General features: G+C 41.9%; 5 protein-coding genes and 1 non-coding gene across 10 annotated transcripts; 3 read left to right on the top strand and 3 right to left on the bottom strand.

Annotated features, from left to right (window-relative positions):
- Nucleotides 1–134439: 134439 nt before the first annotated feature.
- On the top strand, nt 134440–152592 carry RXYLT1 (ribitol xylosyltransferase 1). 2 transcript variants are annotated; one of them, XM_074942134.1, is made up of 6 exons: nt 134440–134641; nt 136110–136280; nt 137541–137643; nt 142867–143181; nt 146802–146972; nt 151422–152592. In XM_074942134.1, exons 1-6 carry the CDS (start codon nt 134485–134487, stop codon nt 151840–151842), a joined length of 1338 nt encoding a protein of 445 aa, XP_074798235.1. In that variant the 5' UTR covers nt 134440–134484; the 3' UTR covers nt 151843–152592. The 2 variants fall into 2 exon arrangements, with proteins under 2 accessions (XP_074798235.1, XP_074798236.1); XM_074942135.1 differs by lacking the exon at nt 134440–134641 and adding an exon at nt 135048–135288.
- A 40472-nt stretch (nt 152593–193064) lies between these two features.
- SRGAP1 (SLIT-ROBO Rho GTPase activating protein 1) lies at nt 193065–432631 on the top strand. Of its 2 annotated transcripts, none has more exons than XM_074942133.1 (22): nt 193065–193435; nt 313064–313259; nt 323175–323337; nt 336501–336563; nt 354255–354437; nt 354918–355046; nt 366751–366972; nt 371878–371979; nt 375071–375268; nt 375373–375457; nt 386043–386070; nt 388063–388096; nt 391637–391697; nt 391868–391945; nt 393574–393708; nt 407436–407541; nt 411241–411465; nt 415082–415161; nt 423162–423339; nt 423974–424108; nt 424245–424587; nt 429355–432631. In XM_074942133.1, the coding sequence occupies exons 1-22, from the start codon at nt 193369–193371 to the stop codon at nt 429730–429732; spliced, it is 3189 nt and encodes a 1062-aa protein (XP_074798234.1). In that variant the 5' UTR covers nt 193065–193368; the 3' UTR covers nt 429733–432631. The 2 variants fall into 2 exon arrangements, with proteins under 2 accessions (XP_074798234.1, XP_074798233.1); XM_074942132.1 differs by having other exon boundaries at nt 423159–423339.
- Nucleotides 432632–466272: 33641 nt separating this feature from the next.
- Nucleotides 466273–480941, bottom strand: KICS2 (KICSTOR subunit 2). The gene is made up of 3 exons (XM_074951751.1): nt 480641–480941; nt 474021–474309; nt 466273–467712 (listed from the first exon to the last, which is right to left on the bottom strand). The coding sequence occupies exons 1-3, from the start codon at nt 480873–480875 to the stop codon at nt 466896–466898; spliced, it is 1341 nt and encodes a 446-aa protein (XP_074807852.1). The 5' UTR covers nt 480876–480941; the 3' UTR covers nt 466273–466895.
- Nucleotides 480942–494936: 13995 nt separating this feature from the next.
- RPL18A (ribosomal protein L18a) lies at nt 494937–500626 on the bottom strand. Its single transcript, XM_074942131.1, has 5 exons — nt 500512–500626; nt 499554–499733; nt 498379–498508; nt 495798–495907; nt 494937–495083 (listed from the first exon to the last, which is right to left on the bottom strand). Exons 1-5 carry the CDS (start codon nt 500527–500529, stop codon nt 494991–494993), a joined length of 531 nt encoding a protein of 176 aa, XP_074798232.1. The 5' UTR covers nt 500530–500626; the 3' UTR covers nt 494937–494990.
- On the bottom strand, nt 496950–497081 carry LOC141981082 (small nucleolar RNA SNORA68). Its single transcript, XR_012637640.1, has one exon. It is a non-coding gene; the product is annotated as a small nucleolar RNA SNORA68 (small nucleolar RNA).
- Nucleotides 500627–503497: 2871 nt separating the features above from the next.
- On the top strand, nt 503498–570534 carry XPOT (exportin for tRNA). Of its 3 annotated transcripts, none has more exons than XM_074942129.1 (25): nt 503498–503716; nt 523139–523272; nt 531335–531417; nt 534396–534452; nt 535568–535637; nt 537426–537644; nt 538383–538567; nt 538998–539166; nt 544127–544363; nt 544690–544728; nt 546523–546585; nt 548645–548769; nt 549479–549623; nt 549785–549904; nt 550111–550205; nt 551481–551550; nt 552774–553012; nt 553619–553904; nt 556623–556812; nt 560594–560710; nt 560813–560928; nt 561278–561325; nt 567215–567286; nt 569282–569338; nt 569944–570534. In XM_074942129.1, the coding sequence occupies exons 2-25, from the start codon at nt 523213–523215 to the stop codon at nt 569968–569970; spliced, it is 2889 nt and encodes a 962-aa protein (XP_074798230.1). In that variant the 5' UTR covers nt 503498–503716; nt 523139–523212; the 3' UTR covers nt 569971–570534. The 3 variants fall into 3 exon arrangements, with proteins under 3 accessions (XP_074798230.1, XP_074798229.1, XP_074798231.1); XM_074942128.1 differs by lacking the exon at nt 503498–503716 and adding an exon at nt 507826–507985; XM_074942130.1 differs by lacking the exon at nt 503498–503716 and adding an exon at nt 521646–521790.
- The last annotated feature ends 828 nt before the right edge of the window (nt 570535–571362 follow it).

The raw sequence follows: 571362 nt of genomic DNA, 5'->3' as shown, positions 1-571362 counted from the left end.
GAGATAGAGGGGAACGATCAGAGAGTGACAGATCAGAAGGACTGAGATGAGTCAAAGGGATTGAGAGAAGGAGTGTAAGTCTGATTCCCCACCACCACCCACCCATTCTAAAAGACCACTTGTGTGTATGTATGTCTGTCAATAAAGCTGGATTCCTGCTGTTGAGTGAGAACTGCCCCACCCCATCCTGTGAGCAGCTGGCCACTGCTTGCAGAATGGTAATATTTAAGTGTTTCATGTTTGTTTAATGCTATATTGCAGCGCTGTTTTATGCATCAGGTACTTGTATGTTAAACTCATTATAATATAAGGTTATTGTATTATAGACCTTATGCATGTGTATGAAAAGTTCAGTGTGTACTGATATTGCAACACTATTTGTCTTAACAGTCTGTGTAATCTCTTAAATGCATGATTTTTAAGTAATCTAGTTGTACCTTATTGCTTACTATACACTGTCATTTCTATTTCTTTTCCTTTTCCTTTTCTTGCTTTACTGGATATATTGTAACCATTAAACTTTCTTTGAATAAATAAGACTTTGTTTTCCAAGCACTTCTTCTGCTTGTGTGCCTATGCTTGATCAGAGGGGCTGTATCTGTGTCTTTTTTTCAAGGGTTAGCAGGATTAGCCTGCTCTGGGAAGTCATCTGCGGGTCAGAGACAAGCTTCCTAGTAATATCCTGGCAATTCCCTTAGGGCGGGCCACTACCTTTCTCCCCATTTGGGCAGAACAAATTGATTAGTTAATTTAGAAATATAGGCAGACCAATATTGAAGTACCTTGGGTTCAAATTTTGGGATAACTCCTCAGAATTCTAAGTGGGAAACTACTTTCTGAAGGATGGTTAATGCTCCATCAGATGCAAAGAAAACCCACATGCTCTTCAGGAATCTGGATTATTATTGTGCTTCAGACAACCTTCCATAGTCCCTGCACTCAACCAGTCTTTCGAGAGATGGATGAAATATGAAGTTTGTTCCATCACAGCCCAATGGCATCCAATCAGGACTATAGGGACTGAGGTTGGAATCTACTGTTGTAACTTCTATGCAATTCTGCCCCTCTTGAGCTCCATGTATGGTTTTTAACTTTCAGTTCAGCATAAAAGTAAATCCAGTATCCTATCCCCTGGTTCCCTCTGGCACCTTCCCACCCCCCCCCGCCCCACCCATTATACCCTCCAAATGACCTACTCAGGGCCAGTACCAAGCCCGCTCCTCTGAATCCAGGCAGTACAGAGCCACCTCTGCTCAGTCCATGAATAAGGGGTGGGGTGGAAGAGTTGTTGAATTTAATCTAGAATGGAAAAGAAAATTAAATTTTAATATAGAGAAGACTGCATATTTGAAGGGAAACTTTGAGGTGGCACCTAAGTAGATACTGGTTTGTGACATTTGTTACAAATCAAGCATTTCAAAAAGGATTTATTTCTGTTGCCTTTGTCTCAGCTGGCAACTGGTTTCATCACTTTCTTTTTTAGGCTAGGTCATGACTGAAATTAAAGTGATGTTTGTTATTCACAGTGAAAGCTCACTATAATATTTTATTGTATATTTATCAAATGAGCTTGTTTTAAAATTCTCTTACTTGCTCTTAGAATGTTTTAAAGCTGCTTCCTTTCCACATGTGGCATAATTGAATCAAGGTTACTGATATTAATTCCTAATATTTGTCAGCTTCTAATTTCACAGACATAGTTGCCTGACTTTTATGACTTATAAAAGTGATATGGGGCAGTCTTACCAAAACTGTAAATTGTAAAAAGCAAGTTTTGTAGTAGCATTGATCAATCTAATGCTAAGTTAGCAGTTTTGTGTACTGCAGCTCATCACTGTTGTATCTGAGCAACAAGAAAACCCTATGGTATAGTTACTTGTGTGGGGCAAGAATGGGCCTTGTCACTGAGTCTGTGCATGTGCTCAAGGGGTGGGAATGGCCCAAGATGCACCAGGACTATTGGTTGAAGTAGCACTAATACTGCTTACATGCCTCTACCAGAGAAGTCATGCTGCACTTTCCTAGAGGAGCCATCCTTTGGCCTTGCCCCTACTCACCCACGCTCTTCATGATGCCATGCCGGGAGCCCCTTTGGAGGGAGGGGCTCATGGCAGTCTGCAGAGAGAGCCTGAGAGGGCAGGGACCTCTGCTGTGTAGACAGACTGGGGTTGAGGAAGCAGCGCTCCTGAGCCACAGCATGCGCATATCACAGCCCCCACAAGGCTGCTGCTTTGAGGTGGGGAACAGAGACAACAATGTCATGGGGAGCCCTTAATTCCCGATGCTTCAACAGTGAGACACTAGCCCCCCCCCCCTCAAGTCCCCCTTAACCAAAATCCTATTTCCCCATAATTGCCATTAGCCTTCCTTGCCCTCACATAGTATTCATCCTCTCCCATGTCCTGCTGCCAATCCTTCCCAAGGTCCCCATCCCTGTCAGCAGGGAGAGGAACATGGATGAGGGTGGGGGGAGCAGAGAGGCACAGGAGGATATGGGTAAAGTCTGTGTTGTGGGGATCTGGGCAGGGGAACAGGGTTGTGTAAGTGGGCTGGAGTTTGGGGGCAACCCAGTGCCTCTGTACTGAGGCATTGGCACAACCAAGGCTCCCCTGGGTGCTCCTGCCTCAGCTCCCCGGTATTTGGGATGAGAGTGGAGTTGTGGCAGCTGGAGGAGGAGAAGGGGAACTAAAGAGTGGAGTCTACACAACATATTGAATGTCTTAACTCTGCTTAGTGCCTTGCTTTTGAAAGTTTGTGGACTCTGGAGTCTAACCTTAATCCATCTGTAACAGTTTGTGTGGAAACAAACAACACCTAATAAGCAAAACAATGTCCAAAAATCCCAGGAACACTATTCACATAAAAACAGGACATGACATATATTCAGTAAAGAATGGAAAAAATTAAATACATGAAAATAAACTTGTCCTGAGCACTATCTAAGTGCTTGAAGAAATCAGCTCCCTCCTCACTTCTTACACACTTGCACCACATTAAGTGTGTCAGCCCTTCCTTCCCATTCCATGTTTTAAGGGAATATCCCCCTCTTACTGTGTCCTGTTCAGTAGGATTGAGAGACTAGAATTCAACTCCTTTCATGACAGGAAACTTGCTTTCTCCTGACTTCTGAATTTCCAAACAAAAGCCTGCCCTGATCCCTTTCTTCAGTTGTGTCTTGGCTCCCATTTCATTTCACTCTCTCTTTCTCTCTCAAAAAGCTCACTGAAAGATGCCAGTATCTGCCTTGTGGTGTTATTAATGCTCCAGTCTCATTGATGAAAGTGTCATAGGTCTGAGAATCTTCATTCTATCACACTACTGCTTGTACAATTTATCCTGTCATGTAGGGGTCTCCTTTGTTCTTCCTCTATTAGAAAAGTAAGCATTTTAATGAAAGCAAAAACCCTACAGAAATGTGGATTAAGAACAATTTTACGGTACAGCCACCACATGTGTGTTAGCACCTGTTCTTAATGGCAAATGTGCACATCTGGAGTGCACAGATGATATTATGGACCAAATTCAGAGACAATGTGTCAGTGATGCCACTAAGCGTATGTAAGCTGTGTGACAAAGCTCTGTCCTTGCCTCCGTGGGTCCCGCGTTTCCTGGTGGATTTTGCTAGCCTCAGAGGCTCACTGTGACCCTCCACATAACCCTTCTCTCTCTAGAGACAAGGGTCACAGTCTACCGAGCCATTTTCATCATAAGCCAGCAAGGCAGGTGAGGAGAAGTTATCCTTCCTTGCACAGTCTCTGTCTCCTAGTCTCAGTGATTAATCAGGGGGCAAAGGTGGGGGGCAGGGGAGCCCAGGCACACCCTCTACTCCAGGCTCCAGCCTAATAGTATCAGCTATGGTAGCTGACCTTTTAGAAACATGACATGTACAATTCACTGGGCTACTTCCCCCACAGCAGCCCTCACTTCCTCAAGCTCCACTTCACCCTTACCTCAGGCCCTCCTTCATAGTGCCTGATATGGTGTATACTACTCAGCCTCTGCAACAGTGCAACTTCCTCCCACAGCTCCTGACATGCACACCCACCTAACTAACTGGGAGGCTTTTAACTAGTTTCAGCCAGCCCCTGATTGGCTTCAGGTGTCCCAATCAACCTAGCATTCTCCCTGCCTTCTGGAAAGTTCTTAATTGGCCCCAGGGGTCTTAATTGACCTGGAGCAGCTGCCATTTCACTTATCCTGGTACCAGGAATTTGTTTAGCCTGGAGCTAATATATATATATCTCCCACTACTTTTCTATAGCCATCTGGCCTTGCCCTGTTACAGCTGTCATAAGGTAGTCAAACTACATCTAAGGGATTTCAAGCTGTGTAATTTATATCAAAGGATCCTTAAGACGCAGTACCTTTTAAAATAGTTAACTTCAGGAACTTTCCTCCATCTTACATATTTGCTTCCTGTTTTATACTTTTGACTAATATAGTCTTGCCATTTTTAATCTCAAGCTACACTGTGTATTTGATATTTTTGCACAGTCCCTCTGCTCTTCTCATCTCTGCATTGAATAACAAAATTTGAATCAACACCTGGTCATACATCTTTCCACCTTTGGCAGTTTCCATGACCAGATGAAAGTTTTAATGCTCGAGGAATAAGAATCCTAAAGCAATAAATTATGGGATGGAGGAGGTGCCAATAAAGCAAATAAAAGGAAAAGCACTCCTATTAGCTAAGGTTAGATCTAAGCCATTCATGTCAGAGTGTACAATTTTATACCCTGTGGATGGGCATAATTTTTAACAGCTTAGTGGTAACTTCTATTATTAGGTCACACACTACAGGTGGGAAGATTGAGTAAGGAAATAACTGAATCTGAAGCTGTTTGTTGGGACCACAGTAAACAGGAATGTCATAAGTTTCACACTGCTGCTAGCCCACACACAGATATGAACCTCATTAAGTGAAGCAGAGCAGTAGGGAATAGGCAACATTTACGGGGGATGGGGAAGTGGGAAAGAATTCAGAGCAGAGAACTCAAGAGGGAAAAAAACTAGCATGCTGAACTTTGCATTTTAAAAAAAATCACTTCGCAAGACTCCTGTAAATGCAACAAAGTATAAAAAGATTTTAAATTGAATGTGTCTGAAACCCCAAATAGGATTATTCTATTGATCCTAATGATTTTTAATTTACCCTGTCTTCCTTTTTGGTAAGCATTTTTATCACTTGCTGTAAGATAAAATGTAATATTTCACTTGCCTGTGTTTTCACTGAAGCATCTCTAGCTACTGTCAGTTATTGTAATGTGAATAATGACATACCCTTAGTAAGTCCCTTGACTTTTTGCAGTGTAGACATCTCATTTGAAGTTAAGTCCATTAAGGCAGCATACTCTGACCTAACTATGGAGGTGTACACACTGCAGTGCTTCTCCCGCTGCTTTAACTCACCTGGTATGCTTACCTGGACAAGAGGCATAGACAGAGCTTAGCGCAATGTAGTTAGAACAACACAGTGTCAGTGTAGATTGTCCAGGACGTGTCCCACGCTGCCCACTGTGACCCCCCTCTGGTCACTGTTTTGAACTCCGCTGCCTTGCAGCCAGCTACACAGATATGCACCCCTCCCCTTTTAAAGCCCGGGAAAGTTTTGAAATTGCTCTTCCTGTTTGCTCAGCATGGAGCGCTCACATAGCAACTGCCCAGCTGAGCATGCTGACTCCATGCAGCAAACACACTCCTTGGAGTGAACCAGAGGTGGTGGGTCTCCTGGGTCTGTGGGAGAGGAGGCTGTGCAGTCACAGCTCCACTCCAGCAGCAGGAACTCTGACATCTACGGCAATATTGCTCGAGGCATGGAGGAGAAGGGCTTATAAAAATCAAAGAGCTGCAGCAGGCTTGCCAGAAACAAAGGAGGCAAATAGTTGCTCTGGTGCAGAGCCACAGCCATGCCGCTTTTACAAGAAGGGTGGTGGTTTTTGGGTGGGATGGTTATACGGGGAGCAGTCTGGGGAGTCAGGGAACTTATCTCAGGCTGAAGGAAAAGAGGGCATAGTTTTAAGGAAGAATTAAAAGAAAGAATTAAAGCTTTCCCTGGACAAGTAAAAACAGATAACACTGGTACTCAATTTTTCATATATATAACTGATCTGGGTTAAATTACTGATGAAGGGTGGGAAATTGGTACAGTTTTTGGATGCTGACTGTAGATTATTCATTAAAGAAAAGAGATTTACTTCTCGAGAAGGTTTTTGTGTTAAAACAAAACCCAGTTTTCAAGATATCTTCACGTTAGTATGCATATTACATTAAAATTAATTGCAGCATTACATGGCTCTGTACAGCATTATTAAAAGTGAGTCAGTGTCATGTGGACAGATAATGTATTTCCATTACATTGCACATATTAAGAATTGGAATGAATTTTTGTTGTCTGAACAATACAACGTGGTCTCTACCTCCCACAGTGATCATAGATGCACAGTAGTATCCTTTGGAGTCTCAAGTCTGTCAAAGGAAGAAAGGGGATGTCTCAAAAGCAATCAGGTTTCAGAAAAAAACTGGACTAGTGCCTCCAGTTTAAAAAAAATCTGTCTTTCCACTGCACCTGTATTTATTTTTGCTCTGATATGATCTTTTGACTCTATTGCCTGAATTCTGTATTGGAGTAGTATTGTACTACTGAAATGTATTTACATCAGAATTCATAAGAGTTTGTAGCTGCAGAGAAAGCATAAGCAAAGGGGATCAAATCCTTTCCTCTCTGCACAAGTCCTGATATAAAGAGAACTCACTGTGGGGAGGTGGAGGGAGGAGAACAATCACAAGAGTTCTCCATACACCTCAGACTGCAGGGTGCTGCATGTGAATTACAATACTCTACAACAAGTCATTAGATAAAAATGTAAATAATCTCTGTGATGTTCTGTATAATAAAGGTGACCATTTATATCAATGGCAACAAATCTGATACAAAGTATGTCATGTAAGATATCAATAGAAAAGTTATGAATTGCTAAGTATGATTATCCTGTTCATATACATGTATCATCTTTTTATCAGAAGTTATGAACATTGGCTATGTAGTTGTATCTTAAACATAGTTGTATTCCTGTACCCCTCGGATAGATTTACATCATGGTTGGTCAGCGACGTGTTGATGGCCCATTAAGGACCTTCCACTTTCACAATAGGCCATTGAAGAATCTCATCCTGCCCAGTAGGTCTTCCTGCATATGCCTCAGAGAGCAAGGAGCCAATGGCCACTCCTTGTAATTCAGTAAAACATGTAGGGGCATGTGATATGCTACTGTGACCCTAGACTCCATCTTGGGTCAGTAACTTTTCATACACATGGGCTTTGGGCTTTGTTTAGGACAGTAAATTTCCATGCACATGGCAGAGGATATAAAAGATACACGAGACATCTCCATTTTGCCTCATTCCTGCTTTAATTCTCTGGACTGTGGATTTACAATTAAAAGGAGTATCTTGAACTATGGACCAAGGACCTTCCAATCTTTTGGAAGTTACCAAAGAGACTTTTGCAAGCCAGCAGTCTATTCCGTCACTGCTACAAACCTGATATAAGGACTTTGCAAACATTTGTGTGTGTATGATCACATTCCTGTGGTGGGAAGAACACCTCAACAGCCCAACACTGTGGCATTTAATTTCAGAAAGGGGAACGATGCAAAAATGAGGAGGTTAGTTAAACAGAAATTAAAAGGTACAGTGACTAGAGTGAAATCCCTGCAAGCTGCATGGACACTTTCCAAAGACACCATAATAGAGGCTCAACTTAAATGTATACCCAACTTTAAAAACACAGTAAAAGAACTAAAAAAGAGCCACCGTGGCTTAACAACCATGTAAAAGATGCAGTGAGAGATAAAAAGGCATCTTTTAAAAAGTGGAAGTAAAATCCTAGTGAGGTAAATAGAAATTGCCAAATTAAATGTAAAAATGTAATAAGAAAAGCGAAAAAGGAGTTTGAAAAACAGCTAGCCAAAAACTCAAAAGGTAAATAGAAATTGCCAAATTAAATGTAAAAATGTAATAAGAAAAGCGAAAAAGGAGTTTGAAAAACAGCTAGCCAAAAACTCAAGAGGTAATAACAACATGTTTTTTAAGTACATCAGAAGCAGCAAGCCTGCTAAACAACCAGTGGGGCCCCTGGATGATCGAGATACAAAAGGAGCACTTAAAGACGATAAAGTCATTGCGGAGAAACTAAATGAATTCTTTGCTTCAGTCTTCACGGCTGAGGATGTTAGGGAGATTCCCAAACCTGAGCCGTCTTTTGTAGGTGACAAATCTGAGGAATTGTCACAGATTGAAGTGACACTAGAGGAGGTGTTGGAATGAATTGAGAAACTTAACAGTAACAAGTCACGGGGATCAGATGGCATTCACCCAAGAGTTCTGAAAGAACGCAAATGTGAAATTGCGGAACTATTAACTATGGTTTGTAACCTGTCCTTTAAATGAGCTCCTGTACCCAATGACTGGAAGATAGCTAATGTAATGCCAATATTTAAGAAGGGCTCTAGAGGTTATCCTGGCAATTACAGACCAGTAAGTCTAACGTCAGTACTGGCCAAATTAGTTGAAACAATATTAAAGAATAAAATTGTCAGACACATAGAAGAACATAGATTAGTAAGACATGATCTCCCTTTACAGAAACCATATTGACTTTTGCGCAGCAATTTATTAGAGTTCTTTGAGGGGGGTCAACAAATATGTGGACAAGGGGGATCCAGTGGACATAGTATACTTAATTTACGTAAGAGCCTTTGGTGAGGGACCTTGTCAAAGGCTTTCGGGAAATCTAAGTTGTCATGGGATAAGAGGGAAGATCCTTTCATGGATTGAGAACTGGTTACAAGACAGGGAACAAAGGGTAGGAATAAATGGTAAATTTTAAGACTGGAGAGGGGTAAATAGTGGTGTTCCCCAAGGGTCAGTCCTAGGACCAATCCTATTCAACTTATTCATAAATGATCTGGAGAAAGAGGTAAACAGCGAGGTGGCAAAGTTTGCAGATGCTACTAAACTGCTCAAGATAGTTAAGACCAAAGCAGACTGTGAAGAACTTCAAAAAGATCTCACAAAACTAAGTGATTGGGCAACAAAATGGCAAATGAAATTTTATGTAGGTAAATGTAAAGTAATGCACATTGGAAAAAATAACCCCAATTATACATACAATATGATGGGGGCTAATTTAGCTACAACTAATCAGGAGAAAGATCTTGGAGTCATCATGGATAGTTCTCTGAAGACGTCCACGCAGTGTGCAGCGGCAGTCAAAAAAGCAAATGGGATGTTAGGAATCATTAAAAAAGGGAGAGAGAATAAGGCTGAGAATATCTTATTGCCCTTATATAAATCCATGGTACGCCCACATCTTGAATACTGCGTACAGATGTGGTCCCCTCATCTCTAAAAAGATATACTGGCATTAGAAAAGGTTCGAAAAGGGCAACTAAAATGATTAGGGGTTTGGAACGGGTCCCATATGAGGAGAGATTAAAGAGGCTAGGACTTTTCAGCTTGGAAAAGAGGAGACTAAGGAGGGATATGATAGAGGTATATAAAATCATGAGTGGTGTGGAGAAAGTGAATAAGGAAGTTATTTTCTTGTTCCCATAATATAAGAACTAGGTGCCATCAAATGAAATTAATGGGTAGCAGGTTTAAAACAAATAAAAGGAAGTTCTTCTTCACTCAGCGCACAGTCAACCTGTGGAACTTCTTGCCTGAGGAGGTTGTGAAAGCTAGGACTATAACAGGGTTTAAAAGAGAACTGGATAAATTCACGGAGGTTAAGTCCATTAATGGCTACTAGCCAGGATGGGTAAGGAATGGTGTCCCTAGCCTCTGTTTGTCAGAGGGTGGAGATGGATGGCAAGAGAGAGATCACTAGATCATTACCTGTTAGGTTCACTCCCTCTGGGGCACCTGGCATTGGCCACTATAAGTAGACAGGATACTGGGCTGGACAGGCCTTTGGTCTGACCCAGTATGGCCATTCTTATGTTCTTACCCATTTATAACTCTTTTCTTTTAAATCTTTAGTTAGTTTACTAAGGATTGGCTGACAGTGTGATATCTGGATAAGATCTGAGATACTTACCCCCAGGTCAATATGTGTCTGATCCTTTGGGATTAGTAAGGACCTCACATATGATGAATTGGGTTTTCAGTTACCTCTCACTATATTAGACCTGTTTGTCTGGATGGGAGCCAAGGGCTGGAATGCCTAAAGGAAACTTGTGTTTGGCTTCTGATTAACCAGTGTAGTACTGCAGAAGCTCTTGTTACTGGCTTGGTAGATCTAATTATAGAATAAACCACCCATTTGGGGGGATTGTCTGCCCTGATTCTTGCATTCCAGGACCTCCCTACACTTCCCCCAACCCCCCAAGCCATGTATCTTCCAGTGCCACAATAGTACCCAAGGCGCTCTACCCCACAGCGCAAAGTCAACCTGTGGAACTCCTTGCCAGAGGATGTTGTGAAGGCCAATACAATAACAGGGTTCAAAAAAGAACTAGATAAATTCATGGAGAATAGGTCCATCAATGGCTATTAGCCAGGATGGGCAGGGATGGTGTGTCTAGCCTCTGTTTGCCAGAAGCTGGGAATGGGCAGCAGTGGATGGATCACTTGATGATTACCCATTCTGTTCATTCCTTCTGGGGCACCTGACACTGGCCACTGTCAGAAGACAGGACACTGGGCTCGATGGACTTTTGGTCTGACCCAATATAGCCGTTCTTATGAGATTAAACACGATAGTCTCACGTGCACCCAGCTGTTACCAGGGCAGTTGAAAAGCGGCTGGGAACCTAATAGGATGCCCATGGAATGATGGGAATGAGAAACCTGCATCATGTGACACTGAACCTGCCCCCATGAAGCATTGCAAACCCTTCCCAAAACATCCTACTGGCAGTTGCACAGTGGGATAGGTACCCATGGTGCACTGCTTTCTATGTCGATGCAAGAGCTACTAATGTGGACATGCTCCACCACCACAAGGAGCATAGCGTGGACATGCACTAGTGGCTGTACGTCTATGTTACTTAAGTCATCTTAACTTTATAGTGTAGACATACCCTAAGAGAGTGTATCCAGAAAAGACTGGATAGTGCACGTGCAAATTTAAGTTTTTCCAGCAGTACCACCAAAATCAAGCATTCAGAGTTTACATTATTGAGGAGCAAGAAAGTAGAGCCACAACAATGGCAGCAGAAGTAGGAGATCTAAATCCACCTCTGTGCTTAAGCTTTACATGAGGTGAGGATACAATGTGTCTTATCCCTCCTTAAAGTTTGAGGAATAAATTGGTTTTGTCTGGGTAAGGACTGCAGGATTAGGCTAACTGCTAGTGTCTCACTTCAACTCCCTCTGCCCTTTCTCTTTAGAATCACAGGAGGGACACACAGTACCCACTAAGCAGTTATCACTTCCTCATTTATACAGTCCAAATCCTTATAATTCTTATGTACCTCCCTTCCTACACAAAAAAAGACGAAATGCTATGAATAAATGATGATGTTTGAGGCTAAAGGATATAGAAACAGAGCAGAGAGATAATAGTGGGGAAAGAAAGAACAGAATGAAGGACAGAGAGAGATGGAGAGCACACTGAAAATTTTAAAAGGAGAAAAAAAGTCCAATTAAGAAATAAAAGCTATTTCTACTGTAAAAAAAACTTACAGAAAAAGCCTCTTTTTAAAAGGCTTTGTGGAATATTATTTTTATAACTGTGAATGTTAGTGTTACATGAACAGAGTTGTGGCATTTATTATTGATAAGATACCATGGGTTTATATGAGAGAGACCCAAGGTGGGTGAGGTAACATCTTTTATTGGACCAACTGCTGTTGGCGAGAGAGACAAGCTTTCGAGCTTACACAGAGCTCTTCTTCAGGTCTGCTCTGTGTAAGCTCAAAAACTTGTCTCTCTCCTCAACAAAAGTTGGTCCAATAAAAGGTATTACCTCACCTACTTGGTCTCTCTAATATCCTAGGATAAACACAGCTACAACAACACTGTAAAATACATTCATATGGCACTTTAACATCAGGTAAATCAAGAAACTAAAGCAAAATCCAGCTCTAATGTTTATAGCCCTGATGGAGAGTCCTATGGAATTTAATAGGGATGAAACCAATAAAGCTCTATAGAATTTATTCTAAATCTTTATACACTTCAATAAAAAAAGCATTTTCTATAGTTTTTTAAACCACCACTTAGATATAGCAGCAATATAGTTCTCTATTAAATTCTAAAAGAAGGCTTTAAAAAACCTTATAGAAAAGATTGTCTCTCTTAATTAAAGCGTATAGGACTTCTCCATGAGGAACTCTTAAGGCAAGAAGGGGTACAATGCAGTGGACAGCTAGGTGTGCTACGCACCCACCCTATTTAATGAATGAAATGTTCACTCAGTCTGACTAACAGGCTACATTTTGTGGGGTCCTAATTCTATTACCCTCCACAATGACAAAGTTAGGCACTGTTTATACACTTTCATTGCAAAGGATTCATTATAGCTGAAATTTTAAAAGGCAAGTGAAGGACACCCATTATTTCCCTCACTGGTGACTGAGAGATATCAATTCATCTGAATAGTAGAAACAGACTATGAAATAAACTACAATTGACTTAAATAGGCTTTGGACCAGGCCCTAAGGGCCCAATACATCTGCCATTGAAGTCAATGGAAAGTCTCCAGCAGGCCCCAGATGACTTTAGCAAGGGGGAATAAGACCCCAATTTACTCTTCATGCGATTCATCTTAATTGGGACTACACAGCAAGATTAGCATCACCCTTGCAGTGCACTTCTTTACAGCATTGCCATACAAATTTATTGCATGCATTTTAACTCAACAATATGCAAAGAGTTGGATTACCAGTGAAGTCTTGCAAAGGCTTCTCCTCATTACCTGCTCTACATGAAAAAAGAAATTCCTCCCTTTGGTGTCCATTAGCAAGTTCACCTACCAGTAAAAGCAGCTCATTTAGTTTATATCCAAAAAGAGGCTATTTTTTGTAATAAGGAATCATCTAGAAAAAATGATAGACCACTGTGACATTGTCTGATTAAAATATAATTATGCAAGCCATTATTTCTATCACTGTTATATAATTGAAACGAATCTTATACAAAGTGTAACATATGGTCAGAAAGACATATTAGAAAGGTATGCGAATAGAAATTAGGGCCATTCATGCTAAATGGGCTAGAACTTTGAAACTTTAACCTATATTGTTAGAAGTGATACTAATTGTTTACATGGCTAGAATGAAAGATACACACAGACAGTTCCTGTCTGTCATTATAGCTAGTAATTCAGAGATAAAAAGGGAATATTAACATTTAGATGTATCTTGGGTAAAATAATGTCACTGTTTATATGTCTCCTTGAAGTTTGTAATAGACTCCCTAATGGATAAATTGCCCTATGTTAATTTGTGTAATTAATTACTGGTGGTGTTTAGAAAGCAAAAGGTTACATCAAAAGTCTATTGTTTAACCAGGACTATGTGATCAAGTGGATGCTAGAACACTGTATAAAAAGACCCTTGGGTCCTGATCCTGTTCATCTCAAATCTGCTTAAGCTTCATTGGGGGAAGTTTGTGTCACAAGACTGAGGTCCCAGTTATGCTGGTATGCCCAGAATGATATTTGGACATTGGACTATAACTTAACTGAATTCTAAAGGAAATCTTTGCAACTACAAAGCTCACCATCTCTGCTATGAATCTGAACTTCAGTGGATTGAGCTCATGTCTGTATTTATATTCATCTTTTAACCATAGTCTCTCTTTTGTTTTTTAATAAATTTTAGTTTAGTTAATAAGAATTGGCTATAGCATATATTTGTGTAAGATCTGAAACATTCATTAACCTGGGAGGTAATATGTCTGATCCTTTGGGATTGGTAGAACCTTTTCTTTTATATGATGAGATTAGATTTTCAGAAATCATCATATTTGATTTAGGTACCTAGATGGAGGCCTGAGGCTGGATCACTTTAAGGGAACTGTGTTGTTTGACTTCTGAGTAACCAGTAAGGTAATAAAGAAGCTGTTTTATGCTGGTTTGGTAAATATCCATATTGATAACATCCACCAGTATTGGAATATCCACCTGCTTCTGGGGGTTTGTCTGCCCTGTTCTTTGCAGTTCACCCTAATTGAGTGACCATAGCTGGCCCCCATTGGGACCCTGGTCACAACCACAGAAATCCTCTTTGGGCTGGTGTCAACTGATAAGAGAATCCCCAAAGATCTGTTGTTCATTCTGCATACTTTACTGGAAGAAATGGATATGAAGGTCAATAGGCACAGACAGGAGTTTTGTTCAAGAAAATACACATGAAAACAAAATTATTTACTTGTCTTCGTTGTAAATAATGAAGGCAAAAATTGATCTGAATAGGCTGATGACAAACACTGAAGATTTGCCCCCCAAGTGAAAGCAAAAAGGAAGAACACATTGAATTATCCCTTTAAATGTCACATTTGATCCCGTCCTTTCCACACACAGTGGCACATCAGGATCTTGTGAAGTCCTCTATAGTGTTTGCAAATTTATCAGGAACAGTGGTCTAGAGCAGAAGGACTGGGAATCTGGACAGTTTCACTGACTGGCTTTGCCACTGCCATGTGGGTGATCTAGGGCAGTGGTTCTCAACCTAGACTATTGTACCCTGTGTAGGAGTCTGATTTGTCTTGCGTAACCCCAAGTTTCACCTCACTTAAAAATGACTTGCTTACAAAATCAGATATAAAAATACAAAAAAGTGTCACAGCACACTATTACTGAAAACTTGCTCACATTCTCATTTTTACTACATAAATCAATTGGAATATAAAGATGTACTTACATTTTCATGTCTAGTATAAAGAGCAGTATAAAATAAGTCATTGTATGAAATTTTAGTTTTACTGACTTCGCTAGTGCTTTTTATGTAGCCTGTGGTAAAGATAGGCAAATATCTAGACACGTTGCTGTACCCCTTGGAAGACCTTTAAGTACCCGCAGGGGTGCACATACCCCTGGTTGAGAACCACTGACCTAGGGCAAGTCACTTAACTTCCCTATGCTCTAGTTTAATAATCAATGTTTTTGGTAAGTGCGTTGGGAATCTTTGAGTGAAACGTCAAGATTAGTGCAACCGGTGATTTTTCAAGATACAAAGCCATGCACAAACCCAGTCATCCCATCTATGTATTGATTCCTTATTATTTATAAGGAATCCGGTAAACTTGCTTATGATAAAAAGGACCACACCTAAAACTCTCTTGCATCAAAACTATTAGGGAAATTAATGTTCTCTTAATAAAATGAATTTAACATAAGTGTATGGAATTATTAACTGACTAAAATAAGTTTCCTGATCCAAGCTACAGAACTGGGTGAAACTGGTATAAAGATGGAAAAAGTGTTTGCAGTATTTTTCCTCCAGTGTATTTTGCTTGGTTTCACAAGCCAACAATTTCACACTAAAGCACCATTTGACAAGAAGGAAAACAATTGGTTTGAAGGTTACTGCAAGCATGTGTTCAATTTGCAACACTTTCTATTCTTGTTATCATTTCAGAGACAGGACTTTACTTATGTTATTGCATTATCTATTAATTGCCTTAGTGATAGATGACTCAAAGGCTTGGAGTTCTGCTTAGTTTGGGAAAGCATCCAGACTGGTTGCTTAACTACCCATTCCTTAAGAGACTGAAATGTCTGCTGCTGTAAGAACAGCTGTTCTTGTGTTAGTTTGACACGTCTGGTAACAATCTCATCTGGAGCCTGGAAGTACGAAGAAACACAAAATAAATAAAAAATAAAAATAGAGGAAACTGATTATTTCAGAACCTTCAGAAAGGTTTGATTTAGAGGTTAAGATTAGCCAAGGATTGGGGAGGAGAGATTATATTTTCTGAAGTAGTACATGAAGGATCTCATTTTCCTCTACAAATTCGGTATCATAATTTTACTCTCTCATAAATAGCCGGGTTGTGCTGTTCTAATCGGATCTTTTCAGCTTTCTATATTTTTTGCCTGGCTTGTTCAGCTCCTTCCCAGCTCCCACCCCAACTTTGGACAAAGAATGGCCAAGAACGCAGAGTATCCTGTAAAATCCAGCACACTATTTTTCCCTCCCAGAAGAAATGCCTTGGATAAGCCAGCCTGGTCAATGTTTTTTTACCCCCAAGAATAATCTGTGTTAGTGTAAAACTGACAGACCCCAGTCGTCGATGGGCAGGATCAAATCTGGGGCCTCTGGATCTTAGTGCATGAGGCTCTACCACATGAGCTAAAAGCCAACTGGCTGTTAAAGATAAAATGAGTTTGCTTTACACCCTTAACTAAGTGGTCTCAGTGCCAGTAGATGGGACAGAACACCACACCCAGAAGATGTGTGGGTTACATTAGAGTTAAATTTGTCAATGGAGAGGTTTCCAAAACAAGGAAATTACGTTTTTAAATTTTAGATTATTTTGTTCTGGATTCCAAAGAACAACCTTTATCAAAAACACATCTTGCTGGCTTTTATCTAAAGCAAACATACTCCCTGTTTGTTGTCTGAGAGAATTAGAATTTACTGAAGACCTACCACATTACATCGGCAGGTGCTGTTGTACTGCTTAATGGATATTTGTGACCTCCTCTTAAAGAGTCAAAAGAACCCTGTACACGATAGTTTTGAAAAAAGGATATTGGGACTTCTAGCAGGAAGTTGGGGCTGAGAAAAAATTAACTTTTTCCTTCTCATCAAAAAGAGGTTGTTCTGAAGATAAGAAACACTGATATTTTGACTTCAAAAGAAGAGACTTTAATAAGGTCTGACTAAGTCTGTTTTGCATAGTCACGCAACCATGGTTGCAATATAAATGCTTGTTCTAAGTTCTTATGTTTAACCAATAAATGTTCAATTTGAATTTTAATGCTTCTGGGTGTTTGCCAAGTAACCTAATAAAACCCAGGGCCCTGTTTAAAAATAACCCCAACCCTATCAATCAATGTTTAATGTTGGACAGTGAGAGAGTTTATAAACACCTTTAACTCTTTGGGCCTTTGAGATCAAGAACTACTGGAAGTAACTGGTGAGCATTTAGGCCCATATCCTACAATGAGCTCCTGCATCTACACAGAACTCATTACAGGTCAAGGCTTTAGTCATTTTAAAAAAAAAATCTTAAAGAAAACATAAGTTGTTCAGAATGATGTCCTGTATTCCTATCGGTTATGTGTTCCAGCCATTATCTGCCAACAGAAAACTGGACTGTGAACAAACAGAGGAGACAGAACTCAAGGTGCTAAAAAAACAGGAGTTCAGTGCATCTTGAATAAATAACAATAGCCCCATGTTTTTGATCCTGCAAAAACACATATCAAAGAAAATTCAGGATAGCATAAGCGTATGCAGGATCATTCCCATGCAGTTAGTGATCAGCTGAGTCAACAGCCCAATGCTCAGTGGTACCTATATTGCTACAGCATGGCGCATAGGGTGAGCATCACGGAAGAATAGAAATTATGGAACTAAAAAGAAAAGAGGTTTGTTTTGTAATATTGTGTGTCGAATGCCTTCTCCCCGGCCTGATTATTGGAGGCATTCAGCATATATCACTTACACGGATGACATTTGTGTATTTTCTCTGCTGTTCACATTTAAAGCAGAGGACGACCATTCCGCCTCCCACTCCCACCCATTTGATGAGAAAGAGACAAAGAAAGTAATTTTAAGTAAAATTGTACCTAAAACGGTTCTTGAGAATTCATCTGTGCATGTGAGCCAGGAAGATGCTGACAAGCGAAGAGGGTGTTTGTGCTAGGATGTAACTGAGTGCTACACCGCAGCAAGCTTCCATGTGAAGGGCTTAAAATGACACATCCAGCAAAGGAAAGGATAGAAAACCTAAAATGTGCACACAAATAAGAAAATAAGTGCCAAAGTAGACGGGTATTGAATTTGCGGGGGGCGGGGAGAACTCACCAGTATTAAGGATTGAAAGAAACATTTAGAATAAAAAAAATTCCGTGCTAGACAGGAGAATGTTGGTACTCGATCACTGGCAAAAATCTTTCAGTTAAAGTTTTACTTGTTATCAACTGGAGAAAGGTTGGCTGGTATATTTTGAGTAGAATTCTAACTTTTAGATTTTTAAGAGGTTTGTTAGTGCTGGCCACACACTGGAGGTTGTATGAACCTTACCGAAATGGCCTCTCCACAGTCCTCATTTAAAAGTGCTCAGCTCTGAATAAGCATGGAGAACTGTAATGTGTTGTCCCTGGAGACGATCCCTTTCATGTCAGGCAGCAAGAGAAGGTTGCAGTGCTGTTGGCTGTGGCTAAGCAGAGCATTGCAGTGTCCAGTACTCTCAATCCAGCAAAAGCCTTTCACTTCCCAAGTTACTAGGGTAACCAGACAGCAAGTGTGAAAAATTGGGATGGGGGTGGGGGAGTAAATAGGAGCCTATATAAGAAAGACCCCAAAATCAGGACTGTCCCTATAAAATCGGGACATCTGGTCACCCTACAGGTCAGAGAGAGCAGGACTGACCTTTGCCAGTGGGGCTGTAGCCTTCCCTGGTTCTGCTTCAGTTTATGTGTTCCCCACCAGTGTGAGTAATGCTGACTCCTAGACACTTCCCCTTGTTTGTGCACAGTATCACTGAGATGCTTGGACTACAAGGTGAAACAAAAGGGGCTCTCTCTTACCCACAACTGAAATCTGGGCTGGCTGCAGTGATCCATCCCAGTCAAACTTACTCCACACCCAGAGTCTGACCACATTTGACAACTTACAAGCAAAAGGCTTGGGGTCATGGGAAAAAGGGGATGATCCAGGTTGGTCAAGAGAAGCAGAGTCTGAAAGCAAGAGGATTGTTGCTGGAAGGTGAGCCCCCTGAGCAGGGGTAGGAGTCACAAGCAGAGAGGTTGGAGAAGTGGAACACTGCAAGAGGAGACCTCTGTGGAAAGATCTGCGTGAAGGGCTGTGGAAAGACTGGTCACCCTCAGGCAGAGAGGGCTGGACAGGAGGGCCCTGACTCAGGGGCCAAAGGAACTGAGAAGGGAGTGCTGCTATTGACTTTTGGGTGGGTGACTTGGAAGTGATGTCCCAAACCAGCTGTCTGTCTGTTTATTGTGGAGACTGGAAGATAGTTTTACTCTAAGACTTTGTCAGACATGGAGAGACTGTTCCTTTCACAGGCAGAACAAGGAAGGGCATTGTTTCGTGGCCTGCTCCAGGTGAGACCACCTTATCACAAGGCCCAAGAGCAAGTGAGGTAGAATTGCAAGGCAGAAGACCACAGTGTACATGATGGCCATAAACAACATTAACTGAAAGGATGTGGAGAAAGAAACATACGCTCAGTACATAGGCAGGAAAAATAAAATAGTTGGCTAACAAAGGCAGATGAACATCAGCTTAAATGGTCCAGGAGCTAAGAGCAGAGTGACATGTTGGCTGCTTCATTTCAGTGAGGAAGGAAGCAGATGATGAGTAGGTGGTATGGAGAAAAGCCAGCAAGCACGTCACATGCCACATGGCATGTCACAAGTGTACCGAACAAGCTCATATTGCTACAGTCACTGCCGGAGATAGGGACAAAAATGAACTAGGACGTTCTGTTCCTATGCCAAGAGCAGGAAGATGGTAAAGGTTTATTGCCATGACATTAGTATTAATCTCAACAGCCATAACCAAAACCTTCTGAACAAAAATACTTCAGAGTAACAGCCGTGTTAGTCTGTATTCGTAAAAAGAAAAAAGAAAAGGAGTACTTGTGGCACCTTAGAGACTAACCAGTTTATTTGAGCATGAGCTTTCGTGAGCTACAGCTCACTTCATCGGATGCATTGCTCAAATAAACTGGTTAGTCTCTAAGGTGCCACAAGTACTCCTTTTCTTTTTTCTTTTTTAAAAATACTTCAGTAGTCTTAGCCTGGATCAAGGATAACATGTATCCTATCTGCTTGAAAGTTTGCCACATACAACAATGGAAAAGCCAGACAACCCGAAACAGCAATTAGGACACACACTAGCTAGCTGTGAGAACCAGTGATTTATGGAGAAATTTGGCCAGCTTTTAGGTTGGCTGGCTTGTATCCACTCCTAGACCCTCAAGAGTTTTGGAAACCACATTGTTTATTGGGAGAACTATGACAAGATCAATTTCTATTTTATAAAATTTATTATAACAAACTAAAGTCAGATCAAGAAAACAGCCAAAGTAAGACAAGCCATTAATACTTAACTAAACTGCAAAACTATCAAATACCAATCAAACAAGGTAGTCTCAACACTGTACTGGAGTTAAATCAAATTAATACCAAAAATATAATTAATCCCTATATAAATGATAAAAGTCCAAGATGCTGTTAGTCTATTCAGTAATAAATCCCAAATAGAGGATTTTACCATAGTCACTCAGCTATAATTTGAGTCTGATTAAGTAGCTTAACACTGAAATCAAATTATTCTGTGGGAACCACAGCCTCTTTCTTGGAATTCAGTTCTTATGTGATGGCTAACCCTTTTCTCCCCCACAACTGTTGGTCCAGTCACACCCCCTCCCCAGAAAAATATTAGCAATGCAGATACAAAATGACCTTTTGTGGGTCAAGTATATTAAAAAGACTGTCACCAATTCATGAAAAATTCTGTACAACTCCCACTATAAAAATAACTCACTAACAGGACAAACCCTAGCACAACAAAACCAGTCACTCAAATCTTCATCCATCAGAAAAATTAAAATATATTCAGACTTAGAATAAAATATCAGTTCCGCTTTATGCTCTGCTGATTTCAAAATAAATGCATGCTCTTTTTCTTCTTGCAAACAAGGCAATTACAATAACATTCCTGTTTTGGAATGGGGTTGCAGTTCTGGCAACTTATCTGAAGTCTAAATCTTGGAGAAAAATTACTTTAAAGCTGATCAAGGTGAAACCCATTTGAAACAAACTTTTAACTATGACTATACCAACTATTCTCATCATATAACCAAAAAACACTTAACGTAAGATATTTAGTTGCTACTTAACAGGTAAAAGCTGAATTTGAGAGTATTAAGCAGAGATAATGTTTGATTCAGTGAAAAGTCAAATTAAATGACATTACTAGTGTAACATTATTAAACTGAATCCCTACCTGACATGATAATTGATGCCAAGAGGAAGAAGCACATTATTTATGCAGAGATTTGATCAGCTAAGGAGCTACTGGGCTTCAGATCAAAGTAGGAAACTAGTAAGGTAAACAAAATTTCTAACACTGATCATGTTAGTCAAGTTCCAATTGAATGCTGGAATGGAAACAAGCTAGAGGAAAAGTTAGTACACTTGGGTGTCAGAAGAGACAATTAATGCTTTGACTGCGAGCAATAAAGGGTAGAATAAAGTTGGTGGAGACATCTGATCAATGGTTTCAGAGTAGCAGCTGTGTTAGTCTGTATCCGCAAAAAGAAAAGGATGCTCAAATAAATTTGTTAGTCTCTAAGGTGCCACAAGTCCTCCTTTTCTTTTTATCTGATCAATGTGGTTAGTGGTGCATTTGCCATAGGTTCCCCTCTAAAATAGCTTGGTAAACGGTTTACAAATAACTTAGCTATCAAAGCAATTGTAGTTGACAAGAAAACCCTGGAGACCTTGACAGATTGTAGCAATACAGCTATAACAGCAAAGCATATAAGAAATGCTGTTTAAAGTTGGATGCAGTTGCATAATGGCAGGGGACCCCAGTCATCCCAACCCAGGCAAAAGGAATACAAAATAGCAGAGCATTGCCTGCACCAAATCATCTCCCTGAACAGCACAAGAAGTGCTGGGAGAATGCAAGACTCCAAAGGAGGAGCCTGTGAGAGACATGGCAATTTCCTGCGCCTTTGGAAGACCTTATAGAACTAAGTTTAAATATCTTTGGGGTCCACTGTACTAAATGAGTGGTTTATATAGTATTGTGGGCTGCAATTGCTTGTAACCTCTCAAACTGGGAGATGTGACTGATGTGAGATTTGGGAATTCAGGACTATCTTGAACAGTGTGTCAGACAAGAAAACAATTTTTGTTCAAAAAATCCAAAGTGTTTTTCCTGGGGGAATATCTAGATGGAGGTGAATTCAAATTCTCCATCTTCAATCATGAATAAACCCAGCCTTTAGAAACTCCCTCCCTCCTCCCCCAAAAAGGAGAAGGCTATTGTCTGCTGATCATCTGTTAAATGAGGCTAAGGTCAAAGACCTGACCTGTATACAGGAAAGACTCAACTATTCATGGTAGTTCTGGTTCTGAATCTAAGAGAGTTATGAACTTGTAACCACAGAGGAAACCCACTTGTGGGATTTAAAGAACTGAAACAAACCTCTGGTAACCTTTTTGCCATGCACGTGTGACACTGCACCCCCTATCCTTCACAGTAATGTTATGATATGATCATGATATAATCATAATGTATTTTATGCAAAATAGGACATGTTGGAAAGATTATGATTTCCTGACTATGATTATCCTATTTGTATGCATGTATCATTTTTGTATCTGAAGTTAAGAATATTGTCTATGTATTGTGGCAAAGCACCTCCTTCATCTCGCCAGATTTAGCACTTCCCCCTCTGGCGATGGCAGGCCTGGGGTAAATCAGCCCCACTCTGGGCAGTGTTTGTCTTCCATCTTCTGTGCTCCTTTGGCTGTGTTTTCAGGGTAGGCTCCAGAGTCGGCCTAAGGGGTGATCCTTCACGAAACAAAAAGGAAACAGTCTCAAACACAAAAACAAAAGGGGACACCATTCCCTGCCTCCTTGTTGGGGCAGGGTGTCGTCCTGTTGCTTCCCCTGCGGTGTCAGTCCTTCCCTTAGCAGGCACTCAGGTTTGGCTGTTCCCCTGGGGGAAGGGGCAGAGCCTCTCAGCCTAGAAAAGCTTGTTTCCCTGCTGCTACTAGTCTGGTAGCAGCGTTTGGCTTCGGACCCCAGTTTGTGGGTTTTCTCCAGGTGCTATACGGCTCTGCAGAGTGTCTGGTTAGGCTCAACTGGACCCTGACCGAACTGGTCAGCTTTGGGCGAGGAGTACGGCAGGAGTGCCCCCTCTCAGGCCAGCTGTACTCTCTGGTGATCGAGCCCTTCCTCTGTCTGCTCCATAGGAGGTTGACGGGTTGGTGCTGTGAGAGCCGGAGCTGTGGCTAGTCCTGTCAGCGTACGCCGACAATGTGCTTCTCGTGACCCAGGACCCGGGCGACTTGGAGTGGGTGGAGGCCTGTCAGGCCATCTATTTGGCAGCCTCCTCCGCCCGGGTCAACTGGGTCAAGAGCTCTGGCCTGGTGGTCGGGGATGGGTGGCAGGCGAGCTCCCTCCCACCCGCGCTTCAGGCCATCCGATGGAGCGCAGGTCTGCTGCTCTATCTCGGCGTTTATCTTTCTGCCACGCATACGTCTCCACCGGACAACTGCCACGGTTTAGAGGGCAGGGTGACAGAGCGGCTCTGGAAATAGACAGGACTACTCCAGTGCCTCTCCCTTCGAGGGAGAGCACTGGTGCTTAATCAACTAGTCCTGTCCATGCTCTGGTACTGGCTCAACACCCTGGTCCCGGCCCCGGGTTTCCTGGCCCACCTCCGGGCATCGATTCTGGAGTTCTTCTGGTCAGGACTGCACTGGGTCTCTGCAGGGGTTCTCCATCTACCCCTGGAGGAGGGAGGGTAGGGCCTGAAGTGTCTACACACTCAGGTCCATGTCTTCCACCTCCAGGCCCTGCAGAGGCTCCTTTATGGTGCAGGTAGTCCAGCGTGGAGCATACTGGCGCATGCCTTCCTGCACCGCTTCCGAGGACTCCGATATGACTGGCAGCTCCTTTATCTCCATCCGAGAGGTCTTCCACGAGACCTCTCTGGGCTGCTGGTCTTCTACCAGGACCTCCTCTGTACCTGGAAACTGTTCTCAGCAACCAGGTCCATGGCGGCCACCGTGGGAGCAGATCTCCTAGCAGAGCCCCTGCTACACAACCCCCAGCTCCGTGTGCGGGTGGCGGAGTCCCCCTTGGTGCACCAGAGGTTGGTCCTGGCAGAAGTCACCAGAGTCGGAGATCTCCTGAACTATGACCAGGGAGACTGGCTGGATCCCCTGACGCTTGTTCAGCACATGGGGCTCTCCAGGCGTTGTACTCCCCGGCATGTACTTCAGGAGGTGAGGGCCGCTTTGCCGCCCGCTGCTCGGGTTTATCTCGACCGGGTCCTAAGAGAGGGCACGCCCCACCCACCCTCCACCCCAGGCCCTCCGGACCTTTTCATCGGGCCCCTGCCCCATGGACCTGACCAACCCCCACCCCCCCCGGCCCCTTCACCGTGAGCCGGCTGCACAATCTGCAGTTGGTCTGCTTCTAGACCGCGCCAAGGAAACACCTATACATGCTCGTGGTCCACACTCGTCACGTCCTCACCCTTGCGAACCACCCCAACACAAAGTGCTGGGACCTCCTGCCACCTCTAGAGAGTAAGGAGCCCCAGTGGGCCAGCCTATACTCCACCCTGGTCCCGAGGCCCACTGGGGATATCAGTTGGTGGCTCCTTCACGGGGCCGTGGGCACGGGCGTGTACTTGGCGCGGTTTACCCCATCCCAGACACCTGCCCCTTTTGCAGCGTGAGGGAAACCCTGGCGCACATTTACTTGGAGTGCGCCAGGCTGCAGCCCCTATTCTGGCTCCTCTTAGACATCTTGTTAAGATTTTGGTTGCACTTTTCCCCTCACCTTTTTATTTATGCACTCCCTATCCGTGGCCCCACAAAGTCACAGGACCTCCTGGTCAGCCTCCTCCTGGCTCTGCCTAAAGTGGCCATCTATAAAACCAGGGTGAGGAGGTTGGCCTATGGAGTCTCCTGTGACTGTGGGGCCTATTTCCGATCCTCCATCTGTTCATGTATCCGGGCAGAGTTCCTCTGGGCAGCGTCCACTGACTCCCTTGATGCCTTCAAGGAGCAGTGGGTGCTGTCCGGGGTTCTCTGCCTGGTGTCCCCATCTGGTTCCCTTCATTTGACCCTTTGACCACACTCCTGTCCCTGTTATTTCATTAGTTGTCCCCCATAATTATTTGGTTCCAGGTCCTGTGGACTCCCCCACCCTTAGGCTGGGGTGGGATCCTTTAGCAGTGGGCAGGCAGATCCACTTCCTGGATCCCAATAGGGCTACTAGTTTGGTAGTAGCTTGTCTCTCTCTCCCTCTTTGCTCTCTCCAGAGGAGGGATGTTTTAAAGGCCTCAGGCAGCCCTTAATTGGATTCAGGTGTCCCTAATTTACCTGAGATAACCCCTTCTCAGCTTGTAGGAAAAAGGGCCTTTAACAGTCTAGGGCTAGGATATCGGTCTTTGAGGACCCTCTCACGGGTGTGGAGCTGCTGCTCCTGCTGGGCCTAGGGCTCTTGCTGCCTCAGCTTCCCGTCTGAGCCAGCCCTGTCTCCCCCACCTTGCTGCTGGTGGCCTCCCTAGTTGCTGCTGCTGCTGGCCTGCTCCCCGGAGGGGGAGTGAGGGACCCTGCCCTTGCTGTTGCTGATACCACCTGAGGGGTCCTTCCTGCCTAGTTGCCAGACTGACTGTTGCTAATGCTGCCTCTGCTGCTTGGGAGCCTGCTGGTGCCTTGAGGAGGAAGGAGTCCTCTGGTGCTGGGGGAGTGCACAGGAACCCTGCAGGACACCGTGGAGGGGGCCTCCTGAAGGACTGAGTAACTTTCCAACTTTGCTCTTGTTGTGGGGGTATCGGCTGTTGCTGTGGGGAGACGGACCGGGGGCAGGCTCTATGCCACACCTCCATCTGTCCCCGTCCCCCACCACCACCATCGCTGTCCCCTCCACCATCCGCCTCCGCTCCTTACTCTGGGACTCAGCTGCTTGCCTCGCCCTTCTTTCCATCACTTGGGCCTGTAGCAGCAGCCAGAAAAGAACTGCGTCTACAAGCGCACGTGCCTCCTCCCTCCCCTTGGAGTGGCCCTTACCTCTCCTGCTGCTTTCAGCTGGTGGACTTTCCCATCCTGTGCCTTGTCCACTGGTCTCCCTGCAGCAGTTTCCTCCCCTTTAACCTATCTGCCCCGCCTGCCCTTTGCTACCAATTTCTCCCCCCCACCCCGACTTTTTTTTTTGCCCTGGCTCCTGGTAGCTTCAGTTTGTTTGCCCACCCCACCCTTTGCACTTGGGAGTTTTGCTTCTTTGCCTGCCCCAGCCCCTGGAGCTAGTCCTTTTCCTTTGCTTGCCCTGCCCCCAGCCTGTTGGTTTCTCCCCTTTCCCTCCGCAGTACCCTTGCCCTGTGCACCCATGTCCCCCTCCTATGTGCTTGTGCCCCCCCTTTATGTTGAACCCTAGTATTCACCGCACTCCCCAATGACATTATAGTCCCCCTCTTCCCCTAGTGCAGTCAGAGCCAGTAATCCCATCTAGCGTTGGTGACTGCACCCCTCCTTCCCTGCCTTGATAGGTGCTCCTGTGCTCTCCCCCCTCTCTTGGCCTGCAGCCTAGTGGGAAGGAGCAGTTGGTCGACCTTCACCCCCCTGTTCTCCCTTCCCCACCTTCCAGTGCTCGTTTCCTGTCCCCACTGACTATGGCGGGGGAAAGGCGGGTGGGTCCCCTCAGGTGGTACCTGCTGCCCTTCCTCCACCTGTCCCCCTCTGTGGCTACCACCTTGACCGCCACTGCCAAACCACCTGCCACTGCCTCAACTGGGGCACCAGCGGTGGGCACAGAGGTGGGCTCCGTTGCTGCCACGCCCCTTGTCCCCTCTAACATAGGGGGAGCCCCTGCAGCCGGCAGACTAAGAAGGGCAAACCCTCTGTGATAGGGGCTGCCCCATCTGCCATGGCCCAGACATCAACCACGGCATTCCCCTGTCCTCTCCCTGCTATTCCCTCCACCATCCGTAAGGGTGTCCCTCTCCCAGCCCCCAGGGTGTACGCGCCCAGGTGGCGGCCTAGCTACCCTGCCCACCGCTGTGTCATCTCTCCTGGCCGCTGCCTCCAGTTCCATCTCTGCCAGCCACGGCCCCTTCCCCACCTTGACCAGGAAGCATGGTGTCTGTTGCCTTCTGGTGCCCACCTTGTCCCACATGGAGACCTACATGTGGGTGTTGGTGAGGGTGGTGGAGCCCAGGGCCATGGTGGTGGCCTCCAAGATGTACAGGAAGGTATTCTTCTTCCTGGCATTGAAAGCTGCTGCTCAGGAGGTGGTGGAGAAGGGCCTGGTGCGGGGCGGGGGGGCATGTATATTCCTCTCAAGCCACTGGAGGACCTGGGCATATGGGTGGTTCTGACCTCTGTCCCGCCCTTCCTCCCTAATGCCTGTTGCCTTCCCTCTCCACCCTGGGGAAACCAATTTCCATCATTAGCCCCCTCCTACAGAGCTGCAAGGACCCTGCCCTCCGTCATGTCCTCTCGTTCTGCTGGCAGGTGCAACTTCAAGTGCTGTGGGCAACGCCTGATGGAGAGGTGCTAGAGGGGTCCTTTTTGGTCCCTTTATCAGGGAGCCCAATACTGGGTGCACTATTCCTCGGGGGAGGCCCGGTACTACCTCTGCCGGGTGATGGGGCACGTCCAGAGGCACTGTCCCCTGACCTGGCACGGAGGAGCGTCCAAGACCACGGAGCCCTGGCAGGGCGCCGGCCTCATCACTGCCAGCGACCCTGGCTACCTGGCTTCAGTAGTTGCCCCTCCTCCTTCCCAGCCTACCACCGCTCCCACTGGGACCCGGGCTCAGCCCCCACAACACGCCCTCATGAGCGAGCAGGCCCCACCTCCGCTGTGTGCAATCCAGCGAGGCCCATAAAGGAGGGTGCGGCAGGGTTACCACCCAGCATGGGAGAGGGCCCGCCCTAGGGGGAGCTTTCCCTTCCCCATGATGCCCCCCACACTACCTGTACCATCGCCCTTGACCTCTGGCCCTGCCCCTGCTAGCCAGCCCTCTGATAACACCTTAGAGGGCTGGGTCCTTGTTCTGGGGAAGAGGGGCAAGCGGAAGGCACAGGCTCAGCTCCTCCCTGCCCCTGATGCAGAGGCCCCCTGTAAGACCAGGAAGAGGGCCGCTGGGGCCGAGCCTTCTGCCTTGTCCCCAGACAAGCTCCAATCACTGGGGCTGGCTGAGGAAGTCACGGCAGCAACAAGGGGCAGTACTGCCCCTCTTCTGGAGTCCCTCCTCTTGGGGGCCTCTGATGGGGCCCTGCCCACCCCTCCCCCTTGCCATCCGTTCCCCCCATCAGCACCGAGAGTGTTGCCTTGGATGCCGTTGGGGAGGCCCCTGGGGTAATGGGTAGAGACTTCTCCATTTTCTAGGCGATCAAGGCCCTGGGTCTGACCCCAGTCACCCGGGGGAGAATGACACTCTGTCAATGGGCCTCGAGCTGGGCGGCTTCATGACCACCACCCCCCCATTACATTCCCCCAGCTGCTGCTCCCACTCTCACGGAGCTCCCAGAATCATCCAACTGCTCAGCCATGGCTGGCACCCCACTAGTGGCCGCCGAGGCCACTGCAGCAACGGCCAGTTCCATGTGGTAGAGCCCTGAAGCATTAGGGGTGCCCCCTGTTGGAGTGGGGCAGCCGATTTCCTTCGCAGGTGGGGGCCCCACTGTTGAACTTCCATCCCCTACTGCTGTGGCTACAGGACCAACAGCCCAGCATCACTGAGGGCTCCCTCCTGCTCCTGTTCTCCTAACCCCTGAGCCCAACCAAGAGGTGCCACACCCTGGGAGCTCAGCTGTCGGAGCCCGCAATCCAGGTCTGCTCCCCTCCCTGATCCCAGTTCCATCCCTGTTCCCTATGCTGATCCCATTTCTCCCCCCTCTACTTCCCATGCCACTCCTACCCCTGGGGTCATCTCCGTCCTCTTCCTGTTGGATGACCCTCAGGGGGTGGCCTTCCTGTTCCCGTCCCAACCCCTTAGGGTTTCCCTCCCCTGTCCCCTCCTGAGCCAGGGTCTGGGATGGGCTGTGCGGTGCCAATACAATGGGTGCCATGCCAGGGATCTGCCCCCTGCCTGCCTGTCTCAGTAGGCCAAGGGGCTGTCATGGGGACCCCACCAGAGGACAGCCAGAGGCAGTGACCCCATCCTGCAATACACTGCGAAAGGAGCTCTGCGTTTTTCTTCGGGACATTCATGGGTCCCAGAATACAGTGCAGCTTGCTCTACAGCACTGGGAGGATTTCCATCAAGTCCTCTGGGCCGTGAGGGCCATTTTGGGGGAAGGTAGAGGGACCAGGAGGCAGGACCCTACAGCCTATCAGCGGGCCCGCAGCTTCTGTGACTCCCTGCTGACCTTCAGCGTCGGTCACAGGTTGCTGCGAGGTCCAACAGGGGCCGTTAGCATCCCTGCTAGTGAGGAACCCCCCTAGTCCTCACTATGGTACTGATCACCTTTGCCACATTAAACACCCTGGACTGCAGGATGGGTCTCCCCAGGTGCCAGGTGCTCTCCTTCTTTCAGGAGGGGGGGTACTCTGTTACCTTTCTGGAGGAGACCCATACAGATTCAGCCGCCGAAGCAAGTTAGTGGCTGAAGTGGGGGATGGGGTATATTTTAGCCATCTCACAACTCGTACAGCTGGAGTGGCTCACCTGTTCTCCCCCGACCTATGGCCCAAGGTGCTGGGGGTTGCTAAGGTCATGCCGGCCCGCCTGCTGCACCTCTGGGTCCATATGGAGGGGCTGGTGGTGAACCTTGTCAACATCCCTGCCCTGAAATCGGGCCCAGAGCACGTGTGCTTTTCCCAGCAGGCATTCACCTTCCTCGGCTCCTTGAATCCTCGATAGTGCCTGGTCCTTGGCAGGGACTTTACCACCACCCTCAGTCAGCGGGACCGAGCAGTGCCCGGCTGCCATGGATGTCCTCCGGGAGATTGTTGACCATCATTCCCTGGTGGACATCTGGCACAACCACCAACCGGACGACATGTCGATGTTCACCTATTTCTGGGTGGAGGCACATCGGTCACGCCACTCCTGGTTGGACCACATCTACTTATCTCACCATCATCTTTCAAGGGCCTATTCCTCCAGTATTCTGGCTGGCCATTCTTGGATCACCATTTGGTGACTGACTACTTCTCTCAGCCTGGAGATATGTTAGATAAAATAGGACATGGCAGTACAATCTGTTGGCCCCCAGTAGAGGAATAGGCTGATAATTTATTAATGAGTCCAGTCTCTATGGAGGAAGTCAGAGAGGCCTTGTGAGCTATTCGGAAAATTAGTGCTCTGGGCCCTGACAGGGTAACAATTAAAATTTTCCCAAAGATCATTAATCTGGACTACCAAAATTCTCACTACAATTTTTTAATATTTGGTTTTTAAATATGCAAATCCTGGATTATTTTAAAGAAAATAGAATGATTTTAATCCCCCAGGTACAGGATCCAGAAGAATTAGCTAAATTGTCCTCTTGGAGACCTTGAATCGGTATGGATTAGATTGTATACAAAAATCTTAGCTATGAGACTGACCAATGCAGTTAAAATATGTAATAGAAATATTCTCCTCACACCGTGGGGTGGAAATAAAACCTTTTTGTCTATTTTAGATAATCTAATTAAGGGAGCTAAACAGAATGGGGATGAGTTAGCTATTGTCTCTTGATTTGGCCAAAGACTTTTATTCTATTGGACATGGGCATAGCATATATGGCCTTAAGAGGTTTGGGGTTAGTGAACAGTTTATAGAAGTTATAAAGGATTTGTATAGTAATTGCACAACAAAGGTGTGCATGGGTGATGATAGCACAGAGTCCATTTTAGTACATAACAGAGTAAAACAAGGAGATCTATTGTTTCCTATCCTATTTAACATTGCTATGTATCCCCTTTTAACTAAATTAGAGTCTGAGGGATCTGGTTTTATCTTTCAGGGAAATAGTATTACAACATTGGCTTTTGCTGATGATGTATGCTAGAGGTAGAGATGGTGGGTTAGCATTAACAAAATTTAGTTTGCAGATTCCAAATATGTTGATTCATAAGTGGAGGAGACAGTCTTGAGAGATAATTGAGTTGATTTATCCTATATTTATGCTGGAGAAAATCTGGTGGTTAAGATCTTAAACTATTCCATCTAGAAAACTCCTCATCCCTCCACTTCTTAGGGGTAGTGTAGTGGGGTGGCCGCCCCACTCCTATACTAGAGGGGGCGCCAGCAAGCAAGAGGGGCTGTGCGGGTGGGCGGCCAATCAGAGGATGAGTAAGAGAGAGCCAATCAGGGCCAGGCTCAGCCCTATATAAGGTGGCCCAGGAAGGCCTTCAGAGGGTGAAGGTCTGTCTCCTGTACGAGGGGACTAGCACCAGGGACAGCGCAGCGCAGCGCAGCACAGTGCAGGCGAGGGGAACAGAAGGAACTCCAGCCCGGTATCTGCCAGGCTGCAGGCCCCAAGGGATGGGCCAGGCTGGTGCAAAGGGGACGAAGGGGAAGCGACCCAGGGAGAGAGGCGGACAAGGGGAGAGAAGGAGGGCAGGAAGGCTGCTGCCAAAGGGTCCCTGGGTCGGGACCCAGAGTAGAGGCGGGGACTCCCCCTTGTACATACACCCAGCCGTTGGATGTGGCAATAGTGGACTGCACCAGATTGCTGGCAAAAGGGGTTGGGCTTTGGGGTGTGGTTGGCCGCTGTGGCTGGGCGAAGTGAAAGATTGCTGATCACCCCCTTACGGGGGGGGTGGGGGGGTTAACGAGGACTAGGGGGCACTGCCGGAGGGCAGTGTCTTGGAGAGGCCGCCGCAAGAAGGGAGCAACATGGGTCCAGGTGCCAAGAGAGAGCGAGAGACGGACGGGACACCACCAGTGGAGGGCGCTCCACACTGGACTGAGCTAATTCCCTGACGAGTGAGCAGGAGGCGCTGCAGTGGTGAGTCCCAACCCCGTCACAAGTGGTGGAGAATGTGGGCAACGATCAGGGCCTGCTAGAAGGACCCACATGTACAAGATGGAGACAGACAAGTTCCTAAAATGGCTGCTGGAAAACCAGCAGCAACAGGCTGTGCAACAGCAGACGCAGCTGTTACAGCAACTGGCGGCGCAGCAGCAACTGCAGGCAGCAAAGCCACAAGAATCCCAGCAACAGCTGGTTCGGGAGTTAGCCGCCCAGCAGCAAGCGAGTCAAGATCGACTCTTCCTACAGGTGGCGACTTTGTTGAAAACGGCAGCCAGTCCTCCCCCCAACCCAGCCGGAGGAGGGCCAGGGGAGGGCTGCGGGGGACTACCGGTGCGGCTGACAAAGATGGGGCCGGGGGACGACCCCGAGGCCTTCTTAGTAACTTTTGAATGGGTAGCTATGGCCACTCAGTGGCCCCTTGAGCATTGGGTCACTATTCTCGCCCCGTATTTAATGGGACCTGCGCAAGCTGCTTACTGCAATCTGGACCCACAGGAGGCACTGCAATATGAGAAGCTTAAGGCTGCCATCCTAGACCAGACGGGCATCAGTCCGGAGACATACCGACAGAGGTTGCGTCAAGAGAAATATCCGTCCGGGGCCAGACCACGGGCCATAGCCCAGAAGGTCCGAGACCTCTGTTCGAGGTGGCTAGAGCCTGATCACCATACTAGCTGTCAGGTGTCCGAGGCTGTGGCGCTAGAGCAGTTCCTCCAGATCCCTCCCACCGGGGGGAAGGAGTGGGTGCAGCGACACCGGCCAAAGACCCTTGCAGAGGCTACGTCCCTCGTTGAAGACTTCATGGCGGTGGAACCAGAAGAGCGAGCATGTCTTAAGACAAGGACTTCGACCCCCAGAGGGAGTGGTGCATAAGATCGGCGGGGGAGGTTCCCCTTTGCCTGCCCGGCAGTCGGGGTCTTCGACCAACCCCAAGACACGGGGCCCCTCGGCGGTGCGCCTGCCCCGAGACAAAGAGGACCCGTCTGGGGAGTCAAGCTTACCGCAAGGCACCCTACCCTCAGAGGGGAATCATGATAGATGCTACCAGTGTGGACAAAGGGGGCATTTCAGGAGAGAGTGCCCCTACATGGACTGTAATTATGGACAGGTCCTGACGGCGGACCGACGAGCCCGGAAGGATGGGCCAGCAAAGATGGTGATCCCGCTGCGAGTGGAGGGAACCCCAACCTTAGCATTGGTTGACTCGGGGTGCAGCCAGACTGTCATTCGCACAGGACTGGTAGAGGACTCCCTTCCCGCCAGGGCCCCAATACAGTTACAATGTATACATGGGGACGTGAAGGCTTACCCCACCATCTGGGTACAACTGGAGGTCGCCCAATGAGAGGTGCGTTGCTTAGTGGGGGTGGTCTCTAGATTAGTGTACCCCGTGGTCTTGGGTCGCGACTGGCCGGGTTTTGCCAGTCTTATGCGGGGGTGGAGCAGACAGCCCATGAAGAAGAAGAGAGCCAGCTATGGGAGGCATGGTTTGTTGGGCCAACCTGGGCCACAAAACTCCTTGGAGGGGACACCGAGAGGGCCCGAAGTAACTGAAGGGAGCCAAACCCCGACCGACGATCTGACAGGAGAAGAGACGAGGTGGCTGGAGGTTGATGGAAATTTCCTGGAGGAACAGAGAAGGGACTCCAGCCTTAGTCAAGCCTGGGAGCAAGCGGTCAGCCAGGACGGGGAGACTCATCGTGGGCAATATAGGCCCCAAGTCCCCTATTTTGAAATCTACAATGACTTACTTTATCGAGTGGCCCAGGAGCCAGAGTCACGAGCTGAGGTGCGCCAATTGTTGGTCCCCCGAAGGTTCCAAAGAGCACTGCTCCACCTGGCCCATGTGGTCCCCTGGGCGGGGCATCTGGGGCGAGAAAAGACTTTCCTATGAGTAGCCCAATGGTTTTTCTGGCCAGGCATACACCAAGAGGTCCGGGATTACTGCGCCTCTTGCCCGGAGTGCCAGAAGGCTGGCCCAAAGGGGGTACCCAGGGCCCCCTGGTGCCTCTACCGTGATTGGCACCCCTTTCGAATGGATTGGCCTCGACCTAGTGGGGCCCCTGGAGAAAAGTAGCTCGGGACGTAGATGCATCCTGGTCGTAGTAGACTATGCGACTAGGCATCCAGAGGCAGTACCCTTATGAACAACTACAGCCCCCATCATCGCCAATGAGCTATTACAGGTATTTTCCCGGGTGGGGTTGCCACGAGAGATACTGACAGACCAGGGGACTAACGTAACCTCCAAGCTGATGGCAGAGCTCTGCAGACAACTGAACATCCGGGCCCTTAAAACCTCTGTCTACCATCCCCAGATGGACGGATTGGTAGAACACTTTAATGGGACCCTGAAGGCGATGCTGTGGAAATTCGTGGGGGACGCCCCCCGTCAGTGGGACAAGTACCTGCCAGCACTCCTCTTCACCATACACGAGGTGCCATAAGCTTCCACCGGGTTCTCCCCATTCGAGTTTCTCTACAGGAGACGACCCCAGGGGATTTTGGACCTCTTGAAAGAAACCTGGGAGGAACAAGAGACCCAGGTCAAAAGTTCGGTCCAGTATATCCTCCATTTGAGGGAACGGCTTCGGGAACTAGGCATCTGAGCCAGGGAGAACCTGTTACAAGCACAACACAACCTGCAGATCCAGTACAATCGAGGGACGAAGATGAGGAACTTTGAACCGGGAGACCAAGTTCTGCTGTTGCTGCCCTCCTCTGAGTCTAAATTATTAGCCAAGTGGCAGGGACCGCTCGAGGTGGTTCGGTGGGTGGGGCCCGTTGATTACGAGATCCAGATGTCCGGACGACGAAGGGACACTCAAATATACCATGTGAACCTGCTGAAGACGTGGAAGGACCGAGAGGGTTTTATGATTGCCCCATACCCCCCAGAGCCCGAGCTTGGGCCCTTAGCCGGTGAGTACGAGGAGCCAGGCAGGGTAGACATTGGCCAGGAGCTCAACCCTACACAACGAGAACAGATACGACAGGTGGTAGCCGCATTCCCCACGGTACTGTCCGCTCAACCAGGGAAGACGACCGTGATCAGCCACCATATCACCACTATCCCTGGCCAAAAGGTGAGAGAGAACTACCGCCTGCTCCCTAAGAAAATGTGGGAGACTGTGCAGAGGGAGTTGGAATCAATGTTAACCCTGGGGGTGGTGGAAGAATCGAGGAGTGACTGGAGAAGTCCAATAGTGCTGGTCCCCAAGCCAGACTGCTCAGTAAAATTTTGCATAGACTTTCACAAAGTGAACGCCATCTCCCACTTTGACGCCTACCCCATGCCACAGGTGGATGAGTTACTGGAGAGACTAGGACAGGCAGAATTTATCTCCACCCTGGATTTAACCAAGGGCTACTGGCAGATCCCTCTGACACCTACCTCACGAGCTAAGACAGCTTTTCCTACACCATTCGGCCTGTTTCAGTTTACAGTGATGCCCTTCGGGTTGCATGGTACCATGGCTACATTCCAGTGGCTCGTAAACCAGGTACTGAGCCCCCACAGTTTGTACGCCGCAGCATACATTGATGATATTGTCGTTTATAGCTCCAACTGGGGAGACCATATCCAGCACCTAACCAAGGTACTACAAGCCCTGGGTGACGCAGGCCTCACGGCAAATCCGGCCAAATGCCATTTAGGACAGCGGGAGGTGACTTATTTAGGCTATACAGTAGGGCGAGGGAAATTACGCCCCATAGTAGATAAGGTACCGGCTTCGAGGCACTACTCCACCCCTAAATCCAAAAAACAGGTATGACAATTCTTAGGGTTGGCAGGGTATTATCAGAAGTTTGTCCCTAATTTCTCGACACTGGCTGCCCCCTTGACGGACCTAACAAAGAAAACCCAGCCCCAGAAGATCCAATGGACGGAGGAATGCGAGAACACCTTCCACGTGCTCAGAGAACAACTGTCCAGGGAGCCTGTGTTAACCCAACCCAACTTTACAAAGCCTTTCATTCTCCAGACGGACACATCTGAAGTAGGGATAGGAGCTGTACTGTCACAAGAGGTAGAGGGAGAAGACCACCCCATTTTATACCTCAGCCGGAAGCTGTTAAGTGGTCAGTCAACGCACTGCAGTACTACTTGCTGGGGAACCACTTCTTCTTAGTGACTGATCATGCCCCTCTCTGCTGGATCAACAGCATGAAAGAAACGAATGACCGAATTATGAGGTGGTATTTGTGCCTCCAGCCCTATTCCTTTCAAGTACTGCACAGGCCAGGTAAGGCCCACGGAAATGCAGACTTTTTCTCCCAGATGGGAGAAGAGAAGGACGAGGAAGGGGGCAGGGCAGGGGAAACCCCTGCCATCATTCTAAGGGGGGAAGGTGTGTGACGAGGTGGACGGGCCCCGCACTGGAAAGGAGATGGTCAACCCTTCCCTGCTGGCAGAAGAAGCCACGCCCCTGAGGCTCTGCTGGGCATGCTCCAACAGAGAGTCAAGTACAAAAGCCTGCAGAGCTGCTCAGTCAGGGTGGGTGGCTGAGGAAGGAGGATACCCAGCGGAGGCTCCAGCCCAGGAGCAGGGGCGACTCATACAAGAGGGAGCCGATGGCCCAGGAAGTGGGACTAGAGACTGGCAGCTGTGGGAACCCCGGGGAGCCCCAGGGCTGAGGAACCTGAAGGCCCTGATACCACTGGAACTGCTACGTAGGGAGAACCAGTAGGAAGTGACCCAGGAAAGGGAAGGGAGTGGTATCTCCCACCATTCTGAGGGCAGTGTGTTGTGGTAGGATTCCCCTCTGACCCGGGGCGGATCACGCCCTCAGTGACAGGGTCCTGGGTTGGAGCCTGGTGAAGGAGAGTGGGCAGGCAAATGAGGAACACCTGCTGTTAGGGTCTTTCCAGGCATTAAACCAAAACCAGATATGGCAAAGAGTCCTTTTCAAGTACTGTAGCAAAACTTGGAGGATTTGTCAAACAGATTCCCTACATGGAAAAATAATTTTGAGGCAAATATTTTTGCAAGAGCCACAGTTGTTCAACACCAGCTTTTCATCCATCCTCCACTTCTGGAATTTTTAAGATAAACCTGGACTTCTTGAGTGGATAGTTGCTGCTGGTATGGAATCAAATGGAGGACTAGATATTATGAAATTGGAACATGGGATATAGAACTCAATCTGGATGGCCTTCGATCTTTTATATCTACAGCAAAAGCAAACTATGATATTGATACTAGATAGTATGAAATGCCAAATGTGGTCTTTTCTTCATATAAACAGCAGATTTCAGATTTACTATGCTTGCAAATAGCTGCCATCAGACAAAATTACACAATCAACATGGCAAAAAGAAAAAGCACTGATCAAGTCTATTAATTGCACTTTGAACAGCAAATCTGAGTCAAAGTTTTTTGAACTGGTGGCGTTTACAAGATGCTGCAGCTATAGGTGTTTCTGGAGCCACTATTCACTCTACTCTGCACATTAGAATAAATAGAAACTTTAAAGAGCTAGCTGGGAAATGAGCTCAAAAATTAGTGATGTGGAAAATTGCAGTTTTATTATCATTAACTAAATGAATATGGAAGGCAGCTCATCACTGAAAATAGTTGATGTGAGGTGTAGACAAGTGAAGTTGCACATTGTCAACCACTTGGAGGTATGTTCATTTGTTTGAAGATTTGGCCATCCATTCTACGGGGATACCTTCTGAGGCAATTTGGAGGACTGAGGACAGCGGCTTTTTGAAAAATGCTTCTTTTTTCCATGTCTCAATAACATTAAGGTATGAGCCAACCAGTATTTAGAATATTGGATAGGTGAGAGCACATTAGAAAACTAGTCAAATCTAATGCTACGGGAAGCATGCAGCCTGTGCAGGGCTGTAGCCCACGAAAGCTTATGCTCAAATAAATTTGTTCGTCTCTAAGGTGCCACAAGTACTCCTGTTCTTTTTGTGGATACAGACTAACACGGCTGCTACTCTGAAACCTGTCATTATGCAAGGCACTGAATTTAGCTGTATGGAATGGAAATCCATCAACTTCATGAAAAAACTCATACAGATACAGACAGACAATCTTCCTTTCCAAATGAAAACAGATGGACATCATACCAAAAGGACAAGAGGTAAAAAATCCATTACAATCTACATACCACACATTCTATGCTGAGAGATTGTACCACACACACTCAAACTGCGAAACCACCTGATCAACATCCTATACAGCAAACGGAAAGATTAAGAATGAGCTCTCAAAACTGGATACTTTCATAAAAAACCAACCTTCCACACAAACTTCCTCATGGATAGATTTTACAAAAACTAGACAAGCCATTTACAACACAAACTTTGCTTCTCTACAAAGGAAAAAGGACACTAAACTATCTAAACTTCTACATGCCACAAGAGTAGTTCCCTTAACCCACCCAACAATATTGTTAATCTTTCCAGCTATACTCTTAGCCCGGCAGAAGAGTCTGTCCTATCTCGGGGCCTCTCCTTTTGTCCCTCCAGGCCCACGAATATGACACAGTTCTGCAGTGACCTAGAATCCTACTTTCGACATCTGACTCAAAGAATACTTCCAACACCCCTCTGAACAACATACTAACCCACAGAATCCTTCCTACCAACACTACAAAAATAAGGATTCTTCATGGACTCCTCCTGAAGGTCAAAACAGACTGGACTTCTACATAAATTGCTTCAGTCAACGTGCACGGGCTGAAATTGTGGGAAAGCAGCATCACTTGCCCCATAACCTCAGCCATGGCTGAACACAACACCAACAGCTGCCTCAGGAATAACTCTGACATCATAATCAAAAAGGCTGACAAAGGAGGCGCTGTCGTCATCATGAATAAGTTGGAATATGAACAAGAGGCTAGGCAACTCTCTAACTCCACATTCTACAGGCCATTATCCTCTGATCCCACTGAGGATTACCAAAAGAAATGACACCATCTGCTCAAACTCCCTGAAAAAGCACAGGAACAGATCTATGCAGACACATGCCTAGAACCCTGGCCAGGGGTATTCTATTTGCTACCCAAGATCCATAAACCTGGAAATCCGGGGTGCCCCATCATCTTGGGCATTGGCACCCTAACAGCAGGATTGTCTGGCTATGTGGACTCTCTCCTCAGGCCCTACGCTACCAGCACTCCAAGCTGTCTTCGAGACACCACTGACTTCCTTAGCAAACTACAATCAATCAGTGATCTTCCAGAACACACCATCCAGGCCACTATGGATGTAGAAGACCTCTACACCAACATTCCACACAAAGATGGACTACAAGCTATCAGGAACAGTATCCCTGATAATGTCACGGCAAACCTGGTGGCTGACCTTTGTGACTTTGTCCTCACCCACAACTATTTCACATTTGGGGACAATATATACCTTCAAGTCAGCGGCACTGCTATGGGTACCCGCATGACCCCACAGTATGCCAACATTTTTATGGCTGACTTAGAACAATGCTTCCTTAGTGCTCATCCCCTCATGCCCCTACTCTACTTGCACTACATTGATATCATCATCTGGACCAATGGAAAAGAAGCCCTTGAGGAATTCCATCATGATTTCAACAATTTCCATCCCACCATCAACCTCAGCCTAGACCAATCCACTCAAGCGGTCCATTTCCTGGACACTACTGTGCTAATAAGCAATGGTCACACAAACACCACCCTATACCAGAAACCTACTGAGCGCTATACTTACCTATATGCCTCCAGCTTCCATCCAGGACACAACACATGATCCATTGTCTACAGCCAAGCTCTAAGATACAACTGCATTTGCTCCAATCCCTCAGACAAACACCTACAAGATCTCTATCAAGCATTCTTAAAACTACAATACCCACCTGCTGAAGTGAAAAAACAGATTGACAGAGCCAGAAGAGTACCCAGAAGTCAACTACAGGACAGGCCCAACAAAGAAAGTAACAGAACACCACTAGCTATCACCTTCAGCCCCCAGCTAAAATCCCTCCAGTGCATCAAAGATCTATAACCTATCCTGAAAAATGATCCCTCACTCTCACAGATCTTGGGAGACACACCAGTCCTCACTTACAGACATCCCCCCAACCTGAAGCAAATACACTCCAGCAACTGCACACCGCACAACAAAAACACTAACCCAGGAACCTATCCTTGCAACAAAGCCCGTTGCCAACTCTGTCCACATTTATTCAAGTGACACCATCATAGGACCTAATCACATTAGCTAAGCCATCAGGGGCTCGTTCACCTGCACATCTACCACTGTGATATGCCATCATGTGCCAGCAATGCCCCTCTGCCATGTACATTGGCCAAACCAGACAGTCTCTACGCCAAATAATAAATGGATGCAAATCTGACATCAGGAATCATAACATTCAAAAACCAGTAGGAGAACACTTCAACCTCTCTGGTCACTCAGTAACAGACTTAAAGGTGGCAATTTTACAACAGAAAAGCTTCAAAAACAGACTCCAACAAGAAACTGCTGAGCTTGAATTAATATGCAAACTAGATACCATTAACTTGGGTTTGAATAGAGACTGGGAGTGGCTGGGTCATTACACATATTGAACCTATTTCCCTAAGTTAAGTATCCTCACACCTTCTTGTCAACTGTCTAAATGGGCCATCTTGATAATCACTACAAAAGATTTTTTTATCCTGCTGATAATAGCTCATCTTAATTAATTAGCCTCTTACAGTTGGTATGGCTACTTCCACCTTTTCATGTTCTCTGTATGTGTGTGCGTAGATTGATAGATTATATCTTCTTACTATATGTTCCATTCTATGCATCCGATGAAGTGGGCTGTAGCCCACGAAAGCTTATGCTCAAATAAATTTGTTAGTCTTTAAGGTGCCACAAGTCCTCCTGTTCTCTGTGAAGGGCTTGTAATTGAATTAGTAGATCTTACCCCCTATTGGTCATTGCCCACTAGAGGCCACCCACACCAGCTATATAAGAACTCTGAGTGCCAGTCAGTGTCTGCTCAACACAATGAGTGTCTGGCTCCTTCCCCGCTTGGTGTGATGTTGTGCTCTTGGAATAAAGCCTGATGCTGTTATAGTGTTCTCTTGTTCCAAGCTTGGAAAGACGGTAACTAAGGAGGAAGTGTTGTGCTGCACGGGTCAGCAGATGGCAGGTTCGGTAAGACAGAGAACTATGGTGGTTTAGTCATATCGTCCGGCTGCCCCATAGAAGAAGCACAAGGTACTTCAACTAGATTTCCCTCAAGGGAATGGAAGGCATGGAGAGCAAAGAATGACCTACTGCAAGACGATCAAAAGGAATGCTGCCACCAAGGAGATGAATTATGATGGAGTTAAACATTTTGCTCTGGATAGACAGCAGTGGGAAAAATGGATTGCTCCATACATCATTAGGCACAGGAGATTCTAAGTCAGTTCTAAGGTGGAGGGACACACCTGGAAAACTTCTTGCCTGTGTTCAGTAAAAGCCAACTCCTATAAAGAAAGTGCTCTTGCCAGTTCAGACAGAGGGTGAATGCATTGTAGAGACAGCAGGTGCCCTGTTCGGTCTCAGAATCACAAGGATTGCTGTCTCCTCACCATCCCATTAGTGGTTCATCATCACTGCTGCAGAGAAAAAAAACGTACCTAGCTCATTTTGTGGATGAAAACGGGTGTTTCCAGGTGCTCACTGTGCCAGAAACAGGTAAATGGCCTGCAGTTAGACAGAGCAGCAGTCATTGCCATTCCAACCAGGCATTGTCATTTCTTAATTATGTGTAAAATCCATCTCTTACGTCTGCAGCCAATTCTCCCCGCAATACTGCAACCTGAATTGACTGTGGCACAATTTGCAGGCCCAGAAATCAAATCATTAAAAAAATTGTTACTTAGAAACTTTTCAGAATAAAACCTTAATTGCGTTAAAATCAGAGCTAGGAAAGACAGTGAGAGTTACACATAATGCAGTTAAGATCGATCGTTCTGTTCGTTTTAAGTGCTGCCCAGCGGGATACAGATATTGTATGCAGACCAGCAGGATTACGCTCTGATTACGCTTCTCTAACTACTATAAGAAAGTCCAGATAATGTTGTTCTGGTATGAAGAGCACGTGCTCGTTTTGAATAATATGTCAGCAGCTGGGTAAGAATGGATTAACATGTTTAGCTAAGTTTCAATGAGCATGTAATACTGTCACAAATACCAGTTGCAAGTTGCCTGATTTCATCTCTTCAGAATAAAGCCAGTCTGTATGTTTTCTTATGTGCTACATTTAGCTTGATGAATTAGTTTAAAATGTAAAATTATAGCATCTCAACTAGGCCAATTTCATTTAACTACATCAATGTGATCTAGTAAACCTCAATACAAAACCAAGCTCAAGCAACTTTATCTTAACAGGACATTGCCATCTCAACATACAGCTTCCAGTCAGAGCTGTGGGAAATTGTTTGCCTACATAGCAGAAGCAGCAAATTTGCCCTTCTTGAAAGGGCACCCTCTGAGCAAAAAGTGTGATCTCAGACTCAGACTTAAAAGCCAGAAGGGACCATCATGATCTGATCTCCTGCATATTGCAGGCAACAGAAACTCACCCACCCACTCCTGCAATAGGCCCATAACCTCTGGTTGAGTCACTGAGGTGCTGAAATCTTGATTTAAAGACTTTAAGTTATGGAGAATTGATCATTTACTCCAGTTCAAACCTGCAAGTGACCCATGCCTCACATTGAGGAGGAAGATGAACTCCTCCCCTCCCCCCCGGGCCTTTGCCAATCTGAACTGAGGGGAAAATCTTTCCTGAACTCAAATATGGTGATCGGTTAGACCCTGAGCATGTGTGAGAGACCCACCAGCCAGACACCTGGGAAAAAAATCTGCAGTAATTCAGAGCTCTTCCCCCCCCCCCCCACACCCATCCAGTGGCACATCTCTGGCCACTGGAGATATTTGCTAACACCAGTCATGGATGGGCCATATACCACTGTAGCCATGTAATCTCATCATGCTATCCTCTCCATAAACTTTCCAAGCTTAGTCTTAAATATTTATTTATTTGCCCCCTGGGGGTTGGGGGAGAGGTTGCCCCTACTGCTCCCCTTGGGAGGCTGTTCCAGAACTTCACTCTTCTGATGGTTAGGAACCTTCACCTAATTTCAAGACTAAACTTATTTCTGGTCAGTTTATATCCATTTGTTTTTGTGCCAATATTGGCCCTTAACTTAAGTAACTCCTCTCCCTCGAGTAGCGAATGAATCCCTAATATTCAACCACCAACTAAAGGTTACACAATTTCAGGTCAGGTCACCAAGGTCCTCCCTTTCTGGAGAAATAAAAGTCCTTCTGGAATAGCTGTCCAGTTGGAATTTCCAGTGCCCTGCATCACTTCCCAGTCACTGGTTGGAGAACCCAGGCCCACCCTCTATGTTGGGTGCCAGCCCAGGGACCTTATAACAAGCAGCCAAGGTGTGTACGGTCCTACACCTTGCTGCTGTTTCCCTGAGTTCCTTCCCTTATTGGCCTTCCCACCCCCCCACCCCCCCCCCACATTCTGGGTTTGCCAGCCAATCTCCCTCCTCCCAGGGAGTGACTGTAGACTTTCTTACAGCCCTTTACTGCTCCCAGCTCCTGGGCTTTATATAGACCCCTCCTGTTCCTGTCTAGCTGAGCCCATTTCCAGTTAGTGGCCTGATCCCTGTTTCCTCGGATGCAGCCTGGGCAATTAATTCAGTAAGGGCTCGTCTACACTTGAAATGCTACAACAGCACAGCTGGAAGGCTTCAGCATAGACACTGCTTACACTGATAGGAGAGGTTCTCCCGTCGGCATAGGTATTCCACATCCCTGGGAAGCAGAAGCTAGGTCACCAGAAGAATTCTTCCATCGACCTCGTGTTGTCTACAGCAGGGGTTAGTTAACACACCCCTGAGTGATGTAGCTCAGTCTATCTAACTTTTTAGTGTAGACCAGGCCTCTGATTCACACTGTGTAACCCACATTCTTATATTGCAGCATATTAAGTCCCAAGAATGGGAGAGCAGCAGCAGGGAGAAGTAATACATTTGTTGGAATCGTCTGTCCCTGAACCATTGAGAGCAGAGGAGGGGACTCAGCTACAAATACCCAGAAACATCCAGTTGGCTGTGAAAGTTAATGGGAGTGCTCGGGAGCTTTCCTTGCAATTAGTATGGAAAGCGGCCAGTATGGAGAAGCACTCCGCAGGTCTTACACCTCCTCAGCATGGGAGCTCAGGAAGTCAGAGATGAGGAAAGCAGTGGGGAGGAAATGTTACCAAAAAAAAATAAAAAGAAAGAGACAGACAGACAGCGGGTTGCACTGTAACTGTTTTGTTTGGCTCCCCTTATATGGTTGCTACCTGGAAATAAATAACTTTCATGGTTAAGCTGGTTGCTTCTCTTTCTCTCCCCCCACTCCCTGCCTGGGTGTTTTGGGCTTCCCTATTCTCTCTGTAGCAACGCTCCTTGTAGCTAAGCTAAAAGATCCCTGCAGTGCCCAAAAAAATCCTGTGGGGTTTGCTCGTCAAGTGGGTTACTAGCAGAACAGCTGTGGCATGAAAGTGGGTTCTGTGCTGAAACTGCTGAATCTGGGGGCATATGAGGGTTGCAGCTTGAAAAGTGCTGATTAGCCCAGCCAAGGGAATGAGGGTAAAAGCTGAAAACTGCTGTTCAACCCAGCCGACTGAGTCCAGGGACATACGAGGGGTCAGCTTGGGAGTGCTGCTTACCCAGCCCTCTCAGCCGTGCTGTTTGTGTGTGTGCTCATCTGATTCGGAGGGTGGAAAGAACCCAGCCCTGGGGAACCTGGGTGCAGGATAGCTCCACTGGGAGGGAACTTACATAAAGGGAAAAGTAGAGCTCTAAGAACACAAGTAGTACATTAATAGAATTATCGAAGCCCCCCACACACACACCCAGATAACCCCAATAAATGAGCATACTCCAAGTAATAGGCAAATCTGGTAACAGTACCCAAATATTAAGGTTCTTCCTGGTTAAGTGCTTGAATAATCAAGAATCTTTACAAAAACTGTAGAGTCATTTCTTAAATGGTTTGCATGCCTGTAATCATGGTGCTTTCTTTATTCTTTTGTCTTTGTAGTCCCCATTTCTCTATCGTTTATCTGTAAGGTCTCTGTCTGCTTTGATTTTTGTCTGCTGTATAATTAATTTTGCTCGGTGTAAACCAATTAAGGTGGTGAGATATAATTGGTTAGATAATCAAGTTACAATATGTTAGGATTGGTTTGTTAAATTTCAGTAAAATGATCGGTTAAAGGCATAGCTGAGAATATTACTATATAAATTGGGGCAAACAGGATGTCAATTGGGGAAAATAAGAATCATTTCTTGCTGGAAGCTCACCCCAACAAACATTTAATTGTTTGCATCTTTGGGTATTGTTGCTCTCTGTTCACATGAGAAGGACCAGGGGAGTAGGAGGGTGAAGGAATAAGCCCTCTAAGAGGTGAAACTGAAATGTGTATGTTATAGGGGTTTCTTTATTTCAGATTCTTCAGAATTGCAGAAAACTATTCTCTCCCAAAAAGTTGCACCAAGCAAAAAATTACCTTTACTACACACATCATTATGGCAGGTAAGTAGAATGTTTCCATATGTATTCATTTGTTTTCTGAACACATTATCTTCAAGCACCTCTGCTTGTTTTGTTTTTTATTCACATTTTTGTGCGCTTACATTTCCTGTCCTGAGTTACTATGACTATACTTGGTTACAATCTTGTAGGTGATTTCATTCTCTCAAACATTCGATCTGCATTGATCGAATACAGTCATATTTTGTAAGCCATAAATACTCCAAAATTATGCACATAGCTGCAATTTATTTATGTCTGTCTTGTGACTCACCTATGAATGATGCATTGTTGATTTTGGTTTACCCTGCTTATATGTCCGCAATGTACATCTTATACCTTCTAACTGAACTTTGAGTCATATGGATTGATACTGCCTGTTTCCACTTAAGTAACTGTTTTCTGTTGTGAACAATTCTCAAGGAAATCTTTTGAGGACAAAATTGTAAATGTTTTGGCATATATAAGGAGTAACCCATATCCTGAAGGAACGAATAAAGCAGGCAGACTGAACCTGCGTCAACTTGCGGTCAACTTTTCTTTGGAAGGCAAGGAATCCTTTTTTTCATATAATACTGACACATTACACTGGAAACTTCAGCCTGAAAATGATGGTCCTGATGTCCCAACCCTGGGATTATTTGGAGTGTTAACCTTACCTTCAATGGGACCAGGATTGAGATCACAAGTTTTATTCAAATTTTCCAGAAAATCTCCTTTGCTATCTACGCAGGTGGTGTAACAGACGTATTGGGCAGTGACATGAGAAATGAGTATAAATTCTAAATGTTACAAAAAAACCCTATGAGTTCACGTCATTTCTCAGGTATATCATCCCATGTGCTGCAAGCCCCAACAATCACTATACATTCACTGAGCAATGATTTCTAATTTAAAAAAAAATAAACAAACAGCTCATTCTAACATTCCGGCCTTGTACTCAAGCCATTACGAACCATACTGTATATAGATGTCTTTGATATGCATATGCCTTATAATTAATGAATGGCTTTGCAAATAACCGATCACAGCTTAAGTGTAACACTTGATTTCATCATGTCTCCCTCAGTGGTGGATTAGCCACTGTGACTACTGGGCCCATGCCGAGGGGCCATGGCTAATGGGGGAGCCCCTGAGTTCCGCCTGGTGGGTGGGGCAAGGAGAAGTCCGAGTATCCCGCTCCTGGTCCCCTAAAGAAGCACCCGAACCCCCCACCGCAGCCCTGGGACTGTACTCACTCCCTGGTACAACCCCGGGGCCGTGACACAGGACAGAGCTTCTCTGGTCCTGGGGCTGTGTGGGAAATGAGCAAAGGAGTTGTGGGGTAGGCAGAATGGCGGGGAGCCTAGGTGGAACATGGCTGGGATCCTGGGAAAGAGGCCGAAAGGGGTAGGGCCATGGGTGGTACAGCAGGTGGACAGGGTGGATAGGGGACAAACCCCAGGGCCTCCATCTTCTATGATCAGCACAGGGGACATTGTTCCATTCTGAAAAAGGAAGAAAGGTGGTTGTTGTGCATACCATGAAACAAGCCCTGCAACTCTTTGAAACGTATCATGACCATCCACATGGTGGACATCAAGGAATATTCAAAATGAGAACTGTGCTGACATCAAAATACTATTGGCCAGGGATGACAAAAGATCTTGCTGATTGGGTATGTAAAGTAATGAAACTAAATCCTGAAGAATGCTATTTACAATTGAAATACAAGTTCAAAATTTATAAAAGAAATATAATAATATATTTGGTGTACAAATGTGAACTCTATTCCCTTGCAATACTATTTCCATAATGAAATGTTAAGGTCATGATATTGTTCCATCCAAACTAGGTTGCGCAATGTCTGCATTGCCAGAAAGAGGGAAAGGAATTAAATCTGGATACCACCTTGAAAAGCATAAAGGTGATATTTTGTATCAGACACATTATTGTTTATCATTATGCATTGTTATTATTGCTATACAATGAGGCCTTGATTTTGAAACGAGTGCAATGCATACAAGTGGCACAGTATAGTACAGCAATGATCTCTACTGCTCCTTTGCGCTGGCTGGGCATATTTCTTCAGCTTTCCTCTTGTATGGTTTTTCCTAACCCATTCCTGTACTCTGTCTTTCTTTCTTTTTAAAAGTGGGCTTTACGTTCTGATTGTGTGGCTATTGTAACCATATTACATTGTGTACTCTGCTTATGACATATGGGTTTACTGAGAACATTTAGAAAGAAAAATGTGAAATATGACTAACTGGTACCCTTGCATATAGGTCACTCGGATCTGGGAATCGGTGGGAATGGATTTAATAGGACCATTACCAGCAACAAATTGTATGGCTCTTCAATTCATTGCCTGAAACCAAGAAGCTGGATAAGTGATGAGGTACATTTAAGTACCACTAAACATGTATGGTAACAGGACTGATTCATCAAATATTATTTAAACTGTTCCCTTTCTTTCATCATGTGTTGTAGGTTATTGATGTGTATTTGAGCTGCGTGGTTGAGAAAGCCGGTGAAAAGGTAGGTCACTTACTGTGATTGATACAAATTAAAGTATAATTTGTATCAATAAGTAAACAATCACATGACTATGTGGTATACTATATTTAAGTCCAAATACCCTTGAAATATCAATACAAGCCTGAAATTGCAACGTTTTAGTGTATTTACTGCTGCCAAACATGTACTGAAATGTATTTGGAGGTGCATATCTGACATACAATCCTTGACACATTGAGGGCCACATTAGTTTTGCTATACAGTTCAGTGCGTTCCTGAATTAAACACAAGTATGCGAACAGCTTAGTCAGTTTTTACATTAAGTGAGACAAAGCACATTGATTACAAATTTTTGTTTTTACATGACTCTTACATATCTTATTTGTAACACTAAGGATCCCTTGCATGTCTGTCTATATGAACTTCATTGTGTTCTTTATGTACCAGAATGATTGATGCATTAACTTGGTTGACTGTCAACAGGTACAAGTCATCTCATCAGTACTTTCCCTGTCGTTCTCTCAGGCAGAGTAACACAAATGGAAGTGAAGGTAAATGCTAACAAGCTTTCATACATAGCATGAGCAAAGCACATTTTCAGTCAGTCAAACACAGTGTGAAACAGCAAATACAATGCTCTGTTTTCTACTGTGATTTTCAATTTGGAATTTTTAATTCTAACTTTTTCTTATTTTTATAGCACAAGTTTATTCTGTTAGATCAAGTGACTTCCAGTCTGACTGATTTCCCGGCCTGGTGTCAAAACTTGGTTTGCATTTGATCCACCAATGGGGATTGCCTTTTGCAACTGTTATCCAGCCCTTAGTTCTTTTTTCATGTCATTGCTTGTGTGTAGAACTTGATTCTCAAATATTGAATAAGGGTAGTATACTATCTCATATTACCTCCTTCTCAAGGGCAAAAATCTTCTGTAATTTTTGCTGAACATAAATATGGCCATAGTGGGTCAGAATAATAGTCCATCTAGCCCAGTATCCTGTCTTCTGACAGTGGCCAATGCCAGGTACTTCTGTTCTTTCCCTTTTGAACAAGCAATCAGAGTGATCCATCCCCTGTTATCCACTCCCAGCATCTGGGAGTCAGAGGTTTAGGGACACCCAGAGCATGGGGTTGCATCCCTGATCATCTTGGCTAATAGTCATTGATGGATCTTTCGAGAGGACCTTATCTAATTCCTTTTTGAACCCAGTTATAGTTTTTGGCCTTCACAACATAATGAACACATATCTACAACCCCAAGATAGCTGACAACCACAAGAATTCCAAAATCATGAGTTATATCATGAGTTCACGCCCTTAGGTCATGAAATTTATAAAGAAATAATTGATAGTGGGTTCTTTTTATGTGCTTCTTTGTTCCTGAGACTTTAGGGTGCAGTAGGCCTGGTTCCACAAAAGCAGAAGCCTAAACATCTGAATGAATTTTGGCCTATCCTCATACTTTTTCTGGTACCTCTCCCAAACATTTCATATACTTAAGGCCATATCTACACTACAAACGTATGTTATCTCCAATTACATCACCATAGAATCACCATAGTTAGTATGTCAAATGTGCACATGCCTATGTGACTCTTGTCTCAGCACTGAGTGTACTCAGCAGAAATACTTGTACTGATCCAGAGTGTGGTGCACCATGAATAATTATCCCACTGTGCAACTCTCCACTGTCCACTGTACTGTGTTTTCGGAAGTTTTGGCAATGCACGCTGGAGCCAAAACGGGTCGCACAGGGATCAACTTCACAGGGAGCACACTGTTCACCATATCCTAGGTTTAGCTGTATCCCATACGTAAATTTATACATAATTTTTGCACCTTTTTTCCCAAATCGCACAAACTCGTGTGACCCTCCTTACTGTCTGTCATTTCTGACGGAACCATGGAGCCTGCACGGCTCTGCACTCTTGTCATGAGCATTGCAAGCCCAGGGTGCACAATTCCGCAGTATTTGCAGAACCGCAAGAATAGAAGTGGGGGAACATGATGGTTCTGTATAGAACAGATTGCTGTGGGACATAGCAACAACCAAATCAAAATTGTTGGTGGCATTCATGGAGCAGCTGCAGATGATGGGGTACCAGTTCTGTGTCTCAGAAACAAGCTCCAACTGGTGGGATCGCATCGTGATACAGGTTTGGGATGATGACCAGTGGCTGCAAAACTTTTGGATGCATAAGGCCACATTCCTGTGTCTTTGTGCCAAACACACCAAAATGAGAACTGCACTGACAGTGGAGAAGTGAATATAGATTGCACTGTGGAAACATGCAACATCAGATTACTATTGGTCAGTCAGAGGTCTCTCTACTAAATACAAGGTGGAATTTTTTTTAATTGTAAGTAGTTAACACATATTTTAAGAGACCATTCCATGTTCAGTGCCCTGCTAATACCTCTGCAGTCAGAACAACGAAGCAGCATTAGTGGGTTACAGACTACTGTCTCTTACAACTTTCTTAAATTTCCATTGCAATATTTAGGAGTTGATGATTGTGATAGCCCCAAAGGTGTGAGGACACATTCTTATAGGCTGCAAGAAAGATGTTTTCAACTCACTTATAAAACTCTGTGATGGTGTGTGTCTGTACATGTGCAGGGCTATCAATACCCCAGAAACATCCAGAAGTGGGGTGTGGCAGTTACTAGACTAATTAGATCTATATTTGCATAGGTGGTTTTTGCTGTGGGCAATCCATCTGGCAGGTCATTCACAGTTTATTCACCTGATAGCTGAGTCAATGAGAATGTAAGGGGGGGAAATGTTAGAAATAAGTCATCTTAACACAGTCACATCACAGTGATTCTTCTTCCCTGAAAGAGAGTTAGCACATCTGCTGTGAGGGCTTCTTTGGTGACAACACTGGGGTATTTTGGAAAGAAAGAGGTGCTGATGTTATCAACAACTGAAGACATCTATTACGTTTCTTCAGAAATTTCTTTCATCCTTTCCATTGTCAATACATTATGAATGTTCTCAGTGCAGACAGCATATATATATATAAAAAGTCTTATTTGTTTCTTTAACAGGAGTAAGACATCTTTGAAAGACAGAGTCTAAGGTAATTGTTTATCATCCATATTTATTACTGCTACACAATGAGGCCTTTAATTTGTAAAAATGAGTGCAATCCATATGAGTGGCACAACACAGTGCGCCAGTAAGCAATATTGCTCCTGGCACTGGCATGGCGTATTTCTGCAGGTTTATTCTTGTAGTTTTCATAGAATCATAGAATATCAGGGTTGGAAGGGACCCCAGAAGGTCATCTAGTCCAACCCCCTGCTCGAAGCAGGACCAATTCCCAGTTAAATCATCCCAGCCAGGGCTTTGTCAAGCCTGACCTTAAAAACCTCTAAGGAAGGAGATTCTACCACCTCCCTAGGTAACGCATTCCAGGGTTTCACCACCCTCTTAGTGAAAAAGTTTTTCCTAATATCCAATCTAAACCTCCCCCATTGCAACTTGAGACCATTACTCCTCGTTCTGTCATCTGCTACCATTGAGAACAGTCTAGAGCCATCCTCTTTGGAACCCCCTTTCAGGTAGTTGAAAGCAGCTATCAAATCCCCCCTCATTCTTCTCTTCTGCAGACTAAACAATCCCAGCTCCCTCAGCCTCTCCTCATAAGTCATGTGCTCTAGACCCCTAATCATTTTTGTTGCCCTTCGCTGGACTCTCTCCAATTTATCCACATCCTTCTTGTAGTGTGGGGCCCAAAACTGGACACAGTACTCCAGATGAGGCCTCACCAGTGTCGAATAGAGGGGAACGATCACGTCCCTCGATCTGCTCGCTATGCCCCTACTTATACATCCCAAAATGCCATTGGCCTTCTTGGCAACAAGGGCACACTGCTGACTCATATCCAGCTTCTCGTCCACTGTCACCCCTAGGTCCTTTTCCGCAGAACTGCTGCCTAGCCATTCGGTCCCTAGTCTGTAGCGGTGCATTGGATTCTTCCATCCTAAGTGTAGGACCCTGCACTTATCCTTATTGAACCTCATCAGATTTCTTTTGGCCCAATCCTCCAATTTGTCTAGGTCCTTCTGTATCCTATCCCTCCCCTCCAGCGTATCTACCACTCCTCCCAGTTTAGTATCATCCGCAAATTTGCTGAGAGTGCAATCCACACCATCCTCCAGATCATTTATGAAGATATTGAACAAAACTGGCCCCAGGACTGACCCCTGGGGCACTCCACTTGACACCAGCTGCCAACTAGACATGGAGCCATTGATCACCACCCGTTGAGCCCGACAATCTAGCCAGCTCTCTACCCACCTTATAGTGCATTCATCCAGCCCATACTTCCTTAACTTGCTGACAAGAATACTGTGGGAGACCGTGTCAAAAGCTTTGCTAAAGTCAAGAAACAATACATCCACTGCTTTCCCTTCATCCACAGAACCAGTAATCTCATCATAAAAGGCGATTAGATTAGTCAGGCATGACCTTCCCTTGGTGAATCCATGCTGACTGTTCCTGATCACTTTCCTCTCATGTAAGTGCTTCAGGATTGATTCTTTGAGGACCTGCTCCATGATTTTTCCAGGGACTGAGGTGAGGCTGACTGGCCTGTAGTTCCCAGGATCCTCCTTCTTCCCTTTTTCCTACCCCAATCCCTGTACTACTTTGTTTCTTTATTTCTTTTTCTCAGTTTTAAAAAATTATCATTAGATTCTGATTGTGTGGCTGTTGAAACCACAGTGTAGTGTTTACCATGCTTACTATCTATGGGCTTATTGAGAACGTTTAATAAGAGAAATGTGAAGCATGACTGTAACTAGTACCCTGGCATATAGGTCAGTCAGCCCTGGGAATTAGTGGGAATGGATTTAATAGGGCCCTTACCAGCAACAAAGAAGGGATACCACTATATAAATGATAGCCATGGATTATTTTACCAGATGGATGGAAGCATTTCCACTTCAAAATAAGTCAGCGTAGGAGGTGGAAAAGAAAACTATACCAATTGGTTGTTTGGATGTCCAGAGTGGATATTGTCAGATCGCCGTTCTGAATTCAATAATACAGTAAAGACTTATTTTTGAGATTATTTTTACTATTTGTTCAACCACACTACCATGTCACAGATTATACTGAACATGGGCTTCATTGCCCTGGTTTGGTTTTGGGTTTTTTTTTTTTAATGTTCACTTGTCAGTAACGTTTGTGAACACCCACCTTATTTTTTGCAAGCCCAGCTCTTGGTCACCGCAACAGGGTTGCTATAACATATCTGGGAGGTCTTCACACCCACCAAAAAAACCCCACACATTATTCCAGGAAGTAATACTAAAAGGTGGGATAGTAAAGCACATTAATGAAAAGCAATACCAAATAAGCAAAGGAACCTTCCTTTGGACAGGTCTCGATGTAAGTTTTCCCCTTTCACTTTAACCTGGATATTTGCAAAAAAAATGGGACTAGAATGTAGCTTGACCATCCCATATCACCCATAAACCAGTGGATTGGCTGAAAAACCCTAACAAATCCAGCAAGAGGTAATTTTAGGGGTGGGACAATTAAATTACAGTAGTAAGACAAGTAGTATGCCCCGTACCAGAAGATGCAACTTGCTTCTAAATTTTCAAAGTCAGTGTACTACACTGCAAATCTTTTTACCATATCACATATGAAATGAAAAATAACACCACCAATGCACTGTGATGGCCTCTTCCTTCCATCTTTTTGATTACATATAATTTGTCTCAGTCAAGACTGTATGTTTACTTTTTTTTTCCCCGCACAAACTAATCAATCACCATTTGTTACAGAGCATTGTGGAAATTGGTTGATGACACTGGAAGTAATTGGGATAACTTTCTTGATATTTTGTTTTCTTCATGATCTAAACCAAACATGACAACAAAAATGTCACCCATTCGACTAATGTATGGTTTTGAAGCAAGATTTCCAGACCAAGTCTCCAAGAACTATGCAGCAACCGCATTTCAGTACCGGCAGCTTCCGTGTTAATATGTTATTATGAGTCTTCATTTTACAGATACAACCCCTTGTCCATTTGCTTACACAGCTACCAAATTTCAGTGAACTCATAATGATGAATGAACTCAACTCAACTCTATGTCTAGATGTATGTGTAGATGCTTGTTTTTGAAAAAATGTTGGAACAAAAGTAAACTGCTTTTGTTTATATACCTGATAATAACGATAAATCATACACAAGTCATCTTAACACAGCCATGTCACATTAGTGGCTCCTCTTCTCTGCAAGAGTTAGCACGTGTCTGCTCTGAGGGCTTCATTTGGTGACAACACTGGTATTTTGAGAAGAAAGGGGAGCTGATGTTAGCAACTGAAGACATCTATTATGTTTCTTCAGAAATTTCTTTTTCATCCTTTCCATTGTCAATACATTATGAATGTTCTTAGTGTGTGTATATATATATATATATATATATGTGCTGTCTGCACTAAGAACATATATGACAAAATCTTATTCATTTCCTTAAAAAGCAGTAAGAAATCTTTGAAAGACAGACTAAGGTAATTATCCATTTTTATTATTGCTACACAATGGGGCCTTTAATTTGCAAAAACGAGTACAATGCATACAAGTGGCACAGCACAGTGCACCAATGAGCTCTATTGCTCCTTGCACTGGCATGGTGTATTTCTGCAGGTTTCTTCTTGTATCATTTTTTCCTATGCCAATTCCTGTACTACTTTGTTTGGTTTTTTTATTTCTTTTTCCTCTGTTTTTAAAAATGGGCGTTAGATTCTGATTGTGCGGCTGTTGAAACTACCTTACAGTGTTTACTATGCTTACTAAATATGGGCTTATTGAGAACATTTAATGAGAGAAATGTGAAGCATGACTGTAAACGGTACCCTTGCATATAGGTCAGATAGCCCTGGGAATTAGTGGGAATGGATTTAATAGGGCCCTTACCAGAAACAAAGAAGGGATACCACTATATAAATGACAGCCATGGATTATTTTACCACATGGGTGGAAGCATTTCCATTTAGTAATAAATGAGCATAGGAGATGGCAAAGAAATCCGTACCAAATGGTTGTTTGTATGTCCAGAGCGGATATTGTCAGATCATTTTTCTGATTTCAATAATAAGGTAAAGACTTATTTTTGAGGTTATTTTTACTATTTGTTCAACCACACTACCATGTCACAGATTATGGTGAACATGGGCTTCATTGCCCTGTGATTTATTTTTTGAATGTCCATTGTTACTGACAGGTGTTTGTGAACATCCACCTTAGTTTTTGCAAACCCAGCTCTTGGTCACTGCATCAGGGTTGCTGTAACTTTTTGGCGAGTGTCTTCATACCCACCAACCCTCCTCCCCCCCCCAACATTATTCCAGTAGTAATACTAAAAGATGGGATAGTAAAGCACAGTAATAAAAAGCAATGACAAATAGGTGAAGGACTGTTCCTTTGGACAGGTCTCTCTGGAAGTTTATGGCGTAAGTTAGTTATTTTCTTTGTTTAACTTGGATATTTAGGAAAAAAATGGGAATAGAATAAAGCTTGACCACCCCATATCACCCACAAACCAGTGGATTGGCTGAAAACACTAACAAATCCAGGAAAAGGTAATTTTAGGGGCAGGAAAATTAAGTGACAATACTAAGGCCAGCAGAATGCACCATGCCAGAAGATGCAACTTGCATCTAAATTTTCAAAGTCAGTGTATTACATTGTAAATCTTTTTACCATGTCACATGTGAAATGAAAAATACCAATGCACTGTGATGACTTCCTCCTTCCACCTTTTTCTTTACTGTAGTGGGGCAGTCACCCTGCTCTGAGTGAAAAGCAGGTAAGGGAGGAGGATTGAGCAGGCAGCCGCAGGTATGGCCATACCCAATTAGGGTCCAGCTGGTGGCAGCAAGGGAGACACTGGCCAGCAGAGGGCGATCCAGAGCTGGAAGAGAATTCCCAGACCAAACAGCAGGAGGCGCCGCACTGGTGAGTGATCCGCCGTGTTACATATGATGGCGAATGCAGGCATCTGTGGTCCACCCCGATACAAAGGGAACTGTGAGGACTGAGCAAGGTATGCCAATATAAGGGAAAAGGATGATGGATCCCGGCTATGTAGAGGCAGCTGCAGGTGTGGCCACACCCAGTTAGGGTCCAGTGGGCCCTGATAAAAGGGCTGGGAGCTAGGCAGGGGAGATTCACTCCACTGGTGGAATGGGAAGGACCTGGCTGCTGGCTAGAGGAGGGTATCCCAAACAGAGCCATGCTGGGGAAGGACAGGCAGAGCTGGGGAACTCTGGCCAGGCAAGTCCCCAAGCTGAGGCCAGGCTAAAAGGGCCTGTGGTGGTCAGTGCAGCCAGGCCAGGAAAAGGCAGCAGGTCCAAACCCCCTTGCCAATGATGAGCGGCCATTTCAGACTACAGTTTGCCCCTGAGAAAAGGGGCTAGATGAAAGATGGGCAATTGGTCACCGAGGCAAGGTGGGCTAAGGGGGATTGGGAGTTCCCCAGGGAGGGGATGACCCGAGTGTGGGGTAATGCCAGGGGGCAGTGCCCGAGCAAAGGGGCACCGCGGGCCGGGAGGGACGTGGGGCCTGAACTAAGTGTGATGGAGAAAAGGAAGAAACTGGCGGCAGCAAGGGAGACACTGGCCAGCAGAGGGCGCTCCAGAGCTGGAAAAGCTAATTTCCAGACCAACCAGCAGGAGGCACCCTGTCACAATTACATATAATCTGTCTCAGTCAAGACTGTATGTTTACTTCCCCATCCCACCCCCCAATCTAATCGGTCACCATTTGTTACAGAGCATTGTAGAAATTGGTTGATGACACTGGAAGTAACTGGGATGAATTTCTTGCTGACATTTTCTTTGTGATCTAAACTGAACATAACAAAACGTCACCCATTCGACTAATATATGGCTTTGAAGCAAGATTTCCAGACCAAGTCTCCAAGAATTACACAGCAACCGCATTTCAGTACTGGCAGCTTCCATGTAAATATGTTATTCTGTGAGTCTTCATTTTACAGATACAACCCCTTCTCTGTTTGCTTACAAAGCTACCAAATTTCAATGAACTCAGTGAAGAATACTACAAAGAATACAGCATAAATTTGAAATCTAGAAAGAATGCTGACATTGCACTGGCTCTTACTAATATTTCTAAAGCACAAGAAAAACAACAAACACTATGCTAGAAAAAAGCATTATAAATATGGGAAAGTAACATTTGAGGTTGGGGACTGTGTTATGTTACTGAATGTGAGAGAGAGAACAAGAAAGGGAGGCCGCTGCAACCTACCTATTGTGGACCATACAAAGTTACCACTGTTGTGAGTAAACAAGAGTTAAAATGGAAACCATCTCAGGGAAACTTTTAGGATCTATGTACAGTATTTCCCACTTAAAACCATTTAAAGGCCCAATAACATAAGGTGTTGAAAATAGATCACAGGAAATGGATCCATTGAAATGGAAACTGTTGTGGGTGACAACAAAAAAGAACCCACAGAAGAGACTGGAAAAATGGGTGGCCATGTATCTCACAAGCCTCATGACAGCAGAGTGATAAACGTGGAGGTCGCAGACACAGAAGAGGAGTGTGTAGTGGATGAAGTTGCAAGCAGCAATCCAAGTGATGTTGATGACATGCTTATGGAGGATGGGGAAGACAAAGAGTGGTTTCTGAAAGGAAATTGTTTAAAAAAAGTGTGGTAAGCAATTTGTTAACGTACTTCCATTTATTAAATGTTAAAAGTTTTCATGTAAAAATGGCAGCACTCAGTCACAATGCTAGAACAGAGAATAAGGAAACTATATTTCCATGCATGTATATGTGTTGATTTTTCTTCTAGTAAAATTTGTATAGACCCACAACATTACAAAGAGACTAGAGGCCAAAAGGAGAAACTGGTTTTTATGAATTTTCATTTCATGGCCCGAAGCCAAGAGGATGGCTGGTTAATGAGGTACATTTAAATAGCAGGAAACATGGATGGTGACTGGATTGATTCATCAATTATTGAAATTTTATCTATTCTTTCAACATGTTTTTTAGGTTATTGATGCATATTTGTGTTGGGGGGTTGAGAAAGGAAGTGGAAAGGTAGGCCACTCAATGTAATGGTACATGGAAATATCAATTATATCAGTAATTAAACCATCAAATGACTATGTGGTCAAACATATTTAAGTCTAAATAGCCTTGAAGTGTGAATATAAATCTCTAATTGCAGCATTTCACTGTACTCACTGCTGCCAAATGTGTGCTCAAAACGTATGTTAAGGTGTATACCTGACGTTACAATCCTTGACATGTTGAGGGCCACATTAGTTTTGCTATACAGTTCAGTGGGGCCACAACTTCAGCACAAGTACATGCCCAGGTTGTCAGTTTTTAAACTAAGTAAATCACAGCACATGGGGTCTTAAAAAGAAAAAGGTTTGTAATCTCTTATTTGTACCAGTAAGGATCCCTTGCATGCATGTATTTATGAAGTACATTATGTTCTTTGTGTGCCACAATGATTAATCCATTTAAAAACTTGCTTGAGTGTCAACAGGTACAAGCCATCTCATCAGTAGTTTTTACTAGCATTCTATCCACGAAGACAAAAAAACTGAGGAAGGTAAATATTAACAAGCTTTTCTGCCCAGCATGGACATAGCACATTGTCAAAGTCAGCTAAGCACAGTCTTGAGAAACAGCAAATACAGTGCTATGTGGGGGTATGAGCAATAGTAATGATGTGATGAAATTGGGAAATACAGTATAATCTATATTGCATGGTTTGCTTCTTTGGCAACTATAACTGCGTTTCTAATTTTTTTCTATGAACACAGGCTGGAATTATGCAAAGTGATATATTATTGCTTTCTTTCAATGCACCAAAGCATTGGGTTATTGTGGTAAGATGTTTTCCATTGTTATAACTTTGGGATGGTCTGCACGAAATCTAGTAATACCTACCAGGTTTCAAACAGCTGTGTAGCAGTGATATACATTTCCTTTATTGTGAACTTTTAATAAAGTTGAAAACATACAAATGAAAATGGAACTTCAATGGAGGTCTTGAAATTCTGAGGACCACATTTTAAAAAATAAAATGTGTTATGTAGGTAATGTAAATTTAAAGAATGTAGTCTGTAGTGTTTTAATCAAGGAATTCATGTGATTTTCTATTGTTAGTGAGGACATTAGAAATGAGAATATCTGCATGCAATGTTTTGAAAAATTATAAAATTGCTGAAATCATATTACCAACAACATATGGGTATGTATTTACACTTACAGATAACATTGATGGAAACCAAAGAATTGTTAATAACTGACCCCCTTGTGTGATGAGACCACATATGTAAGAGCCTTCCTGAGGAAGTTGAGGTGATTTTGTAAGATACTTATTTGCACAGTTTGCAAGTAGTGTTAGCGTGAAACTATTTTCAATAAAATATAATAAGGAGGCTAATGTCTTCCTGAAAATAAAAATGGAAACAGCACACACGTGTACTGATCATGCTTACTAATGGACATTGAGTGAACTTGTGCTATTTGAGCATGGCTAACTACTTCAATGAATGTAGACACAAAACACTAGCATTTAGAATGAGTTACAAGGTGCTATTAGCAACAGGGACACAGCAAAACAAGTGAGATATATATATAGCATAAGACTGACACAATAATATGAAAACAAGTGTATATGAGCACTAAGTCATTGCAACCAGTCATTAAATAGAGAAAGAAAGGATTACTAAACAGGTTCAGAAACTAAAAAAAGAAAGGTTTCAGAGTAACAGCCGTGTTAGTCTGTATTCGCAAAAAGAAAAGGAGTACTTGTGGCACCTTAGAGACTAAGCAATTTGAGCATAAGCTTTCGTGAGCTACAGCTCACTTCATCGAATGCATACTGTGGAAAGTGTAGAAGATCTTTTTATACACACAAAGCATGAAAAAATACCTCCCCCCACCCCACTCTCCTGTTGGTAATAGCTTATCTAAAGTGACCACTCTCCTTACAATGTGTATGATAATCAAGGTGGGCCATTTCCAGCACAAATCCAGGGTTTAACAAGAACGTCTGAGGAGGGGGAGGGTAGGAAAAAACAAGGGGAAATAGGTTACCTTGCAGGAGAGTGGGGTGGGGGGAGGTATTTTTTCATGCTTTGTGTGTATAAAAAGATCTTCTACACTTTCCACAGTATGCATCCAATGAAGTGAGCTGTAGCTCACAAAAGCTTATGCTCAAATTGGTTAGTCTCTAAGGTGAAACAAGTACTCCTTTTCTTTTTTTTAAAAAAAAAGAGAAACCTATTTATACAGTTGGCTACTGTACTCAATACAAATTTCAGAATCTTCATCTAGGAAGTACCTGGAAAATCCACAAGGGATTGGAAAACAATAGTTGTGGAACACGAGACAAACTGATGGGCACACCATGGACCCTCATCCTAAAACTATTCAATACCAAAATTTTCATTGTCATTTGTTAATGTGTAATTAAGATGTCTTTTCTAAATAGATTTATTAGTTTGCAGAAATGTATTTACAGCATAAAGAGATCAGTATTGTAGAAACCACACAAGCAGCTCTGACTATGCTTAGAACGCATTATCAAGGACCTACAACCTATCCTGAAGGATGACCCAACACTCTCACAAATCTTGGGAGACAGGCCAGTCCTTGCCTACAGACAGCGAATCCTCACACAACAGAACCACTGACCCAGGAACCTATCCTTGCAACAAAGCCCGTTGCCAACTGTGCCCACATATCTATTCAGGGGACACCATCACAGGGCCTAACAACATCAGCCACACTATCAGAGGCTCGTTCACCTGCACATCCACAAATGTGATATATGCCATCATGTGCCAGCAATGCCCCTCTGCCATGTACATTGGTCAAACTGGACAGCCTCTACATAAAAGAATAAATGGACACAAATCAGATGTCAAGAATTATAACATTCATAAACCAGTCGGAGAACACTTCAATCTCTCTGGTGACGCGATTACAGACATGAAAGTTGCAATATTACAACAGAAAAACTTCAAATCCAGAGTCCAGCGAGAGACTGCTGAATTGGAATTCATTTGCAAATTGGATACAATTAACTTAGGCTTGAATAGAGACTGGGAGTGGCTAAGTCATTATGCAAGGTAACCTATTTCCCCTTGTTTTTTCTACCCCTTCCCCCCTTGTTCCTCAGACATTCTTGTTAAACCCTGGATTTGTGCTGGAAATGGCCCACCTTGATTATCATACACATTGTAAGGAGAGTGATCACTTTAGATAAGCTATTACCAGCAGGAGAGTGGGGTGGGGGGGGAGAGAAAACCTTTTGTAGTGATAAACACCCATTTTTTCATGCTTTGTGTGTATAAAAAGATCTTCTATATTTTCCACAGTATGCATCGGATGAAGTGAGCTGTAGCTCATGAAAGCTTATGCTCAAATAAATTGGTTAGTCTCTAAGGTGCCACAAGTACTCCTTTTCTTTTTGCGAATACAGACTAACACGGCTGTTACTCTGAAAGAAGAAAAATAGCAACTCTTAACGAAGGAGTCGGGTAATAACTTTGTTACATATACCTAGTGAGCCAACAGTGTCTTGGAAGATAACCAGAGGAGTAGTGGAATTGTGTCACACAAAGTTATCTTAATACACCGAGCGTGAGGTATGTCACAGGTTTGGTACTCTAACAGTGACGCTGTATGAATAATTTCTTTAAGTACTGAAGCATATGGATGGGATGAATGGTTGCTATTGATAGAGCAGTGTAAAGCTGGTGGATATTGTTATATCCACCAGCAGTCAAGTAGAAGTTTGAGAAACAGACAGAGGTACCAAATATAATTTAATGTATACCACCTCCCCGCTCCACCCCCACAAAACTGCAAACCAGTTAATTGAAATATTAATCAATACATCAAGATTTCTATTTAGAGTTTTGGTCACAAAGTAATCATTTGAGTACATCATGTAGCTTTTTCAGTAAGCATGGAAGAGTACTGCCTATACTGCTACTTTGTCACTTGCAAAAAAGGAAATGAAGACTGCCTGATGGTAAGAAACAAAGTTATAAGAGAAACATACTATATGTTGCAGCAGATATATAAGCAGAATATGACTGTAGAACAACATCTAGCCACTTGCATATAGACCCAACGTAATAACCTGCCTAAGAATCAGGATTCTAGTCATAATTCCAGAGTAGTAAACATTTTTACTGCCGCTGATAGTCAGATCTTTAATAATTTGTATATGTTGAATGAATATCATTTTACAAACATTATGAATGAATAGAAATTATGTTTAGCATTATTAGTTCCGTGATTTCATTTTCTCATCTATTACTTATCAAAGCTGCAGTTTGGCTCTTATAAGAAGTGAGCACATATGCCCTGCCTTCCATAAGGAACCAATGCAGAAATCTTTACTGATGAGAAGAAAGTACAGGTGCAACAAGTGTGCACAGTTCAGACATTTACCAAAAATGTACATTGTATAATTGTTTTAAGAGTAACATTTTGTTTTTCTTGGAACACAGATGGAATATAAATGAGTAAGAAGTTTAATTTTACTGTTCATTTCAGTACAGAAAAAAGGTGTTCATAACTGTATCTATACAGATGTATAGATCCTTATTTTTGAAAAAAATGTTGGAATGAAAAGTAAACTGCTCTTGTTTATATGCCTGGTTGTAATAAAAGTTTTTAAATTACCTGCACATCTACCAATATGATACATGCCATCATGTGCCAGCAATGCCCCTCTGCCATGTACATTGGCCAAACCGGACAATCTTTTTCTCCCCTTCCCTGGGTATTCACCCCTTCTTGTCAACTGTTGAGAATAGCTCACTTCCACCTTAATTGAAATTGGCTCATTAGCACTGACCCCTGCCCTCCCCCTTGGTAAGGCAACTCCCATCTTTTCATGTGCTGTGTATTTATACCTGCCTCTGAATTTTCCACTCCATGCATCTGAAGAAGTGGGTTTTAGCCCACAAAAGCTTATGCTCAAATAAATTTGTTAGTCTCTAAGGTGCCACAAGAACTCCTCATTGTTCTTGCTGATACAGACTAACACGGCTACCACTCTGAAACCTGTCACATTTACAATGTGAATTTCAAAATGGTAGAAAATTGTGACAGGACAACAAAATCCATCATGGCTTGCTACCTCTCACCTTTGTCATCCTCTGCTCAAGGGGCAGCTAACTGTGATAGATGGTTGATGCCCTGTCATAATTTGCTACCCCAGGACTAGAGGATGCAAAAGGTGAGCTGGCAAATTGTGACAGAGGTCCCCATCTGTCAGAATATACTGTCCCATTAGCAAACTCTATTGCTCTCATCCATCAGAATTTGCTACCCCATTACAAGTGCACGGCTGTGTGATTTGTTGTTCTAGCCCATGTTCTCCCTCACCTCATCCATCTCTACTGTTATGTGCATCATGTCTACAAACAATTAGATCATGTCTTCCTGATTCTTCTGTAACTAACCTAGCACACTCTGGGGTACTATAAAATCATCATCATCATCATCTACATTTTCACTACTTTACTGAGAGCACGTCATGGCAGAATTATAAAGCTAATACACTTCAATTGCTATCTATGCTGAATAGATATGATGGGGAATCTGTGGTATTACCCTATTACCATACAAAAATAATTAACTACCCGAGTTGTAGCAAACTGTACAGCTAAGATGTAGGGGAATGCTTTAGCATCTCAGAGTAAGAGAAACAGTCTATTAAGCAGAGCTGGGTCAGAACTTTCCCTCTTTTCCATAGTTTGCAAAAAACAAAAACCTTTTGATTTCAGACTGGACAGGAAATGGAATTGCCTGCACACCTGTTGGGGGCAGTACTGGGAAGAGGAGGGAATGGAGAGCATCCTGCCTGTGAGAGAGAGGGGGAAGGGAGAGTTGCAGCCACAGAGCATTCACAGCAGTAGAGGGCCCATTCTGCTGGCTGGCAGCACTTGGGTCGGGGCAAGGGAAACCTTCACAGATGACCTGCTACCTCTGCCAGAATGCTGTGTGCAGAGCTGCTGGTAGTGGGACTGGTAACCTCCGGCGCCATCTTTTACACAGGCGGCAGTATGAAGACTGTGCCACTGCTGTGGGCTGGGGGGTAGAGCCCCCAGCTGCACAGCACCAACACCAGCCTTAGAGTTGTTCCTCATGTAAGCAGGGTCTGAATGAGCTCTCCCCTGACACCTAGTGATGAACAGGGCAGGCGGTGGGGGGAGGGGCAGGGGGAGACTTCTGCAGCAGACCACATTTGCATAGACACCTACTTTGCCTATGCAGACAGACTGCTTTGCCAAAGTAATTAATTTTGGTTGCTTTTGTCTAAGCATCACTTTAGTAGTCAACGCAGGGGTAATCAAATGTTATCCTGATTGTATGAGTAAAGGACAGCAGAACTGTACTTATGCCCAGACTGAACCTCACTTGCTAAGCAGGGGGTAGGGATGCCAAATCAAAGTCAGAGGGGTGGGGAAAGAAATTCCTGCCTGGTGGTGTGCACTGTGTTTAAAGAGTCCTGGATCCCATCTGATCCTTTCTCTGTGGTGTTAAAGACAAATTTGATCAGACTCAATTTAGAATCTGTTTTTCTGCTTCTTGATTACTAGCTCTGAAAGCAACGAGGAGCAGGTCTAGTGTCACAATGAGACAATACAGAGGCTGTAGTAGCAGTAAGGTTACTGACAACTCAGTGAAATCATTAAGCTGAAATCACAAAGAAGTGGGCTAAGTGATGGAACCACAGAACACAGCAGTGAGCAGACAGGGGTTAGCTGCAGCAAAGGCATTGCATGACCCTTTAGGGTAGGAGGTGAATCCATGTGCAGGCGCCCCTGAATTCTGGGACTTCACTGACTTCAAACAGCCAACAGTGAGTGGGTGCAGCAGAGGGAAAGGGGAGTGGTGTGTCAAGGGACATTTGTCCATTGGACTCTCACACTGCCAGGTGGGAAACTGAGGCAAGGGACACTGCCCAACATACTGTGAGGAAAGTGTTTACCTATGGTTTGTAGGCTTTTGAATCTCTGTTGCAGTGTTTTCCCAAGTTAGTGCTGAGTTCCCCTCTCCTCCTTATTAAAAGTTTTCTTCTGTCACACACAGACTCAGTGCTTGCAAGTGGGGAAATACTGACTCTCAGAAGCACCCAGTGGTGGTGTTTAGTTTTCCCAAAACTCCAGGTGGAGGCTTGAGCTGATTGTTTTGTTATGCTAAGAGGAACCCCTAGATATTGAACCCAGCCTTTGTTGCTGCCAACCTCACCTGACAGAAGGGTTATACTCAAATTCCATCCCCCTCAGCCACACCACTCAGAAGGGGAGAAGCAGCAGCCACCACCAACTCCTGGTTCTAATTCACAGAAACAGGACCAGGTGCTATTGCTGCTGAGTGAGGTGAGTGAGAGCCTTTATAAAGGTGACTGCAGCAACTGAGGACAGGGCCCTTCAGGATGAGAAAGAAAGCAGTGACCCAGTGGGAGAAGGACCAACCTATATTGAAAAAAGAGCCCTCCTTCCTCTGGATGGAGAGAACTTGTTGGATCATATTAAAGAAGTTCTGTATTAAAATCACAAGTACGTTTGATTCCCATAGTTTAAATTCCAGAGCACTGCTCATTAAGAGGTCTCTTGGTTTGGGGGTTTTTTTTTTTGCTTTTGTTTTTTTGTTACTGTTTCTCTCCCTCTCTGTGTGAAACTTGCAAGCTGCTAATTGTGTTAGTACATCCGAAGACAGAGAGAGACTCAAAGCGATGCTGTGTAACAGAAACACCACACAGACTCCCCCACCGTTTTGTTGTATTTATCTCGCTTTGTTAACAATTGTGATTAAAATAGAGATAGAGGATATATGTGGATGGATGCTTGGTGTGGATAATAAACGAATGATCAGGAGGTGCCAGCCTCGGAGTTCAGTATTGATCGGCTGAAGAATGCGCAGAGTGGAGACAACCAGAGGACCCCCAGAGGGCAGACTGGAATCCACCCAACAGCCTCAAGGATGGGAGAACCGAAGAACAAGATAACATCTGGCAGCACGGAGCTGTCAGGAATGTGCCATCTGCTAGTTGATTAAGCAACAGCATGATGAAGCAATTCCCATAGACTGGCATAGGACTAAATTCCTATAAAAATGGACTCTAGAAACTGAGAACTTTGAGTCTGGTTCTGCTACCACCATCCAGCAGCATCAGATGCGCATCTGACAAAGACTCAGTTCCACCCTCATGCTCAAGTTACTTGGCCAGTAACTTGGCATGAGCAACCTCTAGGCTGGCAACTATAACAAATTTGCAGAACCTGTGCGTGTGTATGAATGAGCTTGTGAATGAGTGTGAAACTGAATGAAATGTTATAGCTATAACTGACTGCCTACTATGATTCTTTTTGTATTCACAATAAATGTGACATTTTGTCTTATCCCCTTTAATAAGATCCTGCTGGTTTTTATTTTATTGGTATAACAAACTCAGGTTACTTTCCCCTTCTGTTACCTATCAGCTCTGTGTTCTCGGGAAACCAGGGCACAGTACACAGCCAGTCTGACTGACGAAAGACCTTTCACCCCATCCCGGCCTGCAGCCTCTGCTTGAGCCAAAGCTGATCAGAAGAAAGACTTACAAAAAGCAATGAAAAGGCAGTGGAAGACACACCTAAACCCCTCAGGAAAAGGGTGACAGGATTAAGGAAACTCCCCAAGCATCATTTGCATCAGAGATGGGACAGGGAGGCCTCTCCATTAGAATACAGAATGGAGAACAGAGATTCCAAGGCAAGAACTGCATGGAACACTGGGACCAGAAAAGCAGTGAAGCACTGCATGATGGGGGATCTCTGCTCCAGACATTCATGAACCCACGCCTGCACACACCCAGCTCAGTAGTTATCAGACCAATTCTAGTAATAAATCCTGCACTGGTATCCAAAATACTGAAGCTGCCTAACTACATTGTAAGCTCCCTCGAAGGAACACCGCCTATAGCCAGGAATGAGCAGTTCTTATTGTCTACCCTGAACAAAACAACTTTGGTATACTCCCTTGAGCCATCAGTTTACCCACAAACAAATCTAGTGTTCTCCCTTGAACCATTGTTCTTTCCCTACAAAAACTGTTCTACCTTGGACTTCACACAGCACTCACACAAGAAGGAAATTCGGGCTCAGCAGAGCGGTACCAGGTGCAACACACAGAAAGGAGCCCACAGGCTACTGCCTCAACTGCCCTTGCTTTCACACCAGGGGTTATACCCAAGGCGTGGTGCGGCTGCAGCTGTGCAGATTCCACTTATTCAGACCGTGGGGACCGGGACCCCTTGGTCAGCCAATCTCCGGACAGAGATGGCTCCCAGATTCACACACACACCACGGGGAAGACGGATAGACACAAAGACAAGACAGTCCTCAAACCGGTTAAAGCACAAAAATAATAATTACCTGAGACGTCTGATTCCAGAAGCTGGATCCAAAGACCCCTACCCGAACAGAGTGGGAACCAACAAGTTCAATGGCGTAGACTGTGCTGCTGCTGTGTACCTTTCTGTCTTGTGGAGGATCGCTTGGACTAAGCGTCCAGGCGCCGGCTGCCACGATCGTCCTGCAAGGCAGTCAGGGATCACACAGCCTCAGTGAAGCCGCTTGCCATCTCGGTGGAACCTCCAAATTGTCAAAGTTTGACTCAGACTCTCAATTTATCAGACCACTCTGTTTTATTAGCAAAGCTGCTCTGCTAATACATTTAGAAGTGAGCCCCCCGAGTGGGGCGTGTGTCTCTTAATTTATACAGTTTTTTGGAGAACAAGTTACAGAGAGGTTACAGACAAAAGAAGAAAAAGATTTTAGTCACCACCCTTCGAGATCCCTGAGACCACTCACGTATCTTCAATTACCTGCCACCCTTAACAATCTCCTTTAACAGCTTCCAGTTAACTTAACTAATTGCCCTTCACACCTTCCATTCTGATGCCTGCTTCTTAGACGTGCTGGCTCTATCTTAATTGCTTCTCCATTCAAAAGCTAACTGTCCCTACGTGTGCTCCCTCAGATACTTTGTAACATGTTTTGGCATGCCCTCTCATATACAATGTATCCAGCATGTCCCCTTATACAACGTTATACTTATACAATGTTATACTTCCACAGTAGATACGCGAATTTGTCTCTAGGATTCAATGCTGTTTCTGTTGCACTGCTATCATTTGCTTGTTTTTTCCTGATTCGCTTGTGGGACTGGGCTTCTTTGTAGTTAGTATCAGGCAAAAATATCTTTTGATATGTCTTCAACTCTTTCAAAATCATTCCTCAAAGTGTGTAAGTGGTCTGCTAATGATTGACAGAGGTCTGCACATGTGTTCAAATCCAATTCTTTTTCTTGGAGAGCTTGACTTGTGTGGTAAGTGTTGTAAAATTTCATTCCACATGGTCAACATGAATACAAACTCTAGTTCTTGCATCTTGTTTGCAATGTTTTCTGCCTCTCATATAGTTTCTCCCTTTTGTGATTGGTCTTCAGCTATGCTTTCTAACGCATTCACAATCTTTGAGTAGGACTCCAGAATTGCACTTGTTGCCACTGCATGTGCCTCCCAGCTAGTATTAGAAAGAGATTTCAACACATGATCATTGCCCAAATATGTTTTAAGAACTGCCCATCGGTGTGTTGAGGCAGAGACAAATGTATAAAGTAACTGGACTGTTGAGAAAAAACTTACTGCCACCAGACAACAATCAACAGCACTGCGACCAACAAGATTGAGAGAGTGTGCAGCACATGGTATGAATGTTAGCTCTAGAGAACCCCAAATTACAGTGGCCACTGTTAGGTTCTTGGGACAAGGATCGAGTGGACGCTTTAAAAAGCAAACTCGTCCTCCCAAAAACCAAATTGGAGAGAGGAGAAGTAGACTGCTTCATGCAGTGGTGGGAAGAGGCAAATTGTAGATGGACTGAGTCAAAACTCACCTCTCTTAAAAATTCTATCAAAAAACTAACAGTTCAATTGGATGCAGTCTCTCCCACCACTAGTCCGAGCGCTCCCCTTTGCCCAGTCCTGTGCAATGATCCAGATCAAACCCGACCCCCACCATACTCCTGCGCAAATAAGAAATCAGAAAAGGAAAAATCTTCAGTGACTACAGATAATGAAAGTGAAGAAGATACCCTCATTGGCCTCGCAGCTCTGCAAAATATTATGAAGAAGAAATCCAAAGCAGACTGCAAAGATTCTCTTGACATCTCTTCTTGGAAAAGAGAACCTGATGGAAGGTTAATGAGAGACTCTGATCAAACTGTTATGGCACCCTTACGAGTCCTTAAGATGGGAGAAAGTGAGTCCATATGGGATTATAAGCCCTGGACTCGTACGGAACTTTTATCTATAGTTAAAAGTTTTCCCAAACCACAGGAAAACTCTGTCAAATTTGCTGAGGAGTTTCTGTTAATCTGTGAAACCTATGAACCCTCTGAGACAGATCTCCTCCAACTGTGTAAATTGTTAGCTTCTGCCAGTTATTATGAAAAATGGTTGGCTGCCGCAGACTGGCCAGCTGAGGCACGCCACTCAACCATAAAAAGTACTGGCCCAAATTCAGCATACAGAGACCGGTGTATGGCTCTTTGGAAGTGCCTGCATCAAGCCATTCCCAAAGTGTGGTCTCCTAAAACAAACTGGACAGCAATACGTTGCTGTAAGCAAGGGCAAGGAGAAAGCCCAGGCGACTATAGGTCCCGGCTAACTGATATTTTCCTACAACATTCAGGAATACAAGAGCCCGATGTAAATGGGCAGGGGGCCTTGGCACATGCATTTGTTGATGGTCTTCTCCCTGCCACAGGCAGCATGTTAAAACGAATAAGTGTGGGATGGGAGACTGAAACCATGGACAAATTGCTGGCAGTAGCAGAGCATTGCCACCGCACTTTAAAAGGAAAGGAGGAACAGTCCTCCCAAAAGTTAATGGCTCTGCAGATACAGCATTATTCAGGACTAAGCAGACCACACCGGGGACAGGGACGGGGTTGTGGAAGGGGGCGGGGGGCTGGATTAACTGGGGTTTGTAACTACTGTAAACAGCCTGGACACTGGAAAAAAAAAGAGAGAGTGTCCAAGACGACCTAATAATTGTATGGGAAATCAAGTGAACCCCCCGCCGGTTCCTCCAGCTGATCCCCAACCCTATTTTTCACCCCAACAATGACGGGATGCTGGGGAACCTCACAAAGTTTTAGCTCCCTTATTACCTCTGTCCCCTACTGGAGAATGTGTCCTGACTGTAAATGATCTCTCTCTCCCTTTCCTTGTTGATACTGGAGCTTCTCTTTCTACAATCCGCACCACTGACTTGCCTGAGGTTCCCCGATCTGGAAAATCTGTGTCTGCTGTTGGCATTACAGGGATCCCTACCTCTTTTCCCCTCTCAAAACCTTTGTCTGTTCAGGTCAGTCCCCTCTGAGGAGCATGCATTCCTCCTCTCTGATTCCACCCCTGCAAACCTTCTGGGACGGGACTTGCTATGCAAACTTGGCTGTTCTATTTACTGCTCCCCAGACGGTGTCTATCTGCAAATCCCTCAGTCTTCCTTATGTGATTCTGTAGCCTCCCTGCTGTCTGAAACTTCCGTCTCCACTCCGGTCCCTTGCTGTCCCTTAACTCCTTCCCTAGAGCACCTAATCTCTCAGGTTCCTTCCTCCCTGTGGCCATCTCACCCATCTGAAGTGGGCTGATTAAATACTGACCCAGTTTGGATTACTGTAGACAATTCCAAACCTCTGCCTCGCCTGTCTCAGTATCCTTTGAATCCTGAGGCAGAGGCTGGGATTGCTCCAGTTATATCTGCATTAAAAGAACAAGGAATTATTGTCCCTTGTTCCAGCCCCTGTAACACCCCTATCCTCCCAGTTCAAAAGGCTGACGGCAAATCATGGCGATTTGTTCAAGACCTTCGAGCTATTAACCGTATTGTCATACCTTCTTTTCCAGTGGTTCCTAACCCTGCTACAATACTAGCGTCTATTCCTCCAAATGCAACCCACTTTACTGTTGTAGATTTGTGCTCCGCTTTCTTCTCTGTCCCAGTTCACTCTGAATCCCAGTATCTCTTTGCCTTCTCCTACAAGGGTCAGCAATATACATGGACTACCCTTCCCCAGGGGTATACAGAGAGTCCATCCTATTTTTCTCAAGCCCTAGCCAGGGATCTCACTGATCTGGTTTTCCCATCAGGATCCACACTGATCCAATATGTGGACGACTTACTCCTGTGCTCCCCCTCTCTGTCTGCCTCAGAAACTGATTCACTAACACTGCTCACAGCTTTAGCGAACAAGGGTCATAAGGCTTCTCGCATAAAATTGCAGCTCTGCCAAACCTCTGTCACATACCTAGGCTTCCTTCTCTCCCAGGGCTCCCGTACACTCTCTCCAGCCCGGGTACAAGCCATCCTTAGCTTTCCCCAGCCTTGCTCTCCACGCCAGGTCAGAAAATTCTTAGGCATGACAGGGGTCTGTAGGCAATGGATTCCCCAATATGCTTCTCTGGCTAAACCACTCCAAGAACTCACTCGATCCTCTGTACCTAATCCCATGCCATGGCCACTTGAAGCAAATGCTGCTTTCATCTCCCTTAAGCAGAATTTAGCCTCTGCCCCTGCCTTAGGGTTACCTAACTATGACAAGCCTTTTACCCTTTTCTGTCACGAACAATCTGCTTGTGCCCTCGGGTTCTTACTCAGGAGCACGGTGACAGAAATCGCCCGGTAGCTTATTTTTCTGCAACCTTGGACCCTGTAGCCCAGGGTTTACCCCCTTGCCTACGCGCTGTAGCTGCTGCAGCGCGCCTGGTCGAGATGTCTGAGTCCCTTGTCCTCCGCTCTCCTCTCACGGTTCCCCATTCTGTGGAAACTCTCCTTCTGCAACGCAACACTGCTCACCTCTCCTCTGCTCGCCTCACTAGGTATGAACTTTTGCTGCTTTCAGCCTCATATATCACTATTAAGCGCTGCTCCCGGTTAAACCCTGCTACCCTCCTTCCTTTACCTAGTGATGGTGAACCCCATGACTGCCTTGCAACTGTCTCCGCTATCACTGTCCCACGCCCCAACCTTTCAGATGTACCTCTCCCTAACTCTGACCTGGTATTATTCACTGATGGGTCCTGTTATAGAAATGACCAAGGCCACCTTCTTGCAGGGTACGCTGTGGTCTCTCTCTGAGACCACAGAAGCTGCGCCCTTACCCTCTGTGACCTCTGCCCAGGTGGCTGAACTGATTGCTCTAACCCGTGCCTGCTTTCTAGCTGAGGGGCTCTCTGCCACTATTTTTACTGATTCTCGGTATGCCTTTGGGGTTGTGCATGACTTTGGCACCCTCTGGCAGGCTCGAGGTTTTCTTACCTCTACTGGTACCCCTATCAAGAATGGCCCCTACATTGCAGCCCTCCTGTATGCAGTTTTACTACCGTCTGCCTTGGCAATTGTTAAGTGTACTGGCCACTCAGCGGCAGACACCGAGGTGGCAAAAGGTAATGCACTTGCTGATGATGCTGCAAAACATGCTGCCACTATAAAACCTTCACCAGAAGCGTTTCTTGGTCCCCTCTCTGTCTCTGTAATGCCACCATCCCTGTCTCATCTCGCTCAGCTCCAGGATTCTGCCCCAGAAACAGAGAAAGACTCCTGGAGTGCTTTGGGTTGCTCTTTGCATTCTGATTCCCTTTGGCGATCGCCCACCGGTACCTTTGTAGGCCCCCTCTCACTCTACCCGTCTCTAGCCGCCCTGCTACAGGGTGTTCAGCATGTCGGCAAGGAGGGGATGGTCTCTGCTATGAGTAAGGCGGGGTGGTGGGCTCCCCATTTCAGCTCCTTTGCAACCCGCCACTGTGCCGCTTGTGTTACTTGTCAAAGCCACAATGTAGGCAAATCTGTAAAAGTAACACAAGGGTTCCGGGGTTTGCCTCAAGCACCTTTCCTACACTGGCAACTTGATTTTGTACCAATGCCAAAGTGTCAGAAATATGAATTCATTTTAGTTATAATATGTCTGTTTTCGGGTTGGATTGAAGCCTTTCCCTGTCGCAAAGCTGATTCATTGTCCGTTGCAAAATGTCTGTTAAACCACATTATCCCTACCAAGGGAATTCCTGCCACTTTGTCTAGTGACCGGGGAACACATTTTACTGGAAAAATTGTTCAACATCTAAACCAGGTACTACATGTCATGTTGCACTGCCCTTACCATCCACAGAGTGCAGGGGCAGTTGAAAGGCGAAATGGTGTGCTTAAAAATAAGCTGGCAAAAATCTGTAGTTCCACAGGGTTAAACTGGCCAGCTGCTTTACCACTGGCCCTTATGGAAATTCGGTCATCCCCATCCCAGAGACACAAATTGAGTCCATTTGAAATCATCATGGGACGCCCTATGCGAACAATGGCTACTATTACCCCAGCCCCAGACCTAAACCTAACTCACAGCACGCTCCTCCAGTACTGCAAAGGGTTAATGCAAGCTGCGAGCTCCTTCCATTCGCAGGTGCGAGCAGCTTGGCCGACGGAACCCACCTCTGCTGCCTGTCACACTCTTGAGCCTGGTGATTGGGTCTACCTGCAGCACCACCTTCGGAAGCATGCCTTGGAACCCCGGTGGAAGGGTCCATACCAGGTACTGCTCACCACTCAGACAGCAGTGAAAATATCCGGCATCGCTGCATGGATCCACGCCTCACAGTGTAAGCCAGCGCCACCTCAAGGGGACCAAGCACCTCTGCAAGACCACTCAGAACCAGCTTCAACCCCAGAAGACAAAGAGGAACAGCCTGCAATACCTTACAATCTGCGCGCTCATAAGGGTTGCCAGAAGCAGAGGGTAAGCAGACAGCAGGACCCAACAAAAAAGAAGCAGTAGTGAGCCTAGCGCCTGCTGCCTGGTGGATGTAAAACCGTGACTGCGGTTCCCTCGAAAGGGGTTGTCGGAACCAGAAAGGGTCCTGCTTCCAACATGTGTCCTTTGAGAAGCTTAATCCTCAGCTACTATGTCCTGAGGGTCTGGGGAATCCAGAGTGACAGTGACAATTCTTTCATCCAACAACAGGTGCAGATAGCCCAGATCCTGAATATTTCTAATTGCTGGGTCTGCAGCCACATTCCAGCTCACTCACAAGCTAGTATCCCCACCATGGCAATCCCTTTGAATTCCTCAGAGCTTGCTGGAGAACCCTATCCACTTAAAAGGACATGGAAGGAAAATGACACTTGGGGGCTGGGAAAAACATATGTTCCTAAACTTATAAGTATGGTGAAAGGAAAGGGCCACTGGTGCTGGGTGTGTAATGGGACAGGGCTGAATCTAGGGAGGAGCAGCTGTCTCCAATACATCGTGTCCCATGGTGTATGGGACTATTCAAACAAGGTTGGAGAATGGCGAACCGGGTATGGAAAGATAAACTTCCTCTCAACCTGGGATCAAACCAAAGATTCAATCTGTTGCTCCCCCTACAGCCTCCCTGAGAAAAACAGCACCATCTACAAATGTCATGTGAATGCTACCTCTTCTCCCAGTGAAAATCATCCTGTGCCCTTTGGGGGATACTATTCCTCCTTCGTAAATTCTTATATGTCAAAGGGTTGCAGTCAACCCTTCCCAGCTTTAATGGGACATCACTGGGTTTGTGGGGAAAATGCTTACACTGTGTTACCAGCAAATTGGTCAGGTATCTGTTATCCTGCTCAGCTTTTCCCACAATTCCGGGTGCTTCAATCCCTCCCACGAAATCGCCTCCGTAATTTCAGGCGAAAAAGGAGGGACTTGCCAGATGCTAAATGGTATGTGGATAACATAAGCCCCCTAACTTGGGAAGAAGCTGTTGGCATTTCTTTAGTCCCAGTTGGGGGGGGGGGGGGAATCCACCATGCAAAAAGGCTTTTAAGGTTACAAGCGGTGGTTGAGATCATGGCCAATGAAACAGGAGAGAGCTTAAAAGCTCTAGCCAAAGCAGCAGGAGCGGTCCAACAAGTGGCCCTCCAAAACCGTCGGGCATTAGATATAATACTGGCAGCCAAAGGAGGGACCTGTGCTCTAATTGGAACAGAATGCTGTGTATACATACCTGATAATACTAATGAGGTAATAAATCGTGCTAGCCATCTGGAGCAAATTGCATACCTTCCCCACAAAGAACCAAGTTCCTTGTGAAAATGGATAAGTAACTTATTCAATTTCTCTAGTCTGGGAAACTGGTTGTTTCAAGGAATCCTGACTATCCTATTTGGAATTCTAATAATCTTTGTGTGTTTTCAATTGATTTCTTGTATCCAAAACTGCACAAGACACACCATCCATCAGGTTACCCCTAACCAGAGTGCTAATCTAATATTGTTAAATGTCACCAGTGAAAGTAATGAAAAAGAATGATTGATCTATGGAATCCAGTAAGTCATTGGTCATGGGCGTAGCCTTGACCAAAAGGGGGGATTGTGGAAGTATAACGTTGTATAAGGGGACATGCTGGATACATTGTATATGAGAGGGCATGCCAAAACATGTTACAAAGTATCTGAGGGAGCACACGTAGGGACAGTTAGCTTTTGAAAGGAGAAGCAATTAAGATAGAGCCAGCACGTCTAAGAAGCAGGCATCAGAATGGAAGGTGTGAAGGGCAATTAGTTAAGTTAACTGGAAGCTGTTAAAGGAGATTGTTAAGGGTGGCAGGTAATTGAAGATACGTGAGTGGTCTCAGGGATCTCGAAGGGTGGTGACTAAAATCTTTTTCTTCTTTTGTCTGTAACCTCTCTGTAACTTGTTCTCCAAAAAACTTTATAAATTAAGAGACACACGTCCCACTCGGGGGGCTCACTTCTAAATGTATTAGCAGAGCAGCTTTGCTAATAAAACAGAGTGGTCTGATAAATTGTGAGTCTGAGTCAAACTTTGACAATTTGAACAGCTTGTCATTTCTCTTTTCTGAAACTGAGCACAGGCTACTTTTTAGTGCTGGATTTGCCTTCAGCAGCCCACTTTAAATACCCTGTTATCACTGCTGCTGGAGACATGACCTTTTGAAATGCACCTGTAAAACTTTATTGTAGGAATCTCATATTTACTATTTTTCAGCTACATCATTTCCCTGACTTGCCAGTAGGGTGACCAGACAGCAAGTGTGAACTATCAGGACAGGGGTGGGGGGTGTAATAGGTGCCTATATAAAACAAAGCCCCAAATACCAGGACCGTCCCTATAAAATCAGGACATCTGGTCACCCCACTTGCCAGCCACCAAGCTATACCCACTTTCCCCTTTTACATTGCTGGAGAGTCTGCATAGACTCCCAGAAGCAGCATGATGTTTTGTGAAGTACCTGCTTGAGAACTGTCTGCTTTCGCAAGCCAGTCATATCCTACTCAAATGCTTCCTCCATTCTGTTTATCTCCCTGTGCTAGAAACACATTGTCCCTCCATGTTGCATTAATGGGAGAGGAAAGGTTCCCCCTCCCTTCTAGCAAAATACCTACTTCTAAATTAGAATGAATGTTCACCAAAGAACCTATTAGCTGAGAAGGTGAGGTAGAGCCTTCCTTTTCCAGAGGTGGCAATTCAATTCCTGTTAAGCTTGTACTTGGAGTCTATTGCGTGAGTATATAAAACATTCTCTCTCAAAAGGTATTGTAAATCAATCCCTACACTTTTCCTAGTGCAGGGAGTTATTTCTGGATTTTATTTAATATACAGCATTGATTTTCCAAGTACTGCAAAGTTTTATTTATTTATTAGCATATGTTATATAGCTATAAAATATTGTAGCTTTGCCAAATGCCACAGCTGTTAACCTTTTAATTTGGTTAGGGTAAAATATTCATCTAAAGCCATGACTGAAGCGTGTTCTATTTATCAGAGCCCTCAACATCAACAGGAAGTGGCGCCAAACACTGCAACCTATAAAAGAGACTGTACCATTTTGGGACAATTCTGAAGAGTTTTAAATGGGGGACTGACCAAGAGCACCCCAATATTCATACCCTACTCTATTGTAATAATCTTTGTACAAAATATGCCTTGTGAGGTATCATTTGAAAACTATTAAGTTGCTGGTCAATAGCACAGTGAAATGTATGTAGCAACCTTACATGTAAAGTTATGAAATGCCCCTGTATGATGATGTTAGCACATGTTCAAAATCACACAGCCCTGCCTAGACAAAAGTTGCTCAACAAGTTTGTCCTGAACAGAGGACTATGTTTACTACTTGTGTAAACTGAGGTAAACAGCATCCTCGAGACAGCAAGGAGAGGTAATGGCAGGAGACAAAGCAAAAATTTGCATCTGAGCACACACAGGTGGGAAGAAGGAGTCTAGTGGTGAAGGGGGCTCCATGCTCTGTCACCTTCTTTACTGTTTACCCTCAAAGCAAAGTTTATTCAATCTTCAGAAGAATCCACATCAAAGGTTCACTGGACTTTAAGAGAAGTGGAGAGAACCCCAAGTTCTCCCTCTTTTACATAAGATAAAGGCACCAGCACCTTCGGGCCTCTGGAGGAGATCCTGACCAAGGAAACGGGTCAGTCACTATCTTGCGGGAAGACTGTGGGTGAGAGTCTATCTTGAACAAAAGCCTTAAAAAGTTGCTAGATTAAGTTTTAGATGTTCTGATGTGTGTTTTCATTTTTATTTGCTTGTGACCATATCTAACCGTCTCATATTTGAATTCACTTAAAATCTTATGTTCTTTTGGTAATAAACTTGGTTCAGATTAAAAACATAAAACAAGTCAGTGCTGTGTTTAAACTGAACTGTTGGGTAACTCCTGTTTAAGTACCAACCTATGGAATATTGACTCTTTACAAGGGCAATGAACTTTTTAATAACTGGACTGTCCAGGGAATGGTAGGGCAGTGCAGAACACACATTTTTGGGAAGATTCAGGACTCCAAATATATTGGGGTCATCCTGCAAGTACCAACCACAGCTGGTGGAAGCCAGAGTGTGGCTGATGTGTTGCTGACAGGCTGCTGCATCAGGGTTGCATCCATACACGGACACTCAGGGTGTAACCTGCATGCCAGCAGGCTGTTTTTGAGCAGCATGCATCCAGTTTGGGAGCTACAGCAGCAAAGCATTGTGAGGCACCCAAAGTTGTGGGGCAGGCGGTGACAACCCATCACCGGATTGCACTCTGGAATGTGTTAGGGGCATTCTGCAAGTGGAAACCTGCACATGGTTTTGTCTTTGTTCAAGAAGCAGCCTACTCAGCAAGAGTTAGCCTACAAAAAGCTTTATTTTGAAAAGTACAATTTTGCATCACCAGGGCTAGATGATGCACTTTAGAGAACTGCATGGGGGAGTAGAAACTCAGGCTCAGAAGCTCCGTCTACCCTTCCCCCTTCATACACCGTTATTAAAAGTAAGGTCTCATTCTGAAGAACTCAAACACTTTCTAGCCCTAAAAAGGGAGTTGCTGTTCAAACTTGGGAATAATGCCACCAAGTGCTCACAGATGGAAAGATATACCTGACAGGGCTGTTTTTAAAATGCCAATCTTTTTTTTTGTTGTTAAGAGGGTTTTCCACCACCTAATGATTCATGCTTCAAATCAATTTCAGATTTTAGACCCTTCTTCCCAGGAGATAGGGAGACCTTATCTGGGAAGGCAGCCCACTGGAGCCATAAATACTGCAATATTGCCTTTGAATCCCCATAAGTCTGTTTAAAGTAAAATTTCAGAGGCTTTATTGTACATTAAACATTACTTCAATCCTCAGGAAGATGAACTTTCTCTAACCTTAGAATCCAGACACAGACAGTGCAGTGGGACAGTTCATCTAATCTCTTTTTGTATATCTTCTGCTTTTAGATCCATTTGATCTGATTTTTCCTTATTTCTTTGTTTTTTTGTGCTAGCAATCTAAAGCCCTGTTTGAACAGCTTTAAATCAACAGTTAATGATGAGACTGCACTGGAAATTTCAAACATATCTTGTTTTTGAAAGAAGCAAGGTTCACAGAGGATGAGATTTAGTACCACGTTCTGACCTTAATTTTGTTAGAACAATCTTAGAACTCCCCAAACATAATATTCTATATTTTAACACATCCCTTTTGTAACCCAAGCAGCTAAGAAAAGACAATAGTCAGCCAGAGAAAGGGACATGTGGATTCAAAACTAAAAATTAACAGATTTACTTTTTTTTTTTATAGCTATTGAAGTTGTAAGAGGTTTATAAGTCTTTGCCATGTAAATATCAGAAATAAAACATTACAAAAGACCAGTACTAAGTTAGAAATTTGTTCTCTGAGGCAGGACTGCGGCTTGGATCAACTTAGCCATACTAATCATGTAATAGAACCACATCCAGATGTAATCAATGGCATGGTGGCAAGAGTTCATAAGCATCATTAACCAGCAGCCTTTTATCTCCTTTTAACAGACAAGGAGATTTAGGACTGCTGCATATACAAAGCAGCATGTCACACAGCAGAAAAGCAATAGTTCTGTGCATGGACCTCGCAGGACTACACCTAGGAGACTGAAGTGATTTCTGCATTACATGTATAATGTGAGTAATTCAGCAGCAGCTCCGAGGACAATTCTAGTGTATCTGATGGAGTTAAGCCACCCTGATTGTCTGCATTTCTATAAAAACTACTAGACACTATTTGGGAAATAGGTGTGGTCCTTACTGCCTCCACCCAATTTCCCTTGCTTTGTTCCTTTGAAACTGCAGCAGCTCACAAGCATGTCTTCCCTACAAAATTATGTTGGCCTAACTTACATTGGCATGTGGCCACTGCAGTTATTAAATCACTTGTGCACACACTTGGCTCCTTGGGTCTGCAATGCATGTCCTTGCTAGGAGCACCTGTATTGACTGTATTGTCAGCGTGGGGCATTGTGAGAAGGCTCCTGAAAGTCAGTAACAGTTGACACAAGCAACTCAGTGTCTACACTGATGCAGTGTTGACCTAATTACATTTACATTGACAGACTCTTCACTGCTCAGGGAGGTGGTGTTACTAAATTGGTGTACAGGGGCACTTATGTTGGCAAGAGCCAAAGTGAAGAAAATTCCACAGCTAAGTCGACACAAGGCAGTTTACATTGACCTAACCCTGTAGTGTAGCCCAGGTGCAAGTGTCTGAATTGCTGATCCTATCACTGTTGCTCATACAATATGTAGAGCACCCCAAGGATAAACAAAGATCTCAGTGGGCTATAAGTGAAAATAGACTAGCAGTTCCTAAGGAAGATACTACATAATTTGTAGAGAAATGCCCCTTGGGAAGCTTAGCAACAGCGGTGTCAAACCAGCAAGGGTTTGTCCAAGATCCGCACTGATGCAATACTCCCCTATTAGCTTGAAAAGTGACTTCTCCACTCAATGACAAGTGGTTTGCTCTGGAGGATCCCAGCCACATCAGCCAATAGGCCTCTCAGCTGTTGAGAGATTTTTCCCTCTCCTATTCCACCTGTATGCAAGTCCTCAGTGACTAACATATTGCATCTATACTAATACACCCTGAGAACCACACCAGGGCAAATGGACTGCCACTTCTATGGTTTAGATTCCAGGCCATAATCTTATATAATGAGATCACAGGGAGGATAAGCATGAAAAGAGGAAGACCGAGCATATCATTCTTAGATTAGTGAAATCTTTGTGTACCAGCACTGAATCGGAGTAGAGGGGCCTCATGGCTGTTCTACTTTACACTCGCTTTCCCGAGTTACCCAGCAGGACAGCCACACATCTTTTTGACTCATGCTTTTTAGAACTTATACCTTGATTCACAGTGCCAGAGTAAACTGCAGCTACTTTGCACAAAGGGAGAAGCAAATATTAAGTGAGTGCCATATACCACAGTAAGATTTAACACCAGCCATAAACAGGCACAGCTACTCAGTGGAGAATTAAGCCTCTTGTGTTAAATGTTTAGCATCCCAATGCCAGAAAATATGGACATTCATATTTTCTGGGAATTCAGAGAAACAAATGTGACCTGCAGTGAGTGACTGACGATAAAAAAACAAAAATGTGAAGTTTGGACAAGTAATGACCACATAGTAACATAATCCTTAATTATCTGAAAGGTGTGAACACAAAGGAGCAAGTGAATGTAGTGTGAAGTGGTGCAGTAATCAAGACTGCAAAAGGGAAAACTTGGGTTGAATATCAAGGTAAGCTTCCAGACAAGTAGTCAGACTTTAGAAGAGTCTCCCTGGAAGAGGTAGTAGATGCCCAGTCATTAACTTTAACAGCATATCTAAGTACTAGAAGATGTACCACAGGAACAGCCCTGCATTGGCATAGAAATAACCTACATGATCTCAGATCTCTTTCCTCTAGCTTCTATGACTATGAACATGAACATTTGTTAAAATTAGGACCATCTTATTAGAAGTGACAAATATTCTCCAGAGGCTCACATTAAAATATTCATTTCTCTTCTCACTGATCACCAAGAGTGGGGCATAAGAGGTCTTTTACTAGGTCACCTCACACTCCTTCTTTGAGTCATTTTACTAGCTCCCTAATGCTTTCTAGGTCATGTTGAAACTTCTCATCCTTGCTTTCAAGACTCATCTTACAGAATTTGTTTATATCACTGAATAAGTCTCCTTTCAACTTCCTCCACCACCCCAGATGTACCAGCCTTGACACCTTTTGTAATATTCTCAAAGGTTCATGCTTTCTTCCATGCTACCCTGTAGGCTTGAAATGTTCCTCTAAATTCTGTTTTCATAGCCTCCTCACTCATCTCAGTCAAATCACATCTAAAGAGCCATTAGTGTAACATCACCTACAAAATATGAATGTGTTTTACCCTAATAGTAAGTATACTACCAAGACAGAGACCTAACTTAAGTAATCGTATTATTATAGCTATTTATTTTCCTTCCTTATTCTTCCCTGCCGTGTAGGTCTTAGGCTCACTTATTTGCCAAATCCATCATTTCTATTATATGCTCTTTAAGACTTGTGTTTCTCATGTGCTATATTATGAGATAATAGTAAAAGGAATGAGAGTACCCTGGCTTTTTGCAGCTAACAAAACCAAAACTTCTTCTAATTAGAGCATTAAGCTAACATAAAAAGACTTCAGTCACCTTTGTTCCTGAATGAAATTAGTCAACAAAATAGCTTCAATACAGCCTAAATATAATAAAGAACTTGGTGTTACAGCTTTCACCCCTAAAGCAACCCTAACTCCTAATGCAGGCTAAACCAGAGACCAGTGCACAACCTGCCTCTTTTATACTGTGTTGAGTAAATACTTAATTCATCACAGCTGGTCCAGAACTACTACTCTGACAATCCCTGCACTTAGGGCACTCAGCTGTGGTTTCTTCATCTCAAGGAGAGACAGTTTTAACCCTTGTCTTGCCAACCGCAAGTTGAGGTCTAAACTTCCTGTCCCAGAAAGGAAAACATATAACACCATTAGACAGAATAGTGTTGAAGGTGTTAAAGACTAAGGGTAAGACTCAAATTAGTACTTTGGTCCATATCTACACCTAGCTTGTAGGAACCTAGAAAATCACTGGAACAACAATGGGGATCCCCAAGCCTGAGTTAGGTGCCTAGGCTTTCTATACAATGAATGTGGAGAGATAGGAGCCTAAGAATGGGATCCATAAAAGCCAGCATGCTAGGCGGTGACACTACAGAAATGTGTCCTAAGTCCCGTCCCTACCACAGGGTTAGGCACCCCAGTCTGGGATACAGAGAGCCATGTATCTCTGTTTGTGATCCACAGACGGAAACCCCTCTCCTGGTGTCAGGCAGCTTAGGCATCCAAGGGTATAGCTACACTTCAAGCTGAAGCTATAAATTCCAGCTGCGGAGGCATATCCACGCTAGCTTGACCAGATGCTAGGCCAGGGAGGGGAAGCATGAATATGGGAAGACAGAGCACACCATTTTTAGATTAGTGACACCTTTGTACACTAGCACTGTGAGTCTGAGTAGAGAGTCTTTGTGGGCCGATCTGCCTTATACAGGTAGATCCATGAGGTGGAATTTACACCTGCAGCTCACAGTGCTGACATGCCCTAAGATGTTTTTGGTGAGAATGAGGTAGGTGCCTGCCTCACTCCACCCAGAAGAGCCAAAGGTATTGCCCACCTTATAATGTTTAGTCTGGCGGTTAGCGCATTCCCCTGTGATATGGGAGACGCTGGTTCAAATCCCTGTCTGCCTGATGGAGGGGGGGGAATAATTTGAAGTGGGGGGGTGTCTTCCACCTCTCAAGTGAGTACTCTAACAACTAGGCTGTGGCTCTCTTATTGAAGCTGTTTTACAGTATTTTGTATAAATAACTAAATGGAGGGGGGAGGGATAGCTCAGTGGTTTGAGCATTGGCCTGCTAAACTCAGGGTTGTAAGTTCAATCCTTGAGGGGGCCATTTAGGGATCAGGGGCAAAAATTGGGGATTGGTACTGCTTTGAGCAGGGGGTTGGACTAGATGACCTCCTGAGGTCCCTTCCAACCCTGATATTCTATGAAAGCATCAGTGGGATTGGATCCTGGGTCCCCAACTTGCCAGGTTACTAACCACCAGGCTATAGAGCAATTCTCTTTATTGTTATCTCTGGCCTGATGACTCTTTTATTATTTTTATTATTTATTATTTAACTCAAAAAAGGAAGCAATTGAGAGAGCCCCACATTAGACTATCTCAAAGCCCAGTGATTAGATCATCCTTCTAAGAGCTGGGAGACCCCCTACAAATCCCCTTCCCCACTCACGTAGAGAGGTATTGAACCTGAGTCTCCCAAATTCCAGGTGAGTTCTCAAACTACTGGGCTAAGAGGCATAAGATCTTTCTGGTGCTGCTGCCACTGGCAGATTTTTAACAGGACTTGCCCATGACTTTTATTACCAATACCCTTGAGAAAATCTTAACCTTAGTGATTAGGGACTGAAGGTGAAATTTTTTTAAAAGCCAAATTAGAAAAGATACAACCCTAGCACTGGTCTGGGAACACTGGAGCTGAATTCATCCAGACTATATAGCAGCTGTACAGTTTGAATCTTTCATAATAGCAGTTAAAACAATTACATTCCATTAAAAACAAATCAAGACTGCCCAGAGAGATGGGGCAAGTCACTCTGATATCTGCAGACATATATAAGACTATGAGAGCCAGAATTTAAACTCATATAATCATGATGCACCTACCCATACCCATATACCATCTCCAGAGAACATGAAAGCTGGTGTTGCTCTTAGGCAGCAGGATTTGAGGGAGAGGGGGAAGAGATGCCACGAGTGTCAGCTGTAAGCACAAGGTAATTGTCCACTCTACATTCATTTTATAGCTTTCAGGGGAGGAAGGACGGTGTTGTGGTTAAGGCCCTAGTCTGGGATGGTAAAAATGTGGATTTGATTCCTGGCTTTGCCAGAGGCTGCATAACCATGAGTGGTGGGTCACTTGATCTTGCTGTGTCTCACTTTCCCCCTATGGGACTGATGATGATAACGCTTTCTCTTTATGTTAGACTGTATATTCCCTAACAAAGGATTAGCTTTTAGTGTGTGTGCGCCTAGGGCTTAGTGCAATGGGCCCTGGTCTCAGTTGGGGCCTCCTTCACTTCTGTAATACAAACAATAATAAAACAAAGGCTTTCAATGTGCCTTATAGAGAGGGGAGTAATGTGTGTCAAGCCAGCATTAAATACTAGCAATGCAAGTAACTCTTGTGGGCTCTTGTGAAGATTTGCATCTCATAGGCTAGCTTTCTCTCTCCACCTGGACACAGGACCCCCATAACCCAATCTCCTCCTCTAGCAGTAGAAGATGACTGCCTCCTACCTGCAGAGGGATTAATTAAATCTTCATTGTCAGCTTCCATTTAAATGACAAAACTTTACAACAAGCAAGAATTCTCATATGCCAGCATGTATCACTGGTAATAACAGAGTCCTGGGTTGTCCTAAGTGTCTAAATTCCACATTACCTGTGATAGCTCTCAAGAGACCTTGGACACAGATAGCTAGATCAGTTAAAGACATTACAAAGAAAGATTTAAGGAAATCACAAACCATTTCAAACATTGCAGAGGAGTATCAGTTTAACATCTGTGGGCATGTACTAACAAACCTTATGTTCTGGAAAAAAGTTCCAAATACCATCAAGGATATTTCCTTCTGCCATACTTTCTCCATTTATGAGAAGCCAGCACAGCTATCCTTCTTTCAACTTATTATTGCTAAGAAATATCTTACTCCCCCTGCCCACAGGGCAGCACAAATAAGATCTATTGACTGACAGTATCACTAGTCAAACTTAATTCTGCTGATTTTACTGCTGTAATCATTTCACAGCATTGCTGCTCATTAATTTCCTCCTCTGACAACTGATGGCTGCAGTGCAGCTGATGTATTTAATTATCTGATTTTTCCTTTGCGTATATGTATATTCTAGTCAATAGAAATCCAGTCACTGCTAGAAAGCACTTCTGACAAATGGAAGGCATCTGTAAACAGCTTACTGTATTTTGTAAAAAGACACATGAGATGAGCAAAACTTGGTGGTTTTCTTGGAAGGAGTATGCAGTGCAGGTTTTTTAACAATGCATCTCCATTAGTGCATCAATCTTTCATTTGAATGCCATGTGATATACTGGAGGGGCCACAAATGTATTCACCTCAGTCAATACCATCCCTAACTCCAAAATCAAGGATCATGGCTACCTTCTAGATCTGTCCAGTTTATATCAAATTAATTATTGAAATAAATGGAGTTGCACTGGTGTAAAAGGGCTGTAACAGGATGGAGAATCAGCCCCAAATCACCTATCCATCATCTTAGAACACTAAACATAGGCCCAGTATCACATGCTGATCCCATGAAAAGTGTGTTTATATTTAAATAGGGCTTTACCACATGATAAGGATAAATGTGTAAGGCACTGAAGATTTTATCTGCATTTTTATTATACCAGCATATTTTCAGGGACTGTAACATCTTGAAAGTTGCTGGCTGGCTCAGTTTCATGCTCAGTGGCTGATTTTAAGTTGCCTTCTTGGTTATTGTGACTTGAAACTAAAATGAACATAAGCAAATTTCCGTATACCTATAATCAGAAAACTACCAGTGAAAATCCAAGGTGGGGCTGGTTCTCTGGTTCTCTACTGAAATATTTTCATAAGTGGTGCTATTCTCCTTTAATGATCACCTTAGTCCACTGATGAGAAGTAAGTCCTTCTGTAGCTGCTTGAAAAATGCAACTGAATATGTTGTTTTACCTTCATAGGAGGCTGGGTGGCTGAAGGAATTAACAAGACACAGAGCATTTCACTTCTAAGTTTCAATGAGTAGTGGTTGAAAGTCACTATGATGTGACCTATTGCAGAATGATAGTCTCAATCCAGCAGTTAATGCACTTGGTATCCACCTCATAAAATTCACCATTCATGAGAGAGGTTTAATTGTCACCCTCATCATCAAATGCAACTCTCTAGGATTCAGTGAAACCTATTCTGTGAGGTGACCCCTCCAGAAGAGAGCTGAGGAACACTAGTTGGGCACTATGCCAATGCCATTGCCCATGCGCTTCACGTTCTGTGGATAGAAAACTTCATTCTCCAGGACTTTGCAAGTGTGATAAATGAAAAGTGGCAGTCAGAAACATTGATAAATTGAATCCTACCCCCTCTTCTGTTACAATGGGTGTCCTCAGTCACAGTAGAACCAATGCAGTCCCATGGCACAGGGGTGGTCAGTATTTGTGAAGCCTGGACTAGAGGACCACATACCCTCAATTACTGCAGAGCCTAGTTGCACAGGGACTCTCTGCTCATGCATAAGCAGCAGAGATGGGCCTGTGGCTCTGACACTAGTTAGATCTACCACCCATTTACCCCTTCAGAGTATAGGTCTGAGGAGGAAAGATTCCTTCACACACATACCACAGCCCCATGCACCTCCCTTGTGCCAAGCCGGGTTACTCTAGCTTGCTGAGACAGGAAGGGTTTTAGCTCAAATTGTTTTTTAAAGTCTCCTTTTGATAGTCGTTTTTATGTGGTGCTGTACAGTGTTGAGATGATGTGAGATCACAATGGGAAAGGTTAATGTTTGTAAGGCTTGTTAATAAAAATTTGTTTGGGAAAATAATCCATCTCTGGTTTGTCTCTCCGACTTCTCATATATCCCACGCGCTGCTCCAGGAGTCTTCCTTTGAATAATAGCCAGGAACAAGTACACTGAAAATAAAATAATAAAGACTTTTTTTTAAAAAAAGTCACATTTGTTCACTGTCCTGGGATGAAGGGTCTGAGGAAAATGCTTCCCAGTACAGTACTTCTATTCTAAGTACTAAGTACAGTACTTAATGGCAACAACCACTGAACTCAGTAGGACTGCTCATATATATAAGTATTGCAGGATTCATGCTTTTATAAACTGTTTTCAGTTTCTACAGAATGTTTGATTCCATTCACTGTCTCATGGGTCCCAATCCATTAAAGCACTTAAGCACGTGCTTAACTTTAAGCACTTGACTAGTTCTGCTAAAGAATAGAGTTAAATTCTATACAGCCCAAGTATAACTTGGGAAAAAAAAAAGGTACTTGAAAAACTAAAGACAGAAAAAACCTTCAAAACCAAACAAATAAACAAACAAACATAGGTGCTGGAACTAGGGGTGCTGATTAACAAGAATGTGAAATTACTGACCTCTGGGAGTGGGGGAAAGTGTAACTCAGTCTACACCATCTAACACCTTCATCTGTTGTTGAAAGTCTAAAACTGATGCTAGTTTTGGTAGTTCCCCCCCAGTTTCTAGTCATTTGGAATATCCCATACTAAAAGACAGAGATAGAACTGAGAAATAGGAAATTGTACTAAAATGAAAAATAAAAGCTCACACACACACACACAAAAGGCTCCCGACTCTTCTCCACAGCAGACTGTGGGGTCCAGGATTATTAAAGGTACGAGTATCAACTCATATTCTTTTTTCTTTGTCCAAAAAACACTGCCAACTTCACTTAGTATAGTAGCCTAATGAGTTGCTTACCAAATCTGCATTTCCTTTCAAGTTCCTGTCATTTGTCCAACATCCTCACCAGCTATATAGTACAAGATGAACTTAAGAATCAGGACGGAGCATATTAAAGCTCTGGGGAAATTGCCTAGTAGGCCAGTGAAGAAATATTGAGAAGGAATAGCAGCTTATTTGTCCAAATGGTAAATAGGACTTTTAACATAATAGATTTGATCACATATGCAACAACTGCAGGATGAGGCCCACCATGTAAATTCTCAGCAAAGTTTATCTGCACCATTACTGACTGAATATTAGGCTTGTTGCTGTGTAACTGCTTTGAAGTTTTTCATCAAACGGGTATTGATAAAATCTTTGTTAAAAATACTGGGTGATATTTTCAAAAGCATTCAGCATTGGCTCACTTTGTTCCTATTGAAGTCAATAGGAATTTTATCATTTACTTTGATGGGAGCAGAGTTAAGACAAGGCTAGGCACTTTTGAAAAATCTCTCCCATGGAAATACAATATTCCCTCTTTATAAAGCTCGGTTACAAGGCATTAATGGTTTGTCACTCCCAGACCTGTGAAAATACATTAGAAGAGGGATGATCTAGTGGGAATGTCAGCCGGGGACTCAAGACACATAGCTGGTTCAGCATACTACATTGCCACAGACTTCCAGTGTGAACTTGCGCAAGTCACTAAGACTCTCTTTGCCCCAATTCCTGATCTGCAAAGTGAAAATAATATACTACCCAGACTCACAGGGGTGTTGTGAGGATATGTTTGCTAAAGATTATGATGCACTCTATTACAACTGTAATGGGAGCCCCTGAGTACCTAAGATACATACATAAATTACCTCTTAACAGTTCTCATCTTTACTGTGAACACAATATACATGAAACCCACAACTAGCTTTATAGAGAAGGGAAGACTATAAAATAGCTAATTAAAATGAAATGACTATTTGATAATATAAGAATAAGAAACAAAATCAATTCACCTGCTGAATGGGATTATTTGTGTAAGCAGGGCTGGGTTATGAAAAGATTAAACAGAATATTATGAGTAATAAGCTTTACAAAAGAAAAAGGTACATGATAATGCAGAGGCAGTATCAGATGTAAGAAATGCAGTATGCTTCGTGCAATTAGTTATCAAACTATTGTGGGATTTACAGTGTGTGAATAAGTTCATAACATCAGGTTTTCACCATTTTGCTAAATTGATGGAATGTGGCACTAATGATTTTAAAAAAAAAGCCCATAAAATGTCTCCATAAAAAGTTTCTGAAATCAACTGTTGTGCAAAGGCCAATAAAAACTACCACTTGAGAAACAGACTAGAGGCTTATCTACACAATACATCAGTGTGCATCACCTGGGGTGGAAATTACAGTGGGCACCAACATGTATTGCACTATGACATTCAGGGGTGCAATCCAGACTAGTGAGGGGTTGTGTCCCCATCTGCGCTGCAACCTTTGGTGCTGCACAATGCTTTGTTGCTGTAGTTCCTACCTGGGTCCCTCACAAACAGCCTTCTAGCATGCAGGTCACACCCTAAGTGTCTATGTGTAGCTGCAGCCTGCCAGCACGCTCCAGTCGTACTCTGGCTTCCACCAGCCTTTTAACACTTGCAGGGTGACCCCAGCCACTCCCAGTCCTGGATTTCCCCCCAAAAATGCATGTTCTGCACTGTCCAGCTCTCTCCTGGACAGTTCAGATATTGGAGGTTTATTGCCCCATAAGGGGTCAATAGCCAACAGTTTGCCAGTTTAATTGGAGTTACCCACACAGTTCAATTTAAACACAACACTGGATTCATTTTGATTAAAGAATAAAACAAATTTATTTAACTACACAGAGATAGATTTTAAGTGAGTACAAGTATAAGGCATTAAAGTCAGAAATGGTTAGAAGAGAAATAAAGATAAAATGCTTTCTAGTAGATTGGACTTAAGAAACTAATCTTGGTTCACGGTAAAATTCTTACCACAGGTTCCCAGTGCGTGTGTGTGTGTGTGAAAGAGAGAGAATACCTGGAGTGTTTCTGCCCCTCCTTTTTATAGTCATCACCCCTTCAAATGCCTTTTCCTGGTGGTTACCCCTAGATACAGTTCCTTCTAGCTGTGAGGATGAAGACATGGGATCTCAGGTCAAAGATGTTCAGTGTTGTTGTTTGTTAAAATGTAGATCAATCTGCTTCTGCCCGGCTTTGCTAGCAAAGAATGGCCACTTGACCAGTGATTGCCATCAGCTTTGATGACTCCTCGTTGGAGGCATCAGCTTGTCCTTTGTCTTTGAGAAACAGGTTTACTCCCTCCCCAGACTTGCCTGGTAACCACACTTCAGTCATAATTTCATCTTATATTCATAACTTTACATATAATGTCCCTACACACATTTCACCATGATATTATTGACCAGCAAGTTATTAGTTTTTAAATACTACATAAGGCATATTTTGTACAAATATTATGACAATGGTGTGTAGGGTGTGAATACAAGGGTGCATTCATTTACACAAACTGTCTGTGTGGATCCTGCTGGCATGCACTAAAAGTCCCTTAGTGTACACTGATGTAGTCCTGTTTCAAACAGTACTATGTCAGTTCACACTACAGAATTTTTAGTGCACACCAGCATTGTCCACACAGACAGTTAGTGCCTGACATTCTGGTGTGCACTAGAATTTCCACCCCAGCTAACTAATGTACCAAGTGGACAAGCCCATAGACTGCTCAGGAGGATACTTCCTTGAGTTTTATGCACTGTCACACATTATAAATTAGATTTCTTTGAACCAGTTAAAGATCATAATAAATATTCAGTACTAGGGTACACTTTAAACTGTTATGATTCAGAGAATTAATGCACCTTAGATAACTAGCAGTGGAAAAATCAATCTAATAATCCTGTCTTTTAATTGTAGCGGGAGGATAGAAGGGTTTGAGGTGGGGAAGAGGGTTGTTCAGCCAGACTAACATGTTTGGGTCAATGGAGCTATTCCCATTGACACCAGCAGAGTGCTTGGCCCTGTGAGTTCAGCCAGATGGGGGTGTGAGGATCTGCCAATCGTTCACCGTAAAGTGAACTGACATAATAAGCATCCTATACAACTGCTTATTGGCCCCACAGAGCATTTAAGTCCATTTCTAAAGTTAAATACGTGCTTATGTGCTTTGCTGTATCGTGGCTATTAGGGGTCATATTTTGTCCTGCAGCCTCTGATTTTGTGTACTTAAGAATAGATGCTCATCCACCTGCATGCGCAGAATCTACATTTGCTCAACACAAATCTTGTAGCTAGATATGCAATAACCTGATTTGTGTGTTTAAATGTAGAGGCTGTTTAGTGACCAGCTGAATATTTGGTCATAAACAACACTATGAATTATACGGAAAATTTTTGAGAAAGCATGAATAGAAGGAAAAAAGATGGCACAAAATAACTGAGTTGGAATAATAATACACACCCCGACTCAGGAAGGTACCTAACTTAAGCAAACAAATAGTATCATTAACTTCAGTGCGGCTACCCATATGTTTAAAGTTAGGCACGTGTTTAGGTACCTTCCTATATCTAGGCCAGAATGAGGAACATTTCAATATAAAAACAGAATTCCCAGGACTTCCTAACATCTGTAGAGAAGACACTGCTTGACAAAAGTCATTCCCACCCTTGAGATGCATGAAAATTGCAGGCCATGATTTTCTCCTGTTTTAGAAATACCATAGGTGGGGATTCATCTCTAGGCAACTTTGAGAATGAGAATGATTAGATAAGAATTGTGCTCTCTTATTGACATCACCATGATTATACCCCAATACGGCCAGAATGGTCAATTGGATGGCTTGCCCAATCCATGACCGATTTATTGTACAACAGTGCAGCTTTAGGTGCCTATTTCAAGAGCAAATGTGAAAGTATTGCTGCTGATTTAAAATGTGGTTTATTGTGATTTATAACAATGAAGTCGTTCTTACAGCCATCAAAATAATAGTACGAAGGTACTTATGCCAGCTTTTTTTATGCCAGTTTTTACTGGATTATTTGAGACTCAATTTCAAGAGCAGCTCTGAACGTGATCCTGCTGCTGCTGCTGCTCTTATGTGAAAATAGGATGTGAGATAGAAAATTCTGAGTCTCTGCTTAAGAAGACCCTTATGAAAAAGAACAGTAGAAACCCACTATAATCCACATTAAGGATGAGGGGCTATATCCATAAAAGTAGTTAGGCACCTAATTGCTACTTCAGGTGCCTGATCCAACATTTAGGCACCACTGAGATCCTCAAACCCCACTCAGCTGGCACCTAACTCTGCAGGTGCCTAAAATTCCACCATCAGAGTCCCCCAGGCATCTAAGTTCCTGCCAGTGAGCACATGCACAGCTGCCTCAGGGTAGACATACGTCTCATGTCATAGCCCCAGTGGGATCCTCAAACTAGAGTTTCCCTGCCTAGCTTGCCTTTGGGTCCTGCTCTGGTAAGTGTTCTCAGAGCACAGATAATTAGGGTTCAAATAGTGTATGGGAAATTCTCGCCGATTCTGTGACCTCAAATACTTTTCTCATTGTGCTTGTGTAGATGCCTGGAATTAATAAAGTAGGGAAAATATTCGTAAAGTATAAAAGATTTCCCATGAACACACAGATATTGTGGATGATCAGCCTAACTGAGTTTCTCAAGTCATACGCCAGTTGAGTTATGTTACTGAACCAGCCATGCAACGCAACAATAACTCACAGCTATTAACATCTGATAAATGAAATGTGTGAGGAACTTTCCAGGTGGTTGTTTTTTCTGTAGCTCCCGATGAGTTATCACTGAGATCTCTGGCTAGCATCAGACACTCAAGCAATAGAGACTCATAAATGTAGTCTCAAATCTCCTCTTCAGGATAGGATACAGAGGCAATCACATTCCTGATAACAGCAGAAGTGGATGCTACAGAATAGAACATGAAGCTCAACCATAAACCATGAAATGTGTAAGCCTCTTCAATATATAAACTCATTTATAAACACATAGAAAATGGAGGAGATGGATCACCAACTGATATAAATTAATATTGTCCCATTGACTTCAGTGGTATTTTGCCAACGTAGACCAGTTGATAATCTGAATGGTAAATACATAGTACACAACAGCAAAGCATGAAAGAAGATAGACTTTCTGTAAGAGAAATGAAAAATATTGAAATATGCTGGCCAAGAACATAATGGAATAGCTTGTGAAAAAATTACATATAGTACATATGGTACTCTATTAAGACATTGCTAATTTGAAGGCTTTATGTATGGCATTGTTTCAATCAACAGTCTAGAAACCAATTCATAACAAGAGTTTAAACATGCCACTTTCCTTGCCTTCACTGTGTCTAATTATATAAACATTATTGGTACTACTATACACCTTAGAACAAGACAAAAGGAGTATGTACTTACAGTGCTTAACATTACCCTTCTCATATAAAGAATAATATTTCTGTCAGCTCTATTAATAACAGATCTCCAGCTGCATCCTCAAGTTCATTTCTTTTGCATAAGTGAAGTGTATACCTTAATTATCCGTGTGCTATGGATACTGCACCCACTGTTGTGAAGCCATAAGTTTTCTATTGTTTTCCCTGCTTTCTCAATTTAAATGTCATCTGAGTATGTTATTTCTTTCAGGACATCTTCTTTTAATTATATCTTTAATCTCCAATTGAATCATTTACAGTTAACTTTAATCTCCAGTCTCTTTTGTAATATACTCTACTGTATTTTTCATCTTTTGTGCTGGTGCATGCATAAATAAATCTTCCAAGCTTTTCTGCTGCAAATGTTTGCATCAGAAACATTAGGAGTCTCTGGGCCTGGAGGGAATCCATGAGAAATAGCAGCTAACCTATATCACCCATGATACTCCTAAGTAGTCTGCTGATACAAACACACAAAGAGGAATTTTCAGTGTTTATTAGCATCAAGCAGATACGTATCTCTTACTGGGTGCAACTGTGATGAAAAAGAATATGACTATAGTCATCAACAATATAACAACTCCAAGTTTGAGACTGCAAATCAGTTTCTATTTTGGTTCAGCATGGGTTTCAGAACTCTGTGTTTGGCAAAGTATTGTATTTCTTTTTTTACTTGCTCATAATTGTATATAACACTAATAATTGATACATCACCATCATCATGAAATATCTACCTCTTATATAAAACCTTATATAAGTAAATCTCAAAGTGCTTTACAAAGAGGTCAGTATCACTATCCCCATTTTAGAGATGGGAAAGTGAGGCACAGGGAGGTAAAATGACTTGCCCATCATCATGCAGCAGGCCAGCTGCCAATCTGGGGAAAGAATGCAGGGCTCCTGCATCCCAGCGCAGTGCTCTGTCCACTAGGCTGCACTGCCTGCACTGCCTCTGCAATCAAGATAAAAAAACACATCATAAAAACAGGAAATATTTTTAAAAGTTGGACAAAATAAGCAGGCCTGGACTGGCACCTTGCAAACCAGACCAAGTGAGGGGCACTGCCCAGGAGCAGGGTAGCGTGCCAACTGTAACTTTGAGAGTCACAGTTCAGTTCTTGATTCCATGTTTGGAAGGAAGGTCACCACCAGCCCTCTCCTGGCACACCTACTTCCTCCTTTGTGCCAGCTCAGCTGAGCTGAATGGTGCCCTGGGAAATTGGTGAGCGGGTTCCACTCACTCCCTGCCCATCCAATCTCCATCCACCTCTGTGGGAAGAAGAGTAATAGCCCAATGGCTACTCTCCCCATCACACACAGACTGTGGATGCAGGTAAGAAATGCTGGAGAGTAAGGGGCCACTTTATACTCCCTTACTCTCCTACACAAGTGCAAAGCCAACCTTATGACTGAGTCCTCAACAACACTTATGCATGTAATTAACGTACAGATCCATCCTTTAGGGTACTGAGCATTCCCAATTTCCACCAATTTTAATGAAAGCTGAAGGCACCCTGCTCCTCACAGAATCAGTCCTGGCAATTAAACTCCAAAGTAGGATTTCCACATTTTCTCAGAAGTCCTAGAGAAGCCTGTTACTCTATAAACTGCCTTTTCCACTGTAATCTGTTCCTCCACTGATTACACTGATTTTCTCCAGTCAGGTATAATACAGTTCCTAGCTACTGAGAAGGCATCTCCAATTTATTTGGCTTGGTTTATACCTGTCTAAGCCAAGTCTGGATAGATCAATAACAATGCAAACCGTTGTCAGCTTAGCATGTCTATGATGACTTCAAGGCTTTCAGACACTGCAGTCCAGAATGGCCCTGCTTGGAGAGCATATCCTTAGTCAGCCAGCCAGCCAAAGGGCCAGTTGGGGGCAACCAATCAAGCTGCTCACACTGAAAAATGTGGGCTATGATTGAAAGGAGAGATGCCCCTGCTGCTTGTGTTGGTGACCCTGCAATGAAGTCCTGAGCCACTTACCCTGTGGGGAAAGTGCAAGTTACTGGGACAACTTTCATATGATTCCTTCCTGCAGCTCCTCTCAGTGCATTCGTGTATGTATTCTCTTACTGACTCCTACACCACTGAACTAGCATTCACTACAACAATCTCCAAAAATGCATTGGATAAATGAAAGAACTTGTATCTTCCTGCTTCTTTTGGAGCAACTAATGAACAGTACTGTAATAACACTGAATCTCCAACCTGAAAATCTTGTCTAACTTAATATTAATCTTTCTAGCTTTTAAATCATCCCCAGGGCCACATCCTCAGCTGGTGTAAATTAGCATGGAATCATTGACGTCAATGGCACTATGCCAGCTTACACTACCTGAGGATCTAGCCCAGAGCCTTTTTATTTGGTGTCCTTGCTTCATATATTAGGGCAGTTCCTGAGGACTAGAAGAAAGCTATTGTCCCAATATTCAAAAAGGATAAATGGGATAACCCAGGTAATTATAGATCTGTCAGTCTGACATTCATCTCATGCAAGATAATGAAGAAGCTGATATTGGACTCGATAAATAAAGAATTAAAAGGAGGGTAATATAATTAATGACAATCAACATGGGTTTATGGAAAATAGATCCTGTCAAACTAACTTGATATTTTTTGATGAGATTAGAAGTTTGGTTGATAAAGGTAATAGTGTTGATATAATACACTTAGATTTCAGCACAATGCTTGACTTGGTACTGTATGTTTTGATTATAAAACTAGAAAGATATAAACTTAACATGGCACACATTAAATGAATTAAAAACTGGCTAATTGATAGACCTCCAAAATGTAATTGTAAATGGGGAATCATCATTGAGTGGGTGTGTTTCTAGTAGAGTCTGTAGGGATCGGTTCTTGGCCTTATGCTATTTAGCATTTTTATTAATGACCTGGAAGAAAACATAAAACTGTCATTGATAAAGTTTGCAGAGGGGGAAGTGATACAGAGCAATCTAGATTGGTTGGTAAGCTGGACTCAAGCAAACAATATGCCTTTTAATATCGGTAAATGTACAAATCTGGGAACAAAGAATGTAGGTCATACACAGAATGTGGGACTCTACCCTGGGAAGCAGTGATTGGGAAAAAGATATCTGGGTTATGGTGGATAATCAGCTGAACATGAGCTCGTAATGCAACACTGAGGCCAAAGGGGCTGTTGGATGTATTGGATGTATAAACAGGGGCATCTTGAGTTGGTGTAGAGATTATTTTACCCCTGTATTTGACATTGGTGTGACCACCGCTGGAATACTGTGTCCAGTTCTGGTGTCCACAATTCAAGAAGGATTTTGATAAATTGGAGAGGGTTCAAAGAAGAATCAAAAGAATGATTAAAGGTTTAGAAAACAATGATTATAGTGATAGACTCAAGGAGCTCAATCTATTTATTTTAACAAAGAGAAGATTAAGGGGTGACTTGATTGCAGTCTATAACTGCCTACATGGGGAACAAACATTTAATAATGGGCTTTTCAATTTAGCAGAAAAAGGTATAACATGATCCAATGGCTGAAAGTTGAAGCTAGACAAATTCAGGCTGGAAATCAGGTGTACATTTTTAATGGTGAGATTAATTTACCATAGGTCGTGGTGGATTCTCCATCACTGAGAATTTTCAAATCAAGATTGGATGTTCTTCTAAAAGATGTACTCTAGGAATTATTGTGGGGAAGTTCTATGCCCTGTCTTATACAGGAGGTCAGACTAAATGATCACAATGATCACTTCTTACCTTGGAATCTATATATCTTTGACTAAATCAAATGTTATTTAAAAAAAAGAGTGCTTGTGGGCCACTCAATATCCTTGCAATCAGGTTTTTATTAAACTGATTGCCCCTGGTAATGGATTAAACTGTCACGGCATTTCTTAATATATATACCACAGGAATAATGCAAACTTAACAGTAAATAGCCTGATTAATAGATATGGGTAATGTAGGACACTCCCATGCTATAATCACTTCAACCAATTTATTCCTATTAATAAGCATTTAGATAGAACTGTCAGTCGGTATTTTAACAAAACATGGAGTAAGATACATTGATAGATTATTTGCCACCTTTTATCATCCAACTATTTAATTTCCTATGAGAAAAGAGGCTTCACAGCCCATTTTTCTGTTATGTGGCTCAGGAACAAAATGGCTGAGAAGTTCTTGAGAGAGAGATTTTGTATTTCAGAGACAGGAAACATTGATACAAAATCACACCAAATAAAATTGCAGTAAAACAACACTGAAAAGCAGGATTAGTTCTGTTTCATTTATTCTAGGTTTAGGAAAGTGGGATTGACAATAGTTTTTAGCTGTAGAGCTCCATCTCTTGGCTTTAGGTAGCTATAGTAGCTGCTTGAGACATGCAGAATTTCAGAAAAACCTGAGACATATTGGGCCAGATTCATCCTTGCTTTCAGTGAAATTATATACATTTGGTCCATTCTATTTAACATGTGTTTATTTTATTTCTTATTTCACATTATTTTGATAACAACTCCATTCACACTATCTGATCTTGTCATTATATAGTATGAGTCCTTTCCCTGCTTCCTCAAGTTGAACCAAATAAAGTTTTCTCACTTTAAACAGACAAGACTTCTGTTATGTAGAGAATCTCAAAGCAACAGGTTGTTTTCTGTCTCTCTCAGATACAGATGCACAAATTGGAGTACATGGACACACAAAAGTATGAATGCTTCTTTTTAAAATGGTCCTAATATATTTCAGTAGATTTTTGGTGAGATCACTGTTTTGTCCCTACCTCTCTCCATGATGAACGTGGTAAACAAAAGAGTTTTTAGCCCTGAGCCTAGTATTGCCTCAAATAGCACAAAGGAGTGCAAAAAATAATTAAATACACTAAAGTTTTTACTGGAGTGTTAGGGCTGGATTCTCTATCTACCACAGTCACTTTGCACCACCAAGGCTGCGCAAAGCAACCACATTTTGGACGGAGGTCAGGGCTCTCTTTGCCTGTGGAGGTGGCAAAGCCAAGCCACCTCCTGCGCATCCATTTCACCCCCACCTCTGGCATTCAGGGAAGGAAGAGACATGTGAGGGCAGGACAGAAGGGAGTTCCAGTATACCTCTCCTTCACTGGTGTATGGTCATTTAAGGAAGGACATTATAGCAGTGGCATAAGTTAGATCAGCTCCTCCAGGTGATGCAGGATTGGTGAGATACAACCATCTCCCTGCAGCCACCCCCCTCCTGCCAAGCTCCATTCATATCAGGCACAGAGGAGATTTTAGCCCTTAGAATCTCATTCCCAGTCATGCCCCCAAGGAATTTACCAATTTATTCTCTTTGGGAATTTATCATAGTAGAGTGAAACAAGAATCCGTTGAGATATGTATCACATGTGTGAAATGCCGAGTTGAGCTGGGCAAAATGTTTTGTCAAGTAGCTGGAGCTACTCTGACATACACCAGCTGAGGATCTGGCACATTCATTCTTAGTTATTCAAAAGTCTTTTTGTTCAAATTCCCTACATGTGTGAATGGTTTTGTTTTTTTTTTACTTAAATTTACCAGTTATTAATAACTCACAAGGCAATATTAGCTGGGAGTGTTTGCTTGCAAGTGGGCGTGTTTCTAGTGGGATCCCACAGGGTTTAGCTCTTGGCCCCAAGCTATTTAACATTTTTATCAATAACCGGAAAGAAAAGATAAAATCATCACTAGTAAAGTTTGCAGATGACATGAAGATTGCGGGGAGTGGTAAATAATGAAAAGGGCAGGTCACTGGTACAGCGTGACCTGGATCACTTGATAAGGTGAGCAGAAGCAAACAGCATGCATTTTAATACAGCCAAATGTAAAGTTATGCATCTATAGGAACAAAGAATGTAGGCCACACTTACAAGGTGGGGAACTCTATCCTGGGAAGCAGTGACTCTGAAAAGGAGTTGGGGATTGTAGTGAATAGTCAGCTGAACATGACCTTACAGTGAGACGCTGTGGCCTTCAGATCAGAGCACAAGAGCATGTGGACACTGCTACCAAATATCTCCAGTCAGAGCACACACCTGAAGTGGAGCACCCATGGGGACAATCACTCAAAGAAGAATTGATACTTTTCTAAAAGATGCTGTAGTTGAAACAGGCATTAATTCAGGGAAGTTCTATGGCTTGTGTTACGTAAGAGGTCAGACTAGATGATCACAATAGTCCCTTCTGGCATTATAATCAATGATGCTGTTACAGGGAGGTGGGGCTCTTTAAATGAAGCAGGTCCAGCTGCCCTGTGCCAGGTCAGGTGTTCCCAGTTTGGCCAATTAAAAAGGCAGTGCAGAACCTGGGGCTATGAAGGAGTAGAGAGTCTCTTAGAGGAAAAAGGCCTAGCCAGTCAGAGAGACTTGGTGAATCAGAGAGGCTTGGTTCTCAGGAAAAGTGCAGGTGAGATCTGCCTGGCAGTGATCAATTGGCAGGTCTGAGGACTGTAGAAAATCCCTGAAGGAAGCTATAGGTGGTTCCTGGTGGTAGACTGAAGGAGGGAGAGCAGCAAGAAGGGTTTGCTAGCTGATCTCCCCAAGCTAGAGAGCCATGGCTGAAGGCCAGAGAGCAGCAGAGGGAGCTGCCTACTGACTTCTACGCCAGAGAGCAGAAATAAGAGCCAGAGAGGGCTGAAAGCAGAGAAGCAGCCGAGGGACTTACCACTGATGTCTCCAAGATGAACAGCAGGACCCAGGGGAACAGTAAGAGGGTCAGGGGGAGTGAGCGATGCTCCCTGAGTAAGAATGAACTCCCAGCAGAGAGGCTGTGATGGTTCCTGCCGGGAAGAGCAGAGTTGCACTCCAGCTGGAATGGCTAGGGTGGCTGTCCTGGCAGAAGAGAACCAGCAAAGAGCCTAGGTGCACTTATCAGTGTGACATTTTGGGGTTCACTCAGGCCAGTAAACAGCTCTTGTAACCCTGGGTGTCTTGTGGCTGTGCAGCTTTGGTTCACAGCTCTGATCCCAACAGCCTGCCAGCAGCCCACAAACCTCATCCTGGCTTTGCCCAACTTGGTTTCTCCTTACAAGCTGAACTTAGTACTCTTCCAGGCCTGAATTCACCCCAAAATTGTACTCCTGCAGGGTCCACTCCTTCTCTCTGGACCTCATAAAAAAAGCATTAGGTTTGCTGCCTCTACAGAGCATTCCAACCTGTCAGCTTTCTAGAAACACACACTTTACTGAACATACGCAGCTAGGGTGACCAGACAGCAAATGTGAAAAATTGTGACGGTGGAGGCAATAGGAGCCTATATAAGAAAAAGACCCAAAAATCAGGACTGTCCCTATAAAATCGGGACATCTGATCACCCTATATGCAGCACTGATGATTTATAATGAAAGCCACATGTGTATTAACAAAATAGCATGGATGAATGATACCTAGTAAAAGAGATAAAGGCAGCAATGGTTACAAGGAAATAAAAGTGAAAACATGCATTTAAAACGTGCATTCAAGATGGTTTCTCTCACCCGCAGTCTTCTTTTTAGCTTTTCTCTGGCTGGCCTGGCCAGGACCCACTATGGAGATCAAATCATGTGGTTTCTTTGTCTCCTTAAATTGAAGGACACCATAGGGGTTTGTTCCCCCCCCCCTTTATAGTCCAGTGAACCTTTGAAACGTATTCTTCTGAAGGGTACCCCCAGATAAAGCTCATTATTTCATGTTGAATAAAGGAGCCATGGTGTCTGGAAGCCATGGTGTCTTAGGCCCAAGCAAAACTGAAGGGGAGGAACCCTTGAACCTAGGCCACAAATGAATTCTTGGGACAACAAATGAAAAAACAAGAACAGGAGTGAGGGTCAAAGGTTAAAAATCTGGGAACCAGAAGGGAATGCTGAACACAGAACCCCTGACAGTACCCCCAACTCCTCAAAGTTGCCTAAGAAGTCACCGGAGTCACTGCCAGAGGAACTCTGCTCAGAGGGGTGATTTAACCAGGGACTGGAAATAGGCCCTACAGTCACAGAGCACCATCATGTCCCACTTCCTTATTCTGGTGTGATGAATAGCCATCTTGGCCAGCACCAGCAGGAGGCTGACAAGGTCTTGTGACTTGATGGGACCACAGATAAGGTCTATGTGAAATCAGGAGGAGTGAGGAGGAAATGCAGCTAGAACCTCAATCAAAAGCTCTGGAAGAGCCAGAAGTGGGATTGAAGACAGCCTACTCTGTAAATACGCACCAGGGCCTCCCAATCACCACAGAAGGGCCAGGTATCGAAGAGCCCTTGAACTGTGCCAGGTACATGCCTGTGCTGACAGCTCCATGAAGTAGCCACCAAAAAGTATTCCTGGCGGGCTGTGGGACCAAGATGGAATATAAGCAGGGCAACTAGGGGTCTCCGCCCTCCGCAGACGGCAACAAGTCCCACCACTTGTTGTCGGGGCAGGATATGAAGGAGAGGCAGTGGATGATATGTAGCACGTGCGTGTACAGATGTTCTCAAGGCACAGTTCAGAGATGGACCTGCTGGATCACATTCAGCTGACTTAGGCGGCATGTCAGAGGCCACTGGGGAGGCTTGTGGGGCAGGGCCCGATGATGAGCTCCAAAAGGGCCAGGTTTAAGGGCTGGGTGGGGAGCACCCTCCCACAGGACCCACTTGAGAAAGGTGAGAGAAACAAGGGTCAAGGCTGCCCTCACCTCACCGGAGAACACAACGAGGGATGTGCAGAGTAGGCAACCCCATGCATTGGCTAAGCACCACGGGGTCCATCCAGTCCCTCCAGATGTAGTCCAGGAGGTCTCCAGTTCTGATGGCACTAGCCAGGACCATCCTCTGGCACACCAACTGGGATTCTACCACCTGCACGTGAATCAGGGTTCCATTAGGAAATCTTCCTCCTCAGTGGCCACTGCAGACCTGGTCACTGCCTAGGTGTGGGAGGAAGATTCTAGACTATGATATGGAAGGACTCCAGGCAGAGAAGCTGGGTTCCTGCTAGGAACAATGGAGTTAGAACTATGCACACTGGGTGTGGGAAATGGACTATGTTTGGGACTTTAATTAGGAATCATTTGAACTATGTTTTGGTAATAAAAAGGCACCAAAGAAGGATATTACTTAAGCAAGAGAGCCTGAAGTAGGTATTCTGAAAAGGGAAACTGAGGCAAGTGTGCCTGTTGTGCCGTGGCCTGCCACAGGAGGGTGCTCCAGGAAGAGGTTGCCTTGCAACAGACACTATGACAAAAAGAAAATGTGCATATTATTTATTATTGTTAATATGGGTTCACAACAGGTGAAACGTGACCAACAACCAGTAGGTCCCTAGCTCAAGAACTTTACAATCTCATCTTTTCTCTCCTTCTAACTCATCAGTCAGGCTGTCACCAATATCAGTTCTTCCTCTGCAGCTGCTCTAAAACCTATCCATATTTCCCCACTCTCACTGAAGTCAGCGGAGTTACCCTGATTTGCAGCATTACCAAACTACCAACTACCATTCTCATAATGGCTCCTATTTACAGTACATTATTATTGCCATGTATTTGTACTGTAAATGCTTCTCTACTTGTTTATTTATCCCTAGGGTCCTAGCAAATTCATGACCATGAAAAATGCGTCACAGACCGTGCAATCTGGTCTCCTCCCATGAGTGAGGACGCACTCTGCCGACTTAATGCGCTTAGTGTGGACATACGCAATCAACTATATAAAATCGATTTCTAAAAATCAACTTATATAATATCGACCTAATTTCATAGTGTAGACATATCCTAACTGTCAGAGTGCTTAAGCACTGGAATAAATTGCCTTGGGAGGTTGTGGAAACTTCATCATTGGAGATTTTTAAGAGCAGGTTAGACAAACACCTGTCAGGGATTGTCTCTAGATCATACTTAGTCCTGCCATGAGTGCAAGGGACTGGACTAGATGACCTCTCGAGGTCCCTTCCAGTCCTATGATTCTATGATTATTTGGTTAAAATTGGCAGTATAGGACTTATATCAAGATATACACAGATATTACCCACTGAAGCTCATTGCTAATTCACCCCAACAGTCCAGCTTTTGAGGAAATACAGAGGGTGCAGAGTTTTGGTAAAGTCTGTGTTTCTGGATGCTCATATTTCCCTCAAGTTTGTAAGAAATGAACTACAGAGGTTCGGAGTTATTGCTACCCATTTTAGGGTTATGCAATGTGTTTAAGTATCAGCATTTGCGGTTACACACCCATCTTTGGGGAAGTTCTGAGCTGTGTTACAGTAAAAGCAAACTGCAATGTTTTGGCATTCTCCAATTTTCACTAAAATGGTATAATAAATTTAGGCTTTTGAGTTAGAGGGTAGGATCCTCACCCATGCTGCAGCCTCTTTATGCTGGCTAGGGATTCCCTTGGCATAGGCACTGTGATAGTCAGCTGTCATAAATATAAAGGGAAGGGTAACCACCTTTCTGTATACAGTGCTATAAAATCCCTCCTGGCCAGAGGCAACATCCTGTTACCTGTAAAGGGTTAAGAAGCTCAGCTAACCTGGCTGGCACCTGACCCAAAGGACCAATAAGGGAACAAGATACTTTCAAATCTTGGGGGGGAGAGGCTTTTGTTTGTGTTCTTTGTTTACATGTTTGTTCTCTCGTGGGACTGAGAGAGGCCAGACAGAAATCCATCTTCTCCAACCCATCCTAATCCAAGTCTCCAATATTGCAACCAGTATAGGTAAGCCAGGCAAGGCGGATTAGTTTATCTTTTGTTTTATGTGAATTTTCCCTGTGTTAAGAGGGAGGTTTATTCCTGTTTTCTGTAACTTTAAGGTTTTGCCCAGAGGGGGATCCTCTGTGTTTTGAATCTGAATACCCTGTAAGGTATTTTCCATCCTGATTTTACAGAGGTGATTCTTCATTTAAGAACCTGATTGATTTTTCATTGTTCTTAAGATCCAAGGGTTTGGGTCTGTGTTCACCTGTACAAATTGGTGAGGATTCTTATCAAGCCTTCCCCAGGAAACGGGGTGTAGGGCTTGGGGGGATATTTTGCGGGAAGACGTCTCCAAGTGGTCTCTTTCCCTGTTCTTTGTTTAAAATGCTTGGTGGTGGCAGCGTACTGTTCAAGGACAAGGCAGTTTGTACCTTGGGGAAGTTTTTAACCTAAGCTGGTAAGAATAAGCTTAGGGGGTCTTTCATGCGGGTCCCCACATCTGTACCCTAGAGTTCAGAGTGGGGAAGGAACCCTGACATCAGCCATAAGGCTGCCAACAAAAGACCCCCTCATTAACCTGGGCATACTGGGTGTGCCAGAGCAGGAGGAGAGTATCAAGGACGAGGCCACAACACTGCAAAGTGTCTGGGCAGTGCTACAATAGAGTAGCCCAGGAGACTGGTCTAAATTATGCCAGGAACCTCTCCAGCCCCTGGGGCAGCCTAGACTCAGAAACACAGAGGAGGCTTAAACCCCCGCATAATCTTCTCTCTCTCCCCCCATCTTCCAGAGTAGCGAGCACTGGGCTGCTCCTCTTTAGTGGCACAGCCCAGAATCCCACCCAAAGTATTTTCTAACATTGTGATCCTTTTATTTAGGCCAAATAATATGATGATTTTGCATCTCAATTGTAATGTAAGATTTGCAGAAGACAAAAAACAATAGCAGGAGCTTGTCTACTTTCTGTGATTGACATTCACTAGAATTCGGTGACTGGAACCAGCATAGCTTCTTCTCTGACTGCAGCCTGTCAGCATTTTCTTGATCATCAGCATAAATCTACTCTGGAAGTATCTCAGACCAGCTGGGAACAAAAGCAAGAGTTTGCCTGACCTGACCCCAACTCTACCCACTTTGTGAATTCTAATTCCCAGCGGGGACCTAAACGCACTACAGCAGAATTCAAAGGCTCAGTATACTGGAAATATCCCTACCCTAGAGAACAGACTTCCTGCATGATTTTGGCATTTCTCAACTCTGTGAAGTTTACTTCACATAAGGGCACAGGATTGGGACCGTCGTCTTTTAAGGTCTTCCAGTCTTCACAGGACTACTCACAACCTTGCTGAAGGCTGAAGGGATACAAAGGAAGCTCAGAATCAAAGGTGAACTTTGTAACACTGAGATTTGTAACAGGGGTCTCTTTCTAGTTAAGACAGTTTTAAGTAAAGACAGTTTGCAAATTCTAACTTAGGTTCTAAAATGATGTGACTACATTATATCTTAAAATAATAAGAATGCAGATTAAATATTCTCCTCTGCTCTTTTTTTAACCTTTTAAGGAGAATAGACATGGCATTTATTATATAACCATAGATACCTTATTAACTCCTACAACAACCCTGCAAAGATTAACTCCTGTCATATTAAAATTACACATGGTGTACTTGTTAAAAAGGTGACTAACACATAATGTTGGCCAGAAAATCTAAAAAACTCGTCAAAGTAAAACTGAAAACTCCAATAAAATTTAAGATTACCAGGAACTGAATATAAAAATAAATATACACTGGTGAGGTTAAAATAAACTCAGATACTGCCATAAAAATCCTTGTCAGCACATTGTCTGTTTTATACATATATGAAATGCACAGTGTTACTTTTAAACAAGACGTTTGGGGCACTTTTTTCCATGCCTTGTTCAGCAGCTGAACATCTCTCTGGGGCTCAGTTTAAATAAACATATCTTTTCTCACATTGTTACCTCAGGCCATATTGATATCTGGTGGGGGTGGAGAAAGTCACAAAGTGTACCTGACTGATGGCAAATGCATTTTCCTGTCAGATCACAAATATATAATTTGTATATGCTGTAATGGAGGAAGCATCTTTGGGAACACAAGTTGAAACAAAACTGTCTTTCATTCTCTTTACACCTAATTCTTACTAGAGATGGGTCGAAGCTGCTAAATTTGATCCCAGGCTTTTGCAAAGTAAGGATATGGTTGTTCAGATCCAGAATTTTTGTTCAGCCCATTAATGAGAAGAGCCAATGGCAAAGTTTGGATCTGAACTTCCTGAAAGGTCAGGAGTCTTCAGAGCCAGTGTTTAGGTTTGAGCCCATATCTAATTCTCCCGTGCATCCTCAAGTTCTTGCACAGAGGGTTGGATCTGAAAGATAGAATGGGTGTGGCAGTGGTCACAGAGAAGCCATTCATTGTCTGTAGAGAAAGCAGTACATCAAATCTCCCATCCTTCCTTATCTGAGAACAAGCTGCAACGGAAGAATTCTTCCCATCAACAAAGTTGGGGAAGGAAGTGGGAGTTGGACTTGTCCTCACTTGAGACAAATCCAGGGGATCTACCTCCTAAACCCATTGATTATCTCCAAGATCAAGTGGATCCTGGGGGATTCTCAGGATTCAAAAGACATCTGCACGGATGCCCTCTGACTCTGCTTTGCTGCCCAGACCCTGGAGAGGAGCTGCACACTCAACTCTCCTAAAACAGTCTTTCAAGGCATGGAAGCATAAGCAAACTTGACCTAATCCAGGTTCTGTCTGTATTAACTTTTGCTGCTTTCCCTTGCTAGTTTGGGGTGGAGAATCAGGAGGACCTCAACCAACTGCCACAACCCCTCTGGCCTGTGGCCTACTCCTTCCAAGCCCTTCACCTCAATGGAGCTCAACTCATTCCAAACATCCCCTGCTGGAGAGGCTTGCTTGTATGGGGAGACTTTGGCAAACCAGTAAAGTGCCTGAAACCACTATGGCTTATTGCTAAAAGCAGCCAAGTCAGCAGGCTGTAAATTAGCCATGTCAGCAGGCTTAGCTTAACCAAGGCAGGAGGGGAAGAGGGTTTTTGGGTGCCACAGAGAGGGCAGCTTGACCCCGCGTCCTTCCTTATAAGAATTGTGTTGAAGTTGCTGATACATGCATCTCAGAAGAGCAGGATGTGCCCCAGGAATGTCTATTGGAGCCTCAAGGCTGCAAACACTGGAAAAACCCACACCTGGTTAATCGATAATCAGAAGGAACCTCTCACTTGACCATTGAAACTGCTTACTTAACAAGTTTGCTTTAAGGGACATGTCATTCTATTACTAATGTATAAATAAGGGGGAAAAGTTTGAGGTAGGGGGACTCTTCAGGACTGGACTCTCCCTCTGGATCCATCTTGTGTTCCCCACTAGCAGACGGGCTGCCGCTGTGCCACTCGAGAGCCACACTCAGCTTTAGTAATTATCAAGGGTTGGGGGTGTTTTACTAACCTGTTGCAGATGTGTGTATAAGTGCTTGAGACTAAGTAAAGTTTAGATTTAAGTGAAAGCACTCTTGTATTGTCCTGTTTGTGCCAGCCATCTATTGGTCGGACGGCCGTGTCTCCCCTGATTTATTTCCTGACACCACCTCGCACAGAGTAAAAGTTACCAAGAGCTTTGGGTTGAAAGAACCCCGGGTAACATGCTCAGGGAAGGAAGGAGCAAGCCCCATATGTGGCACTCTGTATTTCCCTATCCCCACCCCAAGGCTCAGAATCATAGGTGCAACCAAGGCTCCCATACCTTGTAGTAGAAGTAGTAAATATGGTCATGGGGGCCAATACCTAACTGCAGACCAGCAATCTGAAAGGGCAACTTCTCTAGCACAGTTTACAACAGATAAAACTAACCCCAATTTCTTCAGACAGCACTGTCCAAAATCAGCCCTGCCAGAAGTAACTGAATCTGCCATTGGAGTAAATAGCAGCTGCACCCATGTACAGCCAGGCTCCATTTGGCCCTAATTATTTAAATACAATCGGGCAGGTTTTGATCTACAATTGAGTGGATGGGGTGAAGCCCAGGGGCTCCCTGGATAGAGCACTGCACTGCTATATTAGAGCTCTCAGTTCAAGCGTAACCATAGCTTTTACAATTGAAAGGGAATGGGTACGTTAAAAGCCATACTTTGCATTGCTCATGAGCACCCCTTAGTTATCTGTGGTGTTACCATCTCAAAGGAGTCTCACTACAGGATTTTGTAGCATCAGTCCATTGATTACAGAGATTAGAGAGAATTTAAGTGTGTGTTGATTGAATGAGTGGATGATAACCACACAGTTGCCCACCCTGTTTGTTACTAGATCACCTTTTTGTGAGTGTCTGATTTCAATTTAGGAGGCCAAATTAAGCGAAATAGTGTGAGATTAAATGTGAAATCAAATTATCATGATATCAAATATTTGCAGTTGCTTCCCCAGTCAAGGCTTAACATTTACAATTTATTCTCTTGTTTTTCAAAAATGAAGGAAAAACATTCCATGCTCATGTAACCAACACACCTCCTGGCCCATCTAGTGGCACCGAGACCACTTAAAGAGAAGGATAAAATGAGTCTGCTCTACAGCCCTAGCTAACAGCCAGTTGGCATTTAGCTCATGTGCTAGAGGCTCATGCACTAAGCTCCAGAGGTCCCTGGTTTGATGCTGTCTGCATTACTCACTCCTACTATCTGCTGCCTTATCTAGGTATAAGAATGGAAAATTCAGAGAAATGATTCCTAATTCAACATATGTTCACAGCAGGAACACTTATCTTTCTCATATGCTGTATATACTATGCAAGTGATTAGAAGGGAGTGATTTCTAGGAATGGGTAAACTAGTATGGATCAAGAAATAACCAAGTTGAAGGAAGCTGTATCCTATATTCAACATGAAACAAATCCAGACCATTATGAGGTTTGAAAAAAGTTTAGCAATGTTCTTTTGCTGGTTTGTTTAAAATGTTCATAGAGTCCTGCACTTCCTGTGAAGTACTTATCTTCAGGCATGAACTAGATGAGATCTTAATCAAATAGAATGCCAGAGATTGTATTGGAAAGACTTTTAACGTTTGATGTTAAAGAGTCAGAGGTCTGGGCATAGAAAATAAAGCACAATCTGTACGTACACTAAAGGAACCAACGCCTGCAGACCCAGTAGGCCTAGTCTCAAAAAGTAGGGGTCTCCAAAAACTTGCAGAAAGGTTGGTGGGTCATAAACTTTTCCTAAAGGTTATTTACCTTAGCCAGCACGTGAAGAGTAAAGTCATAAATATGGCAAGAAAAAGCACCCCATGGCAAAATATCCATCACGGATGACCAAATTCAAACACAAGACAGGAAAAGGGAAAGCTACTATGGGTGAGGCAGAGTACAGCCAAGGTATGAGAACACTATGTTAGTCAGAGATGTCATACTAATTCAGGAGAAGCTGGTCACATCTACCTTACTAAACCTGTCAGAACTTCTCTTGCAGTTCTGCTTTCAGAGAAAGAGTTATTTCAAGATATACCAGCAAATCCATCTGATATATCTCTGGGGGAGAGAAAATTGCACAAAAAGTTATGCTATGAAGAAAAGCTTAGAAGCCAAAGCGAAGAAGGTGGAAATTGTTGTAATTAAGCAGGATCAAGACTTCAAGAAGTTACAGACTGAAAAAGTGCTTAAAAAGGAACTCAAGAAGGCACATGGAAAACCTGATGGATTTACAAAACAGTAGAATAAAAAACAGTGTTAAACTTCCAAAGATTCAAAAGTATAAGTAAAAATTTAGTAGCAAACAGACAGAATATTAAATTGCTGTTAGAGAAAAGATGGAATCAGGAAGACAAACACATCATGATTTCCACTCAGAGGCATTCAGGACACCAGAAAATAAAATAAGTAAATTCTTTACGGAAGAAAAAGTTGCACAAAACACTTAAGTCTGTTTGTGGTAAAATGCCCCCAAATCATAGGATTCCATTAGAAACCTTTGTAAAGCAGACCTCCCTCTTACCACTGCAGAACCAGGGACAAGTAGCATCTTGACTACAGCAAGGTGAAAACTACTGGAAAAGGTCTGCAGGACTATAATGGTGACTACATTTTATGAAGCCAAATTTAGAGCAACACTGTCAGTTTGTGATCTAGCCCATAGCTGGAGGCAGCATGTTGTTGCACTGTTCTTGGAGCAGCCTCAGAGGGAGATTGTGACTCATCTCCCCACTGCTCTGGGAAGGGAATAAACAGTCCTAGGTCTATACCTAGCACAGCATATGCTGCACAACATGTCAGGAAAGCTATATTGCCAGGCATATGGGGGGGAAGGGAGAGAAGAGAGATGCAAGCTCCCACTTGTGTCCTCCTGCCTTTTACCCCCTCTTTCACAAGAGGGTATGTAAAGCCTTCTACTCCCTACACGCAGTAGTACCACACACTGGTGCAAGGAAATAAGGAAATGCCTTATGTCTCTCCATTGTGCCAGTATATGGGTTGGGCAACAGTTTGGACTTTCAGTATGTGTTTGTTAGCCCTTTGTGTGGAGAAGGGAAGCGGGTATTGAGGTATAAGACCACCATAATGAATTACATATCCTGAGAACACAGCACTGCTGGAGTTTAGTGCATGAGATATTAGCTGCAGGAGGCCTGTTATGAAACATTATTAAGCCTGCCACTGTGTGCACCCTGGAGTTACTTTCTGTTACTAAGCTAAAAGTGCACTAGGGAACCTTTAGTGCTTGCTAGGAGTGTCTATACGGACCAATTAATGTGCAACACGTTAGTGAATTTTGGAAATCACACCCATATAGTGTGCATTACCCCACTGTGTAGACAAGACCTGAGAGCCTTATCTCAAACCCACACCTGAGGAGTTCCTCATGTTTTCATTGATTGATGTTCTATAAGACATCAAGAGGAAGGGACTATGCTGGTCCCAGACCCTTTGGTGCTGTTCTACAAAAGGTAGTCACCTGAACTCCCAGAGTCCAATTAAACCTTGCCACAATCCTATCAGGATGTGGATAATCTGGGATGGTGTGAGTTTTGTGAATCACTATAATCTCACAAACCTATTGAAACTCTCCTTTATGTAATGATATTTGGAAAAATAGAAAACCACCACACAAGGCGATGGTCTATATGGCAAGGCTGATCAGAAACTAAGCCACGTGGGCTGAGGGGTTGCCCTGGGATTGACTGCAACTGAAGCAATGATATAAATATAGTCAGTGTAGAATATATATATAGGCAAAGGTTTTGGCCAGGAAAATTTTATCATACTTATATATATAAAAGTAGAGTCCTCCTTTTGAATGTCCATAATATTAATAAATATGCAATCAACTACACCACTGTCATTTTAAATTACTCTTACCTTGCATCAGACAGGATTATTTGAGATACATGAATACAAAATCCAAGATAGCTTTCCAAGCCAGCTGATCTAACTTTGACCTGTCTGTTCAGTTTTAATCTGATGGTAATCTAAAGTGGTCTGATTGCAGGATATTCAATATCATCTGAAGTAGAGGGAAGAAAGGAAAGGAAAGGAAAGAAGAACTCATTCTGAAGTATGCTGTCCTCATCACCCCACTAACTGAAGTCAACAATATAAAAAAATAATCACAAATACTACGATGTCAATGGCATTGTATAAGGTATAACTGGGGCAAGTGTTTGGCTCACCGTGTATGAAATCACCATTGACAAAGTTCAGTCCCTGACAATTCACTGACCATTTGCAGAAATTAATAAAAAATATTGGTGACTAGAATGCAGTAATTGTAGACAGTTTATTAATGTAATTATTTCACTTCTTGGGGCACCCAGGACTGTGAGTCACCTTGTTACCACCTGCCTCCAATGTGAGGGAATCTTGCCTGTACTAGCTGGGTGTTAGCTCTCTAACACAACCAGCCCATCAGCTACTCAAGCACTCTCCTCTGGGCTACACCAATCTTTTCTTTGTCTTGCAGGTTGACAACAGATGCACCCCAAGTCCCTTCAAAGTGTTCCCCTGTGGTACCCAGCCCCTGATTACTGGACACCCACAGCAATCCCAGATCCTCTGTTCCCAAAGGAACCGTGTACTCCAGTTTACCAATTCTACATTAGACCCTCACTCCTGTATTACATAGCACTTGAGCATGAGCTTTCGTGAGCTACAGCTCACTTCATCGGATGCATACTGTGGAAATTGCAGAATACATTATTATATACACAGACACCATGAAACAATACCTCCTCCCACCCCAAGATGGAAATGGCCCATCTTGATGATCACTTTAGATAAGCTATTACCAGCAGGAGAGTGGGGTGGGAGGAGGTATTGTTTCATGGTGTCTGTGTATATAATAATGTATTCTGCAATTTCCACAGTATGCATCCGATGAAGTGAGCTGTAGCTCACGAAAGCTCATGCTCAAATAAATTGGTTAGTCTCTAAGGTGCCCACAAGTCCTCCTCTTCTTTTTGCGAATACAGACTAACACGGCTGCTACTCTGAAACATAGCACTTGAATTCAACTACAAAACAAAAGGATGTTTATGAAAGAATAGAGATTCAAATAAAAATCAGTGTGAGAGATGGGAACAAATGGTTATATATAAAACAATATCATAACATGTTTTCTAGAAACTAAACTTAAGTTATACACCTGATTAAAGAAGCTTATCTCACCCCAAGTTCTCTCCAGTGTTTTTAACCAAGCCTGGCTGAGACTCCTTTTTCATGAAGTAAACTTTCTGTCCATTTACTTCCTATGTGAAAGGATGCCAGGGTGTCTCTTTGCACCCCTAAATATACCAGAATAGACATTTGAGGCCCCCACCCACCCCCAACCGTTTACCACCTCCTGTTAGTTTCCTTCTCAAGTCCGCACCAGCTCTTCATTAGCATTTGACTTAGAATGCTAATAGACTCCTATTGTATGACATACAATACACATTTGTCCAGCCTGGAGATAAGTGACTCCCACCCTCTGTCAGGAGGAGTTTGTCTTAAGACATGCTACCTCTGAGTGACCGGTTTATAACTACAGACCTAAAGAACCTAATTTTTAGCACACTAAAACTCTAAATGTTTTCCATACATGCCTCTGGCAATGGTTACGATGACCAGTCTGACACAGGCTTTCCTGAGAGACCTTATATGACATTCTTTTGGTGAATTCAGAGGATACCAGCACCACTCTGTGCCCTTGGCCAGTTGGCATCCAGATGTTCTTGGGTCACAGTCATTTTCTCATCCTTGTCCATGCCAAGGTGAGGAAACAGGTATTGTTTAACAGCTTGGCAAAAAAGGGGCCTACCATCCTTGCTAATGTCATTCTTTGGAGCAATCTTCTGTGATCCAGCACACGGGACTGCTCTGAGCTGAACCATTCAGTGATTTATGTACATTTCAGCACTTTAGAACTGCTGACAGTATAGGTCAAGATGACTTCAGAGCTTCTTTATACTCAAGTGACTGAAACCTGAACAACACTGGAGAAAGATTTTATGCATGTGTACCACTGATAGACGCTGGTCGTCGGCGGGCAGGATCGAACCTGGGACCTCTGAAGCTCAGTGCATGAGCCTCTACTGCACAAGCTTAAAAAACCACATGACCCTTAACTAAGGCTGTAGCAAACTCATTAATTGCTAAGTGGTCTCAGTGCCACTAGAGGGGACAGAACACCACACCCAGGAGGTGTGAGGGTTACACATGTTAGTTCTAGAGACCTCTGAAGCAAAGTAAAGCTCTTGAGTGATAACAGAGAGATTTAAGATTTCTAATAAATAATGTTCCTGTTAGCTAAAAATGACTTCAAAAATATTGAATTGTGAAGCAGAGGCTTCAAGGATTGGAACCCACCTGATTCCCCAACCGCTGGAGATTAAGGCCAGATCAACACTACAGTCTTATACCTGTATAACTATATCGCTCAGGGGTGTGAAATATCCATGCCCCTGAGTGACGTAGTTATACCGACTTATCCCCCAGTATAGACAGCATTATATCAGTGGGAGGGCTTCTCCTGTTGACATAGCTATTCCCTCTCATGGAGGTGGATTAACTACGTTAAAAGGAGAAGCTCTCCCTTTGGCATATGAGCACTTTTACTTACACTACAGCCTATGTTGGCATACCTTATGTCACGCTGCTAGAACACCGGCACCCCTAGGCACGTGCCTACTGTGCCTAATTGGAAATCTGGCCCTGTCCCTTCCCCTCATGAGGGGAATGAAGCTAAAATAGTTCATAGTGTATCATCTGTATATGTAAAGCTGGCACAGATAGCTCTTAATGTGTGTTATATCGTAAAGATTGGGTAATGTTAAGGTAATATACAACAAATAAAACTTCACTGAAGTGCTGCTCAGGACATGATAAAAAGTTCCATCTAGAATCTGTGAGTCCTGCATCATTTTAATGTAAGGAAGGTGTGTTTAGCATCCTATGTAGAAGATGTGTTACAATTATTCTTCAAGCAGTCATTTTGGTTATTGCCCAGTTAAATTGTTTTAGGCACGATAATGGATTCTCTTATTTTCTCAGAGCATGTGTTTTATTATAAGAACATAAGAGTGGCCATACTGGGTCAAACCAAAGGTCCGTCTAGCCCAGTATCCTGTCTTCTGACAGTGGCCAATGCCAGGTGCCCCAGAGGGAATGAAAAGAACAGGTAATCATCAAGTGATCCATCCACTGTTGTCCATTCCCAGCTTCTGGCAAACAGATGCTAGGAACACCATCCCTGCCCACCCTGGCTAATAGCCATTGAGGGACTTATCCTCCATGAACTTATCTAGTTCTTTTTTGAACCCTGTTATAGTCTTGGCCTTCACAACATCCTCTGGCAAGGTTGACTGTACGTTGTGTGAAAAAATACTTCCTTTTGTTTGTTTTAAACCTGCTCCCTATTAATTTCATTTGGTGACTCCTAGTTCTTATGGTATGAGAAGGAGTAAATAATATAATATGGAGATATACCTATCTCGTAGAACTGGAAGGGACCTTGAAAGGTCATCAAGTCCAGGCCCCTGCCTTCACAGCAGGACCAAGTACTGTTCCTTATTTTTGCTCTAGATCCCTAAATGGCCCCCTCAAGGGGTGAGCTCACGACCCTGGGTTTAGCAGACCAATGCTCAAACCACTGAACTATCCCTCCCGCTCCATGTCCTTATTTACTTTCTCCACACCAGTCATGATTTTATAGACCTCTATGATATCCCCTCTTAGTCGTCTATTCCAAGCTGAAAAGTCCCAGTCTTATTAATCTCTCCTCATACAAAAGCCATTCCATACCCCTAATAAATTTTGTTGCCCTTTTCTGAACCTCTTCCAGTTCCAATATATCTTTTTTGAGTTGGGGTGACCACATCTGCATGCAGTATTCAAGATGTGGACATATTATGGATTTATATAGAGGCAATATGATATTTTCTGTCTTATTATCTATCCCTTTCTTAATGATTCCCAACATTCTGTTCGCTTTTTTGACTGCTGCTGCACATTGAGTGGATGTTTTCAGAAAACTATCCACAATGACTATAAGATCTCTCTCTTGAGTGGTAACAGCTAATTTTATATGTATAGGTCGGATTATGTTTTCCAATGTGCATTACTTTGCATTTATCGACATTGAATTTCATCTGTCATTTTGTTGCCCAGAACTGAGTTTTGAGAGATCCTTTTGTAGCTCTTTGCAGTCTGCCTGGGACTTAACTATCTTGTCAGTTATTCTGACTAGGATGTCAGCAGTGCTCTACAATTTTTGTCTCCATTCAGATACAAAGAATATCGTCTACAGCAGTGGTTATCAACCAGGGATCCAGGGTCCCTTGGGTGGCCGTGAGTAGGTTTCAAGGGGGTCCCCAAGCAGGACCAGCATTAGAGTCACTGGGGCCCAGGGCAGAAACCAGAAGCCCCACCACATGGGGCTGAAGCTCGGGGCCTTGAGCCCTGCAACCCGGGCTGACATCGAAGCCTGAGCAAGGTAGCTTCGTGGGGCCCACTGTTGCATGGAGCCCAGGCAATTGCGCTCCTTGCTACCCCGTAACACCAGCCCTAGCTTTTATATGCAGAAAACCAGTTGTTGTGGCATCGCTGGGCCGTGGAGTTTTTATAGCACATTGGGGTGGGGGCCTCAGAAACAAAAAAGGTTCAGAACCCCTGGTCTACAGTACCAGCTCACCCCTTCCAAAGAATAACAGAGATGCAATCTAACCATTTTTTCCAGGCACGCCAAACATAGCAGGGAAAAATAAAGTGCTAAATTTAGCAGTATGTATTTATAGCACAGTGCTTATCAACTAACAAAAAGAAAAGGAGGACTTGTGGCACCTTAGAGACTAACAAATTTATTTGAGCATAAGCTTTCGTGAGCTTCATGCATCCGATGAAGTGAGTTGTAGCTCACGAAAGCTTATGCTCAAATAAATTTGTTATTCTCTAAGGTGCCACAAGTCCTCCTTTTCTTTTTGCGGATACAGACTAACATAGCTGCTCCTCTGAAACCTATCAACTAACAGCACATCTAACTCATATTTGAGGGTTTATCAATGAATCTGGACTTGAGGAAAAACTTTCTAGAATACATCACAAGAGGGGCTGTTTCACACCATCATTAAGTATTGACTGAAACCTATATATCCAGCAAATAGCTTAAGTACTAGACTCCTGGAAATTGTCTATAGCGTAAGGCAGCTACTGTGCTGCTGAATGCATCAAGTAGACCCTAACCTTTCCTCAGATAGCTGGATAGCTTGAATGACACAAGCACGGAAGATAACTGGAAGGATCAGCAGCATATAGGATTAATGTAGATTTATATCTCAGTGGTTTGAGCATTGAGCAGGGGGTTGGACTAGATGACCTCCTGAGGTCCCGTCCAACCCTGATATTCTGTGATTCAATATTGTTTTTGTACTTCTATATAGATACATTTATAGTCATCTGATCACTGGTATTCTTGGTGGAGTCTATGGCCACATCTACGCTGGGCTAATATACAATGTTAGAAAAAGTGTTGACTAACATGGTATTAAACGCAATTTAGCAACTTGTGGAGCTGATGATTAATCAGTGGCTACACAAGCCCAAGTCCGCTGTGGTGGATAATCACCTGAACATGAGATCTTACTGCAATGCGGTGGTCAAAAGAGGTAATGCAATCCTGGGAAACATGTACAGGGCTCAAGCAGGCATAGAGAATTTATTGCAGCTCTTTATTTGGCACTGGTGTGACTGCTGCTGGAATATCATGTCCAGTTCTGGTGCTAACAATTCAAGAAGGATGTTGTTAAACTGGAGAGGGTTCAGAGAGGAGCTACTAGAACAATTAAAGGATTAGAAAACCTGCCTAGTCCTGATAACTAAATTGAGGTTCCTGAGTCTATCTGAACAAAGAAAAGGTTAGTGGGTGGCTTCATTGTAATCTAGAAGTACCTACATGAGGAACAAATATTTAATGGCCTCTTCAATTAGCAGAGAAAGGTATAACACAAACCAGTGGTTGGAAGTGGAAACTAGACAATTCAGACTGGAAATAAGGTGTAGATTCTTAACAGGGAGGGTAATTAACCATTGAACAACTTAACAGGGGCTGTTGGGGGACTCTTCCCTCACTGACAATTTTTTAAATCAAAATGATTTTTTATAAAGGATGCTCTAGGAATTATTTTGGGGGAGTTCTATGGCCTATGTTATACAGGAGGTCAGACTAGATTATTTTAATGAACCCTTCTAGCCTTAGTATCTGAAAAGAAGAAACTCCATGATGCCACTGTTGGTCACTTTTCAAAGTGGAACTATAGAAGATTCTTTTAAATACCCACTTTGTGTGTGTTTTTTTAAAAAAGTGTAAAGCAAATGACTTGATCTCCTTTGGTTTTGATATTCCTAAATATTTCCTCATTTTCTGCAATTGGGATTCCCACTTCAGTCTGCACCAGCCAATAATTAAAAGCCATAAATAGACATTAGTGGGAGAAACTGTGACAAACGTTTGGGGAGTGTCCAGATTAGTCTTTACAAAGATACTTATTTGTGATCAGTTTACTGAACGTAAAACTCTAGTGAGTACAAAGGGCTACTGTAAATTAGACAAGCCATGAGGCTATTCTGCTTTTAGTTACACAGATGACATAGAGGGATCCCACTGAGTAACACCCCAAAACATTAGATGTTATGCCTTCACTGCAGGGTTAACTTTGGATCTTCCGTGCGTGTTGCCCCAACCGTCTGTCCCACACGTCCACCTACATCACCCTCTCATCCACCATTAGTGGTGCTTTCAACCCAGGCTAGCTGGTATGGCTGAGACTATAGATCAGTGGTGTGCAAACTTTTCTGGTCACACCCCCTACCCCTTACCATTAATGGAATCTGTCTGCACCCACCTCCCGCATTACTGCACAGCCCAGGCTTCCTCAGCAGCAGAGCAGGGCCTGTGGGGTGGAGCCGGTCTAGAAGCGTGGCACTCTCTCTCCACCACCTCATGGGGGCTGGCTCAGGCCTGGAGGCAGAGCGGGGTTGGGGGAGGAGCGAGGCTGGGGATGGAGTGGGGCTGGAAGTGTGGTGCTCCTTCTCTGCTCCTCGAGGGGGCTGGTACAGGCCCTTCTGCATGCCCCACAAATGTTCCTCTGTGCCCCCTGCGGGGCATGCCCCACAGTTTGGGGACTACTGCTATAGGCTAAAAGCTAGCAAGGTTTTCACTCAGGATGGTAACCCACTCACTTTACACTGAGAACTTAGGCTAAATCACTCAAGTGTTGATTGTCTTCCAATGCCCTCTTTCAATTCCTCCTTTATGTCCAGAAGGACAAATTCTTTCACAGTTCACTGAGAAATAATCAAAATGCCTCATCTTACTGCAGCCCAAAGAACCATGGGATATGCCCCCGAAAATCCTAGCAACACATGAGTGATGCAGTACCAGTGAGGACACAATTGGGTAGGGCTTGCAGTGTGGCCGCTTACATCCAGAGAAGACTAATCCAAGTTACATCTGTAGCGAAGGGATACCCTAATAGTGTCAAGCTCTTGATCTGCCTCTTTGCCAATGTCTTTCTTTTCATCATCTCTGTACAGCCCTTTCTGTATAAGATTATTCCCTGGCAGGCAGGCTACATACACAAATTACAATCAGTTTTTGTATAATATGGATGCTCACCCTCACAGAATGTAGCTGCAAGGGAGCAGTGTGCAAAAAACAGAGGACTTGTCGGATTGAGAAATAAATGGTAAAGCTTCTGAGAAGATAATCAGATGGTAAATTGGGACCCTTAAACAGCAATGGCTGACCAAAGTGGTAAGTGTTGCTTTGTGGGTTAATATTGACAATTGACCTGTTGCAGATTTTTGGGCGCCACATTATGGTTGCAGTACAGGAGTGGTAAGTTTATTAAAAACACATTTCCTCATCTTGTCTGTTTACCCTTGTGGTGGTCTCCATGTTCCCTGAGCATCAGTGACAGAGTCCCTGAATTGCTGGTCCCAATATCCCTTCAAGCTGCTGCTGCAAGGAAAGTGAATGAACAGAGCGGAATGGGTTCTGGTTTCAAGCAGGGGTGCCATTTAGGGAGTCCATGGGGGGGGCTTGTGCCCCCACCCCGAGTTTTGTATAGGAGGTGTGCTCCCAAGAGGAACTCTTAACTACAGCAGAGCATTAGTGCGGAATGTGAGTTCTGCAGAGGAGAGGTGCCCCTGGGGCAGGGAGTCAGCATTTTGTTTACAAACAGAGTCAGGGTGATTAAGGATCTGGAAGTCATAAGATGAGCCTGTAAAACAGGAATCCCTGGGGGTTGGCGGGGGCAGGGTGTTGACCAGAGAACACAGAGGATTCAGAAGAAATTCAGCCAAGCCCTCTAAGCCAAGGTTACATTCAGAAAAGAGGGAGATTTGAGGGGCATAGATGAAAAGAAAGGGCCAAAACCAAGGGAAGGAATTGCAGTGGTATAGAGAGGTTCCCACTCTACCTGTGGTACTTATGTGGCCCCTCACAATGTCCAACCTATTTCTCCTCACAGCCCTTTGGTGAGGTAGGGCAGTGCTGTTATCTCCATTGTCAGATGGGGCACTGAGGCACACACTAAATCTGACTAAAGGCCAGATTTTCAAAGGCATTTAGGTACCTAGTGGGATTTTCAAAAGTGCCTAGAAGGTTAGGTGCTTTGTAAACCCCACTAGAAGCCTAGCTGAATCTTTGGGTGCCTAAAAACTTTTGAAACTCTGTCCCTAAAGCACTGGCCTGAGGTCAAACAGGAAGTCCATGGTGGGGAGTAAAACCCAGGTTTCTGAGGGCTAGCTCCCTATCCACTGGACGAGGCTATCTCTCTGCTGCATGTTTCAGAAAAAGAGGATTCTGACAGATGGGAGAAAAACCAAGGAGGCCAGTTCTCTGAAACTCCAGTAAATGATTCCAGGCGGTTGGGAAGGATGTCATGGTTTACAGCATGAAAAGCTGCACAGAGGTCAGGAAGGATGAAGAAAGAGAAAATGAGAGTCAGAGGAGAGGATATTACTTAACTCCCAAGAGGTGGCATGTTCTTCCCCATGTTAGGTTGTAGAGCAATAGCTCCTGTGAAATTTTACATTTTAACTGAAAACCATTTTGTTTTGTCATTTTTGTTCTGAATTTGAGAAAAGGAAGGAACGAGAAAATGTTGCATTAGTATCAGATGTGTTTGTGCCTCAAATTCTCAGGGTTTCAGCTGTATCCAGGCCAATTCCAGAACAAAGAACAGAAATTGCATCCACAGAGTCCATAAAGTCAGCGATTGTCATGATTTGTATAATTCACTGAGTACCATCTGTGTGCTCAACACTGTTCAGAATATGCCAGAAAATATAGTCCCTGAGTCAATGTGTATAAAATGTGTAGCTCTGGATAAGATGGCTGATATTTACGTATGAAGTATATAGATATTGAGCACGTTAATATCTATGAGTGGAGGTGCTAATGGCAACAGAAGTTTTACTTGATCAAAGACTAGATTTGACCCTCCAATTTTCTTTCAAAAGGAATAGCTGCCCAGAGTTCCTGTGCCTGTTTATTTTCCCTTTCTGCCTGCAGTGGCTCTGACATACCTCAGAAGTCTCAATTTTTTTGTCTCAACTTTAAAATCTGGAATTTTCTTGGTGTTTGGTTTTAAATATTCTCCTCTGAGAACTGCAACTCCATCACTAGAGTGCTGTGTTTAAGAGCCTTCCAGAAAGTAACTAGCCTTTAAACAGAAGTGACAGCAGTGTTGCCAGCGCTCATGATTTTGTCATAAGTCTCATGATAATTATTATTTTCTTTAAAGCCCCAGCTCCTGGATTCAAGTGGATATGTGCTGATTTCAGCCTACATTCTAAAATAAAAATGAAGTTTCGAGCCCTCATGGCTGTGGATAAAGCTTCAAAATGTGACCCCCGTGTACCCTAAAGGCTCAAAAAGCAGAATGCAAATTAAAAATAATAGATTTGGTGTTCTTTTTCATAATCTCATGATTTAAAAACCAGTCTCACGGTTTTTGGTGAGCCTGATTCATGATTTCTGAACATTTGGGGTTGGCAATACTGTGAGAGTAACTTGAAAGTGTCAGTTTTACTCCTATTTAAGGTCAGTTTCTGGTCTATTATTTGTAGTGGGGTAACACTCCTAGATTCACAGGCCATTGGGATATAAACTCAAGGGGCCTTTCCCTAGTAGGATGTTTCCAAAAGTTAAATGATTCATTCCAAGCTTGGTGAACTGCAAAAAAGTGATAGAAAGTAATCTAGATTTTTCTAGAATTGTTGTATTCAAGAGTTAGTAACAAAGTAAGAATATACATTAAAATTTTAAACCTAGCCTGTGTCTCTTAAGTGACTTGACATAAGATGTGAGAATGTTAGTATTAGAGCTGAGTGGGTCTAATATTTATTTAAATTTCTTTTTTATATAGCAATTAGATACAACTAATTTCTAAATTATTATCTGGAAAGAAAAAAAACTAGGGTTTTCAGGTGCCTAAGTAGTTCCTGGAATCATGGTTAAAGTTGCCTTTCCCCCAAAAAAAATCTGAATTGGTCCCCCTGGTTGCAAGGCCCACAACTTTGGCTCTTCCTGTTAAACTAGTTCTTGTTTATAGGTTTCAGAGTAACAGCCATGTTAGTCTGTATTCGCAAAAAGAAAAGGAGTACTTGTGGCACCTTAGAGACTAACCAATTTATTTGAGCATGAGCTTTCGTGAGCTGTAGCTCACGAAAGCTCATGCTCAAATAAATTGGTTAGTCTCTAAGGTGCCACAAGTACTCCTTTTCTTTTCTTGTTTATAGTTGTGCATTTCTGGTCTAAAATCAGAGAATCAGGATAGTATAACTTAAGTCAATTAAACCAGCATTATCTATAGAACTGCATCTGTGCCACTTCCTCTACATACACAAACTAGAATAAAATCCAGTTTATCTACTTTATCAGACTTTTGATGTGTATTTTTCCAACTACATATGGAAAGACACAGCTTCAGAGCTTCTAAAAGTATCCAAGTAGGGGGGCGAGTTAGTAGAGCTAAGAAAAAGAAGCTGAGTGTGAAGAGTCATTACAATATAATATAGTTTATATTTAGAAACCTTAAACCACCTTTGACTTTTGAGCATCTAAATCTTTCCAGTTTAACTCTTGGTCTTTTCCCTTCCCACAGCAAAGTTTTTTGATTATGTGGTGAATTTTTTTAAGTAACTGAATGGATTTTAAGTGGCTGCATTACAAATTAGTAATTTAGTGTCAGAGCGGCTATTATTTTGATCATTTGAATTTGACTACATAATGAAAGCACTTTGCTACTATATCTGGAGGCTTGTGTACTGCAATTACCATTGGTCGTTTACTTGTTCTGCCACTCTTCACTCTAAAGTGGGTTATTTGAAGCTGAGGCAGTTGGTTGTCTTGTGATTATACACAGTGTGAATTATACTGACAAATTTTGCTTTTGACAAGGATAATTTGTCATGATGGAATTTCAAGATGTCCTGTTCTTTGATAAAAGGCATGTGGAAATGTACTCTGTCAAAAGGGGACAAATCAAAGCAATTCCAGTGTTTATATTTTATGTAATCTCACAAATCCCTAATGATTACGGAGGAAAGGAGGTCTATCTAGATCAGAACAAAATGTTTCTCTTTTAACATGGGCAGATGGGAGGAATAGGGGAGGACAGAATAGCTGCAGAAAGGAACTCGAGAGAGAGAAATCACAAAGCGTATGAAACAACAACAAAACAAAACCTGGGAACAGACTTACAAATCCTTGTCTGAACATACTTCCTGAAATGAAAGATGCAAAGGTCAATGTTTTTATTAAATGTGGGTTGTTATTATTACTGTTAATAATGAGATTTTGTCAAGATGGATGAAAATTAACGGTGCTCCTGCTATTTTTGTAGGCAGAGCAATAGAAAGAAGCTGTGCTGTGAAAAATCTAAACAAAATCATTTAGAGACATAGAAGACAAATTCTTCTGTCACTGTGGCACAGGTTTTAAAGGTATTTGGGTGTTCCTGTGCTCAACATTTAGGAACCTAAATCTCCCTTTCAAAATGGACTCAAGCATTTATGAGTCTATATCTAAGCTTAGAAGTATTAGCAAATGTCTTTCACTGCGTGCATACACGCACACAGATGAAAAAAACCTTCCATTGATGATCAAAATTTAGATAGCCAAAGTAAGAAATGCTGCTTGGGAACTTTATATACTGGTTATTTTGTTTTTTCAACAATTCTAAAGCTTCTTGAATCTCAATGTCTACTCTCATTAAATAATTGTCTGGACCCCGCCCCTCAAGTTCTCACAGTTGTAAACATTTAAATTGGTAAAAATAGGAAAAATAGAAATAAACAGACATTATCCATCAAAATAATGATGAAAAATAAAAATTCTGCCAAGTCTACCTATGTCCTGTTGACTGCCAATGGAGTTTTGGCTCTGCAGTGCCTGCCTAAATTCAAGTTTTCAAAAGATTTTAAGGTCCTAAATCAGTTAGGCACTGCAGTGCTGAGCACAGCAATGTCTAAATTGCTTTAAAAATCTGGGCCTATAGGCCCAATCCAAAACCCATTAAAGAAAATTGGAAGACTCTCTCATGGAATCATCTTTACTCCTCACAACTTTTTTTTTTTTTTTTTAGGGGGGTGTCCTTCAGCAAGATCCTCTGTCTCCCTCTTCCACACTGCAGGGGCAGCTCCAGTGGCTCTTCACCCCACTCTGCTCTTTCCCAGGCCAGGTGTTGCAAGGAGGGAGAGGAGGAAGAACAGAGGAGTGCCCTCTGCTGCTCTTGCGGTGTAGGAGGGGCCACAACTGCCCTGAGCTCCTGGGCTCTTTCTGCTCCCTCCACCCGACTTCCCTTCTGTGAGAATGGCTTCAGGTTGCTGAAGGGAGAGGGGGGAGAGATCTGATTGGCTGCCTACCCCACTTGTGCCCTTCTTGATACAGAGTAATCTATCAGCTAAAGTTCACGATAGGTCTGGAGTTTCTCGTGTCATTGCGAGACTGGCTCCGCCAATAGCCTAGCCAAAATCCTGTCACTTACATAAAAGTCACAAGAGTTGGCAATGCTGTCACTCCACCAACTTTTGTCATACATTTCACCAGCAATGACCTGAGCCAAGAAAAGAGATCCCTCATTTGCTAATGATCTCTCACTACCTCTTTTTTTTTTTTTTTACACAGTGCTAATTTTTTAAACAGAATGTTGTATGACCCTGCATTGATTGTTTTACAGGACCCTTATTCTCTGCAGTAGATTAATATTGCCCATATTTGTGTCAGGGTCAAAAAAGAAGTGAGAAGGTTAAACTTAAACTAATAACATTAGTATCTTTTAGATCCTGGCTAAATCTACATGAAAGGGGTTCAGATTGCTATTGGCACCACAGTGATGCACGTGGTAATGGGCAAAGTTTCTATTGTTGGACAATAACTATCTATTTGTGCTTTTTTGATCCTGTGTCAGATGTGGTTCTTTACTGAGTTCATAATTAACCTGGTTTACTGATCTAGTGCCTACACCTTACCATCCATATGGTCATTCTGGTGATTCTGATCTCACTGAGTCCTTATTTCAATCCTATTTGCATGATGCTTTATGCCTTCCTTCATGACCTTTAGATGTGTTGAAGTTCATTTCTGTATTTCATTCTGTAACAGGGGTGGCCTGTCTCTAAGTGGTAGAGGCCTGGGGCCATCCAATTCACTTATTAATAGGACTGTCAATTAATTGCAGTTAACTCACATGATTAACTCAAAAAAATTAATCTCAATTAAAAAAATTAATCACGATTAATCACAGTTTTAATTGCACAGTTAAACAATAGAATACCAATTGAAATTTATTAAATATTTTGGATGTTTTTCTACATTTTCAAATATATTGATTTAAATTACAATACAGAATACAAAGTGTAGAGTGCTCACTTTATATTTTTATTACAAATATTTGCACTGTAAAAATGATAAAAGAAATAGTATTTTTCAATTCACCTCGTACAAGTACCACAGTGCAATCTCTTTATTGGGAAAGTGCAACTTACAAATGTAGATTTTTTTGTTACATAACTGCACTCAAAAACAATGTAAAACTCTAGCCCCTACAAGTCCACTCAGTCCTCTTCTTATGCAGCCAATCACTAAGAGAAACAAGTTTGTTAACATTTACGGGATATAATGCTGCCCGCTTCTTTTATTTACAATGTCACCTGAAAGTGAGAACAGACGTTTGCATGGCACTTTTTATAGCCAGCATTGCAAGGTATTTATGTGCCACATATCCTAAACATTCGTATGCCCCTTCATGCTTTGGCCACCGTTCGAGAGGACATGTTTCCATGCTGATGACACTTGTTAAAAAAATAATGTGTTAATTAAATTTGTGACTGAACTCCTTGGGGAAGACTTACATGTCTCCTGCTCTGTGTTTTACCCACATTTTGCCATATATTTCATGTTATAGTAGTCTAGGATGATGACCCTGCATGTTGTTCGTTTTAAGAACACTTTCACTGCAGATTTGACAAAACGCAAAGAAGGTACAAATGTGAGCTTTCTACAGATAGGTACAGCACTCAACCCAAGATTTAAGAATCTGAAGTGCCTTACTTCAGGGGTGTCGAGCATGCTTTCAGAAGTCTTAAAAGAGCAACTCTCCGATGCGGAAACTACAGAATCCAAACCACCAAAAAAGAAAATCAACCTTCTGCTACTGGCATCTGACTCAGATGATGAAAATGAACATGCATCAGTCCGCACTGCTTTGGATTGTTATCAAGCAGAACCCATCATCAGCATGGATGCATGTCCTCTGGAATGGTGGTTGAAGCATGAAGGGACATATGAATATTTAGCATATCTGGCACATAAATACCTTGCAACGCCAGCTACAACAGTGCCATGAGAATGCCTTTTCTCACTTTCAGGTGATGTAAACAAGAAGCGGGCAGCATTATCTCCTGCAAAAGTACACAAACTTGTTTGTCTGAGTAATTGGCTGAACAAGAAGTAGGACTGAGTGGACTTGTGGGCTCTAAAGTTTTACATTGTTTTGTTTTTGAGTGCAATTATTTTTTGTACATAACTCTACATTTGTAAGTTCAACTTTCATGATAAAGAGATTGCACTACAGTAATTGTATTAAGTGAATTGAAAAATTCTCTTTTATTTTTATAGTGCAAATATTTATAATAAAAAATAAATATAAAGTGAGCATTGTACACTTTGTATTCTGTGTTATAATTGAATATATTTGAAAATGTGGAAAGCATCCAAAATATTTATATAAATGGTATTCTATTGTTTAACAGCACGATTAATTGCACAGTCAATTTTTTTAATCACACGATTAATTTTTTGAATAGTTTGACAGCCCTACTTATTAATAATCAGACTTGGACACATCAGGTTTTCTGGTTTCGAAGGGTTGTACAAATATATTAACTTGTTAATGAACTGGACTTACGATCAGTTCTTTCTTTTCAAAGAATAGTGGGATATATCCCATTCCAGCTGCTTTCTGCCACTCCAGTAGTGCAAAGTAACTGGAAACCTGATAGATCTGGTCCCCTAGGGATTTCCCCATTGTAGGGAGAATTGCCTGACTGAATGGGAGAGGCTTGGGGTCAGCCAGGGTCTGCATGGGGGAGGCTCCACAACTCCCTAACAATCCCACCCCTGCTCCCCAGAAAAACCATACATCTCCCACCCACCCCCAACAACCTTCCAGGTTCATTCCAGGCTCCTTCCCTCTCCCTCAGTTCCTTTTTTCCCCCCTGACTCCCCCAAGCCTTTGTACTGCTTCTGACAGGTTCAGGAAATACAGTTCTGTATTGTAAATTTAAATGAATTACTCAAAGTTCTGTATTAATATGCCTAGTAAGGAATTTATTTGCCAAAAAAAATTACCAGAATATTTTTTTGGGGTCTGTATTGTTAGACATACTTTCTGACAGATATTTTGAAATAAATTACCAAAATAATTTAAACTGGCATGATTATATTGTTATTTTGACAAATAAAATATCCAGAATTTTGCAGAATTTTAAAATATTGTGCACAGAATTTTTAATTTTTTGGTGCAGAATTCCCCCAGGAGTATCATTGAAACAACTTCAAACTGAAAAGAGAACTCCAGTCTTGGGAAAACTAAAAGGAGGGAATTTCCCTCACCATGAATTACCGTAGTCTGAAACAAAGAAAGAAAGAAAAAAAGCCCTGCAAACCCTATTAAAAGGAAAGGGGTTTGAAATGAAGGACACACAGAACTGAGGGACAATTTTAAAGCCAGGGGTCTATGAACACTAGATTCTACCCCCCCTTTAGTGCTAGGTGGCACGCTGTGAAACTGAGCAAAGGCAATAGGTAACTTTTATTAGAAAAGGTTAATGTATAATGTAAAACCTGAGGTTGCATCTTTATATTTTCTGTGTAACTTGTGTGTTTGCTTCCCTTTACTGTTTCGTCTTTGAATCAGTGGTATTTCTATTAAATAAACCTTTCCTTGATTTCTTTTTAACCCCAAACAGGTCTCTGTGCAAACTGTGTGGAGTGTGTCCCCCAAAGTGAACTGGTAACTGGGGGCGTGTTTCACTCCTTTGGGTGAAAAAGGAGGGAAAAAATCCAAGTGTTTGGTAGTTAAGAACTAAGGATAGCTGGATTTGGAGAGACTTGGGGCCAAAAGGGTTGCTGAGGTCACCCTGCAAGGAGTAACTAGGCCAATGGCAGCCAGGGTGAGACCTTTACGCTTGTAGGGTAGCTACTGGTACTAGGGCTTTGAGCCATAGCAGCATAGCATTAAGGCACTCAAAGTTACAAGGCAGGTGGTGACACAATGCTTTACTGGTCAAGGTGATCCCCAAAACATCACACCCACCTCACAGCACCCTGATATGACTGAGTAGTAAGAGTGCCACTGTGCTCTCATAATCCCTAGCTGTCAGAAAAGCCTCTCAGACTGTGTGCAGCCTGCCATAATCTAAAGTAGCCCTAGAGTTGCACTAAATTATGTGTGGGTTGAAGTGACTCTGGACAGCTCTACAATCAGCGAACCACGAAGGTATGTGAAGCCACATTTGCACTAACCCCTGCGGTGCCGAGTAGTTTGGTCTTGGCGAAGGGTCAAGTCCAATGTCTTTAAATTCTATAGGTACTCCAAAAAGTCTCTGTGTTAACCACATCTCTTGAAAGCTCCATTCCATAGTGAACAGTTGAGAGCATTAAAGCCTAAATTGGGAGAACAACTGTGTTTACTTCTAAGGAGATGAGTGTTTACATGTGTCAAGGTTCCTTCCACACTCTGAACTCTAGGGTACAGATGCGGGGACCCGCATGAAAGACCCCCTAAGCTTCTTCTTACCAGCTTAGGTTAAAAACTTCCCCAAGGTACAAACTTTGCCTTGTCCTTGAACAGTATGCTGCCACCACCAAGCACTGTAAACAAAGAACAGGGAAAGAGACCACTTGGAGACGTCTTCCCCAAAATATCCCCCCCAAGCCCTACACCCCCTTTCCTGGGGAAGGCTTGATAATAATCCTCACCAATTGGTACAGGTGAACAGAGACCCAAACCCTTGGATCTTAAGAACAATGAAAAAGCAATCAGGTTCTTAAAAGAAGAATTTTAATTAAAGAAAAGGTACAAGAATCACCTCTGTAAAATCAGGATGGTAAATACCTTACAGGGTAATCAGATTCAAAATACAGAGAATCCCTCTAGGCAAAATCTTAAATTACAAAAAGACTCAAAAACAGAAATATACATTCCCTCCAGCACAGCTTATTTTACCAGCCATTAAACAAAAGAAAATCTAACACATTTTCTAGCTAGATTACTTACTAACTTAATAGGAGTTGGAAGGCTTGCATTTCTGATCTGTTCTTGACAAACACATCACACAGACAGACAGAACCCTTTGTTCCCCCACCCCCTCCTCCAGATTTGAAAGTATCTTGTCCCCTCATTGGTCATTTTGGGTCAGGTGCCAGCGAGGTTACCTTAGCTTCTTAACCCTTTACAGGTAAAAGGGTTTTACCTCTGGCCAGGAGGGATTTTATAGCACTGTATACAGAAAGGTGGTTACCCTTCCCTTTATATTTATGACAACGTGAAAAATATAACCCATCTAATTAGTTCTGGGAACATTCTAGCCACACACAGGAATGATCATCTTAAGGAGAATCTTTTCCTCCAAAGTTTAATTCACCAATGTAATCACCAAAAATGTCTCCTTTATGGCTGTACTGATCATTGACTCACAGAATCATAGAACTAGAAGGGACCTCGAGAGGTCATCTAGTCCAGTCCCCTGCACTCGTGGCAGGACTAATTATCTAGACCATTCCTGACAGGTGTTTGTCTAACCTGCTCTTAAAAATCTCCAATAATGGAGATTCCAGAACCTCCTTAGGCAATTTATTCCAGTGCTCAACCACCCTGACAGTTAGGAAGTTTTCCCTAATGTCCAACCTAAACGTCCCTTGCTGCAATTTAAGCACATTGATCAGAAATTATAACAAATAATTATAGCACATCATTCCCCAAACTATTTGACATTATAGTACTTGTGCTGGATGTTGTCATGATTTGGAGTTGTGGTAACAGTTTGTACAGCCATCGCATCTGTAGACAATTGAAGGTTTCTTTCCCAAGGAGATTCTGCATAACAGGATTAGGTTCATGTGCGCTATATAAAACATTGCCCATAAACTGCCTTATCATAAAGACTCCAAAACCACTGTTCTATTCAGTTGCATGATTATGTACAAGAGAAGGAGCAGCAAATAATTGTGTGTCAAGGGGTGCATATGGAGGGCACCTCAAGTTCTGCCAGTGTCTTTCCTACAGGAAATCCCACTGAATCACACAGTAGCTTGAGGCTTTGGCTGGAAATGAACTAAGGTATTTAAAAGACAGGTTTCAGAGTGGTAGTCATGTTAGTCTGTATCAGCAAAAACAACAAGGAGTCCTTCTGGCACCTTAGAGACTAACAATGTTATTTGGGCATAAGCTTTTGTGAGCTAAAACCCACTTCATCAGATGCATGGAGTGGAAAATACAGTAGGCAGGTATATATACACAATACATGAAAAGATGGGAGTTGCCGACCAAGTGTGTGGGGTCAGTGCTAATGAGACAATTCAATTAAAGTAGAAGTGGGCTATTCTCAACAGTGGAATACCAAGGGAGGAAAAATCACTTTTGTAGTGGTAATGAGGCCAATGTAATCAGGATGGCCCATTTCAAACAGTTGACAAGAAGGTGTGAGTAACTGATCATTATAAATAATATTGGGGGGTAAAAAACTATTCCACCAATAACAACTGTGGAAACATGCACTTGAATTGAACTCCTACTAAGATTTCAGTATTTCATTATATGAAGGTACATAAATTGTAAATAGTGTCCATGTCTCCCTGAGATGTGTGATTGACATAGAATTCCAAGGATTCAGGTAAGAAAGTACACTATGAATTCAGGAGATAGAGATATTAGATGACACAATAAGGACACAAAAGGATTTGGGGGTGCAAATCAGAGAAGTACTTGGCTTGGTGAGCTAATTTTAATTTGAGTTCCTGGTCACAATTAAACTCATGCCTTCAGAGATGAAATGCAGACTGAAAAGCCTGGGTAGCCATTAGGGAGAAGGGGGAACACAAACCTCTGAAAATTATATTATATATTCATGAATATTTCTTCAGAACAATTGTCATTCCTGTTTGTTACATCATTTAAATGACCAGTGTCCTGTGCAAGTTTTCTTAGAAACCTTTAACATCAAACAGAAATATCTTTTTATATATGGTGCCCTTAATTTCTCATGCCATATAACTGAGAGGGCATTTGACGTTTATTTGCTAACCAGAGGTTTTTATTAAAAATCCTTTGTGTTAAACTTTTTAATAAATCTTCCCCACCTTTTTATAGAACTTTTCATTCATAATGTAAAGCATTTTACATTAACTGAGCTTCACAATACTATTGTAAATAGATATTATAAACATTTTATAAATGAGTAAAGTGGGGCCCGAAGCACCTAAACCCCAGACTTAGGTATCTGTGTCTCAGGTTTAGGCACCTACATCCCAGTTTTGGCTCCACAGCAATCCACAAAACTCCAGCTGAACTCAGTAGCCACGTAAATTCACATAGTGCCTACATTTTTGCAGTAAAAGTTCCCTACTCATTCACAAACCAGGGAAGATAGGCATTCAGCAGATGCCTCTCTGCTATGGTGCTCAGAAGAAATCAGTGAATCAATGATGACTATGTCAGTGGGGGGTTGGGAACTTTTAAATAATTCAGAGCCATCAAGCTGTGCACTTTGCAAGCCTATGTAACCACATGACCCACATCCTCCTTTCCCCTTCCTTCCCATTGTTTATTATATTCTCATTGTCACATTTTGTCTTAAATTAGATAGTAAACTCTTTGGAACAAGGATAGTTCAAGTTCCCCCACTACTTGACAAGGAGAAAGGATTTGAACAGAGAGCTGCTACCTAGACTATAGAGTCATTCTAACTCTCTCTCTGGTCCAATTAATTTTTAATTAGTGGAACAACTTGAATAGGACAGATTGAGGGAAACTATTGAATAGCCTAGTGCAGTGGCTCTCATTCATATGTGTTTGTATGCCTGTCACAAATGGGTCCAGATCCTGATTGGTACTTTTGGGTACTACCACAGTACTTTAAATGTGTCAATTAATAATTTCAGTGTGTGTCTTAAAGTTTGAGGAAAAGAGCACTAAAAAGTAATAGACTGCAGCTAGTAAAGATGTATGTTGTTTGTTATTTTAATATAAGTTATATGATGCATGTATTCAAAGCCAGCCTTTGGGCTTCTCAAAGCCCATGACTGCATCCCCTTCAACTTATATTCACCCTGACTTGGAGAATTCAGAATACAAAAGGAGAAGCTCAGCTTTTTAAAAAAATTATATTTCTAGTTTGTTTCTTTGACATGAAAACACAAACCAATATAAAGTGATCACGAGCATTTAAAGGAACAAGGAGATTTTCTGCTGCAGAAGTGGAGACTGATGGTATGGATGCTCAAGGACCCCTCACACAAACTTTTTATGTAAAGTGAGTCCATTCATTTTGTGTTCAGAGTTGCCATCCATCTCTGTAAATTTATCACAATTTCATGGTACTGCTGAGACCTGTTCTCAGTTCATGAATTCTGCTGTACTGATGGTCACCAGAGGCTGTTGTTGGCAGCTCTAGGCTGGCCTCCCCGCAAGAGGCTCCTTCAGTACTTCTGCTCATTGTTGTGCTTGTGTATGTGGGGAGGAGCCATTGGGCAGGGAAGTGAGCAAGAGACAAGCCAGAGGTTTCAGGCAGCAGAGGGAGCTCCATCCACCCCATCCCCAGGTGAACCAAGGGAGCAAATAAAACTAAGTGAATAATCACTTAACTCCCTTTCCTGCCCAATGGCTGGTTCTTATTGGCTTAATTTACAATCCTCCTAAGAATCTATGTCTCAGCCACCACTTCTTTCTTCTACAGCCTGCAGGGAGCCTACTACCTGTTTTTTCCCCATTGCTGTTGGTACTGTATAGAGGTAGTGGGAGAAGAGGACAGGGCAGTGCCCTTAGGTGCACATGGTAGAGAGCTGGGGCTAGGATACGAGACTGGACAACAGGAGATTTGGTTTCTATTCTCAATTTAGCTATTGACCTGTTCTGCGACCGTGGGTATGTTTCTTCCCTTCTCTGTCCCTCTGTTTTCCCTCCCATCTTTAAGCTGTCTTGTTTATTTAGAGTGTAAACTCTTCAGGTACAGACCATCACTTACTAGGAGTATGGACAGCACAGAACACTATGGGGTCTGTAGGCAATACAGTAATACAACTGTAATACAAATAATATTCATAATGGATAAAGGGTGAAGACTCATGAAGGCAAGGGACTGCTTGAGGAAGAACAGCTGAGGGACATTTAGCAAGAGAGGGCAGAAAAGCAGGACAGGGCTTTGGGGGAGAGTGGTCTGTCCATCTGCCAGGAGCCTGGATTTTTCTGACCAAGTAGGATCAGCAATCCATCCTGATATATTTTGACAATACCATTTGGGGGCTTGAGGTCAAAACTTGTAGGCTACACCAGGCTCCAAGGGCTGCAAATGTTTTTGCTGTGATTACTGAGCATGGATGCCTGGATTTTTTGCAGTGGAATTGGAGCAACTAGACTTATTTTCTATTAGGTTTCAGAGTAGCAGCCATGTTAGTCTGTATTTGCAAAAAGAAAAGGAGTACTAGTGGCAAATAAATTGGTTAGTCTCTAAGGTGCCACTAGTACTCTTATTTTCTATTAGTTGCCTTGATTTGCGTGTCGGGAATATTTTTTTCTTTTAATTAGAATGGATTCAGCAGAATAGACCAATTTGCAACAGGGTTTGGATATTCTGGTGCTCTAGGAGCTGCTACATTTTCTTTTTTTCTCTACTTACACTGTAGATGGTGGTGGTTGGGGCCAGAATATATCAGGATCCAGCAAGATCCAGGTACTATGATTCAGGTTTCTTTTTCCAGGGATTTCGTACCAGGAGGTGTCAGACTTTCCCAGGCAAGCAGGAGTGGCTCCCCTTGCTTTCCGCGTTGTACAATTCAAATGGCCCAAAGCTGCCAAGAGCCCGGGATCTGGCTCTTGAGCCGGGATGCTCCTGCGGTTGCCTTGTGCAGCAGGAACTTGCCCTCTGTTGGGGGCGGGAGAGGACCCCAAGCGCCGGGCCCGGGTTTTGGAGGGCCGCCGCACCGGGGTGGAGAGTCCCGCATCTGGCTGGACCGATTCCGGCCCGGCGCTACCCTTCCCCGCCCGCCCCAAGGCAGGCGGGGGCCGCCGCAGCAGCCGCCCCCCGCTGGCGCGTGACGGGGCGGGAGGCGGGCCCTGGCCAGCCAGGCCCGCGGCCTGCGGCAGGATGCGGGCCACGCGGAAGCGGCTTTGCTCCGCGCTGCTGGCCGCCTACTTGCTCTTCTCCCTCTACGCCGCCTACAGCGTCTTCCTGCGGCCGCGGCGCCCGCCCGCCTCCCGGGGCGGCCCCCGGCGGCAGCGACAGCAGCAGCGGCACGGCAGAGGTAACGCGGCGCAGGGGCCCGGCCGGCGGCTGCGCTGTCACGCGTGCCAGGGAGGAAAGCGGGAGCCGCGCTGGGCGCCAGCTACTGCTATCCAGCGAGGGGCGGTGTGAGGGGACGCTGCGGTCCCTTCCGGCCCCTTTGGCTCCTGTCCTGTGAAATACCCGCCCCGAGTGCCGGGCCTGGCGCCCGGAGATGCTGGTAACCGGGCTGCTAATGCCCAGTGCGGGGCAAGCCCCCGGGAGGCTCCTGGCGATTGGGCTTTAATACAAAGGGGTTGAGGAGAAGCTTTGCTCCCACCCGGGCGCGGCAAGAGGTGCCGCTTATGTAGCAAGCTGGAGAAGTGGGCAGCCAGCTAAGCTAAGCCTTTTGGGTTGATGAGGGTTAGCTAGTAGTAGGGTGACCAGATGTCCCGATTTTATAGGGACAGTCCTGATTTTTGGGTCTTTTTCTTATATAGGCTCCTATTACCCCCCACTCCCTGTCCCGATTTTTCACATTTGCTGTCTGGTCACCCTAGCTAGTAGCCACTCATAAGGTCTGAGTGGAGGCACCTGCCCCATGTTTCAATTGCTAGTGAGAGGCCCCTGCTCAAAAATCGGTGTATGTTTATATCTATGCTTGGAAGACTTAGCTCTTCAGCAGTAAAGGTCAGTAATGCCTGCAGCACAATGAAGCTTTTGTTGATAAGGTCCACGTCTTTGATGGCATGTACATGATCCATGGTGCCAGTTTGTTCTGAAATTTTCTCGTTTTAGGGCCAATTTGTTTTGAATATGTGAGGCTTTACTGTCGTAACAGTCGTTCTTAATCTAGCCATCAATTCAGATGATTAAATACAGGCCTTTTTAGTGTTCTGGCTTCTGAAGCTAGTCACTCTGCTAACTTTGGTGACAGATTTTTTGTATTTTGTCATCAGTGAGACAAAACTTTATGCACATCAGTCACCTGGGTGGAAAATGCATATTTCCTGAGTCTTGAATATAGTTTCTATAATATGGAAAATACAGGTCTGTCTTGGTTGTTTTGTGTCCCCCGCTCTCTCGCGTGCTCTCTCTCTCTTCCCTCTCCCCCTACCCCACTTCAATTTTTCATTGCAGGAGTTGCTTACAGGAATTTCCACAAAGAAAATTCCTCATGCCCTGGATTAAAAAATTCACTATTTATTGTGGTAGCACCATAGATACCCAGCAGAGCTGTCCAAACGTAGGCCCCAATACTGCGCAGGCAGACCTGAGCCCTGTCTACACTAAAGCTTCCACTATTGCTACCTGTGGGGAATTAGAAGTCTAATTTTTGTCACTGTAGACTAGCCCAATGAGCATAGATGCAAGCTATGCTATAGTCATGGTTGGGCATAAGTGTGTTTAGAAAACATCTACTAAAAAGAGACCTGTTATTTCTGTAACAATTAGGAGTAGATTTGTAGACCTGAGGTTCTTAATGCAAAATGTGTGTCTTTTAAACACAGAACGCTCTTCTTTGGGAAATGAAGAATGGAATCCTTGGGAAGGAGATGAAAAAAATGAGCAGATTGCTTCACAGCAGAGATATGAAACTAACCTTCAAATGTTAAAAAATATGAAATCCCAGCAAGAACAAACAGACCTTAAAGTGCAGATCTGGGGTAAAGCAGCCATTGGTAAGCATTTGTGATTAATATGTTTAATACTGCTAAGTGACCTTGGCAAGTCCCTTAACCTTTCTGTGTCTCCCTTTTCCTTTCTGTAAAGGTGAGTATAACAGTGTTTGCTTACTTGTTTAAAGTACTGTGCTATCTATGGATGGAAAGCCTGGTATAAGTGATAAGTATTTATTATTCAGAACTGTATAAACAACACAATAAAAACAAACTTCAGTTCTTTGGCATACTTTGATCATTTTCTTATCCTATACTGCTGTCAGGAACTCTTTGCTGGATTATCCCAAGCAAATTGCGTAGTGTTGCGTTGTTCATTCCAGAGCACATAGTGTGATACAAAAACCTGAAGAGTCCTAATCAATACTTTTTCATGCTGACTTCTAGATCAGAAGTTGAGAAAAGGAAACACTATGTGGGTTGTGCAGATTGGTTCCCTTCCCAAACTTTTTACTAAGACTACTCACCAACTACATTGTCTTTTCTTTTCTTTTGTGACCCATCATTACATATATACACCACCTTCTGCCCTAGTACTGCAACCCTAATCCCTTCCCAGTGCAGAGGGGAGGCCAGGGTAGTGGGGAGAGTTGGAAAGTGAGCCTGCCCCTGCTCACCCTTCAGCGGTGGCTCCTGTCCCACAAGGCTGGGTGAGGGCTGCATAGGCTGGTAGGACCTGAGTAGAGCTGAGGCTCCATGTGCCATCTCACAAAACCTGGAATGGGGAGCTGCTGTGGAGTGTGTCGTGTGGGCTTAGTCTGCCTGCCCCGGCACCCCCCAGCCAGCTGTGTCCGCCTTTATAGGATCCAGATGCTTTCCCTTAAGCCCAACTGGGCAGCAGGTAGTCAGTCCAGGTGCACTGGACCCCCTTGCTTCTTAAAGGGGCCAGTCATCTTGTGACAAATGTACTTGTCTTAAGGCTGATAATGCTTAACATTTTAACAAATATGATATTTACACAGTCATTTTTTGTTTTCCTGTCCAGCAGTTAACAGGACACTGTCTATGATTTAAAAAATAACTGCCCAAATGTTGGCCTGATGTAGAAAATCCTCCCTTTCTAATTCCAAAGAGTGGGGGTGGGTTTGTTTATTTTTGGGGGGTGGAGCAACCAGTCCATGTTAAATAGGAAAATTTGACACCCACATCTCACCATCATTGCCACACAATTCCCGAAAAATTTCTTTTGGTATGATTTTTACAGTAGATAAGAGATGCCATGTGTGCACCAAGTACTCCAGCAGCTCTTCATTATTTATGTAGGTCTTTACCTCTGGCAACATATTCTTGAAGGTCTGCTTGAACCTGCTGATGTGACTTCTCAGTGGAGAGAAGGAAGCATAAAGGGAGGAAAAACACATTTCAGGTACCAGTTGCATGACACTGACCTTCTCTTATGTTGACTTTAGCAGTCTCTGTGTTGAAAACTGAAACACTGTAGGAAAAGGTGTCCAGTTGTATATTTTTATCCCTTCCACTCCAACAACTGTAAATATTTTAATAAATGGTAATAAATTACCTTTATTATAAAGGTAAATGGTATTACAATAATGCTTGTTTTGGTAATGCATTCTGACCAACCATGAACATATTTATTGCCATACTTAATTTCAGACCTTGTGTAAATATGTTCTGTATGACAGTTTGATGTTTAATTTAAAATGTAATTTCTAGAAATTACAAGAACAATCCTATTGTCCATCACTGCTTAAAGTCAGAAGGAGTAGGCTTTGTGCAAAGAACTCAGTGCAAGCTGGCAAGGTTGGAATTCACCCTCTTCTGTGGCCACTCTTCCCACCTACAGATTACAGTTGTAGTCTCTACAACTTTATTCATCTGCACAAGGACCTATGCACCACTTAAGCCCCCACATAAGAGCTTAAGTGATGTTCAGGACCTTGCATGGACCCTTTGATCTGAGGTACAGTCTGACAGGATGAAATTCATCAGTTTAGAAAAGTTTTGGGGGTTTTTTCATTACAGAATATGACCATGTCACTTTTTAAAATAAAATCATATATGTAGGTTGAAATAAACACCTGATCATAGAATCATAGAATATCAGGGTTGGAAGGGACCTCAGGAGATCATCTAGTCCAACCCCCTGCTCAAAGCAGGACCAATCCCCAATTAAATCAAAGCAGGAGCAATCCCCATTAAAAATTGATGATCCACAAGAGAAATTCACCAGGCCTAATTTTACACTAGTTATCTTTGTAGAAGTGATATTAATAATTTCGTAGGTGTTAAGGCCAGAAAGAACCATTATGATGATAAAGTTTGATCTCCCCTATAACACAGGTCATATAACCTCACGCTGTAATTTCTACATCAAGTCCATAACTGAGCAAAAACATATATTTCACAGAGATATCCAATCTAAGTGAAGACAAATACGCCATGTCCCTAAGTAAGTTGTTCCAGTATTTAATCATCCTCACTTTTAAAAAAGTATGCCTTATTTCTAGTCTGAATTTGTCTAGCATCAGCTTCCAGCTCTTGGCTCTTGCTATCAAAAATCTCTTCCCACCTAGGTACTCAAAGACTTTGATTAAGTAACTTCTTAATCTTCTCTTGGTTAAACTAAATAGATTGAACTTCTTTGCTCTCACACTGTAAGGCAGTTTTTCCAGATCGTGAATAACTGTTATTGCTCTTTTCTTAACCCTTTAAAGGTGGACACCAGAACTGGATACAGTGTTCCAAAAAGAAAAGGAGTACTTGTGGCACCTTAGAGACTAACCAATTTATTTGAGCATGAGCTTTCGTGAGCTACAGCTCACTTCATCGGATGCATACTGTGGAAATTGCAGAATAATATCACCTCCCTGCCTCTACTTGATATTCCCTGGCTTATCCACCCAAGGATCATTTTTGCCCTCTTAGCCCCCAGAGTTCATGTTCAGTTGACCATCATAACCTTTTTAGGTCACTTTCAGAGTCACTGCTTTCCAAAATACAGCTCCCTTATCTTTTAAGCGTGATGTACATTCTTTGTTCCTAAATGTTTGACTTTGCAGTTGGCTATTTTAAAAATGCACAGTCACAAACACTCCAGCTCAGTAAGGTAGATAGAAATAATACAGAAAGTACATCGGCACATCCATATTCACCCCATCTCTTGCAGAACAACCTGAAATGTTATCCATTATGTTCCTCATCACCATCACCTTCCTCATCTTCACCAGTGGCCATCATTCTGGCACCTCCCAAGGGATATATCTCTCTCTCCTACTGCCCACAGGCTGGGATGTAACTTTTATAATACATTACGCTGACACCCCTATGTGTAATGCATATTCAGTAGGGGTATTTCCCCTCTTTCTTATTTGTATTTCCTCAGTCTACTAATGTTGAGGTGCCCTTCTTCTATAGGTTAGTATATTAATGATTTGAACTCATTATCCTATACATCAGTTAATTGGTATGGCACTCTTATGACTGGATGGTCTTTCCAAAACTTTCCAAAAGCTGGTGTTAGCGCATTTCTGTGGTTGGCTGATGTCATTCTGGACAAAATTCTCCCTTACGCTCTACTTCCGGTTCCCCAAAACATAGTGGTTACTGTTGGGCCATTTATCTGTGCCAAAGTTCATAGGCTTCAGGCATCACGCTAACTGCTGAAGCCAATGTGTTGCAGGATACAAGCTGTCCCTTGCATTACTGCTGAATATAATAAAGGCAAGGTAGAATAATAAAGGCAATGTGTCGAGTTTTGTATAGTAAAATGTAACAGCGCTCTTCATCTGGCACATCAGTGTTTAAAATTTGTTAAACTATCCCTAACATATACGTAAAATAGAACATAAGCTTATGGTGTTTTCACGGAAGTGAGTATTTTTGCTCTTTTACAGCATCTTTTTATTATAAAATTAGTGAACTTGGTTTGAGATACTCTTCCTGTTTTTCACAAATATTTTTTAAAGTGAGGTTCTCTTTAGAATTTGTGTGTTCCTGCTGTCGTTGTACTTTGCTTTAACCCAATCTATAGAATTGCCAGAAATAGCAAGTTCAGGGTAGATGGATTCATTGTGAATCATAAAATGCCATCCTTCCAAGTAGTATCATATAAGGTTGGTTTTTTTTAAATTACACCTTATTTAAGTTTGACTTGTCTAACCTACTATAGCACTTTGTTTAGAATAGTCAGTTTACAAAGGTTGACCCTTAGTGCTTTGCAGTAGTGTAATAATAGTGGTTAGTTTAAGCTTTTTAATGCTCAGAATGGCTTTTCTATGACTCTTAAAGAACGAGAACTCTTCAGTACAAAGTATGCATTCAAAGCCTGATCCTGCAAGTGGCTGAATGCCTTCTGAGTGATGCTAGTGCACCTTGGGAAAGCTCTGAGTAGCAGTACAGGAGCTGTCCATCTGCAGACTCAGGCAGACAGCGGTGCATCCTTTTATCTTTGAATGGAATGGAAGTTTGGAAGGTTCTTTTCACGAATAGAATCTTTTTTAAAAACCAAAACTTAGAATCTGTATAAACTGATGTCAGTCTCCCAGAAAAGTTTCCTATTTGGTGTGGACAAGAGAATATTTGTCAAGCCTTGGCTTTAACTAGTGATAAGAAATATTTTGCTACGCTTATGGATGGGTTTTTAGAATCTTGACTGGTTAAAAACATTTTCTTCTTTAAATTATCTATCAGTTTCAGGTGAATAATACTTAACAAATTTACATAGTTTCTTAATATCTATCTCATTGGGAGAAAGGACTTCTTTACTGGCATTTAAATAAGCTGTCTTCTGGGTGCAACCAGATTATCCTAAGTTCTTTAGAGGAGAAGAGTTTGCCAAGTCTCAGTTTTAAGCAAAACCTATTCAGATACTTCCAAAATACAGAGTTAAAAAGTGAAAGTACCAATACAGCAAAAATCAAAAATTGGGATAGGTTAATTATAACCTATTGCATCAAGTATAAAAATGTGAATTCTCTCCTTCTATCTATGATTAGTCTGTTTTTCCTTAATCCGAAATAGCCCAAACTTGATGACTTCCAGTCACAATACAAAATCCGTATGTTTGATATGATTTTGTGGGGAAGGATGAGGGTATGTTCTTAGGTGTGATGTGGGAATACCGAGGTTTTTTCCTTTTTATTTACTGGCTGGCTGAAATAAATTTTTATCTGTATTTGACTATTTAATGTTGCCGGCTCATGGAGTTTGTTTATGCATTATTATTATTATTATTATTTTATTATAGTCTATAGGCTGCTGGGAGTGTGTGCGCTATTGTAAATTATTGGTGGGGCACTGAGACCTTTTTATATGGGTATTTTTTAAAAATACTAACACTAAAGACATAATTGCCAAAGTACCAGTTAAAATGGGCACGTGAATAAACTCCAGGGTATTTCTTTGTTCTCATTGATGCAGAATATGGTGACATAACAGGACATGATATATCTACCCCAAAAATTTTCAGAGGAATAATTTAACCTCTCTAGAACTTTTCAAATTCATAGATATTTAGGTCAGAAGGGACCATTATGATCATCTAGTCTGACCTCCTGCACAATGCAGGCAAATGTAAATTAAATGTAAATTAAAAAAAAAAAAACACTTTGGAGAACATAGTCAGATTTGACTTTAAGAATAACCCACCTTCTCAGTTCTAAGTTACACTCTAGTAATTTTTAGAACATTAACTCCAACTTGCTTCCCAGATTGTTTGCAAGATCAGAACCCAAGTATTTACGGACATGTTTAACTTCACATATGTGTGTTGTCCCATTTACTTCAATAAGACTACATACATGCATAGGTGTTTGCAAGGTAAGGCCTTTGGATGGTTAAACAAAGGTGAAGTGCAGTATCTGTTTAGGCACTGTAATGATCCCCATTACTGTAGTAACTGAGTACCTCAAAATGTATTAATGTATGTGTCTTCACAATCCCCCTTCCCATTAGAAAAGTGCTATTATGCCCATTTTACAGGTATGGAATTGAAGCACAGAGATGAAGGTCACATAGGAGGTCTGTGATAGAGCAGAGCATTGAACATTGTTCTCCTGAGTCCCAAGCTAGTGACCTAATCACTGAACCATCCTTCCTTTCATAGTAGTGTCTGTCATAATACAGTACTACAGATTTCTCATTTCTTACATGAAACTGAAGGTTTTCAGTCCCTATGGTGGTATTTTGTATTCTGTTCTTTTTGAAAAGAATAAAAGTTTATGATCTATTTCACAGATGACGAAGCATACCCTAACTAATTATTCTGGGAGTTCTGCCTGGTTTCAATGGATTCATCCAGATTTTCAAGACTTTTCAGTATTTGACTATAGTAAAGGTTCTGACGTCCCTGCAATATACTGTGTTTGCAATTAATTTTGAATCTCTTTATTGTTCAAGTAAATGGCCAATGCGAGCTTTAATAAAGTTTAAATTGCAGTTTTAGACTCTGTACATCTGAAATTTGTCACAATAGCAAAGATACTTCACAGTACATAATGTCTGTTTTAATGAAGAAACAAAACCTCTAAACACTGCAGGCAGATGGTTTACAATGCAGTAAACAGAATATTTATGAAAGTTGGTAACATATCTCAGAAGATGTTAAGTGCTTGTGTTTTATTATTCACAGTTTCATCACTGGTCCAGCCGTAGTCCCGGGATACTTTTCAGTAGAAGCTGAAAATGTGGTTCTAGTTCTGAATGGAAGAGAGGAAGCAAAGATCACTTACGCCACTCAGTGGTTGAATTATGCACAAACTTTAATACAAACTCGCAAGCTGAGGCATGTTGCCATTGTGCTGCTTGGAAGTGAACAGTGTAACAATGAATGGATTCATCCATACCTGAGAAGACATGGAGGGTTTGTGGAACTACTTTTTGTAGTATATGACTGTACCTGGGTAAACGAAGAAGATATTTTCCAGTGGCCTTTAGGAGTAGCTACGTAAGTGTTAAACATAAACAAATTACACTTAAGGAATCAGTTATGCATGAACTGTACATGCCTATTGTTTTTAGCAGTTATTTCTGTAACCTTATATCTGAAACATTTTATATATAAAATGTTTCATATAATTTCTGTCTAAAACTGTTAAGTTGACTTTGGTTCATGCTGCTGGTTTTGACTATCTAAATTAAGCTTCAGAAATTTTAAAGGCAAAAGATAATTCGGAAGTTAAAGTGCAGCTATATTTTTAAAAGTGAGTGTGTTCAATTTGCTTCTTGCGACTGTTTACAGTCAAATTTGCCATATCTGCTGACATTACCAACTATTAACATTTACATAAGGATTAAACAACATTACAAATGATATAGCTTTCCACAGTTGGGTTGGGGGACGACTAGCGAAGAAATGTTAATATGCCGATATAAGTCATCTTGTATGTTTTTTCGTGCTGAAAGGCACTCTGAACACATAATAAGAACCAGACTAGCCTAGACTACAATTTTAGTGGCAAAAAGTAAGTATGATGGATTGCTCTCTCTTTTAAGATGAGGGCAGGCTGGGACCCTTTTCCAGGATAAAAAGAAGAGACTTTACAGAGAGAAGTCTGTGGAAAGCTCTGCTGCAGGAAAGCGTTGGAGACACTTCAGTAAGAGGCCTGGGGCTTAATAAGGGAATCCAGTTTGGATGTATTGATTGTGCTTTTTTTTTTTTTTCCTGGGGGTATCTTGGGGGTGGTGGTTCTTTCTCTTGTGGCTAGTAAACTGGGATTTGATACCCCTTGCATTTTTGTAACTGGTAAACTCTGGGATCATAGTAAGATGTAAAAATTTATTGCAAGACTACATTTTAATCCTGTTAGTGTTGTAGAGTAGATACAGCTATGGGAGAGTTATCTTCATTCTTTCCGGTCTTACTCCTGTCTTAACAGAGCTGTTCAAACTGCAGAATCTCTATTATCAATGGTGATAATGCAAGCCAGAAAGCTTAATTTTTAGATCCATGTTGAATTTGCAACGCTGGCCATTAGAAAACATGTTTTATTGTAACTAAAGGAAATTTGCCCAGGATGCCATTGACAGAAAGTAAACATGGAGCCTCCACAGTGACAAAGAACCAGTGTTTGTAAGGAAAGATATATAATTCAATTTTGAACATGTTAAGATGACAATGAAACAACTAGAAGGAAATGCCCTAGAGGTAGGTTGGGATGCAGGACTGCGGGGGTGAGGGGTGAGAAAAAGAGGGAGAGGTCAGAAGTGGAAAGGTAGATTTACAGTCATTGATGTAAAAGTGGAAGTTAAAGCCATGTAAACTGATGCAATTACTCAAATGAAGAGTGGGTGAGAGTGACAAAGACAAAGTCTGGTAGGAAACCTAGAGAGAGAACTTCTGAAAGAAATGCTGGATTACTGTCCAAAGAAATAGCAGGGGAACCAGGAAAGGACAGAATCATGAAAGCCTTGGGTGGGAGTGGGGAATAAGATGTTCAGAAGGGGTGTGTATGATCAACAGTACCAAAGGCAGTGGAGGAGCCAAGGAAAGTGAGGATGGACTAAAGTACTCCTGAGGGCATTGTGCACCAAAAAATTAAAAATTCTGCACACAATATTTTAAAATTCTGCAAATTTTATTTGTCAAATAAATGTGGAGGCTCCAGCATGGCATTGGGGAGCAGAGGCCACTGGCTGAACAGAGCTGGGAGATCACTCTGCAGCTCTCCCCTGGGACATGGACTCAGCGGTGAGGCTGCACCCAAGCCTGACACAGAACAAAGACTGGGCCTGCCCCAGAAACACCCCATAGCCCTGCCCCTCCATGTCAGGTGCACCAGGTATGAGCTCAGCCTGGCAGGATCCAAGTGTGGAGGGGCTCAGTGTGGGGGGGATCAAGGTGTGGGTTGAGAGGGTTCTGTTTGGGTCAGTCTGGGTGCAGGCTGCTCAGTTGGGGATCCAGGTGTGGGGGGGGATCTGAATGCACAGTGTCTTGTTGGGGGGTTATGGGTGCAACAGTAATAGGACTCTGGGGAGGGGCCAAGTAAAGGGGGTTGGGGCTCAGCGGGGGAGGGGGGAGCTGGATCGGGAGGGATAGAGCTCGGCAGAGGGGTCTTGGTGTGGGGGGCCCATAGAGGGAGTCTAGATGCTGGGGGAGTGGGGCTCAGTGGGATGGGGACCAGGTGCAGCTGGTTGGGGCTCGGTGGGGTGGAAATCCGAGTGGGATGGCTCGTCGGGATGGTCCAGATGCAGGGAGAATGGGGTTTGGCAGGGGGGTTCTGGGTGTGTGTGGGGGGGTGAGACTTGGCAGGAGGGTCTGAGTATGAGGAGGTCTGGATGCATGGGGGTTGGGCAGATGCGGGAGCAGCTCCCTGTACAGTGATCCCTTCCCCTGCAATTGAGAAGCGATGGGTGCAGGAAGTGGGGGGGCGGGGGAGCAGAGCTTTCTGCAGCCTGTGGAGAAATCTGGGGGTGGGTCTGACCCGGCCCTTGATGCTGTGCAGGGGAAGAGGAAGTCCCGTCCTCCCCAGCCCAGCCGGGACTTGCAGTTGAGCCCGGTGCAGGGTAGGATCCACCAGCCGGGTCTTCCCCAGTCCCACCCTCTGCCCCTCGGTGATCTAGCTCTCTGCTGGCTGACCTGGGCACCCAAAACATACTGCTGGGGAGGCTACGTGACTGTTCTTGTGGCTTCCCTTTGCTTCCCCCATCAGAAAGTCAATTTTCTCTAGGGGAGCAAAGAAATCTGCGGGGGACATGAATTCTGTGCATACACAGTGGCACAGAATTCTCCCAGGAGTAAGACTAAAGGCTTGTTTTGAAACTAGGAAAATTTTGTGATCAATGTATGGTTTTTTCAAAATTGTTTCCTTAATGTACTAATGTAGAAAGAATATAGAAATAGAAGAGAAACTAGCAGTATTATTGACCCACTCTCTCTAAAAATAACAAAGTTAGAAAGAAAATCATAGCTAATTTTGAGAATGTGACAGCTGTAAGAGGGACATGCAATGTAAAACAAACAAACAAAAGTACGGTAAATTAGCTCTACATAATGAAGACGACTGTGCCAGCTCTTTAGCTGAACCATTGGTGCTGTTATGACTAAAATCAGTGACTTTAAGTTGAATTCAAAGATTAAATTGATGAAGATGCACAGGTTTTAGGAACAGAGTTGAGTTTTCATTTTGGAGTATACCAATGGCGTTGTTTTTACAGCATACGCTTTCAGCTGATTTCAAATAACTGAGATGTCAACTCCAAAGGAACCACTAACCCAGCAACTTCAGCCAAAATAAGTGGCAGCATTGAGAACAGCTGCTATAGAACAGAATGCTTTTAGATGAGCATTCTGTAGCATGTGAACATAATTCCACTTGGTGCTGTCAAAAAGAAGTTAGGGATCTTCTAGGGTGTGAATCAGAAAAAAACAAAGGGATAATGATAAATATTATACATCAGTGTCTGGCTATCTTTGTTTTTTTTAATTCAGTCAGTTAAATATTGGAACTGATTACAAAGCTATTTCAGTTCTTAAAATCTGCTACATAAACATGAAGTGGTGCAAAGATCCATCTTTTTCCTTTGACATAAAAATATTTACATCTAATGTATGCATTGTTGTTACAGATACAGGAATTTCCCCATGGTAGAGCCCAACTGGTCAATGCTACGTTCTCCAAGATCATATCTATGTAATTTTTTAGGAACTGTGTATAAGAATTCATCTAGGGAGAACCTAATGGAAGTTTTGAAACAAGACGGGCTTGATAAACTCTGTTGGACTGCAGCCAGAGAACAGTAAGAGCTATGATTTACTTTGTAAATGTATAGTTTGCAAGCTGAATTATTCAAAGCCCCTTGCCTAGATCATTGCTGTCATCTTTCAAAATATGTTATAAATAAAATAATATAAATAATGACAATGGTCAAACTTAAAACAATTAACCTTGCTGAGCTGAGATTTTCATACATATCTTGGATGCCTTAACCCCTTGTGTGCTGCAGTACTTTTACATTGTGGTTATGACTTGAAATACTTTGAAAGAAATATCTAACATAACACAGCCGGTCCTGTTTTTTCTCACACATACCTGGTTTTGGTTGAAGGGGCAGTGGGTATTCAAAATCTGTGTCATACATCCTGTGGCTATTATCCACCTACCAGAAGAGGGGGACATGAAACCAGAACTTTACGTCACCAACCACGTATAAAGATGCTGGCTTCAGCTAAACAATATAGTTCATTTTCTGTCTTCGGGACATAGAACGGATCTTCTGACTAACTGAAAGAGGTTCTAATGGTACTTTTAATTTGCTTTTAACCACTTCTACCTGAAACCTTGGCAGGATTAGATAGGTATTCCCTTAAAAAGGAGGAGATGCTTTTAAAAAATCTGAATAGTCTTTCTTTGATTATTTAAACTTATAATAAAGTTTCGTACAGTCTCTAAGAGGAGAAAGGGTGAACTGCAGGAAGGAGTGATATGGCTGTTGAGGTGTTTCTAGTTTTGTAAACAATTGAGGGATTACATGTGATCACTTGATACCATCTCAAAAAGAATTATTTTCTTTTTAGAATTTCAGATTTTAGAATTAACATATGTAAGCTATATAGGCTTACAAAAAGGATACACAAAGATTTTCAGCGTTCAAATAGGACTGTAGATTAAGGTGCCAGTTCTGTCACCCTTAATGAAATACTTACTCCATTTAAAATATAAATAATACTAAGAGGATTTTTATGTGAAAAATTTATATTTTGATTTGTTTTCAGTTTTCCATATTCAGTGTATGAATAATAATCTATTTTTAAGATGGGTTAATTTATTAAAATAGGTGGAAGAATATAAAACTAGGAAGAAGTCTTCAAAGTTGCAATTAGGGCTGTCAATTCATGGCAGTTAACTCATGCGATTTAAAAAAAAATCGCAATTAAAAAAATTGAGATTAATCGCACTGTTAAACAATAGAATACCAATTTAAATTTATTAAATATTTTGGATGTTTTCCTACATTTTCATATATATTGTAGTCTGTGTTGTAATTGAAATCAAAGTGTATATTATTTTTATTGCAAATATTTGCACTGTAAAAATGATAAAAGAAATAATATTTTCCAGTTCACCTAATTCAAGTATTGAAGTGCAATCTCTTTGTTGTGAGCATGCAACTTACAAATGTAGATTGTTTGTTTTGTTTTGTTTTTTTTTTTGGTTACATAACCACTCAAAAACAAAACAATGTAAAACTTCAGAGCTTACAAGTCCACTCAGTCCTACTTCTTGTTCAGCCAATTGCAAAGACAAACAAGTTTGTTTACATTTACAAGAGATAATGCTGCTCTCTTCTTATTTACAAATGTCACCAGAAAGTGAGAACAGGCATTTGCATGGCACTTTTGTAGCTGGCATTGCAAAGTATTTACATGAGAGAAATGCTAAACATTCGTATGTGCCTTCATGCTTAGGCCACCATTCCAGAGGACATGCTTCCATGCTGATGACGCTTGTTAAAAAAAAATAATGCGTTAATTAAATTTGTGACTGAACTCCTAGTGGGAGAATTGTATGTCCCCTGCTGTTTTACTCACATTCCACCATGTATTTCATGTTATAGCTGTCTCGGATGATTACCCAGCACATGTTGTTCATTTTAAGAACGCTTTCACTGAAGATTTCACAAAATGCAAAGAAGGTACCAATGTGAGATTTCTAAAGATAGCTACAGCTATCCCAAGGTTTTAGAATCTGAAGTGCCTTCCAAAATCTGAGAGGAACAAGCTGTGGAGCATGCTTTCAGAAGTCTTAAAAGAGCAACACTCCAATGCAGAAAATACAGAACCCAAACCACCAAAAAAGAAAATCAACCTTCTGCTGGTGGCATCTGACTCAGATAATTAAAATGAACACGTGTTGGTCCGCATGGACGCATGTACCCTGGAATGGTGGTTCAAGCATGAAGGAACATATGAATCTTTAGAGCATCTGGCACGTAAATATCTTGTGATGCTGGCTACAACAGTGCCATGCAAACGCCCTAAACAAAAAGCAGGCAGCATTGTCTCCTACAAATGTAAACAAACTTGTTTGTCTGAGTGATTGGTTGAACAAGAAGTAGGACTGAGTGGACTTTCAAGCTCTACAATTTTACATTTATTTTATTTTTGAATGCAGTTTTTTGTACATAATTTTACATTTGTAAGTTCAACTTTCATGATAAAGAGATTGCACTACAGTACTTGTATTAGGTGAATTGTAAAATACTGTTTGCTTTTTTTACAGTGCAAATACTTGTAATCAAAAATAAATACAAAGTGAGCACTGTAAACTTTGTATTCTGTGTTGTAATTGAAATCAATATATATTGAAAATGTAGAAAACATCCAAAAATATTTAAATAAGTGGTATTTTATTATTATTTAACTGTGTGATTAATTGCACGATTAATCACGATTGATTTTTTTTTTTTAATCGCTTGACAGCCCTAGTTGCAGTGTATAACTATCTCTAGCTCAGAATGCAATGAAGGCAGAACCAATAAAGGCACGGGCAGAGAACTCTGCTGAAAAGAAGATGACTATACCAAAGAGGAGACTGGAAAATAAACATAGAAATAGAAGGGGACTTGAGAAAAGGACTCTGAGGCAGACTGCCAAGAAAAGAAACAACCCTGAGGCAAGACCAATAGAATAAGATTATAAAGATTGGGTGGTAAATTACAAGGACTGATAGAATATAAATTATAAGGATTCAGAGTAGAACTAAATCTGGTTTGGCTCTGTATGAGGTTGCTGGCCCAGGAGCACCAAAACATCTTTATAATGTGTTTTGACTTGGGAAATGTGGTTCCCTGCATAGTCTAGATGAGGGAAAAAATGTAAATGCAAGCTTTTGGTATTGTGTGACCATCTCAATACTGTAGCAGGATTGTCTTTCTGACTATTAAGTGGGTAGACTCTCATCATGATTAAACCAAACAAATTAATTCTGCTCTTAATTAGTTTGTACGATTGTTCTCATGGAAGGTTTAAAAACCTTTATTATAAATTTTAAAAGGATTTAGTAAAACTAGAGGCAATTTAACACTTTTTTCTGAAAATTTGGACAAAAGAACTTAAGAAAAAGGCTAATATAGAATCTAGAGCAGGGGTCTCAAACACAGTTTACCTTAGGGCCAATGCCAGTCCTCAAATCCTCCCAGAGGGCCAATAATGTCACTGAAGATGGTGTTCAGAAAAGAAAATGTTTACATTGTATTTTTTTTATTTTGAATTTCTTAGAAATAATAAAATGTCATACAACTTTATACAATTCTTTGCCTGCCAGAGAGCTTTTAGTGTTTGCCAGACACCTGGTAACGCTTCAGTTCTGTCAGTTTGTTGATGTTTGGCCTCAGTGACTGAGCAGTTGAAACCTTCAGGATTGCAGCAAGGTGTGCATCAGACAGTTGTGTTTGGTATTTTGACTGGTTTATATTCATTGTGGGGAAAAAAGTGATGCTGCCTCCATGGCTGACTCTGCCCGGCGACAAGTGATGGTATCTCTGTCCCTCTCCCCCAGTCAATGTGAGCTGCATGGGGCGGCGCCTGCAGCAGACAGAGCCGGCAGGGTGGCTGCATAGGTCTCCCCTCTGTGGGCTGCAGATGGCCCGTGGTCTAGAGAGAGATTTATCTATGGCCTAGAGTGCTGTCACGCAAAGTACCTCGGACCGTCTGAGCAAATTGAAGAGATTTACAATTGCTGCCTTACGTTCTCATTTCTGAACAGTAAATCCCCCTGCTGATTTTAAATATTTTGGGGGGGAAATTATTCTTGCTTCAAAAAGTCTGTCAGAGCATTCTATCTCCATATGCGTATTTTTGGGCCACTTAATAACCTTCTAGTTTAGCTTATGAAGTAAATTGATATGGGCTTCCAATATAAAATATTTTTTAAAAGATGTTTGTTCTCTTTTGTTGGTGCTTGAAGTATTAATGATTCCTTTTAAATGCCCTCAGTTGAAAACTGTTCTTATGGAGTTTCTAGCTTACAGGTGAACTTTTCTATAAAGACCTGAAAAAAAATATTTAGGAATAGGTGGGTTGAAACATAAAATCTTACTGATTCTCAGATCTGTTGTTACAAACCTTTCAGCTCTGCATCATTTATCGATACTAAAATTATAACATTGATCTCTGTTTTTCATTGTAATACATCTACCCTTGGAGGGAAAAAGTAATGTTAATTGTCAACTTCTTTATTTTTCTAGGTGGCAGCCTCAAGAAACAAATGAAAGTTTTAGAATCTATCAAGATGCATTGCTGCAGAGTGATCTCACATTGTGCCCAATGGGAGTAAATACAGAATGCTATAGAATTTATGAAGCTTGTTCATATGGCTCTGTTCCTGTTGTAGAAGATGTAATGACACCAGGCAAGTGTGGAAATTCATCTATATACCACAGTGCTCCACTGCAATTACTAAAGACCATGGGGGCTCCATTTATCTTTATTAAAAACTGGGAAGAACTTCCTGCTGTTTTAGAAAAAGAGAAAAATATGAGCTTACAAGAAAAAATTCAAAGGAGAAAAAAGCTTATAGAATGGTACCGGCACTTCAAAGCACAAATGAGAGATAAATTTATTAATATCTTGGAAAATTCATTTTTACCAAATGATAAAGGAGGTTAATTGCCCCCTTTGAAAATCAAAAATAGATCAAAAGTTTAATTTTCACTGACCTTCAGGTAAGCTTTTCTATAAAAATAAAAAATAAATGAACCACTTCCCATGCAGGTGCAATTTCTTTGAAGTCAGTGGAGTTGCACCAGCTTATCCCAGGGCTGAGTTTCACCCTTCTTTTCTAAACTACTTTCAGAGAGGATGCAGTCTTACAGGATAGTAGTCCGGATGGATGACATCAACTTTATTATTATTTTTTGCAGTAACCATCTCATTCTTAGCAAGTCAGTACTTCTGTTTTAATCTAGATATGGAAGCATTTCAGCAAATACATCACCCAAAAAGCATAATAAGTGGTGGCTTCACTACACTAATATTTATACTTTTTAGCATTCTTTCCTGAAATTCTCCTGCTATCATTTTCCTTAGTTTAAAATATAATTTTATTATAGTTTTCATTAACTGAGGAAAAAGAGAACTATGGTCAAGCAGGCCTTGAATGACAGAACTTTTAACAATATCAAAATAAAGTCTTTAAACTATTGCAGATAACGAGAGCTCTTACCCCTCCTCCTCCCACTTTTGGCATGTACAAAATGAAGCCATTTAGTAATTTGGGCTCCTCCCATTTATCTAGTGTCTTAGGGGGAGATGTCGTGTATTGAAAAATGTCATTTCTGTGACATTATCAAAAGAACTTTCCTCTCCAAAACTGGCCATTGATAGATGGAATATTCCCTGCTACCCCACTCATCTCCCCCCCCCCCCCCCCCACTGCCCACTTGTTTGACTAGCTTGCTACCATATACTAAAAGTATCTCAGACCATCCTGGAATAAATGGTATCATTAAATCTTTTTCATCCAAAACACTTCTGTAAAGGAATGTCCTCATATTTTAAGTATGTGTCTAAGCTCCTTACCCATCCCCATCCCACCAAAAAGTAACAGTTTACCTTTTATTGGAAGTTTTTCCCTTTAATGTTTTGGTGATTGTGTATGATGTTGTCAGAGTATGAGTACAGTGTGTAAAGATGCATTTGGGCAACATTTTCAACAAAAACGGAGACCCACTTGTTCAGATAAAGTTATAAACACAATTGTGCTTCCATCATATAGCTTTGAGGCCAAGAGTTTAGAAAGATTCAAAAAAGGACTGGGAGTAAAAATGTTCAGATGTGCCAGCGTGATCTAGGAGCCTGCTTCCCATATTCTTGCTCTTTCGTCAGAAGCATCTGGTTCGAACCACTGTCAGAGACAGAACACTGGACTTAGTGGACCACCAGTCTCTCTAGTAAGGCAATTGTTGCATTTCTGCATTTGTTTGTGATTGCACCTACATGTGGCCATTAAAGGTTTTGTTTTTAATTTGGTGCTACTACTGCAGAGAGGGTTGCACTCTCTGCTTGTCAGAGTCTCCACATGTGTGGGTGAGACAGTGTGCAGTGTCCCTTATTCTCCTCTTTTCCCCCATGCAAGGATCTGCAGAGCTTCCTCCACAGAGTCTGGGCACAGAAGGTAGCAGGATGGTGATGAAGAGGTAGCACATTGTCTACTGTGTGACCCTGGGTAGATCGAGGAATGTAGAGTTTCTCTTCCAGGTGCAGATCTATGGATCGCTATCCGCGCCAATAAAAATGGACAAAACTAATTTATCCTTATAGTATGTCATTTCTGTCCAGTGAAACTGCTGAAGACCTGAAACTTTATAACATTATAACTTAATCTTTCCATAAAAAATGGAAAAGTTTAATTGAGGAAGACAAGAGCGTACTAGATTTCCAAAGGAAAAGTAGTAGATGGTGGTTCTTAGCTCACAAAGAATATTTTTTAAATAAAAAAGATTTTGTGTGTGTGAGCTGCTTTTATCCAATATCGTAGCACTATCAAAGGATAACAGGAATTGGAAGTTATATGGTACAGAGTAACTTGATTGTGAAGAGATGTAAATAATCTATGACCCTTGTAAAATAACCAGGCTTCGGTTATTGGTGGTTAAGGTGGTAGATGTGTGTTTTGAAAAATGCAAACTTTCACTTGATTGCTATGTTTGTTATCAAGGAAACTGCTCTAAAGCTAATTAAACATGTATTGTATAAAAATGGTGTAACTATATTTCAGTGTAGAATTTCTGATCCTTGATTATGCAGACACTTCTGAGAAAAAACCATATCTGGGATCAGATTTTCCCACTCCATTTGAAAGAATCTTCTCTTCATTCCCGTTTAATATTGGGGCATAACTTTGAGGGGCTGAGCATCTGTACCTCTCACTAACTTCAGCTGAAGTCAGTGAGTTTATCAGGCCATAAGTGTGCACCTTCATGTGGCAATTTTGAGCATTCTCAAAATCTGCTTAAGTTGTCAACATTCAAAGGGGATTTATAAGTATAATACTGTCTATACAAAGAGCTTTGAGTATGTGAGAGTAGTCATGGAGCTCTGGTACTATTTTGCTGTGTAAGAAATATTTAATATGCACTGTTGTAATCACTTCAGTGAACGATATGGCCTGGACTGCGCTATACCACTCTCAATACTCCCGTATTTTGTATGTAGTTTAGTCAATTCCCTAAATACTATTCTGTCTCTAAATGTAAGAATGCCTTATGGTATCAATTGCATGCATGAATTCACGAGCCAGTTCAACTAAATAGTAAAATATGTACCATAGTATTGTCTTTACTGTGATATTTTCTGTGTTTAGAATATACCACAGCAAAGCAATTTTGCAATAGATATTCAGTTTTTAATGGTCCCCACAATAGCTTTTTCTAGATCCTCTCATTAAAAGGGATGAACAGTGTGGCTTAGTAAATTTATATTGTGTCAGAGTCTGTCTACTAGAATTTTTTTCCCTACAAACCACAGAATGAGATACCAGAGAGATTTGTGTGTGTATGTAAAAGTGTTTTTTGGGAAACTTTAGTGATAGCCATTTCCTATGAAAAATGGTATTTGGTACATGGGGGATGCAGTCTACAAGTAGAACCTCCTAAGGATCATCTTGTTTTCAAAGCAAATTGGATCAGCTTTTAGCAAAGCTGTCCACAACTGCCAAAATGAGTCAAGTTTGCTTCAAGAAGGTCTCATGCCTTTTATGTATTTAGAAATATTGAAAGAGAGTTCTAGTTGGAGGCTCTCCAGCAACCTACTTTATCAAGATAGCTTTCCATGCAGCAAGTAGAGAAACTGAAGAGGGAAGGAGTTTCTGTCCATTGCTAGTTATTTACATTCCTAACTAAAATAGCCTGGTTAAGCTTATTTATTTTCAGTAGACACAAAATAGCTGGGTAACAATGTACACACTATAGCTTCCAAAAACATTGCCAGACATTGTGTATGGAAGTGGGAGAAATAAATGCTTATTGAAGAAGGTTAAATTTGTTTGTTCGGTATCCACAAAGACTGACAATGGAGAGATGCTACTGAAACGGACTTGAGAAGTGCAGTTCCATTTCTGTCTGAGGCAGCTGTTGTTTCCAAAGACATTGCTATTCTGAAAGATGGCGGAACCGGTGTTTTCCAATAAGCTTGAAACGGAATCTAGATGTTGTTTATATAATGCTGTGAGTGTACAGGGTGCTACATAAAGGGTAGGACGAATCAATTAGAGAACAGAATGCCTGACCTGACGAAACCCTGCCTAAAGGCATGACTGAATCTAACACAGATCCCAAGGTTTAATGTGTCTTTATTGGTCCAGATAACAGCAAAGCAAAGTTCAAAAATAGTTTTCATTTTAGGATATTTGGAGATCAACCCTAAATTTATGCCAGTGCCCAAAACTCCATGTTATCCCACAAAAATTAGGGCAGTTCTAAGCTTGTTTTCTTTGCTCTCATCACAGATGCTTAGGCAGAAAGAAAGAATTGCACAGATTTCTTGTTAATCAAAAGTCCATAAATCTTGGCTGGTAATCCTCTAGATAAGGAAGCTGCTTGCAGTAGGTCAGGCTGTTGAGCATTTATCATTCTTAAACACAGTATGTCTTCGCAGAATTTTGTAGTGAGCCTCCCAGCCTTGGTCGACAGACTAGGACTAGGGGCTTGTGCTTAAATCTAAAAATAGGGTGTATAGGCAGTGCTTTGAAGTTGTGGCTCAGGCTGGATCTCAAGTTCTGAAGCCTAGGAATTGGGGGATGTAGACAAACCTGCACATGGAGATGCGGCAGCAGCCTTGGTGGATCAAGATGGGTGCCGGTCAGAACTTGGAGGGGCGAGGGTGGCATTCCAAAGCATAACTCGGAACTCATGCCTGGGCTCATTTGTTTCCTGACTGCCTCCAAGCAGGAATTCTTGATGACACGTAGTGAGTGTGGCTCTAGCCTTGCTGCAGTAAAAGCTCAAATTGTTGCATCTGTGCTGTTCCTTTTATTGAGCAGTCAACCACCTTTGGACCAGGTCAACTTGCATGGGCTTGGGCAGCAGATATTGGGTTCTTCTGTCCTAAGTGCAGGACCCTGCACTTATCCTTATTGAACCTCATCAGGTTTCTTTTGGCCCAATCCTCCAATTTGTCTAGGTCCCTCTGTATCCTATCTCTGCCCTCCAACGTATCTACCACTCCTCCTAGTTTAGTATCATCCGCAAATTTACTGAGAGTGCAATCCACACCATCCTCTAGATCATTTATGAAGATATTGAACAAAACCGGCCCCAGGACCGACCCCTGGGGCACTCCACTTGACACCTGCTGCCAACTAGACATGGAGCCATTGATCACTACCCGTTGAGCCCGACAATCTAGCCAACTTTCTACCCACCTTATAGTGCATTCATCCAGCCCATACTTCTTTAACTTGCTGACAAGAATACTGTGGGAGACCGTGTCAAAAGCTTTGCTAAAGTCAAGAAACAATACATCCACTGCTTTCCCTTCATCCACAGAATCAGTAATCTCATCATAGAAGGCGATTAGATTAGTCAGGCATGACCTTCCCTTGGTGAATCCATGCTGACTGTTCCTGATCACTTTCCTCTCGTGTAAGTGCTTCAGGATTGATTCCTTGAGGACCTGCTCCATGATTTTTCCGGGGACTGAGGTGAGGCTGACTGGCCTGTAGTTCCCAGGATCCTCCTTCTTCCCTTTTTTAAAGATTGGCACTACATTAGCCTTTTTCCAGTCATCCGGGACTTCCCCCGTTCGCCACGAGTTTTCAAAGATAATGGCCAATGGCTCTGCAATCACATCCGCCAATTCCTTTAGCACTCTCGGATGCAACTCGTCCGGCCACATGGACTTGTGCACGTCCAGCTTTTCTAAATAGTCCCTAACCACCTCTTTCTCCACAGAGGGCTGGCCATCTACTCCCCATGTTGCGATGCCCAGCGCAGCAGTCTGGGAGCTGTCCTTGTTAGTGAAGACAGAGGCAAAAAAAGCATTGAGCACATTAGCTTTTTCCACATCCTCTGTCACTAGGTTGCCTCCCTCATTCAGTAAGGGGCCCACACTTTCCTTGGCTTTCTTCTTGTTGCCAACATACCTGAAGAAACCCTTCTTGTTACTCTTGACATCTCTTGCTAGCTGCAGCTCGAGGTGTGATTTGGCCCTCCTGATTTCATTCCTACATGCCCGAGCAATATTTTTATACTCTTCCCTGGTCATATGTCCAAACTTCCACTTCTTGTGAGCTTCTTTTTTATGTTTAAGATCCTCTAGGATTTCACCATTAAGCCAAGCTGGTCGCCTGCCATATTTACTATTCTTCTTTAAGCTTCTTGTACCGCTTGCTTTTGACATGCTCCTTTATTCTGTCAGCATGAGCACTGACCTCAATGCTGCAGTACTTGCAGCGCAATGCATCCTCTTCTCTCCCGTCTTTACTTTCCTTGAAAATTTCTAAGCACTGATTTTCTTGTTGGTATTCAGCCATAGATTTATGTTTTCACCCAAAGTTTATCTTTTTACCTTATCTTTATCTGTGGAGGATTGATTGTTTAAATTAAGCACCGCACTAAATGGACTCAAAGAAATAGGTGGGCAGCGTCTCCTTGTGAGCCAATCATAGCATGATACTAATGTTGTTTGATTGCCAACCTCCACTGTGTATGTGTTCTGTGTTTTACGCTGCAGAACTGCTTCAATCTCAGAGCAGCAGGACACAACAATCGCGTAAAGCATTAGTGTTTAACAAAAATAAGTACCCCAAAAATATTGAGTGGATTGATAAATGGGTATAAATCAGTAAAAACTGAACTCTTTTAATAAAAAAAAACCCTGGTAATTTATCAATGAAAATCTGTAGAAACTCAAAACATGGAACACTAGTCTTCATTTATGCCTGGAAGCCTTTAAAAATAATCCACTTAAAAGTACAGTATTGTAAGTCACGTACAGATCTTCTGCAGGTCATATCTATAGACTTTCTGAAGCATCCTGACTCTGTAGTTTTGCTTATAGCATGCTACATGCAGCACTGGGCAGCTGTTAAACTTCATGATTACATAAGGAACAGAGGGCCAGATCTTCAGCTAGCGTAGAGCAGTATAGCTTCAGAATCTTAACTGTAATAAGTTTTATTATTTGTATTTTTCTCCCATGTATATGTCAACCTTATGTAATTTTATAAAATTATTTATGAAATGTGCCTGTTTTTCTCCACCCCTTAGCACATATTCAGATTCACATACATATACAGAAACAGATCCATTGTCACTAGGGGACTCAACAACCGCCTCTCCAAGAGAGCCTCAAACCACTTAAAGCACCTACTGATGCAAAACCTGTGTATAGTCAGGCCATGAAAGTGAGCTAAATTGGACCAGTAGAGGAAGCCACCTCCAGAGTCAAGAGCGCCTCACTGAGACTCAAGCACCTGTGTCCAGCTCTGAAACATTTAAAATAAGGTGCAGGGTGTTAACTGGAACACCCCATCTATTCTGTCAGGAAAGAGCATGAATATCAAAGCATCAATACAAGATAGTTCTACTGTATTTGGTCACTTGTTTCAATCAGCTTCATAGTTGTATGTATTAGAGTTAGATGAGAATGACTTTGAGATATGATACAAAGAGAGTTATCAGGATGCCATATATAGATTTATAAGTGAAAGATGCATTTCAGGTCATCTATTTTAAAACACTTTGTACATTTATTAATAGCCATTGACACTGTGGACCTTTCAAAGTTGGCCTTGATAGGAGAGAACTAGGGATAGGTGGAAGAAATGGGACAGAAATAGGGATATGTAGTAGAAAAGAGATCTGTTTTAAAACCCTGTCAGCACGGAGCCGAGCCAGTTTAACCTTACAGTGTATTAACAGTTTCTTCTTTTGTATCTAAAGCCCTGATTCCAGCCGCTACCTTTATAGCTAAAGAGGAATATGAATTCACAGAAGAGCCTTTTGATATTTTGCAACAGTGTAGCCTCTTTATTAACTTCCAACTCTGAACGCATCCTTCAGTTCCTGTAAAAATCTGAGCTAATTAGGCAAAAAGCCAGGAAAGGCAATTACCACCAATTAGAAATGTGTCAACTGTTTATTTAATAGTTAACCTGTAGGTGATGTAATAAAAAGGTCTTGATATTAAAATTGAACATATTGCACAGGATGACTCACTTCAGGGAACCACAAATCAAGTTCACATTATTGAACTCTGCCCTCGTGGTAGGCTCCCCAGGAATACTAGCGACTGCTGTTGCAGTTTACCAGACGCTACTGTGATGATCAGTATTGTGATGATAATCATGATTTTCTGATAGTGGCAATGATCCGTGCAATTAACAACTTTTTCCTTCTTCTGCATGACAGTATGTTGCTATTTGATATATTTGCTTTGCTATGCTTTCTTCTCTATATCTTCATTTTTCTCTTTTTTCCCTTAGTTTAATCCTTGTTTTCTTCCATTTTGGTTAGATGTGATGCAGGACAAAATGATGCCACTGACTTCACTATTAAGAAACTTTATTTTCTTCTAGATCAGCCCAGCCCAGCCCAGCCCACCCCCGAAATTAGGCATTACACAAAACAAATACCACCCTTAAAGGAGCATTGCATTTAGTCATTATGGGAATGATTTGAAGCCTGTTGAAATAAATTGCAATAGTTCTACTGACTTCAGGGGGCCTTCTATCAGGTCAGAATGGATGTCACAGAAGTAGTGGGTGAGATAGATATTTTGCTAACTACATTTCTTACGAGTATTTAATAATCTCCAACGATATTCCATTATATGAATCATTCAGCTGTGCAAAGATGCAATGAAAATTTACAAGCCGAGGCACAAAAACCTATTTGGCCTGTTTGCTATGATGAAAAAGTTTAATGATATTTTACTCACACATCAAAAAAATTACTTGCTGTGGGGAAGTATAATTTTGCCAGATTTCCATCACCCTTCTAATAAAAGAAGGTGATATTGAAAAAAAATCATATTGCTTTTATTAGCTTTTGGTCTTTTAATTAGCAAAGGGTCAATATATGAATGCTCTATAACAGTGATTAGCTCCTATGTATATCCCTGAAAAGCGGAAGGAAACTTTGTTTTGATATTACTTCATACAAATAAAATAAATCTATAGACAATCATCTTTTGACACTAGTCTTACAGTCAGAAACACCATTCTGATTAACCTTTTCAATAGATCACATGAACATTTACTGTGGGATTATTATTTTAAAAGTGAACATTCAGAAGTTTGTATATTATGTACTTATTCAGTCTCTGGACATTTTGTTGCAGTTGGCTCTGCCAATGGAAAATGAAGCCAATGGTTTTCATTGGGAGCAGAATCAAAGGGAATGTGTGGGTTAAGAAAAAAAACGGCTTGGATTAGAGAGGCTCTCTATTCCTAAATGTTCTGTGTAGTTAATATTTTTTGGGGTAGATCCTAGATACCTTCAGCTATGCTGTCAACCAATAGAAATATTAAGCTAGTGGACAGTCACTTTGTCTGTCATGCCAAAGCCATATCATTTTAATTTTGATTGGTATATGTATTTTTTAAAAAAACAACAACACATTCTTTTAATATTTAACATAGACCACTAAGTGCCTTTTTTAAACCTTCACCACCCTCTGAAGTTTGCCATCTTCATTCTTGCTTTAGAGTACTTAGGACTCTAATTACAGTTTAGTCATGCCACAAAAAGATGATTACACAGGAAAAAGTGGAGAGCCTGGAAAGTGGTAAAGAAGAACTCTAAAAATACATGGAACCCTCATAATTTCCCTTTTTTTTATTGCCCCTCCCAAGAATACCAGAACTGAACTGAGGGAGGGGGCAGAGAGTATGTAGGGGCAGGAGAGGTCTCCTCTTCGAGTGTATCTGACAGACAAGTGTTCTTTTGGATCCCGTCAACCTCCACATCTAGATCTGGTAGGTCTCACTGTGGACATAGGTGGCTTCTGCCTTTCCCACATTTTTCTGGTGAAAAATCTGAAAATACCCAATAATGCACTAAAAAATACTGTTGCTCCTTGGGGAGGTTACGGGGAAAAAAGCAGACGCTATGCGGACACTGTCAATGCAACTAGTTATGGGGAAACTCTGACCATATGGTAGTATCACATCTTTAAAATCCAATTTGAATATGGTAAGATTAAAAAATGAAAAGTGATTCAAAAATGCTACTTGACTTAGAAAACTCTAGATATGCTTGGGGGGGAGAGAAGAAAGGTATTTGAATTTTTAAAAATTAAAGAGAAGCCGATTTGCCTACAATCCTTCTGACAAAGTTGTTAGGCAATATTGCATGCCAGCATACTCTGTAATTTTCACATATTGAAGGGTTATTTAAAACTGACGATAAAATGCTATTGTGCAAGAGGAATAAAGTTCTACTGTACAATTTGGAAAACAGAGGAAGGAAACAATCTCAAAAATGCACTCTCCTAATCTCACTGGAAGTCTCCACACCAAAGGATTAACTGAAACGTATATTTCATATTTTTCTTACTTGACTAACACCCCTTGGGGGTTAGTAATGGGAGAATCCACCCTACATAAAGGCAACTTTATTCTCTGCAACTGTAAGATTCTCAAGTGGTTTCAAAGTAATCTGGAAATCCTTTGTGCTCAACCTCCAGTAAGTTTGATGCCGCTGTGTTCAAAAGGATACTTCTGCAACTTCAGCTTTTGCTGAAGAAAGGGGCATGCTGTACAAAACTCTTTTGTGTGGGTGTTGTTAATTATGGCGAACCTCTGATAAGCTCTTTGGTGTAGATGAATAGTAGAGTGAGGATAAATGTGAAGATTTTCTTCACAGCACCAAGTATGAGAACGAAAGTGCTATGTCCTATATACTAATACGCTAATGAAATTTTAGCTGTTTCCAAACCGAACATACAGGGTGACACTTTATCCCAGTGGCCATTTACTGTTATCATCTTCACACTTTTCTTTTCCCTGTAGAACTCTGCAGGTTGTTTTTGATTTAATTCAAGAGTCTCCTGGGTTAGGTAGAGATCAGCTCCTGTTCCTTCCTAACAATACTTTTCATTCTCCCCCAAAATCTATGTGCTGTATTTTTGTTGCTTCCTCCACTTCAGCAGGGGATGAGGTGCACCTCTCTCTTTCACCTCCCAGTGGTTTAACAAGCTCCAGCTGCCAGCTGTTCATTCCAAGCCTGGAATCCCAGGCCAGTCTTCATGGCTAGTTGTTCCTTGCCTGCCCCACTCTGGCACATACACCCCCATCAGTGAAATATATTCTGCTGCTCCATCAGATAGCCACCCTCTTCCCTCTTTGGTCTCCACAAGGGATTGTTGTGTTCTGTGTGGGAGAGGGGGCAAGGGCATGGACACTCAGTGTGGCATATCCCACTTTACCACAGCAGCAAAAATTATGCAATTTGCATTGTAAACTGTTTCCCAGAGCAGCAGTCACTCCCACGCCGTGGCTTTCAAAGACCACAAGACAGGTTAGAGCACAGGAGTACTGAGTGCAGCTCTGTGAGCCATGCTGACACCCATGGGAGGGTAGAGTCAGAAAAGGCTCAGGAGGAAAGGGACTCCCCTGCCTCCTTATAGCTTGAGAGCCAAAGAGTCTTCCATTTGTATCCCTGAAAATCACAGGCCTGTATCAGTTCCTGGATCCAGTTGCTAGATGATGAAGCAGATTCCTGGCTCTTCTAGAGAGGTGCATTTCAGGAGGCTTGCATTCTTCTGCTGTGTAGTTTGAAGGGTGGAGGGGAATATACAGTCCTATTCATTCTTTTGTACAGTATGGTGGCCCTGCTGCAGGTCTGTAGTAGGGCAGCAAACAGAACCCCAGTCTGCCAACTCCTATGCTAGCACCCTACTCACTGGATAGTTCTTCCTCTCCCAGACGCTCAGCTAATAAAAAGATACATTTGATTAACTCTAATCTGTTCTTCTCTGTAACTCATTGGCCATTCCCTCTTGGGCAATAAAATGGAAAACATCTTTTCCGTGACAACAGTTGGGGGTTATTTTGTCGTCCGCTTCAGGCCCTTAATTATTAAGATGTGATGGGCTGTGCACTGTGATCTAAAAACAAACTTTGTAGTTGCTATGCCCAAGGCTGGAGGCCAAATGCTATTAACCAACAAGGTGTTATTATTAGATTATACATATTCTGTCATGTCTTATTGCTGTTATGCAGTACTAGTTTCTAAAGAAAAATATGCAACATGAGAAATATTTCTAAGATGAGATGACTGTTTAAATCAGCTATAATGTTACATTCAAGAATAATAGTTCCAAACAGCTGGAAAGCAGTAACAATAAACCTATTGACTTTTAAGGTCCTATTAGGGTATCACAATGATGCACCAGGATGATCCCTCAGAGGCAAAGAGACCCTCCCTTATATATGTGCTCCAGCCGCAGGGCCTTAAACAATGGTGTGGCTGTCTGATCTGTCCTCAAACTATCCATGTTTATATGACAGTCCTTTCATTTCACACTTGGGGCTTGGTTTTCTTTGACTTAGTGGTCAAAACACCAACCTTTCCTGTGGGGGTATTTTCCTTAGCTCCGTGGCTGTCCCCCTAGACTTCTCCTCTTCCCAGGCTCATGAAAAGAAAGTGGAGAGACCCAACAGCAGGTCCTATTTCATTTAGGTCTCCCTCATCTCACTAAGCAAAAGGGAGTTTTTATATACACAGCTTATTTCCCAGCATTCCTTACTGTGAGGCCTACATTTTCGATCAGCCCCTGCAACTATGATTCCCAGAATGCCTTAGTTTTCAGCTGAACTGGGAACAGGGTTGTGCTGGGCAGGTATCTTCCCTTAAAGGGGCTAGCAAATACTCTGACACTGTTCTCATAGAAAAAAGTTTCATCTTTAGCTTCCAATTTTCCTAGGTAGTTTTAAAAACTGATAAATATTATTAAGGCTGAAACTGAAATTGTCACAAGCTCTTTAAACAGTTGATAAGAATCAGGCAGATTGAGAATCTTTAAAAAGTAAAGAATACCTTTTATTTTTACAAATGTATGCACGTGAGTAACTGTACACATGTGAATAGTACCACTCAGGTAGCTGTCACAACTAACATGGGAAGGTTACTCACATGCCTAAGCATTTGCAGGACTGTGGCCTATGACTTTATTTGAATATAAAACATGAAACAAGCATTATTACAGCTGTTAATAATGATGGAGTTTTAAGGTAATTAAGATCCCTGGACATGTTTCCATGATCATCAGTTGAATGAGAGCAAACAAAGCAAATGGCACAAAGGTGCATGCTATTAAATGATTAACATTTTTTTAAAAAAATCAATGGACTATTACACATACTACTTTTTAATCACAGTAATCAAGAAAAATGTCCAGTGTTCCACTAAACTGGAAAAAATAAGGATTATGTCCCATCTGGTAGGAAACTGATTCTCCCTGCTCATCCTTTCCCTCTGCCCCACAGTTTTGGGAGACCCTGCTGAGCAAAAATTGAAACTCCGTAAGCAGCTAAGTGCAACTTTAGATCTGCCTGTGTGCAGAACAGGCATCTGCCAGCATTCTCCTGGTTATTTGAAACTAAGGCTTGGAGGCTGATCAGAAATATCTGCTCTAATTTTTCCACCTGACTGGATTAAAATTAAAATGCTTTGATGGGTTTAGATTATCAGGAGGAGAAGCAAACAGCAATATCCCATGGGTACATAGGAATACATTAACTAGTACATTTCTGTCTCTGTCAAGGAGCAATTCTAATGATATTTGCAAGTAAAAGACTATCTGGGATTTTAGCAAACAGATCTGAGTGACTGAAATACACAGAAACCATGTTTTTATCTCCAGTATAAAAACTGCAACATTACTAACTTTTCAACTAACCTTTGATATATAGATTCATAAATTCCAAGGCCAGAAGGGACCACTGTGATCATATAGTCTGACCTCCGGTATAACACAGGCCATAGAAATTCCCCAGAATAATTCCTAGTGCACATATTTTAGAAACACATCCAATCTTGATTTTAAAATGGTCAGTGATGGAGAATCTACATGGTAAATTGTTCCAATGGTTAATTACTCTCACTGTCAAAAAATGTATGCCTTATTTCCAGTCTGAATTTGTCTATCTTCAGCTTCTAGCCATTGGATCATGTTATACTTTTCTCCGCTAGACTGAAGAATCCATTATTAAATATTTGTTCCCCATGTAGATACTTATAGACTGTAATCAAATCACACCTTGACCTCTTTGTTAAGATAAACAAATTGAACTCCTTGAGTCTATCACTATAAGACAAGTTTTCTAATCCTTCAGTCATTCTCATGTCACTTCTCTGAACCGTCTCCAATTTATCAAAATTCTTCTTGAACTGTGGGAACCAGAACTGGACACAGTATTCCAGCAGTGGTTGCACCCGTGCCAAATACAGAGCTAAAATACCCTCTCCACCTCCTACTCAAGATTTCCCTGTTTATGCATCAGAGGACTGCATTAGCTCTTTTGGCCACACTGTCACACTGGGACATCAAGTTCAGCTGATTTTCCACCACAACCCCCAAATCTTATTCAGAATCACTGCTTCCCAGGATAGAGTCCCTAATCTTGGAAGTACGGCCTCATTTTTTGTATCTAGATATAATCAATATAGCCTGCCCTGTCTAGTGTGGGATTGTGGCTTTTGGACATCTAGTAAAATATTCTTAAGCAGGTTCCTACTGTCATTCATGTTTTGTTAAAACTTTCTCCCAGTTTATGCTCATAATTGTTCTCAACTTTATGAAACTGGCCCTTTTAAAGCACTAACTAATATATATATAATTATTGTTTGGGATTTTATTCTGTTTGTACATAATAAATGTGATGAAGTCATGATCACTTGTACTTAAGCAACCAATAATTTTTAGTTATATGATCAATTCATCTCTATTTGTCAAGGTGAGGTTTGATATAGAATTGCCGTGTTGGATTCAATGCTTCTCGAGTTAGCAAATTTTATCTTTAATTTTTAGTAATTCCAAGGATGTTTGAGTACTGGCAGCATCAAACCTCCAGAATAGAATCATAGAAATGTAGGGCTGGAAGGGATCTCGAGAGCGTATCAAGTCCAGTCCCCTGTGCTGGGTCAGAATCAAATAAACCTAGACCATCCCTGACAGGTGTTTGTCCAACCTGTTCTTAAAAACCTCCATGATGGGAATTCTAAAGTCCCCCCTAGAAGCTTATTCCAGACCTTATTTACCCTTATAGTTAGAAAGTTTTCTGCTTAATATCTAACCTAAATCGGTCTTGCTGCAGATTAAGCCCATTACTTCTTGTCCTACCTTCAGTAGACACAGAGAACAATTAATCCCCATCCTCTTTAACAGCACTTAACATGTTCAGAGATTCCAAGGCCAGAAGGGACCATTGTGATCATCTAGTCTGACCTCCTGTATAACTCAGTCCAGAAAACTTCTCCAAAATGTTATCAGCAACCCCAAAACTAGAATGCCTTAATCTCAACTGAATAGCGATTGGTCTGCTTTTTGGTCAGACACAATATGAAGACTAACCAGGTCTCCCCTTAGTCTTCTTTTATCAAAATTAACATGCCCAATTTTTTTAACCTTTCCTCATAGGTCAGGTTTCTAAACTTATCATTTTTGTTGCTTTTCTCTGGACCCTTCCCAATTTGTCCACATCTTTTCTAAAGTGTGGTGCCCAGAACTGGCCACAACACTCCAGTTGAGGAGTCACCAGTACTGAGTAGAGTGGGACAATTATTCCCGGGTCTTACATACAACACTCCTGTTAATACACCCCAGAATATTAGCCTTTTTCACAACTGCATCACATTGTTGACACATTCAGTTTGTGATCCATTATAACCCCGGGTTCCTTTTCAGCATAACTACCACCTAGCCAGTTATTCCCCATTTTGTAGTTGTGCATTTGATTTTTCCTTCCTAACTGTAGTACTTTGCCCTTATCTTCATTGAATTTCATCTTGTTGAATTCAAGCTAATTCTCCAATTTCTCAAGGAGAAATTTTGATTTTGATTTGATTTTGAATTCTAATCCTGTCCTCCAAAGTGCTTTCATCTCCTCCCAGGTTGGCGTCATCTGCAAACTTTATAAGCATACTCACCACTCCATTATCAAAGTAATTAATGAAAATATTGACTAGTACTGGACTCAGGACTGACCTCTGGAGGATCTCACTTGATACACCCTCCCAGTCTGACAGCAAAGCATTGGTAATTACTCTTTGAATACAGTCTTTCAACCTGTTGGGCACTCACCTTCTAGTAATTTAATCTAGACCAAATTCCCTAGTTTGCTTATGAAAATGTTGTGTGGGACTGTATCAAAAACCCTTACTAAAATCAAGATAGATCCCATCTACTGCTTCCGCGATATGTCACTCAGAATTAACTCCACCAGGATAATGCTGCTTTTTCCTCCCTCTACACATTATAGATAGGTTTCAGAGTAGCAGCCGTGTTAGTCTGTATTCGCAAAAAGAAAAGGAGGACTTGTGACACCTTAGAGACTAACAAATTTATTTGAGCATAAGCTTTCGTGAGCTACAATGCATCCAATGAAGTGAGCTGTAGCTCACGAAAGCTTATGCTCAAATAAATTTGTTAGTCTCTAAGGTGCCACAAGTCCTCCTTTTCTTTTTACATTATAGATAAGTGCTTAAGGAGCCTGTTATCCTGTTCATGTGATTTGATGGCCTTAGCAGACACCAACTAGTACCCTGTCTTGTGGTTTATCTGTTAAACATTGATCCAAAAGCATTCAGGATAATTTGCCTCTGAGTTGTCAGTTACTCGAAAAAAAAGTAATGCCATTTTAAACAATGCCAATCCCCACCCTTTTTGTCTAGACAATCCTTCCTAAATAGGTTATAACCAGCGATTTTAACATTCCAGTCATGCAAATCTTCTCACCAGGTTTCAGCAAAACCAACTAAATTGAATTTATACTCAAACAAGCAATTCTAATTCCTCTCGTTTATTATCTGGGCCCCTAGCATTGGTGTATATAATTAAGAATTTCTTCTGTTCACATCCCTTGGTGCTTTGATTAATTTTGTTTTTGACATGTTGATTTTGTGTGAAATGAGTGCTTGTTTCCCCTGTCCATCCTCCCCTTTTGTTGTTAGTTTAACCCCCTCCTGACTAGTCTAGGCAACCTGTCTCCTAGAAGATTGGTTCTTTTACTGCGGTGGAGGCTATCCAAATTATATAGCTCCCCTTCCCCATAGAAGATGGCCCAAAGTTCCACAAAATCCAAACCCTCTACTTTACACCACTCATTGAACCCGTGGTTCATGTCCAGAATCTTCTGCCTTCCTTTGTTCATGGGACAGGAAGGATCTCTGAGAAGGTCACTTGGACATTCCTCTCCTACAGCAGCCTTCAGAGTTCCCTAGAATCAGGGAGGCACCATGCTGAAATGCTCCCTCACTAGTAGAGCTTTGTCTGCTGACATCAGAAGACAATCCAATCTTTCAGTCATATCTCGTGCCGTGGATCTCGAAAGACAACACATCATTTTTTTATCTGCCTATCCCTTGCAGAATGTTTTTCTTTTCTTTCTTCTTAGCAGAAAATCTGTCTTATTTGGCTGGATGGAAATCTCTTCACGAGCGCACTTGATAGTCTTGCGGGTTGGTCTGAGTAGTCATCCTCATTTATGTCACATACAGCTCTCTGTTCCATTCCATCAACTGGATCGTCAGAGATGTTTTCTGTGGTTTCCATGCTGAGAACCTGATATTGATTGGATACTTTATCTGTGTGAAATTCCTCCTGGTCTTCTTGCTGGTGGTGTTGATACATGCTAGGCAAAATATATAGAGAATCAGGATTCCCAGAACAAAAAGTACTTTGAAAACCATGGATGAAAAGCACCATGTAAGAGCTACATATTCTTTGTCTTAAATAGTCTGGAGGAAATGCCCGATTCTGATAGATTTTCATAATTCACTACAATACCACCGTGTAATCACTGAAAATATTTGCCTTTGCCCTACACATATTACCTTAGCAAAATGGTATTCTGATATCCCAATAATCATTGTGACTCCTAAAAAGGAGATAATTTTGTACTATGGCTCCTTCCACTAAATCCACTTCTGATGGTTGTTTCAAGACCCCGACAAGATCTTTCATAAAATAGCCCTCAAAGTATAGCTTTAGTCTAGTTCTAAGAACAAATTTTGTACTTTATCTTATTAGTTACAGAGGGAGCTTCTATTTCAGCTCCACAGTAATACTGTAAGAATGCATACACTAATGAAGGCACTTCATTAGTTTCTTAGGATTTAAAAATTGGTAAATGTAATCAACAGAGGAAAATTACTGGAACAAACATGCACAAATGGCTTTAGGCACCTGCAGTGTGAACGAAGGGACAATGCTCATCAAAAAGGAAGGATGAAATTAATTTCTATTTAAAGCTGTTGTGGATAAAGCAATGTGCAAGTGCACAAATATCACTACAGTTCATCATGTATAAATTATCTTAACAAAATAGAATATTGCGAAGCCTAATTACTGCTATTCAACACACGCTAGGAGAAAACAGACCACCATAACAGGAAAAATCAGAAGACCAGTACCTTTTTGTGTGGCTGCCCTCTGGGGCAAAGTCTGTGCTCCTTGCCCTTTATTGGCACAACTTAGCTAGCAGTGAAATACCATAGGTATGCTGTGCTCCCCATTTCAGGGAGTTTATTAGACTCCTCTTGTTTCCAGTGTCAGATAATCTAGACATAATATTTCCCTACCTGATCTTGTTCCCCTTGCATAACTCAACATTTTGGAAGAACCAGCTCTGTGCCAGCTCACTAGACCACACCACTCTCCCAAACATGCTTTGCTAATGATGTACTGTTCATTTAGGAGCCACTTCAGTGACCACCAATATCAGCAACCTCTGGGGTGTACGTGCAACGTGACTAATAGTGCCTGCCAACACGGCACAATAACAGCACAGGAAGTGACGCTATTGTTTAGAGGACTGAAAGGATGAAGAGTAGAATGTAATCCACTGAATTGTAGTTTAGCTGAGGTAGCTGTAGTGGGGTTGTCTGTTCGGTCAGGTGGCCTGTTTCTCTTTTAGTTCAGTGTATCTGGGACCTTCTGAACAGGGTTCAGCTGGGTCTGTTCCTCCCAGTCCTGCCCATCCCAGCACTAGGCATAGGGGAATCTGGGCTAGGTAGGGGACAACCCAAGCCCTCCTGCTCCACCATGTCCTTGCTGAGACCTGAAAGTGTGACAGTGTGGGATAGCCTATGCTCAGCCCCCCTCCTGCTCAACTTCCCCGGGCCACTTCCTACCCAAGCCCCTGCCTCCATTTGGGGCATGGCTACTATTTAATTATGATCCTTTGCTCCAAACCCCAGAGTCTCAGGGCTGCTGCAGATGACTCTCTAGCTCTGCAAGTAGTCCTCCTTTCCCTTGACTCCTTTGGGATCTCACCCCAGGGGTAAGACTCACAATTAGACCTCCTCGGTAAGAGCTTCTCCTCCTCCTGGATGTGGCTTCTCTCCTCCCACCCTGCTTGGGCTGCTGGACCTCTCTTTATCCTGCTCCTTTGCCGAAGGATGCTGGGGCAGTGCCTGAGGAGCAGAGGTTTTCTGGCCCAGTTCTGCTCCAGCCTTTCCCCTGCCTCAGCCTTAGTGTGGGGTTTGTAAACCCCATCACAATATGTCAGTAATGTACCCAAGATACATGAGTTAACACCTTTACTCTTAGAAATCAGTCATGAGATCTTTAACAATCATAAGTGGACAGGCTCTGTCCTGAAAGCTACCAAGAATAGGAAATTGTTCAGTATATCCCCATGGCTAATGTTGGCTGATAGACAGGAAAATTTACTCTAGGAATAAGGTAATCGAAACAGAATATTAACATGTATTTGGACATGGATGGTCAAAAGAAAATATTTTATACAACTTCTTTATTTTGTGACTAAAAATATTTCTCAGCAACTCAGATATTTTTGTCAAGTTCTGCCGGGAATTGATAAAATAATCAGTAAGTATATTATCTCTCTTTTCTGCCTCCTGAACTGTTATAAATCAAACATATTGTTTTCATTTTACCATCTAATGTACCCTTCACAAGAAAGTTACATTATGCTTGCTACATTAAGCAGCTGAGAAATTGTAATAGGCTCTTTGAAAGATGTACTCTTTCATACAGAGAATGGGTATATCCAAGTGACATATATTAATTCTAAGAGTGTGGATCATAACAAAAAAATGCTTTCCTTTAGTATCATTTATTTCCATAATTTGTAGCAGAAGGTGGTAAAGACTTCACAGGGAGATTGAACAACTGCATGGATTAGGAATCAGCCCTCTGTGGAGAAAGAAGTGATTCAGGACTATTTAGAAAAGCTGGATGAGTGCAAGTCCATGGGGCTGGATGCACTGCATCCGAGGGTGCTAAAGGAGTTGGTGGATGTGATTGCAGAGCCATTGGCCATTATCTCTGAAAACTCATGGCAATCGGGGGAGGTCCTGGATGACTGGAAAAAGGCTAATGTAGTGCCCATCTTTAAAAAAGGGAAGGAGGAGGATCTGGGGAACTACAGGCCAGTCAGCCTCACCTCAGATCCTGGAAAAATCATGGAGCAGGTCCTCAAGGTATCAATTTTGAAGCACTTCGAGGACAGGAAAGTGATCAGGAACAGTCATCATGGATTCACCAAGTGCAAGTCATGCCTGACTAAACTAATTGCCTTCTATGATGAGATAACTGGCTCTGTGGATGAGTGGAAAGCAGCGGATGTGTTATTCCTTGACTTTAGCAAAGCTTTTGATACAGTCTCCCACAGTATTCCTGTCAGCAAGTTAAAGTAGTATGGGCTGGATGAATGGACTATAAGGTGAATAGAAAGCTGGCTAGATCATTAGGCTCAACGGGTAGTGATCAATGGCTCCATGTCTAGTTGGCAGCTGGTATCAAGTGGAGTGCCCCAAGGGTCGGTCCTGGGGCCGGTTTTGTTCAACATCTTCATTAATGATCTGGAGGATGGCGTGGATTGCACCCTCAGCAAGTTTGCAGATGACACTAAACTGGGAGGAGTGGTAGATATGCTGGAGGGTAGGGATGGGATACAGAGGGACCTAGACAAATTAGAGGATTGGGCCAAAAGAAATCTGATGAGGTTCAACAAGGACTAGTGCAGAGTCCTGCACTTAGGACAGAAGAATCCCGTGCACCGCTACAGACTAGGGACCGAATGGCTAGGCAGCAGTTCTGCAGAAAAGGACCTAGGGGTTACAGTGGACGAGAAGCTCTATGAGAGTCAACAGTGTGCCCTTGTTGCCAAGAAGGCTAACGGCATTTTGGGCTGTACAAGTAGGAGCATTGCCAGCAGATCGAGGGACGTGATCGTTCCCCTCTATTCGGCATTGGAGAGGCCTCATTTGGAGTATTGTGTCCAGTTTTGGGCCCCACACTACAAGAAGGATGTGGATAAATTGGAGAGAGTCCAGCGAAGGGCAACAAAAATGATTAGGGGTCTGGAACACATGACTTATGAGGAGAGGCTGAGGGAACTGGGATTATTTAGTCTGGAGAAGAGAAGAATGAGAGGAGATTTGATAGCTGCTTTCAACTACCAGAAAGGGGGTTCCAAAGAGGATGGATCTAGACTGTTCTCAGTGGTAGCAAATGACAGAACAAGGAGTAATTATCTCAAGTTGCAGTGGGGGAGGTTTAGGTTGGATATTAGGAAAAACTTTTTCACTAGGAGGGTGGTGAAGCACTGGAATGGGTTATGTAGGGAGGTGGTGGAATCTCCTTCCTTAGAAGTTTTTAAGGTCAGGCTTGACAAAGCCCTGGCTGGGATGATTTAATTGGGGATTGGTCCTGCTTTGAGCAGGGGGTTGGACTAGATGACCTCCTGAGGTCCCTTCCAACCCTGATATTCTATGATTCTATGATTCTAAGAAAGTGAGCTTCAGGATGAACAGTCAATATCAGGAGCCTTCACCAGGGCTTTAATGAAAGAGAGGACACAGCACAATTGTATCAATCATGCTCTTTGTTTTGCCGGACAACCACTGTTAATTGCAGAGAGGCCTATTGGTGACTTTGTGTAATAATACTTCCAGCAGCAAAAACCCTTCCTAATGCAGACAGCCTAACTCATAAATATCTTAAAGACAATGATGATGCTTTAGTAGCTACACTGATGGAATTAAATGCTACAAATGTGGTATCTAGTCTGATTTTTGACAAGTCTCCTGATGCTTTGGACCATCAGATTCTTGGCCTTTTGTTTTTTTATTTGAAAGCAAAGAAACCCACACTGTTTTGTGCTTATGTGACATTCATCCCCTCTGCTGACACCCATTTTGTTGACACAGCAATAATTGACATGTTTGAGATGTACCAACAAACTTGGGAAAATGTAGCCACAACTAACACAGATTCTGCTTGCAGAATCTCCCATTCGAAGATGGTTTAGTTTGCACAGGAAATTAAACTCAATCAGAAACCAAAGCTGAAGCTACAGATGAAATGAAAGATATGAAATCTTGCATCATTGGATTCAGGGCCCATTTTCAAGCTTGTGAAAAAGTTGAAGGCTTCGTTTTACACAGTGCAAGATGAGTGCAAAGCCAATTGCCAATTACCTACCCCTGTTGTGCCCACATTGGTGGATGAGCTTGTACTTCGCTGCCTGTCATGTAAATCAGTGGTTCTCGACTAGGGGTACACATACCCCTAGGGGTACACAGAGGTCTTCCAGGGGCTAAATCAACTCATCTAGATATTTGCCCAGGTTTACAAAAGGTTACATAAAAAGCACTAGCAATGTCAGTACAAACTAAAATGTCATACAGACAAAATGAGAAAGTAAGCAATTGTTCAATAATACTGTGCTGTGACACCTTTGTATTTTTATGTCTGATTTTGTAAGCAAGCAATTTTTAAGTGAGGTGAAACTTGGGGTACACAAGTCAAAGGGGTACAGTAGTCTGGAAAGATTGAGAGCCACTGATGTAAATAATGCATGGACTGTGCTAAATGTGTCTCCTAGACCATCCTGAGTTTGTTGGTTATAAAGCAGAAACTCTGAAGAGGCTGGCATATAACCAAAATGACTGCCAGATTCTGCGCACCAAGGTAATGTTCATTGTTGAAAACTTGGAATCACTCACTATGTGACACACAGAAAACACTGGAGTTTTCTCCAACATTTGCCAATACAGACATTTACTGTATCCTGACAACCAAAATCTCATCTTAATTGAGCATAAAAGCTGCAGAAGAAACATATGGCGAGACAACCCAGCTGTTTCTGGAAATCCTTCTGACCCCAGAATATGAGAAAACCAAAAAAGCATTCAAAACCTTCAACACAATGCTCAGCAAGAAATGGGAGACAACTGTAGCCCGTAATCTGAACTCCAAAGTGTGTGGTGCTGAAGATTCTTTTTGGAATGTTTGGAATGTTGCACCCCTTCCTCAAGGTGAATTTGGCAGCAGACTATGACCATTATGCCAGAGTGTTTCAACTATTTGCCACTAAAGATGAAATTTCAAATCTGAAAGGGGAATTTGCTACTTACATGAACATGCCTAACCCTGACAGTGTGAAACTAGATGTGCTGGCTTTTTGTAACAGTCATCAAGACACACTTCCCAACTTCAGCAGAGTGGCATACTGAGCTTTGAGCATACCCCCTGAACCTATTGATGCAGAGCATTCATTTTCAAAGTTTGACTACCTCCAAGACAGCAACACGGTATGTTCAACACGAGTGAGGATACGCTGAAGAAAATTATGCGAGCATATGCAAACCAGGATTTCTGCAAAAAACTACTAGCTGTGAGACAAAAAATATCTTTGTACATAAAAAAAGTTTCAATTATACTGTAGTAGAATGTGTATATTATGAAAGTTTTATTAGTTTTCCTTTTTTCTCTGATTTTTCCCAATTTTATTTTTTTAATTTGTAAACCCAATTTCATCCTGGTTTTAATGTTTGGAAAATAAACTGAGAAATTCCCAGAATTTTTTTTTTTACAAATAAAAATTAAAAACGTGGAACACTAATGATGACCAACAGCTACTGTGTAGCTCTAAAGTAGGAAATTACAGGCTAGGCAGCAGTATTACAAAAAAGGATCTTTATCCAATTTTGGGCACCAGACTTCAAGAAAGAGGTGAAAAAATTGGAGGGAGTCTAGAGGAGAGCAACAAAAATAAGAGGTTTGGAAAATGTGACCTCTGAGGAAAACATTGAAAGAATTGGGCGTGGTTAATGTAGAGAAGCAAAGGCTGGGGGCGGGGGGCATGATAACAGTCTTCAAATATGGTAAAGGTTATTGTAAAGAGGACAGTGGACAATTGTTCTCCATGTCCACCAAGCACAGGACAAGAAGCATTTGACTGAGTTTACAGCCAGGAAGATTTAGTTTGGATATTAGGAAAAAGTTTCTAACTATATGATAGTTAAACACAGGAATAGGTTTCCTAGTGATGTTGTAGAACGCTTATCCTTGGAGATTTTTAAGAACAGGTTAGACAAATACTTGTCAGGGATGGTCTGGGTTTACTTGGTCCTGCCTCAGTGCCGGGGGGATGAAATAGGTAACCTCTTGAGGTCCCTTCCAGCTTTACATTTCTATGATTCTATTTCACTATCCTGAATTATCATGTATTTAATGTGGTGTATGTTAGTCCCTAAGCATATTTTAATTATCTCTTTTTCCTTTCACCAAGAAAAATCATTCTAAAGAAGTATCCTCTAATAATTAATTACTGAGTTAACTATTGATTACGGCCCAAACTGGTTTCCTCTGATCTGCATGTAAAAGGGACCCTGCAGATCTCTGTGGAAGGATGTGTCAGGTACTGTCATGGCACATCCCCTCCTCCTAAGGTATCACAGGGCACATGGTGGCAAATGGGCGGGCCTGGGTGGAGCCAATGTCCCCCTAACAGCTTTGTATATCCTACCAGAAAAAGGTAATCTGTCTTCAAGCTTTACTACCCTTTCCCCAGAGTCCCAGGAGAAGCTGCAGTCAGGGGAGACCCCAATGGCTCCAGTGAAGCCAGGTTGCCCTAGCGTAAATAAGGGATGTGGGTGCCAGAGCCAGTGCAGATGGTCTTAGGGATTGCAGGGTGTTCCAGAGGTTCCTTCCACACCCCTCCCTCTCATTTCCCAATGGCATGATCTGGGGAAAACTTCATGAAGGAATCCCAGTGTAGCCTTCCTTCTCCCATCCCACCTCCCACAGCTATTTTCATAGGGGAAGTGATCCAGCTCTCAATTATTCCAGTGTAGGCCAACTGCTTTAACAGCCATGTAATCATGAAGGAGCAAACGCCCAGTAGGGACTCAGTACACAAGACAGACAAAGGCACCCAGAGGATCATCTGTTAAAAGCAATTCCCCCGCCCCCCAAACAGATCAAATGGAAATACCTTAACATCTGGATTTTGATTGAGAATAGTTTGTGCAAACCACATGAATGGTTGGTGACTAGGTGTTAAAATAACATCTCTTCACAGATGTCAGTGGTTCATCTCATTAATGTATACATAGGAACTGTAATTTCAAAATACATTTTGCTAAAATGTTCAATTTTTTTGTCCTTTTTGAGCTATTGTACACTAGCCATAGTTTACAACTACTCTTGGCCATTGTACATGTAGAGACTAACTTCTCAGAAGTCCTCAGCTCACAACTCCAATTGATGTCAAATGGAATTTTATTCTTAAAATCAGGCCCATAGCTTTCATAGGTGCTGTGACCCCTAGCACAGTGGTTCTCAAAACTTTTATATTTTCACTTGCTTTCACACAAGCAAGCTTCTGAGTGCGACCCCCCCATTATAAATTAAAAACACATTTTTTATATTTAACATCATTATAAATGCTGGAGGCGAAGTGGGATTTGGGGTGGAGGCTGACAGCTCATGACCCCCACATAATAACCTTGCAACCCCCTGAGGGGTCATGACCCCAGTTTGAGAACTCCTGCTCGTGTTTGGAAACCAACCAGTAGAAGAGAGGACCCTGTTAAAGACAAGGAAGAGGAACTCAAACTAGGAAAGTTTCCATATGTGGAAATTATTGTATACTTTGTGCCTTCAAAGAGTTTTCCCTCCAGAACTGAGATACCAATCAAGATGGGACAGGGACAACTGACTTATTCATCTTGCTGCTTTCTGCCTAGAGAAAGAAGGGGTCCAAGCCACAAAGATGCTTGAAGAGCAGCTTCTCATTTTTGCACTCTGTGAGTAGGAATATATGAACAGAAACTGATGGAGGGGAATAAAAAGGAGCTGCATCCCATGATTACATGGAGAGCTTTATGTATCCTATGATTCCTGGAATATTTTGTGTGAAGAAAACAGCTGATGGAGAGTTATCCGGGAGCTGCACTACTGTAATTAGGTACTTAGAACAGCTGAAGCACTGGATCTTTGCATGAGAAAAGGTATAAATGATGTGAAAATTAAGATTATTCTTTTAATAAATGTCATTTTTGAGGTGATCAAACAGATTGGCTGTTCTCACTCTTGGGGTCATGTCTTTGTTAAAAACACTTTAAGTTGACAGAGCTGTGAACAAACATGAAACTATACAGTTGCCAGGCAACAGCCAATGCACATGAGTTATATAGTGCTGGTGGTGTCTCCCCTGATGCTGCCACCATTATACCTGACTCAAATTCCAATATGCTGAGCTATTGCTAAATACAACCACCATACTGAGCTACCTCTTGGTTTACCAGCAACATCCATTAGCCATAAGCCCTCTGTCCCCAGCTTTGAAATCTACAGCTTAGTCTGCAAGGGATACAGGAGTTGGGGAGGCAGGAGCAGTAAGTGAATGGGGAGGGAACAATGAATGACATTCATTAACTTTTATTAAACATGTTTTATATGAAATTGTCAATCTAATATTGAATTTAATTGCTGATGTTTACCATAGCTGGGAAAAATCAATTAAAATGTTTAGAAAATTCTTATCTTACAAGGGTTTTCCCCAGAGCCTTCAAAGGATTCTGTGATGGGAAAGTCACAGGAGGAAACAATGGGTATTTTTAGAGTGTTCAGAAATTTTAAAAAATTGAGAATCCCTGTAATAATTGATGCCTGCTTTCTGTTCCCAAGATATTTTGGGGGAAAATGTTCCTGAATAAATTTACATTTTGTGTGTATTAATTATATGGATAATAATGAATTAGCCTTCCCTAACCTAACTTCTAACTTTAAGTTGGTAAACAAAAGCAGGAATTAGCTATTGCAGGGGTTCTAAATAATGTTGCTTTGTGTTATGAAAACAAATGCAAAATAATACACACACACAAAGAAAAGAACTGTTTGATTTTTATTCACTGTAATCATTGGTCCCTTTACTAAAAGATAGTTAGGTTGGTGGGATGTCAGTACAGCAGACCCTAATAATCATAGAATCAGGATTGGAAGGGACCTCAGGAGGTCATCTAGTCCAACCCCCTGCTCAAAGCAGGACCAATCCCCAATTTTTGCCCCAAATCCCTAAATGGCCCCCTCAAGGATTGAACTCCAACCCTGGGTTTAGCAGGCCAATGCTCAAACCACTGAGCTATCCCTCCCCCCATCCCTATGTATCTGAGACTGCATGGACTAAACATACAATACATACACCTCTGCTAGATAAACAACCTTTTCAGCCTAATATTCTGCATGGAAAATTGGGCCTTGAAGACTAACTTGCCTAGTTTACATACAAGGCTTTAAGTCAAATATTCTCATTTCAGGGGAGTGGGGAAATCAGCTGCTTGAAGAAAAAGTTTCCAATTCTTTTCATTTTTTGAGATTTGTGGGAGCACTCTTCTGACATGAGCCCACTTCCATTATCTTTCCACATGAGGGAGCTGTGACACCTAAAATGTATGGGGGAGAATATGAACATACACTTGGCAGTTGTACTGTGGTCCCACAGAAAATATTTCAGATACCAGATCTTGTACTCTTTTGAAATCTATGGCTATTGTTACACAGATACTGTCAGTTCAGCTACGGCCCTGAATTTAGACTGGATAACATTAAAGCTTAACATCAACGGAAATGGGCGGGGGGTGTCTGTGTGTGTGAGTCTAATGAAAACATTGTTTTGTTGGAAATTAACTACTCCCTATAATACTACAATGTTTGGGTTGCAAATATCAGGCTAGTGCATGCCTGTAAGAAAAAAAAAGCCAAAGCTGAGAGAAATGTAATCATCATAAAAGATTAAAAGAAAATTAGATTTTAATTCTTTTAATCTAAGGCAGAATGTAAAACGCTCTGTGGAGAGGAGGGACACATTACATTTTTAGTGATGAGCCATTTTTATGAAGTACTTTTGTTCCTCCCTCCCAGCTCACCATTGTGGTGCACTGAATGCAGGAGCATGGGAGAGAGTTATTTTCTTGTGCCCTCCTCCTATTTGCTGCTTAGCATCCCCTACCGGCTGGAAGACAAGGTAATGGAGAAACAGCTTTTTCTTCTCCACTCCCCCTGCCTAAGAGGTAAGCCCAGACATCCTTAGGCCAGGGCTCAGTCAAAGGGTGAGCCCAGATACTGACTCAGAGAAAAGATGGCACAGCTGCGTCCATCATTTATAGCAGTGCATTTTTTTAGACTGATAGGCTAAGGCTGCGTGCACTCCCGCTCTCCTACACTGCATGCCACAATAATGAATAAGCACAGTAAGCAGATATTCCTGCTAAAATGAACTATGTTGACATTGAAAGTACCATCATTGGGCTTCAGAATTAATACCCAATTGGGATAAATTAGGATGGTTCACAATCCTCCAACTACTGTGGTAGGCAACAACAGTGCTATACTGGTTCACATTCAGAAGGCTTTCTTCACAGTTACAGGAGATGGAAAGCTGATATTCTGTGGAATCTGAATCTCTTCTGAGGACCTCACGTGGGAAAACATCAGCCCATAGAGTTTGATCCCCTACCTGGGCACATTCCTGCAACCTTTATACATGCAAGCACTTGAAATGGAGTCTGGTAATGGTAGCATGATGGAGCCTTTAATTATCTACATGGATATTAATGATTTCTTTTAAAATATATCATTTTTAAAGGGTTGGTGTTGCTTTAAGCACATAGGGTTTTTTCTCCTTTAGAATTTGATTTAACTTTTAATGTTCACCTCCTAGAACCATTAGCATCACAATGTTGGGAGGACTGCAAAGCAGCAGAAGTTTTTCATTTTTAGTTGAGAACCAAAGAAGCAAACAAACAAAGCAAATGGAAAATGTAAAACCAATGGCTATTATTAGAGCTGTAATTACCTGCTCATCAGAGATTTGAATTACTGCTAACATGGCCCATTAGGCTCATTTGGAAGAGCTCAAAAACTCACTGTTCTCCCATTAGGCCTGGGATGAAAAGCTAAACCAGGAAGACGCCCATGCCTCTATCTACAATCGAGCTGTTCTAGAATAAGGCGAGATAAAGAGCCAAAACAAGTCATGAACATTTAAGTGCTTGCTCGTCTACTAATCTTTATAGCATCAAAATACAAATTACAATTCTGAAGTTCCAAAGGCACACAGCATGAATCGAGGAGGCGTGGGCCAGCACAATTACTTGTACATTTCAATTCTTTTCAAATGGCACGGTTGCCTCAGTCTGTTGTTGCATGGGGAGGAATTATTCAGAAACCATTCCTCTCTGTAATTACTAATGGGGAAGTGAATAGAAGTGCTGTATGAAAAAGGAATAATATACTTAAATACATGGAAAGTGGTGTGAATATCTTATGCTCTTTATTATGTAATTAGTCCTATTAGTGCCACTTAACGTGAACAAAGTTAACCAAGGAAACATTAAACTACATGTTACAACTGGAAAACTAAATATCAATGTACCAATTATGCTAAATTCCATTAATTTCTTCAGACAAAAAGCCCCATAAACCAAATTACAATATTCATCTTTTATTTTAAAACAAACTTAATGATTATATGAAGTACCAGCTTGACAACCCTGGGGGCTGAAATCCTCTCCTACCCACAGCAGTAGTATCTTCATCTCAAGCCAATTACATCCTTGGCCTTTTCAGAGGAGGGTACTTTCTGTGATGAGAACCACTCTCTACTACACTAAAACCACCAGTTCATTTCACGTGCAGTAGACCATTCAATACATCAGAGGGAAACTACTTTCAGTTATTTTCAGTTGGATATTTCACAAATTCCTACTATTAGAAGGCTGTGTGTCCCATTAGCAATCTCCTGAGTCAGTCAGTCCTCACTGTAAGCATCTGTAACACTGGCAGACCAGGTGCCACCTCATGCCAAGGCCCCTAGGCTCCACTAAACACTGACAAACGCATAGCAGTAAACTAGTCTGGCTCACCTGTGTGTTAGTATTGTTAAAATAGGTATTAGATTTATAATAGCGTGTTTAGACTTTATGACTTTGTGAGTTGCTACATGCATTAATCTCACTTTCAATATCTGTATCCCATGTTATAAAGGTAATATTTAAGTGCTTGCTCTGTAATTGTGTAAGTCATCAAACAGGAAAGAATCATTATCAAGTGTGAAATACTAATTTACCAGAAGAGGTGTCATCTCCTGCCCAAGAAAAGAATGTTCAGACATCAGACAAGCCATTGTGGAATATCAGTGGAGAAAAGACTTTGCTGATTGCCCACCCCACACCCATGAAGAAGAGACCTGCATAAGCACTTGTCACATCAGCCTGAACTCTGGGGAAAGAAAATAAAAATCCTTGTCAAGAAGAAATTATCTCTATGCTACTTCAGCTCTGAAGCATGAAGCTAAGTATAAGCAAGGGATCCCCAGCTGTTTGACCTGGGTTAGCCCTAGAGGACTTACAGAGCTTGCATATTACAGCAGCTGCTATTACCTTTTGAAACCTAAAACTGTAACTCATGTGTGTCTGTGTTTACCTGCTTTAACCTTGTAAATAACATCTTTTTTTCTACTTAATAAATATTTAGTTAATTTATAACAGGACTGGCTTCATGTGTTGTCTTTGATATAGCATTAATGGCCATACTGGGTCAGACCAAAGGTCCATCTAGCCCACTATCCTGTTTTCCGACAGTTGCCAGTGTCATGTGCTTCAGGTGCAATTGACCTGGGATAAGTGGCTGGTCCTTTGGGACTGAATATTATGATTTTTGGGGGAAGGGACCATTTATCACACAGCAAGCTTGCCTGGGTGGCAAGATCGCCTGGAGTACCCAAGAGGTCTGTCTGTGACTCCATGTTAAGGCTGTTATAGCACATGAGGAGTTCACATTTGATACGTGGTTGTAAAATCTAAGTATAAAACTCACAGCCTGTTTGGGGTTTGTGCCCTACTTCTTCACAGTCTGCCCTGAAGCTGGTATTCACTCTCGTGAACCGCTCTAGACAGCCTGACACTGGCATAGTTGGCAGGATTCACATGCCACAGGTCAACTGGATTTATAGATCAAAACCCAACACTGTTAAATTTAAACTTTATGTTGGGACTTTTAAATGTTAAAGAAATAGACACAATGAATGAACCACAGTCATATGATGCTCTTAAGACAAAAGACCCAGAACAGTTATCCAAGGAGAGGGGAGTATCCCATAAAAAGAAGACTCCAGCTCAGAAGCTGAGAGCTTTGCTTGTAAGTTTTGACCAGGCATCCGAGCAGCCTCCTGCTCCAGTGCCACAGAGTGAGACCAGTGCAATGGAACTGGGCAGACTGCAGTACTGGGCAGCCCAGGAAGAACGTGAGCATCAGAGACTGATGGCAGAACTGCGGCTCAAGAAGACCAAACAAGCCAAGGAAACTGAGGAGAAAGCCCACTAAAGGCACATGGAACAACTAGAAGCTGAGGAAGGGGTGTACACCAGAGACAGATGGAAGCTCACACATTGTTGCTCATGGTACTGGAGCAGTAAAAGGACCTTCCCCACCCAGGGAGAACACACACACACACATAAGGGAGACAGAAAATGTCTGCCCAATTTATAAAGAATTTGATTGTATAAAAGTACCCATCTGCCTTTGAGAGACTATGTGGGATGCACAATATCCCAGAGGATAAGAAGATGCCTATCCTTCAGATTAACTGGAAAACCAGACAAGTTTTTAATGATATGGAGGAGGGTGATGTTAAGATGTACATCAAATTTAAAGAAAGTGCATTGAAAAGCTTTAATATCACCCCTGAAACCTATCAACTGAAGTACTGTATAGAAATCTCAAAATGTTTGACACCCATGTTTAATATGTGCATAAAATGCATAGTTTTATGAGAAAGTGAATAATGGGGGCAGGGGCTGACGGTAATTATGAAAAACTGTTTGATCTGATGGCCCAGGAGCAATTGTTATGGGTAGTTACAAATGAAGTAAAGGCAGCCAAGGGGTCCTGGGGAGTGCAAATCCCAGGCGAAGGGAAATCCCCATATTAGTTAGGTTAAAAGGGAGGAGGGGTTTAGAAATAAATAAACCTAACCCCAACTTTAATTAAAAAAATGCAAGGGAGGCCAGATTTAAAAAAAAAACCCACCCTAAGGGAAGGCAGGTAGTTGGCCATAACTATGGAGCTCCTAGCCATATAAAGTCAAATTTGCCCTAAACTTAAAGTAACCCAACAACTCACACTGCCACAGTGAGTGCTGCTTCCTTTGCCTCACAAGCATCAGTAGAGGAGGTGGAAACACCAGTGAATTATATTAGGACTGAGTCTTGGGAAGGTAGTGAAGAATTAAGTATGCTAAGGTAAATGGCATAGCTTGTAAGGGCTGGAGGGTCACAGCATCCCAAGTCACTTTGGTTAGGGAAAGTTTGATAAGGGAGGAAGACAAACTCCCTGGTAAAAGTTTAAATATATTAGCTTTGGCTGAATTCTCTAACTACCTCTGACTAAGGACCACCTCAAGCATGAAGATTTTCAAGGAGATATTTTTGTAGGCAGGGGCGCCAGAACTGGGGGAGGCTTGTGGGGAGGCCATGGCCCCCCACACTTTTAAAAGTGGGAAGGCTATGCCTGCCTTTTTAACATGGTGTAGTTTGGGAGGTCAGAGGGCCATGTTGCCCTCCGAAACTGCAAGCCTCAGGCAGGCCGGAGTGGCACAGGCAGGGGCTGTGCTTCGCAGCAGGGGAGCTGATCAGTGGTAAGAGCTGCCCAGGAAGCCTGGGCCACTGTAGGGAGCCTTGGATCCTCTATCTGTCCTGGTCAGGGTGCCAGGGTACCAAAGAGCAGCCCTCGGCTTGTGCCCTCCCCCACTTCTACTGAGGTTCCAGCGCCCCTGGTTGTCAGCATTAGAAATCTGCTTCATGCTGATATTTTAATACATAATGATGTTTTAGCCATGTCTAAGCAGGTTAGTGTCATAACTTGCAGCCAGAAAGAGTATAGCTCTGCCTCACCTGCTTTCCCTGTGAATAGCAGGCAGGGAAATGTCCTCAGTCCTGTGTCAGCTGAAGGCAGCAGCTTGTCCTCAGAGGAGGGGTTTGAAGATTCCACTACCTTGCCAGAGTCCACTCTTAAGTGAGACTCAAAAGGCGTCTGAGACTCAACAGGCTAATCCTTCCCTGGACAAGGAGAGGAATGAAGCTCAAAATAATACCCCGGCTGGGGAAGGATAGATTTTTTTTCTAGAAGCAGGTTTGTTGTAGAGAGAGGCTCCCCAAAGGAAAAAAGGGCATCCTGGGAAGGTTTGCAAGCAAGTTAAAAAACAAAACAAAACAAACAAAAAACACACAACTCAAAAGCAATACAGATTAGAAGTTTTAGCCTAAGTCATTTCTCTCTCTAAATCTGAATATTCATCCTTGAACCTAATGTCTGGGAATACATTTCTAGAACCTACATAGACTTCTCCTTTTCAGTGTATTTAAACTTCAGAAGCCTCCATGAATGTTAATTCTGTTTATACAGATTAGAAATCCTATTGTACAATCACAGGGCTGGGCTGCACAAGTGGCACTTATCACTATAAAGCATCAGACTGCACACTTGCTTTTTGTTCTCACCATTAACATTTATTACACTTTTTGTAGGCACATGAGCTGGGAGAAAATATGGGAAAATGGAGCCGGTTGAATAACACTTTTTCCAAATCCTCCTTAAAACTGGTATGCTAGTAGGAATGCTTTCCAGCAGGATCACAAACAGGAAACAGATAAGCTCAGGATACAGAATACATGTGTGTGTAGAAGATGCATGTTGCCTCCTGGCTCTGCTGTGGCCTGCCTCCATTTCCCCTCCTTAATGAGGTAAGGATAAGGTCGCTTGTCAAGGAGAAGTCAACCATTCTACTTTACAACAGTATATTTCCTTTTAATAAAGCCTTCTGAAAGGAGCATTTACTCAAGGGTTTCAAGGCTCTTACCCTCAGAGCCCAAATAAAACTTAGAAGTCCCAAAACAAAAATCTCTGGATTCCAGCAGCAGCTCCTTCTGCTGTAAGGCCTCAGGTTTCTCTACTGTCTGGAGAGCTCTGCAGCTCACACCTCCCTGCCTGGGTAACTTTTACAGTCTTTCCCCTTCTTGTTCAGGGTCTCTCACATACTTCCTTGCCTAGGGAGCTTTTGCCAGCTGAGCTTTCCTAAGCCTTTTTTTTTTAAAGCCCAGGTGTTCCTTACTTAATTAACTGCTTTTCAGCCGCTAAGGCAGTGGACCTGGGTTAGCTCATTCCCTTCAGAGGAGTCTGTCACAACTAGGCTGGTCATCTGATTTCCTTCAAGGGACAGCCCTGTGACCATGTTTTATGTAGTAAGCAGAATATTAAAATTAATAGCCATACTTTTAATAAGCCAAAACTAATTTTCAGACTATTTACATATCTACCAACACAATGCTCCAGTTAGGTATGAATGCCCCCACTTTACCTACATTTAATTAATTCAGTATTTTGTTATATATTTTCCTCTTCTAAACGTGTGGCAGTTGCAGTTTCATAGGCTCATAGATTTAAAGGCTAGAAGGGACAGTTATGCTCTTCTAGTAAGATCTCCTATATAAAATAGGCAAAAGAATTTCACCCACTAATTCCTGCAGCAGGCCCATATCATATGGTTGCCCTAGAGCACAGAATTCTTGCCTGTTCCTCATTTCAGAGCCTAGTTTTAACTTCACATCAATCCCTACTTCCACTCTATATTACTTATTAGTTAATTATTAAGAGTCTAATCACAACATTAGTAGAATAGTATTACACTATACCTATTAATGTGGTATGTGCATAGAACATGTGTTGGCTAACAAATGGGATGTTCATATCCACACTTTGCCACGTAAAACATGTACACACCTATGTACTGATATGAGCATCCAAATCCAGGATATGGACTTCTTGTTAAGGTTCCCATATTTGAACATTGAATTTTGTGACACTCAGGACCTGAGATGTGCTTGAAACAAAAAATCTGATCAAAGCACCAGGAATGTGTGGGGTCCAGATCCTAATTTTGTTGCTTGGGCCATTTTTATAAAAGACTAATTGTATGCTTTGGAGTCTGTTTTCTCTTGTTTCTTCTGGTGTGAAATTCCAGCCCCACTGAAGTCAATGGCAAAACTCCCATTGACTTCAAAGGAGTCAGGATTTCATCCCTAGTGCCTGCAGTACATATATACATACTGTGCAACATCTGTCCCACTCATTGGGAGGACAGGAAATCTTGCTAGCGTTAAATCTTAAACAGACTTTACTGAAATAATCTCACTTGCAAATAAATACAATTTTACTCTCTACAAATGCTCATCTTATCTGTGACAAACATTAAACAAGCTCTCTCAATTTAACACTGTATCTAGACTATCATCATTTTTGCAATACCCCGCAAACGTTTCATTGTTTCAATTCAAGCTTTGTTCTTTCATTTAGAGACTATGGCCAATAGTAAGATGATTTTAAAGCATAATTATTTCTGTCTCCTTTTTTAGTCTAAAGAAAATTAGTGGCTGGTTTTGTTACTTAAGGAGGTTGATGTGTTACATTTTGTATTACACAGAGAATATTGCAGGGATATTCCACGAAGTGCAATCAGCTATAGGGTCTATTTTTGTTAGTAGCACAGGCAAGCAAATACTGTAACCGTTCATCAGGACATGCAAATGAAATACAATAATGAAGTTTTCAAGCAGACAAAAGCCAGCGTGCCATGCTGTTTTTCCCTTTTTGTATTTATATTCATGAGGTATTGTAGGAACTGCTGTTTGTTTAAACACATCTTTGCTTTACCATACAGATGTTTGTTTTTATTCTAGTCATTAAAAATCCCCAGTTCTCTGTTGGAGTAGATTAGTTAATCCTATATGTTTAGGTGGAAATCAAGAGCACAGTTTACAAGTAGTGTACCAGTTTTCTACTACTGCAGTACCCTACTTTATTTGTATTACTAATTCAATAGTGTGCTTTGCTAAAATACACAGTAATACTTTTCCATAACATCCCTCTTTCAAAGATGTAAACATGCTTTGCAAATATTAATTTAGAGTCACAGCACCAGTGTTGGAAAGCCAAATTCTACTATCCCCATTTGACCAAACTGGGACAGAGAGACATTAAGAGCCAGATTCTGACACTGAGGTCAATAGTTATTCCAGCTTTACATCTATGTCACTTAGAACAGAATCTGGTCTTAGTTCAAGGTGAAATCCAGATCCCACCAAAATCAACCTGTGGCAGAGATAGAACTAGAACCCAGTATCCAGAACTCCCAGTACTGTGCCTTAATATAAAGATCATCCTTCCTTTTGCCTTCCATTCCTCTGTCACAGCAGTAAAAAATAAAAAAGTTCTAAACATTCATCATATGACACATAATTTAAATTTCATGCATGCCTTTGTGTAAAGGTAGATAATCAAACAAGTAAAATAAAAACCTTCCACGAGCCAATTCATCAAAGTGCAACCAGAAGAAACCAGCAGTTTTACCTAAAAGTTAATCAATCAAAAAATGTCTCTGTCTCAGTTGCAAAGGCAAAATTTGCTACAGTGCATTGGACAGATGGCTTTTTTCTGCTCTCAGTTACATGAGTGTAAATCAGGTGTAGATCTGTTGAAATGTATGGAGTTACACTAGTTTTACACCATGTAAGTGAAAGCAGAATCAAGTCTACTGTATTTCTAGCCATGAGCCAAACCAGTGCCTGTTCCTTAGAGAATTATATATATATACTCAAACACTAATATTGGAACAAGTATATTAAGTTTATCAAATACAATGTTTGGCAGCCTTCTGCCTAACACCTAACCATTATCAAATTAATTTATGGGGGAGCTGTACGGGGGGCAGTGAGAAAGCCTCTTTATTGTTAATGATTGAAATAAGAAAATGCCACGTTCAAGGAAAACTGAGCCCGATCCAGTTTCCATTTAAATCAAAGGGAGCTTTACACAAACTTCTGTGGGAGTAGGAGAAGGCCCAAAGACAGGTTTAAAAAACATGGGGACCTTTCTAAAGGTAGTATTAATTTAGAACGCTATCTTCCAAGCCCTGTTTCTTTAAAAACAGCTTTTCTGTAACAACCTGCTACTCCCTCTAAAAAGAAAAGGAGGACTTGTGGCACCTTAGAGACTAACCAATTTATTTGAGCACCCTCTAAGGCTCCTCTCCCATATTCGTATCTGGTATTATAGAGCGCATGCTAATATAAAACTCTAAATTCTGTGGGGACTTGCATCCTATGATTGAAGTCTTTGCAGTGGGATTGCATGCAGTGTAAATCAGTGCAGAATTTAGTCCAGACTTGAGCTCATTGACTCCCTGAAACACCTTAAAAGAAGATTACACCCATGTAATAACACACAATCCTTTCCCAATCCTTGAAGAGAAAAATCAGGGTTTTCGGCCAGCTCAGGCTGGTTGCCCTGAAGTTCCAGCATAATTCAGGAACCAAAATTTATCTCTGCTGCTCACAAAGAGCTCTGACTCCTGACTTTGGCAGGCTCCCCGGCCTGCCGTCGAACATGCATACATACATCTCTCTATGCCCATATATGGAAGGTGGCTCCCACTGCTGACACACTAGTAAGTGAGCTAAGCATACTGAATTAACCAGCAATCATCTTGACACATGGGAGAGAGATCTCTGGAGGCAGACTGTGAAATTTGTATCTTCACAGACAATTGCTCTTTAAGAGAAACACATGTATCTGCTTCTGTTTTAACAGATATGTCCATGGGCTTTGTCTTGTCTATGCTAGAAAATGTTGTACCCATTTTCCACGGTGTTAGCAGTGTAAATAGTAGTGTAGGCAGGGCTCAGCTTCCCCCCCCCCCCCACACCAGGTCTGATACACTGATAAACTGGTACACACCAGGTTTGACCAGGTACATCATTGCTGGAAAATCGGTACAAAATTTTTATAGTGCAGATTAATCCATGATGGTCAGCTCCCTCCAAAATACACGTATGCACACCCTCTATGCAGTCCCACTTCTATCCAAGGGCTAACTGTGAGCAGCAGCTAGGTGACGTAACTTCTGTAATGCCTAGGTTCCAAACCATTTCTCAGGCAGTCCTTGCATTTACAGTTTCATTCTTGACTTTTCCCAGTGAAAGAGCTTAGATTCCTCGTTTTTTCATGGCTGTTGTTATGCACTTTCCATTGGTAGTCTTTTTATCCAGATGTGATAGGGCGGGTATACCTTGCCCCTCTGTGAACCAAGAAGGGGCTTAAAGGAGTCTTCATCCATTTTATCAGTGACCAAATAGGTAGGAAAGAGTTCAACCCCTTCATGGGGCAGAAAGGAGGAAGCTAGCCCTTAAAGATTGCCTGAGCTGTTAGACCTGGAGATATGAAGAGTTTGAACCTGTTGCAAACTACTGAGCAATGAAACTGACAGCTGTGCCTTGTAAGAAGGCATGCAAAGGAAGCAGAGGCTTCCAGAAGTAGAGACAGGTTGAGCGGATAGGTGGGCCTAGGGGAAGGGAGTTAATTTTCTCCCCTGAACAATGAGATATATTTCTGCCGGAGACTGTAAACACAGTAAGAACTGGTGCTTTTGGTGGGGTTTTTCCAGCTGGGCTCTTGGCTGTAGAAAGCAATCCTGTGGTTGTAGACACTTGGAATGGGTCAAAGGAAGATTCCCTCTTTTAGCTGTGGTTTAGTGTGGGGATTAGGGATTTTTTTTTTATTATTTGGACCTTTGGTAAAAGGAGCCGTCCTATTAATGTTGTTTTCCTCTGGCTAAGATAGTAATGTTCTTGTTAGGCTCTAAAAGTAGGGAGAAAAACAAACTAACAAATTGTGACTATAACCCTCTGAGGTGGCTGATAGTCCTATTACATGGGGCAAATGTTCTTCTGTGTGGAGCTGAGTCTGCCTGATTACTTGGGAAAGAGAATGGTGCATAGGCAGCTTACATGACTATGCCATTGCAATATCTTCAGGCTATTTTTTGTATTATGGTTTGCCACCCTCTCTGTTCCCCAAGTAATTCCTAGATACTTATGACAATATAGTCCATCTTGTTGGCAACTATATGTGCCCTCAAACTCTTTATTGTTGTTTTTACTTCGCTATTAGTATTTGTTATTTGAGAACTTGAGTGCAATCAGGTGTGATCAAGGATAAAAAGGCTTTTGGCAGGCATGAGGCATGGCTGACAAACAGAAAGGATGGACTTCCTGAAGAAAAGATAGCACTTGCTAAACTATGCTATCTTTCCAGCTAATCCCCTATCTGTTAGGCACCCTATACTCTAGGGCTAGGTAGCAACCAACTGCTTTTGTGTCTCTTGTTGAAGGGATATAATTTGTAGGTCAAACTCAGAACTAAATTAGCTTCAGAAACAACTTTGAAAATAGCCTTCACTGCACTGAAAGGGATGTTTTAGCTAGGCTCCATCAGGACTGACAATATGCATGAAGTCTGGGTAAGATAACTCACTGGTAGGGGAACAAGAGGGGATATGACAAAGGTTTTGAAAATAATGAATGACACAGAGAAGATAGACAAGATGGATAAGGTAATATCTTTTATTGGACCAACTTCTGTTGGTGAGTGAGACAACCTTTCAGACTTACACAGAGCTCTTCTTCATGTAACCTGAAGACCTAGAGCCCAGGTTCCAAGAAAATTCTGCCTCCAGAGTTTGTACCAATAATCTAAAATTGTACCAGCCCTTCAGAGTGTAGCCCCCTTGTAGGATTACAGAGGGTGAACCAGGTTCCAGTCCCCCCCAAAATGTCAGCAATTAGGATCAGAACTATTCCCAACAGTGGTAGAGGAGGGGAGATGAGGTATCTTCAGAATCCGTGGACACCAGTGATGTCAACAGACCACATACTTCAGTTTGAACTCTGGGTGCTTTTTATTTGTGGGCCACGGGCGTACTCTGAATTCCTTGCACCTCTAGCCATCTTCTCTGTTGACAGACATTCTTCCTACCCTTTAAATCTTTGGGGCATTGATATATAATTTCTTCTGAAGTTACTAAAAAGACTTCTGTTTTTCCCCTCTTTCACTTGGTGGAAGCTAGATCCTTAATTTGCTGTAGTGATGTTCCCACCAGAGCAGCTGACTGTGTGGGTGCTCCAGGGCTCAAGCACCCACTGAAAAAAAATAGGGGGTGCTCAACACCTATAGGGCCAGATTAATCTTTTGTGGGCCCAGGCACCCAGACCATGGCCCTGCCACCCTTGGCCTCTTTCCCCAGAGACCCTGCCTGCCACTCGCTGGGGAAGGGGTTAGAGAGGAGTGCCTACAGGCAAAAACAAGTCAACACCTGTGGTTCCCACCCCATCCATTACAAAAAAAAAGTTGTGTATTCTTCTAACCTGCCAAATGACAATTTATGTTAATTCGTATGTTATGATTTGAGTTGGCGAATGCAAGTGCTTTCCTATCTCTAGTCTTACCCCTAGATCTAGTGGAGTGATGTGGCTCTTGTTGTGAATAAGCCGTATCAGAAAGGCAGCAGCCTCATGAGACTGAGGCTATAGAAAATGTTGTTAATGATAAAGGAAATTAAACCGTTTTCATTCAGCTCTTGGGCCCCTCCTAGCCCTCCAGCATCTCGTCTGCGGTGCTAGGAGTGGGGGGTAGAGGGCGTGACCTCTATTGAAAACGAGCAAGAAGAAACAATGCTTTGCTCTGACTGTAAACGTGATCCCCAAACTAAACGGTCTCTTCCCAGCCTGCCCACCTTCCCCCCTCCCCTCTCCTCTCCCTGTGGCTCCGTCGCGGCGGCTGCAGCGTGTGGATTTAACTTTCCACGCCAGGATCAAGGGCTTTCCATCACCTTATCTCCGCCTCACACCCCTTTCCCCAGCTAACACCCGCTCACCATATGCTCTCGGGAGAGGACACCGGCTGCAGCAGCTGGTCCCACCCTGCCAAAGCCGAGGCTGGCTCAGCAGCCTCCGGGGCTGGACTGCTCCACGGGAGGCAGCCGGGCAGCCTAGCTTGCTGGGGCCTCCCCCTTCCCCTCCATTGGGGGGCCCGGGAAGGCGTGGCGATTGCGGTTGGCCGCCAGAGGCTTCGCTCTGCGCCGAGAGCCCGGCGCTGGCTCGCCCGGGGTGGGGGAGGCGTGCGCGCTTCCCTCCCTGCCCATTGCCGGCGGGGTGGGCGGGTCGTTGGCAGCGGCGGCTGCGGGCTGGCGGCGGAGACGCAGTCCGGGTTCGTGCCCCAGGCCAGCAGCAGGGGGGAGCGGGCGCCGCGGGGCGGGGCGGCAGAGACACGGCGGAGGCGAGAACTTTATCCCCAGGGACCCCTCTCGGCGTTGGGCCCGGAGTTGAGGCGCTCGGTGCTGTCGCCTCGGGCTCGCTGCTCTCCCAGCCGGCGGCGGCAGCAGCAGCTGGAGTAACCCGTGGCTGGTGAGGAGCCCGGCGCGGGGCGTTGACCCGGCCGCCCCTACCCTTTGTCCGCCCCGCCCCACCCCACCCCACCGGCGCGCGGAGACATGACAGCGGTGCGGGGCAGCAGCGGGACTCGGCGCTAGCCCTGTGCAGAGGGAGCGGGTCCTTCCCACACCCGCCGTGGCCCCGGGGCTGGGCTGGGCTCTCTCTCTGCCGTGGCTGGAGGAGATGGTGCCCGCGCCAGGGTTAGTCTAGTCGCCCACCCCTGCAGCTGCCGGTCTAGCGCGTGTGGGCGCCGCTCCCCTCGCCGCCCGCGGGGCTCTGCTTTATGACCGTTTGACCCAACTTCAGAGCTCGTAGGAGAAACGCCGCCTGGATAATGTCCACACCAAGCAGATTCAAAAAGGACAAAGAGATTATAGCGGAGTATGAAAGTCAAGTGAAAGGTAAGTGGATGTCAGTGGGAATGGGGGTGGGGGGAGAAATATTCCCCCTCTCTTTTTTGCTGCCTGACACTGATCCTAACTTGGGCTCCCTCTGAGGCTCATCACAAAATCCAGAGCGATCACAACGAGTGCTGGGAGGGGGAGGGTAATGAGATGAGTTTCGGTTGAATGAGCTGTACTGTACATGCTGATCAGAGTCATTCTGGAGCCACACTACACTGGGGGTGAGGACCGATTTTCAGAGGCCCGGATTTGCACTTCAAACAACGGAGTAATTGCTGAACTCAATTTCCCTTAGTAGTGTCATTTAAGATAGGGGAAGGCAGACGCCGCTCATGCAGCCCTTTACAATTTGTCAGGAATCAGTTTGGAGAAGGGCGAGGAGGGGACGGTCTGATTTACAGCTGGAGTGGTTATGAACGGTCTAAGATTATGCACCTTTCATTAATCGGGGTTTAGTAACCTTTTAAAAAGCTTGGCATGAAACTGAAGAAAGACAATAGCAAGCCTTGCCCTCTTCATAATGCACATGGCTGTATTTCCCAAGGATTGCTTTGTGTGTTGAGCTGTAGCTGCTTGATTAATAAATTGATCTCTTCAATATTATAAAGTGTTTCAGCTTCAACATTAGCTACATTTTTACATCCAAGTACTGTGCTGAGAGCAGTGCAACTGGAGTCTTGGTTTCGCTGCTAATATTCCTTAGACCTTCAATATTCAAAAAGAAAGGAAACCAGTCTCTTTTTGTAAAAATATGTTTTGTGGAACAGAGGACAAGAAACTGATGTTTTAATGACATGGGGTTGTGCATGTTCCTTGGTACATGTTAATTCCTTTCCAGACTGACACGGTGGGTGAAAACTTGTGCTGTTCAATGAAATGCTTACACTATTCCAGTGGATATGTATTCCAATGGATAGCTTTACAGACTTGTCTTAGCTCAAAATGCTACATAAGCCTTTAACACTGACTGTATAAGACAATATGTAAGCAAATACTAACTAGGGCCCTGATCCTGCTATGTGATATGCTGGTCAGAGCCTGCCTTCACGTGGAACCCCACTATGTGGGTGCAGAGATCCCCCCACATATTCAGGATTGGGGCCTGTGGATCCAAACAAGGCTTTGGAAAATGGAGAGAGAGTACCAAACACCCCACAGTTGTTTATGAAATCCAACAGAATATCAATAGTTGCATAGTCCATCTTCTCTTTTTACTTGATCCTGCAATGAGATCACGATTATATCATCACAAATCCAGCATTTTCATGGCAACCAACTGTGATGAAACAAGAAAACCATCACTGTGTTTAACAGAATTTAAAAGATACTGTGCTTTGAGGGGAGGAGTCGTCTTGTATCCTCCTCTGTCTGCTCTCCCCACTTCCCCCCTCATTATTAGCTAATTTCACTAAAAACAAAGACTTGGGTAGTGAAGGTATCTGGTTATAAACTGTCTCCTCAGGTGTTACAGTCCCCTTTATAATTGCCACTACTTCACAATGCATTTATAAACCTAATGTATTAGGAATTTTGATTTGTTCACATTGTTCCCTTGTGGTGTCTCTGAATGTATACAGTGGTTGTCTTGGCACTGCTGAAGTGATGACGCCCTTAGCAAAGCTGTTTAGAAAGATCCACTAGGACCTGTGGTTGTAGTCACAGCCTCTTTTTCAAAGACCTTTATAACAATTTAATTCCAGATTACAGGAAGTCTTTTTTCCCATTCTGGCATCACTTTCTTAATGCTAACTGAATATTTGTGTAATGCCACAGCGGATCTCCAAGGCCAGATAAGCAAATATAAACACAAATTACAAACAAACAAACTAGGGTCAGATCCTGACCCCCAATATGGTCTCTCTTTTCACTGGGGAAACCCAAAGGGACTATGAAGGTACCCTAGTTAGACAGCAAGGTAACCTTCAGGTAGTGCAAAATCAACAAAGCCAGCTCTGCGCCACTTGTCCAGCATAGGCGTGTCAAGGCATGCTGGGAAAAAGGGCCATGACCCAAGCACCTCTTTCTCCAATGATATCTGGATAGTGTAATGTCCCCTAGGGAACTGTTACTATCAACATAAATTAAAGCTGCCCTAGAGATCTGGGGATTAGAGCAGTCCCTAGAATATAGCATGCACAAAGCTGGCATCTTTTGTCCTTTCCTCCCACCAAGGTCCTATGCTGAGTACAATTTGGTGTGACCCAGGGATCATTCTGGTCCCTAAATGCTGCAGTCCCAAAAGCCATAACTTCCAGAATTTGACAACTCAAAACATATGCATTTGAGTAAGCCCAGTTGCAAGACGTATCTGAATATGTTATTGGAGAAAATGGGCTTCTATTATACATCGCTAGTAAGGTGTGATTGTGTATGTGGTGGTGCCACATATGAAATGGGGATTTTCAGTGTCCTACTTTACATATCTTGCTGTGCTGTTAATTCCTTGACTAAGTCAGTTCTATTAGATATTGTGCCAATTAACTTTCAGCTCACATAAGCTAGAAACTATTACTTCCAATACTTTCTAGTTGTATGAGTAGACTCACTTATAGGCAGTTAATACAAGAACCAAAGAAAGCGGAGGGCAGAGTAGATAGAATTACAAACTAACAGAAATACAAAGGGTACATTTCATTCATGGGTGGAGCATGTGAACATACCACTCCAGTTTCACCTGGTCCCTCATCTAACCATGAGAAACTTGATCTGCTACTGATTTTAGTGTTGTTCTTAAAGACTGCTTTTGTCACCAGGAATAAAACTATCAAATTTGCAGAAAAAAGAAAATAATTTTAAAATAAGAATCTTAAACTCCAACAAGTGCAAGGCTACAGAGTCTTTGGACCTGATCTTACAATTAGATCCATGTGGGTGGACCCTTGTACCCATGCTCAGCCCCATTGACTTTGGGGATGTTCCATGCTAGGTGCAAGGCTTGGCTTAATTGGATCTGATTGCAGGGTTGGAGCCTTAATTTGTAAGGAATAGTTGGAGAAAGGCCACTTGCATATAAACCTAAAATTCAGTGATTCATTGGAGGTGTGAGACCTTTGAGTACAGTGAGCAATGCTGGTTGTACTATGTACTTAAAGTTTGCTGTTAAGAATAGATACTTTTATTAAACTGATTAGCTGTGTCACTTTCTAATTTAAGAAGCCTTTATGAGGGCTAACAGGATTTAGTTTATTTCAAATCCATTTTTAACAGTTGCTCTTAAGGATAAGCTTAAAATTGGTAAGGTAGTCTGGGGCATGTGCCTTACAGATCTCTTGCTTGTTGGATAATTGAATGAAATGACTTGGAATCATGGAAGGGACCTTGAGAATTCATTTAGTACGGTTCCCTGCACTGAGTCAGGACCAAGTATACCTAGACCATCTCTGACAGGTGTCTGTCTAACCTGCTCTTAAAAACTTCCAATGATAAGAGTTCTACAACCTCCCTTTGTAAGTTATTTCAGTACTTAACTAGCCTTATAGTTAGAAGTCTTTCCTAATATCAAACCTACATTTCCCTTGCTGTGGATTAAGATGATTACTTCTTGTCCTAGCTTTAGTGGATGTGGAGAACAGTTGATTACCATCCTCTTTATAACAGCCCTTAACATATTTGATGACTCTCACGTCCCTGCTGAGTTGTCTTTTTTTCAAGACTGACACCCCCAGGTTTTTTTAAAGCTTTCCTCATAGGTCAGGTTTTCTAAACTTTTTATCCTTTTTGTTGCTTTCCTCCAGACCCTCTCCTATGTATCCACATCTGTCTTAAGGTGTGGCTTCCGCAATTAGACACAGTTCTCTAGCTGAGGCCTCACCAGTGCTCAGTTTAGGGGGAAATTGCCGTGCGTGTCGTACATGCAAAACTTCTGTTGATACAGCCCAGAATATTAGGCTTTTTTTGCAACTACATTATATTGCTGACTCTCATTCAATTCGTGATCCACTGTAACCCTCAGATCTGTTTTACCAGTCCTACCACCTAGCCAGTTATTTCCCATTTTTGTAGTTGTGCATTTGATTTGTTTTATTTATTTTCTTTCTAAGTATAATACTTTGTACTTGTCTTTATAGAATTTCATCTTGTGGGTTACAGACCAATTCTCCTGTTTGTCAAGGTCATTTTTAATTCTTGTGTCCTTCAAATCATTAATAACTACTCTGAATATGGTCTGTCAACCTGATTTGCACCTTCCTTATATTAATTTAATCAAAATGGAGGAAGAGACTTAGAGGGGGCCACTTGTGTTCATTTATACTTACTTTATATACCATTCAGCCTACAATTCATATATACTCTTATGAGATGTCATCTGGTTGTAAAATTTCAGAACTCTAGTCTTGTCTCTTTTTGGGTGTTTGGGGAGCAAAAAGGCCTTCTAAAATGATATGCACTCAGAGATAGCTAGAACTGTGTAGTGTTAGAGCAAAATACGTAAAGGTACAGCATAACACTGACCTTCAAATATTCAGTTTAACACAATATTACATGTTTTAAAAGGAAATAGGAGAAAGTTCTATTTAGCTCAGCAGCTGACATGTATTCTGCCTGTATCAACTGTATTATTATCCCTCTGGAGCATCTGAGAATGAATATACCTGCCTATCTCAGAATTATGTGTAGCACTCTCAAGCTCAAATGTACTCATTCACTTGATTGTCTACTTCAGCCTGACTCTTGTTTTTATTCAGAGACCAACTGGTTCCTGGCACTGTTCTTAATGTACTAATTTAAAGTAAGACCAATTTGATGGATTTACTGAGGAACCCAGAGAGTTAGACAAATAGTAGGACACATCCCTTGGGGTCTGTATTGGTATTTTTTGTATGATGACTGATCAGTTACTGAGATTTTGAACATCTGACTTTGTCTGGTTTAAAAAAAAAATTCCCTTTACAAGTAGGGATGTAAAATTGAGCCCTGTGCAGAGGACTGACATAATACCTGTGCAGCACTTAAATTCCCTATAAGCCTTTAAAATAGGCCTAGGCACCCTTAAGTCCTATTAGGGTATGTCTAAACAACAAACAGACACCTGTGGCTGCCCTGGATCAGCTGACTTGGGCTCACGGGGCTTGGGCTATGGAGCTGTTTAATTGTGACATAGAGGTTCGGGCTCAGGCTCCATCCCAAGCCCTGGGACCCAGCAAGCGGGGAGGGTCCCGGAGCCCAGGCTCTAGTCGGGGCCCGAACATCTATATTGCAGTTAAACAGCCCTGTAGCCCAGGCCCAAGTGGGTTGACAGAGACCAGCCGTGAGTGTTTAATTGCAGTATAGACATATCCTTACTGGCCCTCCACAAAGTAAAATTCACTTGGTGTGGATAGTAAACATGCTTACTAGCTACCTGATCCAAGCACTTCTATTGTAAGATTGTGAATGTTTGAAGGTGTGTGCCTAATGTTAATTAAGGATTGGAAGTGGAACTGGTTAGAAACTTGCCAGTAGAACGTTTCTCTGTTGGAAAATGCCAATTCATCAAAAGCAAAACATTTTGTGGAAATATGTCTGCTTGAATTAAACTTCGTTTTGAAAGAAAAATAGAAAAAAGTGTTGTGTGGTCAAAACATTTTGTTTTGAAATGAAAATCAAAGCATTCCATTCCTACTTAATTTTGTATTTATGTATTATATTAGAGCTATGCAGCGGGAGGAGGTTTCATTTCACAAAGGATTTTAAATTTGGCTTTATTCTGAATTGGAATGATAACCAAACATCAAAATTCTCTAAAGAAAATTTTTGAAATGTATGTTTTTTATTTCAACTTTTTTAAATTGTATTTTACAATATATTTTATAATATAAAATAGTTTCAAAACTAAAACTCATAACAAAATTTTTGTTTTGAAAACATTTTAAATGGGATATAATCATAGAATCATAGAATATCAGGATTGGAAGGGACCTTAGGAGGTCATCTAGTCCAACCCCCTGCTCAAAGCAGGACCAATCCCCAAATAATGATGTTGTTATAACCCTTTTCCAGTTTTCTTTGAAATTCCTCAGACAAACTCTAGATATAAAATATAGAAAGGAAAAATCAAAACAATGTTTTGATTGATCTTAAAAAAACATAAATTCTGACTCTCATTTTGCTGGAAACTTGAAATCTGTGGGGCTTTGTTCCATTCTGGAATGGAAACATTTTGAAATTGTGGATTTCCCATGAATGGAAAAATTGATTCCCCCTCAACTGGAAGGCATCAGGAAGAATTTGTCATGGCTTTCAGAATACAATCTGGGACACTTCTTTTACCTTCTCATATCTGCAAAAAAAAAAAAAAAAACCCCAAACAAAACAAAAAACTAGCAAGAGTAGAAACTATCATTTTGATAGTTGGGCACTTCGATAGGCTTTATACTTTGCCCTTTCTTACACCTTTTAGATTGTGTGATTTATGTGTACTATTGTTCTGTGACTTCCATTTAAAAATAAATCCTTATTTCTGTTCAAAGCAGCTGTTCAGGAGACTCAGAATATCATTTGAATGTAAATTTAAATATTACCAAATGAAAGTCTTCCATCTTGAGGGTTTTAAGATGCTTTAAAAACATGTAATGAATTTTGCCTTCTTACAGATAGGAAAACTCTGGTACAAAGAGGATAAGTGGGTTGGCCAAAGTCACAAAGGAGATCTATTTGGCAGAGTCAGGAATAGGCTCAGGACATGTGACTCCCTGTCCTGCATCTTAACCATGAGACCATCCCTTTTCCATTTCATATCTTGTGTTTCAGTGAACATTTAGAGGGAATGGAATCTGGGTCACTTCAGTACATGTGAACAGACAACCAGTAATCATGAAAGTGGTGGGTCTTAACTGTGTGCGTGTGTGTATATATAGATAGATATATAAAATAATAAGTGTGTGTGTGTAAAATATATATATATATATAAAAAAAATAAATTACCATAGTTAATTATCTTAAATATGGTGATTAGCTTTTGTCATCTTAATGATTAAGAGTGAAAGATCTAACTTCCCTCTTAATGTGTTCACATACCTCATTGAAACCAATGCAATTTGGATCCTGTACAATGGTTTCTTCTGGTGTTCTTTCCAAGTGTTTTCTCCACAATATTTCAACATTTCATAGTAAAGTTCTAAATCATGTTCAGGTTCATTTAATTTCCTACCATTATCTTTTTATTGGTCACTTTTTATGAAGTAAAGTATCCGTTGCTAATAACATCAGACTGATAGCTCGGAAATGGTTCTGTGGTCAGATGGAATGGCTTCTCAGTTCATCTTTCTGCTTCGTTTTGCTTAAATTAATTTCAGTTTCCATGAATACTGGTTCCCTTGCCAATCAGTGCAGCTCCAATGGCAATGGATGTCAGCACTGGAAAAGGTTGACTCTACAGTAAGAAATCCTCTGCTGACGCTTATACACGCTCTTAGCATTGACTCTCTGCTTGCAGTGTGGCACCTGCATGTTGGACAAGACTGGTCACAGTGATAGGGGACAACCACACCAAGCCATGTGCAAATGGATCAATGGCATGTTGCTGTATTAACAGAATGTCAGTGGCCCACCTCTGACCCCTGTGCTCCTATGAGTAGAAATTAATGCTAACTCAGTTTCTGTTTAATCTAGATTAGTTTCTAGTAATCTACCCTTACTGCTCAGGTTTCAAGGAACAATCTAACACCTCTTCCACCAATTTGCATAACCATACTCAAGTATTAGGATTCTTTTTGTTCTGATGGAAACAAGCCTCATAGCCAGCTTCTCTCACTTTGTCAGTTACTAGTCATAACTTACGTTAGGCCCTTTCTTTACTGCTTACTGTAGGCAACAATCTATTCCAATGTGTCTTACCCCTGTTCTGGAAAGATCATTCTTGGGGCAGGAAAGCTAGCTTAGTCACCTTCTCACCTTACCCTTTCAGCTCTTAGACAAAAATGAATGCAAACTCTGATGGCAGTTCTTATGTGAAAACTGGGTCACAAGGAAGTGGACTGTGACTGCTTTGCATAGGTCATTAAACTGGTTCAAATGATAATGGCAATTTTCATCAAATCGCAAACTAGAGATGGAAAAGACCTATTATGTGCACGTGTGTGCACGCATACATTCAGAACTGCAGGGGAGTCTCTCTCTCACACACACACACCACACACACGCACACACGGCAGTAGGACCCAGGTGGTCTGTCATCTTCCACTGGAACTCCACCACCATGTGGGAGAAGGAGGAGGAAGAGTGCAGAGAGGAGCCAGCTAGAGACTACAACTGGTAGGAGCAGAAGCAGTCCAATCCAGAACCTCTGGACATTCAGATAACTTTCAACAGTTTTGACTGGACTTTCTCTGTCTTATGCTGATTGGCTGTTAGCTCAAACCCTCCCCCCTCGATTTCACTCTGTACCTGCCCCTCTTACCTCCTCCCCATCCCCCGCTTCCCTTCCCTTTTTCTTTCCATTTAGCTAAACCCAACTTAAAAAGTGTCACTAACGTGATGTTCTCTCCCAGCACATTGTTGACTCTGTGTTATACCCCTTCCTCCACCCTGTCTGTCTTTCTGTTTAGATTGTAAGCTCTTCAGGGCAGGGAGTATTTGCTACTCTGTTTAATGCCTACCATAATGCGTCCCCATGCTTGGTAGGCCCTTCAGCACTACAGTAGTAAATGTGACTAGATTGTTGACAAATAATACATCTGCCAATGCAGGATTATTCCTTATAGTTCATTTTCGTTCTATTTTCAGTCCCATTTTAAATGACTGTAATGATTGGGCATCCATCAGTTGTCTTGAGAGACAATGCTACAGCCTGAGAGGGATATCCTTATCAGGAAGATTTTTTTTATACTGTATTTCAGCTTTCCTCTTCCATCATTACTGAGCCAAAGAGAACTTTCCTTTTCCTGTAACCTATCTACTGAGCCACCCAATGCCCCATGAATTAATATATTCTTCAGTTTGTGAAAATTAACTGGAATGTGGTCAGGTCAATCAGTCTTGGAAAACATCTAAATATAAAGACACCTACCAGATACATGTTGGTAATATCCATGTTGCTTGTTGCATAACTCAGCATTTTATTATCTATCTTGCTTTTTAATCTGTCCACTGATCAGTGTGCTTCAGGACTTCTTGTAATATACTCTTGAGCAGTTTCAAGTAGCTGCTATTTTTTTAAAAAGGAAAGCAAATCTCTGCCCTCTTCCCCCAGTCTGACAAGAATATTTCAACTTTTTTCTCCCAGAAATGTGGCATTTCCACCCAAAATTATACCAGACTCATGTGGAAGGTATCTATCTTTGAGTAGTAACAAGCTTAATTGTCATATACCTTGCAGCCCACTGGAACTAAAAATGGGAACTTTATACCCCATTGGAAAGGGGAAATACCAAGTATTTGCGTCTAGCCCTGCTAAATCCTGAGGTACTGGATCTCAAAATAACCTTTGTATAGGGAAAAATTACATTAGATTCATTTGTAGATATTTCTGAAACATTAATGTTCTTCTTCCTCCAAGGCCTACCTTCATGGTGTGAAGGCAACCTGATTTACGGTGCTCTTGCTCTATGTCAGCGAGATTCCATTCAAAGTTCTCTTAGCAAATGTGGCACGTACAGAGAGCATTATGATGTACTGTGATATAAAGGTGTCAACAGTATGAGCTGGGATGATCTGTATAATTAGCTTATGGCTTTGTTACTCTCAGGTGAGCATATCAAAATTATGCTGAGGAAATTTCTATGCTACGTTACATTATCTATATGTGGGTACATATGTAAATGTTCCTTGATTATACTTCCTCTGGAAAAAGTATTTATGTGTACTCATGCATATCTTAAATTGTGGAACTTCTGGAGGTTGAGGGGTTTTTCATAATCTTGATAGTGGGAGAAAAATTTTCTTTCCCTGTCATAAGAATTCTACCAGGATTGTCTAGAAACGGGTATTTATGCATACATTTTCAGTGAGCTTTTTTTCTTGTATATAACTTATTTGAGTTTCAGTTGTAATTTCCTGAGATTTTTTTTCCTACAAATGCATAAGTGGAAGTGAGTGGGTAGACTGTGGAAAGGTATTGTTGTTGAATATAGTATATTTAAAAAAACAAATAAAAAAACCAAAACAACACCTGAAAATGTACTTTACGTAAAATGACTTTTTTTCCTAATGGGAAACATAGGTATATTTACAAGAATTAATAATTGGAGCCGTTATGATACAGTATTTCTTGTAAATCATATTTGGAATAAAAACAAGCATAGCTGACTTACTGGATGACAATTTCCAGGAAGTAATGATTGTAACCCTTTATTGTAATTAGCCACTGTGGAAAAATAAATGAGTATTGCAATTTCATGTAAATAGACTTGTCCAGACTGGTCAGCTGACACAAACTTTGTTCATTTGAAATATTCAACATGTGTTCTGTTAACAGTATATTGTTGCTGTAATGTGCTCAGAAGCCTTGCTGCTTTAATCTACTTTTCTCTTTTTGTTTGTAAGTCCACAACTGGATTTCCAATGAGGTGTTAAGAGCTTATATATTCTGATGCTTATTGGCTTTGCCATGGGGTAGAGACTGGATCTTAGATGCCAATGTGAAAGGATTGTTTAATATGTGGCTTTATTCAGAATAGTTTTGTATATTGATGTCTAATTTCCAGCTAACAGTTGATACAATTAGTCAGACCCTGAGTGTCAAGACAGAAAATGGAACAAAAGTGTTATTAATCTCAACAGATACTCTTTAAATTAAAATCTTAATGAAGCGCCGAGTGGGAAAAGGTCTGCTGCATAGAAAATAGAAAGAACTAGGGAGTCCACTATAGGGGCTTGCTGCTGTATATCTGGCCACCAGTGGTCTCTTCTCCAATATGCTCTTATCTCCAAAAGAGAAGGCTTCTCAACAGCTATTGCTATCTTCTCCTCCCCCACTCTTCCAAATGATTTCTGTTGTAACAGCTCCTAATAGGATGATTTTTATGTGCACCTTTTTAGTTGAACTCGTGACATTGTAGTTGACTTTATAATCCCTTCCTCATCAACCATTTGTACTGTCACAATGACACAATGGGTCAAATCCGGAAGTTCTTACTTGGGGAGAATGATCATTAATATCAGTGGCTGTTTTGCCTGACTAAAAGTTGAGTAAAACTTACAGTATTTGGCCCTATGACTTAAGGCAAAAACTAAGCAGTAGGAACATCTTGGCCATTCCTCTCATTTAATCAAGTTACAGTATTCATTTGAGTCACAAACTTCCATTCATACTGACCTGCTGTTGTCTGTATGTAACTGCAAAGTATTGCCAAATACTGAATCTGGGTTTGGTTGTCGGGAGAGGGGGGGTTAGTAACAGTCTTCATTTGAGGTTTTTAGCCATTTGAAAGTGTGACACTATTGGATGTTTGGGCCTTCAGAGGTCAAGAGCTCTGAGTAGAGAAACCAACAAGCCTTAAGAAATAAAACTTCCATTTTCATGCTGATGTGCATAGTAATGCAACTAAAGAGAAATATGAACATGAGCAGAAGTGTTTTCAAATACAATTTCTCAAAACATTTTTTCTATGTGGCATCAGCAGCCTTTTAAAATACTGTCATTTAAGAGGGAGCTTAGAGCCAGTGTGTTTTGGTGTCTGGTAACGTATAATCAATCTTAAATACAACAAGTTGGCAAGCTTTGTTCTTCCTTTCCATTATCAGACACATGATTTCTTTCTTACAATAAACATGCTGTCATCAAGAAATCTGTTTACATATGCTGACAACTTGGTCACAACTACAACATTCATATTGCAGAGATCAGGAGCGCATCCATAATGAGAGATGTAGTACAACTTATAGAGCTAATGGAAAGAGCAAGTCATTTATTGGTGCCAATGAAGATAACAGTAGCTAATATGTGAAAACTTACGTTTTAGAATGGAAGAGAGCAGATTTCGCCTATCTTGCAGAGAGGAGCCCTGCTCTGTGAGGCCTTAAACAAAAGGTCCTTATGCAATTGATTTGATAATACACTTCAGGCAACCTCTCTAAACAGGTCAAGAGGGCAAAAGAGCTGCAACATGAGGCAAAAATTATTTTAAATCTCTAACTCCCTTACTGTCAGTTCAGCGGAATGCTAACAACATAAGGGCAGGATGGCTCAGGAGATTGGTAATAGAATAAGGAGCATATTTCCTACAGGTTGCCAGCTGAAATCCAGCATAGGTCAGTAATGACTAAATTGATGCCACTTGAAAGCTGCCAGGTGACCACATGGTATGAGATCTTATTTCAGTTTAAACGGAACAGGTAGGCTTTCACTTTACAAAAATTCTTGTGGTTGGCAGGCCTGAAAACAGACTCAAATGCCTATTGAGTCTTTTGGCCTGTGGGCCTAGATATAGAAAGGTAATTAGGCACCTCACTTACGTTGAAATCAAGGCTTTTGAAGTTCTGGACCCTGGAGATTGATTTGCCCTTGGAAGTAGTTCCTCTAGAATGTGATAGACAGACACACATTTGGCATTCTATTACTGGAAAGTATGTTTGGCTGGTCTACTTGTTTGCTGGATAAATAAGGGAACTCCACCCTCTATATGCTTGTACTCCTTTTTAAAGTAAAAACAAAATTGCTTTTATAAGTAATCATTTGTTTTACTAAATCAGTTTGAAAAAAATCTAGAGGATAATTTATTCAGCACATCCATTAAAGTAGCAGATATCTTGAAGAATAAATAACAATGGGTATAAAATCTCTAGAGAGGAACAGTCGTACTGAACTAAAATAGCCTGAGGATGCATATATTTGAAGACTGCATCCAATTTTAACAAAAAGAATAATTGCTGAGTTGAAATATCCTGGCTCATAATTAGAGGTATGTAAGCTATTCTCTTTCAACAAATTATTAGTACCTTTTTCTGTTTGAATTTTCAACAAACAAAAACCTGAAGTTTATTCAAAATTAATTGAAAGGTTTATGCAGCGTACTTCAGTCATGAGCTTTTGTTTTGAGTATTCTATATGTAATTTGCTATTCATCCAGTGTAACCAGACATCTAAAGATGCATTATGTTTCTGCTCCCTGATTGCCTGACTCCCAGGCTCTCAAACCTTTCACGATGTCCATCTAAAAAATTTTGCCGCAAAAATTTATCCCAATGAATGTTGGTAGAAAGTAAGGAGGAGAGAGGGGAAAGGGCTCACAAATAGCATCTGAAGCAAAACTGAAGCTTTTACTCAATCAGATAACAATAAATGTTTTTATTACTCGTCCAGCTCCAATCATAATACATTTAGTGGGAAGGAGGAGAAGTGAGTTGAGTTCACTTATGACAGTTAACCAAACTGTCTGTCATGTTTCATCTGCCTATGATGAAGTGAACCTCATTTCATAAGCAAGCTTGATTGTACAGTTGTATGCAAAGTACCATAGCTCAGGTGTGTGCTTCAATATCAGCGGTAAACAAGAAGAATGAAACTGAATGTCAGAATCTGATGAGCTTGTAAACAGAGGTTTGAGAAGACACTCCTGGTATGTTTCTGAAGGGCTGCTTTAGATTTATTTTGTGTTCAGCAAGAGAAGGGTTTTTTCTCTCTCTCACCCACATCTAATTGCCGATTTCTAATATTTTAATTAATATTGATGGGGCATCTTTTTTTGTCCTGGACCAGATGCAGTTCTCATTTTACAATATTTTTAAATATTCCTCTTAGTCTCGTCTTCATCCAAGTAATTAAAGGGATATATTGTTGTAGGGATGTGATAAATCTCCGAGATTGGAAAGTATCAGGGGATAGCCATGTTAGTCTGTATCCACAAAAACAACGAGTCTGGGGCACCTCGACTCTGAGCTTGTAAACTGTCTTTACATGAATGCACTCAAACTGTAAGTATTTGCATTAACACATTAGTTTCTAAACTGTGGTATATGATCTATATCTGCTAGTCGCTTGGTGTTGGCTTATCCTCCTTGTTGCCACCTGCTAACTTGCATTAAGAGAGCTGAAAATACATTACTTCCAAATATGAATTTTCCAGGCCAGCAATTGCTGCAGTTGCCAAAGGGGCGTTATTTGATTATTGGGAGGTTGGTAGTATGTGTGATCATGGAGAAGTGATCAAGAAGACTATCCCCTAATGTATTCTGCAACATGTAGTATGGAGGAGAGGCTGCATGGCAAGTTTTGCCCTATTGGCAGGTGTATTTTAAGTTCCTTGGAACAAGGAAAATCTTTATGTATTTGCACAGTGCCTAGTACAGTAGGGTTCTGGTCTGACTGGCAATCACAGGAGTTACTGCAATATAAATGGTAAGAATGTTATAGGAGGCGAACACCAAAACTGACTTTGGTCGTAAAGTCTCTGGTCCTGGATGATCAGCTGTACTACATTCTGACGCAATCAAAACTTCTAATGTGTCACAGATGTTCAATCTCTCCCTTCCTGGTCCAAGTTCAGGACCCAACTGAGCCCTGATGTGAGCCAGGTGTAATTCAGTTGATTTCAGTTTACTGTTGACTTACAGCAGGCCTAAATTAGCATTGATTGGCACTAGCTCTACTGAAGGTTTGGAAGAAACTATTAGAAGGAATGTGACACAGTGGAAGTGCTGGTTTCCATGTAATTCAGTGTAGACTTAAGAATGCCAAATTAGTGTATTATTTGGTGGTTTCCTCAGTAAGATTTGTTTTCCAGTGAGACTTTGAGTGATTAGAAACTTGCTAAATCTTTACTATTCAAGCTGCCTCCCATGCTCTGCTTTCTTATCTGTTAGTGCACAAGGTAGACTGTCACTATATGAGGTGTCCCATTACCATGAACAATTGCTAACTAATGCAAGACTGTGATGTCACTGGCTGTTGAGCTGTACCCACTGTATGACTTGGGGTGGAGAAAGGTGGTAATTATCTGGTTTGGTATCTGCTTTTTTTATAAAGTGTTTGTTACAGCCATAGGCCTCAGTCCTGTAAACAAGGCCATGCTTAAATTTACACACACAAGTATGTTGACCTCACTGGGGCTACTGACCTTCCAAGCATTACTTATGTCCGTAAGTGTCTGCAGGACTGGGGTTTTATTGTATCATGAAAATATACAACATGAATGAAGAGCACTGCAAGTCTTTCCTCATTTGAATAGATGCTCATAACCGATTCCTAGTCCCTAGACACTGTCAGTGTGCCATGTCAAAGTGGCTGCTCATTTGAGTAAGGATCTGACCTATACTTAAGACCCCCCAAGCTTCTTGCTAATCTACAATAATACAAATAATTATCTATTGAAACTGGTCAAGAACTACAGCTTGACTTGGATAGAATTAGGAGGATAAAATTGGATACGGTAACGGGTATGATTTAGTGGTAATGGATATACTTGAACGTTGTTGCAGTAAAGTCCTTTCAGATACATGCTATTTTACTTTTCTCTGTGTGTGTGCAGTTCAAACAAAATAGTCTAAACAAAACAAGCTTTAAAATGTAAAAATGACTTTATCAGAGACAAAGATTTTTAATGGACCTAAAATTGGGAGGATAAATTATTTGAAAGTCACTCTTGTATCTGTGTATCACAAAATGTAAAAAGTACAAACATACTAACAAAAGGCTGACTTCTTTGACATTTTAATCTTTTAAATCTTTAAAATATTTGTGGGCATCAGAAGGCTTGCTTCTAAATCCACTGGATGGTGTTTTCAGTGTCTCAAATATAGTGTTAAAAATTGTAGCAGATTTAAAAAAAAAAAAAGTGATTGGAAAGCTTAATGCAGTCAAACATCATGACCTATTATGTAAAGCAACATTTGGCAAGGCCTTCCCAGCTGCTGTAAATGAACAGTAAGAGAATTTTATCAGCTGCTTTGACTACTTTATTACATAACCTGAATATTTATGACCCTATTAATGTTTAGCTGCGAAAGTGCAATATTGATGGAACAAAGATTCTATATAACAATGAAGAAGCAGAAAGATTCTTGCATCAAAAAAAAAGCCAGGAAAATATTTAACACTTCATGTTCATGGTTGAGAAAGTTTGTTGAATCATTTTGCAGATTTAAATATTATACTATGATGTAACCATTCAATTCAAAAGGTACTTTAGTAACAGAATGGTGTTGCTGAACATTGATATATACTAAGTATATATAAGTCAATAAGCAGAATGCGATGATTTATACAAAGGAATCACTGAATCCATAACTGTAAACTACCATGATCTAGCAGATATTCTTTTGATATTAGGTATTTTTTTAATCCACTCTATCTAGATATTTATGACTCTTTCACTGTAGTATTCAACTGCCTCTCAAGTTTTTAGAAATAGCGTCAGTTTCTTCCTTCCTTCCTATTCTGTAGGATAAATAGCTTGATTAGTTCACGGGTGTGGGTAGGAGTGTTGTGAGTGAAAAGTTTAAATAAAAAATGAGTATTTCTTCTAGTTTTGAAAGTGGTGAAGTCCTTGGTCATTCTTATGCCTTGGAAGAATGAGTTCCATAGTATAGTCTAGATCTAGCTCCCATGAAAGTGCTTCTCCAGCATTCACAATCCTCCCTCTATAGTCTTATTGTTCCTGTGAAATGCAGCTGTTGTGAGAGGTCATGGTTGTGGATGAACAGGAAATTGGTCATGGGTGTACTTTGGGGGTGGTTAATGGGGCCATGCCCCCCCCCCAACACGCAGCCCCATTGGCCTGACTGGAGCCTCCCTCCCGCCCCCCCAAAATAAAGAAGTAAAACTACGCCTATGGAATTTCTCAGTAGCAAGGGCCAATTCCATGGAGGGCTTTCAATGTCAAGACAGAAGTCTAGGTTCTTACATTATGCCCAACAATTTCGTAACTGAGCATTTGGAGTTCTGACTGTCTATTCAGAGTTCTGAGATGTTCTTCAGTTCTACCCTCTCCCCTATTTTGTTGTTGAAGGTTTAAAACTTATGCATCTGGGCTGTTTGGGAAGTTATACTTGCACTCAAGAGTTACAGCTACCTAGAGAAATATAGAACGCAGTGGGTCCTGGCCTGGACTGTTAAATTTAAAATTAAAGTAATGAATGGGTGAGCCTTCTGGATTATTAATCTTAATTTTCTTGTTCTTGCCTCAAGTCAGTTTGTTGTAGCTATTATGGTGTTCCGGAAGGACACTCTTCCTTTTCAGGAATTGGAGATTTAAATATGCATTGTTCTTCTGGGCAGTAGTACTGAGCAGTCAAGTAAGATAGAACAAAGATTGGGATAGGAGTTTCAATTGTGTTCCTTTTTGCTTTGTGTAAGACAAACTTGCATTAAGTCTGATAGATAAATAAAACAATGACTGGGGTGGAAGTAGCACATCTGTTTATAAAGTTAAGTGACAAGTTTACAATAAACCAGTAATTTTTACTTGGGAAACTCTTAAAATATTTTTGAAATACTGTGTGTTTTTTTTTTTTCCTTAGAGCATTCACAAGTCCCTTCTTGAATATATTTTTCACTCAGAAAACTCCCAAACTTATCTGAATTTATTTCACAAAAAGAATTATCATGTTGCAACATAAAATGAATTTTATCTAGTGGTATTTGTGTGTGCGTGTGTGTGGGGCTGTAATTTTTGTCATTACTTACATTGTAACCGTGTCCCCATATCCTTAACCTTTAAATATTTTTAGTCTAAAAGTACTAAATACATTCTGTAGCATTTTCTTGAGCAGGAAAAATGGCAGTAAATCTATTCTGCCCCATTCTCTAATATACACTATATATAGAAGCTCTGTTTTGTTAAGGGCTTGATGTCATTGAGGCTCTGTGGAGGCTCAGCAATCTGTCCACGTGCAATGAACTGGAGAATTGTGGCCTACAAGAAATAATATTTCACAGCTGCAGGGGGTTTTTAATTTGGTGGTAAAGTTACTTTGAGCAGTAATGTGAACGATAAGGTTTCCACTAATCATCACATTTTAGAGATGGGAGAACTAGCAATTTTTAAGCAGTGTGGGGTTTTTTTTAATAATTTCTTTTTTTTTTTTTGCATTTTCTTAACTAACATTGATTTTGATTTAATGCTTGAAATTAACCAAACATTCTTCTATTGTCCAACCTTGATATTTTTTCAATCAGTTCAAAATGAGAGGTTTGTTAAAAAAATGGGTATTGCACAACTATTTTTATATCTGTCTTAGGCATTTGTGTTGTGCTCAACTCCAAAATATTTAGACACCAAATGCAATAATTAAATAATTGCTGATTCTCAAGCAGCAATGATTTCAATTCTTCCTTCATCTGGAGAGATCTCTGAGATGTGCTGGTGATAGATAACTAGGGAAATGGGAGATAAATAGGCACTTTCATAGCCTTCTCTATTGAGGGATTGGTGGCGATGCTTTGCAGAGAGGTCTTGCATTTTACTCCAACAGACTGAGCCAGACCCCATTGAAGCCAGTAGAAAGACTACCATTGACACCAGTAGACTTTGGATCAGGAGTGACATGGGCTCATGATCTCTGGAGACATGGAATTTAAAAGTCCTGTGCCAAAAATACCCCAGCCTTAAAGAACTTTCCTCTCCTCCATCAGTCAAAATTTCCCTGTAGATTGAAGCATGTGTGGTGGGAATGTGAGGGTTCATTTTTATACAAGGGAACTTAAACCTGTTTTAAGTGCAAAATTCACCCTACCTATGGAGCTGCTAAATTGCCTCCGTATTTATTAATATATTATGAATTTTATGATGTGTTTGCTGATTTGAAATTGCTGCCAGTAAAAACTTTTGTAAGTGGCATCAGTTGCCCATGGAAGTGAAATAATCTAATGTGACTGTGTGGCCAGCCATCGACACTACACTAAGCAATTCTATAGTATATTCTTTGCTTGAGCAACCAAAACTGAACTAGAAAACCTCTTTAGTCCTCCAGTAAATACAGTGATGACACATATTAAGTAACTGTTTCAATAAAAGCTCTTTCAAAACTGTTTAAAATGAAATACTAAGAATGTGCGTGATGCAAACTGGTTAAAGCTAGCAAACTCAAGACTAAAATCTGACATTCCAGCCTTAGGCTTTACAATCGCTGTGGGCAAGGAAAATGTTTCCATGCCAGATGGTGCCCCTTCCTTATGGAGAAAACTGCAGGAGGGCACCAGAGGAAAAGGGAGGTTTCCTTTCTTTGCATTTTCAAGGGGGAAAAAACTGGAGGACTGTTGATTTGGCATGGGGCATGGTCTCTTACCCCAAGGGATCCTGCAAATCAATACAAGTTAGGAGTCCATCCCCCAGTTCCCCAATCTTATGGAAGCAATAGCTGTCCTGCATCAATGGCTGCTGCCTCTCTTTTGCTTCCCTGAATTCCCTCTGCACCTGCTAAATCAGCTCCAGTAGGAGCCAGGCTGCCATTGACTGGCTCCTTTACAACTTCTCTGTATCTGCCATGGAGCAGGCACACTGATAGTTAAAAAGCAGTTTGGAGTGCATTATCTGGGAGTTTAGCAAAGGGCAGTGCATGAAGAGCATGGCTGGGCTGCCGTTCCCCCAACTCTGCTCCTAAAGCCCTTCGGGTGAAAGGAGGGGTGCAGCTGCCTTCCTGCCTCTGTGCAGATAAAGACCTACATGTGCAGTGAATACCATGGCAGTTTACAGTGCTGCTTAAGTTAACTACTGTATAATGGTTTGCTTAAGTGGTTGTGTAAATAAACGTAATACAACTGAGACAACACACTTGAAAGAATCAGGAAAGCATCCGTGTGTAGCTAGTAAATACTATCCTAATTTTAAATATTTACTGTATTAGTGACCCCCGTGAAGTCTCTAATAAATTCTGTAAGATTGCTTAAAACAAGAATATCTCCTTTGTTAAATCAATGATATCCATGGATTATAGAAGCATCCATTTAAAAAAAAAATTAACAGGACTTTTCCATAAGGGGTAAGCCAGTGTGGACAAAAAAGAGCTGTGCATCTTCCAGATTAAGTGAAATTTTAAAATTCAAACCTTGCAAATTGAATGAAACTGCAAATGTTACACATCTTGTCAGAAAATTGCAAGCTATCAGTCACAGCCACAGTGGCTAAACAGACCTGCATCTGTCCTGAAGAAGAGCTCAATAGTTTGTCTCGCTCACCAACAGAAGTTGGTTCCAGCAGAAGATCTTACCTCACCCACCTTGTCTCTCTAATATCCTGGGACCCACATGACTAAAACACTGCATGCTACAGCTGTCATGCCATTACAAGGATGCCTGCATTACAGTATCATTGTTTAGATTTAGTGTCAGGCCTGCTGAGACCTCTTTTTATTCAGTCCTGAATGTATCCATTTTCATTAAGGCTTTCAAGATTATATTAAAGTCTCAGCAGGGCAAGATGTGGTGGTGGTGAGCCTCGGTTATTTTATAAGCTGCAAGACTGTTGCACAGTCACAGCTGGCCACTTCAATTGTCCACACCAGCCTACCACCAAAGTTGCTATTGAAATGACACAAAACATATGGTACAAAAGGGCATTTTTTCTAGCCAATAAATCAGCAAGTCTACTGATGCTGTGAGCTCACTTTAATAAAGGGTTTTGACAAATAGGTTTCCATGCTCAGAAATGTTACTCTTATTTCTAAACTCAGAGTTCCTTCTTGGGTGAGTAATACTATCTGACTAATAGTATAGTGGCATTTTGCAAACTATTTTCATTCCATTTGTGGATGACTGCTATACCAGGAGAGATATATTTCACACTGGCAGCAGTAAGCACAAGCTTGTTCACAAGCTAAAGGAGACATACTTCTGTTTCTGCAATTCCATTAAAGGAAAATCTCTTTGACTGTATACAATTAAAAACATTGGAGATATTAGTCACTAACCTTTTTATGCTTAACATTCAAATGCTGTTACTAGTGACCTCGCATAGATTCAAGTAGTGGCTAATTCAGTTGTCATGCCATCTTTCTGACTTATAGGAAGTACTGTATTTTATTAGTGGAGTTATATGATTATAACTTGTAAAAACATTTAACGCTACAGAGCTTTAAATGAATGACTTTTTCCAAACACTTTTTAAATTGAAAATGACTATGTACGTACATAATTTTTTCTGAATTTTTTGTAGAAAACACAAACCACAAATATGAAACTGCTTGCCAGGCAAAGAAAAAAAAATCAATGACTGCACTTTCTTGTTTCCGCCTCCTCACACCACCAGAAAAAAGAATCCAAGCACAAATAACTTGCAGATTAGATACTAGTTTTCTGAAGATACCATTAGCATGCATTTTAGGTTAACACCAAAAAGTTACTACTGAAATGAATGAGGAAAGTGCCTAATCGCAACTGTCACAGTTTCAGGTAATTGCACCTGTACTGTCTCTCCATGGTCCACTCCAGGAGTGCCAAAACAGATCTCCAGCCATCACCTGTCTCTGGGTCGGGGCCCTTATCCCACTCCATTCTGGCTAGAAATTTTTAAGGCTGCACAGCTCCCTGCCTTACACTGTGATATCCCCAGCACGCCAGTCTGGGGATAACAGCCAGGAACTGTGCTTTGCCCTCTCTCCTAGGGCTGCAACCAATGTATTGCCAGCAGTTACAACACAACTCCTTCTAAGCAAGCACATTTATTCTTAAGGTAAAAGAATTGCAGAGAAATCTCAGGAATTTTTATTGTTTTTTATGTGTGAGTACTAAAAGCTTTCCAGAGGTCGCTCTTATGGGGCCCTGCTAGGCCAAAGTCTTTCCAAACCTTTTGCAAGGTTCCCCCCTTGGACAGAAGTTCCTGTCTGTTTGCTGGATCAGAAAGAAGGGCCTGAGTCCGTTTATAACCTTTTTATATCAAGAGCCCTTTCTGTATGTTGAGCTCTAGAATACCCAGTTTATACCAGTGTAGGTAATTTTCTCTAGAAGTGGTACCTCTCTAGAGGTGTTTACAACCCAAATGACATGTTAATCACCCCGCTCTGTTTTTCGTTCCCGGGGGAGTTGTGGCAACCCTCCCCTAGGGTTGCATACGGTGTGTGGCCTACAGTGAAACACAAATCATTTATGAACTTACTACATTATGGTCCCCAAAGTTGCTGCATGGGTTGCAAGATTTGTCTCAGTAACAGTGAAGAGCATGTGAGTAACAAGGACAGAAGCAATAAAGATAACTGCCATATCTATTGGGGTTAATAGCAGAACAATGTTGTAGACAAGGGCACCCTTAATGACTTTTTCCAAACACTTTTTAAATTGAAAATGACTACGTACATACATATTTTTTTCTGAATTTTTGTAGAAAACACAAACCACCGATCTGGTGAATTTTAATTACTTATTTTTGGGCAGAAACTCAACAGCCCTATACACAAAATAAATTCAGATTAGTCTGGTAAATGGCTTGCCCAGCTGCACATGGAATTCTCATTTTAGTAATGGATGTTTCTTTTCTCTCCTCCTATATCCTCTCCTATTGAAAGATTCCTTGTACTATAATGAGGCAACATATTTTTCTGTGTTGGGGGAACAGTGGATCTGCAGAGCCACTATGGGTGGTACTTCAATCCTACAGTTGTATAGCACTCCCAGGTTATGAATGCTGCTTCCTTCTATGTTTTGGTCTGTTGCTAGGAAGTGCATGGCTTGGTTGTTGTTGTCTGAAATTTCAAAGTCCTGCATGTAGAGGTGTAGGTGAGAAAGAGGGAGAGCTGGATACAATTAGGATTGCCAGGTGTCCATTTTTTGACTGGAACACTGACCTCCGCTCCGCTGACCAGGTCGTTAAAAGTCCAGTTGGCAACGCTGGCAGGCTCCTGCCTGGCTCTGCGCGGCTCCCAGAAGTGGCCGGCATGTCCCACCGGCTCCTAGGCGGAGGGATGGCCACAGGGGCTGGGCGCACTGCCCTTGCCCCGAGCGCCAGCTCTGCAGCTCCCAGTGGCCACCATTGCCTGAGGTAAGCGCCGCCCGGAGTCCGCATCCTGAGCCCCCTCCCAGAGCCCGCACCCCCTCCCACACCCCAACCTCCTGCCCCAGAGCCCCCTCCAGCACCCTGAAGCCTTCATTACTGGCCCCAGCCTGGAGCCTGCACCTCCAGCCCAGAGCTCGTACACCTTCTGACACCCCAACCCCCTGCCCCAGCCCTCAGCCCCCTTCCACCCCCAGACTCCCTCCTAGAGCCCACACCCCTGCCCCAGCCCAGAGCCCCCTCCCACACCCTAAACCTCTCATTTCTGGCCCCATCCTAGAGCCCACACCCCCAGCCAGAGCTCTCCCTCCCTCTCGCATCCCAGTCCCTGCCCCAGCCTGGAGCCCCCTCCCACACCCCAAACCCCTCATTCCCAGCTGCACCCCAGAGCCCTCACCCCCTCCCGCAGCCCCTGTCCCAGCCTGGTAAAAATGAGTGACTGAGTGAGGGTGGGGAAGATGGAGGGTAGGGGGAATGGAGTGAGCAGGAGCGAGGCCTTGGAGAAGGAGCTGGGCAGGAGCGGGGCCTCAGGGTAGGGGCGGGGCACGGGTGTTTGGTTTTCTGCGATTAGTAAATTGGCAACCCTACATACAATAATTTAGAAAAGTGTGTGTGTGTCTCAACTTGCAATCCCCTCACTGGTATGAGTGGCCTTTTAGCTGCCACAAGTTGATATGCCTGTGTCAAGGATGGCATTGCAAAGCCAGCAAATATTTCCCAATAAGACTAGAATGATATGGAGATGGATGCGCATGGTCAGATCTGGCTAGAGCAACGTCAAACTTTATTTTGGTTGGATTCCTTTGTTAAACAGAATGTTAATCCAAGAATAAGATGTGGCAAAGGAGGAATATTGATCATTATGATGGCTCTGACGTGACCAAGATGAATTTGATTTTCTGACGACCTAGAACTGTTCACTTCACAACTGGTTATTCTCCTCCCCGCAAGGCTGACTCTTTCAGTCAAACGCCACTCACTACTTCCATCTTGTTTTTCACCATTTAATCTTGCATTGCCACTATTTTCTCCCTCTCTTCTCCAGATCATATCGAAAATAAAACAAAGGGGTGGGGGATTTGGAAATCAGGATACATGGAGGATAGAACCACACACGAGTAAACCCTAAGCAAAACCTAAATAAGTAATCTGAAATCTTCCTTAAATGGTCTCTCAAGAACAGTGTTCCCTTTTCTCTTGTTTACTTTATCTGCCCCCATAGTCTGTCATCACTGCTTATGATGTTAGTTTAATTTAGTTTGTAAGCTGTTCAGGACTGTGACCTCTTTTTTAATGTAACATTATGTACACTAGTGGTCAGTGTAAGGGGACATCCCTGAGTTGGATAACATAGACCTTTCAGCAGCCCAGCTAACAATAAATGGCTATTGTAACCAAGTCACTTCTTCTGTCTTTCAGAAGACCTAACATATGCAGGAAACCAGCCAGAATTTGCTAATTGGCTATGTTTAAGGATTGGAGTTCATAGGTCAACTCTGTCAAATGGGTTAGAATCAGAGGAAGGATCCTCTTATCCACATATTGTTATAAGATATATTAGCAAAGCAAACTCCTGTCAAGCACCTCTTCATGCCTTTATCTGGTGACTTTTTCTGTCCATCAAGGCAGAGTTTCTAGTGGTAATTAAGTCTAGTGGGAAAAGTGTTGGAGCTAGATGCTCTGATAATTGTTTCTTCCATTATGAGGTAGTTTCTGCAACATCACCTTGTTAATGCCCAGCTCTCTTTCCTTCACACTATTAGAGAAATAATCCTTTTTGGTCTTTCTGCTGAAATGGCAAAAATTGGCTATAACAAGAGCTCTGAAAATAGTTCTTAAAAGGACTAAAGAGGTTAATATTTTTAGCCGCCTTCTTCTTCTTCTTCCATCCAAACTAAAGGCACAGAGTATCCACAGTCAGCTAAAGTGTTGAATAAAATGTACTGGATGCATAAATACACTCTATAAAATTACAAACAGCAAACCCTTCCTGAAAAAGCCAGACAGATGCAAGCTGTAGATGTCCCAAGAGTCAAGCTTTCCTCCCTTTTTATTAAGGAAATGGCATCATCTGGCAAATTATCACTCTGGACAGCTGGACAAACCCAACAGCATACATGTCACTGTTCATCCTGTGAAATGAACCTCATTCACAGTGCATAGTACCATTGGAATATGTTTCCAATTAACTATATGTAGACTCTTTTAATGTACTGTAGAGTGTGCTGCTTTACTTGTTGGTATTTTCTAGTCTGTTAATGTTTCCCATCATTGGCTAATTACTTTTGTGACACCTTTTAAGAAAAAAAAAAAAGTCTGCAGTTTAATACACAACAGTCTCTAAAAGTAGTTGTAACTTATTGCAGATAAGGTGGCATTTATATTTACTATCAATCAGTTTGGGTTTTTTAGCCTATGTGATGGTATGACCAAATGTATACCAGTGCCATTAGAATCATAGAATATCAGGGTTGGAAGGGACCTCAGGAGGTCATCTAGTCCAACCCCCTGCTCAAAGCAGGACCAATCCCCAATCAAATCATCCCAGCCAGGGCTTTGTCAAGCTTGACCTTAAAAACTTCCAAGGAAGGAGATTCTACCACCTCCCTAGGTAACGCATTCCAGTGTTTCACCACCCTCCTAGTGAAAAAGTTTTTCCTAATATCCAACCTAAACCTCCCCCACTGCAACTTGAGACCATTACTCCTTGTCCTGTCCTCTTCTACCACTGAGAATAGTCTAGAACCATCCTCTCTGGAACCACCTCTCAGGTAGCAGCTGAAAGCAGCTATCAAATCCCTCCTCATTCTTCTCTTCTGCAGACTAAACAATCCCAGTTCACTCAGCCTCTCCTCATAAGTCATGTGTTCCAGACCCCTAATCATTTTTGTTGCCCTTCGCTGGACTCTCTCCAATTTATCCATGTCCTTCTTGTAGTGTGGAGCTCAAAACTGGACACAGTACTCCAGATGAGGCCTCACCAATGTCGAATAGAAGGGAATGATCACGTCCCTCGATCTGCTCGCTATGCCCCTACTTATACATCCCAAAATGCCATTGGCCTTCTTGGCAACAAGGGCACACTGTTGACTCATATCCAGCTTCTCGTCCACTGTAACCCCTAGGTCCTTTTCCGCGGAACTGCTGCCTAGCCATTCGGTCCCTAGTCTGTAGCTGTGCATTGGGTTCTTCCGTCCTAAGTGCAGGACCCTGCACTTATCGTTATTGAACCTCATCAGGTTTCTTTTGGCCCAATCCTCCAATTTGTCTAGGTCCCTCTGTATCCTATCCCTCCCCTCCAGCGTATCTACCACTCCTCCCAGTTTAGTATCATCCGCAAATTTGCTGAGAGTGCAATCCACACCATCCTCCAGATCATTTATGAAAATATTGAACAAAACCGGCCCCAGGACCGACCCCTGGGGCACTCCACTTGACACCGGCTGCCAACTAGACATGGAGCCATTGATCACTACCCGTTGAGCCCGACAATCTAGCCAACTTTCTACCCACCTTATAGTGCATTCATCCAGCGCATACTTCTTTAACTTGCTGACAAGAATACTGTGGGAGACCGTGTCAAAAGCTTTGCTAAAGTCAAGAAACAATACATCCACTGCTTTCCCTTCATCCACAGAACCAGTAATCTGTGAATTAGAAAGTGCATATTCTATAACTGAATAAAAACATCTGGGAGCTGTTCACCACAGTGCTGCTAGAGCTGTAATTTCCCCCCAAAATAGCCCCTCTCAGCCATGAGACCCTTGCAGCATTGCCATTGTTCGGGAGAATGGGACAGATCTCTCCTGAGATGTCTTGCTCACCAGGGCACTTTATTATACTGAAGCCCTTCCAGCTTGCAGGAGACCAGAACTGCAATACACACCAAAGTCTCTTGCATAGTCACTAGGCCACTGTACTAATACTGGGGCTGCAATTTCTTCCTACCTGCCGAAATTCTAAATGTCCCTTTCCAGAGCGTTGTGATTATCCCATTTATCTGTTTTCACCTCACATTGCATCCCACCGTCTTCTAAACCCATTGTTACTGTCCTTCTACCCGAGGAATTCTAGCAGGGCTGGGGCTCACCTGAGCCTTCAGCACTAATCGTTAATCAAATAGCCTTCACTGTTGATCACTGTGAGACCACGTATGCTGCCCTGGCATCTCCCAGCCAACAACAGTGTTATTTATTTGTGATTTTGTGGATGGATCTTGACCACTGTATTTTTTTTTTAACTGCTTTCTGTATAAATGCAGTGAAACATTAAATCTAAATCCTGTGATATTTTCCATCTGTTATTCGTTACCAGTTGGACAGACTCAGTGGTCACCAATAATTCCTATGAAAGCAGGTTTCCTTTCACCTGATTTGCTTTTTTTTTTAAAAAAAAAAAAAAGAAGAAAAACTCATTGGATTCACTTTTCCAGCTGCTTTTATACTCCTAGTAACAGTGAATAAAAGTTGAGTTTTCTTGCAGTGAAACTGATGAGCAAGATATTGCCAGAGTAATTCATTACACTTTCATGGTTTTATTAAACAGAAATATGTTTAACACATGTGTGAACAGGTTTTGGGGAGAGCTGGAGATGAACAGGCTGTAGCGTATTGTCAAAATTGGTTGCATCGCTTAGACGGTTAATGCTTTTCTGTTTCCTGTTACTGGAAAAACTTGTATTTGCTTCCACATTTTAAGTGGATGCCTTTCTTCATGAGCTCTTAATTTAATTAAGACTACTCATAACCTACATCTACCGCAATGCTAAGTGTTCTAACAGCTGGAGCTTTGTGGAAGGGATGGGATGGCAAGAGTGTAGAGAAAGAAGACTCATCCAGTAATTTCAACTTCATGAAAAAACTCGTACAGATACAGACAGACATCATCTTCCTTTTCAAATGCAAACAGATGGACATCATACCAAAAGGACAAGAGGTAAAAAATCCATTACAATGTACATACCACACAGACTATGCTGACAGCTTGTGCCACACACTCTCAAAGAAACTGCAGAACCACCTGATCAACAACCTCTACAGCAAACAGGGAAAGATTAAGAATGAGCTCTCAAAACTGGATACTCTCATAAAAAAACAACCTTCCACACAAACTTCCTCGTGGCTGGACTTTACAAAAACTAGAAAAGCCATTTACAACACACCCTTTGCTTCTGTACAAAAGAAAAAGGACACTAAACTATCTAAACTACTACATGCCACAAGGGGCCACAACAGTGGTTCCCTCAACCCACCCAGCAATATTCTATCCAACTATACTCTTAGGACAGATTCTTCTGCTGGGCTATCTTGGGGCCTCTCCTTCTGCCCCTCCACCCCCACAAACATGATACAGTTCTGTGGTGACCGAGACTCCGAGACGTCTCCGACTCAAGGAATATTTCCAACACACTTCTGAACAACATACTAACCCACAGAGACCTTCTTACCAAGACTACAAAAAGAAGGATTCTGGGTGGACTCCTCCTGAATGTCGAAACAACAGACTGGACTTCTACATAGAGTGCTTCCGCGGACGTGCACAGGCTGAAATTGTGGAAAAGCAGCATCACTTGTCCCGTAATCTCAGCCATGCAGAACACAATGCCATCCACAGCCTCAGAAACAACTCTGACACATAATCAAAAAGGCTGACAAAGGAGGTGCTGTCGTCGTCATGAATAGGTGGGAAGATAAACAAGAGGCTGCTAGGCAGCTCTCCAACACCACTTTCTACAAGCCATTACCCTCTGATCCCACTGAGGGTTACCAAAAGAAACGACACCATTTGCTCAAGAAACTCCCTGAAAAAGCACAAGAACAAATCCGCACAGACACACCCCTGGAATCCCAACCAGGGGGTATTCTGTCTGCTACCCAAGATCCATAAACCTGGAAATCCTGGATGCCCCATCATCTCAGGCATTGGCACCCTAACAGCAGGATTGTCTGGCTATGTGGACTCCCTCCTCAGGCCCTACGCTACCAGCACTCCCAGCTACCTTCGAGACACCACTGACTTTCTGAGGAAACTACAATCCATCGGTGATCTTCCTGATAACACCATCCTAGCCACGATGGATATAGAAGCCCTCCACACCAACATTCCACACAAAGATGAACTACAAGCCGTCAGGGAGAGTATCCCCGATAATGTCACGGCAAACCTGGTGGCTGAACTTTGACTTTGTCCTCACCCATAACTATTTCACATTTGGGGACAATGTATACCTTTAAATCAGCGGCACTGCTATGGGTACCCGCATGGCCCCACAGTATGCCAACATTTTTATGGCTGACTTAGAACAACGCTTCCTCAGCTCTCGTCCCCGAATGACCCTACTCTACTTGCACTACATTGATGACATCTTCATCATCTGGACCCATGGAAAAGAAGCCCTTGAGGAATTCCACCATGATTTCAACAATTTCCATCCCACCATCAACCTCCGCCTGGACCAGTCCACGCAAGAGATCCACTTCCTGGACACTACGGTGCTAATAAGCGATGGTCACATAAACACCACCCTATACCGGAAACCTACTGACCGCTATGCCTACCTATATGCCTCCAGCTTTCATCCAGACCACACCATACGATCCATTGTCTACAGCCAAGCTCTACGATACAACTGCATTTGCTCCAACCCCTCAGACAGAGACAAACACCTACAAGATCTCGATCAAGCGTTCTTACAACTACAGTACCCACCTGCGGAAGTGAAGAAACAGATTGACAGAGCCAGAAGAGTACCCAGAAGTTACCTACTACAGGACAGGCCCAACAAAGAAAATAACAGAATGCCACTAGCCATCACCTTCAGCTCCCCAACTGAAACCTCTCCAACGCATCATCAAGGATCTACAACCTATGCTGAAGGACGACCCATCACTCTCACAGATCTTGGGAGACAGGCCAGTCCTTGGTTACAGACAGCCCCCCAACCTGAAGCGAATACTCACCAGCAACCACACAACAGACCCACTAACCCAGGAACCTATCTTTGCAACAAAGCCTGTTGCCAGCTGTGTCCACATATCTATTCAGGGGACACCATCATAGGGCCTAATCACATCAGCCACACTGAGAGGCTCGTTCACCTGCACATCTACCACTGTGATATATGCCATCATGTGCCAGCAATGCCCCTCTGCCATGTACATTGGCCAAACTGGACAGTCTCTACGTAAAAGAATAAATGGACACAAATCAGATGTCAAGAATTATAACATTCACAAACCAGGCGGAGAACACTTCAATCTCTTTGGTCACTCAATTACAGACCTAAAAGTGGCAATTCTTCAACAAAAAAACTTCAAAAACAGACTCCAGCGAGAGACTGCTGAATTGGAATTAATTTGCAAACTGAATACAGTCAACTTAGTTTTACTTTGCGTAATGACCCATCCACTCCCAATCTTTATTCAAGCCTATTTCCCCATGTTTATTCTCATCCCTCCACCCCCCCAACTGTTCCTCAGACATTCTTGTCAACTTCTGGAAATCACCCACCTTGATTATCACTACAAAAGGTTTCCCCCCCCCCCCGCTCTCCTGCTGGTAATAGCTCACCTTACCTGATCACTCTCGTTACAGTGTGTATGGTAACATCCATTGTTTCATGTTCTCTGTGTATATAAATCTCCCCACTGTATTTTCCACTAAATTCATCCAATGAAGGAGCTGTAGCTCACGAAAGCTTATGCTCAAATAAATTTGTTAGTCTCTAAGGTGCCACAAGTACTCTTTTTCTTAGTGCAGGGGGTGTGGAGAGTGAGATTGGCCTCAGAACTCTGTCTTCCTGGAAAGATGGCACAGACACACACTGATGGCTTAACTTTTATTGTATTTTATGGGTTTGTCTTTCAGCATCTCAACCCAATAAATAACCCACTTAACTGTCCTTCTTTCTTGATATGCCTATGTGTTGGCAGATAGATGTAGTTTGAATTTCATTGCTTGTGTGGGGTTAACTTCAATATTAACTCATTGCATTTTTAAAATAAATATTTCTGGACACTGCTTGATACAAAAATTCATAAAATAAAAAAAGCACAACAGGACTCCTAACCTGGAGCTGAGTATGCTTAAACTCTATGAAAAGAGGTATTCAGATTTGTGGTGCAGTGTTGTCTTCCATCCTCTACACAGCTGATTAGCAGTGATAAGGAAGCAATGCTCTATTCATGCTGACCTTGTATCCAAAGAATCCTTGTCCTATGAACTACTGAAAATAAGGAAGAATTTCCTGTGACATGCTGCTGATGTTGGCATTTGAGGGGGAATAGAATGAAATCTGGGAGCATGACAGATACTATGTCTAACCATACAGGATTTCTTGTGCTGGAATAGAAGCTTAGTAGAAGCCACATTTTTTCATCCTCTTCTTAATTCATTCAGAGAAAAGGGGTCAGCAGTGTGAATTGATATAGCTGCTATTACTGTTAAAAGCTTAATTGAACAATTGCTAATGGGTATAATGTGATACTAGGAGGACTGCAAGACAGCATTGTTTCATTTTAATATAATAAAGCAACCATGCATCTGATTATATTTAAAACTCTGGTAAAAGAATAATTGTGTGTGGATCAACTTCTGGAGATTAACTGTAAAAATGTTACAATAATTAAGAGTTCTGTATCACTAAAATCTAATATTGGATTAAAAGCGATATTTTTTTATGTGCATCAATTTCTGTCATTTGTTGTAATACACTGTCTCTTATATAAATGTTAAATCAAACTGGATATGCTGCCATTCATTATAAACTTTTTTCATTATGTGAAGATCACACAATTGGAGCAGATATTGTAAAAGAGCATTACTGAATCTTGAATTACTGAAATTGTAAAACAAAAAACAATGAGCTAGGTTGACGAAAGGAGCAACAGATGCTTCATTTGTAGGAGTTTGACAAATAGAATTCCCAGTTGTTTCTATATTTTGCTATTGATTTGTAATATTAACTACTTTGCTTTTCGTTAGATAATCTATTTCCTGTGGGATAAGTAAAATTGAAGTATATCACTATGACTTTTAGAGACTTTGCAGTTATGCAGTTGACATTGATTAGATGGAGTGCTTGGGTTTTTAATCTTCTTGTTGTACAACTTATTACAGAGAGGGTGAAATACACATCTATGAAGAAGGGCTATGCCCCACTTAAGTCCTTTTTGAGGGCATGAGTGGGTGGTACATATATTTTGTGCCGGCCCGCTGCACAGGGAGGGGAATTGCATCCACACACTATAAAAATAGCTTGACAATTCTTGTATAGTTCTCACACTTGTACTCCAGTGACACAAGCAATTTTCTTATTTTAATTGCTGCAAAAAGATTGTTCAGGCACTGAACTGCTACTAGTTCTAAACCTAAAAATGAAATATATTTACTACATTTGAAATAGCTTATAATTAACTGTAAAAGTTCTAAAGCATGCACACACACATCTCTTAATGAAATATTGGTACGAAAATAATTGTTAGTGTTATGGTGTAAATACAGTACTTTCTGCTTTAGTCTCTGTGTTTCCATTAAAAAAGAAAAGGATCACAAACTTCTGCAATATTAACCTTTCAAAAGTACTAATAGGCCAGATCCTTCAAACTTTCTGCATGTAGAACTCTCATTGGAATTAATGGGCGATAAGGGCACAGATGGTTTGCAAAAACAGACTCCAAGTGTTTATCCCAAACCCCAGTGTCATTTTTGCATGTTACAGCTATCAGTATAACACTTCAGTTACTTATACACTGTCTCTGCAGTTTGATTTTTACTTAGTTGATTAAGTTAAGCTTTCATTTTATAAATTATAGGGAGGAGGGGTATATGAACCTTTCTTTCTTTTTCTTTTTTTTTATTTAACTTATGTACTGCTTTGTTCTGCCATACAAATATTTAGAAGCAACTATTAAGCAAATCCTTCTACATAGGAATTTTTTACTATACCACCTTTGGTTGTGTATTTAACTTAACAGAACAGAAGACACCCCCTCCACCCTGAGCCACTACAGACAGATGGGTACAGAAACAGTTTTTAAAAGCAAATTGTACTTATTAGTTCGGAGCAGTCCTAGTTTATTGGGTGAGCAGTGAAATAAAGCAGATCTTAAGACATTTTAAAACAAAATGTTTTACACTCTTTTTCTTTTCTCTTCTCCACCCTTCCCCCAATAATTATTTTAACAAAGATCTGCTTTGTGTTGGGGCTGTGTCAAACCATAGACGGGAAACTGATTTTTTAAGTCTTGCATACAGTCACTTAACCATTTTGGGGGTGGGAGAGGAGAAAGTATGATAGCTTTAAAAATAACTATTGGTCTGAACTAAAAATTTACTGGCCTTTTTAAGTTTGGCAACATGAGTATTTTATATAGATGCACCATGGAGCACATTTGAAAATATATCAATAACAGATGACATCAAAATCATAGCTTTTTGATTTTATCTAAAATTACATATTGCAATTTGAAGTCCAACATCAGCTATGAATGTAATACAGATTAATATGTTACATGCCTCTTAACCCAAGTGAGCCTGAGGTGATGCTGATCTGCTAGCTAAGCAATCTGAAGACTTAAAGTGAAAATCTATAAATGTTCAATCAAGTGAAGTTTTCTACTAATTCATAGTGAGAGTGGTCCTTAATGCTGCAGTCTTATTAGACTGAGAAGCACTGCTTTTAGACTTCTAGGTTGTTTTCACCACCAGAACAGCTATGTCTGACAGAAACCACGCTTCTACCTGTCATATGTATTTGCTGAGCCCTGGTCTACACTGTGGGGGGAGGATATCGATCTAAGTTACGCAACTTCAGCTACATGAATAACATAGCTGAAGTCGATGTACTTAGATCAACTTACTGGGGTGTCTCCACCACGGCGAGTCGACTGTTGCCACTCCCCCGTCGACTCTGCCTGTGCCTCTCGCAGCACTGGAGTACAGGAGTCGACGGGAGAGCTCTCGGGGGTCGATTATCGTGTCTAGTCTAGACGTGATAAATCGATCCCCACTGGATTGATCGCTGCCCACTGATCTGGCAGGTAGTGAAGACATTCTCTGAGATAATCAGTGCCTTCATAACTGTTTGGTTGTACTGTTATAATGGGTTTTACCTGGGACTAGCTGTGAAAGTGTCTGGAATGCAGCAGCATGCCTCTTGAATAGAGTGTAAATACACTACTCCTATGCTGTGCTTTCTTCTTCAAATGCTTGCTCATGTTGATTGCATTCTAGGTGTGTGTACGCCCATGTGCACAGTCGTCTGAAATTTTTGCTTTAGCAGTATCCATAGGGTAGTCTGTGATGCCCCCTTGAGTGCTGTGCTTATATGCTGGAATATTAGGCACCGCTGACCCTACGCCCTCTCGGTTCCTTCTTACCGCCATGATGGTTGGTCAGAGAGCCTCATCTTGCATTGCAGGAACATTAGTGGTTCTTTACAGCCCTATGTCTATCTTCTTTGTATATAGTTTGTAGGTACTTAGTTAGCCATTAAGTTAAGTGTTAGGTTAGTTGGTAGTTAGAGTCCCGGCAGGGCATGCCTCCTTCTCCCAGCTTCAAACCATGCTCATCTGGCAGATGCCTATTAGTGACCCCCATGCCAGCTGTTTGAAGTGCTTCAGGGAGTCCCATAGAAAGGACAAGTGCAGATTCTTGCACAAACTTTCACCTTAGAACTGAGAAGGAGCAGGGTATCCATTTGAGGGCCCTCCTCATGGATCTCAGCTTTGTCCTGTGTTGGAGCCCTCTTGCTCAGACCCTATGCCGAGCACCTCACCTGGCTCCACCTGGCACCATTCCCTCTTGCTAGTGCCAAAGAAGCGGCAAAAGAAGAGCCCCTGGCACCAGAGGTGAAAGGAGCTCCAGGCAAATGACCTATGTCAGGCCATGTGCCTGCTCCAGGGCTTCACGGGGTACTGCTGCGGCCGGACCACCCAGCCCAGCCAGGGATCTGCCTCTGACTCCCAGGAGCTTCTGGCTTAAACTAGCGCCCCCATTGCCTGAAGTGGCCTTGGTGGCTAAGGAACAAGCAGGCCAACCAACACTGCAGTCACCGCACCAGGTGCCACACTCAGCTAAGACCCCAACACCTAAGGTCAAGCCTGTCATGGGACTGCTCCATAGGGCAGTGGAGCACCCTCAGTCCCTGGACCGCAGGTGGCCTAGGACCCCGGCACTGCACTGTCCGTCTCCGGTCAGAATACCCAGGTCCCTGCTGCTGTGATCTTCCCCTATGAGGCGTGGAATGCAGAGTCGAGGCACCAGTCCCCGTACCACTGATACCGGCGAGTTTCCCACCAAAGATCGCCGCAGTGCAGGTCACGTTCGCCTAGACAGTCTCCCAGATGTAGGTCCCCACAGGGGTGGGATCACTCCCCAGCATAGCACCAGTCTCCATCTCCCTGGTACCACTCCTCACGCAGGCACTGATCGCCAACCAGGGTCAGTTGGCAGACTCAGGCCTTGATGGCCCTGCTTTGGTCGCTGGAAGGGCAATGGTCCGAGTCAGACTGGGACTTCAGCCCTTCGGCAAGGGGGCATGATTTGCTGCCAACCTGCGAGACCGGTGTGGCATCTGCAGCAGCGGCGTGGCTGCAGGGACAGTGGCCCACTCAATGGCTATGCTGGATCCTGGGGGGCATGCCCATAATGCCGGTTCCATATTCCCACCAGTCTTCAATAGCCGCCTCAGACAAACTGCCTCCAGCACTGCCGGCACCGGAGTCGGAATCCTTCACTGAATCCGACGCGGGGGCAGCGCAGCAAGCTTGAACGTGTAAGGAGTGGTCCCTAGAGAAGTAAGGGGAACCTGCTTGTCCCCTGGCGGTGCAATCATTGTCTTCTCCAGTCGAAGTGGTGGTGGGTCCTTCCCAAATGGGCGGTCCTCCCGAAGACTTCAAGGAGGCGTGGCTTTAAGGGTGAATTTAAATACTGAAGAGTTCGCGGAGGAGTCAGATGACCACTATAATTTTATATCCTTCTCCACCCCAGCCTGGGTCACGCTGCCCATCCAGGGGTCATTAAGATTGCCAAATCACTGTGGCAGATGCCCTCTTCCATTCTGCCTACTTCTAAGAAGGTGGAAAAGAAGAATTTACATCCCTGAAAAAGGTTCAACTATTTGTACATGCACCCTCCAGTGGCGTCACTGGTCATGTCCGCTGTTAATGAAAGGGACAGGCAGGACCAACTCAGTGGCACGTCAAGAAACAAAGATGCCAAGAGACTGGATTTGTTAGGCAGAGAAATTTATTTGACTGCTAGCCTGCCATTTCGGATGTCTAACCACCAGGCCGTGTTAGGCAGGTACAATTTTAACCTGTAGGACTTCCTTAACAAATTCAAGGAGGCCCTTCTGCAGGACCAAGCCCGGGAGTTTGCCATTTTAGTGGACGAAGGCACAGCGCTGGCAAGAAGGGGCCCTCTATATGGCCTGGAACGCTACCGACTCAGCGGCCGGAGTGGTAGCCTTGATGATGGCCATGAGACGCAGTTCTTGACTGCAGTCCTCTGGGTTATCCCAGGAGATGCAGGCCACCGTTCAGGATCTCCCATTTGAGGGGGCTGGGCTCTTCTCCGAGCTCATGGACTCAAGGCTCCACGGCCTTAGACTCCCATACCACTCTCAGCTCCTTGGGCCTTCATACTCCTTAGCAGGCTAGGAAGTCATTCCCGCCTCCACCTCCCCAGTCTAGATCCTTTCATAGATATTAAGGTCAGAAGGGATCATTATGATCATCTGCACAACACAGGCCACAGAATGTCACCCACCCACTCCTGCGAAAAACCTCTCACCTATGTCTGAGCTATTGAAGTCCTCAAATCGTGGTTTAAAGACTTCAAGGAGTAGAGAATCCTCCAGCAAGTGACCCGTGCCCCATGCTACAGAAGAAGGCGAAAAACCTCCAGGGTCTCTTCCAGTCTGCCCTGGAGGAAAATTCCTTCCCAACCCCAAATATGGCAATCAGCTAAACCCTGAGCATATGGGCAAGATTCACCAGCCAGATACCCAGGAAAGAATTCTCTGTAGTAACTCAGATCCCACCCCATCTAACATCCCATCACAGGCCATTAGGCCTATTTACCATGAATATTTAAAGATCAATTAATTGCCAAAATCATTTGTTATCCCATCATACCATCTCCTCCATAAATTTATCAAGTTTATTCTTAAAGCCAGATAGGTCTTTTGCTCCCACTGCTTCCCTTGGAAGGCTGTTCCAGAACTTCACTCCTCTGATGGTTAGAAACCTTCGTCTAATTTCAAGTCTAAACTTCTCAATGACCAATATATCCATTTGTTCTTGTGTCCACATTGGTACTGAGCTTAAATAATTCCTCTCCCTCCCTGGTATTTATCCCTGTGATATATTTATAGGGAGCAATTATATCTCCCCTCAACCTTCTTTTAGTTAGGCTAAACAAGCCAAGCTCCTTGAGTCTCCTTTCATAAGACAGGTTTTCCATTCCTCGGATCATCCTAGTAGCCCTTTTCTGTACCTGTTCCAGTTTGAATTAATCCTTCTTAAACATGGGAGACCAGAACTGCACACAGTATTCCAGATGAGGTCTCCCCAGTGCCTTGTATAACGGTACTAAAACCTCCTTATCTCTACTGGAAATTTCTCTCCTGATGCATCCCAAGACCGCATTAGCTTTTTTCATGGCCACATCACATTGGCGGGTCGTAGTCCTTCTGTGATCAACCAATACTCCAAGGTCCTTCTCCTCCTCCGTTACTTCTAATTGATGCATCCCCAGCTTATAACTAAAATTCTTGTTATTAATCCCTAAATGCATAACCTTACACTTCTCACTATTAAATTTCATCCTATTACTATTACTCCAGTTTACAAGGTCATCCAAATCTTCCTGTATGATATCCCAGTCTCTCTCTAAATTGGCAGTACCTCCCAGGTTTGTATCATCCGCAAACTTTATTAGCACGCTCCCACTTTTTGTGCCGAGGTCAGTAATAAAAAGATTAAATAAGATTGGTCCCAAAACTGATCTCTGAGGAACTCCCCTGGTAACCTCCCTCCAGCCTGACAGTTCACCTTTCAGTCGGACCCGCTATCGTCTCCCTGTTAACCAATTGCTTATCCACCTTTCAATGTTCATATTGATCTCCATCTTTTCCAATTTACCTAATAATTCCCCATGTGGCACGGTATCAAATGCCTTACTGAAATCTAGGTAAATTAGATCTACTGCGTTTCCTAAGTCTAAAAAATCTGTTACTTTCTCAAAGAAGGAGATCAGGTTGATTTGGCACGAGCTACCTTTTGTAAAACCATGTTGTATTTTGTCCCATTTACCATTGACTGCAATGTCCTTAACTACTTTCTCCTTCAAAATTTTTTCCAAGACCTTGCATACTACAGATGTCAAACTAACAGGCCTGTAGTTACCCAGATCACTTTTTTTCCCTTTCTTAAAAATAGGAGCTATGTTAGCAATTCTCCAATCATACAGTACAACCCCTGAGTTCACAGATTCATTAAAAATTCTTGCTAATGGGCTTGCAATTTCATGTGCCAATTCCTTTAATATTCTTGGATGAAAATTATCTGGGCCCCCCGATTTAGTCCCATTAAGTTGTTTGAGTTTCGCTTCTACCTCTGATATAGTAATATCTACCTCCATATCCTCCATTCCCATTTGTCATGCTACATTATCCCTAAGATCCTCTTTAGCCTTATTAAAGACTGAGGCAAAGTATTTGTTTAGATATTGGGCCATGCCTAAATTATCCTTGACCTCCACTCCATCCTCAGTGTTTAGCAGTCCCACTTCTTCTTTCTTTGTTTTCTTCTTATTTATATGTCTATAGAACCTTTTACTATTGGTTTTAATTCCCTTTGCAAGGTCCAACTCTACTTGACTTTTAGCCTGTCTCACTTTATCCCTACATGTTCTGACCTCAATAAGGTAGCTTTCCTTGCTGATCCCTCCCATCTTCCACTCCCTGTATGCTTTCTGCTTTTTCTTAATCACCTCTCTGAGATGCTTGCTCATCCAGCTTGGTCTACAACTCCTGCCTATGAATTTTTTCCCCTTTCTTGGGATGCAGGCTTCTGATAGCTTCTGCAGCTTTGACATAAAGTAATCTCACGCCTCGTCTGCCTTTTAGATCCATAAATTCTTCAGTCCAATCCTGGGGGACTCCCCAGCTGAGCACCTTCAGGAGAAAGGATAGAGACGAGAGGTCTAAGCAGTGAAACCTGTCATCTTCCCATTCATCGGCTCAGCCTGGCCCTTCCAGGAACCAAGGAGGCCAGATGCAGACATTTTGAGGGTGCACTCAAAGATGTTGCCCCAGTCACTTCCCAGGATCCACCCTATCACTCTTTCCTCCACCGCCAGCACCCCTTCCGGTAGGCCTGGTCTCTGCTGACCTGAGACCATTGAGTGCTCGAAGTAATATCTTCAGGTTATACCCTTCTTGTCTCGCCATGAGTGATTCCTCCATCCGGAAGTGGTCAGCATCACCTTCCAGAGGAGGGGAACTCCCCAGGTGGACCTGTTCGCATCCAGGCAGAACAGGAAATGCCTCATTTTCTGCCTGATTCAGGGGGTCAACAGAGGATCCCTGTCAGACGCTTTTCTGCTCCCATCGTCGGGTGCTGTGTTGTACACCGTCCCCCCAGTGTCGTTAATTCACAGGGTCCTCATGAAGATCAAGCAGGATAGGGTGAAGGTGATCCTCATAGTGCTGACTTGGCCATGCCAGCATTGGTTCAGCACACTTTTGAACCTCTTGGTGGCTGCTCCATTACTGCTACCACTCAGGCCGGACCTGGTGTCCCAAAACCACGGCAGTCTTCTGCATCCAAACCTGGCGGCACTATACCCGACAGCTTGGCTGCCACATGGTTAAATGCGGAGGAGCAGGAGTGCTCGGCAACAGGTCCTGTTCAGCAGAAAGCCCTCCATCAGAGTGACCTACCTGGCCAAATGGAAGTAGTTTGCCTGTTGGACCTGGGATAAAGGCATTCGGCCCCGTGCGGGCCTTGGTGCAGTTAATCCTGGACTACCTTCTGCTTCTCAAGCTCCAACGCCTGTCCCTTTCATCTATCAAGGTCCATTTGACCGCTGTCTTGAGGGTAAGTGGATTTTCGCCCAGCACATGACTGCCAGGTTCCTGAAGGGCCTTGAGCGCCTCTACCCGCACATCAGGGACCCTGTCTTTCCGTGGGACCTGAATCTTGTGCTGTTGTAGCTCACAGCCCCCCACCCCACCCCACCCCCCGCCCCGTGAGAGCTTCTGGCTTCCTGCTCTCGTCTCCTTTTCTGGAAGATTGTGTTCTTGGTTGCAATAACATCTGCCTGTGGGGGGCTCTGAGCTTAGGGCTCTTACCTTGGAACCCTAGGTACAAAGACAAGGTCCAGCTGCTGCCTCACCTGGCTTTCCTGCCCAAGGTGGTCTCGGTGATGTATGAAACAGTCTTTTCCCTGCTTTTTCCTTGAAAGTGTTTAAAATTTCTCAAACTATCAGTAGCTTGCTGGATAGTCAGCTACTGTACTTTCTATTCAAATAGCATATGTATGGGTTTTCTTTTATCTTCTTTTCTTTGTTTCTGCCCCCATCAACTTCTGACCTGGTACAGTGGGGTCCTCCCTGCTTTTAACAAGGGACAAATAGCTGCAACCAATCAAAAAAACTTTCAAATTTGGCAACCTTTTAGTTGATCTGGTGATGTTAGCACTAGACTGTGGATGAAGTGAGATAATGCACTCCCTATGCCTCTTTAGAAAACTAATCACTATCTAACTGTTGCCAAATCTTATTTGTCAAGCCAAATTCATGAACTGCATAGGCTCTCCAGAGAAAAGAAACATACAAGGAGTATCTCCTAATGTAGATGTAGTGATAACTGCTTTTTCTAATAAGTTTCTTTATTCAACAGGGAGGGTAATGTTTCTCCTAAGCATGTTCCAGATAAAAAGCCCTGAAAATAGGCTACAATTATTCTGATTCTTTGGTGTCTATTTCCCTTCACACACTGTCCTCTGCTACAGCGTCAACTGAATGGCTAGAGAAATTTCAAGAGACCTGCAAAAAGTTAGTGCAACAACAGGCGGCAAGTTACTTTCCATGTATTGGCTTGTAGCAGACTTTATATGTGTTGCAACCTGGATTCTTTGCATCTGGCCTTCAGATTTTATGTTTAGTTACTCTTCTTTAAAAGGTAACTGTGGATAAAGACCCCTTACTATATTCTTCCTATTAAAACACAAACACAGTCAGTGAGAAGGGGAAAAAAGGGATCAACTCTGTAACAGAAATTTTAATAAGAGCGCTGCATCTCTTGGATGTCTGGCAAAATTCAAAGGCAGATGGGGATGATATTACAACATTAATACTTTTGTCCCTCCTTTGGAAAAGGAAGGAATCACAAATTTTCCCCCTCCTGCCCCCCACTAAATCTGCAGTGACAGTTTATCAATCCAATGTCATAGCCGTCATCTTCAACGCTTAGCTGAATGGTTGGCCCTAGCGATTGTTTGCCATATGGTCCATTCCTGTGCAGCTGCAAGGGCTTCATGGGCCGAAAGTCCAACAATGGAACAGACTCGATGCACCTATGTAATAGAGGGTCTGCTTCTGGGCCATCTCCACCCCTTGGTTGGTGGAATTTTATCCCGGATGTTCGGAGCCACCTCGAGAACGGTGTTGACTGGAACGTCTTGTGGAATTATGGCGACATGTCCAAAAAGCATAAGACGCCAGTTGTGGACAGTGTCCCCAGTAGGCTGTAGACCAGAGCGACCGTAAACATCTGAGTTACGAATGAAGTCATTCCACTTTATGCCCAATATCTGGTGTTGGCATTTTGTGTGGAAAGCCTCCAGCTTTGCCTAGTCTGAGCAGCATCGTGTCCACGTTTCACAACCTTACAGCAGTATGGAGCGGACACAGCTTGAATAGACCCTGAACTTGGTTAACATGCTGAGATTATGTTGATTCTCTATTTGTGGTAAACAAGCCATGCAGATGCTGCAATGCCAGTGTAGTCTGTGGGAATATCTGGCTTTGCTTCTTGAACAGTAGAAGAAAACTAGGTGTTCTAGGCTATTCTAAAGGAGTGTGGAATAACTGCATTTATTTACCTCAGGCATTTCTATCGTTCGTGCAAGTTCTCTTGCCTTCCCTGCGTATCTGACCAGGTTCCTCACCATTTTCTATAAACCGCAGCAAGGATATTATCAGTATCTCCCTTGCTGCGGTGGCAATACTGTTGGTTCTACAGTAGAGAGTTTTTGAGCTATTTATTCCCTTTACTTTATACTCTGTTAACTGTTAGGAATTCTAGACAGAAAGTAATTAAGTGGGCTTGTCAGAAACATTTCAAAATATAGTCTGCAAAATTAAAATGAGTTCAAGGAATTTACTATGTACCCAGCGAGCCAGGCTATTGAAAGTATCTGTGTTTTCCCCTCTGAGTCACTGCACCTCCCACATCCGTTAGGCTAGCATTGTTGTTAACCTTGAGTCAACTGTCCATGGCTGACTATAGTTGCTGCAGTCTAGAGGCATGAGGGAATTGCAGAACGTATGTAAAATGATTGGCTGATAGAAGTCTCCTCTCCACCACTGCTTGCTTAGTAATAAGCACACTGTTAACTGTTTCTTGACCATCAGTTGAGAAAATGCATCTGTCAAGCCCTCTTAACTGCAGATCACTCCATCACATTATTATGTTTGATTCCTAGCAGGACAAGGATATCTACTTCAAGGTTGAATACAAAATATACTGGACACCTCAATTCAAGTACTAAAATTTCTGTTTAAGATTACTTCAAGGAAATAGGGTTTTCCCCCTTGGGAATCTGTTTAACAAGAGACAATCACCAATAAAAATGTCTACTGCAAGGGCCACATGGCTATCATAGTCTTGCTGGCCACTTTCTCAGTACAAGAGCCAGGGACTTCTGTGTGCCTTTCCTCTGATTCTGATCATCCACAAAATAATTTGAAAATCAGGAGTGACACTGTTCAGTCTCTTCTCATCCCTGTTGACCTCAGAGGGCCTGGTTTCTTGATCTCCTTTTGAATAATCAGTGTGTTCACCTTTCACTAGTTTCTAATGTGCTAAAACCATGGGAAATTTCTTTGCTCCAGATACAAATATTTTGAGCTTTGATCATTTGGCATGTGAATGTAGTGTTTTAGAATAGCTAAGTTTCTCTGATGGTTGTGGAAAATTTTACTGAAACCTCTAAAAACACTGCTTTTTCAAGGGGAACTTGAAAAGGAATTGGATTTGTGCCTTCAGGATACTCATATTTTATGTTTCAGGTGCCATCAGAGGTAGAATTCAGGCTCCTACCTATTGACTTGAGTTATTTTCTTTAGTCATTTTTCTCCCAGAGCCTATACTTGGATCTAATTGTGTCCACCTGGAGTTTAAATTTAGTTCTAAGATAACTTTTTTGAATGTTTTCCTCACTCTCGACTTCCAGCAATATAATTTTTCTGGCAACCTTCACTTCCATAGAGAATAGTACAATTGGCAACTTTTATCCATTAGGCATATTTGCTTTGACACTTATCCCTGAAGTCTCTCTCCTATTTTTCAGTGTAACTAAGAAATGTACTGTTTAAATTTCTTCTGAGATCCTGAGTTGTAAGAAGAAAGCCCTAAAGATTTCTCTGGTCAGAACAAAATTTTAGAATGATGTTTTTCCTCCTCTGGGGGGACTGTAAGTGTAACCGTAATGACTTGAATCAGTGACAGTTGTCCCCTGCCATGTGAAATAGGGTTATAACTTATGTCTAACGGGAGCCAACAAATAAAGATCAGTCTGTTACAGTCATTCAGTGTGTCACACCTACAATACAATGAGATGTTTAAAAAGCCTTCCAAATTATTCTGCTTAGAGACATTCACAACTGTGTCACAGAAGACATGTTTTGTTTCCAACTAAGATTAGGATGTATTCTGCTCAAAGTATTAATTCTTGATCCAAAAGGGTATAATGCAAGAAGTAATTTGATCAGTTCTACCAGTGTTTCCCAACCATTGTTGTTTGGTAGAGCTAGGTGAAAAATATGGGGTTCTGTCTGATGGAAAATTTTGACTTTTTCAGAAAAATTTTGAAAATCAAAATATTTCAATTCAGAATGGCCCCACTGAACCTCATGGGATCTTTATTTGTAGCTGGGTGCCTTATGTGCTCCCATTTTCTTCTGTGAGTGAAGCTCTTTAGCTGCACTACATCTCCCATGATGCAGCACTTTCTCCCCTCTTGGTGAGGGGGACGGAATGTGTGATAGGAGCCGCTGGTCTTGGCTTATCATGAGATAAGTAGTGTGGCCAGATAGTCTCTCTCTCGGAGGAGAATGGGGAATAAGGCAGCTGAACTACTACTGCCTGGATGCACCGCAGTGCCTTTTTGAAACAAAATATTTCAATTTTTAGCTGTAAACTGCATGTTTCTAAGCCGTTCTGGTTTTTGATGAAAACCAGCATTTTTTTGTGGAAAGTAGGCACTTTTGCACAAAACTTTTAGTCAAAACCCAATTTTGTCAAAAAAACAACCGGCCATATCATTTTTAGATATGTTTTTGCTTCTGCATAGGTAACCTGCAGCCGGAGTGACCCGCAAGTAATTGCGCCTATAAAATCTTCTGAATGATCATCCTTTTAAAATTCACTTTCTGTATATTTGGACCTGTCAAATAGTTTCCAGTGCTACAGATGAGTGGTAGGTGGAGAAATAAGAAATTTCGTTATAAATTAGTTTCTGCTTTTCAGTGTGCCGACTGTGAAGATGTTCTACCATACTTTATTAAAAGGAAAGGTAGGCAATTTTTTTCTTCTTTTTAACTTGGTATTTATTCATTTGGGGGCATCTGTGTTAGTTAGGACTGTTGCTAGTTAGTTCTTGATGAAGTGTAGCTATCAAAGACTCCTCCTGGGAATAATCGCATTACTTCAGTAGAACATATGACAAGATAAAATGTGTGGTTTTGTAGCCCTTCTGCCAGGCAGGGTAGGCAGCAACAAGAGCTGGGTTCAATATCTAAGGGGTTCTTATTAACAATAAAAAACAGAACCAGCTCAAGCCCCCACCCAGTAATCTGGGAAAACTAAACAATACCCTGAGCACCTCTAAGAGGTAACACTTCCCCACTCGCAACACTGAGTCTGTGTATAACAAAAGAAAACTTTTATAAAAGAAGAAAACACACATTATTCTGGAAAAACACTGCAACAGTGATTTGAAAGTATGCAACCAATAAGTAAAACACCCGCCCCAAAGTGTCTTGGCCACTGTCCTTTTTCTTTGTTTCCCATCTTTAGCATAGCACTCCTCTTGTCCCTCTGCTGCACCCCACTCTCAGTTGGGAGACTGAGGATGCGTTTGAGTGGGTTTGCCTCCTAACCCTGAGGGTAGAAGGTAGTAGTGATGCCTCCACCTCTGCTCTTCAGTGTCTTTGCAGTCTCTGCCATTGTTTGTTGCTCTGTCTGCTGCTGTCACTGCCACCCCTTGCTGCAGTGCTGTATTCTGAGATTCCTCCACTTAGCTCGGTTCTCAGTGATTTCGACTCTCTAGTGATTTCACTAGGTAGTGGGGAGCCTCTCTGCTGCTGTCTCTTTTGAGTTGTCTTTTTCACTGCAACAGTGTCCCTGTACCAGGTCTAAGGTTCATCCCCTTTAGATCAGCTTATCAGTTAGTTTAGCTCTAGTGATCACTGAGAGAGAATCAGGATACTCAGATGAGTCTAGTCAGCTGTGTCCTTAAACACTGGAGTTGAAGAGTCAAGTAGCTCCTGCCATTCCATCAGGTTCCCACCCCCTCTGACTCTTACTTGGATTTGGCATCACTACCCCCTACATAGTGAGTGAGGTTAAGGTAGGGTGACCTCCCTCAATTAGAGCATGCTGCCCTTTACGCATACAGTAAGGATAACAACATGTCATTACCCCTGCATTTAGTATTAGTCAATTTTAAGCCCAAACAGCCAAAATTGATTACTTCGGTAACATAGGTCTCTCTCTCTGCTGATCCCCTAGGCCAGTGGTCCTCAAACTTTTGTACTGGTGACCCCTTTCACATAGGAAGCCTCTGAGTGCGACCCTCCCCCCCAATAAATTAAAAACACTTTTTTATATATTTAACACCATTATAAATGCTGGAGGCAAAGCGGGGTTTGGGGTGGAGGCTGACAGCTCATGACCACCCAGGTAATAACCTCACAACCCCCTGAGGGGTCCCAACCCCCAGTTTGAGAACCCCTGCCCTAGACAGAGTAGGTGTTTCTGTGCAAATACAGTCTGCTCCTGCTGTCTTTTCCACCAGTTCTTTACTAGATGTCAAGGGAGAGCTCATTCAGAACCTGCTTACATTTTGATTTGTTGACGTTGTAGTCTATTTCCATGGTGATGAAGTCAATTTTCTTTTTTCCTGTGTTGAGAAACCGAAAGAAAATGTATAGTAAGTGATCTTGTGGGTGTTTTTTTAAGGTTGTCTAACTAGTGTGCACTCACTGCAAAATGGGGACTTGTTCTAGAATAGCCAAAGATGGGGCTGGACCATTTGTTCAAAGATTTTCTACAGTCCATTGTACTGGTAGGAAAGTTACAGCGTGTCATTTAGTGGATAAGTGTGATATATTTAGAAACAAAACACTTCATCTTGAAGAGGTCCACTGCTGTTTAAATAGACTTCTGGATATTGAACTATAGTATCTAGAGTGTTTGAACATTAATTGAAGTAGATTCAGTTGCTGAAAATATAAAATATTATACACATAATATTATCACTTTAGAGCTACAGTGTATACTATACATAGATGGGACCAAGAAGATAAAAATGTCTTGTCTGACATATGTCATTTACTACAGTGCATAGGGAAGCATCTCCAGTCATCAACATTTTGTGTGTTTTAGAGAATGCAAAACTTGTATGTCATTGATCAGTAACGTAGAAAGGAATAGGAAAAGGGTAGAATCAAATAAGTTGTTTTTTTACACCCCCTGAATAATATGGATCGCCCTGCTTAGAGGCATGAAGGCAAGCATGCAATAACAGGAGAGAGGCACTTAAGGCCTGCTAAAGCCCATTAGTCAATGAAAATACGTCCATGGACTTCGAGTGGAACCCACAAGGGAAGAGAGAATTCTTGATTCAGTCCTAAGTAGAGCACAGAGTTGTATATAGCGGAACCATTCAGTAATAATGACCATAATGTAATTAAATTTGCCATCTTTATAGGAGGTGGAAAATACCAAAGAAACCCACCATAGTAGCATTTAACTTCAAAAAGGAGAACTACACAAAAATGAGGAAGTTAGTTAAATGAAAATTAAAAGGAACAGGCACAAGGGTGAAATGCTTGAAAGCTGTATGGCAACTGCTTAAAAATAATAATAGAGGCTCAAACTAAATATATACCTCAAATGAAAAAAACAGTCAGAGGACCAAAAATGCCACCATGGCTCAGCAGCAGAGAAAAACAGGTGGTTGGAGGCAAAAACATATCTTTTAAAAATTAGAAGTCAAGTCCTACTGAGGAAAATAGAAAGGAACATAAACTCTGGCAAGTCAAGTGTGTATAATTGGGCAGGCAAAAAAACAGTTGAAAAGAAATTAGCAAAAGACACAAAAACAAACAGTAACAACATTTTAAGTAATCAGAAGCAGGAAGCCTGCCAAACAATCGGTGGAGCCACTGGACAATCAAGGTGCTAAAGGAGCAACCCAGGAAGACAAGGCCATTTGTGGAGAAGTTAAGATTTCTTTGTATCAGTCTTCACTGCAGAAGGTATGAGGGAGATTCCCATACCAGAACCATTCTTTTTAGGTGACAAATCTGAGAAACTGCTGCAGACTGAACTGTCAATAGAGGTGGTTTTGGAACAAATTGATAAATTTAACAGTAATAAATCATGAGGACCAGGTGGTATTCACCCAAGAGTTCCAAAGGAACTCAAATTAGAAACTGTAGTTTACTAACTGTGGCATGTAACCTATTGCATAAATCAACCTCTGTACCAGATGACTTGACAATAGCTAATGTAATGCCAGTTTTTAAAAAAGCCTCCAGAGGCGATGCTGGCAATTCCAGGCCATTAAGCCTAACTTCAATATCAGGCAAACTGGTTGAAACTCTAGTAAATAGCAGATATCAGACACAGAGGTGAACACAATATATTGGGGAAGAGTCAACACTGCTTTTGTAAAGAGAAATCATGACTCACCAATCTGTTAGAATTCTTTTGTGAGGGTCAGCAAACACATGGACAAGTTTGATCCAGTGGATATAGTGTAATTGAACTTTCAGAAAGCCTTTGACAAGGTCCCCCATCAAAGACTCTGAAGTAAACTAAGCAGTCATGGGATAAGAGGGAAGGCCTTCTCCTGGACCAGTAACTGTCTAAAGATGGGAAACAAAGAGCAGGAATAAATGGTCCGTTCTCACAGTGGAGAGAGCTAAATAGTGGGGTCCTCCAAGGATCTGTACTGGACTGGTGCTGTTCAACATATTCATAAATGATCTGGAAAAGGGGATAAACTGTGGTGGGAAAGTTTTCAGATGATATCACATTTGATTCAAGATAGTTAACTACAAAGCTGACTGTGAAGAGTTACAAAGGGATCTCATAAAACTGGGTCACTGGGCAAGAAAATAGCAGATGAAATTCAGTGTTGATATATACAAAGTAATGCACATTGGAAAACCTAATCCCAACTATATGTACAGAATGATGAGTTTTCAATTACCACTCAGAAAAGATCTTGAAGTCGTCATGGATAGTTCTCTGAAAACAGCTGCTCAATGTGCAGCGTCAGTCAGAAAAGCTAACAATGTTAGGAACCATTAGGAAAGAGAGAGATAAGGATACAGTAAATATCATAATGCCACCATGTAAATCCCTTGTACACCCACATCTGGAATACTGCATGCAGTTCTGATCACCCCATCTCAAAAAAGATACATTAGAATTAGAAAAGGAACAGAGAAGGCCAACAAAAATGGCTAAGGGTATGGAACAACTTCCATATGAGGAGAGATTAAAAAGACGGACTGTTCATCTGGGAAAGAAAACAACTAAGGGGGACATGCTAGAGGTCTATAAAATCATGAATAGTTTGGAGAAAGTGAATATGGAAGTGTTTACTCCTTCATGTAACACAAGTACAAGGGGTCACCAAATGAAATTAACAGACAATAAGTTTAAAACAAACATAAGGAAGTACTTCTTTACACAACACACAGTCAACCTGTGGAACTTGTTACCTGCAGATGTTGTGAAGGCCAAAAGTATAACTGGGTTCAAAAAATAATCGGTTAAATTCATGGAGGTTAGGTCCACCAATGGGCTATTGGGCAAGATGGTCAGGGAGGCAACCCCATGCTTTGGGTATCCCTAAACTTTTGATTGCCAGAAACTGGCACTGGATGACAGGGGGTGGATCATTTGATAATTACCCTGTTCTGTTCATTCCCTCTGAAGCATCAGCAATTGGCCACTGTTGGAAGACAGGATACTGGACTACATGTACCATTGATCTGACCCAGTATGGCCAGTCTTATGTTCTTAAGTGCCTGATCCAAACTAAATGGAGCCTAATCCTGCAATATTTTGAGCATCTGAGATGTACCAGGTGCCTTCAACTCCAGCATAGTTAACGGAATATGAATGCACTGGGTGTTTCTGACACTCAGCACTGGTAGGTCAGATTCTGAAAGGTCTTTCTAGTACACAATGTTCTTACACAGTACACTGAGACAATCTGGGTGGCAAGCGAAGAAAACCAGTGGAAACAAAACAGATGTATAGATTCAGCTTCCAGAGGAAACCACTAATGAACAAGAGAAGCACTATGATTTATTTTATAGAGGAAGCAAGTGACAAAAATGAATTAACAGAAGTTGAAAAGACTGTGTAAAGACAGCAAAATCACATTTTGAGTATTACTACTGACAAACATTGAAAACTATCATAGCAACCATCACCAGGGAGACCAATGAAATTCTGAAAAATGCGAAGGTCAGATGCGAACACTGAAAATCTGTGTTGATTAACAGCTTCTGGACCTATCAATCTCCCTCTCCCTTTCATTCATTAGATGACTGAAGTATATAATGCTACTGTTTAGGCAGGGGAACGGCAATTGCCTCAGAACAGAGAACAGAATATATTTGACAAAACTAAAATGGAAATTGTACAAACATACACGGGATCTAAGGTTTGAATGAAGTTAGTGTTCTAGTGATGTCAAACGTCCCACAATTACGGCAAGCTATCAGGATAATAAATGGCTTTGATGCACAGTTGTGATGGACGTTGTTGACAAAAACATTAGTGTTTGTGTGTGTGTGTATATATACTCTAACAACCTACTCTGATAGATCCTAGATAAATCTAAATGCACTTACAAACAATTTTTTACTTGCTTTTTATAATTATCTACATCCTGACTGACTTATGTTTCAGGTGTCATGGTACTATGTCCTAAAGCATCATGCTTTAGAATATTAAGGGTTTCTGGTTTTTTGTTTTGTTTTTGTTCTTAACTTGCCTTTTCAGTGGAAGTATTTCTTCACTTGACCAACACACTTATACAAATAGAGTGGAAATAGGCAATTGCAAGTTCTGAACCGACAGATAATTGCTGCTGCTTCCCAACTCTGTTGCTGCCTAAAGCTCTTTAAGTTAGTGCTGTTAGGCTGGTTTTGCCTACTGTTCTGGCAGAACTACTGTAACTACCCTCGTAGTGGTTTTGCCCATTGCTTCAATAGCTTGCACCACAGCCGCTGTGCCTACTGCTTCATCAAATTTATTGGTTGTCTGCTTCTTTTAAAGTGTATTTTAGTATGCTTAACATCTGAGTCCATGTATCCTATTACAGTAAATTCTAATGTACTTTATTGGTATGAGATTTTAAAATATATAACTTTTGCTAATTTTACAAGTAGCATATGGGGAAACTTATACGGGTGCAGCCCATGCTTTGCAGTTAAAGAGAGGCTTTGACTGTTTGGAGAACAATGTTGGCATTTTTTTTTTCCTTTGTGGCCTGTGTATTGCAAATTGAAAGAGCATGCTGCATAACAAATCTGTATGATGTGTGGATGGTTGAATTCTGCTACTGATGATCTATGACCAGTTTTTTTGGCTAGTGTATAGATGAACCAAAATGAGATAATGTAGCTTGATATTTCACTTTTTAAAAGTATCTGTAATGTTTACATACAATTCTGTTTGGATTGTCACCCAGATCTGGCATGTATTGCCAAGACAGACCAGTAACTGTATGAGACTGCCTCTGTTTTGTCATGACTGTGTTGTTTGTGACTCCATTTGTTTAAATATTGACATCTATATTTTGATATCAGATATCACTACAGTGTTCTGCTGTTTAAATCTTTGCTGAGAAATGTATGAGGCAGCCAGGTCTCCAGTGAAAGTTATTAGATTGGTGAGGTTCTATTAGCAAATTAAAATTCCAGATGCTCATGATACTAATAAAAAAAAGTGCTTCACTATTAATCAGTGCTTAAAATAAGAAGGAAAAAAATGGGAGAACTCATGCCATAGAACTGGTACAAGCTATTTAGCAGAGAACAAGGAGTATGTTGTATGTTATTATTGGCGTAAACTCGGCAGAACATGTATATTTGGACTCAAATAAATTTTCTCCCTTTCTATTTAATATCTTGCATCACTTTCTTCTCATTCAAGTGAGACATGATTTTTATTTGTCCCTAGCTTTGGGAGAAGTGCTGGTGTTGAGCTGTTGCGTGGGGAAGAGTGCTGGAGCTTAGCTTCTGTGAGCTCCTATCCACTCTTAGCACTGTATAGGGAGCCAGGGTGGCTCCCCTCCGAACCAGAGGGTAAGGAGCCACCCTCTGGGCCTGAGTGGGCGGGGCCAGGCCAAGCTTCCGCCAATCCCTGGAAGGGGAAGGGTGGGACAGGAAGTACAAAGGGCAGGGCCCTCTGCCCAGTGAGGAGAGCACCAGGGAGGGAGACAGACACAGGCTGCCGGCTGCTCCCTCGCAATCCTGCTGCTGACCCAGGCGAACCCCTGGGCAAGGAGGAGCCTTACCAGGGGGGAAGGCCTGTGGCAACCAGGGCTGCCGGCCGCTGAATATCCGGAGGAACCGGGGCTGCCCGCAGCGGATTATCCGGAGGAACCGGGGCTGCCCGCAGCGGATTATCCAGAGGAACCGGGGCTGCCCGCAGCGGATTATCCAGAGGAACCGGGGCTGCCCGCAGCGGATTACCCGGAGGAGATGGAGGGACCGGAGGGACCCGCCTGAGAGAGACTGGGTAGGAAGTAGCCCAGGAGCCCAACTACACCGTGGGGTGGGTGTGTTTGGTCAGCGGGTGCGGATTGGCCCACTGACTCAGCGGTGGGACCTTAGCCTCCCACCACTGTCAGGGCCCTGGGCTGGATCGCAGTGGAGTTGGGTGGGCCTGCGTTCCCCTACCCCGGCGCTCCCCTGCCCGAGGGGCGCGCTATTGACTCTTGCTGGCGCCCCCCTGCCTGAGGGGCACGCTATTGACTCTTGCCAGCGCCCCCCTGCCTGAGGGGCGCGCTACTGACTCCGGCCGGCGCACCTCCCCGCTAATTCCCCAACGCCCGGGAGGTGGGGCCGAGGCCTGCTACAGAGACCATTGCTCTCCATCGCCCTTAGGGGCTCGGAGGACCGACCGACACCCATCACACACTGCTTTTGATCTGAAATCAGGCAGATATCTCTAGTATTGTGACTGAGGCCTTGTCTACACTATAGAGTTTTGTCTACAAAAGTTATGCTGCTTTAATTAAACCACGGTTGCATGTCCACATTGTGCTCCTTGTGTCAGCAGAGTGCATCCACACTAGCAGCTCTTGCATCGACACGGAGAGCCATGCACTGAGAGTAGCTATCTCACTGCAACTGGCCACAGGTTGCTTTGGAAAGGGTTTGCAATGCTTCATGGGGCATGTACAGTGTCACATGATGCAGGTTTCTCAATCCTGTCATTCTATGGGCATCCTACTTGATTGCCAGCCACTTTTCAACTGATGTGGGTGAGGAGAATGTGTGTGACAGGGCGTATGTAGGAGGGTGGGCAGGGGGAAGAGGTAGAAACTGTGCGTGTATGGGGAGTGTGTGAGAGATTGTGGGAGGGAGGAGTGTATATGTGAGAGAGACAGTGTGTGTGTGTTGGGGAAGTACGTGTGTTGGGGGACAGTGAGTGTTGGCATGCTGTCTCTTTAAGTTCAAACAACTACCTGAGCAACCAATCCTGAGGCAGGGGAAGGGGGACACACACACCCCTCCCACATCAGCCCCCATCTCCCTCCCTGGCTCTGCACAGCACAGCAGTCCTCCCTTTCCCCCCTGCAGCTGCAGTGTGCCTGTGTTCCTAGTGTGGGGAAGAGCAGGATTTCCACTTTAATGATTTGTTCTTTGCTGCCAGAGCTGAATGGCATGCTCAGCTGTCAGAACTTCCAGGAGCTTGGAAAGGGGAAGGGCGCATGCCTGCAGGGCAGCCAAGTTCAAAACAATGAGCAGAGCAGTCACGGCAGGCATTATGGGATATTGGTGGAAGCCAGTTACGTCCACATAACGAATGGCAGTATCTACACTGACATTTTGTCGTTTTAACTTTGCCGCAAAAAGCTTTATGCCTCTCATCGAGGTGGTTTTATTTTGTCATCAAAACAGCAGAGTTTTGCTGCCAAAACTAGCTTTGTAGTGTGTACGCTTCCACTGTTTTGTCAGGAAAAAGCTGCCTTTTGCCGACAAAACTATGCAGTGTAGACAAGGCCTGAGGCTATGTCTGCACTACTTCTTATGATGGTAGAGTAGAATCTCAGAGTTACGAACACCGCGGGAATGGAGGTTGTTTGTAACCCTGAAACGTTCATAACTCTGAACAAAACGTTCTGGTTGTTCTTTCAAAAGTTTACAGCCAAACACTGACTTAATACAACTTTGAAACTTTACTATGTAGAAGAAAAATGCTGCTTTCCCTTTATTTTTTTTTAGTAATTTATGTTTAACACAGTACTGTACTGTATTGGCTTTTTTTTTTCTTCCGGACTCTGCTGCTGCCTGATTGTGTACTTCTAGTTCCAAATGAGGTGTGTGGTTGACTGGTCAGTTTGTAACTCTGGTGTTCATAACTCAGAGGTTCTACTGCATAACTAGGACCCTTTGTTTTCAGTTTTTATTTTATTTAAATTTTCCTGGGAATTTATCAGTGTTTATTACCACAACAACAAAAACAGGTGAAAATCGGTGCAAAAAACTATTAATTTTTCTGGGTAAATATCAGCACTTATTTTGGTGGATGGAAAGACAAGGGAAAAAAGTATTCTATAAATTAATGCCTTGAATTCCGTTCATCAATGTGGTTTGCTGCAGATCTTAAAACAGAACTCAAAACACAATGCTTCTCAGTTTAAGAAAACAAGTTTTCTCTAATCCCCAAAATAAAACTTTTCATTTGAATAAAGTAGACTTAGAACTATTAACCTATAAATATTTACATTTAATAATTGGGCCACACCATTTGCAGCGCATACACTCAACTTAATCCTTTTTACTTGTTTTTGATTTTTTTTAAACTTTTGAATATTTCCTTGTATTCTGAAACATATTCTGATAGAGATTTTCATTTTCTTCCCATTTTAGTGTGTCAAATCTTTATACCGTTATCTTCTAACCGCTTGAAATGTGTATGTGATGAGCATGAGATTCTTCAGTATGTTCAGATGTGTACGCACTTCACAGCTTGCATGTGTGCTTCTTTGTGTGTGTGTATCTTCTAGACTAATACATAGCCTTACTTCATCAGGCAGCTTTGCATATACACAGACTAATGTATTATCGTAATACATATATCTCATGCAATGTATTGTATTTTTCTAATAAAACAAGTTATTTTTATACATTTTGAATGATACAGAAGTAGCATGAAAATGGAGGGGGGGGAAAATGAATAATACTTTTTGTATTTTGCCCAGGATTTTTCAGTAAAAAGCGGTTTAGACTGAAAATGAAGGGGCTTATGTATAACAAATGTCACTCGGGTGTGAATAAATCACCCCCCGAACAACATAAGTTACACCAACCTAAGCGCTGGTGTGGACAGCAATATGTCAGAGGGAGAGCTATTCCCACCGATGTAGCTGCTGCCGCTCGTTGAGGGTGAATTAATTAAGTTGACGGGAGAGCTGTCTCCCATCAGTTAGAGCAGTTACCTTAGAGAGCTTACAGTGGCGCAGATGCATCGGTGAAGCTGCACTGCAGTAAGCTCTCTAGTGTAACTATAGCCCTAGTGGATTAGTGTTCTCCTGCTCTCTTAAACTTGCAACAAGTATGACATACTTGAGACTTTAAAACATTGTCATCTCTTTTTCTTTACAAGATAATCCAGATTGAAAGGTTTGATTCTTCCACTTGTTTCCTTAATATCATTCTGTACAGAGTAGCAGAAGTTATAACTTGACTTAAAGCCAAAACTGTGACAGCCTAGACTTAGCCAAATCCCATCCGACCTCTCCCACATACTTCCCTCATCCTTGCCACTGAAAATTGTAAAACCAGTTTGATCTTTTACTATCCAGGTGGCAGGATGCCATGCATCTGCAGACATCTTAAACCTTGTGGCTGAGGTAAATATGTACTCTGAATGAATTAAACACATCTTTTGTGGTTTAACTCGGTGGTTATGCTCTTAAAAACGACTGTGTAAAAATGGTACCACTTGCTCAGCAGATCAGCTCCCTAGTCAAATATGTACCTCCTTGCTTTAAGGAACGGTGTAAGATTTTACTCCTGGCTGCTCTGTGGAACCAACGTACCCTGAGGGAGAAACTTGGATTTAAAAAAAAAAAACCCACCAAACAACCACCACCCTGGCTCATTCATCATCAGCCTTTTTTTAACTAAGTTGCACAGGTGGGGCTGCAAATGGAACCTAATGCCATTGGTTAGACCTGTGAAACCTGAGAGCAATTGGCTTATGCAGATGTAACTGAGAGCATAATCGAGGACAGTGGGTTTTCACACATGTAACTGAAGGCTCAGTTGGACTGGAATCTTAATGGTGGTGGTGCATGTGCCATAACACATCTTGAGTCTCTCAGGGTATGTCTTCAGCACCGAATTAGCCTGGGCTCTTGATGTGGATGTTGGTCCTAACCCCTGTTCTGGCCAGACACACAAACTTCTCACCTGAGTTTAGTGTTGCTTTCAAACCTGGGCTGACTGGCATGGTTGAGGGTGTGGGTCAGAGCCCAGGTTCCACATTGACTTGGACTTGCAACCCATCCACTTTGAAGTGAGTACACAGGCTAAAACACTCAAATGCTGATAGTCCTCTGTGTTCCCACAGTTCCCCTGTGTGCCCAGAAGAACCGACAAGTTCTCCCACAATTCACTGGGAAAGAATTACAGGGCAGCTCAACTTAATGCAGCACCAAAAAACTAAGGGATATGCCACCATAACTTCTAGCAACACTCGTAGGTGAGTGCAGGACCAGTGAGAATGCAGTAACTCAGGGCATTGCAGGGTGCCTGCTCACATCCATGCTATCTTTGCAGTGAAGACGTACCCTCATATCCTAAGCTAAGGTCTTGAATATGCAGGGAGCCTTGCTGAAATCATTGAGGCTCCATGAAGGAACAGGTGTCTGTCCATTAAGAGTTTTTTGTAGGATTGAAACCTATGTTTGCAGGGCTGTCAGGTTAAACAAAACAAACACCGTTTATCTATATAAACTGAGCAAATTAAACATGTGATATAAGTGTACCCTCTTGATGCCATTTGTACAAAGTTGTTAGTGTATATGGAGAATAGATGGGTCAAGAACTGCATTTTAAGATATCTGCAGTTGCAAGGAAAATACTAGAGTGTATTGGTTTTAAAAGGGCATTTAGCCATCAGAGTTCCGGGTATCCACCTTACCGCCATAGTGGAGCCAGCAGCAGGCCAAAATGAAGTTCAATCCTTTTGTGACCTCAGACCGCAGCAAGAACCGCAAGAGGCACTTCAATGCACCCTCTCACATTCGCAGGAAGATCATGTCTTCCCCCCTTTCCAAGGAGCTAAGGCAGAAATACAATGTCCACTCTATGCTGATCCGAAAAGATGACGAAGTCCGAAGTTGTCCGGGGACATTATAAAGGCCAGCAAATCGGCAAGGTAGTCCTTACATGAGTGGTGTAGAGAGTAGCAGGTATTTGAGCATGGATTTACAGTTGTTTTCAGGGAGAGTCTTACCTCTGTATTTCCATGCATTCCATTGGTTACAAAGTATTGCCTTAACTGTGAACTACTTGGCCTTCAGTTAAACTGGGACTTTCACAGGATCCAAATGGAGCTGGGCACCCTTTAGGCTCCTTTTGAGAATCTTTGTGGTTTATATTTTAAAACCACAAAACTATTAAAGCACCCCCCTTACGTTAATGATATTAAATATTTACCACCTTAAGTCCAGATTAATGAAGGTAGGGGTGGGGGTTTTTTTGCTCTGGAAATGAAATGTTTTTACTACCTACCTTTCATATGAAGTGACTCACTGATTTGATGATTTATGCTAATTAGAAACAGACACCTTAAATGCTGATTTAGGAAAAAGTAAAAATAAAATAAAATAACCTCTGAATCTTCAAAAGTCTGTTTATACCACACAAAATGTACAGGAATGATGTTTTTGGGAGGATAACATGCACAAGATTAAGAAATATGTATGCCATATAAGAAGGTATCCGATACATCTGTCACTACAGTATCGTTTCAAACAAAATAAAAAATATGGCATACGCTATCAAAAACACATTTTAGTCTCACAGGGTAACATTCTTCCCAAGAACACTTTACCTCATAGAAACATATCCTTTGCTCATAATCAGAGGAGGGGAAAAGGTGCTATACTTGTGACCTAAAAAAAATGGGTTTTATCATCTTCACATAAGCCATAGGAGTAGATACATGACAGGTACATTTTCTAACAATCATCAGACCACAAAATAAACCTTGTATTTAACCAATTGAGTCTTAAAACCCAGATTACCTTAAACTGATTCTTTCATTACAATAGAATCCAACATCCCTTTCCTATTGGGTCTGTTCCTGCTTCCACTGATGGCAACGGAAGTATAACTGGGCCAGTTCTTTAGCTTGCTCTCTGTATGAACCTTGATTCTCCACTGCCCTGAACTTTCTTGAGGCATGTACACCTGTATAAAATCAGTGTAACAGGCTACACTTCTGATGTGTAGCATTTTTTGTACCCACTCATCTGCTGTAGGGAGACTTTTTCCTTCAATCATAAAAGGAATGGTACTGTCCCAAAAGCTCTGTTAAATCAGGCTGCTGGGCTTTACCCTGCGCACAAATAAGAAGAAACTGATCTATGTTAAGGTGACTTTGCATTCATTGCCACACCTTTATAACTTTCCCTATGGGGAAAAGGTAACTGTTAAAGCTGGTAGTCTGTGCATGATATTGGAGGAGGAAGACGCTAATCCACTTCCTTCTCTGCCTTCTAAGGATGTCTCCCAAAATCTGGGTTGTTGACCCCAAGGAGTCTTTCATATGGGAAGATGAAAGGTGAATTATTCTAATGGACAGAACAAAGTATACTTTGTGAATTTGCAATATGTGGAGTATTTTTGTGTTGAGTATGAAATCAGTAGTACCATATTCACTGAACATTAAGGAAGATGAGAACTGTTTAGAAAAATCAGTTTAACCATCTGCTCGCCTGGGACGTGTTAATACTGTGCCCTTATTTAGGGTATTTATTTGTAGGGCTCCCATTTCTCTAGTGGATCAAATGTGTCTTGAAATAATATCTGGGTTTTGATTGAGCTGAATGTGGCTTCTATAATAGGTTAAGTCAATTCCATCTCTAACTTTCATAATTCTGTATCTAATTTTAAAATTTAAAATCTTGTAAGGGAGGAATTGCTTTCTTTCTCTTCACAGAACAAGTTAGAGAAGTCTTATAAACCAAGGTGGTACTCTCAACCAGTGGTTCTTTACCTTTTCCACAACGGGAACCTCTTCCCATATATCTGAGACTTGGCTCCAATTTAGCAATATTGGAAGGGCAGGATGGTTGTGACCCTTGACACCTGTTTGAGAGCCCTCAGGATTGTGGCCCCCAAATTGAAAACCTATGCTCTAGACCTCAAGGAGGGAGAGTTCCACAACCACATTTATTTTATTCTTAGTCATTCCCTTTCCTAAAAGCCTCACTACACCTTTAACTTCATCTTAGATAAGACCAAAGTGAATGTCTTTGGCTATATACTTCTAAACTTTGAAATTTCATGCACTTTTGGGACACCCTCAGAGACTTATTTTGGGAGACCATTGGTTGCTTGTCTCCTTTTCTAAAACCTTGGCAGAAAAAGTGTTGCATTTCTGTATTCGGGGCTCACTATATGACTTACAGAATCATCCATAAATGTAACAGATTTAGTTTAAATAAAATACAATGAGTTTTACTTAGGTCACTTACATGTCCCAACTGCTCATTATAAAGTGGTTGGTATTGAATTTGAAGATTCTGTTATTGTCGAGACTTTTAACTGTATGTCAGGCATTTCCTTGTACAAATGCTCTCGTTGGAATGGTGCTAGTCAGCGGAGGATATTATATGTTGGACTTTAATTTGATGTGACCATCTGATAAACGTGCTTAGGTCAGATGATATTCCTTCTCTTTCCTAATGCAGTATTGCTACCACACCATGGGTGTGATTTTAAGTTCTGAGTCTCTTGAAGTCTTACATTAGCTGATGTCACAATTACCAGGCAAACTGCAATTCTGCACCCTCCTGATCTCTTGGAGTGCACCCCCATTAGGTTTCAGGCTTCAAGTCATTACCTTACTCTGGGTGGAATCATACTCTCAGGCAGGCCCTTGGGCTGCAGTCCCCTGTGTACTAATCACAAGGGAGGTTGTGTAATTCCCGTCATTGGAGATTTTTAGGAACAGATTCATAGAATCATAGAACATCAGCGTTGGAGGGGACCTCAGGAGGTCATCTAGTCCAACCCCCTGCTCAAAGCAGGACCAATACCCAGCTAAATCATCCCAGCCAGGGCTTTGTCAAGCCTGCCTTAAAAACTTCTAAGGAAGGAGATTCCACCACCTCCCTAGGTAACGCATTCCAGTGCTTCACCACCCTCCTAGTGAAAAAATTTTTCCTAATATCCAACCTAAACCTCCCCCACTGCAACTTGAGATCATTACTCCTTGTTCTGTCATCTGCTACCACTGAGAACAGTCTAGATCCATCCTCTTTGGAACTCCCTTTCAGGTAGTTGAAAGCAGCTATCAAATCCCATCTCATTCTTCTCTTCCGCAGACTTAAACAATCCCAGTTCCCTCAGCCTCTCCTCATAAGTCATGTGTTCCAGTCCCCTAATCATTTTTGTTGCCCTCCACTGGACTCTTTCCAATTTTTTCACATCCTTCTTGTAGTGTGGGGCCCAAAACTGGACACAGTTCTCCAGATGAGGCCTCACCAATGTCAAATAGAGGGGAACGATCACATCAATGCCCCTACTTATACATCCCAAAATGCCATTGGCCTTCTTGGCAACAAGGGCACTCTGTTGATTCATATCCAGCTTCTCGTCCACTGTAATCCCTAGGTCCTTTTCTGCAGAACTCCTGCCTAGCCATTCGGTCCCTAACCTGTAGCGGTGCATGGGATTCTTCCGTCCTAAGTGTAGGACTCTGCACTTGTCCTTGTTGAACCTCATCAGATTTCTTTTAGCCCAATCCTCTAATTTATCTAGGTCCCTCTGTATCCTATCCCTACCCTCCAGTGTATCTACCTCTCCTCTCAGTTTAGTGACATCTGCAAACTTGCTGAGGGTGCAATCCACGCCATCCTCCAGATCATTAATGAAGATATTGAACAAAACCGGCCCCAGAACCGACCCTTGGGGCACTCCGCTTGATACCAGCTGCCAACTAGACATGGAGCCATTGATCACTACCTGTTGAGCCTGATGATCTAGCCAGCTTTCTATCCACCTTATAGTCCATTCATCCAGCCCATACGTCTTTAACTTGCTGGCAAGAACACTGTGGGGAGACCATGTCAAAAGCTTTGCTAAAGTCAAGGAATAACACGTCTACTGCTTTCCCCTCACCACAGAGCCAGTTATACCAACACCTGTCAAGGATGTTCTAGGTATACTTGGTCCTGCCTGAGTGGACAGGGCTGGACTAAATGACCTCTGAAGCTTCCTTCCAGCCCTACAGTTCTATGTAGGTCCATTCTCTTTTATTCTTTTTCTTCTGGGGGTAATGGCTGTTGATTAATACAGTTACTTTTTGTTTTAAGGAGGCTGTTTGGTATCTTAAAAACAATAAAATAGACTGTCCTCATATCTGCTTACCAGGGGTCTAATCATCTTCCACATGGGGACCCTCGATGGACTGCTTCGTTATAGACCCTGTCACAGAACCTTCCTCTGTGTTCCCTTTACATTCCCCCCCCCCCTGTTTATAGCCCCTTTTGATCTGCTAACTCACACAACAAGGTTTGCAACTCTTTGGAGACATCCTCGAAGCTAGCAGCTTGACCCATTGTCTTCCAAGTGTGTACTTAGATGTTCTTATCTGGAAAACCATTGTGTTGCTTCCCAGTTTGTTCTTTCCACAGCCCCTATTGAATTCAAGCATTATGGCATCTAATAAACATTCCCCTGTCTCTCTATCAATATAAATTATAACAGTCTCAACAAGTAGGTTACATATCAAGGTTCTTAGATGCTTACATAGTACACTCCTACAGTATTCATAACCTGTATGCTCCTACAGTATTCATAATCTGTCATGGCTGATATCATCCATCTTGCGGATCATGGGCTGGTGTATTTGAAACCTTCCTCCAGAGGCATAATATAGCCCCATATTGGAACTTTTAATAATATTGCATTGCAACAGTGTGTCAACATATGAAATGTGTTCTTATGGTTAAAAGTATCACGCATTTTTCAAACTACCTCCAAAAACAAAGATTGATCCATCTTGCAGCCTTTGAGACTCCCTAAAGGGCTACCTCTGAAAGCAAACTGTTTCTGTCATCGCCAGCAAAAAGACATAAGTAACCACTAAAATAAACCATTTAGAACAAAAACTTAAACACTTAGAGCTGACATGTAACATGATAAATTCCCATGAAACTTATAAAATCTTAATGGAAATGAGACAAGAATTTAATGAGGCAAAAACTCCAATTAACAAGTTGGATAATAGAATTGAAAAGGTACTGTCCTAGTAACTTTGGAGGGAAAAAAAAAGAGGGAATCAGTCACATTTATATGGGATTCTAGTGAATTAGGGGGAGAAGTCTGTCGGTCTATATTTATGGCCCTCGGCACAGGGAGAGATATAGGTATAGTCTTGCGGTTAAATGCCTAGATAAGGTCATTGGATATCTGGGTTCTGTTCTCAGCTTTCCTAAATATTTGGGGCAAGCCATTTAATCTCTTCCTCTTTCACTTCTGCACTGTAAAGTGGGGATAATAATACTTCCTTTCTTTGTCTTTATTTGAATTGTGAGCTCTTTGGGGCAGGGACTGCCTCTTTGTGTGTGTGTGTACAGTGCCTAGCACAATGGGACCCCATTTTCAATTGGGGCCGCTAGGAACTGTTGTGATATAAATAATAGCTCAAAGTATAACTTAAGATCAGAATGCTGATATAATCTAATCGGTACTTAAATCAGTCATTGAACCATACACATCTCCCAGTTAATCTTTCTTTCCATCTCCTTTTTTTATCTTGAGCCAAATAAAGTGAATTCAGAGTATTCAGTTTCCTCCAGATAATTAAGAGTATTACTTTGTTTAATGCCAAAGAATGAGAAATATAGCAGAAGAGAGAACCCATCATATCTGACCCATCACCCACAAAACCTGCTTTCAAGGTGAGGAGTTTTTGTTTTTATTTTGTTTTTTTGTTGTTGGGGAGGTTTGGACCAGGTATGGGGGTCATCTACTGAGCCAGAGCAAGAAAAATATGAACAAAAATCCCCTTCTTAAACATAAGAATAAGGAAGAAACAGCAGCTGTATCAGTAATATGTCAATCAAGGTTTACCATGAAGGATGCAATCTGGAGTTGACCTGGAGTATCAGCAATAGGATGAACTGTTGGTAGAATTAACAGAAAATTACTATCCAATACAAAATGCTTTAGAAACTTCCAAGGGGAGAGAAATCAAGGTTCTATTTTAATTTTTTATAATTGCTGCAAAAGCTCCTACATTGTTAACTGTCTTGGCTCCATCAGGAAGTCCCAACACTCTTAATTTGTAATTAATAGATGCACTTCTGTTTTTCTATATAGTCTGGCATTATCCTTTAATGAGAGTTCTATTAAGGGCTGCAGTACTCTCTGATTTTACTTTAAACCCCTTAAATTGTATAAGGCAATTGCTATGCAATGTCATCTGTTACTCTATGATGTTAAATAAGGGCTGTTTGAGTCCATTTTCTGTTCCAAGCTTTGTCTTCTGATTTTTATCCATACCTGTCTCAAAGACTGTTGCTTATTCAACCTCAGTACTTGAGTCTGCAGCGACAGTATTAGGGTTGTTATCTTGGTGAATACGTTTTTTCCAGCTACTGGCAACCTATGGTTGTTGTTTTTACCAGAGAAACCTGTTTTTGTAAGAGCACAAACATCAGGCACAACCGATGTATTCTCATTCACAAGTGTTTTTTTTAAATTACATTTTTTTACTTAATTTTTTGTCAGTTGTTGTAGTTTTTTTATATATCTCTAATCTTGAACCCTATTTTATCCTTACTAAACTTTTTTGACAGGAAGTTTAATATTGACTGTCACAAGCAGAATCTGGTTCTTAAAGCTGTAACAAAGTTCTGTATTAAAGCTTGGAAGATGACAGTTGGGCTCATCAGAAGGGTTGCTCAAGGTGGTATCTAACTGTACAGGTGTTTTTTAAACTAACTTTTTGGTTAGTTTAAATCTGAACTTCTCTTGTAACAACTGGGCCCTATATATTAGCTTAATTAAAGCAGGGACGTTGCTTTTAGACAGATACTTTCTCCAAAAGACAGAAAGGTCTCAGGACTTGGAACAGCATTATACATTTTTTAATCTGTGGATCTCAAAGTATTCAACAGACACTTATAAAACTCACAACATCCCTGTGAGATCATTATTATACTGTACTTATTTAACAGAGGGGTAAACTAAGGAACAGAACAATTTAAGTGACTTACCCAAGATCAAAGCAAGTCAATAGCCTTACATTTCTTATTCCACATGTATAGGGGACTTAAATACATAGGTGAAGAATGATGTTTAAAGGGGCGGATCCTGCTCCTACTGAAGTCAGTGAAAAAACTTGATTTCAGTGGTGCAGAATTGAGTCTTAAGTGAATAATACCTGCCTGTGTGCTCTCTTTCATAGACCTTAGAGCATCATGCATAATAAAAGCTATTATCTAAACTTAAAAATAAGAACATAACTAAAACAAAAGCATCAGTTTCTGACCTCTGTCTCCCAGCTCTCTCCCTTTATTGCTTAGCTTTCCTCCCCATGTAATACTAACCTGTCCTTTCAGCTAAGAAGGAATCATGTTCTCCACTCAGTGGTCAAGTTTTCCAAATGAGCTTCATACAAACATATTCCATACATAGGAGGGAAAAGCAGACTTACATCTTTTCCTCTATTTGGAATCTAATGTTTTTTTAAAACCTTAAATGGGAGAAAAATCATGCTTTGGAAAATTTTGGTGTAGTAATTTAATTTGGTATAGTATTAGGACACTAGCCCACATCTTGTGTAGCTGCAAGCCCCCTTCCAGAGCCTGGCAGCTGCGACACAACGCCATCCAAGATCGCCTGGTCAGAGCCCTCCAGCCACCTTTGGGGAAGATTGCCATGAACTCAGCCATCTCCGGAACGGATAGCCAACTGCGACCGGACAACGAGGACCAGAAGAAGATCATCATGGTGGATTCACAGTGCCCTTCGAAAACAGGCCTCCGCCAGCTTTCCACAATGCCCGCTCTCGAAAGCTGGAGAAACACGCCCCTCTGGCCAACACCCTGAGAGCTAGGAGCTATGAGGTCCAAACTTGTGTGCTGATTATCAGAGCCTTGAGTGCATAGGACCCCGGTAACGAGCGAATGTGGAGTTACCAAGAGAGAGAATGTGCTAAGCTCGGCTGATGCGGCAGCTCATGGTGTTGGACGCCATCAGGTGGTCGAGGGACATCTACATAGAACACATCACCAGACATCGGCAATATCAGAGGAATGAGCTGGAGTACCAATGAGAAGTGCAGTCAGGAAAGTAACTCTAATACTTTCCTGATGGACTGTTTTTTCTCTAAAATGGACAACCTATCCTAAATTCTCAATTACTGAGGGACAGTCGTCACTCAGTGATATATTTTGCTTTCCGCCACCAACTCTCTGTATAACATTTTTCATGAGTAATGTACCCAAATGCATGGATACTAAATATCTAAAATATATTCTTAAATTCATTCACCTGAATTTGGGTTATTGCTGATTATGCAGTATATGTATCTTATGACTTTAAAAACAAACTTTGTATTTGTGAATAATCTAAACACTATACCCAGATGTACGGACACTCTTTTCTCAACCTATGTATTATATAATATTTTTAACATTAGCTTTAATTTGTGGAATACCTTTTTATACATGGGCAAAGTTTGCAATACTCTTGAAATGAGCTGTTTCAAATGTGGGGAGAAGACAGATTTACACTGAACCCTTAACAGTGCTTTAGAAAAAACCCTGCTAGTCTCCACTTTCATGTTTCTCCTGCAAATGCAGCACTGATCATGGATCTGTAGAAATGCATCTGTATGCATAAAAATCCTGTGAGATCTACATGATCTGTCGAAGGGTGACCAAATCATAACATGTAGAAAGGTCCCCTCCTGCCAAAGACAATCTTTCTAGGAAAACACATTGTTGCCTCAATTATTCTTGTTTTTTTTTTTTGTTTCTTTGTTTTTTTTTTCCTGTACGCCATTTATTTAAATAATAATAATGGTGCCTGGGGCAGTTGGACATTTGGCCTTTTTTTGTTATATTTATATCACAATTTGGAGCCTGATCCTGTGGGAAGAAGAGCATTTTCTGTGAAGCCCTGAGTACCCTTATCTCGCATTAAGTTCAGGAGCAGTTGTGTGTGTACAGTGCCATGTGGGTCAAGCCTTTACTAGATCCTGATCCTTGAGAGACTTATGTACATGCTTAACTTTCAGCACTAGAGTAGTCGCATTGAAGTCAAGTGCTTAAAGTTAAGTATATGCATAAGTCTATGCAGGATCAGAATTTTAGTGTCCTTTTGTCAGGGTTGACAAGATCTCTGCTATGCCCCAGCCTTTACACAGTCTCCTTCAGTGTGTCAGGTTCCCAAAGAGTCACACTTTTCCACAAGGGTAGGACATGCAGCCTCAAAACCTCCAACACTGAACCTCCCAGCTCCAGCACTCCTGATTCTCACCATGAGCTCTTAACTGCGAGTCTGACTGACGAGTACTCCTGTTCTGAGATTTTACTGGGTCAGGGATAAATGGTCTTAGTAAGCATTTTCAGTGATACCAGGCAGCCTTTTCAAAACAGAGTAAGGTTTATTAGGCAACTGGAATACAATGTCAAGAAGTCCTTGGGTTAGCACAGAGAAGCAGAGGTTAAGACGGCGTTCAGACTGGCCAAAGCTAGGGCTCCACCAAGCCAAACTACTGTAGGAGCCATCTTGGCTCTTTTTCTTTCTATCTCAGTCCTGGATGAGACCCTAGTTCTTTTCATAGGTTCCTGTCAGTGTCCTCCAGCTGCAAAACCATGCTGAGTTCACATGTTCCACCTGTGTGAGCCTCCTGTCAATCGTTCACTCATTGGGGTTTTTGTTGTCTTTCCAGGATCCTCCTTTGATATGTGTTGATTCCAGCAAGCCCTTGGTGGTTCATTCATATCACCCCGGACAGCTCTGTGAAACACACACCTCATATCTACTGTTTTGTCCCAGAAGCATTTTAACCTTTTTGCATCCATTAGATAGCAAAACCAAGCCAAATGGGTCAACTACCATGCATATCATTCATAAAAATATTACAGATAATTTTCACTTTTGTCATACCTTGATTCCGTTACATAACCGTAACACTATTTAATTATGCTTGTGAAATCCACAGTGTAAGAGATGTGTGGGTTAAGTGCTTTAGATTTTTAATGACACTCATGTTCTGAAAATGAGAAATACGTGTTCAGATTTAGCGAATCTGCCTTGCTTCTGAATTTGATTTCATGACTACTTTCCTGGGTTTTTGAGTACATACTGTGACAGTAAACGAGCTTTTGAATGTATCTAACATAACTAGACTTAGATTTTAATAAATACTTTAAAAGCAAACCTTAAATGTACAAAGCTATTCTTGTCACCATTCCTATTTGCCTATTTTCCAATTAAGCTCCCATTTATCTTTCAGAAATTCTCCCTTCAAATTTTTTTCTTTCCAGTAAAAGGAACACACTTTTTTACATTCTTCTCTCCCCCCCCGCCCCCCTTTCTCCATCCCAACTTATATTCTTCCTCATTTGCTTCCCCTCATCAAACAATACTGATCTCTCTGGAGATCCTGTTGTTCGTCATCCTGTTGTTTTCACCAGTGCTCTTGTCTTTGCTACACAGCTGCTTATCTTTTTATTTTACTTGCTTAAAAAATGTGAGCAACACTGCTGTGAGGTTAGCTGGGGGTCACAGTACAGAGGACACTGGGGTCCAGAGGTCCATCAGGAAATAGGAAGTACAATTTTTATTTTTCCTCCAGTTGCAGAGATGTTTCAAATCCTGATCCTGCAGGCTTTTCCTCCAGAGAATAATTCCTATTTTTGTTAATAATCCCAATGAAGCCAAAGTGGACTATCCATGTGCATAGGAATTGTAGGATTGGCTCCTTAGCTTTAGAGCCAAAAAAGTTGATTTTGCCTTTAAAAATCATACCAAAAGAAGAAGCTTGTGTTCTGTTAGTGAGTACACTGAACAGTGATGTAATTCAGTGAGTTAGTCATCAAAGGTCCATCAAACCACTAATGTAAATTTTAGGCAGATTATGTTCTGTAGAATTGTTTTGCTTGTTTGGTTTTTTTTGAATATGTCGTAACGTAATATATGAAGACATGCCTTCAAGTATCACCAGGAACACTTACAGGGGTGCTTGCTGTAGACAGCATATGGTATCACCTATGAATTATGCAAAGTCAACATATGGAGAATGGAAACAGCCTAAGGAAATGATTAGACCTGTTATCATAACAAATGTTGTTCATTACTTTCACGTGACTGGATAAAATGCAATTTCACTCTGGATTGGGGCTGTGAATGTTGCTTCCAAATGCAATATATTAACAATGCATATGAATATTTAATTGTTGCTGGATAATGTAGTATTTTCAATTATCTTTTAGTTTTGGCTACAGGTTTTGCTTATTGAGAGGCTGGGATTTCTCTTTAGAATTAAACACTATTTTTAAAGTGACTACAGCTTTTTTTGAGGAGGAGCAGTGGGATAAAAATAGTTTAATTTTTTGTTAATCTGTTTCATTTTAAAGCATAAATTATACTCTAGCAAAAATCACTCTCCAGATGGGCAGCTTTTAATCAAACAAGTTTGCATTTACTGATTTCTATTTTTTGTCTACAAGTACGAAATATTATTAAAACCAGGCTTTTACCTGGAATAAGAGGATTTTTAATTACTCCTTTACTCCACAAATAGGATCAATTTTTCCTCTAGTGAAAATTCAGCCCTAAACTATTAGAATTTAATTCTGCATTTTGCTAAATCCTGAACTTAGATCTGTGTGAGTGAGTAGGTCTTTGCATCCCTCAGTATCCGCATTTACTTAAAACCTTGACTCCAATTCTCATTGTTGTCTCATGCATTCCATATAACTTTTTTCCAAGGGGAACTGGTTCATTCCAGTGCAGCCCAACCGTAGTGCTTTTCTGTAATTGTACGATCACTTCTTGGCAGCAGAGCATACTTGGTGCTTGGGCTAGTGTTTGGAGATCAACTTTGAGTGATTTTTGCTATCTCTAAAACTTGAATGATCATTTAAAAAATAGTGACACCGATTTAAATGTTAAAAAGTCAAAATGTGTGTTGTAATAGTAAGAAACCTCTCTGAAACACTTACTATGAATGGTTTGATGATCGTAAAACAGGGAAGCAAAGCATGGAGGGAAAAAAGGAAAAACCCTCATTTCCTTGGGGTTTGTTTCCAGGCCTGCTGTGTATACCTCAGCTAATAGAAACTTCAGCACCAGAGGAGGATGATCATAAGCATACCTAAAATACATCTTAGCTGTATTGCCTACTTTTCTAAGATACTTCACAAACTTTATATGCAAAGTACCATTGAAATGCTGCTGTCTTTTGGAGGAGAGAGTGTCAGTCAATTAGTGCACAGCATAATTAGGAGGGGAGTATGGCCCAGGACACTGTTGGGGAAAACCGCTATTCTTACAAAAGGGAAATAGGGTCCTGGGGAGGGGGGGAGGATGTCATAATTATGTATCTCATTGCTTCTCCTCCTTGTGAAAATCTAAATTACATTGCTTTCAGAAAAAGTTGTAGAGATAGCCTAGCCTTCCTTTGGAATAGTCAGAGTTTATTACTGCCTTGCCTTGCTCTGCACAGGCATTGACAAAGGCATATATTCTCATTATCATGTGGAGAATTAAATCCCTGTCAATCAAGATGCAAACGTTCTGCTTTTGGGACAGATTTTGATCTCATTTACACAGTTGTAACTGGGGTAGCTCTGGAGTCAATAGAGTTTATCCACCTTCACACCACTGTAATTGGGGTCAGAATCTGGCCCAAATTATATCTTCCAAGGAGATGAACCTCTCAGGGTACGTTGACACAGCGAGCTGCAGAAAATCTCAGAGCTGGGGTCAGCAGGCTCAGTCTTGCACTTTGGCACAGCTGTGTACACATTGTGGCCGAGTTCTGCCTCTGAAGTGCACCCAGTCTCTAAGCTTCAGAGGCTGAGCTCCAACCTCAGCTGCAAAATCTACACTGCTATTTTTAGTGCCGTAGTGTGAGAATCATGAGCTTGAGTCTGTTGACCTGGCTTCTGAGGCTCGCTGCTGCAAGCTGTGTAGACATAGCCTCAGAGACTTCTCTCTCTTGTCTATCCATATCTGCATCTGTAAATATTAATGCAGCTTTTCTAACTATTTTGCAAGAAAGTTACAAGATTCAGTCCTGAGGTGTCCCAACGGGTTCCACGTAAGGCAGGTTGAAATTCCATTCAGTGGGAAATTTTCAAAATTTGGTTTTGGCCACAATTTGGGACGAAAAGTTGTAACCTTGGAATTCTTCACAAAATGAAACATTCCAAAATATTTAGTTTGGTTTTGATAAATCTGAAATGTTTGTTTCAATATTTTTATATTAATTACAATATATTCATAATCCTATGCATCAAAATAATAAAGGCAAAACCAAACATTTTGATGATTTCCTGTGCAAATGTCAATGAAATCGATTTCCTGAAACATTTTGATTTCGTTGATTCAAAGTTTTCTGAAGGAAAACTGTTCCTTCAGAAACCTTTCAACCAGCTCTAGTTCCATATCACACTCAGACAGTTCCATTGTAGTGAGACTTGGCCAGTGACGTCCTAAAGTGTGAGTCTTTTCTGAAAATTGCTCTTTTTAAACGGCACATTCTTACTCAAACAGATACCTGCTTCCTGTTGGCTTTCCCTCATTTCAGCTCACTTGAAGGACACATAAGCTTTTACTGCTTTTTTACTCCTGCACAGCCAACACAGCTATGAAGGTATGAGCTGTGGATTCTATTCTATCAGTGCATCATTAATAGAATTGTTTACCCAGTTACAATCAGTTGTATCATTTTAACGAATTGAAGGTAGTGGGGGGAGGGGGGGTTACACAGGTGACACCAAGGGCCTAATTTGAAGGCCATGGGTTTGCAGAGATACAAATCGGGGCTAATTTGGCCTGGGGAAAAAAATGGTATTACTGGGAATAATGCATGACTTAGCTTCCAACTTGCTTCTCGGAGCCCATGCTGAATTTGCAGGGCTCGCAATTAGAAAAACCATCTTTTTACTTGTAAATTGAACATACTTGTTATGGAAACTCTTTGAGAGGCAATAAACATGGAATTCCCCAATGCCGTTTTGGAGACACGTTTCAGACTAGAACCGCACTAAGAATTCTATTCCGTTGGTCAGAGCCATACAGCCTGTTTGACTGTCCCACCACTTGGGCATTGTGCTACAGCAAAAAACCAGGTGCGGCTAATGGATATATGAATAACTTGCAGAAGGGAAGTGCTTGGAATATTAGGAAATAAACCAGATAGGATCAGGAGTTGCCTGAGCTAGCAAAAAGACAGGGAACACGTGTATTTGTGGATAAGGGCTTGCATGAGTAGCACGGAGATAAATTAAAGGGGTCCGGGCATGGTGGTAGGAAACAAAAGAAAAAGTGTTGAGTGGTGGGAGGAAGAGCAGTGGAAATGAGGGTGTACTGTGTGAGGTGTGGGAGCAGAGTTTGCATTGTAATTAGGTGTGCAGTTGTGTTGGCATTTTTCTAAAAATTTACACTGTGTCCTTTACCTCTTGAGTTCTACAACAATAAAATAGTAACTTAAAAAAGCCTTTTGCACAGTAATTTCACCATTTTCTATTAAAATGCAGTAATTGTATTGAGCTTCTCAAATTGATTATCAGGCTTCAGGATGACAGTTTGAATAATGAACTTTATTTGTAGACAGGAAATTGGCTTTAACCATGGCTTTTCAGCCTGCTAATGTATGTATCCACTCCTTTGGGGACTGGAGAGTGTTTAGCAAACAGGCAACAATAATTTAAAAACAAACAACACCCCCTTTCCTCTTCAGTTCCCTACCATTCTAAAGCATTGTTAAAAATTGTAGAGTTCAAATCTTAGTGTCACAGCCAATGGATATACAGAACATTCAAATCTTTTTTCTTGGAATCTTCAAAGATGAGAGTTATAAACTGCGAACATATCTTATCATGAATGCAGATTGGGTGACATTTTCCCATGTCAGTTCAGAAACTTTCCATGCTTTCAAAAAAAAATTGTACTCTTGTTGATTTTTTTGTTTTCATTTATTAGCATTGTTTCCTTTCATGGCAGAAACTCTCAGTGTATCCTCCATAGTAGTTCTTATTTCCACTGCTAGCCCCAGCTGCTGAGAGTAGAGGTAGACAGCTGTAGAGCTCTGCTACTTTTGAATTTAGACAGTATACTGCTTGAGACTCGGCAGATGTTTGTTTTGTAGACTAAAGGGAGCATTACGTACAGTTTCCTGTCTCCTCCCAGATGCAGATGTCTGTTTCTGGAATTCAAATATGCAGACTTCACAACACCTAGAACAAAATGCTTTCTCTACTCATCTTAGAAGGAAATTATTAGGAAACCTGCCCTAGATTTTTGAGAGATTATTTTAAAAGCAAAAAAAAATATTTAAGACAGTGGGTAGTGTTTTGCATATGAGTTCTATACAGGAACTGTCAGTTATTCCTGGATTTTCTCCACCATTAGATTGTCCTTTGTGGCTACAGTACTTTTGCTGGGACAGGGGAAGAGGGGGTTGTTTAATAGATATGTAATTGGGCACATAGCTTTGGGAAGGTGACTTTTGGGGACATAGCTCCCCTTTCACTCACAACTACTCCTACTTGTCCTGCCACACAGGCTGCTACTTTTGCTTTAGGCCCTATTTCAAGAAAACCCTTAAGCTTGTGCTTAAATCCATTGCTATTCAGGAAAGCATTGCCTATTGTGTGACCTGGGACTAGTCATTTTAACCTATGTGTACCTCAGTTTCACCATGTACATGACAGAGATAATGATGCTTACCTTTTTTTAAAAGCACTGTGAGCTTTATGGATGAAAAGTGTTATATAAGAGCCAGGTGGTATTATTGACTTTAATGGGACTTGAGCATGTGCTTAAATACTTTCATAAGTAAGGGATGCTTTCCTGAATTTGGTGGCCTTTCTGGTCAAGCATCTCCAGCTTCTCTGCTACGTTGGTTAGCACCTGATCTCACTTCAGTTACAGGAGGGTGGAGAACACTAGTAGCAACAACATGGATTCTGAAGGGAAGGGGAATCTTGTAGAGAATAATCAGTTAATTTAGCACAGTAATCTCTGTTCTGTCTAGGCCCTTTGTGGCTGAGGTTCTTAGGGTCAGATGAATGAACAAAGATCCTCAAATACCTCCAGACTTCTTCAGAATACATAGGAGGGGGGAAAAGGATATCTCCCTGTCCCCTCCTTTCCCCATAGTGTGATGAGAGCAAGAAGAGAGAAAGCTTCCCCATTGTCTCCTTGTTCCTTCTTGACAATGTGAGGGCAGGAACAGGTGAGATAGGGAAGCTTTCTCCCACCCCTGTCCACCCCCATTTGCATGGGGGAACTTATACAAGAGAGAGAAATGCCTACCTCCCTCACATTAGGGAATGGGGAGGCAAAAGCAACATGCTGCTGTCAGCAAAGGAGATTCTAGCACACCATTTCAGAGTGAAGAGTGGTGTGGGAGATGTGAGCGTAGAGATCAGAAAAATGCATTAGGGAGACAGCACAACATGGAAGGAAGGAATGGGAGTGGGAGCACTACTGCAAACAAGGTACTTTGTGTAACACTGACAGACCCTGGTTGTCAGCGGGCGGGATTGAACTTGGGGCCTCTGGAACTCAGTGCATGAGCCTCTACCGCATGAGCTAAAAGCCAACTCGCTGTTAGTTAAGGCTGTAGAGCAAACTCATTAATCTCTCTAAGTGGTCTTGGTGCCACTAGATGGGACAGACCACCACACTGAGGAGGGGTGTGGGTTATACCTGCACACTTAACACTTTAATTGTGGTGTTATCCAGACCTGCTCTGAGCAGAGTTAGATGGTACAGTGACTTAAACACCAACAACCAATCTACGTTAACGTTATAACTGTTGCTACCAACAATGTGATCCACTGGGGTCAGCAATAGTATTAGGGAAAAGAAGGATAAACAGATTAGTGAGAAAAATAATTTCTCCTGGTTTGCCTGCCTTGTGCTTTTGATAGCACTTTGTTTAGTCAGTTTCACTGTGCTCCCATATAGCTAGTTCCTGATGTTTTTGTTTTTGCAAGTCTATCATATACCAACAGATTTTTATTTATTTATTTATTTTAAGTAGAAAAATGTGAATGTAAAGTCACAGAAATTGGCTGGGACAAGATACTACTTGTGACATATTTTTGGAGACTGTCTGGAAGTGTCTGGAGGTGGTTAGGGACTATTTAGAAAAGCTGGACGTGCACAAGTCCATGGGGCCGGACGAGTTGCATTCGAGAGTGCTGAAGGAATTGGCGGCTGTGATTGCAGAGCCCTTGGCCATTATCTTTGAAAACTCGTGGCGAACGGGGGAAGTCCCGGATGACTGGAAAAAGGCTAATGTAGTGCCAATCTTTAAAAAAGGGAAGGAGGAGGATCCTGGGAACTACAGGCCAGTCAGCCTCACCTCAGTCCCTGGAAAAATCATGGAGCAGGTCCTCAAAGAATCAATCCTGAAGCACTTACATGAGAGGAAAGTGATCAGGAACAGTCAGCATGGATTCACCAAGGGAAGGTCATGCCTGACTAATCTAATCGCCTTTTATGATGAGATTACTGGTTCTGTGGATGAAGGGAAAGCAGTGGATGTATTGTTTCTTGACTTTAGCAAAGCTTTTGACACGGTCTCCCACAGTATTCTTGTCAGCAAGTTAAGGAAGTATGGGCTGGATGAATGCACTATAAGGTGGGTAGAAAGCTGGCTAGATTGTCGGGCTCAACGGGTAGTGATCAATGGCTCCATGTCTAGTTGGCAGCCGGTGTCAAGTGGAGTGCCCCAGGGGTCGGTCCTGGGGCCGGTTTTGTTCAATATCTTCATAAATGATCTGGAGGATGGTGTGGATTGCACTCTCAGCAAATTTGCGGATGATACTAAACTGGGAGGAGTGGTAGATACGCTGGAGGGGAGGGATAGGATACAGAAGGACCTAGACAAATTGGAGGATTGGGCCAAAAGAAATCTGATGAGGTTCAATAAGGATAAGTGCAGGGTCCTGCACTTAGGATGGAAGAATCCAATGCACCGCTACAGACTAGGGACCGAATGGCTAGGCAGCAGTTCTGCGGAAAAGGACCTAGGGGTGACAGTGGACGAGAAGCTGGATATGAGTCAGCAGTGTGCCCTTGTTGCCAAGAAGGCCAATGGCATTTTGGGATGTATAAGTAGGGGCATAGCGAGCAGATCGAGGGACGTGATCGTTCCCCTCTATTCGACACTGGTGAGGCCTCATCTGGAGTACTGTGTCCAGTTTTGGGCCCCACACTACAAGAAGGATGTGGATAAATTGGAGAGAGTCCAGCGAAGGGCAACAAAAATGATTAGGGGTCTAGAGCACATGACTTATGAGGAGAGGCTGAGGGAGCTGGGATTGTTTAGTCTGCAGAAGAGAAGAATGAGGGGGGATTTGATAGCTGCTTTCAACTACCTGAAAGGGGGTTCCAAAGAGGATGGCTCTAGACTGTTCTCAATGGTAGCAGCTGACAGAACGAGGAGTAATGGTCTCAAGTTGCAATGGGGGAGGTTTAGATTGGATATTAGGAAAAACTTTTTCACTAAGAGGGTGGTGAAACACTGGAATGCATTACCTAGGGAGGTGGTAGAATCTCCTTCCTTAGAGGTTTTTAAGGTCAGGCTTGACAAAGCCCTGGCTGGGATGATTTAACTGGGAATTGGTCCTGCTTCGAGCAGGGGGTTGGACTAGATGACCTTCTGGGGTCCCTTCCAACCCTGATATTCTATGATTCTAAGTCAAGTTGATGGTTTGTCTTTAAGGCCTTGAGTGATCAAAACTTAGTGGACCTCCACCCTGATGAGAGAGAGAGAGAAGAGCTTGCAGTGTTTCAAGATTCTGAAGGAACTTTTGATTCTCCCATAGTTATTGATAGCAAATCCATCTCTTTGCAGGGTTCTTTTGCATTTATCTATTTGTGGAAGTAAGTTATGTGAACTTTTTTATGGCTTTTATAATATATTGTAATTCCTTTCTCCTTAGACAAGTCCTTGTTTTGTTTTCTGTGATAACATTTTGTGCTACAGCATTTCTTGTTCTGATGTTTTTGCTTTATAACTTAAGTCCCGTTTGAGCAAAGAGATGGCTGTTTGTTTTTGAAAGTCCTGTCACACATTTTCTTCTCCAATGCCTTTCTGAGAGTTGTAACTTTCATTTTTTGTGAGCATTCTCTGTACTGGTGCCTGCACTGAAAACCACCTACACAGTCGGTCTAATCAACTGTATGTGATGGGTATGTTCTCTTTCGGAGCTCTTGCCTCAATGATGTTTTTTTTGGTCAATCAGAATGCATTGTATCATATCTTCCTAGATATTTTGAGTGAAATTGTGCTTTTGTTTGGGTGAGAGTGGCAGTTGTAAGGAAAATCTTCCCAATCTCATCTTAGTTACAGGAGGCATCTTCCTGCCGGGTAGCTGCACCAGGGCCGGCCCTAGACCAAATGGCACCCCAGGCGAGGAGTGTCTTCGGTGCCCCTGCCCTCAATTTGTTAAACTTATTTGTTACTGCATTTGTAGCTCATTTCAAGACTTTGCACAATTTGTATGCATGATTTATCCCTGTCAGATAAGACAATAAATTTGCATACTAGTATCTGTAAATCTGTATTTATTCATTCCATGAATAAGCAAATTAAAAAATTGTTTCCTCTAAGCTTATAAAAACTTTAGTTATTCTTAAAATTAAAAAGTGTACTAACATCAGGAAATTGAACTGTGCACCAACATTGGGTGTTACGGTAGGTGACAGCCTTAGAATGTTAACCCTAGTCCTTTAGTTCAGAAGGTGCTTTTCTCACCTTTGCTCTCACAAACTAAAGCACAGCATCAGAGAGATCCAAAGACTGGCTAATGGCATTTTCAAGCAATAAAACGAAAAGTGATGTCAGTCTCTCATTGGCCATCATCGACTGAAGATATGTTTTAATGAGCCTGAGCTTCGAAAAGCTGCACTTACCACTCATGACTGTGACTGGCAGCATGAGCAGAATCCTCAAAGCTATCCACACATTGGGAAAGCATCTTTCAGCTCTGCATCGTGAATGAATTGGAGAACTTGGAGTGGACAGTGTTTCCGATGTGGCAAAATGTGATAGATGTTGTCCAATTCGATATAGAGGTCTTTATCATGGACAACCAATCATTCCCCAGTGTCAGTATCTGGTGAAGGTCCAGACAATTGTTCGAGTGCTTTCCTGTCCACCAGCAGCTTACTAAGGTCATACAAAAAACCGCAGGTCTTTTCGTGGTGCTTCATTTGTCTGAACCTTTCTTCGATGGACACTCAAGCAGTGTCAAGGAGCAAGCAAAAAAATCTCCCTCATGAGTTTTTCTTCCGAGCTTCCCATCACCTCATCTCTGCCCTCGTAACCAAACTGTCTCTTCTTCTGATGAATACAAGTTTCCTTGAAGACAGGCTCAACTCCTAAGTTTTCTGCCATTTCTTTGGCAGCAGCGACGGCATCTTCAAATCCGTTGTCTCTGTAGGTCACAATGAAATCAAAGCAGCTTCTTCTCAAAGTAGTAGCAGTCACAATGTCCATCGACTGAGTTTGTAATGCCTTGCTTACATTTACTTGGAACAGGATATTGTGCCAACCACAAATGAGACCAGAAATTTGAAGTCAGTGATCTGCTCTTCCAAGACTTTGTGCCTCATGTCTGATTCCAGCCTCAGTTTTACTCAACTGCGCCAGTTCCATCAGGCTGTTGTAAACCTCAGTCATTTGGTACCCTGCTGGCCCTAGGCTGTCAATATGGCTCTTCCACCGAGTGTCACTTAGTGGCTTCATGGTCAGATTTGTAAGTGTCCGGGAGGATCTTCTACCTGATAGTTGATGCTGAAAACAGGATGTATATCCTTTTTAGTACTCTGAAGAGAGATACTGAATCTAAAAAAGATGGTGCTGCATCTGACACAACCAGGTTGAGGGAACGGCAGCCACAAGGCACAAAGAAAGCTCTTGGAATTCAGCACAAGGATCCTTTGGCTGGACATCACTATTTCTTCCCTTCATGTTTGCATCGTTGTCATAGCTTTGGCCACAGCAGTCCTGAAGCTTTATTTTATTTTCATTCAAAATGTTCACAAACAGTTCTGTTAGGCCTTTTCCAGTAGAGTTGTCCACAGACGAGAAACAGATAAAATTTTCCTTTACTTGTATACAGCTATCCTCATCATCAACAAATCTTACTGTAAATGACATCTTTTCACTGTGACTAATATCGGGAGTGCAGTCCATTATTATGGCATGGTACTTTGCTTTGGTGAGCCGCATCAATATATTATCAAGCACCTTCCTTGCCATAAGGTCAATCCATTCATTTTGAATTGATTGGCTGTGGTAATGGTCCATAACTTCTTTACAAACTACTTGATGTAGGTACTCACGCATGACATCATCTTATTTCCCAAGGAGCTCTACCATACTGAGAAAATTACCATTATGTTCAGTGAACAACTTATCCAACGAGCCCTGGGAAGCCAAATTATTCTTTCCAAGAAAGAGGGTGTAATTGAGATCAGATGCTTGAGCACGTTCTTCCAATGCTGGGTTTCTACATTAATAATGTGCTGTTGTTCTGTGTCTATGCTTATTATTAGCTTGAGCCTGGATTTGACCTCCAGCCATTTGGACTACGCTGTAAAATGGCCGGGTGACTTTTCATCTTGCTTCAGAACATTAGCTAAGTTATGCCAGTAATTGTACCCAGAAAGTGCAAGCAACAATTTGGCATTCTTATCAAATATTTGCAACAGAAACAGAACACTTTGTTGTTGATTTTGAGTACACTAGCCAATGTCGATTCAGTTTCTCTCTTTCGCAGTGTAACTTTGAGAAGTGTGGCTCATTGAGAAGTCTGCTCATTTACTAGAAATGTCACATCCTTGATTTTGCCTTCCCCATTCAAAATTGTACAATCAGTATTGGCAGAGTTTAGGATTGCCAGCCATAAGCAGGAAAGCAGGATCTGATGTATCGATTTGTGATGTGCAGTTTTTCACACTGCTGTTTGTCATCATGCAAGGCTAATTCTTTTTTGTCATTACTCTCCTTTTCATGTGAGCTACATTCTTCTTTATCATCGCTCTCCTTTATGCCGCCAGGAAAACTGGATGATTCTCCATCACTTTCCTCACGTTTCCATTCTTTATCTTCAAGTAAATCTGTTAATTCCTTAGTAATAGGATTTCCATCATTTACGCTTCTCTCAATTTCTTCTGCACTAGAACAATTGCTGCTGCCTAAGGCCTGGTCTATGTTGTTCTATTTCAGATATTTTCCCATCAAATTCACCCCCTTGCTTGCTTCAGAGTAGATTGCAATTGAGCTTTTTTGCTTCCTATACTGAGCTCCTGAAGGTTTCTTCAGGGGCATGTTTTATTTTCTGTGGGGGGAAAACAGACAGTATTAGGGAAAGCAAAAGTCTATGTTCTGCAGTCTTAGAAAGTCATCAAAGATTATGTGTTAAGTATGGCAAAAAGAGTAACTGTAGTTATTTTATAATTGTTGCGTAGGTAGAGATTCAATAGAGATGTCTGTCTCATTAAATATTTCTGATGTCCCTTTATTAGTCACAACTTGTACTCTTCAGGTCTTAAAACACAAGTACGCTTTCACAATTTACACAATAAAACAAGGTTTACAATGTTGCAGCTGGGCTCTCACTTCATTCTTATGTCTCACTGACTGACTGGAGACTCCACACCCCTCATATACCTGTGAGGGCACGGCTGACAACATTCTAGGAGGTTCAGGGAAAATGTAATTCTCTGAAAGTCTGGAAGATTCCACAAAGGTCCAGAACATTCTAGGAGGTTAGTGAAAAATGAATCCACATAGAGAATAGCTGAAACGTTACTTCAAACCTATTTTGCCTTTTGTTGCTAACAATAAAACCAGTACCCTAGGGGCTGCAGTCTAGCACCCAGTGCCAAAGTTCCTTTCCTTAAGAGTACAGTTTAATTCTATACATCTTTGGAACATCTACCAGTAAACCAAGCACATTGAATTATAGTCTTCTCCACAGTAAAGCTGAACTGAAATCCTCACAAAGGAAACAAGATTAGACAGGAGGTAGTGTATGCCACCAGGAATGGCTGTAGCACAGTTCTTGCTGGGAGACAAATGACTGCCAAGTTACATCATTGTACCATCCTTTCCTCTCCTCTTTAAAGATAACTGGATTAAGAGGTGGGGGAACCCATATGTGGTCAACTTCTTTCCACTTCTCCCCTCCTCCCACATTCACATTGCTATAGAGACTAGATACCACCTGTCAGTTGCCCATGGCAACATGGAACTTCCCTCCATCCTCCTAGGAAAACCTCCTCTTTTAGTTCTCATCTTTGTCTCTTGACTGGCAGTGGTAGTTTTTATACATGGGTATGGGAGCAGGGAAAATTTCAGAAGTGGTGGGGCCTTGGATTGCAGTTCGCAGCTCCTCCTCTCATCTTGTTCTTATTTTATATTTGATTTTCACAGAGAAAATAACATTTGCCCCAATTCTGAAAATACAGTAGTCCATTCCCAAAATTATTCAGTGACACTTACCAACACGTAGCCTGTAGTATTCTGTTTATAATATTTTACACAAACAGAAATATTTGATAACATTCACTGTACCTTAACTGCCAACAGTAATGGAAATCATCCCAGCATTATATGATTTGAATTGTAAGACAGTGAGCCACAGGCATTAGTAGTATTACATTTGCCAAGGCCTTGGCATATCATTTTTTGGAAAATATATTTTAATGAATGCCACACTGCTTACCAATTTGGACCATTGACAGCGCCTTTGCCAGCCCCAAGGAGAAATAATGGCGCATTTGATCAAATTGGACATGAATCATAAAGGATGAATAAACCTTTTCTCATCCCTTTTTATTTTGTTTGTGAATCAGTATATAAATTACTTTAGAGTGAGCCTCACCCTGTGCCAGTGCACCTGTGTGCAGTTCTTTTTTCTTTGTGTATCATGTGTGCAATACTGGTACGTTTGATTTGCATGCTGTATTACAGGAAGAAGAGGGGTGAATGTTGCCATTTACAATCAGTAAGCCTTTTAAGAATTCTAAATCTATTTGTCAACAGAAAATACAGTGCATTGACTAGTCATTGTCAAAGGAAGTTTGTTCATTATGGATATTAATTTGCATGACTTGTTCACCCAGATAATTTCCTCTCTAATTCCAGTTAATTGTAGTAGTAATTCACGTAGCCACTGGAAAATTATAGTACATTTTGCTGTATATTGTAAGATCATAAAATATAGAGCTGGAAGGGACTCCGGAGGTCATCTCGTCCATCCCTCTGCACTGAGGCAGGACCAAGTAGACCATCCCTGACCGGGGTTTGTCTAACCTATTCTTAAAAACCTTCAGTAATGAGGATTCCACAACCTACCTTGGAAGCATATTCAGGAGCTTAATTATTCTTATAGTTAAAAAGTTTTTTTCCTAATATCTAACCTAAGTCTCCCTTGCTGCCCGTTAAGCTGATTACTATTTGTTCTACCTTCAGCTGATATGGAGAACAACTGGACACCATTCCTCTTTTATAACAGCTCTTCACATATATGTAGACTGTTATTAGGTCACCAATCTGACTTATTTTCTCAAGACTTAACATGGCCAGATTTTTTAACCTTTCCCCATACGTCATTTTAATAATTTTTGTTGCTCTCTTCTAGACTCTCTCCAGTTTATGCTCATCTTTCCTAAAGTGTGGCACCCAGAATTGGACACAGTACTCTAGCTGAGACTTTACCAGTTATGAGTAGAGCAGGACAGTCACGTCTTGGGTCTTACATTTGACGCTCCTGCTAATACAGCCCAGAATGATATTAACCTTTTTCACAACTGCATCATGTTGTTAACTCATATTCAATTCTTTAACCTGTTCTTTCCCTATCTTGGCTTGTGTTCCTTCTCCCTTGTTGTTAATATTAATTGTGTTGAAAATCTGGTCACCATTAACCTTTTTAGTGAAGACTGAAGCAAAATTAGGAATTAAACATCTCAGACTTCTTGATGTCATCAGTAATTAGCTCTCTTTCCCCACTAAGTAGAGGATCTACACTTTCCTTCATCTTTCTCTTGCTCCCATATTGTCTTTTATGTCCCTTGGTAGGTATAACTTGTTTTGTGCCTTATCCTTTCTGATTTTGTCCCTATATGTTTGTGCTACACTTTTGCCTATGTTTCCTCTTTTTGTGGGATTCTTTTTTTATTATAAAGTCATTAAAGAACTCCTGATGGAGCCATATTGTCCTCTTACTATTTTTCCTATCTTTGCTTTGCATCAGCATAGCTGGCAGTTGTGCTTTTCATATTGTCTCCTTGAGAAACTGCCAGCTCTCCTCCTGACCTCCTTTATCCCTTAGATTTTCTTCCTGTGGGACCTTACCAATCAGTTTTCTGAGTTTGTTAAAGTCTGCTTTTTTTGAACTCCATTGTCCTTAAGTCTGTAATTTAATTTTGACTCTCACCCAAATTGTCTTCCACCTTTCAGATTCACAACCAATGTCTCCATTTTGGTCAGAATCAAGTCTACAATGGCTGTTCCCCTGGTTACTTCCTTCACTTTCTGAAACAAAAAGTTGTCCCCCAATACATTCCAAGGACCTAAGATATGGGATGTGGACCTTAGGCTGAAGAGGATCCTAATAAGAGCAGTAAAGAATCCACTGATTATTCTTCATGTGGGAACAAATGACACAGCTAGATTCTCACTGGAACATATCAAGACAGACTATGAGAAGCTGGGGAAGACACTTAAGGAAATGGAGGCTCAGGTGATCTTCAGTGGGGTTCTGCCTGTCCCTACAGGAGGAGAATGAAGGCGAGACAAAATTATGATGATCAACAATTGGCTCAGGCATTGATGCTATCAGGAGGACTTTGGGGTATTTGACCACTGGGAGGCATTCATGAACAGAGGACAGTTCTCATGGGATGGACTCCATCTGAGTAGGGAGGGAAATAGACTACTGGGATGGAGGTTGGCACAACTCATTAAAAGAGCTTTAAACTAGGAGCTCTGGGGCAATGGTTGGGAGATGCTCATGTAATCTCCATGGCTGATTTTAACATGGAGAGGGAGGAAAATCAAGTAAGAATGGATACAGCAATGGAGAAAGGAACAGCAGAGGGTAAGAGGAAGGATAGTGCTGATACCAGTCAGGTAGGCAATACTGGCAGTAGAATGACTGTACCCAGTCGGGCAAGCAATGTGGGCAGAGCCAAGCAGCAACTGTTAAAATGTTTGTACACCAATGCAAGGAGCCTGGATAACAAAATGAAGGAACTAGAACTCTTGGAGCGGGAAGTGAAACCAGATGTTGCAGGGATAATAGAAATATGGTGGAATAGTAGTCATGACTGGAGTATAGGTATTGAAGGGTATGTGCTGTTCAGGAAAGACAGAAATAAAGGCAAAGGTGACGGAGTAGCATTGTATGTTTAATGATGAGGTAGACGGTAAAGAAATCATAAGTGATTAAATGGATAAGACAAAGTCTGTCTGTTTGGACCAAAATCACTTTGGGGAAGAAAGCTACTAGAGGTTCCCTTCATATAGTGCTTGGGGTGTGCTACAGACCACTAGGATCAGATTTGGATATGGATAGAGACATCTTTAATGTTTTTCATTAAATAAATACTACTGAGGATTGTGTGATTATGGGAGACTTTAACATCCTAGATACATATTAGAGGACAAGTGTTACTAATAATAGTAGGTCCCAGATTTTCCTGGATGTGATGGCTGACCGATTTCTTCAACAAATAATTGCTGAACCAACAAGAGGTGATGCCATTTTAGATTTGGTATTGGTGAGTAGTGAGGATCTCAGAAGAACTGGTTGTAGAAGACAGTCTTGGTTCAAGTGATCATGAGTTAATTCAGTTTAAACTAAATAGAAGGATAAACAAAAATGCATCTGCCACAAGGGTGCTTGATTTCAAAAGAGCTAACTTAAAAAAATGAAGGGAATTAGGGAAGTGGACTGGACCAAAGAACTGAAGGATCTGAATGTGGAGGAGGCTTGGAATTACTTTGTCAAAGTTGCAGAAGCTATCTGAAGCCTGCATCCCAAGCAAGGGGAAAAAATTCGTAGGGAAGGGTTACCGACCAAGCTGGATGAGCAAGCATCTCAAACAGGTGATTAAGACAAAGCAGAAAGCCTGCAAGGAATGGAACATGGGAAGGATCATCAAGGGAGGGAGGGGAGTTATTTAAGGTAAGCGCCAATGTGGACACAAGAACAAATGGCCATCAACAAGTTAAGGTTTGAAATTAGGTGAAGGTTTCTAACCATCAGAAGTGTGAAGTTCTGGAATAGCCTTCACCTAATTTCAAACCTTAACTTGTTGATGGCCAGTTTATAGCCATTTGTTCTTGTGTCCACATTGGCGCTTACCTTAAATAACTCCCCTCCCTCCCTTGTATTTATCCCTCTGATGTATTTATAGAGAGCAATCATAGCTCCCCTCAGCCTTCTTTTGGTTAGGTTAAACAAGCCAAGCTCTTTGAGTCTCCTCTCATAAGGTAGGTTTTCCATTCCCTGGGTCATCCTAGTAGCTCTTCTCTGCACCTGTTCCAGTTTGAATTTATCTTTCTTAAACTTGGGAGACCAAAACTGCACACAGTATTCCAGATGAGGTCTCAGCAGAACCTTATATAACACTTCCCTGTCTCTACTGGAAATACCTCGCCTGATGCATCCTAGGACGGCATAAGCCTTTTCCTGGCCATGTCACATTTATTGCTCATAGTCATCCTGTGATCAACCAATACACCCAGGTTTTTCTCCTCCTCTGTCACTCCCAACTGATAAATCCCCAGTTTATATAAAAAATTCTTATTGTTAGTCCCTAAATGCATGGTTTGCACTTTGCACTATTAAATTTCATCCCATTTCTATTATGTCAGTTACAATATCATCCAGGTCTTCTTTTATGATATTCTGGCACTTCTCCATACTGGCTATACCTCCCAACTACAGGTCATCTGCACATACTCCCACTTTTTGTGCCAAGGTCAATAATAAAAATGTCAAATAAGATTGGTCCCAAGACCAGTCCCTGAGGAACTCCACTGGGTAACCTCACTCCACCCTGACACTTCTCCTTTTCATATGGCCCGATGTAGTTGCCCCTTTAACCAATTTCTTGTCCAACTTTTAATTCCCGTATTAATCCCTATTTTCTCCAATGTAACTAATAATTTCCCAAGTGGAATTATATCAAATGTGTTACTGAAATCCAGGTAGATTAGATCTACTGCATTTCTTTTGTCTAAATAATCAGTTATCTTCTCAAATAAGGAAATCAGGTTGCTCTGGCTTGATCTACCTTTTGTAAAAATATCTAACTGGCTTCAAGACTGAGCTTGATAAGTTTATGAAAGGGATGGTATGATGAAACTCCCTACAATGGCATTTGATCCATCAGCGACTTCCAGTAGCAAATATCCCCATTTGGGGAACGATCTGAGTTATTACAGAGTTTCCCAGATATCTTCCTGGTGGGTCTTGCTCACATGCTCAGGGTCTAACTGATCGCCATATTTGGGGTCAGGAAGGAATTTTCCCCCAGATCAGATTAGCAGAGACCTTGAGGGGGTTTGTCTTCCTCTGCAGCATGGGGCCTGGGTCACTTGCAAGTTTAAACTAGTGTAAATGGTGAATTCTCTGTAACTTGAAGTCTTTAAACCATGATTTGAGGACTTCAGTAACTCAGCCAGAGGTTAGAGGTCTATTTCAGTAGTGGGTGGGTGAGGTTCTGTGGCCTGCAATGTGCAGGAGATCAGACTAGATGATTATGATGGTCCCTTCTCACCTTGAAAGTTTGAGTCTGTGAGATTTACTGGACATTTTGTGTTTTGCTGTATTACTTTTTCAACAGATGTGTGGGTAGTTAAAGTCCCCCATTACTACCAGATTTCGTATTTTTGATATTTCTGTTGTTTGTTCTAGGAATGTTCTCTTCCTGATTTAGAGGTCTGTCGTAGTCCCCAACTGTGTCCTAACCCCTATTTTTGCCCCTTTATCTTTACCCAGAGACTTTCAGTTGGTCTGCCTCTCACCTCATTCTGGACCTCAGAACAAGTGTATATATTCTTGATGTATAATGCAATACCTCCTTCCTTTTTTTCTTCCCTCTCGCTCCTGAAGAAGCTCTACCCCTCTACAGCAATATTCCAGTCATGAGATTTATCCCACCAAGTCACTGATGCCAGTTAAGTCATAATTTAGTTTGTTACTAATTCTTCCAGTTCTTCCTGTTTGTTCCCCATTTTCTTTGCATTTGTGTGTAAATATCTAGATGTTGAGCGGATTACTGCATTGATTCCACTCTTGCTGCTCCTATTACCCTATTGTAATTTTTAATTTCCTCTTCCCACCCCGCAAAATATCGAGACCTATTTTAAGGTTGCCTTTTATTTATGCTTCCCTGTGGGCTTTTGTCATCTGCCCCCTTTGAATCTCTTTAAAGCCATCCTCACTGGTTTGGCGAGGTTTCGCCTTTGTCCCTCTTTCTCCGTCTCCTTTTTTAGAAAAACTGTAAAGGTGTTCTGAGACTTCAGAACACTTAAATATCATAGTGATAGGCCCAGTTAAATATCTAGATAGAGCATTTCTTTCAGTGTATGGTATATGCTTGGGTTATCAGTTTATCCTGCTAACTTAAAATGCAATGTGTACAAAAAAATTGAGATTCCTATTCTGCAATATGATGCAAAGCTGTGTGTAGTGGCAGGCACCAGCCTTGATTTCGTAAAACCTTGTAGCCTCTCTCATGCTTCTTAATTTCATCATAATATCAGTAAATTAGAGATTGCTATTAACCGTGGTAGATATGATGGCTGCTAAGTCGTTTTCTACACTGTTTTCCTTCTCTTCCCTCTTCCTAAAGAATTTGTTGTTTATCCTTGATTTCAAAAGGCTAAAACATCTGTCATAATGGTCCCTCCCCACTTACTGCTGACTTTTCACTTAAGAAAGTTGCTTTGCCTCCCTAGTGTGATCGAACACTAAGTTGCAAAAAGACTACATTCTTTAATGGAAAAGGCATTTCAGAAAAGAATCCCATCAAATTTCATGTTTCAGACTAGCAGCCGTGTTAGTCTGTATTCGCAAATAGAAAAGGAGTACTTGTGGCACCTTAGAGACTAACAAATTTATTTGAGCATAAGCTTTCATGAGCTACAGCTCACTACAGATGTGGGGACCTGCATGAAAACCCCCTAAGCTTAGGTTAAAACTTCCCCAAGGTACAAACTATTTTACCTTTTGCCCTTGGACTTTATTGCTGCCACCACCAAGCATCTAACAAATATATAACAGGGAAAGAGCCCGCTTGGAAACGTCTTTCCCCCCAAAACCTTCCCCAAACCCTACACCCTCTTTCCTGGGGAAGGCTTGATAAAAATCCTCACCAATTTGCAGAGGTGAACACAGACCCAAACCCTTGGATCTTAAGAACAATGAAAAAGCAATCAGGTTCTTAAAAGAAGAATTTAAATTGAAGAAAAAGTAAAAGAATCACCTCTGTAAAATCAGGATGGTAAATACCTTACAGGGTAACCAGATTCAAAACATAGAGAATCCCTGTAGGCAAAACCTTAAGTTACAAAAAGAGACAAAAACAGGAATATACATTCCATTCAGCACAGCTTATTTTCTCAGCCATTTAAACAAAACAGAATCTAACGCATATGTAGCTAGATTAGTTACTAAGTTCTAAGACTCCATTCCTTTTCTGTTCTTAGCAAAAGTATCACACAGACAGAGAGAACCTTTGTTTCTCCCCCCTTCCAGCTTTTGCATCCGATGAAGTGAGCTGTAGCTCACAAAAGCTTATGCTCAAATTTCATGTTTGCTATTACTGACTATTAATAACATGCCTAGACCACTTCAACATGAAGTAACACACCTCTGATTTAAATTGTATTCTATATTAAAATCTAACATTACTGAATAGGAAAATTTTCATTTAGATTCCATGATAGAACCTAAAGGTTACATTAAAATGCAGTTTACATAGTAAAATTTTGCCATTTTCTGTGATGCCTTTTATAAGGATCTTTAAAATTCTGCACCAGTATGGGAGGGAAGTATCACTGGGCCAAATTCTGCAGTTGCGGGGTCACTGAGAACTGATTCACAAATAGAGATAAAGTAACTTGGCCCAAGGTCACAAAGGCAATCAATGGCAGAACTGGGAATAATAAAGCCTAGATCCCTGCATACCAGCTCCACTCCCTTTCTCCACCCTCAACCATGTAGCCTCCCCTTGAAAACTGTTTATGCTTTGCTTCAAACCAGGGGCTTTTTTCAATATGTGAGAAGAAACATAACCACTTTTTTACATGCAACATTTGTTAAGGAAGTGCTATATAAAGAGAGAACAAGTATTTGGCACATACAAATATACAGAATTGTCCATAAGATAGTACTGTACATTCAATACAGTAGTTATGTACTGTAGTTGGCTTTCTGAGTCCTATTCTGAACAAGAGACTTATCATATGCGGGAGGAAACGCAACTACAGCTTTGCATAAAACTGTATCTTTGTTATTGACCTAATCTCTACATCATGTACTTTAATATGACAGTTTGTCACCGTGCCTCAGTGGGTAACAGCTGAGGATGCCAAACTGCTGAGAAATAGGGCAAATTCACCCAAAGTGGTGGTTATTCGATCATTATATTGTACCAAGCCAGTAACCAATTTGGTGAGACAGAAGTTTACTTTTGTTAACAAAAAGTCAAAGATGCAGTCTCCTTAGGCATTCCAGCCCTTGTCTCACCACTCAGACACTTGGACTCTGTTTCATCAAACATAAGGTTCTTCTAATCCCAATCTTCTAATCAATAATCTTGCTGCTGCCAATCCCTTAGTAACTAAAATCTAAAGGTTTATTAACAAAAGAAAAGGAGAGTTAATAGTGGTTAATAGATCATATACATACAAACAATTGCAAAGTTCTTATATCCGCTTTGTAGCAGTTATGGAATAGACTGCTAGCTTGTAAAGTCTCTCTGGTAACTTCCAAAAGATTGAAAGGCCCTCAGTCCATTGTTTAAAAAATGCTCCTTTTTGTTGTAAATCCACAGTCCAGAGAATCAGGACTGGAAAGAGGCAAAATGGAGATCTCAGGGGTCTTTTATATCCTTTGCCAGGTGCCTGGAAATGTACTGTCTCAAACAAATCTCACAGCCCAGTTTGTGGAAAGCTACTGGCTTAAGGTGAAGTCCAGTGTCACATGAGCATATTACATGTCCTTACATGGTTTGATGACTTACAGGGGGGAGCCATTGCCCCCTTGGAGCCTGAGGTGTCCACAGGAAGAGCTATCAGGATGGAATGAGTTTCTTCTATGGTTCATTGTGAGAGTTAAATGTCTTTGATGGGTTGTCAACAGATAGCTGTCTGGCCTCGATGTACATTTTACTTGGTGGGTGTTACCCAGGAATACAGCACATATGTATGATGCTAGTACATAGCTAATATTCATAACTTCAGATATAAAAATAAAACATGCATATAAACAGGATAATCATACTTAGCAAATCATAACTTTTCCAGTGACACCTTACATGACATACATGGTACACAGTTTGTTGCAATTGTGTAACAATGGCAACATCAATTATATAAATGGTCATATTCAATCATACAGCATCACACAGTTGTTCAGATATTTTACTGCCACAATTACCAAATTTTAGTAATATTTTAGTAATTTGTTCTACATCATTTCTGAAAGCCTAGAATAGTGAAAGGAGACCAGAAACCTCATGGCTTAATCAGCCAATTTTTTGACGCTCTTCTGCTGCTCCAAAATGTTTCTTTTGTAACTGCCTGTAATGGAGCAAATGCTTTCCCTCCCCCATTTTTGAAAACATATGGGAGTTGAGAAGGGAGCATCTGGGTGTTAAGTAAAACATATTGGTAAACAGAGAGAGGAGTGCAGTGCAAGTCAGTATGTTTCAGAGGCCTGTCTAGTTGCTGTGTAAATATACAGTGAAGTGATTTCTTTTTTCATCAGCACTTTTCTTCAATGCTTTCTTTTTTTCTACCAGTTTTTTCCCTCGCCATGCCCCTAAAGGTTCACTTAAGGATGTTCACTCTTTGCTGTGCTACCGCTTTATTTCCGATTCTGATCTGGTTTTTCACTCACTAGTGGAGGATTCATGCTGGGGGTTAGTCTGGGGTGGGAGTCATAGCATTGCAAATCATCCACAAACCCCAAAGAAACCCAAAACTGGCCAGGGAAATTCTAAAATAGATGTGGATTCAGTTTGGATCCCATGAGCCTCTGCTTCAAATTAAAACTGCCCTTTCCTAATGGGACCTCTAGGGAGGGCGAGTGGTAGTTCAACCTGCTCTGGAGTAGATAGTCATAGAATTCAAGGCCAGAAGAGACCACAAAATCATAATCTGAATTTCCAGCATACTGCAGGACACTAAACACCACCAAGCCAACACCACACCAAGGCCAATATCCAGAATTAGGCCAAAGTATTACAGACCTCAGGGAGACTAGGGATTGAGGCCCCTGCAATGGCAAGGAATTGATTTAGTGAGAAATACCCAGTTGATCCTAGCAAGTGACCCATGCTGCAGAGCAAGGCAATGCCCCGTATGGTGCAGCAGGGTGCAGATTACAGCACCCTGTGCTAGTGGTGGGTAAGGTGAGCCCAGGGAGGAGGAGGAGATCTGGTACTGAACGTGAACAGCTGCTAGCCTGTGTGCTCTTGCAACTTAGCAAGTGTAGACTGAGTGTCTGAGATAGAATGTATGCTGAGTGACAGCATAAGGAACAAGGACAAGATTTTTTTTCATTCTCTGAATAAACATTCACAATTAAAAGTGCCATGGAGGAGGCTGAGACTCATGAAAGCGATGACAAGTTTCTAAGACCTTCTAATTCCTAACACTGAATATGTGCCTCTTCCAGGCTTCGTCTCCTCCTGTGCCGTTTTTAGATAAGTCACTGAGGGTTGTTGGAGGGATTGGCAGTAGTAATTTGTGCTTTCTTGGAAGTTTAAACAGAATTCCACATATTGTATATAATAATTAGAGCTGATCAAAAATCCAGTTTCTAGTTCAGCATTTGTTTTCATCCTGAAGTGGCATGAAAAGCCAAAATATCAAAACTCTCTGCAGAATGGAAAGTTCCTTAAAAAAAATTAATTTGAAATGTCAAAACATTTTGTTTCAATATTTTCAATTAAAACTAAACATTTAGAAATTTTGGAATTGAAATGTTTTGTTTTCACTTGTTGAACTGAATTCAGATGTGTGGTTTTTTTGTTTTTGTTTTTGATTTTTTCCCCCCCTCAGTTTAACACTGAACTGCATTTGCCTGAGTTGTCCACAATACCTCGCCTTTAGGGGCCAGGCTTCCTGACTGGACTACATCTCCCATCATTCACTGCAGTCTTCCTTCTCTACACAGTGAATCAAGTGAGCTGGATGTAGTCTGGCTGGGAAGCCTGGCCCACAGAGGAAACTGGGAGGATGAGACCTGAACTACAGCTGCCATTAGGCATTGCAGCAGTTCAGGCAGATACAGATTAACACTGTCTGAAAACAACAAACTTTCATTTCTATTTTCTCCCAGCATAATTTTTTTTTTGTCATGATGATTTCATGTAGAAGTGGAGAGATACTCAAGGAGCTAAATATTTTAAAGATATTTATAACTCAAATGAGTTGATAAGCATCTTCAAGAATCTTTTGCACAGGTTGCTTCATTTAGACACTATACTAATTCTTAAATGGTTTTTCTACGTCCACACTGTCAGGAGCTCAAGCAGCTGCTTTGGTGTTTGCAGTAGATCCTCATAGGCCCATCAAAAGCCTTTTAATTACAGCCAGCTCTGAATATTTGAGCTACCGGTTTTCTGATTTGCCACTTGCCCATCATCAGGAAACAAACTAGGTTAGAATGAGAGCAACCACACTGGGAAATTTTTAAGAATTGGGGCTAAATTTTCAAACATGGATGTCTAAAGTTAGCCATATGTAAAATAAGTGGCCTGTCTTTAAGAGGGTCTGAGTTACACGCACACATCCCATTGAACATTAATAAGCCACTCAACACCTCTGAAAAATCAGTCCACTTATGTAACGTTAAGCATCCACATTTGAAAATGTTGGCAGGTTCGTTTGGCTATTTCCCGACCCCCTCGAGGTTTTAGCATTATTTTGAAACTTCAATTTGGAGATAAGAACTGGTTTTATTGTGTTTAACCCTAAAATGTTATCTCTTGTGTATTTTGCTCCTACAGCCCTACTGTCCATCTGTAACTGGAGCCAAAATATGGAGGGGAGTGGTGATGAGATTATTTGCATTTGTATCTGAGAACTTTTGGATGTTATAATTGGCCTCACCTTCCTGCAATTATCAGGTCCACCTTGTGTTCTGGCAGCTCAGACCTAAGGCAACTGCAGGATGAGACTGAGGTTTGCAGAAAGAGGATAAATTGTCAGTTGGCAAAGCATGTGGATTTTTTGAGACCTGCATACACTGGCTAAAGATTCTGCAAGTCCCTTTCCATGATAGGAAAGGGGAAGAGATTCCCCCACCCTCTCGCATCGGTCATCAGTAAATCAGATTAGCTAAATTTGGGATCCTTTAATTTTTCTGGACTGCACTCACCTATCCTATGCTCCTTCCCTCATCCCCACTACACAGGCTCAACATCTGTATGAAAGAAAATTTTTAAAGAATCTTTATTTTTACTATTTTAAGTATTTATTAAATAAATGTTAATGTGGTACAAGTCACATCATTTACCACTGGCATATGAATCCCAAATACCGGTAGTAATGAATTATTATTTGTATCACGGTAGTACCTCAGAGGCCCAATCATGGACCAGGACCCCATTGTGATAGGTGTCATGCAAACATAGAACAAAAAAGAGTATTCATGCCCCAAGGAGCTGACAATCTAAGTAATGACCCTGTGCTTTTCTGAACCTGGTGTTTTGTGCATAGGTTCACAAATGGGTCCTGCTTCCCACGAGTAGCCTGTCTTGAGAGGCCATCACACTTCTCTTCATTACTTATTATTTCTTTGTATTATTTATTTATTATTTAACATTTATATTGAAGTAGCACCTAAAGGCCACAGCCAGATCATGCATTGTTTTGCTAAACACTGTGTAAACATATTATGCATTATAATCCTAGTTCTCCTTTTGGGGGTAGTGGCCAAAGTGACCATCTGGCTAGAGGGCTGTTTGCCTAAAATGCTCCTGAAAGGGGAGTAACTATTCATGAAAGACCTGTTACTGGATAGAGAATTTGCATCCAATGATCTCCAGCAGAAGATGCAGGAGGAACTGTGAAGTGCCTTTCCTATCACTTTTTGTCACTGACCTCATGCCCTAACAATGGATAGGGTGTGGGAAGGAAGATGCAGCCACAGGACAGTATATCTGGAGAAATCAAATTCTCTTCACACTCTATGGGCTAGTTATTTTTATTTTTCACATTCATTAAGAGTTTAATGATATAATTTAGATTGGGAGGGAGCGATGTGGATTGCAAGTAACTTGACTGAGCTTCTGTCATGAAATATATCTGGGATATATGAAACTGAACTCAACCTTGAACTTGAGAAATAAGATGGCCAGTATTTACTGAACCATCTAGTTCTTATGCTGGTAACAGATAGTTACCCATCCTAATACTTACCTGCATTCCATAAGATACCTGGTACAAAATTCAGCTTTCGAATGAGTGTGCACAACTCCCATTGGCATCATGACATAAGAGTACTTTGTCTCTCACACCAGGACTATTTACTTTTTTTAAAAATCATCTTGTGAGCGACTTTTTCAAAGTCATTTTGAAAGTCTCAGCGAATTGTCGACTGGTTTTCCTTTATCTGCTAATTTGTTTATATGCTCAGAGAATTCTAGTAGATTGTAGAAGCACACTTTTCTTTTACAGACGCTCCCCTGGTTTCTTACTTTGTTCATTTAAGTGTCTATTTTTAATTATAGTTTCAAATTACTTATATGATAGTGAAGTAAGAATAATTTCGAGTATCACCCCCACATTGTTTTTTATGGGATGGGGGCAGAGCGCAGCGCGAATAGGTACTCCTGCCTCCAGTCTTCTGGTACAGTAGTTGATTTTAGTGAGAGATTGCATATTTTTTGTTAGCAGTTCAACCACTTCACTCTTAAATTCATCCAGTGTGTGTGAGTGTTTACCACGTGGTCCTGATGACTTATTGCTCCTTAGTTTATCAGTTTGTTTCAGCACCCATTCGGACTCTTCAATCTCTCATTCTACCTCATCTATATGTCGATTAAAAGAGTAGACCCAGGGTAGGTATATCTCCCCTACATACTTTGTGGGAAAGACTGATACCAATAAATCATTTAGCTTCCCTGCTGTGTCCTTGTAATAGAGGATAAGGGCCACATTGGCCAATTGTCAGAAGCCTCAGAGATGGATCTGATTTACCAGCTTATCTATTTCCCCACTACCACCCCTAATTCCCTTATGTTTTCTCATTTGGCCTCCCCATCTACTATATTTTTTCCTTCCAAAAGTTTCTCTGTTCATTTGCCTATTGCCCATGTTTGGAGGACAGATGGACAGAGCACAGGATTTTTGCTTTTTTTGTTGGCTACTTCCCTGTGTTGTATGTCTTTGGCTAGTACCTTGCAAACCATACTCTTTTTTTTTTCTATCTTGGCTGACTGTACAAAGCTTGTTTCAGGTCACCAATTTGCCATCCTTGTGCTATGGCTGTATTCTCTCCTCTCGTTATCTGCTATATCAATGACTGATTTATTTAAGGTTTGATTTTAACTTCAAGTTGGTGGGAGGTTCTGACTTCTGTTCCTGTGCTAACCAGGACCTGTAAATGCGAGGAGCATCTGCTCTAAGTCCTAATTGCCAGTCAAATATTTGTATTGCCCTCTTCTTTAATCACAGTGGGAAGGATTTAGCTGCCTGAGTGTCTAAACTTTTAGCACAGTGCGCTTATATTTATACAATAGAATTTTTTTCAGAAGAGGTCTCCAGTTAAATAGTACATGAAGGATTTCTCCCTTGCCCCATTCCTGCTAGCTTAAAGAGATGAATAGGTCTGTTTACTGCATCTGTTCTTGATGGCCTCACTACCATAGAGCAGTCATTAGAGCCGTGCTGGAAATCATAACCATCCATATGCTTCTTTGGAGAGGGATTATTTTCAGTATAGGCTTAAATTCATGAGTTATTGCTGGAAGACTGTGCAGGTAAGCAAGTTCTGTAGTGTAGCGTGCCAAAATGACAGTTTTAAGTTTGGATGTGGTCTAAAGCTTCTTCCCTTTTTAAAAAAAAAATCTTTTTGATTTCTAGCAGACGGGGGTTTGATTACATTCATGGGAGCTGGTAACATGCATATGATTTAGTGCAAAGATCACTGGGGCAGACACCACCTTGCCTCTTGCCATTGAATGGGTCAACAGGGGTTCCCTCCAATCAATCCCCTCCCCTCGACTCTGATTTTTTTTTATCACCACCATTAGTGGGAACCTCAGGGGAGCCATCCCCTCCTTCCTCTGTAATAATTGAAGCTAAATGTAATTGCATGTGGTTCTCAAGCCAATTTAAACTTTCCAGTAGTGGGAAATTGGAACAAAGAATCTTCTCCATGACAGTGAAGGATTTATCCTTTTCAGCTGCTGTTAGTGGATATTGGACTGTCTCTATAAATTGAGTTCAAACTTGCCTCAGTCTCCCATTGAGGTACATATTTCATTTTGTAGCTGAAAAAATATACCTTAACCCAGTCAGTGCAGTACTTAGAGAAATATTAGAAATTGTCTACTCTAATTGTTAAAGATTAAAGGGCTTTAATGTTGTTGTAATTTTAACAGGGGGAATTGGTTGTCCTCAGTATGTTAGAATAGTTTTGATTTCTGTTAGATGAGGGGTATGTTCATTCTGATGCAATTTCAGGAAAGCACTGGTACACTGATGATGCAGTATCTATGACCATTTGGTGCTAGACAAGAGTCTACCTCATAGTCCATCCCTCTAGGGCAGTTGCCCTAGCAACAAGGTCAGAGATTTAACCTGTCTTTACTGAACTTTAGAAGTAAGGAAGCTGATTAAGATCATTAGGTTTTCATTACTGGTCTGATTATGACAAACTGATACTTGATTTTCTTCCTCTGCTTCATTCTTGTATTTCATACTATTTTCTGAGCCCTAGAGAGAGAATTTATTGAGCTTGCAGTTACTAAATACTACAAATGTGAGTATTCATGTTTATCAGTAAGGTCATGTTCTGTGTTTAAACACGTTGCACTGCCATTCTGTCAGTTCACTTCCTTTATCAGCTTGATCCAAGCAATGGAAAAGTATTGAAAAGTCTCTTAGAATTTGCAGTGATGTTTATGCCTTCCCTGAGCTAAATTTCAGATTCTACTTTTTGTTTTATAAAAGGCTTCAACAAATTATGATATTGGAATTATCTCAAGACTTGAGTCAGTGAAGTTAATTTGGTTTTATACTAGTGTAACTGAGAGCAGAGTTTGGCTCTATCTTATTTTCTAATCTGCATTACTGTATTACTATAATAAAGTAGTAGAGGTGCATATGAAATCTTAAATCCACATTTGATTTTTGTTTCCATTTACATTAAATTATAAGAATTGATTTACAGAAGTACTAAAAATAGCTGCTGGCATGAGGGGGAATGGGACAGATGCAGAAGAAGGACCCAACTTGAGTGTGTTTAGTAACAAAAGACTGACAGACAAGGAGAAAGATTCCAGAGCAGGTGACAGGTTTCTACAAGTTAACAGCAATGAAGCCTAAATGTGATTTAAAAGAGTAAAGTCTTTCTTATTTGTACCTGCAAATTTTGACTCATTTTATTTTCCCCATTTACAACTCTATGGAAACTTGCTTATATTGATGATCCAGTGGTGATTAGGCATATGCTGAAAACAGTGATAATATACAGTAGGATTTCCAGGGCAAGACTGACATCCTTTATGCTAATGGGAATGCCTATCTGCACTTTGCTGACATGTTTATAATGATGACCCCAAGATCTGTCAGTCTTTATATGTTGTTCTGTCAGTGCAGCAGCTGGCTATACATTACCCCATCAGATGTGTGAGACTGAGTCTGCCAGCTGTTTCCTGTGTTCTCCATTTCCATCTCTCTTCTCTTTCTCTAGCTCCCAACATTTATCACCCTGCGGGCTCAGACTGGTGTACTGGTGAGCTCAGAGGGGCACTCAGTACAGCAGTCTTCCCTGTTTTTTGGTAAGGCACCCATAGATAGGGTTAGCAGACCACGTAAATCCCTTTTCTTGAATTCGTTGGATTTCCATGGTGATGCTATGCCATGAACAAAAGCTAGACTCAGTTATGTGTAGATTAGTTTGCTATATACATTATTATAGAGATAAAGGATTGGTTTTATGAGCAGTGCCCTGTAAGTGCTGGTATTTCACAGTTGCAAAATTGTGCTCCAAAATGTAAGATCTCATTTTAAAAGAAATTAAATCTCTGGCCTTTACAGTTGTGAAGAACAATATCAAAATATGAACTAAGCAGAAATCAGTACAATGATTTATTTAGAAACTAAAATAATTGTGTCAATTCTTGAAAGCTTCAAGTCTCTCAGCACGCACGCACACACAGAAAACAAAAATAAAAATAATCAACAGTTTATCTCCCAAGAACCATCTGAACTGAACATAAAACGTGTCTGTCTCTGTCTATAAACAGTCTGAAAGTGCCCAGCTGGTTCTATAGTTCAATTCTGTGTTGTACCATCAATATAAACAACTGAAGCATATTGAAAATTACAGGATTTTTATTTTTTAAACGTAATGTCAAAATAAAAAATAAGGGACGCTATAGCAATTGTATTAATTTTAATATTAATTACAACAAAAACCTCAATTTTCAATGTACCGACAGCTGCTACAGAGTTTCCAGTCTATGCCAAGGGGTGCTGCAGGCTCCAAAGATCTTCCTGTAGAACTTGTGTCCATCTTCCCAAAGAGTACAGAGGTGCTGTGTACAAGAAGCAGACTACTGTGGGAAAATGCAGCATTTTCATTTATCAAAAATAAACTACTACAGAACAGGCAGATAATCTTTTGTCATACCTGTCAGCTACAACTAATAATGAAATCCTGGCTCCATCGAAGTCAACAACAAAACTCCCACTGACTTCATGGGAACAAGGACTTCATCGTAAGAGTCTTAGCATTTGATCTTTTACTGAAACAGTAATTGTAGGCATGAGGTTGGCCTGCAGTTGATGCTAAAACTACTTCTGACACTCCAGCAATGGGAAAATAGATCCTCGGGCTTGGTCTAAACTGCAAAGATAGGTCAACGTAAGCTGCCTTGCATTAATCTACTTGTGCATATATCTAAACTTATATTTGTCTCCCACCAATATGAGCTGTGCATTACACCGACATAGTATCACCAACTCCCAAAGTGGCATTGAGCCATCGTCGATGTACTGAAGTCGATGGAGCATGAATGTAAACACTGCATTTCCTGTGTTGACCGTAATAGTCCTCCAGCAGCTGTACCGCAATGCCCGACACTGACCACTCTGGTCACAATTGAGAGCTCCGCAGCCCAGAGGTCATGGAGACCAGAAGCCCCTCCCCACAACTCTTTAAAGCCCCACAAACTTTTGAAATACTTTTTGCTGATTGGTTTCAGAGTAACAGCCGTGTTAGTCTGTATTCGCAAAAAGAAAAGGAGTACTTTTGGCACCTTAGAGCCTAACCAATTTATTTGAGCATAAGCTACCGCTCACTTCATGGGATGCTGATTTGCTGATTGTCCATCTTGGCAAGCACACCAGGCAGTTCTCCATTGTTGTGTGCAACTGCCCAGCTGACCATGCCAGCTACACACTCCAGATGTACTCCAGCTTGGAGTAGACAGGAGATATTGGATCTTCTGGGCCCATGGGGAGAAGAATCTCTGCGGGCACAGAGCAGCTAGAGAAACGTGAACATTTATGAAGAGATTTCACAGGGGATGCAGGCGAAGGGGTAAGGACAGAGATCAGCAGCATTGCTGCATGAAAGAGAAGGAACTGCATCAGGCATATCTGAAAGCCAGGGAGGCCAACGGTTGATCCCATGCTGAACTGCAGACCTGCCATGTTTACAAGAGCTGCATGCTGTACTTGGTGGAGACCCCATCGCCACCCTGCAGACTTCCCTGGACACCTCTCTGGAGTCCAAGACATAGACCCTTGGTGTGAACAGCGAGGACGAGGAGGAGGATGGGGAGATGCGACTGGGGGTCCATCTATGCTGTGTGCCAGGACTGTTTGGGACTCTATCACAGTCCAGTCAGTCCTGGCAGTTGAGCCTGGGAGAGCCGGATGCAGGAGAAGGAACCTTGAGTAAGTGTGTACATTTATTCCCCATTACAGTGATGGCACCCCCAACTTAGCAGGACACAGCTATTGACTTTTTTCATTAATTTATTCAAACTAGGAGAGAGAGCGCTACAACAAATAAAGGTAGAGTTATCTGCTTTTCATTCTCTCGTAGAGGTAAGTGGGGGGAGGCAGGCAGAGCAGGTTGTTTATGTGCACGAGGATGTCTGTTCAAGCCTCCTGAGAGATCTCAATGACACTTTCATGGAGGTACTCTGCAATCCTTTCCTGAAGGTTTCTAGGGACAGCAGCCTTATTTCTTCCTCCGCAGTAGGATACTTTCCCACGCCAGGCAATAACTTCAGCAGGTACCATTGCAGTGAACAAGCTAGCAGCGCATGGGCTTGGGCACCTTCAGGACGCCAGCAGCAACTGTGCTCTCTGTGCCTTTATTACCCTAATAAGTGAGAGATCAGCTAAAATTACCATCCCCTGTGGCAAATGGTGCCAGTATTCAATGCCATTGCCCTGCATTTATAGTTTCATGCAGCTCAGCATGGGAGTTCTAAATCTTAACTTTCCATTGTGACTATACTGAAAGTGATACCTCTGTGTGCTTTTAGTTGTGGCTGCTGCCATTGTGACCTTGTGGGGTCCCCCGTCCACACCCAAGGAACATCTGTGCCAAATGAGGAGGAGAAGAAGAGCACTTGGGGCGACATACTCCAGCTGCAAATACAGATGCTGTAGATTCTTGTGGAACTACAGGTTTAACAATCTCCGGCTTGCCTCCCTAAACCCCTCCAACATTCCATGTGGCATCAGGTGTTGTATCCCTACTCCTGTCACTCCACACCAGGGAATATTAAGGACAAGCACAGCTTCACCTACATTGATCTGTGAGAGGCACAGTTGATGTATGTGTAGCTAAAATGGACATGAATGTTCCTTCCCGCCCCCCCCCCCTTTTTTTTAGCTCTGTTCCATACATTTATTAAGGTTTTAATGTATTTGCTTTAACCTTGCAGACAATTCATTTTGAAATGAAACTCTATTCTTTGCAACATATTCATCTTTATTAGTGCCCGACATATGCTGCAAATCCATGGCAGTAGTGAAAGGACCCACTAAGTTGTTGTACACTGTGATACAACTCATAGGATCAGCAACAAACACAGTGTAATAATCATAAATGTACAACAAGCACCACAAAATTAATAGGTACATTGTCAGTGTTATATTCAAATATGTGCCCCAAGCACCATACTGTTCCTAATAGTCCCTGCTTATAGCTTTTTGAACAGTCATGTGTTCTTAAAAATGCAAGCGTCATACATCTTCTCTGACCAGCCAACCTTGATGTTGATGAAGTATCCCCAGTGATCCACCAGCACTTGCATAACCATAGAAAAATAGCCCTTTCTGTTAATGTACTCTATGGCAAAGTGGTCTGGTACCAAAATAGAGAGATGCATGCTGTCTATTGCTCCACTGCAGTTCAGGAATCACATTGCTGCAAATCCATCCACTGTATCCTGTTTCAGAGTAGCAGCCATGTTAGTCTGTATCCGCAAAAAGAAAAGGAGTACTTGTAGCACCTTAGAGACTAACAAATTTATTTGAGCATAAGCTTTCGTGAGCTACAGCTTATGCTCAAATAAATTTGTTAGTCTCTAAGGCGCCACAAGTACTCCTTTTCTTTCCACTATATCCTGCACATTGCCGAGAGTCACAGTCCTATGCAGCAGAAGACAATTAATGGCCCTACACACTTGCATGACAATGGCCGTCACAGTGGATTTTCCAACTCCAAAATGATTTCCCACTGACCAATAGCAATCCAGCGTTGTAAATTTCCATAGTGCGTTTGCCACTTGCTTCCCCACTGTCAGTGCAGCTCTTATTCTTGTGTTCATGTGGTGGAGGGCGGGGGCAAGATCGACACACAGATCCAGGAGTGTGGCCTTGCGTATCCAAAAGTTCTGCAGCCACTGCTCATCAAACAAGCCTGCTGTATAATGTGATCCCACCAGTCAACGCTCTTTTTCTCAGGCCCAGAAGCAGCACTCCACTATTTGCAGCTGCTCCATGAACTCCTCCAACAATCTTGAAGCAGTTCTCTCTATGTCCCACAGCAGTCTGCCCTCCAGGAAATCATATTCTCCACGGCTCTTCTTGAGGCTCTGCAGATATGGGAGGGTTTTGCTCCTGGTGCTTGCAATACTTACGACAATAGTGCAGATCTGTGCAGGCTCCATGCTTCTGTCAGAGAGGGTGGGCAGCAACAAGTCCCACATGGGTTTGTTAAAATAGGCATGAAAATTATGGGATACAAATGGCATTATGGGGTAGAGAAAGTTGTATGGTGGGAACCTGACCCTGCAATCCCAGTCACCCCTGCACAACTGATTTCTGCCCCAACATGCAAAATTGCCCGAAAGACAGTGCACTGGATGGTGGTGAGTTGCACACCAAAATACCTACCCATGGTGCAATACAGTGTGCATCAAAACAAGCGCTCCTGGTGAGTACATGAAGGGTTGATGCCAGGAGCATAAGCAATATACTAACTGCACAGTTTTATGCCAATGTAACTTGCATCAGCAGAAGTTTGCAGTGTAGACGTGCCCTTATTTCTTTTTAAAAAGAAACTTATTTAAAATTAAATTTGAAATGTTGACTACATATGTTAGGGTTTAAGCTTACAATAATCTATTAATTTAAATTACAAAAAATTGAGCAGAACATGTTTGCTGTCAATATTTTAAAGGAAGTCAGAGCACTGAATTGGTGGAAGTCATTGCAAAGCACCTGAATCCAGACTTTGCTGAGGTACTTTTGACAGAACTGCAGGTTTCGAGAGAATATTTTCTTCATTTTCAGTTTATTCAATTAGTTCCGTTCAGTGACTAGTTCATTAGTTCCGTTCAGTGACTAGTTCATTCAAAGTTGAGAAACCCATTGGAAGTTGAAAAAGCAGGAAAGTTTGTTTTCCTCTTCCATTTTATGAATAAAAATGAGGTATGAAAGAATGAAATCTACTAGTTCTAAAATCTTAAACAACATGGTGACCGAAAACAAATTGGTTCCATTCATTAATTACAAATAATACTTCCTTTGTTTAATCAGTTAGTTTTAAATCCAAAACATATTTTTGATAAAATTACTTTTTTTCTTGTGTATCTGGCATATTTAAGGTAGTTTTATTTAACTAATAAAACACAAGTATAAAATGCTGGGTTTTGTGCATTTTAGTTGAGTTCCAATTTCCATCAAAATGCAGCTTGACATAAGTCATCAATAAAAGTTAATCACCATCAAGAAACTAAGAAATGCATCATTTACCTTTTTTAATAATAAAGTAAAAACGAAGATTGAATAAATGTTTGTTTAAATACATATGTATAGTTATAGTGTATTCTCCTGGTTAGCAAAAAAAAGTTCCAAATTATACCAATCATAGAGAATGAACTTTTCTTTATGAAAATAACTCAGAGTACAAATGCAAAATAAAATTAAAATTGATCATTTAAATCAAGGTTTCATGCTTGCTGATTATGATTAAATCATGATTAAAATTGGTGATTTTCAGTGCTTTGATTTAAATCAATCCACCCTAGTTTGTTTCAATGACTTTGCTTGGTCAAAGAGTTTTCTTTACATAGAGTGCATGCAGAAAAACTCTTCCATTGTTTAGCCTTTTCATTTTAATTGACTTTTGGAAATGTGTCCCAAATGAAGACGATACATCACTTGTGGCTTACAGAAAATAGAGCAACATATGCTAGGTAATTGGATAATAGAGATAAAGGAACCCATAGCATATAATGGGGGATGACTGTCTTGCAAAATGCTCTTATAAAGAGATTCTAGTCCCATTTGTATTTCACTGTGCTGCAAAGAAAAGGATAATTTGAAGGAGAATTATGAAAGTCTCTTCCCTCTTCCACTATTAGTATGTCTATAGTGAGACGAGGAGAAATTTTTTATTTTTCTTACTTGTGCTTCAAGAATTTTATGCCTCTGAGGAAAAAGTTCCAAGCCTTTGTCATCCAGTGTAAAACATTCTGATGGTCTAAATTGCTTGGAGGCCAGAAAATAAGATGTCATACAAATCCTGACAGCTCAGGTAACCTTAATGGGTTTATAGACACCTAATACAAAACAGCATTTCTAGCTGGCAGACAGGTGCACACCAGATCCACATCTCCTTCCTTCCTTTTTTATGTATTTTTTTTCTTCTTGAGTGTCAACATTTCTGATAGTTTCTTGGCTTTGTTTTTCATAGAATCATAGAACCATAGGGTTAGAAGGGATCACAAGGGTCATCTAGTCCAGTGGTTCTCAATCAGGGGTACGCGTACCCCAGGAGTAAGAAGAGGTCTTCCAGAGGGTACATCAACATATCTAGATATTTGCCTAGTTTTACAACAGGCTACATAAAAAGCACTAGTGAAGTCAGTACAAATGAAAATTTCATACAGACTGTGACTTGTTTATATTGCTCTATATACTATACACTGAAATGTACGCACAATATTTATATTCAAAATTATTTATTTTATAATTCTATGGTAAAAATGAGAAAGTAAGCCATTTTTCAGTAATAGTGTGCTGTGACACTTGTGTATTTTTATGTCTGGTTTTGTAAGCAGGTAGTTTTAAAGTGCAGTGAAATGTGGGTACCAAAGACAAATCAGACTCCTGAAAGGGGTACAGAGTCTGGAAAGGTTGAGAGGCACTGATCTAGTCTAACTCCCTGCCAAGAGGCAGGATTTGTTGTGTCTAAAACATCCAAGGCAGATGGCTACCCAGCCTCTTTTTGAAAACCTCCAGTGAAGGAGGTTCCACGACTTTCCTAGCAATTTGTTCCATTGTCCTATTGCTCTTACAGTTAGGAAGTTTTTCCTGAGATTTAATCTAAATCTGTCATGCTGTAGGTTGAGCCCATTGCTTCTTGTCCTGCCCTACCCTCTGTGGCAAGAGAGAACAATTTTTCTCCATCTTCTTTGTCAGTTTTTCAGGTATTTGAAGACTGCTATCGTGTCCCCTCTCAATCTCCTCTTTTCCAAACTAAACATACTCAGTTCCTCCAGCCTTTGCTCATATGGCTTACATTGCATCCCTTTGATCATCCTTGTTGCTTGCTGCTGGATCCTTTCCAATTTCTCTACATCCTTTCCATATAGCAGTGATCAGAATTGAATACAGTATCCCAGTTCAGGCCTAACCAACACCGAATAGAGCGGTATTATCACTTCCTGTGACTTGCATGCTATGCCTCTGGTAATGCAAGTCAAAATTGCATTTGCATTTGCTTTTTTTTTTTCTTTTTCTTTGGGCAACAGCATCACATTGTTGACTCATGTTGAGATTGTGATCCACCAAAACTCCCAGATCCTTCTCAGCTGTGCTGCTGCCAGCCAGTTATCCTGCATTCTATATTTGTGCATTCGGTTTCCCTTCCCTAAGTGTAGCACCTTACATTTCTCTTCATTGAATTTCATTTTGTTATCTATAGCCCAGTTCTTCAAGTTATCAAGATCCCTGTGAATTTAGTTCTATCCTCCAAAGTAGACACACATACACAGTTTTGTGTCATCTGCAAATTTGATCAATATACTCCCTATTCCTGCATCCAGATCATTAATAAAAATGTAAAATAATACCAGACCCAGAAGAAATCCCTGGAAGGACGTCACAAGTGGAGTTCCACAATCTGACGACATTCCATTAATAGTTACTCTTCGGTTTGTGGTTGTTTAACCAATTATGTTTCCACTTAATGGTAGTTATACCGAGCCTGCATTTATCCAGCTTACTTATGAGACTGTCATGTGGGACTGTGTCAGAAACCTGTCTAAAGTCCAGGTATATTATGTCCACCACATTCCCCTTATCTACTAAACCAGTTACCTTGTCAGTTACCAAGCTGGTTTGTCATAATTTGCACTTAGTAAATCCATGCTGGCTGCTAGTGAACATTCCTTCATCCTCCATGTATTTGCAAATTTGAATCTTTTATACATTGGTATAGTAGCTTCCCAGGTATTGAAGTCAGGCTAACTGGTCTATAGTTCTCTGGCTCCTTCTTTTTCAAGGTGGGCACTACATTAGCCCTTCTCCAGTCTTCCAGGATTTCTCTTGTTTTTTATGAGTTTACAAATATTATTGCCAGTGGCTCCAAGATTTCTTCAGCTAATTCCTTCAGTGCTCTGGGGTGAATAGCATCAGGCCCTGCTTACTTGAATTCATTCAGATTAATCAGAAAGTCTCTGATGTGTTCTTTACTTATCCTGATCTGCATCCCTTCGCCCTTACTGTGTGTGATAACTTCACTAGTCATGTGGTCGCATTTTTTTTTTTGTGAGAAGACTGAAGCAAAATTGGCATTGAGCAGCTCCACCTTATTTTCTATTACCAGCTCACCACCTCCATTGAGCAGCAGACCCACACCATTCCTGAAGTTTCTTTTTTGTCTGACATACTTGTAAAACCCCTTCTTGTTGTCTCTAACATTTCTTTCCAGCTGTAACTCATTCCTTGCCTTGGCTTGCCTGATTTTGTTCCTACACGCTCACTCTATTCCCATGTATGTTTCCTTACTGACATGTCGCTCCTTCCATTTCCTGCATGTGTCCCTTTTGGTTTTTAGATAGCTAAAAAGCTCCTTGTGCCGCCACATTGGTCTCCTTTGGCTTTTCTTATCTTTTGTTTTTGTTTTGTTTTATGTTTTTTTGGTAGGGGGAGTTGCAGGGTTGAGTCCCTCAGCCTATTCCCTTCCTAAGGCTCTACACCTGTCCAACAGGCCTTTCTGAACAAGGAGTCCTGGACATTGCTCCTTACTGTTTTGACCAATGGCACTTCTGGGTAAGCTGGAGAAGGTTGCTACCGAGCAATAGAAAGTCCTCCCTCCCTCCCTCCCTCTCAGGGATAGAATTGTGTGCTGCCTGGCAGGGACCAAAGGATGAAGTCTGCTGTTATCAAGTTTAAGAAGAGATGTAGTGCCAGTGCTTAATTGCTGGCACAAATGAGCAGCTTCTGCAGAATAGACGGAGCTCAAAATGTTATGCAGGCAGCTTGCCTGCCTAACCTATGACCACTTGGCACCAATGCTGTGGCAGAACCATCCAACCAAGTTGCAAGCAGGCAAAATGCCATCCATTCAGAGGGCTCTGACTGTAGGCAGCCAGGTGACCATCAGCTGTGGATGTGAATAGCAGGTTTTTTATCCAGCAACAACAACAAAGCTCCTGCAGCTACATGTAGTATATTTTTGGCTCTTCTTAGCATAGCTTAGCATTGCATGGGGAACAAAAGGGTGAGAGGCATTCAAATGGAGTCCTCTACACCTTTTTGGCTCTGTCTGCCTGGATCCCATGATTGTGCACACCCCTGGTTAAGAGGATGCATTATTGCTAATCCAGTTTATGGCTGGTTTAATTAAAACTAAAGAAAATATATTTTGGCTGTGTAGTAGTGTAGTTTTAGTTTTCACAAGAAACAGTGATTTATTCTCTCTTTTTGACCTGGATGTTACATGATGGTTATTAAAAGGACCCAGAAGTGCTCACTGTCATCATTATAGTCATTTATAAACTAAAATTTCTACTAATGGGTGTATAGGGACTCCCTCCTCATCCCCATTTTTAATTTCTTGAATGAATTTATTTTAGTGTTAAGTAAGTAGAGGCAGAAATTTCAACAGACGCTTCAGTGTCCTTGACTTTTGGCTTTCTACACAAGTCTTTCAGATGGACTGAAATAAATCTTGCACCCCAGCCAATGTACCATTGAATAGGTTGTCAAAGAACCATTTTCTTTTGAAGAGGGAGACTATACCGTTTCTGCCAAATAAAATCCCAAGAGAATTAATTAGAAAGCAAATTTAGCCTGGTTCAAAAATTGCATATGGGGCAAATTCAGAGATGGCATGTAAGGTGGGGAAGTTTCACTTTGGCAAATAAGTGAATCCAAAGTAACTTGGTATAATGGATATGTTGTGAGTGAGGCCATGTCTACACTTACTGGAGATCAACACTGCTGTGATCGATGCAGCGGGGGCAAATTAGCGGGTCTGGTGAAGACCCGCTAAATCGACAGCAGAGCGCTCTCCGGTCGACTCCAGTAGTCCACCGGAATGAGAAGAGTAAAGTAAGTCATTGGGAGAGTGTCTACCATTGATGTAGCACCGTGGTAAGTCGATCTAAGCGACGTTGACTCTAGTTACATTATTCACGTAGCTGGAGTGGCATAACTTAGGTCAACTTGCCGCAGTAGCGTAGATAAGGCCGAAGTGGATGGAGATGCAAATGAAGGGGGAAGCTACATCAGTTAATGAGCTATCCTACAAACACTTAGGCATATGATTAACTTTAAGCAGGTGAGTAGTCCTGCCACTGACTACTCATGTAAGTAAAATTAATCACATAAAGGTTTGCAGGATCTGGCTTTAGACTCCTCGATTACATTGTTTACAGACTCGCATGATTACAATTTTTACTAGTCTGTTGTAGAAAGTTCTCACTGGGGAATGTGCTAGTGAACTGTTTACATGTGTTTTTCTAAAAGTGTCATAGCTGCATGATTCTCATTCCTGGATCTTTCTTCAACAATGAGTCTGTTGGAACTCACAAGCTCTTAAGGTTTTTTGGCATGAAGATAGTGGTAGCCTGGAGTAGAACATGAGCCAGGCCCCTTCCAGTTGTGGCACAGCACCCTCCTGCTACCTATAAATACAGCTCTCCAGAGTTGCCATTCAAATGCTTTGATTGTATGAGAGGCAATGGTCTGAGAAAGAAAAACAGTTCAGTGCCTCGAGGTCAGTGATGTGGGCTTCATAGCAGCCACTTAGAGGACCAAGAGTGACTGGACCAGAATGTCAAATGTAATACTGGTACCCAGAATCACCACCTTCCTCTCTGAAGACATGAAGGTAGGAGGGGAGGACTCAGAGGCACTGATATAGAATCATAGAATATCAGGGTTGGAAGGGACCCCAGAAGGTCATCTAGTCCAACCCCCTGCTCGAAGCAGGACCAATTCCCAGTTAAATCATCCCAGCCAGGGCTTTGTCAAGCCTGACCTTAAAAACCTCTAAGGAAGGAGATTCTACCACCTCCCTAGGTAACACATTCCAGTGTTTCACCACCCTCTTAGTGAAAAAGTTTTTCCTAATATCCAATCTAAACCTCCCCCATTGCAACTTGAGACCATTACTCCTCGTTCTGTCATCTGCTACCATTGAGAACAGTCTAGAGCCATCCTCTTTGGAACCCCCTTTCAGGTAGTTGAAAGCAGCTATCAAATCCCCCCTCATTCTTCTCTTCTGCAGACTAAACAATCCCAGCTCCCTCAGCCTCTCCTCATAAGTCATGTGCTCTAGACCCCTAATCATTTTTGTTGCCCTTCGCTGGACTCTCTCCAATTTATCCACATCCTTCTTGTAGTGTGGGGCCCAAAACTGGACACAGTACTCCAGATGAGGCCTCACCAGTGTCGAATAGAGGGGAACGATCACGTCCCTCGATCTGCTCGCTATGCCCCTACTTATACATCCCAAAATGCCATTGGCCTTCTTGGCAACAAGGGCACACTGTTGACTCATATCCAGCTTCTCGTCCACTGTCACCCCTAGGTCCTTTGCCGCAGAACTGCTGCCTAGCCATTCGGTCCCTAGTCTGTAGCGGTGCATTGGATTCTTCCATCCTAAGTGCAGGACCCTGCACTTATCCTTATTGAACCTCATCAGATTTCTTTTGGCCCAATCCTCCAATTTGTCTAGGTCCTTCTGTATCCTATCCCTCCCCTCCAGCGTATCTACCACTCCTCCCAGTTTAGTATCATCCGCAAATTTGCTGAGAGTGCAATCCACACCATCCTCCAGATCATTTATGAAGATATTGAACAAAACCGGCCCCAGGACCGACCCCTGGGGCACACCACTTGACACCGCCTGCCAACTAGACATGGAGCCATTGATCACTACCCGTTGAGCCCGACAATCTAGCCAGCTTTCTACCCACCTTATAGTGCATTCATCTAGCCCATACTTCCTTAACTTGCTGACAAGAATACTGTGGGAGACCGTGTCAAAAGCTTTGCTAAAGTCAAGAAACAATACATCCACTGCTTTCCCTTCATCCACAGAACCAGTAATCTCATCATAAAAGGCGATTAGATTAGTCAGGCATGACCTTCCCTTGGTGAATCCATGCTGACTGTTCCTGATCACTTTCCTCTCATGTAAGTGCTTCAGGATTGATTCTTTGAGGACCTGCTCCATGATTTTTCCAGGGACTGAGGTGAGGCTGACTGGCCTGTAGTTCCCAGGATCCTCCTTCTTCCCTTTTTTAAAGATTGGCACTATATACTGCCATGTGTTAGGGACTTCATCCAAGGTGCATTGAGTAGCTTCTGGCCCTTTCCCTACATCATCCAGTGAGCTGATGCTAAGTACCACTTTGAAGCAGCAAGGCCCCAGGTGATGAGAAGCTAATGCTTGGCCTAGCTAGTGATAATGTTGGGCACTTAATTGATGAAGCTGCCTGCCTGGGCTTATGGGGGAGTGGTAGTTGGATCTGTACTGATGCAGACAATGATGGCACCGAGTAACCCAGTGGTCTTAGCCAACTCGAGCTTTAGCCAGTTTTGCGCTAAGCAACTAGGACCCAGGAATGAGAATCTTGCAAGACCATATCTTCAGAGAAGCAGAATTGCAAGATAAGTAATTTTCTGCCATCTGTTTTAAATAGGAATGTGTGTTATTTACCAGATAATATCTAAGCTGAAATAATTAAATGGCTCTTACTCTGGGTAAACAGGATCTGGTGTATAAATCAATAAGAAGGCCATCAATTCAAGAAAAGTTGGGGAGGTATGGTAGCTGGGTTGGAGCTGTATTGTAACACTCCTGGAATAGGTTTCAGAGTAACAGCCGTGTTAGTCTGTATTCACAAAAAGAAAAGGAGTACTTGTGGCACCTTAGAGACTAACCAATTTATTTGAGCATGAGCTTTCGTGAGCTACAGCTCACTTTATCGGATGCATACTGTGGAAACTGCAGAAGACATTATATACACAGAGACCATGAAACAATACCTCCTCCCACCCCACTCTCCTGCTGGTAATCACTTATCTAAAGTGATCATCAAGTTGGGCCATTTCCAGCACAAATCCAGGTTTTCTCACCCTCCGCCCCCCCACACACAAACTCACTCTCCTCTGGTAATAGCCCATCCAAAGTGACCACTCTCTTCACAATGTGTATGATAATCAAGGTGGGCCATTTCCTGCACAAATTCAGGTTCTCTCACACCCTCACCCCCCTCCAAAAACCACACACACAAACTCACTCTCCTGCTGGTAATAGCCTATCCAAAGTGACCACTCTCCTTACAACGTGCATGAAAATCAAGGTGGGCCATTTCCAGCACAAATACAGGTTTTCTCACCCCCCCTCTTTTTTCTCAAAAAACACACACACACAAACTCACTCTCCTGCTGGTAATAGCTTATCCAAAGTGACCACTCTCCCTACAATGTGCATGATAATCAAGGTGGGCCATTTCCAGCACAAATCCAGGTTTTCTCACCCCCCTACCCCCATACACACACAAACTCACTCTCCTGCTGGTTATGGGTAAGGACAAAGTCACAAAGTTCAGCCACCAGGTTATCCGTGACATTATCGGGGATAGTGTTCTTGACAGCTTGTAGTCCATCTTTGTGTGGAATGTTGGTGTAGAGGGCTTCTACATCCATAGTGGCCAGGATGGTGTTATCAGGAAGATCACCGATGAATTGTAGTTTCCTCAGGAAGTCAGTGGTGTCTCGAAGGTAGCTGGGAGTGCTGGTAGCGTAGGGCCTGAGGAGGGAGTCTACATAGCCAGACAATCCTGCTGTCAGGGTGCCAATGCCTGAGATGATGGGGCACCCAGGATTTCCAGGTTTATGGATCTTGGGTAGTAGATAGAATATCCCAGGTCGGGGTTCCAGGGGTGTGTCTGTGCGGATTTGATCTTGTGCTTTTTCAGGAAGTTTCTTGAGCAAATGCTGTAGTTGCTTTTGGTAACTCTCAGTGGGATCATAGAGTAATGGCTTGTAGAAAGTGGTGTTGGAGAGCTGCCGAGCAGCCTCTTGTTCATATTCCGACCTATTCATGATGACAACAGCACCTCCTTTGTCAGCCTTTTTGATTATGATGTCAGAGTTGTTTCTGAGGCTGTGGATGGCATTGTGTTCCGCACGGCTGAGGTTATGGGGCAAGTGATGCTGCTTTTCCACAATTTCAGCCCGTGCACGTCAGCGGAAGCACTCTATGTAGAAGTCCAGTCTGCTGTCTCGACCTTCAGGAGGAGTCCACCTAGAATCCTTCTTTTTGTAATGTTGGTAGGGAGGCCTCTGTGGATTAGTATGTTGTTCAGAGGTATTTTGGAAATATTCCTTGAGTCGGAGACGTCGAAAATAGGATTCTAGGTCACCACAGAACTGTATCATGTTCGTGGGGGTGGAGGGGCAGAAGGAGAGGCCCCGAGATAGGACAGCTGCTTTTGCTGGGCTGAGAGTATAGTTGGATAGGTTAACAATATTGCTGGGTGGGTTGAGGGAACCATTGCCGTGGCCCCTTGTGGCATGTAGTAGTTTAGAAAGTTTAGTGTCCTTTTTCTTTTGTAGAGAGGCAAAGTGTGCGTTGTAAATGGCTTGTCTAGTTTTAGTAAAATCCAGCCACGAGGAAGTTTGTGTGGAAGGTTGGTTTTTTATGAGAGAGTCCATTTTTGAGAGCTCATTCTTAATCTTTCCCTGTTTGCTGTAGAGGTTGTTGATCAGGTGATTCCGCAGTTTCTTTGAGAGCGTGTGGCACAAGCTGTCAGCATAGTCTGTGTGGTATGTAGATTGTAATGGATTTTTTACCTTCAGTCCTTTTGGTACGATGTCCATCTGTTTGCATTTGGAAAGGAAGATGATGTCTGTCTGTATCTGTACAAGTTTTAGAACAACGCTTCCTCAGCTCTCGTCCCCTAACGCCCCTACTCTACTTGCGCTATATTGATGACATCTTCATCATCTGGACCCATGGAAAAGAAGCCCTTGAGGAATTCCACCATGATTTCAACAATTTCCATCCCACCATCAACCTCAGCCTGGTCCAGTCCACACAAGAGATCCACTTCCTGGACATTACAGTGCTAATAAACGATGGTCACATAAACACCACCCTATACCGGAAACCTACTGACCGCTATTCCTACCTACATGCCTCCAGCTTTCACCCTGACCACACCACACGATCCATCGTCTACAGCCAAGCTCTGCGATACAACCGCATTTGCTCCAACCCCTCAGACAGAGACAAACACCTACAAGATCTCTATCAAGCATTCTTACAACTACAATACCCACCTGCGGAAGTGAAGAAACAGATTGATAGAGCCAGAAGAGTTCCCAGAAGTCACCTACTACAGGACAGGCCTAACAAAGAAAATAACAGAACGCCACTAGCCGTCACCTTCAGCCCCCAACTAAAACCCCTCCAACACATTATTAAGGATCTACAACCTATCCTGAAGGATGACCCAACACTCTCTCAAATCTTGGGAGACAGGCCAGTCCTTGCCTACAGACAGCCCCCCAACCTGAAGCAAATACTCACCAACAACCACATACCACACAACAGAACCACTAACCCAGGAACCTATCCTTTCAACAAAGCCCGTTGCCAACTGTGCCCACATATCTATTCAGGGGACACCATCACAGGGCCTAATAACGTCAGCCACGCTATCAGAGGCTCGTTCACCTGCACACCCACCAATGTGATATATGCCATCATGTGTCAGCAATGCCCCTCGGCCATGTACATTGGTCAAACTGGACAGTCTCTACGTAAAAGAATAAATGGACACAAATCAGATGTCAAGAATTATAACATTCATAAACCAGTCGGAGAATACTTCAATCTCTCTGGTCACGCAATCACAGACATGAAGGTCGCTATCTTACAACAAAAAAACTTCAAATCCAGACTCCAGCGAGAAACTGCTGAATTTGAATTCATTTGCAAATTGGATACTATTAATTTAGGCTTAAATAGAGACTGGGAGTGGCTAAGTCATTATGCAAGGTAGCCTATTTCCCTTGTTTTTTCCTACCTCCCCCCAGACGTTCTGGTTAAACTTGGATTTATGCTGGAAATGGCCCACCTTGATTGTCATGCACATTGTAGGGAGAGTGGTCAGTTTGGATGAGCTATTACCAGCAGGAGAGTGAGTTTGTGTGTGTGGTGTTTTTTTTTTTTTTTTGGGGGGGGGGGGAAGGGAGGGGGGTGAGAGAACCTGTATTTGTGCTGGAAATGGCCCACCTTGATTTTCATGCACGTTGTAAGGAGAATGGTCACTTTGGATAGGCTATTACCAGCAGGAGAGTGAGTTTGTGTGTGTGTGTTTTTTGAGAAAAAGGGGGGGGGGTGAGAAAACCTGTATTTGTGCTGGAAATGGCCCACCTTGATTTTCATGCACGTTGTAAGGAGAGTGGTCACTTTGGATAGGCTATTACCAGCAGGAGAGTGAGTTTGTGTGTGTGTTTTTTGGAGGGGGGTGAGGGTGTGAGAGAACCTGAATTTGTGCAGGAAATGGCCCACCTTGATTATCATACACATTGTGAAGAGAGTGGTCACTTTGGATGGGCTATTACCAGAGGAGAGTGAGTTTGTGTGTGGGGGGGCGGAGGGTGAGAAAACCTGGATTTGTGCTGGAAATGGCCCAACTTGATGATCACTTTAGATAAGCGATTACCAGCAGGAGAGTGGGGTGGGAGGAGGTATTGTTTCATGGTCTCTGTGTATATAATGTCTTCTGCAGTTTCCACAATATGCATCCGATGAAGTGAGCTGTAGCTCACAAAAGCTCATGCTCAAATAAATTGGTTAGTCTCTAAGGTGCCACAAGTACTCCTTTTTCTTTTTACTCCTGGAATATAAGCTCTTAGCACTGTCACTGAGACATTTGTTTTGTTGAGACAAGCAGATCTGCAAAAACAGTGAATACCCATCTATATTCTCAAGTAGTCCTAATCGGCTACTTGTGTGTGTGGTGGGGGGGATTGTTAGCTAACCCTGTCAGTGTTGTTATCCAGTAACTGTGTAAATGTATTAATGCATTTATGTATTTTAATCATTACTTAAATATGTAACTCTCTCAGACAGGATTGAGACTGCGTGCGGGCCTGCCACTGCTGTAGCTGCTTTGCCAAAACAGGGGGGGAAAGAGTCTGGATTGTTGCCATTTGGGCTTTTCTCATGAGCACTAAATTAACAAACAACAAAGAATGTAAGAATTTTTGGGCAAATAGAAAAGTTAGATTCACTAAAAAGGGAGTAGTTACGATGGAATTATGTATTTTTTTTTTAAATTTAACTAGTATTGCATATGCCTAGCATGCCCAATTCAACACCCATTGAGGTTAATGGGAGTTTTCCATTGACTTCTGGGGGGGTATCCGATTAGGCCTGAAATGCCAGTGTATGTGAAAGCTGATTCCTTGCTGACACATAGCTATTTTAATCGTTCTGTATTGCATAGCAGTGCATTGTACCTACTCATGCTTTTAGATTGTAAACATTTTGAGTAGGGGTCTATTATTGATATGACACAGTTACTGTAGAATGCTACGTACTACTGCAATGTTATGTAGTTATGAGGTAACATGACTTGGCATTTGTTGTAGCCGCTCAAGTCAGCACAGTAGTGCAGTTTCTACAATTCTGCTTTTACCCAAGGCAGTGAAGTATGGTGTACGGGTAAGTGTAAGTGTTATAAATATTATTCGCCTGCGGTGCTTGAATATCTTACCCATTGCCTGATGGAGACTGGGACACAAGTGAAAGCTAGGAACTGAAAATTCGACCCAAGGACACTGGGGTTTAGCTCATAGGGCACAGACAACCACCAAAAGAAATGGCTGAGAGATGTCAATGGGGCCAGCATTTCACCGTATATCTGTGCCCTTTATCACAGTATTTACTGATTTATTATTCTGTTTAGCAGCCTGGGAGTTGTCTTGTAATCCCAGCTGCTTCTGGACCTACAAGGAACAGCCATTGCCCAAAGTTGGGATTCCCTCCCCCCAATACAGACACTTCTCCAGGCCTTTGTTGCCTTGACGCAGGAAGACTGCAGTATGCTCTATATGCGACTGCACCTTAAGATAATTTAGAAATGACAGCAAGTGCAGAAAGTGGCTTCCTACTTGCTACACTGCCATTATGTCGTGCTCTTTTATTTGAGCTGGCTGTCACTTAATTTTGGCGTAAAGTTTTTAAAATGTTAGTTTTTGACTTTAAGAGCCTCTTGATTATCTGAGATGCTACCTCTCTTTCTAAATTAATAGATAATTTGTGTGTTGGGGAAACTTTTGAAAGAAATCAATATAAAGAACTTCTTATAACTGACGCGGTAAAGGCTTTGAATTTTTTATGCATGGAAAGTAAGAAATTAGTGTTGTGAAAATTCAGTAGCAATAGGGCTTTTTCATGTCTTCTCATGCTAGCGTTTTCTGAGACTAGGAAAAATCCATGATCTAATTCAACAATAATGCTTGAGGAGGGAGGAAATCTTTGGAAGGTAAAACCATGTTAAGGCCCATTTTAATGTAATGCAGTAGGGATCAGGTTAAAACTGCTGGGATGTAGGTCTGATTATAATGTAACTGCAGCAGAAGAAAGGGAAACATTGATGGCTGCCATTCACTTTGAACTGAGTGTGTGTGATTAATCAACACACATTCCAGTATGCTTCTGCTTTTTCTTTCCAGTACGTTTATTTAATACTTCAGTCAGCCTGTGTATATTATAATTAACTTTGTCTGTACAATTCCCTAATGTTTTCAGTAAACGTCATGTAAGACCAGGATATATAAGAGAATATAAAAGTGGAGTTGCATGTTAACTTAGTTGTAGTCCTGTATCGTCTTATGCAGGAGAGCTGGGTACCATAAATTGCGATTGGGTTTAGTTCCTCAAGCCACTGAGTCAAAGTGTTGCCTAGTTTAATTCAGTGATTACCAAACCCCCCTAGCTGCTTCAGGAGTAACAGCATTGACTTGGATTCTCTTTTAAACCCAGTTCTTTTCCAAAAAGGTGGTGACTACAACTCAACATTGTTGTACGCAGCGAGAGAAGTCACTTCATCCACAAGTGAAATGCAAACACCTCTGGCGTGAAACACGGCAACTCTCTAATATCCGCAGTGCTATACAGCAGAGTAGGATTGCAACTATCCTTTAGCAGAAAAGTCATTGATTGAATGGACGGAGAAACTGAATTCCACCCTAACTCATACAGGTGGCTCTTCCATGTCAGAATTAGTGTCCTGGTGGGGGAGGGGTACCAACCTTTGCCTTTCTGATGGCTATACTGTACCGTTCATGTATTAATTAGAGAGCTTTGGTCTCTAGTCTTTAATTATGCACCCTTTCACAATCTTGCATGTCCAGCTTTTAGATTAAATAAAGCATAGTAATACTTCTTACAGCTCTTTGTGGAACTAGGGAGTTGATTTACGCTGAGTGGTTGAAGAGGATCCTGGTGTCTTGGTGGAGTTTTCCATAATACTGATTAGTGCAAAGCCCATAGTTATTAGTAGTCCTTGGGTATTTACCGCTGATAAACAATTACTAAGGCTGGTTGTCTGTTATAAAAAAAAATGTTTTTAAATCACAGCCTTATTATGACAAAAAATGAAAGTCACAACTTTCTCTTCTTTCCCCTTCTCCCACCCACCAAAATGTCACTGCACGTATTGTGTTGGGAGGTGGGGGGCGGGAAATGAGGCAAAGAAAGGATCAGGAGCCGAAGAGAAGGATAAAGCTAGAAAGAGAATTGCTACTTTAAAGTCTGGTGGAACAGATCTTGATCCTCCTGCAAGGGACTAGTCTGCAGTAGTGGAGCCCTCCTTAGATCCCCTGCAGGTGGTAAGAATATAGCAACATCTTCACCTGGCAGCTGAGAGCCCCCCCTGCTGGAGCCGCCCACGAAAGCAGATTCTTCCTCCCAGGAGAGGTGCTGAGAAGTTGGAAATTGTGGCGCATAAAGCAATGGAATCTGTGACTTTCTAGATAAGCAACCAGCTTTAATAATCACTACATCTTACTGCGTCTGTGCAACCTTGAGCTGTATCCATCTTTCAAATATCATTCTCTGTTTTAAAGTATTTAAAAGCTTTAAGGAAATACTGTCAGCTAGAAATTTAGTCAGTTTTAAAAGGTTAGTTTAAAGTATTTTTAGATATTACACCTACTCCCAATGATCCTAGCCATTTTTGTAGATTTTCCACTCACATTTTCTTATTTCTTAAATATTTTTCTCTTCCATGTTGCTGTGGAGAAGACCTGCTCAAAGAGGGGAAAGTGTAGTGGCAAGATCCACTGACGTTCAGTATAGTTAGGATATAGTTATTTGAAAAACAAGTCCAGCTTAAAGTTACTAGTGATGTCTCTCTTAGAGTGACTATTTACACAGGCCTGTCTAAGGAATTGGATTTAGTCAGTCAAAATTACTGCTCCAAAAACGAAACTTTTGGGCTTAGCGTTAAATTCATACTACGGTTTGCGAGTTACTTAAGGAATTGTGTTCAGAACATTTCCATTAGAATCAAAAGGCATTAAAAATAGTGGGCACATCAAGGATCTGTTCTTGGGTTTCTCTTTTCTATTTCTGTTGTTAACCTTCCAGCTCCAATGTGTTTTCTCCTCTTTGTATATGTATGCCATTGATAGTGTTGTCTTACAGTGGCTCATCCTTGCTGGAGGCATAGTTCTTTTCCAGTGACTTGAGTGGAAGTGAAATGAAAACCAAATACATGATTTTTTGGTTCACCTCCCAGACTATAGAAACGGATGCTCTCATTAATGATTAACACAATAGCTGGTGGCTCAAAGTAGATTTGGGAGAGACCTTTGGGGTATCTCCCTCCTTGAACAACTACTGGCTTAATGATTTTCTGTGCTAACACTAGTCACTTTAGCATACATTTTTGAATTCCAATTCAAGTGGCATTTCAGATTACAACTTTCCCTTCACCTGTCTTCTAAGACCAATATGGATGCAAATAATAGATACAATAAGACTTTGTGACATTATTGTAGTTTTAGTAGTAGTCGTTTATAGCACCCAGTATCATAGGTACAATACTGGTTCTGTAATGCTCCTCTGTTACAAATGTTGAGCATACTTACATGGGTCTATAATACATTTAAGATTTTCTAAAGTCAGTTTACCTATTAAATGGTCACATAATTAGGAACCAGTTGAGCTCCTTTTAACATCCAAGAGAGTCTTGCTTTTTTTACTTCAACAGATGTTGACTCAGGCTGATCATATTGTTACATTTGTAGTTTTCAGTATTGTTAACATATTTCTAAATGATTACAAAATGTTTACTCTTTTCATTGCACTATGCTGTGATAATTTTTTTAGCCTGGATTTGAATGGGACGGTGACAAAAAAAGAATATAAATGTTATGAATGAAATCATAATTTTTGCTCTGGGTATTTTCCTATTAAGTTAATGTCTTTTAAAAGAAACAGAAGGGTATTTTTAGTATAGGTATTCCTATAACTTGAGAACGATGTATTTTTACACTACAGAAATATAAACACTAAATAAACATTACCAGATGCTATTTTCAAGTGCCAATGGTGGCCACAAATCTGAAAGGAAAACTGATCTTTTCTCTTGCCATTCTGGATAAATATTATAGGGAGGTGTTGTTTTTTTTTTTATTTGATTTTGTTTAAGTGTACCAGAGTCTCAAGGACCCTGTGCACATCTGTGATGCATTTTGACTGTCAGAAATACCTCTTTGTTCTACTGTCATAGCTGCAAATGCAATGCTTGCCAGCGATCAGTATACTTGTGATACAGTAATTTCCACCTATATTAAGAATAAGAAGCAAATGTGAAAACTCAAGAGTTGTGTGGTGACTGTTGGTGACCACTCTTTTGTTGAAAGTAGAAGATAACTGTGTGGATTTTATTGATAGGTTACTTGCGCCATATAATTTTTATATGTATATAACTTAGATAGTATTTTTTCCTCTTACTTGTGTGCTTTATTCAGAATGTGCAGCAAATATTATTTTTGTGCTATTTTTTTTCTTTCCTATTTTCACTGACTTCAATTGTGTGTGTTTCCTTTAGAGATTCGAGCTCAACTGGTAGAGCAGCAGAAATGTCTGGAGCAGCAAACTGAAATGAGGGTGCAGCTTCTTCAGGACCTGCAGGATTTTTTCCGCAAGAAAGCAGAAATAGAGACAGAATATTCCCGCAATCTAGAAAAATTAGCCGAAAGGTTTATGGCAAAAACAAGAAGTACAAAGGACCATCAACAGTACAAGTAAGAAAGGTTATCATACTCAAACTCAGTTCACTTTCCAGTGTTAGAAGTGGTTTAGGTTATTTATTTTGTCAAAGGTCCAAATACTGTGTAATCAGTCATCTCTCTTGCATTTGCCCCACTAACTTGTGGTACTGTTAAATTAGTGACTGTTCATGGCAGACTGATACAATCTCTTGAAATTTAAATTGCACAAATATTATCATGTGAAAGGAACTTGGTGGAAAAACAAAATGTAATACACAGCTGGAAGAGATGCACAGCATTGGATATGCAAAACTGTGTGCTGATTGTTGCAATGGAGTTTTCAGAATTTGACAGTCTCATAATAAAGGCTGATCAGCCTTCCAAGAAGAGCTAGGAAGAGGTGTAAAAGGACAGAAGTGGAGGGAAACTTGTATGTATTTTTACATATGGGCTTTGCTGCTATCCTTAGAAACAAGGAAGAGTCATATTTCATACACGGCAAATGGTTGTATATGAATGAGCACAGACTATAGTAACTTTTGTGCACCGCAGAGCTGGTCAGATACTATTTGTCAAATTTATTTGGTACGTTTTGCAAAATATTTCATAAAAATTATTTGTTGAAATATTCTCTTCTATATATTTGCCCAACTTACAGAGCTGGTTGAATAATTCATGAATATATTAATTTTGTTTATTACATGTATATATAAAACCAAATTAGCTCATTCAAACCATTTTGCAATTAATCAGAATATTGGTGAGTGATCAAAGACAATGCATAACAGCCAATGGCTGAAAGCTGATTCTAGATCAATTCACACTGAAAATAAGGAGCAGATTCTTAACAGTGAGGGACAAGGCCTGAAACTACTTATCAAGGGATGTGGTAGATTCTGTAATTCATTGTTGCAGTGCTTGCAATTATATCCCTTGAATCATGTGATTATTTATGAATTGCAGCAAGAAAAAGAAAAAAATGCCAGGCCCTGTCTACTCTAGAAAGGATTTGTTGGTATAGTTATACTGGCAAAGTCTCCTAGTGTAGAAGCCGTGTAGACCAGCAAAAGGGTTCTTTTGCAGTAAAGCTTCTTCCAGTTTCCCCCAAACAAAATAAGCTATGCCTGCAAAAAGACTTTTCCCCCCAATATAACTGTATCTACACTATAGGGTTGCTGATAACTGGACCCCTGAGGCCACACCCCCTGATCTGCCTCTTCACCCCAAGGCTCCGCCCTCTTCCTGCCTCTTTCCCCAAGGCCCCACCCCATTGTTCACTCCTCTTCCCCCCTGTTGCTTGGTGGATCGTCTCAAAAAGCTCCCTGCCTGCAGATAGAAGGCAGCCCCAGCTGAGCACGGGCTGGGACAAGTTAATGATCCAGCGCCTCTCCCTGCCCGACAGTAACCGGACTTTTGATTCATCTGCCATTTAGGGTTGCTGGGTCCCCTTTTCAACCAGACTTTCCGGTCGAAAATGGACACCTGGCAACACTAAATGGCACCCAGACACAGAAGCCAAAAACCAGTCTGTCTGGGTGGCAACTAGGGTTGCCAACCTTCCTGGATTGACCAGGTGTCTCCCAGAATTGTCATTGATCTCCCATGGGCTACTGAAACCAATCCAGGAGATTTTAATAGGCCGCTAGAAGTCCAGTCGGTGGGGGTGGTGCAGCAGGGCTAAGGCAGGCTCCCTACCTGCCCTGGCTCTGTGCAGTCCCCGGAAGCAGCCAGCACGTCCCTCTAGCTCTTAAGTGGAGAGGTGGCTCGGAGGTCTTTGTGCACTGACCCCGCCCCAAGCGCCGACTCCACAGTTCCCTTTGTCCAGGAATCGTGGCCAGTGGGAGCTGGGGGGTGGGGGTGCGCCTGCAGGTAAGGGCAGCGTGCACAGCCGCCTGACCGCCCCTGAGCCTAGGAGCCAGACATGCCAGTCACTTCCAGGAGCCGCCCGAGGTAAGTGCTGCCTGGCCGGAGCCCGCACCCCTCACCCCCTCCCGCAGCCAAACTCCCTCCCAGAGCCCGCATCCCCTCCCACACCTCAACCTCTCCTGCACCCTAACCCCCGGCCCATCTCCTCACCCACTCCCTCCCACACCCAGACTCCCTCACAGAGCCTGCATCACCTCCCAACCTCCAGCCCTGAGCCCCCCTCCCACCCAAACTCCCTCCTAGAGCCCACACCCCCTCCTGCACTCCAATCCTCTGCCCCAGGCTTAGCCCAGACCCTCCTCCCACACTCCAAACCCCCCAGCCCAGACCCCGCACCCCCTCCCACACACCAACTCCCTGCCCCAGCCCGGTGAAATTGAGTGAAGGTGGGGGAGGGAGGAGGGATGGAGTGAGCGGGGGCGGGGCAAGGGTGTTTGGGTTTGTGGGATTAGACAGTTGGCAATCCTAGGGGCAACACTACTACACTAGGGCTTTTACCAGCACAGAAATGTCTGCTATAGGTGTGATTGTTCTTGACACTGTAACCAATATAACTATGCCAGCAAAAGTTTTAAATGTAGACCAGCCCTCTGTTTCTAGCACTCATGGTTGTAGAGGAAAACTTGAATCTAAACGTTCAAACACCAAAAGGCAAATAAAAAGACTCTTCTAAAAAATATCATTACTTGTAAAGCAGTGCCACATCTTTTTGGGATCATGATTTTTGCATTCTTGGGGGTTGGCATTTTATCTTTAAATCAGGATTGGATGTCTTCCTAAAAGACATGCTGTAGCTCAACGAGAAATTATGATCTTGACGAAGGAATTACAGGGTGAGGTTCTGTGGTCTGTGTTCTGCAGAAGGACAAACTAGATGAATATAGTGGTCACTTCTGACTTTAAAATATATGAATTAGCAGGATATTTTTAAACTATCTGGCTGAAGATCTTTGTAAGTGAATTTAATGTAGTTCACCTACATTGTCAACTATACATGAGGATTCTGTGTACTCTTTGGCAACTCAGACCTAAATCCTGCGTGGGAGGGCCTCTGATTTTTGCAATACCAACTTCTGCATCAAACTGAAAATATTGTGGTAGCTTCAAGCAAACTAAGTGGTGTTTTTAGTGAATAAATATGAAAATGAATAATATAATTAGTACAGGAATCCTGGTGTTAATATTGTGATAAAGAGAATTTACTTTATATTGTCCCCATATCTTCAATATGCCACATACTTTTGTAGTGACAAAAACAACTTTTGTTATATAAATTTGTCAAGGACAAAGCTGGAGGTTTTACAACTGGGTAGTGCCAGTTGAGGCTTTTGCATGTAACTTCTTTCCCTTCTACTCTTGGGAAGCACCAAAATTAAAAGTTATGGGGTAACTTGAACTCCTCCTTCCCTCCCCCAGCAACGCTTGACAGCAGCCTGACTTATAAATTGTTCTCTAGATGGTTTCCTAGTTAACACTCCATTGAAATGAATGGGGCAGTTCATCACACTCAGAACTGTTTGCAGACTCTCATACACAGCACTTTATCAGTTACATTTGGTTCATGTCAGGAAAGTTTTCTTTGCAACTAGAAATGGGATAGCCTGAATATTCTAGATTCATAAGATAAAATCCTGGTTCCACTGAAGTAAATGGCAACACTTCCATTGAATGTCAATGGAGACAGAATTTCACGCATGTATTTTAAAGCTAGGGACCACAATGATAATCTAGTAGGAGCTCCATCATAATACAGGCCATAAGATTGCAGTGTGGTAGTAATTTCTGCATCAAGCCAAGAAGCTCAGTACACCTTCTTGAGCTTACACTGTGATATCCCCAGCAAGCCAGTTTGCCTAATGGCCAAATGCCTGTGCTTTGCTTTCTCCCTGAGGGCTATGAACAACGGTATAATGTCACCAGTTACAACTTTCCCCACAGCTCTTTCTAAGCAAGCACCTTTATTCTTAAGGTAAAAGCATTACAGAGAAAACTTTTTTTTAAAAAAAAACAGATTTAAACACACAAAATATGCCAGGAGTCACTCACCAGTCTTATGGGGTCCTATTAGATCAAAGTTTTTCCAACTCATTTGCAAGGGTTGGAGCTCCCCTTGGACAGAAGGTCCTGTCCATTTGCTGGATCAGAAAGAAGGCAGTGTCAGTTCAAGCTCTTCCTTTTATACCAAAAGCCCTTTCTTTATCGTCTTGTCTCTGGAAAAGCCAGCTTGAAGCAGTATATGAAAACTACTGCAGGGTGGGCGTGGTACCTCTCTAGAGTAGTTTAGTCTCAGTGACTTGCCTTAGTCACCCTCCACTGTTTTTAGTTCCTGAAGGAGCTGTGGTAACCATCCCCTATGGAATAGAACACAGTTACACATAAACCATTCATAGATTAACACTATATGCACTTTGACAGTGACTACCAAGGAAAGTGGTGGATTTTCCATTTCTTGAAGTCTTCAAATAAAGACTGGATGCCTTTCTGGAAGATATGCTTTATTCAAACAAAAATTGTTGCACGCAGTTCAGAGGTCATTCGATGAAATTCTATAGCCTGTGTTATACAGGAGGTTAGAGTAGATTCATAATGGCAAATATCCCCAATGGCAAGAGACTCAAACACTAGATGGGGAGGGCTCTGAGTTACTACAGAGAATTCTTTCCCAGGTATCTGGTTTGTGGGCCTTGCCCATATGCTCAAGGTCTAACTGATCGCCATATTTGGGGTTGGGAAGGAATTTTCCCCCCAGTTCAGATTGGCAGAGACCCTGGGGGGTGGGGAGATTCACCTTCCTATGCAGCATGAGGCACAGGTCACTTGCAGGTTTACATTAGTGTAAATGGTGGATTCTCTGTAACTTGAAGTCTTTAAACTATGATTTGAGGACTTCAGTAACTCAGCCAGAGGTTATGGGTTTATTATAGGAGTGGGTGGGTGAGGTTCTATGGTCTGCACTGTGCAGGAGGTCCCCTCTAGCCTTTAAGGCTATGCGCCTATAGATTCCAAGGCCAGAAGGGACCATTGTGATCATCTAACCTGACCTTCTGTATAACACAGGCCATGGAACTGTCCCAAAATAATTCATAGAGCATAGCTTTAAAAAAAAATCCTCTCTTGATTTAACATTTCTTCTTTGAGTGATTGCTCATATCCATTCCAATAGGTGTGTGCGCATGCACGATAGTCGGAAGTTTTTTACCCTAGCGGTACCCGTCGGGTCAGCTGTGGAGCCCACTGGAGTGGCGTCTTTATGGCGGTGTATTTAGGTCCCTGTCAACCCCCTGCTTGCTCAGTTCCTTCTTACCACCAGTGACTGTCATTGGAGCAACTGGTCTCTTGCTTTAGCAAGTGCTTCCTAGTTGTTATTCTTCACTATCTTAGTCAGTCAGTCAGTTAGTTAGTTCATTAGTATGTTTAATTTGGGGGGTTCCCCCCCTATATTTTTCCTTGTTGCCGGGGCATGCTGCAGCCCTAGGGGTTCAAGCTGTGCGATAGGTGTGGTAAGCCTGTGCCCAGAGGGGATCCGCACGCCACTTGTCTGAAGTGCCTGGAAGAGGGTCATTTGTAGGACAAGTGCACCATCTGCAGAGGCTTCAAGCCCAGCACTAAGAGGGAGCGAGACGATCACCTCAAGCTCCTCTTGATGGAGTCCGCTCTCCGGCCACAACCAGCTGAAGAGCCGGCACAGGCAACCTCAGGGCACAGTGCACCGGCCTCGGTGCGGGACACCTTGACACCGAGGAAGGACTCACATAAGGAACATCAGCACAGTTTCCCTGCGTGGAAGGCTGGCTCATCAGTGCGGCACTGATCACAATCCCCGGTGCCACATAAGAAGAAGAAGGCGGAACGGGGCCGCTCCTCCACAAGAAGAGCGGACAGGACTCCAGCAGGGTGCATCCCACGTTGGGACACCAGAAGGCTGGTCTGTCGGTCCCAGCACTGTCGACTCCAGCCTCAAGGGGAGGTCCGTCAAGTCCAGTGTTGGTGGACTCTCTGGTCCAGGAATTGTTGGAGGAGGACCTAGACCTCCCCTCTACACCAGACACTTTCGAGGCTGCGCAAGGATTTAATTGCCATGACAGCAAAGTCCCCCGCCTCCTATTCCCGCACACTGGCTCAGGTGCAGGCAGGCAAGCCCCGGCTGCTGCACCACTTCTGACACCGTCTGCGGCGCTGTCGGTGGCACCGATGGCAGCATCTCCTATCTGGCACTGGGGCAAGCCCACCACGATGCGGTGTCATTCCCCATTGCCGCAGTACCACTTCCTGGCACTGTCAGGATCCACCCCTCCCTCGTCAGGCTCGGACTATTCATCGGAGTCAGAGGCAGAGTTCATAGATTCATAGATCTAAGGTCAAAAGGGACCATTATGATCATCTAGTCTGACCTCCTGCACAACGCAGGCCGCAGAATTTCACCCACCCACTCCTGCGAAAAACCTCTCACCTATGTAGAGTTGAACGTGTCCCGACGCAGCCGATACCAGTTGAGATCCTGGCACTGGTCTTGGCACCGTAGGGTGGAGGAACACTTGGTACTGATGGTGTTCTGGCCTCCTCAGAGGCAGGGAACAGTACAATGGTCCTTTTGGACACCTTGGGCCTACCACCAGGGCCCAGGGCATGGTCCCAGAGCAGCATCGGTGGTCTCCATTGCCCATGGCCCTCCTTTTGTGACATCTGTTGCCCCTGATCAGTCCAGGGCTCCCAAGGACCCACCACAAGGTTCAGACACTGGGCCTCCTGCATCAAGCGCGTGGTCAGGGACACCTACGCTGGCACTTCCTGTACCACCAGTAGCAGCGATGATGGATGTCCCTGAGCAAGTTACCAGGAAGACCCTGTCCCACTTCAAGCCTCATCTTCTTCCTCGCTGGGCAAGGCAGTGGCGGGCACTACCACGTCCCTTCCAGCGATGGACATGAAAGCACACCAGGACCCCCTTAGGAGGGTGACCTAGAACCTCAACATGATGACAGAGGAGGTGGTGGAAGACTTGGACCCCATGGTGGACATACTCGCCCCAGAGGGTTCCTCCAAGGTGGCACTGCCACTTATAAAAACCATTCAGAATGCCATGAAGGTGCTCTGGCAAACCCCAGCCTCTATACCACCAATGGCCAGGGGAGTAGAGAGGCGTTACTTTGTCCCTCAGAAGGGGTATGAGCACCTCTTCACCCGCCCCAACTCAAGACCTTGGTAGTAGACGCACCAAACCACAAAGAGCAGCGGGGGCAACTGAGGCCCGCCCCTAAGAATAAAGACCCTAAGAAGCTGGACCTCTTAGGTCAAAAGGTGTCCCAGTTCCAAAGCATCAAGGGCATCATCATCAGCCTCCACCGATTCCCAACTACCACGGCCAGAAACTGCGTGAAGCCTCTGGGGCATATGGCGGCCTGCATGTATGTAGTGCAGGTTGCCAGGTTGCGCCTTCGCCCGCTCCAGGCTTGGTTAGCGAGGATATACAGACCCAGCTGGGACTCTCTGGACAGACTGGTTACCCTTCTGCCCAAGCTTCTTGAATCCCTCAGCTGGTGGCTACAACCTCAGGTGATCTGTGCGCCTTCGCCAAACGTCAGCTTTCACTGTCGCTTGTCACGGACGCATCAGAGACGGGCTGGGGAACGCACCTGGGCAGTATCAAACTCAAGGCATGTGGTCACAACCAAACTGTGGCTGCATATCAACATCAGGGAGCTGAGAGTGGTTCACCTGGCTTGCCAGATGTTCCGGGCCCATCTTCAGGGCAAATGTGTCTCAGTACTGATGGACAAAACCACAGCGATGTTCTATATAAACAGACAGGGAGTCACCTATTGGAATGAACATGAGCAATCACTCGAAGAAGAAAAGATGGTTACCCACCTTTCATAACTGTTCTTCGAGATGTGTTGCTCATGTCCATTCCAAATCCCGCCCACCTTCCCTATGTTGGAGTATTCCGGCAAGAAGGATCTGACAGGTGGCGGGTCAACAGGGACGTATATACACTGCCATAAAGGCGCCACTCCAGGGGGCTTCACAGCCGACCCAACGGGTACCACCAGGGTAAAAAACTTCAGATGATCATGCACGCAGCACGTGCACACACCTATTGGAATGGACATGAGCAACACATCTCGAAGAACAACAGTTACAAAAGGTAGGTAACCGTCTTTTGTTGGTGATGGAGAATCTACTACGATCCTTGGTAAATTGTTCCAGTGGTTTAAAATATATGCCTTATTTCTAATCTGAATTTATCTAGCTTCAACTTCCAGACACTGGATCATGTTATACCTTTCTCTGCTAGTTTGAAGAGCACATTATTAAATATTTGTTCCCCATGTAGATTCTTATCAATTGTAATCAAGTTACGCTTAACATTTCTTTGTTAAACTAAATAGATTGGGCTTTGAGTCTGTCACTGTAAGGCAGGTTTTCTAATCCTTTAATCATTCTCATGGCTTTTCTCTGAACACTCTCCAATTTATTAACATCGTTCTTGAATTGTGGGCACCAGAACTGGACACAGTCTTCCAGCCGCTGTTGCACCAGTGCCAAATAGATAAAATAACCTCTCTACTCCTACTTGAGATTCCCCGGTTTATGCACCCTGTGATCATGTTTGTCACACTGAGAGCTCATATTCAGCTGATTATCCACCAGGCCCACAAAATCTTTTTCAAAGTCAGTTCTTCCCAGGATAGAGTCCCCCATCTTATAAGAATGGCCTACATTCTTTGTTCCTGGATGTATACATCTACATTTAGCAATATTAAAACATGCATTGTTTGCTTGCGCCCAGTTTACCAAAACATCCAGATTGCTCTGAATCAGTGAGTTGTCCTCTATTTATCACTCCCACAATTTTTGTGTCAACTAGGTGATCTAATGGTCCCTACTGGCCTTAAAATCTATGAAATATATTCTACAATGTTTTAATATGCTCCTGGTGCACAGAAGGAGAAGTTACAGAAAATTGCTACTGCTCAGGCTTGGCAGGTAACACTGAAACTGAAATATCAGAGTCCACCACAAGGACTGTTTGCAAGAATTTTTTTTTTTAACTAATATTTTATACTAGATGTTAAGGATCGGGGGGAGCCTGAAATCTTAAGAATGTGGTTTTTAGGTCATTAAGTAATTTATTTTGGCATTTTTAATAAAAGGTTTCATAAACTATATGTGATTTAAGTACTCAGACTGGGGTGGAAAGAGTCTGTAATGGAAACACAGAGATGCTGAACTATTGAAAAACAGTCCTGTCATATCAGCGGCCCTCATACTATATCACTGCAATTGACAATGTTACATGAATATTAGTAATCAAATGGAATTTCTGAATCCAGATCAGAGTTAGGAGACCTTATATACTGTTACGGACATTTTTAAAACTATCACAATTAAATTTATTACAGTGAGCAGTATTTTGATAGACAATCAAATTTTGATAGACCTATGATTTCTTTCTTATAAAGTATTTCGACTATGCTTATTGGGCAAGATTTTCAGTGCTAAGAGAAATAATTAGTACAACTCTTTTGCAATGACCTGTAAAGATTCTGAATGTTATGTATTGTCCATCTGTGAGCAACTGCAAACTTTGTGTCAAGTTTTTGATATTTGCAGATAGGTTGTAATGATATGAATTATTTAGTTTTTCTATTTGTGCCTCATGGGGCTTGTAAAACATGCCTTAAAATACTATGTAAAGCTTGACTAACCAAATATATTCCAAGAATGGATTGACTGACTGTTCAGAAACAGATTTAGGTCCAAATCCAGTTTACTTTATTCACAAGAGTAACCGTGTTGACTTCTGTGGGACTACTTGCATGGATAAAGGGAGCAGAACTTGACTTCCAGCATTTATCCTGGCAGATACATGTGCATTCTTTCTTTACAGAGATCAGTTGTTGTTTAATTTAAATTAAACTTAAATTGTTGGGTTCATGTTTATGTATATCTGATGGAGGATGGGTGTGGCAGGGAGATGGTTCTGATATGTTAATTATGTAACATATATATACTCTTTAGGAAAGACCAGAATCTCTTATCTCCAGTGAATTGTTGGTACTTACTCCTAAACCAAGTGAGAAGAGAAAGCAAAGACCATGCAACTTTGAGCGATATCTATCTGAACAACGTTATCATGCGCTTCATGCAGATAAGTGAGGATTCCACCAGAATGTTCAAAAAGGTAATATATATCATGTTGAATTTCAGTTACCATTGAAAGGCAAGTGTCTAAGAGGTAGAATTTTAAGGGAAGATTCAGCAGTCCAGTAACATCATCGGCTTTAGCACATTAATTGATTTTTCATGGCAATTTTCACAGGGAAAATTCTTACTACGAATGTAGTGGGGAACGTACTATCTGATGGTGACCTCAGGAACTGAACTGCTTTAAATTCAGGAGGTGAGGAAGAAGCCCCATTCTTTGCTCAAAAGTGTATTGTGAAGTCAGGCAGGAAGGAAAAAACAGTTCAACCTAGAAGTGACAAAAGAATATTGTAGGATTATTTGTAGAAATGCTGTATGGCCATGGTGGTTCTTCATGTACATGCAGCTGTGTATTCCACTTAGCTGTGTGGGCGCCCAACTCATCAGAGCCGGATAATTTTGCCTAACAGTACTCATAAAGGGGCAGCGCTTGTGCTTCGTGCCATAGTTCCTCCCTTGGATATATGAGGCACTGCTGCCTCAACCCCCACCCTTCAGTTCCTTCTTACCACCAGTGGCTGGAGTTGGAGCTCTGTGTGGTTTTCACCTCACAACCCCTCTATTTCTTAATGACTTTTCTAGTTGTATTTAGTTAATTTACACCGTTAGTATCATATTAGTGTTAGTTTAAGTTATTTCCCTGATGATGCCCTCAGCAGGGTTTAAACATTGTCCGTCATATGGGAACCAATCCCCAACAATGATCCACGCACACGTGGTGCTTACCGTGCTTAGGGGAAGCCCACATCAAGGAGCAATGTTGGATTTGCAGATTGTTCACCAAACGAATTCAGGTGGCGAGTAATCTTTGTCTGAGCCGCACCTGCTTGAACAGGCTGTTCGGCCTGCTTCGGCACTGAGGTACTCGTCAGATCAGAGGTTGCCCTCGGGCTCTGAGAGTGCTGCCATTTCGTGCTCTGGAACTGGTGCCTCTCCAAAGACACATAGAGGAGTCATTCCCTCTTGAGTGCGCCGAGGAAAAAGCCACTCCAGGTTGCATGGTGATTCATCTGCCTCCTCCAGAAGAAGCATGTATCAGCACGGTGTGAATGCCGGCACGCGGAATGGAGTAGGTCCCGTCAATAATTCCCTGATACCGGGCGGTGAGGTCAGAGACCATTGACTCCAGTTTCGGCCCTGGGGCTTCCATTGAGTCTGGTACCAGCAAGGATGATGCAGCACTGGCTGTTTCTGCATCAACAGTGTATTAGGCAGCAGTGAACCTCCTCTCCCTTCATGTTCCAGCCTCTCCCTTGGTCCAGGACTTTGCCAGTGCTGCATCATTTATAGCTCCGTTGGCTGAGTGGAACCACTGAACCTGTGGGTCTGTTGGTACCATACCTCAATGTTACCCTTACACAGTCAGTGGAAGTAGGGCTGAGGCCAGGCTCGGCACAAGGGACCTCCTCAGTACCAGGAACTTTTTCAGCACCCCTGCTGTCAGCTTCATTTTCATCCCAAGACAATTCTATGGTGCCTGGCTCTTCCTCTCCTTCAGTACCAGAGGATTTCAAGAAGCACCAGAACCTTTTGCGGTGCATGGCTGCTTTCTTGAGTATTCAAGGAGAGTTCCTGGAGGAGAACACGCATACATTGTTGGATATCCTGCAGCTGTCTGCCCTTGGAGAGGTGTCCTCCCTATTAACAGTGAACTCCTAGAGCCTGCTAGATTCTCTGGAGTATGCTGGCTTTGGTACCACCTGTAGCAAAGCACATGGAAAAATCGCTACCTTGTTCCAGTGCAGGGATTTGTGGGTTTTTACTCACATCCAGCCCCAAATTCCTTGGTCATAACCACTGTGAACAATAGAGCTTGGCAGGGCAGATTTACATGCACTCCCAAGAATAAGGATGCTAAATTAATGGACCTGATGGGTAGGAAGATTCACACCTCCTCCTCCTCCTTGTAGATGTGGTTTGACAACCAGAAGGTATTGCTGTCCAAGTACAACATTGTCAATTGAACAGCTAAGTCTAAGTTTGCAGGTTTTCTGACTTCCTTGTGCTGTCAGTTTAGCTTCCCATACCCTTTCCTCTTCATCCCAACCTACTCAGACAGACTCCTGGTCGCACCTTGCATCCCATGCTCAGCTCACTGCATCTGACAGCGTGGCTGCATAATGGCTGAATAAGAAGGAAGTGCGGTGTTTGGTGGCTGTTCAACAAGTCCTACTCAACAGTAGAAAGTCCTCTACCTGAATGGCCTATTCAGTGAAATGGAAGCAGTTTTTAGTATGGTTGTTGACCCATGGAGTTCACCCGATGCTGGCTTCTGTTCAGGACATCTTGCAGTATTTGCTGCACCTTCAGTCATTGGGCCTTGCGCATAACTCATTGACAGTAAAATATTTAAGGATGGCAATTTTGCAACAGAAAAGCTTCAAAAACAGACTCCAACGAGAAACTGCTGAGCTTGAATTAATATGCAAACTAGATACCATTAACTTGGGTTTGAATAGAGACTGGGAGTGGCTGGGTCATTACACATATTAAATCTATTTCCCCATGTTAAGTATCCTCACACCTTCTTGTCAACTATGTAAATGGGCCATCTTGATTATCATTACCAAAGTTATTTTCTCCTGCTGATAATAGCTCATCTTAACTAATTAGCCTCTCACAGTTTGTATGGCAACTTCTCTGTATGTGTGTGTGTGTGTGTGTATATGTGCGTGTGTGTGTGTATGTTATATATATATATATATATATATATATATACACACACATACTTACTATATGTTCCATTCTATGCATCCAATGAAGTGGGCTGTAGCCCACAAAAGCTTATGCTCTAATAAATTTGTTAGTCTCTAAGGTGCCACAAGTACTCCTGTTCTTTTTGCATATAACTAAAGTGCTTGGTTTTAGTAGGAAGAACACAGGAAGATGGACACAGTAGTTCCAAAATGAAATAGCTGATATCAGTCAATATCTGTGGGACAGACTTTTTGTTCTGCAATATAAACCACAAGTCTTCCCTGGATAGGAGGCACTTCTTACTTATAATAAAAGCATGTCGTGTAATTGTAGCCATGTCGGTCCCAGGATATTAGAGAGATAAGGTGAGTGAAGTAATGTCTTTTATTGGACCAATTTTCGAAAGCTTGTCTCTCTCTCCAACAGAAGTTGGTCCAATAAAAGATATTACCTCACCCACCTTGCCTGTCTTCTAATACAAGGAAACACAGCAGTTAGACTGCATATCTAAAGATATATCTTGATAACAGGTCATGCTTTAACTAAATAACTTATATTATACAGCAGCTTTTCGTTTACTCTTAATACACCTTATTTTCCTGTTAAGTCCTCAAATGTTTTTGTTTGGTAAGGGAGACTGAAAATAAGCATGTGATCTCTTCCCAATTTAATTAAAGTAAGTCCTCCTTTTATTCATGCTTTTACCACAGTTGCACAATTAATTCTGTGACACTGACAAACATAAAAAAACCTACAGAAAATAGAGCTGGAATAATTAGATTAAATCTGTCTCTAGGCCTTGATCTGGCTCCTTGATTTCAAAGCCTTCTCAGTCTAGGCTGCAGCCATTGGTTTATATGTTTTCTTTCTAAGCAGAAGTTCATACAGGTAGGGTCCGATTAGTGCTTCAGGTACACTGACGTATATTCATTTTTCAGCAGCAATATCTGGCAGTTACACGATTTTAATGTCCTTTTAGATCATAGAAAGTTCGAGGTAGTTTTACCTTATTAACTATAATCTTTCAGTTTAAATGCTTTAGAGATACCCAGTTATAGCATTTTGTGCCCAAAGTTACAAGAGCATATTACTTGAAGTGTTTGGGCCCATGAGCCTCGCTTCTTTGTCAAGAGAAAAATTAGGACAGTCCTAGAGAACAGAAAGAAACAAATCAAGAGAAGTAAAAGATGGAAAACTCTTGAGGAGCTTTAAACAATATATATGGCTTGGAAACATTCAGTTGTGTACATAGCTTATGGTATGTTGCAGATTTGTTTGGTATAATGAGATGATAGCTCAGTGGTTTGAGCATTGGCCTGCTTAAACCCAGGGTTGTGAGTTCAATCCTTGAGGGGGCCATTTAGGGATCTGGGGCAAAAATTGGGGGAGTGGTCCTGCTTTGAGCAGGGGGTTGGACTAGATGACCTCCTGAGGTCCCTTCCAACTCTGATATTCTATGATACTCAGTACTATTCAGGATCACATGGAGACAGCCTGTGTTTGAACTTGAAGAAATGGGCCTTGTAAAAACAACAGAACTGTTTTTTCAGCTAAGAATGTCATGTTCTGGAAGTCTTTCCTTGTTTGCTTAGGCTTCATATTGCTCTTTCATAACAAGAGACATCAAGCAGCTGTCCCTGGGCAAGTCTCCAGGCCCCAATGGCAGTCCACCTGAAGTGTACTAATGTGGAGATGCTATGTGAGAAGCTATAAAAACAAATACACCTAGAAATCAAGTCAGTACTAGCTGAACACTCATCTGTTGAAGCAACAGAAGAGAAGAATCCATCCATAACAAAAGATAAGAACTCAGGCCTTTAATGTTAGAAGCCCTGGTTCCAAAGAGCCCTGCTTATCCTATATCCAGCTCTAATACACAGGGACATTTAAATTAAGGCTTCTCCACAGAGGTTTGCTCCCTTCCTTATTCAGTCTTAGGTCTGGTGTACACTGAAAAGTTACATTGCTATAGCTACATCTCTCAGGGGTGTGAAAAATCCACACCCCTGAAAGACATAGCTAAGCCGACCTAACCCCCAGTCTAGACAGCACTAGGTCAAGAGAATAATTCTTCTTGACCTAGCTAATGCCTTTCAGGGGGATGGATTACCTATAGCCGTGGGAGAACCCCTCCTATTGCTGTAGTGAATATCCACACTGAAGTGCTCGTAGACTTTAAGGTCAAAAGGGATCGTCGTGATCATCTAGTCTGACCTTCCGCACATTGCAGGTTACAGAACTTCATCCACCCTCTCCTGTAATAGACCCCTAACCTCTGGCTGAGTTACTGAAGTCCTCAAATTGTGATTTAAAGACTTCAAGTTACAGAGAATTCACCACTTACACTAGTTTAAACCTACAAGTGACCCGTGCCCCATGTTGCGGAGGAAAGTGAAAACCCCCCAGGGTCTCTACCAATCTGACCCAGGGGAAAATTCCTTCCCAACCTCAAATATGGCAATCAGCTAGACCCTGAGCATGTGGGCAACACCCACCAGGCAGATACCTGTGAAAGAATTATCTTGTAGTAACTCATAGCCTGCCCCTTTTAATGGCCTGTGTCGAGTCACTGGGGATTTTTGTTACTGGCATTCACCGATTGTCCATATGCCATTATAGGCAGTCCCATCATACCATCCCTTCCAAAAACTTATCAAACTCAGTCTTGAAACCAGTTAGGTTTTTGCCCCCACTGCTTCCCTTGGAAGACTGTTCCAGAACTTCACTCCTCTGATGGTTAGAAATCTTCGCCTAATTTCAAGCCTAAACTTGTTGATGGCCAATTTATATCCATTTGTTCTTGGGTCTACATTGGTGCTTAACTTAACTAACTCCTCTCTCTCCCTTGTATTTATTCCTCTGATGTGTTTAGAGAGAGCAATCATATCTCTCTTCAGCCTTCTTTTGGTTAGGCTTAACAAGCCAAGCTCTTTGCCTTCTCTCATAAGACAGGTTTTCCATTCCTCAGATCATCCTAGTAGCCCTTCTCTGTACCTGTTCCAGTTTGAATTCATCTTTCTTAAGCTTGGGAGACCAGAATTGCACACACTGTTCCAGATAAGGTCTCACCAGTGCCTTGTACAATGGTACTGACACTTTCCTGTCTCTACTGGAAATACAGTGCTATAGGGCCACAGCTGTGCCACTGTAGCTTTAAGTATGCACACAGCCTTAATTTATTAGTGGAGATTCTGCTGCAGCTTCCCTTTAGACGAAACAGTAACGGTTACTAGAATAATTGTGTATTATGGGAAGTGCAGCGTCTTCCAGGCACACTAACATCATTTTTTTCCTCAGACTGTTATTTCCAGGAACTGATTCCACTGCAGATTATCTCCTTTTTGTCTGGTATCATCTTGTATGTTTCTGCCACTTTTTCAGTGAAGTCAAAAGCAGCATTTTTTTTCTATACTTAGTTCTTTCTCAGGCAGAGAAGGGAAGGGAAATTCAGGAGACCTCTTTAAAAAGCTTTAAGACCCAAAATGCCTAAAAAGTGCAAATAAGGAAGTATTTCAAGAGGAAATTCTGGAAATGATGCTTATAAAGTCAAGGGATGATCTAGCATCAGAAAACTTATTTGCACATTTGGGGGGAGGCTTACTGGGGGGGGACGGACATCCTGTTCCAAAAGTATTAAGTCCTGATTATGAAACTGATCTCGTTCTTTTTCCTGTGTAGATTTTCAGGGTCAAAATTGGGTTAGTTTAATCTAATTCATTATTGCCTACTCTCACTATTTGATCATGATTCTAGCAATTTTGGGAGGTGTTTTTTTACCTGTCTCATGAAAATGTGATGAAAGACTGCCAACTCCTGAATTTTACCTTCTTCAAAATGGCCACTGTCTTCTTTTTACTGTCAATGGGTCTGTTATGAGCTGGGTGAAAACCTGTTATGGATTGAACTAAAAACATATTCACCCTGATGTGTGAACGTGCCCTTCACTGAAAATAGTTGAAGAAAATAGAGGGGGCATACCTAAAACAAGTCCTAATAGAATCTGCCCAGAAACTAGCACCAGGTGGGCAGAGGGTTCCACTGGGTATTGTGACCAAGTGTGGGAGGGGAGGTAGGTGGGAGAATACACACAAACTGGGAACAGACAGCTCAGATAGAGGAGCAGGGCAAGAGTGAATAACAAAAAAAAAGCCAAGCACGGCTTGAGTACAGTGTGAGTCGGGAAAAAGAGAGAGAACTTTTGAGTTTGTTGGCTGAACAGGCTTAGGGCTCTAAGCTAACAAATTGCTCCTTTTGTTCTTGGTTTCTCCTGCATTTGGAGAAGCAGGACTTTGTACATTCTTGTAAATAAACAAGATTGCATAAGAGAGAATACCAGACTCAATCAATTTCTACTCCCAACTGGTACGTTCCCAGGGCCCCAGAATTTGACTAGCCACTTGGTTTGAAAAGGGAAACAGGTCTGAAGTCAGCAAGATGGCTGCCATTCCCTACAGTCTGTCTGCATATGAAAGTCAGGGTGCCCTTTATAAAGTTGGCTGCCACTAATACATAATTGATGTTCTGTGTGCTGGATGAACCCTGAACTAATTGTATCACCATTTTGTAAAATAGGAAAAACACTGGTATTAGGTGTAGAGCTGTCTGAAACTTGGGTTTTCTGGTTCATGGGAAATTTCAGTATGGCAAAATTTGCATTCTGATTTGGAACAAAACCAACCAATTTTACAAAAATTTCCCATGAACTGGAAATTTAAAAAAAATGTTTGGGAAACATTGTCACATGGTGTTTCTGAAAGGAAGTATGCTCCCTTGGACCCGACAGCTGCTGGCTGAGACTGATAAGAATCAACTTCAGTCAGCAGCTGCCAGGGCGCTTGCATTCTGCAGCGCCAGGGCAGCCCTGCTGTGTGGACTGTCCTGGGTTCTGCAGCTCCAGGGCAGCCCTGCTAAGTGAACTGCCCTGGGGCCAGAGACCCCCCAGCCTCCTGGGCCAGCTGGCTCACCAAGCTACAGGAGTCTGACAGCACAGGAAGACAGCTGGCCTAGGATTCTGGAAGCTCTGGGGTCCCTAGTCCCAGGACAGTCCACATGGTCGGGCTGCCCCAGAGTTCCCTGCCTTAGCGCAGTCTGCATGGTCTGTATGCTTCCAATTTAGTGCTCAAGCTTTTCTGCCTTTTAGTTGCCAGCATATAAAAGCAATACAGATTGCAATTTTATGTGCAAAATGAACACCACCGTAACACAGAGCCTCAAACAGCAGAGTTCAAACCTATTAAAATGCTGTGTTTTTGCAGATCTTGTCAGGCAGATGGGGTAGATGTGCTTCAATTGAACAATAAAGGAATAACAAAAACCAACAGATGTGAAGAGTATCTCACAAAACATTTATACAATGATACTGGCTGCTGCTGTGTTAATAAACAACTGTATTAATACATATACACAAAATCCTTAACTAGATTTGTGTATTTATAGTTTATAAAAACTTTATTTCTTTGGACAGAAATCATAATTAGCTGAGATGAACATATCTCCAATGTTTACAGTAAAAGAGGTTGGGGAAACCAAGCACAATAAATATTTAAGTTCCATAATCTTGTAATTAACTGGAATTATGACTACCTACCTGCTGTAGTTGAAAATTATAAAAATACATAGAGAATCTCTGCATCATTTTCTTCTCATTAAGATTTAAAGGAATTACATTTAACAATTAAAGGCTAGATAAACAATTAATCACTGCAAACTGGTAGATCTGGGCCAATTTTACTTTGGTTTAGCTATCTGTCTATAGAGAGTCACTACAGCTGGTGAAAGCTGTATTTTTTACAACGGCTTATATATGACCTTTTCTGAGCATAACAAGCCGACTCATTTAAGAGAAATATGCCATGAATAGTGTCACTGAATGCTGTAACTGATGGTAAAATAACATGTCCCACACATAGGTGTTAACAGCATTCCAGGAAAAATTCAGCATCATTAACTATAAAATTTAAATGAAAACCAGTCAAATAATAATTTTGGGCTCAGTGCTGCTCCAGTTGAAACTGATGGGAATACTTGTGCTGAGTCAGTGGGAGCAGGCCATTAGTGTGTAGTAAAATGTTAGGTAATGAAAAGTAAACAATAAATCTAATGAAATCTTGATATGCTACCATTATGCATATATGCCGGTGCTGGTTAGTGTTTAAAGTGTCATTAGAGAGAGCAAATCATGTATTGTTTGGATTTTATAATTTGTTGGCAATCATTTTTTTTCTCTCTTGCGGTTTTAAACATTAGGTGTGAGACTTTGTTTCCCCAAAAACAATTCCCACCTCCCCAATGTCAAGTAGTACAAAATAGGTTTTATATTCGGCCCCACTCTTGCATATGTTTATGCCTGTGTTTAACTATAAGCATGAGAGTCGTCCCACTGACTTACAGGTGCAGGTCACTAATTTGTACGGTTTCTGGATACACTGATATTTACTGTACCAATTAAATTTAGGAACAATAAATATGTAGGGTTTTTTTACATTTATTGTGATATTGATTAACACCATTTGAAGACAATCGATATACTTTGAAACTGGATTAGGAATTACTGTAATTGGTTTAGTAGAAGTTGTGTTTATAGTTTAACACAAGAAGATCACTATTTAATCCATACTTATGAGGTTGTATTAAGGCCTGTGGTCTTTGCTTTTCTCTACAGTTGTTGGATCCTTGTTATCTTGAAAATTTTAAGCAGAATGAGGGTTACACCTCAGTAAATTTCTTGAGGTTAGAGTGAAGACCAAGGCTTCTCAAAGCTTGTTTTTAGGATCTTGAGAGACTGGTAAGAGATACTGACTTAACTCCAGGAAAAGGTGTGCTATATCTTGCATGCTATAATTTGGCTTTGCTGAGGATAAACTCCCAGAGGAAGGTAACATTCAAGCATACTAAAGTACTGCAGGAGAGGAGAATAAGTAGCATGACTGAAAATGAGGAGGGAGCTGTTAATAACTGAAAAGAAAAGCACTGCACATCTGAGGCATACACACTATATATTACACACTAAAAGCCTTGTTACTAGCCCCTTGAGCCATTTTTTCCTGATGTTAAATACTAATGCAAAATGCATTAGTTCTTGAGAGTTAGTCCATTGGACTGCTAGGAACTGGGGGTTAACAAAATCCCTTCACTTATTTCTCCCTTCTCCCCCTCCTTCCCCCCCCACACGCGCACACACAATTACAATGGCTAAGTCAGAAATAAACTGCACATCAGCTCCATTACAAGGTTCACTCTGCAGTTCCCAACCTCTGTCTGCTGGGGTCTCTCTTGTGATGAACTGGTGGAATGGGTGCCATATTCTGTATCCCCCTCTATCCATGACACTGCACAATTGCTACTCTGTCCTTTTTTCTGGCCATTCTCTGTCTCTGCTGTCTTCAGTCTGTTCTTTTCCTGCTCATCTTGGTGTTTTTTGTTTTGTTTCTCTTTTTTACTTTCTATTTTATAATTTTAGCTTTCTACGTTTAAAGCTCCTTCTCCCCAGTGGACTTTCCTCTACCCACCCCTGAGCTCCATTCATCCAAAATCTTTGTGCTGCTTGGGAGAGAAGAGAGGGACATGCCGGGGATGATCATTGGTGGTTCTATAAAGCTGAGCTACATGTGAATTTGTTGCTGTGCTGAGAACTGCAGAAGCTGAGGAGAAGTTTGAGCCAGGGAGCTGCTTCCTGACACAGGAACATATCCCATGGCTAGTTGATTTAAGGCCCAACAGAGGAGCAGTAGGAAAGGCACACGGTTTTCAAAGAGCTACCAGATACTTTAACTGTAACAGTATTTGCAGTGGGCACGTCGTATTGGGTTGCCTTCCCTCTGCCTCCCCTTCAACACACACCTGAAACTAGTCTGGGCACTTGCCTGCCAGATTAGGATCAACATTAGTCTCTTTGGGTTTTGATATGTCAAGTTCGGTGTTCAGGCAGTAAAATGTAGGATGTGAAAAAAAAATTGGAAAGCGTCCAGTGGAGGGCAACAAAAATGATTAGGGGACTGGAACACATGACTTATGAGGAGAGGCTGAGGGAACTGGATTGTTTAGTCTGGGGAAGAGAACAATGAGGGGGGATTTGATAGCTGCTTTCAACTACCAGAAAGGTGGGTTCCAAAGAGGAAGGATCTAGACTGTTCTCAGTGGTAGCAGATGACAGAACGAGGAGTAATAGTCTCAAGTTGCAGTGGGGAAGGTTTAGGTTGGATATTAGGAAAAACTTTTTCACTGGGAGGGTGGTGAAGCACTGAAATGCGTTACCTAGGGAGGTGGTGAAATCTCCTTCCTTTGAGGTTTTTAAGATCAGGCTTGACAAAGCCCTGGCTGGGATGATTTAGCTGGGGATTGGTCCTGCTTTGAGCAGGGGGTTGGACTAGATGACCTCCTGAGGTCCCTTCCAATGATATTCCATGATTCTATGATAGTGGTGGCTGAAAAATATGGATGTATTGAGTTGGGGTTGGGGACTGATCTCGCCTCAGGGTTTCTCCATGGATTTGTTTCCAACCTCAAGTCCTGGTGTATAGTCTGGTTACTACCATATTGTTTATATATCTTGGTCTGCAAAAATATTTTTAACACAGGCTGATCATATTTAGTTCCATATAAAAGATTAGCTGAAGGAAAACAGGTCTGAGTTCTGTGAAGTGATCGGCAAGCTGCATCAGAATCATTCTGGGCTACCATAAAGCAGGATTGTTAACTTTTAGAGGTAATGTGCCAAATAAAGCAATGAAAGTAGTTTAGAATTTTTTAGGATGCTTTTACTGTGTTTCAGACCAATGATTTGCAATATGTTGCAATACATCATGTATCTTTACATGGTGTACTATAAACTATGTAGCTTGCAGTACTTGCTCTTTAGTTATCATAACATAAAATGCATTAGTCTGGATTTTGCAAAGACATTGAAGTAGTAAGCCTTGTTTGCTAGACTTTCAAATGGCAGAACCTACTTGAAGGAGAGATTCAGCATTAAAATATTCCAAACTTTCAAAAGCATAAAGAATGGGAAAGATTTTGTGGGGTATCTGTATAACAGAGCTTCAAAACTGCTGTCTTGATGTGGAACTGGATTCTGTTACGACTTAGTTACCAAAGCTGATTGTCTGTTACACAACATGAATCTTGCTAACCCTTTTCCGTCTTCCAGGCTCTCAGAAAATGATCAAAAATCATCTTGCCTTTAAGGCTTCTAATAAAAATTGAAAAATGATGGTGTAGGTGTGACACAACTTTAAAACATAGGGACAGCGGGGGGAGGGGAAGCAAATGAAAAATGTCTGTTCCAGAAATTTTGTTTCATTTTCTTGGAAAGTGTACTTGATGGCATGTATCCTCTGGCTCTTTGGGGAATTTGGATGTAGTATAAAATGTGTGTTTAAGTACAGTTATTCCTACAGGTGTGTCACTGATGTCTAAGTATGTAAGTCGCTAAGATGCGAGTTGCTATGCCACAGATGATTTTCCTTCATCTAATATATAAGCATATAGTGCTTTCCACAGCTAAAAATCTCAGTCTATCATGAGATTGGCTTTCATTTGATTTTTAGGCTAAGTGGTGGTTATGAGTTTACTCACAAAAAGCAAAAATGTGTTGAGATCCCACACTGTAGTTTAGCTAGATGCTATGATGATAGGCACTAAAGGAAAAATATTAAATAGGCAGTTTGCCAGAGTCTGTGAATCTTTTACATAATTGCTTTCCAAAGACTGCTGTACAATTGCCTGCAACTCTTGCACAGTTGCCACAATTTTCATCTGACTGAACTGTTACATGGACAAAAAACAAAGGAATCTATTTGAATGAGGCTCCAATTAAACTCTCCTGTTTTGACATATTTGCTTTCTTCACTAACCAGTGCCAAGTATTTCTTCTCTATGGGTCATAATGAAAGCAAAGACTCAGTGCAGAAAAGTTAAACAAAGCTGTTTCAGCTCTCTGTTCTGTGAAAAATTATGCAGTTGTTTATCTGTTTCAAAGAGGAACTACAATTACTGCTTGCATAAATATTTACATAAAAGTATAGTTGTATGTACTGAGAAACAAAGGTTACACTCATGATAGAAATGGATAGGATATCCTAGAATGTTATGTTACAAGTGGTTTAATATGTATGTGTATCGCAACAGTTGTAAAACAGTATACAGTTTTTAAAAAGCCTTATAACATTAATCCTAAACTTTAGCCTTTGTGTTGGCACCTAATTTCCTGATACTTCATGGGAATCGCACTCTTAAATCACTTCTGGATCTCCTATTAGAAAATTTCTCTCCAGCTGTTGTCTGTCTCTATATCATTGAATCATTAATTTTTAGTGTACTGGAATTCTGTCAAAATGCCATCTTCACAATCTTTATTGTGCTAGCTTTCAAATATGAATGAATGATGAATGCAAATTTCTGTGGAGATTTAAGTGCCTCTTCGTAATAATTTCTTTTTAATTACAGAGCAAAGAGATTGCATTCCAGCTTCATGAAGATTTAATGAAAGTTCTAAATGAGCTTTATACGGTAAGCACATTTAGTTAGCTTCTGTTGCAAGAACTGTTTGTACAAATTGATTTCTGCACACTGTAAGTATCCCTTTAGATGACAACCATTGGTGCTGAAATTAGGGGGGGTGCTGCACCCCTTGGCTTGAAGTAGTAATAAGACACTAAATACATGGTTTCCATCAGCAGCACTCCCACTATAAAAATTGTTCCAGCGCCCCTTATGGCAACTTGCACCAATAGAAATACCATAAAGAAAAGGAGTACTTGTGGCACCTTAGAGACTAACCAATTTATTTTGAACATGAGCTTTCGTGAGCTACAGCTCACTTCATCTCACAAAAGCTCATGCTCAAAATAAATTGGTTAGTCTCTAAGGTGCCACAAGTACTCCTTTTCTTTTTGCGAATACAGACTAACACAGCTGTTACTCTGAAAGAAATACCATAGTATTTTTGTCTTGGCAAAGTCCAACCAGTTGTTTTTCCTCTCAATATGTTTCGCTGAGCTTTATACATTTCCTGAAGTAGGTAAATATGCTTAGTGCAGTGCACACCTTATTTATCAGCTGAAATGTTCTGCCTTGCATGCTCATTATAATATTTCCCAATCATTCATAATTTTTGAAAGAATTGATCCTGGAAACACTTACATTGTAAGCATCAAGTAGTCCCATTGAAGTCATACCACTATGCCATGGCTTCTAATGAATATTGAATTCTGTCACAGTATTAATATTTAAGTGTGAGTTTTGTTTTAAGTAGGGCTGTCAAGCAATTAAAAAATCGATTAAAAAAATTAATCACGATTAATCGTGCAATATTAAATAATAGAATACAATTTATTTAAATATTTTGGACATTTTTTTACATTTTCAAATATATTGATTTCAATTATAACACAGAATATAAACTGTAGTGCGCTCACTTTCTTTTTGATTACAAATATTTGCACTGTAAAAAACAAAAGAAATAGTATTTTTCAGTTCACCTAACACAAGTACTACAGTGCAGTTTCTTTATCATGAAAGTTTAACTTACAAATGTAGATTTTTTTTTTTTTGTTACATAACTGCATTCAAAAATAAAACAATGGAAAACTTCAGAACCTACAAGTCCACTCAGTCCTACTTCTTGTTCAGCCAATTGCTAAGACAAACAAGTTTGTTTACATTTACGGGAGATAATGCTGCCTGCTTCTTATTTACAGTGACAATTGAAAGTGAGAACAGGCATTCACATGGCGCTTGTGTAGCTGGCATTGCAAGGTATTTACGTGCCAGATTATATTAAACATTCATATGTCCTTCGTGCTTCGGCCACCATTCCAGAGGACATGCTTCCATGCTGATGACACTTGTTAAAAAAATAATGCGTTAATTAAATTTGTGACTGAACTCCTTGGGGGAGAATTGTATGTCTACTGTTCTGTTTTACCCGCATTCTGCCATATATTTCATGTTATAGCAGTCTCAGATGATGACCCAGCACATGTTCATTTTAAGAACACTTTCACAGCAGATTTGACAGAATGCAAAGAAGGTACCAATGTGAGATTTCTAAAAATAGCTACAGCACTCGACTCAAGGTTTAAGAATCTGAAGTGCCGCCCAAAATCTAAGAGGGATGAGATGTGGAGCATGCTTTCAGAAGTCTTAAAAGAGAACACTCCGATGCGGAAACTACAGAACCCGAACCACCAAAAAAGAAAATCAGCCTTCTGCTGGTGACATCTGACTCAGACAATGAAAATTAATATGCATCATTCCACTCTGCTTTGGATCATTATCGAGCAGAACCCGTCGTCACCGTGGACGCATGTCCTCTGGAATGGTGGTTGAAGCATGAAGGGACATGCGAATCATTATGGTATCTGGCATAAATATCTTGTGACGCTGGCTACAACAGTGCCATGTGAACGCCTGTTCTCACTTTCAGATGACATTGTAAATAAGAAGCATTATCTCCTGCAAATCGTAACCAAATTTGTTTGTCTGAGCGATTAGCTGAAGTAGGACTGAGTGACTTGAATGCAGGTTTTTTTATATATTCAGCAGGAGTTAAGTGTGGGAGGAGGCAGGGGGTTGGGGCACAGGATGGGGTGAGGCGGGATCTGGGCAGCTCTTACCTTGGGGGGGGGGGGCTCCCCGGAAGCGACAACATCACTCCGCCCCCAGAGCTCCCATTGGCCGCAGTTCCCATTGGCTGCGGAGCTGGCGCTTGGGGCAAAGGCTGGGCGCAGAGCAGTCTGTCATGCCTCTACCTAGGAGCTGAGCTCAGGGGATGTCGCCACTTCCAGGGAGGCACAGAGCCAGGTAGGGAGCCTGCTAGCCCTGCCAACCCCCCCACCCCACCCCAGGAACCCCCCTGAGCATCCAGGCTGCCCCCACCCCGGGATTTAGTCAGAGATATATAGTTCAAGACATAGACAGGTCACAGACCATGAATTTTTTTTTACTGCCTGTGACCTGTCCATGACTCTTAGTAAAAATACACGTGACTAAAATTTGGCTCTAGTCATGAGCAATAAACAAAAACCATAAAATTATTGCAACCTTTTCAGTGTGAAAAAAGTGAAGGGAAGCAGTTGAATTTGGTTCAGTTAAGTGAAAGGTGGACTGGTATTGATCTCTCTCTCCTTTGGTTTGTTCTCTTCCTTGCATTTTTTTTTTTTAATGGAATGATCAGTTTCCACTCATGCAGTTGTTAAAATTAAAATCTTTGAATGCTGACTGGCATTCAGGTACCCCCATGCATCTCTGAATTCCCTGAGTAAGAAGAAGGATTCAAGTTTTTAATCCACTGAAAATGGTGTATGAGGAAGGGTTTATAACCTGTAGCATAATTTATTATTTTAGAAGAAAGGGTCATTAAAATTACATGACTTTCCAGGTTTAAAAAGCTGCTGTGCTCAAAGATGGATTAAAGACCATCAGAGAGAAAAAAAGTGAGCTAGTTATTAGCTGAAATATCAAGTAACTGCCTCTTTGGGGAGCAGGTGTGGTCATTGTAAATAAATTATGTTTTAGGATTTCTACTGGTTGAGTTTCTCAGTAAGGACCATATCCTGTAAATAGATATACTTGGGCACATCCCTGTATCTGTGCAGAGCCCCACTGATTTCAGTCAGGTTCCACGTGGCCTCAGGTATCTGCCCAGGTGTGTCCATCTGCAGGACCTAACCCTTAACAGAGACTCGAGCTTGTAGGACCAGATGGAGCCAAAGCAGGGACTTTTCATCCTTTAGACATTCCAGGCAAACCTTCTCTGTCCCACAGTGATTGGTTGTTTACTCCAACCCTTCCCCACTCTCCTCAGTCTCCTCACATCAGCTTCACTCCACTCCTGCCCCACTTCCCCTGTCACCTGAATCCCCTGCCTTTTCTTTTCTTTCCATTTAGCTGACCCCTTCTAAGTAAACCCACCCAAAACAAAACTAATCGAAATCATGGCACTAACATGATGATTGCTGCTATCACACTGTTGACTCTGCTTGTGTGTTCTAACCCTTTCCCCACCCTACGTCTGTCTTGTCTATTTAGACAATAATGTCTCATTGTTTCCTTGCATTCCCCCATCTGTCTGTTTCCATCTGTTGTCTCTTATTTTATACTTAGATTGTAAGATCACTGATGCAACAACTGTCTTTTTGTTTTGTGTTTGTACGGCGCCTAGCACAATGGGGTCCTGGCCCATGACGGGTTCCCTGGTGCTATGATGATATAATAATAATTAATATAATCATTCTAGCAAGCCTTAAAGAACTTTTTTAACAGCAAGTTACGTGTTAGAGAACTTTAATACTCTACCTGGTTACTTTAAGATCATTGGCTGGAAGCAAAATATTATTCCACATCCAAAGGAGTTATCTTTTGAATGACACGAGACAGTACCATCCACTCCAAACATTTTAGCAGTTCAGGCAAGCCTGGCCACTCATACTTCCAGAATGCCCAAACTCTTTATACTGTACAACCTCATTTATCCCAAGGTTTTGTGGGACATTCAGAACTTTTTGATAAACGGGTTGTGTTGACTGGGGCTTCTTTATGGGCATCCCTGCTGATTTTTGTTCAAAAATTTATGAATGGAACCTTTTAAAACTTAGGCTTGATCTCATGTGCAGATTGCTAAGTAAGTGGTGCAGGAGTAGTTTTGGAAATAGTGCTATACCAGATGTTCTAAGCTTTTTGTATTAGTGAGGGAGCCAGAAACAAAAGACAATTTCAAAACCCTTAATTGGAAATCCAGTCTTGCACGTCTACCCAGGGAAGTCATTTTTAGCCTGTTCAAGGATGGCTCTCAGAGGACCTAATCTAAAGCCTGCTGTAGTCAATGGGAATATTTCAGTGGTCTTTGTATTCGCTCCTTAAAGTCAATAGACAATGTTGTAGATTGAGAAAGAAGAAACTAGCCCAAGAGGAAAAATGGAAGAGAGGTCACAAAAGAATTCAAGCTATTTGTCTTCTCCTATCGAGTATAGAAAAGGCTTATAATTTTGAAAAATAGCTCTTTTTTGCTCAAAGGCATTTTAAGAATTTGAAAGTGTAAGCCTATAATGAAACCCCAAACTCTGACCTTTGAGAGAGGCTACAAAGTGATATTGCTTCGTGTTCAATATGACAAAGCTTAGAACTGAAAAACATGTAAATGAGATGAAATATCTCCAAAATTCAGGCACACTCTGGAATACTAAAAACCTACTGACACTTTATGGAAAACAATCTTTTAGAGACCATTATGCTGATTTATGCTTTCTCTATTTCTTTCCCTGTTTTCATTAGTATGGACTTCTCTATGAAAACAGGATTCTTGTTGCTTAGGATTTCATCTGTTCCTGTTGTTTTCACAGTCACTCTCTAATTGTAACATAATTAGTGTTATGATGTCATAAACAGGATTGAGGTAATAAACAGCAGGAACAGATGATCCTGGCTTCCAGTGGATAGCCAAAGAACCATGTTGATTTTGGGGAAGCATAGATTCTGAGTGCTGAGCCCACTTTTTTCCCCCCAGTGGGCAAGAAGAGCTTCCCCAGAGGAATGATCTGTGGAAAATCCCACAAGGGAAACATCAGTTTTCCTCTCCCATAAGCCCCTACTTGTGGCTTCTTCTGTGGGAGGAGCCATCTGGCCCATTGTGTGAAATATTCTTGTACCTCGTACATGATACTGAAATGTTTAGTGCATACATCTGTGTATTATTTCAAGACAAATAGTCTGTGTATTTTAATTTATTTCAGTAAAATTCTCACTGGTTTCTGCACTTGTTCTTATATTATTATTCAAAACATTCTGCAGAAAATAATCAAATATTTAAACTTCATGGTGAAGTATTGCAAATTCAGTACATTAAAAGTGACAACTATTTTTAATTATGTATGTACTTTCCTTTTACTGTGCCAGTCAATCAGTGTTTTCATGTTTCCAGCACCCCACCCCAGCTGCTTCACCCCTTTCTCCTGCTCCAGTTTCTACTGTTCCCTCAATCAATGTAGATTAGTAATTAGCACTCTGAGTTTCTTCACAAGTGTATAAACTGTTGGAGCTAAATATCAGATCTGTCACTGCTGATGAGACTAGAAAGGGGGATATAATGTGTTCTGCAAAAGTAAATTCTGGGGCCTGAGACAGGCCTGGATGGTGTCAGTGTGTACCTGTATAGATTGTGCGTGCTGCACTGGGACCTGAAGGACTGCCCTCATTAAGGGGTGTGTGTGTGTGTGTTAGATGAGGACCAAATATGTTTCCAACTTTTTCTGCTGTTTGTTTGCTTGGAGAGACCAGTTTTCATAGATTCCCAGTCCAGAAGGGACCACTGTGATCATCTAATCTGGCGTCAGGCCGTAGGACTTCCCCAAAATAATTGCTAGAGCAGCATAGTTTTTAGAAAAACATCCAATCTGGATTTAAAAATAGTTAGGAATGGAGAATCCACCACAACCCTTAGTGAATTGTTCCAGTGGTTAATTACCCTCACTGTTTTAAAAAAAAAAAAAAAAAAAAAAAAAAAAAGTACACCTTCTTTCCTGTCTGAAATTATCTAGCTTCAGCTTCCAGCCATTGGATTGTGTTATACCTTTGTCTGTTAGACTGAAGAGTCCATTATTAAATATTTGTTCCCTGTGTAGATACTTAGACTGTAATCAAGTCACCCCTTAACCTTCTCTTTCTGCAAGGTTGGGTTAATGAGGCAACAGAACATCAGTTTCTACTGTAGAGCCTCTTTGCAACAGAAAAGGCTAGAGCTTTAAAAAAATAAAACAAAACACTTCCAGGCAGGTGAAAATATAAAAAATCTTGGAATCTGTCCACACACTATCTCTGCCCATGCTTCATCAAAAGGCTGCAGACAATCCAGTATCCACAATCCACAGAGGTACACACTCGTAACTCCCAGACCAGGCTTTTCAGGATCTGCCCAGATTCACCAAAATGAAGACACTTGTGTCAAGGTGAACGAGGAGTACCTGTGGCACCTTAGAGACTAACAAATTTATTTGAGCATAAGCTTTCGTGGGCTAAAACCCACTTCATCAGATGCATGCAGTGGAAAATACAGTAAGTAGATAGATATAGATATACACACAGAAAACATGAAAAAATGGGTGTTGCCATACCAACTATAACAAGAGTAATCAATTAAGGTCAGCTATTATCAGCAGGAGAAAAAAAACTTTTTGTAGTGATAATCAGGATGGCCGATTTCCAACAGTTGACAAGAAGGTGTGAGTAACAGCAGGGGGAAAAAATAAGCATGTGGAAATAGTTTTACTTTGTGTAATGACCCATCCACTCCCAGTCTTTATTCAAGCCTAATTTAATGATGTCCAGTTTGCAAATTAATTCCAATTGAGCAGTTTCTCGTTGGAGTCTGTTTGTGAGGTTTTTTTGTTGTAGTATTACGACTTTTAGGTCTGTAAGCGAGTGACCAGGGAGATTGAAGTGTTCTCCGACTGGTTTTTGAATGTTATAATTCTTGACGTCTGATTTGTGTCCATTTATTCTTTTACGTAGAGACTGTCCAGTTTGGCCAATGTACATGGCAGAGGGGCATTGCTGGCACATGATAGCATATATCACATTGGTAGATGTGCAGGTGAATGAGCCTCTGATAGTGTGGCTGATGTGATTAGGTCCTATGATGGTGTCCCTTGAATAGATATGTGGACACAGTTGGCAATGGGCTTTGTTGAAAGGATAGGTTCCTGGGTTAGTGTTTTTGTTGTGTGGTGTGTAGTTGCTGGTGAGTATTTGCTTCAGGCTGGGGAGCTGTCTGTAAGCGAGGACTGGCCTGTCTCCCGTGATCTGTGAGAGTGAGGGATCATCCTTTAGGATAGGTTGTAGATCCTTGATGATGCGCTGGAGAGGTTTTAGTTGGGGGCTGAAGGTGACGGCTAGTGGCTTTCGTTTACTTTCTTTGTTGGGCCTGTCCTGTAGTACGTGACTTCTGGGTACTCTTCTGATTCTGTCAATCTGTTTCTTCACTTCAGCAGGTGGGTATTGTAGTTGTAAGAACGCTTGACAGACAGCCCTCCAGCCTGAAGCTATTTCACCTGCACATCTACCAATGTGATATATGCCATCATGTGCCAGCAATGCCCCTCTGCCATGTACATTGGCAACACCCATTTTTTCATGTTTGTGTGTGTGTGTGTGTGTGTGTGTGTGTGTGTGTGTATATGTATGTGTATATATATATAAATATACACACTACAAAGTTAGTTTGACATAAGCTACCATGCATCAACCTAGTTATTCATGTGTCTACACTTAACTTTGTTTCCCACCTATGTAAGCTAACCATTATGCAAACACCATCTCCCCGAGTGGCGTTGAACCATGGATGATGTACTGAGGTTGACGCAGCGCAAATGTAGACACTACATTACCTGTGTTGACACAGCATTCTGACCTCCAGGAAATCATCATGTTCCCCTTGGCTCTTCTTGCAGCTCTGCAAATACTGGAGGATTGTACATCCTATGCTTGCAATGTTCATGACAACAGTGCAGGGCTATGCAGGCTCGATGCTTCTGTCAAAGATAGTGGACAGCGACAAGTCCCACAGGGGTTTGTGAGATTTTAAAAATAGGCATGAAAATTATGGGATAGAGATGACATTATGAGATGGAGAAAGTTGCATGATGGAAACATGACTCTGCAATCCCGGTCATCCCTCTAAGACTTGTTTCTGCCCCACCATGCATTGCCAAAAACACAAGGTGCCAACTATGCATAGACACAAGCAGTGTACTAACTGTGGTGGTTTATGGTAGAGGACATGTGGTGAGCTTCAGGTGGTGGAATCTCCATCCTTAGAGGTTTTTAAGGCCTGGCTTGACAAAGCCCTGGCTGAGATGATTTAGTTGGGGTTGGTCCTGCTTTGAGCAGGGGGTTGGATTAGATGACCTCTTGAGGTCTCTTCCAACCCTCATCTTCTATGATTCTTCTTCTTCATGGTCCGCAGAGAAAGTGAGAAATAATTCTCTTATCTCTGACCCCACTCAGCGTCAACCCAGGTTTGATTTTCTGCAAAGGCAACAGAGCCTTCTGAATCAGTTTCGTACCAGACACGGAATTTGCGCTGCAGTGGAATTTCAGTGGCATTTTAGAGACAGTCCAGTATGTCAATGTGGGCAGCCACAAACCCTGACACACATTGTTGAGGACTGCAAAATGACTCAACTTTCTGGAGGTCTTCGTGCATTAAATATCGTTGATAAGAATGCTGTGGCTTGGCTTGACTGGATTGCATACACCAAATAAATAAATAAATAAGCGTATCCACTTTCATTTAAACACAGTAAGTCCCTCTAGACCTTATGGTAGAGGAGACAATCTTGAAAAGATCACCGGAGTGTAATTTATGCAGTGATGTCTGCCTGTGTCTGCAAACAGCCTGAAACAATAGCTTTAAGAGGTGTTAATTGCTTCATGTACCTCAATGGGCATTTGCTGCTCCAACTGAGAAACTTGACCCCAGGAATCTGGCCGTGAGCCTAGGGCCTTGGATTGCCTTAATCCAGCCTTGGCCATGTACAGTTTTAATAGATTCAGAGGGACTGCAGTAAGTGGTAAGTAAACTGTGTTTAAACCTGGATTTAGAATGATCCTTTTGGTGCATTTTGCAGAAGTTAAGTGATAGTAATGACAGACAATATGTGCTGTATGACAGGTTTCAGAGAAGCAGCCGTGTTAGTCTGTATTCGCAAAAAGAAAAGGAGTACTTGTGGCACCTTAGAAACTAATGCTCAAATGAATTGGTTAGTCTCTAAGGTGCCACAAGTACTCCTTTTCTTTTTGTGAATATCTGCTGTGTATATCAAAGACCAGGAATTTTTGAGGCATCCTAAAAATACATGTTGGTATCCTCTACTCAGCTGTCAAAACCTTCTGCCCTGACAATTTTCGTAAGCAATACAAAAACCTATAGCATGCTGAAGTCTGAAAATGTGGGGATAGTGCAAAATAAAATGAATTTAATATTAAAATAAATAACACGGGCTGCTGTACTGATTGTATATCTCATTGCCTTATATAATTCATTAAAAATCTCCAGTGTTTAATTTTAAAGGAAGTTGCTACAGAATCTTCATACTGCTGCACAGGAGTGCCACCGCATACAATGATGATACACAGAAGTTATGTCCAACTTATTGCAGAGTACTAGAGATTTGATAGATAGTGAGGTCAGTAATGCCAAGATGGCAGTAAAACATCAGTGATATTTCCAGGACTTGCATCAGAGATTGGTATGGAAGTGAGTAGGATGATGAAAATATCTAATATCCAGTCTACTAACAGTCCTCTGAACACAAGTGTGAGAGACCAAGGAAAATGGGAAATTAGTATAAGATTTTGCTTTATTTCTCTGGGGAAGTGCCAGCTGGCCAGATTAATGAATCACACACACACACTCAGTTTCCAGAAAGAAATACTACTTTACTGGAGGCAGTTTTGAAATAAATCAAAGACAGTAATTTCAGCAACAATAAGCTGGTGTTCTGTTAAATGCCTGTTGATGTGGACACAGCAGCAAAATGAGGACAGACACATGCATGGAATTAAGTGGCAGACCACAACTTTAACACAGGGGAGGGGCACTACCCACTCATCACCCATGCTTTCCTATACCAGCCATTTAATTGGTTCCAGTGCTGCAGGACTTACCATAGAACCCATAAGGCGGGATATGCTCTCTTCAGCCCTACCCCGCAGGACTCAGTTCTTTCTGAGTCCTAGCACCCTTCCCTGCCCCCCCAAGAGGGACCGAGGGTGCAGCAGGGTGAGGACCTCAGCCCACGAAGGCCAGAAGGTCTCATCCTATCACATGAGCCCAAGGCCCAACACCAAAATTCCAGGTCTTTTACCTCTAGAAATCTTTTTTTCTCTTAGCTGCCCTGGAAACCAGCCACAGGGAGTGCCAGCAACAAGCTTGGTCACTCTCCACCCAACCGCGCCACATGGTATCGCACCACTTGCTCAACCCATGTCTGCACATGCAGTAGCCATATGTCAGCACCTCCATATACACCATCATCCCTGAAAACTTCCGGCCGATTGTAATGGATGTCCCCATGGTGTATCATGGAACCCCCTTTCTCCAGGAATATCTTGGTGACCCCATTATTTACTTTTTCTAATCTTTCCCACAAGGGCTCTAGCCCGTTTTTGTCAGTGAGTGCAGAAGTGGTACAACCCGATCCCACTGCATGCCTCTTGTGGATACTGACAGCTTCAGCACTGAAGCCCAGCTGAGATCCCTCTGCTGTCCTGGCAGCGTCTTATGGCGCCAGTGCAATATAGGGTGCCAACAAATCCAAACATTGCGTACGCTCTGGGTAGCTTCTAAAACAAACAAGCACATTGGGTTACGTATGTTTCGCCGTTCCCTGCCGTCTTTTCCTTGGTGCAGACATAAGTCCTGTAGCCCTTGATTTTTAGTGCTCTAGTGCCTGCACCTAACGTGGGCCAAAACCCTCTGCAGCCACTGACATTTCACTGATCCTGAAAAAATAAGTACTAAATTTACCCTGGTGAAGACCACAGTAGTGCAGGGTGTTTTTCAGTACCATGCTGAATTGATACCTTGTCAGGAAGCTGCCATCACCACATGAGAACAACAGGCCTGGTTGCAGGCCCTGGATTTTAGTGAGACTTTTATCACCTTTATGGGGAACAAGTGCTCGTCTGCACGTTCCTTTAACGCCACATAGGTCCCTCTTCCCTTCTGGTCTGTTTTTGAGTACTGTAAGCACAAGGACACCACTCCTGCACAGAGTTGCACATCTGTTACATTTAATGCACTCTGGGACCTGTCCGCAGCTCCCATAGACATCAGCTGACTCACTCTCAAAGTGCCAAAGAAGGCAACAATAAATGCCGCCTTAAATAAAATGGCCTGCCTCCTACAGCTGCGGCCCCAGGCAGAGCCTTTGGAAACTCCAACAGGGTGGGTAACCTGTTGTCACTCTAGCCCCCACCCTCCAGGACCACCCTTCTAACAGTTTCCTTGCTATGAAATGCCCGCATGGGTCTGGGAAACCCACCAACGTACTCCAGAAGGATAGGCCCACTAGCTGGCCAGAGGTAGTGAAGGGAGCCCACCAGTGGTGGGTCAGAGGCACCACTTGTTGTGACCCCTGATGTGTGGGTATAGGCCATCCACAATGAAGCCCTTCCTGTTCCCTAAATTTCGCTAATTCTGAACGGCTGGCCTTATAGGTCCTTAGAGTCCTCAGGGCAACCAAGTTTTCAACTGATCCTACTGCTGTCATGAGCCAATATCCCCAAGTTGTTGGGGCAATGGCTGCAAGTCCCTGCTGGCCAGCTGGGTTTGTTCCTGCAATTGGTCATCCTGAGAGCAAGAGAGCATCAGTAACACCATTATCCACTTCCAGGACATTTACTGCATGATAAAGGATGTTAAACCACGCACAGTGTAAAACAAAGGCCGTCACCAGCCTCATTTATTGTCTTATGGCAGGGATAAATCATGCATGCAAATCGTGCAGCAAAGTCATGAAAGGGACTACTAATGCAATAAAAATAAGGTATTCAAAAGTTTAACAAATGGAGGGGGGGGCGCCAAAGATGATCATAGAATACTAGGGTTGGAAGGGACCTCAGGAGTTCATCTAGTCCAACCTCCTGCTTAAAGCAGGGCCAATCCCGAATTTTTGCCCTGATCCCAAATGGCCCCCTCAAGGATTGAACTCACAACCCCAGGTTTAGCGGGCCAGTGCTCAAACCACTGAGCTAGCTCTTCAGCTGGGGAGCCATTTGGTCTAGGGCTAGCCCTGGACATGGTTCCAGGGCCACACTCATGTGGCTCCCGGCCTCCCAGGGAGCTCCCGGGGGAGTCGTAATGGAATCCCTCCTGTAGCAGGCAGAGCCCCCATGCCAAGGGAGGCAGAGGTAGACCCTCTGCCCCTGGGAAAAGGGGCCCCAGAATTCTTACCAGCCTTCCTCTGCAACTTGAGGACTTCTGTTGCTGCTGCTGGAAGCAGATGAGTAACCCTTTCTCTGCTAGAATGGAGCCGAAAGAGGTTCCACATAGCCCCTGCGCTGGGCTAAATCCTGAGATCTGGGGATTGCTGGTTAATTAGCACCCCCGTCCCCCAGCTGGCTAAATGGGTGACAGAGGCTCGTAGGGGGAGGAGCTACCTATTGTCCTCTAGCAAGTGTCCCCCTTTCACCACTTGCCCCATCAAGTTCCCCCACCCATTGATGCAGTTGAGTAGCGTTTTCATGATAAACAAGGGACAAGACCATTAATTATGCAGTTTTATTATAAAAATTAGATTTGTTCCTTCTCTCAGCAGATAATGTTAATGTCTCGTGTTATATCTTGGTGCTCTGGGCAGCTCTGATAGTTGGGGGGATGGGAAGTTTTCAACAAAAGAAGTTTAAATTTTTGAGCCAGACCTCAATCCGCTGTTATGAAAAATGCAGAGCGATGGGAACAATCCTATAACATGATAGCAAAGAGGAAATGAAAAACAGCCTTTTAACAAAAAAACTTCCCGCCATGTCCCCACAAAACCCAGTTGTCTTACATAGCACAAATTACTTTCTTATTGATGGATCTGCACAATGAATTTGTGCATTTAACTAAAATAATTATCCAATTTTTCTGTAATATGCACTTCACCATGATGCGTGAGTGCCATATACTGCCCTCCATCTACATACTGAACTCCTGTCAATGACACTGAGGCTTCCACACTAAAATCAAGGGTAATCTATTTCTTTGCAAATAGAACACTTGTAATTTGGTGCAGCATAACCCTTTCCAGCCACTTTTAGGCTGACTTTGCCATAGAATAGAATATGAGGGTTGGAAGGGACCTCAGGAAGTATCTAGTCCAACCCCCTGCTCAAAGCAGGACCAGTCCCCAATTTTTGCCCAGATCCCTAAATGGCTTCCTCAAGGATTGAACTCACACCTGTGGGTTTAGCAGGCCAACGCTCAAACCACTGAGCTATCCCTCCCTCTAAGATGATCATAGAATACCAGGGTTGGAAGGGACCTCAGGTGGTCATCTAGTCCAACCCTCTGCTTAAAGCAGGACCAATCCCCAATTTTTGCCCTGATCCCAAATGGCCCCCTCAAGGATTGAACTCACAACCCCAGGTTTAGCAGGCCAATGCTCAAACCACTGAGCTAGCTTTTCAGCCTTTGTTGGGGGTCAGAAATCCTTATTTTAAAACATCTGTAATGCACCTATAACACCTGCTAAATTGGCAGAATTAAACTCATTTTATTTTATGGGAAGACTGATATTGCATTTAAAGATATCTGTCAAATACAGAACAGGAGCGCACTGCATCTGTCATGATGACAGCCCAGCATTTGTGAAATTATGACCTTGCTCTTCCTCTTCAAAGAACACTTGATGGCAGATCAATAACCACTTTTGGGACTAATTAAAGTCACTACAGTGATGTATATTCTGACAGTATGGCCTATCAGTTCAACAGTTTGTCAGGCAATTGAGAGGAGCACTGTACATTTCACCAGGATATTTGTTCCAAATAATAGCTTGAGGACCCAGATCAGAACTCTTTGTACAAGAAAATCTTCCATTGACTTCTGTAACTGAATTGGACCCTAAAAGAATTGCCACTGAAATATCTAAGTATTGATGAGCAAGATGGATATATATTACTGATTTGATTATTTTTTAAATTGTTTTTAATTTTAAAATGCTGCCATTAGGCAGGAAATGCATCATAAATCTTATTGATCTTTGATCTTTGTCTTGATCTAGCATTAACTTTGAATTTTCCAATTATATTGTAGATTTGCACAAAGAGTAAAACATCCATATATTTTTGAAATTGCAGTTTCTTTAAAAAATATTTAGAAGTGAAGGTGTTTGTTTATCTCATATGGAGGGCTTTTACTAAATAAACAAAACAATAAGAAAATAAATTATAGGATAATTTAATCATTCCAATAGAGAGGCACATTCTGATGGGCAGCTTTAAAATTTGTACTGAGAATTTGTAATTCATTTAAAGAGACACTGACTGGCAGTTTAGTTGCAAAATGTAGGGTGTTTTTACATTTTCATATCAGTAGCATTTTCATAACTTAAAAAAAATAAACAGGGTTTTTGTTTGGATTTCAATATTCTTATGCAGCATTTGCAAAATAAGCATTGCAACATTGCACTTCTGCATGAGAACCAGAAAGTGAAACAGACTACCAAAAAAATTTAAACTAACGAGTCTGTTTTCTGAATTTAGAATTTAGAGTCCATTCCACAAGCTTTCAGTAAGCAGAAGACTTGGGCAAGGGAGGTTTTTACCAATCTCTTCTATGATTTGACATCATTTTAGACCCTCTAGTGCAAAGAGAGAGAGAGAGAACATCCCGCAAAACATGGCAGAAAATTAAGAAAAAGAGCTAATTGTGCAACTTCACATGCAAACTTCATGTTCTCTGTCTGTCTTGTGGGAACAACACCAAAAATGTTTGGGCCCAGTCACCCCTCTAATCCCTTTCATTTTGTGCAAGTATCTGCCTGCTGCCTCTGCAATTAAAGTGTTGCTGCTATTACTCGTAAACACCCACTGGCAGAACCTGGGGAGGACTGTGCTTGTGAGCTCTCCAGAGAATTGCCTGAGAATGATGTAATCATAACAATGCATGAAATAGGAAGTGCCATCAACAAAACACACTATACACAAGCCAAATGCACAAAGTAAGGGCTGGTCTATACTTTGTGCACTGATTTAACGACACCTGTTAGAAACTGATATAGTTAAAGTAGAATAACCTTCCAGTGTGGATGCAGACACATCATATATATGTTAATGTCACTGCTGATATCACTGCATCTGCACTAGGGCTGCACCAATTTAACTGTATTAATTTCTAAACCAATACGGTTCTCTCGGTGCAAACGCTGTGTGTAGACCAGCCCTTGGTATACTGCAAAAACAGAACTGGAGTACTTGTGGCACCTTGGAGACTAACAAATTTATTTGAGCATAAGCTTTCGTGGGCTACAGCCCACTTCATCTGATGCACAGAATGGAACATATAGTAAGAAGATATATATACACATACAGAGAACGTGAAAAGGTGGAAGTTGCCATACCAACTCTAAGAGGCTAATTAATTAAGATGAGCTTCTCCTGCTGATAATAGCTCATCTTAATTAATTAGCCTCTTAGAGTTGGTATGGCAACTTCCACCTTTTCACGTTCTCTGTATGTGTATATATATCTTCTTACTGTATGTTCCATTCTGTGCATCAGATGAAGTGGGCTGTAGCCCACGAAAGCTTATGCTCAAATAAATTTGTTAGTCTCCAAGGTGCCACAAGTACTCCTGTTCTTTTTGCGGATACAGACTAACAAGGCTGCTACTCTGAAACCTGCAAAAACAGACAAACACAAGTCTCTTCCAATTCTAGTAATTGTATGTTTTACTTATAACACTAGCAGATACGTTTTCAGATGGAAATGTGAATTTGAAATGGACTCTCTGTTCCTCAGGAGACAGAGTCAAGGCCAGGCTTCAGGAGAGGGTGGAGCTGACAAAGATTTGCTTTGGAAGTAGTGTCTATTGAGGTGCTGTGGATTTTGTAATCCTTACATGTAAGGAGAAGTTGAGATGAAGAAGGAGCTCTCTCCAGGGATATGAGGCTTGAGGGAATGGCACTCCAGTCTGGGCTTATTGGAGTCCTCCGAGAGAGCTAGTTCCTAGCAGTAGTGCCTCCTGTATTCCCTTAGTGCTGCTAGCTGGAATGTCACAGCTTCTGTTTCATGTGTAAACAGTTGGTGGGGAGTGTGAGACACAGTTATATCTCATCAGCTAGACTGCAGGGGCTCTCTGGAAAATTGCTTCACATCTGAGTGCCTAGTTTGTTTGTAAAACAGCACTACTCAGGCTTAGCCACTTTTGTCAAGCAACTTGAGATCTGCAATTGAAAAAGTGCAAAGTGACATTATGCCCTTTTTACTGGCAAAAAAACTGAGACAGAAAAACTAAATGACTTTCCTATTTGGCCCGGATGGTGGGGTAGGCCTTGGCCTCCGAGCTAAAAGAGCATGGTTTTCATTCTGAGGCTGGCATGCTTTTGCTGAAAAAATCTTGTAGGCTTTCTATCTAAAAAGTATCTTCTAAAGGCCACAACCCACATTTTTAATTTCCTTTCCATGTCATCTTTAATGGAATCTCGTCACTTGCTGTTCTTTTCAGTGTTTATTTTACAAAACAAAATTATTGAAAAATTATGATCTGTTGTATTTTATCAGTTCTTTTATTTCATATATATATAACATGAATCCCTCTGCATAGATTATTTCTTGCTGTTAGAAGTGCTTTTTAGTAAGAATGCCAAATGTAATGGGTAAAACATAACATTCAGTTAAATTTAAGCAATGTACAACTGGGACTCAATAGGCCTGCATTTTGTACCCAGCTTGGCCATTGCCCTGTTGTATCTCTGCTTCCTCTTTCAAACCTTTGTCTGTCTTGTATGTTTAGATTGTAGGGTCTTTGGGGCAGGGAGTATCTCTTACTATGCAAATGTATAGTGCATAGCGCAGTGCCGTGCTGTTCTGAATGCATCCTGCCGTAATATAATAATATCATTTCCATATATTAGGTATTTTTGCGTAGAAGCTGTAATCCTATGTTTACAAATGTATTCAAAAATCAACTCATTTTGAAATACTGTACCAAATTTTCTGTGTTCATTAAGGAAGGAAGTGAACAGTCTGCTGTTTTATTTTCAATATAGATCACATTTTAGTTCTATCAACAGCTTAAGTGCTAAATAGTTTAGTACTTACATACATTATGCACAATTAGAGTTCTCCAAAAGCTTTTGGGATTTTTTTGCACAAAACTTTAAAAAACATCTGTTCTATATTCACCTGAAATAGCATACAGCAGGCTGCTGAGAATCAGTGCTAAGCCATGTTTCAAAAGCTGTCAAATGAGACTAAGTCACCATTGAGCCTATCCAGCTGGGAGTCCTCCTCAATGTCTGCCAGCCTATGAAAGCTTCTTAGGCCTTGCTGACTATTCAGCTACAGAAGCTGCTTCTATTTCTTCAGCGCATCCCACCTGCTGAGGCTTCATAAGATGGTATTTTTATTCAGGGGCTCTGTGGTTTTTTTTTTTTTTATGAGAAGCTTTTTTATATCTATTGTCTCTTAACTCTTCTTTGACCGTCTCTTCCACAGGTCATGAAAACATACCATATGTATCATGCAGAGAGCATCAGTGCAGAAAGCAAGTTGAAGGAGGCAGAGAAGCAAGAAGAAAAACAGATTGGGAGATCAGGAGACCCTGTCTTTCATATTCGACTAGAGGAGAGACACCAGAGGAGGAGTTCTGTGAAGAAGATTGAGAAAATGAAGGAAAAAGTAAATAGGATTTCATTAAAAGCTGGTTGTCCTGTTTAATTTGAAATAAATTCAGTGTAGTTCTGAGATTCCTTTGAAGCTGTAGCTTAGATGTATATGTTTCTATAGAATGGTTTTAGAGAGAGATTGTCCATTAAGGAAATATGTGGCATATAATGAGTTTAATATAATCTGTGATAAACTAGCAGTAGCTAGTTAGATATATTAATGTTATAAACTAGTAGTAGCTTACAGAGAACTTGCAATTCAGAGATAGTGAGTGATTTTACTCCCCGTAATTTCCTCATTACATGGCTTGTTCATAAATTACATTTTCTGTTGATGGCGTTTTGAAATTGTGTTTCTGTTAAATGCATAGCAAAAATTGAAGTTTCTTTCTAGTTGATAGTAACAATTCATGCGCACTTATCTATTTTGTTGAATGATACATTTGAGGTATTCAAACTTTCTCTCTATATTAATACACAATTTCTTTCTCAGCGTCAAGCAAAATACTCTGAAAACAAGCTGAAATCTATTAAAGCCCGAAATGAGTACCTACTAACCCTTGAAGCAACCAACGCTTCTGTTTTCAAGTATTATATTCATGACCTTTCAGATTTAATTGATGTAAGTACTTGATGTTTATACCTATATTCTCTTCAGGAGTAATACGTAGTGTTTTTTTGTCTGCTTTTCATCTTCAAAGAGGAAGTGTACAATGTTTAGTTACATTTGTCACTGATCATATAGTATATTGATCGCTATAATATTTCATAGTGGAACCAATGGGTTTTCCTTTTAGTTTTATATTTTACAAAAACAAATGCTGGTGGGAAGCTGGGTTCATGTCTTTAAAATTTAGTGGGCAAATTTTTTTCCCCTAGGTGACTGGAGAAAACATGGCAACAATAGCACTAAACACAGAAATGGTTGGCCATTTCCACGTTATGGTGGGAAATGTTTCTGGAACAAGAATGAAGAATTTTAATGCTGCAAGTTAAAAACTTTAAACTGTGGTTTTACTCTCTAAAGTGACCATATAAAAATGGTATCTTACTCAAAAAACCCTGTTCCTTATGTGTACTCAGAATCACTTATGTTCATTTTAATGGCAAAAAATACATTTTTACTGATTTTTAGTCCTGTTAGCACTGCATAGACTATACTGGATCAATTCCACCTTGTACATCATCAACACAAATGTCTGATGAGTTTCAATGAGCTACATCTTTGCAAAGCCATTGAAGGCAGTGGGGTTACACAGGTGTAACTTATCAGAATTTGGCCTGCAGAATCTGTATGCAAGTGATGGAAGAAACCCAGCTTGACTCTGAGCCCAGGATGAAGTTGTAGGCCTGGCATTTAAAAAAAAAAATGTAAACTTATTGTATTAGATACAGAAAACTTTGAGACAGGAAACATCAGATCACCATATTTATAATCACTTTTCAGAGTAGAACTACACTTTAAATGGCATATATATTCACAAATGTCATGCACTGACATCAAGATGTTCTATATTATAGGACAAGCTCGCTTGACTCTGTGTTTTATAGCATGGGTTTATTGCAGGCCTTGAAAAATTTACATGACACCGACTAGCCAAGGTGCAAAATCCCCACTGCAATTTAATGGACTAGAATAGCTGTGTAGTTTTGTGTTTAATTATAATATTGTAAAATTATAACTTCCTTTTAATATAAATATTTTTAATGTAACTTACATAATTGCTCTTGCTTTTGTTGTTTTATTTTCCTTCTGCCTTCACAATACCTTTTTTCATTCTTTCTTCTAAGAAATGGCGTATCTTTTCTTGCTGTTTTCTCAATATCAGTTATTTCCTCTTTTCCAGTTTCCTCTTCTCTTCCTCTTTCTTTTACTCTGTTGCATGCTCTCTCTCTTCCCCTTTGTTGTGTCTCCAAGTTCTCCCAAAATCTCTCTCCCTTAGCACCCATATTTGTCTTTTCTGTCATTTCTCCACCCACATCCATGCATCCACTCACCCCAATCCACCTCCTCATACACTGAAAAATTTACCTGACTCCTAATAGTCAGAAGATTAAGCCAGAGGACTAATCTAAGATTAGAGCCTCCTCTGTACAGGGGCAACACTTTAAGTGAGAAATCAAGCTCTCCAAGACTCTTAGACTGCTGTCCCTGGACCCTGTTTGCGGGTTCCATTTTTGTAGCCTCTAGTTAGTAGTTATCTGACAAAGGTACACCCCGTCTATCTGCTGGAAGGAGGAAAGGAGGATTTTTTTCTGTTTTTCCACCACCATCACTACAGAGCCTCCTCTGCAAGGGTATTGGTGATGTCCCTGCTAATTGGCACCTTGTCTGGCCTCTATTTTTGAGTCGTCCTCCCCAGAGAATAGCTCCAGTCCCTGTTTCCAGTTTTGGAAAGAACTTTCTCAAGCTGCAGATTGGAAAATTGACCTGATTCTGTCAATTTCACTGATCTCCACAGAGTTTTCAATAGCAGGAGTGAAAACTGACCAGACCAAACTGTTTTCACTGATCTGGAGGAAAGATACTACCAGAAGCAGAAGCACTGAAGCTGTTTGTCGACAGACTTACGAAGACAATATTGCATTGGCTAACATTTGAGGTTCATGTTTGAAAAGCTATTGGCACAATCATAAAGACTGGATTTTTTAATGTCAGAAAACTTAAAATCAACAGAATTTAGTGGCACTTGCATGGGAAAGATACCTATTCATAATGGATGAGTAGCTTTTCAAGCCATGGGTTAATATATGCAATAACAATTTTAAATAGGCAACATTGTTTTAAATATGACCATTCCTTAAAGAATTTAAATGAAGGATTGGACTTTGCACTCCATTTACACCATTGATTTACAGGACTCAGCTATAATTATGTGTAGCTGGAAATTGGTTCAGAGCCATGTTCAGCAATGTAATGTTCAAATGAAGTGTCTTTCAGACATTCATGTCTAATCAGAATATTGTCTATATAAGAAGTCAGTATAGATTTTTTTTTAAGTGTTTACTTTTTCACAAAGGAAACAGTGTTTTGTAAATGGAAAAGTTCTCACAAGGCTTTTGGGTTCATAATCACAATATGAAACATGCTTTCTACTGCCCACATGTTGTGGTGAATTTAAGAAATCTCATGCTGTAAAACTATTAATGCAATGTTACAATCCTGACTTAAATTTACAAAAGTGAGGAAATTCAGTGTTGTAGTTGCTTCTTCGCTCTCTGTCTTCTCTACCTTGTCATCATCTGCCCTCCCTCCCATGCATCCTTGCACGTGCACATTATGAAGTCAATTCTCCACTGCATCTAAGTGCTGATCATACAGGAGGGATTGTGAATGGGATGGAGCTGGTTACACTGCCTGAGTTGTGCAAAAGGACCAGAGTAATATGGAATCTAGTCCTATGTTGGGGAGTATGTATTCAATACATAATACTGAGAAGCAACCCATGCCACTGGATACATATATCTTGCAGTGATGACTTAGCTATGTGCAGGTGTACAATGAACTATTTTGTATACTGATTGTAATTATCTAATTATGCAAATAAATTAACATAGAAGCGGTGTTCTGTCAGATTAGCCTATCTTAATGAACACATGTTATAGGATGTGTTTAAATATTTTGTGTGTGTGTACACATATATACACATTTCTGCATTTGAAAAGAACTACAAAGTAAATAATTTCTTTTGGGAGTATTGCAACAGAATGAACAGGATTAAATTTTTCAAGTAACAGTTCATAGTGTGTATATTACCCTAAAATGTAATACAACTTGATTTTGGCAAATTCATATGGATGATCCTAAACTGTAACTCTTTAGCTGAACCCTGAACTCAGTTTGAACTCTTCAATTCATTCATTTCATTAACAAAGCTTAGTGCTTCTTTCTTAAAATGCTGCTTTGCAGTTAATAATCTTATTAAGCCTTCATAAGAAAAGCCAGATAAAAATGTACCTTGAGTCTTAATCATTTTAGGGAATAAGTTTTGAGGCCAACCTTGGTAAAATGAGTGGTAGGATAAACATTATTGAATATGTACAATTGTTTCTATTTCCTTTTTATTCAAGCAGAGGAATTTGGAAGTCTCTTAAATAGATTATTTCCCTTCTATTGGACCTACTGTAGATTTACTTCATTTGCAGGAGAGAGTGTATGTTTGACTTATATTGTGTGGAAAAACTGGAAGAGAATGTTTTTCAACTAGACTGAGCAAGCTTCATTTGGTTTGTGGGGATGTTTCTTAAAACTAGAGATCTCTGAGCAGCAGTACAGTACACACCCCTGTTAATCTGAGTGCTTGTCCATATGGTGCATATCATTGTTCAGTTATTTGAAAATTGCTATGCCATTCAGATTACAAGGTTTGTCTGTTTGTAATAGGAAGGTATGAGCCCTTTTTCAGACATTTCAAGCACCCACATAATCTAATGGTAAATGCTGAAGAAACAGCAATCAAAACAGAACAGCATCAACAGCAAATCTGCCTGTAACCCTGGAATATATAAAATATTCACTATTCATTCTTCCTTGGAGGCCTTCTAATTATGTTCTGTAGTAGTGTTTGGGATGAATAGGAGTTTAAAGGATTTCTAATGTTGTGGGTATTGCTTCTGACCAAACCCTCCGTGAGGTTGATTTGTCCTCTAAAGATGCCGTGTCCTGTGCTTTTGTAGTCATTCATAGATCACATTTGAAATAAGGCTAAATTCTATGCAGCTCACCATCTTTATTTCATAAGTTTCTGTGTTGGGGTTTGCAGACCCCAAACTAAATCAAGGCATGGCATAGAGCAGTCCTGGGCTAGGGAGGCCCCACCCCTCAGCAGCTGCAGGGCATGCTCCAGAGGGATAGTTTATAAGAGCACTAGTAGCCAAGGGGAAAGGGAGGAAGGAGCTACAGGCTCCACCATGATTCCTGGAGTTGTTTGAGAAGTTGCTGCAGCATTGTTAAGGCTACTCTAGAAACAGAAGCTACTAAAGTTAGATACTTTTAAATTAGCAGGTCCAGATAACTTGCATCCAAGAGCTTTAAAAAAGCTGGCTGAGGAGCTTGCTGGACAGTTAATGTTTCACTGAATCATGGATTACTGGGGAACATCCAGAAGACTGGAAGAAAGCTAATGTGACAATTTTTTAAAAGGGTAAATTGGATGACCCAGGTAATTATAGGCCTGTCAGTCTGACTTTGATCTTGGGCAAGATAATGGAGTACGGCTGATACAGGAGTAGATTAATAAAGAACTAAAGGAGGGTAATGTAATTAATGCAAATAACATGGGTTTATGGAAGGTAGATCCCGTCAAACTAACTTGATATCCCTTTTTGCGGGGGGGCGGGGGCGAGAATACAAATTTTGTTGATAAAGGTCATAGTGTTCATGTAATAGTCTTCTGTAAGGCATTTGACTTGGTGCTGCATGATATCTTGATTTAAAAACTAGTATGATGTAAAATTTACATGTCACGCATTATGTGGATTAACTGGCTAACTGAAAGATCTCAAAATATAACTATAAACAGAGAATCCTCACCAAGTGGGTCTGTTTCCAGTGTGGTTCAGGGATTGGTTCTTGTGTCTACTTTATTTAACATTTTTATCGATGGACTGGGAAGAAAACATAAAATAATCACTGATAGTTTGCACATGACCCAAAAATTTGGGGAGTGGTAAATAACGAAGAGGACAGGTCACTGATTCAGCGTGATCTAGGTCACTTGATAAACTGGGCACAAGCAAACAATATTGGTTTTTAATATGGTAAATGTGTACACCTAGGAACAAAGGATATAGGCCGTACTTACAGGATGGGGGACTCTAGCCTGGGAAGCAGTGACTCTGAAAAAGATTTTTGGATTGTAGTGCATAGTCAGCTGAACTTGAGCTGCCAGAGTGACACTGTGGCCAAAAGAGCAAATGCAATCCTGGGAAGCATAAACAGGGAAATCTCAAGTAGGTGTAGGAAGATTATTTTACCTCTGGATTTGGTGGGCCACTGTTGGAATATTGTGTCCAGTTCTGGTGCCCACAATTCAAGAAGGATTTTTATAAATTGGAGAGGGTTCATAGAAGAGCCATGAGAACAATTAAGACTCGAAAACCTGTCTGATAGTGATAGACTCAAGGAGCCTAATCTGTTTAGTTTAACAAAGAGAAGGTTGGGGACTGACTTGATTACAGTCTATAACTACCTACATGGGGAACAAATATTCAATAATGGGCTCTTCAGACTAGCAGAGAAAGGTATAACAAGATCCAGGGGCTGGAAATTGAAGCGAAACAAATTCAGACTGGAAATAAGGTGTACATTTTTAACAGTGAGAGTAATTAACCACTGGAACAGTTTACCAAGTGTCATGGTGGATTCTCCATCACTAACCATTTTTAAATCCAGTTTGGATGTTTTTTTAAAAGATCTGCTCTAGGAGCTATTTTGGGCAAGTTCTACGCCTGTGTTACACACGAGGTCAGATTAGATGATCACAATAGTCCCTTCTAGCCTTAGAATCTATGAAAACCAGCTTGAATCTGCCGCACCCAAAAATCTAGGAAAACTAAACACCACCTCTGGGCATTTCCAGGAGTCAGTACTTCCCCACTGGCAAGCACTAAGTCTGTGTATATAAAAGAAAACTTTTAATAAAAGGGAGAGGGATCACAGCATTAGTTTGGGAAAACATTGCAACAGTGATTCAAAATGCAAATCATAAATGAACTCCTGCCCCACACTATTTTGAACAGGAGTCCTTTCCTTCAGTTTCCCACCTTCAGGTGTGAAATTCCAGTAGACAAATGTCCGTTTAACATGCCTTTCCCTCAGTTGCACCCCTGTCATAAATATAAAGGGAAGGGTAAACACCTTTAAATCCCTCCTGGCCAGAGGAAAAACCCTTTCACCTGTAAAAGGTTAAGAAGCTAAAATAACCTCGCTGGCACCTGACCAAAATGACCAATGAGGAGACAAGATACTTTCAAAGCTGGAAGGGGGGAAACAAAGGTTTGTCTCTGTCTGTGTGTTGCTTTTGCTGGGACCAGAGCAGGAATGCAGGTCAAAACTTCTGTAAAGAGTGAATGAGCAATCTAGTTAAATATGCGTTAGATTCTGTTTTGTTTAAATGGCTGATAAAATAAGTTGTGCTGAATGGAATGTATATTCCTGTTTTTGTGTCTTTTTGTAACTTAAGGTTTTGCCTAGAGGGGTTCTCTATGTTTTGAATCTGATTACCCTGTAAGGTATTTACCATCCTGATTTTACAGAGGTGATTCTTTTACTTTTTCTTTAATTAAAATTCTTCTTTTAAGAACCTGATTGCTTTTTCATTGTTCTTAACATCCAAGGCTTTGGGTCTGTGTTCACCTGTGCAAATTGGTGAGGATTTTTATCAAGCCTTCCCCAGGAAAGGGGGTGTAGGGTTTGGGAGGTTTTCGGGGAGAAAGACGTTTCCAAGCGGGCTCTTTCCCTGTTATATATTTGTTAGACGCTTGGTGGTGACAGCAATAAAGTCCAGGCGCAAAAGGTAAAATAGTTTGTACCGTGGGGAAGTTTTAACCTAAGCTGGTAAAAATAAGCTTACGGGGTTTTTCATGCAGGTCCCCACATCTGTACCCTAGAGTTCAGAGTGGGGAAGGAACCTTGACAACCTCACTCACAGCTTATCTGTGGTCAGCAAAGTATCAGAGTCCCGGGGTATATTCAGGTGGGTTTGGGAGATGATTGAGTGACACCTCTGCTTCAAAAAGAAAAGAAGTACTTGTGGCACCTTCGAGACTAACAAATTTTTTGAGCATAAGCTTTCGTGAGCTACAGCTCGCTTCATAGCTCATGAAAGCTTGTGCTCAAATAAATTGGTTAGTCTCTAAGGTGCCACAAGTCCTCCTTTTCTTTTTGCATATACAGACTAACACGACTGCTACTCTGAAACCTCTGCTTCAGCTTGCCACTGCTGTTTCTACTGCTGCTGTTGCTCACGGCTGCTGCTTCTCTTTGCTGTGATGTCATGTTTTGAGTTTCCACCATATAACCCATCTCCTAATGATTTCACTGAGTAGAGAGGAACTCACTGCTGCTGCCTGTTCTGCGTGGTGTTTCACCACAGCCCTGTCCCCACACCAGGACTAAGTCCCCAGGCCAGTTTATTAGTGTGATTTCAGTTCTAGAGATCTTTGAGAGGAAACAAGGACGTGCAATTGAATCCATTCAGCTCTGTCTTTAAACACTGGAGGGGAAAGGTCAAATGATATATAAGGCCCTTTAAACAGAGTCTACACTGTGTGCCGACCCGCTCTGACTTTCACTTGGACTTGGCATCACTATCTCCACTTAGCAAGTGAGGTTGAAGGACCTCACCTTCTCAATTAGAGCATACTACGTAAGGTTCTGCTGCCCTTTATACATACAATAAGCATAACAACATTTTATTATACCTGCATCCAAATCTAAAGTGAACTTTAACCCAAAACAGCCAAAATTCATCACTTTGCAAAGCAGGTCTATCTACTGATCATGTAGGCAAAGTAGTTGTGTCTATGCAAATGCAATCTGCTCCTGAAGTCTTTTGCACAGTTCATCAATAGATGCTAGGGGAGAGCTTATTCAGATCATCTGTCCAGCTTCAATGGCTATCCATTAGTTGGCTATGGATCTCTTTAACCACAAGGACTTTCTGCTTTCGCTTATTGATGAGTGAATCTCACAAAGGTTCAGAGGTTGAGTTCAGTTTGGATAAATGTCAAAATGTTTTGGTTGCTTATTCAAACTTTCCAGATGTCTTGGCTCTGCAGGCTAGAGTCTGAAAATCTTGAGAGAATGTGCTTTTGTGAGAGATTTGACAATTGCACTCCTAGCAGTGACAGCAGTTTGTAAGGTTCTGACACCTTTAGATAGTTTTGGTTCTAGAAATGGAGGAAGGTTAAAAAATGGTGACTCTTATCCTTTCCAAACTGGTTCAGCCATCCCTATTTTTCAGCTGTCATTGCAAGTTTACTCTGGTGGTAGATTAAACCTTTCATCCTTTCCTTTCTTAGTAGTCTTTGGGATACTGCCTGACAGAACCTTTCACAGAATGCAAAAATCTCTGATCCATCCACAACAAATCGGGTTTTGGATTGGGGCATTGTTTGAAAATATATAGGTATAGTTTAACCCAGGCCTTTGAGGTACCAAGCTTCATAGAGTTTGTTTGGTTTTTTGGGGGGGTGTGACGGGGGAAGGGGGTTAGAGTGTCTGGATTTTCTTGTTAAACAAAGTAAAGGCAAATTGTCATTCAGTCAAATTTTATTTTTATTCACATATTAATTTTGAAGCACAAATCCAGATTCAAACATTAAACTCCATGTACAAATCTACTGTGCGGAAGTCTCATTCTCACTTCTCTTGCTGGCAATAAGAGTGCTGTGAAGTGCTGAAGAGGGTGTCCTGCTTCACTTGAGAAACCCTTCAGGTTGATTCAGAAGCAGTACTAAGTTTCAAAGATAGTCCCATGCAGCCTTATTTACCCAAACTAATGATGATTGTGGTTTTTCTTCTTGTGGTTGAAGATGGTTGCTTAGTGAATTGAGGGGTGAATCCTGGCATCCTTGGGACTATCAGAGGATGAAGGCTGCAACACCATTTTCTGGCTCTCTGGAGAAGCTACATCAAAATTCCATGTGCTTCTTGTTGTGATTTCCTCTATAAATCAATAAGTTATTTTGTTAATACAAATCTCAAAGTTCCTATTTTCCTAAATTCAGATTCTAACTGTTTGTAGTTTTAAAACAAGTAACTAACTGGCCACTATAGTAAAATTAGCCATTGCCATTTGTATTTCTTTTTCCTCTCAGTTTAGCCTCCCATGAGTTCTTGCTGAAATTAATACTCCTAAAATAAAAACAGCTGGCCTGATCCTCTTTCTTACCATGAGTTGAATTAAAAAGCTTATTTAACACAGAACAAGGGGAAAAACAGAGAGAGGTAATTCCTTTACAAATAAATGCTAACACCCTTATTTTTTTAGTGTGGAAACCTTTAAAATATGGATGTGGTTAGATTAAAAAGTTAGGGACTTTGGTTTCAGTAAATGTAACACAAATTTTCCAGTGTGGTGGGGAAAGGCTATCACTGGACATGCACTTGACTAAGATTGAAATCCTTCTTTTGTAGATTTAAAATGATTCATGTATTGTGTTTTGGGTGGCCATTATCCCATCAGCAGTAAATGACCTGCAGTTACCTCTGAGGCTGAAAGCTGCTGCTGATCACAGCAGTTTTGTGGTCAGTAATGTGAACGAAACAACCCTTTTTTGTCATAGATTTCAGAGCAGAATTTGATCTCTTAGGACTAGTGATTAGAGTCCTAAACATGTAGCAAGGTGTGAAAGATTTGTTTCCTTTGAAGGGAATTTTTACACTCAGCTATGGTAAATAGTTTGGAAATTCTTTGTATAGATAAGACAGAGGGATCAAAGCATGATATTACTTTCCCTAAGAGACTATAACAGTTAAGAGGGAGGTGCATATGCACGAATACACAATGGGCTTGCTTCACCCTGCTGGAGTGGGGTGGAATGCAAATTGCCTTTTTGCACCATTCTACCTATGGGTTCTGCAGGGGGAGGACAGCTTTAAACTTCAGTTGGGCTCCCAGGGTGACTGAAGATGACTGGGGGATGCACTGAAGTAGCATGTCCCCCAACTTCCCTAGCCATGCACCCTCCCTGACTGGTGCCAACCTCCCTTAAGGCTGTAGTGTCCCTGGGGACACCCTAGTACAGTGGTTCTCAACCTTTCCAGACTACTGTAACACTTTCAGGAGTAAAAAGAAAAGGAGTACCTGTGGCACCTTAGAGACTAACCAATTTATTTGAGCATAAGCTTTTGTGAGCTACAGCTCACTTCGTCGGATGCATACTATGGAAACTGTGGAAACTGCACAGTACTGTTTCCACAGTATGCATCCGATGAAGTGAGCTGTAGCTCGCGAAAGCTTATGCTCAGGTAAATTGGTTAGTCTCTAAGGTGCCACAAGTACTCCTTTTCTTTTTGCGAATACAGACTAACACGGCTGTTACTCTGAAACCTTTCAGGAGTCTGATTTGTCTCAAGTTTCACCTCACTTAAAAACTACTTGCTTACAAAATCAGACATAAAAGTACAAAAGTGTCACAGCACACTATTACTGAGAAATTGCTTATTTTCTCATTTTTACCTTATATTTATCAAATAAATCGATTGGAGTATAAATATTGTACTTACATTTCACTGTGACACTTGATCCTGTTTTTCACTTGTGAGCATTGTGTGAAGCCCAAGCCCCAGGCAGTGTGGCTGAAGCATGTTACTTACCTTTGTGGGGTCCAGGCAGTTGCCCTGCTTGCCACCCCCTAATGCGACTCCCCTAAACCCAGACCTCAACCGCCCTCGGGGCTGCAACCTCCAGGTTGAGAAACACTGACCTAGATGAGTTGAATATCCCCTGAAATACCTCAGAGTACCCCCAGGGATACACATACTCCTGGTTGAGAACTGCTGCCCTAGCAGATACTGGACATTTTGTTCTGCTGCAAACAGCCTCCTGACAGAGGTTCTGAAAGTGTAAACCAAGGCAGGATCAAGCCTGAAAGCTCTGATTTTCTTTAAAAATAGGTGTTGATGAATAGTATTTGCTTAGTTATAGCTTTAAAATATGAATAAAAGATGGAAAATGCAAATCAATGATGTTTTAAGAGGCATTTTTACTCTTTTTAAAACATTTTACTAAATACATTTTTACTCTGTTTTAGAGGAGGATTTCATTGTGATTTAAACCAAAAAACATCTCAAAGAGAGGAGAGTGCTTTGGGTGTTAATCCAAGCACTGGGCTGATGAGCGGGAACTCTAATTTTAATTCTGACTATGCCACTGACTTTACTAGCTTGTCTTGGAGAGGTTATATAAGACCAGATTAAAAAAAAAAAGTCTAAGGTTCATACACAGAAATGATATAGAAATAGCCATTAGCGTGTACAAACTCCCATTTTTCTGTGCAACTGTGGCAATTGCACGTGTATATCCAGAAACATGAATTCACTTCTGTGTACAGACCTCTGGCCTCCCTTTTAAAATTGTCCTTTAATCTCTCTGCTTTCATTTTTCCATCCATCAAATGGGAATAATAGCTACTTATCACCTTGACATGGCTGTTGTGAGGTTTAATTAGTTAGTTTGTAAAGCACTTTGCAGATGAAAAAAACAAAACATTGATACTATTAGTTCTAATTGTTGTTACGCAGTTTTTTTATGTTATGGCTATTGCAAATTGTCTCTGCTTTTTAAATTTGTTTTCTTCTCTCTTTGTTGTGTTATTAGTGTTCCGATCTTGGATACCATGCAAGTCTGAACAGAGCCCTAAGAACATATCTCTCTGCAGAGTATAACCTTGAAACATCTAGACATGAGGGCCTAGATATAATTGAGAATGCTGTTGACAGCTTGGAGCCACGAAGTGACAAGCAGAGATTCATGGAGATGTACCCCACTGCCTTTTGTCCGCCAATGAAATTTGAGTTCCAGTCTCATATGGGTGATGAGGTCAGTAGTTAGTGACTTCTTAGAGACAAGTAGGGTAAATCCAAACCAATAATTTCTGTTTCTGCACAAAGGAAAACTTCCCTGGTGTGAATTCTGAATTATTTTCTGCAGGATGTGGCTTTCATCCACTTCTACAAAGAATCTAGTTAAAGTGAAATGTAAGCCAGTATTATTTATGCAGACACAAATGGATCAGCAAACAAAACCTTTGGCAGATCTGGAAACATGCTATTCAGAGTTGCTCAAAATAATTCTGATGCAAGAGCAATCCTTTGTTGTGTTTTGTATTACACTATAATGACATTGGCTCAGATTCTCTTCGTTTCCAAGATGTGCCCAGCACAGAAACAGAGGCAATGATGGCTTTATATCACGAACCACCCAGTGGGGCTTCCCAGTACAACTTAGAGGGGCCTCAGAGCTGTTCTACACTGCACTTGGAGCATATCATCTGGAGATTGCCAGAATGCAAGCGGTCTCCAACCATGCTCCTATTTTCCACTACATTAGGGACTGGTGGGAGCGTAGAATGCTACAGTATCTGGGGATTTCCCTTCCACAAGGGAAATCTTGGATGTGCACTGCTTTGTGGTCCTGTAGCAGCCAAAAGCCATATTGCAGAGGAACATCAATTCCTATCTATTTTCATAGAATATTGTGACTATTTCCTCATCTTAGGGTATGTCTTTACTATGAAATTAGGTAGATTTTATAGAAGTCGATTTTTAGAAATCTATTTTTACAGTCGATTGTGTATGTCCCCACTAAGCGTATTAAGTTAGCGGAATGTGTCTTCAATACCGTGGCTAGCATCGACTTACAGAGCGGTGCACTGTGAGTAGCTATCCCACAGTTCCCCACAGTCTCCGCTGCCCATTGGAATTCTAGGTTAAGCTCCCAATGCCTGATGGGGCAAAAACATTGTCGAGTGTGGTTTTGGATACATGCCGTCAGTCCCCCCTCCCTCCATGAAAGCAATGACAGACAATCATTTCACGCCTTTTTTCCTGGGTTACCCATGCAGACGCCATACCATGGCAAGCATGGAGCCCGCTCAGCTCACTGCTGCTGTTGTGAGCATTGTAAACACCTTGCGCATTATCCTGGAGTATGTGCAGAACTGGGCTAAGAAACACCAGCATGAGGACGATTGTGATGAGGACATGGACATAGATGTTCCTGAAAGCACAGGATGTGGCAATTGGGACATCATGGCTGCAGTGGGGCAGGTTGATGCAGTGGAACGCCGATTCTGGGCCCAGCAAACAAGCACAGACTGGTGGGACCTCATAGTGTTGCAGGTATGGGATGATTCACTGTGGCTGCGAAATTTTCGCATGCGTAAGTCCATTTTCCTTGAACTTTGTGAGTTGCTTTCCCCCGCCCTGAAGCGCAGGAATACCAAGATGAGAGCTGCCCTGACAGTTGAGAAGCGAGTGGCGATAGCCCTGTGGAAGTTTGCAACGCCTGACTGCACCGGTCAATCGGGAATCAATTTGGAGTAGGCAAGTCTACTGTGGGGACTGCTGTGATCCAAGTAGCCAGTGCAATCACTGATGTTCTGCTATCAAGGGTGACTCTGGGAAATGTGCAGGTCAGACTGGATGGCTTTGCTGCAATAGGGTTCCCTAACTGTGGTGGGGCGATAGACAGAACACATATCTCTATCTTGGCACCGGACCACCTTGCCAACCAGTACGTAAACCGCAAGGGATACTTCTCAATGGTGCTGCAAGCACTGGTGGATCACGAGGGACATTTCACCGACATCAACATGGGATGGCCGGGAAAGGTGCATGACGCTCGCATCTTTAGGAACTCCGGGCTGTTCGAGCAGTTGCAAGAAGGGACTTACTTCCCAGACCAGAAAATTACCGTTGGGGATGTAGAAACGCCAATAGTTATCCTTGGGGACCCAGCCTACCCCTTGCTCCCAGGGCTCATGAAGCCATACACAGGCATCCTGGACAGTAGTAAGGAGCAGTTCAACTATAGGCTGAGCAAGTGCAGAATGGTGGTAGAATGTGCCTTTGGACGTTTAAAAGCTCGCTGGCGCTGTTTGCTGACTAGGTTAGACCTTAGAGCAACCAACATTCCCATTGTCATTGCTGCTTGCTGTATGCTCCATAATATCTGTGAGAGTAAGGGGGAGACGTTTATGGCGGGGTGGGAGGTTGAGGAAAATCGCCTGGTGGCCGATTTGGAGCAGCCAGACACCAGGGCGATTAGAAGAGCGCAGCTAGGCATGCTGCACATCAGAGAGGCTTTGAAAACCAGTTTCATGACTGGCCAGGCTACGGTGTGACAGTTGTGTGTATTTCTCCTTGCTGCAAACCCCCCTTCGATCACAGCTGGCAAAGGAAATAAAGTAACTATCGTTTTGAAACTATGCATTCATTCTTTATTAATTTTTTTTAAAAAAGTGAGATAACTGACAAAGTAGCCCGGGTGAGGTGTAGGAGGAGGGAAGGACAAGGCCACATTGCTTATTGTAGTCACACTACAAATTAAAACTGTTTGAATGACAATCTTCTGTTGCCTGGGCCATCCTCTGGAGTGGAGTGGCTGGGTGCCCGGAGCCTCCCCCCCGTGTTCTTTGGCGTCTGGGTGAGGAGGATATGGAACTTGGGGAGGAGGGCAGGCGGTTATACAATGGATGCAGTGGGGGTCTGTGCTCTTGTTGGCTCCAACAGACACTTCATCATGTCCGTTTGCTCCCCCATTAGCCTCAGCATCACCTCCTGCCTCTGCTCTTCATGCTCACTTAATGCTTTCCTGGCCTCTGCCACTGAATGCCTCCATGCATTAAGCTGTGCCCTATCAGTGCAGGAGGACTGCATGAGCTCGGAAAACATGTCATTGCGAGTGTGTTTTTTTCGCCGTCTAATCTGCGATAACCTCAGGGACAGAGATGATGGGGAGCATAGAAACATTTGCGCCTGGGAAGAGATAAAAAGGGAGAGTAAATTTTAAGATGACACATTTCTGAGAACAAAAGTAAGATTCTTTCACAGTGAATCAAGTAATTCACAACAGACAGCACATGTGCTTTAGGTACAAGGTCGCATTTTGCCTTTTATATTGAGCACCTGCCAGTATGGTGATACATCACAAATGGCTGGGCAACAGAATTCGTTTTCCAAGCAGCCATGGTAAGCCTTTTGGTATGCAGGTTTGGCTTCTTCTGCCTTCGTAACATGTGGGAATGGTTTCAAACTGCAGCGCCATCCTTTCCCATAGCAAGCAATGCCTGTTGGGTTTCACATTTAAAAGGAGGGGCTACGGTTTTCGGGTGTACAGCACACACCTCCCCCCACCCCGCCGCGTGGCTATTCTCTGGGATGATCCCTTCACCCCTCCCCCTGCCGCATGGCTATTCTCCAGGGTGATCCCTTTTAGCCAAGTACAAACAACCCAGCATGAACGGGTTCCTTTTACTGTTCCCTTACAAAAATTCCCCTATTTCAACCAGGTGACCATGAATGATATCACTCTCCTGAGGCTAACACAGAAATATAAAGACCGAATGTTGCTTGAATGCGACCAGGACCATTCGCTGCCATGCTTTGTGCTGCAGTGATTCCAGACTACTTGCTGCTGGCTTGGCGTGGTAAAGTGTCCTACCATGGAGGACGAAATAAGGCAGCCCTCCCCAGAAACCTTCTGCAAAGGCTTTCAGAGTATCTCCAGGAGAGCTTCATGGAGATGTCCCTGGAGAATTCCCGCTCCATCCCCAGACACATTAACAGATTTTTCCAGTAGCTGTACTGGCCGTGAATGCATCCCAATTCTTCAGGGCAAATCAAACATTAAATACTATTGCTTTTAAACCCTGTACTGTAGTTACAAATGTGCACTCACCAGAGCTGCCTTCTCCAGCTTCAGGGTCGGGGATCCTGCCTTGGGAGGGTATTGGCTCCAGAGTGATGAAAACATCCTGGCTGCCTGGGAGAACAGATTCACCGCTTGCCTCCTGCGCATTCTCCTTCTCCTCTTCCTCATCTACAAAATCCTCCTCCCTGTTGCGTGAGACTCCTCCCTTGCAGGTGTCCACAGACAGTGGTGGGGTAGTGGAAGGGTCCCCACCTAGAATGCCATGCAGCTGATCATAGAAGCGGCATGTATGGGGCTCTGACCCAGAGCGACTGTTTGCCTCCTTTGTCTTTTGGTAGGCATGCCTGAGCATCTTGACTTTCACGTGGCACTGCTGTGTGTCTCTTTTGTAGCCTCTCTCCACCAGGCCCTTTGCGATTTTGGCGTATATATTAGCATTTCTTCTTTTTGATTGGAGTTTGGCCTACACAGATTCTTCTCCCCATACAGCAATCAGATCCAGTGTCTCCCCTTTGGTCCATGCTGGAGCTCGTTTGCGATTCTGGGGGGACTGCATGGTCACCTGTGCTGCTGAGCTCTCCACACTGATCAAAGAGGAAATGAAATTCAAAATTTCCCAGGGCTTTTCCTGTGTACCTGGCTAGTGCATCAGAGTTCAAAGTGCTGTCCAGAGTGGTCACATTGGAGCATTCTGGGATAGCTCCTGGAGGCCAATACCGTCGAATTGTGTCTGCACTACCCCAAATTTGACCCAGCAAGGTCGATTTTAGCGCTACTCCCCTCACCCGGGAGGAGTACAGAAGTCGATTTTAAGAGCCCTTTAGGTCAACGGAACGGGGTTGGTTGTGTAGAAGCATTCATTTTAAAGTCGACCTATCCCCATAGTGTAGACCAGGGCTTATAGTACATACATACTTAAAATAATTGATTTGGAAAATGAAAATCTAAATTTAATTACATTTTTAATAGTTTCAGCAGCAATTCATCTGGTTTTAAAGAGAGTGACAGAAGCTGGTGTTGGTGAATTGAAATTTTCTCTGAGTCTAATAGCCATTTTTGATTCTTTGTTAGGTTTGTCAGGTCAGTGCCCAGCAACCGGTACAAGCAGAGCTTATGCTCAGGTATCAACAGCTACAGTCACGACTGGCCACACTCAAAATTGAAAATGAAGAGGTGAGATTTGTCTCTGCTTGTAAAGTATAATAAACAGCATTTTGGGAGAGGAAGGATTTCCACCATGGGAGGCACGTATCATAGGCTGGCGGACGCTAAGCCTCCCCAAACAGCTCTGCGTGGCCCTGCCCATGCTCCGCCCCAAGGCCCCTCCTGCTTGCCGCTTCGCCCTTGGCCCCAGCCCAGGCAGGCTGCTCCTCTTCTGGGAAGCATGCTGGGGCTGGGGCTAGGGCGGCCGACCTGTGACCGGGACTTGGGGTGGGTGGGGCCCCCCAGGCACTGGGGTCGTGCCACTCGGCACTCCCGGGTGGCCCAGGGCTGAGGACGGGGGGCACTTTGGGCTCCAGTGGGAGGATAAGGGGTGGGGCCTCAGGCAGAAGGGGTGGGCCAGGTCAGAGGCTAACCTCCCCAAGCCCGTGGTTCACCTGCCGCCCCTGATTTCCACTGTGTCAAAAACTACAATACATAATTTAGACCAGTGGTTCTCAACCTGCGGCCCAGTCAGCACAGAGCTGCAGCCAGTGTGAGATCCTCAGGGCCATACTGGTAGTATTGGATGCGACCCACAGTGGTAAATAGGTTGAGAACCACTGATTTAGACTAAAATGGTTTAAATCTATACACACAATTTTCATTTATAATATCAAATATCTATAAACATTTCAGAGGTTAAAAACTGTACCCCAAAGGTGAAATTATGCCTTAATACATCTCGAATGCATCACCATCAGTCAGAGGAGCTGCACAGAAGGTGTACCAGTGCAGAATTTGGCCCTACAGATCATTGAGTCACCTGTAGAAATGGATCAGACCAAAAACACCTCCATGGTTTGGTACAAACTTCCATTTTTCTTTTAGGAAAGGCCTGGAATGAAGTCAATAATGAGTCAGAATCAGTTATAAGTGGTTTAAAAATGTGTGCATTTGAGTTTGTGTATTGCTTTCCTTGAGAATTCATTGTATGTGTTTGAGCTTGTATCTATCGATTCCTTTACATTTAGGATTCATCGAATATATTCTTATTTATGTGGATATTTTTCAGCTTAAAAAAAAATGATACTCAGTGTTTCAGCTAATGCTTCTGTTTATTTGACCCATATGTGTAACGCATTAATTTTGCTTTTTAAAGAAACACTTGTATTCCAGCCAGTGCATTTATTTTTAAACCAAATATAGTTCAAGTTACTCACATTTAGGTGGTTGTGGTGGTTTTAAACCAATGGCATTTGTTGAAACAACTGCACTTTCCTTGTAACTGTTCAATCCACCTTTACTGAAACTAATGTATTTGAGCAAAAACCAGCATGTTTCAATTCTTGGCAATACATGTGCATGTCAGCCAATGAGTCTTTGTTGAAACTAGCACAGTAAATTTGCCCTTTTTCAGAACCTCATAGCTAAGGTCATTGGCAAGCCGCTGCAAGGAATCTCCCATTGCAGCTGTCTGCATGGACTTGTTATACAGAAGAACACAGATTCTAGATTTATTCATGTTCCATGCATTTTGGATTTTCAAGTTTTAACATTAGAGAGAGAGAGAGAGAGAGAAATTTATAAAAACAATAGATTAAAACTGTTACTTTTATTGTCTCCTACAAAATGGAATTTGTTAATTTTGGAGGCAGTTGCTGAGATTCTAAGAAGTATTATGAGCAGAATTACTGAGGTCTAATTATCTAATTCCCCCTCCCCTCTCTCTACCATGGATTTAACAAATGGTTATTTCCCAGATTACCAGCTTTGAAGGATGAAGGAATTTTGGCTGTGTTCTGTGGCTGCAGAGGCAGAATTTTTGTTATGCTCTTAGCTAGAGCTGTTTATACATAGTGATATTGAATGCCTTTCCTGATGATGGCTCACCTAGTAAAAGAAAGTTGCTCTTTTTTTTAAAAAGAGTAAAAAAAACTAAGGGCTCTTCACACCACTCTGGCAGCATATGGGGGGTCTTAAAGTGTGCATAAATTATACTTACTTAAAGAAGTGTAAATGAGAATCTGTTCCTAAAACTAAAAGCCATGGCATTTTCTTACTCTATTCATACCTTGAAGGCCTGAATCAGAATCCAAATACTTATGTAAACAAATATACAATAGTTTAATAAACTATTTAAATTCAAAAAGTAACTCAGATTCACCATTCAGGAGATATGGGGAGAAAGCAAGATTAAAGTGAGAGAAGGTAAGAAAGCATATTTGATTGCTCACCAGATGAGTGCACAAATATAGGGAGAAGCAGGAGGCTCATGATAGTAGGCCAGGGCGTATGAATGGGGAAGCATTGTTTCACAGAGGCAGATGTGCGTGTGCAAAGGAGGTGTATGTAGAAGTGACTTTTTATGGAGTAAGCACGCAGGTCACCAACTTCACCTCCAAACATATTCACTACCGCAGAGCTTGATGGTACACGCACTATCATCTGGATCTTATCACTTGTCTTTTCATTGTGTGGATGCAGTGTATCTCTTGTTCTAGTCATCTGTCATCTGTCCACTCTGAATGGCCATACTAGCTACACAATTCTGCAGCTAGTAGGAGATGCTGTGATAGCTGTGTAAACTGTACCTTCTTCCATCTTCTCTTCATCCATATTGCACGTGTGGGTTATAGACATGATCTTTACCACACATCAAACCCCTTACCAACATAAGGTAATTGTTGCACCAGAGTTTCTCATGGGAGCACACAGTGCACTGCCAGCCATGCCATCAGATGTGCTCAATCATATTTTAATCTGGGGAGCCGACAGTTTGGGTTAGAGTACCAGTACTGTTTCTATTCACTTCCACTTTTTTTTTCCACTTTATTGTTCAGAGGCCAAATTCTGATGATGATACTCAGTCAACAGGAGAGCAGCCTATGTTTGCTTATAGTAACTTATTAAAGCATAGAGACAGACCTAGGAACCAATGATCTCTTTTTTTTTTCTATTCTACACCAGTGTAGAACATGGCACTTGCTATTGTCATATACCTCAGTTCATTCACAGAGCGTGTAAGAGTGAATTCATTTCAGTCATTAGTTTCCATTGTAAGCTGCTTCTAGAATTTATTTATCTTCCTTTCTATTTGATAAATTGCACATGTTCATACCAGGTTAAGAAAACGACAGAAGCTACTTTGCAGACTATACAAGACATGGTCACCATTGAGGACTATGACGTGTCAGAATGTTTCCAGCACAGTCGCTCTACAGAGTCTGTGAAGTCAACAGTCTCTGAGACGTACATGAGTAAGCCCAGCATTGCAAAAAGAAGAGCTAACCAGCAGGAGACTGAGCAGTTCTATTTCATGGTATGTTGGTTGCTTCTTCAGCCATGTGATCTGGTCCAAACAAGTGTTTTCAAAAGGAATTGAAGTAACAGATAAAATTAATCCATTGATTTTTGTCTCTGCAGAAATTCAGAGAATTCCTGGAAGGGAGTAATCTCATCACAAAGCTGCAAGCAAAACATGACTTACTGCACAGGACACTTGGAGAAGGTAAATGATGCAGGAGAGACTGAAAAGCAATTCTAGGGTGAACCCACTAAAATATTTAAAGTGTATGCAGTGGAAAATTACAAAGCTCAGAGTCCTAGTGCCCAGTAAATATAGGCCTGATTTCTTTACCAGTCCTCATTCAATGCAGTGGTTAGAGCCTTTTCCTGCACAAGAGAAAGCTATAAACTGGTTTTATTTCTTCAATAGATATTAGTTTGTATTTTGCAAGTATAACAATGTGGACAAATGAATGCATTTGGGAATGAAACTATTGAATGAAACATCTGTGTTCTGATTTGAGAAAATAATACAGTACTAGACACATACTGAATTAAAAGCTGTGCAAGACATTCTGTTTTTGCTTCCTGAATTTTTTTTCAGAGAGAGTTTTGTAAACACGTAAATGGCAACATTCTGTAAGGCCCCTATCCTGCAACTGGAGCCACCAGCACAGACTCTCATGCCCTGCAGAGCCCCACTGTGGCTCCATTCCAGGATGGGGACCTGGAATGGAGACAAGCAAATGTATCCTTTTACCACAGGACAGCATTAGCGAGTCGGGGCTCAAAAGATGGGAGGAAGCAAGATGCTGGGGGAAGCAGAAACAATGGAAATTTGGTGATAAAATCTGTTTTCACAAAAGTTCCACCTGTTCAGTCAGGATGGCAGGATCCAGATTTGCATCCAGAGTATGGATACAGTTTGAATAAAAATCCAAACTCAGAAGGAATCTAAAATTTGGACAGCATCTGGATCCTGATCACCCCAATCAACCTATGTCTTCTTACTGACAGCTCATGTACATGGGGTTAATATGGGATTTGTTTGTCAAAGTTAAATAAACCACCATGAAATCAACTATCAAGCGGTCAAGCCAAGCAGAATCATGAGTAGACTGACCAGAACATGCAGGTGAATGAGAGACAGATACTTGGGATGGAATTAATCTGCAGGCCACAACCCTATTAATTATACCTTGGGGAAGGGAACTACTTTTCACCCTGCTCTCACAGGACTTTAACCACAAACCAAACAATAACTTGGTGACTACAATGATAGAGGCCACAGGGCTGGGGACTGCCTCAGTCCGCAAAGACTCCAGGTTCCTCTCTTCTGCTGAGAGCAAGGTCCAACAGTGAAATCCTGGGTCTTGTTTACCTTTGGGAGCTGGCCCTTTTAGTCTTTATGTGCACAGGACACCAGCCACAAGTTGCGATGAGTCAGTGGTCATACCAGCATTACGTGAATTTTGGAATTCTTCTGCTTTCAACCAAATTGTGCCTCCAGGAGGCTGCAGAGAAGGTGAAAAAACCCACTAGACTAGTTTTCCCTAATGGGAAAAATTCCTTACTGATCCCTAGAAACAGCATCATAAATGGCACAGCTCCAAATCTACAACCAGTGAAGGGGAGGGAGGGGCAGCTATCAGTAGAGTAAGAGACTTTTGAAACACCCTGACTAGCTTAATAGGTGAAGGGAAGAGAGGTGCATCCAGCAGCCCGCCATTCAGGTGGGACCATCTCCCCTGGCCCACTTAATGACTAAGTGGAGGACTAAAGGAGAAGGGAGCAGTGGGACATCCCCCATTCTGCCATGTTTGTGCTTTGGTCTTCTCTCACTCCCTGCTGTACTGAAGATAGTGAGAGGGTAATTAGAGAAGGTATCTTTTGAGTATAGATAAATCCTATAACAAGCAGTCTTAAAATTTTTCACTGGTTTCTTTAGACAGATTCATGGTCATCCTGAAAAAGGATTCTGTAAAGTCTAGGTTATCCAGAAATTAACTTAAACTTCCACAGCTGTTTGGGAAAGTGATTCTTCTCAATTATGTAGATAGATAGTTGGTAATTTATCGTTAAACTGTGACATAAATTGATAGTTTATCCAGGCACAGTTTCTAAGAAGTTTGGTGGAAAAACAAACTGTGCATAAGTTGTAATGCTATGTCATGTATTTCTAACAAAACTGATTTCGTAGCCTCTTGAGACGGTACTACATTAATTAAAAATAGATATGTGCACACCTTGTATACGTAAAATAGATTGAAAGAGAGAAAAGGAAGCTATTTTGGATGTACCTATTACATGGCTTAGTAGTTAACAGACACATATAAAGCCTTGAGTTCTCTTTTCCCTTTGCATACATTCATGTAGCATATGATTGCTATCTTCTTAACTTTCATTGTCCCACAGAATTTTGCAAAGGCCATCATTTTGTACTGGAACTCTCATGTAATACTACCCCCAAATACAGTTTCTTGGTGGCCACAGTTGCTGGAAGTGGCAGAGCCCTATCAAAATTAGGACAAAACTCTGAGCAGGTGGCAGTGTTTTGTCAGGTTGGGTATGTCCTTAGCATCACTACACTATAAAACTAAGGTTATGTCTACAATAAGAGCTAGGGGTGTGAATCTCTAGCTTGCATAGACATACTCATGCTACCTCTCATTGAGCGGGCGCTAAACACAGTAGTGTGGCCATGGTGGCACAGACTATCTGAGCCAAGTATGTATCCATGGAGTTCAGGCAGATTTTACTGAGCACAGTTAGCCCATGCCACTGCTCGCCACTGCCCATGCTACCGTGGCTACCCTACTGAGCTAGCAGGAGTGTGACTACTCACGCTAGGGAATCTCACCCACAGCACCTACTGGAGACATAGACTAAAACAAGCTAACCTCTGCAAGCAAACATCACCTGAAGCCAGAGCACACCGAAGGAAGCTTTTAGCTTTTTAGCTGAGGTGATAGGCTACCAAAATTCGTTTAGTTGCTAAAGTTCAGTTTTTATTTCAGTATTTATTTATTGTGGTGAACCTGTATCTTCAGATTTGGAAAAATAAATTAGAGATGTTTGTCTTCAAGTGCTTGCTCATGTCCATTCCACGTTAGATGTGTGCGCGCTGCGTGCACCACTGCCAGAGTTTTTCCCTCAGTGGTATCCATCGGACCAGCTGTAGCGCCCTCTGCTGCCGCACACTTACGCGCCGGTATAAGGGGCCCTGCCGGCTCCACACCCTCTGTTCCTTCTTACCGTCCTGACGGTTACTGAAACAGGTCCTCTTGCTTCGGCAAGGTGTTTTTTGAGTGTTTTTTATCTCTTCAGCTTAGTTTGTTAGTCTTAGTGTAGTAACAGTGTAAATAGTTTTAAGTGTAGATAATTAGTCCCCCTCCTTTAGCGTATAGGGGCTCCCTTTTCCCCTGGGGCCAGGCATGCCCCAGTCCCCGGCCTTCAAACCTTGTGCCTCCTCTGGCAAGCCTATGCCAGTGAGCGACCCACACACTCCAGTTGTCTGAAGCCTCTGGGAGAGGGTCACATACAAGAGCGCTTTCAGATATGTCGGGGCCTTAAGTATTGTACAGAGAAAGATAGGCTAGACTGAGAGCTATCCTAATGGAAGCCGCTCTTAGACCAGCATCGGAGCCAAGCCGATTGGACTGGGCACCAAGCGCTTCAGTGCGAAGCGCCCCTCTGGTACTGCATGTTTCTCGGCACTGTTCTTCATCTCCAGTGCCAAGGAAAAAACATAAGGAACAGCAGTCCAAGAGAAGACACTCCCCAGTGCCAAGAAAAGGCAAGCAGGGGGAAGGCAGTGGAGTGCAACCCACATCAGGCCACTCCTCCATCCCCGGTCCCATAGCGGTACCATCAACTCCACCCCGAGAGCAGTTGAGCTCAGTGCAGGAACCCGCCTGCACCAGGAAGTCATTGCTGTGCCAGTGGGGTTGCAGTGCCTTCTACCCCAGAGGCCTTTGAAGCATCCAGGGACTTATTTTCTCTGCCAACCCCAATGGGACAACTGCCTGATCTGATGAGCATGAGCAGAAGAGAGCGTGGAGCTCCAAGCTCTTTCCCAGCACCGGGGCCCTCGGTACCTTCCAAAGGCAAGACAGCCCTTCTTTCATCTGTGAGCTCACCCCCGGTCTGGCACCAGTCCCCGCACCCTTGGCACTAACTGGTAGAAGCAAGGGGTACCGTGGTCACCTCAGGAGGCCTCTTCTTCGGAATCTGAGGTGGAGTCCTACACCCATCCCAAGAGCCACCAGTGGTATCCATCCTACATCCCACCAGATCCCGGTGCAGGTCCCCCCACCAGCACCTGACTGGCAGGGCAGTGGCCGATGCAGTGGCTGTTCTGGAATCTGTGGGGGTTTCCCCCGGTACCAGGACCATCATCCCACCAGTCCTGCTCAGTTGTGTCCCAGAGGCTGGCTCCCACACTGCTCCATTCAACACCGGACTCTGACTCTAGTACCAAGCCTGGTACCTACATGCAAGATGTGGGCCTGGTGAGAGTAATAGGGGCAGAAGAAGAGGAGGAAAGCTCTCCCTCCGGTACGAGCCTCTTACTTCTCCTCCCCAGATGAGTCTGTCTCAGGGCCGAGCAGGAGAACCCCTCAGGAGCTTCTAAAGAGAATAGCTGCTAATCTGGGGCTAGAGGTTCAGGTGTTCAAGAAGTCCATAGCTTCACTGACATTTTGACTGAAGCAGCACCTTTTAAGGTGATCTTACCCATCAATGAGGCTGTTATGAGTCCAGTCAGAGCCCTGTGGCAGACCCCATCTTCTCTTCCTCCCACTTTGAAGAAGGCAGAGGAGAAATACTACATGCCAACCAAAGGGTACGAGTACTTATATTCTCACCCTCCTCCGGGGTCCCGAGTCATAACAGTGGCCAATGAGAGAGACAGACAAGGCCAGGCAAGTGCTACCCCCCATCAGAAATACTTAAAGAGATTAGATCTGTTTGGCAGAAACTTTTATTCAACGAGGGGATTGCAGCTTTGTATCTCTAACCTGCAAGCCTTGCTGGGGGGCGGTATGATTACAATATGTGGGACTCTTTGATGAAATTTAAAGACTCGCTGCCTCATGATGCCAAGCAAGAGTGCTCTGCCCTCTTAGAGGAGGGAAAGAACATAACCAGAGCCTTCCTCCAGGCAGCCCTGCATGCAGCTGATACAGCAGCCAGAACAATGGCTTCCGCAGTGGCTATGAGGCGATGCTCTTCGCTGCAGTCCTTGGAGCTACCGCAGGAGGTCTGACAGTCAATCCAAGAACTCCCATTTGAGGGAACCTCACCATTTTTGAGCAAACAGACACAAAGATCCATGGTCTGAAGGACTCAAGGGCTACCCTCAGATCCCTGGGTTCCTATGCTCCGGCTCTTTCGAGGAGGCATTTCAGGCCTCAGCAACTGGCCTGCTTCTCAGCTCTGCCACCGCGACGGGACTTGTTCAAGAAAAGGAGCAGGGGTTACAAGTGTCAACCATCCCCATCCACCTCAACCTCACTACCGGTGTCGCATAGATACTCAGGAGGTCCCAAGCAGAACTTTTGAAGGTGCACCCAAGGGCTCTATACTAGTTCCAACATCAGGTCCTGCTCCTGACCCTTTTGTTTTTGGACCAACTTTCCCACTTCAGCCCAGCATGGTCCTTCATCACATCAGAGCGCTGGGTGCTGAATACAGTTGTGGACAGTTACACCCTTCAGTTTTCCTCCACCCCTTCCTCCCCCCTCCATCCCTCTTTAGGGACCCTTCTCAGGAGTAACTTCTAGCCCCAGAGGTGAAAGCCCTCCTACAGGTGGGGCCGTGGAAGAGTTGCCTTGAAACTTGAGAGGGAAGGGGTTTTACTCCCGATATTTCCTAATCCCAAAGGCCAAGGGCGGGGGGGTTTCATTGACCCATCCTGGACTTGCGCCTCCTCAACAGTTATTCTAATAAACTGAGGTTCTGTATGGTCTACCTGGGCTCCATCATTCCCTTTCTGGATCCAGGGGACTGGTATGCTACCCTCGACTTGAAGGACACTATTTCCATCTTCCAAGGCCACAGAAAATTCCTCAGATTCGTAGTAAACTAGTCCCATTACCAATTCACTGTCCTCCTCTTTGGTCTGTCTGCAGCCCCCTGGGTTTTTACGAAATGCATGGCAGTGGTAGCAGCCTTGCTCAGAAGGCAAAGGGTACTACCTGTACCTCGACGACTGGCTGATCAAGGGCCACTCAGAGGCTCAAGTAAAGTACAGCATCAGCCTGGTCCAAGCCACCTTCTGAGCAGTGGGCCTGTTGATAAATGAACAAAAGTCAACTCTCATTTCAGTCCAGAGAATAGAGTTAGTCGGGGCAGTGCTAGACTTGACACAGACCAGAGCTTTCCTTCCAGAGGCTCCATTCCAGACAATGTCAGATCTGATATCCAGGGTCAAGGTCCACTCCGTCACAACAGCCCAGGTTTCCCTGAAGCTCCTGGCACACGTGGCTATGTGCACGTACAGGGTACGAGACACAAGGCTGTGCCTCAGACCCCTACAGGCATGGTTAGCTTCAGTGTACTCACCGAACAGACATCACTTGGACTCAGTGCTTAGTGTTCCAGCCCCGGTCCTCGCCTCCCTTGGTTGGTAGAAGGACCCCTGGTCGGCAATGGGGGGGAGTTCCCTTTGTCAGTGTCCATCTGTTGGTGTTTTGGATGCTTTGGATGCTGGTTTTGGATGCTTCCATCTAGGTTGGAGAGCCCACCTCGATCGCCTCAGGACTCAGGGCTTGTGGTCCCAGGAAAAGCTCTCCCTACATATAAATGTCAAAGAGCTCAGAGCGGTCTGCTTAGTTTGCCAAGTGTTTCTTCCCCAGATCACGGGCAAAGTAGTACAAGTGCTTACAGACAACACGACAGCCATGTTCTACATTGACAGACAGGGAGGAGTGAGGTCCTCCACCCTGTGTCAGCAGGCTGTCCATCTCCATTCACCTCAAGGCTATCCATCTTCCAGGAGCCTGGAAAGCCCTGGCTGATCACCTCAGCAGATCTTTCTCCTCTCACCACAAGTGGTCTCTTCACCCAGAGGTTATCAGGTTCATCCTCCAAAGGTAAGAGATCTCCCCAGGTAGACCTTTTGCAACCAGGCAGAACAGGAAATGCCATCAGGTTTGCTCGCTTCATGGTCACAGCCCTGCTCCCTTTCAGCCACCTTCCTGCTTCCATTGGCAGAGCTCCTAATCTGTGTATTTCCTCCAATTCCTCAGGTCCTACTGAAAATCAAGCAGGACAAGGCAAGTGTTATCCTTATAGTGCCGGTGAGGCCACACCAACACTGGTTCAGCACACTGCTACACATGTCAGTAGTGCCCCTGCTACCCTCCTACTCCGCACAGACATGATCTCGCAAGACCATGGATATTTACTCCACATGACCCTTGTGGCCCTTCATCTGACTGTGTGAAAGCTCCATGGTTGAACTCGGAGGAACAAGCTTGTTCAGAACAAGTCCGCCAGGTCTTGCTAGGTAGTAGAAAGCTGTCTGTTAGTGCTATCTACCTGACCTAGTGGAAGCATTTCTCGATATAGTCTTCCCAACAAAGTCTGTCTCTTACTTGGTCTTCCCTTCAATCTATCCAGGAATACCAGCTCCACCTAAAATAGCAAGGTCTGGCCCTTGCACCTATCAAGGTACACCTAACAGCGATCTCAGCCTTTCACCTGCCAGTGAGTGGTAGGTCAGTTTTCTCACACGAGATGTCCATCTGCTTTCTTAAAGTGTTAGAGAGATTTTACCCTGAGACTTGCGAGCTGATTCTACCCTTGGATTTAAACCTAGTCCTGTCAAGAGTCATGGGCCCTCTCTTTGAGCCGCTAGCATCAAGTCCTCTGCTGTTTCTCTCCTGGAAGGTCACTTTCCTGATAGTGATTACCTCCGCCAGAAGGGTCTCGGAAATCAAGGCCCTTATGTCAGAACCTCCATACACGATGTTCTTTAAGGACAAGATTCAGCTGTGTCCCCACTTGGCCTTCCTTCCAAAGGTGGTTTCATAGTTCCATAGTAACCAAGCCATTTTCCTGCCAGTTTTCTTCCCAAAGCCACACAGGAATTCAGAAGAGCCACAGCTTCACTCACTGGATATCAGAGATGCCCTAGCCTTCTACACTGAGAGGATTAAGCTGTTCCATAGATCTATGCAACTCCTTGTGACAGTAGCAGAAAGGATGAAAGGCCTGTTGGTTTCAGCCCAGAGAATCTTATCCTCGATAGCCTCCTGTATTTGGGCTGCTACGAGCAGGCGGACATTCCACCTCCTGCTGTCTTCACCACTCATTCGACAAAAACTCAGGCCTCATCAGCTGCATTTCTGGCCCAGGTCCCAATTCAGGATATCTGCTGGGCTACAACCTGGTTGTCAGTGCATACCTTCTCCTTCCACTACGCCATCACCCAGCAGAGCAGTATTGTAATCTGCATGTCCATGAACTCCAAGGCCGCCTCCTTGGGTACTGCTTGTGAGTCACCTAACATGGAATGGACATGAGCAAGCACTCAAGGAAGAAAAAACAAGTTACTACCCTTTCCGTAACTGTTGTTCTTTGAGATGTATTGCTCGTGTCCATTCCACGACCCACCGTCCTATCCCTCTGTTGGGAGTTAGCCAGCAAGAAGAAATTGAGATGATGCAGGGCCAGCAGTGCCCCTTACACTGACGTATAAGTGTGTGGCACCAGAGGGAGCTAGAGCCGGCCCAATGGATATCACTGAGAGAAAAATCTCTGGCAACGGTGCACATGGCATGTGCAATCGTAACGTAGAATGGACATGAGCAACACATCTCGAACAACAACAGTTACAGAAAGGTTAGTAACTGTTTTTTTTAATTGTGTCAATAACAAATATAGGAAACATACTAATTGTCAAATTGGTTCAGTCCCATGGCTCATCCAGTCCAGTATCCTGACTCCAAAAAGAGCCAATACCAGTGCTTCAGAGGACGGTACAAGAAACCTCACATAAGGCAGAATAATCAGCCCCTCCCAGTAGGTCTCATCTTGATCTCCAGTAACTAGAGATGGGCCTAAACCTTGAAGTCTGAGGGTTTTTTAATCTCTTCCAGAATTTGTTTGCATTAACTGTTATGACTCTAATATTCTTTTAAGCCATATAAATGTCCAATCCCTTTTCTAATCTTGTTTAAATTTTGGCCCTAATGACATCCTGTGACAGAGTTCCACAGTTTCAATATATAGTGTATGAAAATGTATTTCCTTTAATTGATTTTGAATTTGCCACCTTTTAATTTAATTGACTCTCCCTAGTCTACCTTCTCTAGATCATTCATTATTTTATATATTTTTATCATGTCCCTTCATATTCATTTTCTTTCAAAGGTAAACAATCAGTCTTTAATTCTCTCCTCACATGAAAGATTTTCCAGGCCCTGGATCATGGGCGGCAGGTGGACCCCCACTTTGGCTGGGGGCCTGAGCCCCCCACACCTCCCTCTCATGGCCACCAGAGGAGCCCTGGGCCAGCCCCAGCCAACCGACCAACCCAAGCTCCAGCAGAGCAGATCTAGCCAGCCAGCCGACCTGAGCCTCAGCCGGAGCAGCCCCAGCCGAAATTGGTGGCCTGGGGCCAGAGCAGACCCAGCCTCCCACAGCAGCAGCTGCAGCCTTCTCTGGCCTATTATACCCACCACCCATGCCCTTGATCTTTCTTGTCACCCTTTTCTGAACCTCCTTTAGTTCTGCAAAATATTTTTTGAGATGGAGTGACCAGTAGTACCTGCAGAATCCAGATGAGACTGCACCACTTATTTGTATAATGGCACTATAATATTTTGCATATTTTTCTCCATCTGTTCCTATGTATCCTAACATCTTATTTGCCTTATTGACTGCAGCTACCTTCTCTAGACCATTCATTATATATTTCTATCATGTTCCCTCTTATTCATTTTCCTTTCTAAGGTAAACAATTTTTATCATTGCAAAAGGTTAACAGCAGGGTGACTCAATGTTCCATGTTAAATCCTGTTTAATATATTTAATTATCTAGAGGGAGAGAGATGAGTGGTATGAGCAGTGAGGTGGAAAAGTTTGCAGATGACTAACCTAAATAATTGTGTCAAATCTAGAGAAGACTCAGGAACTTCAGAGGGCTTTAACCAAGCTAAGTGAATGGGCAACACAATGGTAAATGAAATTAATTATTTATAAATGCAAAACAGTGCACATTGGGGAGATAAAAGTTAAACTACTCATATACCTCATGGTTATAAATTAACTGTATCAACTCAGGAAAGTGACTTGGGCATCACTATGGACAGGTCAATGTGCAGCATTTATTGTACTCTTAAGAGAGTAAATAAATAGTTATTAGCAAGCAGTTACAGTCAAGAGCTCTGCATTTTTGGCATTGAACAAGTTTAGGCACCAGCCAGGATGCAATCTAATCCTGGCATAGCTCTATTTACATATTGATTTAGTCATTAAAATACATGAGCATAAACAGTGGAGGCTATTTGAAATTTTGCATCACATTATTTACATTACCAAATGGTTTTTTAAAGAGAAAATGTCTGAGAAGTAGCTTTATACGTGGATTGTTTTGGGTTATTTAAAACTATGGAGATGGAAGATAACCTCACATTGCCCTGAATTGTTGTACAGTTGTAAATCTTGTGAAATAAACTTGGGTTAAAAATAATTCAAGATGAATAGTATACTGGCAAGCATAAGTATAGTTACATACAAAAATAAGCTTTTATTTCCATAAGCTACAACTGAATATTTCCTTGTTCATTGAACTCCTCTAGGTCACAGAGCTGAATACGTGACCACCAGGTAAGATTTTTTTTTTTAACCTTTTTTGTGTTGTAGGGAGCTACAAAGATAATAAAGTTTCAAAAATCATCTATATGAACAATGTGATTAATTTGAAACATGAGTATTGTTAAATAAATTGTACAGAAGCATACTTGCATCACACATTCTAGCATCTAACTAAGCTAATGCTGTGACTTTAAATTGATAAAGGACTCACTTGTCCATTTTTTTCTGGAATTATAAAGTACTTTTGTGAACACCTTCATAAAATCTCATGAAGTTGAAACACATCAATTTAAAGGTTAATTTTTTGCTTTGGTGAATAGGAATGAAATATTTTTTAACATTTCTGCACTCTTTTATATTGTCATACAATGTTCCAAATTGTCACTTTTGCAAGATATCTCTTCTCAGATGTAGTTTCTACTGCTACCAAGGCACTACTGTGGAAACAGAAGTTTTAGGGGAGAAGGATTTCTTTAAAGATTAATTAAAAGTAATTTCCAGTCCTAATCAGCCCAGAGTCTCACTACCATATTTTTAGGTTTTAATGTGATTTTTTCCTAACTTTTAAAAAAAGGTTTTCTGTCTTCTATTGGCGCCTGAAAGAGCCATCAAAACAAGGGAACCTGACTGGCTATATAGGGACACTAACTACACACCAACAAGTACTGACAAGTGCACAAAATAAATTGTGAATTAGAGAAGAATACTTATTTCAGTAATCTCTTTTGGTTCTAGTCATCCCATGTGTTACATGTAACAATACTATGTAAACATTTAGCAGATAAAAGTGCATCGTGAGTTTTTTATGTTGATGCTATTCCTTTAATTCTTCTAGCTAAATTGCAATGTATTTTGTTTCTTGTGAAAAAAAATTGTCAGTATGAATGTGAGAGGCTAATCTGTTTAATAGTTACTGTCTCCAGATGAAAATGTCCATGATTTGTTTTTTGAAGTGCCTGAGGATTACAATGCCCAGCTTTAATTTTCAGTTGAAGTTTCTCCATCATGAGGCAACTTCTCTGTTTAATAAAAGAGGTGCTTAGAATGTTGGTGTGTCATGCTGTGGTTGGCAGGATGGATTTCCGTTCCTGCTGCACATTTCGTGGATGATCATACAAAATAAGACCATTCCAATCATACACTTTGGCGGAGGAGTGTACACTAAAACTTTAAAAGAGGATTTGTAAGGAATGTCAGAATTATCAGTGAGGAATTTCTTTTTAGCAGGATTTTTCCTCTCTTTATTATGTTACACTTAAATCTTGTGAAATGTCTTTGTTTGACAAGTACTGTTTTTGTTTTCCTTTTCTCCTCTTAAAATGTTTTATTACTTTGCCACGAGCTTACAGATATTTTATAGTATGACTTAATTCTACCTTGCTCAGTAATCACATTCCCTTCTCTTAGGCCTCCAAACCTTCCCCCTAAACCCCAGAAACACAGGAAGCCCAGACCCCGATCACAATATAATGCTAAGTTGTTTAATGGTGATTTGGAATCATTTATCAAGGTACTGACACCGGCTCTCTGGGTGGCTGATCTCAACACTTCTTGCTGTAATGGTCAAAACCTCATGTAAACTGAGGCAGATCACGATGTTCAAATTTGTCTTGGGCCTCTTGCCCAGCTGATCAATATAATACTTCCTAAAGTTAGAGGGAAACAGAAGAATACAATGTTCACATTGAACTTCCTTACAATTTATTTAATACAAGTATGGATGGTTTTGGTAAAAAATTTGCAGTTCATTAAAAGATAAAGTTTAATGTTATATCCCACAATCTGACATTATTTCCTACCAGCAGTTTTAGTCACTTTAAATAAATCAGAACCCTATGTACAGCCAATAGTACACTGGGTCTGAAATCCAGGTTTTCATTTCCCATGACTTCAGGAATTCATTGTATTGTGTGAAATTGTGAGAAGCATACTTCTGTATCTTGTATCTTTACTGTATTTACTATCTTCTTCTTTTTCTTACTTTATTTCTGATAATGCTTGTAGCCGAGGACGAAGGAACTCTCACACCAGACACCAGGTATAGTTCTAGTGAAAAGAAAGCTGACTCTTCCTCACTAACAAGTTGCATTCATGCCTGGCTTTAAATTAGTTTTCCAGTTGACCTTACAGGGGAGGTTTGCATTAAGAAATTAGATTGTTTCATAATTCAGTTTTGGCTGCCATAGTCCTCCTAGAGAATGACTATGGAGAGATGAACTATAAATTTACAGATATTCCCTTATTCATTAGCAAGCTCCCCACAATGTCCTGTGTTGAATGAGAATAAAACTTCAAATCAACTCTAGTAGTAAGGTTTAGGTAATCAGTTTACAAATTTTAAAAATGTTTTTCAAAACGACAACTCCTGGAAACTCACCTGGGATCTGAGAGTCAAGCTGAGTTCCTTTCTTCTTGTACATCATCACTGGTAGTAAATATTTTGTAGGACAAATTCCACCATTAATGGCACAAATATGATCCTACTGTTTTCAAATTGAGCTTTCCGCGACACCTACACAACTGCGCTGAAAGCTAATGGTATTACACAGATGTCATTTTGTGATATAAAGACATAATAGTAAATCATAGCACTGGGCAAAACATAAACATCATTATCTTCAATTATCTCTGCAAAGATACAAATAAAACAAAAATTAACACACCCAGGTTAAAAAAATAGAATGTATTGCCTTCCAGCACAATCCAGATCTTGGAACAGGCACTATGAGACGAGGTGGGTGAGAGCTCAGCCACAAGGAGAGAGGCTGTTCCCCTGCATGTCCAGTCTTAAAAAAGAGGTAGCCTAATGACTGATCATTCAGTAAGGCCAGGGAAAGGGCGTCTAGTCAAAGAATGAGCTTTGTATGGAAAGGATGAGTCATTTTGAGTGGCCCCACAACAGGATAGAAAAAATGGCTCATTATTACATAACTGCTTTAACAAGACATGCTCATCGGGCCGAAATACGTGCTTCTTAATAGCAGATATTTTATCTGAATTAATGGCAGTGGAAGGGGTCAGTCTTGGTGACATCTAGCAAAAGCAGATTCCTTCCTCAAATGATTTCTTTCCACCAGTGGGTAAAAAAATCTATGACCTGTTACTTTTGATTTGCAATGAGCTGGACAAATGTGAAAACTAAGGCTGAATGTTTTAGTGTTGTGAGGCTACTCCTAAAACAAGCATTAAAATAGTCATGTGTACTCTGGTAATTTCTTACTGCAAACAATACCCTTTTAGCAGCTTTACATTCCTTGTACAGATAAGTATGCTAGCAGTATATGTGATATATGTGTTCTAATATTTTGCTGTTTTGTACGGACAGCCCAATATTTATTGTTTTTAATTGTTGTAGTATTACTAGGTTAGCAGCTGAACTGTGCAGATCTTGTGCAAATTAATTTATCTGTTACTGAATTGCTACACAACCTGAAATGTAAATTTTGGTGTAATTATTATTGTTGATTCTTAACCATAACCCTCCCTTTGGCTTTTTTTTAGATAAAATTCTAAAATGTACATTACTTAAAGTAGAATAGTTACTGGAATTATGATAAATAACCCCATTAAAGCATTATAATGTTGCACACCAAAGCAATAGTTAGGTCGTCTCAGCAATTCCATTGTAGATTTTTTTCCCCAAACATATAAGAATATATATATTGTATATTTGCCCATGGTCTTCCAGTAAAAAACTAGACACACACATTGCGTATAGAATCTTTGCCTGGACTTAATTCTTAGCTCTGCCTTCTTTACTTCTAATTTAGTTTAACATGAAACTAAAGGACTATTTTATAAGAAGAAAAAGAAAGGTTGCATATTTTGAGTGACAGAGTTTTTTATTTGTTTTCTTTGTGGTTTTGTAACTTAATCTGTTTTTATATTAAATTTTGAAATAAATTGGTTCATATTTGAGATTCATTTGTCTAAAAATATTGTAGCCACCAAATAATGATTTTTGAAGGTACCTTTCGGTTATGAAAAAAGTTTATTTTTTCAAGCATAAGCAGTAACTATTTTTAACCATATATGGTTCATGTCCTCAATGCATATTTGAGGACTCCTTCAGAGTCCTTAATCTCCACTGGGTAAATAGTATCCTATTTTTAAAATGCCAAAATGCAGAGCCCAGCAAACAGTAACCATTCTCTTGGATCTGATCCTTTTGACACCAGCAGACGTTGCATGGGGCATGAACAATGCTCCTCCATCTCTCTCTCTCATGCTGTTTGCTGGAATGGCTACCTTTTTGTGTTTTTATAACTTAACTTTTTTACAAGACTATGTTGAGCCTGTGGAGGACAGAGACTGTTTTTTGTTTGGTCCCTACCCTTACACCTATCCAGTTTGGGTGACCCTACCAGGAGTTAAAACTCCTGCCAGCAAAGCACTCAGGGTCATTGAAACACACATGCCTTCCCACCACATAAAATCCTCAGGGAAGGAATTCTTTTGGATAATCAGTGGTTTGAAAAATAGTCAAATTAAACTTAAATTTTACTGATCTAGAATCCATGTATGGTCAAATACTTCCTGTTCCCTCCCACTGATTATTTTTTTAAACAGTCATATTTAATATAAAACAAAAAACCCTATATTTAGCTAACGCCATGGTTGTGATTCAAACACCAAAGGCAAGACATTTTAGAAATACAGGTTCTGATCCTGCACACAGACCCATATTGTTGCTTACTCTTATTCAGAATCCCACTGAAGAGAACTTGGGGATCAGGGCCAAATATCTTACCCTCCCTTTCGGACTGTATCGCAAATTGAGGGGTGGGTCCTAACTGGCACCGAAAATAGGCATAATGGATCCCCACACAGGAGAACACATGCTTCTAAAGCTGCATTAATGTGTATCTGTATTCTGGCTGAGACCCAGCCCTGTACACAACTTAGTCCTGCTAAGGGTAGGAATACACTGTACAGGTAGCTGTCAGTGGTAGTAATTCCCAGGTCAGGAAGTAGACAGTATACCATCCCGTGCTATCCAGTTGGTGGCTCTGACTGCAGACAGCCTGTGGAGCAGCATTTCTGACACCTCAGAGGAGCCAGAATAGGGGCCACTAACTTCCTTTCCCTGACCTTTCAGGCCTGGCCATATGAGCAAGCATCTGCAAGAATTTGGCCCCAGAGTATATAAAATTCACTCCAGCTACTAATGGAAAAATAAGCTAAATTAATGCACAAGCTTCATTTTTATACCATGATAATTAATGTTAATTGTATATTTAAAAGGAAATTCATTGTTTAACTCATTTTGCTTCAGGAGTCTAAAATAACTGCATGAAATGAGGTTTCATGTGTTTTAAGATAACCACATGCAAAAAGATAAATTGAGGATAAAATTTCAGCCATCACTTAGAATTTATTTGATTTGATGATTTGCATAAGAACCTTAATATTACTTTTTTAGCCTCTTGGCAAAAGTGGGGAGACAGTTTTTGTTTGGAAGGGGTTGTTTTAATAAATACTATGAGTCAATCTTGAATTATCAATAAAACCCATTTTCACATGTGATCTAACTTCTGTCTCTTTCAGTTTGTGATTATATTCTTTTTGCTTTTGCCAGGATTCAGGACAAGTCATTCCCCTCATAGTGGAAAGCTGTATCAAATTTATCAATTTATATGGTAAGCTCTGAAATATGTCATGTCATTTCATTGGCACCCTGGCTATTTTGCATAAAGTATATTTTGCATTATAATTTTACACCCTCATGTTTGTCATTTACTTGTTATAAAATAGATTAATTCTTTAGCACATGATCTCATTGCTCATCTTTTCTTCCCCTACTCTTCAGGTCTTCAGCATCAGGGAATTTTCAGAGTGTCTGGTTCCCAGGTGGAAGTCAATGATATTAAAAATTCATTTGAGAGAGGTAATTGAATTTTCATCCCTATGGGCAACCTGAGATCCAGCTCTTGAAAAAAAAATCTGTTAAAATTTAATAATTTTCTTGGATATTTAAGCAATTTTATGTACTGTATTCACTGTACTTCAAGCTTTACCTAACTGTATATTTACTTGCCCAGTATAGTAATGACTCTTTCAGCGTTTTCACTTTATTCTGCCGCTAGGCACATAAGATTATATTTTACTATACGAGTACACAAGATTTGTGACCCTTGCACTGTCTGTAAAATGTTTTATTTTACCAATGGTGAACTGCAAAGGATGACTTGTTTGTCTTTCCTGTTTTTATTATCTTTAAGATTCCCAAAAGAACCAAAAATATTAAATGGATGATCAGACAATATTTAACACAATTTGAGACCATTGTTACTGGGTCTTGCAGAATATGAGTGCTGGACTTTCTGGTCCTTCTGCCAAAGTGACATCACAGTCAATACAAGCATAGGTTGAAAGAGTCGTTCCATTTTAAACCTCTATTTTCATTCCTAAGGCAATTTCATCCCAGAGGATAATTTTCTGAGAAAGATGTGAGACAGTGAACAGAGGTTTTAAATGTGTTTGTCTTTCAACCTACATTAAGTCTATGACTTTTGTGATGTCACTTATTGTGGCAGAGGAACCAGGATCTGAAGGAGCTAGCAATTCTCAGATTGCGTTAAACCATAGTGTTAATTACATTTTTCTAAAAAAAAAAAACCACAGCTAAGTCGTCTCTGAGATTTTTACAAACCGTTTTTTAATTTCTAGCATAACCTTTGCAGATCACCTTTTAATAAGAGGAACCCTTGGAGAACAATCTGTCTTGTGACTAACAGTAAGAAGAAAGAGTAGATGATATTTTCACTCTCCAATATGAACTGCATACCTTGTAAAATCAGATATGATACTTGAGCAGATATGTGCAGTAACTGTTTTTATATGATAAATGATGCAGCGCCCTTATATCTGAGGACATTAATGGATTGTTACTGTCTATCTTTAAAGTCCGCCTTATTAAAATGGAAATTGTTTCACTACGGAAATGTTCTCGAAGTCATATAATATCATTAAAGCTAAAAATGTTTTAGCATCCAGTTTAGTCTTTTAAATGATGCAGTATTTTGCTGTGAGTTTTAGTGGTTTTGATTCTGTACATTGTACTCATACAACTGCATTATGCACATCTTCCTGAGTTTCTGTGAATGCCTGTTCAATCCAAAGAGAGATGTGCAGCTCAAATAAATCTCTGTTTTATATGTTCTATATAAGCTGCCTAGGAATAGTCCTAAAAGTCCTATTTCACTAAGAATGATCGTATTCTTTATTTCACTAATTGCAAATCATAATCTGTCCCAAAATATTCATTCTGAACTTCATGAGCTATGGGATCACTGGGTTACATAATTTAAAGAAAGATTTATTTCAGGCTGGGGGGTTTTTTTTTTGTTTGTTTTTTTTTCAGTTTAATCATGGGGCGGGATTTCTAAACCGATGTTTATTATTTTACTACCGTGCAACATCCCACGCAGTCAAATCAAATCTTCATTTATTTATATGAAATACTATTAAGCAAGAATGCCTGTGTATGTTTCATTTACTCTATTTATTTTTAAGGTGAAAATCCTTTGGCAGATGACCAAAGTAACCATGACATTAACTCAGTTGCTGGAGTACTGAAGCTCTATTTCCGAGGGCTGGAAAATCCTGTCTTTCCTAAGGAAAGATTTAATGATCTTATTTCCTGTGTCAGTAAGTAAAAATTCATATTTCATTCTCTATAGAATTACATGTTCATAAATACAGTAGCTACCTAGAAAAAAAATGATTTCACTGATTTTTCTGAAACAATTTGTTTGCCATCTACAACAGTCTGTGTCGATTATTAGTCATACTTGCAGCTGTGACTGCTCCCTTTTTCCAGAAGGATCAATGTACAGTGTAAGTCTTTGTTTTCAGTACAGCAGGAAGACAATCTTTCTTAGTATATGAAATATTTAAATTTACATACACTGCCATTTTCTTCTAATCTCTAGGGCAGAACAAGGGAATGATGACATCAGTGTGCCAAGAGAGTGCATTACTTCTAGCAATGGTTTCACTCTCTGCAGAAGTCTCATGCAAATGGTGGTGAATAACTATTTAATGACCCAACAGTGTCTGATTCTGAGCACCACCTGTGAGATGCTTAGTGCTCTCAATTTCCATTTGCTTTTTGGGGAGTTGGGATACCTCAGCCCTTTGCAGGATTAGGAGCATAATAGTTCTCATTCCAGGTGATGTTCTTGCCACTGTACACTAGGTAAAGAGAGGAAAGCAGTATAAAAGGGCTCAAAAAGCCTCCGAACCTGCTGATGAAAAATTCCCTCAGCACAGGGAACTGAGACAGATAGCTGCAGGCTGTCATCAGAGGACTTCTTCACAACCCCCAGCATGAAGAGCATGCCATCACGGGGCTGGAGTGGTAGGAAGTGGGACCGCAGCACCTAATGCTGCAAAATGCCTGGGCAGTACTATTGCCCACAGGCAGGCAGGGACAGGTTACTGTAATTTACGCAACCTTTGATTGCTGTCCGAGTTACACTGGGATATCCTACGGCCCTGGGACAGCCCAGAATCAACAGGGCACAAAACATGGCTTTGTGAGTTCCATAGTTAAGTTCCAGCTCTTGTGGAAAGCTTTCCTCCCCTGAGCCTCACTCTATTGGCTGGCTGTCCCAGCTGAATGTAAGTGTTATGAAGGGGGAGAAGCAATCTCCTAGGTAGCTATGTTCAGTCCCATGGGGTGGGGGGTTAATTAGGACAGGCACCTTGAACTCTACTATCGGCTCAGTGGGGAGCCAGCCCAACATGCAGAACTCCAGGGTGGTGTGTTCAGGTGCCCTGTGTTGCTCAGCAAATGGGCAGTTGTGCTTTGTACTATGTGGAGCTCAGTGTGTGGTTTCATTTCTAGATAGGATAAATGGCAGTAATCTAGCATGGAGGTTATTAATGAGTGGATCACTGTGATCTCTCGGTCACTCAGGAGAGGGTCATGCTGAGATGGAGGTGGGCACATTTTTTCCACCATGAGTATTTGAGTCTCCAGCAGCACTGTGGGCCCCAAAACTTCAGACTAATTTAACAATCTGAGGACAGATTCCCCCAACAGAAGAAGATGTGAGAGAAGACAAGTTCTATAAAGCATTTCAACCTTTCTACCAGTGTTACTTCAGTCTTGTCTGGGTTCACCTTTAATCAGCTGCTCCTCATCCAAGAGCAAATGTCATGGAGTCAAAAATTTTAAGGTCAGAGGAGGGACCATTCGGATCATCTAGTCTGACTTCCTTCATGGGGCATAAAAGTTAACCCAGTAATTCCTGTATTGAGTCCAATAGCTTCTGGTTGAACTAAATAATAGATATTAGAAAAACATCTAATGTTGATTTAAAGACATCAAATAATGGAGAATTTACTATATCACTTAGTAAACTGTTCAAATGGTTAATTGCCCTCATTGTTAAAAATTTGCACCTTATTTTCAGTCTGATTTTTCTCATTTCAACTTCTATCCTTTGGATCTTGTTATGCCTTCATTATTTTGATTAAGCATTAAGACAGCTGGGAGATAGTGGTGTTTACATGTAGACCTGGGTAAGTCCACATACTGCTGGCACTTCAACTTATATCATCTCACCAGATCTCCCAATGGCTTTAAATAGATTTGAATACTATGGAGGAAGAAGATTGAGCCTTATAGCTCAAATGAGGGCTTTGGAGATGGAAGAACAGTTGTCCAAAACAACCTGTTAGGTTCTTTCCAAGAAGAGGGGCCTGAAATGTTTAAAGTTCCTTTCCCGCCTTCAGCTTCTCAGATGCAGGACAGGTATATTTGGTGATTGATGGTAGAGTTCTGGCAGAATGAGTATAGATATGCATCCCTTGTCAATAGAAAGGTCAGCTCCAAAGCAACACCATTTTGTGGCCTACAGCTTCACTGAGGGGGAACCAGGTTCATGTGGCACTGGAGACTGGCCTATCTTATCAGTCAGCTTATTTGAGAAAAGTGAGTCTGGGCATTGGGTGATAGTTTGTGGGGCTTCTAGCATCAACCAATGATTCCTTTAGTCTGACTACTATATGTCTTATGGTAGGCAGTAAATTATCTTCCTGAAAGGAAGTGTTGACAATCTCTGTTATAGTAGGGCTCCCAGAAGTTCCCTGTTGTCTCTTTGTATCCAGGAAGAGTAGATATCAGAGTCACAGATGGTAACCCTGAATGATGTCACTCCTTTCCTTGGAAAGGGCGTCTTGTGTTTCTGTTCCTGCTCTTGGCTAGTTCCTCTTGTGGTTTATGAGGCCATCTTGGATGTAGGTGACCTTCTTTGTGACAATTACTCACAAAAAGAGGTACTGTGTATTAGGGTTGAGTAGAGCCAGTCTGTATTTCCAAAATGATTTGTAGCCCAAAAAAGTTCTGCTGGGATTCACTTTTCTGCCTCAGTGGCAAAGAAGAGAGAGGCTCTGTTTGCCTTTGTTATGGCAGTGGCATAGGTTTGTAGAAATTCTGTGTGTGCCACTGACTACTTTCAGTTATTTCTTTCACAAGTCAACTGACTGTCTGCATAGGTGGGGGGATTGAGAGAGGGTGCTTTGGTACTAGAATGTCTTTAGCAGTGTTCTAGAAGTGGGTGTAGGACCTAGCTAATTCATCTACTCCTTGGCTGCTTGGTTGGGTAGAGTTTTCTATAAGTAAGTTTTGGCAGGATCCAAGAGTTTTTCTGGGTAGATCATGGTGGTTTCATCTTGTTTTGGAATAAGGAGAGTTCTTATTCCTGTCTGGAGCAGCAAGTGGTCTGATCAAGTTAAGGGGATGGTTCTTGCATTTATATTCCCAGCCAGCCCTAAGAGCCAGTCCAGGGATAGTCAGCTGTGAACCTACATCTGTAGCTTACCTGTGAAAAACCTAAGGTGGAGAGTTTGGATATCTTTCTTAAAATATTTATAAAACACTTATGTGTGTGTTTGTTTTTAAACACAGTTACTGAGTATCAGTGAAACATTTGGTTTATATGAAATTCATGGTCTGTTGACTACTTCATCCTTGAAATATTACCTGCATTAAAATGTTTGCCCATCACAATATTTATATATTTGCTTATTTTTGACTTGTTTCTGTTTTCTGCTATGATAAGGTAGAAATGAGTATAGTAGTTTATATGAAATATTATTTGATTTCCAAGCAAAATCCTATTTATTCACACACTATTAAAGCCTAGCTTTTTAATCCAAGGCAATGTCAATTCATGTCCCGAACCAACCCATATTGGTGTTTGTATGCTCAAAAATAGGTGCGAGAACAAAGGAAACCAAAGCAGACTCTAAGCCTTAAACTAAGATTGAAGTAAGCTAAAAAGAGTTTAAGGAATTAAAAGCATTACTTGCATTTTTAGAGAGTCATCATAGAAGAAACATAGCGTAAAGCTCAGTGCAGATGTTTCAGCCCTCCAGAGAACTATTGCACTGAACAAGGCAGTGGATGACTTAAATGTTTGTACTGAACTTTGTACTTTTGTTTCTTCTCTGATGTCTTGAGAGCACCTCAGCAGCAGTATTTTTAATTCCTTTTGTTGATGTGAGTTTTCAGACCCTCTTCAGGGTTTTAATTTTGTCTCTACACTTGTATACGTAGGTTGTGTGCTGCTTTCCAGAGTATAATCTTTTATACAAGAAGAAACTCACTAATTTTAGAACTTACTATACCCCACCTGAATTTTGATGGAACCCAGATATCATATATTTTCAAAATCCTAGTCCAGTCCCAAATGCAGTTTTTACTGTTATTTTTTAATCTTAGACATCATATAATCTGCAATGGGACAGACAGTTCGGGCAAAACCCTGCTCCCAGTTTGGATTGTAAATCCTTCGAGGCAGGGATAATCTCTTTTCTGTGTCTGTACGGCCCCAGCACATTGGGGCCTCCATCCAGGTTGAGGCCTTCAGGCACTATAATAATAATATAAATATGCATCACTATTACTAGAGGCAATGGGAGTTTTGCTAATTATTTTTAACAGGAGCAGGCACAGGCCCTTTTCCTGTAAGAGAATAGAAATTTTTAGGACCTGTTGAGATCACTATATAGCATGTAGATTCTGGAAAGCTTTTATTTGTTAATGAAGCTTGCAAATGCTCCAGTTCTTATTAAATAAAGTTTGTGATAGTACAGTATGAAAATGAATATATCCATTTTCACTTGGTGTCCTTCCAAACAGTTTTTGAAGATGAATGCAAATTTATTTTACAGTTCTGTTTACAAAGATTCCTGTGATTCACAACAAAATAGGATATAGAAATGATACATAAAGTTGGCATTCATTTAAAAATATAAAATGGCAAAATGTCACAGATAATATCTGAAAATATAATGTTGCTAGTGAAAGAACCTTGAAAATGGAGTATTCAGCTGTGGATGTCAAACATATTTGAGGCTACTACCATAAACTGAAGCTTTTCACAATGTAGCCACTGAGGGTTTTGTTTTGTTTTTTTGTTTGTTTTATTTTTTTGGGTTTTTTTTGCATTAATGCATATATTTTCAAATGAAATAACATATTGTGATTTAGTGCTTTTTCTTTGCAATTGCTTTGGAAATGGTGCTACAAAAGATTCAGTGCTTTCTGTGCAATTTTCCCCAGATAAATGTATAATAATTATATAGCTAATTTGTTTTGATTTTTGAACAACTTTGGTTTAAACTGGGGACAAGTTCTGATTGTTCCAGAGCTAGTCTGCAGCAAGTGATAGGGCATAAGGAACTTGTATCATTATGGGCTTCTCTATACCGGAAAGCCATAATTCAGCTGCTTCAGCTGCCTGAGCAGAAGGATGGACACTACTGCTGGTATTCTGAGGGTATTGAATTCAGCCTGTTTCAGTAGATGCTAGTCATACTGAAGGCAATATGAGTGACTCCTTCATACACCGGGGCCAGATTTGGCCATGGAAGCACTGGTGATGTAGTAGAGGGATGGCCAACTGTATCTTGCACTCTTGCCAGTTGCTTTTCCTGCTGAATGTAAATTACACTTATTTTGCACACTCGCCAACTGCCACATCAGCATAAATCACTTTTGTTACTTAGAACCTACAGTAAAACTTGCCTTTAGTGACCACCTCTCAGGAGAGACAACCTGTCACGAGCTACTACTTGCAGAGGCCACGGAACACCACTGCTCTCTGGTGTGCAAACCTTTGAAAAGAGACCACCACTTAAGAGACCACTTTTGCTAACTCCCATGAGTGGTTGCTCTTGGCAGGTTTTACTGAACTTACACTTATTTTATGACCAGCATACTCCTTATATGAAACTTACACCTCTGTTTTGTCACCACGGAATTTGGCCTAGAAAGGGTAAATATTTGTCGTACATTACTGGGGAGGTTGTGGGAGAGATGGAAATAGAGCCTGACCCCAGTTATTGAGTTATAACCACCAGGCTAACTTCATTTACCATGTTGTAACCACTAAGTAGTGCTCCATTGCACAACGCTTCTGTGCTCAAATGCAAACGTTTGTGGTTTATATACCTGAGCATTTATTGCCTGTTAAATGCTCCACTACTTTGGGATTCTTGCTTAAACATCAATTTGCCTGATGTTGTCTGTCAAGGTTCCTCCCCCACTCTGAACTCTAGGGTACAGATGTGGGGACCTGCATGAAAACCTCCTAAGCTTACTTTTACCAGCTTAGGTTAAAACTTCCCCAAGGTACAAATTAATTTTATCCTTTGTCCTTGGAATATCCACTGCCACCACCAAACTCTAACTGGGTTTACTGGGAAACGTAGTTTGGACACGTCTTTCCCCCCAAAATCCTCCCAACCCTTGCACCCCACTTCCTGGGAAAGGTTTGGTAAAGATCCTCACCAATTTGCATAGGTGACCACAGACCCAAACCCTTGGATCTGAGAACAATGAAAAAGCATTCAGTTTTCTTACAAGAAGACTTTTAATAGAAATAGAAGTAAATAGAAGTAAAGAAATCACCTCTGTAAAATCAGGATGGTAGATACCTTACAGGGTAATTAGATTCAAAACATAGAGAATCCCTCTAGGCAAAACCTTAAGTTACAAAAAAGACACACAGACAGAAATAGTTATTCTATTCAGCACAATTCTTTTCTCAGCCGTTTAAAGAAATCATAATCTAACGCATACCTAGCTAGATTACTTACTAAAAGTTCTAAGACTCCATTCCTGTTCTATCCCCGGCAAGAGCAGCATACCAACAGACACACAGACCCTTTGTTTCTCTCCCTCCTCCCAGCTTTTGAAAGTATCTTGTCTCCTCATTGGTCATTTTGGTCAGGTGCCAGCGAGGTTACCTTTAGCTTCTTAACCCTTTACAGGTGAGAGGATTTTTCCTCTGCCCAGGAGAGATTTTAAAGGGGTTTACCCTTCCCTTTATATTTATGACATTGTCTTAGGTTCTTTAGACAGGATATATTCTTGTCTTAATGTATAATTTAATATTGTGTTATTTGGTTTGGCTTTTTTGTTGGTTTTTTCCCCTTCTCTGGTCTACTTTATTCCTTAGATGCAGGTTATTCGTGCATTTCACTTTAAGCACTGTTTGCAAAAACCTCAAGATAGTTCAACAGATGATTAAATGTGCTGCCGCGTCTTAAGGAAAAGCAAACGCGCACCCTGGTTCTCAGTATCTCCAAAATGGACAGAGATGACACTGCATTATGAACAGGTTCTTGTGATTTTTGAAATCTGGTGATTTTGAAAATAGAGTTTTGTTTAAAAATTTGAAGCTCTGTTACACAGTAAGTGAACTAAGTCAATTGATTAGAAATACACACAAAAACCCAGTGACAGGGTTCAGTACAGCACAGCCTGCCTCACCCCCACTGCATACCTGCCTATAGTATGCAGTCAGCAGTGGCTCCAACCTCTCTGCACTTCTTCCATTAGGTGTTACGGCCTCTGGAAAGCACAGTCTCAAAAAGACTATGGTCCCTGACTTGGTCCTCCCACAGTGCTGCCCTGTCACAGCTGGTTCAGAGATCTCTGAGTGAGTGCTGAGGCCCTCCTATGCAGCCACTACACCTATAGTTTCCCTCTCCCTGAACTCTAGGCTTCCAGGGTGCAAAAGGTCTTGCAAGGCCCTCCACACCATTGTAGATTTCACTCTTGATTTAAATTTAGTTGGCCGCTGCAAAATATGCACCTCTCCACTTGACATCAGTTCCCCTGAGGCTGTTTCAGTTGTGGCCAATATTCCTTCCCTTCTCCAAGCACCTCCCTTCCTTGCCTCCTTCCCCACACATAGAGGATAGATTAATTCCTAATGAGGTTATCCTTGCCAAAGCCAGGCTAATTGCCTGGACTTAAAAGTGGGAGTATTGTCTTGTGATCTTTGACTCCTGGGTCATTCCTCTAATTGTAAGTTCTATTCCCATTTCTGCAACTAACTCTGCATTATTTGGGCAAGTCACATAGGTTGCATACCACAGTTAGTATGTTATATTATAATTTAAATCAGCTTCTGTACCAGATGATTGGAGGATCACTAATATTATGCTAATTTTTTTTAAAGTCTCCAAAGGCGATCCTGGCAATTACAGGCCAGAAAGCCTAACTTCAGTACCAGTCAAATTGATTGAAACTGTAGTAAAGAATGGAATTATCAGACACACAGATGAACAGGATTTGTTGGGGAAGCATCAACACGGCTTTTGTAAAGGGAAGTCATGTCTCACCAATCTATTAAAGGTGGTAGGTGGATGTAGTGTACATGGCCTTTCAAAACAACTTTGACTAGGTCCCTCAGCAAAGGCTCTTAAGTGAAGTAGGCAGTCATGGGATAAGAGGGCAGGTCCTCTCATGGCTCAATAACTGGTTAAAAGACAGGAAACAAAGGGTAATAATAAGTGGTCAGTTATCGGAATGGAGAAAGGTATATAGCGGTGTCCCCCGGGGATTTGTATTGGGACCGGTACTGTTCAACATATTAATAATTGATCTAGAAAAAGGGATGAACAGTGAGGTGGCAAAGATTGCAGATGATACAAAATTACTCAAGAGAGTTAAGTCCAAAGCTGACTGCGAAGAGTTACAAAGGGATCTCACAAAACTGGGTGTCTGGGTAACAAAATAGCAGATGAAATTCAGTGTTGAAAAATGCAAAGTAATGCATATTGGGAAACATAATCCCTACTATACATACAAAATTATGGGGATCTAAATTAGCTGTTACCACCCAAGAAAGCTATCTTGGAGTCATTGTGAATAGTTCTCTGAAAATATCCGCTCAGTGTGTAGCATTAGTCAAAAAAGCTAACAATGTTAGGAACCATTATGAAAGAGATTAAGAAGACTGTAAATATCATAATGCCCTATATAAATCCATGGTATGCCCACACCTTGAATACTGCGTGAAGTTCTGGTCACTCCATCTCAAAAAAGATATATTAGAATTGGAAAAGGTACAGCAAAGGGCAACAAAAATGATTTGGGGTCTAGAACAGCTTCCCTATGAGGAGAGATTAAAAAGACTTGACTGTTGAGGTTAGAAAAGAGATGACTAAGGAGGGGCTATGAGAGAGGTCTATAAAATCATGAATGGTGTGGAGAAAGTAAATAAGGAAGTGTTGTTTACCCCTTCACATAACACAAGAACTAGGGGTCACTCAATGAAATGAACAGGCAGCAGGTTTAAAACAAACAAAAGGAAGTACTTCACACAACTCACAGTCAATCTGTGGAACTCATAGCCAGGGGATGTTGTGAAGGCCAAAACCATAACTCGGTTCTGTTAGGCAAAAGATTCTTTTCCCCAAGAATCAGACAGGCACAGACAATACTGAAGGGGGTTTATTCACAGTACTGGGAAGACTGACAAGCAGCTTCAAAAATACGGTGCCATAGTGGCCAGTTATATACATTCTTTTATCAGTTCATTTGCATTTATCTGTACATACAGAGACAGACATTGTTACAAATCAAGAGAGAACCCTAAGCAAAGATAAAAATAGGAACAGTACATACGTATAGAGGTCATCCTATTGCATCAAGCATCTAGAAAAGGAGTACTTGTGGCACCTTAGAGACTAACCAATTTATTTGAGCATAAGCTTTCGTGAGCTACAGCTCACTTCATCGCATGCATACTGTGGAAAATACAGAAGATGTTTGTTTTTATACACACAAATCATGAAAAAATGGGTGTTTATCACTACAAAAGGTTTTCTCTCCCTCCACCCCACTCTCCTGCTGGTAATAGCTTATGTAAAGTCATCACTCTCCTTACAATGTGTATGATAATCAAGGTGGGCCATTTCCAGCACAAATCCAGGTTTTCTCTCCCCCCCCCCCCTACACTCCCCCCAAAACAAACCCACTCTCCTGTTGGTAATAGCTTATCTAAAGTGATCACTCTCCTTACAATGTGTATGATAATCAGGGTGCTGGAAATGGCCCACCTTCATTATCATACACATTGTAAGGAGAGTGATCACTTTAGATAAGCTATTACCAACAGGAGAGTGGGGTGGGGGGAGAGAAAACCTTTTGTAGTGATAAACACCCATTTTTTCATGATTTGTGTGTATAAAAACAAACATCTTCTGTATTTTCCACAGTATGCATACGATGAAGTGAGCTGTAGCTCACGAAAGCTTATGCTCAAATAAATTGGTTAGTCTCTAAGGTGCCACAAGTACTCCTTTTCTTTTTGCGAATACAGATTAACACGACTGTTACTCTGAAACCTATCAAGCATCTATGGCTACCTTATGGGGGCAGGAGGCAGGGTCGGGGGGAGGTAGGGATGAGTGTTTACAGATATCTGGTGGGCTGTGAAGGGAGGGTTTATTCTGTTCTAAAATCTGAGTTACTGGGCAGGCATTGACCATATAGGCTTATTAATTGTTTACAGTTGTCAGTGTCCTTGCTTCTCAGCAGTTTCTGTCTTTTTTGCTGGCTGAATTTTAACTCCTTCCTGACAGTTCCAAAAAAGAATTAGATACGTTCATGGCTGCATGGGATGGGTGCATCAATTGCTATTAGCCAAAATGGTTGAGGATGCAACACCATGCTTTGGGTGTCCGTAAGCCTCTGGCTGCCAGAGGATGGGACTGGATGACTGGGGATGGATCACTTGATGATTACCTGTTCTGTGTATTCCCTTTGAAGAATTTGGCATTGGCCACTGTCGGAAGACAGGATATTGGGCTAAATGGACCATTGTTCTGACCCAGTATGACCATTCTTATGTTCTAAAATAAATGCTTAGGTTATCTTATCTGAAAAATAGGAAAAATACCAGTTCACTTCAGAGGAGTGTTGAAATAGGACTAAATTATGGTTCTTGAGAGTCAAAGTAATGAAGATGAAGAAGAGGCCTTCAGCATGCAAGTAGAAGATTCGCTGTAGTTGTGTGCAATGGGCTTTACCTCCTTGGCACTGTTATAGCCAGTAATCCTTCCTCACAGTAACTGATCTGCTAGCCTTTGCTATGGCCACACAACAACCCCACCCTCACAGACGCACCTCCTCTGGAAAAGTAACCTTTAGAGGCAAAGCAACACTGTCTTTCCCCTGGATGGGGAAAGCAACACAGTTATGCAAGGGGGTTCTTGCATCCACTCCTTTTCCCCCATAGAAGCAGCCAGAATTTAGTCCTTGATGTTTGAGATCCTTAGGTAAAAGATTACAATTCTCATCTATCTTTCATTGTAAACTAAAGCAAAACTTATGAGGGGAATATCAGTGTTTTGGAAATAAACAATGGAAAGCAGCCAAATTCACAGTTGTGCAGTGTTCAGATTTTCAGCAGAGAATTTTTTCGCCACGGAAATGAATGAGAGGTAAGAAAATTGGGACAATTTTACTAGGAATGAGTTAAAATATACGCAGCTAATTACAGCAATGTGTGGTTTGTAATGACTTATAGTGACTGTTTTACACTGTGTCCTGACAGGTAGCATGCTGCTGGAATGTGATAGGACCCATACTATGAAACCTGATGTTCCCTTTTTGCTTACACTGTCTATGCCCTTGGCAGGTAGTTATGAGTAAGGCTATGTTTTAGTCACAGATATTTTTAGTAAAAGTCATGGACAGGTCACAGGCAGTAAACTATATACCGCTGACTAAATCTTGGGTGGTCTGGGGAGAGGCAGCCCTGGGGAAGCCATGGGTGCTCGTGGTTGGGAATTACCGAGGGGAGCCATGGGTGCTGGGAGGGTGGGTTTGGCAGAGCTGGCAGGCTCCCTGCCTGGCTCCATGCAGCTCCCCAGAAGCGGCAACATACATGCCCCTTCCTGGGCGGAGGGACAGCTGGGGGGCTCCATGTCCCAAGCGCTGGCTCTGCAGCTCCCCTTGGTTGGGAATTGCAACCAATGGGAGCTGTGGGGACAGTGCCTGGGGGCGGAGGCAAAGTGCAGAGCCACCTGGCTGCACCTCAGCCTAGGAGCTGAGGGAGGGACATCGTGCCACTTCTGAGGAGCCTCCTGAGGTAAGCACCGCCGGAGCCCTCACCCCCTCCTGCATCCCAAACCCCTATCCCTGCCCTGAGCTCCCTCCCACACCCAAACTCCTTCTACTGCTGGGGTGTGGGGCAAGGTGGCCCGAGACTGCCCTAGCAGTGCCTGGTGCAGCTGGCCCAGGAGCTGCCCGAGCTGCTCGGGCGGCCTCGGACCAGTCGCACTGGCTGCTGCAGAAGTCATGGTGGTCCTGGAAATTCACGGAATCCGTGATCTCCGTGACAAACCCGTAGCCTTAGTTATGAGCTGCTTGTTCAGCAAATAAAGGTACAATTTCTGAAAACCAACACACCTACCCCCAGAACTGGAATGCTGGGCTACATGCTGCTCTCTTCCATGAGGAGAGGAATACCACTCTCCCCAGGCTGTAGAGCTTCGCTGGTGCTGCTATTGCAGGAGCTTCTGCAGCCCCAACCCATCCCTGCTACAGGAAGTGAGAAGAGAGGATGGAAGAATCTGCTTGTGCACAAGAGATCCCCAAGGAGCTAGACTGCATGCAATCAAATCCCTGTTCACCCCAACCCGAATCCCCCTCACACATCCCCGTTCTGCTGGGGAATCTTCCATGGCTGCAGATGTAGGAGCAGTATTTGCCCTGTAGTTTACCAGGCAGAAATATTTATCTTCAAGGAAGTGCTATTGAGGTGCATCACTTTTGTTTGAGAAACCCAAATTCTGCTGCTGTGATGCTCTGCTTGTCCTCAGTTTATGGTATGAAAATATCAACTGTTAGAAACGGGATTTTTTTCCCTAAGGGGAGAAATATTTAAACACTAATCAACGCACATTTTACATCTGAAAATGAGTCCTAATTTGTATAAAATAAGCACATGAAAAGACCAAAAATAAACATTGAGAACGCCGTCTATAATTAACACTGACCTTTTAGGTAAGTGATTATTTTAAATGTCTTCTGTGAAAAATCTTGTATTCTGTAACAAATGGTTTTTAGCTGTTGGCTTCACCCCCAATTCCTCATTTCACAGGTTCTCAATGTTACCAGTTGTCCATTGCACTGCTATTAGGTGCTATTATTCTAATATTCTACTAGGACTGTGTTTAAATTATGTGAATTGTACTATTATTTCTTGGTTGACTTAGGGGGCATTATTGAAATGTTAAATTGTTCTTAGCAATGTCATTTACACCAAAAATATCTTTGAGAGAAGAGTTCAAGGATTTCTTATTCAGAATAGAGGTTTGCTACTTTGAGAGATGTTTTGCTTTCCAGATGAAGCCCCATGTTCATTCTGAACAATGTAGAAAATCATAGATGCTGATTTCTGTTGTAAGGCAATAGAAACCAATGCTCTTGTGCTGCCTCAGTCCTGCTTTACACAGCTGTTGGTTTGCCTATTTCAGGAACATTTTGATGGACCTAAATGAAATTATCTAGGGAAAACACATCTGATCATTGTACTTTGTATTTTTGGATTAACACAAGAAGGCATTGATCTAGAATTGACTCTAATAGATTTACAGCTGGAGAGATAGTGTTGACAGAGAAAACTAAGTCGGGAAGGCTTTACAATCAGTGATCAGAAGGATATTTTCAATATGCAAATTGAAATACAGAGAATAAGCCAGTGTTTGGAACTGATGACAGAGATTCCTAGCCTCCTAATATTACTTTTTTACCCTTCGGGGGAAAATCCTCTTATGGCAGTTTTGCAAGCTATCTTACTTAGAAATCTGCAGTAAGTTAGTTTTCAGCAGACTTGCTGGACATATTTAAAGCATCATCTGGTAATTATGTATTAATAAAGCTGGTCAAAAGGGGGGAGGGGAACTCGATTTTTTCCAAAATTTTTGCTATTTTTTTTTTTCAAAAATTTGAAGAATGTTGACCAGCAACCTATATTAGCATAAGAATGACACCGTTAAGCTGAATGTACAGGTTTTCTCCTAAAAAGGAGCTGAAGATATTATCTTCTGCCTTACAGGAATAGATAATCTCTATGAGAGGGCTCTTCACATCCGCAAACTCCTCCTGACTTTACCCAGGTCTGTCCTTATAGTGATGAGATACCTATTTGCCTTCCTTAACCAGTAAGTACCTTTCGGTTCCTGCCAGAATGCTGCATCTTCATCCCACTTCCACTGCTGGTGTCAAAATTTCCTTTGTCGTCTTCATAATCTTCATGAAATTTACATTTAGGCTTCAGTTAACACAGAAGAGGGTATTTTAATTGGCAATGAAAACAGAAGGAAAAGGTCCATTTTCGTACAAACTGAAGTTACTTTTCTTTTTAACTGACTACAAAGGTCATGGGAAGACTGATAAAAGTATTGCCTTGTACGCAAGGACTGCGACTAGAGCTGGAGCTGTAGAACAAAACAACAAACAAAAAATATCCACATTAAAAATAACTTGCATAATTTAGAAGTGAACTTTTTCCGCTACACTCCTATCTTAAGCTGATTTTAACTTTCTGATTGGAAAAAATGCAACTTACTCAAACAGCCAAAGCACCTACAAGCTGGTGGTTTGATGCTGTGGTGGAGCAAGATCCAAATTTCCTCATGTGTGTCTTTTGGGAAATTCACTGGTGCTCTTGCCCAAAATAATGATGGTGCTACAGGGGCTCAGGAACCCCACTTCTTTCCCTTCATACTGAAAAACGGAGACAGTTGTTGGGGTGGTGGGGGTATCAGAAACTGGCCCATTCTGAAGGAAAAAACTGGGCCAGAGGAAAGGGTAGTGTGGGAGAAAACATTGTTTTACCTGTGTCCCTTTTCTCTTTTTTTTTCCTGGTCCTGGTATTTTCACTGTGATATGCTTTCTTTGATCAGTGTTCTGCCCTATTTCTGGCTCTTTCTGTTTCTGTACTACCTGCCTCCTGGGATTTTTGTTCTGTTGCTCCTTAAACCCTCCCTTCCTTCAGCACTGTAATGTGTATTTTGGGTTGAGCTTCTACTATATCTTCCAGGATGTGAATGATAAACTGTGTTATTAAACATTAATATATTAAATCTACAGGTTCTGTTGTTAGGTTTTAATAGTGTGTGCACATACTGTATATTTGTTGAGGCTAGCCTCCGTTGGACTTGTCACCAAATAAGTGATTTTCCAAACGTGCGCACAAAGTCTTTAAATATAAGGATTTGGGCCAAGTTATTTTTTCCACCTGAAAAACCCCAGCTGTATCTGTTGAGAATGGCTATAATAAGGGTATGACAACCAGCAGTGCATGTAAGACTGCTTTTTATTTCCTGACCTCAATCACCTAACATGGATCAGGATTGGTAATACATGTTATATGATCTGGGTCAGTATTCCTTGACCTCAGCCATTACTAATCCACAATCATTGCTGCTCTTTGGTAGTCTCCTCACTTAATTTTACATTCACCCTAGTAAAATCCCAATCCTCCAGTCTCCACTTTACCTCCCATTCCCCAGCAGCAACGGACCTACTACCAGCACTAGATGATGATATGCTTACTGAGGGTGCATTTACACTTGAGCTGGAGGTGGAATTTCCAGCTCAGGTAGACTGACTTAGTGTGCTAAAAATGGCAGTGTAGCCACAGCTACATGGGCTAGCCACTCACATACAATCCCATCAAAGCTCTAGGCACATACTTGAGACAGTTAGCCCCTCCCAGCACCCATTCTGCTGTGGCTACACTATTTTTAGCACACTAGCTCAATCAAAGCTAGGGCAGGTGTGTCTATCTGAGCTGGAATTTACACCTCCAGCTCTAGTGTAGATATACCCTTAGTGAATGAGAGATCAGGCCCTTAGTTAGCATATCCCTCCTTTGCTCGTATTTGCTCCATAATTGAGTGGATCTGTTGGGGCTGCACAAAAAACACTTTGCTGAAATAAAAATAGTCTCTTGTACTATATTCCACCAAATGTGTGTTATGGAGAACAGAGAGGCAACAGCATGTAGCCTTTCATATTTCATAAATCAGTTATAACCACCTATGTAGCATAGTTCATGAATAATCAAATGGCTGAATCTCCTTTGTAATTTGTAGAACAAGATTTATGATATCTCAGAATAGCACACAGCACATTAACAAAATATGACACAAAAAAGAGATTTTAGAAGCAGATTTTGCAGAATTGGAAGGGATCATTTAGAGTTCTTGGCTCTTTTCAGTTTGTATTGATGTCACAGTGCTGTTGCTATGCAGCAAATGTTTTCTCTATAAAGTATAGTTTAAAGCCTTTTAAGCTGGTGTATTTAAAGATGGGCAAACATACCAGATGCATCTCTAATCCTTCAGGGTGCCAAGCAGTATTGAATCAATGGGAGTTACGGGACTTCAGGCTTTGTGGGACTGGGTCCTGAGTCCTTAAGAATGACTAATCTGGGGAGCTATAAGCCTCAATCCTCAGCTAGTGCTGAAGAGCACACAGTTCAACTTGCAGGAGGAAAGGACATTTGTGTAGAGGTAGCCTTTGTGATTCTGGGCAAGGTATTCATTAGGCTGGTCCTCTAGCACAGTTGTTCTCACCCTGGGGTACACACAGGTCTTCCGGGAGTACATCAACTCATCTAGATATTTGCCTAGTTTTACAAAAGGCTACATAAAAAGCACTAACGAAGTCCGTACAGACTTAAATTTCATACAGTCAAAGACTTGTTTATACTGCTCTATACACTAAAATATAAGTACAATATTTATATTCCAATTGATTTATTTTATAATTATATGGTAAAAATGAGAAAGTGAGCAATTTTTCAGTAATAGCGTGCTGAGCCATTTCTGCATTTTTATGTCTGATTTTTGTAAGCAAGTAGTTTTTAAGTGAGGTGAAACTTGGGATACACAAGACAAATCCTGAAAGGGGTACAATAGTCTGGAAAGGTTGAGAGCCACTGCTCTAGCATAATTTATAAGCAGTAAGGGGGCGACATGGAATCCAGGATTCAGCAAGATGTAGGGAAGCTCCAGCCACACGCTGCTTCTATCGGAGGCTGATTTTTCAGACAGGTGGAGTGACATAGCAGCGACCAGAGGATCCCTCTGACCATCTTGTGGTCAGCTATGCTCTGTTTCAGATATTGGAAATTTTGTTAGATACATGGCTTCATAGTAAAGGGGAGAGGGTTCCTTCCCTCAGAAAGCCCTTAGTACTATCTCACCGACGGTTGTTTGCATTTTTTATTTTTTACACATAGAAGAGTGTCTTTACTGTAGATCACACAGAGTCCCTGAGGGCATGGCTAGACTGGAAACTTCAAAGCGCTGTCACGGGAACGCCCCTGCGGCAGCACTTGGAAGTGCGAGTGTGGTCGTGCTCAAGCGCTGGGAGACGGCTCTCCCAGCGCTCCTGGTAATCCATCTCCACGAGGGGATTAGCGCCAACCCTTGCTCCCAGCGCTCAGAGCCTGTCTACACTAGCGCTTTAAAGCGCTCAGACTTTCTGCACTCGGGGGTGATTTTTCACTCCCCTGAGCCAGCAAGTTAGAGCGCTATAAAATGGAAGTGTAGACAAGCCCTGAGTAAAGTTTTCCATGGCTAAAAAATGATTGATTCAAATTCATTTCTCGCACCCTCCCCCAGTGTCAGTTTATTCTAAATTCTCCCAGTGTTGTATATTGCCAGACAATAGAAGAACAAATTTTTTTTTTTTTTTTTTTTTTTTTTTTGGCTATGTTGTACAGGACTAAGTGTCAAAAAGGGTGGAGAACATTGCATTGTGCTGACAATTTAAGGTTGTTCTGAGCTACTTTTCAGAATTAGGATAGTCACAGAGCAAAAATCTTTTTCTTGATTCTTCTTCCAAAGCCTTTCTCAGTACAGCGATGAGAACATGATGGATCCTTATAACTTGGCCATATGTTTTGGCCCAACACTGATGCCTGTTCCGGACATACAAGACCAGGTGTCATGTCAAGCTCATGTGAATGAAATAATCAAAACAATCATCATCCATCATGAGGCTATTTTCCCAGATGCTAAAGAGCTAGATGGCCCTGTTTATGAAAAATGTATGGCTGGAGATGACTACTGGTAAGTCAGAATATTATCTTTCTGTCTTCATACCAAAATGCTAGGCCTCCATTTTACATGAATGACTCCCATGATATAAGACGTTCTGCATAAATAAAAGAAATATGAAAATAAAAAAAATAATTCTAATGTGTGGAAGATTCACAGGAAAGTGGTACTGTGAAACACATGGGACAAATATAACCATGATGATTGTCAGGGTTTCCTAACTAGAAGACTTCAGTGGAGTTAATTTAGGATTCTGAGAACTATCACAGACGTGACCATCAAGTAGTTGACAGAGGTCTACATGTACAATTGGGAGTGTGTGGCCAGATGGTGTAGTCCCAGTCTTGCATTTGTTGAAGGGTTCCATAAAAGAATTTCAGTTCATAATGGTTTCACCATTAAGCCCAGACATATATACACTAAATTCAGTACAGCTAGAAGGGAAATATCCAGTTACCCTGTTATCCATTTAAATAAATGGAAATGATATCTGAAGGGAAGATGTGTTAATTCCTGTAACAGTTATGATTTTACACCCTGGTCTGAGGATTACATTGCTTCTGACCTTAACTTTATATATATATATATATATAAAGTTAAGGTCAGAAGCAATGTAATCCTCAGACCAGGGTGTAAAATATATATTTAAATTAGGGCTGTCGATTAATCGCAATTAACTCACATGATTAACTCAAATTAATCACAATTTTAAAAATTAATTGCGATTAATCACAGTTTTAATCACACTGTTAAACAATAGAATACCAATTGAAATGTATTAAATACTTTGGATATTTTTTTACATTCTCAAATATATTCATTTCAGTTACAACACAAATTACAAAGTGTACAGTGCTCACTTAATATTATTTTTGATTACAAATATTTGCACTCTAAAAATGATAAACAAGATAGTATTTTTCAATTTACCTCATACGAGTATTGTAGTATGATCACTTTATCGTAAAAGTGCAACTTACAAAAGTAGATTTTTTTTTTTGTTACATAACTGCACTCAAAAACAAAACAATGTAAAACTTTAGCGCCTACAAATCCACTCCGTCCTACTTCTTGGTCAGCCAATCGCAAAGAGAAACAAGTTTGTTTACATTTACAAGAGATAATACTGCCTCCTGCTTATTTACAATGTCACCTGAAAGCAAGAACAGGCGTTCGCATCGCACTTACATAGCTGGCATTGCAAGGTATTTCCGTCACTCAGATGACCCTTCATGCTTCGGCCATCATGCCAGAGGACGTGCTTCCATGCAGATGATGGTCATTAAAAAAAGAATGCATTTCTTTTTGCGGATACAGACTAAAACGGCTGCTACTCTGAAACCTTAATTACATTTGTGACTGAACTCCCTGGGGGAGAATTGTTTGTCTCCTGCTCTGTTTTACCCACATTGCCATATATTTCATATTATAACAGTCTCGGATGATGACCTAGCATATGTTGTTCACTTTAAGAACACTTTCACCGCAGATTTGACAAAATGCAAAGAAGGTACCAATGTGAGATTTCTAAAGATAGTTATGGCTCTTAACCCAAGCTTTAAGAATCTGAAGTCCCTTCCAAAATCTGAGAGGGACGAGGTGTGGAGCATGCTTTCAGAAGTCTTAAAAGAGAAACACTCTGATATGGAAACTACAGAACCCAAACAACCAAAAAAAAAAAAATCAACTTTCTGCTGGTGGCATCTGACTCAGATGATGAAAATGAACATGCGTTGGTCCACGCTGCTTTGGATTGTTATCGAGCAGAACCCGTCATCAGCATGTCCTCTGGAATGGTGGTTGAAGCATGAAGGGACATATGAATCTTTAGCGCATCTGGCACATAAATACCTTGCAATGCTGGCTTCAACAGTGCCATGCGAAAGCCTGTTCTTGCTTTCAGGAGACATTGTAAACAAGAAGCAGGCAGCATTACCTCCTGCAAATGTAAACAAACTTGTTTGTCTGAGCGATTGGCTGAACAAGTAGTAGTACTGTACTGAGTGGACTTCTAGGCGCTACAATTGTTTTATTTTTGAATGTGGTTGTTTTTTGTACATAATTCTACATTTCATCTTTCATGATAAAGAGATTGCACTACAGTACTTGTATTAGGTGAATTGACTATAAGGTGGATAGAAAGCTGGCTAGATTGTCGGGCTCAACGGGTAGTGATCAATGGCTCCATGTCTAGTTGGCAGCCGGTATCAAGTGGAGTGCCCCAGGGGTCGGTCCTGGGGCCGGTTTTGTTCAATATCTTCATAAATGATCTGAAGGATGGTGTGGATTGCACCCTCAGCAAGTTTGCAGATGACACTAAACTGGGAGGAGTGGTAGATACGCTGGAGGGTAGGGATAGGATACAGAGGGACCTAGACAAATTGGAGGATTGGGCCAAAAGAAATCTGATGAGGTTCAACAAGGACAAGTGCAGAGTCCTGCACTTAGGACGGAAGAATCCAATGCACCACTACAGACTAGGGACCGAATGGCTCGGCAGCAGTTCTACAGAGAAGGACCTAGGGGTTACAGTGGACGAGAAGCTGGATATGAGTCAACAGTGTGCCCTTGTTGCCAAGAAGGCCAATGGCATTTTGGGCTGTATAAGTAGGGGCATTGCCAGCAGATCGAGGGACGTGATCGTTCCCCTCTATTCGACATTGGTGAGGCCTCATCTGGAGTACTGTGTCCAGTTTTGGGCCTCACACTACAAGAAGTATGTGGAAAAATTGGAAAGAGTCCAGCGGAGGGCAACAAAAATGATTAGGGGACTGGAACACATGACTTATGAGGAGAGGCTGAGGGAACTGGGGATGTTTAGTCTTCAGAAGAGAAGAATGAGGGGGGATTTGATAGCTGCTTTCAACTGCCAGAAAGGGGGTTCCAAAGAGGATGGCTCTAGACTGTTCTCAGTGGTAGCAGATGACAGAACAAGGAGTAATGGTCTCAAGTTGCAGTGGGGGAGATTTAGGTTGGATATTAGGAAAAACGTTTTCACTAGGAGGGTGGTGAAACACTGGAATGCGTTACCTAGGGAGGTGGTGGAATCTCCTTCCCTAGAAGTTTTTAAGGTCAGGCTTGACAAAGCCCTGGCTGGGATGATTTAGTCGGGGATCGGTCCTGCTTTGAGCAGGGGGTTGGACTAGATGACCTCCTGAGGTCCCTTCCAACCCTGATATTCTATGATTCTATGAAATACTATTTCTTGTTTTTTACAGTGTAAAAATTTTTCATCAAAAATAAATATAAAGTGAGCACTGCGCTTTGTATTCTGTGTTGTAATTGAAAGCAATATATTTGAAAAATGTAGAAAACATCCAAAAATATTTAAATAAATGGTATTCTATGATTGTTTAACAGCGTGATTAATCATGATTAACTTTTTTAATCACTTGACAGCCTTTACTTACACACACACACACACATATATATATATATATATATAAATATAAATAAAATTTTTAATAGTGCTATTTGTTTCATAAGAAAATTTAAGTGATATTTGCTATAGAAATAGCTTACTCTTGTTAGCTTGGGGGGGGAGGGGTTATGCCAAATATAAGCATCCATTAAGCACTGCTTCATGTGCTAATTGCCTGTACTTGCTTAACATTGTGTATTTCTGCAGTGATAGCCCTTATAGTGAACATGGTACACTAGAGGAAGTGGACCAGGATGCCAGTACAGAGCCCCACACCAGTGAAGATGGTACGTCCTTTATGTTACAGCTTTAATCCTCTTTTAAATAAATTACATTTACAGGTTTTTCATGCAGGAGATACTCTCTCTTTTCCTCACTGTCTCTCAGTTGAAACTAAATTACTTCTGGGAGGATGCTCTGCTGCTTACACCTCCATTTTTAATCTTCAGGTTTTTTGTTTGTTTTTCACTCTTATCCATCTGTGTTTCGCCAGCTGTTTCCTTGCACCTTTCCTGGCTTGCTCAGTTACAGGAAGGGCAAGTGGGAAACTACTTCAGTCAGCACAAATTACGTTCTGATGTAATGTTCCCTTTTTAAGTGGCCTTTTACCATTTTTGCACAAGATAAACTGATCCAAACCATGGCTTTGAATATTTTAGCTTAGAGAATTGCATTTAATATGCTATATTTTGATATTTAAAAACACAACTTTCCAGAGGATTTAAGGACCCCCAAAACTATTAAACCAAAGCCATTCACTATAACTTGGCTCATGCTCACCCTTGCTGGACTAGGCATCGTAGCTGGCGGTGAGGGCCCAATGGGATAAACGTCACCTATCAAATCTCCTCTTCTTTCTTTCAACAAAGTAAGACTTAGGCCTTGTCTAGACAGAGAAATATAATGGCATAGTTATTCCACTATAGCTATGCCAGTATATTTCCCCATATAGGCAAGCCCTTAGTGGCAGATGCCTCGTTCCCTTGTTTAGAGTACCACAGTGGATAAAGCAGCCTGTGATAACAAGGAGGCAACAGATCAGGAGCCTGGGACCAAAACAGGAAAGGGAAGGCAGATAGGGCCTGTAATCTGGTGGGTTGCATGAGAACCTGTTCAGGGGGGCAAGGTAAGCAGCAGAGTGCAGGAGGGCCTCCTTCGCATTTTCAGGAGGAGCAGGGGAGGGAATTACAGGGGACAAAGAGGGGAAGAGTAAGAGGCCAAAATGGTATCATTGATTTTATTTAGGAGATCAGAAATGTCCAAGTGTGGGGTCAAAAATAATAATTTAAAGGATTGGAAAAAGGGTCCTGTTGCCAGCCCCAGACCCACCATTTATTTTGAGCACCAGCCACAACTTGGTAGTATGTGTCTCTTCCCGCCTCCCCTTATATACTAATTTATAAGACAGTTTCTCATGTTGCTAAAAAAGACTATTTCAGACTCCTGTGAAATGCTCAGGATTAAATGGATGACAGATCGGGGGGTGAAACACTTAATGATGGAGGAACCTCGAAGAGAAACTTGATATTTCTGACATACATACAGAGGTGTAAATGTTGGAAATTCAGATTCATAAATGTACATTTCTGAAAACTTTTCCCTGCACATGAGAATGAAAAGGAGGGAAAAAAGCATGCAACAATCAAAAGTTGTTTTAATCCTTTCGTACACAATTGTAAAATATTAAATGGCATCTGAAAAGCATGGACAGGCAAATCTTGACCATGTGAAAGTAGTATTGTACTTCATTTTTGCCTTGATATCAATCCTGGATGCAATGACTATAGTAAATTTGTAGCATAGCATTACTGATTGGGGCAAAATTGACTGGAGTAACTCTCAGTGGAGCAGAGGTAGCCAAGAAAGGATTAAATTACTTGATCTAGTTTTGTTTATCAGGATGACCAGCAAGATAATCCTAGCTTTTGCCATTCCTTTGTTTTGTGAATTGAATACAGAAAGTGGACAATCATGTTGTGGATTTGCATGTAAAGGGGGAAAAAGGTAATACAAAGATATGAACTTTGCGGTAATGCTTGAGCAAAGATGATGACGGTGTAGTTGGTGTGACTAGACCAGTGCATGAAGTGAGAGGCCTCCACTTAACCAGCAAGCTCTAATCAAGTTTTTCCACCAATAAAGGTTTACCTTTAGATAAGCTATTTTTTATAATGAAGGGTGGGTATTTTCATCGAACTGGTGCTGTTAACTGTCTTTTTGCACACACATCCCTGTGTTTGTCCCTTGAATAAAAAGTGTTTGCAGTAATATACGCTGTGATTCGTAACAATTTTACAACTGATTCAGTCTTGAATCACAAGGATCAGATAATTGATCTTTTGTGGGGGAACAGGAAAGCTTCCATTAAAGGAAATTTTTTATTTCAATAGAATTATTGATTACTAGTTTGTCACACCAGGACCCTGATTTACATGTGTATGAGAGTAAGGTAATGTTGAACTGAGCTTGCTACTGCTAACTGGACATGTTGTACTTTTGCATTTCCCTCTGTTAGGAGCTGGACAGAGCCTTCTCTAAACATGTAAATCTTTATTACATTTTAATCTAGTTCATTTTATACTGCAGTGTTTTTTTTCTCTCAAACCCTCTAGTCCCATAACAATATTGGGCAATTGACATGTAATCCAAAGGCTATAATCAAAAGCAAGAAGATTTATTTTTCTGTTTTGCTTATTTTCACTATAAGAACTACTTGCTGTATAAGGTTAAATTACAAGTAAGTCTCTCTATGCCTACAAGAAGTCAGCTGTATATAATGACGAGGCTGAGCCACTGTGGGGGAAAGTAAAGGTTTATTTATGGAATTACAAAGCTAAAATATTCTTTTAAAAAAAATAAAGCAAGTGTGTATATATATATATGTAATATATAATGTATGTATGTATGTGTAGGAATAAAATTAGCTTGTCCTCTATCCTTTGAAGGGTTGGGACATACAATGATGAAGTATAAAAAAGCTACGTACATCCTTAACTGTAAACACATGAGTAGTCACAGTGACTTTATTGGGGCTATTCACATGCTTAAAGCTATGCATGTGTTTACATGCTTCTCTGAATTCAGGTCATAGTGAAGAGTTTTTTTGTAAGGGTAAAAAGCCTTCACTGTAAGAACTTTTATTTACATTGTCTACTCAAAAGAAGAGCATTCCTGCTAAATAGCATTTTCCCCTAGATCTGAAAACATGAACTTTTGTGCATTTCAAAGAGTTCACCTTGTGCCTCAGAATGAGCCATATCTATTTATCTGTAACTTCATTACAGAAAGACATTTGTCTGAAAATAACTCTTAGAAAAGAGTGTAAGATTCAGGAGATACATCTTTATGCTTAATAAGCAGTTTTTCTGCAATTTTCTTCTGAAATTCTTTAACACTGAAGATATTTTACTCTAATTGATGCATATAAAAGTTGACTAGATCTGTTTCCGAAGGAAATAAGAGAATTTCCTGAGGAAGTCTCAGACACATGGGTAATTCCTGATGTAAAACACAAACATGCTAACATTTTTATTGCTGTTCATTGACACCTTATGATGCCTGACATTTATAAATCAAGAAAGTAGTTCTCACACAGATGGGGGTATTAAAGGACAAATAAGGTTGAGAGTTAGTGCTGTTGTGTCCCTGAATGGTCACCATTGCAGATTTGACTACTCTGAAATAATTCATACTATGACCAACTTTTTTCCAAGTTCTGCTGTAACAGTAATTCACAGGCTTCTTTCCCTTTGTTGTTTTCCAGTCAGAGAACTGCCAGAGAACTTGAGGATAGATTGTTACTGTAAAGCCACAGCCCTTTGATAAGGTGTAGAGTCGAGCATAGGGATCAGGATGTCTTTTGCTTAAGACAAGCACAATGCATGTGGAAGAATTGGGGAGCACAGAGAAGGGGCTGCTCTGGTGCACCCAGTGAAAGGTACAGTGGATGTTCTCATTCTGCTGGCTCAGCTCCACTTGGCTCACTGGTGTGGGGTGTAGAGTGGCCAGGTGTCAGGTTTTTGACCAGAAAGTCCAGTTGAAAAGGGTACCTGACAGTTTCCGGTCAGATCTGGGGACTGGTTACTGCAGGTGGGGGAGGCGCTGGATGATCACCCGTGCCAGCCCCTACTCATCCGAGGCCCCCTCCTACCAACATTAGGTGACTGCAGCTCCCAGCCCCCAGTTGAGTTCCTCCCGACTGGGGGTTGGGGGGGGGGGGCGTGGAGAGGGGGAAGAGGAGCAAATGGGGGTGGGGCAGGGCCTCGAGGGGAAGTTCCAGCACTCCTGTTGGAGTGTCTGGTTTTTGGCAACCCTAGCAGTGGGGTGGGATGACATAGCCCCACCCTCATACCGCCACCTTTTGAGGAAGGCTAGTGCTGTGTTTGGCTCTTGAAGTGCAAGGATAGAAATAGTGACTAGCCTTTGTTTCTTACATCTTTCCCCTTATCACCTACTGGACCTGTACCGAGCTATTTAGCCAGTGATTTTTAAGTGGAAGGCACCATAAAGTGTCACTGAATGGCAGTAATAATATTAGCAGAATTTGAGGTCATAAGTGCAAAACTGAGAACAGAATCCCTAGAGCTCTTCCCACAGTTCTTCAGCTTGTCCTAATATTTCTCTTTTTCTGTCTTTGTCTGGATCATAGCCAGTGATATTTCAGATGTCATCATATATTTCTTGCCATAGTTAGGAAATGCCTTGAGGTATAGGACAGAACAGTATAATTATATTTCCCTCTGAGCTGTCTTAATTTTACTGTTAGACCCCATGGCTCAATATCATGCAGAATTTCAGTTACAAATTGTAGATTTGTAACTGTTGATTAGCTCTGTTCCCTTTCCTTTAGTTGTGAAATGGCTCCCTCCAGTTCTCAATAACCTTGACGTTATAAATCTTTTGGCCTTTTTTTATGTCCAAATGGAACTGTCAAGGTATTTTTATATTAATTGTCAACGTTCTACTTGTTAACAAGTGAATTAGTATTTGAAAAATAAAATCTGAGAACTGTCTGCTGTAGAAATGTGCTGTCCAAGTAAAGGGCACATTTTTAGTAATGAAAGTTCCTATCAGAATAAAAGAACAATTTGTATGAGCTTAATACAAGAGTTTCATTAAGAAAAGCAACTATGTCAGCCATACACCACATTGTATAGGGTATGTTTCATAGGAACACATAAATAGCATGTCTCAGAAGTCTCACTCACTGTCGGTAGATTAATAGTTCAAACAGCTGTTCCCAGTGCAGCAACTTCCTACAGATGTCTGAGAAAGGACGTCAGTCTATAATGAGGTACAGGAAAAGGAAGAATTCAACATTCCATAGGCCTGACTCTCTTCTTACACTAGGCTTACATAGGTGTGGAGTTACTTCTGATTTACTCTGGTGTCCAATAAGTGAGAAGAATCAAACTCTGTATACTCAAGTCTTTAATATCAAACAGTCCATTGAACTTTTAATTGTAGTATGGCTCACCCAAAAAGGAATTGCCATATCTGATCAACTCAGTGCTCGAATATCCTGCCTCAGAATGCTCAGCACCAGATACTTCAGAGGAAGGTGGAAGGAAACCCTGAATACGCAATTATGAAATAACCTGCCTATGGTGAAGTTTCTTCTTAACCCCTATCAATTAGAGATTGGCTTGTGCCCTCAAGTATGGGAATTTATACTTCCCTGCTCTCCTTTTATTTAACCTAATATAATGTAACAGCATGTTCTTATTATTCATACAAACATCTGGTCTAGCTATACTTATGAGCTAATTCTGCCTCAGTATTCGGCGGGGAGGCGGAGAAATAGACTAGATCATCTTGAGGTCCAACCCTACATTTTTATAATGTAAGGAATATCTTTTTACAGTGAGCTCCAAAGGCTAACTTTGTGATATGTATAAAAATATTTCCTTTCTGGTGTTAAATTGTTGCCTTTCAGTTTCATTGACTAGCCCCTTATATTATGATGCAGATAAACAGGAGTGCTTGATTTTCTTTCTCCTAACTAATCATTAATTTGTATACCTTTATCATGTCTCTTCTTATTTCTCTCATCTTTAAACTATACAGTCCCAATCTTTTCAGTCTCTCTTCAAGTGATGGAAGACTTTCCATACCTATAATCATTTTGTCACATCTCTGGTCCTCTTTGCTTTCTGTTTATATAATTTTTTAGATAAGGTGTCTAGAACTGAACACAATATTCCAGGTCAGAGCATGCCGCTGATTTTATATAGTGCCATTGTAATTTTCACTATTATTTTCTAGCCCATTCTATGTACATCTTACCGTTTGGTTTGCTCAGTGTGCATTGGTGGTCAAAAAAGCAGAGGTTTTCATTAAGCTAGCCAGTCTTTCCTGAATAAATACAGTTAATTTAGAAACTAGCAATGTGTATAAGTAATTGAAGTGATTCCTGCCAGTGTGCATTGCTTTGCATTTGTAACACTGAGTTTCACTGCCATCGCCTCATCTAGTTGCGTGTAGGCCTTTCTGAAATTCTTCAGTGTTTGCTGGGCTTGACTAACCTAAGTTCTCATCTGAACTATTGCAAGTTTTTAACCTGATTGCCTAAAGATATTTCCACATTGCAAGATAGAAGTTAATTTTGAAGAGACATTCCAGCACATAATATTAATGCATAATATAGGAGCAGGAGTCTTCATTATAAACCGAGTTTTTCAGGTATTACAACACAGCAAATTAAATTTGCACCAAGCTAAAACGTGATACGGCAGTCATCAGCCTAGCTGTTAATTTCTTTCTAAATTTTGATTTACTTGTATAAGGTATTTTTCATTTTGGATGGCTTTATTTTTGAGCTACTCAAAATAAATGTATGCAAACAAAATGTATAATTTGAAAACTGATATTTTGCGGGCATTCGTTCTTAATGCTTTCATTGGCATTTTGATACTGTGATAAATTTAACCTGACAAAGGTGATTTCACAGGCATTCGTTTTTCATAACTTTTAGAACTAGCCATTGCCAACATCATACAATAAAATCGTAGCTGTTCCATCAAGGTCCAACTGACATAGTAACAGCTCCAAAGACATCAGTTAAGATCTTACGCTCATTGGCCCCAATTCTGCAAATAGATATGCTAACAAGGGACCCTTGAGGCTGCACAGAGGCCCACTGATGTCCGTGGAGTCAGCACAGGTGTTAGCAGAACCATATCTACTTATAGGATGGGGCCATTGTCAGTATGAACTTCAATATATCAGGAAGTTTTGACAGGGAAGGGAGGTTTTAATTCTCATTTTCATCCTTAAAATGATCTCTGTGAAAATAAGGTTTTTAAAATCCGTTCTTGTAGAGGGAGAAGCTTTACACACATACTCTCTCTCTCTCTCTCTCTGCAGCCGGCCAGTCAAAACTGCTGTAACCTATGCCTGGCTGCTCACAGAATCCATTCCAGCAGCCAGTGATCACTGGGAACAGAGGGACACCTACACTTTGCCCTCTTTCACCTAGCTATGGCCTCATACACGGGGGTGTAACATAGAATTATCCTAGCAGCTCTGTGCCATACAATGATTCCTCATACTGAGATGTACTCCTATAGGAGTTGTATCTGTCAAATGTTTGGTGGCTTTGCACAAACTGCAGCTTCAAGAGAAACCAGAGAAGGCCCAAGAACAGGTCCCTGTATTTTTTGTAAAATATGAGGTTTACACTGGGTCTGCACTCTTAGCACAGGAGTGACAGAAATTCTAATAGAGTTCTAAAGCTATTAAATTGACTCATCAGGCAACTCCTGCCTAGAGCCCTGCAGATCTGCAGATATCCGCAGATCATGTTTGCGGATCAGATGCAAATACAAATTTTGTATCCGCACAGGACTCTACTCATGCCTGTTCTTGCTGAGGAAACCCGTATCTATTTGTTCCTTTTTCACTGCTAATTGTTTCACTGCACATCTCTTTGGCTTGTTCACCTCCCTCAGGTTTGGTTTTGCTTTTTTATCACCTGTAACTATTTCTGACCCACCACATAGCTTTTTATATTAGGAGACAAGAGCGCCGCCCACTTTCAAATGTTGAGCATTGAATGTATTGTGTGCTCTCTCTTATATTCTCTGTCTAGAGGTCTTAAAAGCAGCCCAGTTGCTTTATACTTGAGGCACACAGACATGGCCACTGCCTGAAGTATATCTTGGTTCAATATCTGACTTCTGTAAGCTTTGTTTGGATATGAATGCTGTGGGGTTACATTTTACAAAACTGAAATAAACAAATAAGTCTATTCTGGAGTCTGAGATCTTACTTTTTTTCCCCCTAGAAGGTGAGCCTATAGAAGCTATAGCCAAGTTTGACTACACTGGAAGATCTGCACGAGAACTCTCCTTCAAAAAAGGAGCCTCCCTGCTTTTATATCATCGAGCATCTGAAGACTGGTGGGAAGGAAGGCATAATGGAATTGATGGCCTAGTACCTCACCAATATATAGTGGTGCAGGATATGTAAGCAGTGTCTAGTTATACAATATACTTGAGTGATTGCTCCTTATTGAGAAGAAGCTTGTTGAATTAGCTAATGGGGTATCACCCAAATGTGAGAGTGCTTTGAAGGCTCATAAACACCTGGGAGATTTTGCCTCCAAACTGGACGCTACCATCTTTTTGTTACATTTCCCTGAAGTAGTGCCCATCAAGCGACACCACAGAATCACAAAACATTGATAGGCTGACTCGGCTACATCACTGACAGAAGTGATCCCAGTACAGTATGTTAAGAAGAGGATATTGTACCTATTTTGGTTTTACCATATAGTTGTAGCAGCTGTTACCAATAAACTTCTAAGTAACAGGGCTGGATAACTACACCATGGCACTTCTTAATAGTACTCAGAGGTGTACTTGGCACTTCAAAGCCAACAAAGTGCCTGCTCCCAAAAGGTTACTCCAAGTTTTAAGAGGTGACATGAGTAAAGTCAATAAACAAATAGGTCATCAATGAGAGTACAGCAGCTGGAGATGCAATTATACGTCTAGTTTTAATTCTATACGAGGACAAAAACAGAAGAGCCGTGATGCCTGCTGTCCTACATACCTCACTTCCTGGAAAGTGACTTCTCAATCTATATCTTCTTTTCAGGGATGATACCTTCTCAGATACGCTGAGCCAAAAAGCAGACAGTGAAGCCAGCAGTGGGCCAATAACTGAGGACAAGTCCTCATCTAAGGACATGAACTCCCCAACTGATCGTCAGCCTGACATATATTTAGGAAGGTAAGGTTAACATAGCAACATTTCTGCATGGCTTTGCAGCCGTTAGATTGCTTCTGGGTTCATGCAGTGGCAGGATTTCTTCACACACATCTTGTTAATAATGCTAACTTGTCCTATGATTTCTACATTTGTGTAGGCAAAGAAAGAGATCAGAACCACCTCCTCTAAGACGCCCAGGCAGGACCAATGATGGCCATTGCCCAGTACATCCACCACACACACTCACCAACTCATCAGTGGAGCTAGGTTCCCCCAACATGGCAAGTCATTGCAGTCCTCGAGCCCTTCTTCATAATCGCAACCTCAACGCAGACAGCCCTGAAAGAAGACGTAGACCTGGGCATGGCAGCCTCACCAACATTAGTAGGCATGATTCACTAAAGAAGACTGATAGTCCTCCAATTAGAAGATCTACATCATCTGGTCAATACCCAGGTTTCAATGATCATAAGCCACTGGACCCAGAGTCGATAGCTCAGGTTGGTCTCGTTTCTTTGCCTTAGTGAGGAGCATGGTCAAATAGATGTAAATGAACTTTGTTTGACTTTCACAACACAGAGAGTTCAATTTTTTATTGAAAAGATGTATCAGAAAAGTATCCCACTTAACTTTCTGCCATGGAAGTCTAGGACAGAGATGTGTTAAAGAATCATGGGAGAAAGGAGGGCCAATAGGAATAAAAGTTGCAACAGCATTAGAGTGAAATAATTTTCAGTTGTACTGAAATGAAACTCTCTGTGCCACTCAGAGCATAGGGATAATGCACAGGTACTGTTTCTCAGTTATGTAAACCTGTGTGCTCTGATGGAAGTGGGTTTAGTTATAGTATGCAAATCTGTGCTCCAATTGGCTACTACTGTCCTCAGTCATTTGAAAACATAGGAATTTGCATTTCAGTCTTTTTAACATAGTTTTTGTACAAATATAGAGATTTTTAACTCTTGTAGTTGTGCCTGTGGAACATGCTAGGTAGAAGTGCAAATAAATCTGAATAAATAAATAATAGACTGTGCCATCACTATATATGTAGGAGAGGTGGCTAGTCTTTTCTCAGTAGCAGAGAGGTGAGAGGTATAGAATAGCAGAGACAGATAGCACCAAGAAGCAAGTTATTAATTCTGTGCTACTGAAGTGTGCTAACTCAGTAATAGCCATATCTTGGGCTAATAAATACTTCTGTCCTACTCAAAGCTCATTTAGTTTAAAATATGATCATTATGTAAACACTCAACACCTTCAAATTACCATCTGATTACAAAAGCATTTAAAATAATCCTGCACTGACATTTCAAAATGTCATGTAACTTTTGCTTCCAAAGTCTCTGCTGCTTATGAAGTGGGAGGAGAGAGTCTCAGTTGTTGTGAATGACTCAGACATCAATTTTCATTGCTCTTATTTCAACCATTTCTAACCTTTTAAATACTAGGTTAAGCTATGTTACTTATTTACTGCCCAGGAGCTATGCACAGCCCTATTTGGCTTTAACTACATTTGTACACACCTAGACCAATTATTATTTGACAAAGACAGAACTTGAACTTTGACTGAATCATGTAAATGCTGCTGTGAACAAGTATGAAACACCTTATAGTTTTCTTATTTAACCCACTTGTGCCTCACCAACACTGAAAAATTAACCACAAAACCAGTCTTGGCATGTCCTTTTAGCAGATGTACTTTAAGAATAAATCTAAATGTGCAAAACAAACATGGAAATATTCTCATAAATGATCTCACTAAACAGTATCTTGCATGACAACTTCTAACATGTCTGATATTCTTCTTTGTTTTCCTTAACATTTAAACTACAAATATGAGGATATTTGGAGCACATCATCATTTATATATTAAAAAAAATAACCTATTGGATGAACAAGTCATAACAGATATGTAGGGCCCTTCGTTTTCAGGTTTTATTTTAATTTTTCCTGGGAATTTCAGTGTTTATTACCACAACAAAAACAGGTGAAAATCAGTGCAAAAATATTAATTTTTGTAGGTAAATATAGGGGTTTGTTTTGGTGGACAGAAAGACAGAGGGAAAAAGTATTCGGTAGATTAATGCTTTGAATTCCGTTCATCAGTGTGGTTTGCTGCAGAACTAAAACAGAACTCAAAACACAATGCCACCTCTGAGTTTAAGAAAACAATACATCTCTAATCCTCAAATAAAACTTTTCATTTGAATAAACAGTTTACTGCTGTAGACTTAGAACTATTTACATTTAATAATTGGGCCTCACAATTTGCTGCGCATACAGTCAACTTCATCCTTTTTGTTATTTTAAAACTTTTGAATATTTCCTTGTGTACTGAAACATATTCTGATGCAGATTTTCATTTTCTTCCCATTTTAGTGTGTCAGATGTTTAACCATTATCTGCTAACTGCTTGAAATGTGTATGTGGTGGGTGTGAGATTCATCAGTACGTTCAGATATGCATGCACTTCAGAGTTGGCATGCGTGTCTGTTTATTGTGTGTATCTTATAGACTAATACATAGCCTTACTTCAACAGGAAACTTTGCAGATACACAGAGACTAATGTATTATCATAATACACCTCTACCCCAATATAACGCGGTCCTCGGGAGACAAAAAATCTCACCGCGTTATAGGTGAGACCACGTTATATCGAACTCGCTTTGCCCCCCCCCATTCCTTGTTCCCTGACCGCCCCCTCCAGAGACCCCTGTCCCTAATCACCCCAGGACCCCACCCCCTACCCAACCTCCCTGTCCCCTGACTGCTCCGACCCCTATCCACACCCCCAGCCCCCTGACAGGCACTCACCGGCAGCGGCGGGAAGCGGAGCAACGTGACCCCAGCCCACTCCACTCCGTCACCTCCCAGTCGCGGTGCTCTGCTTCCCACCGCCGGTGAGTGCGGGGAGGTTGGGGAAAGGACGCCGCCCGTACTCACCGGCGGCGGGAAGCAGAGCGCCGCGGCTGGGAGCTGGCGGAGTGGAGCGGGCTGGGGCCAGGCTGCTCCACTTCCACCGCTGCCGGTGAGTGCGTGGGGGATCCCTTCTCCCAAGCCCCTCCCCTGAGCAACACGGCTGGGGCCGGGGCGAGGGAAGTGGAGTGGGCTGCTCCCAGCCCCCTGCTAATCCCCCAGGCCACTCTGGGACTGTGGGGCCCCCAAAAGTGTCCCCCCACAGCTCCTGCCTCCCAGACCCTCGGGGCGGGGAGCCCCTGACCACCCCCGAGACCCCTTCTGCCCCTTATCCAACCCCTCAGCCCTGGCCCAGAACCCTTAACACGCTACTCAGAGCAGCGTGTCGGAGCTTTACCACATTGTATGCGAACTCGCGTTATATCGGGTCGAGTTATACTGGGATAGAGGTATACATATATCTCATGCAATGTATCGTATTTTCCTACTAAAACAAGTTATTTTTTGTAAATTTGAATGACACAAAAATAGGGTGAAAATCCAAAAAAAATACTTTTTGTAAAACCTGGGAAATTTTCAGTAAAAATCAGTTTAAACTGAAAATGAAGGGGCTTACATATATGGCAATTTCCTGCAGTATCCTCAAAAGAACTGATTAGTATTAGTGTGGGCTGGGATTGTATGTAACCTCTCTGGGGGGGCGTTGTGACAGATATTGCAACTCCATGCAGTATCTTTAGGGTCCATTGTTTTAAATTAATGGTTTGACTGTTTTCTATGTCATCGGGGAGGGCTACTTTAGCTCCTCCAGGAACTAAAAACAGTGGATGATGATTAAGGCAAATCAGCAAGGTTGTAACTCCCCCAGAGAAGTACCAACTCCTTGGGAGGCTTACATATACTACTTCAAACTAGATTCTCCAGAGACTAACGACAAAGAAAGGACTTTTGGATAAATAGCCTGAGTTTAAACTGACACAGGGCCTGATCCAGCAATTGGACAGGACCTTCTGTCCAAGAAGGGGCCCCAATCCTACTAGGGCCCTCTGCTAAGCTTTTTGCCTCCTTATGTGAACTTTTATGTTTTTTCTGTAATGCTTTTACCTTAAGAATAAATATGCTTGCTTAGAAAGAGGTGTGTGGTAGCTTATAACTGCTGGCAATTACACTGGTCACAGCCCTCAGAGAGAAAGAAAAGTTCAGGTGCTGGCCTTTTTAGGCAGTCTGGCTTGCTGGGGATATCACAGTGTAGGCAGGGAACTGTGCAACTTTAAAGATGCCCCAATCAGGAGGGAGCAAGATGTGGGTCTCCACCCAAGTGAGGTGATGGCTGGGAACCAAAAGCCTAGAGTGGGTACCCTTGAGGGGCAATACAGGTGCAGTTGCCCTGAACTTGTGATACAAGCAAGCAGAGCTCACTGCCACAAACATTTTTAAAAGCTGGAAAGGTGGCCATTATCTTTCAAGATGTTCCTAATTCTTAATAACAACAAGGAGTCCGGTGGCACCTTAAAGACTAACAGATTTATTTGGACATAAGCTTTCGTGAGTAAAAAACCCACTTCTTCAGATGCATCTTAATACTAATCACCAACTTCTCTCTCCCCCTAACTGAAAGTTATCAAAAGCACAGCTATTTTACCATTGGTCTTGAATTACATCTTTATTTTAAAAAAAGAGTAATATAGGCCAGGATTTTCAAAGCCAACCTGGATGTCCAAGTAAATGCCTTAGGTGGCTTTGAAAAACTCAATCATAGTTTTCCAACTTCAGTTTTACTTTAATTTAAAAAAATCCCTGTGCTAGAATATTGTTCCTGAATATTTCAGGGTAAGATGAGGAGTATAGCACATGAGCTGTTAGGCTTCACATTTATTTAAATATTGTTGCAAATCAATCATCAAATATTTGTTCTCTTAATAGTAATTTAACAGCAAGCAGCAGAGTATGTTTTTAATGGCCTGACTGAATTTTGACCCTCTACCGTTAATTTATGTTCAACCCAAGCTGCCATCTTGTTCAGGAAGGCCACTTTTAAATGAGGTTGATGTAAATGCATGCAGTGTTGGTGTAGCCATGTTGGTCCCAGAATAAGAATAGAGAGACAAGGTGGGTGAGGTAATATCTTTTACTGGACCAACTTCTGTTGTGAGAGAGAAGATTTTGAGACTCACAGAGCTCTTCTTCAGCTCTGGGCTGTAAATGGGCTTTAATACTGCTTCATAATATTTGTTGAAATGAATGGATGGTTTATAACTGAATTCATGCATTTATCAAACTTCTTCCTCAGCAACTACCCTTTGCATTCAGTATTTAATGACTTGCTGCTCTGTCTCTCTGCTCTGACCAGGATATTGAAGAGACAATGAACACAGCTCTGAATGAACTCCGTGAGCTGGAACGTCAGAGCTCCGCGAAACACGCCCCCGACGTGGTGCTGGATACATTGGAACAAATGAAAAACTCACCCAGCCTGGCCACCTCAACAGAATCACTAAGCCCTCTCCATAGTGTAGTGTTAAGGAGCACTGAGCCTCAGATTCGACGTAGCACTAGTTCTTCCAGTGATACCATGAGTACTTTCAAGCCCATGGTGGCCCCCAGAATGGGAGTGCAGCTAAAACCCCCAGCTCTGAGGCCAAAACCCATTGTTCTTCCAAAAACAAATCCTACTATAGGACCTTCCCCTCCTTCCCAAGGTCCAACAGACAAATCTTGCACAATGTAAAAAGCTAAGCAACCCAGGAGGTGGAGTGTGTTACAGAAAGGAATGGATTAGCGATAGAAGTCAGGGTTCCATAACACTATTAGTTCATGTTTATAACTGGAGATGTTTTGTTTTTCAATTTTTTTGAATGTAATGTCTGAACTAGTATCATTAACACGGGCATTTGTATTTTGTATAGTTTCAGTTTTCAAAAAAAACTGGACAAATGTGTGTCATTTTAAAACCGACTTGAAACCTTGATGCTGCACCATTTGTAATAAAAGGAACAGATCAGAAATGGCTTCCCACTTTGTACAATATTTCATAGTCTTTCTGTAGTTTACTTAATAAGGGATCCAATAGAAAGGTAACTTGAAGGAATTCGTAAGTGGATATGGAACCCTTGACCATTAGATCACTGGTTCAAATCCCAGTCTGGTCGGTAAAAGTTAGCATCTGAGGAATTAGTCAATGGCCTGTGTGAAGTGTGTATGTAATCTCAGTCCATATAAATTAAAATAACACTTTCACAGTTAGCACTAAGTAGTTAGCATATTTTTGGTAGTCTTATCAAAGGCCAAGTGCTGAGTAAGTAGAGCAACTGAATTACTCTCTTTCTGACCTCACTCCAGGTCAGGGTTAAAGTATATTGCCTGGATGGTATGAAGTTTCTAATGCTGCCACTTGTGCTGTACCTTTCTTTTGAAGCTAAAAGTTCAGTCCCCAGGACTGTCAGACTCTTTTCACAAGCACTAAATTCACTTACAGTTTACAGTTCAGTGAACCAAGTAACTGCAGGTATACAGGTCTGTGGATCTTTCTGTAGTGTAGTAAAAGATTGAAAGTAGCAGTTGAACAATAACTCAATAAAACATTCCTTGGACCTTATTGCTCAGTATCTTCTTCAAACCATGTGAGCTGCGATAACCACAGTTTCAAGCTGCTGTATCCTCACTAGTTATCCTTCACAGTGCAAACAATGTGCACGGTTTCTCTCTGATGCTTACGAAACTATTTTTCTCCTGAGTTCTTGAATAACTTCTCTCAATTACACAGGAGGTTGTTAGAAGCACAGAAATCTCATTTGCTACTCTCTAGACTAAACCAAAATAAAATTTGCCAGAACCAATTTGAAAAGAAAATAAAAACAGATGTCTATACCTTTCTCGCATGTGTGTGTGAAGATTTTATCAGCTTTGCTTAGTACTCCATTATTAAATTTTCTGTTACATGTGAATTAATTGTACAGCTGTTTTGCACATTAACACTAAGCCATAACATCATTTCTGTGATTATTTTTCAATATTACTTGCCCAATCTATAAGATCATTTATAGCAGGTTTTTAATTTACGCAGCCATGCAGTCAAACTATTTATAAAGAATACCCTGTTGGCTGTTACCTAAAATACCAGGGCCATGACAAGAAATCAGCTGATGGTCATCGAAAGGAATAAAACTGGCTTCAAATAAGAGTTGTCTTTCCTCATAGCGTTTGTTACCTTAGGATCTTACCATTCTTCCTATGGCATGTTTTAGTTGTTCCATTCACTATACGGAAACATAATTGGGGAGAGGGAAGAGTTAGTGTCTTGTAACAAAGATTTGATTAGTGTATTATAATCTGTATAAAGTCACAGAAGCCATGTCCTGCTGTCATTTGGGAATTTATTTATTTCCACTGTGGTTTACTAATTGTAATCACTTGATAAGGAACTCCAAGCCCTGGACATGACAAATATCCCATAAACTGCATTAGAGAGCAACGCTGTCAGGGCCATTCATATTGTTGCTGATATTTGCAGCCCAAGGACGGGTCCAAAAAAATCCAAGGAATCTATAAGTATGTCTGTTTGGGGGCTGCCACATGTATAAACTCTTAGCTAGCACAGTGGACTCTTCAGGTGTCAGTCAGTTTAATCCACTGATGCTACCACTGTATAAACAGGGTAACAACTTGTCAAATTTACGTTTAATCCTGTATCTCTTGACTGTACCTATAGTCCTAAACTCCATGGCAAGGTTCTAACTGAAGCCAGTCCCCGTTAAAGGTTGGCTTTAATCTATTGGTATGTTCACCTGCCCAGGACCAGAAGTTATTTTTAAGTAGTTCCCAAACTTATTAGGATCAATGGAACAAACTGGAATTCCAGCTCTAATTTTCATGCAGTTTTTAGTTCAGTGATTTGTTCAATACCAGTGTGGCATAATTGAGATGAATATCTGTTTAATAATATTTAAATTATATAGGGAATTTTGTATGTTTAAATAACACTATTGGACTCCATAATGCTTATATTAGAAATTGTGTAGCAAGAGAAAATATTAGAAACAGTGCATTTAGTGAATGCATCCACTTAGAGCATTCACACAAGTTAAATGTGTAGTTTGATGGTTATTATAGATACTTAACGTATAGTAAGTGGATATGTAACAGGAAAGACTGACAACTACAAACATACTAAGGGGCAACTCCTGCACACCTAATCAAATCAGTATTGTCCTTTACTGTCAGTTTGATAAGTTGCAGTATTGGTAGCTTCCTGCTTGTTGACTGTTACCTAATTGTGTCAATGTACATCTGTAGTATGTACATGTGAAAGTGCCTTTAAAATTTTAGAGGAGCTTTAGCCTTGCTCTTGTACTATTGCATTTCCATTGCGGTCACTCTTGCTTGTATACTGTTGCATTTTCATTGCATTCATCCCTGCTCTTGTACAGCCACATTCCTGCCATTTTCAAAAAACAAAAAAGTTAAAAATACACAGTTATGGAAGAAAAATGTACTGTTAATCTGTTGTGGCAATGCACTTTTATGTATAGTACTGTACATTTTGGCATGTACCATCACAGGCTTCAGTATACATTCAGGTTTGTTCCCCATAGTGTATCTTTATAATAAAGAAGATAGTTCTGTCTGCATTTGTGTAGTCTAATGGTGTGCAGTCCTCAGTACGTTTTTACATGTGTATCCCCAAATGACCTTTTTCCTTCTTGGTAATGTGAAGGCAAGAAGCTTGAGAGGTTCTTCCTGCTATTTTCTGCTAGTTTTATCAACCCCATTAGTCTTCCCAATTTCCATTTTGCCCCCCTTCCTCCAAGTGGCCTTTCCAGAGGAAATCTTACTCGGAGAGTAGATGACAAGATCAGAGGCACCTGCATGGGCCTTCAGAAAGGCCTACCTTATCTCCATAAACAACCCCCTGCTTTTTACCCTTCCCTGAAACTTACTGCTGTAGGTCTCCTTTGAATGGGGCTTCATGCCAGCTGCCAACACCAAGCTTTATTCTAAGGTCAGCTGTCTGGAAGCTACAATACTTGTTCTCCTTCACTAAGAACGGAATGAAGTGGCTATTGGGGCAAGACGGAGCTCCATCTGGGTTAGCCCCGAGCAAGCGCTGTCAGTTGTGCCAACGGCCATACATTCGTTTTGTAATTTGCTTAAGCAGAAACCGCTGAAATATCTCATCTCTTATTTGGAAGCTGTGGTTACACTCAGATTAGTTTACAAGAAACACAGTCAATGTTTTATCCACAAACCACACACACAGTTGACTTTAGATTTTTCGGTCAAAGTATCTCTAAGGCTCAGAGGGCCCTGAGGGATGGCCTATTTTTAATCTGGGAGATGTTACCCTGCCACACACCCAAGCTCTTTCTGACGCCCTTTCTGACTTACTTTATCTTCCTAGCTTTTCCAGGGCTTTGTGGAAGCAAGAAAAAACATCAGAGAACCCAAACCAAAATCCTTCTTAAAAATAAGTCAGCAGCAGTCAAAAGACCCAGAATGGTCTTTTCCCTGGCTGTAGCACTCAAGAGCTATAATATGGCAGGGGAGAATCACTTAGCAGGCTACAGCAACAGGCAGCACCTTCAGGAGTGCTCATCCAATGTTCAGAGGCTGCCATTCAACAGGAATTAAGCATCTTTGGCTGATGCTTTATGCAGTAGTATGCTCACCCATCAGCCCATGTTGCGAGCCTTTGCATGCCATTGTCCAGTATGTACCTTATGTATTTCTACTCGTCCCTTACTACACAAAAGTAAGGATTCAACCAGGCAGAGCAAAATGTCATACTTTACTCAAAGCCTGTGTACTCCACAGCGAGCATGATCTAAATTCTGTAGCAAAACCCTGCGCTGCAGGGACTGGGGATTGTGCAGCAGTTTGATCAATTTTAAGTTGACATTTTTTATTAAAATAAATAATAACTCATGCAATCACTATAATGGCCCCATATTATTTAACTTCATAACAAATGCAATGTTGTACCCTGCTTTTTTAATTTTCTATATGCTGCAGAATTTCATGCTGAAAATGCTTAACTATTGTAGAAGTTGCCAGGGAGCGAGGAAGGGGGAGGCAGGAGAGTTTGACAGGTGAGTAGGGGCCCATTGGAGCTTCTGGCAGTTGGGAAAGTGAGGGGTGCTGTTTGGTTTGCTGGGGTAGGCATGTTAGCAGACCAGTAAAATGATCTGTCACGAACTAGTTAATGTTGACACTGAAAATTACAGCATTAGGGCAGTTCACACCACTGAAAACTAGTGTTTCAAGCTGCCTGCCCATTCAAGTGGCCAGTGCTTCCTCATTTTCATTCCGTGTTTGAAGTGTGGGATGAGGAGGGGAGAGAAGGAGAGGAGTGTTTGGATCCATAAGCATGAGAAACTTATTTAAGTTAAAAGCCTGGATGCTGGAACACAATTCTGCAGCGAAGAACAGATTGCTGCTGCAGAGGAAACCTAGACTCTATAAGGATCTAATTATAGGGCTAGCTCCTGTACGGCCAACAGGCACGTAGGTCAGTGACTGCTCCACTGTCTGAATGCAAAAAGAGAGAAAGTTTATCATAACACAGCAAGTCTGGAGGGGACAGATGGTAGTTTATATGGTGTGAAAGTCTCAAGAAGGGGATTTAAAATGGATTATCTGATTTAACTACCCTAACACCCGTAGGAGGTACTGTACCCATTTTACAGGTAAGAGAGCTGAGGTACAGAGTCAGAATCTTTCCTAACATCTAGCAAGTCAAAGGCAATTGGTAAAGGAAACTAAGACTGCACCCTCACAGTTCTCTGTTCTTGCACTCAGATACCTGCAGTTTCCTTCTATAAAGGTTCACACTAAAGAAGTCTACAGCATGTCCCAGAGATCAGCCTGTCCAGCAGGATTCAAGACTCATTTTATTAAAGCCAGATGCTTTTCAGCAGACAGCACAGGCTGAAGCTGAGCAGGGGGCCAGGCTGCTGGGCAGTGCGTGTCTCTGGGCAGCTGCTTGTGCAGCCTCAGCCCCACTGGCAGCGGTGCAGGGAAGTGGGGGGAAGCAGCAATGTTGGGGGGGGACATCTCAACCCACCCCTGCAAACAACCTAATGTGTCTCCACTCACCTTGCCCCTCCAGTTGGAGCGATGAGGTGTCATGTGCTCATTCCACAACCCAATCAGAGGGCAGCGCTGTCTGAGCCCTAATTCAAATTCTTCTCTGCTTTCCCGGGAGCCGGTTGGGCCATCGGAGTTGTGACTTGTGGGCCCTGGGCCCTACAAGGAAACCCAGCTGACAAGTACCTGATGGGGTCCCGCAGCATCTGCTTGTGCCAGGGCACTGAGCACAGCATGCCCCTCCCCCCAGATCCTCATGCCCCCACCCTGGCCTCGTGGCCAATCCCCAGAGCCCTCTCCTGCCCTCCCACCCCACCCAGCCTCTTTCCATCTCCACAGTACCACAGAGTGACAGAGAGGCCTAGTTTAAAAAGGCATATACACCAAGAGCCAAACCATTGCTCACCTTACTCATGTGCTTAGTCCCATGTGATTCAATAGGGCTATGTGCAGGAGTAAGGCAAGCAGAATTTGGCTGTGGAACAGGAGCGTGAGCTCAGCCAATACTCTGTGATACCCAGGAGAACACTGGGTCCAATACCATGATATCACTGGAGAGTCGGGTTTTCCTCTCATTGTTTCCAGTACATATATATGTGTGAGAGAAAATGATTGGCACAAGACATGCATACCTGAGGCTGAAGTAAAGCTAGTTTGTGGCTAACATACTGCTCAATGACAGTCCATCCTTACTAAAAAATTGACTCAGTAACGTTATCAGTCAATCTCAACTTAGGCTAGTCACAATACACAGCTGAGCATTGTTTATTTTTTAATTAACACTATTGATTTTTCCAAATATTGTTGTAATGGACTAACAATGAGATGTACAAACTGAATCAGAGTCAATTATAAAATATAAAAAAAAGGAAAATTATGCTGGTCTAAGCCAGTCACATGTTTTCAGGGCTGAAATCAGTACTAGATAGTACAGCGGCATAGATAAAATAAAAACAAAAAACAAACGCTGTCCATCCTTATTCCATGGAGCATATTGGGTTTTTTTGTTTAATATCTGCTGTGTACATCTTCAGAACTACGCATTAGAATCTATAAGCATTGACCAAACAGAGAAAGGGGATTTCTCATTTATTTGCATGAATTGCTTTCCAGGAGAGCTGAATCACAGAGACCAACATTCCACTCCATAGTGGAACAGAATGGCCATTTTTTTTAATAGGGCCTTTTTGATCATTAATGAAGTAGCATTAACATGAAGATTGGTTCTGAGGTAACATCGAGATTAAATTTCAAATAGCCTAACAGTGAAGAGCATCTAGCTGTCTTCATAACTGCTGATAATAAATCATGCTGAACAAGGCAATGACTCCCAGATATAATGGCCAGTGTAATATGTAGTCCAAGGTTTTCAAAGGCACCCATTACCATGGTATCCTGGCATGACTTTATACAACAGAGTAAAAACAGAATCGGTGAATACAAAGGGTATTCCTAATTTTCTGCCTTCTAAACAGAATTTCACTTTGATAGTGTTCTCAGTTCTTTAGTTGCTTTTCCTAAAAAATTGTTTCAAGCGAAGTTTTGTTCCTACAGACAGAATTCCAGCGCTGTAGTCAAGATTTTCTTTTAATTACAAAATGAAGTTTGTTTTGTGGCTGAACTAAAATTATTCTGGGCAAGCTCAGTTTATCAAAGGTTAGGTCATCCAATCAGAGAATGGAAACGATACCAATTCAGATTTAGGTGACCCATCACACAATGTGAATACAGAATACGAGTAGCAAACAGTTCAAACTATCACAGGCTGTGAATGTGCACAAAACATTCACTCAATCCAGTAAAAAGGCTAAATTTTCTGAATAAAGTGTTTGCTGCAAATTGTTCATGTGGCTCTGGTTAACATACAGTTTTTCCTAAAGTGGGAGAGAATGCTCTTCTTCTCCTGGTGATATCTAATACCACTTCTGAAAACCAGGCTGAGGTGATAACCAGGCAGAGGGCCCAATTACTGGGGAGTACAATACATATAGTAAAGAGCCTGAACAAACAGATATCCAAAAGTGAAGCAAGACTCTGGCTCTGACGAAACTCTGCTGGGAATGAATTCCATAACCAAGGCCCTCTATTAAGAGCTCATGACCCAGGGGTGGCGAGTTGTATGGCCATGCTCCAGGAATATTCAGAGCATGGGGGCCCAACTACACCAATGTTCGGGGCCTGGTCTCTCCCCCAGCCCCACCTGCCTGGGGGCCCCCACTGCCACCACTGGCAGCACAGGAGGGCTAAAGCGGCTTCCTGCCTGCCCTCGCTCTGCATGGAGCGCCACTCCCAGAAGCAGCCGGCACATCCCTGTGGCCCCTGGGGGAGGGGGTGTCTCCGCACGCTGCCACCCCGAGCGCTAACTCTGCCTTTGGAACTGCGGCCAATGGGAGCTGCGGGGGCAGTGCCTGTAGGCAGCAGCGTGTGGAGACCCCTGGCCTCCCCGCCTAGGAGCCACTGCCAGAGGGGTGTGTGGATCACTTTTGGGAGCTGCCTGAGGTAAGCGCCACACCCATCACTTCCTCCCACACCCAAACTCCCTCCCAGAGCCCAACCCTCACCCCTCCTGCACTCCCTCCCAGCGCTGAACCCCCTCCTACACCCAAACTCCCTCCCAGAGCTTGCACCCAAACCCCCTGCCCCAACCCAGAGCCGCATGCAAACTCCCTACCAGAGTCTTAGACACGTGGGGGAGGGGCGGGACTTGGAACCATTCTGGGCACCACCAAAAATTATATAAATCTGCCACCCCTGTCACGACCTTCTACAAGTTCTATCCTGGAGAATGTCACCTCCCTATTAAATGCACACACAAAACTCCAGGAGCTTGCAAGTTATCAAAAAGGTTTCCCGGGATTTGCATTCAGGAGCAGATCTGTTCAGAATAGGCTCTGTTTGCTCAATTTTCCTTCAGCCACCCAGCACCTGATGTCTACACACGGCCAAAGTAGGGTTGCACAAAACCAAACACCCTAGCCCTGCAACTCCCTGAGGCCCTGCCCACCCCTTCCCTGAGGCCCCACCCCCTCTCACTACATTCCACCTCCCTCAGTGGCTCACTCTCCCCCACCCTCACTCACATTCACTGGGCTGGGGCAGGGACTTGGGGTGTGGGAGGGGATGAGGGCTCTGGGGTGGGGCCAGGGATGAGAGGTTTGGGATGCAGGAGGGGGCTGCATGCTGCAGGGTGGGGCCAAGGGATTCGGAGTGCGGGAGGGGGCTGCAGGTTGAGGCAGGGAGTTGGTGTGGGAGGGACTATGGGCTCTGGGCTGGGGGTGCTGGGGTCAGGGATGAGGGGTTTGGGGTGCAGAGAGGGCTCCAGGTTGGGGCAAGGGTTTACCTTGGGCGGCTCCCGGTCAGCAGCACAGTGGGAGGAGCTAAGGCAGGCTGCCTGCCTGTCCTGACACCGTGTTGCGTGTGTGCCAGAAGCGCCAGCAGGTCCAGTGCTAGCGGGAACCGGCCAATGGGAGTGCAGAGCCAGTGCTTGGGGCAGGGGCAGCACGCAGAGCCCTGTGACCCCCCCACCCGCCTAGGAGCCGAACCTGCTGGCCACTTATGGAGCGCAGCACGGTGCCCCAGGACAGGTAGAGACTAACCTGCCTTAGCTCCGCAGCACCGCCAACCGGACCTTTAATGGTCCAGTCGGTGGTGCTGATGGGCGCCACCAGGGTCCCTTTTCAACCGGGTGTTGCGGTCGAAAACCAGACACCTGGTCACTATAGGCCAAAGTCATATTTGTGTTACTGCAATGAGATTTGGTTTAATGTAATCTAAGCCCATATCTTCAGCTCAAGCATCACATTTCTAAGACTCCCGTCACCATGGTACCAAGATGCCATATGTACAATGTATTTCATTTTCAAAACAAATCAAAGAGCACCTATCCAGGGCTCTAGGGACTATTGACAGTCTTTTCTGCTTCCTCCATCATTGCCATTAATCAAGGTCAGATTTTTTTAAATTAACACTGTACTCTCACAGCACTTGTTACTCACATAAAATTCTTCCCCATCACAAAAAGCCAGGGGAATAAAAGGTGTATGCAGCATGCCCCAAAGATCAACAGATTTGGGCTATTTGAGACAGGGGCTGAGAAGCAGTGAGGTCCACCACAGATAGAGGCCTTCATGGGGAATGCCCTGTCAGCAGCTCCCACTCTTATACAGAAGAGGCCCCAGCTCAAGCACCTCTGCTGTTTGTGGCGGTAGCTGTATAGCATGGGGAGTGAGATGATCTCTCAGATTCATAGAGCCCGGGCTTTTTAAACGCAAACAACCACGATCCTTTCCTCCGTTGATTTGCTGCTGTTCAGCAGTGCTTCTCGGCTTGCTTGTTTCCTGGGGATGTATAGCCAGCCACTCTGTCATTGCCCTTACTGCAGGAAGGCTGGGGCAAACAAGAGTGTCTTGCATTGTGCCCTAAGAATAGCAAGGCTCAGGCTTATTCTGATTTCCAGTGCTAGGGGGATTCCTTGAACAGAGGCTTGAAACAGAACATCCAGGCCCCACCTCCCCAGAGTTTTGCCACAGGCTTTTACCATTTCAGAAATTTTGCAGTTGCAGCTGCTGAGGATGGTCTTGCACTGAGATAACAAAGTCCCAGTTCACCAAGGGCTTTGAATATTAACACCAGAACCTTGAAATAGGTTCAGTATTGAACAGGGAGGCAGTGTACAGCCCAGAGCAACGGTTCTCTTTTCTTTTTGTACTGCTTAGTAGGCATGTTGAGCTGTTTGGCCGTATGTAGTTTCAAAGGAGCCCCTACCTGCATCACCAGGTAAAGCATGTTATAGTAGATCATCCTGAAAGCGACGAATGCAGAAACCACCATTGCTAGGTCCTCATTTAATTGGAGAGGGCTCAAGTCTCCTGGGTAGACAAAGATAGAAGAATATGGTTTGGACTTTTACTGCTCCTTTGGGGTTTAGTAGCTGAGAGGAGTCCAGATGAACCCCTTCACCTTGACCACTGGAAAACAGAGACCTTCAGTGGAAAACGGTCACTGTTCCTAATAACTCCTGATAGAGTTTCCCTTTTGCTATTAGCATCACTTCAGTTCTATCTCTGTTAAGTTTCAGATAGTGTCTGCTAGCATCCAGGGACCTAATGTGCTCAGGTATTTGGATGTCGGTGTAGCAGTAATGTCCACATTCAATAAAAAACAATGTAGAGCTGTGTGTCACTGGGACTGAAACATGTGTCATCTCACAGTGTCCATAATGGTTTAACAGCAATGTAAAAAGGGGGCCAGGCGCCCCAGGACTGAGTCTTGTACAAGTCTACAAGCCAGAGTTTTTGAGAAGGAAAAGAAACGCTGCCAGTCACCAGCCTTCAGGATATCTCCAATGGGTATGAGCATAGCAAGTTCAATGCAACTCCATATACCCCGGACGGGTCATAGATATGGATCTCATGGTTACATCCTTCAAAGCCTTTTGGCAGAATAAAATCAGCACTGATATTTTTCTTTCACCACTATCAGTAAGACAGCCATTTGGGCTGCCAAATCTGCCTCTCTACCATAACCTAGTCTGAATCCCAATTGGCAGGGCCTTGGATAATGGCAACATTTAAGAGCAGCTTGGCTCAGCCCACTAACATGTCCTCAGTAATAACCTTTCTCAGAAGGCAAGACTGAAGACAGCATGGTAATTTGCAGGTGATATGTTTTAAGGAAGCTGGCAGGCCGCCCCTCATGAAGGAATAATTGACTGAGACAAAGGGAATTAGTGATGTCTTAATTAATGGTGTCGCCAGGTTTTCTTTGCTTTGTTCATTAACTATTGAAGACTATTGAAGGGCCTGTATCTGATGTGGTGGCTCAAATTTTACCCAGTACATTTAAGACGTCTGCTTGTTCAAACGTACTAGGAATAGCCATACCCAATTGCATAAAGGCAAATTATTCCAGTGCCAGATAAAAACACCAGGCAGAGAACCACATTTGTGCAAGGCACAAAACCTCTTACAATGAGACTGTAATTGTGGGAAAGACTATATATAATACTTTGTCATTACGCTTGTGTCTGGGGAAAAAAACTTCTATTTTAGTGCTGCTTACATATTGTATTGAGTACTGATTCCAGGAATAATCTGCTTTGTTCAACCTGGTATCTTGACAGAAGTTATGAAGTGATGCTCTTCTGTCCTAGGTCATTTGTAATTCAATCTTGATTTCTGGGAGACACTACTCTTCATCTCTATCAGCTGTGTATCAATGCACTGCAGTGGAAAAAGTGATAGCAGACTCATGCTTCACTTTAATAAGGGGTTAGCATGAGTGTTTAACAAATATAGATGGAAGACAAAGATTAGATGGGAAAGGAACTTGAATGAAGAATGTTCTGAAGACAACTGGGGGGACAGCTATGAGTAAACTAAAACAATAAGCCTGATTCTCCTCACAGTGGTGAAAAACAGCTGTAAGTCCACTGAGATCTATGATTATGCAGTTGTACAACTGCTGAAAGTGACAATAGAATCCAGCTCAATATAAATTAATATGAGAGAGAACTTTTTCCTTGCAACATTATTAAACAGAATCTACAGCATCTGCACCACAATTAGCAATAAGCATTTATCAAGGCGCCGACTACTGAGGTAGTCAGTCCTTGACAAATGCTTATTGCTAATTGTGATGCAATTCTTTTTAGTAGGTTTGCATCTCACCAGTACAATTGTTACTTTCTCCCTGACGAACATTTCTTAGAGCTGCTGCCTACAGGACTACTTTCTTGGCTACCACATAAGGAAAAAAATATTACAAGAGTCATTACAGGCTTCAACTCACAAATCCTCTAGCTCTTAAAAAAGAAAATCTGACTATCATTTTAAATTTAACTCTATTGTGGGGTTCAAAACCTTAACCACTATTATCTCTGATATGGTTCTTTTTGCTGTTGAAGCAGAAGACTAAAGTCCATTTCTTTACAACTGCTGGTTTATTCCTTGGCACTGAAGTTTAAAGGGAGAGATCTAATCACCAGGTTTCTGTTTCTCCTTGGGTAAATGAAAATAAAAAGGCTTGTGGGCAGGGAAAAAGCTCCTCTCTGAAGTGGTTGCCCAAAATAATAACGTTAAAGCCAAAATTTTTATCCTATGCATAATACATGATTGGGGAGAATAGTAAAGCTGCTGCATGGTATTTCTTCTCAAACTGCTGCCATCAACTGGCCTCACATTCCTTCCCTTTGTCTCATTTTTTGCACCCTTCCACGCTTCCTCCCTTGCCCGCTCTCCTTTTCCCTTTCTACCTCTACCACTCAAACCAATTTTGGGATCAAATCATGCCTCTACCCTTCTCCATCCCATCATCAAATACTGGTGCGACGTTACACCCTTATTCTTTATGGAAATATGCTTATTATATGGATATGGCATAACAGATATATTTTATGCAAGATAAGACTTGTAAGGGATCATTGGAAAGGTTATAATTTACTGAATGTGATTGTCCAATTTGTATGCATGTATCATTTCAGTATCTAAACTTAGGAATATTGACTATGTAACAATTACGACTGTGTGTGTATTCGGGAGACCCCCCACCAGACAACAGGCCATCAGCTTTGATGGGCCATTAGGAAGAAACAATAAGACTTTGAAGATACTAATCTCTCTCCTTCCTGAGAGGCATCCTAGGATGTAGCTGTGACACCTGTCACCTGGTACTAAACACCATCTTGGACTTCTAGTAATTTTCCACTAAGAGGAGTGGGAGGTCAAGACTGGAAAACAAAAGACTTCCACCTTATGTAAATCTTTTTTAAGTCCGGGGGGAGTAAGACAAACAGGATTTTTCTCCATTGCCTTCCTGCCCAAGAAGAAAGACTGCTAAAAGTACCTGAAGAGACAAAGGAACTGAGGATGGGAAAGGCAAGGGCTGAGTCCAGACTGAGACAGAAGAGTCTAGTCTGTAAAGATAAATAACTGGAACTCAAAGCTACAGAAACTCTGCATCCTGCCTAAATCAACACTTAGGGTGAGAAATTACATTTTGTAACCAGTTTCTTTAAGATCTTAAGCTTAGTATGTGTGTTTTGTTTTATTTGCTTGGTAATCAGCTTCGTTCCATTCTCTATCCCCTATAATCACTTAAAAATCTGCCTTTTATAGTTAATATATTTATTTTGTTGATTATTAAACCCAGTTTGTGCAATTTCTAACTGGGGAAGGAGGGGGCAAGAAGTTGTGCATATCTTCCTCCACATTGAGGGAGGAGGAGAATTTACAAGTTTACGTTGTACAGATTTCTCTACAGAGCAAGACAATATTATTTTGGGAGTACATCTCAGAATGGGGGTCCAGCCCGTCACAATTGGTATCTCACCAAGTTAAATTCAAGGGTGGGGAGAGGGAAAGACCCATCTGGAAAATAAAATGAAGGACAAAAACCTGGAATTCTACAAAATGCTTCGTTGAACATGGAGCAGCGTGAAACAGGAAATGTTTATCTGAGGAAATGATTATCTCAAGCCCTTGAGTCCTATGCACTGCATTTTCCTTTGGCTTTTGATGCCACAAAATCCCTACCAAAAATAGTTTACTGGGTAGAAGTAAATTTTACAATATTACTGTCAAGTCACTTAATATGTGGGTTCAACAAGATTATGCAGACTGCCAGGGAAGCTGAAGGACTATTTTTCATGGAATCAGTCAGATTTTTCAGTGACTATCCAGCCTTTTGTAAAGAACTGGAGAACATTTTTGTTTGTTTACAAAAGAAATAAAATAGGTCTGGATTATTCCCTTGTATCCTGCATGATAGAAAGCCATTTTTTCTCTTCCCCAAGGAAGTTGCAAGGTTTACTGCCTAACAGATGATCCAAGGGGAGTAGTAAAGATTCAACCACTATGGTAGTTACAGTACATTTGCCTCTACAAGCAGTTACTACTACACAATAAAAGAGAAAACAGAAGCTGCACTCAGGGATTGCAGCTGCCAGTCAGCAACAGGAAAGAAATGTCCGGGAGAGGAGAGGCCAAAGAGAACCTTGTGGCAAGGAAACATGTAAAGGGGGAAAGGGGAGGAGAAGGGGAGTGGCAGCAGAGAAGAATCTGCAGGAGAAGTTGGGGAGTCGGGGCAAAAGAATTGATAGGCCGGGGAAGAAAAAATGAAGCATTAGAGCAGACAAAGTGATGAAGTGTGTGGTTCTTTTTAGAAAAAAGTTAATCACATTAAAGACAGCTAAAAATATACACACTTTCCCTTTTTAACTGCAAGGTAAGCAGTTGCCATAAGTATGTTATGCAATCATAATTGGAAGGGGACGTAGCACACACAATCCTGCATAAGAGGTGGTCTGTGCAACTGCAGATGTGGGCAGGAAGAGGTCCACAAGACACAGTCTATAACTACTGTGGACTACAGGAGAGATGTTCACAGGCACCAAGAGCAGTTAGGCACCAAACACTCCTTCAAAGTCAGGTACTTGTGCCTCAGAAAATCTCCCTCTACACCTTAAGAGATTTTAAGAACCCCTGCTCTGTACAATGTCATCAGTAAAAACTACATGGCTTTATAGTGGATATTTTTTTTAAGCTCCCTGGACAATTGATGCTTTCAACCCACAATAGGGACCCAAAATGACTTGAGAACTATATTAGTGGGTGTTAAGACCCTGTCTGGACGCCTTGTGGCAGAAGGTGTTATATATGAGATAGATACTTGGGGAAGTTCTACAAGTTCTACTTATGGGTGTTGTGCTTGCTTTCACTTGTGTTATTTTTTATTATGCAATATCCTTTACTTAAATGCTGCAAATAATTTTTATAAGGAATTCTTACTGGTATGAATATGCAGTTCTTAGTCTCATCCCATTTCAAGAGGTGAACTAAAGGACACAAAAGTATTTAATAGAATATTGCTGATGAGCACACATTAAAGGAAAAAAACAATATACTTCAGTGAAAAGGGAGATGAAAGGGATAAATCTGTCAGTGAGACAATACCACAGTGATAGGCAGGATATTAAAAAAATAATTGAGCAATGGGAGATGCAAGCCCTGTTCTCTTTCCATTAAGAAAATTGTGTCATAAATATTAAGTTAAGATAATAAGGCTTTAAGATTTTAACACTCGACTAGATTCCCCAATCCCAGGTGATTCCACTGGATTATGTAGTGACTGAGGGAATTTACCCTAAAGTACAAGGGAGGGTTTAGGGGCACTTGGAGGATTGGGTGGTTTGTGATTTCAAAATGGAGCACGTCATTATACAAGCTCATATCTCCCTGAGCTGCATTCCCAACATAATGCATGTCTTCTTGCTGCTAGTTCCTGCCTTGAATCTCAAGCTAGGATCAAGCACCTGGTAGGTAGGACACATCATGAAGTTAAGCAGGACTGAAGAGGAACCAATATAGGAGCCAGAGCATTTCTGTGAAGGGAGGTAAAGTCAATGGGTAGTAAGCACAAGGCTGTCAACAGTGGGAAAGGGTCCAATGGAAAGGAAAGACGGGTCCTATGGAAAAGACCAGGGAGGTTGAAGCGCTCTCGTCCTCTGGGGGAAGAAGTAGTAAGGAGGAGAGAAGCAGGGCTCCTGATGGAGAAAGACAGAAGGAGGGGGACTGAAAATGAATTCTCTCATCCCCAGTGTCCTAAGGGCATGTTATAAATATATTTTCTTGGGTGACTATTTGTAAAGTGACCTAATTTAATCCAAAGTAAATTGTCCTTTGAAAACTTCAGTCCACTTCAGGTAGTTACATATAGTACCTGCAGTATGAATGGTAAAGTAATTTATTTTAAGCTCTAGCCTGCACCCTAGAGCACGAGAAGTATTAAAAATTCATGTCTATTCATAATAGTTGCTCACCATGTACATGAGTTTTCTGTACCTTTTTAAAAGAGTTCTGAATGCATATTTCATTACCAAAGTCCTGGCACTTATTGAACCGCACTCACCTTGAGAATGAGAGGGGAACGCTCTCACACACGTCCAAACAAGCAGCAAGCCAAAAAGGATTTACCTGCTCCAAAGAGCAAGAACAAAGGACATAGTTATACCTGCCTTGTACTTGGAACTTTCTTCTTAGACATTGTGGGAACATATTTATTTTGTCCCACAGCAAAAGCATTAAAAGATTATTTTCAATTCATTTGGGTTACAACTTTTCTAATTATTTCATAAGCGATGCCCTCTAAACTAGAACATCTCTTTTCCAAAATACCAGTCCAACTGGGTTCTGTGAACTTGCACGTGGAATTACAATTATATCCCTATTACTGTACAATTATTTACTCTGCATAGCATCTTTACCAAAAATGTACAGAGATAAATATACAAGAGAACACAGGGCAACAAATTATGGAAAATTATGCTGTAAAGATATTATATGGCGAATAAATTAAAGCATTTAATCAAAAGGTCAACAGCGAATAGGGAAAGAAACTAAGGTGTGCTCTGTTTTTCTGCTTTAACGGTTGAAGGCATCATTAATACAATACTTAGGACAGAAAGAGAAAAGAGTAGAGGTGTATGGGAACTGGATTTTCTGTTTACAGAAAATTCCACCAGTTTGAAAACAATTCCAAAACAGAACTAAAACAAAGACCAAAAAAAAAAAAAAAAATATTGTGGGAGAGTCAGATTCTAAAGAAGTTTTGTTTCAAAAAACCAAAAATGTTTCATTCCAATTTTGACATTAAAAAATAAAGATATTTCAAAACAAAAATATGAAATGTTCCATTTTAACATCATCAAAATTCTTCCTGCCTTTTTCCCACCAAAATGAAATTTTATCAAAAGACATATTTCCGCTAATTGTTTTAGTTTCGACAAAACCGCATTTTCCCAAACATAAACACTCAGAAAAATTTCCTATCAGTTCTAGAAAACAGCCTCACATTATTTAAGGCTGATTGTAGGAAGGGAAACACAGTCTCCTCAGCTGTAAGAAGGGAAACACTAAATTCTGAACTTAGGTCTTCATAGGCAAGCATTATGATTGGAGTAGTGATATTTTATAATTCAGAGACAAAATTAGAAAATAACCACTTTACTGTCATCTTTGTAAAGCACCTTGAGGTCTATGCATGAAAGATGCTATATAAGAGCTAGGTTTTATTTATTAGGAAATGTAATTCAGCTACATAAACAAGTTAACACAGGAATGTTGTGGCTTATTACAGAACTACACCCAACCAATTCCCTCCACAGGATAGTGAGGGACAACCCACATGACCTGTGACATATATGGCAGAAGCAGTACATCAAGTGTTAAATGCCTTTTTTGGTTCCATTTTCACCAACAAAGTCAGCAGTGATTGGATGACTAACATAGCAAACATCAGGGTATGTATGTAACACAGTGAAAACAATAAGAGAACCTACACACATGCTAATAAGCTTACCGGAGATCACCCAACTCCATCAAGGACTGTGGCAGGTGATCAGTCCTTCAAACCCCACACAGGGATTTTTCTGCAGTTACAAGTTCAAAGAACAAGCCCACCCAGTAATCTGACATTCTTGTCTCTCACACTGTTCAATATAGTCCTTTGATCATCCAGGCCCACAATAATACATAACCTTCACATTTAATACAATGGACTCCAAAGATACGTAAATTTAATACAGTAAGATCTCCCAAAGGTACTGTAGGAAATTGCCATATCTGTCACAGTAGGTACTAGGTAAAAATCCTGCCCTCAGTGTATTTCTGCCACCAGTGTGAGTGTTCTGATGATGATAGAATCACAGAAATGTAGGACAGCAAGGGACCTTTATAAATCCATGATACGCCCACATCTTGAATACTGTGTGCAGGTGTGGTCGCCACATCTCAAAAAGGGTATATTGGACTTGGAAAAGGTTCAGAAAAGGGCAACAGAAATGATTAGGGGTATGGAATGGCTTCCATGTGAGAAGCAATTAAGAAGACTGGGACTTTTCAGCTTGGAAAAGAGAGGACTACGGGGAGATATGATTGAGGTCTATAAAATCATGACTGGTGTGGAGAAAATAAATAAGGAAATGTTATTTACTCCTTCCCATAATACAAGAACTAGGGGCCACCAAATGAAATTAATAGGAAGCAGGTTTAAAACAAACAAAAGGAAGTATTTTTTCACACAACGCACAGTCAGCCTGTGAAACTCCTTCCCAAAGGACGTTGTGACGGCCAAGACCATCACAGGGTTCAAAAAGGACCTAGATAAATTCATGGAGTATCCATCAATGGCTATTAGCCAGCATGAGCAGGGATGGTGTCCCTAGTCTCTGTTTGCCAGAAACTGGGAATGGGCAACAGGGGATGGATCATTTGATGATTATCTGTTCTGTTCATTCCCTCTGGGGTACCTGGCATTGGCCACTGTCAGAAGACAGGATACTGGGCTAGATGGACCTTTGGTCTGATCCAGTATGGCTGTTCTTATGTTCTTACCTCAGTAGATCATCTAGTCCTGTCCCCTTCATGGAGGCAGGGATAAGTATTATCTGAACTTTTGAGACAATATACGTGAAGTGGATTTCCTGGGAAATATTTAGGGGCAGGTGAATACAGATTTGAGCCTTGTCCCTCACCCAGTTATGTAAAAACCCAGCCTTTTGAATCTATGCCCTGATGAGAGGCCAATTGTCTGCTGATTACCTATTGCCAGGGTCCCAAGATCAAAGACCCAGACTGTACAAAGGAGGGACTCACAGATTAATGGGTGGGCTTGTTCTGAGTTAACAGCTGTTAGAAACTTGTAACCACAGAAAAACCTGTGTGGGGTTTGAAGGACCGATCACCTGCCAGAACCTTTGATGGAGTTGGCGTGATCTCTGGTAAGCTTATTAGCATATGTGTAGGTTAGTTTATTGTTTTCAATAAGTTTTCCCTGTAATGCCTTCATATTCTAATAGTAAATGTGTTTTCTTAGCAGGGCTGTGTAGTAATTTATATCTGTCGGCAATTACATTGTTTGTAGCCTCTGAGGAGAAAGCAAAGCAGACCTGCTTAGGCTATCTGACTTATTGGGGAACTCCCAGTGTGGGCAGGGAACTGTGTAGCCTGGAAATACCCCAGTTAGGGTTGAGAGAGACACAGGTCTCCACCCAAGAAAGTTGACGGCTGAGGAGCCAGGAGCAGGCACGCTTGCTGGACCACAAGGAGGAAAAATCAGATGCAGTTACCCTTAACTAGGACACCCACCTAGAGCTGTTGATTAACTGTTTACTGCACTGTATGTGACCCACATGAAACAAGGAATGAAATTATTTTTAACTAGTTTATAGTTTGTAAATCTACCCATTTATTCTGCTACAAATGTTTGATATTTTTTTTTAAATAAATTAATTAACTTCCAGTGGTGCTACTCAATGGTTAGCTGTTACAGTGCAAATACCTATGTTTTACAATGATCTACTAAGAACCTCTCCTTTTTTCACTTTTGGGCAGGCAAATTCATTAAACTGCAGAAATGTTATAAACTTTGTCTTTTTCTGTTTCTGCTCTGTATTATCATGATTAATTACTTGTGTATCCCGAGAAATGTAAGAACTGATCCTGTTCTCTCTCTGTCAGGTATCCCCTTTGCACCAGTTACAGCAGGAGGGAGAGCCTGGGAACAGACAAAACTCAGTTCTAATCCTGACTTTAACATAGATTCTCTTCACAGTTTTGGAAAAGTTTCTTAGCCTCTCTGCCTCTATAAAAGGGGGGTAACATTTGTTAGGTGTTTTATGGGTATAAATTAATTCATGTTTGTAAAAGGCTGCTCGGTTGTTATACCACTGAGATCTCTGTTTGAAAGTTCTCCAACACACAGCATGTATTTCCTGGCATTTGCAGTTAATCTGTAGGATAGGTTACTTCCCTTTGAGTATTGATGTCTTATCCCTTCTCGTCTTTCTTTGAACCTTTAGTGATCAGCATTCTTTGGCGAAACAGCCACTTTAGCTAGATCAACAGTAAGGGTCATGATTGCTCCTTTGCTCATAAGAGAGAAAAGTCATATTACAGCTCCAATTTAAATAGTTCTGTGACAGGTTCAGTCACAGAGACCCCCTCAGGACTGTCACCTGACTTGCTGAGATTACCACTGAGCCCGTTTTCCCTGCCAACTTGGGACTCCAAAACCCTGTTATCATAAATATAAAGGGAAGGATAAACACCTTTAAAATCCCTCCTGGCCAGAGGAAAAACCCTTTCACCTATAAAGGGTTAAGAAGCTAGAATAACCTTGCTGGCACCTGACCAAAATGACCAATGAGGAGAAAAGATACTTTCAAAGCTGGAGGGGGGAGAAACAAAGGCTCTCTCTGTCTCTGTGATGCTTTTGCCGGGAACAGAAAAGGAATGGAGTCTTAGAAATTAGTAAGTAATCCAGATAGATATGCGTTAGATTCTGTTTTGTTTAAATGGCTGAGAAAATAAGCTGTGCTGAATGGAATGTATATTCCTGCTTTTGTGTCTTTTTGTAACTTAAGGTTTTGCCTAGAGGGATTCTCTATGTTTTGAATCTGATTACCCTGTAAGGTATTTACCATCCTGATTTTACAGAGGTGATTCTTTTACTTTTTTTCTTCAATTACAATTCTTCTTTTAAGAACCTGATTGCTTTTTCATTGTTCTTAAGATCCAAGGGTTTGGGTCTGTGTTCACCTATGCAAATTGGTGAGGATTTTTATCAAGCCTTCCCCAGGAAAGGGGGTGTAGGTTTTGGGGAGGATTTTTTTGGGGGAAAGACATTTCCAAGCGGGCTCTTTCCCTGTTATATATTTGTTAGATGCTTGGTGTTGGCAGAAATAAAGTCCAAGGGCAAAAAGTAAAATAGTTTGTACCTTGGGGAAGTTTTAACCTAAGCTGGTAAAAATAAGCTTAGGGGGTTTTCATGCAGGTGCCCACATCTGTACCCTAGAGTTCAGAGTGGGGAAAGAACCTTGACACCTGTCTTGTCGAACCAGACACACTAGCCTGCTGCAACCCAGACTCAGGGTCTGAACCATGCTCCCAAAGCTGCAGGCTTTAATTGAAAACCACTCAGCAGGTTACCTATCTCCAGCACCCAGACACCCAGTTCCTAATGGGACCAAACCCCAAATTTTACGCTGTATAAAGCTTATACAGGGTAAACTCATAAATTGTCCGTGCTCTATAACACTGTTAGAGAGAGATGCATAGCTATTTGCTCCCCCTGGTATTAATCACTTACTCTGGGATTATCAATAAACAAAAGTGATTTTATTAAGTATAAAAAGTAGGATTTAAGTGGTTTCAAGTAATATCAGATAGAATGAAGTAAGTGACCAAGCAAAATAAAACAAAACACACAAGTCTAAGCCTAATACATTAAGAAACTGTTTACAGGTAAATCTCACCGTCAGAGATGTTACAATAAGCTTCTTTCACAGACTAGACTCCCTCCTAGTCTGGGCCCAATCCTTTCCCCTGATACAGTCCTTGTTAGTTCCAGCAGGCATCTTAGGAGGAAACTAGAAGTGTTCTCATGACAGGCAGCCTCCTTTGTTCTCTTCCACCCCCTTTTATAGCTTTGGCACAAGGCAGGAATCTTTTGTCTCTCTGGATCCCAAACTCTCCTTCTAAATGGAAAAACACCAGGTTTAAGATGGATTCCACCATTCTTCCTGGGCTGGCATACATGAACACAGAAAGTCTTGCAAGTAAACAGAGCCATTTACAACCAATTGTCCTAGTCAATGGGAGCCATCAAGATTCTAAACTATCATCAATGGCCCACACTTTGCATAATTACAATAGTACCTCTGAGTTATACTTTATATTTCTAGCTTCAGATACAATAATGATACATAGATACAAATAGGATGAACACACTCAGTAGATTATAAGCTTTGTAATAATACCTTACAAGAGACCTTTTGCATGAAGCATATTCCAGTTACATCATACTTACACTCATAAGCATATTTCCATAAAACATCATGGAGTGCAACATCACAAGTTCTTTGTAGCATATTGCAACATATTATTACACTACCTGCCATGTAAAGGACCAGAAAACTTATACATTAATAATTAGGAGTTCAGGTGTATTCTTATTGCAAACAAGATAGCATCTATTTGGAACTTTACTTATTTGCAGTATAGGTACCTAAATTCTGCTCCCTGACTGACACGAACAGAGTAAAAAAAAAAAAAAACTTCTGCCTGAATCAGGCACTCATTCACAGCAAAATGAGAAAAATCAACCACTTCCAAACAAATGAACTATATGAAATATTTTAAATCTTTGGTTGCATTATCCAGATGGGGTGTCTTTGAGCTGTGCAAGCTTAACATGATTGAAAAGCCCTCTTAATGCTTGCACAGACACAGGCTAATTCATTGAAAGGTACAGGTGAGAACCCTAGGAACGGCTTAGCAGGGAGGAGCCTGAGCAGTAGGGTGACCAGACAGCAAATGTGAAAAATCGGGACCGGAGTGGGGGGGCGTAATAGGATCCTATATAAGAAAATGACCCAAAAATCGGGACTGTTCTTATAAAATCGGGACATCTGCTCACCCTACTGAGCAGCAATGCAGCCAGTTGGCATGTCTTCAGTCACATTAGCCTGCACCTTAAATGAACTTTAACAGTGCCTTTCAATAGTTTTGAGCTAACACAATTGAAAACAACACCTCTGTAGCCCATCAAAACACGGCCACAGATTCCAATTTGTTTTGCCTTGTTTTTTGGGAGGGGGAGAGAAGAAACAGAGCACTTAAACAATGCCCAGATTCTCCTCTAATATGATGTAGTGTAACTCCATTGATTTCAGAGTTATTCTTGATTTATATCAGTTTAAATGGCTGGAGAAACAAGAGGCAAGAAGAAGATAGAGGCAAGTTCTCGGTTGGCCCTGCTGTAAGGTCTCAAGAAGTTGTTTGCTAATATCACACACAACAGTATTTGCAGAGTAAGAAAGCTTCTCTAATGGAGCAAACTCATTAAATTAATAAAGCTTAAGAATATGCTGCACGCCAGGTGGGTAAAAAACACCTCCCCATATCACCTCCTTGAGATCATTGCCATTAAGGTGCCACTGAAACCCTGGTGCCACTGTCATTTGACTGCAATGGACTAGATTTTAGACCCAAATACATACCATGGTAACATTCCTGAGAGGAGCTCTCTCATATACGGACTAAAGCAAGTCATTTTTGCTCCTTTGTATCAGAATTCTATATTATATTAACCTGAACAAATATTAATCCAGTAGAACCTCACTAATTCATCTTAAATAATCATTTTTAGCATGTATATAATGTCTAAAGAACTGGATGGGTACTTTAAAAATGATTGGTCATGACACACTTTTTACATTTTATCTCCTGTTTTTTCCCTTGGTGGGACACTGTCAAGTCAACACATTCTGACTTTAATGCTACTATTGATTTACCTCACAGATGCTATTAAGTATAATGTAGTCTATTTTGTAAATAAATAAATAATAATAAAAATAAAAATAATGAAGTCTTGGTAATACAAGCCCTTACTACAGCATCTGCTATTAAACCTTTGATAAGAGGTGAAGAGACGCCACCACATTTTTGTGCGGCTTTTTATAAAACTGATGGTTTAGCGAAGCACAGATTAGCAAGGTGTTACTGTATAGCATGTTTCTACAAACCTACAGTAGAAAGTGTTAGGCCAGTGCTATGGGCTAGCATCATTTTGGGGGGTCTTTTTAAAGTCGTTCACAAGGGAGAAATAAGATCACTGCTATTATTTGTAGATATTTATAATGATGCTCCATTAAAGATGGAAATTGGTTCCAGGAAATTGGAAAGTGAACTCCACGTGTGTCCATGACCGAGCTCTTACATTAGTCACATACGAAAGTTACATACCAATCAGTGGTTTTTAAAACAAAAGGGACATTTTCTTTTAATGAATTGAGCTTATGTTCTCAAATCCAAAGAAAGTCAGACTCAGGCACAAACCCAAATCCTAACCCATCATTCTGCAGGACCAAATTCTAACAACAAATTTCTGAGCCAATATCACTCCTGTGCTGAGGGGTCATAAAAGCAGCTGCACTGGTAGAGCCAGCGTTTATTTGCTGAAAAGCACAGAGCACAATAAGATGGTGAGAACCTATTGGAAATGTTCAACCTATTAGTATGACTAATTTGCATCTCTCAGTTTCAGAATGTTTTCTGTTCCCAGGTTGTCTAATGTATTCAAATAGGAAATATCTTATGAAACCAACATACACTTCTTGTCTGAAGTAGTGCCAATATTCTTTTCAAACTGCACCGTCTTGAGGTCTATGGTTTAGACTGGGAAACTTAAGTGTGGGAAAGGTTGAGGGATATTGAAAATAGTCGATTAGCTGAGTGGGTAGTTTAGTTTCTTAAACCAATCATCATACTGAGAAAAGTTGAATACACCTTTTTTTAGCCTTAAAAAACAAAGCATGTTGAAAATGAACTACATTCCTAACTCTTGCAAAATTCCTTCTTTCTGGCAAATAGGTTTAGTAATATATATTTTTAATAGTGCATTTAATAGTTCAGTATCTGAACATCAAGAGAATTTCTGGAAAAGCATTATTGCTTCTCTAGGACAGTTATAATATTCTGTGGTTCAGCTTAGACTTATTTCTATCAAATAAGAATGTACATTCTGCAAAATGCCCTTTTTTAATCTGAGAATTCAGTTTCCTATACAGCTGAGAACTGGCAGCTGACACCTATCCTGTTTGTTTCCAAGGGGTTAAAATAAGCAGTGAGAATGAGTTACCTTGGGTCTCCTAAGGAAAGAGATTGTTCAAACCAACACAATTTATGTACAATGTACTTTTCCTGTTGATGACCTACATGCACAAAAAATCCCCAAGGGAAACCAAAGCAATGTCCATGAGACGGGAAAAACAAAATGTGTTGTTTGTAAAATGTGGATAGTACCAGAAAGCAGAGGCAATTCAAATAAAACTGCAACAATAAGAGATCCACTTCCAAGACAAAACATGCAGCACTGTGTATTAAGCAAAGAACATTTAAAGCAAACTTATTTATGCTCATTCACAATCTAATATTTTCTAATTTTTTTTGTTTAATACCCAACATCCTGTTAGCTATACGAGTATTGTAGGTAGATACAGATAGGAAGAGCACATGCAAGATTAAGAAAAAAATCTGAAAATGGCCATACTAGTTGAATTTCTAGTTAACATGCCTCACATAATATGGTAGTCATAGCAGTTTCTGGCTTAGCAGAGATGTTCTTAACTTTATAATTCTGAAATAAAACCTCAGCATCAAGATTCAGAAGATAAGAAAATAACTATGAAGCATATGTATACATTATATGCAGTGGATTTAGGTTTTTTTAAGAAAATACACTGTAATATGATCAAGTTTAGAGACTAAAATATGCATGCATCACTCTCTTGAAAGAACTGACAAAAATTCCACTTCATCACCATGACAACTAGTAGTACATCATTGCCATAGTAACCAGCTGAATATCATTAGTTTTTAAAACAAGCACATTGATTGGGTGAGAAACATACTAAAGAGAAGTTGTTGCCACTGTCATCTGAAAGCGATGATCAGCATTCATAATTTCCGGTTAAAAACCATTTCCCAACTCCAGTGCACAGTGACCTAAAGCAGAATATTTAAACTCCTATACAACAGTTTCAGAAGGTGGCTGTCTTGAATATATCAGTATTGGAGCAGATGCTTCTTGTCTCATAATATCCCAGGAATATGAAGTTGTCATGATAGCCAGCCACACCCTCTCTCATGACTTGCAGTTTAATTTCATCATCATTCCATGTTATAGCAACACTAACTAAATGTAAGTCAGACACCAGCAATGTACAATCTTTCATTCTCTATTGGCCTATGGTATAAAAATGTCCTTCACAGTTAGGGCCACTATACAATACAGTTTACTATTTTTCAAATTAATTATCAGGCTAAGATGAAATGTGACAATAGTATATACCTCCTGATTAATCATTGAAAGGCTATTCTATTAAACTCTGATGCATTACTTTGTGCACAATGTGTACACATACACAGAGCCACTGTACCTGTTCAAAGAAAGTATCTTGCTCACCAAAGAACAGTTATGCTGGCTTGTTAACAGAGTGTATCTACTATCCATTACCAGAACACTTATAATAATTTTTTTAAAGTACTGGTTGGGGCCAGTCTGCTGCCTTTCCGGCAGAGTTCCACACTGCCATGTAGGAATATACTAGTTAGAGATGGAACATACCTAATAATAAATAATAAAATAAAATAATAATAAATAATATTTTGCATTTTACGTATTATAACCACAACACTTAGCTCCTGTATAATACTTTCCATCCTTAGGTCTCAAGGCACTTTACAAAGAAGGGTAAATATCAGTATCTTCGTTTTACAGATGGGGAAATAAACACAGGGTGGTGACATGACTTACCCAAGGTCACACGTGGAATCTAGTCATGTCAGGAACAGAACCTAGGTTTCGCAGCTTCCTACCCCACACACTAGACCACAGATCAGGTATGCTCTCTTGGAAGAGAAAGTCTGTCCTCCTGCAAGGAAAATATCTCCACATAGGGAGGAACTGTGGTTACAATTCTCATTGCCTCGTTACCTTGAAGGGAACATTTAATTGGGTTAATTTATTTCTCTTTTACGGGACAGGAAGAAAAGGGGAGATCTCCAGTGCAGTCCTGATAATCCTTGTAGCCACTAGTTTGTCTCCTCTTTCCCCCTTGGGGGCTCCTCCTCACAACAGCATCCTTTGGATTAGCATGGAAACAAACATCACCACCTTTAATTGGCCAGAAGGGTAGTAGTTCAAGTAAACAGGGCATTCTTCTGTGGCACTCTCCAGCCCTATGAACTCTACAGGACAGTGCAGCCCACTAGTTAACCAGATTGTCCCCACAAACAGCACTGCACACAAGCCTTAATTCACTTCAGAAAAGGGCAGTTACATCAGACACCTGAATGCCTGAGTGGTCAAACACACTTGGCCTTAACATTACGCTTCACAATGGACTCACTGTAGATACATCCTGTCCTGTAGTATCGCTTAGAGAATGTTCCACAAATGTTCAGCATACAAGTGTGGGTTTAGTTAGTTATTGTTTGAACAATACCCACCATGGCAGCTAAGTCCAAGTCATACAGATCATCACAACTCTGAACTAAAACCATAGTAAGTAACTCAGGCTGGCTTTAAAGCTGGATCCTTTTGCTTCCCATTTTTGTTGTAACATTCAAGTTACACTGCCTCCTTATAGGCTGCTACATTTCTTCACAGAATAAAAGAAGTTTAATCAAGTCTATTTTAATCAAGACAAACCAGTGAGGGAGTGAGAACAAGTTGGAAGAAGCCTTTATGGGTCCCAGAATGATGATCAGATGTCTCCACATATTTTAACCCTCCACCCTTCCACCACTAATTTCTACCATTCTAACAGATCATGTTGGGGGGGGGGGGAGGGGAGAGGTGAAAGGCTTTGGAAAGCCAGTTTAAAAGGTGTGACCTTTGTTAGATTCTACCCAACTTGATGATGATCTTGAATTTGCACTAGATTTCAACATCCTTTCATGGGGTGGCATGGATATCGGGGCTCCCAGAGGATATCATCATACTTCCCAAAGTAAATTTTGACATTTAAAAAACAAAGTTCTCTCTACACTCTACTACCCTGAGTCATCTGGAAATAATACATTAGGCCTTCTGCTGAGCACAACCATTTTTTCAAAAGAAACATTTTCCTTTCCTTTGGAGAAATTAAAACCAGATCCTTCGGACGGAGTCAAAAGCGAGTATGCACTTTAAAGCAGAAAAAGCTTTAAAGCTTTCTTGATGGACTAATAATTAGTGAATGATTGATTCAAGTGTTTCACTCACAAAAGAGAAAAATGGAATTTCTTTGTGAAAACTCAGATTAAATTGATCAGCTAAATTAGGGTCCTCTATTTTACTACTGAGCTAATACCTGTCATTGTTTACAGCGGACATAGAATTGCATCAAACATTGGATGAAAGACACTAAACTAAGTGTTACTAAGGAACAAAGTATAATTCAACCCTTTTTATAAGCTTTTATGATGTTAACCTGAAAATGTTTTTGTATTAACACCGCCCTCTAGTGGTAGTTCCTGTGCTGCACTTATTTGAAAATTCAGACTTGTTTGCTAAAGTTGATTTTCAGAAGCAGGAAATGGTATAAAAATTACAAAGAACTAGTAGCCCATCTGAATTGAATTTGCTGATCTCAGTTCAGTTCCCAGTGAAAAATATAGTAACTGCCACACCATTCCAAGCCAGTCATCCATCTAGTCCAGTAGCCTGTCTCTAAAAGTAGCCAGAATTAGAGGCTTCAGATAAAGATGTAGAAAATGCCATGAAGTACAATTATGGAATAACCTGTCTATGAGGAAGTTTATTCTAGATGCTAGTGGTTGGGTTCTGCCCTGAAGCATGAGGAGTCAAAGCTCCAATGTATTGTTTTTATCCTATTGCATATCCACATCACAAAAACCACAATTTCAGTTGACAACCCTGTAGACAGTGACAGCAGGGAAGCCAAAGACTGAGCTACCTCCCCATCCCATACAATTGGTCTCCATTAGTCAGGGGTGAGGTAGATCAGCAAGGGAAAGGGCAGAGAACATGAGAGTGGCCATAGTGGGTCAGACCAAAGGTCCATCTAGCCCAGTGTCCTGTCTTCTGACAGTGGCCAGTGCTAGGTGCCCCAGAGGGAACAAACAGGACAGGTAATCATCAAGCAATCCATCTCCTGTCGCTCATTCCCAGCTTCTGGCAAACAGAGGCTAGGGACACCATTCCTGCCCATCCTGGCTAATAGCCAGTGATGGACCTATCCTCCATGAATTTATCTAGTTCTTTTTTTAACCCTGCTATGGTCTTGGCCTTCACAACATCCTCTGGCAAGGAGTTCCTCAGGTTGACTGTGCACTGTGTGAAGAAATACTTCCTTTTATTTGTTTTAAACTTGCTGCCTATTAATTTCATTTGGTGACCCCTAGTTCCTTGAGTTATGAAAAGTAGTAAACACTTCCTTATCTACTTTCTCTACATCATATCTCTCCTTAGCCATCTCTTTTCCAAGCTGAAAAGTCCCAGTCTTATTAATCTCTCCTCATATGGAAGCCATTCAATACCCCTAATCATTTCTGTTGCCCTTTTCTGAACCTTTTCCAATTCCAATATATCTTTTTTGAGATGGGGTTACCACATCTGCACACAGTATTTAAGATGTGGGCGTACTATGGATTTACATAGAGGCAACATGATATTTTCTGTCCTATTATCTATCCCTTTCTTAATTATTCCCAGCATTCATTTGCTTTTTTGACTGCCGCTACACATTGAGTGGATGTTTTCATGTGCAGAGAAAATCTCAGTACTTTTGTTGCAAATAATGCATACACAGTGCTAAAATTTTGTGCCACTAAATATTTTATCCTATCAGCAGCGAGCTGCAAAAACAGCAGCATATTGCTCTACTTTTCAAACTTTAAATGCTAACTCAGAACAAAATATCCCCCCATTTAAGTAACGGTATGCAGTGATGCTCACCTTAAGCAACCACCCAATACAACATCAGCAAAAAGCAGTTATCTAGCCGAGGTGGTTATTACCTAAGGATTGAACAAAATTGTTCTGGAAACCTTGTGGATATTTCAGAGGGTCACGTATCAGAGGGAGGTGCTTACTGCAGGTAGAGTATAGTGCAGATTTTATAGTATATAAAATATATATGGATTAATGTAAAATTAGGCCAACAGTTCACAAGCTAGAGTGCTGAAGGACCAATGAAAGTTCCACTCTGAAGTTCTGTCTGCATTGCAGTTCTTTTACTTCAGCTATTCTCCCACCCCCCTTCTTTTGTTAAACTACTGTTATCTGCCCCCACCACATCCCCTAGTGACCTGCCTCCTCCTCTGATTCAGCTTTGCTATTCTTCTCTCAGCTTTATGAGCCTGGCTACATTCAGATCCCAGCTGTGACCTGGGGATCTTTGTGCCAGTTACTACAGCACCTCCTTTGAAAAACAGCACCTGCAGTGCAACATCCTGGGATAGGAATGCATCTTTGCTATGTGCCACTGCGATGAAGCTAGCAAAGCTGCCTCCAAGAATGGGCCAGATAACTGCTATGATTTTTATTAAATAAATAAAAATAAGGTGCAAAAGGTGGGGGGAGGGGAGAAAATCAGAAGGGGTTGCTCCTGGAGTCAGAAGAGAGAATAATTAAAAAATACATCTGTGACACTGTTGGTACCCTAGATCCTAAGAGGAAGGATTTATTTGTCTTATCTTTGGGCTCAATCCCTTTCTAAAGTAAGAGGGAAAGCAGGCCTTTTGATTTTGGAACACTGCTGCCCCTTTGATAGCATTTGCATGACTCTCAGCTCCTTTTCTTATACATAGCTGCTGCACCTATACAACCTTGGTTAGGGGATCACAGCCTCTGCCTAGCCAACAGCAACAGACTGATCTGGAGCAGGAGGTACTGCAGATGTGCACAAAAGGGATCCCTAAATAGCTGATATCAGCGGAGTCTTTGGGACAGCACCTGGGGGAAGTGAGACTGGCTCATGAGCTTAGTGTGTGGTGAGTAACACAGAAGCTTACGCTCAAATAAATGTGTTAGTCTCTAAGGTGCCACAAGTACTCCTTTTCTTTTTGTGAATACAGACTAACACGGCTGCTACTCTGAAACAGAGCAGAGAAAAGAACTTCAGGTGTACCCTTTGGGAGAAAACAATAGGGAACTGGATGGGAGATGGTCATGAAATTATTTACATTTATAATGTGGATCTGTATAAAAATATTAAGTCAGTGAATTAGGTAAACCTTGAGCTTTGGTGCTTTCTGATAGGATATGGGGGTTGTTGGGGTTTTTTTTGTTAACATTACAGTTTGAATAGCAGGAGTGTTGTGTTCATATTAAAAACTCCCTAGAGCACAACATAAAGCATCTCACCACTTTCAACTCTCAAATTGCTCTGTTTTCATAGCAAGGAGAGGAGTAGGACAGATATTTTATTTAAGGAAAAAAACACTGTACATAAAAACCTTATACAACATAAGTATTAAATATGTAAGAGAACTGAGAATACTTTTTGCAGTCAAATCCACCACCCCAGCTGACTAGTTTTAAATTAACAATTCTACCAAAATCCTTGTTGACTCAAGTAAGTGACTGGGGTATGGAGTTTGGAATGTGAAAAGCTTTTAGGTTGCTATTCTAAGTGACTTGAGTGGGTACTGAGTAGATCAATGTCTCGATACCTGTTTTAATCTTTTAAATATGGCCAGAAGTGTTGGTTCTAACTGTTTCCATAAGTACATTTACACTTTCTATGTAATGAAATAGTCTGTACAAGTATGTTAGCACTTTAAAAACTTATATACTTAATTTGGGGAGGTCAAGAGGAATGGGTGGCAGATGGGATGTGATGTGATGTGCCCAAAGTCTCCCATTTTCAATATTAAAGTCAACCCTGCACACATTTTGCCAAGTAACCACACCTGTTACTATGTCTGTTGTCTCACCCTACCTACTCCATATTTGGGAGTTTATTTTGATAGTGCAGCTTTTTATTGACAACCCAACAGTACATATCACACAAAGGGGTGACAGAATTTGTATATGTCACTTAGCATGTAAGCTCTTCAAAACTGGAACCATGCATAATTAGTATCTGTATGGGGCCTAGCACATTTTGGGACATTTAATTAATACATTCCCACCCAAAAAATTGCTTTTAGATATAACTTTTCTCCCACAATTCTTTGGTCTATAGATCTGCCCGCTATCAGACACCAGGCAGACTCGGCCCCTGCCTGCCCTGGGGGACATGGCACTGTGTGGCCAGCAGTCTTGCCCCCCTTCCGTCTGTCTTGTATGACAGCTCCTGGCCCAGGGCAGATTCCTCCATGGACTCTCCAGTGCCCCCTTGGGTGCTGCCCAGGGGTACCGATGCCCATGGGGGGCGAGCATGTGTGCAATGCTCCCCCCAGGGCCGGGGGCTCCACTGTAATAAATGTTCATTTTTTCTTTTGTAAAAAACAAAAAACAAAAAAATACCAACTTGATCACGTTGCTCTTGTACACCACTGCCTCAACTCCTTGTCTGCAGAAGTCTCCAGTCATCTCCTAACCCTTGGGCCTAAAAAGTCTCTGCTCTCCCCATTCTACTAATTTAAGGCCTTGATCTACAACGACAACCGTACAGGCAGATGCTGGCACTCAGAGTCCCACAAGTGTCTGCCTATACAGTTCTCCTTGCAGAATCCAAACCTAAAGTTTGCATAGCACAGTGAAAAGTTCTCTATGTGCCAACAATTAAGCATTATGTGCCAAATACTGCAAAATTGGAACTCCAAAATTCAGGGCAGTTCAGAGCTGGGGCTCTGGTTTAGCGTATTAAAACAGGGAAGGGTCAAATGCTAAGTTCAGAATTAGACTTCACTAAAGTACTGTAGTGTTGAATTACATTTATGTGCAGGAATTCAGCATTATTTGGAAGAAACTATATCCAACACCATCATTTTAAAAGATTTTCTCCTGTTAGAAGTGGGGGGGAGGGGAGAGGAAGGGTGTTGTCAGTAATCCACAGATATTTGAAATTTTGCTCCAATACTATAGTTTCTATTTTCCTGTCCCCCTGAGCACTGATTACATTTATGAAACCAAACAACTATGCTACACTGATAGGGATATATTTAATCTACAGTATATATTATTTCACTGTGTTTCTATTAAAAATCATTATTGTTGTTCTGTTTTACTATAACACTGAAGAAATTTAAAACAGAAATCCATCTTCCAGATTTACTTCTCCAGCTTAGCAGCCTGTATGACACGAGTGTCCATGCAATGGAAGTTTGTTTGCACATCCTGCTGTTCATGTGCATCAGCATATCATACACTGCTCTAGAAAACATGTGTTCATTTACTCGCAGAAGCTAAACAGCTGCTGTGAATGAGTAAGTATGTTATGTACCAGTTAACATTTTAACACTTAAAACGTACATACTGTTTTTTAGTATATTCATAATTTGTAGCACCACTATAGTCCCAACACCCTGGACAGAAATTCCTTCCCCTAGACAGCAGGAATCCACCCCAAGCCAACCCATCCCTCCCCCAGACATCACCCAGCTTCTAATTTTCTTTGAATCCCTGATACCACAACCATACAATGCTTCTCTCAAAGCTCTACACCAGTGTTTCCCAAACTTGGGACACCGCTTGTTCAGGGAAAGCCCCTGGCCTGCCGGGCTGGTTTGTTTACCTGCCGCGTCCACAAGTTTGGCCGATGGCGGCTCCCACTGGCTGCGGTTCGCTGCTTCAGGCCAATGGGGGCTGCGGGAAGCAGCGACCGGTACGTCCCTCGGCCCATGCCGCTTCTCACAGCCCCCATTGGCCTGAAGCAGCGAACCGTGGCCAGTGGGAGGCACGATCAGCCGAACCTGCGGATGCGGCAGGTAAACAAACCGGCCCGGCCTGCCAGGGGCTTTCCCTGAAGAAGCAGCGTCCCAAGTTTGGGAAATACTGCTCTACACAATTTCCACTCCCAGGCCATATCCAATCCCGCCCCCCCCTCCAACCCACATATCCAATGTCCCCCCCAACTTGACCTCCCAGGCCACATACAATTCTCCCCCGCTCTCCTCAGCAAGGCCCTACAAATTTACCCCACTCCTCTGGCAAACACCTATGCTCCTCACAGCAGCCAACACACCAGCCCCACTCAACTCCACCCTGCCCCTCTTGCTCCAGCTAAATCTGCAGCAGCTCTTACCTGAAGCCTTCGCTGGGCATCATGCTGCTCCTATAGCTGCTCACCCTCCCAATAAGCCACCATGAATGCAGATGGGAAGCAGCAATGTGACTCTAAGGGACTTTCTACAGCACAGGAAAGCCTCAGAGAGCCTTTAGCTTCCCTCAGAGCCAGCAGAGGGTGAGCTGGTGAATGCAGCAGGTCCCACTACTCCTCCACAGGTGCTGCTGAACAGAGAGCCCTGTTGGGAGAAAAGCACAGGTGCACTCGCTAGCCAAGCTCGGCAATTCTGCTGGCAGCTGCTGCTCTGCTCCTATGAACAGCAGGTCTGTCCCTTGCCATTCTCTCCATGACCTCTGTGCAGGCACAGCTCAGAACACTGCTCTCTGCTTCCCAAACACCAGCACAGAAGGTATTTACACCCACACTCCTCCACCAAAGCCCCAGTTGCTATCAGGGGCAAAAGTGGCAGAAATGGTTTGTGCAACAACTCCTTACACTAATGAAGGATGAGGCCAATACTGATGACTGCACCTCTGCTCATATTCAGGCTAAAGAGACAGGGCTGGAGCATTCATTGATTACAGTTGTTTTGGGATGGGGGGGAGGGAGAGGGTGGGGTTGGGTTGTTAAAATGGTCCGTCTAAAAGAGGAAAAACACAGACGCCATCTCCACCCTGGGGCCCAGATTCTCAAAAGTACTGAGGCACCTAACTCCTATTGGTTTCAATGGAAATTAAGAGCCTAAATACCCTTAAGTTCAAGAGCCTGGGTCCCTGAAGCAAGAGCAAATTCCACCCTGTTAAAAGAGTGTGAGATCTGGAAACTGTAACATAGCAAAGTTAGGTGCTGCCATGTCCCACCTTGCGTATTTTCACATTCTAGCACTTTCCAGTGGCAAGTCTTTCCAACCATAACCTGTTTTACCATTGCTAATTTAGTACTAGTGTAGATAGAATAAAAACTTTCTCGGCTAGATGGGCAATATGTTGACGCATTTACAATAGAAGCATGGCATTTGGATATAATTCTAATGAAGTTTGGACGGCTCTATTTAACATTTTATAGGGAAGCAAATCACACTGTATATTTTTTCCTCAATATATGAATTCAACTGCCATGGAAGCTAAGAAAAATTATATATGCATCAAGGGGGAAAGGTAAGTGCTCTATCTATCCTTACAAAGAAAAAATGAAAACTTCATCTGCTCTTTAGATTTTCTGTAGTTGCTTTCACTATGCTTGCCAAATGAGGTTGGAATTGTGCAAGTCTTAATGGAACAGGACAATCAAAATTTTGGCTTAAATGACCTACTTTACATATAAAGTAAACCTGATGATGTGCTTATTACACCTGCTTACCATCTATGACGTGCATCCATTAAGGTTCAACCTTACTCACCTCACACTTTACTCCATGATTAGTCCCAGTTGATTTCCAGTGAAAGTGCTTGTGGAGTAAGGTACTGATCATACAGGAGATAGAATCACCCATTATAAGGCAGCCACAAGTACAGAAATGATTTTTTAAAAAATAATAATTGGACAGGAAATAGAGAGCACTCGTCTAGCACAATGACTTTAAAAAGTTGAGAGGGGAACTGTGTTTTTTTAAACTTTACTTTTTTTTAAATGGGAGACATTTCAAAACTCCATAACTGCACTGCAAGTGTTGCAGAAGGCCTTAGATCCTAGTACTAAAACAAATTTCGCCTTCCTCTGTAGCATGGGGCACAGGTCACTTGCTGGAGGATTCTCTGTTCCTTTAAGTCTTTAAACTACGATTTGACAACTTCAATAGCTCAGACATAGGTGAGAGGTTTTTTGCAGGAGTGGGTGGGTGAGATTCTGTGGCCTGCATTGTGCCGGAGGTCGGACTAGATGATCATAATGGTCCCTTCTGACCTTAGTATCTATGAATATGGCTTTTATCTTAACTGGAAAGTTATTCAAAAATATTAGTAATGATATCTGAACAGAAAGCAAAACTGAAGCTGTACTAAAGAAAAAATAGCTATGAAAACCAATAGTACAGCTTTATTCTAATTGTAAGAGGGTAAATTCATGACTTTTTTAGTTTTTGGTTTGGATTTCACTATTACATTGTCATCAGAAAGGCAAATGGATGAAGGAAATATAAGGGCTTTGTTATTTTTCCACAAGATTATTTCAAACTACCTGCTAGCACAAAGTATCGGCACAAATTGAAGCTACTATCTTCAATTTCATTCCATAAGCAGAAATTTAAAACACAGCATCCTGTAGTTTTGACATTACCAATGAACTTTATACGTTATAATCATGTGGACATTGCACTCTATGCTTGTGCTGCAGCTTTGACTTCTTTGCTTCTATATTGTGTAGAATTATGGATAATCTGCACACTTTATAGTTCACAATATTGGCACTCTCTCCCTACTTTAATGGGGATTTAAAAGTGAGTGTCAAAGAAACGTCTCATTATTAAGACTTATTTTTCAAGTTTTTGTATAGTGACATACTAGTTACCAAAATAAGAGTACATTTTATGATGTATTAACTTTATTGCAGTTGTTTGCTTGAAGATCTGCAAGTTTCCAATAATTCCCAATGAGTATCATTAAGAAACAAGATTCCATTATAGTTCCTGATGGCTAGTATAACAGCAGTGTGTTCTGAAAAGACAACTTAATCATTCTAACCATGTTTTCAATAAATTCTGCATAAGTTATAGTCAGTGATCAGCATAATATAAAGTGCATACATTCCACTTAGTTAAGGACAAAATGTCATGGACTGAAAAATATTAATTCATACTGTCAATACAGCACCATGCAAAAAAGCTACCTTGGCCATTTTGGTGCACCACAGCTAAGTCATCCCCATGTGTACAGCCTAGAAAATTCTTTCTATATTTTTATTCAAATAAAATTTAGCTTTAGTTTTCTTTAGCTAAAAAAGCATTCACAAATATTAAAATAATGGTTCCTTTTTAAACAAACTCTGAGAATTGTGAATGAATGTACTCCTTGAAAGCTATATTTATTTTCTCCAGTCTAATGTATGGCCTTGCAATCTGTAACTCAGTATTTATTTTATCCTTTGGATCCCGGCTTTAGGCCTGCAAAAGCTTTGGAGTTCTTGAGGGAATGTGAGATTTCATTTAGAAAAGAGATGAAATGTGAGTCCCTCTCTGATTTCTTAGCCTCAAAAATAACTACAATGGTAAAATGAGGTTCAGGGCGTGTCAGAAAGTATGTGCTTTGGACTTTGTCATCATAGAAGTGAACAACCTTGTCCAAACTGTTGAGGTCAGAGGTTCTGTCAGTCATAATCATGATTACATTGGGCCAGTGCATTACAGGCCTGTCACTGGGCAGAGAGACCACAGCTGGGTATTGATCCACCCCCTTTGGGGCTTCCCTGTAAGAGTGGGGATGATGGTAGCCATGTCCCTGGAAGCTCTCTGACCCACGGTTGTCAAAGATAAGAGAAACATTAACAGCGTCATATTTCCTGATGAAGCTGGAAATTTTCCCAAAATAATCAGGGTTAGTTTTAGCAGTTAATGTTTTCATTTCGGATGCAGTTGTTTGTCGACTGAGGGCCTCATGAAAGTAAAAGCTAAACTTGGCAAGGAGAATGTTTTTGAGTTTCAGCAACCAGAGGAAAAGGTGTGGTGGTTGTACAGCCTTCTGAGACTGCCCTCCAAACAGATGTTTCTTGGTCTCCCGCTGTTTCTCAAAAATTTGTCCCCACGTCTGCAGCTTTGTGTGAGCGCTGTGCAAGTTCACTAGGGATGGGAGGAACTTCCACTCTGAGATCTGAGCCTGAGCCTTTAAAAGATGTGCAAGCACATCCACTTCCAGCTGGAAGCTGCTTTCAAGAGGACTGAGGATTGGATGGTGAAATCTAGAAAACAAAACATTTTTAAAAGTGTGATGGATGTTGCACATGACAACAAAAGTGTTATATGCACTAGTACACCAACTTGCAGGCAAAGCATCATTGAAAGTCAAACAAAGTGTTAGCAGAAGAATTCTATGCTGATTAATTTAAAAAGCATTACTTTTAACATTGTTTTTGCATAAATATTTTAAATTAAAAATGTAGCATCTCTTCATACCTGATAAAAGAAAGAATTTGATAATTCTTTCCACATAATTTCTTTTCATAATGCTTTCCACAGTATGCATCCGATGAAGCGAGCTGTAGCTCACAAAAGCTTATGCTCAAATAAATTGGTTAGTCTCTAAGGTGCCACAAGTACTCCTTTTCTTTTTGCAAATACATACTAACACGGCTGTTACTCTGAAACTTGCTGCCTTAATAACAGCCGTGCTAGTCTGTATTCGCAAAAAGAAAAGGAGTACTTGTGGCACCTTAGAGTGAGCTGTAGCTCATGAAAGCTTATGCTCAAATAAATTGGTTAGTCTCTAAGGTGCCACAAGTACTCCTTTTCTTTTTGCTAAGACAGCAAGTGATACTAGCAGAGTACACCACTGTATCTTCACTGATACAGTAATGTGATCTTGGTTTTGAATCAAGATGGAAATTGCATATAAGATCTAATATACTGTACCATATCATATAAAATGTGTTGTGCTGTCCCACAGAAATTGTTTTACTGGATCAGACCAGTGGCCTCACTGGTGTGATATTCTCTCTCTGATGGTAGCCAGTACCAGATACTTCAGAGGAAGTTGCAAGAAATTCCTAATTGGAAAAATTATTGAAAAAAACCACCCACATGGAAAGTTTTTTCCTAACCTCTCAAAATAAGTGGTTAGTTTATATCCTGAAGCATAAGTGTTTATATGCTTTCTAAAATAAAAAATAAATTTAGTTCTATCTAATGAAAGTGAGAGAGAACTCATTTCTCTCTCCCTGTTATAACAACAACAAAAGGGGGACATGGGTGTGTCCCCCTTGTTTGCTCCTGTTTGATACATAAAAGTCTGTTTGGTTTGGGTTCTTAATTTTTTTCTGACAGGATTAATTCAGAACTTGTCTATCCTGTTTTTCCTGAACAAGGTATAACATGCTGACTCCTTCAAGTAAGGGCTGAGAATGCTCCCAATTAGTTTTTATGGGCCACTAAGCAAAAACAGGACAGACAAGATGTAATATTCCCTATATTTTTAAGGGAAAAGAAATTAAAAGGTAGATTTAAGATGACCAGGCCTCATGTAAGTCATCTTAAAACAGCAAAAAAGCACATTTCCCCCCACCCCATTTTTTTGGCAGGTATCTCTAAGGGAAACAGGAACCAGTATAACTCATTTCTCTGGTGCATACGAACACTGACAGTCTCAGACAAAAACCTGAGAACGGAGTCTGACAGATTATAGAACAGTGTTAAAAGTAGCCATCAGCAGTTGGTTGTGCGGCATTAATACATCCTTTCTAGCTTTCTTTTTTTCTTTTTTTTTGGGGGGGGGGAAGGGGGGCAGGAAGAGAAGAGAGTTATTTTGAAAGAAATCTGGCAGATCACGTGATGAACATTGCCTCGAAGATAAATCAGACAATTTACCCAACATTAATGCTTTATATTAACACACATTTTGGCTTTCTACTGCAACAAAGATCCAGGGTTTACTGGCTATTTCAGATGGTGGGGAGCCACAGGTCTATTAGAACAGTTCTCTGAGAAAATGAGTGTGCTGATTAATAAGAATATTCTACCATGTACAGCATTATGTATTTATTTTCACTGATCTGCTGTCTGTTAGGACAATATTATTTTCGATGCTGTCTATTAAGTGAATTCATTCTTCTGAAACCCTATTTCTTCTAAATAGTCCCAAAATGTGCTATACTTAAACCATCAAGCGTTTGAACACACTTATTATAGCGATACTGACCTATGAAGGGTATTCATCATTAAAAGCAGCTAAAATATTCATGTAAATGCAGTTCTGCCAAGTCTTGTGGATTAACATTATGATGTGCAGCTCCCAACTCCCACTTTGCTTCATGCCTCATAGCGATCTTTTCATGTCTCACTACACAGCAGGATATGTTAAATGGTTTTAATCCAAAAATACACATCAACCTCGACTAAAAGCTTGAAAGTATGCTGACTGCAGAATAAATGAAATAGGTATATACCAAGAACATCTGCTTTAAGTAAGTCTCATAACACAGAAATGTCTTGAGGAAGCATAGCATTGCATAAAATGGACAGGATTTTTACAATATTCTAGTAGAACACTGACACTGTACCTCAAAATAACAGTGATAAATATGTGGGTACAAGGTATTATATAGGTTTTACACTAAGTATGGCTTGTGAGGTATCATGAAAAGTCTGTTGAACATTACTATCCTGTTCAATTGTACGTATTACCATTGTATGTGAAGTTAGCTATATGTTAGTTATTGCAATGTGTGTGTGTTTGGGAGATGCCCACAAGCTAGCTTTTCTATGGCAACAAAGGAGCAATAACACCCCCAAAACAGATTTACATCAGTACTAGCCAGCCATGTATTCATGGCCCATTAAGAAGAATCTACTCTCCGAGTGGACCCCTCCCGGAGACTCCTGAGAGAGCACAGACACAATGGGAGCTGTCTAATCCCTGTGACACAGCAATGATCTTTCCAGCACCAGGAAGAGAATACAGTAACTCCTCACTTAAAGTCATCCCGGTTAACATTGTTTTGTTATTAGGTTGCTGATCTATTACAGAACATACTCATTTAAAGTTGCACAATGTTCCGCTATAAGGTTGTTTGGCTTGCCCCATTCCACTCGCCCAGCATTCTAGACAGGGAGCAGGCAAGCCCCCGACCCCCGCTCCCCAGCTGGGATGCCAGGCAGGCAGAGAGGGACAAGCCCTTGCGCCCCGATCCCGCTCCATGACAAGAGCACCGGGTGCACAGAGAAGGGCAAGCCCCTGTGCCCTGACCCCGTTACGCCCCTGCCTCAACCAAGCTTCACAATCATCATTTGTGTGTACAGTATTAAATTGTTTAAAATTATTTAAAAAATAATGTCTTTTGTCTGGCAAAAATTCTTTCCCTGGAACCTAACCCCCCCAATTTACATTAATTCTTATAGGGAAATTGGATTCGCTTAACTTTGTTTCACTTAAAGTAGCATTTTTCAGGAACATAACTACAACGTTAAGCAAGGAGTTACTGTTTTAAAATGAGGGGCGATGACATCACCTCTCTCCTCCCCCACCTACTCTGAAGTCAACAAGAATGTTTGGAAGACTGAACTGGGGAGACAGGTCCCAGACTGAGCAGGGAAGTCAGCCTGTGTATTAAGAACCATGAACTGCTTACAACACCTACTTGTCCCATACAAGGTAATATTTAACTTTTTGCTTTGTAACTGTAAAAAAAATGTATGCTCCGAGACCGTGAACCCAGCCAGGCGGGATCTACTCTTGCCTAGCAAGAAGGCCTATCAAAACTAAACGGGCCATTGAGGGACATCACAATACAAAGATTTTGTTAATTGCCCCCTCGCAGCCACAAAGAGGCTATCCGCAAAAGAGCTCATCCCCTTAGCTTGAATTCTGGAAGAAGAAAATCAAAGCAGCTGATAAGATTTTTCATCTCTGTTTTGCTGTTTGGACTCTCACAGGGCTGGAGCTAAAAACAGAAGGAGGAATCCCAAGGGTCAACCTGGCTTAGCTCTAAAAGACATTCAGAGCTGACCGATTACTACAACTCTGTCACCTTTTGGAACCACAGACTAATTCATTTGTGTATATATGCTCGCCCACTTTAACCCCTTATTTCTTTTCTTAGTTAATAAATCCTTAAACAGTTTATGATAGAATTGGCTTCAAGCATGGTATTTGGAGTGAGATCTAAGGTACAAACTGACCTGGGATAAGTGACTGGTCTCTTGGGAATGGAAACAGTCTGAGTCTTTTCTGATCTTTGGTGTATAGCAACCAACTACCACTAAACCCAGCTTGCCTGGGTAGCAAGAGAGACTGGAATGCCCCAGGGGATTGTCTGAGACTCCATGGTAAGAATGTTATAGTGCTTCAGGAGTTCACACTTGTTACTGGGTTGGTGAAATCTAACTGCAGAACATACAACCAGTTTGGGGTCTTTGCCCTGCTTCTTGACAGTTTGCCCGGAGGTTGGCACTCAGTCATGAGCCATTCCAGACAGCATGATACCTTGCTCCATTTTTTATATCTATATGTATATTTAAATTTTCCAAGTAAATAAAATGAAGGAAGGAAAGACAGAGAGGTCAGAGGAGATGATCATAGTGGTCCTATCTGGCCTTAAAAATCTACAAATCAAGTTACTAATAATGGCCCAGATTTTGAGATGCAGATGAAGAACATTCACATACTCCCAGGAAGGGGACAAGGAGAAGAGATGGCACAAAGGTGGCTTTATTACACTCTCCCGATTCTGAGATTTCACACTGCTCTAATATATGATAGGGACTGATCAGGTGCAAACTGCTCTAGTCTACACTTGCTGGCAGTAGCCCGCAGAGACTGTTCTGGCAACTGAGGAACACCAGAGTTGAAGGAAGCCCTAGCTACACCCCCTTTTGGCATAGAAGTCACTATACTGGCTCTATGTCACTTTCGGATTCATCTGTCATAGAGGCAGCCATCTAATCCAGAGCAGGATCTGAACTATCATCTCTGGCAGCCATCTCAGATCTAAAGAACAGAAAGGATGAAAAAATACATTAAAAAGACTAGTGACAGTGACACGAAATCTATTTTAAAAAGTTTGAAGTTTCCAGGTATTACCCATAATCTCTTTGCCAATTTTGGTCATTTTACATTTCTTAGCATGTTTTGCTCTTCCACTGACTTGTGAAACAGGCTACACAAGTGCTGTCAAGCATACAGCATAAACCAAATGGAAACAGAAAGATCTTTTTCTCCAATCTTAGATAATGCTTTTCGCATTAAGAGAGAAAAGTTTCTGAAACATGCAATTTTTAAAGTGCATTGTCCCTTTAATGTTCTAAGCTTCTAGCAGTTCCAAAGTGATTCTGCCTATGTTTCTTACACTATGTTATTAGTGTCCTTTTTACTTAACTACTTCCACTGGTAGCCAACAAGAGCTGAGTCTGCAGAAATTACTTTGAAATGGTAAATTATTAAACTGGAGTGCCTAGATTTGGAATGTTTTAAAGCAGCACTGAAAATTATGTTGATTCTTCCTAAAGCATGTGTAGGTTTAAAATCTAGTTTAGCTTCCACACATAGGAACCCCTCAAATGTATTTCTGCTGAGAATGTGATTGTTAACTAAAAGAGAAAGTAAACTGAACATTTTTCGTTAGCTTTCAAAGACTGTCTACAACAGCTAACCATTTTAAAACAATTGTCATTGTTTTATTCTATATATTAAGTCATCCTCTTTTCAATTTTATCCCACAGTACATTTCAAAATCACTATTAGTGGAAAGGCATCTATATTTTAGATAACTAAGAAACAGCCTCTCTTTGAATGGACCTGTGTGTCAACTGTGATCAGGTTGGGAGCTCCTGCTATCGTTCATAAATTTGATCATCTACAGTTTGCAACTAGATGGCATAGAAACTCTGGCACTTGCTGTCCTGTTGGTCCAATAAATCTCAAGTTGATTTACTTCAGGGTATGGTGTAAAGTCTTTCCAGAGAGGCAACAATGGTATTCATAAAGAAATATATCCTGGAGTGAGATTTTAATTTACCTGTAGATAAACTACACATTATTTTAATCTCTACATATGCTTCTGGAGACTAGGTGATGGGCACATTATCCAGTGTGAAAACAAAACTGCTCAGATGCAACTATTTGTATTTTATTTCTACACTAATTCCATGTTCATCCTCATACACTTAAGTCCACTTTGAATTTAACATAAATTTTCCACATGGAACCCTGCTGCTGCAAAACTCCCTTCTCTGCCTATAATTAACACAACTCTTCCTATTTGCCGAGTGTGGGAAATGATTGAGAAGACAATTCTGTGACCATGATGAGCTAAACTATCTTAGTATTTTCTTGCAAGAAGGGTCATGTTTTGAGTACTGGAGAAATGCTGTGTTACTCATGTCACATTTGTTTAATGCATGAACTCAGGTGGAGGACTGTGCTGCTTAACAAAAGCATAGGACAGCAAAATTATTATACCTGCTGGAGAGGACTTGCTTAGGCCTCATCCTTATTTACAGTACTGCAGAGAACATCATGACACATCTGAGTATTTAATCCTAACAAACAGGAACTCACCTTGAGCTGTATTTCTTTAGGATGGATTCCAAAATGTTTACCAGTTCCTCAGAGTTAATGAACTTTTGGGTGCTGAGGGTGAACATTTTTTCATAGAAGTCAGCAATTTCCATCCGAGCCTGAACAAAAAAACAGAGCTGTTCAGACAGGTGAGAAAGCAGCTCTTCCAAGTGAGGAGCTGTTCCTCCTAGTGCATTGCGACCTGTCGCCACCACCTTCTTCAGCTCATTGTGCAGAGATGTGTAGATGGTTCGGATGGAGTCCTTTCGGCTGAAGAATGACTGACCACCTGTTCAGATAAATACGAATGTATTACCAAAACCCAGCGATGGCAAAGATAGACAACAATACTGGAAAATGGTGAACATCCATGCTTCCTTTCAGCTAGGTGCTCCTAAATGTCTACATTAAGACACTTCACTGCGGTATTTTTCCACTCACAGAATATCTCTCAGATAAGTACACTGGGAATATGCATTTGCATAGGCACTACACGTAATTTTGTTCAGTGACTGGCATAATTCATGCTTGTTGCAATTCATTTTTCAACAAGGGACTGGTATAAGACTTCCCTCTCTGCCTGCCTCCCTCCCACCCATCTCCAATTTTCAGGAAAGTCACAATATAAATACGTTAGGAAGGCTAGGTGAGAATTTATTAGTTGTGACCTGGAAACACTCCTTCCTCCGGAGACTACATGAGTCATGATGCCATTTTAATAATGTATGATACTATTAATAACACTAGACCTTTTAATGTGACAATGCTCTTTAAAACATGAAACATTTAAAATTTGTAAGACAGAACTTAAATGTGAACCATACAATTATGTGTTTACCAAAGGTTTTTCAACTCCCCAAACAACCCAACTGCAAATCAAAATCCCAGAGGAAAACAATACCCACATACTTCAGAGGACTGCATAGCAGGTTATTCCATAACAAGACAAAACGCAAACAAGTATAACATCTTAAATTATTGAGAACAAGGGGAATGTGGGCTTGTATTTTCTCAACAGCTGCTTGATACCACTTGAGATTTAAAAGAACCAACACAGAAAAAATGTAAAGATACTTCATTAGATGCCAGGAACGGACCGCATGAAGGCACCATTTCACTAGCTGTGATTAATAATCTACACTGAAGGCCACCTGTATTATTAAACATATGCATGGATCTGCTGCAGAGGTGTCATTGCTTCATAACTCCATCCTGCAACAAAGGGCAGCTACCAGCATGAACGGAGCAGAAAGAAAATGTGCTATGTAGGAATGACAGGATGCTAGGGCCCAAGAGATATCTTGGGGTGAAACAGAGCAAAAAGACTGTTGTCCTACTAAGCTGTGTATCAATCACAAGCCTCCCCTGTTGTACTGTTGGATGTCATCATATGCCCACACCAACTACCTTCCCACGATATTTAACCTGTTTCGTAGTAAACTAAAATGTTTTAAAAGGGACCTGCTAAAAGAAAAAATTGCTGTGCCTGTGCTCTTTTTGCTTCTTTATGAGGTAACAAAGGGAGCCTGAAAATTTTGTTAAGCCTTTACTGTTTGATTTTTACATTATAAATTTAGTTCTTATCTACTCTCATCCATTCTATCGTGACTGGACAACTAGTGGAATTAAATGTAGAGTTGAAAGGGGAAGGGATTTTTAGTCCCTTTAGATTCCATGACTTCAGCCAGCCCCCGCTGGGAGCTGCAGGGTCCCCCACCGCCCCAGGGGGACCTCTGGAGCTCAGCAGAGGGGGACCCTGGAGCTCCCAGCCCACCCGCGGCTGCCCAGGCTCCTCACTTTATCATGGATATTTTTTAGTAAACGTCAGGGACAGGTCACAGGCATTGCCCGTGACCTGTCCCTGAGGTTTACGAAAAATATCCGTGACAAAATCTTAGCCTTACTAATAATCTGTATTTTGGATGCCAAGCACACTCCATTATAAAAGATTCTTGTGACCCTTTCTGGAAAAAAAAAAAAAAAAATCTTAATTTAATTGTTTGCAGCAGGACTGAAATTTGGCAGGCAGCAAGTCCTGAGGCTCGAGAAGCACCTTTTCATTGTCCCATGAAATTCCATTCAGGGTTAGCAGAGAGAGAAACTTTTTAAAATTGTCATTTCCCTTCTGTTGCCAAATTCTTGCTGACAGTTCAAGCAATGTACCACAGCAACAAGGTGAACATGAACGTGCTAAATCTGGGCCCAGGTTGCAATCAAGGCAGAAGTAGAGAATAGACAACTGTAGAATAAATCCTGTGAAAAATATAGTATGTGGTTTTGTAATTAAAGCCTGTCAAAGTACAAGGGGGCCAAAATAAGGTTGCATAAGCAACCTAAACTCTCTCATTTCCAAACTTCAGAGGACTTGATTTTACAATCTAAGAAACATCCTTCCAACATAATAATGTATTACATGCAAAAAACTAAGTAGCAAAAAAAGCGCAGGTTTTTTAAGAAAACAACAACCAAAAACAAAGAAAAAAAACCAGCCTTTGCCGGCCGCTTTTAAGATGCTGCATTACGTTATGAGGACAGACTCCACCACAGGTCATGTAACATTATGTACAGTGACACTGCAAACCTCTCTCTCCTCTTTCACAGGCAGGATTCCAACCATAAATCTGTAGAAAACCTTACTCACTGACTATTTGCATTATTTCCACTTACATCTGCAGCTTGCAATCATGTCAGTTCACTGAACCAGGCAAAAACACCAGAAACTCAGCAGGCTCAACACAGAAGGCAAAAGATTCAACATTCACAGAGCACTTATGCCCCCATGTTGCAGGTGAATCTACTGCGGCTAAAACAATGCCCGGGCAGAACCTCACTGACTTCAATGGAAAAGGAGTACTTGTGGCACCTTAGAGACTAACAAATTTATTTGAGTATAAGCTTTCGTGAGCTATAGCTCACTTCATCTCTATGCAGGGGTCCACTCCTAGGGGACAGATTGGAACAAAGGTGCTGATCCTGCAATCTAATTCATTCTGGGAACAGAAGTCGGGAATTTTAAGTTCACAGTGCGCAAGCCTTAAAATGGAATTCCCTTCATTTTTCAGGCTGAAAGAAATGCTAACATGTTAAGGAAAATCCATGTAACACAAATAATATGTATTTTAAAAACACTGCTTCAAAGACGAGATTTTATGCTGATATTGAAACAGTTTGACTCAGGACCTCAAGTTTTCAAATACTTTGCAACTGCAAACTTGACAGAGACTTTTTCAAACTCCCGTCTCTGCTGGCCCCCAAAGTCCACAACAAGCCATTTGAACAAATGATACCTGATTATCCAAAGTCAATTTAGCCTGGTGTCTGATGTCAGCAGGTATGACATATTAGCCTGAGTAGTAACAAGTTATCTTGCTTACATTTGAAATTACAAACCTATGTAACCAAGTTGTGGCACAGGATATGACTGATCAGTTTCTGGACGAAAAAGAATTGTTTTTTTAAAATGCCTCTCATGCACCAACAGTGTTAAAGAGAGTGCCCATGTGCACGTTCAGCCACAAAGCCTAGAACTTTAAAATCTGTTTTATTGTAAAGAAGAATATCAGCAAGGCCAATAGAGTTATCATTATCCCGTTCTTTTTTAGAGAAACGGACCAGGCTACTTTGGTGGCTGTTGAAGATGGATATCCATCAACTTGAGTTTAAAATATTCGCAGAGCTGGTGTTATGTTTTTAAACACTCCACATTTTAGTGAAAGACGTGATAGTTGTGTGAAACCCCAAGGACTGAGCTTACGATTTTTGCACTATTTTAGAACAGCATCATACAGCACTTTCCCCTGGATATGGACAGTGGACAGAATCAGACGACTACATACATCATCACCAAACCAGAATTTGCAGCAAGTTGCACAAAGTTGTATATTTACTTCAGAACTGCAGCAGTCCATACCCATGGTTTTCATATTAAAATCTTTAACCCAATCATGTTCCTATTATCTCAACCCCCGTATCTCAAATACAGTATTTTAGGAAAAGAATTCCAAAACCAGATTGTGCCTCAAAACTACTTAGGACATTTGTAATTGCAAAAAGTTCTTTTCACATCAAATCCATCTCAGGTGATCAAAAGTTGCAGGAATCCAAGTGAAAAGCCACCACTGACAACAGCACTAATTTGCATTCTTGTCAGCAGTCTCAAGCAGAGAACTGAATGGGCATGAAATTTTAACTATCTTCTTAAGCCTAAAAGTGGTTTCCCCATTTCATGGTAGGGGCATAATAATGGCAGAGCATGGAGAAACTTTCACTGTTATTCATGAAATATTTGTTTGTGAATAAATAAGACTGACGACTCTGGGTCCGTCAATTCTGTACTTTCTAAAAGCATTAAATTCACTTTTTAAGTAACAGCTTTACAGGAGGATAGAAATTTTTCTTCCTGAAGCTTACATTCCTATTATAAGAGAGAGCGTTTAAAGTCTCTACTTAAATATAAACTGAACTGAAATGTTTCAGGTGCCCTAGAGAGTTATAGGACAGATCCTTGGCCCTCAATATGCCCTGTGTGCCACTTCTAGACGTAAAAGGGAAATCAGCTGCCTTCAACAGGCCATCTGGAATGCCCCTACATAAGAGGAAATCCCAGCTGGCATAAAATCAGCATAACCAAGCAGAGGGCAGAAGGGGTTACGGCTAGAGCTTCTTATGTTCCTGCCATCCCCATCTGTGTAACAGCTTTTAGGGGGGGGCTGTTAGCAGCCTGTGTAAATTAAAGAGCAGCCTCGGGGCTGCTAACTTTAGCCTCTTGGGCAGGAGTAATCATTTATTTTTTGTCAAGGTCCAAATTTCTTGGTCAGGGTATAGTCAAGGTCCAGACTCCAGAGGAGGAGAAAAAATAATGATATGTAAATAAAGATTTTGGGGTCTGTTCAAAAGCATCTGGCGGTCCAGATTTGACCCACAGTCTGCCTATTGACTACCCCTGCACTAGGACCATGAGTGCAAAGATGACATGAACCCTCTGTCCCACCCCTTTTAGGCACTACACTGAGAAGTTTGGCCAGACCCATGGCCACAGTACCTAACTGTGGGGATTCTTGCACTTTTTGCCCAGTCTCAAAAGCCACACATTGTTAAGTTGCCAGATGAATAACTGCTGTGCCTTATACTATCAACTCACATGTTTTGCATCTACCTTCATACTATCATATACCCAAGGGTGGTCCTACAGGTATAACAGGTACCATCCAGCATTGGTTTTTTTGTTTTGTTTTTAATATATGTATATAAAGCAGGGGGGGGGAGGGAGAAGATTAAATCAGGGGTTCTCAAACTTCATTGCACCGCGACCCCCTTCTGACAATAAAAATTACTACACAACCCCAATAGGGAGGACCGAAGCCTAAGCCCACACAAGCCCCACTGACCCGGGCTGGGAGGCAAAGCTGAAGCCCAAGGGCTTCAGCCCCAGGTTGGGGGGGCCTGTAGCCTGAGTCCCAACATGCAGGGCTGAAACCCTAAGGCTTTGGCCTTGGGTGGTGGGGCATTGGCTTTAGCCCTGGCTCTGTGCCCCAGGAAGTCCAAGCCAGCCTTGTTGACCGCATTAAAATGGGGTCACAACCCACTTTGGGATCCTGACCCTGAATTTGAGAACTGCTGAATTAGATAATCAAATATTGTGTGTATGAATATAAATGCTTGTAAACTATAACTCTGGAGGCCAAAATCCTAGTATTTGTATAGAACACACTGAATGTGGTCAGAGGTAGTGCAAACTTTCCCCAGTGCACTGCTAGCATGCTCAACTCAGACATTAAGGGGCAACATCTAGCAGGTTACAGAACTGTTCAGTCTGAACAACCAGTCAATCCTTGGCCTTGCTGCTGAGACTACACAGGAGGATGTAAATCAGGGGTTCTCAAACTGGGGGTCGGGACCCCTGAGGGGGTCATGACCCCTGAGGGGGTCATGAGGTTATTACATGGGGGGGTCATGAGCTATCAGCCTCCACCCCAAACCCTGCCTCCAGAATTTGTAATGGTGTTAGATACATAAAAAAGTATTTTTAATTTATCAGAGGCTTGCTATGTGAAAGGGGTCACCAGTACGAAAGTTTGAGACCCACTGATGTAAGGGATGGCTGTAATTAGGACAGTCAGCTAGAAAGCAGCCTGAGACCACCACACTCATTTCACTCAGGCTCCTGAAACGTGAGGTACCTAGATTTGAGCAGTGACATAGCAGGGAAGGCGTCAGCACCCTGCAGGGCTTGATCCCATCAGCCCCAGGACCGCCTTCCGAGGCCAGCCAGGGCGCCGAGCCCCACCTCTCTGCGAGCAGTACACGGCGCCGGGGATGCTGCTGTCAGTGACCACAAGCGGCAGCAGCGAACCTTTGCCTCCTCGGGCACCAGGTCCGGCGGCCGGACGTTGAACGCCGGCCCCGGCTCCCATTCAGCAGCGGCACCGCCCCTCTGCACTGTCCCCCACCAGTACGGCTGGCCGCCCCTGGGGCCCGGCCCCCTCCCTGGGCAGGCCCCCCCCAAGCCCGGCCCCCCAGGGGCGCTGCCAGGCGGGGCCCCCCCAAGCGGCAGGAGGCGGCCGCCAGAGCGGGGCGCCCGGCGGCCCCCGAGGGCCGCGCGGCCCGAGCCCGGCGGGTACCTAGCTTCTGGCCCAGGAAGGTCATGCTGTGATAGGCCTTCTCGGCGGCGGCCAGGTGCGCCAGCCCGGCCAGCAGGGAGAGCCAGCTGGCTCCCGCGCTCTTGTTGGCCTCCCGCTCCTTCTCCACATTGTCCTTGGCCTTGTCGTACGAGAAGATGCCCAGGTGGGAGAAGAAGGTCTCCAGCACGGCCTGCTCCAGCGGCACCGGGGCGCCCAGCGGGATCGACTCGCCCATGCCGCGCCGCCGGCCGCTTCCAGCTTCCCGCCGGGCACGCGACGAGCCAGGCCACCCCGCACCCGCCCCTTCGCCCGGCACGTGAGCGGGATGGGGCGGGGCGGCGCCGCGCTGACTCCGCCCCTCGTCGGGCATGTGACATGGGGGGGAGGGGAAGTCGTGATTGCCGAGGCGCGTGCTCCAGGAGAGACGGGTGACGTCGGCGGGTAGAAAGCACCTGCACTGCGGTGGGGTTTGGCCGCCGTTGTCTCGGGCGCTGAGCGTGGCGAAGGGCGGCTGAGCTCGCGGCCCCGCGTTCTCACGGCTCCTCTGCGGCAAGGGAGGGCAGCCTGAGCCTGGTCCCTCGGGTTCTGCGGGGATTGCTCAGGCTCTCGCCGCCTCAGGGACCCTGGCCCCTTCCCTCTGTGCTGCCTCAGGGTGGACAGAGCGTTTCCTCCTGGGGGAATTGTGCGGAAATTAACCACGTGTGCGCAGAATTTCCTTTCCCCCACAGAAATGGGCTGCAGTGATGGTGGCTTCTGCTAGAGGCCGCTGGACCTTGTAGAGCCCAGCTGGCAAATAGAAGGCTGGGGCGGCCCGGAAGCAGGGGAGGGAACTGGAGGGTTCCCAGCAGTTGCATTTCTCAGTACCCCCTGAAGGAAGGAGGAGGTGGCATTCAGGAAACTCCTTAAAAAGAAAAGGAGGACTTGGGGCACCTTAGAGACTAACAAGGTGTCCCAAGTCCTGCTTTTCTTTTTGCGGATACAGACTAACACGGCTGCTACTCTGAAACCTGTCATCATGCAGGAAACTCCTTGCAAGCCCGCGACCCAGCATCAGGCTGTTTCTCCCTCTGGATTCCTGGGCTTTAGGAGGGAGAGGGTGTACCTGACGGAGGTGGGGGGTGTGTGTGTGTGAATTTCTGGGGTTGGGGTGGGGAGGGGGGCAGGAGGCAGAGAAACAGGAGCTGGGCTGTCATAGGGGTTTCTTTGTCTCTACTCCTGGAGGAAATTTTGTGTGTGTCTGTATTGTTACAAATACCTTTGCTGACAGTATTTTGAAATAAATTACCAAAAATAATTGAAACTGGTATGATTATATAGTGTTGTTTTGACAAATAACATTTGCAGAATTTTAAAATATTGTGCACATAATATTTTATTTTTTGGTTTAGAATTCCCCCAGGAGGAAGCATTGCATAGAAAGGGAGCTGGGTTGTACTGGGGTGTAAGGCCAGAAGGGACTATTACATCATCTGCTCTCACTTGCTGTACCCTAAGGAGCCAATCATCCAGTTTTATTCCACACAGTCTTTTTGGCTTGTTTGTCTGGTGGCCCGTACTGGGACAAAACCAGCAGGGTTGCCAACTTGCTGAGTGCAGAAAACCAAACACCCCTACCCTGCCCCTTCTCTGAGGCCCTGCTGGCACTTACTCCATCCCCCCTCCCTCCATCACTCGCTCTCACCCACCTTGCTCATTTTCACTGGGCTGGGGAAGGGGGTTGGGGTGTGGCAGCGGGTGAGGACTCCAGCTGGGGGTATGGGCTCTGGGATAGGGCCAGGGATGAGGGTTTGGGGTGCGGGAGGTGTCTCAGGGGTGGGGCAGGGGGATGCGGTGTGGGGGGGTGAGGGTTCTGGCTGGGGGTATGGGCTGTGGGGCTGGGATGAGGGATTTGGGGTTCAGGAGGGGGCTCAGCTGGGGGGTGGGGCTGAGGGGTTTGGAGTGCACGAGGGGGCTCTGGGCTGGGGCAAGGGGTTGGGGTACGGAAGTGGGTAAGGGTGATCCCTGGTTCCTGTGTTATGTGAAGGGATAAATAACACTTCCTTATTCATTTTCTCCACACCATTTATGATTTTATAGACCTCTATCATATTTCCCCATTAGTCGTCTCTCACCCAAGCTGAACGGTCCCAGTCTTCTCATATGAAAGCAGTTCCATGTCCCCTAATAATTTTTGTTGCCCTTCTCTACCTTTTCCAATTCTAATATGTGGTTTTTTGAGATGGAGCGACCAGAACTGCATGAAGTATTCAAGATGTGGCCAAACCAGGGATTTATACAGTGGCATTATGATATTTACTGTCTTCTTATCTATTCCTTTCCTAATGGTTCCTAACATTCTGTTAGCTTTTTTGACTGCAACTGCACATTGAGTGGATGTTTTCAGAGAACTATCCACAGTGACTTCAAGATCTCTTTCTTGAGTGGCAACATCTCACTTATATCCCATCATTTTGTATGTATAGTTTGGATTTTATTTGCCATTATGCATTACTTTGCATTTATCAACATTGAATTTCAGCTGCAATTTTCAGAGTAGCAGCCGTGTTAGTTTGTATCCGCAAAAAGAAAAGGAGTACTTGTGGCACCTTTAGAGACTAACAAATTTATTATTTATTATTTTATTATTTCATGCATAAGCTTTCTTGTTTTGTTGCCCGGTTCTCCAGTTTTGTGAGATCCCATTGTAACTCTTTGCAGTCTGCTTTGGACTTAACTATCTTGAGTAATTTTGTATCATTTGCAAACTTTGCCACCTCACTGTTTACCCATTTTCCCAGATCATTTATGAATATGTTGAACAGCACTGGTCCCAGTACAGATCTCTGGGGGAACCCTGTGTACCTCTTTCTATTCTGAAAACTTACCATTTATTTTTACCTTCTGTTTCCTGTCTTTTAACCAATGATTGATTCATGAGAGGACCTTCCTTCTTATCCCATTACTGCTTAGTTTGCTTAAGAGTCTTTGGTGAGGGACCTTGTCAAAGGCTTTCTGAAAGTCCAAGTACATTATATCCACTGAATCACCCTTGTCCACGTTTGTTGACCTCCTCAAAGAATTCTAAAATATTGGTGATGCATGATTTTCTTTTGCAAAAGCTGTGTTGACTCTTCCCAAACAAATCATGTTCATTTATGTGTCTGATAATTTCTGTTCTTTACTACACTTTAAGCCAGTTTGCCTGGTACTTACTGGCCTGAAATTGCCAGAATTGCCTCTTGAGCCTTTTTAAAAAATTGGTGTCACATTAGCTATCTTCAGTCATCTGGTATAGAAGCTGATTTAAATGATAGGTTACATACCACAGTTAGCAGTTCTTCAATTTCATATCTGAGGTCCTTCAGAACTCTTGGGTGAATAACATCTGGTCCTGGGAATTTATTACTGTTTAATGTATTCATTTGATCAAAACCTCCTCTAGTGACATCTTAATCTGGCAGAGTTCCTCAGATTTGTCACCTAAAAAGAATGGCTCAGGTGTGGGCACCTCCCTCACATCCTCTACAGTGAAGACCAATGCAAAAAATTCATTTAAATTCTCTGCAATGGCCTTGTCTTCCTTGAGTGCTTCTTTAGCACCTCAATCATCCAGTTGCCCACTGACTGTTTGGCAGGCTTCCTGCTTCTGATGTACTTCGTTTTTGAGTCTCTTGCTAGTAGCTCTTCAAATTCTTTTTTGGCCTGCCTAATTATACTTTTACACTTGACTTGCCAGAGTTTATGCTCCTTTTTATTTTCATCACTAGTATTTGACTTCCAATTTTTAAAGAATGCATTTTTGCCTCCAACCATCTCTTTTACTCTGTTTAGCTATGGTGATTTTTTTTTTTGTTCCTCTATTTTTTATAATATGGGATATACATTTAATTTGAGTCTCTATTATAGTGTTTTTAAAAAGTTTCCACGCAGGCATTTCACTCAGGGTCACAGGGCTGGTGGTGACACAATCCCTTACTGGTCTGGATTGAACCCCAAAACGTCACAGTGACATACCAGAGATGTTCCTTTCAGGAAGGAGGTAACTGATATATATCTCCCTGTTTGGCCAGTTGTGTATTTTATGACTCACACTGCATGCCTATTTGCATAGTGAGCCAGGTGAAAATTGAGAGATTGTAAAATCTAAAAAGAAGGGAAATCGACTGGAAGAAACAAAAAGCTGGGCTGGTATATCTTTGAGTACAAAGAAACACACTGAATCCTTCACCTTGGAGACAAACTGTCTCCTGAAAGAAGGGTCACAGCCAGCTTGATTGTAAAGCGCTGCAAGAATTTTGGGTGAGCAATACTTTACTAGACATGAGAGTTAATCTGGGCTCTAGAATGTGTGTTATAATTTTATTTTATATGTAGCCATTTGTTTCCAACATTCCTACTTACTACTACTTGAATCTCTTTGCTTTGTTAAACAAATTTATACTTGATTTCACTATAAACAAATCTAAGTGCTGTGAGTTAAGTGGAGCAGTGATCTGAGATTAAACTGGTAAACCGAGGTGTAGTATTTCTTTGGCAGCAGTGTATCAGTGAATACCGTGAGCGTCCAGTGGAACAGGGGTTGGATGCTCCAGGGCGAGCTTGAGGATTGAAGTGCGCCTGTCACTAATCTGAGAGTGACAGCAGGGCCTGTGAGGCCTAGAACAGAGTGCTTGTGTTGCCTGTGGCTGGTGGGGTTAGGGAGCTGACCCCCAGCAGTCACAGACAAGGTTTCTTCATGCTAAGGGCAGGTGATACTGAGGTGCCCCACAACTTTGGTCACCCACTTTACTGTTCCTTTAGTTGACTGTGGTCCCCATGCTGGATATGGGACCTGCAGTTACCTGTTTATGCAAAGGGGAAGGGGACACAGGATACACACTGGAGCCAAGATGATAGATGAGAGAGAGAGAGGGCAGAAGAACCTGGTTACTGACGTAAGTAACAAGATTTTTTGTTCTCTCATGGGAGGGAGGGAGGGTGGGTGGAGGAACTGCATATGCGGAGTTGTATATTTATTTGCAATGAGTGGCCCAGCAAATGGGTGGGAGAAGGAGGTAAATGAACTTAGCTTAAAAAGTGAGCCATGGCCCTTTGAATGCCCTGACTCTTTGTATATACCTCAGGTTACTGAGCCAGTCACCCAAAAGACCTTGTCCCATTATGTGTGCATAGTGACTTGGAAGCCTAAATCTTAAGCACTTTTGAAAATTTTACTATGTCAGAAGGATGTTCTATCCATCCTGTGTTCCATCCATAGTAGTAGCTTGCGAAAGGTATCAAAAGAATTGCTTATGGTAGAGACAGAAAATGTTTACATTAAGTTGCCTGCCCCTGGGGATGGACTAATGTAAAATCGTTTGCTAAAGTATATTTTCTATTGATGTGCCTAATCCAGTTTTAGCAGTCACTTCAATTAAAAAAAATGGAAAACTAAATATACTGTAAATGCCACACAAGGGCGAAGCACAGTTGAAAGTGTGTACAAGAGCAAACCTAGTACAAATAAATTACATTCTGAGACGAGAGAGATGTAGGGAGTTATCATCCAACATCAAAACATAATGCCCAGGCAAGTGGCTGTATACCATGTACAGCACTCTGAAGGCCAAGGCAAATGACTCAGATCCTGTGTATGTGCAAAGGTTAAATAGAAACAATAGAACAATATTTTTTCTCCTTGCGGTAAATCCCATAAACAAAGACTCAGGTTCCTGGGTTGTCAGGCTGAGCCTGGGTGAGGAATAGTGTAGCTCAAAACTGATAAACAAAAAAGTAAACTATTTTATGGACCCGATCAAGATGTTGGAGTATCTGGCGTGGGCCTCCTACTGCTTTGTATGGCACATAGTAAGTGTTCCTGCATGGGAAGAATACTTGCAATTTTTAGAATTCTCATTATCAAACAACAACATTATTATTTGTATTACAGTAGCACCTACGGGCCTCAAGCAAGGTTGAATTATGCAAGCCTCTGTAAATACAAATAGTAAGAGACAGTCTCTACCCCCAAACAGTTTACTATCTAAATAGACAAACGGTGGGAGAAAGAATCATCATCTCATTTTACAGTTAGGGAACTGAGGCACAGAGATATTAAGTGATTTACCCAAACCAATACAGGTAATCTGTTAGGGCTGGAAATTGAACCTAGATGTCCTGAGTCATCTTTCTACCCCCTTCAGTTTTATTACAGATGTAACCCTTCTGCCAGTCAGAGTTGGCAGCAACAAGGGCTGGGTTCAGTATACAACACAAAACCAGCTCGAGACCGCACCCAGTGACCAGGGACAATTACACACCACCCCCTGGGCACCTCTAAGAGGCAACACTTCCCATTTTGAAAGCACACAGTCTGAGTGTAACAAAGAAACTTTTAATAAAAGGAGGGAAGTTACCCAGCAAAAAACAGACAGAAGGAAGTACTTCTTCACACAAGGCATAGTCAACCTGTGGAACTCATAGCCAGGGGATGTTGTGAAGGCCAAAACCATTACTGGGTTGAGAAAAGAATTAGATAAGTTCATGGAAGATAGACACATCAGTTGTTATTAGCCAAGATGGTCAGGGATGCAACACCATTCTCTGGGTGTCCCTAAACCTCTGACTGCCAGAAGCTGGGACTGGATGACAGGGGATGGGTCACTTGATAATTGCCCCATTCTGTTCATTTCCTTTGAAGTACCTGGCATTTGCCACTGTAGGAAGACAGGATATTGGGCTAGATCAGAGGTTCTCAAACTGGGGGTCGGGATCCCTCGGGGGGTCGTGAGGTTATTACATCGGGGGTCATGAGCTGTTAGCCTCCACTCCAAACCTGCTTTGCCTCCAGCATTTATAATGGTGTTAAATATATTTTAAAAAGTGTTTTTAATTAATAAGGGGGGTTGCACTCAGAAGCTTGCTATGTGAAAGGGGCCACCAGTACAAAAGTTTGAGAATCAATGGGCTAGATGAACCATTGGTCTGACTCAATATGTCCGTTCTTATGTTCTTGTGACCCTAGGGCCTTAAATGCTCTGCTGTTGTGGCTCACAGCCCAGACACTAATAGCGAGCAGGCAAGTATGCAATTCCCTGAGTGGCTGTGTGCTGTGCAGCCCTAGTTCAGGTCTCTGACCCAAGCAGACTGCCTACAACACAACAGCCCCACCCTGGTTTGCTACTTGCAGGGTGTCCCCAACACACTCTCAGTCCCAAATTTCCCCCAAACCATCTGCCCTGAAGTGTTCAGCCCTCTCCTAGCACACTTGGAGTAATAATAAGGGTCACTGCCCCTTTAAAGAGACAAAAGCACACAGGAGGCCCATGCCAGATACTCCATCATCTTGGTCGGGTCCATAAAATAGTTTACTTTTTTGTTTACCAGTTTTGAGCTATACTATTCCTCACCCAGGCTCAGCCTGACAGCCCAGGAACTTGAGTCTTTGTCTATGGGATATATTTAGTTTTCCATTTTTTTAACTGACGTGACTGCTAAAACTGGATTAGGCACTTCAGTAGAAAATATACTTTAGCAAACAATTTTACATTAATCCATCCTCGGGGCAGACAACTTAATGTAAACATTTTCTGTCTCTACCATAAGCAATTCTTTTGATACCTTTAACTGGAGTCGACAATCACTTCAATTCAAACATAGGGACCGGGCTGGTTGAGATTATAAGTAAAACAAGTTTATTTAATCAAAAGTGAGAGGTTTTAAGTAAATTCAAGTACAAGGGATAAAGACAAAATGGTTAGAAGCAAACAAAAGTAAAAATACACTTTCTAATGGTAAAGATGTAACTTAACAAGCTACCGTCTTTATTCAAGGTAGATTACTTAACCAATCTTTCCGCTTTGCAACCACAGCTGACTTTCTCCCAGTCAGGATCTTCCCTGGAAGTACAAGGCTCTGGTTTCCCTTGTCTTCCTAGGTGAAAGATGCCAAAATGGCTCTGTTTCCCCTTATATTTCTCAGAGTTCATTGACTCTGTTTCAAGAGGCAGGATGACCTCATGCTGTTCTTCCCTTCCTGTGGACTTTCCATCTCCCTACTGATTTGTCTGTAAATTGGGCTTCCATTGTTTTGATTCCACAATATTACCTTCCCTCCTGTCTGGGAGAAAACCTGTTTCACCTTTTGTTTGGTCAGACTTTAAAGCATAATATCAGTAAGTATCCATAATTCCTTGTATAATGTTTATATATATATTATATATTTCACAACGATATTGATCATGTAATATGTCACAAGCTTTCAGAAAAGATGCTGCTTGATACACTTTTATAATACAGTAAAAGTGTATACAATCAGTTGATTCGATTGCTTATTATTTGAGGTTCAGACCCCCTCCCACACTCACTAGGTTGATGGTTTTGTTTACCTTTTATGTAAAGGTACCTGAATTGTCTCTGCCTGATGACCAGGCTGTTCAGACAAAAAAATACACATTTCATTGTATATGGGGACTGAGCTTATGCACTGCTTGCCAAACATGTTTTAAGAACATAATTTTAGCACATACCCATAACTTTTGGTGTACACACCACATATATACATTATGCAAGAATATTAATGATCAGTGTGTTATTAGTTTTCCAATGATATATTATATGCCATCTTTTGGGTATATATAACATCACAACAGAGTGTAAAGTGTAGCGAGTCTGTCAGTCCTGACAAGACTTGCTGACACACAGTAATGAACCATCAATGTGCCTCTTTGTTAGTCACCTCCTGTTGACCTGCCTTAACTCCAAAACCTTAAGAGCATAATTTTCCATATAGATCAATAACTTCTTAATTATGATCTGTACATATATTTTGCAGTGATTATGATAATCAGTGGGCTCTTGGCAGAGACCTGACATGCTATGCTTTGCTAAACTATTATGCAGATATCCAACCTAAGGGATACCTGTAAAATTCAATGCACCCTCTGTGCCTGCTGCCAGTTTGCACCAAGGGGTAGCTAGGTCACAGTGGGTACCTTTTATTCCTCAAAATTGTACTATGAAGAGTAGCACCAACTGGAGCTTCTCTCATCCCAGATCTGGCATGGGACAATGGGTGACTGACGGAGCATAGATGGGCAATGCAAATAGAATCAACTAATATTTTACCATGTTCTTGACTTCTTGTTGTCTTTTCATCTTGAGGAATAATGGGATGAGATTGCCGTAGTATTTATTGTGATACTAGCGTGATTTGACTATAACAATACAGAATCTGTGTAATTTGTGGCACAAATGTCTGCTGGAATCATTACAATGCTTACGCGTAAGAATAATGCATGACATGAAATAAATGTTTCAGGTATTTAGTTTTGAAATGATCCATCTATTGTTTTGACTATAATTAAACCAGCAGAATTTGAATTCTCACTGGCAACTGCATTTTCCAGTCTCAAGACATTTGTCACAAGTTACTGCATTGTGTAGTGACCCAGACCTACAACATTCTGCCAAATTATGTAAAGCAATTATATAACTCTTTCCTAGCTGCTCCTGCTCCTTGATGTTCTGATTAAATGTGGTTTTTGTAGCTCTTCAGTTCCTTCTTATCACAATGTAATCTTGTAGCCTGTTTCTAGTTGAAAGTCTGCCTTGTGTTTCCGTGTGTTCTAAAGTGGTGATAAAAAAAATCAGCTTTTCCCACTTTATCAGAGGAGTATTTTTAACTGATTTTCTTTTTTACTCAAAGGGGAAGTTATTCTGAAACTTTCAAATCAGTAGTTCCATATGGATCAGTTTTCTTGAGTAAAATGAAATTGTTCTAGAGAGGGAGTTCAAATAGCCACACTGCAATTTGCTCTCTGAAAAATCATATGTACCTGTGTATGTGAAGTGTGACAGTTTCAGTCTGCTACTTAAATTATCTTGATTTTTGTGTTTAGTTTGTTCCTGTTGCAAAGTATTTAGGCAGCTGGCAGTTCAGATACCACACACTATTATAGATTGCAAGAACCCCAAGAGCAGAACCTCAAGCTCAAGTAACTTATATTACAGAACCTGGTTTTCAGAAGTGCTCGTCACTTGCAGCTCCAGAGTGCTTAGCAGCAGTTCTGAAAATCTGATCCTACAAACACAAGTAATTTTACACACGGAAGTAGTCCCAACGAATTGAGACTATTCAGACATGTAACATTATTTATATGCATAACTGTTTAAAGGATTGGGGCCGAAGTGTATAAACTTGATTTTTGTCATTTCCTTGCATCTCATTGTGGTCATAGCTATTACTACACAAATCTCATACTATGGGAAGTAGTGCAAAGAGGCTGCCACTAATGTAGCCTGTTCAGTGAGAGTTTTTGTATTATGTGAGGAGCTAATTTTTGTAAAAAGGCTTAGGTCTACAAGACTCTGCAAAACCAATAATATAGTACTCTAACAATTATGTTTTCAAAGGTGTTGAATTCTACTCAATTACCACAGAAGCCAATATTTATAATAGGCATTCTATTGATTTACAAAGAAATACAATATTCATACTAATAGAGACTTGAGCATCTGAACTAGTAGCAACAGAGGGATATTCATACATCTAATTTACTTGAATCATCAGTGCTATCAGGTAATAGTAGTCTGACTATAATAACTACTTTAAAATATATTAAAGTTTTAACCCTGTGGCATAAGCAACCTATATTTTCAGAGTATTGCAAAAATGCTTTTAAAGAGCTTGAATTCATAAAGGCTGCATAATACTGTCAATGCAGAGACTTCCACATATGTTTTATTGATGTTAATAAGATGCCAGCCATATTCTGATGAGAATGTACTAATGAATTAAGAATAGAGTTTGGATACGCAGGAAAGATTTGCAAAGGTACAGATGGGAATTAGGGCCCAGGTCCTCAAAGGTATATTGGCTCCTAATTTCCATTGAAATCAATGGAAGTTAGGATCTTAAATACCTTCAAGATCTGGATCTAGGTGCCCAAATATCAAAGGGAGTTGTGTGCCTAATTTCCTTAGAAAATCTCCCCCTTATTTTTTTCTCACTATACCAAATAAGAATCTAAAAATATAATCGTGGCTTTCAAAAATCTTGTGGCCTAGCGAAGAAATGTTTCAACAGCACTGTTCTCTGCTAATGTCTCATTTACTGATGGAAATGTCAGATTACCCATCCATAAATCTGGTAATCTAATCAAGGCTATCCCAAAAAAACTAGTCAAGCAAATAAAATACACATTTTGTGCTAGTTAGACTAATACTGCTCAACTCATGGCTCTTGAGCCAGATGCAGCCTTTCATAGCAAAGAAAACAGCTGTAGTCTTGGACTTGAATAAAGCATCACACCACAGCCTAGTTCACTATAACAGGAAGTATACTAGAGAAAAAAAATCTTAAAATGTACATTACTAGAATAAAATTAAATGTTCTAAGTGCCACCTAATGATTTAAAATGCTGAAGGTGAACACACAAATCTGATAAATACATTTAATGTATCAATCTACAGTTCTCCACTTGAGGTAAAAATCATTTAGTCTTGATGGGTGCTTTCCTGTAACTTGGGTGACAAAAAAGAGGTGTCCTTATTCTTTGCTCTGCTAAAGCAAGCATGATAAACTAAAGTAAATAATTTATATTAAAATTGTATTTGCATTCACTATCACATGAAGTTATTTTAATGGCTCATGTTTCTCAACAGTCAACTTGTACGAAGATCTTGTTATACTCTTGTTAATGTGGACCAGATTCTGATTACCTTGCACACATGGAGTAGCATCTTACTCTACAAGTAGTCCCATTGCACAACTTGTGCAATAATATGCTATCAGAATTTGACCATACATGAATTTAAAAAATCAAGTTACATTAAATTGTCTGACAATCATGAAATAAATGGGACTTGTGTGATAAGCATGTTGAGTCCATTAAAGTATGGTGAAAACATACACCTCATTCCGTTCCTATTTTTGACAAAAATACCCTATCAACAGATCTTTTAAAAATATTCTTCCTCAGTGAAACAGTTTATAGTGTGTTCCTACTAAGAAAACAATTGCATACGCTGCTGCACTTTTCCCTAAAGACTCATTCAGGGATTTGGTCACATAAATTGCAAATAGGGAGGCACTAGGTTCCACTACATCTACAGCAGGTGAATACTTATTACTTACATTTGTTGCCAATGTAATATAACTTGCTGCAGTGTTTGTTGATTTTTCAGACCTATACTAACATAACAGCAAGTCCCTTAGGACTTCATTAAAATTATGATAAAGCAAATTGGGAGTAGGAGATGTCCCAAATTTTTTCAGAGGTGGGACAGTTCAATTCTCTGTATGATTGATCAGCGTGGATCTACAAGAATCATGTTTTAAAAGTTATGCAATGCACAGTCCAGGAACACTGGAAAATATGCCCATCCCTAGAGGAAAGAAAGAGAGGACACGATGGTACTAAGCACTTGTCTACAGTTACAGCATTGCGGCTGCCCCGCTGTAGCACTTCGTGAAGACGCTACCTATGCCAACAGGAGAGCTTCTCCCATTGGCATAGGTACTCCATTTCCTCAGGAGGCAGTAGCTATGTTGATAACAGAAGTCTTCCCGTCAACATAGCACTATCTACACTGGAAGTTAGGTTAGTATAAATGCATTACTCAGGGGTGTAGATTTTCCACGTACCATAACATAGTTATACTGACATGTTTGTAGTGTCCAGGCCAATGTAGCTTGATTAGGAGCTGTATTCAGGCCTTTCTTATGATATAGTGACTAATTCTAGCTGATGTAGTATAGTTTACTCCTAGTAGCAGGGCAGAATGACATACTGTTATTTTCAGTGAGACAGTTTAATGTAGGATGTATGCAATTTTCAAATTATGATTTTACAGTTAGCATTTCCCCAGTTTGAGCTTCTTAGCGTGAAAGGGGATTTGTGTCATACTTAAAGTACATAATGCAAAGTAGTTACCATGATCCAGGATGCTGCAGTAGCATATCCTATGTTGAGAGTGAAGTTTATAAACAACTGTCACCCAATTGTTGATAACTCCAATTGGTCAATTACCAGTTTCCATTTTCTTTCAAAACAAACTTTCCATAAAGATAATAGTTTTGTATGTTACACTTTAATCCTTAAATATTAGGTCATATGTCCCAGCATAAATGAGATTGAGCATAGGTTTAATCCAGATAAAATCAGGTGTATGACCATGCAGAGAAAGCACCCAGAACAAGTGAGTTGCAGTAAAACAGCATCAGTTGGAAGAAAGGCACTAATTGTAAATCAGACTAGTTACTGAGAATCTTTTGAAAGCCTGGGCTGCAAATAGCAGCTTTTTTCCCCTTTGTGCAGCGTGACTGTTGTCACTTATGCATTAGTTTACTGTGCTCTAGTCCATTCAGGTACTGTAGGCCAGAAATTCAGCACCCTGTAACACCAGTGCTGTCTCAGCTGTCTGATGTTTTCTGGCTGACATTAAAAGTGCAAGCATTTATCTTTAAAGGTCTAAGTAGGTCAAAGTCATGAGACCATTCCTTTCCTTCTGTACATGGAATCAATACAGACACTAGTGCTTTATCTGTAAAACAGAAAGTTGTAAGGTGTTCTTTGAGGGACTCTCAACTCCTAATTCTTTCTTCCCCACTTAGTCCATATTTGTGGACGTTCCAGACATACTGGAAGACTTTTCTCCCCACAGGAGACAGCTGAAGGAAGAGACAGAAGGAATGTATGGGGTGGGAATAACTTTTGATTATATAAGTGGTGAGAAGCAGATGTGAGTGGCCGAGTATGTTTTAAATATTGAAAGTGTAGATATATTTTAGAACAAAAGAAATGGAACATTGGAAAGGTTCAATATTCAAGCAACAAGAAGTAGGCAAGGCTGTTAACTCCAGGGATGAAGGTCTGTTGAAAAGTATTATAAATTTTTGTAAGTTTTTATTGATGTGCACAATAAATGTTGACACTAAGGGCATATCTTCACTAGGAACGTGGCTGTGTAGTCATGGCACCAACAAGGGGCACTCCCAGCGCTGGTGCACTTTACAGCACTGAAACTTGCAGCGCTATAAAGTGGCAGTGTAGACAAAACCTAATAGTCATTAACCAAGTGCACAACAAAGCAGGATTAAAATCCCTTAGTTAAAGCTGCTTTGAGCTTTTCAGTCTATGAACTACACATGCCTCTATATTCATACTTATACAGCTTTCACATTAAGAAAAATGAAGATGCAAAACTGTTACAGAACTACAGCAACAAGCCTCTCAGTTGGAGTTTAAAACTTCTTCCCTCCCGTGGCTGTCCATGCAGTAGTAAGCGTTCTAAGCAGCATTTCCTTCAAAACTAGGTCTTGCAAATTAGAGTCAAAGAGCTTTCCAATAAGAATTTTATTGTAACACAGAGCAAACAGAATGTTCTTGCACTTAGAAGAATGTATTTGGTCTCTTGGTGGTGAAACGTGGTTTGTGCTGACGACGCAGAACTCTGTGTGGCAGAGGGAACTTGATTTTCGAATCCTGTAAGGGAGAAAGTGTTAGTTTTCATTTATATCGATCTTGCAATTATCTCAGGTCATACACACACTATGAAAAATAAGTCACAATAAGTGAATTAGAAAGTTCAACTTCTAACCTTCATTTCTAATCTGTATTAGAGATCAGAGCAACAAGTATTTCCATGGATCAGGGTTACTAGAAGCTAGAAACAACTGAAGGCTCCTGTTTCTAAGCTCTTTGGGGAAGGGACTGTCTTTTTATTCTGTGTTTTTACAGCACCTCACACAATGAGGTCCTGGGTAATACAAATATAAGACATAACTACTAACACCTTTCTATACAGAGCTGACTTTTCTGCAAGTTAAGATAACTATATTGAAATAAGCCTGTTTCAGCGTAGCTATAAGACTAGATGTACTTTTTGTATTTAAAAACAGCTCACTCACAGCATGTGAGTACTGAAAGAAAAACTGATTTTGATCAGTAGTTTCACTCAACTAGTTCTAGCACTAAAGGACCCATGATTCCAAGTTACTACAGCATACATGCAAGTTTGACTCAATTCATCTCTGCTGTATAAAATAATTGTTGGACTGCAATGCAACACTCTGTATTTTTAATCGGCATAGTACATCCTGTAAACTTAGTGCAAACTTCTACGTAAGACAGATTTTTGTCTCATCTTGTGTGTTACAATGAGCACCACCAACCACTGTTTTACTTTGTTTCACTTACATGGAACTGCTTGACTGCAGGTCTACGGCACTTGCTAGCAGCAATCTCCTCAACCTTCATGATCTGAATAGAGTGAGCACGAGCACGATGGCGGGCACCCATATCACGGTCTGTAACATCAGGGTGATGTTAACATTATCTCATTTACTTTAAACAACACAATTCACAATATATTTTTTTTATTTTTTCATCTCCACTGTGCGGTTTGAAATTGCTTACATGTAGCATGTTTTCTTAAACAGAGGTCCTTACTATGAAATTCATTATTCTTGCATATTATATTTAACAGCTGACTTGCATAGTATAATTGAAACTGCAGCTTGGTAATACATTTTTTCCTATACTTTCCCTACAGTTATTCTAGTCAGGAAGATTATTAACAGAGGAGCAACAGTCTCTACTGAAGCTTTTCATTAGAGGTCAGAGGTGCTGACACCTCCGCCATACACCAGAATTCTTCAAAAAAGGTACGATTCTGCATGTGTAGTCCACATTTTTTGGGCAAGAAGTTAGTGAATCAGGAGCTATACTTAAAGTTATGGAATACTGGACAATGTAAGTTGGGTACAATAACTATTTCCATAGTTTCAAATGGCTGAGTTATTCTTTAAGTATAACAACCCCAAGTTTCTAGCTTTTTTAAAAAAGTCACTAACTTTAGCACTGTTCAAAGTCCTCAATTAATACAAGAAATATGCAAGGGATTGATAGACCTGAAGGTTCACATTTGAAATAGATTCTCAAAGAAATCTGAAGCCATCTTTATACCTCAAAGCAACGGCTCCAATTTTTGGTGCTCATCATGTATAAACCACATACACAACATTAAGTACAGTTTAACCTTTTTGTTCAGTAATTCTGTGGATACCAGGATCTCAAGTGCTAATTACCAGTTTCAAAAGATATTGCTATCTCACAATATTATTGTGCCTACTACAATGCTCTCAAAGGCAAAAACACACATTTCCATATAAATCCTCAGCTTTCACGAGTTTACAACTCAGATGTAAGATGGGCATTCAAGGAATTCTGACCAAGCTCTCAACTTGCTTGAACCAGATTAGATATCTAAAATACTCATAGAATAGTAAACTGCTGCGTTTAAAACATAATTTGATAAAATGAGTTATTTAACAGAGAATATGCAGAAAGTTATGTTGGACCTTCAGTTTCACTTTCAAAAGCACGTCAGCTCTGGAAAGGCGACAAGGTACATATGATATTTGCACACATGACAAGAACACTATTACTAAAAATAATATTCTTTGGGTTTGTGTGTGCAAAGTGTTTTAAACACAAATTAAAATGCACTAGTAATGTTATATTTAGAATGAAAAAAAATCACCCACTATAGTAACTGCACATGGAATCTGAGGTAGCCCCAGATATCTCAACACAACAGATCATTAGTCTATCAGATTTAGTAATTTTATTAAGATGATGTTGAAGTAAAAAGAAAACGGTACAGAGTTTAAGCATAGAAGTGTCTGGATATCAGGGAATAAGGTACAGATTATCAAGGGGTGCGAAATTCGGTTTAGGAACGGGTGGTGTAAGGAATACATAATATGCAGTCTCCGATTGGGGGTAAAAGTTTAACGGGTCAAACAAAGTACAGACATTGAGATATGGGGGGTATGTTGTTCATATAATGGCTACGTTCATGTGTGGAGTATAATGAGTGGATACGATGATGAGGATGGATTTACCCTCATTTGGTGGGATTTAAATGTTAAACTGAGTTTATGGTTCCAGTTCATATGGTCCAATGGAAAAAAAGTCTCTCAGTCCTTTTCCCACAGTTGATGCACGATGTCGTACCGGCTCACACTTAAGGTCTACTTGTGACCCTTTGTAAACAGAGGCTATGAGGTCTTTTTGGCCAACACACCAATTATCTTCTATACAAAAGATTTCAGGCAATTCAGTTCCCGCAAAAATTCACTCGGTTACAAAACACAAAGGTATTTTCCACATGGCATGGATGATAAAGTCTTAATATGCTCCATATGGCCAAATGAAATATATCTGAATTTCCTCACTTTGGTGCTTGTAAGATTTCAACAAGAACATTAAAAAGTCCAAAATACTATTAAGTGTTGTGCAAAAAAAGAAGGGTGAGCCTTAGTGATTCTTCCAAAAGTATTTTCCGAGGAACCAATAATTTTTATTTTTAACAATTTTTGAGCACTCAAGTATGATGCAAGAAATAACCTGAACTGGAAGAGCATCAAACTAGAACTTTACACAACTGTATAACCAAAACAGCTTCTTTAATTTTACTAAAAATTAAAAAAAAAATTTTTTTTGCAGAAGCTAAGCATAAACAGTTTCAGAAGGGTATGTTCAAAAGAGGTTTAAAAGAATAAGAAATACTGGTTGGGGGAAAGTCTCCAGCAATCACTACTAGTCGGGTGTTCAAATAGTTCCATTTTAATTTGCTTTTCAAAGAATCTAGTTGTACTGTTATTTGAATGCAGTCACCACCTTCACCAAGGTTTTCCTATATATCTCTCTATTTCAATTTCTCAAATGCTGCATGAGATCTTACACATACCACTGTTAACAAATATTTACTTACAGCACTGTGTAACAGCACCAGCAGTTGTCAAGTCCCTGTATTCCCTGTACATGTTGTGGGTTCCACTACGAGAATCATAGCGTAGCCAGATACCAAAGTTTTTCACCCGCAAAGGGGACTTTTCAAATACCTGAGGTTATAAAAGTGAAGAAAGAACCAGAGATAAAAACATTACCTCACTGATGCACTGTGTATTGAATAATAAAACAGCAGCTTGGGAGAACACCACATTAAACTTCTAGTTGAAGCATACTGCAGAATTCTATCATCTTGGGAGTTTTTTGTTTTTACACACACACACACACAATCAATCTTTTTTTTTTTTTTGGTCATCAATCATGGTAAAGGGTAGTTGAGAAGATTTTTCTACCCAGGTAAGTAAGCAGCTTTCCAAAGGGAGGAGGACAGATTTTTCAGAAACTCAGAGTGATTTAGGAGTACAAGTCCCTGTTACTTTCAGCATGACTTGTGCTCCCTAGTCACTTTTGAAAACTATGCTTCAATTATCAGGTTAGCCCCAAAACTTAGATTTTATTTAAAAAAAAAATCAGATTAAATCTAATTGTTTGTTACTTTTTAAAATTCCAATTGAGGGAAGAGGAGTAAGAGTGAGTGTGCCAATGATGAAAATATGTTTTACAAAAAGAAAATTTCATTTTAATATCATGGACTTTGCAACAGGGATGGTATAGAATTACAAAACAGATTAGAATTAGAAGGTTTAGACGAATCTCAAGTGACATATACCAAAGTAAACTAGGGAACGGTTTTACAATTATGTTGTTGACCACTTAAAAATTAAACCAGTCTTGAAAACAGACCTTAGAGCAAGTATTTTCTAAGCAGGAAATAAAATATTAGTTCTCTATTTCTGTATTTTTTGGAGGTGGGGTAGGGACCAGTAGTAGCGTAGATTATGTCTAAGGATTATCTGTCATGATTTTGCAAGGCTGATCTAATGCATTTAGTTTTAAAATATTCATGGTTCCTAATTATTGTGGAAAGGAGAAGTTTGATTTTCAGGTACACAAAATGTGACAGGTGAAAAGTTTAATTTCACTGTCAGTGACATGATGAGCTCTTTTATAAATAATTCAATTCCAATATATAAAAACATCTAAAATCCCAGAAATTTCCAAGACTATGTATTTTTTTTTTTCTTTTTAAGACCATACCTGTCCACAGTACACAATTTCTCCAGAAGACTTCTTCATCTTCTTCAGCTGAGACACAAAGTACCAGAAACGGGACTTGGCAACAACATGATTAGGAGCAAAGATACGCATCCGATAGAGGGGTGGTGTCGGACATTTAGGAGTAGGAAGGCATCGCCCAACAACTTTGTACTCCCTCAGCTACAAACGAGAGAGAGAGAGAGAGAATGAAAAAACCCTCCAATGTTCAGAAGCAAAAGCAAGACAGTTTTAGCCCTACAGCGAGGCGCGAGATCACATAAGCAGTGATGTAGGAAGCCCACAGCTACTGCATACAGCAATGCTGAGAGAAGCAGCTTACAGCTGAGAGTCCCACGGACAATAAACACTATGGTCGAGTCCAGCTCTCCTACAGGTTCTCGCCAGGCCCTTCGCTTCCAGGAGCGCTTCGGCTCCTCTTATTCCCCGCGGAGAGCATCACTCAGGAAGAGCAACGGCCTTCGGGCTTTGCGCGCTGTACAATGGGGTGAGAGCCTCTTGCGGCACTTGCTCTAACCAGAAAGCCGCGATTATGGGGCCTCGAGACCCGGCTGCCTAGGTCCTGGCCCGGCCAGGCCGTGCGCTCCCGCCAGACCTCAGAGCATGGCCGCGGTCTGCGGGACCTGAAGGGCGAGCGTCTGGGGCACACGCGGCCTGCGCAGAGACGAACCCAGGCCCGCCTCTCGTAACCCGGCGCCTGAGGCCGGCCCCAACGAAGGGGTCGCCTGCTGGCTGCGGCGCCGCTCTGCGCGGCCTCCCCAGCCTCACGTTCTTGGCGGCCGCCATGTTGGCCGCTCGCTCCCTGAGAAAAAGATGCGGCGAACCGGACGGGCAGGACCCGCCAGAACGGCCCGAGTACCAGTGACGAGCCTTCCCCACCCCCAAAGCCGGGCCGATGCCGCCCAGCCGCAACCCGCTAGGCCCGGCGCGCCACGCTTACGGTGCCCGACGCCTTCATAGTGCTGCCTCGCTCGCTGCCACCCAGAAAAGGAAGGGACGCCTGCGCTCCAGCCTCACGTCACCCCCTCCGCAGGAAGGGACGCCCGCTTAATCATGCTAAACGCCTATTGGTTGCACGAAAGACTCCTACTGGACGTAGCATCAGTCAATCAAAGCTCAGACAAGCTTCTATTGGCGTCTTTGGCCTTCCGTTGGCCTCCCTGGGCTTCCCTGCTGGTGGCTGGAGCAATCCCTCTCTTGGGCTGCTGCGGGGGGCATTGCCAGCCTACCCTGGGCCTCCACAGGGAGAAGCAAGTACACCACCACCTATGGGTCCCTGCTGCCAGGCTGGTTGACTGCTGCTGGCAGCTGCTGCTGTTGCTGCGTGGGAGCCGTTAGCTAACTGTTGTAAAGCGCTTTGGATAAGAGCGCTTGATTAAAAAAAAATGTAAAAAAACATTGGGGTGCAAGTTCTGGCCAGGACCTAGGGTGAGGGAGGGGGCTCAGGGTTGAGGCAGGAGGTTGGGATGTGAAGTTCTTACCTGGGGCAGTTCCTGTTTGGTGTGAGGGGTGCAGGAGGGAATGGCCGGGGGGGTGTGCAGGAGCTCCCGCTTGGTGCTCAGGGTGGAGGTGTGTGTGTGGGGGGGGGTTGCAGGAGTTAGGGAATGGGGGGGCTGGGTAGGTGTGGGGGTGCAGGAGTCAGGGCTGGGGGTATATGGTGGGGTGCAGGAGTCAGGGTGGGCAGAGGCCTGGGGGTGTGGGCTGGGGTCATGGAGGCAGTGGTGAGCTGGAGCTGGTTCGCACCAGTTTGCTGGAACCAGTTGTTAAATTTAGAAGCGCGGGACAAACGGTTCTAAAAGGGCTAATAAATTTAACAACCTGCCAAAAGTGGCACCTTAGGCGCCGACTCCGTGGGTGCTCCAGGGCTGGAGCACCCATGGGGAAAATTTGGTGGGTGCAGAGCACCCACCAGCAGCTCCCCGCCCGGCCCCAGCTCACCTCCACTCCACCTCTGCCTCCTCCCCTGAGTGTGCCACCCTGCTCTGCTTCTCTCCCCCACCCCCCAATTTCCTGCGAATCAGCTGTTCGCGCGGGAAGCCTGGGAGGGCTGAGAAGCAAGGGGTGGTTTCGGGCTCAGGCCCAAGGAGGCGGAGCGGAGGTGAGCTGGGGTGGGTGGGGCAAGAGGAGGGCTGCCCATGACGCAGCAGGTAACCCGGGGGACGTGCAGGGGAACTGCTCCCTGCCCCAGCTCGCCTCCACCTCCCTGGGCCTGAGTGCGAAGCCGCCGCTTGCTTCTCAGCTCTCCCAGGCTTCCCGCGCAAACAGCTGATTCGCGGGAGGTGGGGGGCGAAGAAGCAGAGCGGGGCGGTGCATTCAGGGGAGGTGGTGGAGTGGAGGTGAGCTGGGGCTGGGCGCGGGGTGGGGAGCTGCCAGTGGGGGCTCTGCACTTACCAAATTCTCCCCATGGGTGCTCCAGCCCCGGAGCATCCACGGAGTTGGTGCCTAAGGCACCACTTTTGATGTGATCAGTGGGGGAGTGGCTGCTCCCCCCCGAGCTATGCTACCCTGCCCCTAGGAGCCAGAGGGACCTGCCAGATGCTTCCTGGGAGCTGCCCCAGGTCAGCACCGCGGGGACTCCCCACCTCGCCCCCTGGCAGGTCCTTCTGGCTCTTAGGGGCAGGGCAGGGTGGGCACCCACTACGGTGGCCCACGAGACCCTCCTGCCCGGTTCTGGGGGCAGTCAGGGGACAGGGGAGGGGGTTGGATGGGGCAGGAGTCCCGGGGCGGGGCAGGAGTCCTGGGGGGTGAGGGCGGGCCACGACCCCCTCATGGGGTGAGGAGGGAACTGGTTGTTAAGATTTTGGCAGCTCATCACTGCATGGAGGTGCTCACGGCAGGGGCTGGAGGGAGTATGCCCCGATTCCAGCCCCTTCCCCAAGGCCCTGCCCCCACCTCTTCTCCTCCTCCTTCCCAGAGCAGGGAGTGTGCAGCTCTGCTCTTCTTCCTCCCTCCTGTCGGCAAACAGCTGATCGGGGGCAGGGAGAGAGGGCGGGGAAGGGAGGGAAGGTAGCACCCTCCAGGGAAGAGGCGGTGGAGGAGCTTGGCTGCCGGCAAAGCCTGTCCTGTTGCAGCAGGAGCCAGCAGCATCAAGCTTCTGCCCCCACGGGGGGTGAGCAGAGAAGAGCAGGCCGGGCTGGGGCCCCTTTGGACCGTGGGCCCAGTGCCATGGTAAATCCGGTACTAGCGGGGAGGAACGGTTACTTTTTCCCTTTCCCCCAGTCCCTCCTGTAGTCCCCCGCGCATTGGTACCCTCCTTCCCTGAACACAGCCTACCAAGGAGGAGTGGTTAGCCCCATCCCTCTCCCCCACCACCCTGTCCCTCCCGCTAGACCTTCCTCCCCTGTGTGCCCTCCAGGTTGCTTTCCCCCTACCCTGTCCCCCCCAATCCCAGGGGCGCCTTCCACTCCTCCCTGTTAAGCTGTAGGCAGGGAAGGTTAGCCCCTGCCCCCACATCCCCCATGTGTATCTCAATCCGGAGAGGCCGGGGCCGGCCTATTGGCATCTTAATAACAGCTTGCTGGAGGATGTGGGCTTCGTGGCGTCCTTCTGGGAGTTTTGGCTGGCCTGGTGGGGGCAGCAGCGTGCCTTTCCCTCAGCGAGGTAGTGGTGGGATGTGGGGAAGATGCAGGCACGGCTCTTCTGCTGCGACTACACCCAGAACGCCACCCAGCGGAGGGATGTGGTGATAGGGCAGTTGGAGCGGGAGGTCTTAGAGCTAGAGAGGTGTCTGAGTTAGGGAAGATATCAGCGTCTTAAGGGCCTAACTGGTTCCTACTACTTCAGTTAACTTCCTGTTTGCCTCAAGTGGGTTCAGGGAAGCAGCAGGAAACAGGAAGCTCCCTGAGAAGCTGGTGTTAATCAGTCCAGGCTCTTGGGGGTGCTAGAGAGGTACATAAGAGGCTACTCCTCCTCTCTCTCCCTGCAGCTTCTGCTGCTTTCTGTTATTCCCTCTCACCTTTTCTCCTGCCAGGCTGTTATGTCTCTTGTGCCCTCCTTCCTCCAGCACAGCACTCCACCATCTCTGTGCATCTAGAGCAGGGAGAATACATATGCACCAGCAGCAGACACAATTTTCTACACTCTGGGTCCTAGTGGCGTCCCCCCACAGTCTAACACCTGAAGTGGCCGCCTCAGTTCGCCTCATGGTAAGGCCAGTCCTGGCTGCAGCCGGGGGGTCGTGGCAGGGGGGAGATTTTTCCAGGGGCTCCAAATCCACCACTGCCCCTCCTCCCTGGTGGTACAAGGTTTGGGGAGGCTTAGCCTCCATTAGGTACCGCCTATCTACATATTCAAAGCTTGCCGATGTTAACCTGAACATGCTTTGCAACCTCTCAAGCTGAACCTACCCAGAAACAGTAACTGATAGAAGTTTCCACCATTTTGCTTGTGTACTTGTATAAAAAGTAAAATTATTAACAGCTATTGTATTTATGCATTCTTTGTTGATTTAACTATGAGTTAGTAAATCAGTGTGTTTGATTGGCATCCTAGAGACTGCTCTACTGACAGTTTCTATAAAGATTGTTTAACATATAACTAAGCTTGGCAGAAGTCATTTTTTATAATTTTGACAGATAACACTGATGTTTATTTTAAAGCATTGTTTCAATTTGTATTGATTTAAATTTTCATAGTTGTAGGAAATTATGCAGGGGAATCATACAATGGGAAGAGGACAGACTAATTTTTTTAATGACAGTAGACATGGAACTTCAAAAAGGTAAAGCTTTATAATCATTAAAACACAAATTGTCAGCATCACTATATCAAAATACACAAAGCAAGTATTCTTAAATCAACTTCTAATAAGTTCCCAAGACTACATCTAAACAGGAGAGGTGGCTCTGTGTATTTACCCATTTCACTTGCCAGGCCAAGTTTCTGTGCAGAACCTCCCTTCTCCCATTCAGCTCACCTCATCAACAATTACAATGAAGGCCTTCAAGTATCAGGGGGAGCTGTGTTAGTCTGTATCCACAAAAACAACAAGGAGTCCGGTGGCACCTTAAAGACTAACAGATTTATTTGGGCATAAGCTTTTGTGGGTAAAAAACCTCACTTCTTCAGATGCATAGAGTGAAAATTACAGATGCAGGCATTATATAATGACACATGAAGAGAAGGGAGTACCTCACAAGTGGAGAACCAGTGTTGACAAGGCCAATTCGATCAGGGTGGATGTAGTCCACTCCCAATAATAGATGAGGAGGTGTCGATTCCAGGAGAGGCAAAGCTGCTTTTGTAATGAGCCAGCCACTCCCAGTCCCTATTCAAGTCCAAATTAATGGTGTTAAATTTGCAAATGAATTTTAGTTCTGCTGTTTCTCTTTGAACCTATTTCCCCTTGTTTTTTCCTACAAACCCCCCCCCCCCCCCGACGTTCTTGTTAAACCCTGGATTTGTGCTGGAAATGGCCCACCTTGATTATCATACACATTGTAAGGAGAGTGATCACTTTAGATAAGCTATTACCAGCAGGAGAGTGGGGTGGGGGAGGTATTTTTTCATGCTTTGTGTGTATAAAAAGATCTTCTACACTTTCCACAGTATGCATCCGATGAAGTGAGCTGTAGCTCACGAAAGCTTATGCTCAAATAAATTGGTTAGTCTCTAAGGTGCCACAAGTACTCCTTTTCTTTTTTCTTTGAAGTCTGTTTCTGAAGTATTTTTGTTCAAGAATGGTTACTTTTAAATCTGTCATAGATTGTCCAGGGAGGTTGAAGTGTTCACCTACTGGCTTTTGTATGTTACCATTTCTGTTGTCCGATTTGTGTCCATTTATTCTTTTAGGTAGGCACTGTCCAGAATCGCCAATGTACAGGGCATAGGGGCATTGCTGGCACATGATGGCATATATAACATTAGTAAAAAGAAAAGGAGTACTTGTGGCACCTTAGAGACTAACCAATTTATTTGAGCATAAGCTTTCGTGAGCTACAGCTCACTTCATCGGATGCATACTGTGGAAAGTATAGAAGATCTTTTTATATACAAGTACTTTTTATATAGAAGTACTCCTTTTCTTTTTGCGAATACAGACTAACACGGCTGTTACTCTGAAACATAACATTAGTAGACGTGCAGGTGAATGAGCCCTTGATGGTATGGCTGTTGTGGTTGGGTCCTCTGATGGTGTCGCTAGAGTAGATACGGGGACAGAGTAGGCAACGAGGTTTGCTACAGGGATTGGTTCCTGGGTTGATGTTTCTGTGGTGTGGTGTGTAGTTGCTGGTGAGTATTTGCTTCAGGTTGGGGGGTTGTCTGTAAGCGAGGACTGGCCTGTCTCCCAAGGTCTGTGAGAGTGAGGGATCGTTTTCCATGATAGGTTGTAGATCATTGATAATGCGCTGGAGAGGTTTTAGCTGGGGGCTGTACGTGATGGTCAGTGGTTTTCTGTTATTTTCCTTGTTGGGCCTGTCCCTGTAGTAGGTGATTCCTCGGTACCTGTCTCGCTCTGTTAATCTGTTTCCTCACTTCCCCCAGTGGGTATTGTAGTTCTAAGAATGCTTGATAAAGATCTTGTAGGTGTTTGTCTCTGTCTCAGGGATTGGAGCAAATTTGGTTGTATCTTAGGGCTTGGCTGCAGACAATGGATCGTGTGATATGTCCTGGATGGAAGCTGGAGGCATGTAGGTAAGTATAGCAGTCAGTAGGTTTGCGGTATAGGGTGGTGTTTATGTGACCATCACTTATTTGCACTGTAGTGTTCAGGAAGTGGATCTGTTGTGTGGACTGGTCCAGGCTGAGGTTGATGGTGGGGTGAAAATTGTTGAAATCCAGGTGGAATTCTTCAAGGGCCTCCTTTCCGTGGGTCCATATGATGAAGATGTCATCAATGTAGCACAAGTAGAAGAGGGGCACTAGGGGACGAGAGCTGAGGAAGCGTTGTTCTAGGTCAGCCATAAAAATGCTGGCATACTATGGGGCGATGTGGGTACCCATGCACTGCCAGTGACTTGAAGGTATAAATTGTCCCCAAATCTGAAATAGTTGTGGGTGAGGACAAAGTCACAAAGCTCAGCCACCAGGCATGCTGTGGCCTCATCAGGGATACTGTTCCTGACAGCTTGTAGTCCATCCTCATGTGGAATATTGGTGTAAAGCGCTTCTGCATCCATGATGGCCAAGATGGTGTTTTCAGGAAGATCACCAATGCATTGTAGTTTCCTCAGGAAGTCAGTGGTATATCGAAGATAGCTGGGAGTGCTGGTAGCGTAGGGTCTGAGGAAAGAGTTCAAATAGCCAGATAATCCTGCTGTAAGAGTGCCAGTGACTGAGATGATGGGTTTCAGAGTAGCAGCCGTGTTAGCCTGCATTCGCAAAAAGAAAAGGAGGACTTGTGGCACCTTAGAGACTAACAAATTTATTTGAGCATAAGCTTTCGTGAGCTCATGGATGAAGTGAGCTGTAGCTCACAAAAGCTTATGCTCAAATAAATTTGTTAGTCTCTAAGGTGCCACAAGTCCTCCTTTTCTTTTTGCGAATGCAGGCTAACACGGCTGCTACTCTGAAATTAATTTGAGCATCCGATTAAGTGAGTTGTTTGTTAGTCTCTAAGGTGCCACAAGTACTCCTTTTCTTTTTGAGATGATGGGCTGTCCAGGGTTTCCAGGTTTATGGATCTTGGGTAGCAGATAGACTACCCCTGGTCAGGGCTCTGGGGGGTGTGTCCATGTAGATTTGTTCCGGTGCTGAAACAGGGAGTTTCTTAAGCAGATGGTGTCGTTTCTTTTGGTACTCCTCAGAGGGATCAGAGGATAGTGGTCTGTATAATGTGGTGTTGGAGAGTTGCCTGGCAGCCTCCTGTTCATAAACCGACCTGTTCATTATTACTACAGCACCTCTGACATCTTGTCAGCTCTCAGAGGCAAAGGAAGCCAAAGGGCAGCCTGCAGCGGGTTAATAACACTCAGATTTATACAATGTGCCACGCAACAGCTGCATTTTTGAGGCCTGTGGAGACTACATATCCCAACATGCCATGCATCCGGTGGAGACTCTATACCACCGCATGCAAGGCAGCGCTCTGATCTATTGGAGGAGAAAGGTGAGTGTCAGGAAGGGGAAATACCGCTCGCTCTCTGTCAGGGACGCCTTGGCGCCTCCGCGAGGGGGAGCCGCAGAGCATGCTGGGAACTATAGTCCCTTGCTGTGGCTGAGGGGGCGGAGACGCTTCTCCTTCCCTGGTTAGGGGCGCGACACCACACGGTTACGCGCGCCCGGGACACGCAGCCAGACTCACCCGCGCGGCTGCCCCGCGCGCTCCAGGGGCGGCAGCGGCGTCCCCTCTCCCTGCCGCCGACGGAGGCGGCGCGCGGGCGCGGCGAGGCCCGGCTCGCTCTGTATGGTTGGGGCGGTCTCTGAGCTGTGGGAAGCGGAGCCGGCGGCGCTGCCGGGATGGAGTGACCGGGAAGGTACTAGGGGAGCGGGAGCGGGGGCGGGCGGGGGACTCACGCGGCTCTGACTCAGCCCAGACCGCGGCTCCTGAGGGAGAGGGGCGCTGCCCGCGGCTGGGGTGGCCGGACGGCGGCGTGGGCCACCGCGTGTTCGGGGGTGGGTAGGGGCGCGTGTCCCCCGCTGCGGGCCGCGGGGCTCCCTGCCGGGCGGGGATCCCTCGCCGCGTACTTGGCTGGCTCTGGACTGGGCTTTTCTGATGCCGGTGCCTGCCCGGCCTTCTCTCGGCAGCTTTGAAATGGGGCAGGGCGCTGGAGGGCTCAGCGCCTTTGCTGCGGCAGGGTGGCTCCTCCGCCCGTGCGGCATCGCTGGGGGCGTTGTAATGGGGCTGCTCGTCCGCCTGGGAGCGTCTGACTCGGAGCGCTCCTCGACTCCCCCCTGGCCTTCAAAGGCTCTGGGAAATGGGAGTGGGTTTTCTTTAAACTTGAAAAATAACCTGCTGTGCGTGTGTTGTTAACACCTGTCGTCTCCAACAACATCCATTTCTGTAGAGTTTCTGCTTTAATTTGAAATAAATCTCTAGCGGTTATGGTTGCAAAGATCACCTTCAACATATGAACCAATGAAGTCTCCTTTTCTCACATCTGTATACAGAGTGAAATTAACCATTCTTCAGAATCCAGCATGCAGTAAGGGAACTGACTAATCATTTCAATGTCCCATGCTCCTTGGTAGGCGCTAGGGTTATTCCTTCTGTCTTAAAACAAGCACAATATGTACTGCTAGATGGGTGATCAGAATTTGCCTTAATCCTTTGCCAAATGCTGCAGAGGCTTCATGCTGTAGGACAGGGATGGGCAAACTATGGCCCCGGGGCTGTGTCCGGCCCTCTAGATGTTTTAATCTGGCCCTTGAGGTCCCGCTGGGGAGCGGGGTCTGGGGCTTGTCCTGCTCCGCACATCTCCCAGAAGCAGTGGCATGTCCCTCCTCCCCCTCATACACGTAGGGGCAGCCAAGAGGCTCCACACACTACCCCCGCCCCAAGTGCCGCCCCCGCAGCTCCCATTGGCCAGGAACCACAGTCAATGGGAGCTGCAGGGGCGGTGTCTGCAGACAGGGAAGTGTGCAGAGCTGCCTGGCTGCGCTTCTGCATAGGAGCTGGGGAGAGGGACATGCCGCTGCTTCTGGGAGCTGCTTGAGGTAAGCGCCACTTGGAGCCTGCACCCCTGACGCAGCCCTGATCCCCCTTCTGCCCTCGTTCCCAGCCCGGAGCACCCTCCTGCCCCCCAACCCCTCATCCCCAGCCTCACCCCAGAGCCCACACCCCCAGCTGGAGCCATCACACACACACCCTGAACCTCTGCCCCAGCCCGGAGCCCCCTCCCACACCCTGAACTCCTCATTTCTGGCCCCATCCCAGAGCCTGCACCCCCGGCTGGATCCCTCTCCCCCCCACCCCATCCCCCAATTTCGTGAGCATTCGTGGCTTGCCATACAATTTCCATACCCAGATGTGGCCCTCGTGCCAAAAAGTTTGCCCACCCCTGCTGTAGGAAGAGAGTGCTGTCACTCCTTATTGATGTGCCAGTAACAGATAGGACAGTAACTGAATTACTTCTGTTTCCCATCCTGAGATGGGATAATGGGGTGGAAATACCTCGCTTCTTTCACTGGCAGTCCTTTGAGTTACTAAATAATGGTGGTGTTGGGGTCTTTGAGAGGAAGCAATATTAGTACAGCCATTGAGGAGGTAGAGAACCCTATTTCACCATAAGAAGTTAATCACTTCAGACTTATTCTGTTAATTTTCTTTCATTCCAATGTAATTTCCTGTTAAGGTGGCTGATTCTGGTTTGGGAGCCCTTATGATGAGCTCCAGTAAGGTTTTGTGCATTCTTCATTGAAATGTAATAACTTCTAATTAATAGTACATGCTGTACTAAGAATACTACCCTAGAGCTTCAAAATGTTGTCTTACATGAGAACTTTATATTATACTGGGGCTTGTTAGCAGGAGCACCAGGCAGAGGTACAACTCTTACATTAAGTACGGTGTCATTGAAGAATTATTACACGTGGGATATTACATCAAATTTGTATTACACAATGTATATGAATAGTTAAAGCAAGTTGTTATTCTAAGGAAATAACTGACCTGTCCAAAATTGCAACATAAGTACATTGAGAAAGTGTTACTCCTACAGAATGGTCTGCTAGTTCAGCGTTTCTCAGATGCCACCACCATGGCCACATGTGGCCACCAGTGGAATTTTGGGGCCACGACAGCCTCCTGGGAGGGGAGGAGGCAAAGCAGTGACCCCCCCCGCAGCACCGAGCTGTTGCTCCTGGATGAGCCACCTTAGTGTTTGCTGGCACTAGCAGCAGGGATCGGTATCCTGCACTGCACAGCCTCCTAGGGAGCTCCGGGTAGTGCCTCTGGAGACACATGGGTTGGTGTGTGTAGCACCAGAGGAACCTGGGACTCAGCAGGTGGCCGTGGAGTTCCTGACCCACTTTCCCAGGGATGGAGGGGCTCGGGCTTCAGCCCCAGGGCAGCCACCAGCAAGAGTTGGTGCCTGCACTGAGGCCAACAAAAAATGTGTTGTGAGAACCCCAGTCTATGCAAGTCTATTTCTAAGACTGAGGGAACTCTCACTTTCTAGTGGCAGCCAGGATGCTCTCAGGAGGGAGTCATTGTTTGTAGAATTAACTATCACTGAAGATCAGACTGAGAGCAGGTCTACACTTGAAATGCTGTATCAGCTTAGCTGAGCTGCTGTATCGCTCTAATGAAGATGCTCTATGCTGACAGGAGAGAGCTCTCCTGTTGGCATAGTTAATTCACCTCTGCAAGGAGTGGTAGTTATATCGGGGGGAGAAATTTAGCTGTTTACACCGGCATTTAGGTTAGTATAACTGTCGCTCAGGAGTGTGGATTATTCACACCCCGAGTGATGTAGTTATATTGAAGTAATTCTGTAGTGTGGACCTGCCTTGTCTGCATTAGGAGTATGTCCTCACTAGAAATGCTGAAGCTGTACCACTTCAGTGTAGAGACTACAGTGGTGGAGGGGGCTGTAGTTAATACACCTCCCTGAGAGGCCATACAAGGTCAGTGGAAGAGTTCTTTCATCAACTGAGCTCTGTCTGCCTCGGGAGTTAGGTCAGCTTAACTGTGTCACTGAGGGGTGTGGATTTTTCACATCCCTGAGCGATGTAGCTAGGTCAACCCAACATTTTAGTGTAGGCCTGGCCTAGAAAGGTTTTGCCAGCATAGTTATACTGGTGAACACCCCTAGTGTAGATTCATAGATATTAAGGTCAGAAGGGACCATTAGGATCATCTAGTCTGACCTTCTGCACAATGCAAGCCACAGAATCTCACCCACCCACTCTTGTGATAAACCTCTCACCTATGTCTGAGCTATTGAAGTCCTCAAATCATGGTTTAAAGACTTCAAGGAGCAGAGAATCCTCCAGCAAGTGACCCATGTCCCATGCTACAGAGGAAGGCGAAAAACCTCCAGGGCCTCTTCCAGTCTGCCCTGGAGGAAAATTCCTTCCCAACCCCAAATATGGCGATCAGCTGAACCCTGAGCTTATGGGCAAGATTCACCAGCCAGATACCCAGGAAAGAATTCTCTGTAGTAACTCAGATCCCACCCCATCTAACATCCCATCACAGGCCACTGGGCCTATTTACCATAAATATTTAAAGATCAATTAATTGCCAAAATCATGTTATCCCATCATACCATCTCTTCCATAAACTTATCGAGTTTAATCTTAAAGCCAGATAAGTCTTTTGCCCCCACTGCTTCCCTTGGAAGGCTATTCCAAAACTTCACTCCTCTGATGGTTAGAAACCTTTGTGTAATTTCAAATCTAAACTTTCTGATGACCAGTTTATATCCATTTGTTCTTGTGTCCACATTGGTACTGAGCTTAAATAATTCCTCTCCCTCTCCGGTATTTATCCCTCTGATATATTTGTAGAGAGCAATCGTATCTCCCCTCAACCTTCTTTTGGTTAGGCTAAACAAGCCAAGCTCCTTGAGTCTCCTTTCATAAGACAAGTTTTCCATTCCTTGGATCATCCTAGTAGCCCTTCTCTGTACCAGTTCCAGTTTGAATTAATCCTTCTTAAACATGGGAGACCAGAACTGCACACAGTATTCCAGGTGAGGTCTCACCAGTGCCTTGTATAACGGTATTAAAATCTCCTTATCTCTACTGGAAACACCTTGCCTGATGTATCCCAAGACCACATTAGCTTTTTTCATGGCCATATCACATTGGCGGCTCATAGTCATCCTGTGATCAATCAGTACTCCAAGGTCCTTCTCCTCCTCCGTTACTTCTAATTGACGTGTCCTCAGCTTATAACTAAAATTCTTGTTGTTAATCCTAAATGCATGACGATACACTTCTCACTATTAAATTTCATCGTATTACTGTTACTCTCAGTTTACGAGGTTATCCAGATCTTCCTGTATGATATCCCGGTCTCTCTCTAAATTGGCAGTATCTCCCAGCTTTGTATCATTCGCACACTTTGTTAGCGCACGCCCACTTTTTGTGTCGAGGTCAGTAATAAGATTGGTCCCAAAACCGATCCCTGAGGAACTCCACTGGTAACCTCCCTCCAGCCTGACAGTTCACCTTTCAGTAGGACCCGCTGTAGTCTCCCTGTTAACCAATTCCTTATCCACCTTTCAATGTTCATATTGATCCCCATCTTTTCCAATTTAACTAAACTCCCCATGTGGCACGGTATCAAACCCCTTACTGAAATCTAGGTAAATTAGATCCACTGCGTTTCCTTTGTCTAAAAAATCTGTTACTTTCTCAAAGAAGGAGATCAGGTTGGTTTGACACGATCTACCTTTTGTAAAACCATGTTGTATTTTTTCCCATTTACCATTGACCTCAGTGTCCTTACCTACTTTCTCCTTCAGAATTTTTTTCCAAGACCTTGCATACTACAGATGTCAAACTAACAGGCCTGTAGTTACTCAGATCACTTTTTTTTCCTTTCTTAAAAATAGGAACTGTGTTAGCAATTCTCCAATCATACGGTACAACCCCTGAGTTTACAGATTCATTAAACGTTCTTGCTAATGGGCTTGCAGTTTCATGTGCCAATTCCTTTAATATTCTTGGATGAAGATTATCTGGGCCCCCCAATTTAGTCCCATTAAGCTGTTCGAGTTTTGCTTCTACCTCAGATATGGTAATATCTATCTCCATATCCTCATTCCCATTTGTCATGCTACCATTATCCCTAAGATCCTCATTAGCCTTATTAAAGACTGAGGCAAAGTATTTGTTCAGATATTGGGCCATGCCTAGAGTATCCTTGACCTCCACTCCATCCTCAATGTTTAGCAGTCCCACTTCTTCTTTCTTTGTTTTCTTCTTATTTATATGTCTGTAGAACCTTTTACTATTGGTTTTAATTCCCTTTGCAAGGTCCAACTCTACTTGACTTTTAGCCTGTCTCACTTTATCCCTATGTGTTCTGACCAGCAAGCTTTCCTTGCTGATCCCTCCCATCTTCCACTCCCTGTATGCTTTCTGCTTTTTCTTAATCGCCTCTCTGAGATGCTTGCTCATCCAGCTTGGTCTACAACTCCTGCCTATGAATTTTTCCCCTTTCTTGGGATGCAGGCTTGTGATAGCTTCTGCAGCTTTGACATAAAGTCATCCCAGGCCTCCTCTGCCTTTAGATCCATAAGTTCTTCAGTCCAATCCACTTCCCTAACTAATTCCTTAATTTTTGAAAGTCAGCCCTTTTGAAATAAAAAACCCTAGTCGCAGATTTATTTTTGTTTATCCTTCTGTTCAGTATAACTGTGCTGGCCTAGAAAGGTTTTGCCAGCATAGTTATACTGGTGAACACCCCTAGTGTAGACACAGTTTATACCTGCAAAAGAACTGTACCACTTCCCTGATTGAAATAAGCTATATCAATGAAAGGACTTTTTTGCTAGAGTAACTGCATCTACTCTAGGACTTTTGCCAGCTAGCCCTATGTATTAGGGATGTACGTTTCCCTCATTCCCCCCCAATTCCTAACTGTCATAGCTGTGCCCGCAAAACTTTTAAGTGTATATTAGGTCTGAAACTGAGCCTAAGTAGGCCACTTCCAGAGTTTGTTGCAAGACTGATTAGTTCATGCAAGCCTTCATGGAAGTGGAATAGCTCTGGATGAGTCCTTTAGGAAATATACCCACCTAGATTTCATTCCTTCTAAGGCTTGGCCTACACGTAAGATTAATGTCAGCATAGCTGTGTTGGTCAGGAGTATGAAAATAAACCTTACCCCTGACTGGCATAACAATGCTGACAAAACACCCAGTATAGTTGCAGCTATGTCAATGGAACAGGGCTGCTGATGACATGGCTAACATCATTTGAGGTGGTAGGAGTTTTTCTGTCAGTGTAGGAACCCTACTACTCCTGCATCTACTTTAATGGGGTATGTGACACAGCTATGCTGGCCTAGGCTCTATCATGTAAACATACCCTGAGTAGAGCTGTCAAGTGATTAAAAAAAATTAATATTTTTAAACAATAACAGAATACCTTTTATTTAAATATTTTAGGATGTTTTCCACTTTTTCAAATATATTGATTTCAGTTACAACACAGAATACAAAATGTACAGTGCTCACTTTATATTTATTTTTAATTATAAATATGTGCACTATAAAAAAACAAATAGTATTTTTCAATTCACCTAATACAAGTACGGTAGTGCAACCTCTTTATCATGAAAGTTGAACTTACAAATATAGAATTATGTACAAAAAAAAGCTGCATTCAAAAATAAAACAATGTAAAACTTTAGACCCTACAAGTCCACTCAGTACTACTTCTTGTTCAGCCAGTTGCTCAGACAAACAAGTTTGTTTACATTTACAGGAGATAATGCTGCTCGCTTCTTGTTCACAATGTCACCTGAAAGTGAGAACAGGTGTTCGCATGGCACTGTTGTAGCCGGTGTTGCAAGATATTTACATGCCAGATGTGCTAAAGATTCATATGTCCCTTCATGCTTCAACCACCATTTCAGAGTACATGCGTCCATGCTGATGATGGGTTTTGACTGATAACAATCCAAAGCAGTGTGGACCGACGCATGTTCATTTTCATCATCGGAGGCAAATGCCACCAGCAGAAGGTTGATTTTCCTATTTGTTGGTTTGGGTTCTGTAGTTTCCGTATCAGTGTGTTGCTCTTTTAAGACTTCTGAAAGCATGGTCCATACCTTGTCCCTCTCAGATTTTGGAAAGCATTTCAGATTCTTAAACCTTGAGTTGAGTGCTGTAGCTATCTTTAGAAATCTCACATTGGTACTTTCTTTGTGTTTTGTCAAATCTGCAATGAAAGTGTTCTTAAAATGAACAACGTGCTGAGTCATCATCCAAAACTACTATAGCATGAAATATATGGCAGAATGCAGGTAAAATAGAACAGGAGACATACCATTCTCCCCCAAGGAGTTCATTCACACGTTTAATTAATGCATTATTTTTTTAACTAGTGTCATCAGCATGGACGCATGTCCTCTAGAATGGTGGCCAAAGCATGAAGGGGCATATGAATGTTTAGCATATCTGGCACGTGGATACCTTGCAATGCCAGCTACAAAAGTCTTATGCGAATGCCTGTTCTCACTTTCTGGTGACATTTTAAATAAGAAGTGGGCAGCATTATCTGCCATAAATACAAACAAAGTTGTTTGTCTTAACGATTGGCTGAATGAGAAGTAAGACTGAGTGGACTTGTAGGCTCTAAAGTTTTTTTGCATTGTTTTGTTTTTGAGTGCAGTTATGTAAGAAAAAAAATCTACATTTACAACTTTCATGACAAAGATTGCACTACAGTACTTGTGTGAGGTGAATTGAAAAATACTTTTTAATCATTTTTACAGTGCAAATATTAGTAATCAAAAATAATATAAAGTGAGCAGTGTACACTTTGTATTCTGTTATAATTGAAATCAATATATTTGAAAATGTAGACAAACATCCAAAAATATTTAATAAATTTCAATTGGTATTCTATTGTTTAACAGTGTGATTAAAACCAATTAATTGCAATTAATTTCTTTGAGTTAATAGCATGAGTTAACTAATTAATCAACAGCCCTAAACCCGAGTAAAGGTCTTAAATCTGTTGCTACAGGAAATGAGGTTTCACAGTTTTGTTCCTTTATCGTCAGGGGATTATTGCTGTTTCTAGACTGTGTGTAAATGGTGGTGAGATGCTGATATGGTGAGCTCCTTAGAAAGATACAATTCTGCCTACAAAACTGGAGTATCTAAGTGTCTGGATTGAAGAAGTCAGCAGGGGAAAGAAACGTGGACTGGAATTAATGTAGACTAATTCTGTGCTTGCTGGAATTGAATCTCTTTTGAAAGTTCTTTTTCTTCTAGGTTCTTTCAGACTATTTGTTAATTATTCTAACCTCAAATATACTGTGACTAGTTTGAAACTTGTCTAAAAGTTTCTCTTGTGAATCAAATTGAGTTTAATAAGCTTGTATTTGTTTACAATGGCTTATTTTCAATGGGTAGATTGGATGATAGAGTAACTCTTCACTGAACGTCCTCCCGCTTAATGTTGTTTCAAAGTTACGTCGCTGCTCCATTAGGGAACATGCTCGTTTAAAGTTGTGCAGTGCTCCCTTATAATGTCGTTTGGCTGCCTGCTCTGTTCACTGCTTGTAGGATTCTGTGGAAGAGCAGCGACTTTACAAGGGAGCATTGCACAAGTTCCTCTTCTCCTCCTCCTCCCCCTCCCTCCTAGTGCTTCCCCCACCGCCAAACAGCTGTTTAGCGATGCTTAGGACTTCCTGGGAGGAAAGGGAAGGAGCGGGGAAGTGCCGTGTCTCCGCTCCTCCCCCTCCCTCCCTCCCGGAAAGTCCTAAGCGTGCTCTGTGGAGGAGGTGGAGTGGGGGTTGGAAGAGGCAAGCCTGGAGTGGAGTGGGGATGGGAAGAGGCAGGCCTGGAGCATCTCCCGGCAAAGTTGGCTCCTGTTCTTCTAGAGGGAAGCTGCTGCTGCTGCTGTGCAAGGTGCTTCCTAGCATCCTTGCCTGCATCATCGTCTGCAGCGGGCTGTGCCTGTGTGGGGTAAGCCAGGGGCACCTCCCAACCACAGTACAGTACTGTACAGTATATAATGTCTTTTGTCTGCCCCAAAAAATTTCCTTGGAACCTAACCCCCAGCATTTACATTAAATCTTATGGGAAGATTGGATTTGTTTAACATTGGTTCACTTAAAGTTGCATTTTTCAGGAACATAACTACAGCATTAAGAGAGGAATTACTGTACTTAAACATGTCTATTGTGGAAGCACTTTCTAGTTAGTCCAGTTTAAAGTTCTAAGAACAATCCTAGACTGTAGGATGTTGATTTTAATTTTTTTTTTTGATCCAATGTGGCTATAAACTCCTAAAGCACTGAGGTAGCAAGTGGCTCCACATCCTATGTTTGCTGCGAAGCTTGTACCATGTCAAAGATTTGACAAGAATGCTAGAGAGACATCCCTTTTAGTATATTTGAAGGGAGATGAACTAGAAGTTCTACAACCATTGACTAATGGAAAAAAAACTTAAGGGGATTAGGTGGGCATACCACTGGTCCTCCTTGTCACAATTCCTGTTAATCAAACACTAACCTACATGCACAGAATAGGTGCTCTGAGTAGTGTATTCTCTCATCACTAATTATTCTAGTCTGTTTTTCTAATCATTAAACCTCTATAGTCAAGGGTCTGTAAGCATTTGTATTGTTAGGGCTTGCCTACACACAAGTTTTACGGATCTAGTTGAAGTGGTAGACTCCCTGCCACCAAGCCCTGTAACTGTTTTTTCTTAAAGCATTCCATAAGTGCTTGCTAAAAGACTATTCAGCTCTGCTGATTTAAAGAAAAATGTCAGTTTCTTGTGCAGTAATCCATTTTAATCAAAAATAAATATCTGCCTAAATAAAATCTTGTAGTCCCAGGAGTTACTTTTCATGTTATGGTGCTTGCATTGGCCCAATAGATTGTAACTATTTGAGTTAACTACACAAACTAAAATTTTTAGTAAAGAGTTTCAGGGTGGATTTGATTTAAATCAAATTGATTTAAATCACTGGTCAGGAAGACGCAGTTTAATCCTGGATTTCTACATGAAAGTGCATTCTTGTTGGTTGTTATAACCTTAATACATTTTCTTCACAAATCAGATTGATGTAGGTTTCATTTTTAGGAGGTACACACTATACCTTTATTTTGAAAACTTTTCAGATTAGTTTTACAGCTATATCAGAAAATGAATGATTGTTTGGTTATTTCATTTACCAAAGGTAATTGAAGCAGATATTTATGAAGTCATTGGGAGGTTAACCTATTGAACTGGAGATAGTTCATCATGAATATTTGGAGGACTTTCTTGCCATGCCGTATTAGGAGGAGAACATCACCAGGCAGACGTTTAAATTGTTTTATTTAACTAAAACAACAATGTTGTGTATTCTGGATTTTTTTCTTCAACAGTAAACATAATATTTTAACAAAACAAGCATATGAATTTTTGAATTTAGTTTAAACATTCAAGTTTTTAAAAATCAGGTTTGTTTTTGTTAAAATGGTTTTTAACTAAAATAGTTAAATGAAATATTTTAAAAAAACCCAACAAAAATTAAATCGACTATGTCAGCCAGGTCAATATGAGAAACTTAAAACATTGGTTTCTGCAGCTAATTTGGTCATCTTCACCTTCATTTTCCTGTTGGTTCATAATCTAGAAAAGAAAAACAAGCTTTCCTGCTTTTTCTGGTCCCAAACGATTTCTCAATTTGGAATGAATTAGTCCAAATGAAGAACATATTTCTATACCGGCAGAAGAAGCTTCTTTTGCTAAAAGTGAAATGAAATGACTTTTTAGTGAGGAGTTACTGTATTAAAATGCTATTGGTTAAATGGTTAACCATTAAGGAGTTCACATAGGCGGGGAACTAGAGGTGTGGGGGGGTGCTGGAGCACCCCCACGTTTTATGTGGGACCCTGTGCCTGGTGTTCCAGCCCCATGCCCAGGGTTTAGTTGTTAACCAAAACCAATAAGACTAATTGGTTAACCGATAAGCAAACTTTTACATCCCTACTTGTAGGCTGCGTGGCTGTCCCTCCATGTCAGTCTCTGAGGGAGGCCATGCCTCCTTGCTGTCTTGTACCTGTAAAGGTGAGCTCAAAGGGGGGAATTAGCTGCACCTAGTGCTCCGGTTCTCTGGCCAGGCAGAACAGTAAGGCAGTCTAATGAGCCTCAGGCTCTCGGTCAGGGCAGGGCCTGAAAGCAATGCATAGGCTCTGGCCTGCAATCAGGGAGGAGCGGCGAAGTAGTCTGAGCCCCAGGTAAGGGTGAGCACCAATAAAGTCTAGAGGCTCAGGTAAGGGTGCCTGCGGAGCGCAGGTCTCCTGGGCTAAGGAGGGGGAGTACTACCATTCCAGGGGTGGAGTGGCAGTGGGCAGTGGGGACACGGGTCCGCCCAACTCCACCATGTCCCAGCCTAAGGCCCTAACAGTGGCAGAGTGGTCTGCCACTGGGTCAGCGGGGATCCACCAGGAACACACTGACCTTGGATCAGGTCAGCTCCTAATCGGACTGTTGCCTGGTTTCCCTGGGCTGCTTCCTACTCTCCCCCTTGGATGTGCCTGTGTCTGTTGTCTCGGGGGGGGCTCTGGGAAGGCCACAGGCGGCAGCTCCTTGGCATCTCGGTCGGCTGGGAGCTCTGGCCAGTTCTCAGGAGGCTGTCCCAGCAGCTCCTTTGCAGGCTCCAGCAGCAGGCAGGGTATGTCCATCTCATATGGTTGCTCCACTCCAACTGAGCTGCAGGACCTGCCTTTTGTATGTCTCCTTCCTGTCCCGCCCTTCCGTTTCTGGGGTGGGGGTGGACGTTGCTCTCCTGGTTTGGCCCACAGGGGGTGTGTTGTGGTCCCTCTCTGTCGCTCTCTGGGGGAGGCCACGCCTCCTTGCTACAGCACTATTGAAATAATAAGGTAGTTAAAGCATAGTCTAAACTGGAAAAGGTTTGCTGGTGTAGCTATGCCTGAAAATCACCTACTGTAGATGCAGTTTATAATGGCAAAAGCACTTTTATGCCAGCATAACCACATCTACACTAGCACATTTCACAAAAAATCACACCCCTTAACAGACATTGCTAAAAGTTTCTAATGTAGACCTGGCCTAAGGAGACGTTGTGCCCAGAAGTTCAGAACTACTTCCAATATGAATTTATTTGGTTTTACTATTAGACCTTTTAACTTCTTTTAAAAAATCTTCTATGAACTTCAAAAGTGTAGGTGGTGTGGAAAGATTTTCTATGATTTTTGATATCATTATTAAGCCCCAGATCCACATTGCATTGTTAAGCTTCAGAGGGGTAGCCGTGTTAGTCTGGATCTGTAATAACATCTAAGAGTCCTGTGGCACCTTATAGACTAACGGACATATTGGAGCATGAGCTTTCGTGGGTGAATACCCACTTCGTCGGATGCATGTAGTGGCCACTACATGCATCCGACGAAGTGGGTATTCACCCACGAAAGCTCATGCTCCAATATGTCCGTTAGTCTATAAGGTGCCACAGGACTCTTAGACGCTATTGCATTGTTAGTGCAATTGCTCTAAAACAAGGCTGAAAAATCTGTAATTGAGAAAGCTACAAACCCTTAAACAGTTCTGAAAAGTCTTAGAATAGACAGATTAGAGGTTTGCTAATAAGAAATGAAACATCTCATGTCTATTGTTCGTTAAAGGGAGATTGCTTGAAATCTTGTCTCTTTCCAAAAATGAGTTGAAGTAGTCTTGGGTCCTAAACTTGCCTCTGAGTCTCCTTGCCATGTTTGTAGTCTTACGATCATATTTTAAAATATGTTCCCCGTTAATATGCAAGATAATTACAGAAGGAGGAGAAACTGGCAAGATGGGGAAACAAACTGACTGTGCAAAATGCTGTCTAATGGACTAAATAAAAATTGAAAAAAAAGAAATGATCTGTAATCTTTCTTTTGTTTTGGGAGCTATTTCTAGCAAAAAAGTTTTTTAAAAAATTAGCCCATGTAACTTTTTAAATCCATGAAGATAGTCTCTCCAACACAGGATAAAGGCATAATGTGGGGCAATGTGGGAAACTTGTGTTGTTCTATACACCATTCCTGTTTTGAGGATTTTTGCTTCCATTTCTGTCAGAACCTTTAAGGACTAAATTCACTTCATAAGAAAAGTTGTGCCTGTTACATGTAGGTAGCTCATCATTACAAAGCTTTATACATGCATTCAGTTTTATCTATTAAAAACCATCCAGCTGCCCTCCATAACACCATTTTTATAACACTATATAAAGGGCTGAGTAGAAATGTATTTTTGTCTTAATTTCAAGTACAGGGCTTCCCTCTCCCTGGGTCCTGCCTTTTCCTGCTGGGGCTCCATTGTCAGGGGTATGTAACACATAAATACCAAGAAGTGGGAGACTTTACCAATAAGGTTTCAAGCATTTTTTTAACTATGGTTTCCTCTAACTTAATCTCTTCTTCCTGTTGTCTTCCTTCCTTTCCCTAACCTCCCACAAACTGTCAGGCCTACAGTAGATTATATCACACAAATGAAGAGAACAGACTTAGGGGCAGGTCTACGCTACAGCCGGGATCGATGCTCTGAGATTGATCCACCAGCAGCTGATTTAGCGGGTCTAGTAAAGACCCGCCAAGTCGACTGCAGATCGCTCTCCAGTTGACCCCTGTACTCTATCCCTGACGAGAAGGGTAAGGTAAGCCAACGGGAGATTTTCTCCTGTCGACCTCCCGTGGTGTAGGACCTATTCACGTACCTGGAGCTATTCACATAGCTGGAGTTGTGTAGCTTAGGTCAACTTACAGCGGTAGTATAGACATAACCTGAGAACATCCTTTGGGACATAACTTTTATAATCTACCCTGCTGCTTTAATGGCATCTGGATATTTTGAGCAAGTGTTTTGGTTTGTCCACTATATTTGGTAGGGTTTCAAGCGAAATCTGAGCTTTGCAGAATGGCCTGTATATTCATTCTGCATTTGTTCTGAGAATAATCTTGTTGTTTTTTTAACACAATTTCTACAGCTTGGTTTGCAGGGTTCGTAGTTTATTCAATCTGAAAATTCTTTTTTTATTCAGAACTCCAGAAAACAGCATTTCAAGTAAATTGGCATCACTCTAAGAAAGTGGTTTTCAAACTTTTTAGGCTGCATACCTCTTTCCAAATATTGTAGTATACCACATACCCACATCTGACATAAGGTCATAATATACCTATGTTTAGATTGTCAAGTCTTACTAAATAAAATGTATTGTCCGCCATTACCGGATTTTTCTCATCTACCTCCTGATGAGAGCTCTTGTACCCATAGAGGTATACGTACCCCAGTTTGAAAACCACTGCCTAAGAATAAGTGGAATCTTTCTGAATAAAATGTATTTTGTAGCTAATTTATCACCTTGTTCAGGAAAAGGTAGGATGTGTTATGTGCAGTTTTAGGGAACAAGTCCTCTCAATATCTTGACTACTATGGAGAGTAGGTTTTTATCAACACATCCATAAAGTATTAGTAGAAATAGTAATTGAAGTTGCTGATTACTACAGCCATAAGGTTAGAAATACTAGAAAATCGTATTTTTTTAAAAAAGTAATAGCTTAATACTGCACTTGAATCAAATGTGGGTAACCAAAAAAAAAAAAAGCAAAACTCAACATTCTCTATGCATTGTAAATTTGAATCTGAGTATTTGAATTAAATACAGATTTTCTGATATGGAGCTTCTTTGTTAAATTGACAGGAAATTCTTTTGTGGTTTTTATTACAAGATGAAAGTTCAAATGTATGAAAAACTTAAATTTGTTCATAGTATAAAAGGAAAGCTGGAATATTTTCTGCGCCATAAGTGGTGTCAGTGAAGGACATGAAGTCCTAATGTCTACAGTAGACCATGTGTATTAGTGTGTGGCTCATGTGCATTTTAAAGGCTTACATGCATGCTGGCAATGGTGATACTTCTGCTGTGATTATGCTGAGATAGTTTGCTGACGTGTTTAGCGAATATTGTTTCTTCCAACTTTGCTTTTTTTTTTTCCTGTTTGCAGATGTTTGTAGTTTCTACTGTAGGAGAAGGGGGCAAACCAGTTAAAAATAGGAAACAAAAAGTATAGCAACGAAGATGGATGAACAAGCCCTTCTAGGGCTAAACCCAAATGCAGATGCAGACTTCAGGCAAAGAGTAAGTTTGTTTTCCTCCATATTAGGGATGGCAGCCAGTTACTATGCAACTGTCCAATATCCTATTGATTTGTCTGATTATTTAGATAACTGAAGTAAAGAGAATGTAATGGGAATGTTGAATTGTATTGTCATTATGTATGCATGCTAGATGCAGTCCCTCATTTTACATACATACTATTTTACCATTTACTATATAAATACTGCCATGCTAAGCATGGCTTTACTCACTGTAGTTCATCCTTGTTTTTCATTCAGTAGATTACATTTAAAACTCATTGTTTCTGTTGAACACTTATGAGGTAGATTGTGGCTTATGTACTATTAGTGTGTAGTTTAAACTAGTTACATAACAGCACTCTTCAAGAATATGGTTCAATATTAATCAGAATTTAAATATAAACTCCATTTCTCAGACTCCTTTTTCAGCTTTTAATTGTTGTACACATTATCTTAAGTTATATTGTTTAAAGTTTAGTACACTTTTAAATACAGCTATGTGTGGCTCTCAACACAAACTTAAAACCTTCTTTTACAGCACTTTTAACCTAAAATCAACAAATGCTGGGTCACGTAAAATTTTCATTAAGCTGCAGCTCATTTCTCCCTGACCACTATAAGATGTACAGTAACTCCTCACTTAACGTCCTCCCGTTTAACGTTGTTTCAAAGTTACGTCGATACTCAATTAGGGGACATGCTTGTTTAAAGTTGTGCCTGCTCCCTTATAGCATTGTTTGGCTGCCTGCTCTGTCTACTGCTTGTAAGATTCTGTGGAAGAGCAGCAACTTTACAAGGGAGCATTGCACAAGTTCCTCTTCTCCACCTCCTCCCCCTCCCTCCCAGCACTTCACTGCCGCCAAACAGCTGTTTGGCGGCGCTTAGGACTTTCTGGGAGGGAGGGGGAGGAGCAGGGATGGAGGAGGGAAGGTCCTCCCAGAAAGTCCTATGTGCTGTCAAACAGCTGTTTGGTAGCATTTGACTTTCTGGCAGGGGGAAGGAGTGGGGATGCGGCGTGCTCCGGAGAGGAGGTGGCGTGGGGGTGGGAAGAGGTGGGCCTTGGAGTGGAGCGGGGATGGGAAGAGGCGGGCCTGGAGCATCCCCCGGCAAAGTTGGTGCCTGTTCTTCTCCGGGGAAGCTGCTGCTGCTGCGAAGGTGCTTCCTAGCATCCTTGCCTGCACCGGGCTGTGCCTGTGTGAGGTAAGCCAGGGGCACTTCCCAACTACAGAACAGTACTGTACTGAATAGTATATGCCCCAAAAAATTTCCTTGGAACCTAACCCCCTGCATTTACATTAAATCTTATGGGAAAATTGGATTAGTTTAACATAGTTTCACTTAAAGTTGCATTTTTCAGGAACATAACTACAACGTTAAGTGAGGAGTTACTGTATTGCTTTGGTGCTCCTAGCTGGTAGGAAAAGCCATTGCAGCATGACAAGTTTCAAAGCCTACTAGACAACTCAAGAGATGTTATCCGAAGTATGTGCATGGCTGTGATTGTGCAGCTTCCCAGATCATAGGAGTATGATATAGTAAAATCTCATTTTGTGGTCAAATTAGTGATAGAAAGGTAAGGGAGGTGTCAGTTGATTCGTAAACATCTATGGAATAATAACTTCAGTGGTGCCATCGTCTGATGTGGCAGGGGGCACTCACTCCTCCCCTCTCACCAAAGGCTCCCCGCTTCAGGCCCTCTGGTGGAAATTTTGATAAGTGTTGTCAGAAGCGGATCAAGTTGAGTGTCATTTGAAAGCCCTTTCTCCTGCAAACACATTACCAAACATGACAAACCTAGAACAATTTAGCTATGTATTTGAGAACATATTTAAAAATAATTGTTTTTGTAATTATACTTTAATACAGGGATGCATTGCTTGCATAAGAAAATACACTGATCTTTGGTAATACTAGAGAAGTTAGACTTGACATGTAGTACTGAAAACATTTATTCATCTAAGTCCCCATCAGTGTCCACTCCATTTAGGGCTCCACCGCTAGACGTGTTGTCATGCTGATTCTTGTCCATACTGCTCTTGCCTGTCTCTGTACAAGGCAGGCTGCTGGCCAAACATCTGCAAGGTAGTGAGCATGGGCTTTGCACATGAGCATTTGATTAGCTGAAGTATTGATTCAAGAGTGCATTGTGTTTCTCATATAACTGGTGTGATCAGTCCATCCTCCAAGACCCATCCATGCCTGAAAAGGAGGGTGGTTTTGGACGTGGTCAGTCATCCTGGAGCCATTCCATTGCTTGATAATTTGTCTTCTTGATAGCATATATAAATGTTCCCCTCGTTGGTGTCAATTTTCTCAGTTTGTGAGCTTCTTTGAAAACATCATATTGTTGGTCTTCAAAATAGTAAACTTGGCATGTGAATGCCTCCAGTGCACCTAAAAGATCATCAGTGACTGTCTGTCTCAGCTGTTCTGAGCACCTTCAGAGCAAGGAGAGAGTCTTCAGAGGCTGAATCCAGTGCTTTCCAGTAAGATAATCTGGTCTTTCCAGCCAACCTTTTGGTAGTGTCACATCCTGAAAATGTGTGGAAACCTGGCAGTGCGGTGTCTTTTAATGGTCTGAGTGATAGGAACACATCTGTGAGGGATATACGGTGATTCTGTTCCCTGACAGTAGGCACAGAAACAATCTTCGGAAATCTTGGGTAGTGTCTTTCAGAGAACACTGGGACATCAGTGTCTTGTGCAAAAATTTGGAGTTTAGTAGCACCTCTCTGTTGCATTGATGGCATGCAAAATAAATATAGTGTCAGCCTTCTTTCGGGAACTATGAAGAAACTCCACTGAATGGTGTGAGGCAGCAGCTTCATTACGCTATGCCACAGTGAAATTCTTTGAGCAATTGTTCACATGCTATAGTTTTTTCCTGCAGGGTATGCAGTTAACTTCCCCTTTGTGTGAGTACAAGACAAGAGTTTCTTCATTGTGACATAGGAGATGTTCATGGAGTCAATTATTTTGTACTGGACAGGTACAATACCATGGAGTTTCTCCTTTCTGATAAATTTTAAATGGCCTTCTGCATATGTGTCAAACGCAAGGTAGATATCATCATAGGTCTAGTATTTTCTCAGCAGTCTCATAATGCAGTGTTTGGACAAATCTCGGCAGGTGTTAAGTTTCTGGTTTGTCAAGAGCCTGTACCTCAGCCATAGCATTTATCATTGCTATGCTGAAAAGTCATTGAGAGCATACATGAAATGTGTGGAACTGATCTTGCAAGTCCTGTGCCCTTTGGGAAGTGACTTCACACATCAGTATGCTTTTCAGAGAAGACACGTAGGCAGCATTTTCGAAGGGCATCGAGTGTTCAGGTGTATGCTTCTATAGCAGTTGCAGCTTTCTCCCTACTAGAATTTGGTTCACAGTATTGTTGCTGTACAAAATCTCCCAGATCTCAAGGATAATAGTGCCATCAATGAAAGAGCCAGTTGCACATATCTCTGCAAAGAATGTGTACAGTTTGCTAGGACATAGAATCCACCCTTCAGAGATCATTACGGGACACTATTAGCTGTTGAACAGGCCTGTAAAGGCTCCAGTCTAGTGTCTCAACACATTTTGATTCAGTTTTGCAGATGTATTTGTTCATGTGGCCAAGGATGTTTGGTGAGGTGCCAGCTATGCCCGTTTTATACCATCTGTGACTTTAACCGCTAGGACGCACTGTCCCTTCGCGGTGGGCAGCCCAGGCTAGGCTGACGGATGCCCCAAGGTCCTAAACACCTGTGACTTTAACTGCTAGAGCTCAGAGCTCCTTCGCAGTGGGCAGTCAGGATTGACTGACAGGCGCCCCAAGAGTTTGCCCCGTGGAGGCGGCACAACTCAACGCTAGGCTTTTAGTACTCTCACCTAATGGCCAGGCTTTATAGCCAAAACGGCTGAGGTTCTTTAATTGTGTTGGCTGCTTTACAGTAAACCAGAGAAACAAGTCAGGCTTATGCACAAATGGTTACCAAAATTTATTAAACTAGATTCTAATCATGTGGTTACAAAATTGCTAGTGCCTACTTATTTAAATGTAGAGATGTTACACACACAGACAAGTTACAAAACTGAAGCCACAATCTCAAAGAAAGAAAACAAAGTATAGAGCTCTATTTCACAATATGTGTACACTAAAGGTAGGAGATCAGGTGTGGGTGCTTCTTACCCTCCTTGTATCTCTCGATTCCAGCGGTGCCAAGCCAGGATCGGTCACTCAGTTCCGCGGAAAGACGAATAAGGGACAAGGCTTAGGGACCCTCTTAGCTGCAGAAGCCTTGGGAGGCTGTCACTTATCTGACCAGCAGATAGATAGTGAAAAGCACTCAAAAATCATGGTGCTGTAGGTCCCATACTTATACCTCTGTACTCCTTTATTCTCTTTCTCCTTTCTTATGCCAAATTGGGGCAGGTCGGTCTGGGCGACGCCAGCTCTCGCAAGAGTAGTTTACACTTGCAAGGGAGAGAAACAATAAGTTTCGACTACTGGACATTCCTTTTATTAGGGTAAATATTTTCCCACCTAGGATGTTGGGGTGTGTGCATCACGCTATTTAGTAGGGGCTAAGAGCCATGTCTGTCACAGCTTCTCTGTCTGCTGTGAGCCTAATGGTTGTATATGTTCCCAGAGGCAGATTGTAGCAGCACACCTGTGCTTCTCACAGCTTCAAAGGCTGTGCTGGAATTTATGTTAAGTGCCCTGTTGTTTTGGCTCCCTTGTGTTCCCAACAATGCTGGTTTGGGGGGGGGGGGGGAGGGCTGGCTGTCTGGCTACAGTAAGGAATGTTAACTGAATTGAGGGATCAGTGGGGCTAGCAAGTATGATTGACAGGAGGAGCATACATGGGTTGTGCACTCTGACATCCTGTGTAGTGGCAAGTTAAAGGGTGGCTGTCTTGGAATGTACCTTTCTCCTGAAATGGTTTTCTGTCCTGGGTGTTGGGATCATTTGAGGGTATGTCTTCCATCTCTTCAGCTAAAGCTATACTCTGATTTTTCACCTCAGTAGTGCATCCCACTTTTGCACAATAACCAAGTGAGGTCAAGGTACTTCATTGAAAACTGGACTTCTTGGCTTCAGAATTTTTGGACCTTGATAAGCGAGTGAGTCATGAGGTCAGGAACCTCCTTAAAGGAACAGTTCTTTTGCTGGTCCTGACAATGCTTAAGGGGGACTAGTCCCCACTAATATGCTCCTGATAGCAGACCATAATAGTAGCATGAAAGGTACCTTTGCTATTTGCTGGATCTTCAAGGAAGTCTAAGTTATTGGCAGCACAAAATATAAACCTACCTTTGACAAGATCTGGCAGAATGTACAACCCTTCATTCCGTTACATGTGTCCAAGAGCCTCATTTGCAATTGCAGTCTCCCGGTGGAGTACTTTGTCGTCAGTGGAGGAGCCAATGCTGCGCAGAAGCTGCACAATTTTTTACTGGTTTTGGAATGAATTGTTAAATCAACAGCCAATTGTAGTGGTGGATTACACACATGCTGCACAGTTGTTGTGTATGTGTTGGAAACCTGCCTTTCACTCAAGCACTTGTACATGAGGCATTGCGATAAAATGGCAGCCTTCTGCTGTACCTGCTCACTGTCACACTTGGTGCAGTCACTACAACCACCAATGAACCACTTAAAAAAATAATACAGGTCACACTATTATTTTTTCAGGTTTGACGTCAGCCATGAATCCCTGAAACTCCCACATACTACGGGACAAAATTCTTTTTGGTAAAAATTTAGCAGCCATAAACAGTTTTCATGTTACCTTTGACAGCTCTTTCTTCCGCTCTTGTGATAGCACTATGGCTTTTGCTGCTTTTAAAGATATTCACTGTGATTCATTTCCACAGATAAGATTGCTAAAAACTGGTCCATATCCCAGAGTGATCTTCAATAAGTGCTTTAAGAGGCTTTCTGCTAAGCATTTGTTCCCCTTTAATCCTGTTCAGAGCACATATTTCTGTGTACTAAGCCTCTGCATTGGCCATCACCACCACCTTCCCACCCATGAGAGCAGGGGCGGGCAAACTTTTTGGTTTGAGGGCCACATTGGGTTTCCAGAATTGTATGGAGGGCCTGCCCCCTATCTGCCCCCTCCAGCTTCTCTCCCTGCCCCATCCAACCCCCCCATCCCCTAACTGTCCCCTGCCACCCCATTGAACCCCCCTCTCCTTCCTGACTGCCCCCCCAGAACCCCTGCCCCCATTCAACCCTCCTGTTTCCCACCCTCTGACCGCCCTGCCCCCTAGCCACACCCCTGACCACCACCCTGAACTCCCATGCCCTCTATCCAACCCCCTCTGCTCCCTGCCCCCTTACTGCGCTGCCTGGAGCACCGGTGGCTGGCGGCGCTGCAGCCGTGCCGCCTGACTGGAGCCAGCAAGACCACTGCGCAGCACAGAGCACTGGGTCAGGCCGTGGCTCTGCAGCTGTGCTGCCTGGCTGCCCAGAGCATTGCACCAGTAGCTCAGTGAGCTGAGGCTGCAGGGGAGGGGGAACAGTAGTGGAGGGCCTGGGGGCTAGCCTCCTGAGCCAGGAGCTCAGGGGCCGGGCCGGAGGGGCCTGCGGGCCATAGTTTGCCCACCTCTGCATTAGAGCCTCTGTGAGGCAATTTATGAACTCCAGATGAGTTGCATAGTTTGCAGTAGTAAATTCAGTATTTGTTTCTGTTATTTTTACCTTTCGATGCAACATTTTACATATGTTCTCAGTGTATCACTGAATGTGATATAGTGTCATGTGAGGGCATCTTTTGAGTCAGTGTTCCCCTTTACTTTCCATGCAACATTCTTGCTAAGAGATAACTGCTTCCTACAGGTTTCAGAGTGGTAGCCGTGTTAGTCTGTATCAGCAAAAAGAACAAGGAGTACTTGTGGCACCTTAGAGACTAACAAATTTATTTAAGTATAAGTTTTTGTGAGCTAAACCCCACTTCATCGGAGGCATGTTAGTCTCTAAGGTGCCACAAGTACTCCTCGTTCTTTCTGCTTCATACAGTTTTTCACCTGTCTCATGTATTCAAACTGTGTTTCATGGATGCTTTTGGCTTACTGCAGAAGTAGGTGTTCTTCTCGAAATGCATGCATTGGGACCTAGAATAAGGCAAATCTTGGTTACAGCTGGCACTTGTCCTGGCATCTTGAACTTTTCCTGATGCCCAATACACTTCCTCTCCAACCTTGCCAAATTCAGGTTATGGGTGCATTTCTTATAGCATATAAGGTGCCACAGAGTGTTGTGTTTAAGTCCTCTGCAGTGGCATTCTCCAAAGATTCAGCTACTAGTCAGTATTACTAGTCTCCCATTGATGCCTAAAAATGGTCAAAACCAAAGTAAAAACAAGGAGCTTTAATAAAATACTTTGGGATTATAATTATATTATGTAACTATGTGCATACCATTTGCAGATGGATTCCCGTAATTTCTGGCTGGATGCTGGCATCTTAACCAGCCTTGTTACAACTTTTTGGGGCATAATAAAGCTGATGATCAGTACCAGTAAACAGTTTTTTTGCTGATGTCAGATCATCTTGAAGCATTCCTTCCATTTATAATCATCTATAACAATAAAACAATCAGTTATGTTCTGAACATTAACTGATAAGAGTCAGTTGAGGGCCACAGTTTAATTTTGCGAGGGCTGCATGTTTGATGTGACACTGTTAAACTACAAATAAAAATGTAAAATAGTAATGTTGATTTTTTTAAAAACATTTTCTTGATTATATATCTACATAGTTGTTCTGTGTTTGTCATGTTTGGTACATGTTTGTGTTTATGGGAGAAGGGGCTTTCAAATGATACTCAACTTCAGCCATTTCTGATGACACAGTATTATCAAAATTTCTATCAAGCAGAGAACTTGGAGCTGGGGGAGTGGGCAGCAAGTCCCCCTGCCCAACACTACAGGGTAACACCAGGGAATTTATAATTCTGGAGCTTTTATGAATCAAATGACACCTCCCTTACCTTTTGATCATGAACTTGTTTGGAATTACACATGCTTTACCTGGTCCTTGGCAATTCTAAATAAAATGTTTTGGGATGATTGCAGGCATTGGCCTATTTTGAACAGCTGAAGATCTCCCAAGATTCTTGGCAGGTCTGTGCAGAAGCATTAGCCCAAAGGATATACAGGTAATAAACTATTTTTATGGATTTATAGTTATTCTCAAAAGTATTCTGAACACTGTGCTTCTTTATGGCTTTTTTTTGTTGCTAATCAGATTGTATAAATGGGTTTGACTTATAATAAATCTGTTTTAATGTGTGCACATAACTACTTTTTTAGTGTTTTTGTAACTGACCCTTTCTGTCATCGATTTATAACTCTCCTATAACTGGCTCCATGCTGAAGCTACACATAGTGTAAGATTTCCACCTAGAAGCAGACTTGTTATTAAAGTTGGTCCAAATTATTTGGCAGTTTGACGTAGCTGTTTTAAAAACACACAAAAAATGAGTAGTCTCAGTGCTCTTCTATAATCAGGGCTGCATTTTTTTTTTTTTAATGGGGAAAATGCCATTTTATATATCAAAATGGCAATTTTCATAGGGAAATTAAATCTTCATACACACATTTTTGCCAAATTCAGCTAAACAATGCTTTGAAGCATTAGCAATGTTTCATTATGTACTTGGAGAAACAAAATTTCCACTCCTTAGGTTGCTGGAGTTTTACTTTGAAAAATTCCAAGGCTTACTGAAGGCTACAGCAAGCCAGTGGTGAGTGGGCGCCAACAATACCTTATTTTAAACCCACTTGTGTGCTGAGAATAGGCCACACTGTTTCTCATGAAATTGTTACTGCACCCTTAGTATGCAGCAGCAGATATGTATATATATTTTAACTAAACACCTCTGTTTTAGATTTTAAATTAATGAATTAATGTATCCGCAGAACTGAGGTTAGGGCTTAATAAATGTCTCGTTACGATGAAATAGCTTATGGTGGCTTACTACTTCTGTATGCCACTTCTAGTAACGTCCAGTGATCTGAGGCTTAGAAGAGCATGCAATGGTTGTTAAAAACAAACTCTGAAAAATTGGCATTTTGAGACTAAATTTGCCAAATATAGACTGACATTTTTCAGCAACAGATGGCCAAAACAAGATCCTTCAGAGGGTACCTGTAAAGACAAATATGGTCAGAACACTTAATTATATACCACAATTAACCAGGTTGAGGGACATTTAACATGTTAATTTAAAACATTAAATTGGGTGTTTTTTGTTTGATGTCTAGACACAAACTGACTGCCAGATCTTGCTCAGTGGGATTACTGAACATGCTTTGTGCAGTTGACTTTCTTATACCACTGAACTCTGCTAGACTGAGGGCAAGATGCAGCAAATCCTGTGGTATATGTTACGCTCCTAAAAATCCTTTGTGAATGACAACTTTGTGGGATAGATAAGGTAACTTTGAAAAGCTGCATTAAATGGCATTTAACTTGTCACTCTAGGCTGGTTACTGCCAGGTTCTGTGGCTGAAGTATCATTAGCTTGCTAGGCATTTCATCAGAGTTTGGATGTTGAAACTAGAAAAGAAAAAATTGTTTTAAGTTGTATTAAATGTCCTTGGATTGGCTATTTTGGATATTAATCACATCTTTAAATTTGCTTGCTTTTTGTAATTGCCAGTTCTTCTTCAACTTCAAAATGCTCTACAAAAAATTAATTCATTTAGAACCCTAACATTACTTTAAAGTATGATTTTGCGATTAATTTGCTTCTAAACGTAACTTTTATCCTACTGCATAAAATGTTGAAGAGTTAACGTCCGCAATTATAAGGGGCAAAACACTTTAGGAATATTAAATTTTTTTTGGTATTCTGCTTCTGCAGCACTCCCATTCCTCTCCTCCTCGAGTGAAAAAACATGTTTGGAAATAGACCTGTTGATGACCTGGCTTGTTTGAGTTCTAATCTATCAGTTTTTAATTTCTTGTATGTACACAAGTTTTGAACTTTTAATGTCATGCTAAAATCTTTCTCCTGGTATTTGCCATTTGGGAGAATATTTGTTACACTGTAAATTACGTGAAATTCAGTAACTCAAGAATAAACCATGAGAGGGAATGGAGTGTTTGCTCTGCCTCTAGTACATAGTGTATCATGAGAGGAGTAGAGCCTTTTATTGCCCAAGATGGAACAGCTTCGTACTATACCCTGAAATGCCTTACTGGGATTAAAAATGTGATTTTTATTTAAAAAAAAAGTTAAAACTAAACTATGTGCTGTTGGTGTCTTCAATTTTTTTGTCAAGAAAAATAGGTTATATTGGCATGAGATAAATATATCGTCCCACGTTCAGTGATGATTTTTAGCTTCAAATTATTTCTGTTACTGTGGAACATATTGGAGTCTTCAGACTGTCATAATTTGTTTTAAAGTTGTCTTGACTGTCATTACAACCCCTCTCCAGTTTTAACGGCCAGCTACAGCTTTCCTTTAATGGTTCACTTACAGTGATGGTACTCCAAACTTTTCAGAACTTGTTTATAAAAATAGTTGAGTTGGTTTCCACCTCTCAATCACTTTGTAATAAGTGAAATTAAGCAGTAGGTGAAGTACAATTGAAAGCTGAAGCCAGGCTAGTGGTTGCTATTTGTATACCATCCCGACCATTACGTTCAATAGTGACTCAGTTGAAGACTCAAGTGGATGTCATCATGATGGGTTTAAAATTTTTTTGCTGCAAGGAGCTGGAATTAGACTCTTACCTTTTGCAGCATAATATAAAACAAAAAAGCTTTTAACTCTGCATGAAATTCTGTAAGTAAAGCACCCCTTGACTGTGTGCTATAGTTAAAATATAACAATTGAATAAACGAGGCAATATAACAAATGAGTTGTTAAAAAGGAAAAAAAAAATCAAAACTGGTTGTATGTTTGATAATGTGTATTTGTAATGACTGTGCTCATTTTCATGACTGGTTAAGTACTCTGAAATTTTTGCAGCAGATAGAACTGATTTTTTTCTCTATAGTAGAGCAGTTCTTCATCACAAGAATCGATAACTGATTGCACAGTTCCAGGAGCGTATTCTTCCTGGAGAAATGGGCTGCAATATTTCCATTGTGTTGATTGTGCATTTTCTCTTCTAATTCCAGTGATGATCACATCAAGTTCTTCTGCTTTCAAGTTATAGAACATCAAATTAAATTCAAGTGAGAAACCCTTTTCTTCTTATGGTAATAGTGTATAGAACAATTGTTTTCCCACTCAATCTGTGGAAAGAAATTAAAAGCTTTATCAGTAATATTCAAAATATTTTTACTTAAAAAAAGTAGACAGTGGAAACTTGGTTATTCAAACTTTTAGCCATTTTTCAGTTAGTTATTTTGGCTTTTTACGACAATGTATATTAATTGCATTGAGAAGTCTGCCCTTGGCCATATAAATTCTACTTTTCCCATTAAACTTACTTAAATTAACTTCTTCTATACCTGTATGTGTTGTATTTACTACTGTTTTTTGGTCTTTGAAGTGATAGTTTTTGTTGGAGATACTGTAGGTTTGGCTTATGTTGTTACTTTTTTAAATGTAAATTTATTCTTAAATAGTGGGGAAATACATTTATTTATGAAGGTGTTTTGCTTCAAATTATGATACTTTTATTTGTGTGTGTTTTATTTTTATATATCTTTAATTCCGTATCTTACGGTAAGTTAATCAGGACAAAACTGAATTTAGCAACAGAGAGCAATGATAGTGGTAGTTGAAACTACCCTTCAGTCCTTCAGTATTAATGTCAAATGGGATAACTAATGGCTTTGATGTAAATACAATATTGTAATAACTGCTCACAGTTAAGGAATAACCACAATTAAGACAATGAATTAATTTTTAATGTCTAATGCAATTTAATTTTCATTTGAATCTTAATTAAAAATAGTAATCCCAGTCAGCATAGACAAATTCCCTTTTTTTCTTATACGTCTTAAAGGTGATATTAGAAGACTGGGAGGAAGTATAATTGTGTAGTAGAAAAGCTATGGCAATCTGACACACACAAGTAAAATTATTCCCATATGGTGCAGAATGGCTTTCATTAAATAGGTTACTAGAAAGTATTTTAAACTTTGATTTAGAACTCTAATATGCAAACAGTTAAGAGAATTCCTTCTGTGGTAAGATTTTATGTAGATTGCACAGAACAGTCTGCGTATGAAGGCAATACAGATGTCTAAGTAATTTAGCTTTTGCCTTTTTAATCTTTGGAACCAGAAGTAAGCAAACTAACAAGATATAGGATCATTTTGATCAGAATGATTTGTTTCAGATATTCTGAACTTACTGAAGTCCAACAGCAGCTAATCAGGGAAACACTTGTAACGTGGCTACAAGCTCAGGTAAATGTTTTTTCTTTTACAACAATTAATAATGTTCAGCAGGCTTATTCAGGGTTACTAACTGGTACCAGATTAAAGGTTTGAAACTAGGTGTAAAGCTTGCTTCCTATGTACCCCATAAAAAGATAAGCTACCTGATAGAAAAATGTATTCAGACATATGATTGACATTATAATTCTTCAGGTTTTATATTTTTTTAAAACTCTTGTGTTGAAAACAAGTTTGTAATTAAATGTGCTTAAAATAATGTTTAAATTCTTATCTCTGCTTTTATTCCTATCCTACACCTCAGTTAAGAAACCAGTTATGCCAATTCTTTTGGAGCATTACAGATTTCTTTTTTAGGGATATAACTCAACTTCCACTCTTCTCTCATTGCCTAAAGTTGGGAGCATCTTTTTTCCTCTTTTGGAGACTCCTGTCCATCAGCCCTAATTTCTGGCTACTGGGAGGGTGGGAAAAAGTCATATAGAGACAAAAAAGATTACTTAGTCCATCTGTTTGACAATGCACGATACGTCTCTGGTATATTGAGTAGTAGTTTGTCCAGTGTAGCTTTAAATGTCAAGCAATACAATTTCCAGAATTTTCCTAGGGATACTCTGCCATGATCAAATAGATCATTGCGAAGAAGACTTTTTGAATATTCCCTTAACTGCACTCCCAATTATCTCCCTTTGTTTCTGCACTAAATTATTTCTCTCCCTTCTTGATACACGTAACCTTTTGTAAACTGTTATCCAGTACCACAGTGATAGGCATGATATAAATGCTTACATAGAACCCATCTTAGTCAACACTCAGCCAAACTCTAAATATTTTAACTCTTAATTCAATCTCTCCACTTTTGCTGCTCTTCACTAAACTTCTGAAAGAAGGTGCAGTTGTTTCATCGTGTATTAGAGTCTTATTATTTTATTAGAGATTGAAGTTAGTCTTGTGGGGTAAATGGCAGGATCACTTGTCTTCCCTCTTTTGAAAAGATATTCCACCTTTCTGATTTCACCTTCTCCATTGTAGACCAGGCACAGGGGCATACTTCCACCTTACAGCAGTTGATACACATTTATTAGTTAGTGTTCATTTCGCTCACCTCTTGCGCTCTCTAAAATTAGTTATAGCAAGTGACATCCAGTAGCATGCTAGTAGCTTGCTTGAAGTCTGCTAATATGGGTCAGTGTACCTAGTTAGTTTCCCTTTGCAGAAGGCTGCTACATGCTAAGGAGCTTGTGAAGGGAGATGAGGAGAAAAATGTATAGTAACAGAAGGATGGTGGAATTTGGTACCTGCCCAGTTCGTTCTCTGAATAAAGGAGAATTGGGAACAGCTTCTCATCACCTGCAAAAACAGCAGCCAATTGGGGTAACAAAGCACAAGTTGAGAACCAAGTGGTTTTTGTATTTGTAAAGCTCTTTTTTTCCAAACCATCAAGATAGCCAAGATAGTATTTGCTGTCAAATTACATGATTTCCTTTTTTCAACTGCACAGAGCACCTTTATCCATATCATATAGGAAGAATATTGTCACCTAAATGGTCTTTAAACTGAATCTTTTTCAAAAGCATTAATAATGTTTAAAATATAAAATTATTGGGGGGGGAAAGGTGTTTGTTTGTTTTTTTTTTTTTTTTTTTTTTTTGCACACTTGTTGTATTTCACATAATCTGCATGACTGTGAAATGGGAGATGGTGTTTGCGTTGATTAAGTACAGGGGGACAACCAAATCAGTCAGTTATTCTCTTCTAATGTGTAAAAGAAATATAAAGAAAATATTCTATTTCTCCCAGATGCTGAATCCCCAACCAGAGAAGACTTTTATTCGCAACAAAGCAGCACAAGTCTTTGCATTGCTGTTTGTCACTGAATATCTCACAAAATGGCCCAAGTTTTTTTTTGATATTCTGTCAGTAGTAGACCTTAACCCTCAAGGAGTAGATCTGTACCTCAGAATCCTTATGGCTGTTGATGCTGAGCTGGTTGACCGGGATGTAGTTCATACATCAGAGGCAAGTTATGTCATGTTTTTTATGTTGCATCATATTAATATTGTTTGGGGCTTAAGGACTGTTCATCTTATTTGCAACAAAAGGGATTCTGTTCTTCACCAGGAGGATTCTGCCTTAAAAGAATTACAGGGTAGTTTACATTCAACAGCTGTGTGTATAAAACTTTATAAAAACCGTTTTTCATGAGTTCTTAAATTTCAATCAAAACAATTAGTGTTTGAATTTAAACAAACTCTGTAATGTTTGTGACCCTGTAACAGCAGCATTTTGTTTGTGCATGAGAAGTAGTGTGGGAAGTCTAATGGACTCTTGTCCACTTGATGTTTTTAAAATTGATTAATTTTTAAAATGTTCCAGTTTCTGATGAGGCATCACTTATAATTCTTCATATGTTTTTTTAAAAATAGGGCTTGGAAGTCTTTCTGCTTCCCTTTTTGGCATTTATAAGTGTCTTTTCAGAAAAGGAAATTGCTGACTGGAAATTGTTTTGAATTACTGTATGTATTGGTTTTGTCAGCAGACGGGAAAAGTAGGTGCAGTTTTGGGGCTACCAACTTTTGAGTAAGCTTTTAAAGTTAATAAGCAGTAGGAAACAAAATAAGGAAAACATAAATGTGGATTATGAATATTTGCATCTTTCAAGCACATGAACTGTTCCAAGTGTTTACATTTGATAGTGAATGTGCAAAAGCGACTAATCTATAAAAAGATGAACATGTGCTCTTGCTGTATTTATAGGAGGCTCGTAGAAATACTTTATTAAAAGACACCATGAGAGAACAGTGCATTCCAAGCCTGGTGGAGTCGTGGTACCAAATCTTACAAAATTATCAATATACTAATGCAGAGTTGACATGCCAGTGCCTTGAAGTAGTTGGAGCTTATGTCTCCTGGATAGATTTGAGTCTGATAGCCAATGAAAGGTAAGGATTCTTTTTCATTAGAAATCTTTGTCTTTCTGATAGTATTTTTGTATGCAATCCTGTCAGCGGCATGGTAATATGATTCTTACAACAACCTATATCAAAAATCTGTTCTAGAAATACAAAAAAAAAAAATTGTGCCACCCAAACTTCCTGTTCTAAGTAACTTTTTAATACTTGTTGATTTCTCGGCAGTGGAGAGAGATTTCACAAAGCAATGTAAGCCATAGTGTTAGATGGGTCTGACTACTACGTTTATAAATGACACATGTTATTGTCTAGATCTACAAACCACATGCACTATATAGGCTTTTAAATTAATTTAAAGTGAAACCACATTGTAAGTAGGAAAACATACAAATTATATGACTTCGCTTACGCATGTGGTGATGTAGTGTGTCTATATATTAACTTGTTTTCTCCTTTCTAGGTTTATAAATATGCTGCTAGGTCACATGTCTGTAGAAGTTCTTCGGGAGGAAGCATGTGACTGTTTGTTTGAAATTGTAAATAAGGGAATGGACCCAATTGATAAAACAAAACTGGTAGAATCTTTGTGTCAAGTGTTACAGTCTGCTGGTCTCTTCAGTATTGATCAGGTTAGTAAATTGGTATTTTGGAGATAAGTCACACAGCTACATAAATAAGATTTGATGATCAGGGGAATAGAGGGCCTATCTTCCGAGGGGACTCTAGAAAAGCTTGGCTTCTTTAGTCTAACAAAAAGAAGGCTGAGAGGGATATGGCTGATTGCTCTAAATGCATTAGAGGGTAAGTACAAAGGAGGGTGAAGAGCTATTTAAGGTAAGGACAAAAACAAATTAATATCAACTGGCCATAAACAAATTCAGGCTGGAAATTAGAAGGCTTCTAACCATCAGAGGGGGTGAGGTTCTGGATCAGCTTCCCAATAGGAGTTGTGGGGGCAAACAATTTTTAGGAGATCTGGACAAATTTGAGTACAGTTTTATGTTGGGGTTGTTTGTGATGGTAAGGGACAGGGCTCAACAGCCCTGGGGCTCACTTCTGGTTTGTCTTATGTTCCTAAAGCTCATGCCTTGGGGTTTCAGCCGGCCACTGGCAGGGGTCCAGAAGGGATATTTTTGCCTCAGTGTATTCCAGGAGGGTTTTTTACCATCTTCCTCTGAAGCATCAAGTATGGCCATGGTTAGAGATGGGAGATTGTGGGGTGTAAGCCAGTGCTCTGAGGTGGGAGAGCCAGATGCCCCCTGGTAGGCGGAACCAGGAAGATCTCGGCCACTATGCTGGAACCGGAAGGGTGGTACAGGAACAGGAAGCGCAAAAGGCAGGCCCTGCAGCTCAGCTAAGCAGTATACCCCAGGGAGATGGAGGACGACCTGGGCTTCAGATACACCCTGATGGGAGGAAGTGGCCCAGGGGCAGCCGTCTATGTGGCTAGGCTGCTGGCTGACTCTAGGTCAGCCTGTTGCGGGCGGATCCCCTCTGACCCAGTGGCAGACCACTGTTAGGGCCCTGGGATGGGATGTGGCAGAGTCGGGTGGGCCCGTGTCCCCCTACCCTCTGCCACCCCATCTTTGGGCTGGCAGCTTCCCCATCTCAAGCCAAGAGGCCTGGCCTAGTTTACGTCCGACAAGCTAGGACCGTAGACTATTTCCTGGCGCTCAACCCCTGCCGGCACCTTAGGCTCTTTGTTTGGTGCCCCACCCTGCCTGAGGGCCTAGGCCTCTGAACTATTTGTGGCTCTACCTTGCCTAAGGGTTGGAGCTAGAGATGGATGACTTCTCCCCTTTACTTAGATTGTTGTTTCAGGAGCATGTCAGCAAAGGGGCGTGGCCTCCCTCAGAGACTGACAGTGAGGGAGACCCATACCTGCCGACATGCTTACAGGCACCAAGCATTCTCTCAGGTGCTTGGCTGGCTGGTTCTTGCTCACATGCTCAGGGTCTTAACTGATCTTGTGGGGATTAGGAATTGACTATAGGGGGTGTTTGCCTTTTTCTGCAGCATGTGGGTATAGGTCACTTGCTGGAATTATGTGAGTATACCTCAATCACTTCCCTGCCATTGCAGGGGCCTCGAGCACTGGTGCACCTTGATTCCTCCTGTTCTCTACCTGTGGCACATAAGTCTAGTCTCTTGTGGGCTGTAATACTTTAGTCTCATTTCAGTTGCAGGGTTTAATGTGTGGGTGCATGGTGGTGTTGCTGTCCTGTTATGTACAGCGAAGTCAGACTGGATGATACAGTGATCCCTTCTAGCTTTGAGCTCTGACTCTAACATTGTTCACCCTGCCTCGCCTTATTTATTTTTTTCTCCTCCTCCTCACCCCCCCCCACCCCAATTCTGTACTCTTCTAATTTATTGTGTCAGGTGTGCCTATTTCCTCTCACGTAGGGTTTGAAAATGTTACCAGACACTTAATAGTCAGAGAAATAAACTTACTAGCAAAAGATGGGCTCCCTTTCGTCAGAGCAATGCTTAGATGAGAACCCAACCTCCCTCACCCAGCTATAGAGAAAGGAGAAGATGCTGCAATTCCTGCTCAGGTTGCTGTCATTGAGTCTCCAGTTTGTAAGTGTCTGATAAACTGGAAGCCTCTCCACTATTCCTCCCTGGCTGCTTGAAGGCAGAAGGAGCATTCCTGCTTTCTGTTCCTCATATGCTAGACTCTAGAACAGGGGTTCTCAAACTTTTTATCTCCATAACCCCATTTTGAGACTTACTGTTTTCTGTGACCCCCAGACAGCAACCTAGTGACCAAGTAATCCAGGTAATTTGGATGTAGGCTGTTCTTCCATCTGATGAGATGCTCAGCTCAACCATCACCAGTGTGGGAGGCTGAATAATTTTGTTGTCAGCCAAGAACTTGCAAAGCTGTGGAAAGGATTCATCGTTTGCCTTCAAAAGATTATTCTTCCGAAAAACAATTGTTTTCATGAATCCTTTTCTTTGATCGCTAAGGTAAAGGATGTGAGCTTTCCTTGCAGACCTGTATTCAATTCGTTCAGTTTCTCAAATGTTTCTGTGAAATAGACAAGAAGGCACATCTTGCTTTGGTCACATAGAAAATTCAGTGAATTCATTCTTTGTTGTCCATTGCATAGGTATGCAGCTTGTCTCAGTTGAAAAAATCGTCTCAGTACTTTTCCTCTCGAGAGCCAGTGAGCTTCAGTGTGGAACATCACATCATGATCAGACCCCATGTCTTCACATAGTTTTCCAAAAAGGCATGTGTGAAGAGGCAAACACTTGATGTAGTTTACAATAGATGAGACCTGCTGCAAAACTTCACTTAGCTCTGGACTCAAAGGTTTAGATGCCTTTTGTTCTCTGTGAATCATGCAGTGAGTCCACACAGTAGACAGAGCAACTTTCTTTATCTGTGCACTCAGACCTGCTTTGTGGCCTGCCATAGATGGAGCTCCGTCTGTGCAAAAGCCCATCATGCAATCACATGGGATATTTTTGTCTTGCATGTAACACATCAAGCATTCAGTGCACCATCTCGTGTCTGGGAAGATGGAGGCCCAGAACAGAAAGTCTTCGAGAGTTGCATCCTCTCATGTGCATTTCAGAAAAGCCAAGAAATGTGCATCATGACCCTCTGTGCTCACATCAACGGGAAGAGCAAAAACTTTTTTCAGATGTTTTCCCTGATCTGCTGCTTTCATCTCAATCCTTTGCTTCATTGAGCTGTTGGAGAGTGATCTGGCTTTGCTTGTTTGCCTCACTTTCTCCACGCATTTTCACCATATCGATTGCAGCTGTCAAATCCAAGTCTCTCCTATTGTGTGAAGCTTCTTGGCCTATGCAATGTGGTAACTAACCTCAAATTATGCCTTTTTGAGCATGGCCAGAGACTAACATGGCTTTCTTGAATGGTACTTGTTGATGCAAAAGTTCTTCTTTTCAGCGCTGGAAAATGACTTTTGATTTTCCTGTGTGTTCCTTGTGAAGGATTTCCAAGTGTCATTTAAGTTAGTTAGGCTTCTTGCTTTCAGTAGTTAACACTGTGTGACATAACAGCCATTTTGGCCTTTCTTCATTCTTGACAAACACTGGTGAAGCCATACTCAAAGAAAGCCTTGTCATATTTGCAAGCATGTGTCTTGCACTCTTGGGTTTTTTGATCGTAACTGCATCACTAGACTTACTGCTGGAGGTTGAAGCAGATACTCTGTGTAAAAATGGGTCCATTGTACCTCTTATCACAAATCAGAGGAATTCACTGTTAAGCAAACGAGACCAGGATTTAGGAAGGTCCTGTGTGGTGACAGTAGGGCAGCACAGTAACAAGTGACTTACAATGATTCTTTATTAAGTACCAGCAGGATACTCAAAGTGGCATAAAAGAAGATATGGGCCCTGCATTAAGGAGTTTGCAAGCCGCTGCAGATTCCCATCTCAGAAAAGGCTAGCACAGATACCTACCAACTCAAGCACAGAGGATACTCTGTTAATAAGGCTGCTGTCCACAGATAAGGATCTTCTGGATTAAAGTCTTTCAGCTGGATGCTTGCACAGCCAGCTGGTGCAAATGGCAAAATAGTATCTGCAAATCCAGCGTATCCAGACCTATTCCACAAACGCTATGTCAGGAGGCTGTGATTTTTACAAACTGGTGGCCTCTGCACAGCATGGCCTTACATGCACTGTATGTGCGAGGTCACTCTGTGCAGAGGCTGCCATTTTGTAGACCAAATGGCAGCCTTCTGGTATGGTGTTCATGGAGTGCGTCTGGACATATTTGGGGGAAGATGGCATATTGCCAGCTGATTCTGGCTCGTTGGACCTGTGACCCCATTTGGGGTCACAATCCACAGTTTGGGAACTGCTGCAAGAGCCTCCAGGCTGCTGCAAGGATGATTGGGGAGATTCCAGTATGCAAACCTTCCCTCAGTTGCTCTAAAGAGGATCTCTACTACTTTACCCTGATCCAGTGTGTAATTTATAATGTGCTTTAGAATGAATGGCTTTATACATATGTAAAACACTTCATATCTGTAATGAAGAGTGACAATAAACACATTTCCTTTCTGAGAGGTCTTCTAGCACTTTTACTTGAAGTGGGTTGATTCTGCAAATACAGAAACATGTCTGCTTTGTTTATCTTCAGAAGAGAAGAGTTCATCACAGTGTGTTTTTTAAAAATGTCTGCCAGCTATTTATTACTTTTGGGTATGAACTTTTCCCATAGAAATCACTTGGGCTTGTGTACTTAAAATTATACAGATTTCAGGGGAGTGAATGTATAAGTAAGATCACTTTTCATTTTGAGGTAGAAGGAACAGGGAGACTAACCCGGGAGAGGGAATTAGTTATAATAATGTGATGCTCAGTTGTTGTGAATATATTTTTTTGCATTGCTTTAATCTTTGTCTCCCCATTCCATCACGGAAAGAACAAACCAGGCAACCACTGTGCCAATTTAGGATACACATATGCTACTTCCTTACGTGGCACTATGTACCTATAGGAGACAATGCATAGCACTGCCCATGAATCTATACTGCTTTGGGGAGTTGGAGCTTTGAGTCTTTGCTACTATTTCTAATCAGATCCCTATTCTTCCTACAGGAAGATGATGTGGATTTTCTAGCCAGATTTTCTAAGCTGGTCAATGGAATGGGGCAAGCATTGATAACTAGCTGGACTAAACTGGTAAAGAGTGGAGATATGAAAAGTGCTCAAGACACCCTGCAAGCTATTGAAGCGAAAGTGGCCCTAATGTTGCAGCTGCTAATTCATGAAGATGATGATATCTCATCTAATATTATTGGGTTTTGTTATGATTACCTTCACATCTTGAAACAGGTAATTTAAAAAAATATATATGGCAACTTATTTTCTCCCTAACTTAAGAACATTTACTTTGCAGGAGTTTACTTGTTATAAAAATACTTTGTAGCTTGGTGTTTAACACATAGTAGCTCTGGTTTATTGGTTTCTGAACATACTGCTTATGTACAGTTGTTTGTAGAATTTTGGAGAAATGAGATTGGATGAAGTTTTGTGTTCTCCTAAAAATATGCTTGCAAGCAGTAGCAGTGTTGTAAAGAAACACATAGTTATTCCTTTAACTATTAGAAAGTGCAAAATCACTTTTGATGAGAGATAACATTTGAAATGTCTCATTACAGCTCTCTGTGCTTTCGGAGCAGCAAAAAGCTAATGTAGAGGTAAGACTAGTTGAAGTTCCTTCTTAGCAGAGCTCTAATTTGATAAGTATCATTATTTTTGGCAAATGTGATCCCTAAAACTCTTCAGAAATACAAACATTTCCCTTTTTATTAAGACTACCTATTCTATACATTAGTCTCAAAACATGCATCAGTAAAGTTGTCGTGACTTATCATTAGGGGCAGTATGAGTTGCCCTCATTTAACCAAATATATTAAAAATCAAAAATTGTTAAATTTACAATCTATTTTGAATTGTTCATATAAAGATGGACATTGTTTTAGCCCAGATTTTCCAACTTTCTTCCTCCCAATCAGCTCTAGTAACTTGAATCCATTTTTTCATAATTCTGGGAATTTTTGTATCCAAATTGTGTGCTCTATACCAGTGGGTCTCAAACTTTTTTACTGGGAACCCCTTTCACATAGCAAGCCTCTGAGTGTGACCCCGCCCCTAATAAATTAAACACACTTTTTAGTTTATTTAACACCATTATAGATACTGGAGGCAAGCGGGATTTGGGGTGGAGGTTGACAGCTTGCGACTCCCTCCCCCCCGTAATAACCTTGCAACCCCCTGGGGGGTCCTGACCCCCCAGTTTGAGAACCCCTGCTCTATAATATAGTGATATCATTTTGTATCTATAGGCAAGTTGAGAAGTTTTCCAAACTGAACTTTAGATTATTCTCTTTACATTGTTTTAATTATCCCAACTCAGAGAAAAGTGGGGGTGGGGAGGTTTGGAATTAAGAGTTTGGAAGGAGGGGCTTATGAAATAAAACACAACACATAGTATGTTCACTTTAGAAATATATTCCTGAAGTGTTAGCTTTTCACTTTGGACACTGTGTGCTAACAGGCCTATCAGTTTTGTCCTTGTGTAGTTCCAGTTCTGTTTCATTAGATCAAGGCAGGTTACTGCTGAAACGAACAGAAAAACAAGATAAGCTAGTCCGCTTCATGTAAAACCATATAATCAGATTCCCTATCTGACTGTAGAAGCTGCTTAATTCTATCAAATCCACTCCTCTTTCTCACAAAATAATGCACAACTTCACCCTTCCCCTCTTGGATTTCCAGTGACAGTTTATTTTACCCGTTTCCCCTATAGGCTTCTGGGCGGTTTTGATTGTTTTCTAATAGGCATAACAAGAACCTTGATGTTCATGTCATTTCCCTTGTAATTTTTTAGAATAGCTTTTCGTTCACAGAAAGAAATTAGAGCCCAGTACTTCCAATACGTTTTAAAAAAAAAACTTTGAATACCTCAGAATAACAAGTTCTAAAAATGGAAATGAAAAAAAACAAAACAAAAATCATTAAACCCTGAAAATCCTAGGGGAGGTTCTTGTTTAAAAATACTCTTCTCTCCCCGCCCTCTACCCCACAACATTTATATGTAAGATATGATGGAGCTATATGTGGTGGGAATTTAAATTTTGGGGTTGAACCATATCGGTTATATGTGGGAACTAGTGAGTTGGATAATACTGCTAGAAACTGAGCACTGTCAATTATACTAAATCAGGCTTTTAAAATCTGGATTATAGCTGAAGATTTGGTCACTTATCTGATTCACAAAAACCCTGTGGAACATCACTTCCATTAAGTCTCTTTGAACATTCTACCTCAAGGGTGGATTAATTTTTAATTCTATAAACTTCAGCTACTACATTTTAAAGTATTTCCCAGATTGCTTTACTACAAAGTATAGTGCTAGGTTTTATGTAGTTATCAATTGCTTTGTTGGAGTACTGGAGTACACTAATTTTATCAACTTTTCTTCACTATAGGCAATTATGTTGGCTGTTATGAAGAAGTTGACCTATGATGAAGAATATAATTTTGAACATGAGGTAAGATGTCATATTTAGGTAAACTTGATTTTTGTAAATATAAAATCTCAATTTTAAATTACAGGCTGTTTGGCTTAAGTGAGGAATCCTAAGATTCATGTAGATAACTTTGTTTAAATTTTGTGAATATCAATCAGTGTATTTATCTTAAATTTAAAAAACTAAGATTTGAAACCTATTATCTCCATGCAAGCGTATCTTCTGTTAACATCCATCAGAGCAGTATATGTATCAAAAGGGGGGAATACTCTTAAAAATTGGTGTTTGGGTGACAATGACTTACAGGAATTTTTGGAATAATCTGTCTGAACTGAAGTATGAGTTTAAATTAGTGCATTGAACTGAGCTCATAAACTGACATTCTCATGCATACTGTTCCTTGTGACACCATACATTAGATGACTGGAGTATCCACATCAGTGGTTCAAATTAACACAGAATTTCCAAGTGCAGAACAAAGAAAACAAAGTGTCTAATTTTTAGACAGGCATACTGGTTTGGTACAGGTCAAAGATCTCTCAAATTGTTTGGTATTAACTTGAATAACTTTAAGTGAACTGCATTTGGGTCAGACTCAGACTTGTAGCAAGAAACCAAATGATAGTGTAACAGGATCTCAAACCCACACAAGGATTTTTTTTCAGATATTTAAATACCTGCTAACTAGCAGCTGCTCTTTCAATGCATCTCATTACGTTACTAGTTTCTTGACCAACTAGCTAATCTGCAGAATTAGACAATAAATTTAATCCAGTGGTTCTCAAACTTTTGTAGTGGTGCCCCCTTTCACATAGCAAGCCTCTGAGTGCGACCCCACCGTAGAAATTAGAAACACTTTTTTAATATATTGTGACAAAGCTTCCTCTCCGCCTCGGTTCCATTTAGTGGCAGGCTAGGGTATTCCTCTTTTCCCTCAGAATTTTCCCCACACCCCTGGGTTTACTGTCCACACCCTGTCAGAGCAGGGTCCCTCCCTGACCAGGGAGGGGGGAAGGGAGCCTCTCAGTCTCTGGTAGCCTCTGCGGGAGTAGTGGCAACAGACCAGACATCCGGTTCAGTCTCTCCCCTCTGGCAGGGTCTCATCCCTCAGACCTCCGGGGTCTGGAAGGGCCGTCCGCCCTGTTGGGCAGGGATTCTCCTGTCCTTCGCCTCTGTACCTGCGTGGCTTCTCTCCTAATGCTTGTCAGCGTCTGCACTGCTCAGCTCTCCAGTAGCTGGCCTTTCTCCCTCAGCTCCTATCTCCTGCCTGGCTCTTGATTGGCCCCAGGTGTCCTAATTAACCTAAAGTAACCCCTGGTCAGCTACCAAGGGAAAAGGGACCTGCTTATCCTGGGGCTAATATATCTGCCTTCCATGCGTTAATTGGGTTTAACCATAGCCCTGGCTCCACCCTTGTTAAGCCTAGGGTGTTGTACACAAATGCAGACTTGTACCTCTAAGATAAGGCAGCAATTTAAAAAAGCATTCTCCTGAGTTAATTGGTTGCTTTCCATTCCCCCTCCTTTCCACACCTTTTTGTTTTCTGAAGTTTTTATGGAAGGTACTTTGGATACTCATGTGAATAGTGAATACTTTGGATACTCAGTGGTGCCCTGTTCTTAGTTGGGGCCTCTAGATGTCACTGTAATACGGAAAATAAGAAAGGGCATGACATTAAGACACAAGCAAATAAGATGACTGGTACGTATCTACCCAATTAACTTTTCATAATCTATTTTGTATCATGACTAATCACAACTTAGTTTTCTAAAGATGTAATCTTCAGATGTCTTAAATATAAAAAGAAAAGGAGTACTTGTGGCACCTTAGAGACTAACAAATTTATTTGAGCATAAGCTTTCGTGAGCTACAGCTCACTTCATCGGATGCATTCAGTGGTGAATGCATCCAAAGAAGTGAGCTGTAGCTCACGAAAGCTTATGCTCAAATAAATTTGTTAGTCTCTAAGGTGCCACAAGTACTCCTTTTCTTTTTGCGGATACAGACTAACACGGCTGCTACTCTGAAACCTGTCTTAAATATGTAAATGTGGATTACATGAAGAATCTATTTGTTGCAGGGTGAAGATGAAGCAATGTTCGTGGAATACAGGAAACAGCTGAAACTATTGTTGGACAGATTAGCTCAGGTGTCACCAGAGTTACTATTGGCTTCAGTCCGCAGAGTTTTTAACACTACACTGCAGTAAGTTATATTTCTTCTAGTTGGCTTTAAGAAAGATTGCACTTTCAGGAAAGATTGTTTGATGCAATAACGGATGACAAACTTCTCATGCAGGCCTTGTCAAAACTCTCAGGTAAACCATTCTTTACATTTAATTTAGTGGTCAGTATCATTTTGCTGTGTCTTCAGCAGTAAAATAATCTTGATTATTCTTTTAGGCTCAGATTTCTAGAAAACCTCTTGATCTGTTTGTAATATTAAATGAGGGCTTAGACTCTAAAATAGGTGTCTTCTCTCTCTAATTTTAAGGTTATCACCATCCTCTCACTTTAGGGACCACCATTATCTAGCAACTGCATAGTTTCTCCTTAGCTTTTCATTGTGTGGATATTCTTCTTCTTATATATTTTTAAAGCTAATAGAAATGCTGCATGTCTGTTGTATGTAAAAAATAATGCTCTCCAATGGCCAATATTTCAGGATGCCAGTGTTCTTATAGTCTTTATTTGCCTAGTTATACTTTAACTGATCGTTGGCTCCTATGTTTTTAATGAAAACTGCACTGATGATGATGAAATCTGTAGTCTCTCCATGCCATGCAGTTCAAGGCACTTCACAGGAAAATACTGGGAAATATATTTGGCAATAAAATTGGTAGCTTAAGTGTTTCATGAAGCTCTGTTGGCTAATGTGACCTTTGTTGAAGCATAATCTCGTGTCCATTTTATAGGAATTGGCAGGCTACACGATTTATGGAAATAGAGGTAGCAATAAGGCTCCTGTATATGTTGGCTGAGGCTCTCCCTGTTTCTCATGGTGCTCACTTCTCTGGTGATATTTCAAAAGCAAGCGCTTTGCAGGATATGATGCGAACTGTAAGTATTTCAGCAGTAAGAGTTACTTAAATGTTTCACTCTTTACTAGCAGTTTTTTCTTTTAACAGGAAAGGCTCATCATGATTATCAGTACCTCACTAAACTGTAGTTATGCACTATAAATGATTAATTCTAATTCCTTAATGCATTTTTCCCTACAGCTGGTGACATCTGGTGTTAGTGCCTATCAGCATACATCAGTGACATTGGAATTCTTTGAAACGGTGGTTAGATATGAAAAATTTTTCTCTGTTGAACCTCAGCACATTCCAAATGTTTTAGTAAGTTTGATCATTCATACAAAACTTCTTACTTTATTTTCTCCAACTAGATAAAGTAAATATTAGGAAGGTTTTTTTGTGTTTGGAAAACTTGTCTGTTGTTCCTTATCTATTTTCTGAAAAAGATAGATGGAAATTTTGTTGGTTTGTTAAATTTTCTGCTTATGTACAATGAATACAAACTGAAATTTTTATTTTAATTGCAGATGGCATTCTTAGATCACAGAGGTCTTCGCCATACTAGTCCAAAAGTACGAAGCAGAACAGCTTACCTCTTTTCCAGATTTGTCAAATCTCTTAAGTAAGTGAACGTTGTTTCAAGTGGTGTATCCAGTTTTTACAAAAGAATTTCAGGTGATGAGAGAGCAGTGACCTGTTTCTTTTATTCAAAATTCAACATGTTGAAATGAGCTGGAATTAAGTGGTACACCAGAAAAGTACTTTTCTGGAAGACCCATTAGGTTTTGTAAAATTCAGCCAGTACTGCAGAGAATCTTAAAATGTGGACTGAAGCAGAGTTGTCTGAATTTGTAGAAAGAGGAAAAACAGGTGTGAACTCTCCCAATTCACCTCAGTTTGGTATTAACGCTGAAGTCTAATGATGGTGATATACCGGTCAATAGCAACTTTCGCTGCTCGTCATCTTAGTGGAACCAGCCAGCAATTGTGGGCAGATCATGAGTGGAGTTCCAGTATGAGTATCATTCCTCAGTGTGACAACCTGAAAACAACTTACACAAGAGTTAACCAAATTTTGAATATATATTTGTTCTCTTTAACCTAGTAGGCAAAACTTGTTTTATATGGAGGTTATTTAATAATACAGTTAAAACTCTTCAATCTGTGGTATGATTAGTAGCAGGAAATCATATTGGTCCTACTTCTCACGCACAAATATTGCACCTAAATGCAGGAAAAACTCTGGAACAATACATCAGACATAGAAACCTGACCCTTTTTCAACTGTTAATGAAAACATGTAACTTAACCCCGGTCTACACTACATGCTTATATTGGTATAATGGCGTCGCTCAGGCGTGTGGAAAATCCACATCTCTGAGTAATGCAGTCATATCAAACTTACCCTTGGTGTAGATAGTTCTATGTCAATAGGAGGGCTTCTCTTGTCAACATCGCTATCTCCTCTTGGTGAGATGGAATACCTGTGCCAACGGGAGAAGCTCTTCTGTCTGCATAGATAGCGTCTTCAGTAAGTGCTACAGCGGCGCAGATGCTGTAGCCTGTAAGTGTAGACAAGCTCTGAAATGAACAGGGCCATTCCCACTTGTCAGCTATTTTTCCAGGCTCTCTGCAGACTCATGCAGACATCTCTGCATTCATTACATTCACGTTTTTGAGGTTTTCCTCACAATCCTAAAACCAGAGACTTCTTTAAAATGAAAACTGTTGTTCTGGAGGACCACACAGGAACCTGAGAGGTAGCAGCTCACCATTCTGGTCCAACCCAAACCCTAGTCTCTCCAAGTTAGAGCAGATTCTCTCTTGCAGTAGGGCTAAGATTTTGCAAGTGGTGGTTTCTAGAAATATGTAATACTACTTAAATGTTTTACTTCAGTAAACAGATGAATCCCTTTATTGAAGATGTTCTGAACAGAATACAAGATCTGCTAGAACTTTCTCCACCTGTAAGTACTTCTTATTTTCTCTAACATCTCATAGATGAAGGGTGTGAATTTATATTCATCTGGGTGCCTAAGGTACTAAGGCTCTAATCAGTAAGTACTTGTGTAGAAATTTAGAAATGTACTTATGAGTAGTCCCATTGAATTCCTGGGACTTCAGTGAGACTATTCATCTCATTAAAGTTAGGCACATGCTTAAGTATCTTGTTGAATAGGGTCCTAGGAAGCATGGGCTTTAGAAATACCTGTGTAAATGAGATTTCTACCTGTTGATGATCCTTTGAAAATCTTTGAAACTGGCACGAGGTCCGCAAACAATTGCAGCTCCTATTGATACTTCTGTTAAAGTGCACTGATCTGTCAAAAGCACTGGAGAGGAAGATTGTAGTGGCCCTGAGTAGCTGAGGCCTGCACTGACATGAGAAATTAACACATAAAGGGAGGCCTCATTTCTTGGAGGATGGATTTAAGGAGGTAAACAGATTATTAGGCTGAAAACGGAATGTTTATGCTAAATAAAATAAGTAAATAGGTCAGTAGGCTAAAAGGGCAGAATGCCTGAGCAAGCTAAGATAAGAGGGAGAACACCAAGGAAATCCTTTACTACCAATGGACAAGGTAAGTTAAGAATGTAGAGATGAAGATACAAGTAGGTTGAGCATGGACAAAGCTTGCTGCATAGGGGTTGTTTCCTGCAAAATAACCAAGCCAGTCCAGAAATGTGATGTGTAATATATATTAGATATGTATATGAAGGAAGAGGTTTTCTTTGTAACTTTGGATGTGTGGTATGTCCTATACCGACCCCCTACACTTGAGTCAGATCAACTCAGCATAGCTTTGCTGTATGCCAAATAAAGGAACCTGAGTGACACAATCTGGGGTCCAGCTGAGTGTTTTTGGATCCCAGAGATCGGGATGAAGTGTTCTCCCAGCACTGGATGTGGTGTTCTGGATAAACCAAGTGGAAGAGGTCTCGGAGGGAATCCCAACAGCCTGTATTTCAGACACTTCTGTACTTTTTTCTAATTTATACTTAAATTTGTAACTAAAACTATTATATCTTAACTTTCCATTTTTGTGAAACAATAAACTTTTTCTGTAGAGATTTCTCTTTACTCCTTGTCCTTCAATTATTCTCTTTGGAATTTTATAAAGATTTAGTAGAATAAAATTTCAGTAATTGGTGATTTATATATATATTCTCTATCTTTCTTTGGCTCTAGGAAAATGGTTACCAGGCTTTATTAAGCAGTGATGATCAATTATTCATTTATGAGACAGCTGGAGTGCTGATAGTTAATAGTGAATACTCTGCAGAAAGGAAACAGGTTCTAATGAGGAATCTGTTAACTCCACTAATGGAGAAGTTTAAAGTGCTGCTAGAAAAACTGATGATGGCACAAGATGAGGACAGACAGATGGCACTGGCTGACTGCCTCAATCATGCTGTTGGCTTTGCTAGGTGGGTACAGTAAAATTTACTCGACAGGTATACATTGTTTGTTTTTGTTTTTTAAGAGAAAAGTGTTTGGAATCAGGCTTGTCATTGCTTTGGTTGAATTTCTCTGCAAGCATTTATTGCCCCAAAACCTGTTTTTGGTTGGCACTCTCTCCAAACAGCCCAGAAAATCAGGGAAGGTACCTTTTAGGAAAGAGTGTCAATAGAGGATCTAAGGTCTTCAAAATCCTTGAGTTTCACTGAATTTCTAATAAACCAAACCACTACCATTAAATGACTCTTGAAACATCTTATGAAGAACTTCAGTTAAAATAAAGAGAATATTCTAGTGTCCATTTTGGCACCATTTGTGAATGGTCAATTCACTCAAACTTAAATCTCAATATGCTGTGCTTTTTAGTGTGAAGTAAATTACATTTGGTTAAGTGATCAAAAAATTTGATGCCCTAAGTGTTTGGCTCCCCATTTTAGGAAATTTTAATGTTTGAACAGTACATTTGAGTTCTTAAGTATCTATAGTAAGTCTTGTTCTAGATCTGCATTGTTGCTTTTTATTTCCATTGAAGTGTGAGTTAATAGAGAACTTTGTGTGTTCATTTGCTTGCACAGCCGAACCAGCAAAGCTTTCAGCAACAAGCAGACAGTAAAGCAATGTGGCTGCTCTGAAGTATACCTGGACTGCTTACAGACATTTTTGCCAGCACTCAGCTGTCCATTACAAAAGGAAGTCATCAGAAGTGGTGTCCGCACGTTCCTTCACCGCATGATTATTTGCCTAGAGGAAGAAGTTCTTCCATTTATCCCTTCTGCCTCAGAACACATGCTCAAAGATTGCGAAGCAAAAGATCTTCAAGAATTCATTCCTCTCATAAATCAAATTACAGCTAAGTTCAAGGTCTGAGTCTGTCAGTTTATGGGGTAGGAGGCTTCTAAACTCCTGCTTTCTGGCCTCAGAAAAAGGGTCATTGTATGTGGAGGAACCTGAACTTCATAGAATTGTACTTCAAGCTTTATTTTATAGCTGTAAATGCTTTTTATTAGTAAATACCTGCTTGAGAAGGAGGGAAAGAACATATCTTTTGGTAAATTCCCAAGAACTAAAGGGGTATTCCTTCTTTAACTGTAATTAAACATCAGAAATAACTAAAAAAAAAAAAAAAACACAGCTTTTGGATTTGGTATTTCACTGCTTAAACACACACTTTTTATATTAACAAGAAACATGATACTTGTTTTCCGTGATGAAGTTAGTATTGAATAGGCAAAATGCCATGGTGCTAAATTTAATTTGAAAAAATGCTAATCACTCAACAGTGATTAAACCTGAAATGAACTTTCTCTTCCTTTTTCTTTTTTGTAGCAAGATTTACAGGTATGTACATAGATATAGACGTGTAAAAAATGCAGGTAGGTATGCAAGTTTTAGACATGGTGTGTGGATATTTAGTGGAGAACGCTGGTGTACAGGAACTTGGTGCATAATTGTTATACAAAAATATACACTGGTACTTAATGCACTACTATACAAGATAGGTCCACAAATAGTGTAGAGTTCTTAAACATAGGTAGGAACATGGGGTTTTGGAGCAGAACTAGTATCCAGGAATGTGTGCAGATGTGTTTTGGTATGTAAATGAGATTGACAGAAACTTTCACTATTGATTGGAGAGCTTCTTAAACTGTGGTTGGTCACATTGTGCTGGCTCCTCATTTCAAATTGCTAAGTTGTATTGAGTGGGACAACTAAAATATGTTAAATTACTGGGCTAGTATTACTTTTCAATGTCATCAATTGTAGTTGCTGCAAGAATGTTGTTCATTCATGAATGGGATGGGAGATTGTCTCATGGATCATCTGTATACCAAATTTGGCCCCAGTGTGGAAAAGCTTTAGAAGCCCTGGTGTATAGAATCTTTTAAACCTATCTTTCAGATGAAGGTTTCTTGTTAAATATACTAAAAGGCAGAGTTTGGTGTGAAAATGAAAATACTATGGAGAAAAAATATTAATGAGCTATCATGGTGGTATGGCAGAAATGTATACTATAGCATGGGGAATCTAGGCTCTGGAGCACTGTTGGGAATTTCACACTCTGAGCTCTATGGAGCGATGGTGATGGGATGTAAAGATTATGGCAAGTTTTAGGAGGTTAGGGAAAGAGAAAGTGTTTCCACATTGGCATTGTATCCTGTTAGTTTTTCAGATGGCACTGATGGCAGTTCAAGATGGAGTAAGGAATTAAGTAACCATATGGGTGGGATAGATGATGACCCCAGTAAAGGCCTATGATGGACTGAGGAAAAGAAGAATGAAATGTTGGGGTCACGCATAATGGGGAAGCACATAGCCATGAAAAGAAGTAAACTAGGCAATTCTTAGTATAACTTTAGAGTTGATGATAATCCTAATTACATGCAGCTTTTTTTCATCTTGAATTGCTTTTTTTATTTTCATTCATCTTTCTCAGTAACTGACTTAAATCTTCCTAAACAGCTGGTATCTGTAAATGCATAAAAACTGTGCCTAATTTTTTTAAAAAACATAGCGCTAAGTAGGAAGATGACTTAAGATTTAATGGACAAGAAAGACAGTATTTCACCTCCCTACCCTTTTGATGGTGTGCATATTTACTGAGTAGTGTAGTAAGTATATATTATAGGCATGAGGTTTGAATGGATGCATTACTTAGTAGTGTCAAAGCCTTAAGTCTTCAGTAGAGTTCAACATTTGAGTGCTCTCTTGAGCTACAATCAGTTGTTATGGACTGCTGACTGCAGGAAAAACAAATTTGACACTCATATCATGTCACCAAAAGGTCCTCCATCTAACAATTTTTGAAAATTCTATTCTTCCAGCAGTCATGTGAAGCCTCAAATTGGAGGAAATTAAGGTAACCTGATGACCTCTTACCTATTTTCAGGCTTTAACCAAGAAAACTGTTGAAGTTAAGGGTGTCACAGATGATGACAGCAGTCCATCCACTCTTTGTTCTTGTGTCAACTTCTACATTTTGAAATCTCTTTAGAAATAACCTAAAATAAATTTTCTATAATTTAAATGCCATGATTTTGCAATCCAGCATCTTGAGGCTTTCCAGGATTTTGAAGCAAGTGCTGTTTGTATCATTGGAAGAATTGAAAATCTCCCTTTTCCAGAAGGATAAAGTTCCCACTTAACAATCTGCAGGGCTAAGAATGGATAAGTCTGTTGGTGCAGGACAAATATTTCTCCTCTTGAACCTCAGTATAATTCTGGTGGAGGAAGGATAGGAGGATCTCACATGAGGGGTGGGGGAAATAGCCATTTCTCAGAAAAGCCTTTTTTAAATAAAGGTAAGCTGTCTGAAATAGCTCAGATTTGAAATATTAGACTAGTTCTTGAGGTGGATTGATTAGTGGTCAGCGCTGCATGGCTACCACTTCTACCTATGTGTTTATATCTACACTTGGCTGATGCCTGACTGTTTTTAACTTCGTTATGATTAAAATATTGGAAGTGACAACAGAAGCTAATTAAAATGAATCTCTTTTCTGTGCTAGATTTTAATTTCTAGGCATCAGTCTCTGTAATGAGCTGTCAGCTGACACTGTGTTTCCCCCACAACCTCTACAGACCCAGGTTTCCCCATTTCTGCAACAGATGTTTATGCCGCTACTTCATGCTATTTTTGAAGTGTTGCTCCGTCCAGCAGAAGAAAATGACCAATCTGCTGCTTTAGAAAAGCAAATGTTACGGAGAAGTTATTTTGCGTTCCTGCAGACGGTCACTGGCAGTGGAATGAGTGAAGTCATAGCTAATCAGGGTGAGCAGTCACTTATGGGAACACACCATGAATCATTTTTACCCAATACAACAAGCAGTTTTGTTTGCCAAAATCATTAGCAGTATTCCTGCTAAATGCTATTTAAATATTTAAGGTAGAATCAACTGCCTAAATGGATTATACTTAATTTTGGCTATCTAAACAAGAATTCTAGTTTGTAACATTTAGAAATACAATATGAGTAAACTAGTTATAGTGATCCTTTTGGTGATGTTTTGTGACTTAATATTTGTTTGAGTGGTGGAGTGAGATTTCAGATAAGTAATACAAGCACATCAAATGTTTTTCTATGGAATTACACTTTGCCAGCTATATTAAATGTATCACTTATGACCAACTGTTATATGCAATACATAATTATAACAGTGAGTAACCTTGCCCCAGTACCTTTTATGGTCTTACAGCTCACTCTATGCCAGCACAGCCCCTATGGCACATCAGTGGGCAGAAACTAGAGCTCCTCCTTCCTCTACCTTGGTTACCTGCTAGTAGCATCTGGATTTGCTTCTGCCCCGATGTCTGAGGTTCATTTTGACTCACCGGGTGTCTAGTCCACACCTGTTTCCCATCATTAACAGACAAATAAAATTTGGGGTCACTTGCCACTAAAAGCAGTTTCATGTGTTCTGTTGACTTAACTGGTGCAGAATCTGTTCAAACATTATTTTATATATAAAACATTATATATATATATAAATGGAGCTTTAGCAGGTTGAGAGAAGAAATGCATGAAAACATGAAAAGCTTTAGATTTTCATCTAGGCAAGACTGCAAAAAAGAAAAACTAATATGGGTTAAGGAAACCAGTACATTTATTAGAGGAAGAGGAATAAATAGTGAGGTGGGAAAACATGCAGGTGACATTTACTTAGACTGAGGAACTTCAAAGGATCTTAATAAAGCTAAGTATATAGGGGCAACCCAATGGGAGAAATTTATTTTTGACACGAGTATCACCATACATGTTGGAAAGAACTCGAATATTGCTGAGTTTAAACTAGCTGTATCAACTGGGGAGGAGAGGCAGAAATAAGGGATGGGCAGGGCTGTGCCAGTTGTGAACAGCTCAACGAAAACCTCTGCTAAATGTGCATCAGAGGTCAAAAGAGAAAACAAACATTAGAATGTGTAAAGAATAAGATAGCAAATACTGAAAATATTTTAAAATGCCATTGTCAATCACCTGGATTACTATGTTCAGCTCTTCTTACTTTCTCAAAAAGAAAAACAAATGAAAGAGATCCAGAAATAGGTGACAAAAATGAGGCTCAGAAAGACTTCCATACAAAGAGACTGAAAACACTAGACGTGTTCAATTGATACAAAATAACAAATGGAACGGAGAATGTAAATCGTTCTCTTGGCTTTACCTTTCTCATAATACAAGAACAGGGAATCATAACAGTGAAAGGCAATAAACCAAAACCCAATGACAGGAAGTACTACTTATACAGTGCATGATTAACCTGAGGAATATATAGCTACCAGATTTATTGAGGCCAAGAGTTGCGTAAAAGAAGTATAAGACCCTTACTAATGAGAATATCTGCAATTGTTAGATGATCAAACCCTTGTACATCAGAGCGTAAGCCAGCAACATGCTGGTGTTCAGGAAGAAACTTCTGTGAATAGGCTCTTCCGTAATTGTCACTATGGGGCTCCACGTTCCTCTGAACACATGGTACTCACCACTTTCCGAGACCGGATACTGGACTAGGTAGACCACTGGCCAGATCCAGCATGGCAATTTTTGTGTTAAGCGTAAATGTAAGATTGGTAGTTATAAATGTATAGCAATTTTATAGCAAACGCTGTGAAGAGACCTTTACTTCAGACCACATGCTGGTGAATTTCCCCCGTGTCAGCTTTCATAACTTGTGTTTCTGTCCTCTTTCCCCACTCCCCATGTTCAGTGTCTTGACTTCAGACAGAAAGGGCTTATTAGGCAGGTGTCATTTTTCATAAATATTGTGAGACATGACATCACCTTGGGTACATGTCACTTTTACCATTATAATTTTTCAATTTCCTTCTTATTAGAAGTGAAATTGGCTCACTTTATAATGGCCCATTTCACATAGCTACTTTTGAACTGGTGAACTTTTTGAGCTGATAGTTTTAATGCTTTCAGAAGAAATCCATCTCCCTATTGGTGTCTAGTTAAACTTTGCTTCTTTGGGAAGGATCTTTTTTCAGTTGTTATCTTAGCATCTTCCTCCATGGGAACTGTCAACATTTCCACTCCAAGGGTTCTTGCAGGTTCAGGGATTTCTAGAGAGTTCTGTTAAAAATGTACACTTCAGCAGATGATGTGTTTTTTGTAAAAAATACATAAAATATCTTCTTATATGGGTCTGGCAGTCACACAACCATAGAACTTGTTACAACAATACTTTTATTAAGACCAAACAAAGTTCTTATTTTGTATATTAGTTTGCCAGTGTATTTATTAGCTTTTTCAAAAGCCAAGAGGAATTTATTCTATGACTATCTCAGCAGTTTATAATCTTATTTCTAAAAATCATAAACATTTATTACTGATAAAAACATGATGAACCAAGATGTTGCTAGAGAATATATTTTATAGCTATCTTATAAATTATTCCATAGTAACCTCAAAAACAATGAGGAGTCCTTGTGGCACCTTAGAGACTAACAAATTTATTTGGGCATAAGCTTTCGTGGGCTAAAACCCCCTTCATCAGATGCATAGAGTGGAACATACAGTAGGCAGGTATATATACACAGCATATGAAAAGATGGGAGTTGCCTTACCAAGTTGGGGGGGGGGGGTCAGTGCTAATGAGCCAATTCAATTAAGGTGGAAGTGGGCTATTCTTAACAGTTGACAAGAAGGGGTGGAAATCACTTTTGTAGTGCTAATGAGGCCAATGTAAACAAGGTGGCCCATTTCAAACAGTAGACAAGAAGGTATGAGTATCACCCAGGGAAATTAGTTTTTGTAGCGACCTATCCACTCCCAGTCTTTATTCAGGCCTAATTTGATGATGTCCAGTTTGCAAATTAATTCCAGTTCTGCAGTTTCTCGTTGGAGTCTGTTTTTGAAGTTTTTTTTGTTGAAGTGCCACTTTTAAGTCTGCTATTGAGTGTCCAGGGAGACTGAAATGTTCTCCTACTGTTTTTTGAATGTTGTTATTCCTCATGTCAGATTTGTGTCCATTTATTCTTTTGCGTAGAGACTGTCCGGTTTGGCCAATGTACATGGCAGAGGGGCATTGCTGGCACATGATGGCATATATCACATTGGTAGATGTGCAGGTGAACGAGCCCCTGATGGTGTGGCTGATGTGATTAGGTCCTATGATGGTGTCCCTTGAATAGAGATCTATCTATCTATCTATCTATCTATTCAAGGGACACGAAAGCTTATGCCCACAAAAGCTTATCCCCAAATAAATTTGTTGGTCTCTAAGGTGCCACAAGGACTCCTAGTTATTTTTGCTGATACAGACTAACATGGCTACCACTCTAAAACCTGTCTCCATAGAAACCTGTTTGTCATTTAAGTTTGCAGAATATTTCTAAGTTGTCTATATGCTGTTATAACATTTTGTAAATTGAAAATCACTTTTGAAATCTTTTCTTCTTTAAATAAGAATTTCATAACAAACTGTTTTGCCGTTTGTGTGATGCATAGTCTCAAAGGCTTAAAAAATTAGGTTTTCTCTGTTCATGCTGGAGAACTCAAGTTAGTTTGATCTTTACAGTAAATTAGATTTTTTGTATTAATCTATTGTAGATGCAGAGAATGTGGAACGTGTGTTGTTCACTATCATCCAAGGAGCAGTGGACTATCCAGATCCTATTGCACAGAAAACATGCTTTATTATTCTTTCTAAGCTCGTTGAACTTTGGGGTAAGTTCGCATTTATATTTTGACCACTTTATGATCAGTAATTGTTAGAAGGATAAAATCTGAACACTACTGCTTTTTTTTTCCCCCCTCTCCTCCCCACAGGGGGCAAAGATGGACCAGTAGGTTTTGCAGACTTTGTCTACAAGCACATTGTCCCTGCATGTTTCTTAGCGCCTTTAAAACAAACTTTTGACTTGGCAGATGCACAGACAGTATTGGTACGTATTATGAAATATTTATTTTAACATATACATGAAAACTTTTTTAGAAGTTGAAATATATATACAAGAAAGAATTGATTTGACTGATAACACAAAAGCTCTTTCACTATGTAAAACAATTAGGTTGGTCATTCTTTCGAGGGTGTCTAATTCTGCAGGTCCTCCTACACTTTCATTCAAATCAACTTGAGTTCTAAGATCTGCATGTAAATGACTGCAGGACTGAGTCCCTAACATAAATGTATGGTATTAACAAAAATTAACATTCAATACTAGATACTGACAAGAGTGTGTTTGGGTTGAAATCTTAGGGTTTGTTTGTTTTTCTCTCCCCCCCTCCCCACAGGCTTTATCAGAATGTGCAGTGACGTTAAAAACAATTCATCTCAAAAGGGTAAGGCTTGTAAAACTTTTTGTAAAACGAAATGTTTTTCTTAAAGGACGGACTTAAATTAATCTGCAGAAACTACTAAACGTCTTTATGTGGAGAGAAGAATAAGATTAACTCCAGGGGAGTTAACAGAAATCACTGACTGGAATGGATGTTGTGTGTTATTCCTCTGTGGTGGTGGTGTAAAACCTTTAAAGTTGTCACAAAATAGCTGAATTTATATGTTCAAAAATTATTTAAATCAATTTTAATCCAGTGGTGGTTAATTACTCTGTTACTCAGTACAAAATTACACCAAGTGCAAGGGATCCGTGGTTTTGAAAGAGTTATATTCTTTGGCAGATATCTTCACTTAAAGTAGCTTCATGCTGTAAAGTCACTAAAAATGGCATGTTCTTTCAGTGTTTGCTCATGTCCATTCCATGTTAGTTGTGCATGCATCGCCTATGTCATCGCCAGAGATTTTTCCCTCAGTGGTATCTGTCGGGCCAATTCTAGTGCCCTCTGGTGCTGCATGCTTATGCACCGGTATAAGGGGCACTGCTGGCCCTGCACCCTCTGTTCCTTCCTACCGCCTGTGACAGTTGATGGAACAGTTCCTCTTGCTTCGGCAAGGCGTTATTCAGTGGTTTTCTTTTCAGCTTAGTTTTTTTAGTCTGTTTAGTAGTAGCGTAAATAGAGTAAATAGTATTAGTGCAGATATGCAGTCCCCTCTCTTAGCATAGAGGGGCTCTCTTTGCCCCTGGGGCTGGGCATGCCCCAGTCCCTGGGCTTCAAACCATGTGCCTTCTGTGGCAAGCCTATGCTGGTGAGTGACCCGCACTCCCATTGTCTGAAGTGTCTGCGAGGGGCTCACATATGAGAGTGCTGTGAAATCTGTCAGGACTTCACACCTTGTACAAAGAAAGGCTAGACTGAGAGCTAGTCTTCCGAACACCTCTGCTTTGGCGCAAAGCGCCCCTCCGGCACTGCATGTTTCTCGGCACCATTCTCCATCTCCAATGCTGAGGAAGAAGAATAAGAAACAGCAATCCAAGAGAGGATGCCTCACCGGTGCTGAGCAAGGACAAACTGGGATGGCAGTGGAGTGTGACATGCGTCAGGCCACTCCTCTGTCCCCGGCCCCTAGTGGCACTGTCAACTCCACGCCACTCGCAGGGGTCCAGTGTGGGACCTCCTGCTGACACCAAGAAGTCATCACAGCGCCTTCCACCTGGAGGCTTTTGCAGTGGCCAGTGACTTACTATCACTCCCAGTACCCCGACCCCAGTCAGACAACTACCAGCTCTGATGAGCATGACTAGCAGAAGGGAGCATGGGGCTCTGAGCATGTACCTGGCACTGGGGCCCTCTATCATCTATGAGGTCTTCCACAATCTGGCACTGGTCCCTGGACACTCGGCACCGATTGGCGGAAGCGAGGGGTACCACTCCCCCTTGGTCACCTCGGGGGATGCTTCTTCGGAGTTGGAGGTGAAGCCCTACACCCAGCCTAAGAGCTGCCATCGCTACCCATCCTACATTCCGCCAGACCCCCAGGCGGACCCCCCCATTGGTACCTGGCCTGAAGGACAGTGGCCAATGGAGGTCCAGTGGCCGTTGTGAAATCTGTGGGGATTTCTCTTGTACTGGGACTGCCATCCCACTGGTCCTACTTAGTTGCATCCGAGAGGAAGGCCCATGCCCTGCTCCGCTCAGCACCTGACCCCGACTACAATACTGACACAGAAGATGTGGGCCCAGGGGATGTAATCAGGGCAGAAGAAGAGGAGGAAACTCCTCCTCCAGCTCAGACCTATTCCTTCTTCCCAGATGAGGGAGGGGCTGAGCAGCTCATTACTGCAAGATGACTTTAGAGCCCATCAGGAGCTTCTAAAGAGGATAGCTACTAACTTAGGGCTAGAGGTCAAGGTACTCAAGGAGTCTTCACATAGCCTCATTAGATGGGGCTGCTGCAGCCAAAATGTCAAAGTGGCCCTACGTATTAATGAGGCTGCTATGGGTCCAGTCAGAGCCCTATGGCAGACCCCATCTTCTCTCCCTCCCACCTCCAAACAGTAGAGAAGAAATATATGTACTTATATTCTCACCCCTCTCCCAGGTCCCTAGTGGTCTCAGAGGCCAATGAGAGGGACAGACAAGACCAGACAAGCGCTACCTCCAAGCAGAAGGACTTAAAAAAGCTAGACCTGTTGAATAAATTTTTCTGACAAACGGGCGGCTTACAGCTTAATATTTCTAACCAACAAGCCCTGCTTGGGAGGTACGATTACAATATGTAGGACTTCAAACTTCGCCATACAGACTTGCTGCCTCAGGACTCCAGGCAAGAGTTTTCCACCCTCTTAGAGGAAGGAAAGAACATAGCCAGAGCCTCACTCCAGGTGGGCCTGGATGCAGCCGATGGGGCAACCAGAAGGATAGCTTCTGCAGTGGTCATGGGGTAGTACTCGTGGCTTCAATTCTCAGGGCTCCTACTGGCGATTCAACAACTGATCCAAAACCTCCCATTCGAGGGTACCTCTCTTCTCTCAAAGCAAACGGACACAAAGCTCCATGGCCTGAAGGACTCCAGGGCTACCCTCAAATCCCTGTTCAGAGCAAATCCACCAGGTCTTGCTAGGTAGTAGGGAGCCATCTTCTAGACCTACTTACCTGGCCAAGTGGAAACATTTCTCGGTATGGTCTTCCCAGTGAGGTCTTTCTCCAACTCGGTCTTCCCATCAGTCTGTACTGGAATACCTGCTCTATCTGAAACAACAAGATCTGGCCCTCGCATGTATCCAGGTCCACCTAGCAGTGATCTGAGCCTTCCACCCTTTGGTGAGCTGCAGGTCAGTCTTATCACATGAGATGTCCATTCGCTTTCTTAAAGATTTATAAAGGCTTTACCCTCAAATTTGCGAGCCAGTTCCACTGTGGGATTTAAACCTGGTACTTGCAAGACTCTCAGGCCCTCCCTTTGAGCTGACTTTGTGCCCTCAGCCATGGGCGGTGGGTGGAGACCCACTTTGGGGAGGCTAGCCCCGGCTCTGCCCCTTTCTTCCCCTCCCCTTGGCTGGAGGAGCCCCGAGCCGGCCGGAGCCCTGAGACACTCCCTCACCCTTCCACCCGGAGGAACCCCAAGACACCCCTCACAGCTGGAGGAGCCCCAAGACACACACACCCCCACCCCCCTCAGCTGGAGGAGCCTCGAGCCGGCTGAGGCCCTGAGGGCACCCCCCGCACCTGCCCAGAGGAGCCCTCAGCTGGCCAAAGCCCTGAGCTCCCATACCCAGAGTCCCGGGCCAGCTGCAGCTGCACCATGTCTCCCCTCCCCAGACCCCAAGCTGCCTGGAGAAAAGCGTGCGTCTCTCTTCTCTGGAAGAAGCTTTTGCTATGCCCCATGCAGGTTCTGGGGCGGCTGAGGAGGCAGTAGCACATACTGCCTCCTCAGCCACCCGGAACCTGCATGGGGCATAATAAATCAAAAACTTACCCCCAAAACCCCACAACCGGGAGTCCGGCGGCTGCAGCTCAGCCTCTCCGCGTCTATTATACCCGCTACCCATGCCCTCTGCTGTTTCCCTCCTGGAAGGTCGCCTTCCTGGTAGTGATTATCTCAGCCAGAAAGGTCTTGGAAATCAGGGCCCTTACATCAGAACCACCATACAGTGTTCTTTAAGACAAGATTCAACTGCGCCCCAACCTGGCCTTCCTTCCAAAGGTGGTTCCATAGTAACCAGGCCATTTTCCTGCCAGTTTTCTTCCCAAAACTGCACAAGAATTCAGAAGAGCAGCAGCTTTACTCGTTGCACATTAGACATGCTGTAGCCTTCTATATTGAGAGGATCAAGCCGTTCCATAGATCTGCACAACTCTTCGTGCCAATAGCAGAAAGGATGAAATGCCTACCGGTCTCAGCTCAGAGAATCTCATCCTGGATAATCTCCTGTATTTGCGCGTGCTACAAGCAGGCACCTTCTGCTATCTCGACAACTCATTCAGCGAGAGCTCAGGCCTCATCAGCAGCATTTCTGACCCAGGTCCTGATCCAAGACATCTGCAGGGCTGCATACCTTCTCCTTTTACTACACCATCACCCAGCAGGCTCGAGATGATGCCAGGTTTGGGAGAGCAGTATTGCAATCTGCATGTCCATGAATTCTGAGTCCACCTCCTTGGTACTGCTGATGAGTCAACTAACGTGGAATGGATATGAGCAAGCACTCGAAGAAATAATGGTTACTACCCTTTCCGTAAGTGGTGTTCTTCGAGATATAGTGTTTGTGTCCATTCCATGGCCCACCCTCCTACCCTTTTGTTGGAGTTAGCCAGCAAGAAGGAACTGAAAAGGTGTGGGGCCAGCAGTGCCCCTATACTGACGCATAAGCACACGGCACCAGAGGGTGCTAGAGCCGGCCCAACAGATACTGAGTGAAAAATGTCTGGCAACAGTGCATGCAGCACGTGCACAGCTAACGTGGAATGGACATGAGCAACACATCTCTATGAGCAACAGTTATGGAAAGGTTAGTAACTTTTTTTTTCTTAACAGATCTGTGTATTCGGTGTCGGAAACGCAGGTTTTAGTGACTAAAATAAGTTTTTGCTATTTGTTACTCTTGTTCACAATGCTGCAGAGCCAACATAGATATGTGAGAATTATCTGGATTCTATTTCTTATACGTCACAAACAAACAAAATTGTCTACTAAGTTCCAACTACAGGGCTAAAAACTGGTGCTTGTACAAACCCATTTGATTCTTTTTGCCTCTTCTAGATGGCAGATTGAATCTTGTTCTTGAACATAGGGAGGTACATGGTAAACACTGAAAAAATACTCTAGTGAATTGGAGACACCTTTTTTGGTAAATGGCCATGAAATCCCTGGTAACATTACATTTATATGCCATTTGCCCTAACAAAACAGCATAAATTTAGAAAATCATTACAGAGATGACTACTAGCCATCAGCCTCTGGAAGTACATCTGGGGTGCTGAATTTCTCAATCATTCTGAAACCAATGAGTTTTGTCATTAGTAGGAGCAGTAACCTAAGGTGGAGCTATAGTGTGGTAAATGTGCTGGCATATATTTCCTCTAAATGCTGCACGTTTCTGAGTTGTGAAGTATGACAAAATGGAGGCCCTAAGGTCCATTTAGTTAAATTGGCTATAATAACATTTGACTTTCATTACTCTTGCCGTTTTAATTCAGCCAGGTTTCTTTTTAAAAGCATGTGTTTTATTCTATGCAACAAGTAAAACTAAAATATAATAGGGTTCTTAACTTTATAACTAATGCTGAAACTTGGAGAAATCTTTTACTTTACAACAACTTATAATTAAGGTTAAGATTTTGTCATTGTTATTTTTAGTAAAAGCAATGGACAGGTCGCAGGCAATAAACAAAAATTCATGCGAGCTGTGACCTGTCCTGACTTTTATTAAAAATAACAGGGGAAGAGAGGGCCGGGGGAAGGAATGACAGCAGAAGCCCTATGGGGGGACTGACAGCCCCATCCCCATCACTGTGGGTCAGGGGAGCACAGCCCCAGCTCCGGCACTGGCAAAAGAAGCGGGGGGAACGTGTGGCCCTGGCCGCAGCTGCGAGGGAGAGGGTGGGCCCTGGTTTTGGCCCCACCACTTACAGCTGAAGTCAAGGAGGTCTGGTAAAGTCTCAGAATCTGGGTCCTCCGTGACTAAACAGTATCCTTACTTATAGTACATAAACACTTGCTACTTTGAGTCCTACAGTTGCTACTGATACCTTCTACATGAAGGGCCAAAACTAACTCACTCTTCTTAAAACTACTTATGTACCCTAAAACATATATCCCTAATGGCTTTTATTGTTAATTTATAAGGCTACATTTGTCCAAGCAAAATTGTGGTTTGATATCTTTTCCAGGGCCCTGAATGCATCCACTATCTTCAGCAAGAATATCTGCCTTCATTGCAGGTAGCTCCTGAAATAATCCAGGTAGGAACATTTTCTAGTTGGTATTTCAAATATTTAAAAGTGAAAACTGAAGACAATATCAAAAGTCGTGTTGGTAAGCTTAATTTCTCCTGTTACATTTCAGTAAAACACACAATTGCTATGTAGTACTAAAACAACATGACAAAAACAATATTATTATTAAAATTAGGGATGTAAATATTGGTTTAAAAAGTTAACCAGTTAAACGATTAAAATTATATCGTTTAACTGGTTAACCGTTAACCGAGAGCGTTCCATGGGGTCTGGGACAGCATGGCTGGGGTTAATGGTTAAGTCTTGTTAACCAGTAAGCCTGATGCTTACCGTTTAACCTTTTACATCCCTAATTAAAATATAGCATACAGGAAAACCATCCACAAGTTGGCAGTACAAATACCAACTCAGTGCCGTTAAACTCAGTGATTTAAAGCCTTACCTCAGAAAACGTCCGCCATTAGATCCTCAGTCCAGTGTAAAAGATTAATTATAGTCATGCAGCCAGCTTTCCAAAATAATCTGAGTGGAAACTTATTTAGATGGAGGACTGAAGCAGGAGATATGTCTGAAACCAATAATCAAGTATTTTGATACCCACAAAGTGTTAACATTTGTTTTTGTGAAGATATTTGCCCAGAAATCAGCAGCTGAAAAAATATTTTAGCCCCTTTAGAGTTGCACAGGTGTCATCTTAGTATGCTTTGTCTAGTTCTGCCCTCAGAGATACTGATGTATACTTACGGAGCACAAGTACTTCTAAATATTATTTTTGTTGAGTATCTGTGAAATGTTTCCACAGTCCAAATCTCTGGAGTAAAAACTATATATCTATAGATCTTATTACAAGTGTTAGTCTAGTTTAAGTGACTACCATATTGGTAGTAAAAATAAACATTTCATAGCAGTCATTTCTTTTTAATAAGACTTAAATCTGAGAAATTAAAGTACAAGAAATTTTGATTTTATAAAAATGGGTATAGAAATATTTTTTATATTAAAGATCACATTAGCTTAACGTATCAATTTTCTATAGTGTTTTTGGTCTTACTAATGTACAAGGTTCTTGTACATTACAATAATTCTTGCACTTAAATAGACGAGATACAGAAGTGTTTTCAGCAATTAAAGTATTTTTTCAAGCTTGATTATTTCAACAGTTAATGTGATTAAGGCATTTTAAAAGGTACACTAAATGTTATCTGGGTGAACTAGTTTGATTAGATGTTGAGTGCCAAGAAGAAATAGAGGATCTCAATTCTGATCTGTGAGTTCTTTGGAGGTGGAAGCGGTCAGACCTGCTTCTTTGGAAGATAGTATTTACCATCATAGTGTGACTTAAATTGTGAAACCCAGTTGATTTAACAGCATAAATAATACTTGTGCGATAATTTATACTTAAGATAAAGGAAGGCTTCTTACATATCCATACACTACCCTTTGATCCAAGGTTGTAACTGCTTTGTCAGGAATTGTGCCACAGAGTGAGGGCAGAATGACTCTTTATCTTGAAATACTCGTATTAACAATACTTAACACATGTAGTGCTTTACATGGTCAAAGTACTGTACAAAATTAGGGAGGTAGGTGTTATCCTGATTTAACTTTAAGGAGAAACAGAGGAAATAACACTACTGCAGTGCCACAAGTCATGCAAAGGCAAATTTAGAGCCATGGACCTCCTGACTTCAGTCCTCCAATCTGTGCTTCTCTGTTATCATTCAAAATAAATACAAAATGGGTTGCTAAAAATTGTAAATATATGTTCTCCTCTGAAGCATACCTGAGGGGAGCCAAAACCTATGATTCATCCTTACTGGCCAGTGAAATGCATAGTTTACCTCTTTTAAATAAAAGAAAAAAGCACAGTGGGGAAAATATGAACTTCAATTTTGTGGCTGAAATATAAACTTCTGTTACTCATTACCTCTCAAGCACTTGTTTTGTTTATCCATCTAGCTACAGTGTATTTCAGTATTAATTCTCATTGCTCATTTACAGGAGTTTTGTCAAGCACTTCAGCAGCCTGATGCTAAAGTTTTTAAAAATTACTTAAAGGTAAGTTTAAATACAGTGTGTTTCCTTATTACAGTGGACATATTTCACTGAGTTATGGTAGCGATTTGAAGGCAAGTGAGAACATATCTCTGGTGCTCTAACTTAACAAAATGATTTTACGGATGTTTTGTGTCCTGTAAACCTGCGAGTAACCAGCAAAGTTAAAAATGACACACACACACACACACACACACATACCCCGCTCCTTCCTTCCAAACAACTTAAACACTATTAAATTGTCATTTGATTTCTTTGGTCATATATCCAATGAGATGGTATCCATTTGGCCTATATAATCAAATAGATAACTTGAACAGAAAGGGCATAACTGGCATGGTTCTAAAATATGCATGATAACACTTCCCTTCATCATAGCTGTTCTATACTGCAAAAGAGTTTGAGTACCACCATCAATAGATTTTTAGATGGAACCACTTCTCTGTTGAGCTTCAGGGAAAATCAGTCCCCTCAAATTAATGTGCACATATTAGTGTAAAGACATTAACCCTAACCATACTATGAATATGTATAATCTGTATTTCCTCAAGCTTTAGCAAGGCTGGTATGAAAAATACTATTTTGTGTTTTCTTTTTTTTTAAAACAGGTATTCTTTCAAAGAGCAAAGCCCTAAGGAAAATACTGGAATCCTCTGTACCTGCTTCCATAATCAGGAACTCCAGTTATTTATACAAATGCTAACCTTTTGTGCCATTTGAACTGGTTTTTGTTTTTAAAGATGTTGCTTTCTGCTTACATCAGTAAATATTTTAGTCTTTGGAAAAATGCAAATGAATATGCACCCCTTCTGTGTCTCATAAGATACATGTAAGGTATGTGACAACATGAGAAGTTGCCTGCATGCCTATTCCAACTCTTTTACTTTGTGTAGGATGGTCTAAGTTTATGCTGTAACAAATACAGCAGTAAAATACCTGACTTTTATTTTTGAAATAAAAAAAATATGAAAATGTAAGACCACAGCAGTGGTGATTAAGCTGTGTACATTTTTAAAGATACTGAGTAAAAAATGTTTTCATGAGACATGAATTTCATTTGTTCATGTATAGTGACATGAAAAATAAAACAATCAAACTCATTTTTGTAGATAGTCATTTCATTGAAATTGTCTTAATGCTGAAGTGTATATTCTACAAAACACAGATTGGTTTAATAAATTATGATTAAAAATAGGAACTGGCTCTACTTTTTTATAAAAATAAATTTTATGTAGTGAAAAAGTACAGGTCTCTGACTCATTGTGTTGCATCTTTAGGTGTTACAATCAGTAAGCTGCAGAACACTGTATTAGTTTTGAGCAAGAAATAGCAATTCTATTGGCACTTTGATACAGTGTTATGGTCAATTAGGATGTTTACTGTCGTGTGTGTAGATGAACCAAGCAAAAAATTGCATTTATCACAATATATTTCGCTTGTGTCTCGGTGGTTCCCCACCTGATGTTGTAGTATGCAGGCAACTATGGTGGGGAAAAACATAGTTATGCAATGAGTCCTAGTTTTCTCCCAAGAATAAATATCTACGTAAGATTGTGGAGTCAACATACCCCACAGATAATCAGGAGTGGCCAATTTTTTTTCCTACATTACATAGTACTTTAAAATAAGACTCGAGTCACAATACTCATTTAAAATAATGACAGTCTGTCCTTCAACTAGGCTACAGCAAACCAGATTACTAGGAGTAGAAAGGCTGCCAAATAACTAATCCTAAGAATGTCCAGCAAGGACCCGAAATTTCTGGCAGTCATTAGCAGATTCACAGTTTGGTACAACTGGAACAAAATCCAATACACTTGTGGAAGAACTCAACCACCCCCACCCACTATGATTATCAAATATCTTCTGAACTAATTGTCACATTTCTTGACTAAAAGGATAGTCCTGTGGGACAGAGGGGGTTAAGTCAAATATTATATGGCTCTCTAGAGAGATACCAAGAACAAACTGAGGGACTACCCTCTTGGTGTGGATTCTTCAGTGATTTAAATTTTCACTGGCTCTAA

The sequence above is a fragment of the Natator depressus genome, chromosome 1 (assembly GCF_965152275.1).
Source record: "Natator depressus isolate rNatDep1 chromosome 1, rNatDep2.hap1, whole genome shotgun sequence".
In the NCBI taxonomy this organism is placed as follows: domain Eukaryota; kingdom Metazoa; phylum Chordata; order Testudines; family Cheloniidae; genus Natator; species Natator depressus.
This window is presented reverse-complemented; position numbering and strand designations above follow the sequence as displayed.

Bases quoted from the DNA above. Each gene is read 5' to 3' on its own strand.
- RXYLT1 (XM_074942134.1), top strand. From the start codon at position 134,485: ATGCGGGCCACGCGGAAGCGGCTTTGCTCCGCGCTGCTGGCCGCCTAC. The intron at 134,642-136,109 runs GTAACGCGGCGC...TTTTAAACACAG, and splicing joins GCAGCAGCGGCACGGCAGAG to AACGCTCTTCTTTGGGAAAT. The intron at 137,644-142,866 runs GTACCAGTTGCA...TATTATTCACAG, and splicing joins GGAGGAAAAACACATTTCAG to TTTCATCACTGGTCCAGCCG.
- SRGAP1 (XM_074942132.1), top strand. From the start codon at position 193,369: ATGTCCACACCAAGCAGATTCAAAAAGGACAAAGAGATTATAGCGGAG. The intron at 375,458-386,042 runs GTAAATGATGCA...GAACTCCTCTAG, and splicing joins GCACAGGACACTTGGAGAAG to GTCACAGAGCTGAATACGTG. The intron at 411,466-415,081 runs GTAAGTCAGAAT...GTATTTCTGCAG, and splicing joins ATGGCTGGAGATGACTACTG to TGATAGCCCTTATAGTGAAC.
- KICS2 (XM_074951751.1), bottom strand. From the start codon at position 480,875: ATGGGCGAGTCGATCCCGCTGGGCGCCCCGGTGCCGCTGGAGCAGGCC. The intron at 474,310-480,640 runs GTACCCGCCGGG...TTATCTGAACAG, and splicing joins CTTCCTGGGCCAGAAGCTAG to GTGGTCAGTCATTCTTCAGC. The intron at 467,713-474,020 runs GTGAGTTCCTGT...TTTGTTTTCTAG, and splicing joins CTAAAGAAATACAGCTCAAG to ATTTCACCATCCAATCCTCA.
- RPL18A (XM_074942131.1), bottom strand. The intron at 495,908-498,378 runs GTAAGTAAATAT...CTGATGTTACAG, and splicing joins TGGTGCTGTTACACAGTGCT to ACCGTGATATGGGTGCCCGC. The intron at 495,084-495,797 runs GTAAGTGAAACA...TCTCCCTTACAG, and splicing joins CTGCAGTCAAGCAGTTCCAT to GATTCGAAAATCAAGTTCCC.
- XPOT (XM_074942129.1), top strand. From the start codon at position 523,213: ATGGATGAACAAGCCCTTCTAGGGCTAAACCCAAATGCAGATGCAGAC. The intron at 538,568-538,997 runs GTAAGGATTCTT...TCTCCTTTCTAG, and splicing joins AGTCTGATAGCCAATGAAAG to GTTTATAAATATGCTGCTAG. The intron at 550,206-551,480 runs GTAAGTGAACGT...GTTTTACTTCAG, and splicing joins AGATTTGTCAAATCTCTTAA to TAAACAGATGAATCCCTTTA.